This window comes from Arvicola amphibius, chromosome 3 (assembly GCF_903992535.2).
Source record: "Arvicola amphibius chromosome 3, mArvAmp1.2, whole genome shotgun sequence".
Lineage (NCBI taxonomy): Eukaryota > Metazoa > Chordata > Mammalia > Rodentia > Cricetidae > Arvicola > Arvicola amphibius.
In genome coordinates this window covers 82,392,752-82,969,467 of record NC_052049.1, presented here as the reverse complement: position 1 = coordinate 82,969,467, position 576,716 = coordinate 82,392,752, and the positions used below count along the sequence as shown (strand labels likewise).

General features: G+C 43.3%; 6 protein-coding genes and 3 long non-coding RNA genes across 18 annotated transcripts; 4 read left to right on the top strand and 5 right to left on the bottom strand.

The window, feature by feature from the left end:
• Positions 1–61,681: 61,681 nt before the first annotated feature.
• On the bottom strand, positions 61,682–80,814 carry Fam76b (family with sequence similarity 76 member B). Of its 4 annotated transcripts, none has more exons than XM_038322474.2 (10): positions 80,448–80,814; positions 79,744–79,808; positions 78,779–78,833; positions 77,720–77,875; positions 75,685–75,884; positions 72,423–72,470; positions 72,159–72,239; positions 71,388–71,523; positions 68,334–68,435; positions 61,682–64,219 (listed from the first exon to the last, which is right to left on the bottom strand). In XM_038322474.2, exons 1-10 carry the CDS (start codon positions 80,568–80,570, stop codon positions 64,130–64,132), a joined length of 1,056 nt encoding a protein of 351 aa, XP_038178402.1. In that variant the 5' UTR covers positions 80,571–80,814; the 3' UTR covers positions 61,682–64,129. The 4 variants fall into 4 exon arrangements, with proteins under 4 accessions (XP_038178402.1, XP_038178403.1, XP_038178405.1 ...); XM_038322475.2 differs by having other exon boundaries at positions 71,388–71,520; XM_038322477.2 differs by having other exon boundaries at positions 80,503–80,814.
• A 630-nt stretch (positions 80,815–81,444) lies between these two features.
• Positions 81,445–99,745, top strand: Cep57 (centrosomal protein 57). Of its 3 annotated transcripts, none has more exons than XM_038322471.1 (11): positions 81,445–81,711; positions 84,390–84,546; positions 87,305–87,484; positions 87,859–87,980; positions 89,565–89,681; positions 90,205–90,282; positions 92,817–92,927; positions 94,152–94,229; positions 96,818–97,053; positions 97,705–97,849; positions 98,666–99,745. In XM_038322471.1, the coding sequence occupies exons 1-11, from the start codon at positions 81,667–81,669 to the stop codon at positions 98,897–98,899; spliced, it is 1,503 nt and encodes a 500-aa protein (XP_038178399.1). In that variant the 5' UTR covers positions 81,445–81,666; the 3' UTR covers positions 98,900–99,745. The 3 variants fall into 3 exon arrangements, with proteins under 3 accessions (XP_038178399.1, XP_038178401.1, XP_038178400.1); XM_038322473.1 differs by lacking the exon at positions 81,445–81,711 and adding an exon at positions 81,973–81,991; XM_038322472.1 differs by lacking the exon at positions 81,445–81,711 and adding an exon at positions 82,041–82,178.
• Positions 98,608–101,921, bottom strand: LOC119809576. Its single transcript, XR_005284648.2, has 2 exons — positions 100,278–101,921; positions 98,608–98,804 (listed from the first exon to the last, which is right to left on the bottom strand). It is a non-coding gene; the product is annotated as an uncharacterized LOC119809576 (long non-coding RNA).
• Positions 101,922–101,932: 11 nt separating this feature from the next.
• On the bottom strand, positions 101,933–167,267 carry Mtmr2 (myotubularin related protein 2). 3 transcript variants are annotated; one of them, XM_038322470.1, is made up of 17 exons: positions 166,992–167,265; positions 160,312–160,382; positions 155,568–155,755; positions 137,787–137,892; positions 131,329–131,404; positions 123,787–123,881; positions 123,309–123,419; positions 120,538–120,639; positions 119,018–119,101; positions 116,668–116,817; positions 115,728–115,916; positions 110,674–110,859; positions 109,908–110,114; positions 106,022–106,114; positions 104,064–104,177; positions 102,542–102,718; positions 101,933–102,142 (listed from the first exon to the last, which is right to left on the bottom strand). In XM_038322470.1, exons 5-17 carry the CDS (start codon positions 131,372–131,374, stop codon positions 101,981–101,983), a joined length of 1,716 nt encoding a protein of 571 aa, XP_038178398.1. In that variant the 5' UTR covers positions 131,375–131,404; positions 137,787–137,892; positions 155,568–155,755; positions 160,312–160,382; positions 166,992–167,265; the 3' UTR covers positions 101,933–101,980. The 3 variants fall into 3 exon arrangements, with proteins under 3 accessions (XP_038178398.1, XP_038178397.1, XP_038178396.1); XM_038322469.1 differs by lacking the exon at positions 155,568–155,755; XM_038322468.1 differs by lacking the exons at positions 155,568–155,755; positions 160,312–160,382 and having other exon boundaries at positions 166,992–167,267.
• LOC119809577 lies at positions 133,837–142,763 on the top strand. The gene is made up of 4 exons (XR_005284649.1): positions 133,837–133,922; positions 135,069–135,146; positions 141,610–141,784; positions 142,325–142,763. It is a non-coding gene; the product is annotated as an uncharacterized LOC119809577 (long non-coding RNA).
• A 31,507-nt stretch (positions 167,268–198,774) lies between the features above and the next one.
• Maml2 (mastermind like transcriptional coactivator 2) lies at positions 198,775–524,655 on the bottom strand. Its single transcript, XM_038324003.1, has 5 exons — positions 522,863–524,655; positions 296,533–298,101; positions 211,526–211,732; positions 206,447–206,558; positions 198,775–202,472 (listed from the first exon to the last, which is right to left on the bottom strand). Exons 1-5 carry the CDS (start codon positions 523,361–523,363, stop codon positions 201,454–201,456), a joined length of 3,408 nt encoding a protein of 1,135 aa, XP_038179931.1. The 5' UTR covers positions 523,364–524,655; the 3' UTR covers positions 198,775–201,453.
• Positions 234,622–237,322, top strand: LOC119810496. Its single transcript, XR_005284760.1, has 3 exons — positions 234,622–234,708; positions 236,245–236,417; positions 237,224–237,322. It is a non-coding gene; the product is annotated as an uncharacterized LOC119810496 (long non-coding RNA).
• A 4,368-nt stretch (positions 524,656–529,023) lies between the features above and the next one.
• Positions 529,024–562,265, bottom strand: Ccdc82 (coiled-coil domain containing 82). 3 transcript variants are annotated; one of them, XM_038323443.1, is made up of 10 exons: positions 562,142–562,265; positions 560,850–560,994; positions 559,148–559,229; positions 555,661–556,394; positions 555,038–555,224; positions 545,689–545,781; positions 541,321–541,445; positions 538,438–538,608; positions 534,980–535,171; positions 529,024–530,280 (listed from the first exon to the last, which is right to left on the bottom strand). In XM_038323443.1, exons 4-10 carry the CDS (start codon positions 556,378–556,380, stop codon positions 530,212–530,214), a joined length of 1,557 nt encoding a protein of 518 aa, XP_038179371.1. In that variant the 5' UTR covers positions 556,381–556,394; positions 559,148–559,229; positions 560,850–560,994; positions 562,142–562,265; the 3' UTR covers positions 529,024–530,211. The 3 variants fall into 3 exon arrangements, with proteins under 3 accessions (XP_038179371.1, XP_038179372.1, XP_038179373.1); XM_038323444.1 differs by lacking the exon at positions 562,142–562,265 and adding an exon at positions 561,306–561,341; XM_038323445.1 differs by lacking the exon at positions 545,689–545,781.
• Positions 561,536–564,428, top strand: Jrkl (JRK like). The gene has a single exon (XM_038323442.1). The coding sequence runs from the start codon at positions 561,977–561,979 to the stop codon at positions 563,549–563,551; it is 1,575 nt and encodes a 524-aa protein (XP_038179370.1). The 5' UTR covers positions 561,536–561,976; the 3' UTR covers positions 563,552–564,428.
• Positions 564,429–576,716: the final 12,288 nt, after the last annotated feature.

Sequence of the window (576,716 nt, the reverse complement as noted above, 5' to 3'; positions counted from 1 at the left end):
TTAAAAATCAATGATTATTCCCTTTTCTCCACAACAAAAACTGATGTATTTATGTGGTCAAAAAAGGAAGCAGGTATACCCTTCACTTGCTCTCAAAAGTGTGTGGTGTGCAGGCATAGTACCACCAGGCAAGAACAGCTTTTCGTTTTGTTTTTGGTTTGGTTTGGTTTTTCGAAACAGGGTTTATCTGTAGCTTTGGAGCCTGTCCTGGAACTCGTTCTGTAGTCCAGCTGGCCTAGAACTCACAGAGATCCACCTGCCTCTGCCTCCTGAGTGCCGGGCAAAAACAGTTTTTTCTTGAGATACTCTTTACTCTTTAAAAACAGGGTTTTCACCACAGATTGTAATAAAAGTCTGACGCATGTAAGTGACATAATAAATGTACACATGTGTCCCAGGCGGTGTGAGCTGGGGGCTCGAACTGAACCCACAGGGCTCAGAGCCTTTGGTGTGGTTCTCACCATTGTGGCATCATTTTGGCCTACCTTGATTTTTTTCAGGAAAATGTAATAATTGCCTTCTACAAAGCAAGAGCCAGTCAGAGCATGGAAACAGATTGTCTCTGACTTTGTTCATTAGTGGATTTCTTTCTGATTAGTTTGCTTGTGAGCCCCTCTGTGCATATTCCTCTCCTTGCGGAAAACCTTCCCTCCTTTGGTCAACAGAGTTGCTCAGGACTTCAAGCCTGAGATGTAAAACAGGTGGGTCCAGCTTGATTCTAATGTGATAGATTGGATCTAGGGGAAGATATTCTGCTAAAATTGCTTGAGTGGGATTCTCGTATGGACTATAGCCATCTGTTAATGAGAGCGACTGTGTCCCGGTCCTAGCTCTGCCTCTTTTGTATTGCGTGACCTCCAGACAAATTCCTTGACCTCATGGAATTTCCGCATCTAGGAAATGAGGATCAGAGTAGAAGCGACTTTTTAATGCTCTGGAAATGATGAAATGCATTGACAGACGTGACACTTCTTGAAGAGCACCGATGTGTTCTATGACTCTAAAGCTGGCCAGTTTTATGCTCCTATTAAGACTTACATGTGACCATCGATTTCAGGATTCCTTGGTTGTCTATACAGGTCAGCCCCAGTCCTCTACAACTCCACAGAATAAGAATTCTATGCTTCCCCCATCTTTAGCAGCTGAGTGTCACACAGAATGTGTCTATTTCTGACCACTATGGAGGCTAATCAGCAGGACTGCAAATTCATGCCTCAGCAATCAGTGTCAAGCCAGTTGCTTAGGAACCCAGAGGCTTCCAGAAGGGCGCTCATCCATCTCTGCACTGCTACATCCTGCTCCCTACAGGAGGTATCAGATTACCAGAACTCAGTGCTGAGTAGGACATCCCCCCCTACAGGAGAGCAAGACTACAGAGGATGACAGATGCCACAGCACAAGTGCTAGGATTCTGCTGGATAATAATTGTGTAATAGATTAATGATCTTCTCTTGTATTTGACTGTCTTCCGCTAAACCAGCATCTGTTTCCTCTGGGAGGATTTTGCCATAACTAAAAAGCAAAGAATGAGCTGCAGTTCAGCTTTGCATTTGCAAGAGAGAATTTTGAAACAAACTGCAGCTACGAATATGTTTGCTCACCTTGGAACTGAAAGCAGTTTATCAGAAGCTCTAGATAGAAGGAAACTTGGGTGTTTGTGATCTATGGGGTTCGCTGTTCTTCTAAGGATGAAGAAGAAAGTGAAAAGAACTTCTGATTTGAGGCACAGCAGTCAGACAAGGAGATCAAGAGATAAAGGATTGGAGAGAGGTTGGCCGTGGGTCTCTGAGTACGTTCTCGGCACAGAGGTCAGGTATGTGTGGAGGCAGACAATTTCATCATGATCTATAAGGCAGTAAAAATCTCAGACATGTTGAAGAAAAACCCACAAGCAATTTTTTTATGTTCTGCTTTCTCAGGCTGCTCAGCTGACCTAGGATAGCAGGGCAACAAAATATGGAAGGAGTATTCAGTAGGGGGAATCTGGCACTGTGCACCAGCCTTCTCTTGGCTCTCCCATCACACGGAAGGGATCTGGACACTCCTGGATGGTTCAGAAAAGCCATAAACACAGGATGATGAATTTACTCAATCCAAATATTAGCCAGACCCCAGATGGAGGAGTCTCGGGGAATTTGAAGCAACAGAACGAGACAAAGTGGGGTGAAGCCTACTGACCAGGAGACAAAGGGCAAGCTCTTGGAGAGACTCCCCGTGCAGTATATCCTGGAAGAACACAACTTTGTTCCAAAAGCAGATAGATGTTCCATAGCAGGTCTGATGTGAACACTTCACAAGCAATGTCAGGTGATGCAGGTGGAGCAGTTACGAGATGAGCACCCAAGTAGCCAGAGGACAGCATGCAAACAATCTCTTCCTCAGCATCCCTAGAACACTGTATCCAAGCCTTTCCCCGAAGCCAGGTCCCTACTCTACGAGGCAAGAGTTAGGCTATTTGGAATGCCTGGTTATTTAATCTAAGAGACAGTTATATTGAAGGTAAAATGTGTGCTTTTTTTCTAGCATTGGCAGAAATTCCATACTAAGACAAAATTGGTCATATTGAAAAGAACATATATAGTCCTTGAGGCCCATAACTAACATGCGGTGCTATCAGAGCATCAAAACTACAGTGTTTCTGGCTGTAGAGGGTAAAAGCTTTCCCAAAGAAATAATTTTTGATGAGAACTTTGAGGAGCAAACAGGAATTATCCAGTTAGGAGGAAGTTGAAGTATATTTCAGGAAAAAAATTAAAAAGCCTTGAGTCAAAAAATTTGGGGTAAAAGCAAGTAGAACATTGTCTGGAAAAGCAAAGTTATTTTAGAGACATATAGAGGGTGGGGAAGGTGGCTTACTTAGGAAAACGTGAGGAAGCATGAGGACCTGTGCTCACACCCTACATCCATGTAAAAAGACAGGCATGGCGGCTCACACCTATAACCTCAGAGCTTGGAAAGTGGAGGCAGGAGGATCCCTGGGGTTTGACCAGTGGTCTCACCAAATCAATGATCTTCAGGTTCAGTAAGAGACCCTGTCTTAAACTATGGTTGTGAGTGACTGAGGAACGCCCACAGTGACCTGTGTCCTCCACACATGCATAGACATGTGTGTGCACCCATGTGTGCATGCACACACACACACATGAACATGTGCATAGGTACACACCAAAAGAAAATCGAAAGGAAGGAGTTTAAGGGCAATTGCTATGAGCAGTAGATTGTTATCCACTGCCTGTAGTTGGGAAGTCATTGTCCTACAAAGCCACAAAGTCCTTTGAGTGGTTGGGGACCAAATAACCAGTTCTGTTCTTCAAGGTGTCTGAATCCTGTGGCAGGGATGCAGCTCTGTAATAATTCCCTCAGAAGCTGCATCTACTCACTAAGGCACCCACTGGCACTCTGGCCTAGGGATGGGAGGTACCCTCTTAATATCACACAAAAACTTGATGTAAATTAACAGAGGGCTTTTAAATGTGGCCAGTCTGCAGGGCCATGTGAATTTAAAAGAAATTGATCTTTAGGAACAGAAAGGAGCTACTGAAGGGTCTTGGGGGGAGGGGTGGACATGACAAAGGGATTTATTCCAGCAGCAGCTGTAGGCAGGCTCCACAGGAGCCAAGAGTTTCCAGAAGTTACCGCAGTTGTCCAGGCATGAAGCAAAAAGGAAGATTCGATGGTCTCCATGGTAACAGAAAAAGAGAAAGATAAGAAAATTATTTTGAAGGCAGAAACAACAGGACTTGATTACTGATTGGCTATGAGTGTGTGGAACAGGCGGCCGTGATAAATGACTCAGGGGTTTTGTGCTCAGGAAGCCATGGGAATAAATCTGAAATAGAAACACTAATCAGAAATGCTGCTTTGAAAGAGAAAGGGAGAGTGTGGCTCAAGGCATGCTGGATTTCAAATAATGATGGAATACATACATAAGTAGAAATAGTCTCTGTGCATCAGGAAGGGTAAGGCATGCTGGATTTCACATAATGATGGAATACCTAAGTAGAAATAGTCTCTGTGCATCAGGAAGGGTAAGGCATGCTAGATTTCACATAATGACGGAATACGGAATACATAAGTAGAAATAGTCTCTGTGCATCAGAAAGGGTAAGTTTAGGACATTTCCTCTCCCCCCCCCCCAACCTCTTTAGCTTTAAATACATATGAGAATGCTTTTTGGAAGAAGGGGGTTTGCGTGATAATTCCATGGCTTTTTTTATTTTTAATAAGCCATTGAAGAAGGCCCCACCAGTATCATAGGCTTTGTCTTCAAGTGAACACAAAGAATCACTCAATATTTATTTGTGCTTGCCAGTTGAATAGGTACGATTCCCAGTAATAGATTCTGAACTCTGAGAGGTCTCCAGGCTTGGCCGGTAGTGAACGGAAATGGAGGAGGCCAGTGATGACTGACTATGTGAGGTTAAAGGCCATGTTCATAAGCTACATGGGGGAACCATGGGGAGGAAGGATGTGGTACCAAATCAGAGCAATGGAGACCAGGGTGATATTGGGAGTTTGAGATAAAATGAAAACTCTCAAGAATTCCTTTTTGGACAGGGATAACTTGAGTTATTCTTTCCTTAGGAAAGAAAGGTAGATTGAGGATGATACTGCTCACCTAATAATTACTATTTGACTTTATTACCACCCAAACTTATTCTCACTGTCTTATCACTCTCGTGGATTCTGTAAACTGAGCAAGACTATGAGGCTAACCTACAGCAGAACTGGACCTCCTCCACGCATCTTCAGTTCTTAGATTCAATCTTTTCAATGAAGATGAGAAAGTCTATAATGTTTTGTGAGGAAATTTGGTTGCTTATTTAAAATAGCAGAGAGTGAAGACTGCTGGAGGCAGTGTCTTCAACAAGCTTCCTTCCCCATCTTGGACAAACAGTCCTGCTACAAGAGAGATTCACAGGTCTTCCTACCTTCCCATGTGAGTGCACATGCCTTCAAAGGAATATGTCCATTGACCCAGCTGCTAAGTTTCTAGATTTCACAATGAGCTTGTTCAGCTCTTTCAACTGAATGGGCAGTACCGTGCGTCCGTGGGATGCAGTGACAGCTGGATTGGGCAGTACTGTGTGTCCTTGGGATGCAGTGACAGCTGGATTGGGCAGTACTGTGTGTCCTTGGGATGCAGTAACAGCTGGATGGGGTGGTACTGGGTGTCCATGGGATGTGGTGACAGCCTCTTACAGAAGAGCAATGAGAGAAGAAAAGGAATGGTGACTTGTCTCCCCCACTTCCCATTCTTCCAGCCTAGTGTAGTTTTCCCACTGTAGGTCAGAATGGGGACAGAAATGATCAGGTTCAGTGCAGGTCACTTCACTTCCGCACGTGTCTAACTGTGCTGTTTGGAGAACTGGTCAAGCGCTGTCTGGATGCTGAGGAAATGAAAAGCTCCATCAAGATTAAAGGGCTTTATGGTGCCCCTTGCAGAGCCTACTGGGATAGCGGATGAGTGAGGGCTCCATTCTCCTATGCTGGCACCTGCAGAGTCCCCAATGTCACCTGAGAACAAACTGAATTACATTCCTCTGTAAATTGCAGACATCAAATCTTCACATTTAACTTTTACATAACATGTTTTCTTTCACTGCATCAGAGGGACTTTCCTACAGTAAGGATCTTTATCTCTGCAGAGAGCTCTGTGTATGAGAGTTCGGTTTCTTTTCTGCCCGGCGGTTTCCTCCGAGCCTTCGCCTTACCAGCATTCTATGACTCACGGCTTCATTTCTCATAAGTCGATGCTGAGTGCTGTCTCTGACTCTATTGGAAGTAATGGATTAAAAATATTCAAGTGAAAATAACATAATAATGCAGTTACACTTGAGCTATGTGGGGTGTCCCCGCATTCCCTCCTTTTATCCCCCCTTTTCTCTTTTGCTTCCTACCTGCCAACCTGCTGGTCACAAACAGAGTTGGATAAGTGTTCTCTGTGACTCTCATTCTCCACAATACATCACCTCTTATCAGGAGGAGGAGGAGGACAGTTCTGTAGTCCCCTCTCTGCCTCTCCTCCCTCTCTCTCTCTCTCTCTCTCTCTCTCTCTCTCTCTCTCTCTCTCTCTGATTTGCTCCTTGCACCCCACATGCTGCCCTGCCCCCTCCCTTGTTGATTTCTCCTTCCACGCTGCAGCCAGGGCAGCCAAGTCTCATTGCTGCTCCTCTCCCTCGGCCCCAGTTATTTTCCTTCATCAGTTTTATGTGCTCTGTTAACTTCCTGATTGCTAAGATGCCTGGTATTCCTCAAGGGCCATACTCCGTGAGGGTAAAGATGCCCAGCACAATTCCAAGCCTGCATGAGAGCAGAAACTGGAGGTAGTGAGACAGTGTGCTGCAGTTCAGATGGAAGAGCCTAACAGGCTCCCGCAGGCTCTTTGTTGAAGACAGGTTCCTTGTTGAAGACAGGTTCCTGAAAGAGCTCATGAATCTTAACCCTATGCCCATCCTTTGGTATCAGAAACCTTGTCCTCCACTGAGCTGTCATAAAGGTGTTTACGAAGAAAGCACTCACAGAAGATAGACTACACCAATACCTGCAAAGGGTAGAGGGGCTTACTGCCCGTCACAATGGACTAAGATCCCTAATGTCCAAGTTCCTCTCCTGTTATACAGTTTACTCCATGGCCAGCTGTCACCCAGACTTCACATTTGCCATGGTTATATGAGAGACTCAGAACACTCTCCCTCTCCCTCCCCCTGCCCTCATATTATTTTTCTACTCTGCCTATTTCTAGTCCTCTGAGTAATATGCCCTTTGCTTTGGCCCCGGGAGTCTTGTGTGTTCTATGAAAAGCAGCTAAGAAACTAGCTGGTTAATGTATTCACGTACAAGTAGGCAAAAAAGTGACTTTTTTTCAGCTGTCAGGGAAGATGAAAATTTAGAGGCTAAAATTTCTGCTCTATCAACATCTTGAAATAGTTAACCCCCTCCCTCCCTGCTCCCTCCACTCCCACCTCCCTTTAGTCTGCTGTACCTTCTTGGCCTCCATAATGATGGGCTGTAATAGCCCATCTATTGAGTCGAGTGGATTTCTGAAACCCATTTCCAGATTACTGCTGGTGTGCCAGAACTGCGCCTATTTTCATTAGCAGAGCGGGTGGAGTAGCCTGGGAGAGCTGGCTTTTCAGTCATGCCATCGGAAAATGCTCTGAGTCCCTTCTTGCACTCACCAAGGGCTGCAGAGTCCTCTGAGCTTCTGAAGCATCTAACTGGCTTCTCGGCAGTGAACAAAAGCTTCACCAGACCAAGAACCTCAGACAGCAGCCAGGGGAGCATCTTAATAGGAGAAAGGATTTCTCTGCAGGCTGGCTGTCCTCCAAACAGAGAGCAATATCAGGACAAAGTACTCTTCTGACTTTTTAAAACCTCTGACCTTCAGAGAACTCAGAGATTCAAATGTGCAAATCAATCAAGCCAGCAGCATTTTAGTATAACCTATTTATAGTGATAATCAAATAAAACAGATATCAGTCATTTCAAGTTAACTTAATACATAATGGTAATTATGTATTGGATTTAAAAAGCTGTGAATCATGATGGGTCTTTAAGAAATGACAGAGGGGCCCTTTCAGCACACACAATTCACATCACCTATATACATACACACACACACACACACACTACATATACCATATCCACAGCCACACATAACACATACATCTATACACACATCACATATATACCATAAGCACCACAAATACATATACACACACCACACATCACACACTTACATACACAGACACACATACACACACCACACATCACATACTTACATACCCACAGACACACATACACACACCACACATCACATACTTACATACACAGACACACATACACACACCACACATCACATGCATACACACCCTCAGACACACATACACACACCACACATCACATACATACACACCCTCAGACACACATAAACACCACCACACATCACATACTTACATACCCACAGACACACATACACACACCACACATCACATGCATACACACCCTCAGACACACATACACACTCCGCACATCACATGCATACACACCCTCAGACACACATACACACCACCACACATCACATGCATACATACCCTCAGACACACATACACACTCCACACATCACATGCATACACACCCTCAGACACACATACAATTTTCCAAATCATAGAGCTTTGATGACAAACGCATCTAAGAGGGCAATGGAAACTTACTCTGCCCTCTGCAGTTATTCCTTCTGAGTCCCTGTGACCTCAAGTCATTCAAACTCCAGCCTCTGACCCTAAACAAGACCGACTTTTCCTATTTTAAGCATAATCTTCCGAGAAAGAGAGCGGAGGCTTGAGAAAGCTGATGCAGCTTGGTTACTGAGTGGGGACGGGACCCAGAAGCCAGTTAGTTAGTTAGTGTGAATGGTCTATGGTAGAAGGAGAGTCTCAATTTGCAATTTTGCTCAAGAGAAAGGGAAGATAGGAAGAAGAACCCAAGATGCATGCAGTGTGAAATGTCACCCACAGGCATGTGTGTCTGATCCTTAGTCTCCAGCAGGTGGCGCTGTTTTGGAAGGTTGTGGACCCTTTAGGAGGTAGAGCTTGGCTGGAGGAAATGGGTCTCTGGGGTTGGACTTGAGACTTCACAGCTGGGTCCTGGTTATTTTTCTGCCTCTGCTTCCTGACTGCAAATGCAATGAGATCATCCTCCTGCACTCCCTTCCACCATGCATTCTAGCTATGATGGACTATGTCCCTTTGAACATAAAGCAAAGTAATCTTCCCCTTCAAGCGGATTCTTGGCAGGTATTTTATCATAGCCAGGAGAACAGTAGCTAATACAATTTCCAGGGATGCACTCTGCCATTCCTGCTTATTATTTTGAGCAAAACTGCCTGCTTTTTTGTGTTGGTTGCCCTTCAGGAAGAGAGATACAGACATTCAGAAGACAGACTAGATCCATGCTGCACTGCTGGCTGTCGTGAGGGTGAGACAGACCTTGTTGGTAAATTTATATAACTGAATGAACACAGAAGAGATGGAGAAACAGGTGAGAGTGTCATAATGGGAAGGCCTTTAGATGCTCAGTTAAAAGCCAGAGGTATTTCTCTAACTACTCATGCTGCCTTCACTGGGACTCCTTAAAGATTTTTTTTTTTAAAGCAGGGGATGGCACTGGGGAGACTTCAGTCATCAGATGACCAGAGCTGTAAGCTGACTGAACAGAAAACAATCTCCAGGGTTTCAGCATCACACAAACTCGGCGAGCACAGAAAGAAGGGAAAGTGAAGAAGAAATGTGTCTTAGAGGGGTGGCCACTCTGCAGCTACTGCCCCCCAGACCTTCTGGGAATATAGGACAGCATGTCTCATAGGGTGTGCTCAGACAAAAGCCCAGATTAGACCAGAAGGCAAGGAGACAAGAAAGACTTGAAGCTGACACATTCCCGGTGGTTGGGCTAGATCTCTCCTGTGGATCTGATGGCCGAGCTCCTGCTGAGCCGGGAACATAGCAACAGCCCTTCCAGATGCTACCACAGAAGGGCTTTTCCTATCTGGCTATACCACCCCATATACCAGTAGGCACTAGCCTGTCCAAGGGTCCTTAGACATTGTGTCGGGATATGTAACTCTCTTTGGAGAAGGTACACTTTGACTCACCTATGCCCAGAGCATCTCCTTGGCCAGTCCCCGTCTTCCTGAATCTCCTCACGCCATTCCCTGAGATAAGCACTGGGCTGAGAATGGAGAGGGGAAAGATGCTGGCATCTTCAGGAGTGGGCTTCTGCTAACCCCTGAAGAGGCCATTCCTTCAAATCAGGTAGAAAGGGACTTGAACAATATGTGCATATGTTACAAATCCAATAGCGGGTGAAGTGATTGGACACGTTACAATGGAGTTGGGAACTTCTAGGTGCTTTCTTGGTTTCCACTTTAATCACAGCAGTACCAGATGAACGGGGATAGTCAGCACCCATGGAACAGGGTTGTGTTGGTCAAGGAGGAGGTGGGTGGGCACTATAAACAGGTGAAGCGGTGCGAGCTTTCAAACTTCCCGAATGAAGTTGCACTCTGACCTTTCCAATACCACCAAGCATTGCTGGCTGGAGAGCGCCACCTACCGTACAGCCCCCGCTACTTTTTGTACAAGAAACCTTTCTCAGCACATGCATCCCGACTGCCCAGTGCCAACTCTAATATTTCTAATTGCCAACTGGACGAGTGTATCTTGGACTGTGGCATCAAAGAAGAGGAAGAAAAACAGTCTCCGAACGTGGAACAGGGGACGAGTAGTAGAAGGTTTTAACTGTCCCTTTACTCTGGACACCTGCTCCTAAGGATGCCTCAGGACTGGCTTCAAGGGCAGAAGCAGCTAGCACGATCGTTTCTTTACCCCGGAGAGGGGGTAAAGGGTCATCAGGGTAAAGACAGGGCAAAGAGACAACAAAGAGCAAAGGGGAAAGAACTGTGGACACAGTAGCTAAGAAAGCGATACATTGAGTCCTACTTCATCTTCACCCCATCCTCCTTCGGAGACATTCATTACTAACCGCTTAGGTGGGAATCCACAAGGAGTGCGTCCAATCTGATCAGTGTGCCGTCCTTCATTCTTTTTTTTTTTTTTTTTTTTTTTTTTTGGTTTTTCGAGACAGGGTTTCTCTGTGGCTTTGGAGCCTGTCCTGGAACTAGCTCTTGTAGACCAGGCTGGTCTCGAACTCACAGAGATCCGCCTGCCTCTGCCTCCCGAGTGCTGGGATTAAAGGCGTGCGCCATAGCCCTGAACGTTGTGGTTCACTTCAGAGCCCGTGTCTGCCGGCTGTTTGTATTACAGCTGTCATCCAGTAGTTTGTGTTGATGTTGGATTTGCAACACTCACTGGGGTTCCCAGCCCTGGAATGCTCCCCTGCACCCACGACTTCGCTTCAGAGTCAAGGAAGGAACATATCAGGACTCAAACAGGAAGAAGTTCCCTCTCACCTGAAAAACAACAACAAACAAACAAACAAAAACCACCTAGACAGTGAGGTCCGCCCCCACAAGGATCCATGGAAGGATATGACGTATTGAAGATGTTAGGGAAGAAAGCCATCATAGGTTTAGCGCATCGATATACCTTAAAAGATGGAGCTAGGAGAAGCCAAAGAATTACCCAAGATCATACAGCAAGTAACAGGTAGGATGTGAACCCGTGGCCCTCAGAGCCCTGTATCTTTCCCTATATCATGCTGCACCAGATCTCTGGGGCTCTGCCAAATTGGATCCCTCCATGACAAATGCCTCCACTTGCAGAAGTTGGCAGAACCACCATGCTCCCAGAAATACCATGTTAACGTATTTGTTTTTAATAGGCATATATACTTGAATTGCACACAGTAAATGTCCCCTTGTAGCTACTAAGTGAATGCTACGGAAATATTAGGAGACCATTTGGAAACCACTTTCCAAACGTCCTGAGGCTATCTGGGAAGGGGTCTTAATCTTCTTGAAGCAGACAGTCATCATATTTCTTTTCTTACACAAAGCACACCAAGACAGCAGAATCCCAAGAAGTTCTGAACAGCCAGTTCTTGTGAGGACAGTACCGACTTGCAGTGGGTTTTTTTTTTTCTTTCTGTGATATAAATTTTCCCAGTGTGCCAAATTTAAGCTGTCAACCGAACACAGAATTGGGAAACACTGCACGTCCATCAGTGTTTCTTGGCCACATGAGCGGGCTCCAGCATACCACAGTTCCAGGATCTGTGTGACATCATGGTGCCTCCAGGAGTAGAGCCCGAAGCAAGCAGTGGGCCTGTGTGGTGAGGCTAAGAATGTGAGCTCTGGGTTGGGTTTTTTATGTCAGTTTGTATTTTACTGACTTCAGTCCTGGATTCAATTACTTATCGTTGACTTTCCTATAGTAAGAGGTGCTTCTCTCTGCCTGAGAGCCGCCAGATGTACCCTCTTACCTTTAGCCTTGAAGGCAATATTAGCTCTTCCCAGGTCCACAGGAAGCTGTCGACCACAGCTGGAGACTTGGCTCTTCCACCTCTCGGCTTTGCGCTCACATCATCATCCTCCTGGGACGACTGTGCTGCTGATTTGACAGTCTCCTCCCTGCATGGGCTAAGGCTTCATGACATACTATTCTTGAATTAAAATCCCTCTGTGTCTGTCTCTCTCTTCCTGCCAGTGTTTTGTCTCTTTTTTATTTTGTTCCCTTTTGCCTTCCTATTACTCTCTATCTGTATGTATTTGTATGAATGCGTACATTTACATATATGCTGGGAGGTTCTGTGCATGCTACTGGAGAAGAAAAGCTGTCATCACTCTCTCACACCCTGCTACAACAGTGCCTCGCCTGGCAGCCCATGAGTGCAGTACAACAAGGACACGAGCATCACAGGAGTAACTGAGCGCTTTCTGAATGGGTTAGAGGCCTGCCCCACAAGATGAAATACATTCCTGGTATCACTACTGGACTAAGAACCTGTGGTTACAAATCTCAAGGCCCTAAGGGAGAACTTATTACTATTACTCTGACTGATATATACATATACAGAATATGTAATACATAGATACACACATACATAAACATTTTCCAAATTAGATGCCTCATTGTGTCAAATAAGATATATATGTAACAACAACTAATTTTTTTTTAAAAAAAAAAAAAAGGCCATCAGTTTGAAAAAGAAAAGAGAGGGTCTGGAGGGAGGAATGGGAAGGGGTAAATGGTATAATTATATTCTCAAAATATAAAAGAAATAGTTAAAAATGAAAGAAACTGATGCCTGATTGGGGGTTAAAAAAAAGAATGTGAACTCCAGAGGCCAGAGAGAGGGTTAAGTGATTAAGAGCACTTGCTGCTCTCGCAGAGGACCTGGGTTTGGGCACCAGGACCCTGTTGGGGGCTCACGACCATTTGGAACTGCAGTTTCAGAGAATGGGATGCAGTCTGCTGACTCCTTCAGACACCAGACACGCATGACATGCAGACAAAAAGCCCATCCATATGAAATAAGATGAGTAAATCCAAAAGAGTTTGTTGAAATAAAGGGAAAAAAGTGTGTGGTCTCTGCAGTCAGAGCGCGCACAGGTTCCAGAAGCTGAGTTTTTCCAGTACCAACCAGGACACCTGGGAAAATGACTTACATCACCTGTGTCTCCAGGCACTTGTGTAAAGGGGGGGGGGAGTAGTACATGTTGTAAAGCATTGACACATAAACAGTGTGGATACAGGTTACCAGGCTGGAGAGATGGTTCACCCAGTAAAATGCCTGTTTTGCAAACATGAGGACCCAAGTCCCATACCCAGAACCTGCATTTTAAAAAAATAGTCAGACATGGCGGTACATTTGCAATTCCAGTGTGGAGGGACAGAGACAGGGGGATCCCTGGGGCTTGCCAGCTACACAACCTAGCCTGCTGGGTGAATTCTAGATCAATGAGAGATCCTCTCTCTAAAGGAATGCCTCAGGAACAATACCGTGATGTGGGATTCCCCTCTGTATGCTGTGAATATCATCGGTTAATGAATAAAGAAACTGCTTTGGCCTATAGCAAGGCAGAACTTAGCTAGGCGGGGAAAACTAAACTGAATGCTGAGAGAAAGAAGGCAGAGTCAGAGAGAAGCCATGTATCCCCACTGGAGACAGACGCCAGAACTTTATCTTGTAAGTCACAGCCTTGTGGCCATACACAGATTGATGGAAATGAGTTAATTTAAGATATGAGTTAGCCAGAAATATGCTTAAACTATTGGCCAAACAGTATTGTAAATAATATGGCATCTGTGTGATTATTTCGGGGCTGAGCAGCTGGGAACAAACAAGCAACTCCCTACAACAATACCCAAGTATGACATCTGGCATTCACATACATGAGAATTCATGTGTACAAACACACATGCATGCACACAGACATATACATTCTAAATAAATAACAAATACACATTGTCTGTCATCCCGTGGTTAGTAGTATTAGATCCTACTAAAGTCATGCCCCCAGTGTCTCTCGTAAAGTGCAGGGAGAGTGGAGAAGATAAGCGAGTGGCTGTGATGGGTGTTCCCTCACCCGGAGAATACTTACCCATTCACTGTAGAGGTCAGCTGCCCTACAGACAACTCTGTCACCTTCCTCACTGCACAGACAGACATGGTGGCTCTGTGGGGTTGTTCAGACAGGACAATCCCACCCTCCGCATCGGGCTACACCCGGGGCACAGCTACATTTGACATAAAGAGGGAATGAAGCATTTTGCTGGTACATCCTTCAAGGTGCCAACTTTGTTGTGTTTTTGTTGTTCTTTTTTACAAAATGGGGTTTCACTATGCAGTCTTGGCTGGCCTGGAACTCACAGAGATTCCCCTGCCTCTGTCTCCAGAGTCCCGGCATGGAAAGTAAAGGCCACCATGCCTGGCATTTCTGTTCTCGGTCACAAAGGAATCCATGTCACCCTGCCCAGAAAAGTGTGGCGTCTCTAATTCTGGCAGCACTGAGACACGGAGTCCTATTCAAAGAGAAAGAAAAGCAATGAAACAATTGGATATATGACAGAATTCATCCTTCTCTCACTTCCACCTCTACTTTTTGAAATTGCATGTGATTATCTTTTCACTTCTGTCTGCTTCCCAATAAATTACTTTTAAGATGTTATTACCTCAAGCTTAGAATAGCATATCAGCTGTCAAAAATATTGTCTAGATTTCAGTTTTGTTCATCAGTATTTTTTACTTTTAAATTACTTTTCTATTTGCCGTAGTGTGACTGTGTATATGTGTGTGTGTGCCCCCATGCCTGTGTTTGTGCACACATACCTGTATGTGCAGATGTGTGTGTGTGTGTGTGTGTGTGTGTCCATGTGTGTGTGTGTAGACCAGAGTACAAGTAGTAGTAATCCATTCTTTCTTTCTACCATGTTGGAACCAGGAATTGAACTCAGGTCATCAGACTTAGCAACAAGTTCTTCTTCCCTATAAGCCATCTCTCCAGCCCTGTTCATCGGGATTTTTAATCTTCTGGTATTGGAGGGTGATGTCTAGTACTGCACATACGAGAACCCTGAAGGAAACAGTTGTGTGTGACCCCTGACCTCACAATACAGTTACTGCATCAAGGTAAAGAAGCAGCAAGGATGTTTACAAGAAACAAACATGGTCATTTTGGACTGCTGTCATTCTGATGCAGGAAACAAAGAGGATATGACAGAAAAGAGAGACAGGGTGTCTAACTGAAGTCTGGTCAGCGCTTTGTGGAGGGGGGGGACTGAAAAGCAGGAAGAGGCACAGAAGAGAACTATGGGGTACAGGAGCTTAAGAGCAGCTAGCAATGCCCTTCTTCAGCACTCACCCACACTTTTCCTCCCCAAACTTCCTTTAAGAGTCTGCCTCCTTCCTGCCTCCTTCCTTCCTTCCTTCCTTCCTTCCTTTCTTCCTTCCTTCCTTCCTTCCTTCCTTCCTTCCTTCCTTCCTGCCTGCCTGCCTGCCTGCCTGCCTTCCTTCTTTCCTTCCTTCCTTTTCCTTTCTTAAGTAGGCACTGGGTCCCATTCTGGTTCCTTGCATGACTTTTGCAGCTCTGTCCACTCTCCACCAGATCACACCTCAACATCATCGCCTAGCCAGTAGCACACTGACCACCTTCTTCTGCAGTTTCTTGCACTTTTTTACTCACCCCATTTTGCTCAGTTCTTCCTGCCATAGCCTCACCATACAGAGAGACCCACACATTATTCGGGAAGTAATTATAACATACTCTTGGTGCATACTTTTTTTTTAAAGAGATCTATATATTTAGCTAGTTTACAGTGTTCTGTCTGCATGTATGCCTGCAAGCCAGAAGGGGGCACCAGATTTCATTACAGATGGTTGTGAGCCACCATATGATTGCGGGGAATTGAACTCAGGTCCTCTGGAAGAACAGTCACTGCTCTCAGCCTCTGAGCCATCTCTCCAGCCCTGGTGCATACTTTCTTTACAGTCTGTACCGTCTTCCAGCTCCCAAGGCCAGTAGCATTGCTGATCAGTTTACCTGCCTAGTGACACCTCTAGTAAGTACTCCATTAACCCATGCCTGGTTCTCCAAGGCACTTTGAGCAATCTGGCCAGAGAGTTTCCTAGAGTGCAGCGCTCAGCACTAGTATCTCGTCCAATCATGCAGCAGAAAGTGATGCTGAACCTCCAGATCTCCAGGAGTTGACTACACACCATTCCTCCTAGGAGCCTATCGGGAGGGCGCTCTGAGCTTACTTCATACCCCATATTCTTCATCCTTACAACATAAGAGAGAGGGGAACAGGCAGAGTGCTGAGCCCTGGAGAGGGGGAAGCACAAGGAACTTTTCTTCACTTCCAGAGATTCCTTACCAAAAATTTGGGCCAGCCACATTACAGGAATGTTTTAAACCCTTGTACTTTTTGTGTGTTTGTTACTTGTTGTTGGTCTGTTTGTTGTTTTGCTCTAGTTTGGTTTAGTTTGGTGTTTTGAGACAGGGTTTCTCTGTGTAACAGTCTTGGCTGTCCTGGAACTCACTCTGTAGACCAGATTGGTCTCGAACTCACAGAGATTCTCCTGCCTCTGCCTCCAGAGTGCTGGGATTAAAGGCATGCGGCACCACCCAGCCCTGAACCCCTGCTGTAATTTGTATGAAACGAGAGGTTAATAGATGTAGAGAGCTAAATGGAGATAGAAAATATCAAGATCATAAATGTTAGAAATGGAAGGAACTTAGCTCACATCTATGTCCCATGTAATCTTGGCTGTGTACTCCCCACACCATGAAGTTGGTTCCTCCTGTGTAATGAAGAGAATATTTACCTAAAGGTATCTGTGTGAAGAAGTAGTGACAGGCACATATAAAGATCTTATGGAGGGGCTGGAGAGATGGCTCAGTGGTTAAGAGCATTGCCTGCTCTTCCAAAGGTCCTGAGTTCAATTCCCAGCAACCACATGGTGGCTCACAACCATCTGAAATGAGATCTGATGCCTTCTTCTGACCTGCAGGCAGACACACAGACAGAATATTGTAAACATAATAAATAGATAAAATATTTTTTTAAAAAAAAAAAAAAGATCTTATGGAAATGCCAGGTTAAGTTGTCATGGCAGTGGCTCATATTCGCAAGGCCTAGCAGAAAGCTGGAGAAGGGAACAGACAGGATGGCTCTCATCTGGTCACTACCTGAACCAGTCACAGGTATCAGTAATGCATAGTCCCAGGTCCCAGGATTCCTCATTGCCAAAAGAGTTCACTCAGACAGCTAGCTGCTTCTTTCTGCCCACACCATCTCTGGCTTTGGGAACTCTGCTCCCTATTTCTATCTCTGAACCCTTTTGCTCTAATGACCCTGAAGGGCACTGTAGACCCTGATCTGTCCTTGTGATTCAAACCCTTGTGGTCTGGGTTCACACACACCCCAATGTGAGTAGATTGTCTTGCTGTGGGAGCACATTCTGCTTCTTCAGCCATTGGCCTTTAAGATACCAGCCCACTTGGGCGTGGTCTCTTATACTGTAAATGCAGGGGTAAAGCATGTGCTGGTTCTCTTGCTTCTGGCTCTCTTTTCCTGCGGCAGGATTCAGTTGCTGTTCCCTGTCTGTGAGTCTACCCCTAAATAAATCTCAATTCTGAGCTACTGTGGAATTATTTTGTGACTTCTGCCATCATTGTCTCTCTTCCCCATCCTGTCCAGGAAAGATCTTCACACCCATTGAGAGAGAAAGAGAGTTGTCCACAGTTGTCTGAACAGAGCACTACTAACAAAAACAAGAGCATTCAGCACCTACTTCAAAGGAGTAGCAGAAAGGTTTGTGTTCATACTCTCACTAGTTACTAAAAAGTAAAGTGTTCCATATTTTAACATCATGCAATTGCTACCCACTCTTAGAAGCTCATGGTCACTTTTGCTATTTCTTTGACACAACCCATAATATACAATGACAAATCCCAAGCCTCTTACAACGCATAACCACACACAAATGGAAGAGAAAAACAAAATCAGACAAAAACAAAACGAGCTGAAACAAAACAAAAAACACAAAAGGTGAGCTTGCTAAAATCTGTCCTTGGCTTTTCTTTATGCACTGTCTCCTGCATACCTTTTCTGGAATCTGCTGTCTCCTGACTACTTAGGGTCAGCTACTTGTTAATGGTTTCCCCTCAGGTGTGGACTGGCATTGCCTTGAGGTGTTTCAAGTAAGGAATGAAAACATTTGAGGCTTAAAATACAGCACCCCCAGCATCTCCAGAAGCTTATACCTTTATAAGAGACCAAAAGAAATTATGCTCTCGGGGTTAGATAACTGATATCAAAGGTTGAAAATTATCTCTGTTCCTGAAATTACATCAGCTGTCGAGTGGTTTTATCCATCTTCCACAAAAGCTAAAACCCAGACGTAGCAGACAGAGAGCAACAGGAGGTGTTGAGTGTGAAATACTCAGCTCTGTGGTTAGAAACGCTCCTGTCTTCCTGCTGCTAAAGATGGGTTTTAGAACAAACACAACTAGCCCTGAAAAGCTCTCTGGGTTTGGATTCCTCCAGGCAGTGGTGCTTCTGAGAAAAGTCGCAGCTTTCCCTCAGATCAAACCTCAGAGGACTGCGTTCTCTGCAAAACCCAAGCTGGCCAAGGATTCTGGAAGAATATTAGTCAAATAATGAAACTACCAACAGAGAAAAGGCAGAAATATCCATCCAAGCAGGAGTGTGGCTTGGAGCCTGCACAGGACAGTTCAGTCCAGTCCTCTCGACTGTTTCCAGAGAACTGGGGAGCTTACGTTCCATGACCTATCTCACAGTCAGAAGACTCGCCAACTCATCTTTCCTTAAGAAGACAGAGACTGTGAAGGAAAACCAAAGCCACCAGGGAAAAGGGTACTGAACATGAAACTCGGAAAAGCTTATCTGAGATTTCACAGAGTCAAGAAGGGTGGAAGTTGAGGTGGTTGGTGAGCATGGCTTCAAGACTAGATATGACTGCAGACAGAAGAGCTGGGGACAGTGGAAGAAACTGCATCCCTCCCTGAAAGCACAGCAAGGAGCCACGGAGGCAGGGGTATCTGAAGGAACCAATGAAATGGTTTCTGATACATTCTTCTATTATCACTGAAGGTCAAAGAGTCTCACAGGGACAGAAACACTGATATTGTGACAGTTAGTGTCAATGCTGGAAAGCCTGGAACTCCCAAAGAGCCAGGCATGACCACAAACTCTACAAGTGTTGTAGATGCCGAGGGTCCGCTGTCTTCTTCTCCTGGGCGTCTTGTCCTGCTCTGCTTCAATTCTGAGAAGAGAAACCAACAGAATTAAATGAATGCAAGTGTGCATTTATTTTGCTAAAGGGTGGCAGGCTTTGCCAACTGCCTCACTTCAGCTTCTGAGCCGGCATAAAGTGCTGTCTCATTTAGCCATGGTTGAAAATACCAGGTAGAGTCACGTGAACAGCTAGCAGGGAGCTTGGAAAGCCTGCAGGGAGGTAGCTGAAGGCGTCAGTCAGCAGAGTGGTAAATGGGAAGGACCGGGGCTGGCCTCTGACCTCTCTAGCTCTACCTTCACCTCCGCTTTCACTCAGCAACCAACATCCAGTGCTTGTCTTGGGCCAAAGGAGCAGAACCCAAGCATATCCATCTCTTCCATCTTGACTCCACCAAGAATATATGGCTCAGCTTCAATCATCTGCCCTCAAAAAGTATTTTAAGATGCAGCTATATCACACCGAGGTCCTTACCATGTACAGTCAGTGCCTGTTCATCAAAGCCAAAGTCAACAGACTGGCAGAGCACGGACGCTGAGAGACCACGGGGCAGAGGTGCCCCACAGCAGACACGGTTTTTCTCCAAGTTGTTAATTGGAGAGGAACATAGATTTCTGTCTTATTTAATGCACACAAAAAAGTAACCAAATAAAATTTTGAGATTTGAAAAGTTGAATTATTACCAAATTAAAATTCTTAGGTCTGAAACATATGGAAACAACTTCCTTTTCTGACAGAAAAAGGTAGATATTCTTCACAGCTATTCAAGTGCAAGAATTGTTTCTAAATCAGTCTTTTCACAAAAAGGGCCAAAGATTCAGAAATTGGGAATGATCGACCTTGGTGTAAAGCTACTTAGTAGAAGAACGTCTCTTTCTCTGCTCTTGGGAGTTTGTACTGGTTGCTCATTACAGTGTCTACCATGCACACAGCACCATCTAAGGGCTATGAAGACGTAGTAAGTCCTGGCCCCCTCTCCCCTTGAGTATGTGTGGAGGTCACTGTCCATCTGATGATATCCACTGTGTGAGGAAAGGCAGGCTCGCAAATATTTCCTTCCAGATCACCACTGTATAAGGAGAGTCAGGCTGGCAAGCACTGCCTTCTGGTTATACACATTCTTTCCTTCTGTCTTCAATGAGGACTCTAGGACCTAAGACAGACATGCAATTACCTCAAATTAAATAACTCCTCTGAAGCAGAGACCAGATTTGAACCCAATGGTGCCTAAATATGAGACCTTGGTTTTGTGTGGGAGATCCTTTTGTCTGTGTGTTGATTTTATTGGTTAATAAATAAAGAAAACTGGCTTGGCCTATAGCATGGGAAGAGGAAGGTGGAGTCAGAGAGAAGGCATGGATCTGCCGCCTGAGACAGACGCTGGAAACTTTAGCTAGTAAACTACACCCATATTCCCAAATATTGTTTATGTATTGTAATGTTTCTTTACATTTAAAGGGGGATGTGCTATAGAGATGGATATTTTGCATTAGTATGGATCTTGGTTTATTGATATAAATTTAATTTAATAAATTTAATATGTATATTTCCACTCTTGATTAAGGTATTATAATTGTGCAGTTCATTTATAAATATAATGTATAATTAAGAAATATAAGTTAATAGATAATCATCATGTAGTCATGTTAGTTAGGTTTTCTAGATGGACAGATATGTGTTTCAGATGGAGAGGCATTTTTCAAACCTTTCAAAGACTACAGAATATGGCATTTAAAATTTTTAAAAACTGAGGACTTTTCATGACAATGAGACACATCTGCTCTTGGCAGCAACAATAACTTCAAGAGAAAGATGGATATTGAAGAGGCTCCTTATGGAGTTGGTTAGCCATTTGGGCAAGAAACTGCTCTTGCCTAGACTGCTTAACTGGACATGCAGGACCCGCAGAGAAATGACTACTAAACTTGCCTAAAGGTGAGACCATCCTTCAGGGTTCCTGCTTCATGAAAGAGTCTGCCAGACATTCTGCAGGGCACAGAAAAAAATTGCTGACAAACTTCCAATATAGTTAGAACGGTCTTTAAAATTTCTTGCTTTGTGGAAAAGTCTGCTGGATACTATGGGCCTGTGGGCTGAAGATGGATGCCCCAACAGTACAGAAAAACTTTGGGTTTTTCTGTCCAGGCAGCAATTCTAGAGTTTTGAAAGTTGTTTACAATGTTTACTTAGGTAATATTATATCCTTCTGGAGTCTTTGATGGAGTTAAAAGATAGATAAAAAGTAAATATAGTTTTTGTATGATAAAAGGTAAAGTAGATATAAATATCATAACGGCAATTCTTGCTTGATACCTGTTTTCTTATATGTAATTTTACTATGTTAAAGCCTTCCTTTTCGTTTACACAGAAAAGGGGAAATGATGTGGGAGGGCCTTCTGTCTGTGTGTTGCTTTTATCGGTTAATGAATAAAGAATTGGCTTGACCTATAGCATGGGAAGAGGAAGGCGGAGTCAGAGAGAAGCCATGGAGCTGCCAGAGATAGATGCTGGGAAGCTTTAGCCAGTAAGCCACAGCCATGTGGCAATGCACAGATTAATAGAAATGGGTTAAATTAATATAAGAGTTAGCCAATAAGAAGCTAGAGATAATGGGCCAAGCAGTGATCTAATTAATACAGTTTCTGTGTGATTGTTTTGGGTCTAAGCTAGCCAGACAGCTGGGAACCAACAAGTGGGCCCTCCCACTACACTGGCTCTCACTTCCATCCATAGCTCTGCCACAATGAAACGTTCCCCTGACCTCAGAAGAAAGTGGAGACACTGTAGCGAAACGTGAAAGGAATTTCTGAATCCTTTCCATAGGAGTCCACATAGCTGCACCACCCTAGGGAGCTGTGGAACGAGAAGGCACTGAGGAGGTCTCCTTTGGAGGAGGCCTGTCTAATTCAGAGTAAGAAGTGAGAATATTGTATCTTGGGTTTTCTCCCACACCAGGACTCTAAGGAACAAGAATAGCAACAAGAGCAACATTCCCACTGTTTTCCCTGGCGTTCAGATGAGCAGAAACTGACAACAGACTGCAATTAAAAAAGGCTAATCCTAGAGAAACTCCATATGAACTATAAAGGGCTGCGGGGATGGCCGTGTTTTCAGGCTGGGGTTGAAGTTTAGGCAAAGGTCTGTGTTTGTGTCCAGGGACTAAGCTGGTGCGTGGGAAGCAGCCGCTCCAGACGGCTTAAAATGGGGTAATGTCGGAAGACACATGGAGTGATTGACACCCTAAAAGGAAAACAGATGTCTCCTCCAAAGAAAGATTTTAGAGTAACTTGCCTGCTGACCACTTCGGGCCCCTTTAACTGGATCTCCAAGGCATCACACAGGGGAGCTATTTAGGCTTCAGTGCCCTCACTGTGTCCCCAGAAAGAAACAGAGCACTAGTAAAAAGGCAGCAGGCCCTTAAGGGTACACACAACAAATAAGTAGAAAATAAACTTGAAAATATTTTCCTGATGGTACAACACGGCCAAGGCTGTCACTAATCTTTTGTCTTAATCAGACAGGGGCTATCTCCACAAAGCCAGAGTCTGATCCTGAGACTATAACAAAATCAGTCATGGTGGATATCAGAGCTAGCTACTAACTGCTCTAGCCTGACTTCCCTTGGGCAATGTTCCCTACTAGCTTTAGCATAAATGTATGTCCTATTGCTTCTTATTTCCTATACGGGGTTCAGAATACTGGGCACTAGGTTGTGACAGAACAGAAATATCTGGAGTTTGAGAGGGCTCATCTAACAGGGTGTCTAGTCCATGGTGCCTGAGGGGAATGTGGAACTGCATAGCAAAGTGTGGCCTAATACAAAATCATAAACTTCCTCTAAAAATTATGAGATTTTTAAACTCAACTGCATGTTTCAAGCATGAGCTTTAAAGTTGACAATGTTGTATTGCTATGCCATACAAAATAAACACGTGCATGATCTCCCAACCAGTAGATTGTGGATTGAACACCCATATAATTAACAGATGCTCAAAACAATTATTTTCCAACGCGTCTGAGAGGAGCAATAACACTGAAGACCCTTGCTAGACTCAGAAATGAAATGACACCATATGAATGCAGCGGCTCATGCACAGACAGGCATCACCCTCACCCTTGGCTGAGAGGCAGAATTCACTCATCTGCCTCTTCCCTTTATTTAATGAGGAAATGGCATAAGTGTTAAAGGGGCTGTTAGCTTTCATGATGGCCAGACTTACTAAATCACAAGCTCACTTCCCAACTATCAGATCTATGAGTTGACTCAGGTGGATAAGTGAACAAGAGCCCTAGACACCAAAGAAGTTTGTTGTTCATCACCCCACCCTGGAAAAGTAATGACAAACTCTCGGGGCAGAAAGAATGGCCGTCTGTCTCCTGTTTGTCAGGGAAGGGTTACAGAAAAGATGGGAACTGTCTTCAGCTGAGGCTATTTAAAGACATCTTGACTTTAAAAATTCTTTACTGCCTTTTCTTAATGGCTTTTCTCCCCTCTGTCTCTCAGGTCAGAGAAGTTCTCCAGCTGAAAATGCAGCTGTCCAGTGGGAACGGTCTAAGGGAACAGCAGTAAACCCCAGAGGAACCGGGACATGGTGATGAGGCTTGCCTTGGGACCCTCATGCTGAGTGCTGGAAAGCCAGGGAGAACACTGGAGCATGCAAGTCAGAGACTGGAGGGTGGCCAGGGCCAAGGGAAGACATAACAAAGGGAAATTTAGCAACGAGAAAGGGCTCAAGCTGAAGCTGATCCAAGAGAGAACTGGAGGTCGGTTGAGGCCCCAAGGACAGTGTTCTCCTCCCATCCTCTCTTCATGGACACCAGCAACCTCCCCAGCCACCTGAAACAACAAACCCTTCAAAATCGCTACGAAGTCTTATGTATGCAGTGGAGGCTCGTTGTGCACAAATGTAACATATTCTGACTTTGGAAACTAGGCTTGCCACTCATGCTTTCTAAAACTTTAACCATAAATAATTCATTAGCCTATGATAAGGGTCTAGTGGCTTCATAGTAAAAGCCAGACCAGAATACAATAAGTATTAGAATTCACACCTACAATGGGCCCATAATTACTTTGAGGGTATAAAACATTGAAGGACCATATTCTATTCTATATGCATTCTTTTGTTCCATCTTTGGTCAAGATCAATTGTAATCCAGTTTCAATACGTTTAACAATTTGAGTGAAAAGGTTCTAAAAGATATCTCCACTCCACGGGTAAGTGCATTTAAGCAAATTTAAAAATATAAATCAGGGGCTGGAGAGATGGCTCAGAGGTTAAGAGCACTGGCTGCTCTTCCAGAGGTCCTGAGTTCAATTCCCAGCAACCACATGGTGGCTCACAACCATCTGTACTGAGATCTGGCGCCCTCCTCTGGCGTACAGGCATACATGGAGGCAGAATGCTGTATATATAATAAATAAATCTTTAAAAAAATAAATAAAAATATAAATCATATATGTGTCGACACGTTCATGTGTGTATGTGCACATGTGTGTGGGAGCCAGAGGTTGACACTTGGTGTCTTCTCAAACACTCTCCTTGGTTTTTGAGACAGTATGTCTCACTAACCTGAAGCTCACCCATTTGGCTAGATTGGCTGCATAAGCCTCAGGGATTATCACATTTCCACCTCCTATGCTCTGAGGTTGCTGGTGTGCACCACCACGCCTAGGCTTTCTTTACAACCAAACTCTGCATTGCAGACTGAGCCATCTCCCCAGATCCTTCAGCAAAATTTTGTCTCAATTGATTTTTCATTTAGTTTCAAATTTTGAACATACCCAGTTGCAAAAGTCACCTTCATATACAACGGTATGTACATTTTCTGGATAGAATATCTATTGTTTTGAAATGTTCTCTAAATATATCAGAATTAGCAGGGAAACTGTCTAGGGGACACGGAGAAGTAAAGGGATGGAGAGGGTGATAATCAGTAGGGTAGGAGAATGTGGAGGGAATATATTCAGTGTAAAACATGCGTAAGTATTTGAAATTTTAATAAATATTAAAAGGTAGATTGAGAGTTAGGGAGGTGGTGGAGGGAAAAGCAAGCAAGCTACTTTTAAGAGAAGTTTGGTGTAACCCGCCCAGCGGGTCAGCTATTCAGGGTCTGAAGAGGTGCTATCTGAAAAAGACATGGGGGGAGAGAAGAACAAGACCAAGCAGGGTGTAATTGTCAAGGTCTCAGTTTATTGAAGCAAGCTTTTCATCTTAAATAGTTCTCCAGTGAGGAACTGCGGGCAGAGGGAGGGGGGAAGGGAAGAAGGGACTCTGCAGCTATGTGGGGTAGTTGCAAGGTCAGTGGTTAGAACACCTGCAGTTAGCGATAAGCAAGGAACAATGGGGGCACTCTCTGGTGCTTTTCAGACCTTGAGTCTCTAAGATTAGCACTCAATGTTTTAATTAGCTTTAAGTTTTCTGTCTCAAGGTTTTACTTCAAGGCCCTGTAAGAGGAGAGGCCTGAAATGGCCCCTGACAGTTTGGGAAGGAAGAAATAACCCTTGAAGCACTGAAACATCTATCCTAACTCACAGCAGGAAGTCACAATGTCGCCTGATCAAGGTGAGGAATCTGCAGGTTCTGTGCTTCGGTCATATGTTCAGATCACACTCCAGCATCCTGGACCACGGCCAATGGAAGGACAGTACGAAAAGTCACTCGCGTCAACACTTGCACTAAACCATCGGTTCTGAACGCAGGGTAAGTACAAAAGAAAAGCTGAGAAAGTGCTGTGCAGCTTGATGCTGAACCTGTGAAGAACGTCAGCTGGAAGCTGGAGAGCTGGCGCAGCAGTCAAGAGCGCTTGCTGCTCCGCTGAAGGACTGAATTCCATTTCAGCATCCTCATAAGATGACTCACCAATGCCTGTAGCTCTAGCTCCAGGGAGTCAGATACCATCTTCTGGTCCGAACAGGGTGTCTTTTTCTACATAAACTGTCTCTATTTGTATGACTAAAAATGGTGTACAAAATACTAGTTTCACGAAGGCATTTTAATACATGTATATCATTGCCTTCTACTCACTTGCTCCCCTCTTTTGGCTCCCCATCCCTGCTTCCACTGGTCCCCACCACTTTTACATGTATTTAAAGTCTGGGTTCCTCATATGAGAAGAAACACGGGGTCTGTTTCCTCCTGCCTCATCTCTCTTGCTCCTCCCTCTCGTCAGTCTACTCCTCTTTCCTGAAGCTGTCCCTCTCTACTCTCATGCCATAGATAAATCCAGAGTCCCTGCATGAGAGAAAACACGATGGCTGTCTTCCCGAGTCTGGACAACACGAAGGTCTCCATTTCTGCCCCTACATGGCAAGTGACATCATTTCATCCTTTTTTATAGTTTTATGAATCATTTAACTTTATTTTATGTGCATTGGTGTGAAGGTGTCAGATACCCTGGAACTGGGTTTACAGACAGTTGTGAGCTGCCGTGTAGGTGCTGGGAATTGAACCTGGGTCCTCTGGTAGAGCGGCCAGGCTCTTCTTATCCACTGAGTCACCGCTACAGCCCATTTCATCCTTCTTAGTGGATGACTAGAACTCCATTGTGTATCTCTACAACGTTTGCTTTACCCATTCATCTGCTTGTGGACATCTAGACTGGTTCTGTGTCTTGGATATTTCCAACAACCCTTTAGCAAGGGTTTAGTATTTATTATTATTATCCCTTCGTCCACTCTCCTAATCCTCGAAATTGACTGAGCAAAACATTGAAAAATCTAAATACTTAAATACTTATCCATAATGTGCCTAGAAATCCTTTTTTTTTTTTTTTTGGTTTTTCGAGACAGGGTTTCTCTGTGGCTTTGGAGCCTGTCCTGGAACTAGCTCTTGTAGACCAGGCTGGCCTCGAACTCACAGAAATCCACCTGCCTCTGCCTCCCGAGTGCTGGGATTAAAGGCGTGCGCCACCATCGCCCGGCTTAGAAATCCTTTTATAAACTTGTAGAAGAGAGGGGAGTTGTCACTCACCGTGGAGAACACAGGAGACTTCCAGCCAGAGCTCCTACTGCCCTGAAGTGTAGCTTCAGTATTGGGGAGGGTACGGAGGGGCTGAAGGACGAGACTTGGGGGCAGCCCTTTCCCTAGGCAGCAATGCTGAAACAGGGGTAAGTAACAGACTTCGTAGATTTCTTGTGTGTGATGTGTATGTGTGTGTGATGTATGTGTGTGTGCGTGTGTGTGTGATATGTGTGTGTGTGTGATGTATGTGTGTGTGTGATGTATGTGTATGTATGTGTGTGTGATGTATGTGTGTGCGTGTGTGTGATGTGTGCATGTGTGTATGTGTGTGTGATGTGTGCGCATGTGTATGCTGTCTGTCTATGTGCATGTATGTCTGTGTGCCTGTGTGTGTATGTTGAGTGCGTCTGTCTCTGCACAAGTGTATATGTGTCCATCTCTATGTGTGTATTCTAGTGAAACGTTTTGAAGGTCAACATGAAGAGGTAAAGGTCCAGAGTAAAGGGGGTGTCTTGGTTGGTGTTCTGCTGCTGTGAAGCTACACTACACTTTCCTTTTGGAGAGTTGCATGCTTAAAGTTAAGAGATTTAGTCCATTGTCATCATAGCAGGGAGCATGGCAGAATACACGATGCTGAAACAGTCGCTGGGAGCTGCATCGTGATCAAAGGCCAAGAGAGAGGCAGGGGACTGGGCCTGATGTACCAGGCTTTTGAAATCTCCAAGCTCACCTCCAGTGACACAGTTCCTCCAACAAAGCCACACTTCCTAATCCGTCTCAAATAGTGCCACTCTTGATGACTAAGCTTTCAAATATATGAGCTGGGGGGCATTCACATTCCACTCCCTGGTGCCCATCGGCTTGCAGCCTTTATCCTATTCAGAATACATTCAGTCCAATTTCAAAATGCCCTAGTCTATCACAGTCTCAACACTGTTTAGAAGTCCAAAGTTCAAAGTCTCTTCTATGTTCAAAATCTCTTAATTGTAACCCCTATAAAATCAAAATCAAAAAGCAGATATACTTCCAACATGCAATGGCAGATAATATACATTAGCATTCTGAAAGGGTGGAAAGGGAGGATAGTGAGGAAATACTGGACCAAGCAAGACCGAAAACCAGCCGGGCAAACTCCAAATTCTGCATCTCATGTCTGATGTCAAGGTACTCTTCAGATCTCCAGTTCCTTTCAGGTTTGCTGACTGTAACATACTTCTTTCTCTTGAGCTGATTCTACTCCCTGTTAGTGGCTTTTCTGGACAGGTATCCCATGACTCTGTTATCTCCAGTATCTTGGGGTTTCCAAGGCAATCCAGGCTAAATTTCCACAGTTTCATGCATTGACTTCACTGAGCCTCCTTGCAAGGGACACCCCTGATTCATGCCAGGCTTTCTTTAACTATGGAGGTGTAGGCAGAGACTGCTCATTCATTTAGCAAATTAAAAACTCATGTGGTCAGAAAAAAAGAGATAGACAATCAAGATAGATTCAGATGGAAAAATAAACTCTAAACAGTTTACAGGGTGTTTAAAAATATGTGTAAGCTTGAGAGAGAAAAGAAAAAGGATAAAGTCCTTAAAAAAGAAAGAGAGAGAGAAAAGAAAAAGGATAAAGTCCTTAAAAAGAGAGAGAGAGAGAGAGAGAGAGAGAGAGTAGCTGGGTGTAGTGGAGCACACCTCTAATCCCAGCACTTGGGAGGCAGAGGCAGGCAGATCTCTGAGTTCAATGATAGCCTGGTCTACAGAGTGAGGTGCAGGATAGTCAGAGATACACAGAGAAACTTTGTCTCATAAAAACAAAAATTAAAAATAAAAAAATAGAGTTTAAGTTCGAGGCCAGCCTGGTCTACAAGAGCTAGTTCCAGGATAGGCTCTAGAAACTACAGGGAAAACCTGTCTTGAAAAACCAAAAAAAAAAAAAAAAAAAAAAAAATAGAGTTTAAAATAAAGCTACATAATGATGGAAAATGCACAGAGAACCAGAATACAACATTACAAACCCCAGTATTATACCTCATACTTTTTAACCTTTATATATGTATAAATCATATATATGACACACACATACATACATACATATATGTATGTATGTATGTATGTGTGTGTGTGTGTGTATATATATATATCACAGCCTATTAGTACTTGTTTGTGTTAAGGTTTCATCCCAGCCACTGACATCCATATAACCAAAAAGTCTGGATGTTTGGATGGAAATTTCCATCCCAAGCTTCCTCCCTGGAGTTGCCTCAGTCCAGACTGCACCCCCTAGAAAGTTCACCAATGACCCCTCCTCAGACCACTCCCACAGGGTATTTAAACAGCAACCCATAAAACAAACACGTTTTTTCCAGTCTTCCTTCCTCAGTCTCCTGGGAGCTTTAGTATCCATTAAGCCTAGGCTTTCTCTAATTCAATTTGACTTGGTCTGATTCAGATTATTACATTGATAGAGAGGTTTATCTGGGTGTAAAAACTTTTCATGTGGAGGTACCACCGAGGGGGTTGTTTTTTTCACCAGCCAAGGGCCATGTGTTAAGAAAACACCCTCCCTTGCACCTGCTTTCTGCCTGGCTAAAATCAGATTCATCCGGGTAAGTTCTGGTTTCCAAGTCATTGCCTTTGGAGGCCCAGAGCATCATAGGATTAGAGCAGCCCTGCGAAAAGTGGCCCTGTCAGGCTCCCAACCTGACTGGGACAAAGACCTGCCTTGTTCTGGAGACAAGAGCCTGCATTGTCTCTGTGGGGTTCCTTCATCAGACGTCCTTTCAAGGAATTCCTCACACCCCTCTGGTTTTTTGTTTTTGTGGTTTGTTTTTTGTTTTTTCAACTCAAAAGTCTGCCACAGTGGATGCATTGCGGTAGGCTTTGGGTTCAGCATAGACCTGTAAGGTGGGCACCTGAAATCCAAAGCTCCCATGCCCCCCTCAGTAACCAGTGCCTTACAACACCAGTTTTGGTCACCAAGGTCACAGTGCCATCAGATTCCTGACTATCTGCCGTGACCATGCTACCAGAGACACTGGTCCCTCCCCCACTAAATTATTTCTTGAACCCTGACTACCCACCCCACTCCAACAGGGCAAGGTTCTTCACTTTCCTCCCCCATCCACCCCTTCCCACTTCCTCTCCAGCCAAAGAAGGTTGAAGGTTAACTTCCTCCTCCTTACTCACTTGCTCCCCTCCCCTTCCTCCGACGGCCTCTCCCTACCCTCCCATGCCACAAACCCACCTCTTGTACCCCTTCTGCACACTGGCCTAATCCCCCCGAATCCTCCTGTCTCTTCTCATACCAGGTCTCACCAAACGCCTGCCCTTTTCTGCCCTCTCCAAGAGGTAGCGGAAGCTGATGGAATTCTTAGAGTCCACGTTCCCTACTTTCTTCAGGACCTCTCACAACTAGAAAAGCAGTTGGGTTCCTTCTCTGCTAATCCTTCTGGACTTTCGCTATCTGTCCCAGGCCTACAATTTAACCTGACGGGATCTCTATGTCATCCAGGCTTCCACTCTCACTCCTGAAGAGCGAAGCAGAGTCCAGGCAGCAGCTAGGCAGTATGCAGACCAGACCCACCTAGTGGACAATACAGTCCCTGTTGGGGGCGCAATGGTGCCAGCTACAGAACCATACTGGAATAATCAACCAGGCCAAAACAGCCTGCAGAGGCGAGACATCATGGTCCACTGCCTCCTTCAGGGTATGGAGATAGTCTCAGAAAAAGTTGTTAACGTTGACCAACTCCAAGAGATCACACAACTAGCTGATGAAAATCCAGCCATAGTTTTAAATCAACTACAAAAGAGACCATGGTTCAATATACTCGACTGATGGTCCTGGCTCCCATTTCATTTCTCAGTCAGCACCAGACATTAGAAAGAAATTTTAAAAAGGCTAAGGAGGCCCCTAAACTCCCCATACAGGAATTGGTGAAAATAGCCTTTAAAGTTTTAATGCCCAAGAAGAGGCAGCTGAGTCCTGACAGAAGGCTATGCTCCAAGCCCAAGCCCTAGCAGCTGCCCTAAGGCCACAGGGACCCAGGCAAGGAGACAAGGAAAGTCAACCAAGAGGCTCCATCCCGCCAGAGCTCAGCCTAAGTCAACTTCGGCAGGAGTCTACTACAAATGTGGTCAAAATGGTCATTTGGCATAATATTGCTCTGAGCTTTAGCTGCCTATGAGGTCATGCCCTATCTGCCAGCAGCCTGGACACCGGAAATCACAATGCCCCTGTACAGGCTCATCCTCTATTCACCAACACCAGCAAGTGAGACTGTGTCAGCCTTCGAACTACTCAGCCTGGCAGAGGACTGATGCTGCCCAAACTTGGTGACGCCCATCGCCCTCTCCGAGCCTAGGGTAATGCTGTAGGTAGCGGGTTAAATCCATTACTTTTCTTTTGGACATGGGAGCTGCCTACTCTGTTTTAACATCTCACTCGGGTCCTACAAGTCCCTCACCAATTTCTGTCATGGGGGTGAATGGGACCTGCTCCTTCCCTCTTAAGACCCTGTCCCTGCCCTGCATTCTTTGGTTTTTTTTTTGAGACAGGGTTTCCCTGTAGTTTCTAGAGCCTGTCCTGGAACTAGCTCTTGTAGACCAGGCTGGCCTCGAACTCAGAGATCCACCTGCCTCTGCCTCCCGAGTGCTGGGATTAAAGGCGTGCGCCACCACCGCCCGGCCCCTGCCCTGCATTCTTGCAGGTGATTCTTTTCTCACTCTTTCCTGGTCACACCTGCTTGCCCTGAACCCCTACTTGGTCATGATATTATCAGCTACTTCGGGGTCACACTCACCTTGGCCCCCCGCAGCCTCTCCTGAGTCCCACTTTCTTCTCACCTTAATAGCCTCACAAGTTTGTCATGGTCCAGGGCCAGTTTGGACCTAAATTATTTCTTGGACCAGAAGGGAGGTGTAGGAATAAAGACACAACTCACATAACTTTATCAGGAGGGAGTTTTCAGGGATCCCTCATGAAATCCTGAGTTCACATCCTGAAAATCACCAGCGTTTATTCTCCAAACAGCTTTTATATTATAAAGGAAACCGAGGGGGAAGCTCATTAGCATTCGGTTTCCTAGGTAGCCAGGAGAATGGCTGTGGTCATGTCCACACCTTTCTATGGCATTTTGTCATGTCTTTTTATCCACTTGCCTGCTCTGTAGTCATGTAGACTGAATTAACACCTCTTTCCCAGGAGACCCCCCAAATTACAAAGAAGGAGCAGAGCAACATAGTGTATACTGACCCTTTGTTTAGGATGGCTTCAGTTTGTCTCAAAAGGCTAGATGACCACCTCCTGTGTGGCAGGTGCAAACTGTGGCCTGAAATTCTGGCTGCCATACAATGTAGAAATAGGGGCCTGTATAATATGGCCCCTATTCAAGTTCCTACCCCAGACTGTCCTGTCCCTACTTTCCCTGATCCAGTAGATCACCAAGTATGGGATATTTCCACTCCCATGGTTGCTACTCACCATCAGCCAGTCCTAGTTCACCTTAAAGACCCTTGTTCCTTCCCTTCCAGACCCCAGTTTCCTTTGCCTGAAACCCGCTGCTGAGGTCTTAAGCCTATTATCACCTGCCTTCTATCTCGGGGACTTTTAATTCCTATCGACTCACCTGCAACACTCCCATCCTTCCCGTTCAAGACCTCCACCTCATAAATGAGGCGGTTATTCCAGTTCATCCAGTGGTTAACAACCCATACAATCTGTCTAACGTTCCTCCTGCCACCTCCTACTTTACTGCCCTGGACCTGAAAGAAGCCTTCGTTACTGGCCCTCTACACCCTGACTCATGCTTCCTCTTTGCCTTCACCTGGAAGGACCCTGACTCCCGGTCCTCCAGACAGCTAGCATGGACTGTTCTCCCTCAGGGTTTTCAGGACAGCCCCCATTTATTTGGCCAAGCCCTGGCTTGGGATCTATTGACCTTTGACCCTGGTCCTAGCACACTTCTCCAATAGGTTGGTGATCTTCTCTGCAGTCCCACAATGCCTCTTGTCCCAACAGATCACCTCTGAGCTCCTGAACTTCCTCAGATCCCTGGGACATCAAGTCTCATCAGCCAAGGCACAGCTGTGCTCTCCCATGGTGGTATATTTGGGTGTTCAGCTCAGCCCGGGGTCTAAGACCCTCACCTCTGACAGGGTCCAGGGCCTGTAGGATTTGCAGCCCCCAACAACAGCAGTTCAGATCCCCTCATTTTTGGGCTTGATGGGATTTTGGGGTCTGATGGCAACCATGCTTGAGAGCTCTGGCAGCAGCAGCTGACCTCACCCAAGAAGCTCTCAAGATCACCCTGTCCAGGCCAATCATGGTTTATTCCACCCACAGCCTGGGGGGGGGGGGGCAGCCATGATAAGCTAAGTCTAGGCAAGTCACCCAAAGGAAGTTCTTTACTTCCAACCATTATCACCTGCCAGAGTAGAACTCGGCCCTTGGCCCTCGATAAATTTAATTAGAGGCCTGAGTCTCTGTAGTTTACCCAGAAGCAATACCTGGGAGAAGGAAAAAAAAAAAAAAGACCCACAGACTGAGATAACCCGACCACCACCCAGGAGCAGACCATTTAAAGGAAATGCCTAACATTCCAACCGCTATAGATAGGATCACCTGCCAGTGAACCTCACCAGGACACCCCTAGACAAATGAACCTGAACCTTAGAGACCCCTCACCCCCATCTTTATTACTATTAAAAACTCAATTCTAATTGAGCTTGGGGCTCTCCATTTATTCCATCCAATATGTTAGATATGCGGAGAGACCGAGTTTGCAAACTTGATTAAAATAAAGGCTCCTTGCTTTTACATACGGGACTAGGTTTCCTTGTTGGTTGTGTAGGACCTCGAGGATTTGGGCATAACAGGCCTCTCAGACCTTCTGAGTCGTTCCTCTTTCTCTCTCCTTGGGCTTTCACAAGTCCAAGTCTTTCACTTATTGTTCCTAGAAAACCCCAAAATACCTTGGCCCCCAGTCCTGCCCTAAACCCTGCAACCCTCCTTCCTGTACCCTCCCCCTCTGGTACCTCCTTCCTCTCACTCTTGCCTAGAGGCTGTGGAGGCCTTACGCTCACCTCAGCCTGGTCTCCTAGACCAACCACTTACAAACCTTCAACTCACCCTGTTTGTTGATGGAAGTTCTCATACAGACAGATCAGGAAACCGCCAGGCAGCGTATGCAATGGTCACTTCCAATAAAAGAGTTGAAGCGACCCACTTGCCCTTGGGAACCTCCTAACAAAAGGACAAATTAATTGCCTTGACTAGAGCACTCCAGATAGCCAAGGGCCAATTGGTTAATATCTACACTGACTCTAAATATGCCTTCTTAATAGCCCAGACCCATTCTGCACTCTGGAAGGAAAGGGGCTTCCTTACTACCAAGGGCACTCCCATAGTTAACAGACCCCTTATAGCCAACCTCTTGGAGGCCCTCCAGCTCCCTGCAGAAGTAGCCATAATTCACTTTCGGGGACACCAGTTCTCCAAGGACCCAGTGGCCTTAGGCAATGCCAAGGCTGACTCAGTGGCCCGGGGGCTGGCCTCCAGCTCCTCCGACTCCACAGAACACATTTTGTTCTTAACTCCCTCCTATCAGCCCTGTTATCAACCAGAAGAGAGGGACAAACTCATAAAGAAAATGGGAGGCACACAAACAAAGGATGGATGGTTCTTCTCACATAACCGTGTCACCCTTCCTCAAGACCAGGCAGTGTTGATCATTTCAGACATCCACCAGACCTTCCACATAGGCCACAAGGCTTTGCTCCATTTCTTAGAACCCCTCTCTGACCCCACCCATCTCTGAGATCCTATTTCACAGGTTCACTCCTCCTGCCAGATGCGTGCCTGGGCCAACCCACAGGGGGCTCTTCACATATGTCAGTCTCTTCATAGACAGCAGCCAGGCGAAGATTGGCAGGTTGATTTCACCCTTATGCCTAATCATAAAAAAACTCCATTATCTCCTAACACTTATGGACACTATTATAGGACGGATAGAAGCGTTTCTGGCCTCTAGGGAAACAGCAGATGTGGTGGCTCAGGTACTCCTGGACCACATCATTCCTCAGTTTGGTGTCCCACGAACCTTATCCAGATGGACAGTGGGCCAGCCTTCACTTCCAGAGTCATGAAGTTCATGTAAGAAGCTCTCAACATCTCCTGGAAACTCCACACCCCCTACCATCCACAATCCTCGGGAAAGGTGGAGAAGGTTAATAGACTCATCAAACAACAGCTAACCAAGCTCTCCATTGAACTCAGGTTATCTTGACCCTCCCTTCTCCCCATTGCCTTTACCCATCTCCAGGCTACCCCACATTCTCCTATGGGTCTATGCCCTTTTGAGTTGCTTAATGGCAGGCCCCTTCTCCTTAATCATCACTTCCCAGCCCAAACCCCTCCACTGGCAGGGTACCTACCCTATCTCTCCCTTCTGAGGTCCCTTCTCCATTCACATGCAGACAACTATCTCCTTGCCTCCACACCAGTGGACCCAAATGCTCCTGAACCTGCCCTACTCTCCCCAAGGGACAGAGTACTCCTCAAACAGCTAGTTCCTAGGTCTCTCGAACCTCGAAGGACAGGGCCTCAAATGGTCATCCTCATCACCCCTTTAGTTGCCAAGCTTCTGGGACACCCATGCTGGTACCACCTCCCCAGGCTCAAGCAGGCACCTATTCAGGATATTTGGTCTGTTCAGCAGTTAAGATCCTCCACCATCCGCTTTTCCAAGATGCCACTGTGAAGGGTCTGTCTATCTGCTCCTCTTCCTGGCACACTCATCTTTGCCGGTGCAAACAAGACAGATGATAACAATCTATATTTTTCCTAGCAAACTGCTTTTTCAGCTCTCTCAGGGAACAGATGCCTGAGGTATCCAGGATGGCAGTTAACCGGATGCCTCTCCAGCCACACCTCACACTGAGTGTGAGCTAACCAACTTCCAACTCTCTCTCCCACACTTCACCCAACACCCGCAGGAAGTAGCCAGATTTGAGACCCAAAGATTCTGGGATGTTTGGGTTAAGGCTTCACCCCAGCCCCTGGCATCCATTTATGAAAAAGTCTGGAATGTTTGGATGGAAAGTTCAATCCCAAGCCCCTCCCTGGGAGTTGCCTCAGTCCAGACTCCACCCCAGAGAAAGCCAGCCAAACGATGACCCCTCCTCAGAGAGTCTCAAGACCACTCCCACAGGGTATTTAAATAGCAGCCCAGAGAATAAACGTGATTTTTCCTGTCTTCCTTCCCCGGCCACCCGGAAGCATTAGTATCTATTAAACCTGAGCATTGGGACTGGAGAGATGGCTCAGTGGTTAAGAGCACTGTCTGCTCTTCCAAAGGACCTGGGTTCAATTCCCAGCACCCACATGGCAGCTCAAAACTGTCTGAAGATCCAGTTGCAGGGGATCTGACACCTTCACACCAATTCACATTAAATAAACCATAAAAATATATATTTAAAAAAAAAAACCTGAGCATTTTCTCATTCAGTTTGATTTGGTCTGATTTGGATTACTGGATATTTGTATTGGCGGAGAGGTTTATCTGGGTGCAGAAAGTTTTCAGTATTGTTTAAAGTTGACAGTTTCTCCTCACTTCTAAATGAAAACTTCACGAGGGGCTGGAGAGAGGACTCAGTGTTAAGAGTACTTGCTGCCCTTGCAGAGGACCCAAGTTTAGTCCCCAATCCCTGTGGCAGGTGGCTCACAGTGCCTGTAACTCTTCTGGCCTCTGTATACACATGGCCTATACACATACATACACATAAACAAACGTAAAAGGCTTCCAAAGTAAAGAAGGAAACCTTAGCTGGACAGGATGTGTGTGTGTGTGTGTGTGTGTGTGTGTGTGTGTGTGTGTGTGTGTGGTTTCTGTTGTTGTTGTTGTTGTTGTTGTTTTGTCTTCATTGGAATAATACATCGTTTTCAAAAAAAAACCACATTTTCTTTTGTTTGTTTTGCTTTTGTTTTCTAGACAGGGTTTCTCTGTGTTGCCCTGGCTGTCCTGAAACTCACGTTGTAGAGCAGATTGACCTAGAACTCACAGAGATCCGCTTGCTTCTGCCTCCTGAGTATTGGGATTAAAGGCATGCACCACCAATGCCTGGCAAAAATCACATTTTTAGTAATGTCATTAATTCTATAAATAAATAAAAAAGAAACCTACAAAGGCAATGACTTGCCAGGTAGATTTCAGATACAGAACACAGAGTTGCACAGATGCTGTGATCATTAGTTCCTATTTAAGGCTCAATATTTGTGTTTTTGCAGATGCAAAATGGGCCTCAGATCTGCTCAAAGCCAATGTATTTCAATTGCAAGGTTTATCCCAAGAGGAAAATTAGAATACATTTTGCATGATAAAATCACTGATTTGCATTCAACAGCCTTAGCCGATTTCTACACTAATGTGGAAGAATTATAGGACACCGTTTCTGGAACACGTCCATCATTAAGTTTCTTAAGAGACAGCTGCTTACCAGGCCATAGAACAGGAGCTGGACACGCATGGTCCCCGATGATGAGAACTCTGTGTCAAACCAATTCTGTCAGAATGTTTTTCTCCACAGGACATTAGATCTTGTTTTCAGATCTTCATTAAATCTCATAAAGCAATTGTCTTCATACGCTGAGATTTCACTGATAAACCTAGAGACAGAATTACTTCGCTCCTTTTGGAGTGTTGATCTTTAAAGCAGTATTTTAATAACTAGCTTTTTAAAAATTTCTTTGATTTTAGTGCAGCTCATATGGTCAAATCCTGTTCTTCCAAAGGTGGATTGGAAAAAAAACAAAACAAAACAAAAATCACTCTTTAGGAAAATTTTGGCTTACCTCCAGCTGATAGATGTGCTACACCCATCTCATGGTTCTTGAAACCAGAAGACAGACGTGGGGAGCTGGGAATGACCTTATGGATTACTGGACCACAAATCCAACGTACTTTAAGGAGAGCAATTAAGGCATAGAGCTGCCTCTTCTGTAGATACCAATGCTTCAGAAATCAACACGCCCAGCTTTGTTCCTATAAATGCAGTCAAAGTCTTAGGGCTCCTGGTGGTCGACACCACTTGGGCTCTGTTTAACACCCCTCATGTTGTTTTTGCAGCACGGGCTCTATTTCAGGTTGGGCAGCAGGCTCTCTCATTGCATCTTTCTGTGACTGTAACTTGTGGCACTTTCATATCCTGGAATGTTACAGCTGGGTGCTGGCTGTAGTGCCTCAAACCTGCAATCCCTGCACTTGGGAGGTAGAGGTAGGAGGACCAGAAAGTTCAAGATCCTCAGCTTTATAATGAGTTTGGGACCAGCCTGGTCTACAAAAAACCCTGTCTCCAAAAGCTAAACAAAAGAGCTTCAGAGACGGGTTAGGATTTAGAGTGTTTGCCTCCCTTGCAGAGAGGACTGGGGGTCAGTCCCCCTTTAAGATGGTTTTCTCTGGTGTTTTGGAAAATAGACTAACATAAAGGGTTGTAACAGCTTATGTGGAACATTCTGGATTTGGGCTCTAATATGTAGTTCTGAATACCACCCTGCTCAACACCCTTCTGTGTATCTTTGGACAAGCAAACTGATGGCTCCATGCCTTGGGTCATGTGAAATAAATTAATGGTACCACTCCAAGGGCCACAACGATAATTTAATTAAATCACGTTCTGTAGCTATCCCTGAACAAATGTTGGCTCCTGCTGCCCCGATTTCAAGTACTCAAGAAGAAGCTTGACTTTCATCCAAGGAAAATACACAAAACACAAACATCACGTAGGCAGAAACAACCTCAAAATAGCCACTCTATAATTAACTGAGTCCTCAGAAATGAAAAGAGTTTCATGGTGAGAGAAGGGAAAAGAAGCATTGTCAATGTCACCTCACTGGGATGAAGACTTCTCTGATGCCTTTATGGTGCCCAGCTGCACTGTTGAATGTTTTACAGCCTTACCACTGATTCCAGATGCCTGGGGTGGGGGTGGGGGGTCACCTAGGCTCTAAACTGCTCAACAATCTAACAAACCCTTGGAACAGTGTGCTGCTTAGTCAGAGGAAGATGTAAAAGTTACCAGTACGCTTTTGTCTTGACTGACAGGTGGGAAAGATTCATTTACTTTAAGTCCAAGTTTTTGCAATGGTTGACTTTTCTAAATGTATTGTGAATGATATATAAAATATAAAATAATGCTAACCAACTTAAAGAAGAAAGGGCTTGTTTTAGCTGAGAGTTCATGGTACAGTCCATCATTTGGGGAATCGAGGCATGTGGAAACAGCCGGTCATGTCATGTCATGTTACGTCATGTCAGAAGAGAAAACAATGACTCATTGTTGCTGTGTGTGTCCCTTCCTCCACGTGGACAGCCCAGAATCCCAGCATGGGCATGGTGCCACCCACAGTAGGCAGCTCTTCCCTCAAGTCAAGATAATGCCCCATGGGCACACCCAGAATCCCATCTACTGGGTGCTTCCGGATTCTGGGATGTTGACGATTGACACTAACCATCATGACACTGGTCAGATGTGCAGTCATCTGAAATGCCCTTCTGTGCTGTGTGCTGCTCCAGCCAGTCTGATGGTGCTTTGTGTCTATGTTCATTGAGGACGTTGGTCTATCTGATGGAATGTTCTAGATCCCAGTTAGGTCCTCTTGGTGAAAGAAGGCACACCTTAACGCTCTGCTGAGTCTTGGTTGCATGGCTTTCTACACCGTAAGCAGGTTGTTAAAGTTTTCAGTCATTATTATATGGGGTCAAACTCTACTTACACTATTCTAGTCCACATGAAGGAAGGGACACACTTGAGAATATGTACTTGGAACTGTTTCTTCTTGCTGGATTTATCCTATTATGATATAAGGTATAGCTTTTGGGTGGTGTGTATGTGGTGTATGTATGTGTTCATGAGGGTGTGAGCAAACATACTTGCACAGGCCAGAGGTTGACCCTAAATGCCCTCCTGGATCTCCTCAGTTTTCAAGACAGGGTTTGTGGAGTTCATTGATTCGCTTAGATTGCCTGGCCACACGCTTCAAGGATCCTCCTGTCTGTGAGCGAGTGTTATGGCTCTGGAGCTAGCTGCAAAGGGACCGCTCTGAAGGCTGGAGCTGTAATAGAATAGCTGTGGAGGGAAAGGTCTCTTGACTTGTCCGGAAATCAGGCCATTCCTGGAGCTGCTTTAAACAGCTCTGGAGGCTGGATAAGCTATTCTGATTTACCAGGAAGTCAGGCTGCTCCTGAAGCTGGGGTGTGGTGGGGGATGGTCTCTCTGCAGGATGAAGTAATTCCGTTCCTCTCCAAACAGAGCCATTAAGAGCCGAGCTTTGCTCTGTTCCCCTAAGGGAACGTCCTAGCAGAGCGTCCTGCTTCTGCTGCAGCCCAAGATGTTACTTCTGCTTCACTCTGCAGAAGGGCAGGGGGCAGAAATGTAGCAATCTCCTCTGGCTCGAAAGAAAAGTTACTTTTTCTGCTCGACTCCCAAGGGAGTTTCCCAGCAGATTAGCTGTTTCTTCTGCTCAACACCACTAAGGAGACATCTCAGCAAAAGTTCTTTTCTGCACCAGCCAATGAAGATCTTCACCCAAAACTCCTTTTAAGAAAGAGATTTATTTGGGGAGGACAAGTCCAGAAGAGTGGCTATCTCTGGCAGGTTGGGAAAGGTCAGCCAGCAACTGAACTAGCAGGGGGACTTATAGGGTTTCTTAGGGATGGTGTTTTCCCAAGGAGAAGTTTTTTTTTTTTTTTTTTTTTTTTTTTTTTTTTTTTTTTTTTTTTTGCTCAGTGATTGGTTGGTTTAGTTGGCCACGTTAGAGTTGGCTCTGACTTCAGAGCCCTGTTTAGTTTTTGGTTTTGTTTTGTTTTTTTTTTTCTATTTTCAGGGCTAAGGCACATTTCTGTCACTGGCTCTGGTTCCAGGGTCAAAGTATGTTTCTTTCACTCTGGTTTCAGAATCAAGGTGTTCTTCTTTGGTTCTGGGTTCAGGGGAAAATATTTCTTTCACTGGCTCAGGTTTCAGATCCAGGCTGTGTTTCTTTCACTGGCTCTGGGCTCAGAGTCAGGATGCTCAAGGAATTGGTTGGTTTTCCTGCTCGGGGATTGGTTAGTTTTGTTTTCATTTGGTCAGGGACAGAGTTAGGTCTGGCTTCAGGGCCAAACTGTATTTGTTTCATTGGCTCCCCCCACACCCAAAGTTTTTTTGGCTCTAGTTTTGGGGCCAGATCATATTTCTTTTTTTTAAAAATTTATTTATTCATGTATTTTATGCATATGAGTACTGTCTTCATGCACACTGACTGGAAAAAAGAATCCGATCCTATTACAGGTGGTCTTGAGTCACCATGTGGGTGCTGGGAACTGAACCCAGGTCCTCTGGAAGAGCAGTCAAGTGCTCTTAACCACTGAGCCATCTCTCCAGCGCCCTCCCCTCCCCCATCATATTCCTTTCACTGGCTCTGGTTACAGGCCCAAAGTCTATTTCTTTGGCTCTGGTTTCAGAATCAGGGTGTTTTTCTTCAGTTCTGAGTTTAGGACTACAATGTTTCTTCCACTGGCTCTGGGTTCAGGGTCAGGGTGCTCAGAGAATTGGTTGGTTTTCCTGCTCAGGGATTGGTTAGTTTTTTTGGCTGGCCCTTTGACCCTCAGTCTCCGCACCCCGTCCCCCAACACTGGGATTACAGATGTGCACTGCTGCACCTAGCCTTTAACGTGGGCATGGGGGATCTGAACTCAGGTCGTCATACTTAGGCAGTAGGTACTTTACCCACTGAGCCATCTCCCCAACCCTGAACCCTCGGATTAGAGAATACATCTTATCCAACATAAGTATAGTTATCCTTGTCTTCTTTTAGGACCCATCTGTTTACTTTCAGGTTATACATGTTCTGCCAGGTGAAGTGAGTTTCTTTTAAACAAAATATATTTAGGTCTGATGGTTTTTCTTAATCTCTAAAGTTGCTATGTGTCAATCAAATTGCGTAAATTAATCCATAACTATTTCACAGTAACGACTGACAGGTAAGTTGGCACCTGTCATTATGTATCTTGGTTTCTAGATTTATTATGCTGGACCCTTTTCCTTCTTGGTCTTTCCATGTTGTTAAGTGAACTATTATATTAGTATGCTTTGATTCCTTATTGCGTGTTTGCTTGTCTACCAAAGGAATCTGTGTGGTGATTTGAATGAGAAATGTCCCCCTGATCTCGGCATTTGAACACTTGGTCCCCAACTGATGGTGCGGTTAGAGGCCCTTTAGGTGGCACACCCCAGCTGGAGGAAGTATGTCACTGGGGGGTGGATTCAAGAGTGAAAGCTTGTCACTTTCAGCTCTGCCTGTTTCATACGTACAGCTGAAGAGCTCTCAGCTCCTTACATCTGCCACCATGCCTGCCACCTTGATGTCATGCTCCTTGCCTTCTGGAACTCTAAGTCAAACGGAGTCTTTCCACTGTAAATCGTCTTGGTCATGATGTTGTATCACAGCAACAGAAAAGGAACAATACATTTGGTAATTACTGTGAGGCTTTAAAGCATCTTTGAATATAAACTACTTCAGTATTCAAATAGTTCAAGCTCAATTTAGCGTGAACATAAGGATATAAACAAAAGCAAATAAACATAAGAGAAAATGCATTAAGACGTGTCCATTGTCCTTCCATGTCTTCAGCATTGAATTTGTGACATCCCATTTTACATCCGTGTGTGTTGTCTATCTCCTCACGCATGAATGCAGTTACAGCATTTTAGTGGCTTGGGTTTGAGCCTTCAGACTACAGTGTTACTTACATAGCACACTTTGGAGCTGGAGGACTCTATTCTTGTGTAACTTCTCTTCTGCTGAATGCTAAGGCCCTGCAAGTTCTTTTTCCTCACAGATCTCTCCTCCAGTTTGAAGACCTTCCTCTTGTGTTTCCTGTAGAACAGGCCTGATGGAAACACGTTTGCTCTGAATTTGCTATTTTAAGAGTGCTTTTTATCACACTGTATTGCTCTGCTTTTCCTGCTGTTGCACTTTCCTGACACTGGTCCTGGAGTGCAAACATCTGCTGAGAGCCCTGTGCTGCCCCTCTTTTCTCTCCAACTTCATCTTTGGCCTTTGAGAACTTGGTTCTAAAAAGCCTCTGGCAGGGACTACAAAGATAGCTCAGTGGTTAAGAGTGCTTACTGTTCATCCAGAGGACCTGGGATCAGTTCCCAGCCTGTGGTGCACGTCCACACATGGAGACAAAACACTTGTATGCATAAATTTCTTTTTCAAAAAACTTTTTAAAAAAGTCTCAGGCAGACTTGGGTAAGCTACATTTGACTGGTGACTTTTTTTTTTTTTTTTTTTTTTTTTTTTTTTTTTTTTTTTTTTTTGGTTTTTTGAGACAGGGTTTTTCTGTAGTTTCTAGAGCCTGTCCTGGAACTAGCTCTTGTAGACCAGGCTGGCCTCGAACTCAGAGATCCGCCTGCCTCTGCCTCCCGAGTGCTGGGATTAAAGGCGTGTGCCACCACCGCCCGGCTGACTGGTGACTTTTGAGCTTTTCCCGTCTTGTCTTGTTTGGACTCTTTCTAGTTTGGAGATGTTTTCTGTGCTACTTCTCTGAATAGGTTTTTGCCACCGTGGCATTTTCAAGCCCTTCCAACCCTAATGAGCCAAGTATTTGCGCCTTTCACACTGTCTGCCCCAAGCTCCCGTTGGCATTTGCTCCCTTCATTCCTTCTTCTCTGTCCCTCTCTACCTGTGCTCTGAGCTCACAGACTCCCCCTTCTGTTTGATGCACCACACCACTGGCTGTTGTATTTGTTTACCCTAGTTGCTTTCATCTATTTGCTAAGTTTCTCTCTTATAATATTGAAACATTGCTCTGCTTGCTTCAAGCCTCATAACAGTTATTCAGTGTTTCCCCCTATTGATTAGTATTTGGCCAATTTATGGCAATATCCTAAGTAAGGTACTCTATAGTTCTTGATGACACCTTGCTGATGTGTATATAGGATCTGGAATTGAAAGCGAAGTGTTTATTTAGGTAGTCCTCACCTGGATTTATCTGTGTCAATCTTCCTAGAAATTGTAGCAAGCCGCTTACTTTCTCTGAGTCAGTGGTCCCTTTAATGGCCTGGGTGATGCTGAGATCTATGTTCACGGTTAATCTGTTGTTGTCATGTTATCATGAAAGAGGAATCCAAACTCAAGCCCATCCCCACTGCACTACATATGTATTTCAGGAAAAAAAAAAACAACAGGATAAGAAGAACCTTCTGCTTCTCTCCCTGGGGCCAGAGTAAGGCAGCAGACCTTGTTGGTAGTTAGCACCTTGTGGTCAAGAACAAGGATGTACATGGATCTAGATGGCCACCCAGCATGGGGATTGGGAACCAGGCTCCAATCCTCTGGTGCAGTAGTAAGTGATCTTAACTGCTAAGTCATATATTTAGCCCCAGTCTTTTCTTTATCCCATGAGAATTATTTCCATGCTAGCTCCTTAAAGGTAGATAATTCATCATGCATTGGATATTCATTTAAAACATATAGAATGGAGCCAGAGAGATAGTTCAGTGACTAAGAGCACTTGCTACTCTTCCAGAGGATCAGAATTCAGTTCCCAGCACCCAGGTTGAGTGGCTCATCACCACCTATAACTCCAGCTCCAGGGGATCTGATGCCCTCTTCTGGCCTGTATAGGTACTTGTATACACATGGCATACCACCCAGAGGACAGGGAGGGAGTCAGGGAGAAAGAGAGATAGGTGTGGGAGTGGGGAGTGAAAAACTTAAGAACTGTAGCATGGTATGCATGTTCAGGATACTTTGGTGAACAAAGAACGTCTCTCCTAGTGGAGCTGAGGGTGGAGATGAGCTGACTAGCAGGCACAGGCCCCCAGCATCATATAAGGTGGACATGGGAATGCGTGTCTATCATCATCTTATCACTTGGGAGGTAGGGACAAGAGAACTTCTCACAAGTTCAAGGCCATCCTCAGCTAAGTACAAAGTTTGATGCCAGCCTGAGATGTATAAGACTGTTAACAAACAAACAAGAAACAAACCAGAAGCAGGAGGTGTTACGGATGAAAATATCTGCAAAACAGGCCCAGGAATTCTGGGTCAGGGCTGAGGAGCGAGGTACAAAGTTCCAACCCTCATCATGACAAAGTGAACTTTTAAAAAGTCAGTGTAAACACTGTGTCTCCAGCCATGTTGGGTACACTCTGTTGCTAAAACCTTGCTCTCTGTTAATGAGCTGACCCAGAGTTAGGGCCAATCCAAGGAAAATATGCTCCCTATATCTCAAGAATTCCCTTCCTAGTGTGATCTGTGTGTCTTTCTAGAAGCCAGGTCCCATAGAAAAATAAAAATAAAATGGAAGAAAGAGAACTGTGGTCACAAGTGTGTTTTCCACCCAAACAGCCATGTACAAATTCCAGCAAACAAAGCTGCTTGCTCATTCGGACCCTGGCTACCTCACCGGGTATACCAGGTTGCCCCCAAATAAATAAAGGCCTAACTATTGACCATTCAGCTCTTCATTAAGCCAATCAGAAGGTGACTTGGCAAAGACACATCTTTACAGTGTACCAAAAGATTATTCCACAATAATTACCCCCTGAGCCATCTCCTTAGCCTCCGAAGAATTCATTTTTGTGAGTTCAGAAATTCTTCTTAAAAGATACGAAAATTTTGGATACCTGCTATAGGACTGTAAAGTTGGCTGGGAGTCTCACGCTCCTAGTGACCATTAGACTTTGATACAAGAAGACAGAATTCAGAATTATCCGTCATTTGGGTGGCAGTCTACTTCTGATCTAAGCATACGGGTTCACGTCACCATCTACCTGTGCAGGCCCAGTGTGGGCACTGGTCTTAGCCAAGCGGACGTGCAAGGAGGCACCTGCAGGCAAAAATCTTAGTGTATGTTCAGTTCACCATCCGAGGAAATCAGAGACGAAAGCAATATCTCCTGGCGATGAATAGACAAGCAGCCACTTCCAGTCACAGCCACTTACCTCATAGAAGAACCTGTTCACTGATGAGCTCCACGGAGTCAGAATGTGCTGTCAACAGAAAAGAGAAAGAGGAAAGAAAATCACCCAATTCGTTACAACACACATCCTCAAAGATCATGCCAGCCCTAACAATCTTAAGGCTTCATCTTGTTTAATGACAGAGATGAGAGGGTGTGTAGCAGGTTTTCTTTTGGGCCACCAACCAGCTCCCAAATCGTGACACAAAAACTTGTTATTAGTTATGAATGTTCAGCCTTCTCTTAGCTCTTGTTTTAATCTGTTTCTCTTTATCTACATTTTGCCTCGGGTCTTTTTACTTTTCTTCCTTCCTTCCTTCCTTCCTTCCTTCCTTCCTTCCTTTCTCCTTTTCTTCCTTCCTTTTCTTTCTGTATGCCCTACTTTCCTGTTTCTCATGTCTGTCTGTCTTCTTGCCCTAAGCATCTCTCTCTCTCTCTCTCTCTCTCTCTCTCTCTCTCTCTCTCTCTCTCTCTCTCTCTCTCTCTCTCTCATTATCTCTTTTCTCTTGTATTTTTTTTTTCTTGTGAGCCTAGATTTCTCCTTCTACATATTTTCTCTGACGGCCAGCCCTTCTTATTTCTCCACTACCTAGCTACTGACTGTTCAACTTTTTATTAGAGCAATCATGTGCCTTAGGCAGGCAAGGTAAAACAGCAACACCTCTTTACATAATTAGATAAATGCGACATAAACAAATGTTACACTTTTTGCCTAGTGAAAGTAATATGCCACAACGTAAACAAATGTAACACATCCTTACAGAGTTAAAAGTAATATTCCACACCAAGAGTGCCCAAGAGTGCAAGTGTCACCTTCCGTGAGGTCAATGTGAACACCACATGACCGTGAGCTGTGATATCTTGGTACCTAGTTCACAGTGGTATACCAGGGATGCAAATTCCCATATCACCATGTGCTTTCCACAAAACCAACCTGGAAGAAGCCCAGGCCTATGAAAGTGGAAGCCTTCTGCTGATATGAGTCCTCAGTGATGACAATGATAGTCACATAAGGCTCACTCAAACAACACTGAAAAAAGATCAGATAAGATGGGGTAATAGGTTAGACAGAATAGAAAAACGATTACCAAATTGCTGTAATAAGAGCTACCCAAAGGCGGAAAAAAGAAGGAAGTAAATTAGTAGATGCATTAATCACTTTTCTATCTCTGTGATAAACACCATGACCAAAAGCAATTCATAAAAGGAAGGTTTTTTAAAATGTGTCTTATGGTTTAAAAGGTAGAGTCCATAATGGTAGGGAGAGATGGCAGCAAGAGGTAGGTGTAATGATTATTTTGTCTCTCTAAGAGACAAGCCACGCCCACTCCCTCCCCCATCCGCTGATGCAGGCTTTTTCAGCCTGAGTTCTCTCTCTTTTCCGTCTCCCTTAGGTTCTGTCTCCTCTCTCTCTCTCCTCCCCTCTCCCCTCCCCCTTTTTGCCCTTCTCCCTTCTCTTCCATAATCCCTAAATAAATGTCCAACTCCACTCTGCATGGTGTGCCTATCCGTGTCTCTCTCTTGCCCACCCCCCACCACGCCACACGGAGATATGCTGCCTGGTCTCGTGCGCCGTCCCTGCCTGGCCGGGGACCAGCCACCTTTGGAGACCTGCCTGCGTGGCCTCGTGCGCAGTCCCTGCCTAGGATCGGCTGCTCCCGCTGCCCACTGCTGGGGACTTGCACCGTCCCGGGATCCACTGTCTGCTGTCGCTGGGATCCCACAGCAAGCTGCCAGGGACTCGCTGCAAATCCATTTCAGTTGGAATGGGAAGATGACTGATCACATTTTTACAGAAACACCAAAAACAGAACAAACTGAAAGTGGGGTGACGGTCCATCCCCCACTAATGTACTTCATCCAGCAAGGCTGCACCACCCCTGACGGCACCACCAGCAGGGCCCCAAGTGTTAACATCTATTAATCTATGGGGGGCATCTCTCATTCAAACCACCATATCAAGCATCAGTTCGATGACTTCAGTGCTCTGCAGTGCTCGTGGCCCCTTGCTCCCCGCCTCCCTGAGAAGTCAGCAGCAACATGCTGGGGTGAGTCCCCAGGCAGGTTTCCCTGTACTTTTCTCTGCACGGCTCTCTACCTTTGACTTTGTTCCACAAATGTAATGCCAGAACTGTTTTAATCACTGTTGTACTTTAGGCAAAACAGCTTTCCAATTAAAATAAGAGTCATATGAATCCACAAAGGCTTAGCCTTCTCTTCAAAGACCAGGACAGTCCCTTTCAACCACCGAACAGAAGCGCTAAGGTGATGACGTTAGCAGGCTTCTATTGAGAGGAAGGAGTTTCTGACCCTTCCACTGAGCAACTGCCGCTGCCAAGCCGTCCTTTCTCCTCCTTCCCTGTCTCTGAGTCCCCCCACGTTCTTCTCAGATGTCTCTCAACAGTGAGGACTTGGGAGGGAACACTTTAATTAGGTCTGGACTTAAGTTCATCTCTCAGAAAGGTAGTTAATAATATTGGAGAATCTTTAATAACAATTAACCCAAACATGCCTCTCTCCTTCCAGTCATCAGAAGAGCAATGGAAGGGACCATTCAAAACATTGTCTGTCTAACTGATCTCTGGAGAATGATAAATTATACCTGGAAAGTATTTATAGGTTTTTAATTTGGGTTTGTTTTTTTACTCTTTTAAGTAATTCACCAAGGGATATGTGTGGAAGCCTTGGCTCATTAACTCAAGAAATGTTTACTCTTGTGTGTCATGCCCAGAGCTAGATATTCCCTGGGGATGAACTGACTGTGGTCCAATGGCCACGGAGCACACAGTCTCTGGAAGGAACACGATCTGTTTAACTAGGTCTCAGTGTATGAGGATCACACTTCTGCGATGGAGCATGCTGCATGAAAGCTTCCATCTAAAGGAGACAGGCTTGTAGCTGCCGCAACACAGAGGCCTGGAGATGAATTCTTCATGCCATGGGACAGTTTCCTGGAGGTGGTACCATTCCACCAGTGGATGATGGACAGCATACCCGAGCCAGCTGTGAACAAACACTAACTTAAACACTGTTCTGTGGGTCGTGAGGCGCTGTCGGTGTAAATACAGGTCTGCAGACCCTTGACTGTGTTCAGATCATTGCTAAGAAGTGGGGCCAGTGCAAGAGCTGGTCCATCAGGTGACTGCAGGAAAAGTCAGCCTGGACCCCTCAGAGGCTGAGCAACAGTGAAGACCAGAGAGATATGACTGTCATGCGGGTAGAGCGAGGCCTACCTCAAGGCCTGCAGACTTCACATGAAAATGAGCCTCTCACCACTCACCCCGAATGCCTTTGCATGCATTCACATGCGCATTTGGGGGGCGAGAGTTTATGTAGCTTCAGGTGGAGCATCAGAGTGTGAAGACCGCAGCTGTGCTGACTCCCACTACACAGGGAAGTGTTAGGAAGCCAGGAGGCACAGACACGAGGTCACATTCTCCCTGTGGGGCGGCATGGCCTTGCAACTCTCTACAAAAAAAGTTTGGCTTGGATAAATGAAAATATTTTTTGATTTATTCTAAATTATTCATTTCTCTGAAGTACAGCAAATCCTGCCTGGAGGTTAGCTCCAGTCTGCATGCACATACATGCAGGCATGGGTTTGTGTGTAAGCTTTAAAATATTTTTTGGTGCGGAACTTACAAGCAGACACAAAGGGAGAGGAAATATTTAAAGAACTACGGCAATGACCGTAATCTAGCTGATCCGACGCCTCAATCCCCTTCTCCTCCCTCCATTTGGCTGTTATGAAGCAAATCCAAGAAATGGTATCATTTTTCTCTGTACACATTTTAGCATGTCTCTTCGAAAGGACTCCTTTCTTCCTTCTCTCATGTAGCCAAGGCTGGTCTCAAACTCACGGTGTAGGTGTGGATGATCTTGAACTTCTGATTCAATGCTGTTTCTCTGTGTTTAAACTTCCCTGACTGTTTTCTTTTTTAAAGACAGAGTTTCATTATGTATCCCTGGCTGGACCAGAATTCACCGTGTAGATTGGCCTTGAACTCACAGAGCTCCAAATGCCTTTGCCTCCCAAGGGCTGGGCTTAAAAGTGTGTGCCACCCTATCTGGTCCTGGCTCTGGTTTTTATTTTTGTTGTTGCTTTGTTTTTCAAGACAGGTTTTCTCTGTAGCTTTTGTGGAGCCTGTCCTGAAACTTGCTCTGTAGACTAGGCTGACCTCGAACTCAGAGATCAGCCTGTCTCTATCTCCCTGAGTACACTACCACTACCCTGCTTCTGGCTGTTTTCTTAAGACAGAGTCCAAACAAGGGCTTGGAGCTTTACCTAGGACTCCACAAGTTCCTCAGGGCCCAGGTGTTCCTCCTGGGAGCCTCCTCATCGGCCAGGGGCTATAGCAGAAACCTCACCAGAAGAGACAGTGGAAAGAAAAGTTTCTTTCCTCTCTCAGTAGCTCTTTGACTCGAGTGGGCCTGGCTTTGCATTTATCTTCTGCCTTGATTTCCCAGAATGTAACTTTATATAATTTGAAATTCTGCTGTGGATAATGTGATTACTCCACTGTTGCGCCTGCATGGGTAGCTATGGCCTGGCCTACACGAAAACAACAAAAGTGGCAGAGTACATGACACACATAGGTGGCCAGGAAGCATCCACCTGTTTTTCTGGACAAGTCAATCATCACACGAAACTCAAACTACATGAAGACACCTCACATAGGAACTCTAATTGGCTGTCCCAGCAGAACCCAGTCCTTATGCCACCCTGTTAGCTACTATGCCTGTGTTTAAGATGTTTCTAGAGGAGTCTGACCTTCATTATTGGCTCTTGATGCCACTGAGCCTCTAGGTGTTGTGAAGCTGTCCCTGTATTGGCTGTGTGTGAGGCCTGAATACGGGCACAGGAAAATGCTGTGTTTTGTACTTTTGTATTTGCTGAAGTTTAGTAATGTATTAATAACCACCCTAGTCCTCGCCTTGCCTGATTAAATCCCCTCCAAACTTATGACTCTGGTGTGGGAGGTCCTTCTATGTGTTGCTTTTATTGGTTAATGAATAAAGAAACTGCTTTGGCCTATAGCAAGGCAGAACTTAGCTAGGCAGGGAAAACTAAGCTGAATGCTGGGAAAAAAGGAGGCAAAGTCAGAGAGAAGCCATGGAGCTCCACCAGAGACACTGGAACTTTAGCTGGTAAGCCACAGCCTCATGGCGATACACAGATTAATGGAGATGGATTAAATTAATATGTAAGAGTTAGTCAATAAGATGCTAGAGCTAATAGACCAAGCAGTGATTTAATTAATATAGATTCTGTGTGGTTATTTTGGGTCTGTGCTGCCAGGCGGCCTCATACAACATGACTCAATGCAACACTGAGTGTCTGTAATTTAGCTGAGGATTCAGATAGATAAGTGTACTTAGAGATCTCACCATCTCTATTCCGAATGTAATGTCATCCCTTTTTCTAGCATGCTGACTCACTCTGGCCTTTGACCTTGCCTGTCATCACTAATTACAGTGTCTTGATTTAATTTTTCTGTTGAGCAAGCCTCTAAATGCCTACCTTGATAGGGGTGGGCAGATGGGTCTTTCATTCAGCTCATCCTGTCCTCGCTTCAAGCCCCCCATCTTTCCTGGGTCCCGTGGAGAGCAAAGGCTACCCCACTACTATTTCACCCGCTGCAGGCATTAAAGCTCAACTCTTCTAAGTCAGAGCCGACCCATTCACTTTCTCTATTCTAAAATATTTGTTAGCATCTCATATCTGCCATGATAGCTGAGAGGGTGGCTGGAGGGGCTGTCTTCGTTCTGTGTGTGACTTTCTCAATGGCCCTGCTCCTGCTCCCTGCTGTCCTCACTTCTGAGCCATATATGAGGTCTTACCACTCTCAGTTTTGTTTCGGTAGCGTTGGAGCAATCTGTTCCAGCCCCGTGCCTCAGTCCCACCCTCCAGGGTTCCTGATGCTGAGTGCTGAGTCTTGTAAGACTTCTGTGGGGATGAACCCGTGCTGCTCCCCACTGGTAAAACTCTGAGACTGCTAATGACAGCTAACATAGTTCACACGCTGCCACTAGTGAGCATCAGGTTTGCAGCATACTGACATTTTCTTAAGCTGTACAAACTGGCATAGGAGAGAGTCAGTTAAGTCTTTTACAAACTCAGAAAGACTTCTTTGTCATGCCTGGTCTGTAGCTCATTGGTAGAATGCTATACTAGTGTGTAAAACCCCTGGGTTCAATTCCAGGCATGGTAGAGAAAAGGGGTTGATTTTGAGCCACGCTGTGAAGTGAAAATGGGAGTAAAACACATGTAAAGAAGGTCAATTTCAACTCTCTAAAGGCTTTAGGAAGCTTCCACATTGCAGCAACCAGTGGATAGAGGACGAGTGAACGGGAAGGAGCTGGAGCTCTGGCCGAGAATGCCCAACATAGACACTACACTAGCCTCAGTTCTACTGGTACTTGTTAAATACACAAACATCTGCACACCTTACCAGGTGCTGGCCTATTTCCTCATTGCAGTGACTGTCTATGACTGTCACAACTGCAGTTCAGTTCTGAAGGAGCTGTGGACATAAAGCTGGGCAGGATGTCCAGTCTCACAGCGAGTGAGGGAAGCTCTGTGTTGCTACACACTTAAATGCAGGCATTCGTAACTACTTTGGTATGGCGAGGTTGCAGATTAATTTTTAAGGGTTTGTTTTCTCTTTTATTTTATCTTTGCGTCTGTCTGAATGTTTTCGTGTGCACCTCCATGAGGATGCCCCAGGAGGCCAGAAGAGGCCATCAGATCTCCTGTGGCAATAGTGGCAGGTGAGTGAGCTACCCAGAGTGCACACTGGGGGCCAGACTCTGGTCCTCTGGAGGCGCTGCAAGGACACAGAGCCATCTCTTTAGTGCTGCTTTTAAGTTTTTTTTAACGTTGCTTTGCACACAGATTTCAAACTTTAAAGTGCACTTCCCTTTTATACATTGTCTGCATTATAAGTTCAACAACATTCATAAACTATACTTTAAAACCATGCATGCTCTGCTGCTGGAAGTCAGACAGCCACAGATCGACAAATACCACATCTCTCTAACAGGTTAACCATGCTTCTGCTCCTGCATTTCCTAAAAGTGTCTATTACTCCCTGACAATGCTGCCTACCCAGCAGAAGACACACGAGGATGTTGAATAACATTTAAAGAACATGGCATTGGTGTGTCACAAAACATTCTCTGGAGAAATGTACGTCTACTCACCCCAGACAGGGAGCCTATGAAAGACCAAAGAATGGATACCCCCAAAGTCTAACTTGGTAAACAATGACTGGGTGGGGCTTATTTACAGGAATGTGGGTGAGGGGCCACTTACAGGGGCAGAAATGACTCACAGATGGCTGCACCCCCAAAGCCCACCCAGCATGGGTGACAGTTCACAAAGCTGGGACCCTGGAGCACACTGCATAGCCCGCAGGCACTTACCAGGTTGGTGAGTGTGCTTTCCAAGTGACTGCAGTCTAAGCCTCTTTCAGGAAGGTCAGCTGGTTTATGCTTCTTTCAGGTAGCTGGTCTGCTCTAGACCAGTGGTCCCCAACTTTCCTAATGCTGTTGAAAACAGCATCCGTTGAAACAGTTTGTCATGTTGTGGTGACCCCCCCAACCATAAAATCATTTTCCTTGCTACTTCATGACTGTAATTTTGCTACTCTTATAATTGTAATGTAAATATCTATGTTCTCTAATGGGCTCAGGAGACCCCTGTGAAAGGGTCATTCAACCCCAAAGGGTCACCACCCATAGGTTGAGAACCACTGTCTTTGGGTCTTCCTTGTAGCTTGGCTTGTCTGAGAGTCTTATTTGCAGCCTGGCTTCTTTACTCTGGGAGGTAGGGAATCTAGTGAATCTGATCAGTTCCCAGGACTTCCTGGAGCTGTTTTGAGCTGTTTACTTTCCAGCCTAAGGAGCTTCCCTGTAGGATGGAATGTTCCAATCTTTAGGAAACTGGTACCTAACAGTATCCATAGGTTGTTAATATGACTTCATGAGAGGGTACATGCACCCATCAGAATTAAAACACAAAAGAAGTAGAGTGATAAACTGACATAATTCATTCTTCTTTACAGTGTAAATATATCCTATAGTGTACTTTGGAAGTCTGTGAGGAAAAAAATTGTTCTAAACTTTGCTCCAAACAAAGTTGACACATTACCTAAGTACCCTGAGGGGCCATACCAGCACCATCCACGACTGCTCATGTGGACTGCCTTTCCCATGGTGTAGGGATCTATCTGGTGGCCACACTCAGACTGCAGAGGTCTGTGCCCCAGCCAGAGCTGAATGGATTTGCAGCAGATACTTAGTCCAGGTCAGTCAGTTGGATTCTTGTAACACCTGCACTATGGGATGGTATGCGAGCCGGGAGCTAGGCTGGAGACTTAAAAATACACGCACACAGACATGGGGACATGGGTCATCCTTGATACAAGAATGCCAACTTTATTGTGCTCTAGGGAAGCTTATATAGGGATCCTTAACTGATAGCCATGCCCCAGCTCTCGGGATTTTTCAGCTGCAGACCCATCAGATCCCACTCCCCTGCCATCAGGGTCTCGTGCTCAGAGCAGCTGCAGGCACAGGTAAACAAGTTGTTTTGCTCAGTTCACTCCAGCAGACAGAGGGTCTGAGGCTGGCAAAGACAGTCAAGGGACCTGGGGGTCTGCAGCCCCCAACAGATTCTCTCAGCTAAGATTTGAAATCTGATTTCTTCTTCATAGAACAGACTGAACGAGCACAAAGTGAAGAGGGTTTCTGGTTGTGGGAATGAGGCCCAGCTGGCTTGACAATGTCCTAACATTTTCTCAAGACTGCTCTGGGTGGGTGGAAGTAAGCCATGAGAGAATCCAGCAAAGAATCTTCATTTAGGACTCAAAACCAAGCTGAGTTTCCAGGCCAGCATAAGGCCATGGCACATCACAGACAGAGGTGAAATGTCTCAGTGACTTTTAGAGGGAGCCTTCAGGGCAATGCTCAGTTGCCTGTCCCATCTCAAGACATCAGCTATGGACATCTGCCGAGTCCAGAGAGTGAAGTTTCCAGGTGAAGCCAGGCATGCGGGCATATGCCTGTAACTGTATTGCTCAGGGGTCAGAGCCAGGGGTCAGGAGTTTAATGTCACTCTTGCCCCTACACATTGAGTTCAAGGCCAACAAAAACAAACTAAAACATGACTCATGTCTCCCTGCTTTGGTACAAGCTGAGCCAGAAAGAACCTAAGCTGAAAAGAGTGGGCAGACGGAAGATGGAGAAGAGAAGGGCCGTGACCTCTCTACTACCACAAATGGCGGTAGACAGCCATCCACCTAACAGGATGCTAGGTGCCGGGCTAAGGAACCTCTGGAAACATTTGCAGAGATGTGGAACGTAACACTAGGATTAAGAATATAATTGCAACACATGCGTACATTACCCCGTAAGGCTGAAAGTCATGACTGAGGTGCCAGATGCACTAAGAACTAGGCAGCAAAGTGCCGTGACTCTGTCTTCAGACCTGTTCCACCCCTGTTTTGGGTTTCGCTCATTTTTCAGAAATCTTTTAAATTATGCAGCAAATAAGCTGTAACATGCCAGGTGTATTATTCAAGGCACTGGCACACTAAAATATTTGATCCAGTGCTTCCATAACACGGGACATTCACTCAACGATTGCTAAGAATTTCCCGACAAAACTGACACACTTTATCCTACCAAAATTTGTGAGGCTTTCACATGGCAAAGGAGACATAATTTCTTGAAAATTATCAATACAAGAAGAATTTACAACAGAAGCTAAACAGCCCAGCCTCTAGGCCTCCTGGTTTCCCAAACTGTCCAATTTGCAAGGGGGAGCCTCATCATACATGGAGAAGCCCGTCACCTGAAATCACAAATCAAACAACGACACTTTAAGGACCATCTATAAAGCAACAGTTCTTAACTTTCCTACCGCTGTGACCCTTTAATACAGTTCCTCATGTTGTGGTGACCTCCATCCCAATCATAAAAATCAAAAAATGTTGTTATTACTTCATAACTGTAATCTTGCTACTGTTATGAATCATAACGTAAGCATCTGATATTTGACCCACAGAGTGGCCAGTTGAGGCCCACAGGTTGAGAAACTGCTGGTTTTAAGCATGCGAGAGCTTAACTCAAAGCATGCCACTTCTGACTCGGTGGGACTGAAGACATGGGGCACTGTCTCAGCTGCACATTTTTTGTGTTGCATGGCTGCATGCTGCATCCACAGAAAAGCACAGTGATGCACTATCTAGGCCATGTCTTCCCAGGACACACTGACTTTATAGGGTGTCAGTATCCAGCTCAGGACTGCTATCTCCTAATCTCCTGTGATGTCCTAAGAACAGGAAAATCTCTAGGTGTACCCGTTGGGGAGAGGAGGATAAATACATACTGTAATCCAATAATTAGTGGGACCAGCAAAAGGGAAATGAAATTTAAAAATATTCCATCTGAGGTTCTCAAAGCAACTTAAAAAATACTAATTCTACCGGGCGGTGGTGGCGCACGCCTTTAATCCCAGCACTCGGGAGGCAGAGGCAGGCGGATCTCTGTGAGTTCGAGACCAGCCTGGTCTACAAGAACTAGTTCCAGGACAGGCTCCAAAGCTACAGAGAAACCCTGTCTCGAAAAAACCAAAAAAAAAAAAAAAAAAAAAAAAAAAAAAAAAAAAAAAAAAAAAAAAAACCTAATTCTGCATTGGTGGAGGCTGCTTGTGAGTATCCTTCCTGGCTGCCCAGACCTGAATTAATCACACAGAAACTGTATTATTATAACATTGCTTGGCCTATTAGCTCACCCTTCATGTTGGCAAGCTCTTATATTAACCCATTTCTATTAATATGTGTATTGCCACATGGTCGTGGCCTACCGGTAAGGTTCCGGCATCTGACATCTATCTCCTACAGAGGCTACATGGTTTCTCTGACTTTTACCTACTCTCTCCTCCTTTTTCTGCTTGGAATTCCTGCCTTTTCCTATTCTTTGTTGCAATAAGCCCAAGCAGATGCTTTATTAACCAAACACATTCATAGCATATAAAGGGAAATCCCACATCACCTCCCCTTTTCTGTCTAAATAAAAAAGGTTTTAACAAAAGAGGTGTCAAGCAAGAATTACAGCTACAATATTTATGCCTAATTTACCTTTTATCATAACTAAGGAAAACCATAACTATCTATTTTTCAACCCCATCAAAGATCCCAGAAGGATCCAATATTTTCTAAGTTAACAGGAAGTACATTGTAAGCAACTTCCAAAACTCTTAGAGTTGACAGCGACATCTCGCTGCCTGGACAGTTCTTCTGTACTATTGGAGCATCCATCTTCAGCCTGTGGACCCATAGTATCCAGCAGACTTTTTCATGAAGCAGGGAATTTCAAAGACAATTCCACCTATATTGGCAGTCTGTCAGTCACTCTCTTCTGTATCCTGCAGAATGTCTGGCAGACTCTTTCATGAAGCAGGAACCCCGAAGGATTGTCTCACCTTTAGGCAAGTTCAGCAGTCCTCTCTCCTCGGGTCCTGCATGTATAACATAACATCAAGCAGTCCAGGGAAGAGCAGTTTCTTGTCCAAATGGTTAGCAAACTCCCCAAGGACCCACATGAAGATGAATGCTATAAAGGAATCTAACACTAGCTCAGAATTGAGTATAACAAAGGTTTATTTATTTAGGGGTAGACTCTCAGATCACAGTCCTTTGCACGAACAGGGAACAGGAACCAAATCCAGCAGCCAGGAGAGAAAGAGTGAGTGCATGAGTAGATGTGTGTGCAAGCTTTACAGCTGCATTTATAGTATGAGGCCACACCCAAGTGGGCTGGTACCTTAAAGGCTATTGGCTGAGGGAGTTCCCGCAGCAATTCTGAATTTAAAATCAATCCATCCAAAGAGAAAAATTTTATTTTAAAATTTGCTTTTATTGAGCTTTTTGGTTGACTGGATGGGGGGGGGGGGGGGAATGATGGGATTACCTAAAACTAATTGCTTCTGAAAATGTATTCTCACATATAACAAAATATTCAACTGTAAGTAACTAGAGGGCTGATAATGGCTCAGCCCTTAAAGGGTAGGCTCACAATCAACACTATAACTGGAGAAGCTTACTCTAATCACGGAAGGTCCTAGGACTGGGATGACTAGAGGTAGTATGGTTTTGTAGCAGAGCCCTCCCTCTGGTGGACAATGGTAGGAATTTTAACAAAAAGGTTAAAATCTTATCAAGATTCTTCATTTCCTCTTGTATGCACAGACTTTAAGATGGAGGGATAGTTACCCATGAGTCTGCGACTTGTAGTTTTGTATAGGTTGTTTTAAAGCCAAGGTCGTTAGGCTACTGGAGAGCTGAGATGTAAATCCTTTTTTCCGGCTTCCAGTCAGAGGAGTTTGTATTTGTTTTCTCTCCAAAATTCTTCTGCTGGATCACCAAGTGGTGGCAGTAGAAAGACAGGAGATGCAATGAGATCATGCCTTAGACACGAGGAGAAGCCAGCTGCCTTGACTTTCCCCTGAGGATGTGATGAGAATGAACCCCGTCCACAAGTGGAAGTCAGCCAGTGCCTTCATCATGGGCTTGGCCTGTGAAACCGTGAGAACCAGGGTTAATAATCCACCAGTCTAAGTTGCACTAGGTCAGGTGATCTCGGTCTGAGCTTGCAGCCACCTTTACTAACAGCTCTTGCTAGTGCAGACTTGTTTGCTGCACTGAGGAAGCTGACCGCCTTTATTCGCTTCATCCCAGGAGCAGACCCTCTCCAATCAGCTGCCCTGATCGTCGAAATTGTCTCCAGGAAAGGTCTTCAAAAAAGAAACCACTGGAGGCCAGAGATACAGTGACCTCGTAGGCTTACTCTGAGAATCAACTACAGCCAAGTGACAGAGCAGTGGAAATGGGGTGAAGTCGTCAAATTCTGGCTTTGTTTGACGTTAGACCTGGTAGAAATTTTGAAAGAATAGGCAGTGTCAGAAAGAGAAGAGGCAGGGCAGTTCTGAAGACTTGGGCTCCAACAAACTGAATCATTTCCACTAAGGTGAGAACACCAAGAGGGGCTGGTTGGGCTGCCATTTTGACTGGGGATTGGGGCATAGCTAACAACTTTGAACATAATAAATTGAAGAGACTTGGACTGGCAAGATGACTCAGCAGGTAGAGGTGCTTGTCCCTAAACCTGATGGCCTGGGCTTGAATCCCAGGACTCACACAGGAGAGAACTGACTCCTGCAAGTAGTGCTCGCACCTCCACACGCACACTGTGGCATAGGTGTCCATCGTGTGTGTGACCGTGTGTGCGGGCATGCACACATACCCCACATGGTAGATAAAAAGGTAAAATAGTAAGATATATGTAAGAGGCTTAGACATCTAAATGGAACTGCCAAGTTGCACCGAGATAATGTGGAAATGAACGTGGATCTGGTCTGCTATTATATGTTTACGTAAAACTAGACTTAGAGGTAACATTTAATAACCTAGGAAATGAATATTGTTTTGAAATTTTAAAAGGAGACACGGGATAGAGGCCTGATCACCTCTGACCTTTCCATATAAGGGATGAGGTGAGACTAAGGACAGGACCCAGGCAGCTGTGGCAAAGCTGGGGGCCTGAACTTCTTCAGTTTTCTGAGCACTTTAGTTCATCCCTCAGCAGTGCAATCCCTTACAGCCTCTGTGCTCCCTGCAACAGTCAGGTGCGTGCACATCTGGCCTTTGCACCTGTAACTCCAAGCAATGCCTGGCGAATGGCACATCTCTACCAGCGTTCAGTTCCAGCCTATGTTGTTCTGTGGCACGGTAGTTTGTCAGAAGGGAAGAAACAGGAACCAAAATTACAGGGCAGCATACAACAGCCATTACTCAGGCATCGCTGGGAGAAAATGAGCAGAATCAATCAATGTCTCCAGGGACAACCGGGAGTGCTGGGGACATCCTTTTACTTTCTTACTTGAACTTAATTCTGCTCACATTTTTTTCTTCAGTACACACAAACTGAGTGTAATTTGGTAGGGATGGTTGGTGCTGGTGGTTTGTCTTTTAAGAAAGTGTCTCATCACACAGGTCAGGCTGGCCTCAATCTCTCAAGTGTTGGAATTACAGACATGCACAATGCTGTTTGCATTGCTTTTTTTCCCTCCTCACAAAAAATGGACAGTAATTTATACACCATTCACTTAAAAGCAGCAGCTCAACCAATCCTGCTTTGTTTCTATTCTAAGCCATCTCTCCATGTTATTAGCCAAGCATTTAAGGTATTTCGACTTGTAAAGAGTAATTATACTATTATCACAACAGGAGAGTGATTCTTCATTTTTTTTTTCCTTGCAGGGTCGGTGTGAGTGATTCTTCAATCACATTATAAGATAACCAGTATGCAAATTCCATTGTATAAATTTTTGAAAGAAAAACTTTTGAAATTTGAGCCACATTCCAAATGAGGGCCACCAAATGATTGGGTATGAGAGCTTCAGGTACCACCTCAATGGCTTTCACCTCCTTGCAATTTACGAGTAAAAGTGCCGATCACATCCTTTTGTGGTGCCTTTCAATCTGACCTGGGGTTCTATTTCCTGCTAGTTTGAAAGAAGCTAAGCCTACCAACTGGGCAACTCTTTATAGGGAGTGTTTCTCTACCAGAAACACTCAGTACCAAGTGGGCAACTCTTTATAGGGAGTGTTTCTCTACCGGAAACACTCAGAGTAACTGTGTCTTTTCCTAAGTTTTAGCTACTTTTGGTGCCCTCTCTCTGCTGCAAGTTGCAAAAACAAGAGATCATTATTCCATCCTAAATTTTGGCATTCAGTAAGATTTTCCTCCTAAAAGCGCCTCTAGTCTATTCATCTAGTGGTTGAAAATAATACCAATGTTCAAAATAATGAATTGGTCCCTAACGATTGCCAGTGGTGACCAATTACTGCTCGTTTTCTCTTTAGTCTAATTATGTACATAAATTCATTCAGTGCGTCAATGCATCACCTTTACCTTCCAGACTATGTTAAATGTACATTCTCATTTCCTTACCCACGTCACTAAGGCAGAATGAATTGGACAGGATAGTCTTCTAATACTTAGTCCCAGTCATTTTCCTCTTACCTACTGCTAGGACTTCATTGGGAGGGAAAACCATGAAACTTCGAGTATGGTCAATAATGCTTTGCCTCGAAACATCCATGAGATCCTTCCATCTGAAAATATGGCACGCTATTGAACAACTGGGACTTTGCAGATACACCTAAGAGTGTGAGATGGGGGAGTATGCTGACGGAGGACACAATACACCTTTAAGAAAGAAGGGAGAAGGGGACCCAGGAACAGAGATTTCAGAGGTGACTCTGGGCTGTGGAGAGTGGGACGAGAGAGGGACTGACAAGGCCCCCACCATGTCCAGGACCACCCTGCCAACACCTTGATTTCGGACTGAGGTCAATTTTGGATTTGTGGTCCTCAGGATTTATTTTGTGTGTATTTCCACCCAAGTTAGAGTAATCGGTCCTAGTAGACTTAACACAAAACTTTGGCATATTTTTTTATTGTGAAATAGTTGGGTTTAGAAAAAAAGTACAAAATGTCAACAGTCAGATGTGTACAGGTACAGCATTTCATTAATTTATACATGTGACCAGCATTAACAGGTTCATTGTAAAATGCATATTTAGACCAATACACTCTAAAGATGACCTTAATATTCACAGGCTATTAATACATGATAATTGGAGCTCAAATGGCCCTCACTGGGCTATGCTAACTGCAGCGAACAGGCTAAAAGCACAACACAGCACACCATAGTATCTCTGGACAGGTCCACATTTAAAGGGTATCAACTCATTCGGTCAACACACTACATATCTGGGATTGGGACTCAATTACTAATTTATACAACTGCAAAAAGAAAAGTTATAAAATAAGGTCATGGAAGTAAAGAGTTTGTCTAATTAGAAATGAACAGCCTGAAGTCCCTAAATTTAGGTTTCGGCCTTGCACTTTACAAAGCTTCACCATTTTCAGCTGATTCTCAGTTTCCATGTCAGTTAAAGAAGGACGGGCGGATTCCGTTTCTATTGTCTCCAATAAAGTACCAGAACTACTATAGTTCATTTAGAATTGTGACTACTGTGGATTGAAAAATGGCCAGGAAACTGTAATACAAATAATTACAAAATTTAAAGCAAAGTAATGACTACTTTCTGAATGCAGTAAATCCTCCAAACGTAGCATCCACATTAAGGCATTATCTCCTATGGTTGAGAAGAGTATAATAAATTAACATTATTTGTGAGGGCCTCATAACAACAGACTGCCTTGCTTTTTCCAAATCTGACCCATTCAATCTTACTGTTACTTGAAAACTATGTGTTTGCAAATGGGTAGATTTGCCTTCACTTGTAGTAAACAACTGTGGGAAGTTTACTAAAACTTGAATAATTTAAAAAGAATTGTTATAATAACGTACGCTTTAAGAACATTAATCTTTGATATGAAGACCATTATAAACTTTTATCTAAAAACAAAACTTTCAGAACTGATTCAAAGAAGTTTAACTGCACATTTCTAAGAAAAAGAAGCCATATGTTGTTTCTAGCAATGCCTTTAGTTTTAAAATTCATCTTGAAACCAGAACTAAAATAATCAATTTCGGTTACTGGCTTAAAACCACTGGAGTTCAGAAGCTAATTTGCAATTTCACAGAATCTATTCCATACTATTGTACTCCTTTATAGACAATTTTATACTTTGAGACAAATTACTTATAAATAGTGTCTGAATCTTACAGATTTCAATTATTCAGACCTAAGTACAGATTTGATTATAAAAAGTTATTTAATTTTCCAGATTTGTATTAAATTTACAAACTAGGTATGGTGTACATAAATATTAACTTAGCAACACATTATAAAAAAAGCAGATATATGGACTGTTATAGAAACATTATAAATTTTAAAGAAATTCCATATAAAAATAAAGTAAAACATGTAACTCACAAAATATAAACGTGAAGCCACACAACATAAAAATAAAATCACTCTATCAAAGTGGAGTTAAAATTAAATCTTTAGGACAGTATTTCAACATAATTAAATGAACTCAATGACCAATAGTTTCCCTTATGATACAGAAACAAAGCACAAAATCACTTAAGTCTATATGCATTATCAGTTAATTCTTAATATGAAGTCTTGACAATTGATTTCTTTTTGAAATTGGGTTCTGTACATATGCACTTATATACAAACATGTATTAACATGATTTTTAAACAAACCATATGTACAAAAGTTCAGCATTCCTATAAATAAAAACATTAGGTGGCAAAAGGCACTTGTAAGTAAAAATCTACAGTTTTTACAAAACAAAACACATTTTATCTTGGATGCTGTACAGTAAACATCAATCCTATAACAGCAATGAAATGTTAGATTACTAAACTAATGTTAGTGATGTAACTTTTAAAAACATATTTACATATACTCTGAAGCTCTTTTAATAAAAGCACCATGATTCTCTAAATTTATGTTGATGCGAAGTAAAAATACAATTCCCAAAAAACCAGTGTTCACCATTTTCCATGTTTAAAAGTTTTGCATTTCTAAATTGAAAACTATTTATCTGAAATCAGCATAGTGTTAAACAAAAGCAAAACACAAAACCCTGCTGCTGTTCTTCTAACCACTCCATTATTGCATGTTGCATTTTATATAGTGCACACATGTGCACTCCACAACCTTTAATACTATTGCTAGAAAAAAGTTCTAGGTATCAAAGAATTAAGAAGTCACTCCAAACCAGCTGAAGTTTTATCTGCATGTTTACAACTTAAAAAAATGCTGTGTCAATTATAAAAGTGAATAGGAAACACACCAATATACTTGGCATGTAAAAATATTTTCCACTGCACAGAACATAAGGGCTTCACAGGACCCCTCAAATATACACTGTCAAGCAGACACGCTACACAAGTGACCTTCTCAGGGAGATGTTAGCACGCTTCCACTCTTGTCAAACTTTTTACCCTTTGACAAGGCTGCAACCTGTTTGAGTAGTTCTCTGTTTTTGGCCTGTGAGAGACAAAAATTCAAGGTTTAAAACGTTTGAACTATTAAGTTATGCTGAAAACTACTACTTAACACTATTTTTCATTTGTATAAAAAATTTTATCAATGAAACACTAAGAGATCCATATATTTAATCTTCTTAAGGTTAGATAGGTAGAAAGAAAATTCTAAACTGGTTTATCAGCTCTTGGCAAATGTTAATAAAATTTGTATAGAAATGGCAAGTGGCTCTCTCCCTAGAAGATTCAAATTTAAAATAAGAAAAAAGGTTTGTTTTTTTTTTTTTGGTTTTTCGAGACAGGGTTTCTCTGTAGCTTTGGAGCCTGTCCTGGACCTAGCTCTTGTAGACCAGGCTGGTCTCGAACTCACAGAGATCCGCCTGCCTCTGCCTCCCGAGTGCTGGGATTAAAGGCGTGCGCCACCACCGCCCGGCTGTTTTTTTTTTTTTTTTTAAGACATGAAAGCTATTTAAATTCGTGTTATTCTACATCAAGGGAAGAATCAAATGTTTATTCTGGAGAATTTTCCAGCGAGCTGAATGAGGTCTTCCATTTGCTGTTTACTGATATGCAGAAAATGTATAAGACTATAAAAATCAGTCTATCACTTTGCCAAAAGTCCTTCTTAAAAAAAAATTTTTAGTTATTTGTTAGAAATTAAACTCTGGTTGTAAGACTTAGCAGTAAGATGCTATTCTTTATCATTTCTTACCAGCCCCTAATGGTCCCTTCATGTGACGATGACTTTAGTATCATCTAAGCAAATTCCTAACAGTACTAGTATAATTTCTTAAGAAAAAAACTCTTCTTTTTTTCTGGTCAAAGACTCGAAATTTCTCAGGGCAGTGGTGGCACATGCCTTTAATCCCAGCACTCGGGAGGCAGAGGCAAGTGGATCTCTGTGAGTTTGAGGCCAACCTGGTCTACAAGAACTAGTTCCAGGACAGGCTTCAAAGCCACAGAGAAACCCTGTCTTGAAAAACAAAAACAAAAACAACAACAAAAAAAAGACTCAAAATTTCACTTTAGCAATAATCTGAATTTTCAGCTGACTATACAATGCCTGGTCATCAGACAGGAACACTGCCTGTAGGGTCCTGTTTGGTACCAGTGGTGCTTGTGGGGGATTTACAGGTAGGACCTTCACTGAGTCTTTCTCATTCTTCAGTCAGATAATGGAAGTTCCTTAAGTAAACAGACAGTTTACAAGTTATCAAGGCAGTTCTGAAGTTTCAGAACCAAAAGAAACAGTATGGAGCTTGGGCACTACTAAAAAAACAACACAATCCTAAAATAAATCACACAAAAGGATGTCTGCATTACTCATAAGCTTAACTGTTACTCTCTGACAAATCCCAGTCAATGCTAGCCAGATTTAAATAGTAACAGTATAGCTATGTATTATTTAACCAAACAGACCCACCAGCTAAGAAGAGGAAAAAAAACCCAAGAAATAAATTTCAGAGTGCATACCAATAGGAAGGCACTCGCCAGGTCTGCAGAGATAGTTAACAAGTATCTACACTGGCTTACCAAAAAATTGAAACTCCATTTTCAATCAAGAAAAACTGAACTTACATTTTTCATTCTTAGGATAAAATGCAGAACTAAAGAAATAGACCCTGAAAGCAGTTTTTCTCTTTTAATACCTTTGCAGCTATTTTTCAATATGTATTTATAGATTTAGTCTCCCAAGGACATTAGTAATTTGTTGATAAATTATATAAGACAAAGGCTTTAAGAAAAATGGTGCATTGGTTGTTAAATAAACAATCAGTCTTATTTTAAACATTTGCAATATAAACTGCAGTGCAGTATTTAAATATACAGTGAGATTTTATTCTAATACTGACCTTATACCCTATAGAAGTCAATGAAATTTTAATATTTTAGTCAGAAACATTTAAAAATGTCAGCCTAAATAAAGAAATAATGTTCAATGAATAACTCCATAGACCCTGCCTATCTACTTACCCACACTTAACTGGAGGACACCTTATCCAAGAGCCTCAAGGAGCTGAAAGAACTAATCACACAGCCACAGTGCAGTGGCCTGGACATAAAAACATTCGCAGGCAATTGCCCTCCCCTTTTAGCTTGTCTTACTAAAAAAAGAAAATTTTTACTTGGCATTATTTGGTACTTAGGAGGATTGTATTTGGTACTTAGGAGGATAAATTTCAGTCTGTGTTCCTAGGTTTGATAGTTTCAAATATTTAAAGAGGTATCAGAGCAAGATAAGCTTTGTTAATCATTAACTTCTGTATATCATAAAAGATTAGGAAAACAGACAGGAGTAAAGGGACAAGTCCAAGCACTTAGAGGCTGAAGGAGGATTTGGAGTTTGAGGCCAACTGGGCTATACAGCGAAGTACTACCTCAAAAGCAAAACAAAATGAGAAAATCATCAACTAGGTATACTCACCTCAGTAACTGCTACTAAAATAAGTGGGTGGGGGCTACACTTAGCTGTGAAGAGTGTCTCTGGCAGAAACTCACTGTCTGGGGAAGCAACTGCTAAGGAGGAGTAACCTGAATTGTGAGCCGATGCAGAAGAGGGGAACATACGGGTAAACCTAAGGCACACAATGTACGTATTCTACATCTCACTAATTACATAATCAGTTTCACCAGCAAGTGGGGGCAGTTCATAAGTCAGCTCTTGTAAGGAGCATATATATGAACAGCATATACAAAACACACACACACACACACACACAGCCTCCCTTCTGCGTGAGTGTCTGCCATAGAGCACAGAAAAATTCAACTAAGAGGAAGTAAGCTAAAGACACCAACCAGGCTAAAGCAAAAATGTTTCTCTTTCAACTGATTATAACAAAAGGAATTGTTCTTTGGAGCAGTGGGAAGTACATACCAGGTTAAATCAAACCTAGGAAGTACTTATCATGTATTTACTTCAGTACTTAATGTTACAGGACTTGATTATAGCCCAGGTAAACATTCAACATAGCTTAATAAGAATAATATAAAACAACATAATGGTTGGTGAGTAAAATCAATTAACTAATGAACAAGAGGCCATCTCTGAGGGAAGGTAAATACATTTCCACAAATCACCAGCCAAGAACAAGTTCCCTGAACACATTCACCATGCCTCTGGTGCTAGAGGATTCCTTTCAGATTCCCGCCACTAGTAAAAAGAGGTAATGAGCAGGGAATATATATCTGGACTTCAGGAAATATGTAAATAATATTCAATTATGAAGCATAGCAAACTACAACAGGAACAGAAAATATCCATAGGTGTTAAGGGAAAAAAAATTCAGCAGAAAATAAAACATACCAATAAAGCAATATTCACACACTCTTTTCAAAGCTACACTCTCCCTTCAAGTATCAAGTCTGAATATAACATCATCTGTATGCTAAGATTCAAAGCTGCTTAACCTAGGAGTTAAACTCAGGGGCAGAGAGCACTTGCCTAGCATGTGTGAGAACCAGGGTTTGATCCTAGAATAGCATAAATAAACTAATAAAACCCTAAGCCTGGTACTCAGAGATGAACTCTATGAATGTAACAATTTATAAACTACAGAACATGAAATAAAGGTAGTGTAGTTTCATGGCAAATGTGTAAAACAGACAAACAAGTTTTAATAAGGGAATAATCCTTTCTGTGCTGATGCTCGCTGTCCACCCTCTTTGTGAGGGTGGAGACTCAGCTTCAGTTATTCTGTAATAGTGAACCTAATAAACTGTAACACTTTCAGACAGTCCACAGTTAAGGGCTCTTGATTTGCGGCACCTGCACACAACATAAAGGCCCTTCAATCATGGTCTTTGAGAAGTGGTTTTCTTTATCTTCCTCTCTTCCGGTACCCAAAAGATAATGGGAAGAATGAGTAAAGACCATATTTTCACCTTAGCTCAACAGTCAAGTGAACAGTCTTCACTGCTTTCCAGGAAGCCCACTTAATGTAAACGCTGTTTTAAGATTAGCAGTGAGTCACCTTTTCAAAACTTTATAAAGTCAGAATTAAAACTGGAAATGCACAAAATAGGGGAAATAATACCAACTTACCTAAGTCAAGAAATACTACGATACAGATTTAAATCTCCAGCCCAATACAAAACATCACATAAATAACACCATTTACCTGAAGTTGTTCCACAGTTTCTTTGTGAGCTTTTTCCATACTGTTCATCTTAGTTCTCAAATTTGACTCTTGGTACTGAAAGTCTGCCTTCAGCTCCGTTAACTGAAATGAAAAAAAAAAAAAAAAGCCATTCATGTCTACATGTATCTGCCCCTTCATAAACTACGACTTACAAAATAGTCAACACAGGTGCACACTTGTTGTGCAGGTGGAAATGTGGCAGCAGCTGCATCTCTGACATAAAGAGTAGCTTTCCTACTGCTGTCAGGATTTTAATGGTAGGGTCATCTTGGAGAAGCTGCGTTGGATTAACTGGTCACACTTTCACAACGAGCATGCCAAAGCAAAGCTTAATAGTTTGTATCCTGGAGAGTGTGCCAACTGAATACACTTCACATTAAGTAAACAGGTTCCAGTTTAAATAATCTTTCAATGATGAAAGGAAAAGGCTTCATAATGTGCAAACTTACACAACAGTTATCAAACAAAGGCAACAGTGTTTGTAACTGTTCATTTGCACCCAGTCTTATGGACATGAAGCCATTATACTACATTCACCTATCAGCACAGAAATACAATCAATGGTATGTGGAGAACCAACTACTGTAAAATCTGAACCAAATTAGTTAAGTATTAAGAGAAAATTCAGTGGTATAGAGACCACGGGACAATGCTTTCATAAATATGAACACAAACAAAAGTGTAGTATCTTATGATTTCAAATTTACAACCTATACTGCTATTAACAGAATACAGCTCCAGGGTTCTGTTGTTATGTAACCTTTCAAAGTTTGTACTGATTACCAAGTACCTAGTATATGAAAAGATGCAAAAGCCGAAAGAAAAATTGCGTTTTATACTCATTCTTCCAAACAAAGGGCTTTAGTCCCTCTCCTGGGCCAATACTGTACATTGTAAACAGACTTCTGTTGTGAAACGCCAATCAATTCTTACACTACCAGCTTTGGTAATCATTCTAGTTGCTGAACTGTGATCTGTTTCCAGACTGTCAACTGCTAGAGGGTAAAGACACCATCGATTTATCTGCCTGTGACTCTTTCTAACCCAGTACAGTGCCTGGTTTTAAAAAAATCACTCAAGAGTTCAAACAGGGACAGGAAACTAACTTGATCCCTTTAGAATTATAAAGAAAAACGTCAAGTGTGTAGTTAATTTTAGAAACATAATTATTTTCCTTACAACCCTAATTATAAACTTGCTAGGTTTTTGATTTTTAAAGCAAACAGTAAAGCAGGAAATGCCAACAAACTACCTAAACACAACAGTCTAGGGATAAAGGACCAAAGAGTCTACAATGGAGGTTCTCAACCTGTGTGTCGCAACCCCTTGGTGGGTTGAACTCACAAGGGTCACCTAAGACCATTGGAAAACACAGATATTAGCACTACAATTCACAGAAGTAGCAAAACTGCAGCTATGAACTATCATTGAAGATAATTTTATGGTTAAGGGTCAGACACACCATGGAAGGCGCTGGATCCTAGGGCTGCTGTATATCATACACAAGGCTGCAGCACTGGGAAGGGCGAGGGCCGCTGCTCTACAATCTGCTACTGCTAGTTTGCAGTAAATCTGGCATATTATTTGACTTTTGTTCAACATTAATGCAGACATAGCTAGCTGGCTTTGTGTGACAAATGAAAGCTCTGTGTACGCATTTCCATAAAAGCAAGTTAATTTAAAACTTCTGCCATGCATAAAAAACCCTAAAATAGAGAGCTACAACTGTCCAACTTTACATTACACACCAATGCCAATTTTCACATACTGAATTTACTCAAACTGTGGTACATACTAAAATAAGGAGGCTGGGCCTGTCTTTAATCTCAGCACTTAAGGTGAAAAGGCAAGTGGTCCCTAGTTACAGAAGGTACACAGTGGCACTCTTTCAAAAGCTAAAAAGTAAACAGAGCAGTAAAATGACACCCTAACCCTAACCCTAACCGAGCACCAGCTGTCTAGTGTGGGACTGCAGCACTGGTGCTGCTGGATATGGTACTTGAGCACTATTTATTTACAACCTATTGGGGCCGCTTAAATTTGACCTCCTTTTTTCTGATGGCAAGTGCCTTTTAAAGATTCTAGTCTTCTTTGTGCTCATTTCTTTTGTCTATTCAAAATACAACTAATGATTTTTAGGAGTCACTCAAATTATTTCATTGTTTTCCTAGTGGATGTTTGTCTGAGACCCAAGTATACAGTCAGGTCTCTTCCAATGTGACACACAGCAGTGCCAGCATGCTGCCCAGGGCAGCAGGAAGTTCTTCACACAGTCAGCACAGCACACATTTATGAAATGAGAAACCAAGACACAATTAGTGAGCGTGTTTTACTTAAGGCCACATAGAAATGGCCAGGATTGGGATTTCATCCCGAATGTAGCTAAATACCATAAAGCCAGTTAAGTACACCTTCCTACAAAATGCTTTCTTTCTTTTTTTTTTTTTTTGGTTTTTCGAGACAGGGTTTCTCTGTAGCTTTGGAGCCTGTCCTGGAACTAGCTCTTGTAGACCAGGCTGGTCTTGAATTCACAGAGATCGGCCTGCCTCTGCCTCCCGAGTGCTGGGATTAAAGGCGTGCGCCACCGCCGCCCGGCCTACAAAATGCTTTCTTAAACACTTATTGCTAATCACTACCACAGGACATTAGAATATTATTACTTCTCATCAGCTGAGAGCTTGACAGAGACATGACATATATGTATATACACACACACACACACACATATATCAAAGACTGTTTTCAATTACCTCTGAAACTACAGTAATTTATATACTCCATTTATTATATTCCATATATCTCACTTTAAATTTACATGCTAACTGAAAACAAATGCTCAAAAACTACTACAATACACTTTTTTTTTTTTTAACTTATCTTCATTAGATGTTTCAGACCCAATTTGGGCTTCTGTAGTTCTGTAAGAGTCATGTATTACAAACATTATCAAACAGTTAAAGAAATTTTGCAAGGGCTAAATAAAAGCCAAAATGCAAATCTTACCAGGCTTCACTGAGCTATATATATTCTTACCTTTTTATCTTTCTCTAAAATAGTCTGGTCTCTTTGCTGTAAGAGACGCTTAAGTGACATCACTTCTTCTTTCAGTTGACTTATAAGGACAAAATTGTCTGTTCCCCCACTATCTGCTGACTGATTTATAGAGCTACTAAAAAGAAAAAAGTAAAACAGAGTTACATAAAGTAGAAGGAAAACCTGTAGGTGTTCAAATTGCATAAATTAGACAATTCCACAAACATCCTTAAGGCTAATGCAAAAAAATATGTACCTGACAGAAATGGATGCAACTGGCAAATTACCTTACTAATGGCACACATTACATACACCTGCAGAAATATAATTCAGTATTAGCTTTTAGGGGGTCAATACTTCTAGTGTAAAGCAATAGGCAGCCAATTTGTACAGTAACATCAGCAAACTTTGGCTAATGAACTAAAAACAAAGTCATACTTATATTTTAAATCAAAACATTTCTAAGCAGGTCAATTTAAAAATACCACAGATTTGTGTTTCTTTTCCTTGAAGAACAATTACTATAATGTTCTATTCTCAGATTTGTTCTTTCCTCAAACCCAAGTTTATTCCCCAGTTATAACAACATAGTTCAGTGCCACTTTCTTATTGCCAAAATTAAAATCTTCTTAACTGGTCATGTGACATAAAGAAGTTGGTGTGTGAGACCCATGTTTCTATTCTCAGATAAAATATGTAGTAATAATTCACAATTAACTAGAACTATTCAATTAAGTTTAATTTTCATAGTACTAAAGAATTCATTTTTACCTATCTCCATTAGATGGCTTAGATTCCAACTTGGGCTTTTTCTTTGGAGTTTCATTCTGAATTGCTGCCGAAGATTTATGGCTGAAAGCAAACATTAGCAGAGATGATGATTAGGATAAGACAGACAGAACCATTAAGTGACAAGATACTCCTCCTCTGAAATAGCACTGAACATCACTAGCTTTGCTTATCTAAATAACCACATTAGAAAGGCGGATTTACATAAGGGCACAGCAAACACACAGCACATACCAGCATACATACCTCTGTTTCCACATTCCTTGCTCCTGCTCAGGACTTAGACTGCTGATTCTGAAAAACATGCAAGTAACATGATAACATTTATTTAACACAAATATATTTAACATCTTTCCCCACAGAATCAAACTGTGTTATCTTTTGTTCACAGAAGCTAGATAATCTAACACATGGAACGAATCACATTCTAAGAGGATAAACTCTAAAGCAATGACCACTAGCCAGCTTAAATATTTTAGAGACACGTGCAGCGGTAGACTGGATCATTTAGGAATCCAGGAATGACAATGTCAACTGCCCTAGTCATTCCATACAGAAGCCTGTATCAATCTGGTTATCCTAAATGCAGATAAACTTCTTCGCATAACTCAAGCTGGAGCAGGAAATAGCTTATTTCTTTCATTTCTGCTTGGTTTCCCTAAGCAGCCTCTCCAAAGTCTGTAGTCTCTCCTTTGTCTGTACTGAATACAAAAGTCACACTGAACATACTAGAAAATTTCATTAAAACAACTGATTTCACTTAAAATACTATGACTTCCTTTCCATTTTGCCATAAAATTAATTTCACCGCATTATCTACAAACAAGAAACCATATTAATACAACTTAAGAAATGCACATGATCTAGGTTGTGTGACCTTTATATAGTAATAATTTATTACATAAAGGTAGTATAATGATTTATTAAAGCTATTTAAAATCCCACATTCCACATCTGTGACACAGGTCTAACTCACTGTTATGGCTGCAGTGTTTATGTGACTGAGACCACCTAATACAGCACTAACATGTATAATATGTATACCTATACAAGACCATTTTCAGTTTTATTTTGCTTTGTTTTGTTTTTTTGAGACAGGGTTTGCCTGGTTGTCCTGGATCTCATTCTGTAGACCAGGATGGCCTCAAACTCACAGACATCCACCTGCCTCTGCCTCCTGAGTGCTGGGATTAAAGTCCTGTGCCACCACGGTCCAGCTCAGCTATGCTTTTAAGCAAAGTAAAATAAGGGATTAAAATGTACCCAGAAGACCAAAACAAACAAATAAAAAGCCTTAAAAATCATATTATTCAGACTGAGCTGTAAATGAAGAAGTGGGGAAACAGGAGCTGTGACCCTATAAAGCTGGACACTTTACCTGGCAGCTGCAGTCCTAAGGAGGACTTCCTCTGTATGTATGTAAGTATGTTTAAAACAAACCTCATTACATGTAAGCATTCCCAAATCATGTAATTACTCATTAAGTAGCCACAGCACATTGATGATTTGTCATAAACTCCTGGAATCTCCATCTTAGTGATCTGAGGGTTGTCATTCCTGGATCCAAACTGGCCTTTGTGCTGTGCCCTGCTGATCTCCATCCTATCATCCATGGGCCTCAGAACCCAACACACCGGCTTGCCTATCCACATCAGTCATCAGATAAAAACCTGTACCATCAGCCCTATGGACTGCCAGGTTCTGCACCTGAGGATTCAACTAACTGCAGAGAAAATGTAGGTCAGCCTATAGTGGTTGTCTGCACTGAACAATATAGACCATTTTGCCTTTTCTGCATAAATAACATAATCGACACTGAGTTATGAACATATCCACTGTGTGAGGTATTGCTAATACAGATCATTTACAGTGCTTAAGAAGGCATAGGTCATGCAAACACTAGACCACATCATGGAGACTGAGCACTATGGATTTTGGTATCCAAAGGACTCAGAAAGGATCTCCCGTGAATAACAAGGAATTAATGTATCCATCCCTCCAAAGGAGAAAAAAAATGGAAAATTAGCATTGTCTTTCCCTGCTTCCCATTAGAAAGTTATCCTTTTCAAAGATTAGATGGCTGTCACCTAATTCTCCATCTTGGTCTTTGCCATCACGCTAGGAAAATGAATCCTGGAAAGACAGCCAGGGAAGAAGATATTCTAGGGTCTGAGGACTAGGACTTATGGTACGTAGTTGTCATTCTTCTTGAAGCAAGAAACAGAATCAAGGCTTATATTCATTTGCTCCTGAACTACTGTCATTGTATTGCAGTTTATTGTCAGCCCAGGAAATACGACAACATAATAATAAATGCCAAGGCCTCAATGACTCCTCACAAACTAAGAGGTGTTTACTGGCAGTTAAAAGCTAAAACTTTTGTGTTGCAAAATGTGGCAGCCATTTGTTTCCTACATATAAAATCTTATTTTAAATAACTATATGAAATTCAAAAGATACATAGTAAAATTTGGAGAAAAAAATAAATTCTTCTGAAAAATGGGTATACATCATGTCCTTATTTACAATTTGCATTTACATATTTAATTTGTTTAAATGCTGATTTTTTTCCCACAAAATCTAAAATTACATCTAAATTGACCCTCTATAAAGAGTACACAGTTAAGATCTTACTACTACTAATTTCTCCTCACCTGAAATCACTTTAAAAACTAAGATGTTTTACTTGACCAGCATTACAACTACACCTATGTTTAAAAAAACCCAACTACCAACAAAATTCAAAAACATAGTACCCATAGTTAAAAATACTATCTAGTGCATTTTGAAATCGCCAAGATTAACAATGCTTCTATAAGGGCTGGACATGTAGCCCAATGGTAGAACCTGTGCTTAAGCACATAGGACCTAGGTTCAATCCCTACTACAAAAGAAAAGATAAAAGAGTATAAGAGAAACAAGGGATTCTACAATCCGCTCTCTGAAAGAACCAAAGGTGTTTTTCTTCCTCGCTGTTTTACATATGATTTTAGTAAGATAAAAGAATGGCAAGTGAAATTAACTTTGGGTCCTGGGACAACAAGTTAGCTTAGCAGGATCAAGGGCTTGCTATGAAGCCTTCGACCTAAGCTTCATTTCTGGAAGCCACATAAGGTGGGACTCTACATCATCCTCTAATCTCTAAATTTGCGGTGGTATGCACATTCATAAGATTAAAAAAATAAATGAAATGTACAAACATAAAACCCTAAAATCTTATTTAAAATTAAAGCTTTTGTTAATTAGCATAATTGAAATGCCAAATAATGCTGATATATTTTGATATCACACATGATGATTTTATAGATGAATTCTTTACTATTTTCATAACACTGAATATATTGTGTGGAAAATTTTCACAGTACAACCAGATACAAAGGCAGCTCACCAGGTGCAACACAAACTGCCCTAGTACCTTTCCACTACCCCCATGATGTGGCCCAGGTGGTGCGCAAAGACCATTAGCAATGCCAGGAAGGGTTTTGACAAAGGATTTCAAAGTGCTTACTTGTGGTGGCCACTGCTGTGGCGATGGTGGTGGTGATGGTGGTGGTGGTGGTGTTTCGAATGGTGCTGGTCTTTCTCAGTGAGAGACGAAGATGAAGAATTGGAATGTGAAGACCCCAAACTCTTCCTTTGTTCTTTTGTCTTCTGCAAAACTCTCTTGTATGATAAGGTACAGAGCCAGCACAGTAACTTCCCGTCGACCTTTAAAGAAAGTATCTGCATTAAGCGCACCTGTAAACTAACCCAAGAGTGAGTCCAGCAGACTCAACTTGCAATTACACTTCACACCACCTGGGCCACATCATGTGAGTTTTATAAAAATGCAGAATATGAATGCAACATGTGGATTTTTTTTAAAAAAATTAAGACACCCGACACATGACATAATATTGCAAGAGAATATTAAACTGGCTAGGAGAACTGATTTATAGACCTCCAGCACTGTTACAGCCCTTTAATTCCGAGACAGAAACTTAACTCCAACAGTGGCTAAAGAAATGGCTTAGGAGTTAAGAACACTTTTTGCTCTTGCAGAGGACCTGGGTTCAGTTCTCAGCACACACATGGTGACTCACAACCTCTAACTCCAGTTCCAATGCATTCTATAGGCACTAGGCAGACACATGGTAGTCACACATGCAGACAAAACACTAATATATATAAGCCTAAAGATGTTTTTAAGAAGTTCAAATGGCTAATTGTTTTTAAGAAATCTAGCCTGAATGTTTTAGTCTCAGTGTAATTACCAAAATGATAGAGTACTTCTCACAATGGTAAATATATCACCTATAATCAATACTCATCATATTCAGTTTGTTTTTCTGTAGATTTGCCTATTGATCACTAAGTCTAAAATCCTATTTACAGCCATTCACATAGCTAGAGCAGTGGAAAAACTCCTGCTAACAGACATCACAGCCCCAACTAAAGCAGAACACGGTGGTGATACGCTTCCACGCTTCCCCTCTCACACCGTAAACACTGTTCTTTCCACATTTCCACAGGTCGTTTACTACTGTCATTTTTAGTTTTAAAAATTGTTCCAAAGGCTGTGATGAACCTTACAGAAAAACATGTAGTTACGTTTTGTTCAGCTATCATTACTGCTCCTGGCCTTGGGTTCAATTAAATTTACATATGCACTATCTTGAGCAGACACTGACAAGCATGTATGATGATGGGCAGGCAGGAACTTAACCTGCATTTCCTTTACGAGTCACAGCTCACCAGCCACTGGTGTTTCTGGCAGCTCCATGGACCCTAACAACTACAAGTAACGAGAACCAACCATGTGAGCCCAGGGGAGAGAGAGTGACTTCTATGGACAATTAAGATAGAGTTCTGCCTTCTTTCACTTCATACAGAAAAGGCTGGAGGGACATGTCTTACAAGTTGGGTACATACAGTGCTGTGGGGTATCTGGGTAAGCCCCTCAAAGAGACAGTCATCCTCCAAAGCAACTGAAATTGACAGACAACAGGAGGCCTGTGTGAATGCTGAGCAGCAGAGGAATGGCCCATGTACACTTAATAATTAAGTTACTGTAGGCAGAGAGAAACAAACAGTGGTTTCAAACATGAGCCTAACAAAAGGCATAATGCTAACTTCCAATTTTATGTGTTAATGTCAGTGGGTGTTTTTGTCACATCAACAACTTTAACTAGCAAAGGGTAACAGTGAAAGGACTTCCCGCAAACTCAAGTGAGGATAACAGTGCACAACAGCTATCACAAAATTAAAACCTTGACAGCTTTACTGTACTGTCACAGCTGCTCTGGAATTCCTTGTTTTAAATGGCCCTCCAGCTGTAGCCTTAAGGAGCTGGGACACAGGCACACAGCGTATTAAGCACGACTGATTTTTAAAGTAGTCATCCTAACTACCAACATGATCACACGGTGCACAGACAGCTATGCTGCTCCTCCACTTCTGCTTCCAGGTGTCAGAAACAAATGTCTGTGAGGTATACTTAGAGTAATCGCCAAGCTGTTCGGTATTTGATTTCTACAAGATGTCATAGCATGACTAAAACATACTTTTCTTCTTCCTTCCTCCTTCCGATCAAAAGCACACTGCTGTTTACACTGTTCACAGGTCTGAGGTGGTCCATATTTCTTTTCCGAATTGGTGCAACGCTGACACTTGGTACCAATAAATGCTGCAATTATGTTACAGTATTGACAAGGTTTGGGCTGAAAAATAAACACATTTAGTTTAACTGAGCTATTTAAAACTTTGTTGTGTAAGACACAATCAGTGTTGATAAATAGAGAGTTAATGAAAGAAATTAAGCTAAAATCATTTGTTTCTGCGAAGTACATGTCCAAAGTCAAATATGGGTCTATTCATTCAACTAAATTTTATTATGACAGTTATGAAGTTCAACTATGCATGCTCAGAAATCTGGCCATTGTGAGAAACATACTCAGGACTTACATAGCATTTACATAATACAAAATGTGCTTATGAGGTTAAACAATTATTCATAGAAGTCTCAAGAACCTATAATCAGAGGAAATGAACCTGTAGTGAATATTAGTTGACTTAACTGTTAGATCATTTACTTAACTAAAAAATTTCATCAAACATAAGTAGTTGTGTTATAAACATCGAACATAAGTAGTATATTGTAAATGACAATATAAAAAACTAGCATAAGCATATTCAGTTTAAGTAACAATAAATGTGCTTGCCTACAGTATGGAGGCTTAAGGTCAGCAGCACCTTGACCTATATAACATGGTTAACATCTACAACACATATGTGGCCAATTTGTAATGGGATACTGTCATTAGTTTTGAACCCTTCAACTGTATGGCCACAAAAAAAGGCTCCAGAAATTGGGGGAAAGTATGATTGCATTAACACTGTAAACAAATAGGTTCACCACATTAAGGAATTTGCTGTAATTGTATCTTCACTCCATAACATATAAAGCATGCACTTGTTTTGAAATGCTTTCATTTTCCCATCAAGTCTATGGAGTTTTTCTTCCAAGACTATTCCCTATGCTGAGATAAAACTGGGCTGTTTTATGAGGGAGTCATGAACCCAAACTGACAACAACAATGACAAGAAATGAAAAGCATACTTACCGTTCCAAACTGCTTGACATTTTGAGCACACTTCTTACAAATTGTGTTAGTTTTGCTGAAAAGGAAATTATATCCAGGTGATTACTCATATCACCCTAGGGAAGTAACACATGCTCATCTGTAATGAACGGACGAGTCAAAAGATCTGTAGATTACTTACTCTAATTCACAAGTAGTTCCTTAAACCATGCTATTAATTTTAGGATGATTGTAAAAGTTATTTCTCTTAAAGACAAACTTTCCATATTATTAACTTATTAGAGACAAGGGTTTCAAGGATATGTGTGTCAAGGTTGGTTTCTAAGTGGTAATTCTCCTGCCTCCACCTCTAAACACTGTGCTTATAGGCAACCAACTTACTCTGCAATTTTTGTAAAGAAAACAAAGCAAAAGCCCTACTGTGTTCCTCTGCTTCTAAACTTCTCTTACCAATCCCTAAACACGCAGTCCCATGCAGCAGGCCCACCTCACTCCTAAGTCAGCTCTTCTCCACTGTCATGTCCACACACTCAGGAAGAAGAAGATTTGTTCTTTTGAGCTACTTACTTATGTGTCCTCTAAAAGGACTTTCTGTTAAAAACATCTTTGCCAGTCACACCGAAAAGTCAGTGACTTCAGTCTTGGAAGGCAGCTGGTATCACTATAGCTCTTTCCTCTGGTTCCTTAGTATTTTTCCATTAAAAATCATTTAAAAATAATTGTTCATATTTTGATTGTTGGCAAAGTATACATTTTCCATTCACCAATTTATCCACTATTTTCTCATGTTCAAATTAAAGCCTAATTCTAAAATAAACACCAGAACATTTTAGTTAATGTGTTCTCTCATACTATGTATAAAAGTTCTTAATTTTAAATTCCAGAAGCATAAGTATTATTTCAAAACACTTTTAACACAAATATGACAATCCCCAGACATTCCTTACAGGAATTTTTAACAGTGAAAGCATGTTCAGTATACAAACCTCTCCTGCTGAAATTCTGATCTGCAGTAAGTACATTTTACAATAGGATGTGCAATCCGACATTCCTGTAATAAGAATACATTAGTCAGTATTTATAGATCCAATTTCACTTTTCTGGTAATTACTCAACCCAGTCAAGTGTCTGAAATGTCAATAAAACCTGGCTGGCAACGTAAACAACTGAGTGACTTATCCCATCAGTGGCTAGACGCAGTATAATTCCATGGGGGAGGCCATAGATATTTTTATCTATATTGGACATGGTGGGATATGGAATACATAAATTAAGGAAGCTGTCAGGACTGACTTCCAGGGGCGGTTACATGTGTTACTTTGTACATCTATTTTGTACGGTGGCTCACAGAAAGCATTCCATGTTTTATAGGATGGGAGGAGCTCCAAATCAGAGCACCCTGTTCCCAAACCAGTTGCTTCACTTTCCGGGACAGGAAGCAGGATGCCATCAGCTCTGCAGCTTCGGGTTCGGGTTCCTAGCAAGAAAGTGCAAACACGGCGCCCTGCCTCCCAGTGGAAGGAGAGGGCAGCCCCTGACAAAGCTGGGGTGAGATCAGAGTCTGCATCGGGTCTCTGCGACGCCGTGGACTGGTGGCCGCCAGTCTCAGCCCCACCCGAGACCGCCGAGCGCGGCGGAGCCGGCCCCAGCATTCGAGCAGGCGGGACGCAGTCACCCCGGTCTCGCCCACCTGATGCCCGGGACCCGGAGCGGATCGGTGCGCCGAGCGCCCGGTGTCCACCGACCTTGCAGAGCTGTTGGCCTTGCGACAGCTCCTCGAAGGGGTAGCGCTGCGTGCACTTGGTGCAGGCATACAGGGCCGACGCCGCCATCCTGCTTTCGGGCTCCTCCGCGCGCGCTCAGGCGGGGCCTCCGGGAACTCGGCTGCCCCGCCCGCGGGCTCCTCTGCCGCTGCGGCCCCTAGCTAGCGACCCCCAAGGCCCCCGTGTCTCCCTCCGCCTCTGCCGCCGTCCCGGGACACCCTCTGCCGCTCACCCCGCCGCTCCCGCTTAGGCCCGGAACGCGGCGGAGGGAGACGAACCGGGCGCTAGGCTGCGGATTCCGCTTCCTCCTCGGTCTCGCGTCCCACTCTATGATTGGCTACAAAATACCTCACGTCACTCGGAAACCCCGCCCAACCCATGGCCTAGGTTACGCAGGGAGCGCCCACAAAGACAAGAAAGCAACAACCAATAGGAGGCCGGTGCTCTGAGCGCGCGAAATCCGCTCCGAAGAGACCCCGCCCACAAATCACGGCGGGTCCTGGTGTGGGCGGGGCACCTGGGCCCTTGGGACACAAGTCACGAAGCGCCGCTTTTTTCAGCCATCGGTTTCCATTGGACCGTGTCACTAAGGCCCTCCCACTCCCGTCTGCCATTGGCCGGAAGGCCATCACTTCACCTCGGAAGGCGTGGTCAGGAGAGCGCCCCGGAGTTTGTTGCTGGGGTGCTGATGGCGTGTCTGCACTTTCCGCTCGCTTCCCTTGGCCGCCGTCACTCGCCCCAGCGGCCGCCGGGCGCTCTAGCGACCCCGGCCTCCGCGCCCTCATGCACGACACCAGCCCTGCCCAGAATACACAGTGGAGGCCGTCGGCTCACAGCGTCGCCGTCCCGCAGGCTCAGCGGCGCGCTACCTTGTGACGTCACCGAGAGAGGAGGCGGGCTCTAGCCTGCCGCCAGAAGATGTCCCCTTTCCCGATTGGCTAATGAAGACGTCTGTCAGGACGAGGCGCTCTTTCAGTGCTCGCGGAGTGTGGCGTCCCTGGAGGGTGTGAAGCCGAGGCCCCAGGCCGGTTCGCAGCGCGCCCGCCCTTTCCATCTGGGGCTCGACTTCGGCTCGCCCCCGGCGGGCAGCTGTCGAATTCGGAGGAGGAGCTCGAGGACGGCGGCCCGGGTTGCGCAGGCGGGAACATGGCGGCGGCCTCGGTGTCGGCGGCTTCTGAGTCTCAGTTTTCGGTAAGCAGCGTGTTCTCTGGGTTCCGGCTGGGCCGGGACGGCTCTCCGGTTGTCTCACTTTTCTGGTGTCCCCGGATCTGGCGTCGGCCGCACTGCGCGGACTGCGGGTTCCCTCGGGGGGCTGCACCTGCCCGCCTCCCCTGCCACCCTGAGCTCGCTGGCCTTGCCGCTGGCTCTGTGGAGCGCTGTCCCGGCTGGGCCGGTGCGCTCGGGCCTGTGCAAACCGAGCCGCGTGGTCACGTGAGCGTAACGGCCCCGCTCGGTAACCCTCGCGGAACAGGTAGAGTTGCGGGTGTGCGGCGTCCCGGGCCCCGGAGTGCGACCCTGGCGGCCGGAGCCCGCGCTCCCGCTTCCTTCGGGATCGCTAGGGCGCTGTGGAAATTGCTGCTTTGGAGAAGCTAGCGCGGGAATTTAGTCACTGGCGTTTGTGAGAATCTGTGGCGCTCAGTCTCTTGGAAAACGCTCTAGTAAGGAGAGAATTCAGTGGAGAAAGAACTACCTATATCCACTACAGCAACATCTGGGGCGTTAGGGATTCAGAGTATGCTATGGAGAAAGAGCCATGAATGATTTGCAGAGATTAGATTGGGGCGAATGAAATGACTCTCAGTACAAGGGTTTTGTACAGAGTCAGTGCCATTTGTTTTGGTATGCTCGTGAGGAGCAGATTGGTAACTAACCAAGAATTTAGTTATAGCCATCGTATGGAGGTTATGAGTGATTGAGTCTGGAGTTTTAGATTCAGACCTCAATTCCATATTTAACTTTAAAGCTACTGGCAAATAAAAATTAAGAGGCCTGAGATTAGAAGAGAATTTTTTTAAAAAGAGAATCAGTGTAAACAAGAAAGGAACCTTGAGGACCAAGCCTTGGGGAACTCTGACATTTAATAAAAGTGGGAGGAGAGATGCAGGAAGTTTATGAGGAGAGACCTAGGAAAATTATTGCTGCCCCTCCACTGAGTAAAGTGCTTAGGTAAATGATGACTGTGATCCATGCTTCTGAGAAAGATTATTTTACTTAAAAATTTTCATAGTTTTCTTGGTGTGTGCAGCACATGCCACAATTTACTCCTGGAGGTCAGAAGACAGCTTTGAAATTGCCCCCTTCCACCTTAGTGGGTTTTGGGGGCTAACTCAGCTCATTATGCTTGTTCAGCAAGCACCTTTATCCACTGACCTAGACTTTGCTTTAAAAACTCAGAATCAGTCTAGTGTTTAGGAGTCTTGCAGTCCAGGGAGAGGTTTTGTCTTCATCCTTTCAAGGCACTGGGAAGTAGTGGAGAGGGAATAAGAGGTACCAGGAGGGGTTTATTTATAGGTGCTGAAAGGTGACAACGAAAAGTCATGTTTGCTGCTTGCTTTGGAACACAGAAGGGCTTTTTCATGGGTTTTCTATTTAGAACTAGCTGGTTATTTGGTTGCAGTGATAACGTAACTAGATTCTGCTGCTTCTATAAGGGAACTCTACAGTAAAAACCACTAGCTTATTTTGAGTGTTAAATGATGGGACTCTAGCAGTTTCTAGCTAACCAATAAAAACCCAGTGTTCTCTTTTTAATTATATACAAGATCAATGTATGGGACAATTCATGATGCTATATAATAACAATGATGATATTTTTAAAAATTAAAAACTTTTTTTTTCAAATTACCTTCAAAACCTCAGTTTGCCATTGGATTTTATTTATTTATTTTGCTATTAGACTTCTCAAAGGATAAATGTTAGTGCCTGAGCCCATGTTACACAGGTGTAGAGCTCTCATTTGATCTTAGGCAAAAGGCTGAGAAGTGATCACACTTCTGTGACCATGGCTCTTTTTCTACCTTTTGTAAGCTTGTTGCCCCTTGTAGTTTTCATAGCAACAGTGTGTTTTTTAATATCTTTTTTTGAGTCCATTGGAAGTTTGTATTACTGTAGCACAAAAATACAAATTTTCATTATGTATGTATTTGGATTTTTTTTTTTTTTGTTTAGAAAGCGGTCTATTGTAATGCTTTGTACCTACAGACTACACTAATATTTTAGCAATAAAGTTCTTCAGAAAATTGAAAATTCTAGTTTGTGTGGCATTGTGTAAAGAATTAGATGTGAGAATTCTGAACAGCTGGCAATCATCCTGTCTTCCTAAGCTCCTAGCATCTTCATTATTTCCCTCTTCACCACAAAGTCACCTGCTACTAAAATTCCAGTTTACATTCAGGGCCATATAGATTTGTGACAGATGGTGCATGTGAAGAAATAGTTTTGTATGAGAATATATAAGTCTGAATATTTTATAGTAGTTTCCTTTTTATGCTAACTAAATATATATTTTTTTTTAAAGAAAAGAACATGCTTTCTTTAGGGAGATTTTTGCTCATTATAAATATTTGGCAAATATACTGTTTATTGAGGATAGAGTAATTCAGCAATTTGTACCTATCTGATCTGAACAAAGATTTGGCTTGCCTAAATACCTGTATTGAGGTTGTTGTGAGCATGATTTTTTTTTGCCATGTGGCTGTTTAACCCAAAACGTTGTATCTCTAAACAAAAATCAATAGAGGCTGGGTTCTACTGTGATATCAGTACGCTGTTTTTCTTTTCTACTGCCTTTTAGAGAAACATGCTGTGTTCTCAGTCATGAGTATTTGCTTTAAATGTCTGAAATGTAATTTCATTATCTTCTTTTTCAGAACATCCTAGCAGAACCATCAAGGTCTAATGGAAATATGGTTCGTCATTCTTCATCTCCATATGTATTATATCCACCTGATAAGCCTTTCCTTAATAGTGATCTGCGGCGCACCCCAAATAAACCCACACTTGCCTATCCAGAAAGCAACAGCAGAGGTAACCAACTGTAACAAAGTAAATGTTATTTGTTTACTGGTTAGTTTTAAATTCTTAGTTTTGACCTCTCTTGTTTTGAAATTTGAATAATATATATTTCCCCTTTATTTCTGTTAATTTATAGAGCTCTTCATATTGGCTGTTGAACATTATCCACCAAATCATGGAAGCTAAAATACTCTGAGTCACTTAATACTAGTCTGTCATCTCCAGAAATCAGTCAGGAACCTAAGTCTCAGGCAGGGGCTGGAGAGATGGCTTCGAGGTTAAGAGCACTAGCTGCTCTTCAAAGAGAACCTGGGTTCAGTTTCCAGTGCTCACATGGCAGTTCACAACTGTAACTCGAGTCCCAGGGAATCTGATACCCTCTTCCAGCCTCTGGGCATTGGACATGCACATGGGGCACAGATGTACATGCAGGCAAACACCCATACCCATTAAATAAATACCTTTTTAAAAAGACACAGTCATCATGTAGACAGCACTGATTAGACTCTCAATTATATTTTTCTAAAGAAGACAAACATTAGGAGGCTGTGTGTGTTGTGGGCCAGGTCCTGAAGGAGCGTGAAAGGAGGTAGGTGAACACGATTGAGGTACATTACATACGTACATATATGAAACTGTCAGAGGATGAACAAAACTAATACTTTTTTTTTAAATGTCAGGCTTTTTGGCACACTTCTATTCCCAGTGCTGTGTGCCAGAGACAGACAGACAGATCTCTGGGGCTCACTGTCTTGCCAACATAGCCTAATCAGTGAACCTCAGTTGTGAAAGACGTTGGCTGAACAAACACCATTACCTGAGGAATGGAAACCAAGGCTGACCCCTGGCTTTGGCATAGTTCCACATTTGAGACATCTGTTGTGTGCCTGTTGCTAGGGATACATGAACAAATACATGCTTGCCAAAGAGAGGTACCAACAACAGACCAGAGAGATGATGATTCCATCCTTAAAGACAACTTTGATGAAGCAGTGTGTTTATTTTGAGCTTCCTAGCTTCCTCAGATGAGCATGGGCAATTTACAGGTCACTAAGAAAGTGTCTCCCTGGAACTGACAGTTATTAGCAACCTTTGAGAGCTCTCTAGGGAGAAGGGCCTTGTATCCTGCTCTTGAGCTGCTTGATAAGCTTTGTGAGCCTCCTCACCTTCCAGGAGGAAATGTTAGGATACCTTTTTAGGGTCTTTTGTGAATAGGCATAGCTGCTCTGATTTCAGTGTGTCCTCCAGAGGCTAAGTGGTTAACGACATTTAATACTGTACTTTGAGACTGTCTTAGTAAGTGCTGTATTATTGTGACAAGACACCATGACCCCAGCAACTCTTATAAAGGAAAGCATTTAATTGGGACTCACTTATAGTATCAGAAGTTTAGTTCATTGTCATCATGGCAGGGAGCATGGTGGCATGCAGGGCAGACGTGGCACTGGAGAAGTATCTGAGAGTTTTACATCCAGATCTGAAGGTAGGAGGAAAAGAGATACTTGGCATGGTGTGGGCCTCTAAAACCTCAAAACCTACCCACCAGTGACAAGAAACTTCCTTCAGCAAGGATACACCTACTCCATCAAGTAGTGTTTTTGGCCAAACATCCAAATACGTGAGCCTATAGGGGGCATTATTATTCAGACCACACTCCCAGGCCCCTATAAGCTTGTAGCTATATCATAATGTTGCAAAAATGCATTCAGTTCAACTTCAAAAATCCCAATACTCTATCACAGTCTCAACACTGTTTAAAAGTTCAAAGCCTCTCCTGAGACTCATGGAAATCTCATTGTACCCTTTGTAAAATCTAAGTAAGAAGGCAAGTTATATCCTTCACACACACAGTGGCACAGAATATATATTGCCATTCCAAAAGGGGCAAGGGATTATAGTGAGGAATTGGACCAGAACAAGACAGAAACCAGCAAGACAAACTCCACATTGTGCATCTCATGTGTGTGACATCTAAGAGATCTTCAGATTTCCAACTCCTTTCAGCTTTGTTGACTGCAACACACGTCTTTCTTGCTTGTTCTACTCCCTGTTAGGAGCTCTTCTTGGCAGATATCCCATGACTCTGGCATCTCTATCATCTTGGGATCTCCAACACAATCCAGGTTTCCCCTTCACAGCTTCACACAGTGCTTTCCTTTATAAGTGTTGCTGTGTTCAGGTACAACCCTGACATATGCTTGGCTTCCGTAGCTTTCCTTAGCCTCAGAGGGGGATTCTACAACCCCTTAGATTATAAAGCCAGAACTACACAGCTGTACACAATGGTGGCATACAGGAAGACGTGTTGAAGTATCAGAGTTCTATATACAGTTCTAAAGGCAGCAGGAAAAGAGAAAGACTGGGCCTGACTTGGGCTTCTGAAATCTCAGAGCCCACCTGCAGTGACACACTTCCTCCAGCAAGGTCATATCTACCCTGACATGTAGCACCATTCCCTGTTGACCAAGCGGTTGTGAATTTATGTATGATTAGCCAAGACTCCAATTGGAAGACTTTTGAATTAGGAAATAAGGCCCTGTTTTCAGAGAGTGGTCTCCCATTGGACTTGCCAGTCTTCTGAACTTTTCAGAGCTGAGCTCCACGGCTCACATCCATAACCCAGCCCTTGGGAGACTAAGGCAGGAGAATTACTGTGACTTTTGAGTCCATCCTAGGGTACAGAATAACACTCTGTCAGAAGAAAATTTCTTTTTTTGTGAGCTTCTCTGTGTGCATTGTTAACTTAAGGTGTGCATTTTATACTTGGCAGCCATATTTTCTGCTCTTAAGAATCTTCAAGATAAGATTCGACGCTTGGAACTGGAAAGGATTCAGGCAGAAGAAAGTGTGAAAACCTTGTCTAGGGAAACAAATGAATATAAGAAAGTACTGGATGAACAGATACAAGAGAGAGAGAATTCAAAGAATAAAGAATCAAAGCACAATCAAGGTTTGTTTAACCAAGAAGGAAACTAAGATCTATCCAGATGTAAATTATTTTAGAATTCCACATTGTGATGGTCACTCTTTAGCCAAGACAGAACTACATCACAATCAGGCGTTATTGTGAGGAGACGTGACGTCATGCTTATTGGCAGTGTGTGACTTCATAAGTCACCTAGAGAGGTTTCTAGGACTACTGGGAGGGGCTGGCAGTTTTGGAGGGCTGCTGTTTTTGCAGTACTGGGGCATACTGAGCAAGCACTCAACCACAAACCTTACCTCTAGCCCACGTATGTACTGTAAGTTCAGTTCCTGTATACAAGCTGTTGGAACAAGCCTCTGTGTTAGCTAATTACTACTTTTTGTGTATATTCATTTTAGAACTGACATCCCAGTTGTTAGCTGCAGAAAATAAATGTAATCTTTTAGAAAAACAATTGGAGTACATGCGAAATATGATAAAGCATGCAGAAATGGAAAGGACATCTGTCTTAGAAAAACAGGTATGACACCTTCCACATGAAATGAATAATGGTGACAGATGATTAGTAGACCTCAGAGAGGCCTGATGGCACTGCTATTAAAGCCTCATGCTGAAATTTTTTAGGTTCAGTGTAGTAGATAATGGTTTGATTGACTCTGTTTATTATGTATGAATCTTATACTTGGTATACTTGTGCTTAAATTTCAAAAATAGTCATGTCAGTGTCTTTTAGTCTGTATTATCAAATGTGTAAATAACCATATGTACCTCTGAAATTTACTCTTTGTAGAATTCCTTGCAGTTAAAAAAGCCTGGTAATTAATTAGTTTATTGGAACAGGGTCTCATAGAGCGTAGGCTGGCTCATTGTGTTGTGATGACCTGGCCCTTCTCATCTTCTGACTTCATCTATAAAGTACTGAGATTACAGGCACACACCATTACACCTAGTGTACGTGATACTGTGGATTGCACGTAAGGCTTTCTCTAGTGCTAGGCAAGCACTCTACCAGATGAGCTATGTGCCCAACACTATGCTTGTAAAATTTTAAACAAAATGGTTTTCTTCTGTTGCGTCAATAGTCTTTGTATTTAAGTAACTTGTCATTTGTAGAGGATAATTATAACATCGGTGTCTGATATTTTTTAAACATCCTTTTCATATGGACAGTTCAATCTTATTATGCAAAACTTGACTTCTTACGTGCTTAAATGCATAATCTGCAGTTGTAAAAGAGAAATACTATTTTCTAGACTTACATGTTTAAGCAGTTACACAGCAGAGTTGGGAAAAATGTGCCACTGATTAATCATGTTACACATCTTTTCACAGTCTTACTGCTTGGATTGTTTTATTATCCAGAATTCTTTTGCATAATTAACCTCTTGTATAATTATTCTCTTGTATAATTTGAAGAAATGTCAATGGCATATTCAGATACTTAGTGTTAGGCTTTTCCAAATATATCCATTTAGTATATTTGCCCATTTATTTTGATTTGTTTATTGTGAAACTGTTCCTTAAGTATATGGGCAGTCTTTCCAAATCAGACACCGAGTTTGAAGGAAAAAAATATATTTTGCATTTAAAGGAATAAATGCATACAAGTTCTTATAGTCATTAAGAGATTACTTAATAGGACCAGACTAACTGGAAATACTTGTGCATTTGTGTTTGTGTCCAGTAAATCCTCTATCCCAGGGTTTAAGGATACATGCCTTTACATAAAACCTTATATAAACTATTTGGTAAAGTACTGTATTGAGAATAATATTCCAAGGCTGGTGAGATGATTTAGTGGATAAAGGCACCTGCATTGATGCCTGAAAAGCCAGGTTTGATTCCGGGGAGCCACATGGCAAAAAGAGGGGACCAGTTCTTACAAGATGTACTCTGATATCCAAAGGCACGCTATGCATATACATACAAAATAAGACCCAGATCATCAGCACCCCTAAGCTTTTGTGTTCTGTTTCTAGAATTCCTTTCCATATCCAGCAGGTCTGTGAAAGAACAGGCAAAGTACATAGAATTATGTTGGGTGTGTGGTGTGCTTAAAACGTTTTAATCATCTCATGTAGTACATTTTGGTGGTGTTTCTCAGGTTTCCCTAGAAAGAGAACGGCAACGTGATCAAACCCACGTTCAGAGCCAGCTGGAGAAACTGGATCTTCTTGAACAGGAATACAACAAGCTTACCACAATGCAGGCCCTTGCAGAAGTCAGTGCACATGACTTTTACTTTTACTGATGTAGAGTGCTGTGGTTGTCACTATTTGTTCATAAATGTGGGTATTTATAATGCAGAGGTCTTATACAAAGTCTTTAAAAAGAAAGTAATCTGAAAAGGAATGTTGACATTTTGTAATCTTGGTGGCTGGACATAAGGTAGCTCTTTTTGAAAACAGTGAAGGGTGTAATGTTTTTCATACTTAAAACTTGCATCTTATAATTTTTCTGAACTAATTTTACTTTTGTGTTTTACTTGAAAAATTAAAACTACTGAGTGGAGATTTAGATTTGTCTTTATGCCATATTTTCCTTTATACAAATTGTGTTCTTGGACATAGATCTCCCCTCCCCATTCTGGCCACTTAACTCATAGCTGTTTCACTAATAACTATTAGTTGATCTGTTGGCCTGAGCCATTACCAGAGTGAACTAACATGCTTATTTTCACTATTCTTAAAGCTCTACAAAAAGATACTTTTAACCATTATCTGTTTTGATATTCTTACCACTAGAAAAAAATGGAAGAGTTGGAATCTAAACTCCGTGAAGAAGAGAAGGAAAGGAAGCGTATGCAGGCTCAGGCAGCAGAGGTGAGTGGAATGATGAGCAGGTATACGTGTTTTATTAGTAGGGACCAATTATGCATGAGCACCAGATCCATAAGTAGACCTCAGATAGCTTTGTATTGGAATTAGGAATGTAACTTTGCAAAGTAAAATTTGAGCAGTTCTTTGGATGTTTTAGATTACACTTGGATTAGCATTTTTAAAACCTGTGAGACTGGAGCTGGAGAGAAGGTACAGAGATCAAGAACACATGGTTGTCCTTGCAGCAGACCTGACTTTCATTATCAGCAACCCACATGGTGACTTTAAACCGTCTATAACTCCAGTTCCAGAGTCTGACACTTCCAACCCTGGGGCACCAAGCACATTCACATACATAAATGCAGGCAATTTTATAATATATAAATCCATAGACATAAAAAATACTTGTGAGGTAAAAACATGTCAAACACATGTATTCATTACATCATTAGGTTTGATGAGCCACTCGCCGACCATTGAGTATCCACTTTAAGAGTGTGTCTTGGGTCGAAGTTATAGTTGAAGGATTGATTGCCCAGCATTCATGAGACACTTGGTTCAGTACTCAGTACTGCAGCAACAAAACTGCTGCTTTCCTTGAGGCTGTTAAGATACTGGGACCGAAATTAAGGTAGTTGCCTGCCTTAGTAGAATGAACGAACTCTGTTCTTTCCTAGTCTTGAATTTTATCCTATGTGGTGGCTAGCCACCTGGTGGTAGAATTGTGTAGATGATTCAGGACATGAGTTCATGTATTCCAGCCAAAACTGCATTATAGAGGGCACAGTGAGGATAATAAAGTCTTACTTAGATGCTAAGATAAAGTAGTTTTATATTTTAATTAGTTGTTTGGATATTTCCTAGATAGTCTCTCTTTTGCAACTTCTTTAAGATGATGCTAGTATTTTAATTTTTATCATAGTAACCCACAAAGCAGAACTTAGAAGTTACTAATGGACCTATTGTAGTTGAGCCTGTGGCATCTTGTCTTAGTGTCCTGTATTCTCACTGCTGCTGATGCAAGAATAGAAATATTACTCTTCCTTCTAGTGCTTCTTTGAATCATTTATTGGTTGGGTATGCCTACTTTTTTTTATTAAACCTGATATGATTTGTAGATTTACTTTTTCTGTGTGTTTGTTAAATGGCCACTTAACCATTTTTGATCACTGTTTTAAGATGTCTCTGCTCCTCACATGTAATATTACAAAGGTATGGGTTATTCTTTATTAAATTGGATAGTCTTTGTATGCTAGACAGAAATCTTTGCAAATTTATTGATTGATGAATTCTTGTCAGTTTGAGTTCTGATGGTGAATGCTGTGCTAGTGGAAGGCAGGTGGAGGAGGAAATGCATTTCTGTATCTTGCTGGGTCTGATTTATAATACCTTGAAAAGAGTATTTAGCCCTCCAGAGCCTGGGTTATAGTGCTAGGGAAATCAAACAAGAAATGATAAAAAATAAAAGCTTTTTAAAAGTCAGGCACGCATAGAAGACATTCACTAGAAAAACTAGATCTGAGCTAGAAAAGCAGCTCAGAGTAGTCCTAAAGTGGTTCATTTGTTCTGCTGTTCACACCTGTTGACAGTGTAAGTATTGCAGAGGGATGGCATCCTGTGCAGTTGTGTCTCGTCTAAGTATTACTCAGTATGTCCAAGTGTGGCATGCTCCTGAGGATAGCGAGCCCAGCATTCCACTGCCATGACGACCCTGTCCTTAGAGTGCATGAGATGAGGAAGGAATGTTCTGGTTTTAGTATTCCTTGCATTTCTTCCATTACTTGTGCTATTTCTTTAAAAGTCAGTCATAACTTCTTTTTTTTTTTTTTAAATAAATACATCTTTTTTTTTTTAAGATTTATTTATTTATTATGTATACAACATTCTGCCTCCATGTATGCCCGCCCGCCAGAAGAGGGCACCAGATCTCATTACAGATGGTTGTGAGCCACCATGTGGTTGCTGGGAATTGAACTCAGGACCTTTGGAAGAACAGGCGGTGCTCTTAACCACTGAGCCATCTCTCCAGCCCAAAAAAGTCAGTCATAACTTCTAAGGAACTTTTTCTCAATTGGAATTTTTAAGCTCTTTAAGGGGAGGAATTTTACCAAACTCCAGACTACTTTTAATATATACAGATACAAAATAACTACAGATTTTTGAAGAGCAGGGCTATTGAAAGATAGAGAAAAATGCAGCTTCCCCCGACTCCCCCCCTCCGGCACCCCCAAGATTTACTTTTATTTTATAGATATGGGTGTTTGCTTGCTTGTCAGTTTAGAGCTACATGTATTCCATTTAATTCCTGGAGTAGAATTTGCAGAGTAACTACCAGTAGTGGAACAGTGCTTCCATGCAAGGCATGGCCGACTGTAGCTCAGCAGATCACGTAAATGAGACTAAAGACGTACTCTAAAGCCATGGCATTTCTACCAGTGAGATGATTACCACTCTAGTTAGAGACTTTTATATGGCACCTCAAATGTGAATGATAGCTTTTATTTTGCATCATTAACTCCATGCTAATTTTTTTCTAGCTGCAGACTGGTCTAGAAGCAAACAGACTTATTTTTGAAGATAAGACAGCTTCATATGTTCCAACCAGCAGTAGAAAAATTAAAAAAAAGAAGTCAAAACCACCAGAAAAGGTATGGAAACTGAACCAATCACAATCTTAAGTCCCAATTTTGTGTAATAATGTATGCCAACAACACTCGAGCCACATGGTTTTAGAATCTTGGGAGAGTGAGTCTCTTTCATTCTTAGTTTCTGTACTCAAAGCTGAAGAGAAATAAAATTTACTTGTGAATTCTTTTCCTGGTAGTAAGGGCCTATATGAAAGCATTGGGAACTACAAAAGAACATAAACATATTAGGAATATTCAGCTGTGTTCATTGCTTTTATGATGTAGGTATGTCTTCTATCTATGTGATGATTTCATTGGTTAATTAATAAAGAAACTGCTTGGCCTAATAGGCTAGAACATAGGTGGGTAGAGTAGACAGAACAGGAAGAAGGAAGTGAGGTAGATGGCTCAGACAATTGCCCCGCCTCTCCTCTCTGGGGCAGACTGCCGTGCCTCTCCTCAGGGAGACAAATGCGATGAAGCCAGCCGCCAGGTCAGACATGCTGAATATTTCCCGGTAAGACACCGCTTGTGGTGTTACACAGATTATTAAATATGGGTTAGTCAAGATGTCTGTGGTGTTACACAGATTATTAGATATGGGTTAAAGCAGGAGATGTGAGAATTAGCTAATAAGAGGCTGGAATTAATGGGCCAGGCAGTGTTTAAAAGAATACAGTTTGTGTGTTATTTCGCGTGTAAAGCTAACCATGCGGGAGCCGGGCAGGATGAAAAACAGGCCTGCCCGCAGCTCCTCACTACACTTTTATTACCTTTTACTCTTAAAATGCTTTGTGAATAGTGTTCCTCTACTTAACTCTGAGGTCTGTTTTGCCAGTCATCCCCCCCTCCCCCCATTCAGGCTTCAAGTATAAAAGGCGTGGTTTGAATGTGAAATGGTGTGAAATGGCTCCCATGAAGTCACTGGGAAGCAGTCCTTGAGATTTTTAGCCTGGCCCACTTACTGTCCTTTATCTCTGCATTTTGACTCTTGTCCAGTATGATGAATACCACCAACCCCAATCTTTGCTGTCAAACTTTTTCCATGATGAGTTCTATCTTATCAAACTGTGGGCCAAATAAATTATTCCTTCATAAGTAGCTTCTTGAAGCCTTGTTTCTACTTGGTCACAAGCAGCAAAAAAGTAGCTGGTACAGCTAGGTACCCAGTAGTTCCACAGTGAGCTGATGTCTTGGGTTAGTTCACCAAAATAAATGAAATGGCTTTCTTTTATCTCCTTCCAGAAAGGTTCTAAGAACTGTTTCGGTGCACAGCCACATTACAGATTGTGCTTAGGTGATATGCCCTTTGTTGCTGGAAAGGTGAGTTATGTAGCTATTGATTTTCATGTGTGTCTTTTTTCCCCCTTTATGTGTATGAGTGTTTTGCTGGCCTGTATGTGTACCATCTGTGCTTAATGCCCAGAGATGCCAGAAGAGGGTGTTGGATCCCCTGGGACTAGAGTTCCAGATGAGCTGCTAAATGGGTGCTGAGAACTGAGCCTGGAATTCCGCTGGAAGAGCAGCCAGTGTTCTTACTGGCTGAACTATCTCTCCAGCCTGTTTTAATCTTTATTGCACATTTTATGGGATATTAAAAAATTGCTTCTGCTTCAGCCTTAGAACTTCTGGGATTATAGGTATGAACCACCACCGTACCTGGCTCTAGGAAATCCTTTTAGAAGGCACAAACTACTGTTTATAAAATCAAGCCAGGCAGTGGTGACGCACGCCTTTAATCCTAGCACTTGGGAGGCAGAGGCAGGCGGATCTCTTGAGTTCGAGGCCAGCCTGGTCTACAAGAGCTAGTTCCAGGACAGACTCTAGAAACTACAGGAAAACCCTGTCTCTAAAAAACAAAAACAAAAAACAAAAAAATCAACTCAAAGAACAGACTTTCTCCTGAGTCTTAGTATAAGCCTCTGTAAGTTTGTGTTAATTTGTGTTTATTAAAAACATTTTGTTTTCAATGTGGAAAAAAGGGAGGGGGCATTGATGGATCTGGAAGTCAGAGTACAAGTTGAAGGCAGTTCTATATTTCCACAATAGCTTCAGGCTTGTACAGAAAGAGTGCTTTCACCTGCTGAGCCATCATACTGTTTAATTTTGTAGAGATACATTTACCCTGTTTCACCTGGCAATATCATTCTTTGTCCTGTCCAGAGTCACACCCATTTTGTTGTCTTTGGTAATTTGAGTCACTAGAAAAGTAAGACTGTTAGCCCAAATTTTTCATTACTATATTCAGTCAGAAAAATAGCAACAAAAATTATTCATTGTATATTAAAGTATACATACTGTTTGTGTGTGTGTGTAAGTTACTGGCAAATTGTGATTATTTTGATTATCATTAGCCACCTTTGCATTCCTAGGATCACCCCACTGGGTCTGATGTAAGATTCCTTTCCTAATGCGACAAACTAAAGTTAGTCAGGACAAACTCAAACTAAGCACTTACAAGGAAACATTTTTAAGCAATGAGCATATTAGGGCTTAAATTTTTCCCACAAGTCTGCATTTTAAACAAGTTGTGCTGATGGCTTAATGGAGCTCAAAAAGTCCAGCCAACTATTGATTCATATTTCCCATTGAAAACAAGAACTTTGAGACAACTATCAGGTTTTATTCCTTCTGTGTTTATGCTGTGACAGATATACTTCAGTGCTTTCTACTATTCAAAGGAAGCTGAGCATGGTGTGCACCTCAAGATATTTGCACTTACAAAAACACAGATAGTTATATTATGATTCATAACAGAAACAAAATTACAGTTAGGAAGTAGTAATGAAATAATTTTATGGTTGGGGTCACCACATATAAGGAACTGTATTAAAGGGTCGCAGTAGGACCTGGAAGAAAAAGTGAGTACATAAAATAGACATGCAGACACATAGAGTATTGTATAGTAAGGTGGCTTATTTATTTCCCGGCTGCCTGCTAGCTCAGACCCAAACGTAACAACCATATTATTTAAATCACTCTTTGGCCCATTAGCTCTAGCTTTTTTTTATTGGCTAACTCTTACATCTTAATTTACCCATCTCCATTAATCTGTGCACCACCACGAGGCCGTGGTCTACCAACAAAGTGTCGATGTGTCTGTCTCCAGAGGCGGCTTCATAGCTTCTGTCTCCACCTCCTTTCTCTCAGCATTCAATTTAGTTTTTCTTGCCTAGTTCTGCTCTACCCTATCACAGGCCCAAAACAGCTTCTTTATTAACCAGTAGTATTCACAGCATACAGGGGGATCCCACATCCAAGTGTGTTGTGATAAACAATGATAGACAGGTATAAAAATTGCCAGTGGGCTGTCTGAGAAGTGGACCAGTTAATCTCCCAGGCATTTAGAAATGGTATGTTTAACTAGGCTTTAAGGCAGGGTATGAAAGTGGCTTCACCAAAAAAATAGCATTTGCAAATACAGTTTGCTCACAGAATTAAGTCAAGAGACTGTAGAGGGTTGAGCAGAAGTGTAGACTGTGCTATACATGTATAGAGCCATTTTCTCTGTCCTAAGGAGTTTGGCTGGTTGGGAGCACATCACAGAATTTCAAGAAGAATGAATGAATGATAGGGGTGGAGCTAAGAACACAAGGCCAAGTCAGGAAGGCCAGTTGGGGTGTTTTTGGTGGTGTTTATCTTCAGTTTTAGATGAGGTCTTGAGCCCCTATGTAGCACAGGATGAACAATTATTGGTCCCCTTGCTGCCACCTCCCAAGTGCTGGAATTACAGGTATGCACTAACACACCCAGCATATATGATACTAGACATATGTGTGTGTGTGTGTGACACAGGGTTGACAGTATAGGACGTTTGTGCCTTAGACTTCAGAGATGGTTTACTTTGCCCAGGTTAAGAACTAGAAAATGGGAATAGAGGATATTGTTTTCTTAACTTACTTTCTCTTTAGTCCACCAGTCCCAGCCATGCTGTAGTAGCCAACGTTCAGCATGTCTTGCATCTGATGAAGCACCACAGTAAAGCTTTGTGCAATGATCGCGTTGTTAACAGTGTTCCCTTGGCAAAGCAAGCTTGTTCCCGAGGTAGCAAGAGTAAGAAGCCAGTGACACCTCCTTCCAGCAGTGTCAGTGAAGAGCTGTCGGATGTCTTACAGACACTACAGGATGAATTTGGGCAAATGAGCTTGTGAGTTTTAAGTTTTTTAATTTAAAATTACATTTGTCTCTAAAATCTTTTTTAGTTGCTTGAATTTATTAATCCTAATTTTGTTAGCAGGTGTTGAGCATAATCCTTAAACTACCTCAGTGGCGAGGAGTTATTTTAAATAAACGTAACTGACATGGCTACTGCCTCCCTTTCTAATTTTGTTAGACCGGTAATGCTATGTGAATGTTAATATTTTTTAGGGTTAGCAACTAATTTAGGACAGTTTAGAAACCAGTGTCCTCCTGTAGAATTTATTTATATGGAATGTTGATGAAGAAGAAAGTAAATAAAAGTATATTAGTCTACAACCCTGGATGAACACAGACTTGTTTGTATTATTTATTTTTATTTATGTGTATAGCACATGGGCTGGTGACCAAGGAGGCCAGAATATAGGACACCAAAACCCCTGGAACTGAAGTCACAGGTGGTTGTGAACCACTTATGTATCAATGTGGTGCTGGAACTGAATGAACTCAGGTTCCCTGGAAGAAGCAGCTCTTTGTTAAAAAGCAAAGTGGGTCATTTTTTAAAAAAAAATTTTAATGTTGAATTCCATACCGAGATTTAAAGGATATAATTGTTAAAAATGAGAAACTTAAGGAAGCTGCACTTGTGTTTTATTTGTAGTGATCACCAGCAGCTTGCTAAACTCATCCAGGAGTCACCGACTGTGGAACTGAAAGAAAACTTGGAGTGTGAATTGGAGACATTAGTGGGAAGAATGGAAGCAAAGGCCAACCAGATAACTAAAGTTCGAAAATACCAAGCCCAGGTAACTCCTTTTCCTCACTTGTTGGTCATGATTAACTTTCCCCCCTTGGTCTATATTAATTGATGATGCTAAGGTACGTTTACTTGTCCAGACTATTCTTGAGGAACAGTCAGTCAGTCTGTGTTACATGGTTTAATAAAGAAGTGTTAATTCTCACTTAGGTTTCATATAAGTCTTTACTGAATATATTTAACATCTTTAGCCTTATAAATTTTAACTTATGGATAAATTTAAATGGTTGAATTTGACTAAATTAAATTGTCTACAACACACCTAGAGTTTTTCAGTTTTCAACATAAGTCTTATTAAATATGTGAAAAAGTAGTATGTTTGCTCATACCAAAACCTACTTCAGCTTTGCCCACTTATTCCCAAACTTCAGTTGTTGTCAGTCTAGGAACTGGACTCCACCTTTGTTCTGGCTCTGCTCCACAGTAATCTCAAAACCACAGTCTAGTTCTCTAGTGAAAGCCCTGATGAGGTTTATTTAATGTGAGTGCACTTCCTCCTACCTTTACTTAGTGTTTTTACATACTTAAGTACTAGAATACTAAATGATTGATGATTTCTGCGGGTTATATGCTTAAAAAGAAAAAAAAAAACCTTGCCTAGAATGTATCATTTGAATGTTAGAGGAAGATTATTTAAGGTATTGGTGCACTCAGGAGGCAGAACCAGAAGGATCAAGAATTTAAGACTGTATATAGCAAGTCAAAACAAAGACTGTATATAGTGTGTCAAAAACAAAATACTTGAGCTAAAAGAAAATGTTTTTATTGAATTCGATTTTTTTCCCTGCCTTGATTATTTGGATAGCTGGAGAAACAAAACATAGATAAGCAGAAGAAGGAATTAAAAGCTAACAAAAAGACTGTCGAGGAAGAAGGAAACAGCAGCAGTCGCTCATCTGGAGGCACAAGGACCGCAAGTAAGAAGGATTTTGCCAAACACAGACCTGGAGAAAAAAGCAGGAAAAATCTTCAGTTACTGAAGGACATGCAAACCATACAGAATTCACTGCAGAGCAGTAATCTGTGTTGGGATTACTGACACCAGATCATAAATGATGTACCTTACTGGATAGAATTTCCAGGTTTCATGCTTGCTAATGTTGCCATTACTAGCAGGTATTAAGGGGCCCAAGCTTCATTACAATCTCTTGTGTTTTGTAGCACAACTAAATGGAAATGGAGTTTTACAGCCTGAGAAGCTGTGCTGTTTCTATACCCTGTATACTGCACTTTGTAAACAAATGACCAGTTTTTTACCCGTGGGTGTATTTTTTAAGTAGGAATATATGTAAATTGGGTTTGAAAATTTAGAATATGAGGCTCTCCCCATGGTCAGTGCTTGAAAAGTCTCATTTTTAAAATCTTCCCATGGCATGAAGTGACCACTACTTTTCCCCTCTCCAGATACCATTAAATGTACTGTTTCAACTACTGATAGAGGTTTTCTGTATTTAAATATTTATTTATTTATTTAAGAGGACTTTGTTTTGTTCTACTTTTTGGTATTTCAGATGTTGATTCTGAAAGACCAAAACATTTTAAGTATGTTACTCATGAAATATATAACATCTTCATGAAACTAGAAACAGTTGTTAATGAAATAAATGAAATATTGGAGTAAAGAACTAGGAGGGGATGTTGTGAAATGTACATGGCTGCAGTTTTTAGACAATACCTATTTGTAATCATGTTATTCGTTAAGCACTGGCTTTTAATCTTGACTCTTAGAGAATCCCATTGCTTTTAGCATATACAATAAGGGTAGTGTGTGAACTGAGCACACACAACTATCATTATATCAATGTAAATTATACTTTTGAATAGATTGAAATGTTAAACTTTATAAATTTGGTACTGAAATCAATAAAGCAATTTTTAAACTTCACTTAGTAGCCAGCTAACAAAGGTGTCATTTGTTGTACAATCTCAAGAGTGCATATTAATATCCTGATTGAGAAACAGTATTTGGTGCATGTTTGTCATTCTCCTGCTTTCACCTAAGCCCAGTATGACTGACTGTATTAGACAGGCTGGTAAACATGCTAGCCATATACTAAAGGAACTGAAGTAAAGGTTATGGATTACAGCTTAAAAGCATGGACTATTCATGCTACAATTTTCTAGTTAAAATTCTCAGAGTCATTACATAGATTGAGATTTTTAAATCTGAAATTGTATATAAACTTTACTTGTGTGTGCAATTTTCTAACAAGCAGGTTTGCTGCAACAATGAATGACAGCAGGGAGTCCATAGACCCCAGGAAGGTGAGAAACTGCTCTGATGACATGGTAAATATTACATCTCAACCACCACGTCAACTGTTCCACTTATGTTAATTCATATTTGAATATCATGACATTAAACTATATAATTGTCATTTGAGTGGTAATGGCTCCAACTCCTGATTAAATCTTACCAGCTGGATTCAAACTGGGCTTTGGGCTTGAGCCTGCTTCAGTTTCTTGCGTGCTCACTCACAGCAGAGCTCCTTTGTACTCTGTACAAGATGCCAACAAAGGAGTGCCAGGAATGCAGCTGGATTCCACATAAAGTGCTTTTAGCGTGCAGACTCCACAATGAAGATTTCTTGGAGATCGTAGAAGACATCAGAAGGTTTTGAAGGGAAACACAACAGAGTTTCACTTATATTCCTCTGGCTTTTGAGTGATTGATTGTATGACCGTCTTTAATGTCTGCATCTCAGCAGCAACCCTTTGTGCCATACCAAGATGATGAAAGTTTCCATGAGGGAAACAGTCTGGAGAGGAAAGTGTGAACTACGATAGAAACCTTACCTGAATACTGGTTAGTAACATAAATAATCCCTAAAAATTTCCATATCAGACCAAATCATTTAGTATCAATTTTGTTAATACTGGATATGCTGGGGATATAGCTCAGTAGTATAGCACTTGCCTAGCAAGTATGAGATTCTGGGTTCACTGTCCAGACAAGCAAAAATAAAAGGGATGGGGAGACCTGTGTGCGTGTGTGTGTGTTCTAGAATCAACAACAGGACGATAGTTCAGTGAATTAGTGACTGAGAAAAGGGTTGTTTAGGTGTCAAGGACAGATGGGCTCAAATTGAATTTTCTAGGTAGTTGGATTGGGGGAGATACTTTAGACAACTGTGGACAGGGACAAAGGTTGAAAGCATTTAATTAAAAGACGCAGTGGTAATAAGCTCCTTTGTTACAGTACATTACATATGGCTCTTATACAGAGTACAATAGACACCAGGAGGTCAGTTGTTCACACCAGCACCCAACTCCGGTGAGTAGAGAAGCAAGGCTTTACTTGCTGGTACTGAGATTGTAAGTCTTTACATGCAGTGTGTTCTTTGGTAAAGTGTTCGTGTGAAATTTAAACATAGCACTAAAGTTAGACTTTCAAGGTTTTAAAATACTGTCTTAAAACTTGCCAATTAGCATTAAGATAAAGTTGTGTAATAGTCTCTAAAATGTCTTTGTTGATGTTAGTGATAAGCATACGAATGGAAATTAGTCTGAAGGTGTGGGATGTCCTTTGAATTCCTGGACAACAGCTACTGCTTTGTCTCGTCCCCCTCCCACAAGCACATATAGAAGGCGTCATCCTTTAGTAACTGCTGTTGAAAATACCGTAATTACAATGTCAGCAGCAAATTTTAACTACTGATATGTCATAATAATTTCTATATTAAATACCACAAAAATTAGGAAATTTGAGAAGGGTGATTTTGATCTGACATGTCCAACAAGGCCCAGCACATATGCTCTTGGGTATAAGAACAGCTGCTCTTGCTTTTCTGCTGCCTAGAGATATTACCAGCTGCTCAGTTTTTAAAGACATTTTTGAATTAAAAACTTGTTCCCATGGGTGGATACAGGATTCCAGTACTTTAGTATTCTTTGGGTGGCTTAAGATTAGTGTCATACTTTAATTACAAATGAAATGATTTCCATTGTCACCTGCACCGGACGTTTCTAAACTCATCTAAGAGAGACTTGAAATAAATACAGCATCTGAAGGTTTCTCCCATAGATGGGTTTAAAACACAGAAGGTTTTCTACCCTAAGCCCGCTAAAGGTGCTGTAATGTTGAATTCCTGGCAACGATGCCCCTGACCTAATAGTCCTTTCATACAACAGTTTGGACAGGAGTCACACACTGTGCAGGAGAGCTGGCTCTCTCTGAAGAGGAGGTTGAGCGGTTGGAAATTTCTCTCTGAAGTTCCTCTACTTTTCTCTGAAGCTCTGCTCTTTTGGCAAGAAGTTCTTTGTATCTGTTGTGGATAGGTTCCTGCAAGAGCAAACAAAATCACTGCAATAGGAATCCCAGCCAACCTCAAGATCTTAACCATTCTCTGTGCTTTATGACACTGGCTTTCTCAACAGTTGGACAGCCCCAAACTTCAGTTCCTCAGTGGACTTAGATTCAGGTTTTACTGACACCACTGATCTTTCAATGTCCGTGTTTTTAACTACTGTGCACCATTTAGTTAAAATTCTTCAGGACTATCAACCTACAGTTTTTAGGCTTTTATAGTTATTTTCTTGAAGATGTGTGCACTTGAGACAGTCTCCTGACTGTCAGATGCAGTGTCTGCGACTCTGTGGATTATACTCAACTAATGAACAGAGTGGGGGTTGTGAGTGGGACGGACCTAGTAGAGTAATACTGTACACTGGAGGTCTGTACCTGTGGTTTCATCCGGGGGTTCCACCTTATGTAATAGCCTACCCAGAGTTCTAGGTGGCGCATGCTGGCTACTGGGTAAAGGACATGGTTGGAGTAGCTCCCATAAAGAGGATTAGTGAAATCTTCCAGCTGGCTGTTTATGTAGGACCACAGTGACACTGTCCTCTTAGGAAGATTCTGCAAGAAGGAAAAATAGGTAAGCATTAGGTGAAATTTGTGCAGTGTTTTATGGTCATTAAAATCAACACTAGAGGAAAGGACTGACCTACTGTAATAAAGTTACAGTTTATGTGAGGCACCCAGAAATTCTAGTCTTTGCAGATTGAAAAATACTTGTACATAAAGCGCCTCAGTGCTGGAGATAAGATGAAAATTCATCTACATGGGGTAGTCCAAAACATCAGTTTCAGGGCATCCAATACCCTCTCTGGTATCCCACCACACAAACATTTTCACACACACACACACACACAAAAGTGCTCCGTATGTTTAAAGCGGTACTGTTCACAACAACCAAATTAACAACTGAAAGGCTGGTCAACTGATGGATACGCACAATGGAAGATTATCTGACCATGAAGAGAAAGTGAGTGCTATGATATAAATGTTGAAAAGATACTAATGCAAGGAGCCAGATATGGAGGTCACATGGTGATGGTTCCATTTAAATGAAATGTTCACAAAAAGCCCATCTATGGAGAAGTCAGGTTAGTATCTGCCCAAACCTGAGAGGATGTGGACAAACAGGTATGGGTGACTTTGTTGTGAGGAAAATGCTCTAAATTAAATGGTGATGGTCCAAATTCTGTGGTTATACCATTAAATTATCACTTTAAAAGAGGGTTTGTGGTGTTTAAGTTGTATGATTAAGACTTAAGGGTGGTGTCTCAAAAGACTGACAGTAGTTAGAAGACTGCTGTGCTCTACTTGTGATTATCTAATATCCCATTCCATATGGAGAGCATATGCACAGAAACACATTCACTACTAGCTATACCTGCAAGGTACAGTCTAAGAAGCACTTAATTTTCACAAAAGTTAACACTATTTGCCTGTTTGACAAAAACAAAAATGAATTTGCATGATGGGTATTGTGAGTCTAACATCTAAACTTGGTAGCAAGGCTTTTCATTCTGAGTACTATCCCAGAATGACCTATTATCTGACAGTATTCAGAATAAAAGTTGATGTTGCATGGTAGGTGCTACCAATACCACCAACAGTGACACCTCTACAGAGTGGTTCTTTTGTTTGTGAACCCAGCACTTCACAGACCTAGGAAAGCAATCCATCACGGAAGTGTACATCTCCAGCATCCTCTACATCTTATTTTGAGATGGGGTCTGTTTTAAAAGGCTGGCCTCAGATCTGTGATCCTTCTCCCTTACCCTCTGGAGTTTTCTGGGATTATAGGTGTGATTCCCTCATCCCCACTTCATGGGTAGAAATAATCTTAGTACATCTTGTGAGGTACAGTAAAACCAAATACATACCAGAGTGAGAGCCAGAGCTCATACTTTACCTCTTTTCCCCTCTGCTGTTCACTGTTACAGAGGAAGGTCCCAAATAAACAGCTGTACAAGTGGTCCAGGATAGTGATGAGGAAATATTCGTTGAATTCAAATGCAGTAGGGAACTGCAAATTGAGCACCACAAACAAACATGAGACATTTTTCAAGTATCATTATCCCTGTCATGAGTAGATTCTTTGAAGCAGTTTTTAACACATCTGAAACTACCTAAGCCATAATGACATTGTCTGTTTTCCTCTGCGCCACTCTAATGCAGCAGTATTGAGTGGACTTAATGCTGGTTTTGTGTCTGCTCTGCCTTGACCCTATAGTTGTGAGCCACTGATCTATAACTTGGAACAATTCTGACAAGTTTGGTCTTACATGCTTAGTTTTCTACATGTCTTTTTTCTTTTTCCTTTTTTTTTTTTTTTTTTTATCTCCCCCCTCTTCCCGCAGAGACAGGTTTCTCTGTAGCTTTGGAGCTTGTCCTGGAAGAGCTATTGTAGACCAGGCTGGCCTGAACTCAAAGATCTGCCTGCCTCTGCCTTCCAAGTGCTGGGATTAAAGGTGTGCGCCGTCACCATCCAGCTAACATGTCTTATTTCTAAGAATTAATATCAAATGTGGGGCTGGAGAGATGGCTCAGAAGTTAAGGACACTGGATGCTCTTCCAGAGGGCCTGAGTTCCAATTCCCAGCAACCACATCCATCTATAATGAGATCTGGTACCACCTTTGGCGTGCAGGCATACATGCAGGCATAACACTGTATACATACAAATCAATAATATCAAATGTACCCAGCAAATGCAATCAGTATATACACAGAAGTAAGTATCTGTACAGCTATGCAGATAACTTACAAGACAAACAGGTCCTTGTGATTCACATCAGTCCAACAGAGAATTCACCCTTACCCAAGCCTCAGTGGGTGTCTTAATTTTACACAACCCAATTTTGGAGAACCATCAAAGGAAGAATTAAATTACCACCGAAAGGTAGTAAAAAGCTTAATTTAATCCATTCTATCAGTATTGCAAAATCATTCAGAAACTTACTTAAGTCTGTATTAGTTTGTGAAAGATTCTACAACAACCTGGAAAAATACTGCCTTGGTATTTTAGAAAAAGTCCCTATCAACCTAACTCAACTCTATGGAGACATGTAGTTTACTGCTAACAGTTCTTTAGATAGATAATAACATGCTTTCAACTTTTGTTTTTTCTTCCTTTTGATTTTAATTATATCGCATTTCTAAAAAGTCTTCCCATCCTATCTGAATAGCACCCTAATTGGTCCCAGCTCCCAGGTTATACCTTGTTAGGGTTTGGTGGATCTACCAATCTGACAGCTGGGCCATATTCTTGCCTTACTTGTTTTACTGGCATGTCTCCAGTGACAAGAACAATGCCTTATGGCTTAACCCTACTCCTAAAACCATTTTCAAGACCCTGAGACTCTGCTTCCTATGGCTAACCAAGTGCTATCTTCTAGTACCTTTCTAGACCAAAACAGTTTACACAACTGTTTCAAATAAGCATGTGCCTAAAAGACTGCTAGAGGGTTCTGATAGCTCCATGACTGAGAAGGGGCTAAGTGATCCCTGCCTTATACTTTCTGTTCCAGCACTTCTTTTAAAACAGTTAAAATGACTCAAAATAGTGTTTGGTTTTGGCTGGAATTAACATAGCTTATTTCTTCAATTTCCTTAGCAAAGTATATAGAGATTTCAGTGAGCAAAAGACCATAGGAGGAATCTTTTCATTATTATCAGTCCCCTGGTTGAGATGCTACTGGTATCCAACTGTTCATTAGTATTTCTCTTAAAAACAAGTTTTAATACCTGACGACAACAACAGTTGTAATCACTGGGAATTCTACCCAAGAATCCCAGGCCAGTCAGTGATGAGGTCTCCCTCCCTCTGGCTTAGAGGGGCTGAGGGAGGGGTCAGTGGACGGTGAGTTACCTGTCTTGTCATCTGCCAGACACAGTCGATAAACTGAAGGAAGACAGGGGATCTGTCTGCATCTGCATGGTTCTTATCTCCATGGCCAACTCTCTGAAGCAAAGAATGATATGTCACATGTAGGGTATTTTATTTAGTAGAATTTTATTTTCTAAAAGTATAATTTGGTTAGTATTTTTAATTTATTCAAAAAGTCTTTTGAAAGTATTGTAAAGTAGAAATCACAACTCTACCAAACAAAAATAATATTCCCACATGCAAACTGCCATATTACTACTTTAATAAATGAAAACCAGATTCTGAAACAGAGGACAGACAGTTCTTAGAGCCCAGATTTTTGTCCTAGAGATTTAACTTCCTGTGATAAGATATTCTTTATGAAAGGTCACTGGACAAAGGGCACCTCCTCAGGAGATAGCTACATTAGCATAAATGTTAAGAACTTTCAGAAATACTTGGGTTTGTTGTTCTTCATACAAATGGGTTCTCACCCACACAATTTGAAAATCCCAAAGCAAGGATTCATTCAGAAACTGGGGTATAAAACTTCTGGGGCAGGCATACATGTCATAATCCTGAAATGTTGCTTTGGTTCACCTTTCCCGGGTGCAGTACTGGTGTTCATGTGTAAATACATACTGCTATTGGTTGTCAAGCTGGGCAGTGGTGATGGGTCACAGTAGGCTGCATCTATTCTATCCTGCCAGATGCTCACAACTGAAGGAAAAGAATCAAGTTTTCTTAAGACAATATCATTGGCAAAACAGAAGAAATTGTTACTAAGTCTTTCCTATGAGTAAACAATCTGTGACAAAATGGAGAAGGCACATGTGAGAATCTGAATGGGAGGAAATAACATTTTCTTGGTAACTGTGGCTCCTAAAAGACTTGAATATTTGATGGATGTTTTCCAAGAATTTGCAGTTTGTTTTCCTTAATGTAAAATACTATAGACAGTATTTGATGCTAATCATTTGAAGATAAAAGTTTCAGTAGACTTTTGCATATCCACTTTTCTGATAAAACCACATGCATATGCCTGATACAGCAGAATGAAATAATAAATCAGGCAGCTCTATATAACTATGAGCTAGTGTTTTCTGGATAACCAATGCATAATGTTACAAAAAATTATAGAAAATGTAGGAGACCAAAAGATTTTAGGAGGGACAAAAAAAAAAAGTTCTGAATTCCACAACCTTATTACTATTTGCAAAGTTTTGACAGATTTCAAAACATCCATAATTTTTCAAAAAGGCTCTTAAAAATTACCTACATGGGGGGGGAGGAGGAGGGAAATGGGAGGATGGGAGGTGGAAATTTTAAATAAATAATAAAAATTAAAAAAAGAAAAAAACAAAAAATTACCTACATAGGATTTTTCTTAATAAACTTCAATAGACTGTAGCATTAGTCACTAGCATGCCTTCTTGACTGGATGGTTTTTATTTTAACAAAATAAAAAGAAGAGTGGAATGGGTGACCAGGGCAAGCAATCAAGGAGTTTATGGTTTTGAAGTACATGGCACTTTGAAGGAAGAATTTGTTTTAAAGAGTGTTTTCTGTTAAGTACATTGTATAGAGGAAAGTGGGAAAACATGAGGCACTAAGGGAGGTGCCTAGTTTTGATTGACAGTTGACATTCAAAAGAGCCAACCAATTTCAAGTGTCAGTTCTTTCAAGTTTCTTATAAACACTGCTAGTAAACCCTTCTAAAGAGTAATACTAAAGAGCATCTATGCAGATACTGACCCACATCCTCAGTGCCTTCTAGGCCTTTAGTACTCTGGCTTCTCTCTCAACTAGACTCTTGCCTTGGTCATTATTCATGCTCATCCTACTTCTCTTTCCTGGGAAGAGGACCCAGTCTTCGCTCTAATTCCAATACAAATGACACAGATGGATAGGGTGACAAGGTTGCTGTTCCCAGATTTCCTGATTCCAATACAGCGTTGAACAGAAGCCACTTAACATCCCATTGAAGAAGGCTCTGAGTCCAAAGCATAGCACAGGGATGCAAAGGTGAAATGTTTTCTCTTTTCAAGGAGGACATAATCTCATTTCACTAAAGAACTGAGATAAATTGTGGTACCACACTTGTAGACAGTTTTAACTAATGCTGGTGGACAACTGGGGAGAGAAGACCAAGGACGTCCATCCTGGAAAGGGGAAGCGTAGAGGTGATGTGGAGGGACAGCTGTGGTCAAATATCTGAAAAGCAACAAGGAATGCTCTTCACTGGTTTCCAAAGCGAGTGTGGCAGGAAAACCTCATTTCATTACCACAAAGGTTTCCAGCAGAGCATCTGAGTGAAACGATGGCCTCAGGAAAGGATATATACTTGTTTCTGGACACGAATCTAAAACTAACTTCACAGGTACACCTTAGCTGTTTTAGATACATACTTTGGATTCATGGATAAACAAACTTTTTATTCCAACTAACAACACATTCTCAGAACCTCCTAATTTTGGAGTTCACTATAAAAATAATCAGCCCAGTCCCCGTGATGCAGACAGAAAACTCCAGGTGCTCAGGATGCTGAGGCGAGATCACAAATAGAACAGGAAAGCACATTTAGGGCTCAGCCTTAGAAATTTGGCAAGACCCATGTCTCAAAACATTTGTTTTTTTTTTTGTTTTGTTTTGTTTTTGGTTTTTCGAGACAGGGTTTCTCTGCAGCTTTAGAGCCTGTCCTGGAACTAGCTCTTGTAGCCCAGGCTGGCCTCGAACTCAGAGATCTGCCTGCCTCTGCCTCCCGAGTGCTGGGATTAAAGGCGTGCGCCACCACCGCCCGGCAAAACATTTGTTTTTTAAGTGGTAGAGTACTTATCTAAGCTGTAACTGTAACTTGTGGGTTTAACCACAAGTTCTAAATAAATAATAAACTTTGAATAATACAGAAGTCAAAATGTTGTCATTTCTGTAAGAGAATCTGTACCACTTTCCAAATTTATGGAAAGCATAATTATGGAGGTAGATTTTAGTCCAAAGGTGTTCACTTTTAGTTAAAATTTTAATTTTATTTTTATATGTGTTTGAGTATGTGCACATGAAGACTGACACCCAAAGACCAGAAGAATGTTAGATCCTCTAGCACTTGGGAGCCACCTGACCTGAGTGCTGGGAAATGGGCTCCAATCCTCTGCAAGAGCAAGTACTCTTAACCACTGTGACCCCAGAATATTTTAATCCATTATTTTGGTTCCTAATTATTTTAGACCCTGATCTACATTAGCAACTATATATATATATATATATATATATATATATATATATATATATATATATATATAACAATTAGTAACTGAACCACTGTCATTTTCATACAAGCCCAAAGGGGAAGCTAGCAGTATTTGGAGGGACAGCACCACAGCCATTAGTAACAGCTGAATTTCTAGGAAAGGATCACGAAAGGTCAGAGGCCTGACAGATGGTCCACCCTGGGTTCAGAATGCATGATGTTAAGAATATACTGACACTTTACCAAATATAGTGCTCTTGAGATAAATGGCCAATTTTCTATCTTGCACAAGATGCTTATAAAACATTGAAAATGAAGTTGCTGAATGGCTCAGTTAATAACGTATTTACCACAAAAACAGTAAGGCCCGAGTCTGGACCCAACACCTAAGTAAGAGTGAGGCATAATGTGCCCGCCTGTCACCCCAGCATAGACAGGCAGACATGGCAGAGCTCTGGCTTTGCTGTCTAGCAGCCTACCCTGAATCTGTGAACTGTACTTCAGTGGAGGACCATGTCTCTAAATAAAGGGTAGGCAGTAACTGAGGAAGAAAACAACAACCCTTGGCCTGCACACAAATGTAAATGCCCACATGAGCACACAAAGCCCACACACACAGTAAAATCAAAGTTCTTTGCTCACCAGTTGGAATCGATGTCCAAAGCTTAGCCACTCTTTCTCGACAAGGACCTCAAATCCTCGGATGGTTCGATAGTATCCGTCCAACATGAGCATGGCCAGGGAAGTGAGCTGGGCTGTGCGATCCCAGCCATCACTGCAGTGCACCACCACAGACGTCTTCCCTGACTCCACCTTGTCAGCAATCCTAAGAGCGCCAGCAAGGATGAGCTGGAAACAAGTTGTAAAACAACAGTTCAGAAAAACACTTCCTAAAAGAAACATATTTGTTACATATAACTACCTCAGTCACAAGGCAAGAAGACACTTCCTAAAAGAAACTAATAGTTTGTTACATATAACTACCTCAGTCACAAGAAGCATCCATAAACAATCAATAAACAGGAGGCAGGTGCCAAGGCTCATGCCTATAATTCCAGGAGTCTGAGGTGGAGAACTGCTTGGACTTCAGAATGAGAACTTGCCTCAAAACCAGGCGAATAAATGGAAGAATGGCATATAAGGTGGGGTGGAGTTTGAGAACCAAAGAGACTAGAAATGGGTATAATATGGGGAGACTGTTAGAAGTGAAAGATACTACCATCTTGAGCATGGAGAAACAAGATGGAAGAGGAAAACAAGAAGCAGCAGAAGCACGCAGCACACAGGCTGCAGTCCTGTCAGAACTGTGTGTTTAGCCGCTGGCTCCACTGCTCAGCAGGTCCTGCCTGCTGACTTCAGTTCCAAGAGCCAAGGGTGGAGGCTTTGAGAAAAAGCAGCAAATTCGAACCTTAATGTGTTCCAGCCAATGCGTAGATTCCAAATTAGACAACCAGTGAGTTTCCTCGATGTTGGGGTACACAATCTCCTTAAGCTTCCGTAATGACTCTCGCATAACATGAATATTGTGAATATCCAGAAAAACGAGTTCTGCATTTTGATAGGCATCTTCACTTTCATAGCCTCCTCCCTTTGCCTGCAAATGGCACACATCACAGAAAACCCATTACAAAAGGCCGTAAAATTTCTAAAATTTATGAAATAGGACGAACACTGCTGAGGATAAGGAAAACCCTTGGGAAACAGGGGCCAGGACTACCTGGAGTAGACACACACCACCTCACACCATGTCTGAAATGGAACCTGTTCTAAGCCTATGTGATCAGCACGATAATTTTCCCTAACTAACTACTTACAAAAACTTCCTTTCAAACTTACTGAAATAGTCAGATTATCAATTCCATATGCACAAACCCTATACTGGACCACTTAAGCTTGTTCTTCTTTTCACATCATTTCACGTTTAAAAATAGAAAAGGGATGGAGAAATGGCTCAGCCATTAAACGCTAGGCTCACAACCCAAAAATAAAAATAGAAAAACTCATTGTAGCCTTCTGACTTCCAAGTTAGTGTTGTATTGCTGTGAAAACACTTGAAGGATTTGTTCGGTGACATAGACCTCACAGTCACTTCGACAGGGTTCAGGTTCACAGGCAGGCCCCGCATTTCCGGAGTATGGGGTTCATCATGGGCAAAGAGCATGGCAAAGGAAAACCATTCACCCATGTCAGCCAGGGTACAGAGAAGAGGAGCAGGAGGGACAGAGGGTCACCCCTCAATAGTACACCCCAAGCAGTCTGCTTCCTCCAGCTACGCTCCATCTTCTGTATACTAACCATTCTGAAATCTAAAGTCTGAATCAAAAAGTGTATGGACCCACTGGGCAGGTCAAAGCTTTTATCTCTCAAAACGCCCTCACAGAAACGCTAGCTCTCTTTTCAATCAAACTGACAAGATTAGCTTGCACAGTTTACTTATAAGCAGCTAATTCTTTTTAAATTTAATACATAAAACAGCATAAATCTATAAAATAAGAAAATACATGCTTTTCAAAACAAGCTATAGCTGAAAAAAAAAATCTGATTTTCCCAAGTTTAATATTATACTTTTATGTTTAAAAAAATCCTCCATCGGCGCATGCCTTTAATCCCAGCACTTGGGAGGCAGAGGCAGGTGGATCTCTGAGTTCAAGGCCAGCCTGGTCTACAAGAGCTAGTTCCAGGACAGGCTCTAGAAACTACAGGGAAACCCTGTCTCGAAAAAACCAAGAAAAAAAAAAATCCTCCATCTTGCCTAACTCATATATAAAAATCACACTTCTGAGGGCCTTAACTAAAACAAATTGGGAGGATAGTGGAACAACTCCACTAATATGATCATGACTTTGACACCTTTGAATTTAATTCCAAACTAACTTTAAAAATTGGTCAGATTTCTAGTCTATAGAGTAGTTTATATTCAAGACTGTTACAAAAATTAATGTAGTAATTCATGTTAACAAAGATGACTTCTGAAGAATGAGAATGGTATTATAGTTTGAACATGTCACCCATGGGTTTATGTACTGTATACTTGGTCCCTAGCTGCTAGGACAATTTGGGGGATTGTGGGAAGATGTTTACAATGTGAGGCCTTAGAAGTTGTCTCTCCCAGCATGCTCACAGTGACCCTGCAGCTATTCTACCCCAGGATATAAAAAGTTAACTAACCAGGTAAGACTGAGGATAGAGAAATTTTGTTGCAATGAACCTCAGAAGATGGTAGTGGTAACTACTGGCCTTACTAGGCCATCACAGAAACAGAAGGAACACACACCACCACGGCATGGCAGTAGCTACTTTCCAAACCCACGGCAGACAAGGGACAGACCACGAAGGGCTGTGAGTACACTACCTGCGTGGATCCGTTCTTAGGGTAGAGTAAGTTATATCTCCTTTAAGTATTTCTTTAAAGGGCAACTAGAGAATAAAACAGGAAAATCATTTAAAACTAAACTCTACTGAGTCTCAAAGTATCAAGTATAGGGAAGTATAGGGCAGACTACCAAGAGCCCTAAGGGCTGACCGCCATCAGTGAATGGGAGGCAACAGACTGTAATAGATACAGGTGACCTCAGTCAGAAGACCCTCAAGAAAGTCATAGTTCTTAGTTTTGTTTTGGTTATTTTGCCTTTCTTCTCTAATCTTAGAAGTGTAGTTAACCCAGCCATGGTAGCTAACACCTTTAACCCCAGCACTCACCAGTCAGAGGCAGGCAGATCTCTGCAAGTTCCAAGCTAATCTTGGCTCTACAGTGAGAGACTATACCAAACTGGGAGGGGCCCTTCCATCCTGAAAGCCATGTGCTAAGAACTAGAGTAGGTCTAAAAGGCCAGCACCATAATCTCTACAAATTCCTACCTGAGCAGCCAGGGCCCCTTTCAGTTCTAAGAATTAAGAAGCATTTACCTGATTATTCGAAGACAAAGCATCTCTTTATAAAAAGATTTCAATCAGTATATTTAAAAGTACTACTTTAACCCAAGTTAATCAAAGTAACTCAGATTCAGTGGTCAGCAGGGGCCCACAGAACAATGGAACCTAAATCTGAATAAACCTTAGGTTTGTCTCAGAGATTTGGGAACAAAATAAAAACAGCTTGCATAACAAGCTGTTATGCAGTCAGGTAACATGGAAGGAAAAGGTGGACAGGCAAGAGGAGGCCACACAGCCAGACCCCTAAGACACTGAGCAGAGTATTCTGGAAGAGTGGAAAGGGCAGAGTGCAGAGATGTGCACCTGTGGAACAGCATGAAGACGTGTGGTGAGTGCAGGGCACGAGGGGCTGCCTGAGGGTCCCGGCCACCGCAGTCCCAGCTGTGGGAACTGCTCTTCCTCTACTGCTGCACACTTCACACCTGGGGTTCGGGATTTCCAGAGTGAGGTGTGGGGGAGGGAGAGTGACCACATCAACACTTTGCCCTACCACAGTTGCTGCCTTCTAATCCTTTTCTCCTCCCAGATGACTAAGTCTGACTCTTGCTTTTATTCAAGGCTTAGAATTTAGGGAGGAAAATCAGCACTTGCTAGAGAATACATTTGACTTCCTGGCTACAGGCTTCATTTATGCATCTCATTCTGTAAAATATCAAGAAGGATAACATAAAGAAGAAAGACAGTTGGCGATGTGCAGTGTGTTAAACAGTGTAATTTAAAGTCACGATAAAGCATGTCTGTAGATGATGCCTGTTTGATGTTCACAGTACAAATGAAAGTGATTTTACATGTTCAAATTATTAAATCCTCATTGAATGAAAGAATTTTTCATTATAAAATCTTTTATGATGAACTTGGTTGTAGTTTTAACCCCAATAAAGGTACTCAGCTTAACTGATAAAAAAATGATAAAACCAAATAACCATGGTTCACAGCTGCAGGGACTGAGGCTGTCATGGCCCTCCCCCATCTCATCTGCAAAGAATATCTAGGCTTACAGCGCCCTCGTGTCAACTGTGCGGCTGCAGAGTGAGGACTGTCCTCCTCCATGAGTTAAGGATGGCCATTCAAGCACCACTCATAATGGGAGGTCAAAAAAACTATTGTTTACTGAGATTATTTTCAGACATTAAGATGACATTAAAGTTTTCATTGACATAAACTGTGTTAACTTAAAAAAATTATTCCAGCAATCTTGTCTACTTCCAATATCCAGGAGGATAACTATATGTTTTTCTTTGGGTTCACCTTCTTATATAGCTTCTCTAGGATTTTTTACGAATTATATGCTCGATGTCCTTTATTTATGGCTAGAAACCAATTATGAGTGAGTACATCCCATGTTCATCTTTTTGGGCCTGGGTTACCTCGCTCAGGATGGTGTTTTCTATTTCCATCCATTTGCATGCAAAATTCAAGATGTCATTGTTTTTTACCGCCGAGTAGTACTCTAATATGTATATATTCCACACTTTCTTCATCCATTCTTCCACTGAAGGGCATCTAGGTTGTTTCCAGGTTCTGGCTATTACAAATAATGCTGCTATAAACATAGTTGAACAAATGCTTTTGTAATATGATTGGGCATCTCTTGAGTAAATTCCCAATAGTGGGATTGCTGGGTCCTGGGGTAGGTTGATCCCAAATTTCCTGAGAAACCTCCACACTGCTTTCCAAAGCGGTTGCACAAGTTTGCATTCCCACCAGCAATGGATGAGTGTATCCCTTACTCCACATCCTCTCCAGCAAAGGCTATCATTGGTGTTTTTGATTTTAGCCATTCTGACAGGTGTAAGATGGTATCTCAGCATTGTTTTGATTTGCATTTCCCTGATTGCTAAGGAGGTTGAGCATGCCCTTAAGTGTCTTTTGGCCAGTGCTTTTACCTACCCATTGAGACGGTGGGACAGATCTAACGGGAGACCACCAAGTCCAGTCGGAGTGGGACTGATGGAACAGGGGACCAAACCGGACTCTTTGAATGTGGCTGACGGTGGAGGAGGACTGAGAAACCAAGGACAATGGCAATGAACATGAACTCTACAGCATGGACGGGCTCACTGTGAGCCTTGTCAGTTTGGTTGCTCACCTTCCTGGACTTAGGGGGAGCTGGGAGGACCTTGGACTGAACATGGTGAAGGGAACCCTGATGGCTCTTTGTCTTTGGAGAGAGGTGGAGTGGGGGTGTGGGTGGAGGGGAGGGGAGGGAGGGGGGAGGAGAAGGGGAGGAGATGGAAATCTTGAATAAAAAAATGAGAAAAAAAATTATTCCATTTCATTTCAAATATTTATGGACAACTACACAGATCTGGAAGTGTGAGCAAAGCTTATCGATGTTCCAAGTTCAGGGGTATTTTAAAGCCTTTTCTTCACTTCCTTAGCTAACCACATTAACTAAGTCAGCGTCATCACCTTAGCGTAGTCTGACCTCTCTTGGCCTCCACAGGGTCTGACCACAGGCTACAGCACAGACAAGGTGAGCCAGCACCAGCAGCAGCAACAACAACAACAACAACAAAAACAACTCACCTTATTGGCAACAGCATTGACACTTGGCCGAGCATCAAATATAAATATTTTGTGCGACTGGGCGTTGGAGTCCATGACGGCCTGAAGGTATTTCTCGTCCTCTCTGCTGCGCTTCCCACTCACCCCCACCATGGGTTGGCTGCAGCGAGTGACTGTGGCTTGACTTTCAGGGTGAATCCAGGATAAAACCTTAATGAAAGGGACATGATGACACCGCTTCCCTGACTGTGAGGCTCCTAGTGAGCAGACCGCGAGCCGACAGCTGAGGGGCCCTCAAGATGCCAAGAAAACATGTCGCCCTTCTTTATGGCCAACTCTGCCTTGTACAGAATTGCCTACTTCCTAATCAGATACTGTTGTAAAACTTATTATTGAGAAATCTTGTTTTTTAAAGGTACATTAAAGCCGGGCGGTGGTGGCGCACGCCTTTAATCCCAGCACTCGGGAGGCCAGCCTGGTCTACAAGAGCTAGTTCCAGGACAGGCTCTAAAAAAGCTGCAGAGAAACCCTGTCTCGAAAAAACCAAAAAAAAAAAAAAAAAAAAAAAAAAAAAAAAAAGGTAATTAAAACAGAGCTAAACAATCCCTGTCTTGCTTTTTATTGTTATATCAGTAAAATTATAAAGTACTCAGATTCTACACTTTTGCTCCTAATATTATTTCATCTGCTCTACTGAGATACAGTCAGTTATACATCATCAATTTGTAAAGTTTCCTATTTTCTTGGGGAAAAAAGCATTTATTGTCATGACTAAAGAATATATATGTGATACAGAATGGTAACCAATGCACAGGGCAAACTTTTTTTAGTTAGGAGCTAGGCAATTCTGTTTTAACTTATAATTTGACTCAGTCTCTGATATTCTCATATAAAAGCTATGACTATTATCTTCCTGTACTGAAATGTACCTACATTTCATCAATGCGCATGGCCTACTTACTGGGATTCGACCTCGCGACCTGAAAGATGCCACTCTCTTTAGCTCCTCATCAGGAATGTTTGCTGGCACAACCAAGAGGGAAGGATATGTGTCACAAAGTTCATAGCGTTCATTTATCTTTGTTATTCTCCAGCTCTCGTTTGGAATTCCCTAAATGACATAAAACACAAGACAAACTGTCAGCTAAGACAGAAGACACACCAGGACAGTAGTCAACCTCACCGCTCTCCAGTTCTCATCTGAAGACTGCCAGGCTTTTAGGAAGACACATATTTTAATGGGGGGGTGTGTGGGGAGAGTGCATTTGGGGCAGGGATCAGATAAAATGTTTAGTAGCCTACTGATTCATTAAATACTATCAGAGGGTATGAGCCTATGCTACGCAGTGTCCTGCTCTCCCCAGAGCCCTCTAGGTCGTGACTAGATGACCTGCTCTGCTGTGGTAGATACACAGGTGCACATCCTCTAGAACTGTCAGGAAATGTTTCCATTTCACTTCCAGTTCTGCAGGATATATAGAATGACTGGCAAAGAATTTAGTTAGCACATTTCATTGTACAACCTGCCAGTCAAACTTTTGCCTTCAAAGACAGTAATACAAAGAAATCAGCTATTATTATTGGTGGGGAGTGAGCACAGGGAAGGGTAAAGTTAGGGACCACAGCTCACCCACTGAGACCAGAGGACAGCTGACTGCAGCTGGTTCTCTGCTTCCATCCTGATGTGAATTTGGGGGACTAAACTCAGGTCTCTAAGCTTGTGTGCTTAATGCCATCTCTCCAGCTAAGAATAATTCTTTCTTCAGCTACTTCTGAGCCTCTGGGTCTGGTGTTCCAAAGTGACCCTGTGTCTGTGTGGACGTCTTTACAGGCATCACTCACAAGATTGGCATCTTTCCTTAGTCTGACTGACTAGTCCTAACTTACCTACTGAAATAAGATTCTGCAAACTCAAATCCTAACTTTCACATCAATAACTATTTGAGCACGGACAGATCACTTAATGTTTCTATGCCCCAATTTACTTGTGCAATGCAGATAATATTTAGTACTTTTACACCATGTGCTTAAGTACCATATGGTTTAGTAAATAAAACCAGTATACAAACATTTGTTAGTTAACACAGAGAGTACACACTGTAAGCAAATTCCTTCCTTAGCCTTCATGCGTTGAATCATCCAACATTCACTTGTCTATGACATGTCAGGCACTGCTACATTCTACATTCTGATAACACAGCAGTGAGAAAACTGTTCAGTACCTTCCCTATTGGAGCACAAGCAATAACAATACCAAAGAAACAGCAGATGACTGCTCCAAAAAGCAGAGGAAACGGATCCAGTAAAGAAAAACAGACGGGACACACATGGCCTTAATAAATACTTATCAAGTTTAAATAAATCAAAGATGAGTAGAAAATATCTGAAAAGCTATCAACAGAAATTAAACTTTGATCTACATGTAAAAGGGAGATATATAGCTTAGTAACAAATTATTTGCCTAACATATGTGAGGCCATGAACCAATCCCTATTGCACAAGCATGCAAGCAAATATGAACAGAAAAGACCCACACACACATACACACACAGTTAAATTGTAAGGACATTGACCAAACTCTCTCTCTCTCTCTCTCTCTCTCTCTCTCTCTCTCTCTCTCTCTCTCTCTCTCTCTCTCTCTCTCTCACACACACACACACACACACAAGTTAAAAATGTTTGGGCACTGACCAAACACACACATACACACACACGCACGCATGCACGCGGGAACTGACCAAACATACTTGTGTATACACACACACACACACACACGTGCGCACACACACACGTGCGCACACACACACACACGCACACACACACACTCTGAAGTTAAAATAGATGGGCACTGACCAAAGTAAGTCAATACTGTCCTTAGCCCAAGGGAAAGTATTACTCAATCGTCTGTAAAGAGTAAAATCTAGAATCTTGCAGAGCTAAATTAGAAGCAGTACAATTAACGTTTTTCATAATTAAATTATAGGATGCCTAAGAAGAAAAAAACTGAGTGAATAATTTTAAGGCATATAAGAACATTAAATTTTATACATACTGATCCCATTTTCATCTTTATACTGAGCAAACATTTTTTAGATAAAGTGATACTTAACAACTCCTAGGTAAGTAAAGATCCATAGATCACTAGTGTATTCTGGGAAGCAACTCAAAGGAAAGGAAAAGAAGCCAAGCAGACCAGGGCCAGCCTTCACTTACACCAAAAGGAAGAGACGGTGAAAGAACACCTTACTTCGACCTACTACTTGTAATGAAAATAATATAGAACACAAAAGCTGGAACACAAAAGCACGTACCTGCCTTCTGTACTCTAGAAGGGGGTCATACAGTTTCCACCCATCTTCAGGAAATACTTCTTTATACTCAAAAGCAAAAAGAGGCTACAAAATAAACAGTTAACAGCTTTAAAGAGACATTTAAAAAAGTAATCAGAAATATGTCCTTAAAGGGTTATAATTATTCATTTTATTTACTTATCTGCAAGAGTATTTAACATTGCCCCTTTCTAAATAGTTGGAGTTTTATGATTAAAATTATTGTTTACAACACTAAATATTTTTATATGCTTTAAAAAGTACAGACATGCTGAAAGATCCGCTCATGAAATTTACCAAATGCTGATCTATTTCCTTTAAATATTTTGGTAGTTTTTGTAGATTTAATTCTAAGTAATAAACAACATCTCAAACAACGCACTGTCCGAAGCAGGCAGCAGCAGCTGAGTGACTCTATGTTCTAATACACTAAGAAACTTTTTCACACTTTAGCATGCAAGCACTTTTTTTTTTTTTTTTTTGGTTTTTCGAGACAGGGTTTCTCTGTAGCTTTTTTAGAGCCTGTCCTGGAACTAGCTCTTGTAGACCAGGCTGGCCTCGAACTCACATTAAATATGTAACTAGAAAAAACTACGGTGTTTAAGAAATAAATTGCAACTGAAGTGAGAAATCCAGTTATTTCCCAATACTGGAATAACAGTCCTTGTCTTCCCTATGCTGGCTCTCATATGGTGGCCAGGAGGTGAAATTCTCTCATGTGGGTGAGGGAACCCAGCACTGTCACAACACTGCTGGACTAGTACCTGCCCCAAAGGCATCAGCTTCAAACCCTAATGAAGACTATATAAAGCTTTTAATCACAGAAACATCCTAAAAAAAAATATTATATAAGCTGATGTGGTGGTTTGAAAGAAAATGGGCTCCAAAGGAAGTGGCCTTGTTGGAGGAAGTGTGTCACTGCAGAGGCAGTCCTTGAGGTCTCATATATGCTCAAGCCACACCCAGCTCCACAGACCACTTCCTGTTGCCTGTGAGTAAAGAGGTAAGAACTTTTAGCTCCTTCTCTAACAGCATGTCTGCCTGCATGCTGTCTTGCTTCCTGCTAAAACGATAATGGACTGAACATCTAAAACTGTAAGCTACCACAATGAAATGTTTTCTTTTATAAGAGCTGTGCAGTCATGGAGTCTCTTGACAGCAACAGAAACCCTAACAAGACAGCTGAGATGGTGGCACAGGCTATAACCTAGGCCTCCTGGACCTGAAGCAGGAGTACCCAGCCTGTGCAACTTCACAAACTGTCTCAAATAAAGACACATAAATAAACAAAACCACTCTGTGGTATCACACTTGCTTAGCATGTGCAAAGCCCTGGGTTTACTCTCCAGTTTCCCCCTCCCCTCAAATCACCTAATTATAGGATGTCGTTACTGAAATAGAGAGGCTAAGTGCCAAAGCAGGAACACAAAGGGGAGGAAATGGACAACCTAGTTGAGTTTGTTCACATTAATAATTACAATACAGATCAGAAAAAAAATTACCAAGCCGTTAGATACAGGAAATGCATATTTCATTAGATTCTCAAATATGGATCTTCTTGTTCGCCCCTCTGGTTTATGAGCAAATCGTAAATTCCTGATATCCTAGAAAAGATACAGTATCCAATTAAATCACTGTGTTCCTTTTTAATGAGCAAATAAGATTACTTGGAAATGTTGGGTAAAGGAGAAGCTCTACATATAGGGTGCACTGGTTCACTAAGAGGAGAAGAAACACAAAGTACTCGACTACATGGCAGAGTCTAGACCTGTGCTCCTAGGCTCGACAGGGCCAAAGGGGAAGTAAATAACGTGAGTTCTGATAAGTACACACTTCCAACATCTGTCCTGTCCTAGGCAAGAGAGATGGCTCAGTAGATATTATGTTTGCCCCACAAGCACAAGGACCTCAGTTCAATTCCCAGAACCTGAGTTTTAAAAATAAAAACCACTATCAGCTCTTATTACATTTCCATCATGTGTGGAGACCATTTTCTTATTTATTACTGTTTTCCAGGGCTCACTTTATATGTCTCCTCTGCTAGGCAGACAGGACCAAACTGCCTGAACTACTACTTCTACTTCAGGGACATTCTTTTTTTTTTTTTAAAAAAAAAATTATTTATTTATCTAATTTATTTATTTATTATGTATACAATATTCTGTCTGCGTATATGTCTGCAGGCCGGAAGAGGGCACCAGACCTCATTACAGAAGGTTGTGAGCCACCATGTGGTTGCCAGGAATTGAACTCAGAACCTTTGGAAGAGCAGGCAATGCTCTTAACCTCTGAGCCATCTCTCCAGCCCCTTCAGGGATATTCTTCATAGCTGTCTTGGCCCAGACCCAGCTCTACACTTGGATCTTAGGGACTCTTTCTGCATGTGTCCTCAGCTATTTCCCAGGCTCATGCAGGATGACACTCGTAGTCTAGTTTACGCTCTCTCATAGCATTTATTAAAAATTTGGGGATTTAAATGATTCAGAAGTATCCATTTTTATTTAAGTTGTGCCCTATTCCATGCTATCCCATATTATACAATTATACAATATGGGATAATAATATATTAATAATAAAATAGTTTTGTTTGTTTTTAATCCTGAGCCTTTCCCTAAAAACTCCATTTTACAAGCAATTTCAGACTCCATTAAGAGGAAGGTGACTGCAACCCCCAAGAGGACCCAGAAATGGCAGCCACCCAATACAGACTGACAAAAGATTTATTCCTTAGAAAAAGAGAACTACCCTGTAAGTTTACCGGGGTGGATTGAGACTGTAAGGGCATACTATATAAGGGTATATTAAAATCCTATTAGGGAAACCAAGGCCAAGAACTTAGCAGACACAGCAGACTATGAAAAAGACACAGTTCCCTCACTTGAACCCCATGGCTTCCACATCATCTAAAACTGGTGTGGCAACAACTGAGAAGTCCCCAACTGTTCCTGGAGCTCTGGCTGGACAAACCTAATCAAATTCCTGACTGCCTGTGTGTTCTCCCATCTGAATCTAACTGCACATTCCTTGCTTCAGACCCACTTCCTGCCCTGGCTGGCCCCACCCCAGTAACAACTTGTTCCCTCCAGCACTGGTCTCCTTATGGACACAGACTCTCTCAGTCTACTTCTGAAACCTTCTGAATTCCACCACAGCCTCTTTAGCATGTGTTCATTCTATAACCCACATATATTCCAAACAATATATAGAAACATTTACTGTGTGACCTGAGGGTTCATTTCCGCAATTAAGACTGGCTAGGCTACAAGGGTAGTTAGAATTGTAAGGCACACTGCTGCCAAAATCTGAAAATGTGAATTTGCTGCTATTCAACAATTCTGACATCAGAAAGACACGAGTGCCCATCTGTTCCTGGCACAGCACACACCAAATAATTATGAAATACCATGAAGAGACACTACACAGTGTGCTTTCAATACAAATAAAATAGCTTACTGCAAATCTGAGCCAAACCATTCTCTGAAAATACATGTGTGCACTGAAGCTGAGAACTTGTGTCCTCCAGTAAATTCTCTGACTAGTAAAGGTTAACCTCTTTCCAGCAGAGACCCAACTATAATGTTACAGGCCCACAGAAAAACATTTCTAAACCGCTAAGATCTCAGAGTCAGCCTCTTTCACAGGGTCTCACTTTATGTACCTTTACTGCTGAAGAGAAATGACAAGAACAACATACTGTGCAAACACGACAGCAATACACTCCTGGAGCTCTTCTGACACCCGTGAAGAAAATGCCAGGCACTGAGTCACTAATTTTAACATCAGATTCAGCAAACTTCTAAGATGAACATACGCAAGCATTCTGGACAATACGTACACTGTTTCTCTTACTTAGGGCACAGAGAGAACAAGACATAAATGATGTGGTCTGAAACTGGGATATGGACAAGCCAGGTAGTGCTGGCGCACGCCTGGCAGGCAGATCTCTGAGTTTGAGGCCAGCCTGGTCTAAAAGAGCAAGTTCCAGGGCAGTTGAGGCTACACAGAGATATGTTTGTTTTTCCCTGTCTCAGGAAAACAAAGCAAAGCAAAACCCAAAATGAATGAATGAATGAATGAATGAATGAATGAATGAGGTGGGCACTGGTGATGATTAGGTCCCGGTATTAAGTGCCATGTTCATGACTAGCAAACAGCATTTGCTACTACAAGATAATTTCCAGCATGAGGTCTACTCATACCAGTTTCCAAGTATAGGTTCTGTTTAATAGTTTTACAAAGCAAATACAACCATACCAGTAACTGTAGCATTTACCTTGCACACAGTCTCCAGGCCATAAGAGTTTTCACCTCGGCTAGATGCACCACCAATTTTTTCTACTCTACTTATCACTCCAAGAGAAGCATCTAGAACAAAAGGGGGGTCCTACAAGACGAAAAAGAAAACACAACTTCTAAAAAACTGTAAAGTGCTTGAATAACAGGAACAGAACAGGACACTGGGTTCAATCAATCTCCAACACTCATTGTCCCAAAAATGTTAAAAATCTTAACCAGAAATTTGTAAATCAAGAATCACCCAGAAATGAAATGGGTGTGGCAGGGCACACCTTTGGTCCCAGCACTTGCAGGCTGAGGAGGCAGATCTTTCAAGACAGCCTGGTCAACACAGGATAGCTGTGATTACATAGTTAAGACTTTGTCTCAATAATAAAAATTAAATCACAACTGAGGAAACTCACCCCAAATACCATGCAAATGTACAGGCAAAAGCCAACCCCAGGAAGCCTCACCCGTTCCATGCTCTTAAAATATAATCTGTAATTTGTGACAGTCAGTGTTCCTCGTACGGCACCAGTGAAGGGACATATGTAAGTCACATCTTTGGCTGAAAAGACAAAATAGTCATAGTTTACTTGATGCCATGTGCTATTAAAAACAGCTTATACATTTTATAAAATCAATCTTAATGCTTGTCTAATTATGACAAAATAAATCACTGAATAAATAATTTAAAAAAACCTCTTGAAGCCTAATCCATGCTCCCAGCTTTGCCTTAATCCAAGAACTGTAGAATAAACAGACAGGCAGAAGGGGCCTCTCCTGAGACAACAAAAGTAGGAGCAAAGATTGCTTGCTGCCCCTACTGAATAAAGCAAGCCACAGGCTGGAGTGGCAGGGAGACGGTCAGTGTATGAACACAGAGATATCACTCACCTCCCAGCCTCGAGGCCACTTGCACCTACCACTTTGTCTTCTGAGCCAGAGTTTAGTTTGCACTAATTCTCTTTAAAAAAAAAAAAATGACCACAATATATACACACCAGAAAGTACTGAGCTGACTATACGTCTGAGGCATTAAAAGCCTGCCGGCAGAGTAACATTTCTTTGAATGTTATTTTATGTGTTGTAAGAGCACTGTGTGAGCGCAAGACTGATGCCTGGACATTGCTGGGAATCAAACCCAGTCTTCCACCAGGCAGCAAGTGCTCACAACCACCGACTCAGCTCTCCGGGCCAATTTCGAATAAAATATTTTAAAAAGAAAATAGTATATTCCTGACCAAGTAACTAACATCAAATTTCAGAAATAAACATAATCAATTGATGGAGGTGGGTCTTCTATCAATCTGGTGATTTCATTGGTTAATTAATAAAGAAAACTGCTTGGCCTAATAGGTTAGAACATAGGTGGGTGGAGTAGACAGAACAGGAAGAAGGAAGTGAGGTAGATGGCTCAGTCAGATGCCACGCCTCTCCTAAGTTAGTCAGACTGCCATGCCTCTCCTCAGGGAGAGAGATGCGATGAAGCCAGCTACCAGGTCAGATGTGCTGAATCTTTCCCGGTAAGACACCATTTGTGGTGTTACACAGATTATTAGATATGGGCTAAAGCAAGAGATGTGAGAATAAGCTAATAAGAGGCTGAACCTAATGGGCCAGGCAGTATTTAAAAGAATACAATTTGTGTGTTGTTATTTCGGGGCATAAGCTAGCCGGTGGCCGGGAGCCGGGCAGGATGAAAAGCAGGCCTACTCACAGCCCCTCACTACAGAATGGCACCCACGTGGAAAATTGAATCCACAGAAAGCTTGAGAAAGCTTGGGAAAGAATAGAGTAAAGCATGGCTTCTTGGTAGCAGCAATTTCTCGGGTCTGAACTTGTGTTTTTCGGTTTTCAGCCGTAGCAGGAAAAAAGCTGTGCTGTTTTAAAATGCCGGCTTTCTGGGCCATCCTGCCAGGGCAAACTCTGACTCTTTCAAGCAGGCGGTCCTGACTATGGAGCTTTTGATTGTTGTTTAACACTGTTGCAGCTTGCTTGCTGGCAGGGACCTTGAAACGCCATAGAGTTGTGGCAATAAACGTGGCTATGGGTGGTATCTCAGCCACAAGGCTGAAATTGCAGAAAGCTAAGGAATGGGCTGGATCTAGCTGTCAAAGCCACGGCTTTAGTCCTACAGATATTGTTTGTTAAATTAAAGACTCATGTAGTCAGAAAAAGAGAGATATACAGTAAAAGAAAGATTCAAAGTCGAAGAAAATGTCAAAATGGTTTACAATGTGTTGAAAATATATGCAGGCTTAAGGTTAAAGTTCTTAAAAGTAAAAAAGAATAAAAGGAAGTAGTTTGTTGTGGTAGTACACACCTTTCATCCCAACACTTGGGAGGCAGAAGTAGATTGACCTCTGCGACTTCAAGGTGTGGCAGCACACGCCTTTAATCTCAATGCCTTAGAGGCAGAGACAGATGGACCTCTGAGAGTTCAAGGACAGCCTGGTCTAAAGAGTTATTCTAGGCCAAAGATATACAGAGAACCTGTCTCAAAAAAGTAAAAGTAAAAATAAATGAAATAGAGGTTAAAATATAGCCGCACAAAGATGGAAAATACACAGAAAATCTTGATACTGTATGCTATTATGCTCTCGTTGAATTGTTTAAATGCTGAGGAAGGAGCAACAGCTGCTAAAAGATATTTGTTTATAAATGCTGCTGAACTAATCCAACATAGATATTTTTGAAAATACCTTGACTTCAGAACTTGGATCTAAGGATATGATACTTTGGAAAAGAGATTCTTCTTTTGTTTTTACAGAAAATGAGACCCTATGGATTGCTTCTATCCCAATATGGTATGATAGACCACGCCCTCCTGAAGGTTGCTGTGAACACCCTCAAAAAATTACACAACTGATGACTGAGATGAACATGGCACACAGCTTACACCATAAAAGATCTGATTAACAGCGTCCCCATTCAGCAGGAAGCAGTTTGGAGAGAAATAACTGCGCCCATATTCCCAAATATTGTTTATAAATGTTCTTTTACATTTAAAGGGGGAGATGATATAGATATGAATAAGTTAGATTGTTGTGAATCTTGGTTAATGATATTAATTTAAGGTCAATTTTGTTATATGTATTTCTGATCTTGATTAAGGTACTGTGATTGTGTAGTTCTTTTAAGAATGTAATGTATAATTAAGAAATATAGGTTGTTAATGGATAATCATCGATAATAGTAAAGCTTATAGTCATGTAAATTAGATTTTCTAGATATATAGAGATATATTTAAGTTAAATAGGCATTCTTCATATCTTTCAAAGACTATAGAATATGGCATTTTAAATGTTTTAATAACAGGGCTTTTCATGATAATGAGACACATCTGCTCCTGGCAGCACCAATCATAAAAATCATCAAAGAGGCTCCTTATGGAGTTTGATAGCCATTTGGGCAAGAAACTGCTCTTGCCTGGACTGTTGCAGAAAGTGGACACAAAGAACCCAACGAGAGAGGATTGCTGAACTTGCCTAAATGTGAGATGATTCTTTCGGGTTCCTGATTCAAGAAAGAGTCTGCGAGACATTCTGCAGGACACAGCAGATACTGACTGAACTGCCTTTGAAATTTCCTACTTCATGGAAAAGTCTGCTGAATATTATGGGCCTGTAGGCCGAAGCTGGATGCCCCAACGGTACAAAAGAACTTTGGGTGACTGTCCAGGTAGCAAGATGTCTCTGTCATTTCTAGAGTTTTGAAAATAGCTTACTTCTTGTTCACCTAGGTAATATTGTGTTCTTCTGGAGTCTTTGATGGAGTTGAAGAATAGATAGATAGTTACAGTTTTCCTTTGTTATGATAAAAGATAAAGTAGATATAAATATTGTAACTATAATTCTTACTTGATAACTGTTTTGTTATATGTAATTTTACTATGTTAAAGTGAAAGCCTTTTTGTTTAAACAGAAAAAGGGGAAATGATGGAGGCAGGTCTTCTATCAATCTGGTGATTTCATTGGTTAATTAATAAAGAAAACTGCTTGGCCTAATAGGTTAGAACATAGGTGGGTGGAGTAGACAGAACAGGAAGAAGGAAGTGAGGTAGATGGCTCAGTCAGATGCCACGCCTCTCCTAAGTTAGTCAGACTGCCATGCCTCTTCTCAGGGAGACAAATGCGATGGAGCCAGCCGCCAGTTCAGACATGCTGAATCTTTCCCGGTAAGACACCATTTGTGGTGTTACACAGATTATTAGATATGGGTTAGTCAAGATGTTAGCCAAGAAGAGGCTAGATATAATGGGCCAGGCAGTGTTTAAAAGAATACAATTTGTGTGTTGTTATTTCTGGGGCTAAGCTAGCCAGGCAGCCGAGAGCTGGGCGGCAGGAATGCAGCCCGCTGCTCCTTACTACAATCAATGTTTTATTAAATGCTAAATGATGGCGCTATATGACATTATAGTTCTAAAAATATGTATTACCTGATTAAACATGGTAAGTGCAACCACTAGCTCAAAATACATTTACCATGGCAGACTTTATAATGCCCAGTACAGGGATTTTCTTTTAATTTTAAAATATTAAAGATTCTCTCCATGCTACTATTAGAGCAAAACATCCCCCCCCCCAAAAAAAAATGCAGGACAATTCTGCAGAACCAAAACCTTCTACAAGCCTCCCCAGGGTGCTCTGGGGGTGACATGGACCTACACAATCTGTAAGACACTGAAGCTTCCTGACTTGCTCATATTAGTTCACTTGAAAGGCTAACCACTTTACATGGGATCTGAAATGAGACCAGTCTTTCAGCAACTGTCTCTAAACTTCTAATCAGCTCCACCAGAAGTGCCAGCTACATTTTCTTAATCAATTCCAATGCATGTTTCATTATAGGGAAACTTTTTTTTAAAAATTTATTTATTTATTATGTTTACAACATTCTGTCTGCGTGTACACCTGCAGGCCAGAAGAGGGCACCAGATCTCATTACAGATGGTTGTGAGCCACCATGTGGTTGCTGGGAATTGAACTCAGGACCTTTGGAAGAGCAGGCAATGCTCTTAACCGCTGAGCCATCTCTCCAGCCCCTATAGGGAAACTTTTAAAATCACATAAACCCACCACTATATAAAAATAGATTTTGTAACCTAAAAAAGCTTTATTGGTGCCACTGAAATGGTTCTGGATGCCATCAGAGCCCATTTCCTACATAGGAAAAGCAGTCAGAATTCTCCTAGAGTCACCACTGATGCCCTTCTTGTGATAAGGAGAGAAGATGCATGTGTGTGTTCCCAAAGTTGTTAGGACTGTGCAAACACAGAGGTCTACAGCAATGCGACATTGCCAACACCAGTCTACGCTGTTCTACATGCTCTCACTACAGGCACTGAGAGATAGTTTTAGCAGGTTCACACCAGGGAGGAAGGAGACTCTGACTAGCACCCTGAACAAAGTAAAGAGCAGAACCAGCCAGCAATGGTCCCACAGAACTTAAAGTGTAGAAGCACTCTGGTTTGGATCCAGTTCTGACATGTCAGGATGCCTCTTCACAAAGCTGACCCAGTAACAGCACTGTTGTTCAGCATCTGACCCCTACATTATAGACGAAATAACTGAAGTGTGGGAATACCAGACCACAATACTCTGAGACTATTAATCCCTACAGTATTCACTTAATGCTTCTACTACCATTTTTGCTTTTTATTGCATTTCTTTATTTGTATGTGTATATGGGTGTGTTTATGCCATGGCCATAGCATATACGTAGAGGTAAGAGAACAAGCTGCAGAAGTATGAACTCTCCTTCTACCATGTGGGTGGCAAGGACTGAACTCATGTTGTCAGTTTTTGCAGCAAGTACCTTTACCCACTGACCCCCTCATCAGTCCTCAGTTTTACTAAAGAAAACACCGAGACCACAGATTTATATTAAGTCAATGTAAAATCCAAGGTGTTTTCATTTGAAGACATGTACATTTGTCAACCTTTTGACTTTGTTTTTTAAGTAAATTTATGTTTTGAACAACTGTGTGAAGATGTTTCTAAACATTTTTATGTTTGTTAGGTATTCTTTAAATTTGGCAACAGTGATGCTGCCAACTGGTACTGAGGTGCCCTGGATCTCCTTATTTTAGTTAGAAACCAAGGGAAGACTTCCTAATAGATACTTTAAAAGATCCAACATGAAGAAGGTAACGAGCCTGTTTAAATCACACAGAAAACAGCAGGGCATGGTGGCACAAGTCTTTAATGCTAGCACTAGGGAGGCAAAGGCAGGCCGATCTCCATGAATTTGAGGCTAGCCTGGTCTACATAGGATAGCTATGTAGAAAGACCATGCTTAAAAACAAACAAACAAACAAAACCCAAGAAGTAATGCTGAGAAGGACAAGTCCACTCAGCCACAGGGTCAGAGAAGCTCTCAAGCAGTACAGACATGCAAATGTAAGAGTCTTTGCAACGGCAAGCAGCACTCATGCAGCAGGAGACCCTGGCAGCCAGCCCTGCACAAAGCACAGAGCACACTCAAGTGAAGGCAAGTATTCAGTTTGGCTCCCCAGGGTCTTCTACCATACTTCTGCCCAGCTCTCCTCTCACAGAACCATGTGTCAGTGCTCATCAAAGCTCTCTGCACGTAGCTCTCAACTCCACCAACTCCTCCCTCTTTTCAGCAGACATCATGTGCTATTGACTCACGTCCAGACCTCTTATCATTATTCACTATGTCCACGTCAACTCGCTCTCAGGTAGCTGCTTCCGTACACTCTAACTCTACGTGTGGTGAGCAGGAGGACAGTTCAGGAAAAAGAGCGGAAGCAGAGACAGCAGTCCCGAGGGTGAGATAAAGAATGAGGCTGAGGCTAACATTTGGAATAGGGAGGGGATACACGGGACAGCTAAGCCCGGCTCAGACAGAGACAGAGGCTCTTGTTCACATACAGAAGGGTGGCGGCTCAGGTTGAAACACAAGTTTTTGTAGTCATTAACATATGTGGATAAATCTACTAAATGAATATAACCAACTGAAAAGAAGGAAATCCATTGTGGATGAAGTCCCAGAACACGCTGATAGTAAAAGATTTTCTTGTTAAGACCACACACTTTAGTGGAAGTAGCACCAGCACTGGGCTCAACAGCAAAGAAACCATCATGGGTGAGCTATTGTTTTATTAGCTAGGAAGGCCCCTATGCTGAGCCAGCTAATGTCTTTCCCACAATATTATTCTAAGGATCACTATGATTACTACTCTCATTACTTAGCATCCCATGAGATATATGTAAACTCAATAGTAGATCACTGGATCAAGCTTAGTCACAGACATGGCTGAGAAGAACAAAGATGGAGGAAGTTACTCAGTGTCAAAATCCTAAGGGCAAGCAATGCTAAGAAGCTAAGCTGGCAGTGACCATCAGTCCATCTGAGGGCACGTCCTTGCTCTGGCATGCCTGTTTACACGAGAAGTGACACTCAGGGAAAAAAAGAGTGTGACTGATCATAGCATGAGAGATGGTGCTTACTTTAGAAAAGAGAGTGCTTTCTTCACCCTCCTAATGTACTACTCCTCAAAATCTAGGAATATTTTTGTGAGCAAGCATAACAAAACAAGAACACAAAAGTACAGTTTTTCTGCTCATTCCCAGTGTAAAATCTAAATTATGAGCATTGCACCGGGCAGCAGACTGTTTCTAAACACAATGCCTGTTCTGCAATGGACATGAAAGACTTCATTCAAAAATTAACCTGAATTCATCAAAGGAAGAAAATTATAAAAAGTAGCAAATGAGAGGCTGTACTTTAATAAAAATTGCTTGTTCAATGTGTTTAGCTAGACAACCCAGTATCTGAATGGAGTAATTCAAAATAACTAAGCTTTTCTTCACAGAATTTATCATCAATCTAAAAAGAATAACATAAATTTGCCTATTTCCAAACAGTCAGACAGGAACACTCCCAACAACTTTGGATCTGGATTTGCAGCACACAGGCTGGGAGCTACAGGGGAGTGAGCAGCTATGCACAGTCAAAAGAGACAATTTAAAAATACCATTACAGACCCATGTCTTTAATGTTTTCTCCTGGAAGCAGGCTTGGTTCCTCCATTTCTGCTAATTTGTTTGACTCCCTCAGGACCTAGACGGGGGTGTGCAAGAAGGAAACAGTTTTTATTCAAAGGTTATTTTTTCATTCAAATTTCATTCAGACTGTTTGCTTTTATTTGAAGTTATAATGTTATTACGCTACTTTAAATCAAATTATAAAACTGTAATAATGCCACATACAATATAAATCTGCCATTTTTCTAAAAGTATTTCCTGATTGCCTAAGAATCATAAGATCTTACATTCATATCAAAAACTGCATATTTTCACAATAAATCCTAAAAACACCATAAAAATAAAGCAAGTTTTGTATCCCCATTTCATAGGTGAGGAAATATAGGTCCAAAAGGCAGTTAACTTATTCAAAGTCACAAAGCTAAAACAACAATCTAGGTTCCTTAAAAACAGTAGGGAAGTCCAAAGCCCACTCCCCTTCCAAATGAATCATGCCAAGGGTTCAGAGTGCATTTACAAATGGACAAAGTCAGATCCTTGTGTACATTTACTATTTAGAGAATTTTTAAGTCATACTGATAAACAGCCCGTGCTGGCTGGTTTTGTGTTACTAGAGAAGAAGGAGCCTTCATTGAGAAAATGCCTCCATGAAATCCAGCTGTAAGGTGTTTTCTCAAATTAGTGATCAGTGGGGGAGGGTGCAGCCCACTGTGGGTGGTGCCACTCCTGGGCTGGTGGTGCTAAGAAAGCAGGCTGAGTAAGCCAGAAGAGCAAGCCAAGGAAGTAGCACCACTCCATGACCTCTTCATAGCTCCTGCCTCCAAGTCCCTGCCATGTCTGAGTTTCTGTCCCGATTTCCTCAACAATTAAGAGCAATGTGGAAGTGTAAGCTAAATAAATCCTTTCCTTCCCAACTTATTGGGAAAAAAGGTATTAAATTAAATTCTGATCCAGAGAAACATGCTCTACTTTTCCAAGAAACAGACACAGAATCACGGTCATACTTTCGTGTCAGATGACCCCTAAATATCTGCTGTACATGAGTGCCATTGCCGCTCTCTTGGCCTGAGATGCTGTTCTCTACAGTGGCCAGTAATGAATGCTGAGAATAAGTGACTATTGAGTGCTTAGCCCTACATAGGCATCTGTATCCCCACTCTGCCAGTCATGCACCCCTCCCCAATCCCCCACAGATACACATAGGGTGGGGGAGAGAGAGAGAGAGAGCACTTAGGGAACACCTCAGAAGAAGGGGCAGAAACAATTCAAGAGCCAAAGGATGGAAAGGAAAACTCTGGAAAGCGTTTTTGGACATGTGGTGGCCATTACACTGGTAAACTCACTGCAGCTATGGGTGCCTGTGTAAGAACAGCCACCAGAGCGAATGAGGGGAAGGTAGAGGAGTGAACAGGAAGTGAGGAGGACAGCTGACTGAGGTGGTAGGGGCAATGGCAGCAGGTAGCTAAGAGCAGATATAACCAAGATCCATTGTTTACATAGCAAAGAATAAATGAAAGATGAAAAGAAAACAGGAGCCTCTGTAAAAATAGATTATGGTGCTACAACCAGGGCACAGTATAGAAGAGCACCTCATAATGCAAAAAGTAAACTTTCAAACATCACCAAGGGTGTGGAACCTTACTGAAATATCTTCCCAGTGGCAGCTTCCACAGTGAGAGCACTGGTCACTGTACACTAATATTAAGACCCATAATGAAGTAAATGACTAGGTAACTAACTCAAAAAAGGAGGGCAGAGAAATACATCTCTCATAAATAATACCAAAAACTCTATGTAGATGTTTTGCTCTGGGTCAGGTCTCAATGATGGGCTTGTTTGGTTGGAAGCATCACCTCAGCCCTAACATCCTTATCCAAAAAGTCTGGGATATTTGGTTGAAAGTGTCACCCTAACCCCGATACCCTTTTATCCAAGGAGTCTGTCATGTGTGGTTGGAAGCTCCACACCAAGCCCACCTCCCCTGGGAGTTGCTGCAGTCCAGACTCTACCTCTGAAAAAAACTGCCAAATGGTGACCCCTCTTCCCCAGAGAGGTTCAAAGACCACTTCCACAGGCTATTTAAACTTCCTCCCAGAGAACCAACACTTTGTCATCTGGTTCTCCTTTCCCCTCTCTGTGGTTTCGGAGTCTTCCTCCAGGGGGGAAGGCCACCTGGAAGTGCTGGCATCCATTAAACCTGGGATTTTTCTGATTCGGTTTGATTTGGTCTGATTTGGATTATTGCGTCAGTGAAGAGGTTTGTTGGGCCACTCGTTAGGCTGCAAAAAAAAAAAAAACTTTACAGGGTTGTATGCAACAACTTCTTTCTGAAGACTAGGTATAAGGAGACAGTATTATACACCTCAATCAATACGATGCACATGGTGGTGATGAGCGAGGTAACAGGACAGAACCCTGTCAAGGCTGAGGATACAGCACTTCATCTCTGAGGGCTTTCCAAAACCTGGAACCCCAGTTTAACAATCATTAAAATGGTATATATTCTAGAGAACATCTGGTCACTTTCGCAAACAGAATCCTTGGACTGTGACAGTGTTGGGATGCCTGGGAGACACAAATGTCACACAATCTGGGTAAGAGAGGGCACTGGGTTAAACTAAGGAGATCTGAATCACAGGCTACCTTAGTAACTGGAATAAGTATTGGTCCACTACATGTGACACACACACCATACTAATAACATAAGACATTAACAACACGAGAAACTCCATGTGACCTATGAGGGATAACAGTGTACAGTTTTTCTTTAACTCTAAACTGATCTAAAATTAAGTTGACCTAATAAGACTAACAAATATTTTATATACAAATGAACACTCTGGTCCTCATTATGCCCAAGCTTGAGCCAACCACTTATTACTTAAGGCATATATAGTATCCTAAGAAAATGAAAGAAGTCTTTAAGCCAAGTAGTTCTCAGCCTTCCTAATGCAGTAACCCTTTAATACAATTCCTCATGTTGTAGTGACCCCAACCATAAAATTAGTTTGTTGCTACTTCATAATTGAAATTTTGCTACTGTTATGAATCGTAAATATCTTTGAAAGTATTGTCCCAGAAGCAGAGAACCACTGCTTTATGTAAAGATGGTGACAATAAAGGCAAATTTTATTTTTAACTGAAAAGATCACATTTCCAACCAATTCTGCTTTTAATTAGTAAGATCTGACAAATGGATCAAAACAGTTCAAAATCAAGCTTCTGCCCTACTTTACTTTTATTAATCCAACAACAGACAAAAATAGCTACAAAGCACATATCTGTCAGTGTTAGTAAGAACAACAACAGCACACCACTTAGCACCAAGCCTGCACCATTCCCTCCAGTCAACACAGTAGGAAGCCATTGTCATTAGCAAGGCACTCACAGACCTTGAAGACAACCCTTGGAGCTGGAGAAATGCCTCTAATCTAATGTTTCATGAAGTTTCACAAAAATAATAACAAATATTTTAGAACCTTTATAGATATTCCTAAACTATCTTAATGTATTTATTTAAATGAAAAAGATAGTATTCTCAATAAATATTCAACAGCAAAGAACTTCCCTGCTGAAGACATTTATGTTCTCCACCATGTGAATAGAAGACAACCCAGGAAGAATACTGTAGAGGAAAAATTAGTAAATTCACTGTGGTTAAACTTTAGAATGGAACTGTTTTCTGGAAGTACTGAAGAAATCACTGTGGAAATAGTGTTTGTTTTTTGTTATCTATTAAGCTGCTCTTCTGAAGAAGCTAAAGCATATTCCTGTCCAGACACCGAAGAAGCAAGATGTGACCTGCCCCGCTGAAAAAGGTACTGAGCCATGTGGCTAACATATACTAAAATAATGGGCTAATACCAGTTATAAGAGCTACTACAAAGCCTGAGCTAATGGGCCAATCAGTTTATAACTAATGCAGACTCTCTGTGTGATTTCTTAGGGACCTAAATGGCCATGGGAACCAGGCAGGACAGAAACCCCAACAAGCAGGCCCTCATGTTACAAGTGGTGCCAACATGTGGACAACTGTATCCACCACATAAAGCCTCAAAGAGCTAGGGAAGTAATTCTAGACAGAAAAGAATAAAGCATGGCTTCTTGGTAGCAGCAATTTTTCGGGTCTGCTCTGCTTGCTAGAGGCAAGTGCTCTCATTTAAGAGAGGCTTCCTGATTCAGCTTTAGCTATAAAACCTTGCAGTTCTTTTAAGAGGTCCTGCCATTAAACACTTAAATGGTGTTGATGAAAAGCTGACTGCATGCTTTTTGGTTTTCAGCCGTAGCAGGAAAAAAGCCATGCCGTTTTAAAATGCCGGCTTTCTGAGCCATCCTGCCAGGGCAAACTCTGACTCTTTCAGGCAGGTGGTTCAACTACAGAGCATTTGAGTGTGGTTTGTGAGCACACTGCTGTAGCTTGCTTGCTGGCAGGGACCTTGAAATGCCATAGAGTTATGGCAATAAATGTGGCTACAGCTGTTACCTCCGCAATAAGGCTGAAATCTCAGAAAGCTAAGAAATGGGCTGGATCTAGCCATCAAAGCCATGGCTTTAATCCTCTCCATATTTCTTAGCAAATTAAAGACTCATGTAGTCAAAAAAAGAGAGAGAGAGAGATACAGTAAAGAGAGATTCAAAGACAAAAAAACCTTTTTAAATGGTTTATAGTGTTTATATTAAAAATATATGCAGGCTAAAGTCCTTAAAATAAAAAAGAAAAAAAGAGAGTAGTTGGGTGTGGTGGTACACGCCTTTAATCCCAACGCTTGGAAGGCAGAGGCATAGGGACCTCTGCAAGTTCAAGGTGTGGTGGCACACACCTTTAATCCCAAAACTTGGGAGGCAGAGGCAGGTGGATCTCTGTGAGTTCAAAGACAGCCTGGTCTACAGAGGGAGTTCCAGGATAGCCAAAGATATACAGAGAACCTCTATCAAAAAGTAAAAGTAAAAATAAAAGAAATAGAGATTAAAATAAAGCCACGTAAGGATGAAAAATACACAGAGAATCTTGATACTGTATGTTATTATGCTCGCTTTGAATTGTTTGAATGCTGAGGAAGGAGCAACAGCTGCTAAAAGATATTTGCTTTTAAATGCTGCTGAATTAATCCAAGATAGGTATTTTGAAAATACCTTGACTTCAAAATTGAAGTCAAAAGATATGTTACTTTGGAGAAGAGGATTTTGCTTTTGTTTCCATTGAAATTGAGAGGCTATGGATTCATTCTGAGTTAAGAAAAATCAGGTTTGATCGAGGAAGACCACCTGAGAGATCTCCTGTAGGAACAGATGGGCCAGTTGTCAGACATGAAAGAAGGATGTTTTTTGCATTTTGCCTGCTTGCCCTCACTCTTGCTGGTAAGTTCATCTATTCTGTTGGTGAGGCATTCTTTCACTGTTGTTAGACTCTACTTCTAGAGCCTAACTAAAGACCAGGAGCTCTCTACAAATTCTCTGGGATTCCAGCACTAGACTGGGACTGCACATGTTGATAAGAGGTTTCTGTCCCACCCGGTCCTGCAGCAGTTAAGTCCCAAAGAAACACATAGAGGCCTACATTAATTATAAACTGGTTGGCCCATTAGCTCAGGCTTCTTATTAACTCTTCCATGTTAAATTAACCCATAGTTCTTGTCTGTGTTAGTCATGTGTGTAAGTACCTTTTATCGGTGAAGCATTCTTTCTCGTCTTGCTTCCTCTGTGTCTGGGTGATGACTACAGACTGAGTCTTTCCTCTTCCCAGAATTCTCCTATTCTGGTCACCCTACCTATCCTTCCTGGCTAATCAGCATTTTATTAAACCAAAAAAAATGACAAATCTCTATAGTGTTCAAGACCACTGTCTCACATTATGAACAAACTACTAGTTTTCTGGTCTTTCCATCAGGAGACAGCCTTCATTGGACTACTCACATCATAACTGGAAGACTAATAATCTCCTTTACACATATATTTTTCATTCTATCAGTTCTGTTCCTTTAGAGAACCCTGACTAATGCAACTGGCAATACAACTGATGAGCTATGATATTAGCTATGTGTTCCTAGACATATTACTTAATCTGAGGTACTATAGAGACATGAGAGAACATCACAAGTATTACAAGAGATGATATAAGTTCAGCACTTAGAGCAACTGGTGGCTTATGGTAAGTTTCAGTGCATGCTAGTTATTACTCCCTCTTAACATGGAAGCTATCAGGAAAAGAATACCACAAAAAGTTTAAACAAAATATTTGAAAGTATTAACTTATGGAATGAAACAAAATTTATAAAATAGTAAGTAAGCATTCAAACTTGCCAGTCTGGTCTGGAATAACTTGTAAAGATCGAGGTCTTTGAAAATTCTCTGTTATTACTTACCTACATAATTACTAAAGGTTCTACTGATAGTGCTGGCCAGGTACTGAATAGTATGAATATCCTGATATCCTCAGTATGTTCATGCAGCATACATACCCTCAAATCAGGAGAAAAGTTGTCTGCGGAAGTTGAAATGGAATCTGATGATATAGCAGAAGCTGACTTCGTATGCACCGAGTTCTCTGAATGAGAAGTAGAAGCACTACAAAATATAAAAACACAGTATGTTTGGAAAAGGGGGCTATGTAGACCAATTTTAGATGTTTGGTTTATAACTCCAATATTTACTGCAACCTGCATTGTAAGTGTTTATAACTCCAATATTTAATGCAACCTGCATTGTAAGTGGGTCCTGGGTTGTCTCTTCCATGGTTCCTAAAGACAGAAATATTACAGACTGTTCTTTAAGAGTTAAGTACGCTTGACACTCAAGTCTGAACAGACTTTCCCAGTACTCATCTGGATGAATTCCATCCAGTTATTTATTTATCCATGGGGGGGAGGGTAAGTGAGATGGCTCAAAAAGTTAAGGTGCTTGCCTCAGAGCCTGACAATGTAAGTTCGATCCCAACTCCCCACAAGTTGTTTTTTAATATAATACAATGCACATGAGTACCCAAAGAAACACAAATACACACAAAATAAATAAATGTAAAAAAAAATTAAAGACCATTCGAATATGCAAAACCACTACTTCAGGCACAGCGAGTCAAAGGCAAATTTGGCATAATCTCCATGTACATGTGGCTCACAAGCTTGTGATAAAATATGCAAATGAATAAACAGGCCATGTGATAAGAGCTCCCCCCTCCACACACATCAGAAAATTCAGGGAGAACGTAGGCAATGGCACATGATGGGAGCCTTTTATACAACACAAGGCCTGGACCAGACCGTGTGCTTTCCAGGCTGTATTTCCACTGAGCTGTACTCCAGCCCTTTATAAAAATACTTCAGTTTAGGTGCAAGTAGTTAATGCCTTTACTAGGCTGGCGGGGAACCTAGTCTTCCTGCAGCAGCCCACCCCCACCCCAGTGCCTAGGAACATAGAACTGCAATTGAGCTGAATCCTGAAAGAGCAAACTGCCAGGCCACTAAAAAAGACAAACAAAAAGCACTGCAAGGAATACTTTCTGACCGCAGTACATAGGCATCATGTCTGACTGGCACTCCAAAAAGTCTATGTTAATGCAAGAAAATAGACTTAAAGATTATTTTTGTGAATTTCTCTTTTTAGTGTCTCACTAGTGGGTTGATTAATATTTTACATTAGTGAGTAGGTTTTGGACAAGAATATTGGTTTTGAGGGGAGGAAAAAACCCAGCCACATAGTTTTTTACTGAAAAGTTATGTTGCCATGGATATAAACCAGATGGTTCAGTAAATTACAGAAGGTTTTTGTGTTTCAGGTGCTGATTCGTAAGCATGCTCTAAGACCACAAAGCATTATTGATAATCTCCTTATAAAAGCCAGCATTCAATTCAGAGTCAGCCCTGGTTTTAAGAATGGTTAGTACAGTGCTATTAAATTTTTTCCCATTAACTTTCTTTTTAAAAAATGTATTCACATGCTGTTTGAGGAGTCTTTACATCCACAAAGAGGTATAGGAGGGCCATAAAATTTTTGAGTGTGAGGGAAATCTGTAACATACATTTTGGTTTACACAATGTATAATTTAATACTATTTTACGTGAATAACACAGTATTATAAATTTTAAAAACTGAACATTTAAAAATACAAAGGTATGGCAACATCAAAGCACAAAGAACATTCAAGGAACCATGTGTGGTTCAGCAAAGCTGGAGTTGCAGACAAACCCAGGGCACCTTGAGGTCTCCTATCACATTTGACTCCAGACTCTTACCGAGCCTGTCCTGAACGACTATGGAAGTAATCACACTCAACAGTTACCTTACTTTCTTAAATTCTTATTCAATTTCTGATACTTGATCACATTCTACCTTTATTATTTTATTATCTTATTATTTACTAGTGTCAAATATGTAACTCAGTCCTCAAGATAAAAATTATGTTCTTATTTTTATTTCTACAAAATCTAAATCAGTACAAAATAGTCCCAAAAAAGTCAAAAATGAAGACAGTGCATTAAAGCTTAAAATGCAGATTTAAAATATACATACATGCACACATGAGTACACACACACACACACACACACACTTTTAAATTAGTCTCACTATTTAGCCTATGGTGGCATCCCTCCCTAGCCATTTTGGCTTCTCTCTCTGTTCCTTTTCCCGCTCTCTCTTTTCTTTCTCTCTCTCTCCTCTTTCTTTCTCTCCCTCTTTTTTCCCTCTCTCCCCCTCCCCGTTTTTCCTTCCTCTTCATAACCCATCTAATAAATGTCTAACTTTATTTTGTATGGTATGTTTATCCATCTCTCTCGCATACCGGCTGCAGTCACATGGAGACTGTCCCTGTGGTCTTGGGCGCCGTCCCTGCTTGAGACCCCGGCAGCTTATAGCAAACCCATCTGCATGGTGTGCCTATCTGTCTGCCCCTTGCCTACCTGCTGCCCACATGGCTAGCCGCCGGGGTCGCCCAGGAGACCAGCCACCTTGGTTTGGACCCGCCGCAGCAAAAATTCATAACATTTTGGTGCCATGTGACTAGGATAGGCGCTCCTGCCCAGAACTCCTCTCCCAGGGTCAGGATCCTGAACCAGGGTTTTTTTTTTTTTTCCTCCCAATACAGGCTTCCTGGCTTCAATCAGTGAGTCTCCCCTGTTCTGCAACGGTTGCTTCCCTTAACTGGAATCATATTTGGACTGACCCGGGACCAGTCAACCTGCTTTAGCACTGTATACTCCCCAAGTGGTGCATTCAGCAGATTCTTCATTTTTTTTCCATTTCTTCTCTTTTCTTTTTCTTCCCTCATCATAAAACACTGTTCAGAGCAGCCTCTGGCCTCTCTGGTTTCTGAGTCACCCCAATCACCGGGATCCAGCCAGGCAATAACACCCCACCTGGAGTTAGGGGACGCCCAGCTCATGGGTCCTGGGAGTTTGTGCCAATTTCACCCCGCCTATACGGGGAGATATTCCCATTATAGACCTTGAGGTGCTGCTGTTTCGCGGGTTTTCACGATTTCAGCTGTGAATAGCAACCATCCATGTTCCCCCGGTTTTTTTAGATTCCAGCTGTGGCATGGTGCAGGTTTTTCGGTTCCAGCCTTTTGCTCCTCTCTGGGGCTTGTGGTGTGGTATTGCAGCTCAGCAACAGGGCAGATCACACCTTTAGGTCCCTCTTATTAGGCTTAAAATCCTTACAGCTCAAAAATTGTGGCTTTTTCAAAAAACACATGGCTGCCGCCATTTTGACTGGGGTTAGGTGACTTCGCCACCATCTTGGCTGAGGACCAGGTCAGGTGACCAAGCTCTCCCGTCTTTACTGAAGTACACCCCGCCTTGTCCCCAGTGTTCACTAGAATCCTCTGTTGACTCTGTTGTATGTGTTTTGCACAGTGGCATGCCTTTGGTAGGGCCCACCAAGAGCATCCATTTTGCTCAATTCCTGTTTACTCTTTCTGTGTATAATAATTGTTCATTACATCTCATTTCAGACTACAAAATCAGTAAGTCTCATGTTTTAAACTGGTATGTACTTTTAAGTCTCTTACAAAAATGACTTATATTTAATCCAACCCTCATTTAAAATATATTAGGCTATTCTCTACTATTGTCAGTTCTGTTGTTAACCTTATATTGCAAGCAGTTTTTTTTTCTGTCTTTTTACGAGTGTAAATCTTACCTGTTAAGAGCCAGTACAGTCAAGCTCAGACCCAACTCTCCAGACAGATTCTATACTGTAGTTATACCTAATAAACAGCCCTCAACTGCTCAGAGATCTGGGGAATGTGATATTTAAGTATTTAATTATTAAAAAACTTTTCATAACAGAAAGAGACAGGTTGGCTCCTAGCAGCAACACTCTACTTCCTCCAAAGAAGACAGAAGACAAATGGACACACAACAACGTCCATCTGCACTGGGCAAAACTGCCTTTCATCTAAGCTGAAGATCTCCTGACGTGGACAGAATCACTGGAATCGACAGCCTAGCTGCTCAGGTCAAGGTAGGTCTGTCTTCCTACAGATTTCTTAGCCCACAGGATCTTCTGGAGCCTGGCAGGCTCTGCACTAAACAGCAAAAGACAAATGCGACCTTCACTGACAATGGAGGACCCTAAAAGAGTTGCTCTGGTGCCAACCAAGTAACTGCTCTGTCATTTTTTAATCAGGAACTCAAGTAAAATCTTATCCTTCTCAAAGATCTCTGATACAGTTTGATAGCTGAGAGGTTTTGCCAGGTTAAAAAAAAAAAAAAAAAAACCTCACCAAATAAATTTCAGATCAAATTTCTCTCTTATACTGCCTTCCATAGTCTTAAAAATACTTTTCATTGTACAAAAATATGTCACAGTCATTATACAACGTATGTGTCTAAAACTTCTGTTTTCACAAACCCAAAAAAATTCTTGTGAGTTCCAGGGAGTCTGAATTAAAGGATCCACCTTATACAGGTCAGATACATCTCCCTCAATTCCCTGGTCCTAAAAAATTTTTTTCTTCCTTAATTTAACCTTTGTTCTTTGTTCTGCCAATACCTTAAACAGGCATAAGAGACTCCAGACATTTCCATGCCACAAACACCGGACAGGAGCAAAGAGACCAGCTATGCCAGGATGTGGCCAACACCCAGTCTTCTCAGGTCTCCCCCCAAAGACGATACCCACAAATAAGCCGGAAGCAGTCTTGAGAATTTGCCGCCCCAATTCAGTCCAACCTGTGGGTGTCCTAATCTCCCCACTTTTTATTATAAAAAAGAGCTGGGAATGTTATGATTGTTCGTCACTTTAAGTGACAAGCCATGCACACTCCCTGCAGCCCCTCCTCCGTCGCCATCTTGATTTCTTGTCCTGTTCCTTCCCCACTCCCCTCCTTTCCTCTCTCGCTCTGTCCTTTTCTCTCTTCCTCTTTCTCTCCCTTCCCCCATTCTTCCCGCTTTCCTTCCCATTCCATAATTTAACTAATAAAATCCAATTCTATTCTGTATGATGTGTCTGTCCATGTGCCTCCCACACACCGCCTGCCCCAAACCGCTAGCTGCTGAGAACTTGTATCTTCGCTGGGAACTTACACTTTTTGGGGACTCACTGTCCGTGGGACCCGCCCACTGCCACATGGCTGGGGCCAGCTCCGCTGCAAGCTGCCAGGACCCCCAGCAAATTCATAACATCCTGTCTTCAGTCTTTTAAGTGCTGGGATTACAGGTGTAAACCACCAGGCACAGCTTTAAAAAAAAAAAAATGTTTATGGTCTCATTCCCAAATAAATTAAAAGTTTTCTTTACACAAAAAATTTAAATTTGTTCCATTTTATTTTCTTGAAATGCTTCCTATCTTAGGACTCTGACAATATTTTATTTTATCTTTAAAACGAGTAAGTCCATCTTATGCCTGTCTATAATAAAAAATATATAATAAAAATATAAAACCACTGCATAAACAAACAAACACCTGTTATTTTGTATCATTCAATTCTATAACATAAGAAAAGAAAAACTGGTGGGCTAAAAATGTCTCTCTTGTTTGCAGCTAGTTTCTGACTAATTCAACACTGTTTGCATTAGCAGTTGAAATAAAGCTTAAGACCACGATCTAAGTGATGTTCAATTTTACTACTCCATGTATGAATGCCTTTCCTCTCCCACCGCATCCTGTGCTGAGCCTGAGAAGACAAACTCACTTTAGCTCCCATGTGGCTAAGAAGACCAGAAGAGACCCCTCTGGTCACTGAGGTTAGATGGGTAGCCTGCTAATGGCAATGGAGATCTTTCCTTATTAAAAGGAGTATGGGAGGCATGCAAGACAGGTCTTGTGGACTTCCCTTTCCCTTGCCCGAAGTGAAAATATCAGTCTTGGAAGTATAGTAGTCATTCTGTAAACAGGGGACCCACAAAAAGTTCACCAGGACAGAGCGAGACATCTCATAACCCTGGAATTCAAGTCACACAGAACAAATGAACTTGATTTCTAAGATCATTGCAATAAGGTTTTCTGCTCCATACAACTAAATAAAACTCTAATTCAGCAAGCTCAAAGTCTATGTGGGAAAGTTCAAATACACATAAAACTACCTCACCGCCTTCTGTGGAGAATGGGGTTAACAACTTTTAAAAGCAATAAAATGCAATTAGAAATTACAGGTCTAGATAATGACACGATTTAGAAATATACTAACAGAACAATGTAGCAGGGAGCACCACAGAACCAAATAACTTTTAGAGGCAAAGTGTAAAAACAAATAAGAAAAATCAACAGTTTGCAGTCTCTGATTTTAAAATCTGGGCTTTCAAGCAAGAACAAGTTGGCCAGCCTTTAAGGTCTCTCACCAGACAAGATGAGACGGAGGGCACAAGGGTGTGGAGGTCATAAGACTCTCCCGTGACGACATCACACACACACACTGGCAGGACCACCAAAAGCTGCCCATCCTTATCAGGCGCTGCTTGGGGAGCAGTAGGGAGGCTGGAGCACTGAGGGCCACAAGGCAGAACAGCTCTATTTCAGGACTCTGGTCACCATGGCTACTAAACAACACATGTCATTTCTACTTTTTTCTCTCCCATTTCTCCATTACTCACCTTCATGTCAAGATCTATTTCATCAATAGTTCCACGAGCCCAAACCTCATGTTATCCCACACAGGCTGTTTCTTTAGCTCAGTCCATTTATTCACATGTTACCTTTCCTATCAGACTCATGGAAAACCGAGGCTTTCCAAGAAGCCCCCATGCCTTCCAGCTGGAATTAAACTCTCCGTCTTGGGTTTCCACAGTCTTTACGCTGGAGAGCCTAAGCTACACTACACGGCCACCTCCCCTGTAAAGTATAAACTGTCAGACACTGAGAACCTTGTAACTGGCAAGGCACTAGATCTCAGGGCAAACTGTGCCATCTGCTACCATCATTTATCAACCAATACCATTGTGGTCCTCAGGTTTCCTAGGCACACACTTCGTTAGTCCACGCTCACGTCCCTGCTCTTCTCGCTCTGCTGGGCTTCTATTTCTAGTCATCTCCTGGTTACGTGTGTGTTCACACATTACTCAACTTCGACCACCCACTTTCTTTCAAGGATGTCCATGAAGAATTCTCAACATGTATGCTGGAGTCTTTACTCCACAGAAAATCCATCCCTGGCATCTACAGCAGGATTCTCAAAACCTCTACTCTACCTCAGCAGACATCTCCTAAGAATCTATTTCCCCGAGGCCCTAGAATCAGTGAAGCTTTTCTCCCATATTTAATAAAGGCTCAGTTCTCGTCTCTACAGTAGTATACTTTTCTATCTCTACATACAAGAGACTTCTGAGACAGACAGTCTTATTCAACTTGCTGTGATCCTTCTTTGTTAACTAAGTACACCTCACATACAAAGGCTTCTGCTGGTCACTTGGCCCTTTCCTATTTCTTTCTATTCCAAAACCGCTATCTTTGTGGTAATTTTACTGTTTACCAGGATACATTCCTCATATACACTCCCACTTCATCAATGAGAAACCTGTCAATTCTAGAACAACTGGCTTCTATTATCTTTAACCTGAGGGATTCAACTTCCCACCACAAATGCTTTTCATTTCCAACAGTCTTGCTTCCTAATGACTCCAGTCTGTGTCAGAGGGTATAAACTAGCTTGTACACCAACTTCACCTAATCACTCTAAAGTCCTGTAGATCTATTTTCACATTGTCTGAATATGTTACTTCAGTGATGTTCTTAGTCTTAATTCAACACCCCATCCTTAGAATACTGCAAATTACGTCTCTATTTTCTGTTCATCCAACAGGACATTACAAATTGACAAAATGTAGAGAAACTAGAATTCAAACACTGCTGAGTGGAATGCAAAATGGTACAGCCACTCTTGAAGGAAAAATCTGATGTGGGATTTCCCTCTGTATGCTATAAATGTTTTATTACTATTGGTTAATAAAGAAGCTGCTTTGGCCTATGGCAGGGCAGAATATAGGTAAGCAAGAAAACTAAACTGAATGCAAGGAGAAAGAAGGCAGAGTCAGGATGCCATGTACCTGCAAAAGGAGAAAGATGCCAGAACATTACTGGTAAGCCAAAGTCTCATGGAAATATATAGATTAATAGAAATGGGTTAATTTAAGATGTAAGAGCTAGCTAGAAATATGCCTGAGCCATTGGCCAAGCACTGTTGTAATTAATACAGTTTCTGTGTGATTATTTGGGTCTGGGCATCCAGGAAACGAAAGTGGAGTCTCTGTTTATACAAATCAGAATAACTCTACATGATAGTTCGTTCTGTCAACTAGCCACAACTTAGAATCACTTGAGCAGAGAGGTTCAGTTTAGAAACTGCCTGGATCAGCTAACCTATGAACATGTCTATGGGGGGGGGTATCTTAATTGTTAATTGATGGAGGCTAATCCAGTTTATTGTGGTCAGTACCAATTCCCTACACTGGGTCCTGAACCATGTAAAAGTAAAGAAGTTGTTGATCCCGCATGGCAGCAAGCAGACAGCCTGGGTGCATTTGTTTCTCTGTCTTAACTGAGGACATGATGTGACTAGCTGCTCTTTAGTTTCTGCCTTAACTTAACCTCAATAATGAACTGTAACCTAAAATTGTAAGCCAAATAAACCTTTCTTCCCTAAGTTTCTCTTGGGCAGGGTATATTATCACAGCAACAGAAATGAAACAAAGAAACACTGTGACCTAGAAATTCCACTTCTAAATACAGACCTAAAAGAAATGAAAATATAGACTCACAAGGCACATGAACAGATATAAATGTGTATAGTATCATTATTCATAATAGCAAAAAGATGGAAATAAACCATGTCATTCTCTGGCTTAAATCCTTTCATGAGGGAGTTGTGGTAATGCAGCTTCTAATCTGAGGACTAGGGAAGCTGAAGCAGGAGTATCACAGTCCTGAGGTCAACCTGGGCAACAAACTCAACTCTGGTCCCCAAAACAACAAAGAGCAGCAACAAAGCCCTCCAATCTTACCAAGGATGTCTTATTACATGATCTAACTGATCCCAGATTTCTCCAGCTTCCCCTGTTCTCCCCAGTCCAACAAACAAGCCTTCCCTGTGATCCTTAAATGAGCTGGACTTCAGGGAGCATGGTTCCTCCAGACACCTTCAATTTCAGTTCTCATCTGAAGCATCACCTGTTCTGGGATGTCTGTATACTGTGTGAAGGTGTATTACTGTGATTGGTATAATAAAAAGCTGACCAGTCAATAGCTAGGCAGGAGGTATAGGTGGGATTTCTGGGGAGAGAAGTGAGAGGAGGACGAATCTAGGCATGTGGCGATGCCAAGAGACATGGAGAGGAAAGACAAAGTGCAAGATGGAAGAGAGGTAACGCCATGTGATAGAACATAAATTAATATAAATGGGTCAACTTAAGTTGTAAGAACTAGTTGAGAATAAGCCTAAGCTATAAGTCTCTCAGATAGGCTTCGTATACAGACGCAGTTCCTTTAAGAGGCCCTGCCTGCTGTATGGAACAACACTTGAGAAGTCAGCACTGGGTACAGACTCCTACTACAGGCAGACACAACACATCCCAGAACTGGGGCGATATATTAATGCAGCTCCCACTGGTACCACAGGCATGAGGCTAGGCTCTCAGGATACCAAAGGGGGAAGAGCCAGCTACCAGAGCCACATAGTAGTCATTTAGCAGTTTAAGGTTTGACTAATGTAATCAGAGAATGCTGCAGATATGCAGAAAGTCAGATCCAGACCCCTCCCCCACAAAAAACTCTGAACAGGTATAGTATGCTTAAAAATGCTGAAGAAAAGAAAATGAGTGTAGACAGTCATTAAAAATAGTTAAAAAATATTGAAGTCTTTAAAGAGACAATAAAGTAATAAAAAAGGAAAAGTTCACGTAAAGATGGGAAAAACACGGGGTGTGCGGGTCTTGTATGGTGCTTTGTTAACTTTTAATTTTTTTTGAATGCAAACAAACAGAATGAGAGCTGTTGAGAGACACTGGGTTGTGGAAGGAACTGCTGAATTAAATCAGCCTAGACTTTAGACATATCTTGGTTTCAAAATGGAAATCTGAGCCGGGCGGTGGTGGCGCACGCCTTTAATCCCAGCACTCGGGAGGCAGAGGCAGGCAGATCTCTGAGTTCGAGGCCAGCCTGGTCTACAAGAGCTAGTTCCAGGACAGGCTTTAGAAACTACAGGGAAACCCTGTCTCGAAAAAACAAAAAACAAAAACAAACAAAACAAAAAAAAAAAACAAAAAGGGGCTGGAGAGATGGCTTAGTGGTTAAGAGCATTGCCTGCTCTTCCAAAGGTCCTGAGTTCAATTCCCAGCAACCACATGGTGGCTCACAACCATCTGTTATGAGGTCTGGTGAGAAAGAATATTGTATACATAATAAATAAATATTTTTTTTAAAAAAAAAAAAACCAAAATGGAAATCGGAAAATGTGCTGCACTGGGGCGGTTTGGGGAGGTTGAGCTTTTCTTTCCACAGGAAATAAAAAGCTATGGATTCCTTCAATGTTAATCGAGATCAGATTTGACCGGGAGAGACCTCCTGAGGATCTTTGCTACAAACATGATAGAAAAAGCAAGACAGACTACAAGACAAGTGATGTATAAGCTGATCCCTTGACATGGATGTGTCTCTGAGACTAGATGAGACATGATAAATCTTGTTGGCTACAGAATCCTACTGTTTAGGATATTGTATCTATACAGTTTATTTTTAAATGTAACTTGAAAGAGATTTAGGATAATAAAGAAGGACAGGTTAGTAGTTAACCATCTAAATCAAATTTATAGTCATATTAGGTATGCTTTCAAGGTCAAACAGATATATTTAAGTAGGTAGATGATCTTCAAACACTTAAAAAATCTACAGAATATGGTATTTTAAATGTTTTAATAACATAAGGCTTTTCATGACAGTGAGACACATCTGCTCCTGGCAGCAACAATCTACTTCATAAAAGGATGGTGGGTACCAAAGAATCTTCATGTGGAGTTCACTTCCGTTGTGTCAAAGCTAGACATTTGGGCAAGAAACTGCTCTTGCCTTGACTGATGACATATACACTGTACAAACTGGAGAAGCAGGACACAAAGGAAAAAGATTGCTGAGCTTTGCCAAGAGAAAGTAAGCCAGTCTTTCTAAATTTTCTTTACAGAAAAGTCTATCAGATACCCTAGGCCTGTGGACCAAGGATGGATGCCTGAATACTGCAGAGAAACCTTGGGTGACTATCCGAGCATCCAGATGACTCTCATTTATTTGGTCTTGGAAGTCACACTGTTTACTCAGATAATGTTGTTTCCTTCTGGGGTCTCTGATGAAGTTGAAGATGAGATGGTTCTAATTTTCTTTGTTACCAAATTCAGAAAAGAAACTTACATAAGAAATGTAAAGTTTATAAGGCTAAGAAACATAAAAGTTTAAGTTGTTTACCTAAGAAGATATTTTTGGGGTAGTAATACAAGTTATGATAGAAAACAGTTTAAGTATAAAACTCTGGACTCACTAAAATAGGTAATACAGTACTTTCTCCAAATCTGCCAAATACATATGGACTAAGCAATTGTGAATTTAATTCTTAGTTGATAATTGTTCTTACTATATGTCGTTTTACTATGCTAGAGTTAAAACCTTTCCTTTTAATTTATACAAAAGGGGGAACTACAGTGGGGATACATGTACACGGTGTGAAGGTGTACTGCTGTGGCTGGTGTAATAAAAAGCTGAACAGACAAACAGGAGGTATAGGTGGGATCTCTGGGGCAAGAAATGAAGAGGAGGAGGAATCTAGGCATGCAAGGGATGCTGGAAAACACAGAGAAGAAACAGTAGGTGCAAGATGGAAAAGAATGTAGTAAATTAATATAAAAGGGTTAAGTTATAAGAGCTAGCTAGGAAAAAGCCTAAGCTATAGGCTGAGTTTTCATAATAAGAAGTCTCCATGTCATTATTTGGGAGCTGGTTGGTGGGACAGAAGAAGACTTATTACACATTATCTCCTCAGGAACCCTGTCAGATGTGGGACCCACAGAGCAAGCTCATGGCACTTGATGCTTCTGTATCTTTCCACTTATCCTAATCTTCTCCTACATAGCTTGGCAAGTGTTTTAACAAATTACTACATCCCATAAGACCGCAAATTTCAAGAAGGAAGGGGAATGTCAAGAAAGAAGAATGTTAATTACCCCCATTCTGTCCCTAGAATCTCCATGCAGTTGGCAACAAGCAGATACTTGCAAAGTCCTTGTTGGTAAATACATGAGTGAAAGAATAAGGATCAAAGACTAATGATTTAAATCAAACTCCTTAGAGCCCACGATGAGGACACACAGGTAAAATAAAAAAAGAAACTTAGGGAAAGATGGCGGGTGAAAGAAAAGCAAGGTTTGTGCTTTCTGGAGTCCTGTGTGTGCTTTTATGTACAATGTATCAAGAACCCCTCTCCTAGGCAAAGGCTCCTTAAGAGGCTAGAGAGAACACTTCCTTTTAAGACTCTAGCCCGAAGAGAACGACTAATAGCCAGGCAGTGGTGGCACAGGCAGGAGGATTGGCTCTCTATGAGCTCAAAGATCACAATCCCTAAACAACCTGTGGGACTACTCCAAACAGTATCCTTTAATTTTGTTGCCAGCAGCTTTTGAGAAGCTTGTGAGGACAGTCACCTGCACTGCTGACAACATGGGGAAGTCACCACGCCCGGGCTTGTCCTGACAACTTACACCAGGTACCTTCAGGCTTAGAGCCTCACCTAGGATGACAACCTGAGTCACATGTGGAGCCAATGGAGTCAGTCTCCCCCTATTCAGAAGCCACTCTTCTTGTCTCTTGAAATGGTCCCTCCTCCAGGCCTCAGGCTCACACTGGATTGTCCCTTACCTCCACCAGGACCCTGAGCCTTTTCCCTGGGGTTATATGTATTCCCTCCTTAAGAATCTCATCTGGCCTCTCAACAGGGCCACCTCTACACGAGGGAAGCTTGACTTCCAGTCAACTCCAGACCTCTTTCAAGACTCTCAGATTCCAGCAAATGACTTATTTAAGTACCTCCACAGACCCCAAACCTAACTCTACGCTTCTTTACCCAGCTCCAAAGTCTTTCATGTCTTAGTAAATGGCAATTAGCCCTCTGCTTCCTCTAACCAAACACATGAATCATTTTTCACTTTTTCTCAAGAAATTATCTAGCCTTCAAAGCATACATCTCTCCACTGTGACATACCTCTCTTGCTAGTGTGCCATCTTCTTCCGGAATGATTTCCTAAACAGATGCCTGTTCTGTTCTTACTCACTCTTCACACAGCAACCTTTGGAAGATGCTGATCGTCATTCATCTCCTCTCAACTATCCCAAGCTTTCCACGCCACTGCTAGGGAAGTCCACGACCTTAAAATGACGCATTGTTTCACTGTCTGCTGCTGTCCTGATCTCATCTCCTATCTGCTCTATGGCTCCCCTGCAACTTTGGGCACCACTCCTGATAACCCTTCCTGCTTTCCCTTTGGTCCTGTCAGAACTGTTGCTCACATGGGGCTCTCTTATTAAAAACACGCCGTTACCAACCCATCCTCCACCTGCTTCCTTCCTTTCTTTCCACAGCATCACATTTTGTCTTATGTGTTTATTCTGTCTCCCATATCCGTTACAGTATGAACCTTTAAGGATTCCACATTGTGTCTACACTGATCGTCCTGGGATCCCCAGAGTCAAGAATCCGTATTCCCAATAGGAGAGCATGGGCGCCACAGGTGTGGATGAATGGCCCTTTGAGGTAGGGCCAAACAAAACAAAGAAACAGCTTTAAAGTTATTTTGTTTTCTAATATAAAGTCTCATGTAGCCCAGGCTAGCTTTGAATTCCTGACTCTTCTATCGCCACTGCTCAAGAGCTGGCACTATAAGCATGTACCAACACAATCAATGAAAACTTTATTATTTCAATCCCAAAACATAGTAGGTAAGATCATATTCGCTCTGTGAGCATGGGGAAGGGGCAGAACAGAGAGAAATGTATTTTTAAAAATGTTCCTTAGGAGGGTAACAATTTTCTTGAATGATAAAAACACTGGCCTAGCCCAACAGCTGGCATTACAGTAGATACTCACACGTTTAAATTTATTGGATAAATTACTTAATATCTACTGAGTTGTTACCCATACTACGAGCTATTCATATACATATAATGATGAAATAAAATAACACATGTAACAGTGTAGCACCTTATCTCGCAAGCAATACCATACCCACTATTATTCTACCTAACGGGAGATGTGAAAAGGACTCCTCCCAACAACTTGAAACCCCAGTTGACCACCATGGAGTTAAATACAGAATTGTAAAGTTAAAAATGGGTAAAATTCTAACAATTTGATCCTTACAGAAACAGAGTTGGGGCTAGAGATATGACTCATCTGTTAAAGGCTAGGCTCACAACCAAAACATCAAGAAACAGCTAGCAGGATGTGCAATGTCAGGCCTGTCACCCTACAGTTTAGAAAGCAGAGGCAAATAGCATCTTCTAGCCTGCCTACAGATAAATGATGAAATCCTACGTCAAATAAAGCAAACAGAAGAGTTACCATGATCAGACAGTGCCAGTAGAGAGAGACTGAGCCTCAAGACTGACCAAAGCTGGGAACCATAGCTGTGAACACTGAAACAATTGTGCTAGTTTTCAGGGTCTTCATGACTCTTCAGCCCCTGACAGTGGATAGTTCCCAACTCTCCCCTCTCCAGTATGTGTGTGTACACACACACACACACACACACACACACACACACACACACACAATGTAAATATTGGAGAGATGCTAACCTTGTCCCTTAGCACCATTCTTTAATTATAATGAATATTTCCCTGTGCAAAAGTTCTCAATCTGCAGCATCATTTGTTTATCATTCCTGATCAGTGTGGACCTTTTGGCCCAAGCCAGTAAGCAGAGTTAAGACCTAAAATTAAATTAAAAATCACAATCTTGTTCTATTCCTATATATCTGTCAATGGAAACACACACACACATACACACATACATACATAAAACACACACATATAAACACAAATACATACACATGAACACAACACATACAAATACAACATACAAACACATACACACACTTAGTAAACATATACTAAAAGCCATTACTGGATAACATGTCAGTACCAGTAAGATTCAAAGTCACGAACTGACTGTGTTCTGCAATGAAGTGATCACCACACCCCATGCCCCAGAGCATTAACGTATCTCTTCAGAGAGGCGAGCATGTTATGTCAAGATGGGAAGCATCAACAGCACCAATCTTAGAAATTAATGAACAGTATAGCAAAGCTGGTCAGAATATAGCCAGCACTGTCCAAGACATCAATTGTACTTTACAGTATTCATGTAGACAGCTTTTCCTATGAGGAGTATGCCTCATAACAGCATTACGATTTTACTCTAATATAATACTCTATTACCCCATAAGAAGGCCATTAACAACTCACAAACATGCTGGGGTATAACTTAATGGCTGTGTGCGGCCTAGTAGAAGTAAGACCCATGGGCTCAATGCCCACCACAAATGCATTTATCTAAATTTTCAGCATTACTTTAAAAAATGGAAGCCAATCTAAGTTCTCTTCTCTTTATATCCCAAATTACACTCCTTTTAGTTCCTGCATAGACGAATAAAGCTGGTATTATTTGAATGCCAATTTCTGTTTCCCACATACCTCTGAAAGAAGATACAAATACACAGTAAGAGAGGGCACAGAGCAGCCCTCCCCACCCCCGCCAGTGGCTGAGCTTCATGCACAAGAACCAGACAGACCAGTCACTGTCACTGCCACAGCCGCTCTCGCACACCTGCTGGCCCGCTGCAGTACCACAATGCTCTTCCCTTCTTTGTCCCACTCAGAACTTTCACCACCGCAAAGTGCAGAACTGATGTGAACAGTAACCCAACAGACAGGCGGCAATTTCTCTGTCCTTCTACAAACAATATTAAAAGGCTACATAAAGAAACTTCTATTTTACTGGGGTTTCTTTTACTTGGAAGTCCCTGCCCCCCAGCTACACATATTTCAGAAGTGGTTAATATGCAAACTCGCAAATTGAGAAAATCCCTTCTAAACAAATGAATGCTAGTGTCTCTGGGTACCTAAGGAAGTACTGAGACATTACCAGACTTAAGCATCTTTTGTTAATGCTGCTAAAGAAAAAAATAATGTCTGAAGACAGCAGGATTCGTACACCACCTCAAACATCCCTATACCTAAAAGCACTACCTCAGCTTCCCAGAAAGACGGAGTTTGAGGAATTCTCCCTCCAACTGCAGGGTCAGCTAACTGCCCTCCTACTCTTTCCCTCTTTCTCTCCATTTGAGGAACAGGAACTTCTTAAATCTCTTTTCCTTCTGCCTTTGCTACATAACCAACATATGTTATTGTGTATCATGTACTGTAAAAAGTAGGTTCACTGTCTTAGAGACGGGTAGGCTAACAAGGTGCTAGTTTGATACACTGGCATCTCATCACAGCCCAAAGTGAGGATGAAGGTTCATAATAGATGTAAAGGAAACCAGGAAAGCCCAGAATACAGACAGAGAATCCAGTGGCTGAAACATGTGCTTTCAGTCGAAGAATCCTGATTTCACCACCTGACAAATAAATCCAATCAACTTAATCTAAGCTCTTTATCCATACAATAAACTGCTGTCACTATATAAAAGCACTGTTTAATATTGAACTAGTAGAAAGTGTTAAACAACTGCATTGTGTAAATACAAGAGCACCATATTAGAAAAGTAACAAGATGAAATGAGAAATAAGGAACCACTAAAAAAGAAAATCAAACTAAACAGTTGGGCCTAAAAGTCCATCTTCACTAGCTTGATACTTGATAGTGTCTTCATGTACAATGGAAAACTGACAAATTTCTAAACTCAAAATAATTCTGGTCAACACTAAACCTTAGAGTATAAATATTAGGAGAGAGTTTTAAAACACACTCATGCACACACACACACACACACACACACACACACACACACTCACGCACACACTCCATGCACAACTTTCAATTCATTCAAGACTAATTTAAGCTTCAATCACAAGGCCAAGTCTACCAGCAGTGTTTTTAATGAGAACAACAGTAGAGTGCTGTCTCTGACACCTGGTTTGCTGGATTGTTAATGAAATCATACATCCTTGTCACTCATCACTAGCAGCACTCAACGATAACAGACAGAAAATAAAATCCAAGCACTAACAGATTCCAGTATTCATGTCCGATTCCTCCTAACGCACTGTTCATAAGAGTGAACATCAGAGACACTAGAAACGTTACTAGCATCACACACGCTTAATTCAAAACAGCCCAGAAAGTTAGATCACGTCACCTGCTTTTCAGTCCTTGTAAACAAGTCTTAAGAGGGCTCAGGATCTGTCGGCCATGTTTCTTCCACGCCCAGGCTCAGCTGAGCACAGCTGTTAAAGTGAGATCTAAACCACTCGCCTTGTTTCAACAGCTTCTCTCACTGACAATTCCATTTCTGGTGAGTATCCCATGAAAAGGAGAGGTACCTTCAGAATGTTTTCTTCCTAATAATGCTGTTGCCCACGAATATTAAAGAATGTGTTCTGTATTCTGACTGGGAGAAAGCTTTTCTAGGAATGCAAATTTTGCTCTCAGCACCCACACAATGGACTGCAGTGTCCTTCCTAACCCTTGTATGAGCTTGTGCTTGTTAGTCATCATGCTGAAAATTTTACTAAAGTAATAAAAGCCTGCAGTGTGCTTTGCAACACAAAAACTTACTGTCAGAATATCTGTCTCCAAAACAGAGGACACCTCACTACAACACAGTAATGTGTACTGTTAAAATGCTATGGCAGCTCTGATGTTTAAATGTCACCAATCCACAGGACAAGAGAGGCGTCAGGAACAATGTGCGGTCACGCTGTGTCGCAGAAGTGAGTCTTCACTTGGAACAAAGTGAACCTGAGCTGTGAAAAGCAAAGGGAGAACAGGGCATCCAGGACACACGGTTATATCAGCATCATTTTATTTCCACATCAATTCAGTGCATGTGATCTGTTAGTTCCGACATAAATCTAACAGCTAATTTATACTGATAACAGCCTGCAAGACTTGTTTTTCCCACAATATGGTTTGACAGAACTGGTAAGCACCAATGCACTGTAATCAAAGTGTCAACAGGAGGTGGGGTAAGGCCAGGGCTGGGCTAAGCACCAGCACTAGTCCGGCAGCCTCAGCAGCACTAACATAACTCAAAGTGTATTTTATTAAAAAACATTGATTTGTAATGATTTCTACATGCTCAGAGAGCAGCTTAAACTAGTACTTAAGTTGACTACAAGTATAGCCTACAAGGAAAGCTCCTCACACATAAATTAGCAGAGAGAAATAATCTAAACTGAATTTTTCAGATTATAACTCAGCTACCTAGAGTCAGCTTCATCAGTAAAGCTTCGATGTGGGCAACACTGACCTCAGCAAGCACAGAGAACACATGCACACTGAGACTCTTCACATTTGTCTACTTTGTGTGCGTGTTTTACTTGCATGTGCATCTGAGCACCATATGCATGCCTAATGTCTGCAGAGGTCAGAAGAGGGTGTTGGATCCCCTGGAACTGGAGTTACAGATGGGTGTAATTGCCATGTAGGTGCTGACAGCTGAACCTGAGTCCTCTGCAAGAACAAGTGTTCTTGACCCGAGTTACCTCCCCAGCCCTCACTTGTGTCTTAGTAAGTGACTTTCTGTATAATCTGCTCATGCTACAAGCAAATGTGAATTCACTGTTAAATGAACTGGTGTCATTCCTTAGGCTATGCAGGTACTTTCCCAGGACAAGCACACATTACTCACAAGCCACTGTCCTTCCAATTAACTAACTTTCCACAGACTTCAAAGTCTTGGGTGAAGATGAGGAAGTGGAGTTGGGTTGTGTGTGCTTGTTTCCCCATCACTAAGAAAGCACACACCATACCCATCCTCTTCCCAGCCTGGAAAACTTAATACCTGAGTTATGACTCCTGGATTCCTACCCGACAATGGTGCATCGACTTTTGAACGCGGCTCCCTATATACCAGACTGGTTGGTTGCTAGAGTAACAGGCCATTAAAGTCATAACTACTAGCTTGCTTTTTTCATTTTTTCTGTTTTCTGACAGGACTGAGGAATGTCTTTTTTACTTTACTTTTCTGAAGTAGTTTTAAATGAACAGAGAAAGAGACGACCTAGACGAAGGCAGACCTTTGTAGCTAGATGTAATGGGGCTGTCATCAGCTTTCCAACAATAGATTTCTTTTAATCAGCAAAATGTGCACCCCAAGAACTTTCACCACTCCCGCTCTATAGTTTATATTGGGAGAGTACTTTGTCAACAGCAGAGCACTTTTGCAAAAATCCAAATTCCAGTTCCATCTTTCATTAGCAGGGACACTGCAAAATTCTGAGTCTGTTATCTATCAAATCGGGGCTCTTGAGAAATCACAGACTGCATAAGCAAAAGAGCTGTGCAACTCTAAAACTGACATCTAGCTGCGCGCTTATGAACTACTGGTTTAGACTGAACAGACGAGTGGACACTCATTTTTTATTTTTTAATCATTTTCTTGTGACTATTTCCTGGAACAAGTCCTCCAGTACAGTATCCTTGAGTGTTTTATGTATTGAAGGTGATGGCCTGAACTGGCTGATCACGAAGACTCTGCTCCAGTTCCTTGTTCTGTTGCTGTGATAAGACCTGACAAATCAATTTAAGGAATCCCAACAATAGGAGCCAGAAACAGTAGGTTCCTCATCCAGAGTCAAGAAGCAGAAATGCATGTCCTAGAGCTCAGTTCACTTTCTCCGTTTTACGTATCCTTGCCCAGAGAATAGTCCTAACCTCTAGTAAAAAGGGTCTTCCCACATAGAATAACATAATCAAGATAATTCCCCACAGGCAAGCCAAGTGCCCTTCTCCCAGGGGATTCTAGATCCTGTCAAGTAGACAACATCACAGACTCTTATACAATGAAAGAATTTAGGTTACTTGTGTAAAGATTACTTTAATAACATATGCTTAAATACTTAGTAAAATCTGAGTGCAAGAAATAAGAAACAAGTCAAGAGATCAGTGTATACATTTTTCTTATACAATGAAAGAATTTAGGTTACTTGTGTAAAGATTAATAACATATGCTTAAATACTTAGTAAAATCTGAGTGCAAGAAATAAGAAACAAGTCAAGAGATCAGTGTATACATTTTTCATTCTTATTTTAAACAATATCAATGGCAAACATTTAAATTAAATTAAATTAATACAATTAAATAAATACAATTAAATACTAGGGCAACTCCGTAAGTGACAGTTACATTACAGCTGTCACATTCTAGGTTTCCACACATTTCCCAGGTCATCCAAGAAATATAGTGTCATTCCGAAGTATCTTTCAGCATGTATGAAATTTCTTAAGTCAATTCCTTTGGAAGGGAATTAACACTACATAATAAAAGTCCTTTTTTCTTTCTTTTTCCTTCGTGATGCTGGGGACTGAACCTGTGAATGCCCAACACTGTTCTACCAATGAGCCACATTCCCAGGCTAAGTTCCTTTCTGGAGATGATCTATCTGCAAATCTGAGCCTATGGGTACAAGATCAATGATAATGGAATTGGCATCTGTGAAGCCAAGGATAATGAATGTGTAGAGACAAACAGCTACTTACAACAAGCACTTTGAGTATGTGCAAGCCTAGGCTTGGTCTCCCACATCACAAAAGCAAATTATTAACACCTGAAAATCATCCTTAAACTAAGACATACCACAAAACACTCAGCAATTGAGTATTAACATTAGTAATCTAACTTTCTTATAATTCCAAGACTACAGGATTTTTTTAAAAAAAAAAAAAATGGAGCGAACTTCATTTAAAAATATAAGGTATAATTCAGGAACTGTAAGACACAATATGAAATATGTAAAATAAAAAAATTAACTTCAAATGTATGGTTCAAAACATTCCTTAGAGTTGTCAATAAATGCCAATGTATTACAAATACACTGTGACAAAATACTACAAATACAATTAATTTCAATGGCAACCTCTGTGGTTCTATACACAGTTATCTCAATGACTCCAACACTGCTTCCCAGAGCCCAAAGGAAGAAAAACAATAAACAGAGTTGCTCACAGCACAGCTAGCATGTACCTCCACTTACATACTCTAAAAAGAGAGTTAAGATCTTCAGAAGTATAGGACACTCAATCCAGACAAGAGTATCAATGTCTGACATTAAAAATGGTGTTTTTTCTCCATCAAAACTATTACCCAATGATTTCAAAATCAGAATCAGCCATACATGTGGCTAAAGACTGAGAAAGTGTGCGATCTTCAGGAAAATGATACACCCGCGGCTTCTGGGTTTTCCAGGAACAATGGTCACGATGCTAACATCTAAGTCGGAGGAGGGGCCCATAAACATGAAGGACAGTGAGGCTGTCTAGCCAAACAAAAAATACAACATGACCCATGAGGACTTTGGAGAAAAAACACTAAGCTTTCCCAGCCTCCCCAGATTAACTGGATCAATAAACCTCCCAACATCTTCCCATCATCTGCAAACTTGGAGTGCACTGAGAGTACAAAACGGATCTGAGCTAACGGATCTCAAATTCAGTACAGATCCTTGAACCTGTTCCCAATGATCCACAACAGGCTAGAAACTGCAAACTAAGTGTTCACTAACCACCACCTAACTAGAATGTGCGGTCTCCAGAGCATCTTTTTCAGAGAGATGCTAATGGTCCTAACTGTAATATAGCTATCACAGCATCAAGTTATCAAAAATTCAGAACTAATTGTTAGAGAGTTTGCCTGGCATTTAAAAAGCCCAGAGATGGATCTGAAGAATCCCACAGACCAAGTGCTATGATGCTCTCCTTAGTCCTGGTGCTTGGGAATAGAAGCAAAAGGAGCAGAAGTCATGCCCACTCAGAGACAAAGTGAGTTTGAGGCCAGACTGGGCCACACTAGACTCTCAGGAGGGAAATAAAAATGTAGGATCTAGCCCATAGAGTAACACATAGTGAATCCTCACAGAAGAATCAGAGAAGAAAGGAACAGGTGGAAAAGAGAGGGAGAAGACTTGCCTCTAACTGTCCTCTCTATGACTAAGACATACAACATGGCTGCAACATAAACCACATACGTATCTACTGCCAGAAAACAAAGTCTCCACATAAATGTAATTTGTACCCTATTTATCCTGCTCTCACATCAAACTTCAAAGGAAGAAAAGGAAGTACACAGAAGCACCCCCATGCCCCAAAGTCTAATGGAAAATTACCGGGTGACTAAAACTTAATGACTGCTCGCCCCAGGTAGAAGAAATCACAGGATGTTCTGGACTGGACATGGAACTGAGATTAAAGTTTAAAGTCACTGATTACTCATGTGCACACATTTCATTTGGGATAACATCAGATTCCAAAGATATACTGGCAATTATGTCTGTCCATTTTTCATAATTTCCCATTCACTTACATTATAATTTTTGAGATCTTTTATCTTCACTTCTGATGATCTTCAAATGTCAATGGCTCTTAACACATTAACTGTAAACAAACACAAAGGAACTTAGGGGTTCAGACACTGAATGAGCCCAGAGTTAAGTATTCTAAATGACTGTGCAAAGTCTGAGGGGCTTCCCTTGCATAATTCACGTGATCTTCAAAACAGAAAACTGTCCTTGCAAATGAAAACTATACGACACCAGCACCTTGCTTTCTGTATGGAAGAAGAAATACTCAAAGCTAAAGAAAATCCCCAGTTCACCAACGTGACTTCCCGTTTCTCCACAGGGAACATGGTCAGTGTCAATCTGAACCCCAGGCACCTAATCTTCAGGTACCATCACTTCTGTGTCATACAGACCCTGAAGCCAGACAGACTTGGACTCCAAGGACAATCTACTCTATCTTCCGCTTTCTTATCTGTAAAATGGAAAATTTAATGCTGTCCAGAAGTAACACTATGTGTTACTCTATGGGCTAGATCCTACATTTAAGGTGTGAGAGGAGCACCTAAGTAACCTAGCGTCATAGCACATAGTAAGCCTACAACAAACATTCAGGGCTATTGTTTACATAATGTTGTTTATTAACTCTATTAATTTGTTAGTGTAACAACTATCATGTGAAAAGCAAAACTTACCCTGGATGTTTCTATTTTTGTTACCCCTTTTGATATAACGAATGTTTTTTAATATTAGTAAAATAAAATTAACTTTATTTTTGACCTTTACAGGCAGGTATCTTTGCTTAGTTTAAGAAAACTATGGCCCAAAGTCACTGGTTCATCAATTATTGTCCTTTTTACAGAAGTGCAAACTTGAGGTAAGACACATAAAACTGCCTGAACAACCACTCGTTTGCTGCCATCAAGAACCATGGAGAGGAACAGCAAGCAGCTTGGAACTCATGGAAAACTCTCACTGGTTAGCATAATCATGGTGGGTGTGTCTCAGAGAAGCAGTTTCCTTGGGACCTCAATGCTATTATCACCACATCCCTTACAATCTGTAAGTTGTATGGAAACCCTCAGGGGTCCCTAGCCCCTCACAGGGCAGTGCCACTGGGACTTAAAATAACAGTGATTGACTTTGTGCAAGCATTGCTGCTGGAACAGACTAATGATTCAACCACACCCTAAGAAAAATGCAGACTGTTAGTAAAGTTAGGTTAAGACTTTTTGTTGTTGTTGGTGGTGGTGGGGGTGGTGTTTGGTTTTGCTTTTCTTTCTTCCTTCCTACTTTCCTTTCTTTTTCCCCCTTTGTTTTTTTTTTTTTTTTTTTTTTTTTTTGATTTTTTGAAACAGGTTTCTCTGTGTAGCTTGGGAGTCTGTCCTAAACTTGCTCTGTAGACCAAGCTGATCTCGAGAACTCACACAGAATTGCCTCTGCCTCCCGAGTGCTGGGATCAAAGGCTTGCACCACCACCACCACCACGTGGCTAAGGTTAAAATGTTTTTGTTAATGGCTTTGATGCCACTCATTTTCTGCCGTGACCACTGCCTTGCAATCAGAGGCATTTCCAGCGTGTATGGTCATCATAGGAAAGCACTTCTTGCTTTTAAATGGTTCACTGGTGTCAGGGAGAATCACTGCCTGTCTCCTATATTCTCTTCTATTCCTTAAGTCAAAACCTCCAAGCTTTGCCTTAGCACAAGGCCTTAAAAAAGAGCCTACAGAACCTAATATCCTAGACTGTCTTACAGCTAGCCATGGCCACAGGACCAAGCAAAAGTCAACTGGATAGTAGCTTAAAAGCAACCTGTGATCACTAAAGCATCTTTTAAAGAGAGGAACTGTCCCTTCATCTGAAAATGCAATGTCAGGCTCTACCTGCCATCGTGGCTCATATAGTAATTTTGTAATCTAAAACACATGAAGAATCGGGATCCTTGACTCAGATCCACTACATTAACTCTGTGGAGTTTCATGTGAGAAAAGAAAAATCTGTTGGATTAAATCACCGTTAGTGCATGTTTCCTGTTGTACCGTGCTAAACCTAATGCCAACCGTCAGCGTAACTCAAAGGTACAGTACGTGCCTAGCATGCATGAAGCCTTGGAATCCATCATGAGCACTGCAAAACATAACTAAATATCAATAAAAACATAAAACATGGGACCTAGGCAACAGTTCAGTGAGTAAAGTGTGTGCAGTGCAGACATGAAAACCCGAGTCTGGATCCCCAGCACCCACAGATAAAGCCAGGCATATGTATCTGTAACTCTAGTGCTGGAAGTGGAAAATGGCTGGTGGTGAGGAGGGAAGGACTCCCGGGCTGGACGCTCCAGGTGAACAGTCTGTTCCTGGCTCAGTAGGGAACCCTGTCCAAAAGTAAAATGGAGGACAAGAGGAAGACATCCAAAATCCAAAATCAGCCTCCTTCGCCACAAGCACAAACACAGTTGTGTGCTCTCTCTCTCTCCCCCCCCTCTTTCACACACATACACACACACACACACACACACACACACACACACACAGAGAGAGAGAGAGAGAGAGAGAGAGAGAGAGAGAGAGAGAGAGAGAGAGAGGACAAGCACAGGTGCACATACACACAGCCTAACCCTAAAAAAAGGAATTTCTCACATACCAGGTTTTAGGTTTTAGGCTGGGGGGTGGGGGCTTATACATTAAAGCATGTTTTAAAGTTCACTTTTTTTTTTACATTTAAATCTGGACTGAAAAGTCCTCGAAGAGCTCAAGACTATTCACAGAAGCATAGTCTGTGAAGGACAGTGGTTCCTACCATGGGTCCTGTGCACCAAGCGAAGAGTTAGGTCACTTGTCCTTTCAGTGGCCTCCAGTGACCATCACAGTACTGGGGTCAGCAGCCAGCTGTGTGTTACAGAGTGACAGGAGGGGCCTCATTAGGAGGGCATCTCCCACAGTCCCTTGTGCTCTGACATCACCACCTTTAGAACCCCGTTTTTAACCTGACTTCTTATGAAATCAGTCCAGGTCCTGACACAAATATAGCAAGTACTTTACAAATTCAAAGCCATTTTCCCTAAAAATGAAAACCCTTCTATTCTAGAATCTGTTGGGGAATTTCCACTACTCAAAATCCTCAATCACATGCAATCTTAGGCCCTGGTGGGTTTTTTTTTTAATACAATAGCATTAATTTGGTAGCTTTCCAAAATAAACTTCCTGCCTTCTGAACCAATGTGCCCTCCAGAGTTACTGCCTTCCCTTGGGTACAAGTCAGGTTGCTGGTTTGGTTTGTTTATGCTCTCACATTATTTCTCCATATAATAATTTTATAAATGTATCATATTATAATGCATTACATTAGGATCCCTATTTTTAGGAAAAGTCCTAGGGCCTACAGTTTTGGCTTGTGTTATTCACAACTGAAAATTAACAATACTCAGAAAATTTCCTCTAAAGATGAGATTTAATAAACAACAACAAAGTATACAGGACCCAACCCCAGTTTCAGGATTAACTTTCATACTTTTCTGATAATAAATACTCATAAGTTATAATAATGTTGGGCTTTACATAGAGATTAAAGCCCTTTTATGGTCTAGAAATAATAAATTTCAAAATGATTTTTTGGTTACCACTACAATCAGTGCCTGACTCAGTGCCAGTAGTAACAATGCCAAAGGAGACATTCAACCAGACAGTCACTCTGTCCTGAAGCTGTAACTTCTAACACTACTTCTGGCCAGCTGCCTAGAAAACACACCACTGAATAGGTAAGGATGTGATGATAGAAACCCATCACTACTGAAAAAACCTGAAAGATACTTCCTACCAACATATCACTTTCAAGCTAAAACTACAGATGAGATTTTGTAACAAAGTATTCTTTCGGCATCCCGGAAACTCTTTACCACCTAAGACTATAATTAAAATTCACAGAAACAGTAGCCCAGGATCATTTTCAAATGATGATAGTTTTAAGAAACATATGCAATTTTAAAAATGCAATTAAGTTGAAGGGTAGGATAGTGCACACCTGTAATCACAACACTCAGGAGACTAAGGCAGAAAATTTTTTAGTTCAAGGCCAGACTGGACTGCATAGTGAGCCCCCCCCCACACAAAAAAAAGTGATCAGTTGTGCATGTGTAAATCTTGTTTTGTTAATGAAAGTTAGGCATAAATATGGGGCATGGAGTATGCATGCTAAATTATTTATCAACTAGAAAACAACTGATAAATCAAAATAACCAGAGACAAGCAAGTATTACCCAGAATAACTGCAGTTCAAGCATATGCGGTGAGGAAAAAAGACACATTAAAGTGACTGGCATGGAAAATTAGAGAATAGGGAGTCAAAGTGATCAAGATTGAAAGATGACAAACAAGGGGAGGACACAAGGATAGGACCTTGCATAGAAGAGAGGATATGCTGTCAGTAAAGACCGTACTGGTGCTTCACAGACAAGAAAGCTGAGGACGAACCTGAAGTCAAACTGTTCAGGTCAGTCACAACAGGAGAAGAGTCCCTTTTAATCCTCTGAATGAGGACAACAAACAAGACCAGTGGTGAACATACATCAACATTCCTTTGTTTCAATGTTCAGAGCACCTACTAGATAGACACCATCTGACGACACACTGTAAAAAGCAGACATCAAAGAAACCTACTTAGACAGTGCAATCTACAGTAAACAGCCTGGAAGACAGAAACTAAATGTAGGTTTTAAAACAGTACAATACATTGCTGAAGGACAGGTCTGTCCCAGCCATCACAACTGGCCTATACAAGGACGTATTTATATTTATATTCCGTTGAGTCCTACTTACACCAAGAATCAGAGTGAGACCAACAAAAGTAAAATTATAGAAACAGTTGGATGACCAGTATGATAAAGTAAAGTTTGTCCCAACACCCTGGCGGGGAGGGGGCTACATGTGTGCAGAGTAGGCAAAAACTGCCTAAAGAGGGCAATACAAAGCAAGATTCACCACAAACACTGCTTACTGCAGTTCATGAGAAACTATTTGAATAAAGAAAAATAAATGGTCTTTTACAGCCAAAAAGATCAATCAGATCTATGCTGACCCAGAAGGACAGTTACACCAGCACAGCTCTAAAAGGACCTATCGCACTCCATCAAGACAACACACTTTTAGTAGGAACTACAGACTTTCCAACTTTCAACCAACTTCAACAGAGTAGTCCCTTTTAAGAAACAATGGATCCGTTTAATCCCAGCACTCGAAAGGCAAAGACAGACAAATCTCTGTGAGTTCGAGGCCAGCCTGGTCTACAGAGCGAGTTCCAGGACAGGCTCCAAAGCTACAGAGAAACCCTGTCTCAAAAAACCAAAACAAAGAGATCCTGAAACGAGCTATAGTGTTCATTTTCTTTGCATATTCTTCCCAGAAAGGACAAAAATACACTATCAATTAACTAACTGTTCAGACATAATATTTCACCCAAATTCATCTCATCGTAGAAGCATTTGAAACCATCAGAGATGAGTGTTTTAACAACTTCAGTTATAAACTTGAAGTTTTTTGCTTAGCTGAGACAGTTTCTATTTTCCAACAAAATTAAAGTAATAAATGTAGCTAAGCTCAATAGAAATTTCAGTCAACGTTGATGAGATGGCTCAGCAGTGAGAGCACTTGCTGCTCTTGCAGAAGACTAGGGTTCAGTTCCCAGCACCCATGTTAAATCTGCCTGGCCCTCTAGTTTTTAAGGGAATCTGATATCCCTTCTGACCTTCTGGTCTCCTGCATGCATATGGTACATATAAAATCATGCAAGCACAAACACATTAAAAAAATTTATAGTACTCAATTTATCAATCTACTGGGTGAAAGAAACTGTGTGATGCATGAAGAACTATAAAAGATTATTTTGTAGAGTGTATGAAGGCGAATTCATAAGAAAATTTATTTGTGCTCTGAATAAAAACAAAAAAGGACGTTAGAGTGACGAGACAGACAAGAAGCTGAGCTAGCATAGGCAGACATCCAGACTTTACCTGTAGTCCTTCGTAGACTAACAAAACTTGAGATAAAATACACTAGTAAAAATAACATAGTCTGCCCTGCCTGTACATTAGAATCACCTGTGTCTGTCTCCATCAAGCTAAAACGATGCTAAAAAGTTCCTATAATGAAGCGATTCTCTAAAGTTAAAGAGAGTTCCAAACAAACACCACATAGAATGTACAGTACGTTAGTAATACCACTGATGTTTAAGCTAAGACACTGGCTCTGTGAGGCTGTGTCCCAAACATACTTGTCTCAGAGTGTTCCCAAGGCCACTTGTCTGGTGACGTGCTGGCCCCCAAACTCAGTGACAAGGAGGGCAGAAAAGCGAAAATACCAAGCCCTTAACAACAGTCCTCCTGTTAAAGTAAAAACGCTGTGTCCTCAAACACAACTGGGGCAACCTCGACGAGTGGAAAGTGAGTAGGGATAAGAAGGGCAGAGGCCATAGAGAAACTGCATTTTTCCCTCTCGCACCAAGGGCCCTGCGGAGGAGCCAAGGCTCGGCCGGGCTCTCTATTCCCGCATCGGCTGTCCGCGGCTTCCCCCTCTTCAAGGCCCCGGCCTCTCCGTCCCCGCACAACTCTGCCCTTTCCATCTCTCCCGCGGCCCCTGCCCCTCCGCCGGCCTCCGCCGGCCTCCGCCGGCCTCTCCTCTCCTCTCTCCCGCCCGCCCCGGCCTCCGTCCCCACCTGGACAGTGAGTCCTCGCTGGGTGGCCGTGCCGCCGGGGGCTGCGCGCCGAGACTCTCGCAGCTCGAGCTCTTCTCCATGGCGCGAGAATAGGAGGCCGCTGCACCCTCTGCGGCGCGGGCGAAAGATGCACAGGGAAGAGCGCGCAGGGCCTCGGCCGCGGTCAGCCTAGCGCCAGCCACAGTGCGAGACCGGAAGCGGCCATGTTCCCCCAGCCTGCACCGCGCGCGGGGGCTCTTGGGAGCCGGGACCCCCTGGCCCTGCAGAACCGGGCTCTGCGCAAGCGCCCTGGTGGCCCAGCGCGAGGTCTGCGTGAGGAGAGGGAGTCGGCCAGCAGGGTGGAGATTTTGAGCTGAGAGGAAATTTTCCGGAAGGAAGGGAACACCCGTTTATCATAGAGAAGACGCAAGGATGCGAAGCCTTGGAAGCGGTGGAGTCGAAGAAAATAGAAGAGCGTGGGCAGTCTGTGGGATGAGGGGGTGAGGAGGAAGGAGGAAGAGACCTGGGGAGATCCAGGGCTAAGAGTATGAAGAATGAGGTTAGAGATAGCAAAAGGTACAGCATACTTGAGAATCTATTGTGAAGCAAAGCAGACTCAGATTCCACTGCCTCCTGTGCATTTACACCAGCTTCCTACTATGTGAGTGAGTTGTAGACGTAAACCGTCTAGAACAAGGCTTGTCTAAGACGGAGCACGCATATAAACAATCTAACAAATTTAATAAACGGTAAATGTTATGAGCGAAAGCTAAAGGATCACAGACCAGTAACAAATAGTTGGGAGGAGAAAGGCACTAACAGCTGCTCCCCACCCACTCCAAGTGCGAAAGCGGAGGGAAACGCCGAAAATTACGTTTCTTTCCGCCTCTGACTATCATTCTATAGAGGAGAATGGGGGTGAAGTTGAAGTTTTCAGGCCTCTTGTGACAAGAGTGTGGGTCAGTGTGGTTTAGGAGTGCGTCTGTAACTGACAGGCACGTGGACAGCAACCGTAAATCCTAGAAGAGGACTGGAGAGTGGGGGAGACTGGGAAATTCTCAAAAAGAACTAGACACAACACTGCTGGATGCAGTGTTTGAAGCAGAGGACAGACTTACCTCTCCAGATCCCAGCTCCTTCAGATTCCCCTACAAAGCAGGAAGCGACAGTGGAGATGGAGTTTGATAAAGGAGCAGGAACTGGGTAAAGGGGACTGTTGATGCTATTGACTTTCTGTCATTCAGGATACAAGATGGGTAATACTAAAGGAAGGTTTCTAACTGTGACTCCGATTTAGTCTCTCACACATATGGAGAGTAAAATTAATGCAAAAATTGTTTCTATAAATTAGAGACTCTTTCCAAAATCACTTGCTAGGGTAAATATAATTGTGCTGATGCAAATTAGGTTTAATTTAATGCAATTACTTGACTTTTTTAAAGAAAATTTTAAATTTTAAAACCAAGGAAATAATTTGTGGGCTAGCTTTCCATTACTGTGACAGTATGCCTAATGAAAGACTTATTTTGACTGATGATTTCAAAGATTCCAGTCCATGGCCACTAGGCTCCATTTTTTTTATTTATTTATTTATTTATTTATTTATTTATTTATTTATTTATTTATTTATTTATTTTTTGAGCCTGAAATAAAAGAGAACATCCTAGCTGGGAACATATGATAGAAAAATCTGCCCATCTCCAGGTGTCCAGAAAGGAGAAACAGAGGGAGAGAAAAGGGGAGGATTCCAGTCCACATTTAAAGGAGTCTCTACTCCCTTCCTCCTAAAGTTCACACTGCCCCCCAGTGACACTATCAGCTGACAGCCTAAACTTTAGAGATTAGCCTGTAGAGGATATCTCATATCCAAAACCTCAACAATTTGAAAGAATATCACCCACAAGATCAACCTATCTGAATTGTGCTCTACATAAATGAATGAATGAATATGTTACGTTAATCCCACAGATTGGAGGAGAAAGATCACTGACCCAATTATCATGGCTAAATTAATTAAGCAATTAATTAAAGCAACCCTTTTATTTGTGTACATGGGCTGTCTCCACTATAGATGGGCTTTAAAAAATCAGCCATGGAAGTGGGGAATATAAGGTTTTTATACTTCAGGGTAGGGGGTTTCCAAATAGGGAATTTTGCAGGCAAATAGGTGAGGTTACAAAAGCAGAACTTAAGCATAGCAAGTTGATCATAACAACCTGAAACAAAGGCATGATTGCAAGGTAATCTTAACCCTTTTGAAACAGAAGCGTGGTTGCTGTTTTCTGGAGCAGGAAGTATAGAACCAGTTGTTAAGGTTACAGGTGGAGCATAGCCCAATCCTTGAGAAACAGATTTAATCATAAACAGAATGAATCTTGTTTGTCTTTATATAAGATGACTTTCAAACCCAAGATGGAGGCAGGCTAGTTAGTTCATCAGTTAGCCTCAGAAGTGTTAGCCTTTCTCTTCCATTTTCCATGCAAGGACATGGCAAGCAATTATTCAAGAGATCTTAATTGTACCTTTCTGATAGGCCAGTAGGATAAGTAGTCAAATAAACACTTTAACAAGCATAAATATCTGTAAGATTCAGGAGAGATTGCATCTACTTCTCTGTCCCAACCAGTGTTTCTAAATGCTGACTCACGATCACTTGGCACTTCAACTTGTGTCTTCCAAGTTACACATGTTGAAGAAAGATGAACCCTTGAAAGAAAGACCCATTTCATTTTAGCATTGTGTTAATGCTAGAGAAAAATGTCTTCCTGGGTAATAATTTGTGCATGGCCCTCTCTAGTGATTATTATGGGACAGCGTTAAATGGATCAAGATTACAACCAGAAGAGCCTGCATTGCAATCCTCTGCAGTCGCTGAAACTTGCCCTGAACGTTTGTTCCTCATCTCTGAACACAGAACATGTTGTTTTTCTCCACAGCTGCACAGAAAGCACTTAGTAAATAGATGTGTTGCTGTAATTGTTTCTTTCCCACTGCACTCTGGCTTCACTTCTAACCTGAATGAAGAGTAGCAAAGAATACTTTGATTTCAGATGGAAGGTAAATTGCTGCATTCCTTATCTTATACATTGGTTGCTCTGTCACATAACTAAGAAAAATGAACCTAAGCCTCCCTGTACCCCAGTTGTCTCATTTTTTATAAGAATAACAGCATCTGGGCTGGGAAGATAGATCAGTGAAGTGCTTGCTGTAGGGCCATGAGGACCTGAGCTCCGCCCCGCCCCTGAGAAACAGAGAGAGAGAGAGAGAGAGAGAGAGAGAGAGAGAGAGAGAGATGAGCTCCGCCCCTGAGAATTTACATAGAGAGAGCTGAGTTCCATCCCCTCCCCCCAGAACCTATATAGAGAGAAAGCTGAACTTAGCGACCTGCTTGTAATCTCACTGCCCAGAGGACAGGGATGGGTATATTCCTAGTTCTCTCTGGCCAGCCAGCCTATCCAAATTGAGGAGTTAAGATAAAAGTGAGTCTGTCCCACAAAACAAGAATGGTGGTATGCTGGTCAGTTTTTGTCAACTTGGTACAAACTAGAGTCACCAGGGAAGAAAGAGCCTCAAGATATCCCCATCAGATTGGCCTGAGGACATGTCTTGCAGGCCCAGCCCACTATGGGCAGCAGCATCCCCAGGCAGGAAGTTCTAGACTATGTGAGAAAGCAAGCGAGTACACAACTTTCCTTCACAGTTCTGGACTTCTCTCAAGGGTGGGCTCTTATGGTGTGTAAGACAAATGAACCCTTTCCTCCACACGATGCTTTTGGCCATAGTGTTTATCACAGCAGCAGAGAGCCAAGCTAGGACGGGTACCTGAGGCATGAGGGGCCTCAATGCACATGAGCTTGTGCCCCTGGGAAAGTACACAAATTTCCATGTGCACAAAATACAAACATACCTATGCACATTTAAACTGGGAGAGGTGGAGACTGACTGGGTAAAGTGTGTTCCATACAAGCATGAGGTCCAGAGTTCAGATCCCCAGCACCCAGGTAAATGCTGATGAGCATGGCCATCCTGCCTGTAAATGTGGCACACAGGAGGTGGAGACAGGTTTCCTTTTAGATGGCTAGACTAGCTGAGTCGTCCAGCTCTGAGTTCAAGGGAGAGATCCTCTCTCGATATATAAAATGAAGAGAGACTTAGGAAGACACTGTCGAATTGTGTCTCTCAGATGCACACATATGTGTACCCATCCACACACACATGAACAAGCATATATACAATGCACACACATATATATGCAAAAAGAAATCTCAGCCTATTCCACATCATACAGGAGCTGCTATAATAATTAATTTTATAATCTAGGTACATATCTTGTGTCAAATGGTTAATTTTAAAGGTCTTCAAAGTTTATTTCTAGTATTTAACTTAGGCTGCTATTTTTCAAATTGCCTGTGAGAAGACAGTTATTAGGTTTTTAATTTCAATCATCAATCAATACTTTAAAAAATAGAATAGAAATTAATTGCTAAAAATTTTAAAACACCAAGGGCATGTAAAAATATAAGGCTAAATTTCTTTCTAGATGTATCTGATGATAAAAGTTTACAAACATAAACATTCTCAGTTCCATCTTTCATCGTGAACTGACAACTAACATTTTCAAGTTGTGGACACTGAGTGTCAGTCATGATACAAAAATCACTATCTACAGGTGTGCTATCCACCAGCTTGTCAAAGGCTGCTTATTAGATTATTCAAATCTAAATGAAGAAATAAGTGTCCTTTGGGATGGCGATATGATGAGCTATGAATGGGAAAGCATATAAACATAATCCTTAAAAGCATCAGGCATATATAAACCTTTTGATTATCTACAATAGTTCCTCCTAATCTGGGATCTCATATCTCCATAGTTTCAGTCAGCTTTACTCAGCCATTCTGAATATATTACCTGGAAAATTACAGAAAGGATACATTTTAAAGGGCTTGCCATCCTATGACTAGCTGATAGAATCTCATGCTACCTTCTTCCTATGCAAGATAAAAGTCAAATCACTGGATAGTCACTTAGTAACCATGTCCATTTTCAGACAAACTTTTAATAGCATTGCTTCAATCCATGTGTTCAAGAAACCCTCACATATAGCCTACTGCTATACTGCCATGTCTACCACCCACCTCCATTTCATCATTGGGACATTCTATCATCATGTATCATCACAAGAAGAAAAGTTGTACACTAAAACAAAAGTCTGAGAAAGATCAAGTCTGTTTTAAAGTGTTGTGAATTAGCTATCAGTATACTCTTAATGTGCTTACTTATATACTCAGCTTTATCACAGTGTATTAGTTGCTTTTTGCTGTGATCAAATGCCTGAAAAAAGTAACTTGAAAGACAAGATTTACCTGGCTCATGGTTTGAAGGAACACAGTCCATTGTTGTAGGCATGGCAGCAGGAACAACTTGTAAAGAGGACTCCTTACCCCAACATCTGAGAAAGCAAAGATGGGATAGGAAACAGGCCAAGGCTATAAACCTCAAGACCCAATCCTAATGACTCACTTCTCCCAGTGAGGCTTCATCTCCTAAAGGTTCATGAGGAACTAAAGAAATGATGTCAAAAGGCAACTGGAAAGTGAAAAAGTTTTCAGAAAAGAGAGAGGGAGAGAGACACTACACTGTGTACCATCGCCTACAACTTTTGGCTAAGCTCTACTTTAGTTTGAGCAACATGAAGGCAGAATGCAAGTTGCTTGGGTAGAAGAACAGAAAGTAGGAGAATTTCAGTCAGTCCTGCTGGAAGAGCTGAATAAGATTTAACTAATTATCTAAATAGGCAAGACACGGTTCATGTCTAGCAACTTAATCTCCTACTAAACAAAAGCATTAGCACTTTCCAGAAGATTAGAACAAAGCCCAGAAACCCAAAAATGATTTTAAGATATATCCCAAAACTGCTTCAGACATACTCTCAAAGGAAAAAATAATCAAAAGAAGCAAAACTCAAGAGTTTAACATGTTAGAAGTATCAGGCAATGACTTTGGAGCAGCTAGTATTACTAGGTTCAGTGAAGTAAAAGAAAACAGTGATTTTCAGTAGAAAAGATGCATTTCTCTTTAAAATGTATATATAGACTTTCTATAGTATATATAATATATACTCGCATATATTATACTATTTGGTGATTGAATATATTTCTGTGACATAATGCCTGACAAACAGAGTAAAGGGAGGAGTACCTCACACTTTTAGAGGTTTGATTCCATCGAGGCCAACTCGCTTGTTTCTGGACCAGTTACAAGGAACACCAGATACAACAAGGCAGACAAAGGGCAGCGCCAATCAGGTCACATCACCACAGACATGAAGTAAAATAAAGCTCTTGTGTCACAGAAAGCAGAAAAAGTGGACCGTGGAAAGGTGCCAGGACAAAATGGTGCCCCTTTCACTCCCAGTGGCGTGTTCTCTGTGACCTAGTTCCTCACCTGGGCCCCCATTCCTACTCTTGAGCATCTCCTACTTGCCACTACCTCCCAACAACACACCAAGAATCGATGAAGGAATTAAATAACATATTATGCCCAAGCTCTCATTATCCAATCATCTCTGAAATGTTCTTACAGAAATAGCCAAGGATAGACTTTTTATCCCAGGTATATCATAATCCATTATGAGAAAATTATCTACCACATGGCCAAGTATAGATAGTCTAGCATGCAGGAGGCCCTGGTTCAATCACCAGTACTAAATAAAACCCTGTTGTGTTTGGGCATATTTATAGCCCCAGTACTCAGGAGGTTAAGGCAGGAGGATCAGAAGTCAAGGTCATCCTCATCCTCAGTTACACAGAGATTTACAGACAATCCTAGACTAGTGACTCCTCATCTATCTGTCTGTCTGTCTGTCTGTCTCTCTGTCTGTCTGTCTATCAATCAATCTATCATCTATCTATCTACATCTTTCTATCATCTTCTTATCTATCTATCATCTATCAATCTACTCCTCTGTCTATCCATAAATAGAGATAGACAGACAGAGATAGAAAGCAGTGAAGGAGTCTGGGGACTGAGAAAGGAATTGGCACATCAGTCAGCTTTGCTACAGTACACTGTGATAACAACCTTTGAACCCCAGCATGAGTCCACTGAGAAAGGCTTGCTTTCCTCTGTAATTATTAGGCAGTTACACATGTGCTGAGATTCTTCTCTGTATGTCTTCTTTCTGAGACACTAAGCAAAGGAGAAGCCTGACCTGAGACATAGCGAGTTCACTTTTCTCATGGTGAAATGAAAAGAAGTTCTTAAAGCTCTGACATAAGAAGTATGTTCCACTCTAGTAGAGGAAGACCAATTATAATAAGGCTCTATAGCCTGAATCAGTAAAAATTTTGAATAAGTAGTCCAGTCTTACATAGTGTTTTCCATAAGGTAGGTTTTTACCTCCAAAGGAACCAGAGACAAAATGTAAACATTTGAATCAGCAGAGGACAGCATGACCCAGACAATGAAAGAAATCCTAGAAAAAAGATATACAAATGGCATGATTAAATGAATAAAGCGGGGGCTTGGGATGCTGCCATGAGAACTGAGGCAGTTCTGTAAACAAGCTGCAGTGTGGGGATGGAGAAGAAGGCCTTCAAGGTTAAAGCCAAAAAGAGATGCCCTGCCTCTTGGTCATATGTGAGTCTAACTGATACAACAGAAGTCACACCCGACTCCTATATTCACAGAAGCCCGGAAAATGTATTTTAGCTTTCATCCTCTGTAGGTTCAGAAAGAAGAAATACAGCACAGGTCATTCCTTCAGCTGTTCTGCTTTCAGCACCATCCAATTGATGACTTCAAATTCCAAATAACAGCTTTAGCAATGCAAGATATATGCTCCTAGCCATAATAAAATTATCCTCTACACAGATAACAACACGCTGCCAAAGAGGACCCCCGAAGTCCTAGCGTCTGTATCTCCGAGTGTAGACACAGATAACAACATGCTGCTAGAGAGGACCTCCGAAGGCCTAGCGTCTGTATCTCCGAGTGTAGACACAGATAACAACACGCTGCCAAAGAGGACCTCCGAAGGCCTAGCGTCTATCTCCGAGTGTAGACACAGATAACAACATGCTGCTAGAGAGGACCTCCGAAGCCCTAGCGTCTATCTCTGAGTGTAGACACAGATAACAACATGCTGCTAGAGAGGACCTCCGAAGCCCTAGCGTCTGTATCTCTGAGTGTAGACACAGATAACAACACGCTGCTAGAGAGCACCTCCGAAGCCCTAGCGTCTGTATCTCTGAGTGATGTTTGTTCTTTTCTCCACAAAGCAGAGTGACAACAAGGTGCCCTCACGGGACTGATTAACAATGTCACTAAGTGATGAGCATAAGCAGCCATACTATATGACGCAGTAAGGAAAGAAAGATGCATGAAGCGAGATGCTGAATAAGGGAGGAAATATGGAGTGTGTGTATACCTTCATGTGTTTGTGCTCACGGAGGTCACTTTAGGTGTTAGTCCCCACTTCCATCTCATTTGACCAAGGGTCTCTTGATGGTCACCATTGGGCTAGTGTCTAGAGAGTATCCTGCCTCCTCCCATCTCCCTGTGGAGTTAATGTGATCACAGAGGCTTGCATTACTGAATTCTACTTTTATATGGGTTCTGGTAATCTGAACTCAGGTCATCAGGCTTCCACAATAAGCACGCTACCAACTGAGTCCTTTCACAGCCCGTGGATAAATTTATAGGTAGTAGTTTATCACTAAGTCTTTGGTGAATATTTGTAATTCCTTAAGATCTCCTCCCATGTTCCTTCTGTCTTCCTTGGCATCTCAGCAAGTTGAAGTTCTCTGCTTTCTTAGGTTAGTGAAATTCATTGCTTCTCACTACAGCGACTACTTTCTATACACTAATTCACTCACTGTGGGATCTCAAAATAAGCTCATGGAATTCCAACTTCCAATTTGGTGAGCTCCCAGTCCTTCACAGGCCAGCCCAATGTGGAGAATTCTTCACCGAGATTCCCTTCCCAGATGAATCTAGGTTTGTGTCGAGTGATAATTTAAAGTTACTATGACGGTGTTGTAACATGGGGGAGTTTAAATACCAAAGATAGCCATGCAGCTGCACACCCTTCCCAGAATCTGCAGAAATCTACAAAGAAAATTGGAATGACTACTCTCTTGACATTCTAACCTAATAAAATGAAGTATGAATATGTTATAAACAATAAAACACTCGGGAAGAGCCGCGATTACAGTGGCCTCTCCTGAGTAGCAGATGGCTCCATAGAGGTAGTAGTCCTGAATTCTGAGTTCCTCGGTGCAGAGTGCATTTAGACTACCTAGCCTCTCCAGCTCTTCTATAAATGTGGGAATACAGTTAACATCCCTTATTTTTTAAAAATATCCATCCTATTTTTCTTCTTTTCTCTCTCCTTTTCCTTTCTCTTTTCTTTTTTGTTTTGTTTTGTTTTGTTTTTCGAGACAGGGTTTCCCTGTAGTTTCTAGAGCCTGTCCTGGAACTAGCTCTTGTAGACCAGGCTGGCCTTGAACTCAGAGATCCACCTGCCTCTGCCTCCTGAGTGCTGGGATTAAAGGCGTGCACCACCATTGCCCGGCTCCTTTCGCTTTTCTATGTTGAGACAAAGTCCAACTTCGTAGCGCAAGCTGGCTAGGAGCTTGTTGTATAGGGCAGATTAGTTCCAAGTTCATGGCAGTCTTCCTGGCTTCGGCCTTTGATAGAGGAGTGTCTATGTGTTACTTTCATTGGTTAATAAGGAAACTGCCTTGGCCCTTTAATAGGACAGAAAATTAGGTAGGCGGAGTAGACAGAACAGAATTGTGGGAGAAAGAAAGCAGAGTCAGTCAGACGTCTCAGACAGTTGCCATGCTTCTCCTCTCCAAGACAGACGCAGGTTAAGATCTCTCCTGGTAAGCCACCCCTCGTGGTGCTACACAGATTACTAAATATGGGTTAAAACAAGATGTGAGAATTAGCCAATAAGAGGCTAAAACTAATGGGCCAGGCAGTGTTTAAAAGAATACAGTTTCCATGTAATTATTTTGGGTAAAGCTAGCCGGGTGGCAGGACGCAGCCCGCCATTCCATTTACAGGCCTTCTAAGTGTTGGGATTGAAAACACTCATGAGTCATCACACCAAACAACTTCAAAAGGTTTTTTAATTAACACATACTAGTAGTACAAACTAGTGGGGTTTTCCCGTGACTTTTCCATCTCTTCCCATCTACTCAAATCATGTGCGTATAAACACAAGCACACACACATTCAAATGTGAGCATGAAGTAAGACACATGTAAAGCATTGAGTGTCTGGCAAGGAGCATACCTAACACTCTCTAACAGTTTGCTAAAACTGTTGTTGCATTACGAGAGACATAACGGTGTGGGTCACACTGAAAAGGGACAGCCAATTGAGCATTGCAACAGTTTTGGAACTAACTAAAGATCCCCATGGCTATTTTTTTAAGGGAACCCAGAAATATGTTAAACAATATTCAAAGACAGAACCACTTAACATGAATATATATATTAATTTTTAAAAAATCAGACACCATTATGACATATTTCAGTAAAGTGTGTTTTCATAGTTCTCATTTCCCTGCCTCTCTGGCCCCTTGCTAACCCTATTTCCATTTTACAACCTACCCCCATACTCTTTTCCTCTTTTATGATGAACATATTTTAGAGATAAACTATTTCTGAACTTAAATCCATTCATTTCGTCTTCTCAGGTAATGTGATCTCTATGACTGTAATTTAATTGAGCAGTAGTCGTTTTTCCATTGAGAAAATGATTTGTCTCAGTTTGATACCAGTTTCTAAACTCCACAGCTGTGCACAGGCTGCTGTCTTCCTTTGATTCATTAAAATGACTTTCACATTCACCACCTTCTTGTGACTTGATATATTGCTCCAAGCATAGGAAAGTAGAAAAAGATTGCTAGCATATTGGGAAGAATGAATTTGTCCTGGAAGAGATTACATATTGATATACTGTTATTGAATCTCTTGGAGGGTGTTGTATGAATTGCCAAGCTTTGGTTCTTGTCCCAAGTGTCTAACATTTGCTGCCTAATGTGCATCACATTTATGTGGTGTGAGTTGCTTTGAATCTCTGCTCCAACCCACGACAATGAATAAGAATACACCAGCAGTCACCTCTCCATGACCTTAAATGAAGTTCCTGTTTTAAAATGAATGCTAATAAAAATACACATCTCTTCCTAAAAGGCTGAAATCAGTTTGAAACATCCAGAATTGAGGATAAAATTGAGTCAAAATAATCTAAAGCTTATTTTTGCTTCAATCTTTCTTACCATAGCCAATGAGTTTGACATACCTTTGCTAGCAGCAATTGTATCCTAGTCTTAATGTTCAAATCTAACATCTCCTTCCTCCTACCTACCTTGAATATCCTATTTAAAATCCTTACATGCACTCTACATTCAAATTTTCTTTATTTACTTTTGTCTTTTTTATACCTTGTATATTTATAATATAACCAATATATTATTGTCTATTGTTCATTATGTATTGGTATAATCCTCAATTGTATATAATGGAATCTATCAACTTTGCCAACCAACGTTTTTCCGAGCATGTGCATGAGGTCATGGTGTGAGATAGGCGTTCAACAAGATATTGAGATGAATGGGTAGATGGATATAGTCCATAGTTTAAAGAATTGATATGATTTGATAATGGTTATGGAAATAAGCACAAGTGAGAGTGCATTATGAAATATTTAACGATGTTAAGATGTGTTGCATTTGCTAATGTTGCAGAATATTTGCTCAACTACATAAAGATGTGTTGCATTTTCCTTAATTATGAAAAGATGTGTTGCTGTTTTACCTTGTCTGCCAAAGGCACCTGATTGGTCTAATAAAAAGATTAGTGGCCAATAACAAGGGAGGAGGTATGTTTAGGACTTCTGGGCAGGGAGAATAAGTAGGAGGAGGAATTTAGACTCAAAAAAAGAAAGAAAAAGAGATGCCAGGGAGGTGCAAGGAGCCAGCAGTCAACCAGACATGGAAGGAGCAGGACACAGAGTGAAAAAGAAAGAAGCAAAACACAGAAGAATAGAAGCAGGTTGAATTAACTTATTAGAGCTAGTAGGACAGGCATAATCTAAAGATCACGGATCCAAATCAATAATAAGTGTTTGTGCCTTTATTTAGGAGCCTCACAGTCAGACCACGCTTCATAACTGTCACACACATGCACAGGGCCTAGGTCAGTCCCATGCAGGCTCTCCAAGTCCAGAGTCCAGGAGCTCCCGTGAGCCCAGGTTGACTGTCTCTGTGGGTTCCCCCTTCATGACCTTGACCCCCCTGACTCATATAACCTGTCTTCCCTTTCTTTGAAAAACAACTCCCAAAGCTCTGCCCAGTGCTTGGCTGTGGATCTCTGCATCTTCTTCTATCAGTTACTGTATAAAGGCTTTCTGAGGACAATAAGGGTAGTAACTGATCTGATTACAAAGATGGCCGTTTCAGGCACCCTCTCCACTGTTGTAGGACCCTTAGGTGGGATCATCCTTGTGGATCCCTGGAAGTTTCCCTGGCACCAGGTTTTCTCTAACCCTGAAATGTCCCCCATTAAGGTGTTTCTTTCATTACTCTTCCCCTCTGTCCCACCCCCAACCTGTCTCCCACACCCAGCCTGCCCAACATGATCCTTCATGTCTCCATCCCCCTGCTCCTCCTGCATCTAGTTTACCCAGGAGATCTCTTCTATTTCCCCTTCTCGGGAAAATTCATGCATCTCTTTGTGGACCCTCCTTGTTATCTAGCCTCTCTAGGGCTGTGGATTGTAGGTTGGTCATCCTATACTTTACTCCTAATATTCACTTATGTGTGAGTACATACCATGTTTGTCTTTCTGGGTCTAAGTTACCTCACTCAGATTGGGTTTTTTTTCTAGTTCCACTCATTTACCTGCAGATTTCATAAGGTTATTGATTTTTCACAGCATAGTAATATGCCCTTGTGTAAATATGCCATATTTTCCTTACCCATTCTTCAGTTGAGGAACATCTAGGTTGTTTCCAGGTACTGGCTATTACAAGTAATGCTGTTATGAACATAGTTGAGCAAGGGTCCTTGTGGTATGATTGAGCAGCTTTTGGGTATATGTTCAAGATTGGTATAGTTGGGTGTTGAGGTAGGTTGATTCTCAATTTTCTGAGAAACTGCCATATTGATTTCCAAAGTGGCTGTACCAGTTTGCCCTCCCATCAGCAGTGGAGGAGTGTTCCCGTTACTCCACATCCTCTCCAGCACAAGTCCTGCCTCAACTTGATGGGTGATGCTTTGTTCAAATCCATGGGAGGCCTGCCCCTTTCTGAATGGAGGAGTGGGTGGGGAGTGAGGCTGACGGAAGGCAGGGGCAGGGAACAGAAAAGAGGAGGGAAGGGAAACTATGGTCAGCATGTGAAACAAATGAAAAAATTAATAAAAGAGAATCAAATAAAAATTTTGATGCTCAAAACTTTAATTTTGAAGGATTAAGCAGGTAGTTGAGCTTGGATGGTGTGGAGAATTATTTCATTTGTGCTTCATTAAATGTGTGCTGTTTGCTGTGATTATAACCAACATGGTTGGCATCCTATAAAGTAGAAATAGGGATTGAAGGACTACTTCATTTGAATCTTAAATCTTTTCTAAATTAGTGTTAATAGCTAAGTATTACTTAAAGAAAGGTCAAGAATAAAAAGATTGCTATTGCTAAAAATATTGAATTCAGAAAATATATTGCATTGAGGGGAGAGGTTATGTTTTGTTTCCACAGGGAATGAAAGGCTGTAGATTTCTTCAAAATTAATAGAGACCAGATTCGATTGACTCTGAAAATCATGACTACAGACATAAAGAAATAAACATAGAAAGACTACAAGACAGGTGACGTCTATGCTGATCCCTTGACATGGGAACATCCCTGAGACTGGATGAGGCATGGTAAATCTTGTTGGCTACAGAGTCCTCATGGCTTGTTGCTATATACCATCCTTTCCTATGGCATGGATAGAGGTTTGGTTATACAGTCAAAACAAGCTTATGAAGTTGACAGTTGTCTTTACCTGCTCAAACATAAAATAAAAAAATCATCTTTGTCTGGCTTTTGTACAATAAACATTCCATACTTGTGTTGATGCAGATCTGCATGTTAACCTTTAAAAGTTTGTGTTTTCAGAGCAAGGGGACAAGACACCAGAGAAAAATGGGTGGTCTAGGTGATGGAGCTTTTCAGAGTGTCTCTGCTGCAGTTTCCTCTAGAGTTCTGCATTCAGAATAACTTCAAGGCTGCTAGATGAAATGGTCTAGCCTCACAAACTATACTAGCAAAGACTTCAGATAAGTCTTGCACTTTCTTGTTATACAGAGACTGGACAACAAGTGTTATAGCTAGTTTTTCTAGGCCTTGACCATTATCTCAATTTTCTCAGGTTCACCTGGGAATGACCTCACTCCCAGAGAGCAGGAAGCAGTGTAAAGAATATGATGCCCACATTCCCAAGAGGTGTTGGGGGTGCTATTTGGTAGGTTATAGATGTTTACTGTCATTAGTGGGAATAAAGGAATATAAGATAAAAAGAAGACTATTCATCTTAAATATTTTACATTGGTATGGATTTTTGTATATTGATACAAATTTGAGGTTATTTGTCATACCATATATAAGTTTCTACTCTCGTTTAAGGTATTTTACCTATCCACTTCAATTTAAAATGTAATATAGCTGGGTGGTGGTGGTGCATACCTCTAATCCCAGGACTCAGGAGGCAGAGGCAGGAGAATCTCTGTGAGTTCAAGGCCAGCCTGGTCTACAAGAGCTAGTTCTAGGGTAGGTACCAAAGCTACACAGAGAAACCATGACTTGAAAAAAAAAGCTAAAATGTAAAATAAAGTTCTATAAACTATTTAGGATAACTAAGAAATGCAGGTTAGTTGTTAGTCATTTATAACAACCAAACTTATAGTCATGTTAGGTATGTTTTCAAGGTTAAACAGATATATTTTAAGTACATAGATAATCTTCAGATGCTTCAGAGACCTACAGAATATGGCATTTAAGATTACCTAAGGCTTTTAATGACAGTGAAACATGTCTGTTTTTATCAGCATAGTCATCTGTCCTGTAGCAGAAGCACAGGTTTTATTAATTAAAATAAGAAGGGAGGAATTGTGAGGACCCTCAGATGTGAGCCTGTTCCACCTTGAATGGAGGTCAGAGAGTTTGAGCTTAATTTTACTCTTTCAAAGATGGTGACAATAGTTGTGGCAACAAACCCTAACCCTAACCTAGGGTGTGGTTATTTGGTGATCTGTATTAGGGTATAAAAACATATAAAAATTAAACATGGACTGGATTCACTGAGTTTCCCTCCGTACTATCCTGGTCTCTGTGTTGTTTTCATATCTCTGTTTATTCTACCTAACTTTTCTAATTCACACACCCCTGCCCTGGAACATAAGAACAGGTCATGGCTGGACTATGACAGAAGTCACCCCCAAATGTGGCTTACAACAGTGCAAGAAACTGCTCTTGCCGTGACTACTGACAGTATACTGTACAAACTGGACAAGGAAGACACAAAAGAAAAAGACTGCTGAGTTTTCCCAAGACCACGTGGGACAGTCCCTCAAAATTTCTGCTTCATAGAAAAGTCTGTCAGATACTCTATGCCTGTAGGCTGAAAATGGATACCCCAATGTTGCAGAGGAAGCGTGGTGACTGTCTATGCATCCAGGTGTCTTTTTTATTTATATAACTTTGGAAATTGCTTGCTCTGCACTTCCTGTTTACTCAGGTATATTGTGTCCTTCTTGGGTCTCTGATGGAGTTGAAGATAAGATATAGCTATATTTTTTTCTTGTTAAAAAATTCAGAAAAGAAACATAAGAGATGTAAAGTTTATAAGGTTGAGAAACATAAAAGTTTAAGTTGTTTAAGAAAATTATTTGAAGTCTAAAAAGATAATTTTGTGTTGTAATACAAGTTATACTAGAAAGTAAATTAGGTACCCAACTTTTGACTTACTAAGATAGGATAGATAATGGAGTATTTTCTCTGAATTTGCCAAATGCCAATGGACTGGATGCTGTAAATGTAATTCTTACTTCATAATTGTACTTATTGTATATAATCTTACTATGTTAAAACTAAAACCTTTCTTTTTAATTTAGACAAAAGGGGGAAATGTTGTGGAATATTTGTTTAACTGTACAAAGATGTGTTACATTTGTTTAACTATGCAAAAAATGTGTTGCATTTGCTTATGTTGCAGAATATTTGTTCAATTCTGTAAAGATGTGTTGGTGTTTTACCTTGTCTGCCTAAGGAGCCTGATCGTTCTAATAAAAAGCTGAATGGCTAACAGTGAGGGAGGAATTTAGGCTTGAAAAAAGAAAGAAAAGGAGATGCCAGGGGCCATCTAGCCAGCCAGTCACAGAGGGAGCGGGAAAGCAGGACATCCAGAGTGACAGTGCTGCGGCTGATGAGGGGAAGGACCAGTTCTCTTGCTCTTATGACCGCAGGGCCAGATTTCCTACCTGCCTTGAGCATTGATGGGCTGGGTGCAGGGGATGGGGAGTGGGAATGGGAGAGAGCATCTTTCCTTAGCACACATTGTTGCATAACCAGATGGGTAATAGGAACAGCTCTCCCATGCTCACAACTTCAGGGCTGGATCACCCATAGGATAGGCTCTGTAGACAGCAGGATTTTTAAATTCTAGTTCACAAAGTGTTGTACCTCTGTAACTTAAACTGAATTTTTAAGATTATATAGTAGTTGACTACTGAAATTAAGCCTGAGTTCATTGCATGTACAGTACCTCCCAAAAAATCTCTCAACCTCTCTTTGCCTCAATCTCTGCTTTGGCACAGAAGCAGGAATAAATCTCATAAAGTCTCTGAGAATGAGAACACACCACATGCTTCCAATAGCATGTGCCATATAGAATGTAGCGTTAGTTGTCCTAAGAGTGTCGGATGAGTGACACTTAGTTATGTATCTGCTTAACACAAAACACTTTTTATACTGCTCAAATGGATTCTCTATAGATATCTGTAAGCTCAAAAACTTCAAAATTAGACAGAATGAAGACTAAAGTCTTCTAAGGGAAATGGACGGATGAACTAAAGAAATGAGAAAGAAAAATTCAAATACCTTTGGCTACTTAGGATGAGGACTGCTCTCAGCTTCTGCTCAGACTGCTGTCAGGCACCTAACAAGTTTCAAGAGCAGAAGGAAATAATTGATGATATATTTTTTAAATAAATGATCATGCAAGCTAAGTGACTACTAAATCTCTTGTTAAGCAATATAAAAGAAAAATGCAAGAAGACTACATGATAAAATGAGGGTTAGGTAATAAAATGAAAAAACAAATATTAAGAAAGATTGATATGGGTGAAATGATTATACTAGGAAAACAGAAGATACAAATTAAAAATAATAGCTGGGTGGTGGTGGCGCACGCCTTTAATCCCAGCACTCAGGAGGCAGAGACAGGTGGATCTCTGTAAGTTCGAGGACAGCCTGGTCTACAGAGCTAGTGCCAAGACAGGCTCCAAAACTACAGAGAAACCCTGTCTCAAAAAAACAAAAATCAGGGGGGTGGCTAGAGAAATGGCTCAGTGGTTAAGAGCACTGGATGCTCTTCCATCTGGGTTTGATTTTTAGTATCTACATGGCAGACTATAATTGTCAGTAACTCCAGTCCCAGGAAGTATCATTCATGTCCTCTCTGGTCTCTGTGGGCAGTAGACATACATGTGTTGCAATACATATATGCATGCAAATACACACAAAAATAAACGAATCCTTAAAAAGTTGAAAAATCATACTTGATAGGTAAAATAGCGTTCATCCTTGGTAAAAAGTGCGGGGGCTGTGACAGAGGGAAGTCTGAAACTTCACACAACCTTCAAGTCATGGGACCGACACCTTCTTCGCCTCCTAGGGTACCAGACACACTCTGGTGCACAGACATACATGTAGACAAAACACTCACACACATAATTTTCAAAAACTGTATAGAATAGAGTCACAGAGGCAGGAATGTGAAGCAGTGCTTAGCAATTGACTCCCACAGTATGGAGAAAAGAACATACGCTGTTTTTTAAGGAAGAAATAAACCCATACTAACAGCTAAGAAGCTAACGCGAGATCTCAAACAAAAGTAGATGTCCAGAAAATGTCTCTTACTTTTGTTCTCCTCGGTGTCCCTCAAAGATGTTTTCTGCTTAGAACTGACACCGGCCTCCCTCACTCTCTCTTGTGCCCTGAGTCTCAAGTGCAACCTTTTCAAAGCCCGTTTTCAGGGCATGCTGCCCTGAGCCCTTCCTCCCAAAACAGAAGTGGGGTGCTTTCCTCACCCTGGTCCTTTCATGTAAAACTTCAATTTCTTAATGCCTTTCTTACCTGAAAAATGTTCCTGTGTCATGTGGGGTATTCTACTCAATGTCGTGTGAGCGCTCTACTCTATTTTGTGTGGAGGGTTCTACACTATGTTGTGTGGAAGGTTCTACTCTCTGTCGTGTGAGCGCTCTACTCTCTGTCGTGTGGAGTGCTCTACTCTGTCATGTGAGCTTGCTATGTTGTGTGGAGGGTTCTACTCTCTGTCGTGTGGAGGGTTCTACTCTCTGTCGTGGGGAGGGTTCTACTCTCTGTCATGTGAGCGCTCTACTCTATGTCGTGTGGAGCGCTCTACTCTATGTCGTGTGGAGCGCTCTACTCTATGTCGTGTGGAGTGCTCTACTCTGTCATGTGAGCTCGCTATGTTGTGTGGAGGGTTCTACTCTATGCTGTGTGGAGCGCTCTATTCAATGACGTGTGGAGTGTTCTACTCTGCTCTAGGCATGGCAGGGAAACTAAAGCAATCTTTGGAAAGACTGGTTAACCTTGAAGGCAAACCAATAAAATGTTAATTTTAAACTTATGTGTAAAATGTTGTTTCATTGCAAATACATCAATATTTAGCATTTCATTTTTTAAAAAATCTTATTTTATAAAAGGCTCCGAGAATATGCCCTTACATTGACACAAGGTAGTGGTAGTGTTTTCCTAACTGTACCACAGACATCCACTAGACAATTGATCTAGGAAATTAAAGTTTTAGAATAGGTTTTCTCTGTTAGTAAAATTCCCTGAACAAGGTCCCTTGCATCCCTGAAAAGATGTGGAGTGGTAGGACTCGGATTCTTAACCAAGGCCCAGTCCGGGTATCTGCACTAACTGGCTGCTGGGAGAAATTCATCAAGGGACCTCCAGAAAAGAAATATAGTCTTTGGAAAAACTCTAGAATTAAATAACTTTTTAAGAATTGGGCTTTCTTAACAAACCATCATGCATGTTAACTTACAAACTGGAAATTGTTCGAGTATGCTTTTCTGAGGTGAAATACACCTCAAAATGTTCTGAGCATTTGAAATAAAAGAAAATAAACACACATGCAATTTTTCATAGTTCACTTCTGTCATTAGTTAACCTTAGAGATCTAAACCCTTTTGGAGATAATCTTATCTGTATTTCCTAATGAGATGCAAATGACTTTCTGGCAGTATGAATTATGTCCTCAGAAATGAGAACTATGCTGACAGGAGAGAAGATCTCGTCCTGGGACATCTGTGCACACTTAGTGTGGAGAGCGCACTGGTGTACATTATTTTATATGTCTGTTAATTAGCTTTAATACCCCATGGTTATTGGATTTAGAAGAAATGAAACTCCCTTTCCAGATGTTATCCACTACCTTTGAAATGCTAAAGGGACAAGCTTTGAAACGAGGTTTGGGAACAGTCTTGAATAACTCCCCTCACCACAGCCACGCAGCATTCAGATCAGCCCTCTCTCTCAGTCTCTCTCAGAACTTACACAGCCATGTGTCCTCTGCCTCTTGTTCCCAACATGTGAAAGTGCAGTATGACGCAGCTACCGGACCACTCTCTTCATATACAGAATATTTTTCCACAATAAAGTGGTTTTCTAACTTTAATTGTCAAAATCTAATCCTCACAAACACCATTTGGTTTTAAAAAATGAAAACCATATCAATTTTGCCCCTCTCCAAGCAGAATTACAAGCAGTTTCCAAGTCGCCGACCGCTCCAAAGTTTAAGGAGAATGCCCTGATAACTTTAACCAGAATACCAGGTGGAGAGTAATCTTCTATCATCTCAAGAAATGATAAAAAGCAGAATTATACAAGCTAGGACAGACACATTACACAGAATGGGGTGATCCCTGCCCTCTGCTCACTGATTTTAAAGAGCTTTGAGGAGCACATTGCTTTAAAGTTACTATAGAACAAGTACTAAGCAAGCACATCCTTGAAGATAATTTAATGTCGTACTCATTCTTGTTCCATATAACCTTTCTTAATGCTTAATAGAGAGGATCTATTTTTATAAGCATGTGCCCTCCATGCCTTCTAATCTTAACTCCTATTACTCCTGGGACTACGTGCAAACTTCATTTTCTGTTTGCAGACTTTTCAAAGGTATATGCAAACTTCAGTCTGCTTAAAATTTAATAAAATTAATCACCTCCTATCTCTATGTGATATGAACAGAAGCAATAGCTAGTTAATTTAAGAAATAAAAATAAGCCTGGAGGAAGAATAGAATTACATATGTGTATATAGGCATTGTATAAAAATAAATTTATATGACCTAAAATTTTTTAATCTAAAACTTTCTTTTTTGTTCAAAGCTTATTAAGTGCCCTGTTCATAGTTGTTGGGACTCATGAGACTGAAATCTTTCAGCTATGACTTTACTCTCTTAGTCTTTCTTGCCTGGGCCATTATGTGACATATTTTCTATTATTTCAAACAGGGGTTTTTTATTAAGATGAATGAACACTCAAAGACACTTTATAGCAATCTGAGTGCAAAATCTTTAGTGATTATAATATTAGTTTATTGCAATCTCTCACCCCAATTTTCACATATCTAATAGCATCTGATAGTATTTATGAATGATTTGTTGTGAAATATGTCAATATACAAATATGAACATATACACAGCACATATGCACACCTAATGAATAGTGTGAGATGGCAGAGCACAGTGTGTAGTTGCTATGACAAATGCCTGTCAAAAAGCAACTCAAAGGAGAAAAGGTTAACTTTGGTTGTGGTTCAAGAGATGTCATCTTTCATGGCAGAGTAGGTGTATCAGGGGGACCTACCCCTGCCTATGGCAATGGGAGCCTGCTTACCCACCGCCAGCTGGAACCTGCTCACCCACGATCACTGGATTCCGCTCACCCACCGCCAACTGGAGTCTGCTTATCCACTTTAAATTACCCACTTGCCCACTTTAAATCCTTTCCCATTTTAAATTTGGGCTCTCATTCTTATTTCTTGCTGTTGAGCTTTTGGAGTTCTTTATATATTCTGGATATCAATCACTAGTCAGGTATACAGTCTGCCATCTTTTCTCCCATCCTGTAGGCTGTCTCCCTCTGTGGACTATATTGTTCAACACAGTCACCCATGTCTATTTTCACTATGGTTTCCTATACTTTAGGAATCTTGTCCCCCAATGTCTGTGTCCATCACCATTCCATGAAACGTTTCTCTTATATTTTCTTCTATGTATTTTATAGCTTCAATTCTTTGATCCACTTCAACTGTTTCCTTTTAAATTGGTGAGAGCTACGTTACTAGTTTGAATATGCTGCAGTAGACACCCAACTTTCTCAGCAGTGTTTGTTAAAAAGAATATTCATCGGGTGGTGGTGGCACACACCTTTAATCTCAGCACTCAGGAGGCAGAGGCAGACGGATTTCTATGAGTTTGAGACCAGTCTGGTCTTCAGAGTGAGTTCCAGGACAGCCAGGACTGTTACCCACAGAGAAACACTGACTCAAAAAAAAAAAAAAAAGAAAAGAAAAGAAAAAGTCCTTATCCAATCCATGTTTTTACGAATGTATCACTGTGATCACTACTGAAAACCAGCGGTTGTAGGCGTGTGGGCTTATCTCTGGGCCTCTGTTCCATCAGCCTCTATCTGGTTTTATGTCAGTACCATGCTGCTTTGAGTACAAATATTTGCAGAATGACTTAAAGTTAGTCAGCATAATGACCTTTGCTTTGTTCATTTTGCCTCAAATTGCTTGGCATATTGGGAGTTTTTTTTTATAATTTCATATAAACTTTACATGAACATTGTTATTGGTATTCTGATGGGAGCTACATTAAATCTGTAAGTCACTTTGGGTTGTATGTATTTTTGTTTTTAAACAAAATTGCTTATTTTAACCCATGAGAACAGGAGGTCTGTTCACGGGTCCTTTTTAATTTCTTTTCTCTCCCTTCCTCCTTCCCCTTCCTCCTCCTCCTCTTCTCATTCTCTTTCTTTTCTTCCTCCTTCAAATTCTTGGCTATGTCTTCAGCATGTTTTCATTTCTTTGAGATTTCTCCTCCTCCTTTTCCTTCTTCATGTTAGGGATTGAAACCAGCAAGTCAATGCTAGGTCAGCACTCTCCCGCTGACCAAGAGTTCCCTCAGCAATAGGCCAATCATAACAATGTGGGCCTATGGCGGAACCTAGTGCTGTACTGATCTTGCTGGAATCAGCTCATGAACAGTTCTGTTTACCGAGGGCTGTAGTTACACTTACTTTGAGAGCTTGGGGCTAGTCCCTTTACAGTAGCCACCACGTTGTACTGATGGCCTTGGGAGGAGCCTCCTTAAGTTGGAAGATAAATGCTGGAGACAGAGCTGGAAGCATCTGAGACTCTCAGATGTCAAGGGCTGCAGTCTCCGGAGTAAGGCGCAGGCCTCTCTACCTCTTGTGGCCACCAGTCTCAGTCCTGTCTCTGTGCGTCCCATCTCTATATAGGGCCTACAGTTTGGGCCCTGTACTTCATCTTGTCTTGTCAGGCTAGGCTCTGAACTCCAGACAGTCCTTTGCTGACTTTAGAGCGCTTCTTCCCAGCAGGTGGCGGTGTGCTAACTACTCTGGAGCCCAAGATCGAAGGAAGCAACCACAAGCCTGACTCTGAGTGGCACTTGAGTATAAACTGCGGGAGTCTGCAAGGTCTGTGGAAGAGGGCAGGTATGAACAGGCCTGCCCGCTTCAGGGCTGGGAGGAGACCAGAGGGCAGGTGTGCACCAGGCCTGCCCGCTTAGGGCTGGGAGGAGACCGGGCAAGGGTGTGTGTTTATCCAGCTCAGGTTTTCACCATGCGGAACCTGGTGCAGGCTTTCTGGAGTGCACCCTGGACTTCAGGAGTTTTGACACTAGCTATCTTTGAAGTTTCGCAGGTCTCTTTGGGACCGCTAGAGTCTTAGAGCTTAGTTCTCCTTCAGGAGACCCTTCACGCACAAGTTTCACTCAGGGACTATTTTACAAACAAAGCTCACTGGAGACTTTGCTTTTGACACACATACTTTTTTTCTTTCTTTTGATTTTCGAGACAGGGTTTCTCTGTAGCTTTTGGTGCCTGTTGTGGAACTAGCTCTTGTAAGCCAGGCTGGCCTCAAACTCACAGAAATCCACCAGCCTCTACCTCCCCAGTGCTGGGATTAAAGGCGTGCGCCACCACCACCCGGCAACATATACATTTTAAATGTATGTTTATCCTTTGAGATTTTATATATACATAATTTTTTATCATATTCCTCACTCTGTGTTTCCCTAGCTCCTCTCAGATCTGCTTTCCTCCTTCTCGTCTTTTTCTTTTCCTCTTTTTCCTCCCTCTCCTTTCTGCCTCTCTCTCCCCACCCACATGCAGCCCGCTGAAGGAACACAGACTCAGACTCACACAAATGATGCCTTGTGGTCACATGAATTCAAGGGAGTGCTTTCTCTTGTGTGATGCCAAGGACTTACTTCATTTTCTCTGTTTTTAATGTAACAGCTCCAGGTTTCCGAGGGGGATCTTAGCATTATAGCTCCTGTAGGGAGCAAGTCCTCCTGTGCATATTCTACACATTGCCACCTCTGTGGTTGCCAGAGCACAAGTCAGGAAGAAGCATCACCCACACTTGCTTATCTGTCACACACTCTGGGGTTCACCTCGCCTCTGGGCTTACCATGTCTGTGTCATGTTCAGTGGCTGTGTTTGTAGAAACAGTTTTCTTTTAGAACAACTCCATTGAACTATAAACCACAGACCATAACAATGTGTCCCCTTAGAGAGCACTATACAGATAGTTCAGTGGGGAAAGTCCTCACCAATCCAAGTTCCACCCATGCACCATTTAAAAGCCAGGCTCAGGGGTGGACATCTCTACAGCACTGGGGAGGCAGAGGCAGATGATCCCTGGGGCTCATGGGCCAACCAGTCTAACTGGAGGCCCAAAAGCAGTGAGAGGCTCCATTTTAAAATATGTAATTCAGTGATATTGAGTAGTTTCCAGAGTTTTGCAACCTTTGCCATTGTACAATTTTAGGACTTTTTTTTATTCCCAAGAAACATCCAGGAACTATTTTTCAAAGACCATTTAGTTTCTTTGATTTGCGTTGGTGCTCTATCAGAGGTCAGCTGTCCACAAACATGGATTTTATTTCTGACCATGGGTTTATGCTTGCAGGACCACACCATCTTTGTGCCCATAGATTTTCAGTAAGTTTCATTTTTAAGTCTAGCATTTTAATTCTTTCTATTAGAAGGCATTTTCATTATTTCTCATCTTCATATTGTTGTATCTTCAAGATGATGATTCTTTATTCACAGAAGACCTACAAGAGTACAGAAGCATTTGGCTCAGCTTTTTTCTCATTCTTAATACATACAAAGGCATAAAAATTATACCAGCAAAGCAGTCTTCATCCAGAGGGAAAGCAGAATGGAGCTCTGGTGCAGGGCTCTACCTGTCCTCTGTGCTGCCCTGTATGCTTTCACAGACCATCAGTGTAGTGCAAATTTTAATTTGTTTTGATAATAGAATCCCAGAGTCAGATATTAGGGGGTGAAAGCTGAAAAGATCAGAGATGTAAAGGAACCAGCCACCAGAGAGACCTTTCACCTCTACCAAATCACCAGACCAAAGTGGCAAGATCCTGTCTTGTTGTCTGAGGTTTCTGTCTGTCCTGCCCGATTCCTGCAATTATTAAGTCCCAAAGAAATCACACAGAGGTCTATATTAGTAATAAACTGATTGGCCCATTAGCTCAGGCTTCTTATTAACTCTTGTAACTTATATTAGCCCATTATTCTAGTATATGTTAGCCACATGGCTGGGTACCTTTTTCAGTGGGGTAGGTCACATCTTCCTTCTGTGTCTGGGCAAGACTGCAGAGAGAGCTTTCTTCTTCCCAGAATTCTCCTGTTCTCATTGACCTGCCTCTACTTCCTGCCTGGTTGTCCCACCTATACTTCCTGCCTGGGTACTGGCCAATCAGCTTATAGTTAATGTTGACCTCTATGTGATTTCTATGGGACTTAATGATTGCGGGAACTGGGTAGGACAGAAACCCCTGACAACAAATGGAGCCCCGCACCACTGTCTCTACAAATCCTCAGGCTGAATCCTGAGCTCCTGTCTCCTCCCACCACATACTCCTCTCTCTGTCCAGACATATCCCTTCCCACCTCCACCTCCCTAGTGCTGGGATCAAAGGTGTGATCCACCACCACTTTAACCTGTTTCTCTTTTAGACTGATTTAGTCTTGTGTATCCCAGAGTGACCTTGAATTCACAGAGATTCTGCCTCTGTCTTCCAAGTGCTGGGATTAAAGGTGTGTACCACCACTGCCTGACCTCTATGGCTAACTAGTGTGGCTACCTCTGAACTCTGACCTTAAGGCAAGCTTTATTTGTTAAAGCACAAACAAAATACCACCACACATCAGTATCTATGAGTTCATGGCTCTCATTCCTAGTATGTCTTTATACCACACATCAGTATCTAGAGTTCACGGCTCGCATCCCTGGTTTGTGTTTCTACCACACGTCAGTATCTATGAGTTCACGGCTCGCATCCCTGGTTTGTGTTTCTACCACACGTCAGTATCTAGAGTTCACGGCTCGCATCCCTGGTTTGTCTTTCTACCACACGTCAGTATCTAGAGTTCACGGTTCGCATCCCTGGTTTGTCTTTCTACTTTCATTTACAAACACCTTCCCCTTACCATCTTTTACTATGGAGGAAATGACTCTAAGTCTTTGCCATGCAGCTTCTCCCCAAAATCCAAAAGGTCACAAAAAAGCCGTGACTGAAGAGGTCTCTGGGTTGGCTGTCTTTCCCAGATGAAAAGGCAGAGGCTTGCTACAGACAACTCTGTTTTGCTGTTCATAGTTCTCCCTTGTCCTCGCTCTTCTACATTGGAACATAGACTAGAGCTGGAGCAACCGTGTTGTCACCGTTGGGTGACAAGAAGGGGGAAAGGGCTCCTGAACCACCCCACGGTAAAGTTAAAGGTGACAGCATCTGCTCACTGGCAGCATTGTCTGAGCACTCTGTGAGTCAGGACTGCCCCCAGGAACGCCTGCTGCATCCAGCAAACTCTGCATGTTGCACCAAAGATGCTGTTTACTGTAGAACAATCATTGTTCTACTAGTCTACATCCCATGAAGAATGAACAAGAGCTGGCCATGATACAATAATGTGGTGTTTTTCTTCACATGTAGATACACATGGAAAATGTGTCTTCTTGGCATCACTGAAATAGAAAATACTCTTCTTGGAACCATATGGCTGTGTGTGTATGGGGGGTCATGTACTCACAACTGTTTTTTCCTAAGTGGTATAATTTTATAATAAATAGAGTGAGATTAACTGATGTATCCAAAAGCGCAGAAGGAGCTTACTCAGCAGATTTTGCTGAGAAAGCTAGGCTTTGCTCTAGGTCTGCAATCTGAGTAGACACCCAGTGTCGGCTCCTGAGGCTGAGCCCAGCCCGGCATCTGGGCAGACTCGCTCCTGGCTTGTCTCCTCACTGCAATACATTGATATTCCAGTGGAGTTCAGCATGAAGTGAGTTTTCTGAAGAATGGAAGAAGGAAGGGTGGGACAGAGGTGACATTGCTTCTCCTCCTCTGTTACCCGTGACATCTCCATTAGCAGCCGAGACTTCTCCCTGGCTCTAGCTTCTACCAGCAGGACAGCTGATGGTGTCGCACCTTCTCCAGCAATCCTGGATTCTTCTCCTTTTGTCCTTTGTTAAGATGGGCTTCTCTTACATAGCCTAGGCTGGACTAGCACTTGCTGTGTAGCTTAGGATGACCTTGAACTCTGGATCTTCCTGCCTCTACCTTCCATTGCTGGGCATCAAATTCAGGACTCCATATGGCTAGGTAAGTACTCTACCAACTGAACTCAGTCCAGAGCTTTGTGCCCTTCTACCTTGAGAATTGTAATGGCTTCCTCTTTTGTGATGTCTGGGTAGCCCTTCTTATGACTTTCCAACCCACCTGTCACTTGAGTACCCAACTTTCTTTTTGAAATTTATTTATACAGTATCCTGCCTGTAGGCCAGAAGAGGGCACGAGATCTCATTATAGGTGGTTGTGAGCCACCGCATGGTTGCTGGGAATTGAACTCAGGACCTCTGGAAGAGCAGTCAGTGCCCTTAACCACTGAGCCATCTCTCCAGCCCCGAGTACCCAACTTTCTATATTAAACTATCTCTGCCCCCTGAAACACTGAGAGGACTTTGTTTTCCTTAGTAGAACCGAGTCTCAAGCTGAAGGTCATTTCACCAAGTCAGAGAAATTGGAATTCTGCCAGTGAGAACGGCGGGAACGCTGGCTCCCTGGCCACCCCAAGCACAGAGTAAATGAGGTGACAATAACATAGAAAGAACAGTTATTCCCTTTGGAAGAGGTATCTGGCATGCACCCTAAGCAAATAGGGGTGCGGGAAGGCCCAATGCTTCCATCTCCTGCCTGTTAATTGGAAGGCTCAAAGGCAAATCAGTTCAGGGAAACATGGCTAGAGCAAGCTAAGTTCTCTTCTCTGTCAGCTTTCTGCTGCTGTTTTAGAATACCAGGATCAAGGCACCTTACAGAGGAAAGTTTACTTGGGTGTGTGGGTCCAGACAACCCGGCTGGGAGTCATGGCAGCAAGCAGCAGACACAGCAGCAGGAAGCTGAAAGCTCACGTCCTCAACTATGAGCTTGAAGCAGAGACAGAAAACTGGAACTGGTAGAGACCTTTCCATTCTCAAGGCCGGCCCCCAGTGATGTACTTCCTCCAGCAAGGCCATCCCTCCTCACCCTCCCCAAAATGGTGCCAGCAGCTGAGGTCCAAGAGTTCAATGCCTAAGACTATGTAGACATCTCATTCAAACCACAGGATTCAGCTCCTCATTCTTTACACACCCACATGCCTGCTGCTTACAGCGGGTGTGCAGACATCTTTTAGGGCAGGTTGCTGGTTCACTGCAGCCTGCAAGAGACTTTGCCTGGCTCAGATGTGCTAAACTGGGAGGTGGATGCAGCAAGTAGGTGAGATTTAGAAGGCCTCCTTCTGGTGGCACTGGAGGAGGTGGGGCTGTCGAGATTATCAGTGAGATTTAAAACCTGGAAGAATGGGGGAAGGTGTGAATGGAGATGGGCAGCCAAGAGGAGCAGACATTTGGGAAGTACGTGGTTTTTTGTTTTGTTTTTCTGATAGGAAAACCTTGACCTTCCTTTGGGAGGTCACCTTTCCCCTGCTCTCAGCCCTCCTGGTTTGGGTAAGGTTAACACAACTTTGTTCAGGGAGGAGGCGTGGCTAAGTCAGAGGCTGTGCATGAGGAAACTTCCCTCTTGTCTGTGCTGATGTGAGGATGTAGGTCTGGGACGTCTAGCCGCCATCCTGCCAGCAGGAAAGTAGTGCAGCCAGGCTGTAGCCTAGGCACAGGAAGCAGAGGTGAGAGAGAATTCCCGGATCACCAGGCCCCAACCGAGACTATCTCCTAGGAATTTCTGCTGTGCCTCCAAGAAAGTCCCATTCTCTAAGCATATCTGAGATGCATTTCCTATCCTCTTTCTCTCTCGCACACACGGAATAACTCTGTTTTCCTGAAGAGTAATTCATATGTTCATTTTCTCCCTCCCTTCTTTCTTCTGCAAAAAAATTGGAATAACTATTACATACATCTATGTATTCAACACATCTTGGCACAGAAAAGCACTTAGATTTGTCAAACAGGGAACTTAAAATACCACCTGTATAAATGGAAGTCCCCTGTCCCTGCTGTATGCAGGCCAGGGATGGCACGAGGTGGTTTCAAAACTCCAAAGTCAGTATGCTTTCTTATTTTCCATAGTACAGATATCTCACTACTTCAAATCAGATTGGCTCTAGCGTACTATCCACACACTGTCAGGAACTCAGGAATGATACTGAAAAGATTTTTTTTTTTCAAATCAAACCCAAAAGGGACTGGAAATGTAGCTCAGTTGGTATAATCTTTGTCTAGCACATGCAAGGCTCAAGGTTCAATCCCCAACACTGAGAAAAACTAGGTATATAGTGGAGCATGCTGTGAACCAGCATTTTCAAGATGGAAGCAGAAAGGTCAAAGTTTAAAGCTCAAGGTTATCCTCTCTACTTAGAGTTAAAGACTTAGGCAACAGGCGTGGAACAGAATGGAGTAGAAGAGAAGAGAAAATGAACTCTCTTACTGAGTTGTTTGTAACTCACAAACATTTGTTAGTGTTTAACTAGGGGAGTTGGCAAATGTGTGATTGTCATGGAAACTGGAGTGAGAAGCACCTAGGACATTAGCACAGCTCACTTCTGGGTGAGGATGTTCAAGATGGGATAAACGAGGAGACAGACTCATCCTAATGGGTGGGTCTTGGGAGGAGTAGGAGAGAAAAGGGAAAGCAGACGGGACGTTCTCCCCTGTGCATCATGGCTGCTGACTGAGTTGCACTGCCCATGCCCCCTCCTAAGAGATGGAAACCTCTGACCTTGTGAGTGAACACTTTCCTTCTTAAGTTGCTTCCCTAGGTGTTTTTGTCAAAGTGACAGGAATCCGATGGGCACACAAAGTAGTGTTTCTCTCCACGCTGGCAGTCGGGTTCCCTTTAGGAGATACTGTAATCTCATAGCACAGTGGACAGCTGGCGCCTCCTCTCACAAACGCCTCGGGGCGTGGTCAGGATGTGAGCATCAGCACAGCCTCCCTGCTTGTCTGCAGCCTCCATCTGGCCTCCTTGTGATTCATGCTTGCTTATGATTCAGCCTTAAAGGAGATGGTTGCTGTGTGCATGAAGTTGACCGACAATCTGAAATTTTCTTAAAGGTTGAGGAGCAACTGATTTCTTCATCTTAAAACGGATGCTCCTGAGACTTTTTGGTGGACTCTTTCAGTTCTGTGAAATAAAAATCAGCCACAGAGTCCTAGAGTAGGGATGTTCTGTTTCAACCTCAACCGTGCCCCCAGCTTTCTTGGGTGAGAAAACACAGTCGTGTGCACACGCAGTGGCCAGTGTGGCTAAGATGGTGAAAACTGTCCCTGCCTTTAGCCCCCATCACGGAAGAGTCTGCTGTCTGTGCTCCCATCCCCTCTCCCACGTTCTCCAGATCCTGTTCTAAGGGGGTCAGAGGGAAGCTCCCAATGCTGTATTTCTTTCTCCTCAGCTATGCTGTTCTTATCCATTCTTTCTTCTCTTCTTAGAGGCGGGGTCTCACTTGTAGCCCTGGCTGTCCTGGAACTCACTGTTGACCAGGCTGGACTCTAGCTCACAGAGATCCACCTGCCTCTGCCTCCCGAGTGCTGGGATTGAGGACGTGCACCACTACATCCAGTTATTATTGTTTCTTATTGGTGCTGATTTTGTTTTCCATCCAATCTTCCAGATTCTTTGAGACAGGACCACATAAGGCATCCATTTCACCAGGGCTTCATTCATAAAGCTAGTTAAAATAGCTGTATCATACACGTCCATTTTGGACGAAGGAAAAGGTCACGGACCTCAACAACATAATTAGGAGGGCAGGATATCTGAGAGTCCCGAGGCCCTGCGGAAGGCTGGGTAAACATACACAGTCAGGTGTGCTTCCTGTGCTGTGTTCATACAGTCTGTGACCAGATGCCACGTGTCAGGCCAGAGACAAACGACCACAGTGCCTAGTGGGTGTTATGCATTTAACATTTTATCATTTTATTTTTGTGCATGGCCGTCATGTATATGTATTTGCATGTGTGTACATGTTGATGTGTATGTGGGTATGTGCATGTGTGTGTGTGTGTGTGTGTGTGTGAGTGTGTGTAATCCAGACAATGACCTCACATATTCCCTATCCACTTTTTGAAAGATAGAATCCCCCCTGGCCTGGAGCACACCAATTGAATTAGATTGGCTGCCTCTGCCTCCTGAGGACTGGTGTCAGTGGCATACACCACCACTCCCGGATGTCAATGTGAGTGCTGAGGACTGAAATGCCCACCCTCTTGCCACAGCCACTTTGCCAACCTAGCTATCTCCCTAGCCCTGCACAGAAAATTTCGAGCATATAGAATCCCAGCTTTTTAAGTAGATGGAGCAATGCTGAAAAGAGATGAGCGTGCCTTTTACTCTTCTCTAAAGCTCCCTGCACCACACAGTTTCCTGGGGGCTGGTGAGAGGGCTCAGCAGCTACGAGAGTGGTTGGTACTCACTGCCCTTTTGGAGGACCTGGGTTCAGGTCCCACATCAACCTGTGACTCCATCTGCAGGGCATCTTCCAGCCTTGGCAGGCACCAGCACCCACACATACATATCCACACATACACATAATTAAAAAGCACAAAATAAATCTTTAAAAAGAATAATTTCGTGCATATGTACCCGTTGCTGTTAACATGGGTTATCCTAACTGTAATGCCGTGACGATAGATAACGTCGGTGACCGACAATATGGACTCCATACAAGAAAACGACGTCTGAATGTTTTAACTATTTTTTTTTTACACATGAAATTACACACAATACAAAATACTCGTGTTACAAGTTGAATCTTTACATTCGTGGGTTCAGGACGGCAATGCAAGTAACACCAGCACCTTACCTGGTGACTCATTTCATTGGGCTGAATACAAAGCCAAGAAGGAATTATTTGCTTACATAACTTTTGTGTCTCTGAATTTAAAAAAAAGAAAGAAAAATGACTCCTGCCTTCTCTGTTGTGTATCAGGATGACAAGCAATGTCAGCAATGAAGTAGTCTGGCATTTCTATCAATGGGAGTTTGTGTCCCAATGGCTCTTGCGTTGTAAATCTGAGGCTCTGCTAAGTGTGTCTATCAAATTGTCATTATCTCAGCTTTCGGGAAATTACATCATCTTTGGTAATAGGCTGCCCACAAACAGAAACTATAGATTACACCCCCCAAAAGAATCCTGTATTTTAATGAATAGCTGAATAAATACACATTAATTATGAAAGTCACATTAAGATAGAAGAAAAACCAGCCATTCTGTTTGCGTTGCCTCTTCAGTTGAACAACTGGACAGCTGCTACAAATTGTACTGTTTGTGTCAGGGTGAGAACAAGCTGAATCACGGGGCTGCAACTGGGAAATCCTGCAGATCTGTACAGTAATCTGGAGGAGCCACAAAAAAATGCATGTTTATTTACACAGTGTTTTTCCTCTCTTTCTGCATGGAGAAACATTGCTTTGTATAATAGGGAAACACACAGTAGAACACATGCTACAGGGACGGATACAGTGTGCACAGTAGAATAATCAAATAAGACACGAGAACTATGGGTTTAATAAAGAATTCCAAGCTGGAAAACACAGCAACGACAGGGCGGGATGGAAACCTGGAATGCTTTCATGGAGGGTTCAGAATATAAATTCATCTAGCAAGCCTCTTGGTATTTTTTAAAAGTTTCCACTCCATCACTACGGTTTAAGTGTAGAGCTAAAAATAAACCATCGTATTATACAAAACTTTGTATATTAGCATACAAAAGGTAACAATTTACTTTTTGTATAAAATATAACCTTTCGATAGTATATTTATTTCACATATGTATAAATATAATCCAAAGAATATGTTTAAGTATTTCTACCAAAATATTCTTTACAAAAGTTTACAAAAACAAGTAATTTATTAATATTTACATATCAGCATGGGAAAGATTCTGGGCCAGCGCTATTGGTGCAGTGGATAGGGAGGCGAGAGCTCAAAGGCATCGTAAAGACTAGAAGAGGGCTATACAGAGCTTTAAAAATGTGTTCCTTTTCTGAACAGATTCGTGAAGATTTGGTGCCTCAAACAACTTGAGTTAAACCACACTTGATGTTTAAGTGTGTGACTGTCTAGCTCAAAGGTCACGGGTAGCCTTCCATTCTCTGGCTTTAGGCTAGTGGTGGCGGTATTTTAGAGCCATCTCGGACCTGCACACCTCCTCCACTCTGGAGTGGACATAGATGCGGACACTGGGCTTCAGTGACCCAACAAAACTCAGCCCTGAGGGAGGAAAGCTGGAAGGGCCCAGGCAGCATATGGCAATACTTCCCTGTGTCATGGAGAGTGGCTACGCACAGACGACACTGGGCTCAGTTGTCCACCCAAGTCCAAGTGATATGTCCAAGGAAGGCTTGTTGTCTCAGTTACGATTTCCTCTACACTCTGTGAAAAGGCTCTGTACCAATCCTCATACCCTTCTCCTGCTCCCTATCTCCAATCCAAATAGGACACTCTAATCCCACTCTAATCCAAACCTTCATTCCTTACAAACAAGTCTCAGGCTACCGAAAAAATAGGAGGTCAGGGCTCAATTTCATTCTGCTTGGGCACAACTGTGGCTATCAATCATAGAAACATCTCTGGTTATTTGTGGCCATGTTTGTCTCCTACATGGCAAAGATCAATTTTTTAAGTGAAATTTCATGTAGGCAGTTGTGCACTGATACTTCGGGGTGATGGGACAAGTCTTGGTTAGCTATAAAAATCAGCAGGGAAGCCCCATGCAAGCTGTAAGTCCTGCATTCCTGTTTTATCACAAGACACAGCATCCCACCAAAACACAAAACACGTGGGAAAACTACAAAATGAGGACCACAGCTAGGGAAGAAATCGTCTATAATGCTGGATGGCTTCTTGGTTCTCTGGTACTCTCTTAGTTACTCCAGACAACCATATAACATGTCAGTCTTTCCTGCAAGTTTTAGGAAAAGTAAAAGAAAAGATAGTGGAAAAACCTAAGCATCCTTATCTGCCAGAGCAGATGGCAGTCTACTGCCTGTTGCTTAGAACTAACACCTGTCTGCAATATGGGATTGAAACAAGTCTCAAGTTCCTCTGTGTTTCCTTCACCGAGAAAAGGAACTTGGGAAGACTGTTTGACATAATTAACTACACACCAACATCACAGTTGTGTTTGAATAAACTGGACATCACGTCCTGACGCTCAGGCAGGGAAAAGCGATCCCAATGTTTTAATATCAGGCTCGGGATTTTTGAAACGAGAACGAACCAGCATGTTGATCACCGTGGTTACTGTCAGCTTTCCGTTTTGATGCCTGAGTTCACCCGGATGCTGATCTGCAACTTAGCATTACAGGGTCCTTGGCAACTACTGCCGGGAGCCTGCGAACCGCCGTCCTTTTCTCTTAGGAATTGCTCCCCAGGATCTCATCAAGGTTGATGTCTTTCATCCAGTCGTCATTGCCAGGCTCTGTCTTCAATAAAGAGTCGATGAAATCAGCATCACTATTTAGGGCAGGGCCCATGTTGTCAGTCTGTTGACTGAGAAAGTCGAAAGCTAAATCGCTGCTATGGTCAGTGCCTTGAAAAGCCCTGGAACTTTGGTTGGATGAAGGAAAAGCGCTGGGCGTCAGGGATGGTGGCTGGCTGGTGCCTGTCCGCGCCTGATTCAATCCTGTTCCTGACGGATTCATATTAGATAGACTCTGCGAGCTCAGCTGGTTAGGTCTGAGGTTCAAACCCCTGAGTGGACCCAGAGTTTGCCCATTTAGTGCCTGATTCATTTGGTTCATAGGTCTCATTTGTACTGCTGGTGTTAACTGGCTAGGGGGCGCCACTGCCCTCTGGGAAAATGGCTGGCTCCCCACTCCTGCTTGCAAGGACTGGTTTGGGGTATAGGCTGCAGGTGTACCCGTTGGGAAGCGGACTCCTGTGGATTTGAGGGCTTCCTGTTGTTTCGCTGTTACCTCTTGAGAAGCCCAGTTTGTTGCTGTCGTGTTGGATGTGATCATGACGGTGGAAGACCTCTGGGCTGGCATGCCTGCTAAACTGTGGGGCAAATTTGGCCTCAGTTGTTGTGAACTGCCAACAGCTCCAGTTGCAAAGGTGGCCACATTGTTACCGTTGTTTGCCCCTAAGGGAGATGGCCGTGGCATCAGGGGGTTGTTCTGATTGGTTATCAGTGGAGTCGTGTTTCTCTGTTGGGTCAGCTGATTCATTGCTGAAGTGACGTTGTAGGTGCTGGGCTGGGTACAAGGCAGGTTTCCATACACTCCCATGCTCTGGACTGCTGTGGACAACAGTGGCACTCTCAGCCCATGAGACGTTGATGACATGAGGCTGGAGTTTGCTGTCAGAAGGGTGTGTGTTGAGACTGGGTTTGTCAAAGTCTGGTTAGAGTTTATATTCACCGTAGATGAGCCACCTAAGACAGAGACGAGAATTACATTCATTCATGTTATTATGGCATCCCCTACTGCAGCCGACAAGAACTTATTGGTTAATAAATAACATATGACGAGCAGTGCATAGAAAGAACAGACGAGATCTGGGAGAGCATCTCCCTAGGTCGCTTACACACTACAGAAAGAAGACCGAGATTGAATGGTTCTATTTTATAGTTTTTACTTTATTTGCCTTCTGAAGTCATTGAGGTGATAATCGATCTTTCATTTTGAATTACTTTCATTATGTTCCAAGGGAGAAGACTACAACTTTGATTACTAACTGTCAGGAAATCCAGGCCACTCTTCACCCCAGGGTTCAAATGAGCAAGTGTATGTGGGGGGAAATCCTATTCATGGCTACTACACTAATATTCCTAACCTGTGACCTGGAAAATGATGTCTAAGTCTTTATCTACATCATCCTTATTTAAGAAGCTGCTATGAGTGGCTTTCCTGCATCCAGAAGGCAAACAAGATCTCATCTCTAAGAATCTGGAATCTGATGCACTTGTGCTCTGGCGGTCATTTCCATCTGAGAAGCCTACTGGAAGGTGTGCAGTTAATTCTGCACTGCTACTGAAAACCTACCAGCCACCATTGCTCACCAGTCTCCTGTCCCATGATGTCCCCAAGCCCCACAATCCTTATATTTTCTTCAGGCTCAGACCAAGCCTGAAGCTCTTATTTGGAGAGTTCCCTAATATCCTAGTCTCATTTCTTTAATGCCACTTTCTGTTTGATTCTTCCCTGGAGCACTGGGGCAATCCATCAAGCCTCAGAGGGGCTGCCAGATAAACTGTCAACAATTGATTGAATGGGGGGCAGATCTGGATCCCAGGATGCTGGACAAGGTGGCTCCATACAACAGACAGTGACTATCAGATGCACTGAAATATCCCTGGCTTGCTAAAGTTGAAGTCACCCTGAGAAATCAGCTTGCAAGGCAAAGCTGGAGGAAAAAGCTACCAGAGATGGCACATTGTACAAGGTAGGCATTTCCTCTTGTTTTGTTTGCAGGCCGCATTCCAGGTCTAGTGCTGACAGGGTTGGTGTGCAACTGAATTTTGAATGATATAATAAAGGAGACAGAAGGAAGAATGAAATCCAGATAAATTACTCTCGCAAAGATATTGAAACAGAGCCACACACACAGCGATGAACTAGGAGCTGTACGAAGAAAATGCCCACAGGTGACCGCTTAGGATTCTTCTGCTGGTATGATATATAACCCGAAAGACAAGGCCAAGCCACCATAGCTTCTGTTTTCTCCTCAACTAGACCCCCAGGGCAGGAGGAGTCTTTCTCTACTGTGCATGCAGTGTGTATAAGAAGTTTCCAAGTTGGAGGTGGGTCATGGGGAAATGCTTGCCGAATGAACACAGGCAAGACCCTGGACTCAATCTCTGTTTCCACCAAAAGAATTATTTCTGGACTGATGTTAAAATTTAAAGCAATATGAAAGAGTTGTTTTTTTTTTTTTTTTTGCTTGTTTTAGTCTCAGAAGGCACATGAAGTAAGTAAAATGTCCCAGAGGGGACTCTTGTCCACTTGGGGTTGGCAGCGGCATGCAAAGACTTTTCGCAAAAAATACACACATTTTATTTGGAAGGAGCTATTGTGTGCGTGTCCTCCTTGCCCATCTCAGTCTCCCTCTGCGACTCAGTGTTGATATGTACTGCAGTGTGTTTGTGTGAGAAAGCACAAACCCTGAGCTTTCCTGCTGATGGAAAGCCCACAGAAATACATTCTGCCTCGAGGTGAAAATGAGCAGGCAGGAGGAGTTCTTGACTGCTTTACAAAGGGGCATGGCTCCTGCAGGAGGCTCCTCTCCTTTCCGCCTTTCCTCTCCCTGCCAGCAAAATGGACACACAAATTCCTGATGTGGTGGCTACAGGGCAGCCCTTAGGATGGGAACCACGTGCTAAGGAAGCGAAAGAAGCTGGCCTCTGTGACACTGTGGAGACAGCTGTCAGCTCTGGACTCCCATCCCAGAGATTCTTTTACAGGAATGGGAAAAGAAACCTTAAATATTTACCTAAAAACTTGTATACTGTTTCAAGTCTCGCAGGTTCTCTAAAGCCTGTTGTTTGCCCAGGAGGCCAAGCTCCACATCAGAGCTACACTGTTTCTGAGCACAACCAAACTGAGAACTCAGTCTTTGCATTTAAACAAAATCATCTCAAATCTCAGTGGAGAGAGACAAGCTGCTGCATTTTCAGACATTTGAAAGAATTATGGAAACTTATTTAGCGTATCTGCAACAGGACAGGAGGTGGCAATAGGAGTGCCTACAGCCTCTTGCTGTCTGGAGAATATTCTTGATGAGTTCTTGGACAGATGGAGACATGGAAAGAAAAAAAGTTGAGAAACTGAAGATGTTAACTTAATGTAGCAAGAGAAATCAGAGTTCTCCACAGCAGGGACTGGAGTAGTTGCTAGAAAGGAGGGAGCAGAAAGACCATGGGCCAGGTTTGGGGAAGGTTCTTTGGGGTTCAGAGAACTTTTGAAAAGGTTTTTTGGTTTTTTTTTTTTTTTTTTTTTTTTTTTTTTTACCATAAGTACCTGTCCTATTCATGAGAAAGAGAGTAGGTAAAAAATTCTGATTTGTGACTTGAGCACAGATATGGAGAACAGTAGACACGTGAGCACAGACACTGAGAGTAGTAGACACGTGAGCACAGACATGGAGAACAGTGGACACGTGAGCACAGACACAGAGAACAGTGGACACGTGAGCGCAGACACGGAGAGTAGTGGACACATGAGCACAGACACGGAGAGTAGTGGACACGTGAGCACAGACACAGAGAACAGTGGACACGTGAGCACAGACACGGAGAACAGTGGACACGTGAGCACAGACACGGAGAGTAGTGGACACGTGAGCACAGACACGGAGAGTAGTGGACACGTGAGCACAGACACGGAGAACAGTGGACATGTGAGCGCAGACACGGAGAGTAGTGGACACGTGAGCACAGACACGGAGAACAGTGGACATGTGAGCGCAGACACGGAGAGTAGTGGACACGTGAGCACAGACACGGAGAACAGTGGACATGTGAGCGCAGACACGGAGAGTAGTGGACACATGAGCACAGGCATGGAGAGTAGTGGACACGTGAGCACAGACATGGAGAGTAGTGGACATGTGAGCGCAGACATGGAGAGTAGTGGACATGTGAGCGCAGACATGGAGAGTAGTGGACACGTGAGCACAGACAGAGAACAGTGGACACGTGAGCACAGACACGGAGAGTAGTAGACACGTGAGCACAGACATGGAGAGTAGTGGACACGTGAGCACAGACACAGAGAACAGTGGACACGTGAGCACAGACACGGAGAGTAGTGGACACGTGAGCACAGACACGGAGAGTAGTAGACACGTGAGCACAGACATGGAGAGTAGTGGACACGTGAGCACAGACACAGAGAACAGTGGACACGTGAGCACAGACACGGAGAGTAGTGGACACGAGAACAGTGGACACGTGAGCACAGACACGGAGAACAGTGGACATGTGAGCACAGACATGGAGAGTAGTGGACACGTGAGCGCAGACACGGAGAGTAGTGGACACATGAGCACAGAACATGGACAGTCAAGAACTCATGAATGGACAAAGTGTGGTCTTTTTGAGGGTGAAGGGATGAAGACAGAATCTCACACTAATCTGGGCTAGCCTGGAGTTTACTATGTAGCACAGGCTGGACTGGAAGTCCCAGCACTCCTCCTCCTCCTTAGGAGAGCTGGGATTACAGCGTGAGCTATGAGGCTGAGTTCTCCATGTGGTCTGTGTCTGACGGTTCAGTGGGAGACAGCGAAAGGGTGGAGGGAATGTATTATCCAAGGTGGGGGAGAAAGCAGGACAAATGGAATAATAGGTTTTAAATAGTTTGGTTTTTTTTCTCACAGCTATGATTTGTATCTGTTTCAAAGAACTCTCACCAGAATACTGAGCGGCTGGCTGCAAACTGCCCGAGTTTCTTCTTTGGTCTTTGTAGTCCGGGGGTGGCCTTGTCAGGTGTCGGTTCATCTGATCCTGAGGGGAAAGTTTCTCCTTAAAAACACAAACGAAAACATTGAACTGAGTGAACGTTTCTTCAGTTACAAAAGTCTGTCCGGTGTTCAAAAAGGTACAAATACAAAAAAAAATTTAGCCTGTGCGTGGTGGTGCATGTCTGAAATCCCAGCCCTCGGGGGGCAGAGGCAGGAAAGATTACAAGCCTGAAGTCAGCGTGGGCTAGAAAGTGGGAACTTGCATCTCACAAATGGAAGTATTTTGCACTGTGGGTTTAGATTAAGATTTATCTGGTAGTGGCAATTCAGAGACAGATCTTTCCATTTGAATCACTTCCTCTACTAAAGTGCCATTAATTTCTGCTCCTCCGTAGATTTCTGCTTTGTGTCTATTGAGCATGTTCACTTCCTTCATTTTGTAGTTAGACTTCAATTACAGGGTTCAATTATGTGGGCTTAGTGTGGTACTTCTTGTTTTATGTTGTTGCATGTGTGATGAGCTTTGGTGTCATAGACTTTGGAGAAAGGTTTGCCAGGTAAAATGGCTTTCAGTGATTTGATCTAGCAACCTCTCCTCGGAAGAGGTGTCAAAAGACATGCTAACCTTCCTGGTACTGGCATGGGCACCATATGCATGAGATGTTTCTTCTACCTGCTCTTAGCAAACCTTTGAAGGGAACGCTGCTTGTTTTCACTTAAAAGAGGATATGCAAGTTCATTAGGCTAAGTAACTTGCCCTCCCAGAGCCCACAGCCATGCAGCAGATATCAGTTCCAGAGTCAGGAACTCAGGCCTCTTCATGCCTCTCAGTATCCTGTTTGAAAATCACCTTCAGATTCTTTCAGTACATGAGTTTGGGTGGTAAGAGAGGAAACGGGGATGCCATTTACTGCTGCCAATGCCTTGACCGACCTTCATGAACAAACCTACCGCCATCCTTATTCACAGCGGCGAGGAGCAATGAGGAGCCACTGCTGTCTCAGGAGGGCTGAGAGAGCCTGGGTGACCTAAGGAAGTGGAGCATTGTCCTAGATTGATGAAGGAGTAGCTATGACGTGCTAGCTGGAGAGGTCACATCGTGACCTTGTTTGTTTTTAGATAAAATGACCAAGTGGTCTATCTGCTCTTGGTTTTTCATGACACCAGAATAACCCTGTCTGAGTTGGCGTGTGTTAAGACTTTATGTTATACAAAGGACAAGATGCCTGGCTGTGCCTCTCCTAACAGCTTGGGATAGGGATTCCTGCTTTTTTTCTTTCTTGGTGTGCTTTGGAAACTTTCTGGAATGGCTTCAGTGCAATTCTGTATACACTGTAAAGCAATATCCATTTCTAAAGATAAGAATAATTGGCATAGGTAGAGACAGAAGACTGTAATTATAGGAAAGTCAATACATAGACAACCGTAACAGACAGATGAGGCCATTAGCTGGAGCCAAGCGTGCATCTGCCCCACTCAACCTCATTGCTTGTACTCAGCTCTGAGATTTCCTAGTGGGATGTGTGTTCTCTGAAACGGACAGAAGAGGACCTTAAAATAACAACAAACCAGTTTCATTTTTGTTTCTAAGAAAAAAACCCAAACTTAAAAAACTCATAGAGTGTTTTTGAACACCAAGTAATTCATATAAAACATAATTTTGATGAGCTAAGCGTAAATGAATCAGAAACAGATGGATTACATTTCTTTTAAACATGGGTTTACAAAGTAAGGGAAACTATTTTTGTGTGTGTGTGGGGGGGGGAGGAGTTGCCAAAACCCTAATTGTTTAAGAAAGAGCCTGGGGTCTTCCACCAACCCAGTGTGGCAGTGAGCAAACAACCCTGTTGTAAACACTTGTGTGAACTGACAGTTTTGATTGTTAAGCCAAGAACGGGACTTTGTGAAATCTTTTTTCCAAGAAGCATGTTTCATATATAATTAGGTGTTACTGCTGTTTGTATGATAGTGCCTGTGTGCATGTGTGTGTGCATGCATGCATGTGTGTGTGTGCGTGTGCATGTAACAATTTGTTCCTTTACTCCCAGTCACACACTATACTTCAAACACAGATTTATTTCATCTTAAGCAGTTGGGCTTTTCTCTTTCCCATAGACCAGTTGATTTGCTCAAAGCCTTAGCATATACATCTCTGAAACCCCGAGTTTCCTAATACTCTATGTTGCCTGTAGATACAGTAGAGGCTATGTTGGCATGCTACAAGGCCAGTGAAGTTTGGACGCCAACACTAAACGGAGGAAGCTACAATGAGGCTCCAGGGTAAACTCACACCTGTCATTGAAATTAGCTCTGTGTAAAATGAAATGAGCTTTCATCGTGGCCCGGCCTCTCTTGTTTCAGTGGTATCTGTCTTGCTTTGGTTTCCTTAGCCATAAAAATGCAAGATTTGGGAGGGAGGTTCTAGGATCTCTTTCATACGCCCATGTAAGGATGAGTCCTTTAGTTCTGCCAAACCTCAGCATGGTGCCTGGCACACAGGAGGTGTATAACACGAGTTAGCAATGACCATCAGGGTAATAACCGCTACTCATCTCACCTTCTCTGTGTGTCACTTTGGGAGAAGGGTGGAGAGAAAGACTAACAAACTTTTATGAAAAAAAAGCCTCTATTTAGGTGCCCATCTGGCCTTGCCAAGGCCTTCAATGGCTACAAAGCGTATGCTAATGGAAAGAGGCACCAAAGGCTGCTTCTTCCTGGCTCTGCTAAAGAGCACGGCAGCCTGGATGGCATCTAGACAAAGAGGAGTGTGAATGCTTTGTAAGAACCACGGAAAGTGCAGCTCCATTCCCATTCATCTCTCCACTGCCCTTTGCACCTGTCCCATGAGACTCAACAGGGCTTCAATGGGAGCCAGGCCAGCACCGTGGCCAGGCCCCCAAGAATGTGTGTGCCACTTTTAATCAGAGGCTTTTAACGGAAGCAGAAAACCCGGAAGCTCCATCTTGTAAAACTAATCAAATTTACAGTGTCAATGGGAATAATAAAAGTCTTGCCAGTAAGTTTGTTTGAAATGGCGCATTCTCTCCTCTTCACTCTTGTTTCTAGGCTATTCAGGTTGCAAAGGAAAAAGACAGGCGGAAGAAACAGTTGCGACCACAGATCTCAGACACCTGTAGCGTAAGTGCTCACTGACACTTGTCATTCCTTTAAAGACACCTGTGGCTGCTACACTGTTACTAGTTTATCTGAAACTAACCAGTTAATACAAGCCAGGACTGCCTCTTTGGTCTTTGGCAAGCCCTCTGCCTAAAATGATGGACTCCACATTTTCTATCAGAATACTGTAGTCTTACCATGTCAAAGCCAAATTTTAACTCATTTTGGAAGATGATTTGCCAGATTTCCAAACTGGACTTCTCCTATTGGCCTCTGTCTTTTAGTTGGTTGCAAATCTGAACACAGTGTTTCTCCTCCTCCTCCTCCTCCTCCTCCTCCTCCTCCTCCTCCTCTTCCTCCTCCCCCTCCTTCCCCCACTTCTCCCCCTCCTCCTCCTCCTCCTCCTCCTCCTCCCCCTCCTTCCCCCACTTCTCCCCCCCCCTCCTCCTCCTCCTCCTCCTCCTCTTCCCCCTCTTTCTCCCCCTCCTCCTCTTCCTCCTCCCCCTCCTTCCCCCACTTCTCCCCCTCCTCCTCCTCCTCCTCCTCCTCCTCCTCCTCCTCCCCCTCTTCCTCCTCCTCCTCCTCCCCCTCTTTCCCCCACTCCTCCTCCTCCTCCTCCTCTTTCTTTCTGCTGTTGCCTTTCAGGCAGTGTGACTTAGCCAGCCTCTTCCTCTGGCCTCTGAGTCCTCAACTTCTCCATCCTTGACCAGGCTCTGTGCCTTGACAGTGTGTGGGTCCTTTGTGTACCTGAGTCTTGAGTGTGCTGGATCTCTGGGACAGGATGACCCTCCCACTACCACCCCACTCTTCCTCCCTCCCAACTCCCTCTGTACCTTCTGATCTTTAGTAGATGTAGCCTTTCTCTGTAGAAATTTCTAGAAATTTCTCTACAGCATACCATTTAAGCATATGCATTACAATAGCTTATTTATTTGATGCCCACAGTGGATGTTGGGCTCCATTAGGGCAACAAGGGGGAAAGGAACTATCTTGTTTGTGGCTTATATTTTTATGATCTTTCCATACTCATTGAATACTCATGGCATTTTTAACACTTTACCTTTCTGGCTGCTTTAAAAATTTTTTTTGAGTATAAAATGATTTGATTGGCTTTTCTCATCTTGCAGTCAAACCCAGAACCTAATGCACGCTGGGCATATACTCTGCAGCTGAGCTGCATCTCATGTCCTTTCTCCTTGGGTCCATTAGCTCTGAACTGTTTGGCTTTGTCCCTTTTGGTTTCACTGGGCTGGGGAGTTTGAGAGGAGAGGGCGTGGCAGTCTTCAGCAGTGGAGTTTGGGTCAGATGTGGGTGGTGCTGTCTGAGGTTACTGAGGAGTGGGTAGATAAGATACTGAAGCGAGGTTAGAGCTTGGCTGGTGTTTAGGGAAACAACCTTGTGCTTCTTAAAAGGTTGGGTCAATATGGTGAACGTGGACATTTATTTAAAATCTTTTTAAAAACGGTCCCCCATTCTGAGATGTTTTGTTTTTTGGGAAGCCAAATCTTGGGGGTGAAACTCCTGCTAGCCTTTAAAAATTCCCTTTAAAGCTCATTCACCTCTAAAAACCAGTTCGGAGTTGGGATGATTAAAGCACAATTCACTCTTTCCAGCCCTCCAGGCTAGGAATAACTGAGATTTCATCCACTCCATTCAAAGGCCCTGCTGGCCACAGGCATTCCTGAACTGGGCAGGGCTGGTCATTAAGGGGACGGGTACGCCACGCACCTAGCAGCTGGTAAATCAGAGTTGGTTTTTGTTTTTGTTTGTTTGTTTTCTCCCCTGCTTTTTAAATTCATGGGATTTAGTTTCTCTTGCATCCACTACAGCCTCATTACTGTTGCTTACGTAGATAAGAGAACACAGGGAGACACAAGAATTCCACACAGGGAAGTTAGGAGGTAGCTTTACCGAATCAGCCAGCATCTGCTGCTGGAGGAGGAGCTGTTGCTTGGGCTCCATGGCTGGCCTGTGCAGGGTCTGTTTCTTCCCCATCATTTGCTGATTCAGCAGAGACTGCTGGTTGCTCATGAAACCACTCGCAGTGTTTGGATTCGAGCAGGAGTTGGGACTTGGACTGGGGCCGGTGCTCTGGCCCACCACAGTGTGTTGTTGATCCTGCAGAAGAGAAAGGAGAGGGGGGAGCTACCGTGAGTCAAGTAAGACACAAGGAGCACAGAGATGTGAGGCTTCGATGCCAAACACTTTCACCCTACTGAAGAACAAGTTTGGTTAATGGGCTGGACATCTGGAGAAACATACACAAAATCGTTTCATAACGCAGAGAACAGAGCAGGTAGGTGAAGGGTGGGCACTGGATAAACTCCCATCTGACTCTTAGGGCAGAGTCTCCTCATTCCAGGAGGTGTTTATAGAACTTCAAAGAAAACTACCATGGGAATATACCGTGATGCCCTCAACAGCTTAGAAGTAAAGGCCACATTTCTAAAGCCAGTGTGCATTTGTTATTTCTGGTCCTATAATAAAAATGGTTTCCAACTATGTGTTTAAAAGCTGAATAGCCATTCTGCACATGAGGCATGTGTCTTTTTACTCAGAGACTCGGGAATTTAGTGGCAGTTTATGCTAAGGGGACACCCTATTCACTGGCAATGGCAAGGAGAGTCACGGCACATACCAGGCAATATTGGATACCAGCGAATCACCACACTAATCTGAGGACTCTACTAGTTTTTCACCATTGGTAGATTAGCACCCTGAAGGAAACGGAGCTCAACACTGTGAAATACCATCATTTCCGAGTGAAATGTCTACAGAGTGTTGGAGGAAGCTGCTAGTTAGTTCCCGACTGTTCAGACCCCAAATAATCACAGAGATGATGTGGGAGTCCCCTGTGTGCTGTGATTACTATTAACGAATAAAGAAACTGCCTTGGCCTGTTGATAAGGCAGAACTTAGGTAAGAGGGGAGAACTGGACTGAATCTGGGAGGAAGAAGGTAGAGTCAGGGAGACACCATGGATCCACTGCTGGAGATAGACATGTTGAAATTTTGCTGGTAGGCTATTACCTCATGGTGATATACAGATTAATGGAGATGGGTTAAATTAAGATGTAAGAGTAAGGGCTGGGGAGATGGCTCAGCGGTTAAGAGTATTGCCTGTTCTTCCAAAAGTCCTGAGTTCAATTCCCAGCAACCACATGGTGGCTCACAACCATCTGTAATAAGGTCCGTTGCCCTCTTTTAGCCTTCAGGCATACATGTAGACAGAATATTGTATGCATAATAAATAAATATTTTTTTAAAAAATGTAAGAGAAGTTAGCCAATAAGAAGCAAGAGCTAATGGGCCAAGCAGTGATTTAATTAATACAGTTTCTGTGTGGTTATTTTGGGGGTCTGGGCTGCTGGGAAATGAACAAGAGAACAAGCAGTCTCGAGTCTAAGCTAGCTGGGTGGCCAGGATGAACAAGCAGCCTCCTCCTACATAGAGAAACTGTATTAATTAAATTACTGTATGGCTCATTAGCTCTGGCTTCTTATTGGCTAACTCTTGTATTGATTCAACCCATTTCTATTAATCTGTATTTCGCCATGTGGCTTACTGGCAAAGTTACAGCATGTCTGACTCTGGCGGTGGCTCCATGGTGTTTCTCTGACTCCGCCCTTCTTTCTCCCAGCATTCAGCCTAGCTTTCACTGCCTACCCAAGTTCTGCCTTGCTATAGGTCCAAAGCAGTTTCTTTATTCTTTAATGGCAAACACAGCACACAGAGGGGACTCTCACGTCAACAGAGCTCTGTGCTAGTAGGGCTCCAAAAAAACTAGAAAACACAGTCCCCTTGGAGATTCATATCTAACCAAGGGTTGGAAGATGCTCATATGTACAAAGGTCAGGAATTATAAAGTCAACCTAAGCATAATGTCATATTCTTGTAAACCCAGCTTTCAGAAGGTAGTGGTAAGGGGACCATGGGCTCAAAGTCATCCTCTGATATATAATGAGTTTGAGGCCAGTCTGGCATTCAGGAGACTGAGCCTCAAAGAATAAAATATAAACTACAACAAACAAAACATTATAAAATAAAAATTTAGGTTATGTAAAAGAAGCACATCATCAAAAATCCTCATCCATTGATGATAGGGTTCTGGGAGGTGGGTCACTTTGCATATATGCCAGCTCACATTTACCGTGCCTTAGAGGCCAGTCCATCCCTTACTCCCCAGCCGGACAGCATGTGCTCACAGCAGACCAGAACAGGAACTGTCATGAAGTCTGAGTCCTAGGGTGAATTAGCTTCTCCTTTATTTCATTTTTAAAAATGTTAGCCACGAAGCACTTTTTAAAGGAGTAGACAAGCTGCCAGTCTGAAATACAGTGCAGTAGGAAACGTGGTCCTAACAGTGGCCTCAACAGCAAAGGGTCTAGAATAATGAGGAGAGCTACCTGCCCAAACTAAACACATAGGACAGTTGCAGCATTCAGGGTTTTCCAACATTTATCCAATCCTCCCCAAAAATGAGCAAGAACTTGTGTTTTCACTTCAGTTTTGCAGATGAGGTATCTGAGCTGAGGGAGACCCTGGAGTTAGTTTCAAGGGCGAGAGTGGAGGAGGGTTTGAAGCCAGGTCAGCTGGACTGAGAAGGCTGCCTCTCGAATGCAGTCAGTAGACACCGAAGAAAGAATTTTGTGTGAGCCATGCACCAAACGGTCATCTTGTATATGATGTTGCCCGCTTTCCATTTTAAATTCATATGGCCCATAGGAGTCCTTTTCTCCCGTGGTGTGTCTTTCAAGCCACTAGGAATGTCCCTGGCATAGGGACCCAGAGGAAGATCTGGGAATTGAATGTCTTGGGAGGAAAGCAGAGGAGGAAATATGCAAGGGGTGGGGAGGTGGGGAGTAGGGGTGGGGGCTGAACCTTCGGGGCTCCTCAGAGAGGGAAGCAGAGCCTGTGGTGGGAAGAAAGAGACAGCTGAGGAGTGTTAGAGCCGTTGGAACTGATGGTGGAAGGAGCCGAGCTTAGAGAGAATGCCCTGGAAGCAGCCGTTAGACCTCCGTACTATTTCAACCCAAACAATCTTTTCTAAGACAAAAAATGAATTTTTATGCAAGATTTTGAGAGAAAATATTTCATGTTTAAAGGAAATGATTGACAAACAGGTAGAAAAAATCTAAAAGACTTTTTGATCTCTTTGAATGGCTTTACAGGGACTGAAAAGGAGCTCTAGGCAATGGCCATGCCAGTCCATGCCCTAATTCTGGCATTTTTAGGGACGAGGTCCGGCAGAAGTGAATTAGCTTTCCTCATCTGTAGAATGAAAACAGGGACAATGATGATGATCCTTGTGAGAACAAGAAGGTAGAGTCAAAAGACTGGCTCCCAGGAAGGCCGACCACGACGGCCACTCTCGGCTCCTAATGAGATTTCAAGGGTGCATTTTTATTTTTATCTCTTAGGTTTCAAGCAAACAGGTCAGGCCTCACAGGCCACTGAAAAGTGTTCTGTGACAGCCTTAGCAGAGATGCAGAGTTCAGTCTTACCTGGAGGGGACACCTATGTATGCACCCTCAGCTTACACATGAGCTTACAGTGTACACTGGCAGGTGGTCCATGCCCCAGTGTAGGGTCCCTCACCCATGAACAATGGGCAGTCTAATTGGACTCTGAGTCTTTTTAATAGCACAAAAAAGGAAACCATGAAGTTGGGGGTGAGGGACTGGGGGGGTACCAAGGGAAGTTGGAAGGAAGCAGTGGTTGATGGATAGGAACAAACTACATTGCATTACTGTATGGGACTTTCAAAGAATGAATAAAATATGATTTTTAAAAACCAAAAGAAAGGAGATGGACAGCGTGTTTGGTGCTGGCAGAACTGGTGAGCTTCAAAATAATTTCCAGAGAGATCTGGAACAGCACCCATCTCTGAGATTTATAAAGGATGTGCACGCCAAGGAAATGCAGCTCTTTTTCTCGCTAATCGAACAGATGGACTGTTCTAAATTTAGTTTCATTCCTAGACAATACCAAAAATATTCTGGGACCCTTTTCCCTAGAGTCTCAAGTGTTGTCCAAATCCGAAGTTAGCGCTGGGGTAGAGAGACATGCCCTGGTGTGATGGGAAGAGGGAGAGACATGTCCTTCTGGAATTTTGTAGACTTTTCACCTTTGAACTTGTAGCTCATAGACCTTACCATGGTACTCTTGCACGTTCTTTCAGTTTGTGATTGAAGCCACATTTAGCTGCTGTCACATTTTCTGCCCTTATGTTAGCTGTGAAACACAAGACACCTCCTTCACAGACATGCCTTCATTGCCAAGATGTTGTGCAAACTTCAGTACATAAAATATTTTGAAAGAAAAATATGCTCCAGTGCATTGGCTTTGGTTTCCGCATCCAGGCTTGCTGCTCCTCCTAGATTCAGCAGCGGAGAACTCAACACCATAGAAGTCACCTGGTTCTCCCTCCACCTGGTGCAACTTTCCCTCTGGAGGGCAAATGAAAGTCATGGTAAAGTTGGCACACCCCCATCTTCCATGACACTGCGTGTACATGTATGTGCTTGTGTGCCTTTCCATTGATGTAGTGTTTTCTATTATAGAAAGCCCAAGATTCTAGAGAAATTGGAATCAAAGATTGATCTGGTAACAAGAAACAAACACACAACTGATTAACATAATTAACTCAAACTATCTTTCATTTATGTTTTTTTCTGTTTTCAGCTCTAGTGTTTGATGCTAACCTACCCTGTCTTCATTTCCACTTAATATATAGTAATAGGTTTTCATTCCCGTGGTGCATATGTATATTGAGATGATAGATGTGTATTCCCACATCCAACTTTAGAATATATACATATAAGTATATATATAAATTTCTACTCTAATTTTTTGAGATTATAATTTAATTATAATATTTCCCCCTCCCCTTGCCTCCCTCCAAACCCTCCCTTATGCCTTCCCCCCTCAACTTCAAATTCCATGACCTCTTTTTTTCAGCAATTGTTATTGAATTACAATCTTATATGTATTTGTATATACATACATGCTCCTAAATATAACCTGTTGGGTCTATGTAATTTTGCTTGTGTGTATATTTTCAGGGATGACCATTTGGTTCTGGTACTACTTGGTGAGCTCTTCCCTAGGGAGGACCACCTCTCCCACCCTAGCTTTCCTCAGCTGCTGTAGTTCTTTGTGTAGGGCTGAGGCCTCAATTTAGAATATTTAACGAAACAGTTTGTATGAAGAAATCTTAGGATTGAGAAGTAGAAGCGAACCTTGGCAAATGGATCCTACTTTACCAAAGAATCTCAGTATATTGTGGCCAACACTCGAGTAATCTTCCTAAAAGATACTACAACATAAAAATGGTGCTGTTATTGTTTCAGTGTGAAACAAGGAATCTGTCAGGGAGGACTGACTTAAGCCAAAGGCAGGGGGTGGTTGTATTAGACATGTCAGAAGACAGCAAATCAAAGAATCCACCAGTTCCTTGAGAGGGAGTTGAGATGGGAGGGCTTACTGAATTTAGTCACTGTTAAAACAGTTTTGTGAGCTGCACAGACACACGACAACTTTACAGAGGACCCAAATTTAAAATAAGCATTGTTCTCCTTTATTTAAAATAACTGAAGAATATTGTTAGTCTATGCATCTGATTAAAATGGCTCTCTGTGTCTCTAATTTACAAGGAGGGTATTCAATGCTTTTCCCTCACAAACCGAAGTCCTGGGAGTTACTAGAGATCCCTGGGAGGATTTTGGCTGGGATGACCACCCTTTCTTTTTCTTGGCTTCCAGAGCTAGGCATCTGCAATTTGCAAAACAAATTCAAGATAGAGTACCCAGCTGGGCCGGCTGGTACAGTAGAGCTCACAGACCGCTTTGCCATTCAATCCATCTTTCCTCTCTCCTCCCTTCTTGCTTTCCCTGGCTCAGTGAATGGACTGCTCAACTATTCCCTTGGGCTATTTGTCTTCAGCTCTGCTAGCTGATAAAGCCATTTCTTTATCACTCTGCCTGAGAAACTAGCTGCCTGAGCTGTTTCTTTCGGGTTCACTCTTGCTGGCCAGCCTGCTCCTTCAAGTCGTTTATTTGGGCTTATACGTGATGAGGTGGCTGTGGGCAGCTGAAGTGATTAAAGGGCCAGTGTTTGACACAGTACAAAGGTGGCAGAGAAGTTTCTCAGAAACTGCCTGGGATGGAGTTTGGAAACCGAAGAACCAAAGGGACAAAACACTCCCGTCTCAGGTTGGGGACTTCAGGGCTTAGTTTCAAGGGTCAGCAAATGACACAGAGGGCACACCACATCCCACTGGCCACTTGGCTTTTTGTTGTACAAACAATATGTAAGTGAAAGAGTGGGTCCCTGTTCTGAAGACATTGTATTTCAAAAAGGAAAACAAACAGTTTGTAGCTGCCTTCACATTATAATTAGGGTTCAAGAGTTGTGGCTGAAACCTCGTGACTTACAAAGACCCAAATATTTACTACTTGGCCTTAAGAGAACACGTTTCCTGCCCCTTACCTATGCTAGCCCAGTGATGCTAGAAGCTGAGTCTTTTAAGTTACACTACCATGGTGTGTTAGCGCCATCACTACCCTTCCCCAGCACCCATGGCACATGTTGGCAATGGAAGATACTTAGAAACCCTTTGCCCAACTCCACATTTTCTGTGAAGACTTTCTCTCAAATCCTTAAGGAATTTAATTAGACAAGGTCACACATCTAACCATAAGATGAAGAATACTTAAATCCTAGGAAATGTGGTTGAGGTCACTTACTGCTCTTGCAAAGGACCTGAATTCAGTTCCCAGCATACATCTGGCTATTCACAACCACCTGTAACTCCAGCTCCAGGGGACCTGACACCCTCTTCTGTTTTCCAAGGACACACATATGCACATGGGCACACATGGGCACATGGGCACATACATGGTACACATAAGGTCATGCAGGCATGCACGCGCGCGTGCCAGCACACATACACACACACACACACACACACACACACACACACACACACACACACACAGGCCATTTTTTTAAATCTAAAAAAAGAAAAAATTCATTTGCTTAAGAGATTTGCAGCTTGCCTGATAGAAATGATAGGTTTGTGTGTGTGTGTGTGTGGGGGGGGGGTGTTGGAGGAGTTTGACAAGGAAGGGGAATGTATTGAACTTAGCATTTTCCTTTGTCCTCTGAGGTAGTTCGGGAGGAGGATGCTTTTCCTCCTTAGCCCCCCAACACGCCCCATCCCCCCCACTCAGCAGGGAAAGTCTGAGCCTGCACTTGTGGTCTCCTTGGTTTCGCCGATGGAAACGAGGCTTCCTTCAGATATTACCTAATTTTCAAGTCACCAGGACACCGTGCTTATTTTAGCTCTGGGGTGGACACCTATTATGGATTGACTGTGAGAACAGCTCCATGAGGAGGCTGCTCTGGGCTAGACGGTGGCCAGGAGCAGAGAACATCAGCGGGTCAGGGCGGAGTGGGGAAAATGTGCTCATTCGTGGGAAGGAATGAGACAATTTGCTTAAATGAGAAATTATTCAGCCTCAGAAGGGCTCTTTGTGGTGGACCTGAGACGTCTGCACTCCAGCTTGGCCTTCAGCGCTCTGTCTCTAGAGCAGTGTTTTGTTGTGATGCTGTGAAGATTTCGCAGAGCTACCATTTCTGCCCTCCTCTCGTCTCCACAAACAGCAACCAACAGCTTCATTTGCTGTTTCAGGAAGTGTGCAAATCCCCTAAGGGCACAATATTTGTTTTTGAGCATAAAGATGTATCTTACACACACCGCCAGCCACTGACGAGGTATTTAAACACAGAGCCTATGGGGGGCATTTCTCCATCAAAGTATAATGGTCCTATCTGTCTGGAACATTCCTTCTCTGTTTCTCCCTCCCAACTGATGCTAACTTTTCCTAGACTCAACGCAAATGTTAACCAGGAGGTCCCCTCTGACTCCCCAAGGCTGAGGCAGGCGAGGACCTTCTGTGTCTGTGACAGACGGCACTAGCCTGCCGTCTCCCAGTGGTCCCTTGGTCTATACCTGTCTTCTAGCCATGTGCTTGGATGGCTGGATCGTTCCTAGTCCTGGGCACAGTGGGCTCCTATAAAAGAGTCCTGATTTTAAAAATGTACATGAATGAACAAGGAAGCAGTTTAGATGGAAGCAAGGACAGAGCTTCCTGTCGTAAGACAGGAAGACATAATTTGTCAAAGTGCCAATTCTCTTCAGTGATCCAGGGGAACCAACAGAAGGGAAAGGCAAGGGTGGAGAGAAGTTATTTTATTTTTCTTTTTTAAATTATTTATTTATTTATTTTACATCCCAGCTGCAGCTTTCCCTCCTTCCCCTCCTCCCAGTCTCTCCCTTGATGCCCTCCCTCCCCCGCCCCGGTTCCCAATCTACTCCTCCACTGTTTCTCTTTAGGAAAGGCCAGGTCCTTTATGAGTATCAGTAAAGCTGCAGTAATACTAAGTACCATGTTAAGGCTGGGCAAGGAGACCCAGCATGAGGAGTAAGGTCCAAGTTCTTAATCCCAGTGTTTACAAAGGGGTGTGCTCCCACAGAGAGGCCCTGTGAAAATATGCTGGAGGGTGGGAGATAAGGGAGCTCGCATTTCCTACAGCAGGGCAGCGGTGAGTACAGCATAGCATGCCATCTGAAACAACTACTCCCATTCGAAGGTGTCAGTGTTTGCAAACTAGAAGCCCAGGTCATGCATCAAAGGCTTGACATCTCATTTAGCCCCTTCCATAATTACATTTTAACTATTATTCCAATTTTATTTCCAAGGAGGAGATTAAAAAAAAGAAAACTTGTTCTAAAAGGTGAATGACCTTGGTAATGCACAGAATATTTAGAAAATATCCCTGTGTTCTAAGAGCCATTTAAAAAGTGGCGAGCAGACATAACCAGATGAAATGCCAACTCCACTTTCAACAAGCTGTATGGTGGTAGCAATATCACCAGGACAATTTAAAGACCAAACAGCACACAGTGAGTAAAATTCTTGTATGCATCCAACCTCAGATAGACATTAATATCTCTATTATTATTATTATTAAATTAACCTGACAGTTACTGAACATCATTTAGCTGCATGACAACTGACTAAAGTATGTTAATAGCAACTAAACACCAACCAGCAATAAACACTCAGCCCTTTCACTTATAGAGCTAAACATTGTCAGTGCAGCTCCTACAAATGAAACAAGACTGGGGAGTTGTATATGTAGGCAATTTTGTCATTGGTAGACTGTATCTCACAAATGGCTCTGACATTATACCCTTAAATAATGATGCCTTAAATGATTTCTGTGGGTCTCCACGCTCACACCAGTTACAGTCTTTGCCTCATAAGGAATGTAATGTTTTTGGGGGGTTGTTTTCATTTCATCTTATGTGTGTGGGTGTTTTGTCCATTTGGCCATTGGATTTTCTGGTACTGTGTTACAGTTCACTGTGAGTATTGGAATTGAACCCAGGTCTTTGGAAGGACAGCTGTTGCTCTTAACAGCTGTGCCATCTCTTCGACCTCTTTTTGTCTTTCTTTTTCTATTTTTTTTAAACTGGGTTCTCATGAAGCCCAGGTTGTTCTTAGATTTACTATGTAGCTAAAGCTGACCTTGAACTCCTAGTCCTTCTGTCTCCTCTACCTCCTGAGTTCTGAACAACAGACGTTTGCCACCACTCACAGCCAGCACTGACAGTGTTTTCTGTGGTTGAGTAAACCTCCAAAACTCACACTGAAACTTTATCCTCATGGTGGTATTAGGAGGAAGGGCGTCTTGAAAGATGATGGAACTGTGGGGGTCCCACCCTTGGGAAAAGGCTAGAGCTCCTTCTAACAGGAACTGTCTCAGTCCATCCTGTCTTCTGTCTGCCTGAGGGAAAGAGCCACGAATGAGAGGCCTCCCTCAGCAGACACCCGTGTCAGTTCCTTGACTTTAGACTCCTCAGGCTCCAGAATCAAGAGCGATGCACCTCATAGCTTTTGTAAGTGATGGGTTTACAATGTTTGAACAGTGCCTCACAAATGCACCAGGCACTGAGGGAAAGCTAACATTTATTTTTAACTATTATCAGCTCACACTTTATATATTTTTATACATAACAGAAATGGAGGATCTAGTCATTGTCATTGTTGTGTTTACTACCAAAGAACCCCAGAGGCACAAGCGTTGCATACTGACTGGTCTACGTCTTCATGTTCTACGGTGTCTTTGATGATCTTTGAGGGCTTTGTTGCAATGGCCACACAGGACATTAGGAAGGAGCCATGTGTTCTCTGTTATAGGCAGCACTGAAGTTTTCTCTGGATTAGGAGACAAGTGCTTCAGTGGGACTTCAAACAAGCCAGTTCTTAAGACTCTAAGGGACCCACTTCAAAAGAGCAGAGATTTCTCTTGAATCGGTTTCCAGAAAAATCAGGTTATTTACTAAATCTTACGTATGCAAATGATACAAATACATTTTTATCTGCAGGGTACTAGAGTAGCATTTTAGACAAACGATAACCTTGAATAAAAAGTCTACTCAAGCAATGAGGAAGGTCAAGGGTTTTTTGGTCTTATATTTTCTAGTTATTTTTTATTAAATCAGTTGCATAGCTGTCCACTCTGCTGTTACTTTGTAGCTACAACTCTAGAAAAGAAGAACAGTGAGAATTTTAAAATACATTTAATGTTGAGTAATAGGATTAGGGATCTCTCTCTCTCTCTCTCTCTCTCTCTCTCAGAGAGAATATTTCACACAAATTGGAAATTGCCAAATAAGTAACAGGTATGTATTTGACTAAAAATCAGATCAGCTTCACTTAGAGCATAATTCACAGTTACCCAAGTATTTTGAAAGTAACGCAAATACTGAAAGCTCTCAGTAAAATTGCAAACACCAAAGGTGGCTATCCCATCCAGTGTCTGGACTCGGGATGCTGGTTGTTGCTCAAGAAAAGATCCTAGAGACATCACCCTGCTCACCATGAAAGCCGCGAATGTAAATTCTACGGTACAGATGGACATGGACTTGTAACCCCCATTCCTCAGCAATTTGGGTTAGGTTGGTTGCACTGGGCTCTGTTACTTGTAACTGGAAGCAGATTCTCGATTGGAACTGTAACCGTCCAGCCGTTTTTCAATGGGGTAAACATTTGTGGCTTATGGGCCTAACTGCTGATCTGGAGACAATGCTGGAAGACTGATACGCTATGCGATTCCCAGTGTTTACACTGCTTTGTGCTTTCCAGCTCCACGCGCACTTCTGAGGAGAACACACATCTGGGTCTGCTGCAGCTCCCTTCTGAGGAGAACACACATCTGGGTCTGCTGCAGCTCCTTGGTGGGTGACTCAATTCAAATAGCAGCTCATTTAGTGTACATCCAACCTTTAAGTCAAAACTATCACTAAATTTGAGCCAACGGGATCCTTTTAGATTTTAAAACTATTGCTATTCAACTATCCTGAGAGGGAAACAAAACAGAAAATTAAAAACAACAACTTGTTACTTCCCCATAAGATTAGCAGAGCTTGGGCCAAGCATGCAAAACGCCACAGTGTTGGACATCACGGAGCTTAATAGCAATTATTTCCTATACATACATATTACTGAAAGAAAGCTGGTTCGAAAAGAATGTTTAAATTAACTACATCAGCTACTGTGGTTGTTTTGGCATTAGCAAGACACAGCTGGATTATCTCACCCAGGGGCCCGATTTGCTTAATGGATTTTAGCTGAGGTTCACCGGTGTTTGTCTAATTTTCCCTCTGCATTCTCTGCTCTTTTCCTCTGTTAGAAGCGGTTTCGTCTACACCACTGGGTGTCAGCATCATTTTTAAAAGTTGCAGATTTCAAGGTGTCAGGCTAGCTTTAGCACTCTGTGTTTAAAAGGCCACCCCTGAATATTTTGAGAGTTAAACCTATGCGGTTTTTTGAGCTGTTATGATACAAAGTAACACTGTTAGAGGCTGCGTTAATGTGGCTTCTTAGCCTTACCGTGTTAGGGAAAGCAGTTCAATTGGTTTCAGGTAAATAAATACCACTGACTGTGACAAGGGCAGGCCTTGGAGACGGCTGCCCTCTGCAGTGAGCTGCCAGCATTGTCCTCCCCTCCCAGCTCAGGACGAACATTCCCATACAGAGTCCTTGCTCTCTGCCTTCACCATCTTTCTGGAAGCTGGACCCATCGTTTTCTCCTTGGCCATCAAGATGCAGATAATCTCAACACTTTAACATGATCTTAGATTTTAAACTGTCTTGCTCATAAGAGAGAGGAACTCTCTTTGCCTGGGGGAAACACTGCTCTTTGGGATAAGTTTGGCGATCCCACCAATTTTACTCTATTTATATTCAGAAAAATCAGAAAGAGGCTGTTGGCGTGTCAACAGTCAAATTTACTATGAACAGAAACTGCTACTCCATTACAAACCCGCAAGTGTTCAGAGGCTAGAGGGGACCAAGGACTTTGATAGATACAGTTCCTTCTTAGGGAAGTCAGAAGTGTGAACTCATTTAGCAGCAGGCATTTGTCACAGCAAAGGAAGGATGTAGTGTTTCTATTTAAATGCAAATAATAGCCCACAGTGTTCCATATAAAGTGATTTATTTTGATGTATTTTCCAACTCTCCTAAAGATTTTAGGTAAGCTGCTTCAAGGACAAGTGCTCAAGGACCAGCGTTACACAGCGGTCAAGCTCCTTCATGTAAATATTGATGGTCAAGTCTAGGAAATCAGCCAAGCCCACCAAGATTTATGAAGTGCCTGTTATGGGAAGCCATTCCCTGAACAAGAGCAGGGACACAGGTTAGCATCAGGGCTGATCTATCCTCTGATCTATCCTCTGCCAACTATAAGGTCTTAACCAGTTACAGTGCCCATTATCATTGCAAAGTTTTCTTAATTGTACTGACCCACTATAACACCAACACTTAATTATAGCCAGAGAAAACCTATCTTGCCTTTCTTCACTTAAGGATATGTATTTTAATATAGTCTCAAGATAATAAACACTGCATTGCTTACAGATCATGAATATTTTCTGAGGAAGATGGGTTCTATTTAGATATTTAAATGAAAAAATAAATCTTTCCTGTTTGGGAGGATTTAGAGTCAATCTGCTGGGAGCTACTGGGACTGATTGGTTTGTTCTCTACAAGTCTCTGGGCCACCATGATAGACTCTAGCTTGATGTTAAAGGAAGAGCTTGTGGGCTCCCTGCAGACCAGGTAGAGATGGGAGCACCCCAGAGGCTACATTTTGATGGTTTTTGAGGTCAAAACAGCTCTTACTAAGGTTCTCTGATTGCCCTGTAGATAGGTTAAAGGGAAGGGAGGAGCGGCATTTTGACACTAACAATTATAATCAAGTTATAAAACACTGTATAAGTTGCACTTTGCAGACATAAAAACAATTGTAACCAGATCTATTTGTTGAGAAAGGGAGGGAGAGAGGAAGGCGGGAGATTGTTCTGTTGGATTCCATCATGCTTCTAGGCAATCCGTATCAATACTTCCACATGACCGTATATCCTATAGCAATGATGCAACAATGCTTAACATAATTCCATAGTTTTATAAGTTCACTTCAACCCAGAAAGAAGATGTTTTAAATTTAAAAATATTGTGTTTTTCTTCCTTCAAATGCTTCTTGGTAGTAAAAGGAAGTTTTAAAAATGCCAATATAAAATGCTATAAGCCAACTAATCAACAATAGAGTAGATACAATTATTTTTTCTTAACTTTTAAGAAAATGTCAGTCAGGCAGTGGTGGCACACTCCTTTAATCCCAGCACTTGGGAAGCAGAGGCAGGTGGATCTCTGTGAGTTTAAAGCCAGCCTGGTCTACAGAGCTAGCTCAAGGACAGCCAGGGCTTCAAAGAGAAACCCTGTTTTAGAAGAGAGAGAGAGAGAGAGAGAGAGAGAGAGAGAGAGAGAGAGAGAGAGAGAGAGAGAGCAAGGGAGGGAAGAAGGGAAAAGAGGAGGGAGGAAGGAAGGGAGAGATTTAATGTCAAGACAGACCCCCAGCCTCTTATGCAACCCAGTGAAGAAGAATTTGGCTTGAAAATCACAATAGATGACTTTTTGATACATGATAAGAGGAACAGGGACATCAGTTTACACTTTGATTTCTGACTGTGAACTTGCTGAATCTGAAAAAGGTGTGTACAGCCTGGCAGTGGTGGTGCGCACCTTTAATCCCAGCACTCAGGAAACAGAGACAGGTGGATCGCTGTGAGTTCGAGGCCAGCCTGGTCTACCAAGTGAGTTTCAGGACAGGCTCCAAAGCTATAGAGAAACCCAGTCTCAAAACCCAAAAATAAAATAAAGACATTTATTTGGGAAAAAAGGTGTGTGCATATGTGTTTTTTGTTCATATATATTTTGGAAATATTTTTATCTGTTCTTTTATAAATTACCTTTACCTATTTCACTTATTGTCAGAGTTCTAAAATTTGTTAAAAATTTCATGTCAAGGGGACAGAGAGATGGCTCTGCGCTTAGGAGCGCTGACTGCTTTTCCAGAGGGCCTGGGTTCAATTCTCAGGACTCACATGGCAGCTCACAGCTGTCTGTAACTCCAAGATCTGACACCCTCACACAGACATACATGCAAGCAAAACACCAATGCAAATAAAATAAAAATAAATATTTAAAAAATTTTTGAAAAAATGAGCCAAGCCTAAGGTTTGGGCTCTGACGTGATGATGCTTGGGGGCAGATCTTCCCAGGCCTCTCCTGCACCCCTAGCCGGCACCGCAGGAACACTTTCAAGTTAGCTCCACCCTGCAAAAGAGCACTGCGCCTTCCAGCCACTGAGGAGCCTGGGAGGAACGCAATCTCCTAACAACAGACACCGAACAGTCCCTCAGTACAAGCCCGTCCAACAATCAAGTCTTTAACCAGAACAAAGGTTGACAGTGATTAATCACTAAGTGGTTCCTTGTTCCTGGCTGCACGTGTTCCTTCAGCAGAGACAGTCTGGCAGATTTCCTGTCTGTGAGCTCCGCTGTGCTGTGCCGTGCCTGAAGGGACGCTCGCTCGCTCGCTCGGGGCAGCCCTCTCTCAATTCCCACTTTGAATGCTCCAGGAATCTACAGTGGCTCTATGCACAGTCTCTACTTGGATTCGGAGTCTGGCAGACTCTGAATGGATACAGGGAGCCCCACAATGAGCCGTTCATTTCACATCTGCTTCCTAGATTATGCGCAAGCATCTTTGAAGAAATGGATTAAGCAGTGTTTCTCCAACCTTGGACTTCTGTTCCCTTTACCCACCACTGTGGAGTTGATAGGCTTCAGCCGTGTGTTTGGTGGGCATGGCTACCGTCAGTAGCATTTCTGTATGGAAACAGCTGGTAGGCTGGTAAAGCATCATGCTTAAAAGCAAACACATCATTTCTGGGAATCCTCTTTCAAATATTCTCTTTCACAAGACGGTACAGTTGTAAGGTGAGCAAGCATCATGGTGAGTGGCCTTGGGTGGTATAACGTCAGAGTGACATCCTGGCCTCCTGTCTGTGTTTCTGGTCCTGGCTTAGGCGCTGTTTATCTGTCTTGCTAGGTCACACTAGGAGGATCTGAAGAGTTTCCCCCTCAGTTTTGACATGTAGGTACTACCGATGTGACTGTGTTCCTTGTGTGAGATGGGGCTGAAATGAGGGGGGGCGACTGATTACCAGACACAGATTTCTGAAGGACGAGGGACAAAGGTTATGAAAATAATGGCAACAGTAAAAACGAGCAAGGGAAACATACCACCGTCCCAATAAACAGTGACATTTAGCAATGGAAGGACGTGGTCCCTAAGGACCCTGTGTCTGTTCAGTTCTCTTTCAAATGAACTAGAATTAAGTAATGACAGATTTCCAGAAGACAAAGTAGATTGTAACCCATCCACCCACGTGGAGAAGCTGAAGTGGCTCACCACAGAGCAGAGTATCCGCTGTGTACTTGGCCTTATGTGTAGTGTGACCAGGCTGCACGAGATCAAGGCAGGCAATACTGCAGCAGCACAGGGGAGACACTCACGAGACCCTTCCCTTACCTGATGGCTGCAGGGGGAGGGACAGTCCCTTTCTTCAGGGCTGTGACCTCTCCTAAGTTGCTCATGCTGCACAAGATGGCCCTATACTCTAGTACATACGGAGCATATACACATACAGTGGGTTATCCAGAAGAAGAAGGAGGAAGAGGAGGGAGAAAACATAGTATTAGGAGGTAGTGCAGGTCTGGGACAGGAGTAGGGTGTGGATATGATCTAAATACATTGTTTGACATGAGAAAAAAAATCAAAAATACATAATTAAAAAAGAAACCAAACAAAATGACCACCGCCTAACTGGAAACTCAGGTAGCATGGACCACAAGATGGTCAGAGACGCCTGGAGAGCAAAGCAGTCTGATGAAGAGCCCTTTCAGAAAGCAGACTACTTCCAACTGCAGCCTCCCAGAGTTGGAACTGTGAAGAAAAGCTGCAGGACTGTAGAAGGATGGGCTTAGGCTTTGAGATGGCCACAGGCGAGATTTAAAAACCACCCAATCTGGGTATTTTGACTGAGTACAGCTTATCATTTCATGTTCTACTGGTGCACGTGTCTTTCTAGTTAGGGCGGTTTGGCTTCATATGAATGTCCTTTAAAAGAACCGTGGGCTTGACCCGATCTTAATTTATCCAGTTAGAATCCAAGGCTGTAGTATTTGGTGGCTCTGATGGTTAATCTTCGCTGTCACCTTGACTGGATTTAGAATTGCCATGACAACACACTGCTGGGTGTGTCCAAGCAGGTATTTCTAGGGTGGTTTAATGGAGGCAGAAAAACCCACCTTGAATGTGGGCAGCCACCTCTCACGCCTTACAGCTCTGGAGCAAACAGAATGGTTGGTGTGCCTTGCCCACCATGAGGGACCTTCCACAACTGTGAACCCAAGTAGCCCTTCCTTCTTTAAGTTGCTCTTGTCGGGTAATTTTTAATAGCAACAAGAACAGTCACAGACAGTGGCTCAAGTCAAAGTCTTCAACAAAGACCTAGATACCCCATGATGGAGTCACTGGAACTATGCGCAGCTGCCTAGAGCATCAGAACAATTTCTAAATTATTAGCAAACACGTGCTTGCATTCAAATACTGGCTCACTCGAGCTGTTTATCTATGAGCACTAATAATGGCCGTCATGTGTTGGGGATTTATGGAGAGTTGCTGTTGACTCTCATAAATGATACCACTGCATAGCTTAATAAGGTCTGTGGGAGGCCTCACCAGGGCTCCCTTTGCACAGATGAGAGCAGCAACACTTGGGATGCTTACTTCAGTCACCTAGTTAGCAAGTATCAGATCAGAGATGCCAACAGGCAGCCCTGTGCTGTGCTGGGGCAGAGCCCAGAGCTGTTGTGAAAGACAGGAAATAACATGAACTGAATCCAGCCAGCGTCCCTGTTATAAATCAGTGGCAGACCTACATGGTAGGTACATACTGGAAATAACGTGACCAAATGATTGCAGATGTGTAGCCTGACCTCCATATGGGAACACTGAGCCCTGCGTGGCCGCTTTGCTTCTCTCAACCTTAGTTTCTTTATCTGCAAAGCAAGATGATGCTTAATTTCTTTTTTCCCTCCAAATTTATTTATTTTTATTTTTTTATTTTTTTATTTTTTTGCCTGCAGATTTGTCTGATCTTGGAGTTACAGACAGTTGTGAGCTGCCATGTTGGTGCTGGGAATTGAATCCAGGTCAGTGCTCTTAATCGCTGAGCCATCTCTCCAGCCCGATGCTTAATTTTCAGACAGTAGCAAAACAACAATTTCTTCTTCTTCTTCTTCTTCTCCTCCTCCTCCTCCTCCTCCTCCTCTTCCTCCTCCTCCTCCTCCTTCTTCCTCTGTGACAGTGGGATTGAACCCAGAGTCGCATGCTTCATGCAGTGGAGCAGAACTATTCTTCAAACTCAAGTACTGACTTTTAATTGAGATGTTATCCACAAAATTGAAAAGCGGCATTTTGCAAACATGGCTGCAGCAGGTTATTCGTTACAGCTCCGAGTAAAAATAAAAGCACAAAGCTGTTCACAACATTGGTCAGCTCAGCTCAGTAACTGGAGCTGGGCAAAGAGCAGGAACATGAAAGCACACGAGAAAGGCAAGTTCTGGAGCCATCCATGAGGGCCTGTGCATACGCCATACAACCAGGAAGACAAACCAAAGCACCCCAAATAAGTGAACAAGGAGCTGTGGAGAGGGATGGATGTGATAACTCTGCTTTTAAAGCACTTGGGAGGGGAGGGCAGGAATGCCACATAGTAAGACTCTGTCTCAAAAATAAAACAACAATAACAGCCACAACAGCAAAAAGATCATTTGCTGCTCTTCCAGAGGACTGTTTGGGTCTCTCTCTCTCTCTCTCTCTCTCTCTCTCTCTCTCTCTCTCTATATATATATATATATATATATATATATATATATATATATATATATATATTAGTTTGCTATACAAGCACAGCAGCTCACAAGCACCTGTAACTCAGCTGGGGGGAATCAGATGGTTCTCTTCTGACCTGTAAAGGCACCCTTCACACATGCACACACACACAAAATTTAAAAAATATTTGGTTTTGTTTATTTATTTATTTATATTTTTAAGTGAAGAGTCTGGAGCATCCTGGCATAGCTGTTAAGAATGTGGACTGCAAGCCAGGGGTGGGGGCTCATACCTTTAATCCCAGCACTTGGGAGGCAGAGGTAGGCAGATCTCTATGAATTTGAGGCTAGCCTGGTCTGCAAAGCACATTCTGTGACAGCCAGGGCTACACAGAAAAATCCTGTCTCTAAAAACAAAACAAATCAAATAAAACAGAATGTGGATTGCACTTAACCTGGCTTTAAATTCTGGGCAACTCAGCCACAAGGCTTCAGATCCTCTCATTAGGGAGAGCGAGTGGTGAAGGTGACTGTAGCCTTAAGGCTGCATAGGAAGGGTTTGTGATGGTTGGCCATTGTTCACCTCCTCGGTCATTACAGCGTGAAGGAAAGAATAGAATTTCAGGTGATGCATGCTTGTGAGATCACAAGTTTGTAATTTCCAGCAACTTAACCCTTGGTACATAGGAAAGATATTTCAAGAGATATTTGGGACTGACTTTAAATACATCATTAAGTTTCTTCTAGAGTCCTTTTGTCTAAAACATAATCTTTATCTAAACATACTGGCCGCAGTGAGGGAGCACAGATCATATTTGAAATTGGGCCTCTGTCAGTACAGATAAACCATTTGATTCGATAACACGCAGTCCAGTTTTTACATGATCTGCCTCCATGGGCACTGGCTCTGTGCAGACACAAGAGCAGACACTGACTTCAGGCACAGAGTGGGAAGGTGATGGGTACGTGAGGCAAAGAACACAGAGCAAAGCAGTGCATACAGGGGGGAGACTGACTCCAGGATGAAAGCTGGGGTAGTGGGACTGCGAGGGAGAAAAGGAAGATCAAGAGGAGAAAAGATGAGGAAGAAGGGAGGAGGAAGAGAAATAGAGAGAAAGGAGGAGGAAGAGAGGAGGGCAGAGGGAAAGAGGAGGACGGAGGGGGAGACCCAGAGGAAAAGTTATTAGAGGATTTCGAGCAGCATATGACCTGTTCTATTTACTTTTTAAAGACAGCCTTATCCACTGGTGCGACCAGACTCATAGTAGGTGAGTGGGAGAACACATGGATGATTTGGCTCAAAAAGGTGACCTCGGAAAGTGACTGGATTTCTTGCAGATTCATAGGCTAAATAGTGACTTACCAATGCCCAGGACATGGGGTGTTCGACAAAGAAGCCCAGCAAGAATCACTTTTTGTGTAGCAGAAACTTCCTGGAGATTAAAACCTTTCATCTTAGAAGGAAGCTCAATAAAACACTGAGGGTTAAAAATGGGAGGAGAACAGTTTTATACCACAGGGAAGGTTCCTAAATGCAGGAAATAAATACTCAAAATAGCAGCAGGATGTCTCTGAAACTGAACAGATTCACTAGGCCCCTCCCTCTCAACCATATATAAACATATGTATAAGAGCTGCTCAAGACCCTCAGGCAAGCTGAGCTGCGTAGAAGAGGCTTAGACCAGGAGACCAGCTGAGCTGGAAGAGGCTTAGACTGACTTAGCTCCTTGGAAAAGACTCTCTGATCTGTGGCGCAGTCTGCAGCCTGTGTCATGGGGCTTTGTTTGGGTTTTACACTTGCACTGCCAATTGCAAATAACACACATATCCACACAAAAGAGCACCATGTCAGGGCTGAAACCAGAAAAACAGTTACCTTTCTACCCTCTTTCACAATGTATTTGTTCTGCCTGCATTCTGTCCTTCTCTATTGCTTAAGTCTGTTAGGTAAAGAAGAAATAAGCCCAAAGGGTCCCTGAACATCTGTGGGGCAAGGTCTTCAGAAGACAGTGATAGGTGGTGCTGAGCTGCCCAAGGATGGAGGAAGACAACGGTGGGAAAGGAACTTTGAGATCAATCCTGACTTTGGCAAGAGCTCTCTTGTCTGGAGAAAAAACCATGTTTGCAGTGGAATTGACATAAAATGAAAAGGGAAATCTATAGTAAGAAGGAATTTTGGGTAAAATCTTTAAGGGGTATCACTGAAAAGTAGAAGAATAAGGAAAGACAACCAAGTGTGGAACAATGTTATTTGCTTTTAAGACACCAGGGAGCTTCACGTGCTGATGTCAGTAACTTAGAGGAAACTGAAAATATTTTAGTGACATAAATTGGTACCCTTGTTTTATCTATACAAGTTATACAAGTTAGTGTAGCTCACACACATATTTGATAATAGAGCAAGTGATACTAATATGTGTGACTAATAAAGTCACAATCACGCTGGTGTGATATCAGCTGATACTCTCCTTATAGAAACGGTGTTGACTGTAGTACCTACATATTTGATTGCTAATGCCCAGTAACAAGGGATAATAGTTCAGTGAGAGGTTTTCTGGGTAAAAGTGCCTGCCCAGTGAACCCCAACAATCACAGACACATCTATTGAATAGTCAGACTCACATATGGAACATGTTATGGAGAGAATGCATTAGCTTCAGAAGTAGCTCTTGGCATAGCAGATTTTCCTTGGGCTAAGCTATCTCAACTATGGAACATGTTATGGAGAGAACCCATTTGCTTCAGAAGCAGCTCTTGGCATATCATATTTTCCTTGGGCTAAGGTATCTCAACTTGCTAAGTCCCCATTGCATCTATTTCAGCAGCCAAGTGCTAATGATAACATATGTAAAAGCGGACACCAGTTGATAAGCTTCTGGAAACAGTCTAGCTGAAGGCATGGGTCACATTTAGAAGATGTGACTCCTAAAAGATCTGATTTTAAGGTTGGTTCATCTCAGAAGTGAAATTTTGTTTAAGAGAACAGTCCAGGGCTAGTGACATGGCTCAGCACTAAAGATATTTCTGTCAAGCTTAACAAGGTAAGTTAGATCCTGGGATCCCACGCGGTGGAAGGAGAGAATGAACTATGGCCAGTTGTCTTCTAACTTCCTCATGTACATCCCTGTTGTGGGATAATCTTTTTGTATGCTATGAAGATGTATCTTTGCCAAAGCACCTTCCAATTGGTTTGATAAAGAGCTGAATGGCCAGCAGCTAGACAGGAAGAGGTTAGGTGGGACTTCCGGGCACTGGGCACAAAAGAGGCATCAGAGGAGATGGTGAGGGGACAGACAAGCAGAAGGAGAGGTAAAAGTCATGAGCCACATGTCAGCACATAGATGAAGAGAAATGAGTTGATTTAAGATATAAGAGCTAGTTAGAAACAAGCCTAAGCTAAGGCTGAGCTCCCATAGTTAATGTATATCTCCATGTCATTTTTTTGTGAGCTGGCAGGCCAAAGAGAAATCTGTGTATGCCCCGCCCGCCCCTGCAAAAAAAAATATCCACCCTCAAATAAATGGAAAAAAGAGCAGTCAAATTGTGAGACTAAGTTTCTCTCCATATTTACAACAAAGGAACACAGAAGTCACCTAGTTTTGTTCTGTGCCATGGAACATTCTCCGGGAAACAGATCTGTTCCGTCCATGGCCAGGCATGAAGGAGGAGATGACTTGACACTCAAAGCAATAAGAAGAGCACAGACAAGACTCTTCTTGATTCTCACTTCACGCCAAACCCTGACAAAGGCCAACTATGTTCGGAAAGACCTTCCCCAAGCACAAGGGGGTAAAAGGCAAGCCATGTTTGTGTCTGCTTCCCTGTCCTCATGGCCTGATGCCACATCTTCCATCAGATCCTCCTTTCTCTGTCATGGCTCTCTCTGCCCCAGACTCTGGAGTCTTCTGTGTGGTTTTGACGCCTCCTTGTCTTCCCTACTGGGACCAATGACTAGGGTTTATAAAGGTCTCCTTTTCCATATTAAAATTACCTATCTTTGGCCAGTTCCCTTGCTATGGGCTCACAGTCTTCGCTCCTCAGTCTTTAATGTGCATGAGACACTTTGCCATGTTGTTATATGGCAGAGTCCCATCTGATGGGTTTTGGTGAGCAGGGCGGCTGGTGCTCAAACCACTAATGTCTGACAAGCTCCCTGAAATGTAAGAACCGCCACTCTGCAGAGCACACTCAGAGAAGAGACACAGGGCTAAAACTAAGGGGATGAACTCTTGAAAGCCATGATGGCACAGGTTTACTGTGCACCCACTTTCCAGGACTGTCAAACAGTTTAAATGTCAGCTAGAAAAGTGTCCAAAATTCTGCCTCGAAGTTTTGTGGCGCTGGAAATTGACCCAGGACTTTGCCCGTTTGAGACAAACACTCTACCACTGAGCTGGGTTGTTTCCCAAAGTCACCGGCCCCACAGGTGTGCCGCAGACTGCTAGGAGAGCAGTCTCGACTCCAGTTTCTCATCTGCTGCATTCACCTGTGGCTCAGGACTCCTCGAAGAAGCTCTTAAATCTCATTTTTGCCAACCAAATCGCCCCTCATCCTGGGTGTCTGCCCTGGTGGTCTCTGTCTCAAGGCTGTATGCTGGACCTGTCCGAAGCCCTGGCTTTCTGTGACAGTGCGGGAATGTGTTCCAGTTTCCTGCCTTCCTCACTCTACCCTGAGACACCACAGTTAAATTGGGTCCTGTGTATCTGTGTCCAGAAAGGTAACAGATGGCACCTCGGGATTAAAGTACAGAGCTCTAGAAGGATTAGGCTTTGTCCCTCAGTGGGATGAAGGGGACCTGATTTATCAAGAGTCCCTGACAGAGCATGTGGTCATTGTTGAATGTATTTCACTCTCACTGCCCCTTGCCTGGCTGACGTTCCCATAAAAATCTGCAGAAGAAAGAACTCTAGCGTGAAGAACCAGAAGGACAAGGGTTGGAGTTCAGCTGTGTGACCTCAGATAGAACAATCACCCTCTCTGTGCCTGTTTTCTCAGGTGTGAAATTAGAAATTAGATAATCTAATGTTATCTACAATGAGGAGAGCAGGGCCTCACAGGGACCTAAGGGATGTGTGTTAGAAGAAGCTGTTAGCCTATTAGGAAAGGCTTAGCTGAGTGAGGTCATGTGATGGTGAGAACAGTTGAAGTCATGTGTGGGAAGACCAGGCTGGATAGTATTTTGTTTAACCTTTAAACTGAAGATACTAGTGTCTTTGTATTCAACTATGACCAGATGATCATCACATCACAGATAAAGACTCAAGAGAATGCAGAGGGGAGGGAGATGGACCTGAAGAGGGTGCCAGAAGCACGTGGGAGGACACTCAGCTAAGGAGAAATGTGATTCTGATTGAGCTGCCATACCCTTGGGCAGACTCCCCAATGTTTCCCTCCTAGGCTGCAGCCAACAAGGCAGTCCAGGTAGACCCTCCCTGGTGGGGGCCAGCTACCAATGACAGATTTGGCCTCCTGATGGAATCATTATTTGTGTGTCTTGTCCTTAGATCATCTAGGGGCACCTGAAGAATGGTTTTGTATTCATTCCCATGCATCCATAAAGATGCATCTGGAAAAGAGTGACTGACAAGACATCCCACTGGGAGGCCTGGGCCACCATCTCTCAAAGGACAGATCATGTTAGTGACTCAGTAGGACACACGTGGCAACCCATATCAGCGGGGCAGCATCTACGGGGCTGTGATGTTAATCTCAGCTATCAACATGATAAGCTATGGAACCACCTACGAGTTGGGCCTACGTGTGAAGGATTATCTAGGGCCTGTTGGTGGGGATTAGTCTTGACTGGCATGATTGCAGGGGAGAGGGGCACTGGTGGGGGAGCGAGCTGCCCGCTGCCGATGGTGCCATCCACAGGCTGGAGATCCTGCACTGTATAAAAGCTAGCCTGAGCACAGTCCTCCTTTCTCCATGGCTTTTAACTAGGGGTACAGTGTGACCAGCTGCTCTGGTTCTTGCTGGCAAAATGAACGTCCTTAAATTCCTTTGTCAGAGTGTTTTATCAAAGCATCAGAAATCCACTAAAGCGGGCTGTTAAGGCTTTGCAGCCTGGCCCTAAAAGCTCTCACAAGAGGCCCTGGGAACCACAGGTGGCTGCTTCTTCTGTCACTCACACTTGGCACCAGCAGAGTGGGGCTGTTAGGCCTGGAGCAGGGAAGGAGGTGAGGGGTACAGAGGAAAAGCTGAGTTTCTAAAATGTAATAACTGAGACGTTTAAACGATCTGCGTCCCTCAGGAAATTGACAAATTAACTAAATCTTCAACTCATTTGTTGTTCGGACTTGAGAAGAAGAGACGTGGGAAGATCATAAAAGTGAAAAGTCCAGCTCTCAAAGGCGCAGAACGGCTGAGGGGAAGATGAAAGAAATGCTGCTCAAAGGAGATGCCCAGGTCTATGGAGCAGAGACGGTGGGTAGAAACCTCCAGAGACAGCGAGCTGGCCTGGGGGAGTGCGTGCGTGCGTGCGTGAGTGTGTGTGTGTGTGTGTGCATATGAAGGGGTGGGTGCCGCAGGGTGAAGCCCACAGCACCTGCCCATTCTGGGGCTACCTTCAAAGTCTAGCTTAAACACCCCTTTCTCTGGTGGGCCTTCCCAGTTCCAAAGTTCGGTGTAGTACCCCAACAGTGTCCCTGACTTCCTTTATGACATTTCTTATACTTTTGACCCTCGTTTCTTTGATTGTCTGTTGTCCTTTTAACCACTAAGCTCCAGAGAAGTTGATGGCTAGCTTTTGACTCCCACATCTTCAGTGGTAGCCAAAGTATTTAGAATGTAAGACACACTCAAATATTTATAGAATGAATAAATGAGTATATAGTGGATTGATTATATTTTTACTTCAAATCTCAGAGGAAAGTTCTTTTAAAATCTAGGCAGTAGGTTTAGAATGAGGAAAGAGGTGGGAAGAGCGGACTCATGTAGAAGAGGAGACCACAAAAATGACATACTGGGGCAACGGCCTGAGCCATTGAGGGGACAGTGGCCTTCACAGCCACCTTCCAGAGCTTGCCCACATCCGCATCCGCTTCCATAGACTCCACTATGTGCAACATTGTAAATGTTATATATATATATATATATATGTTACTCAGCAGATTGAGGGCAGTATTTACAAGACTGATGGACTCTGAACAAAGCCAGGGACATGGTCTGTCCAGCAATTTTTACTGAATTTTACATTTTTAAGTGGATCGATTTCTTATTTCCCTCCGAAGGCCTCGTCTGTCTCTGAAAGCTGTGACGTCTGCTGGGGGTGAAGACTGGAGCAGTTCTTTAAAAGATCAAGTAGTGAAGAATCCTCTGGAAGGACTGCCGATTCCGATTTGTTCCACCCGAGACCATTTTAGGAAATTACCTTTTAACTGTTTCTCATCTTGTTTGTGCATCAATAGTCCCCTGGTAAGGATGGACTGTGATCTAAGAGCTTTTTATTTTATACTGTAAAATTTCTGCTAGTCTAAGGACAATAGGCAGATTTCTAGTGTTGCCTTCTGTGGACTCTTTCTTACATGGGAGACCAATTTGTTTTCTTCAGTTTCTAAAATGGACCATAATTAAGACAAAATTGTCCTTCCCTGTGAATGTACGAAGAAGAATTATTCAGACCATGTAGTTTTCCAGCTGGAAGACACAGGTCAAGGAAGGAACGAGAGAACAGCTCTCAGAAACGAACTGTGCTGGCTGACACTGCCCATAGCCCTAGTCCCAGTTTCTCGGGGAGGGCAAACTCCCGCTCTGCTCATCTTCTGCTCAAAGCTCTTGCCTTCTACTTTCAGTGGAAGCTGAGAAGCTGGTGATGGGGCTGTGGGAGTGAAAGGTGTCGGGGTGAAAGATGAACTTGCAGGTAAGAGCCCAAGATCAGGTCATCCCAGCAGACAGGAAGGTCACTGTGAGCTCAAGGCTAGACGGGCCTAAGGAGTGAGTTCAAGGCCAGCCCTTATTGAGTTTAAGGGCAACCTGTGCTACAGAGACAAATCCCCATCACAGAAAGTAAAGAAGGAAGACGGCAAACAAGTCACATCTAGATAATCCCACTTGTGTCTGGGAGGAGGCAGAGTGTGTGCAGGCAGGACTGCAAACTGTTTTTGAAAAATGTTCTGCTATTAATATTTTAAAACACTCTAAGATTCTTACAGAAAAAATAAGTCCAAAGATAGATGATATTTCCTGAAAAAAGTAAAGAAGGGGAATGATTTTTACCAGCATTTTTAGTAAAAACCACTGTAACTTATTTAATTTGAGTTGACTTTGAGAAAAAATGAGTAGATGAACATAATAGCAAAAAATGTTGACTCCAGATATAGACCCATAAATATTGTATGAGACTAAGGGAAGAACAGAGTGTGTAACACAGGCTGCTGTGACAAGAATCCTCCAGAGCAAGCACAGCCACAGAGACCTACCATGGGAAGAGCTCGGGACGTCAGCTCTGTAGGTGGAAGAACTCATACAGTCTTCAGAGTTCTCCACAGGATGCAGCCCTACATGGAGGGGAAGCAGTTGACTAGACAGAGAACCAGGTGGAAACACCCCTACAAAATCTCACTGAGACAGGGGTGCAAATTATAAAGCAGGACCCAAGGGCACTTGAAGTTCAAAGGTCATGGTGTCAAAAGTGCCGTAGATCTTTTTTAGTGACCCTGACACTCATTTATGTACCAAAAGGTTCAACAACAGAGGTCTATGACATGTTCTGCTCATCTTTCTTCTGAACTCCACAATACCATAAGTTTGGGAAGCAGATAGAATCATAGATGGGGAATAACCCCAATCTGGGTTTTCTTCTGGATCTGGCTGTCTCTGTGGCATGAGGACAATAGTGGCATTGACATGACCTGGGGCTATCATGAGTACTTAGCAAGGTGATCTATGCGAAAATCATGGGTCAGTGTTCAACAAGTTGATTCCATTATCATCATCCTGCCTTTTCTTCCACATTCTATTTGGTAATGTTTTCTTTCTCTATCTTCAATTAATATTTAGTAATTGCTGAAGAAATGGCCTTGTAAACGGCTCTTTTCTGTGTCCATATCTCATTCCGCAGGTTCTTTGTAGGAACCTATGAAACGGAGGCGATCGTTCCTCTTCACATTTGTGTGTACGTATGCTTGTACAACTTTCCGAGAAACTACTAATTAGTATTTTGAAAGCCAAGTAAAAGGAAAAAATATGATGCCAGTGTCTTCATCGTGGGACACGTGAGGCCATCAGTTTGTCTGCATGGGTGTCTGAAAGGAATGAGTATTCCTTCATAGTTTTGATAACAAAAATGGTTCTTAGTGATTTTTCTCAGAGTATATAACTTGGGAAAATTACAAAAATATTCACTAAATAAAACGATTGGTTTGAGCACAAGACAAGGTATTTGCCAGCAGTTGCTTGGTTTCTGTCTTAAATGACTCAGACCTTGGCACACTGGTATCCTAAGTTGGACAAATGTTCTTTCTCTGAGTCCTCCTGTGTGTTACATTCTCTCAGATTAAAAAGATCTGGAAGTGGTGATGTTCACCTATAATACTGGTACGTAGAGGCTGAGGCAGGAGGATTCTGAGCCTAGGCCATTCCAGGGAGAACTTGTCTCCAAATCCTCCAGTACTAAGGTCTAGCGAACTGTTCAAGCAAGCAGGTAGGAAAATGAAACATTGCGACTTTGGAAGTCTGGAACTTTCTTATAAAGTTGTATATATAATTACTATATGATCCACCAGCCTCACTCTTAAGTATTTACTCAAGTGAAACAAAAAAATTATGTTTTCATAAAACTCAAATTGGAAAGCAACTGAAACATCCTTCAGCTACTGAATTGATAAATGTTGCACCGTACTCCAACAGGAGAATATCTCCGTACCAAATGGCACCGAACCACTTGCCTATATGCGCTGAACCACTGGCATGCACAACCACAGGTGTGAACCCCATAGGCACTGTGTAATGACAGGAGCAGGATACATACTCTCATTCCACTTGGGCAGAACTGTGCAGCACACAACACTATAGTATTGTGTACTATACTGACCAGTGGCCGAGGTCACATGATTTCATGGCATCATGGGAACTTACTGGGTGGTAAGAAAGTTCTCTTACTAGATTGTGTTTGTACAGGTGTTAGTACTTAGGAAACAATATTCTCAAAAGGTTAATTTCATAGTATATAAATGATGACAATTTTAAAAGCAAGGGAATGCCCCTAAGCTATCTACAAGTACCTTCTAGCCTAAAGATCAAAATTAAGAATATTATGTAAATACTTCCTTCAACTGGCAAGGACTAAGTCAGTGACGCCCAGGTGGGTTATCTGCTATTCAGTTTTCTTTTTCAACACTTTTCATTCTTACCTGTCCTGAGGGCAGTCTGTCTGCTACAACTTCTGTCACACGGTATGATCTTACACTGCAGTGATTTCTGCAAAGCTTGTCACCTCTAGGTTGTAAGTTCCAGCCAACAGAGAACCATGCCCTCCTTCCCTCCACTGTATTGCCTGCCAAAATGTCTAACAGGAGAGTGGCAGAAGGAATGCTTGGTAATAGCTTCCCTAGGGATTGTAGGTACAGGATCTTGAACCAGGTTGATGCTCAAGAAGGGTTTCTGAAAACATGGGCCCCAGGGGATTGTGGCTGTTTGATTTCTGTTTTGGATGGTCCATGGGAAGAGAAAGCAGTAGTTGGGGGCTATGTCCTAGTAGAGCCAACTCGCCAGTGTGCCCTGGGCCACCTCTTAGAAACCCTGGTGACAGAGGACTATGTCAGCCTCCAGGTTTTGCTGGCTGAGTCCCAGCTCTTATCGTGTTATTTAGAGCACTTGGAAGTGAGATCTTCCATTTGGATCCAGTTGGAACCACCAGCAGGGGATGGGCTACAGCGCGGCAAGTTTCCAATTGTTTCTCAGGCTTGACACCGTTCCCAGAATCAAAGACGAGAAAGCTACGTTTGTTAAGCAGAGGAACAGAGAACACTGTACAAAGGTTTAAGGCAGATCTTTGCTTCCTGGTTGTTCTTAGCCCTGTGCCTCCTGCAGTTGACCCTCCCTTGAATTTTCCTTTCTGTAGGCAAGAGCAGAATTCCTTATTAACTGTTTTTCTTATACCAGTCTGAGTGTAATCACTTAATCTACTTTGCTAAATGCGTCTATGAACTCTAAGTGTAATAATTACAGTCAAGTAATTCAAGGCCCCAAATGCCCTACTGCTTTAGGTGGCTTCGGGGCAGGGAATGGGTGGTGCTGGCTTATGACAACATAATGACCACTTGGGAGCCAGGGTTTGTCCTCCGACTGATGACTCACACACTGGCTCTGAGCAGGGCAGAGTCTGACTCCATTTTGCCTGTGCTCCACACAGTCAGCAGTTGGGGCAATTGTTGAAATATCTGGAGCTCATTAGTGCGTGTGTGTGTGTGTGTGTGTGTGTGTGTGTGTGCGTGCGTGCGTGTGTGTGTGTGTGTGTGTGTGTGTGTCTGTATGTGTTTTCTTCTGTTTTAAAACTTTGACAAACAAGTTTTTGAACTGTTTAATTACAGGTGACTTCCCTGCCTTACTAGCACTGCTTCTCATTTAACACAGAAGGCTTTGTCCACGCAGAAAAAATAATGGGAACAAACCTCAGCAGCCCTTCACCAGTGCCCAGAATTCCTTCCACCAAAACCTGTTTGATATTTAAACATTTAAAAATATCTAAGCCTGGTGGTGGTGGCACATGCCTTTAATCCCAGCACTAGAGAGGCAGAGACAGGCAGATCTCTGTGAGTTCGAGACCAGCCTGGTCTACAAGAGCTAGTTCCAGGACAGGCTCCAAAGCTACAGAGAAACCCTGTCTCAAAACCCCCTGCCTCCCTCAGATATGTAAGCATGATGAGAAGATGTGAAGGCTTGCTTGTCCTGAGGGCACAGTGGGTGCTATTCCTTAGCACTGGACTGGAACTGTTCTGGTTGGCTGCATTTGGACTAGATGGCGTATTGGGTGAGTGGAGTTATTAGCACATGGTCCGATCATGGGGCCTGCTCCTTTTGTTCATGTTTAACTCCAAGGATTTCAATATTTGCCCTGGGCCACAGCAGGGACTATGGAGTACCTAAAAGCTTTTGTTAACCAGATTCCAAGTGCTGTCTGACCTTCTGAATTATTCGAACCGTCCTCAGTGGCCAGGATCTGGCTTTAGGAGCAGACTTACACCGTGGGTGAAGACACACCTTGAGGAAGCACTGGCTAAGTTTAAGTCCTAAATAATCAAACGAGTTTGCCTGACGAGTCTCAGAATCTTGTGCTAGCCAGCAAGGAGACACACAGTTCAGGAACAGGGAGGTCAAAACACATCAGCTTCCATCACCTCAGGGTGTGGAGACAGAAGCAGGCTGGCAGGGTCTTGTTTCAAGTGTAAGTAATTCATATTTTAACAACGTGATTTGGGCACGCCCACTACCTTTTTGGAATAATGCGCTCTGTTGAAGTGACTGAAGTCCTTTCATGGAGGGTGTGGATTCTATGGGAGATCAGGAGGCTGGGTCTATCCCTGGCATCAGGGCAGCTCACAGCTCTGTGTGGGCGGAAGTCACCGGGGAAAAGCTACAGAAGTCCTTTCGTCCAGTGACAGATGGAGATAGAGACAGAGACCCACATCGGAGCACTGGACTGAGCTCCTAAGGTCCAATTGAAGAGCAGAAGGAGGGAGAAGATGAACAAGGAAGTCAGGACCACAAGGGGTTGGTCCACCCACTGAGACAGTGTGCCTGATCTAATGGGAGCTCACCAAAGCCAGCTGGACTGAACGAGCATGGAATCAAACTGGACCTTCTGAATGTGACTGAAAATTGGGTCAGACTGAGAAGCCAATGATAATGGCACTGGGATTTGTCTCTAGTGCATGTACTGGCTTTTTGGGATCCTATTCTATTTGGATGCATACCTTCCTAATCCTGGATGGAGGGGAGAGGGAGGGCCTTGGACTTCTCACAGGGCAGGGTACCCTGCCTTCCCTTAGAACTGGAGGGGGAAGGGTAAGGGTAAGTGGTCCGGGAGCGGGAGGGAAATGGGAGGAGGGGAGGAAGTGGAAATTTTGAATGGTATTATTTATAAAGAAATAAAAAATAAATTAATTAATTAAAAAATGTGGCAAGAGGCCAGTAAGTCTCGGGATGCAGAAGGTGATACCCCAACCCCCATTCTCTCCAGTCTGTTTTCTCAACATGACGCTTTTATAGACTATGCATTCATTGAGAAAATCTTTCATTACTTGAGAGAGCTTGAGGGGTTTCATTATTTTTTGAAATCCAACAACGAAATGCAAGGGAAAGGCACAAACTGGCATCAGAACACCTAGGGCAGGCTGGGTGACTGATGGCTTGGTGGTAATGTGCTTGCCTAGCTGGGTGAAGTCCTGGCTCCAGTCGTGACCGGGAGTGGGTTCCATGGCGTCTGTGGTCTTCAGTTTTGCTGTCTTTGAACTAATGCTTACAGAGCATACTCCTCAGCAGCCAAGGGATGGGCTTGATATAGAAATGGTGGTGTGATGTGTGCAAAGCACACGGAACCATCAGAAAAACGAACCATCTCAACACAATAATGAGTCAGGTTGCACGGTGGTAGGGGCTTGGAATCCAAAATTCGTGTTGCTGAAATAGGAGAACCACAGATCCTGGGCTGGGCTGGACTACTTAGTGAGCCCTATCTTGAAACACAAACACATCAGTGATGTATTTCCATTGACTTAGTGGCTGTGCATGACTGCGCTGATATTTTAATTATCGTCCGTGGCTCATAGTCAACAAACACCCTGCCGTGGTCATGATATGTAGGTTTAAACTAAGTTTCTATTGTTCTATCTATCAACAAAGACTCAGAAGTCAGATGTGGAGGTGAAAACCTGCTAGATCAGAGAAGCGGAGAAGCAAGCAGCTGACTTTGCTTTTTGTCCAGAGACACACCCCTTCACTCATCCCAAAACCAAAATAAGCATGAAACCCAAGTCCCCGTCCTTTCCTTTTTCTAAATCTTCTTTGTCTGAATTTCTTGTTTCTCTATGGCTGATTCTGGTCAGCTAGTTGCTATCTGGGCCCCTTGATTCAAAGTATATTTTATTTAACAGTCTCGGAGAGTCGCAGTGAATCCACAGCGTACCAGGCGGGAGTAGAAGGAGTGTCCACCAAAACTAAATATGCATGGAAAATGCCACAGAAAGTTTGCAGAGAAGCAAGAACAAAATTCCAATTCCCAAACAACCAAAACTACAACACACCAAAAACAACAACAAAAACAAGAACAACAAAAACCAACAGAAAGCACCCCAAGTGGATCAGCATGGCATTTTTTCTTTTTGCTTTAATACAATATTATGCTTATCTGAGGAATTTTGTGGAAAATTCTTCTCTGAGATGGCGCACATGTAGTAAACAGGTAAGAAAGAGCAAATCTGTCACTGAACAGGCGATTGAAGCCCTGTAGCATGATACACCCACCAAGGATGCACACAGACACATGGTAAAATAGTTGTGGTGTGCACCGCACCATCACAGAAGAAGGAAGGTATGCCTTGGTACTGTGGAGGGCTGCAGTTCCTCTCCCTTAAGGAATAGCTGAGCATTTCCTCATCTCAGATGCTTGTCTGCCAGGACAGAGCTGCAGAGAACACGGTCTTCACCCTCACTCACGTCCCTGGGGTTGGTTGAGTCACTTGGCTGGTCACAGGGGCAGTGGTTGTAAGAAACCCAAATGAGTACATATTTTAGGGGCCAATGACAAGGTTGCAAACAGTGGAGCCTTATTTTGCCAGTGAGTAGAGAATTCCCTATCAAAATTCATCACATCAGTTTTTTTTTTTTTTTTTTTTTTTTTTTTTTTTTTTTTTTTGGTTTTTCGAGACAGGGTTTCCCTGTAGTTTCTAGAGCCTGTCCTGGAACTAGCTCTTGTAGACCAGGCTGGCCTCGAACTCAGAGATCCGCCTGCCTCTGCCTCCCGAGTGCTGGGATTAAAGGCGTGCGCCACCACCGCCCGGCTCATCACATCAGTTTTGAATTAGACATTGACCTAAGAAGACCAGGTGTAAACACAATGCAGAAACCCACAAAGCTATAAGCCTCCTGTGTTTGGTCTGCCCTGACTGTTAGCGTCTATGCTGCTGGTACCAGTTTCAACCTACTAAACAGCTTCTGTGGGATTTCCCAGCCCCAGAGGACTGTCTTCCCACCTCCATTCCCAGTCCAGAGGACTGTAACCCTGGACACAAAGTACAGTCATAAGTAAATAAAACTAAGCAGATCATTCTGAATCTGTTTCTGGAAATCTGATCAGAGCCCAGCATCAGCTAGGTTGTTTCTGCTGTTGCAAGGAGCCAAGGTACCTGGGCCCATGCCAGGGCTCACTGCCTGCCCAGCTGCCAGCTGCATGCTGGGATATCTCTGCCCACAAACCAAACTTTGGCTTGTTTTTCTTCACAGCAACTAATGTCTCAGGAAAGAAATTGGCTTTGCACTTTCTCGGTTGCTTCTAAACCTGCAAATCTAAACGACACCCACAATACTGTGAGAATCACTGCTCTTTTCTCTCCTGAAAATCGCCAGTGGCTACAGAATCTTCGGCTGATCTTGTCTGAAAGAAAGCCCAAGGATGCTGTCCTGACTGCCCTTCTCTTGTCCACACACGCAAAGGCACATTATAAACGACTGTAAGCCAGAACTTTATTGGATAGCTACTTGCAGGTTTAGCTTTGCTGTTGAAACATGCATCTATATCTACTACTGGCTGGGAACCAAAAAACAAATACTTTAGTTCTTAGTCAGGGAGCAAAGACCTATGGACCAATTGATGAAGCAACTTTCCAGTCTTAAGGCTATGTTCAGTAGCACAGCACAGGACAGTCTGCAGAGCACACAAGGAGGAAGAGACCAGAAATAACCAGACAGAAACAATAATCCTTGCTCCCAGAGGGAGTGCACGCCAATGCTGTTCATCCACAAAGATCAGGCATACTCCTGTCGAGAGTGCTCTCTGGTTATCTGAATCTTGTTCACTGACAAAATTTTGTTTATTGTAAACTGTATAAACTGACCCCTTGATATTTTAACTCCCAGTCCTACCATGACAAAATATCCCAGAGGCAGCTTGGTTAACAGTGTGAAGATCGCTAGACCCAAATGAGCCAGGAGGGGATTGTGGGAAAGACGGTGACTGGGTAGGAGAAGGCTGGAAATCTGTGTTCTTAGATGCTGACTAGGGTCTAGATTAGTAATACTTAAGCATTCAGGTAATAGAAAAATAAAAGAATTTGAGCATCACAGTCTAAATTGAGTTCCACAACACTCCACTGTCTTGACTACCAGCAGTGTGTGTTCCGTACAGAAGGAGTAGGGTGTGGTTATAGTAAGAGATTAATGAAATGGAATTTCTAAATGCATTTATTTATTTTGCTGAGACTTACAACATCTATATTATATATGTATGTATGTATGTGTATGTACATATACACATCTTTTTAGCTTCCTGTAGAACTCTTTTGTGTGTGTGGTATAACTAGATTTTTGTATAATTCTGTTCAACATGTATTCTCCTAAACAGACACTAGAAAGTAATGATCTAAGGAAAGGGTAAGACATTAAAAATATAACTAAATTGGATAAATTCAATGTTTAAGCTTGGTCATTTGATCATTCCAGATTCTCTCTGTCAAGAGGAAACGTGCTAGTGACCCGAGCTTCCCCTGAAGTTCATGTGAAATGCACACCCCGGGTTTGCTTTGCTGCAGAGTGCCTGCCACAGTGGCTGCCACTTGCAGTGTTCTTCCTATGCTCCTTATTCTGTGCTTCTCTCGTGGTGTTTGTAGGACAGGGGCTTCCTTCATATCTTACCACGAGCAGGAGGCTATCATTCTGACTCAGTATCTTGCTCAATGCTTTCAGACCAGCCCAGAGTTCTTATATACAAGTCTCTTTTACCTCGTTGTCTCTTTCACCCCCTGAAACGTCACAGCCCAGCAGAGGATATGTGTCTCTTCTTCAACCTGAGCACTGAGAACAGGACCCAGCATTTTGTAGGTGTTTGATAAATATGTGTTGAATGAGTGAAAGAATAGAAAGAATTCCTGGAGAAGAACATGGACTCTATGGAGAAGATGGTATTTGAATTTGGGATTGAAGATGCAAGCATTTAAAACTCGTGGTCTAGATTCAGAAGAAGGGTTCAATTGGATTGGGGAGATGGCTCACTTGATAAAGAGCTCAAGCATGAGTTTCATCCCCAGCATGGGTGTTAAAAAGTGGGTGTGGTGGCATTTACCTATAATCCAAGAACTGGGAGGCAGAGAGAGAGGAGGGAACCTTGGGATTACCCATGTGTGCTACCTTACCTGACTTCACGTGGGTTCTGGGGATGCGAACTCAGATCCTCATTCTTGTGCTGCAGGTGCCTGACCCACTGACTCATCCCCCCAGCCCAAGCTTGCTACTCTGTGAAGCTATTTCTCCATGTCTTTCCTTTACCCAAACCGCAAAGCTCAGTTAAGCCCCGGATAATACCATGTTCAGTATCAGCTAATTCCTAACATTCTGCAGTGCAGGCAGCCTTCTGCTCGGAGCTCACAGAAAGACATTTTCTCTTGTGTTGACTACCTTAATGCAGTTCCTCCACTTTGACCTTAGAGGAGAAAGAGCTGTGATGGGCATGGATCCCAAAACATCAGACACAGATTAGAATTCTAACTGACAAATCTTGCTCTCTGTCGCAGATTCAGCACAATGACGAGAGACTATGGACATGGAAGTTCAAGCAGAATGCCCAAACATTCTGTCCAGAAGCAGGGCAGTACTTCTAAAGGACTGGGGTTGGAGAGATGGCTCGGCAGGTAAAAATGCTAGCCATGTATGTCTGACAACTTGAGTGAGATCTCTGGAACACACACACACACACACACACACACACACACACAAAGAGAGAGATGAAGTGGCTCATAGTTATAGAAGTAGAGACAGAACTATCATCTGGAATATACAGCATAGCAACAGAAATAAGAGAAACCCTTACTAAATAAGGTGGAAGGTGAGAATTGATTCCAGAAAGTTGTTTTGCTATATCTACATGAGTTCCGAGCCACACTGTGTCTGCACATACACACCCCCACATGCACACACATGCTAAATAAACACATGAATATGTATTTTTTAAAAAGGGAATGTCATAGCCAGGTAGTAGTGGTGCACACCTTTGATCCCAGCATTTGGGAGGCAGAGGCAGGTAGATCTCTGAGTTTGAGGCCAGCCTGCAGAGCTAGTTCCAGGATAACCAGGGATATGCAGAGAAACCCTGTCTCAGAAAAAAAAGCAAAAACTGTAGTGATTAGCTGCGCGGGCGGCTTCCCGCTGCCCTGCTCTCGGCCACCGGCTAGCTTATGCCCCGAAATAACAACACACAAATTGTATTCTTTTAAACACTGCCGGGCCCATTAATTCCAGCCTCTTACTCACGTCTTGACTAACCCATATCTAATAATCTGTGTAACACCACGAAGTGGTGCCTTACCAGGAAGTTTCTAGCTTACATCCATCTTGGGCTGGAGCTTCATTGCGTCTCCCTCTCTGAGCAGAGGCATGGCAGTCTGTCTAACTTAGGAGAGGTGTAGCATCTGACTGAGCCATCTACCTCACTTCCTTCTTCCTGTTCTGTCTACTCCACCCACCTAAGGGCTGGCCAACCAAATGGGCCAGGCAGTTTCTTTATTAGCCAATGGGAATCCTCCATCAAAAAACCAAAATCAAAAACAAAAGTGTGTGGGTGGAGGGCCAGGAGGAGGAATGACAAAAATCCTTCTACACTTCTCAAGTTACAGCAAGAAAAATAAATGTTGCCACCTGGGACACCGAGGAAGAGCCACAGGGAGGCCAAACGGACTTTAATGGCCATTGGTGGGAGACAGGGTGACAAGGTTATCCCATATAATGGGAAAAGCTCAGGAGTCTGTGTGCTGCACAGCTGGTAAAGTAATTGGTGAGAAGCTCAGAAGATTCCCAGCTGAGGAATAGCAGTCGTGAGAAATCCCTCTAACATCTGGGTAAAACAGACACCACAGACAGTCGGCTGTCTGGCTGGAATCTCCGAGGTGAAGAGATGTCACAGGGCAACTGTTGCACGCACAATACTGTACAGAACAGAAGCTGAGCTCTGGGGTGACAGAGGTAGAACACCTTCTTTCTAGGAACACACAGTTGAAGACAGTATTGAGACACACAGTAAGAATCCTCACAGGAAGAACCAGAGGACTTCCCACGGAGGCGTGCAGATGGGGATTCTCTAAGCATCTTTGTAACTGTGGATTCCCTGTTTAAGATGCTATGTGTGTGTCAGCCACTGACTGTGGCTCATAGAGGAGAGAGGTGACCATCACCGTCTCTGAACTGAGTGACAAGAAAGGAGGGTGGGGAATAAGGATGGGTGTGGCACCCAAAGGGAAATTTCCGAAATAACTGTAGAATCTGAAGGCTTAGGCTGTGGTAGAAGTCCAGGACAGTGTGCTAGTCAAGGGTTGGATAAAACAATGGGGTGCAAAGATTCTTCAGTTGTAGGAGTTCTGAGGTGTCTACGAGACAGAGAGACCTTCTCTACTGCAAAAGAATTTCAGAGATACAATATCGGTATCTGCTTCAGCATTTTGCAAGGTTTCACTGCTGGCCTGAGAGGTTTCAAGAAGTTAGGATCAGACTGAGCACACGTGGTCTGTCTGCCGTGACATGGAGATAGTTATCATGTTTCTCACTGTTGTAGCCTTTCAGGCCTGCTGCCCAAGTCCCACTACTCGTGGGAGATCAGCCTTCTCCCCTTCTCCCCTTCTTCCCTTTCTTTGCTCTTCATTCAGTTATCAAGCGCGCAACGTTCCAAGCACTGATCTAGGATCGGGAATTCCCATTACATTTTAAATGCCACCGAAAGAAAAACCTTAATTTTTGGTACACAGTGGGTTTTCAATAAGAATAGTTTGATTAGGCCGTAGTGGTGTACATCTTTAATACCAGCACTCAGGAGGCAGAGGCGGGTGGATCTCTGAGTTTGAGGCCATCCTGATCTACAAAAGTGAGTTCCAAGACAGGTTCCAAAGCTACAGAGAAACCCTGTCTCGAAAAAAACAGAAGAAAATGATATTTTGGGCTGAAGAGATGGTTCAGGGGTTAAGAGTACTGACTGCTCTTCCAGAAGTCCTAAGTTCAATTCCCAGCAACTACATGGTGGCTCACAGCCATCTCTTACGAGATTTGGTGCCCTCTTCTGGCCTGCAGGCACACATGCAGACAGAACACTATATCGTAAATAAATCTGGATCTGGAAAGGGTTTGCCCAACAGCCAGGAGAGAGCGGCTCCTGCAGATCACTGCTGGAAAGCAGCTAGGCAAGAAAAAAAGATTTGGCAACTTGTTTATCTGCAGTTTTGTTCAGAGTTGAGTGTGGCTGAGCACTTTGGAAATGAGGTGTTAAGAGCAAAAGAAAAAAGTTGTCAGTGTACCTGAAAGTGAGCCTACTAACCCTTTGATCTGTATCTACTATAAAAGACATTTATTCCCAGCTTTTGATTGGCTGGTTGATATACGGGCACCGTCAGGGCAGAAGCATGGGTGTTGCTCACAGGGCTCCTCGCCCTGAGGACAGGTCAGAGCTGAGCAACACCCAGCCTGCTCTTCCTCAAGCAAGCCTCAGGCCAGGCTGGAGGGCAGGTGATGTGGGAGAGTCTTCTGTTTGAGTTGATTTCATTGGCTAATAAAGAAACTGCCTGGCCCATTTGATAGACCGCCCCTTAGGTGGGTGGAGTAGACAGAACAGGAAGAGGAAGTGAGGTAGAAGGATCAGTAAGATGCCACACCTCTCCTAAGTTAGGCAGACCTCCGTGCCTCCTCAGAGAGAGATGCGAAGAAGCCAGCCACCAGGTCAGATGTGCTGAATCTTTCCCGGTAAGATACCATTCGTGGTGTTACAAAGATTATTAGATATGGGTTAGTCAAGATGTGAGTAAGAGGCTGAAAATAATGGGCCAGGCAGTGTTTAAAAGAATACAGTTTCTGTGTAATTATTTTGGGGCAAAAGCTAGCAGATGGCCGAGAGCAGGGTGGCAGGAAGCCGCCCGCAGCTACACTACAGAATGGCGCCCACGTGGATAACCGAATCTGCAGAAAGCTTGAGAAAGCTTGGGAAAGAATAGAGTAAAGCTCTATTTTTCGGGTCTGGCAAGCAAGCGCTCTCATCTAAGAGAGGCTTCCTGACTCAGCTTTAGCTGCAAAAACCTGCAGCTCTTTTAAGAGGTCCTGCCACGAAACACTTAAAAGGTGTTGATGAAAAGCTGAATGCATGTTTTTCGGTTTTTAGCTGTAGCAAGAAAAAAGTTGTGCTGTTTTAAAATGCCGGCTTTCTGGGCCGTCCTGCCAGGGCAAACTCCTACTCTTTCAAGCAGGCGGTCCTGACTATGGAGCTTTTGATTGTTGTTTAACACTGTTGCAGCTTGCTTGCTGGCAAGTACCTTGAAACGCCACAGAGTTGTGGTAATAAAAATGGCTCTAGCAAATACCTCTGCCATGAGGCTGGAAAGCTAAGGAATGGGATGGATCTAGCTGGCAAAGCCACGGCTTGAATCCTACCCATATTGCTCAGTAATTTAAAGACTTGTGTGGTCAGAAAGAGAGAAAGAAAGATAAAGTAAAGAGAGATTCAAAGACAAAGAAAACCTCTAAATGTTTTACAGTGTGTTAAAAATATACACAAGCTAAAGGTTAAAGTTCTTAGGGTAAAAAAGGAAGAAAGAAAGTAGTTGGGTGTGATAGTACACACCTTTAATCCCAACACTTGAGAGGCAAAGGTAAATTGACCTCTGTGACTTCGAGGTGTGGTAGCACACACCTTTAATCCCAGTGCCTGGGAGGCAGAGACAGACAGATCTCTGTGAGTTCAAGGTGTTGTAGCGTACACCTTTAATCCCAGCACTTGGGAAGCAGAGACAGTTCTGAGAGTTCAAGGACAACCTGGTCTACAGAGTTATTCCAGGACAGAGATATACAGAGAATGTGTCTCAAAAAGTAAAAGTAAAAATAAATGAAATAGAGGTAAAAATAAAGCCACATAAAGATGGAAAATATATGGAGAATCTTGATACTGTATGTTATTATGCTCTCTTTGAATTGTTTGAATGCTGAGGAAGAAGCAACAGCTGCTAAAAGATATTTGTTTATAAATGTTGCTGAACTAATCCACCATAGACATTTTGAAAATACCTTGACTTCAGAATTTGGATCTAAGGATATGATACTTTGGAAAAGAGATTCTCCTTTTGTTTTCACAGAGGATGAGACACTGTGGATTGCTTCTATCCCAATGTGGTATGATAGACCACGCCCTCCTGAAAGGTTGCTGTGAACACCTTCAGAAAAGTACTTCACCCAACTGATGACTGAGATGAACCTGGCACACAGTTTACACCATAGAAGATCGGATTAACAGTGCCCCCATTCAGCAGGAAGCAGTTTGGAGAGAAATAACTGCGCCCATATTCCCAAATATTGTTTATAAATGTTCTTTTACATTTAAAGGGGGAGATGATATAGATATAAATAAGTTGGATTGTTGTGAATCCAACTTGGTTAATGATATTAAGGTCAATCTTGTTATGTATTTCTGATCTTGATTAAGGTATTGTGATTGTGTAGTTCTTTTAAAAATGTAATGTATAATTAGGAAATATAGGTTGTTAATGGATAATTGTCGATAATAGTAAAGCTTATAGTCATGTTAGTTAGATTTTCTAGATATATAGAGATATATTTTAGTTAGATAGGCATTCCTAATATCTTTCAAAGACTACAGAATATTCTACTTAAATGTTTTAATAACTTAAGGCTTTTCATGACAATGAGACATATCTGCTCCTGGCAGCACTAGCTACTTCAAGAGGAAAATGGGCATCGAAGAGGATCCTTATGGAGTTTGACAGTCATTTGGGCAAGAAACTGCTCTTGCCTGGACTGTTGCAGAAACTGGACCCAAAGAACCCACAGAGAGAGGACTGCTGAACTTGCCTAAAGGTGAGATGATTCTTTGGGATTCCTGATTCATGAAAGAGTCCGCGAGACATTCTGCAGGACACAGCAGATACTGACTGAACTGCCTTTGAAATTTCTTGCTTCATGGAAATGTCTGCTGGAAACTATGGGCCTGAAGGCCGAAGATGGATGCCCCAACGGTACAGAGGAACTTTGGGTGACTGTCCAGGCAGCGAGATGTCTCTGTCATTTCTAGAGTTTTGTAAGTTGCTTACTTCTTATTTACTTAGGTAATATTATATCCTTCTGGAGTCTTTGATGGAGTTGAAGAATGGATAGTTAAAGTTTTCCTTTGTTATGATAAAAGATAAAATGGATATAATATTGTAACTAATTCTTACTTGATAACTTTTGTTATATGTAATTTTACTATGTTAAAGTTAAAGCCTTTTATTGTTTAAACAGAAAAAGGGGAAATGATGTGGGAGAGTCTTCTGTTTGAGTTGATTTCATTGGCTAATAAAGAAACTGCCTGGCCCATTTGATAGACCGCCCCTTAGGTGGGTGGAGTAGACAGAACAGGAAGAGGAAGTGAGGTAGAAGGATCAGTAAGATGCCACACCTCTCCTAAGTTAGGCAGACCTCCGTGCCTCCTCAGAGAGAGATGCGAAGAAGCCAGCCACCAGGTCAGATGTGCTGAATCTTTCCCGGTAAGATACCATTCGTGGTGTTACAAAGATTATTAGATATGGGTTAGTCAAGATGTGAGTAAGAGGCTGAAAATAATGGGCCAGGCAGTGTTTAAGAGAATACAATTTGTGTGTTGTTATTTCGGGTGTAAAGCTAGCCCTCCGGGAGCCGGGCGGCGGGAAGCCAGCCCACAGCTCATCACTACAGGCAGGCACCTGAGAGTAGATCTGTGCTTAGGAAACAAATCTTTCTGACTTGCTCAGAGAAACCTCTGTGCAGAGATCCTCCAGGTGAATGACTTTGTCAAGTCACAGGACTTGGCCAGGTTCTGCAGAGCTTTGCCTACAATGCTGGCATAAAAAGACGTACGCGGGAATTACAGGATGCATGCTCTGTGAGAAGGGAACAGAATTGGGCACCCCCAGACCCGGCGCTTTCTCAGGGTGTGATCCAGGCACCCCTCACGCAACCTCTGCTTCTTCATCTGGGTCCCCCCACCCGCAGGTTTCTAAGATCCTCCTCTCATGACAATCAAAGATTGAGACCTTTACCTCTTCAACCTTCCTTTTTTGTCATTAGTAATCAGTTTCAAAAAGAGATACCCTCCAACTGACACCTTCCTTCATATGGGATAAATGAACTGGGCTGCAGTTGTCCAGCCCATCCTGTGTAGATGTACTGAGAGAACATGCCCTTTTAATTGTTTTGAAAAGTGACTCAAAGATGAACTCACTGATCGAAAGCTACCACATGAAAGGAGAAGGAGAGGCTGCATGTGGGAAGCATCTTTTGGATACAACAAAATTTCTCTATTCAGCTGAATTCAGATGTAATGGGGCAGAGAACAAGCAGTGTTCACCAAGAGGTTCTCCCCACCATTCCCAGAAACCGAAGACCCTCTCCAACTGAGGAAACCTTCAGGCTGAAAGATAAATCCAGGCACAGAGAGGCGACTCAGTGAAGTTTCGGAGCTGTCTAGTGTGAGAGATTTCCCCTCCGACTTCAGTCGATTCCCTTTATGCTTTTCTCTGTCAGCAAGTTTCTTTTTTCCCCTTTCTGCTGGAGTTTTTGGTTTACCCTGGGCTTTGGCTGCCCTAGCTGTCATTTCTGTCAGGCCAACGCCCAGGTTTAAGAAAGAGGAGAACCCTTTCCTTCTCCTTGGTCCTCTGGCCTGGTGGCAGGTAGCGCAACTTGGTGAGGACGACAGGCAGGGAGCCTGGGGTAGGGAGCCCAGGGCGGTCGGTTGGTGTGTGTGTGGGGGAAGAGGGACAGTCAGTGGGGGTGGGGCAGGCCGGGGTGGGGCAGGACAGCCCGGCCCCCAGCACAGGCCAGGGAGGCAGAATGGCAGAGCCCAGGAGGAGCACTTGCCCCCAGCCGTGCTGAAAGCTGGCTGAGCCCTGGGGAGTGCAAGAATGTGTTTGTGCTCAAAGTGAGGAGCTGGCAGAAACAGGCCAGCTACAGGACAGGGGTGGAAGATTGCTTTGTTTTTAGAACTCAGGCTTAAAAATAACATTTTTCTTTGTCAGCAATATATTCTAGTTTCGAAACCATGAATGGTGGACTGCCTGTGCCAAGATAGTGTTTTTCTCTTCACCTTGGATTTTGCAACCTCCCTTTTAATTAAGGTCTGTAAAGCCTCAGCTCTGTAAAGCCGCTGACCTAGGTGACCGCCACTCTGAGGGACTAGAGGCGTCATCAATACCAGGAACATCTCACCCACCAGATGGGCATAAGCAAACTGTCACTCTGTTTACAGGAGGGCGTGTCTGGGGGAGTCCCTGGGGAGCACAGGTCCACTGAGAACCAGCTCCTTTCATCCCCTCTCCTTCCTCCATACTGTCTGTCTCCCAGAATCAGTTACAAAGGATCTTCTGAATGGGGAAATCTGTCTGGGGATATGGGTGGAGAACGTGATCGATCAACTGCGGCCGCTGTTTTGTTACATCCTGTCCATCTCCCCCATCCCTTGAAGCCAGGAAGACTAAAGGAACTCCATCTTAGAGCTCACCCTGCTGCTCTGTATAAACATCTCTTTCGTCCAACAGTGAAGTTATCAGGTTTTCCTTGGTTAAAGAGCTTAGGCTATGGCAAGGACCTTACAACGGGCATATGAAGACCCTTGTAGAGGACCCCAGCAGAAGGAAAGTTAAGCCCTTGTGTGGCACCATGTGCCTGCCTGTTAAGGACCATCCACTCCTGCTTCCCCTGATGCCTGGCACAGGGCTGGCATGAAATAGCTAATCACATATGATAATGGTTATATGAAAAAAATAGAAGTTTTTCCCCCCAGCGCCCCTACTCTAGGTGTCCCTTCACCCATGCTACTTAACCAACCTCCCTCCCATTTCAAAATCTAATCAGTTTTATCTCACATCCCTGTTCTGCTACTCGGGCAGGGAACCCTGGACCACTCCTCTCTGTCTCAGAGCCCCCATCCCCTACTTCACAAACAAGATTAATAAACTGACTTTGCAGGTTTGCCTTGGGGATTCATTATACGAGGAGTCGTCGCACGAAAGCTTACTCAGAGCTATTGGCTCGCTCTTTCTCTTTATCCTGGAGGTGTCTCCATCAAACACTGACAAGTATTTGTTAAATCAAGTAGTAGTGTGCTATGAGAGGGATGACTTGAGTCTTTCGTGCCCATTGTAGAGAATGTTGACATGGTGGGTATAGAATTTGAAAATCTGCGATCTTCCAGAGTTTCCGACTTATTCTGTACGCTCTCCAACCCCACATCCTGCTGGGACACCCTCAGCACCTCAGGATTCTGGACCAACTGTCAGTACAGAAAGAAGCCCCACTTAACACAACTTTATATGTTGTGTGTGTGTGCACAAAAGGGCATGTGTGAATGCACACATGTGCCTATACCTACTGTTGTGTGTGTACACAAAAGTGCATGTGTAAGAGCTCACACATGCCTATACCTGCCATTGTGTGTGTGTGTGTACACAAAAGTGCACGTGTAAGAGCTCACACATGCCTATACCTGCTGTTGTGTGTGTGTATACACAAAAGTGCATGTGGAAGTGCTCACATGTACCTATATCTGTTGTTGTTGTTGTTGTTGTGTGTGTGTACACAAATGTGCATGTGTAAGCGCTCACACATGCATAGACCTGCCACGAGGCTCATGTAGAGGTCAAAGGACAGCTTTCAGGAGTTGGTTCTTTCATTCCATTCTGGGGACCAAGCTCAGACCTTCAGGCTTAGCAGCAGGTACTTCTAGCCACTGAGTCAGCTCACTGGGCCGATACCCCGCTTTTGAAAGGTAACTAAGTTTACACTGTGTTAATATTATTTTTCCTTATTTGATGGGCAAGTCAGATTAAGTTTTGTAAGTTAGTAGAAAACAATGAAATCTGGATTGAGAAATAAGAATGTCTAAGGGAAAAAGTATGCTATAAAATAATACCACCAGCCGGGCGGCGGTGGCGCACGCCTTTAATCCCAGCACTCGGGAGGCAGAGGCAGGCGGATCTCTGTGAGTTCGAGGCCAGCCTGGTCTACAAGAGCTAGTTCCAGGACAGGCTTCAAAGCTACAGAGAAACCCTGTCTCGAAAAACCAAAAAAAAAAAAAAAAAAATAATACCACCAAAGAAAACAAAGATGCATAAATGGAACTCTGATGTTTTAAACACACTGTTTGGGAAGTGTTTGGTGCTGTTCCGATGAAGTCCACCTCGTCTTTCTGAGAAAACCAATCTTTCGTACTTTAATTTAATTCAGGCAGCTGAGTTATTTTAAATATATTTTTTGTACATGTAGGTCATTTTATTCATGTGGCTATTTTCTGAGAGGAGCTGAAGGAAATGAGTTAATTAAAATTTTATTATGTTCACCTTCATAGAATAATTACATGATTGAGTGGATTTCTTCAAGTTTCCTAAATAAACAACTATTTTGATCTGACAGAACTGGAATCTGTTTCTTTTTACCTTGTCTTAGATCTGGGTGGACTATAAGAAAATGCACATTTTTAAGTCTGGAACGGAACACTCCTAAGTCTCTCTCCACCCCTCATGCAAGTTTGAACATTTCCTTGACAAATAAACTTCCTAACTTAGAGCTCTGCTTGCTAGTCTTGAAGGCTTTCATGGCACAGATATCTGAATTAATCAGAAAGAAGTGGAAACGTGCTAGCCATGGTGGAAGGATTTAGTTTCGTCTTTCATCTTGGCAGGAATATGTGTTCAAGAACGTTGTAAGTAGACCAAACATAAAGCTGAAATTTTTGGAAAGGCTATTAGACTTCCCGCTACAATGAACCAGCAATGTGTCTAAGATCTCAAAGCTTTCCACCGACTTGCAACCTGTCTGTGCACTATTCAGTGTCTTCCAAATGGGTGATGAGCAGTAATTACCAGTTTCTTTCAAAGGGCTATGGCAAGGCAGGGTACAGAATGGTGATTCCGGAACCTCCATGATAGGCTCTATTTTCTTTATTTTATTTTATTTTTTATATTTTAGAATCTTTTGGGGAGAAGGTAATTGATATTACAAACTCCATTTCAGAAAAGGTAATAAAATGGAGGGAAGAAATATCAAATAAAATGAAACTTTCTTTTTGTCTCATATATTTTTTCTTCTAAACTTAGCACTCTTGTTTCAGTAAGGTTGTTTTCCTCCCTCCTCCTTCCCCCTTTTCCTCTCTTCTTCCATTCCTTCCTTCCTCTCTTCCTTCCTCTCTTCCTTCCCCTCTTCCTTCCTTCCTTTCTTCCTTCCTCCCTCCCTCCCTCCTTCACTCTCTTCCTTCCTTCGTTTCTTCTGACAAAATAAAGTAAGCATATTTTTTAAAGCTAATAGAGAATCTATGGTGTTTAAAGATGGGATGCCTGGGATACTGTTCACTCACAAACTACCTCCACAGGATGTGTTGGAACAAAGAACACGAGGTTTAGACTAACACTGTGCTGACTTATTTGTGGTTCTTCCACATGCTCCTGGTGAAGCCAGGCAGGACTTGCAGCTTCTGTGAGATTTGATTCTCACTGATTCCTGAAGGACCAGACTTAATGAACCATACCTGCAATCCTAGCACTTGTGAGGCCGAGGCAGGAGGATTGCTGTGAACTTGAGGCTAGCCTGGGTTACAGAGTGAAACTGTCTCAAAACAAGCAAAACATTAATACTTGATGGTTAGTGAAGGAGCCAAGCAAACATGCTGGGAAACAATTTGCCTTAAACACAAATCTTTATCAGCTCATGGATGTTTAGACTACCAGATGGTTTGTGTTTCTCATTTTGGGGTTCTTGGTAAAACAAACAAACAACAACAGAGAACCCTCTCTAACTATTTACGAAGATACTTGATGGCTAATAAATGCAGGTGAGGACTTCTTCAAGCTCTTCACTAAGTCAACTGGATCCCAGCTAACAGCTTTTGGTGTTCACTTACACTCTTTTAGAACAGTTAAATCCATCTTAGATCTTTCACTGGGGATCCTTTCAACTTTCTACCATTTGATCTCATTTCCTCCCCACAACAGCATGTAAGGAAGGGAAAGACTAAAAAGACCGCTAGCGGCGAGGCTCAGGGCTAAGCTCCTCTGTCGAAAACAAAAAGGACCAGTGAAACAGAAATTCACTGTGTTTTCACACATACGGATATGTGCTAGAGCCATTCCTAACCTGTGGGTTGTGACCCTGCATATTAGATATTCACATTATGATTCATATCAGTAGCAAAATTACAGTTATGAAGTAGCCACGAAATAACTTTATGGTCGGGGGTCAGCACAACATGAGGCGCTGTATTAAGGGTCAAAGCATTAGGAAGGCTGAGACGCACTCTGCTAGAGCACCAGCTATTCTTGGGCTCTCGGGATGGGACTGTGGACGAGAGGAAGGGCAGCCATGGTGCTCAGTGTTACTGACAACTCTAGGTTGGCAGGGGAGGGGTACACAGTGGCCAACACATCTGTGCTATGCCTGTCTACCTGTGGACATATTGTGTCCACAGAAGAAGAGTAAATTCTTTGCAAGGGATTTTGATGGTTTTCTCAGGCTGTTATAAATAATAGTTTCACATAATTCTTAACACGGTGGACAAAGAGTTAGTAAAATATTTTTCTGTTGGTTAACGTCTTAGTTTGGTTGTTCCAGAAGCAGATAAAGATGATGTATGTCAATCGTGTTACTAGGAAACACTGAATGTAGTAAAATTGACCCCATTGGTGGAATACATCTGGATGGTGGGGGGATCTACAGATGAACTGTGAGTCTTGCTAGGGACACTATGCTTTGAACTTCCCTGTGTGCAATAAGTCTCTAACTATAATGTAGAGAGAACTCTGCAAGGCATCTACTTGGATCTTGAGTTTTGAATGTGAGATGTAACTTTCTTAAACAAAGCCAGGTCCTTCACCTGCCCAGTAAGAACTTTATCTCAGACATCAGAACTTTCAGGGTTCTAACTATAGATGGGTATCTGAGGTATCTGATGTTTCTGTTTGGGACTCTAGAGTTCTATGCTTGCCCTTCTGAGAATCCTGAGGTTAAAGGTAGGAGCAACAGTCTTGTGAATACAAAGAACTGCTTGAGCCCAGTGAACTCCCTTGCTGGGTACTGCAGATGGGCACAGTATCATGTGACTTCTGTCGTGTGAGGCAGCACTATTAGGGAAGGACCTGAAATACTGAGGTTTCTGTAGTGTTTTCTCCACTAAATTAAAATTCATTCACCTCTTCATCCATGTATCCAGGAATCAGTACATTTACCTATTCACCTATGTATCCAGGAATCAGTACATCTACCTATTCATCCACATATCCAGGAATCAGTACATTTACCTATCATCCATGTATCCAGGAATCAGTACATTTACATGTTCATCTGTGTATCCATCCACTCACCAGACTATCCATGAATCCATCCGTACATTCACCCGCCCACTCACCCACCCATCCACTCATTGTCCAACATTTATTTAGTACCTACAATATGCCAAGAACCTTAGAATACTAGAGAGAAACAATTCACAGCCCTCCTTTCTCATCCAGTCCTTAGGAGGAAAAGAGATGGATTAAGTGTTACTAACGATAGAAGACAATACCTATTAAGTACAGGATACTGTATTAAGAAGCTTATGTACATCATCTTATTTAATCTTTTTCAAGAATTCTGTGAGGTAAGTCTACTCTCTGCATATTACAGCCTCTGAAGTTGAGATACAGGGAAACTGCCTCAAAGTAACCCTTGTAGTGAATTACCTAAAGCTAGACAGTCTAGCTCATGCCCTTGACCTGCAGTTTTAATGTGCTGTGCCCTTAGCGTAGGCTCATGCTAAGGGAAGTTTCTGTGAAGATATTCCTGTCAACTCGTTCCTATCTTCTACATTACAGTGTTTTAACAAAGAGTCACCCAGGAGTGTCAAGGGAAGCAGGGATGCACTGAAGGGTAGGAACATAGCAATATTTACCCAGTCTGTGGATCAGTCCTGTGCCTTCCACCCTCAAGAGAAAATTACAGCTACTCTCTGCCTAAGCCCATAGCATCCTTTTCTAGCATCGAGGGGCTAGATGTGAGCTCTTAGGTATTTTATACTCACACAGTATATATGACATGACCACAACCTGATGTCCTAAGCACACTGAAAACAATAAGCACAATGTTTTTCTTTCTTGACATATTGATTTTGAACACACACACTCTCTCTTCTGGGGAGGTAGCTCAGTGATAGAGTGTTTTCCCATTGTGCTCAAGGCCCTGGGTTAAATGTCTTATGTTTCATTCCTGTTGTTGAGATAAAATCAAAGAAGTTAAAAGGAGAAAGGGTGTGGTGGTTTGGATGTAATTGGCCTCATAAGCTCACAGGAAGTGGTGCTGTTAGGAAGTGTGGCTTTGTTCAAAGAAGTGTGTCACTTAGAGGTCTTATATATGCTCAAGCCACCATGCCCAGTGGCTCAGACCACTTCCTGTTGTCTGCAGATCAAGACATAAAACTCTTATCTCCTCCAGCAACCCGACCCTGTTTTCCCACATGCTGCTATGTCCTGCCATGATGATAACGGACTAAACCTCTGGAACTGTAAGCTACCCCAATAAATGTTTTCTTTATAAGATTGCTGTGGTCATGGTGTCTCTTCACAGCCCTAGAAATCCTAAATAAGACAAAGGGTTAGTTTGATTAATATTTCTTGATACAGACCATGGCTGTGGGAAAAGTTAAAGCATCAGGAACTTGAAGCAGCAGGTGGCATTACATCCACATCAAGAGCACTGGACAAGGGTTCAGTGTATGAATGGTAGTGCTCACTCTTTTTCTCCATGCTTCTACAATCCAGCATCGTCTGCTCAGCAAATGGTTCCACCACAATTAAGTTAATGTAGTTAAAACAATCCCTCAGGTACACTCTCAGAGACTTAATGTAAACATTTCTCATAGATGTACCAAGAGGCATGCCTCCTAGGTGTCCTATACCTAAAAACAAGAACAACAAGTTCTCTGAAAATTACCAGAAGATTTTTCAGTGCCTTCGTTACTGATGATTCTTCTGTGCAATTTTTATCTGTCTGTCAGAAGCCTCTGCCAAGCCCCTGCTGGGAAGGTCATGAGGCATCACACCAGGGTTGGGATCATCAGGACACTCACAACACACTTAGCAAAACACACTAGGAAGCTCTCCATGCGTTGGAGAGCCCCAGGAGGCACACACCTCATGGAAAATGGTCAGCTGACTGAACTCGTTCCTAAAGGTGAAATTCCCTGCTAGTCACACTTAATAAGCTATGCTCATACAGAAGAAAGTGAGGCGGTCAGAAGTGAGCGTCCTCTTTGCCATACTCCAGAACCTTAGAAATAGTAACTGCCCCACTCTGTCTTTTCCCGGTTTTTCCTGACCATGGCTCTGACTTGGTCTAATTGGTGACCGTTTTGCATGGCATCACATTGAGAGTGAGGTGAGAACCATTTGAATCGTCATTGGGTATGCAGTCTTACATGTATATCCTATGTTCTAAGTGTCTTCCATCCCTTAAAAGAACCAAGAGATGCTCACCATGCAGTCTTCCATGGCTGCTTGGGTCTCTGATCATGCTGACATCTATGGCTGTCTCTCTGACATCCTGTCTCTCTGACATCCGGTCTCTCTGAAGCTTTAGCCCTATCTTGACTCTCCTTGCCAGATCTTCTGAGATGGTAGAACATGGGCGTTCTTCTTTGCTTTACCCAGGACGAGGCCTGGAGCTGAATGTGGTATAATGTGGTTCCTGACAGCCAAACAGAGCTCCAGACAGAGCCATCCAGACCAGTGGTGAGCCCTGCCTGAGTGGCACTTGTGTTAAGCGGCGATCATAGGAAACTCATGAAGACAAGCCGTCTTCCTTTGAGGAACTCAAAGTCATTTATTGTTCACATGACACACAACGCATTTACCCTTTCAACAAAATTCAGAATGTTGATTCTAAAACTCTCATGAAAAGATTGGTCACTACCACTTCTACCCTAGAGTCATAAGATGTCTTAACCCAATGAAGATCACCGATGGCTACCAGAGGAGAATTCTCCCACAGAGGAACACCAAGTATCTCAGATTTCCCCATCAGAAATGGAAGGAATATAAATAAACATAAACAAAACCGCGGTTCTGGGACACAGCCATACACTGCTCTGCGCGACAGTCTTCCCCTCACACGGGGCAGAAGGGAGCTGGTCTCTGTGGCAAAGAATAGACCAGCAGCTGTTGTGTATCCTGCCAAGAGCAGAGAAACTTATAAATAATCACCAAGAGTGTGTCCTTTGGGGCCGGGCAATGTGTGTGTGGGTGTCTGGAAGCAGAGAATGTTAGAGGGGTGGAGGAGTGGCCAACATGGCAAGGAAAAAACCCTGTCAAGTTTTTCCGTGTGGTTATGCTTCTATTTCCTCATCAGGGAGGCTACAGAAATGGAATAAGGGAGCATCCTCATTAGCAGTGTCTGATGTGAGATACCGACATACCAGGAAGTCACGTGGACGTGTAGTCAGGGTGTTTGTGGACATCTTCCCCTTCCTTCTGCATCTGTTTGGTACTTTGTCAGCGCCTTGACTCCTCTTAGGCATGTATGTGGAAAAGGAGATGCAGCTTTATGCCTTCCTTTTAAGGACTCTTCATGGAAGGAGTGTATGGTGTCGAATTTATGGTTTTATATTCTATTATGAGGTGTTTCCTGACAGAAACTATATTATAGCAAGACACAGGTCTGTCAACACTTCCCCTGGGTGAGTCTACCCTCCCCCACAGGACTTTGCAGACAGATGAAGGCCATAGTTCTTGTTTCCATCTTTAAGGTTATTCTTCTGCACATGGAGAAATACTGTCTGCTGTAACCCCATTCTATTTTTTTTCTTTTTTTTTTTTTTGGTTTTTCAAGACAGGGTTTCTCTGCAGCTTTTTTAGAGCCTGTCCTGGACCTAGCACTTGTAGACCAGGCTGGCCTCGAACTCACAGAGATCCGCCTGCCTCTGCCTCCCGAGTGCTGGGATTAAAGGCGTGCGCCACCACCGCCCGGCTATAACCCCATTCTAAGCTGAAGTTCAAAACATATACATTTCAGAGGGACCGGAGGGGTGTTGCCCAGGAAGAGCAGGACTATTAATCAGTATCTTATTTAAAACTTATTAATGCATTTGTGCTCACACGCATGCATGCGTGCGTGTGTGTGTGTGTGTGTGTGTGTGTGTGTGTGTATGCATGTGCACTCTCACATGCATACATCCGCCAAAAGTCACCCTCAAATATCTTTTTCCACTATTCACATTGGTATTTGTTGTTGCTGTTTTGTTTGTGATGGCTTCGTGCCCTTAACCTGGAGTTTCCTGACTTGGTGAGTTCCATCTGCCTCTGACTCCCCAGCCCTGGGACTGTGAGATGCTGCCATGTCTAGCATTTCTCTAGGCTCCAGGATCCACAGCGAGCGCCTTACCAGCTAAGCCATCTTGCTGGTTCTGTTTCTTACATTTTCAATAGCTATATTCAGACAGGAACATTCATGCTTATGCCAACAAGAAGGGAGATAGAGTCTCCAAAATATGGAATTATTATTCAGCCATCTAGGGAAAGCCCAAGGCTGGGTTGAGGCTTAAGAGGTGTTCCACCCAATTTGGCTATAACAGAAACTTCTAAGCCAGGCCTAGGAAGGATGGTCTTTATCACGACTCTCTAATGAGGGAGCATGGAGTGAGTATGGGATGTTAAGCAGAGATCAAGTCTCAGAAAGAGGCCCTCAGAGGAAGAAGTATCTATTTATCCTGTATTTATTTTTACATATGATTTTAATTTTGTGTTTGCCCTTTAGGTCCACATAATCCTATTCCTCCTCCCTGTTCTCTCTCTCTGTTCTCACTTATGTTGCCTCCAGCTCCATTTTTATAGGCCCCGCATGCATCTTTGCTAAATTATACTTTCTTGCAAGAGGAGCAGTAATCTTGCCTACGTTCTTGTGCCTACAAACTGAAGGAGGAGTCCAGCAATCTAACCCTGAGCACAAATAGAAAAGAAAAGCTTTATACTAATCAGAAAAATAAACTTCAAATATCGACAATCCCAGCAGTAGGTTAGAAAGCTTGTCATCTCTCTGAGGTCATGGAGGCAGTATTTACTTCAATTAGCTATCAGGCTGTTTTCTAGCCCTATAAATCTGGTTTGCAGTATCTTAAATCTCCAGCAGATGGCGTCTGCTCCAAAACGCAAAAATTCCATTTATATCTTAGGGCAAGCAGGGACTAGGCACATCTAAGCCGCTCTTCATTGACTTCTACACTCACTATGTGGAAACGGCTTCTGGAACGGTGAGGGTAGAAAATATAACTACTGCATAGTAAGAACTATTTTCTGTTCATGCCTGTGGATGTACCTCAGTGATTTGAAAGGGAAATATAATCAGACTAAATCCTGACGGGCTTCCCCAAACCAACAACCACCACCTTCAGTTCTGATACTTCAGCATGAAATAAGAGCGTTCAGTGCCAGAGTAGATTGTGTGTGCTAATCTCAAACATTCCACAAAGGAGCGATGGGCAAAGAAGGCACGCCAGAGAATGTTTACAAAGGAGCCAGCCAGAGTCCAGCTCCTCCAAGAAGCAGGGCACAGTCCCATAATAGATGGCTTGCAGGACATTTCCTTCTCATTTTGTGTGAGCAGACAGATGTGGAATGTGATTGACTTCTAACGTTTAATGACACCTTTGCTCAGTAGCTTTGGAAAGCGCACACATGAATACACGGAGCCATAGCCACAGGAGCCAGGGCCCCCTTCCTTTTGTGTCAAGCACAAAGAAAAAGGCGAGCTAGGCAGAGGCAGAGACAAAGGAACAGCCCATGTCACCAAGCGCCGAGCATGATTTAAACAGCCAACTTAGTAAACATCAATTCTCAGGCCGTGTTCTGTGAATTGGAGTCAGCCTCTAAAGGAAACGCTGGCTCCATTAAAAAGATCGCTCCTGCTAAAGACAATGCCAAGTGAAATCTCCGTGCAGTAAGTCACCTCCCTGGAAGACTCTGACAAGACAAAAGCCTCCGAGTGAAAGGGTGAAAACAGGAAACCGTAGCTGTTTTGTGAACACTCTGGCACCCATGTTTTGCATTGTAAGAGATCAATGCAGCTTTGAGACGAGAGAGGGGTTAGAAACGGAGAGCCTGTGAGGCTTGCTGTGTGCCCTTCTATGAATCGCTTTACATCTCTGGACATCAGTTTCCATCCTGGTCACACACGAGGATGAGAGCCAGAGGCTGCTTTGTTTTCAGCATTGTTTGTGACCCCGTACCATCTTCACACCCACTCGAGTGTGAGTCCTAACCCACTCGAGTGTGAGTCCCAAGCCTGGGCAGTGGTGCTTGGGGGAGTGTGGTCTGGTTCCGGTTTGCCAAAATGTAACCCTTGGGAAGGCACGCCATATGAAAGGATCCTGGAATACTTTAAGCCTCTCGTTTTTATGGCTTTCTTCTGAGAACAAAACAGAAGCTCTGGCGTGGAAGCCAAAGACCCAGAAGTGAATCTGTCTGGTTCTAAATGTTAGCTTGAAGGTGCATTTTGACTGTTTGCTTTGTCTGTTTGCATCAGGGTTCATGGACCTTTCTAAGACTGAAATTTTGAACTGCCCGAGGCCTTCTGTGTCAGTCATAGTCAAAACACATAATAGATTCCTCAGAAATATGGACCTAGAACATTCAGGGCAGCTGAGTACTGAAGACTGCATGTGTACAGAACCAGTACAATGTATCTTTGCCATCTTGGCTTCTGGAGAAACACATTTCTCTTGTCCCATCATAGGTCTGCTTTATCCCCACCTCAGATTTACTTATCTCCCCAGTTCTCATTGCATGTGTGTGGGCTCCCATTCACAATATTCCAAGTCCTAAACGTGGGAAGCACAGATCTTTCCATTCAAAAAAAAAAAAAAAAAGATCATGGGCAAGCATTGGTTTTGTGAGTTTGCCTGCTAGAGTGCTCTTAAAAAGCTGGGCCCCACCCCAGCACAGCATCCTTGAGAGGAAACACACTATTTGGTATACAGATCTACATTGGAGATCATGTGCCAGATACATCAGAAATGGGCTTCTTTTCTTAGACACCAAAGTCTTTTGGAACTGGAAGGGACATTACAGAACCAAGTAGAGTCATCCCTTCAGCTTATACATGGCAGAAAGGAATCTCTTTGATTCAAAATAGGCAGAGATCATCCAGGTGGCAGGGTTATGTTAGGCTAGAACTTATTCATTATTTTATTTTATAATTTGCATCCCCAGTTCAGATGCATGCCTATAATTATCCTGGTCTCAGCATCTCTCTATTGTCCTCAATATTCCTGTTTCTAATCCTGGCTTCAAACTCTTACTTCATGGAAGATGACCTTGAACTTCTAATCCTCCTGCCTCCACCTTCCAAGCACTAGGATTGCAGGTAACTAATAAGCCCTGAGTATGTAGTGCTGGCTGGTGCATGGCAGACAGGTGCTCTACCAATCAACTTATAGCCCTTACTTTAGCAATGAACTCAATGAGTTTTCTCTTAGAAGTTTAGGTTCTAAGACATCCTGCCAGATTCAGGACCTCTTTCTTGTTCTCCTCTCTCAAGTCCCTTAGATTTCTTCTGGGAATCTGAGTCAAAATGACCTTGTTACCATGCATTCGGGTTTCTACCACTGGTCTCTTCAGTCTGCTGTCCGCTCACTCATTCATCCAAACATCTACCCAGGTCCCCACCTAAAGCCAATGACTTCGGAGTGCGAAGCCATCATCTAGATGCTGCAGATGGAACTAAATGCCCTTGCTCCTTAAAAACCTAGCACTGTGACTGTCAGTGCTCCTGAAGAATCTTTGACACAGTACAGTACAGTTGCCCTTGCCATTATTTTCAAACGACTTCTCACGATCACAGCAAATATGCCATTTTTCTTATTTTCTAAGTGCAGTGGCAACTTTCTTCTTCAGTGTTAGTTAGCTGAACACGAGCTGTTGGTTCCACGAGAGCAAACCGCGTTCTATAGAGGCCAAAACCTTGGAGCAGGTGTCTCCTTAAAGTACACTTCACATGTCCCCAGAATACCAAGCCAGGTTTAATGTTGTTTGCTTTTAACCTGTCCCAGCATGTGCCATCACACACATCCGTGATCAAACTAGACAGAGAAGTGCTGTCACACACATCCGTGATCATACGACAGAGGTGTGCTGTCACACACATCCATAATCATATTAGACAGAGGCGTGGTCCAGTGTCTGGTGTTGCAGGCTCTCCTTTTTAATGCCAGGTGTTAACACTTGCAAGTGTGGGTCTTCCTTTCTCCCAGCAAGACTTCCTTCCCTAGTTCTTCTCAGAAGATTGAGAAACTGCACTGGGAAATTCATTGGAAACTGCCTGGAATGTGTGTCAGAGCTAGTATGTTTTCAAGGAGGCTGTAGGTACAGTTTTCAGGGCTTTAATAGGTGAATTTGGGGATGAAAATTCTGTACTTTCTTCTGATTACTTCTAACTTAGGCTGAACTAGGATATGAGCAAGCTTGGCTTGAGCTGCCATCAGCCTCAGCTGAGAGCCTTCCATCGTAACCCCAGAGCAGAATCAGGACAACTTTTGATTAGAGCTACAGACTTCCTCTCGGGGACATCTTATTAAAGGAACCGGTTCTGTTCCTGGCTGTCTGCTAGAATTCTCCTGCCAGTCTTTGGAGTTATAGTGTGGTGATCCCTGCTCATTTACATGGCTACCCTCTGGTAATGACTGTACCACCCTCACTAACAGGTTTCACACATTCTTCAGAATAGCTCAAAGAAGTAGATCCCACCAGCTGTGTTGAAGGAGGCCCCGAGGTAAGGGAGTTTAGACAGCTCACTTCAAGTTAGTCAGTAATTAGGGAGCCAGGACTCTTAGCTCAACTCTGTCAGCCAGGTTATATGCTGCTGTGTGGCTATTTCCTATAAAAGGAAACTCCCTTCTGAAAGGAAGAAGGAGAGATCTAAGACCCAGGAAGCTAACTAGAAAAGTCACAAGATTCACAAGGTCCTGCCCAAGGTCATATAAGCTGCAAACAATGGTCAAGGGGGAAGAAACTTTCTTATGGCTGAGCAGGGAGTTGCAGAGATACAGCTGTGTTTGCTGCTCCCCACGCTGGAGAGGGCCTTTGTGAGCTGCCCCCCACCCTGGAGTGGGCCTGTGTGAGCTGCCCCCCATGCTGGAGAGGGCCTGGGTGAGCTGCCCCCCCCCCATGCTGGAGTGGGCCTGGGTGAGCTGCCCCCCATGCTGGAGAGGGCCTGGGTGAGCTGCCCCCCATGCTGGAGTGGGCCTGGGTGAGCTGCCCCCCATGCTGGAGAGGGCCTTTGTGAGGTGTCCCCCACGCTGGAGTGGACCTGGTTGAGCTGCCCCCTATGCTGGAGAGGGCCTGTGTGAGCTGCCGCCATGCTGGAGAGGGCCTTTGTGAGGTGCCCCCCCACGCTGGAGTGGGCCTGTGTGAGCTACCCCCCAAGCTGGAGAGAGCCTTTGGGGATGCAGGTGAGCCAACTGTGCTCCTGTAAGGAACATTAGCAAACTCACAGGTTCACCACTCCAGACCTGGGCAGAATTATCTCTTTAGTGTGTTCCTGGGTCCCATCTAAAGAGCCGTTTTCCTCCTCCCTTCAGGAAGCCATATAGCTGTCACAGGTGATGATTTGTGCAGCTGTGACTGAGGTAGACTGATGAATTTCCTACTCATTCGTTCTGTGTTCCTGATAGTGGTACTAGGTACCGGGATGAAAGCTGCGTGATCACATGATCATGGCTGAGGAGATAAACAAGGCTAAGAGGAAAGAGGAGGCTGGGCTTTTAGCTCATTCCATGTTAGTTTTCCAGCGTGGCTCAGAGTTTTTAAGAGTTCTTACCTTCATAATCCCTGTATACGGTTTATAGTGAATGGTAATGTTAGAGAAAGCAAAACCAGAGCCAGGCTATGAAATAAACACTAAAATAGGCAATTCTACTCAGTTTCATGCAGCCTAATAATATCTCTCAGGAGTCAGTGGAGTGAGTTTTCTAGCCACTGAGGACTTCACTGTTGACAGTGAGGCAGAGTCAGCTCACAGTAGGGTCAGCTCACAGAGGGTCAGTGCACAGGAGGGTCAGTGCACAGTAGGATCAGCACACAGTGGGTCAGTGCACAGTAGGGTCAGCACACAGTAGGGTCAGCATAAGTAGGGTCACTCACAGAGGGTCAGCGCACAGTAGGGTTAGTGCACAGTGGGTAAGTGCACAGTAAGGCCAGCACACAGTAGGGTCAGCACACAGTGGGTCAGTGCACGGTAGGGTCATCTCATAGTAGGGTCAGCATACATACCGCACACGGTAGGGTCAGCTCATAGTAGGGTCAACACACAGTAGGATCAGATCACAGTAAGTTAGTTCATGGTAGGGTCAGCTCACAGTAGGGTCAGCACACAGTAGGGTTAGCATACAGTAGGTCAGTGGTCAGTGCACGGTAGGGCCAGCACATAGTAGAGTCAGTTCACAGTAGGGTCAGTTCACAGTAGGGCCAGCACACAGTAGGGTCAGCACACAGTAGGGTCAGCACACAGTAGGGTCAGCACACAGTTGGGTCAGCTCACAGTAAGGTCAGTGCACAGTAGGGTCAGCACACAGTAGGGTCAGCGCACAGTAGGGTCAGCACACAGTAGGGTCAGCACACAGTTGGGTCAGCTCACAGTAAGGTCAGCTCACAGTAAGGTCAGTGCACAGTACGGTCAGTGGTCAGCTCACAGTAGGGTTAGTTCACATGAGGCAGTAAGGGCAAAGGATCTAAAGTGAAATCCCACAAGTTATAAAACAGTGAAGTCAGGAGCCCTGAGGATGAGAGACAAAGATGCCTACAGCCCAGGTAAGACAGCCATGCAGGCCTAGAAAGAGACACACTCAAAGGAACAAGGCCAGTGGGGATGAGCTGGCTCCCATGAGACCTCCCCATAGGAAGCATGTTGGGCACTGTCGCTTGTTACATATTCTTGCTCTTAATTCATTGCTTATCACACACCTGTTACAGTGGACTAAGTTGTCAGTAAGGATGGTTTCTAATGAGTCTGCTTCATTTCAGGAATGAGAGCACAGACCAAGATGGCAGCCACCACTTCTTGGTAGCTGTGAGAACAGACTTGAGATACCTGCAAGGCTGGAGAAAGCAAGACCACCCAGTATCTAAAAGCTAGGGAATAATGGAGGTCAGCAACAACCAAAGCCCAAATCACAGATGGGCAGAGTGGGCCAACCTGGACGGGTGCACAGCACATCTGGGTGCACAGCAATCGTGGTGCACAGCATGTGATCATCCCCATAGCTGGTCTAGGGGCATGCCGAGGGCAGCAGCAGCCTAGAGAATGAACAGGCTTTGTCTAGTTTCTGCCGCTGCCCTGTAAACCCACAGACAAAGGGAATTCAAGATCATCATTTTCTCTCTCTTCCTCTCTTTCTCCCCCTCCCCTAACTCTCTCCCTCTGTCTCCCCCAATGCAGGAGCTTTACTCTGTGCTCAGATTCCCACCTTCTCTGTAGTGATCCTTAACACAACTCTTCCTGTATCTCCACTTTCTAGGGGTGTAAGACTCAGAGCCACTGTGCCAGGTTGGTAGTTGATGACAAAGCAAACATTATCTTAGGTCCTTGGGCTATGTACAACTAGGCCATGAAAGGTCCCATCACTCTCTTCCACTGCCCCATTAATAGAGAGTGGCCCCTGAACCTGCACACCATAGGAATAGGTCTATCAATGGGAGACGACCCTGAACCTACACACCACAGGACTAGGTCTCTCTATGGGAGAGGACCCTGAACCTGCACACCACAGGACTAGGTCTATCTATGGGAGAGGCATGACAATCCACAAGTAAGGCAAGTGTCTTACACACTAACCTAGGAATTTGCTGGAAGGTGGCAGAGGATTCTAACATCTAGCCCCACTGTGGGAGAGGATGACGGATAACCATGATGGGTGGGGCTAACGCGGGAGGGTGGAGGAGTGCTTCACACATGGCATAGCATAGAGCAGAGGCGTAGCTGAACCAAGGCTTCCTGAGGCACTCTGCAGGTGGAAGCCATGGGGTAGTGTGCTGAAGGCAGGTAAGAACTCCATGTGCAGAAGTTTATAATAGTTTTGTAAATGATCCCACCACAACAATGACACTTTTATACATGCAATAACCGAGTCAATGCATGACTCAATTTCCTGGCATGGTTCTACGTAGACAAAACAAGCCATTAAATTTTTTGGAAAAAGCGAGTAAAGTTTACAGGCCGCAGAGCCAGCAACGCCGCTGCTGTACCAAGTGAGATTCAGACAACTTGAAAACTAGTTTCCATTGTTTAATGTGGCTGCCTTCATTTACAAACTTTGGTTGCTACATCTCTCTCAGAAGATCTGAACCTTTTAGATTATATGTCCTGAGTTTTGAAAGAAATTTGCATGGTTTACATTGTTGTCCATGACAAAATCACCTACACACTAATTTTATGACTTTTTAATTAGAAACAATGCTGGTTGCAAAGTCCCCCAGTCTAAAGGGAAAACAAAGTCCTCATGACATGAAATGGGAAGGAAGAACGAGCTGGTATGGAGCTGTCCTAGTGAGTATCATTAGGCTGTGGTTCGTTAGAGCAGAGGCCTTCTCAGAGAGCTAAGTGTCACAGTCAGTGTCGATACTCCTCTGAGACAATTAGGGCTCTTTGTCAATAAAACCTGTAAAGTCAAGGCTAAGTTTTTGTTTATTGGGTGCTAATTGTGTGGCTGGGATCAAGAGAAACTGTTTCTTTCAAAATCTTGACAAAGCCGTAGCCCAGTAAGCAAGGTAGTTGTTTATTGGAAAAAACAGAATTGCTTTTTTAAACGTTAAATTTGCTTTGTGTATACTTGTCTGTGTGCATGTGCATACATGTATGTAAAAGGCTGGGAGAAGATGTGATGTGTCCTCCTCCATGTTCACTCTGTAGTCCCTGGAGAAAATGTCTTCCCTTAGCCTGGACTTCATTGTTTTTCAGCTAAGCTGGTGGCCAAGCAGCTGCACTGACTGTCCTGTCTCCCCTGCCTCCAGCACTGGAGTCACGGGCACATGAGGATGTGCAGGGCCTTGTGTGGGTGCTGGGGATCTGAACTCAGGTCCTCCTGCTGGCATAGCAAGGGCTCATCCACCGAATCATCTCTCTGGGTCCCTAGCTCTAGTGAGATGAGACTATAGTATTTTTCAGTATCACGAAGAGAGGGATGGAGAACAAGTCTAATACATTTGTGGTCCAATGAAGCTGGACCCTAAAGCCCGGTGTCCTGATTCCCAAGTTATTCTACCACTGGAATACACACAGCTGTGTGGATGAAGAGGCAGTTGGGCCCTGTTCATCTCTGATGATTCTAGAACATGAAACATTTGATCTGAAACTTTTCTTTAAGAACTCATACCCAGTCTCACGAAAACACTCATATATGAGTTCATCTGGGGCCCTCATCACCAGTGTGTTTAAACACAGCGATGACTGCTAAGCATTGTTATCGCTGAGTGCAGGAGTCTGCTTTGACTGCTCCTCCACTTTGGTTTTCTGAATAAAGAGATGTGAGATTTCAACAGCCGGGTGAAGCGTAGCAGCTCCCTTCTGCATGTGAACATGGGGCGGGCAATCTGTGCTATGCAAAGTCCCTTTTCTGAAAATGTCTGCAGGGAGGAAATACAATGGTATAAACATAATTCCCTGCTAGAAGTGTCATTCAAATAGAAAACCTGGAGGAAGGTATGCTGGTCTGGGATGCAGGTGTCAGAGCATCAGGTACAGACGGGGCGAGGTAGAGGTAAGTTCTACACAAGAAGCAGCTTGTTTCCCAGGTAGAAGACACCCAAACCTGAAATTCAGGATTCCAAGAAGAAAATTCCTTCCAACAAGAAATTTCCTTTTCTAACAAAATATACCTTCTTTTAATTTTTTCCATTTTCCTTTTGACTTTTTCCTTTTGCTCTTCTTGAATTTTTTTTTTTTTTGTTTTAAAGCATCTCAAAACATTTCTCGCGGGGCAGTGGTGGCGCACGCCTTTAATCCCAGCACTTGGGAGGCAGAGGCAGGCAGATCTCTGAGTTCGAGGCCAGCCTGGTCTACAAGAGCTAGTTCCAGGACAGGCTCTAGAAACTACAGGGAAACCCTGTCTGGAAAAAACCAAAAATAAATATTCCTCATTAACAAGTGTAACACAAAGAAGAGGAGGTCTAGACTGCCTTCGTTTTCTCTGGAATCTTCAATGAGAAACATCTTTGCTCTTAGCTTGTCCACTCTTGCTCTTCTGCTCAGGGCAGCAGTGTATTCTTAGGCAGACTGACTGACTGGTCTCTTCTAGTGACTATAGAGCCAGAAAATGCCCCAAGAACGGGGCGTCTTCAACCAGCATGGTTCTCAATTACTGAAGAGCTGTCCTGTTTCCAATAAGGTAAGCCAGGTGTTCATCCTCAGCACGGACCAACAAAATAGGAAACCATCACTCATAGAAGAAAACTTCCACTTGCAGCATTGTTTACAGGGAAATTTCTTATTCAAAAAGAAGATGACAAAATAATCTTATTTTTTGGGAAAGTTCTTCTGCATCGATAATCTTTACTATCATAAATTTAATAAAGAAGGGTAAAATGAACAAAAGCTTAGGGAGAAGTTGGAGCAGGGCAGACTTCCATCATACACAAGGACTTAAAGAGAACAGAGATGTGCCACACTGTGGTGTGGACAATATATGTAGCTAGATGGCTAGATGGCAGGTTGTCCAGACACTAGGTGATTTTAACTGCTAATGCCATTGAGATGAGGTAGTATTTCCTGTGCTGTTTTAGCTTTTCAATAAGCATGCAGACAAGGCAGGGGAGCCTAGGTAAAAAGTTCACAGTTGGAGGGGGCACATGTGTGCTTGCTCTGCATGCTGTCAAACCCAGCCAGTGGAAATGACCTCGCGAGAACGCAGAACGGAACAACACATGGAAACAATTTGAAACTTGCAGAACATGGATTTTAGGGGCTGTGATAGGGTGACAGAGATTTCCCTCAGAGGAATTCTGAAACAGGCAGTGACAGCAGGAAGGGAAATGTAGCTCTAGTTACCATAAGTGTGGAGTCTTCATGCATATGCTGGCTAATTCTGCTCACAGTAGCCAGAAGCGCTGTTCTTTTCACCCGGACTACGCCCATAGCTAAGCTAGGTCTCAGGGCTGTACTGGCTGATGGGCTCATTTGCTTTGCAAAGTTCTCACGCATGACTTCGTACCTAAGAGCATTTTTCTTTGTGGTTTTCTTTACCTGTGTGTTTGTCTTGGTGACAAACCTTCCCCCCAAACCTTCATCTTTTACTTAAGATGGCAGTTGTCTCAAGGCTAAGGATGGTGTGTTATTCATCCATCTTGCGTGGAAGCCAAACACGATCATGCTGCCTCCCCCAACCCCATCCCAGCAGAACACCTTTCACCAGTGTCCCAGTAAACGTAGAAAACCCCCAAACTTTCTTCATACGCAGTCCCTCACAGCTGCTTCCACTCCTGAGTCCATTTTCCCCACCTCGCTGCTCTTTGCCTGCCAGACATTCCTGGTCTTCTGCTGGGCCTGGCCGTGCTGGTTTCTGGCTCATGACAGCCATGTGCTCATCTCTACTTCTTCCTGTCTGCCACTGGCACTTCTCGGGGCTCTCAATCTTCAGGGACCCGTCTCTTGGTCCTCAGAGTTAAGCACCCCATTCTTTCTGAGGTTTTCCATCTCTTTATGTTCTCTTGTTTACTGTCTGCTTTCTCTGATCAAGCGTACGTTCTGGGAAGTCAGAGCTCTCTGCCTTTAATACATGAACCTACAGGGCCGACAGTTTGAAGCTTGGATGCCTCGTTCTCCTAGAGAAAAACACAATCTCTTTCTTTCCAGCAAGTGAATGAATAGTTACTGTAATAGTAGCCACACGGATCTCCTGCTAGCTATGCCTCAGTCAAGATGCTGGCCACTTGTGAGCACCATACCACCAAATGTCACAGTGGTCCCCTTATGCCCTGTAATACTCCTGCTTACCCATAAAAAATTTGTCTATTGTGCCTGGACTGTGGGTCCGGTGCCTCTTCAAAGTCTATGACTTTTTTTGGAACCTCATAATTTCTCAAATAGCCATTCAAATGGCCTCCACACATTCTCATACATGTGAGCATGTACATGTGTATACATATACAGCACTCATATATATCCTATATATTATGTATATTATTATATATGCACTGAGTCAGTTATATCTATTATATATTCAACATATAGTATATATGCTACACACACACACACACACACACACACACACACATATATATATATATATATTTAGCTCAGTGTATTAAACTTTAAACCAGGAGTTTGATTCTGTAATGGGTTGTCTACATTCTTGGACAGATGGATGAGAGCATAAATTAGGCACTAATTAAGTCCAGTGAATAAAGTTATTTTGTACAGTGGTCAGGTCTACTCTAGAAAATGCTGTTTAGAAAAGAGTGCCTTTAATATGCCCTCAGATTCTGTGGGAAGGGACATTTGGTGAGATGTGGGTATGACTTTTTCTGCTGGCTTCTCTGAACAGTCACAGATAGAACATTTAAAAGGACCAGGCTTTGGATGTATGATGTCATCTAAATTTGGTCCTTTTTCTGCCCTTGTTGCTAGTGCTGTGGGAAAATGTCTGGTTTCCCCAAGCTCAATTTTCTCTTTTGCATAAAACCAAATCCACTATGTTTTTCAGAGTCCGAGTGCTAACCACTACACCATGGAACCCCACAAATTCACTATTTGTAAAAGGTAATTTGGGGAGACTGCGTCATATCGAACTATTCAGTGCATGATTTCTGTGTGACTGAATTACCCTCCCTGCCCTTCAGTGTGTTGTGACATGTGGCAATAATAGTATCTTCTTTTTAAAAAAAAAGTGGGAATTAAATGAATTAAGAATGCAAAATACTTGGGACAGTTCCCGGCACAGATTAAATCTTCCCTTGGTTTTAATTGTTACTGTAAAGCTAGAAGCAGCCAACTTTCCCCATTCTTCATCCAGGAGGTCTTGTATACACACTCTATCCATCACACTGCCCACCACTTCAGCTGAGTTCTAAGTGTAGACCAGAGTCCAGAGCTTAGAAATGGCTAGAGCTTGGTGGCGGCGGCACATGTCTTTAACCCAAGCACTTGGGAGGCAGAGGCAGGTGAATTTCTTGAGTTCGAGGATAGCTTGGTCTACAGAACAAATTCCAGGACAGACAGAGAAATCATGTCTCAAAAAGCAAAACAAATAAAATAAAATAGTAATAATAAAATAGAAATGATTAGAATTCATTCCTTAAACCACGGAGCCACCATTTCAGCAAGGATTATATTCTTAGGAAACTAGAAGGAATGCTTTGTGTCATAGTAGACAGGAAATAGCTGTTTGTGCAACGCAAAGCAAGTGCCTTGAAAAATGGAAGATTTGGGAAATGCTGAATTACACGCCTGATAGGTTTTTAAATGCCTAACCACATTTTTAAAAACATGTGCACATTTGTGTGAGAATATGTGCACATGTGGAGGCCAGAAGCTGACATCAGGTGCCTTTCTCAACCACTCTCTCCCACTGAGCCCAGAGCTCACTGATCTGGAGCAGCCCTGGGCAGCCTCCTCTCCCCACCTTCCCAGCAATGGCATCACAGGTGCGTGCCACTGCCACCTGGCTTTTTAAAGTGAGTTCAGCTTGAATGAATGTAGGTTCTCCAGTCTGTGCAGCAAAAAATTTACAGGCAGAGTCATCTCTGTATCCCACTACGACATTTAAAACTTAAGCCCCAAGAAAGTTACTATGAAAATTGTCCTGTTTTTATCAGGTGTTTATGCCAAACCTAAAATAACACACCCAGAATAGCAACTGGTATTAATTCTTAGGGCCAGGCAGGGGAAAAGCATGTTCGCTTTCATAACGCGCTTCTGTGTCAGCCTTAGCCTGTGTTTATTCTTCATTCCCACATCCACATACGAGCTCACACTTAGGGAAAAAGTGAGGCAAAGACCCCCAATTCCACTCTTAGCTCCCAAAGTTCTTCCCATGACAACACAGAGATAACTGTCAGAAAGAACCACGATCCACAGTAGCAGTATCCATACAGGGATTTGGGTCTTGTGTGATCTGAGGAAGCTGCCATTCATCATGAACCGCTCTGGGCCAGAGCAGTGGTAACCGTTTAACGCAGAAGGCATCATGTAAGCTGCGAAACTACCACGTAAGTCTCATTTAACAGTGATGAACCCTGGAATTTAGGCACTTTGATGACAACCACCCAGCTAGAGACTGACAAAGCCAGGATTTGAACCAAAGTCTGTCTGATACAGTGGAGACTCAGAGTTGGCTACTCGTGTCTGTGTTTGGCCCAGACATAAAAGGAGACTTGGTTAAATTGGCCCTTGACTAACCATGACACCTGATTTTACTCTCTTCTTCCTCCCTGACCTTTCCCAAAAGATAAAAAGTAAAAATAAAAAGAATGAAAACTTACTCAAAGACAGGAATCAGAAGCTAGAATCAACTAGTCACCCTGCACCCTGTTAGAGGAGAGCTTGAGGAGAAGCAAGTCCCGTGGTCCTGTTTCTGAAATTTGGCCCCTCCCCATTGGCCCTGTCTATGCCTGGGTCTTTCTGGCACTGCCTAGACCTTGCCACTGGTCATCAGTCCTAGTAGTGACAAGAGGAGCACCTACTGGATATTGAAAGCCCACAGAGTTGCTATGACTGTCCAAGGCTAAGCTCAAGGGAAGGTCTCCCAAATCAGCAGTGGGGTCAGCATCCACATCTTCACGTAAGTCTCTGCTTATCTTTGAAGTCCCCAATAACTCTGCTTGCTGTGGTACAGTAATTTGACATGATTTTCAAATGGACTGGGCAAAATGCCTCTTATTTAGAGACATCCATCTTGAGATGCAGTGCCGACTCTTACTGAAGATAGGTGTAATGTTTCCTCAGGTAAGAGTTGACCTCAGCTGGGTCAAGATTCCAGAAATTTCTGAGACCAGACCTCTAGGAATGGGTCCTATTAGATAGAGAGGAGGGTGAACAGTCTTGATGTATTCAATGGATATTGGTTAAACATTAATGATGTGCCAAATGCTATTTGAGGTGCTGGGTATGCGTTAGTGAGTAATCTTCAGAAGGAATCAATTGTACTTAAAGTCTAACAGGGGCAGATTAATATAAGCAAAACCATTAGCAAGTAGTGTGTTCGAAGGCGGTAAGAACTGTGGAGAAGAATTAACCTAGATAAATGTTATGGGGGTTCAGAGAGAATGGAAGTGTGTGGATGCTGAGATGGGCATATACTTGGTGCATTCTGGGAAGGGAAGCATTGTTGGATAGAAGTAGGCAGCACAGTAGGAGTTGAGATTGAAGAGATGGTGTGTGTGTGTGTGTGTGTGTGTGTGTGTGCGCGTGTGCGTGTGCGTGTGCGTGTGAGAGAGAATCAGAGAGACAGAGACATAGACAGACAGACACACACAGAGTATATTCCTAGGCCAGCGTGTCTAAGGTGGAGCTTCGGGCTGGGGTTACAGACACACATACACATGTACACACACATGCACATGCACACACACACACACACACACACAGATCACATTCCTAAGCCAGCGTGTCTAAGGTGGAGCTTCGGGCTGGGGTTATAGACACACATACACATGTACACACACGCGCGCGCGCACACGCGCACACACACACACACACACACACACACACACACACGCACACACACACAGATCACATTCCTAGGCCAGCCTGTCTAAGGTGGAGCTTCGGGCTGGGGTTACAGACACATGCTACTTTGTCCAGCTTTTGTGGGGTCTGCATTTGAGCCCCTCATGCTGGCTTTACTTGCTGAGCAGTCTAACCAGCTCTTCTTGATTTGTTCTTAAAGCACCATTAATTCTACTGCTAGTCAACAAGATTTAGAATATGAAAACTGCTTTGAAAAGAGCCCAAGGCACGAGAAGAAATGGGTATTTATTAGGGTCTATGGGTTCTTTGAGCATGTCACATTAATATGGATGTTGGAAGAGAAAGTGCATGTTGACAATTGTGTCTCTTACCTTAGATTTCATTTCAAGCCCGTGCTACTTATGTATTCCCCAAGAACAACGTCAAATACCATATTTTGCAAACTCATGGTTTCAAGTTGCTGCCTTAAAGGTCCTTGTGACCTCTGTACAGAGTTTTAACATTTTTTTCCTGCTTTGCTGGCTCAAGGGTGATGACAGAACCAAACATGATTATAAACAGGACCAAATGAATCAAAAGTCTTCCTAAGAATGGGACAGTTCTGTGTAGAAAATACCTATCAAAGTCAGGCTTTCAAGGCAAGCCAAAAACCAACTGCCATTTCTGTCTCAACAAAATTTCTCCTTCATATAGTTAAATGTCAGAAAAAGTGTCCTTACTTAATTCTGTGAGGATCCTGACTCATAATGACAATGCATACATCATTTCCCTTAGGAAATGTTTTGTTCTTAATTACATTAGCTGTTTTTACAAGAACCTTCATTTGTCATGGCGGGAAGATGGTTCTTCACAAAAAGACTTTCCCTTCTACAGTAATTGATGTGGGCTCATTCTCTTTGATGTTCTAGAATCACTGACCTTTCAAAGATGGAGGCAAAGGGGTCTGTGGCAGTCCCTGTCCTGGTACCTGCTCTACAGTTACAGTGCTATGCTCTGGAGAAGAATAAAAAAAATGCTGACCCCCATCTGAAGAGAGGCTTCCCAATTCGGCTATCCCTTCCTCTCCTCCTCCTTCCTCTCTCCCCTGATCTCTTTATTTATGTGATCTCTTTTTCTCAGAACTTATTCCATGATCTTTTTTGAATGCAGGCAGTAGACATGAGTCCACTCTTATAAAAGAGAACACAAAGTTAAGTATTTTTAAGTTCTAATTCTGTCAAGGATTTTTTTGTTTGTTTCAGTGGTAGATATGTGCATTAAATATATTTGATACTGGAATTCAATATAAAATTTAATAAGAAGCTTCACAGTTTATGTTTTGAGTGCCAATTCTAATCGCATATAAGTTCAATGAGTTGTACAGACTTTGGATTTGGCTAATTTGGGTGTGTGATGCTTTTATTTATTTGCAAGGTTTTTAATAATAAAGTTTATTTTTTTAAAAAAATATTTATTTATATTTTATGTATGAGTGTTCAGTAATCCAGAAGAGGGCACTAGATCATATTATAGATGGTTGTGAGTCACCATGTGGTTGCTGGGAATTGAACTCAGGACCTCTGAAAGAACAGTCAGTGCTCTTAACCACTGAGCCATCTCTCCAGCCCCAATAAAGTTTATTGAAATATAAAAAATTCTCTTTAAGGCAGATATTTATTTGACATCTCTCTCTATTCTTTAAGTAAATAAGCAAAGAAAATTCCAGAGAAACTATACGTCCATTTTAGGAGATATAAATGTGGAAAAGTGACATGAAATCTTATCACTCAGGAGGCTGAGAGGAGCAGAAAAGCAGCAAGGTCTGAGGAGGCCTGGGCTTACACAGTCAGCCCCTGCCCAGGAAAAGTATCATATTGTTTAGACCAGCAATAGCTGATTAAATCAGATCATAAGTTTATCATGCAACTGCAGGATGCACACAGTGTACATTGGCACAAAGGCAGATGCACTTCATCTATAAGCTTCAGGGGCGAGATGGTTTCTCTGACATCGTTACTTACTGTTGTCCTTGCTGATTCATGTGCTGTTAGCTCTGCATCTCTAGGGTCGCTAAGACTTGAGTACACCTGCCAGGATAGCCTTCCCTCTGGGCAGTGCCCCTGAATGGAGAAGGCCGTAGCAGCTTGAGCTGTACCCCTAGTTTATATTCAGTTATCAAGCCATATATTCAGAATAGTAGAGTCAGATGCAACTAAACATTAGGGGGCCTTCCTGGGGGAAGTGGAAGTCCTAAAGGAGAATTTTAGCATCAAGTCTATACAGGGTGATTCAGCAGGAAGTGGTCAGAAAGGGGCTGGCTTTGCCAGCATAACCATTTGTAGTTGGGAGTGTTTTAGGTCCACTGGGTAATACCTAGGTAAGGAAAGAAGGCATGGGAATGCAGGTGAGTAGCCCTCTGCAGACCTCGGTGCTATTGGCCAGTTGACCAGATGGACTCTTAGGGCAGCTTGCAGTGGTCACTGGTGAGCTCCTTCTGCTCACTGAGCCTTTCAAGCTCACATGCTCCAGGACAGCCAGGGTGCTGAAGGCTTGGAGCAGTTAAGCACAGCCCCGGGGAATCTCAAGGGAGAGGGCAGCGGGAAGCCTGTGGATTCTGATTTTGATGTTGTATGTGGACATCTTTTGTTCTGATGTTGAAGAGACCTGTGGATGTTTGTGCACACTGGGGTTTACTCAGTCCCTTATATTTCCCAGGCACCAAATCTCTCCTCCTCCCCCTCTGCTTCTCTCCATTTGTTTGCTGCTCTACAGCTTCTCCTGTGTTCGCGTGACATTCATACAGATGTATTAGAAGAGTCCATCTTGACACATTGCCACCGGCCACTTTGAAGATGGGCTGGCTGCCTTCATGGGCAGTCTGTCTGACAAGTCACAGCTGTAGAAAAATCACCCCTCAAGGCAGCTCTCTCCAGTTTCCCCAGCCGAATGCAAGCGAGGGGTCCTTTATCTATTTACCTTGCCTGTTGGCTCAAACAGACCACATCCTCAGCAGGTATATCCCAATTAAAACTTTTGGAAAGCCAAATTAGTTGGTAAGATTTTGTGGGACATTGAGTTGTACTGATCTCTTCAATCTTGAACTAATTAAGTGTGTGTAGGGGGCGATATGTCAAGGAGTTACAGAATTTCTCAATTCCTCACTGGGTTTTGCAATTTTCAATTTACACTGCTTTTGCTCGGCCTGTGTGCCAGGGAAAATCCTAGCTACCAAGTAAGGGCCACAATCTGCGCTGTTAGAACTCACTGAAGGGCATGTGCCGGCTGCTCGCTTCCTCCACAGCCCTGCCAGTCTGGAGTCGCTGCTGCCCAAGTCCCAGAGGCTCACTACAGAGGCAAACGGCTCTCACAGTAACCTGGAATTAGACCAGGGCTCGAGAGGAGTGGCTTGCAAGGGAATGGTCTTCTCTGATGTATGTGAGAAGGCAGCAATAATTGTACTGGAAAAGATCTCCAAGATCAGACTACTTCAGAAAGTCTGGGCCTAGATCGCAGCATTTGCATATCTCAACAAACTACTCCAAGAGCCGGGGTTGCATACAGTAAGGAAGGAAAGGAAAGAGACAAAAGGGAGGGAGTTTTCCACAAGGCCTACCTTGTTGTAAAACTGGATTTATTACAAAGTGAGCCCTGATAGGGACCAGGAGTCTTGTCTCAAGCTGAAGGGACTTCAGACCAGCGCTGCCAAAGGAAGCAAGGAGGTGAGTCTGAAAGTCTTCAGCTGAGCAGCCATTTCTTACCCGCTCACATAAGTCTCCAAGATTAAACTTGTCTCTCGGTGGCTCCATTTCAGTTAAGTACTTTAAGACCTCAGTCCAAACCTCTTCTCTTAGGATTTGGCTCAAAATATTGATAACCATAAATTTCCATATTTATATCTCCAATCTGTGAGGACTTAAAACTATTGTGGGAACTAAGTTCAGTCTTGAGGAGCAGACTGTGTGTTTAATTCCCACAGTGAACTCTGCCTACAGCGTCAGCACCACCACAGCCCCAGGAAGGGAAGCGAACTGTCCAGCACTCTCCGTGCTGTAAATCTTGTGCTTCTATGTGTTGCATAAAATGCATCAATTCAGTCCTGCAAAAAAAAATGCCAACTGTTTTTGGGTACTTGGCTGGCGGTTCTAGCAGGACACCACAGAACAGCACAGACGGAAGAGCACGCAGATCATGCGATTTTAGGATGTGGAGCAGCTCTGTCTCCAGGCCGAGGGCACCTCCATGTGCTAGAGGGAATGGACAAGTCTGAACACGGAACCGGGTTCCTGTAATGAATCTAACAAATGGTTCAATTTACTAATTTTTAAAGGCCATCGCTTATTCTCAATTATGTTATGTCCTCAATTTTTAAAAATGCTAACAAGTATTTGCTCTCCTGAAATGGTAGCATGCGTAGGCAGCAGCTGTTTTGAATTTTGTTATGTTTACCTACAGAAATGAAACCTAGCTCTCCCCCCATCAAGTACTGGTGTGTTCACCGATTTTCCTGCAAACTGAGGCAGAGTGGTAAACAGCTTAATGGTCACCCAGGTAGTCAATGGCAGTGAAGCCCTTCGGGATGGAATAAGCTTAGATTGTCAAACTGTAGACTCACGGGACAGACAGCACCCGCTGTGCTGCCAAGCCAAGGGGTTTGCAGAAGCCAAGCTGAGCTCACGCTGCTTCCTTTACTTATCGTTCTCTTACATGTCTGCTTTGTTTAGCTTGTCATATGCCAGTTCTAATTGACATTTGAAATGCAATTTCTCTCAAAACACAAAAATTGAGAAAAACGATTTATCTGTTCAATAGACTGTCCTTGGGGAAGTTATTACGTACTCTTTCCCCGAAGGTCACAATGGTGGCTTCAAGGCCACCTGAGGCCATTATTCTTTCCACTGACCCTATTTGGGATTTTATATACTACATAGACTCCCGCTTCTATGATTTTTATTTTTAATGTGTACCCATGTGCAACATGTGTGTACAGGTGCCTACAGAAGCCAGAAGAAGGTGCCAGATCTCCCAGAACTGGAGTTACAGGCAATGTGAGTCACAGGAAGTGGGTGCTGGAGTAGAACCCAGGTCCTCCGCTTCCCTTCCCCTCTCCTCCCTGAAGCTCCTTACTGCAGTCCAAGCCACCGTTGAAGTTCTTCTGCTTCAGCCTCTGAATGCTGGGATTATGGGCGTGGTCTTCTACCCCCAACTGGGCTCTATATTTTGTCTGTATTTAGCATGGAGAGACGGACCGCTCTACGGGATTACCCATGGTCCACTGCGATAAAGAGCTCCTCCGGCTTCTCACAGTGCAGCAAGCTGAGCTCCTCTGTGCGAGCTCTCAAGTTATCTTTCTAAATGGCCTCTAATTGAATCAGCAGCCCCCGGGGAAGAGCCTTCGCTTCCTTCCCACTGTCTGTCAGCCAAGCACACTAAGGATGTTCAATAAGTAATGCTACTGGGAGCACAGGGGCCAAGGAGTGGGAGGAGCAAGCTGGCTTTCGATGATCTCTCTGTGGGGGTGGCTAAGAGAGAGTAGAATTGATAGGGAAGGGGGAACAGCAGCAAAAGAAACAACCAGGCTCCCGAGCCTGGCTCCTCTGTCACTCTCTACCTCAAAGCCAAGATGAACTTGCATTCAGTTCTGAAATTTATTTGAGGCTCAACCTTAGTTTCCGTGCAGCTGATAAATAGAATTCCCAAGAAGATATTAATGCTATTTCCTGTGTCCCTCCTGTTACACTCTTCCCTGAGGTGAAGCCTTAGCCTTACGGTAGTAGTGATACTGTGGAGACTCTCAGTTAGTGTTGGAAGATACTGATGCTCGTAGCAGTCATCAGACAGTAGGAAGTAGGGTTCCATGTGCAGAATTAAAGACTCAGTCAAGTAGCTGATGTGGCTCCTATTTTGTCACTGAAGTTCTGACAACTTAGCCTTCTCTTTGCTGTCCGCTGAGGAGGCTGTACTTACAGTCATCACAGGGCTTGGCAAACTGTAGACCACCTTAGTCATTATCCACCTGCCTCTTGCTCAGACTCGGCCTTGTATCCTCCAAGACCTGACACAAATCCTCAACATCCTATCAATTATTGAATACGTAGTTTAGTGCCTGCAACGTTCTGGGGACTGGGGGTTGGGGATGGTGGAAGGAAGATCATTCTGGAAGGGATAATGCAATGATTAAAAAGAGCTGAGCCAGGGAAAGTCAGTTGGGACGGGTCTGTCTGACTGGCTTCCTAAGGGAAGTGATGATTGTGGGAAAACCTGACCGACAAGTAGGGCTTTCCCTGTGTTCTTTTTCTTTTTATATTACTGTAAAAGTGAATGAGGTTTATGACCAGGAACAGAATGATCAGCATGTCTGCTACAATAGTTGAAGTGAAACACATTTCTGCTTTCATTAACTGGCGTTCAAAGACAGCACCTTCCATGGTGAGCACATGCTAGTTCTGAGCTGATGAGAATGGTCAGCTCAGCTTTGGGGCCTTGTCTATCTTTAGGATCTGTGTTGGTAAATTTTCTTGTCAACCTCACTATGGTGCCAGATGGAAAATTCTATAAGTTATTCTGACTTTATTGCTGGCCTATGCGATCTCCTGAGTTTTTGAAATGCTTCCTAGGCTGGAGATGAAGTCAGAGCAAAAGACATGGATGTGAACTCTGTCAACCTCATAAGGCACGAGCAGAGACACCATCAGGAGAGCCATACCAGTATCCTTTTTACTTGATTTACTAGTTTCTGAGTTTCTACCTATAAAATTGTACATTGACTCCATATACGCAATGTTAGGGTGCTGATTTCTTTTGACGTGTGTGTGTGTGTGTGTAGGCATTACTCACCTCAGTGATTTATAGAGTCTCTCTCTCTCTCTCTCTCTCTCTCTCTCTCTCTCTCTCTCCACACACACACACACACACACACACACACTCCCCCCCACGTACACTTTCTCTCTCACGCACACATATACTCTTTCTCTCTCCCTCTTTCCTTCTCCCCCTCTCTCACATGTACTCTCTTTCTCTCTCTCTCTCTCTCTCACACACACAATCTCTCTTTCTCTCTCTCACACACACAAAATCTATCTCACACACGTACTCTCTCTCCTTTCTCTTCTCTCTCTCTCTCTCTCTCTCTCTCTCTCTCTCCTCTCTCTCTCTCTCTCTCTCTCTCTCTCTCTCTCTCTCTCTCTCTCTCTCACACACACACACACACACACACGACAGATGAGACCGGGTGCTGAGCCCAGGTCTTGGAGATGTCTGCTTAGCCCTCCCAGCCATTTACTGTACTCCCCAAGGAAAACCTCAGAATTTGGCAGGGAGTCCATTCCCATGGAATGTAGGGCTGCCCTCACACCCCACGGAATGGCCTGGCAGGGTTCTCACATAGTCAAAGATGGGCCATAGAGGGGTATTCGGCCTCTTCAAGTTGGAGGATGAGCGGTGAGGGCCACAGAAACACTCGGCAGCCTCTTCCTCGGCCCCCACAGCTTGGCTGCATGAGTGCCTCTTGGCAGTGCTTACACATAAAACTCCTCCACTGGGGCCTGACCTCTGGGCCATGGAATCCATGTTGAGTTCATGTCCATTTAGATGTGGCTCTCTTTCAAGCAATCAGAAAAAAATGTGGCAAAATTTAACAAGAACAGAACTAGATCCTTTTATTCTCCTTTGCTCAAAAACATTGAACATAACAGAAAGAGGAAAGAAATGGAGCCTTTGTGGGAATGGCTGACGTCATCTGCATCTGGACAGAGACGGGAAAGCCATCAGAGCTCAATTGCCTTATAAAGCATCTGTAAGCAGGAGAAGAGCTGATCAGAAATGCACTTTTTGGCCCACATTTCCTTTTGTTTCTCCCTTGGGATCTCTTTTTCCTGCTTTTTGTGCTTTCTTTCTGAAGCCCTTCCTTTTCTCTGCCTTTACATACACAGGGACTCCAGTCCACAGAAACAAATGCCTTCTCTCCAGCACCATCTTGGCTGTGAGACTACTGCTCTCTCCAAAGCAGTCTTCCAGGATTATGTGGAGTTGAGTACAACATGGGGATGCTGCTGGACAAGGTGGCTGGGCAATGCATCTTTATTGGCTCTTCTTTTTATATACTATGGAAATAGAGAGAAAAGCTCCAAACTCCGCAATCTTGACAAACACAGCAAATAAAGGGGAGTCTCCGACAGTAGGCATGCTCCATTTTTCCATAGGGGTGATGTGGATGCTAGGCTGAGATAGGAGTCCCTACCCTGTGGTTTCTGCAATACTCTGTGTACATCTGGGGCTTCCATTTCTCCCAATTCTAGAAGTCTCTGTTTCACTAAAGAGATCAAGTTCTTGTCACCACCATGATGTTTGGATCAATCAGTGAACACTGAACATTCTAGAAAGCACAGCACTCTGAAAGTGTCATGGTCCTGTAAGTTAGTAGATTTTGTGTAGGCCTAGCCTGTGGACTCAAGTATAGGGCTAGCCTGAGAACTCAATAGACTTCCTTTAAGTGGTTCCTTGGCAAAAGACTGCATGAAGTGTGCCAGAGAATCTAATTAAGAACCTTTAATTAATTAAGATTAATTAAGAGCTTTTAATACCAGCAGAAGCAGGTGAATCTCCAAATCTGGGGCCAACCTGGTCTACAGAGTGAGTTCCAGAACAGACAGGGCTATACAGAGAAATCCTGTCTCAAAATCCCCCAAACAATAACAACAGCAACAACAAAAAAAGAAGAAGCTTCAAAAGCAAAGGCTGTTGGGAGGACAGGGACCTGTTTGAGTTTGTGTCTTAGCAACTAATGTTGAGACAGCAGCCAGGACACCGGCAAGGGACAGTATCTAAGGGCTAAGAGTGTGCACTGCAAACTGTCTCCTTCTAGTGCTTAAGGAGAAGTGTGGTGGAAAGGGGTCAGGTGAGAAAGGGGTCAGATGGCTTCAACTGCATACTGCATGAATGAATTCCCTGGGGAGTTAACTTGCTGGCCTGTTAGACCCTCCACTATCGAGGATCCCATCTTCTTTCACCCATTTCTAAATCCCTGTGCTTCTTCTCTTGTGTGCTCTTTTCTGTTGTTTCCAAGAAGCATATCAGTTCAGACTTCGAGGAATGGGAGCCTGAGTAACCGCCTGGCTCAGTTCATAGCTAGAATCACGCATGATTCCTGCTCAGTCCATTCCTCAACAGTAGCCCTGGATGTCCCTTAAGCAGGGCCAGAATGTGCTAAATGACAAAATGAACCAACAGGCATAGAACCCACAGTCCTCCAGGAAGAAGGTGAAGACCACCAACACATTTTTTAGTTATAACAAGAGAAGGTTGCAATGGACTAATACCTGAGAACTAAGGGGTTGGGGAACACTAAAACCTTAAATCTCTTTTGGAAGTAATTTGGTTCCAGAATTTCATGAAAAAAATATAATATAGAAATTTGATGCACATGGAATAGTTATTGCATTAGCCATGTGAAACACATACATATGAGTACATATACATATACACACATACACATATACATGTGTGCACACATGCACATCCACACATATGCACACACAAACACCCATGCATATGCACACAGGTACATGCACACACACATATGCATACACACAGGTACAAGCACACACTCTGTGTGTGTGTGTGTGTGTGTGTGTGTGTGTGTGTGTGTGTGAGAGAGAGAGAGAGAGAGAGAGAGAGAGAGAGAGAGATTATTCCTGTGTGTGTAGGTGCCTGTAGAGCTGTAGAGAACAGGAAAGGGTGTCACGTCCTGTGAGCTGGAGTGACAGGAATTTTGAACTGTCTGTCATGATGTGGGTGATGAGAACTCAGTCTGGTACCCTGCAGGAGTAACAGGCAGGGAGTCTTTAATGGATGAATCATCTCTTTATTTTATTTTTAATTTAAAAACTATCTTTAAGTGCCAAAGCTTAAACCCAGGGCTGTTTACATGCTATGCAAGCTCTCCAACAGTGGGCAATAGCCCTGGCCCTTGGGGTTTTCATGGTTCTCTCTTCTATGTGACTTTGATCAGTGAGCTACCAGCAGGCACAGTCCACCAAATCAGAGCCTTTTTAAGAGGCAGAAAAATCTATGCGGTCTAGAACCAGGGTCCCCCACGGAGGAAACACATGTAGGAGTGTGGGCTGTGGTGGGAAGTGATAATCTAAGCTCTGTCTGTGGGTGTAGGGAGCACTGCCAGGGCACTGCTGGAGAACAAGGGCTGCTGTAGCAATGGATGCAGGGGGAGGAGATGAGCAAAGAGATGATGACGTAGTCCAAGAGGGAGTTGATTACTGCACAGAAAACGTGTAGAGATACGTGAGCTACAGCGCGCTGGATAGAAAGACTTCAGCTAGAGATCCAAGGACACGTCACTAATGTGGCATGGCACTCTACATTTAACCCTTGATAGGAATTATAATTATGATAAGCTGCTTATCTTAGTATTCAATACTTACCTATTTATCAACTGAAAACACACAGGGAAGAGAATGAAATTTTGATCTACCCACATTGTGGCAATGGGAAAGGGCAAAGGTTTCTGACAGATCAGCATCAACTCTTTCTTTACCTATTGTAATGGGACATTACACATATTTTGTAACATTAATACAACAGGGAGTATCAAGAATGGATGTATTTGAAAATATGATGGTAAGCAACACATGGAGCAACCAGAAATGATGGAAGTGACATCTTTTTCCTCTTTCTCCCCCCATCCATATGTTGACCATTTATTTCAAATATTCTATTAGCTGTCAGAGGCAAACTAAATGAGAAAATACCTAAATTACATGTAGACTCTGGTCTCTAGGATTTTCAAAGTCTTATTTGGGGATAATCTATGGACTGAGCCATAATTTAAGGTAGAAGTCAATGAATGTGATAAGAAACATGACATGTTTGGTTTAGGTGGAGAATAAAATGCCTTAGTCAAATTTTTAGAAAATTACAATCCTGTCGACCAGATACCTAACTAAATGATAGTGTGGTATTATAAAACTTTCTGAAATGCTTACATACATTGGGCTCTAGTAGAGGAGGAAAAGAAGCCATGTTTGTGGGGAGGAGGATCACAGCAACAGAGCATCTCTGGAAAGGCTGAGACCCGCGCAGAACTGTCTTACAGTGAGAGATAGGAGGCCACAGCTAGTAGATACCAGGCAGGGAGTGCTTGGGAAAGGGCCCCTAGGGAGGAGAGCAGCAAAGCAGAACCCTAGGAAAGACTGCCTCCAGGGCAAGGCTGGATGCCAGCTCACAAGACCTGGCCAAGTTGTAGAGGTCCAGGAACCCAGCCCCTGGACTCATCCCTGGGGATTATGGAGCAAGGGAGAATTGCTTACTGTCAGGATGCTGTCTGAGGTATCCAGCAGTCGAAGAGAAGGAGGCTGAAGATGAAGACCATTAGAGAAAAACATGACCAATCAAAATGCTGAGAACAAGTGACCTATGTAGTACCCACCCACAACAAATACTTCTGTAGTGCGACTCTTGCACCTAAGGCTCAGGAAACATTGTAGAGGAGGTGGAAAGGTTGTGTTTCCAAGAAATGTCAGAGAAGCTATAGCCATCAACATGGCTGCCTAAACAGTCTTGAGCAAGGAGGATAGCAACACAAGACGTGCTAATGTGTAAGGGAAACCCCACAGGGCTCCAGTCTTAGACAGAGAACTGCAGGAGATTGTGGAATGTTGAAGTTGGGAGGAGGTGTCTTCTCCAGAGGGGAAGAGCACACATTGCTTATTTGATACCAAGTGGTCCTGAAAACATATCCAGACAACTAACATTATATGGATAGAAGAAGTTATATTCATATACTTCAAAGGTGTGTGTGTTTGTGAGAGAGAGAGAGAGCGAGGGGGGGAAGGAAGGAGAGAGGCCATGAATTTGAGGGGTTCATGGGAAGGTTCCATAGACTGAAAGGCAAGAGGAAAAACAATGCAATTGTATAATTAATTTAATTATATCCCAATATAATTTTAATTATATCTCAATATAAGAAAATAAGAGATATTAAAAAGGAGGCTGAGGGAGACTTGAAACAGTGTAATAGCATGTGGAGAGCAGCAGCATCCAGGTGGGCATGGCTGCACAGTTGTGCAACAACGACTGACATGGTGACTCTGAGGAACAACACCAGAGGTTGACCTCTGACCACCACACGTGCACACATGTACACACACACGCACACCTGCGCACTCTCACACACACACACCATTGTTCTGCTTTTTATCTTTATCTGGAATGTAGTACATGAACCTAGCAACCAGAGGTTATGCTGCCTGTAACATGAAGGAAATATTTCATTTAAAAAGTCACCTGCTTATTTAATTTAAGAGAGACAGACAGACGGACAGACAGACAGACAGACAGACAGACAGACACACACACACACACACACACACAGAGAGAGAGAGAGAGAGAGAGAGAGAGAGAGAGAGAGAGAGAAAGAGAGAGAGAGAGAGAACTTTACAAGCTCCCATCACTGAGTCTAGACTTTGTAGAAGGAGCGGCAGACTGTGTCCCACCATCCGGCTAGCTTTACACCCAAAATAATTACACGGAAACTGTATTCTTTTAAACACTGCCTAGCCCATTAGTTTCAGCCTCTTATTGGATAATTCTCACATTTTGTTTTAACCCATATTTAGTAATCTGTGTAGCATCATAAGGTGTCGCTTACCAGGAGAGATCTTAACCTGCATCCATCTCGGGGAGGAGAAGCATGGTGACTGCCTATGGCGACTGCCTGAAGCGTCTGCCTCACTGCCTTCTACCCAGCATTCTGTTCTGTTTACTCCGCCTACCTAATTTTCTGTCCCATTAAAGGTCTGAGGCAGTTTTTTTATTAACCAATGAAATTAACACACAGACACTCCTCCATCAAGACTTCACCCTTGTTCCAGAATTGTGCCTCGCACATGGAAGGCATTCCATATTTTTTTGAATAAATAGATGCAAGGTAGTGCCAGTGTTAAGAATGAAGCAGATCTGAGGTTAGCCTGGGACCCTTGACTGTAGTCCTTTGGTGGGACAGACCAGGAAACTGAAGAGCTCCATGGATTTGGAGAAGGCAAGTCAGCAAATTCCCCTGAAGCTCTGAACGTTCAAAACACTTGCTCACAATTACAGCTAGAAACTCATTTTGTGTCTGGGTCTAATCATTAGTTTCATGGTGAAAAAACAATATTTTCTCTTTAAGCTTCAAAAATAAATGATAAAAGAGCAAAGAAATGAAAATGAAAATGTAATGCTTCTGACCTTTGAGTGACAGCCCATAATTCACCTGTATCAACCTTTTTCCTTCTTGGCAAGATGTAGCCATGGCACTTCTCAACTGAAGTCTCCAAACAGCCATAGGCCCTTGGCAGCAATCGCTCAGCTTCTCTCGAGGCTTTCTCCCATCTTCTTTCCAGACCTCATACCCCTTACATCACCTGCGACCACACACTTGTCACTTCCTTTGAACTTGACCGATGGCTCCCTGGAATGTTGGCTCTCTTTAAACTCATTTTTTTTCTCTAACTTGGGTCTTGTCTCTAAGTCCAGTCCTGGCACTGGCCCAGTTTGATGACCTTCAGCTAACCTCTAGCCTTCAGCAGAGGCTTGGATATTATATTCTATAAAACTTTGAATTCAAGATGATTTCATGTTTAGAAAAGAGTTTTATTGGATGCAAGATTTCTATCTTTTGTCTACATGCTCATAGGCTAATAACACTTAGAAGCATTGTCAGAATATGACAGCTATGCTGGTCCTTCCATCAGTACTTGGTGCATCTTGTTCTGGGTCTTTGTATTTAGGGCATATGAAAATTACTATAAGAAGGTGTGCAAGAGGGCAGGCTACTGCTTGATTGACATCAATCAAGGTTCTAGGAAATGTGGAAGATCCTTTTGACTAGGTAGGGAGAGTAGGATGAGACTCTTAGGATTTGATTGAGGAACTTGGCTTTCTACTAAGAATGTATAAATTTGTGTTTCAGTCACAACAAACCATCCATTCACTGGCTGAATTCCCTCCTAGGAGTTTTAGACATAGAGAATTTAAACCAAATATAGACTCCATTTGAGTTGCATAGATCCAGTGTTAGGACAGAAATATTCACACTTTCAGGCAACTAGCCATATGGCTTTGAAAAAGAATGCATTTTTAGTTCATGAGGGAAGATCTTTGGAAATTAAAAAAAACATTTTGAGTCCTGATAAACCAATTAAGTCGAGACGAACCATTCAATGGAAAGCCATTGGCTGCTGTGTAGGAAAGACAGACCTTTAGCCTGAAGTGCTCTCTGCATGTCTGCCACTTCTTAGGGCTGTTTTAAAAAGATGAATATATTCCTGGCATACTCATTGAGAAATGTGGCAGTGGTCTTGGCCATTGGGAGATGGCTCCTGATTTGTCTATCAGCATGCATCTGTGGGCTTGGGCCCTGGAACCTGGGAGGGTGGGAAGCTGGGGGGCAGGGGGAGAGGTGTGCATGGTTGGTAACACCAGCAGTGGTCTAGGAAGAAGAGGGCGGATGCTGGCAGTGGGGACGCCTTATATATATCTCCTGTTAGGGGCACAAGTTTCGTTATCAGGAAGCTCAAAGGATGACACAGATTTTAAAAAATTTTTTTGTTAATGGCTTTGAAGGAAAGAAGAAGTCAGAAATGTTCTGTCCCCGAAGACTTAATGTTTTTATGCAGATTATTTCACTAATGATTAGTATCAGAAAAATAGGTTCTTGGTAGTCCTTATAATGATCTACTATGGCATTCATGCCAGCAAATCCTGCCCATGAGCTATATTTCCTTGTGGTTGGATTCAGTGGCTCTGAAATAGACCATGGGACTTCCAGCTTGCTTTTGATCACCCGAGTTTAGAAAAATGTTGAGCTTGTCTGTGGCTCAGTTCTCTGACTTGTAAGATGAGAGTAACTCCCTTCTATGAGTTAAATGAGGCACTTCAAGCCAGAGGGATGGAAGTCAGCCTCCCTATAGGCTAAGCTATTAATGCAAATATTTAATTACTATTTCATCATTGGTTATTTCCATGGTTGTACGTCTAGGTCTGACAGATCGCCCTGTAGGCACCCGTCACAGTGTGGATAGTTGAAGAGCCAGCAGCAGCTGTCTATTATCTCTGCAGAACTGTTTATATGTTAGAATTCATGTCCTTAGCATGGTCCGTGCTAATCTGAAGCCTCCTTTCCATGAGTGCTTGCTTCCTTAAAGGAGATATTTTGATTATTTGAGGCACTTAACACCAGACTGAGAATAATCCGCATTTATTGTGTGGTTTTGTTTGGGAATCACCTTGTTCCACCGTCCATGCAAGCCTAGCAGATCCTCAGATCCTATTCCAATTCCACCATAGCTTGAGGAACAGCTGAGAGAGCATGGCAACTGGCTTAAGGAGGCACACAAGGAGTGTCAAGAGAGAATTTGAACCCATGTTTACCCAGGACAAAATGCTTGCATGTGGCATTGGAAGGAAATTCTCTAATACATTTTAAAATTATCTAAAATTGTTTTATAAAAGGATTATATGGTTATTATGTTATATTAATGTAAAATATTTACAAGTCTACCCAAGACTATTCCACGGCTCATAATTAGAACATGTACGCGCATGCTCACGCTCAAGCACACACACACACACATGCACACACACACACACACACACACACGGACACACAGACACACGGACACATGGGGCGGGCTGAAATCTTTTTTTTACTCCTCCAGCTGGCAGTCTGTGGTTTTCCATTCTCTGCCATGCAACTTGCTGCCCTATGGTAATGCACATCTGGCAGCAACATGGACAATGCAATATTCAAACTCTTCCCTCCCTGCTTCCCTCTCACTCTCCCTCCGTCCCATACAGGAAGAGATTCCTTTACCATGTTCCATGGTGGTCAGCAATTATTCACCAGAATGTGTTCTAGAGGAGTGGCTAATTTCTTGACACTGTTTATCAGGGTAGAATTAAGCCTTTATTTAATATAAACCCAAAGGACATAAGACAACTCTGGGTTTATTTCTATTTTTTAGATCCTTATTTTGCTATTATTATGATTATTGTACGCCTTATCACTCCACCCAGGCATAATTCTTTATGGAAGCCATTCCTGCTTTGTACTCTCCGGGGAAGACCTTAGAGTTCTTATGCCATTGCTTTTCCTATGCAGCATTAAAGCCATAGTTTAAGGTGCTTGGCTCTGTCTCTAGATGATGCCTGAGGTTTCGGGCTGGTGAGCAGATGGGGAGCACTGAGTCCCATGGGATCTGTAGGAGAGGCTGGGACTGACTGCAACAGTTGGCCACATCAGTGACTACCCTCAGCATCACCTCTAACCTTATCCCAATGCTCAACCTAACCGCAGTGTCTTCTGTGTAGTAGCGTTTAGTGCATATTAATCTGGCTTTCTGGTTGGATGAATGAACACCAACCATATCAGGAACCGATTGACAACTGGATATATCACAAAGCATTAGTTGTAAGAATTGCTGATCATTACAGAACCCGAAAGCAATGAGAGTGTATAAAGAAACTTCAATGCTTGCTCTAGATATACTGAGAGAACCAAGCTCTTATGAGCACACGAGGACCACTGGGTTTCTGGTATCAATCGTGTTTCACATAAGCATAAGAGTATCCTATAATAACCAAATTAATTGTCCATGAGAGTTCTGGGGTAGAGTACCAGAGCCCTTACCTGTCTGTGCTGTTGAGTGACTTGATATCCCAGGCCTGCGATGGGCTGAGGCTGCATTTTCTGAAGCATGATCTTTTGCTGAAGTGGCAGGGGTGATCTTAGCAAAGACTGGCTTGATAAAGGTTGGGTGGGCTGGGATGGTGGCTGCTGCTGCTGCTGCTGCTGCTGAGCTGCCAGCGAGCCTTGCTGTTGCTGTTGTTGCTGCTGCTGCTGTGGCTGCTGCGGCGGCTGCTGCTGTGGCTGCTGCGGCGGCTGCTGCTGTGGCTGCTGCGGCGGCTGCTGCTGTGGCTGCTGCGGCTGCTGCTGCTGAGTATAGTGCAGGAGAGAAGGCTTGCTCTGGGAAGGCAAAAGAGAAGGCATCTGCTGGTTTGCTTGGTCTGAGTTAAAATGGAACAGAGGCTTGGTGTTGCCATGTCGGGGCTCCAAGGTTGAGTGTGGGTTGTTAATAAAACTTCGACTGAGATCCTGAGTCTTTTGCTGCAGAAGCACATCCAGGTGTCCAGCCTGGGCTGAGGGGCTAGCCTTGTACGTATAGTTGGTCACTGCTTTGGACTGGTTGCTGCTGCTGACTACACCAGGCATAGATGACCCCTGTGGGTTGAATGGCTGTTGGCCGAAGGAAGGACTGGGGATGTTTTCCTGCACAAATGCCCCTGGGGATGGCCCAGCAGAGGATGGCAGGGCTGGCCAGCTGGGAGGAGTCTGCTGCTGTTGCTGCTGTTGCTGTTGTTGCTGCTGCTGCTGCTGCATCCGTGCATGCTGCTGGCGATTTGCAGCTATCTGCTTGAGCTGCTGGGCATGGGATACTTCTTGCCAGCTTGGCAGGGCCCTATTTGTTCCTGCTGCTGTCTGAGGCTGAGGCTGACTCTGGGGAATTGTGGGGATTGGGGATGAAGTAGTGAGAGCAGAGTTGGCCAAGGAGAATGCAGGGCCAGCTGATGGGGGCCTTAGCTGGGGAGAGCCTGAGGTGCCCTGGGTCAAACCAGGTGAATATTCGCTTTTGATAATCATCTTCTCCATGGGCAGGGAAGGTCTAGGTGTACTCCTCTGGCTCTGCTGACCCAAGTCAATGCTGAATGGGTCGTCCTGCTTAATAGTGGCATTGATCATGTTCTCCAGTTCTAGGTCACTCATGGGAGGCACTGATATGTTGGTCAGCTCATTGAACAGTTCCTGCAGTTCAGGGTCCATCAGTTGCTCTCCAGGGTCATCTCCAAACCGACTCTCCTGTGTCATTTGATTATCCACACGCTTACTGCAAGACAGGGTCTCCCCAGGCTCTTTCTTCACCTCTTTTAAGCCCATGTTAAACATAGTGTTGCTAGGAGAATGCACAGGAGGGGGCGGAGCGCCAGTCTTTCTCAGGGGTGCTTGGCTCATGGTCAAGGGTCCTGGCATCATATGACTTTGTCCATTATTTACTGGGAGGGTCCCTTGACCTGTGGAAAGGTTCTCCCCAACCCTGATCCTTTTGATATCGAGGAACGAGTTGTTGACAAAGCCATTGGGCCTCTTGCTGTTGGCAGGAGACAGGTTGATTATTTGTTTCCTTTTCAAGGAGCCCTGGAGCTGAAAGACAGAAAGGACATAAAACAGACATGTTAAGATTTCGATTCAATTTTACCAAGTGCAATGCTATACTTTATTTTAAGAAACATTACTTTCCAGCTTCTATGCTCAATATTTAAACATTTAACTAAAAAAACCCTTTATTTTGGTTTTCAGAAGCAGGATTTCATTTATTCCAGGTTGGTCTCAAACCTGCTATGTAGCTGAGGATACCCTTGAATTTCTGATCTTCTTGCTTTGGCCTTCCAACTGGCTGGGATTACAGATGTGCACTGCCATACCCAGCTTTTGTGGGACTGGGTATGAAACCTATGGTTTTATGTATATTAGGCAAACACTCTAATGCCTGAGTTGTAGCTCCTGCCTACACAAATTCAAACACCTGTTCCCCAAGGAGACCTGGTCTGAAACATAATGGGATACACAGAAGAAAATGAAATTAGTTTAGAGGTCCCCAAAATCCCCATGATTGACATACAGGTTAATAGGAGAAAGGATTCTTATATCACATGTGAGGACTTATTCCCAGTACCTAAGCATGCTTTCTTTTTTTTTTTCTGGAATTGAGAGAAATATCTCTCCCACATGCACATACTACCCTATATATTCTAAGTGCTCACACTTTGACCAAGTTGGGAAATACCAATCAGTTAAAGGAAGTACAAAATTTCTAGCTTTGTTATATATCTCCCCCCAAGTTCAACTTTACCCTATTTTGTATCTTCTAAATAAGTTAGATAGCCCTCAGGTCCAAAGAGACCTCTTGAAAATCATTCATGGATTTTCTTTTTCTAATCCCATGACTTTGCATTTAGGGCTGTATTGGGCTACTTGACAAGAAGAGTTATTATCTGGACTCAGCCTGTTGCTGCACCCATGCTGTTCCCAGATCCTCCTTCCTCACTAAGACCTAGGATGTCTGGGTGCTCATACCCTGGGCCCCTTCATGCTGGAAGGGGTAATGCCACATGGAGATGCATTTATTAAATGAGACTTTTTTCTTCTGCTGCTGTGTTAGTTAGTGTTCTTCAGCTGTTGAAGAGACACCACAATGACTACAACTCCTATATTTGGGGGCTTGCTGACACTTCAGAGGGGTTAGTATATTATCATCATGGAGGGAAGCCAGCAAGCATGGTAGTAGAGCAGTAGCTGAGAGCTTGGCATCCTTCTCTGTAGGCAGTGGGAAGAGAGCGAATGACACTGGACATTGCATGGACTTTAGAAACCTCAAAGACCATTCCTAGAGACACACCTCCTCCAACAAGGCCACGCCTCCTAATTCTTCTCGAACAGCTCCGCTAACAGGGGACCAAGCATTCAAGCATATAAGTCTATGTGGGGCAACCTCATTCAGACAGCACAGCCACTAAACCTTGCAGCAAAACCAAGGTATTGAGAAACAATATTGCAAATGCGTTTTAAGAAAAGGTGCTGGGGGCAGACCGAATCACGCTTACTTTCCAATGCTGTCACCACGCAACTTGCTTGTCTGAGTCTCAGTTTTCCAACCTAAAAGCATTTTCATAGAAAGGATCTAGATAACTTATGTAAAAGTTGGCACAGTGCTTACTGTAGTAATTTCATAAACTATAGCTACGGCTCACTGTGTTGTGCGTGTCTCCCCACAGTAACATGTCTGTGCAGTCATAATGCCAAATCACTTCATTCCCTTTCCTGGTGAGCAGACTGAAGGCTGGGACCCTCACATCCATAGAACAAGGTTGCAGGACCATGGAGCCATATCAATAAATGTTTTAAGAAGATAAAGCATTCGTCACTGGTTTCCTGAACAAACAACTGGTTTGTCTCTAAAACAAGAGCTGTACCCACCACAGTATGGCTTCCATGACTCTGCTCACAGACCTAAATTATTTAATGTGCGCTCAGGATAGTTGCCAAAGTTAAAATGCTTTTCAGAAAGTTATACCACTTCTCTCCCTTCCCTTCTTATTTATAGATACCCTCTTGTCCTCTTGAAGACTTCAGAATTAAGCAAAGGAAATTCACAAAACTATATATACCTTATGCACCAGGGGTTTTAAACATGATGGCTTTATTCTGGGCATCTGCCTAACTGATCATTAGATATACATTAGGTGTGCATTATAGATTAAAAAAAAAAACCAAGGCTCACAGGGATAAATTCACTCTTCCAGGTCACAGAACTAGTAAGTGGTAGGTCTGCTTGGGTCTAAAGCCCACCATTTCCATCCTGTTATATTTCAGAAAGCTAGTCTAGGCTCAAGGCTCACATGGCAGGAAGGGGGCCAGAGGCAGCGAGTACAGAGCCACCTTAGAATTTAGGTAAAATGGGGCCGAATTGGGGATGGGCAGGATGCAGAACAGGACTGGTCAGTTCTGTGAACTGTGAACTGTGTCCCTTGCCACCGGGCTCATCAAGGCCTGCTCCGGCTGACCCTGTGCACTGCCTGGCTTTTTGCTGACTGCTAACAGGAAAGCAACTTGACCCATGCTGGGCCAGTCGATTGTCTATCAAGACTGTAGACTTGGGGAAAGTGAGACCAGATCCACTAGTAGGGCTGGGAGCTGTTGCAGAGGCATGGTGGAAGTCCGCTCTAGAGCATGGAAGCAGAGTGGAGAGGGTCTCTGCATCTTTGAGACACTGTGGAATCTTTAGGGTCTTCTTGTCTGTTCAAGTTAGTATGAATGGGGCTAAAGCTACTAGCCAAGTGCTCTAACCCTGTCCCTCCAGAGTCCTGATGTCCCATCAGGGATGAGCAAATTGAAGCCAAGGGCAGGGCTTCCCCAGCCTTTTCTGCTGTCTTCTTTTCTCACACAACAATGGCAGCCAGCCCCATGTTAAGCAGAAGCCCAAGGTAGCCATCACCTAGGGTAGAGAGAAGCCGGCCGGCCCAGAGAGTCAGCCATGTTGCTTGTGCTTCATATCAGAATGAACGGCATTTGAAGAATCTTTTATCCAGTAAGGAACAATAGAATCCATTCTTTTTCCAGGTTTGTGTTTTCACCTTTGATTTATTTTCTATTACTTTGAAAAAACAAAAATCACTGAAAACTTGTTCTGCCAGATTCTTCTCTTGCTCCACGCATCCCCCTCCCGCCCCAGCTGCACACACTGCAGGATGCAGCTTGCCCTCCTTCTGTGGGCTACCAGGAGCACAGAAGCAAGTGCAGAAGGAGCTATCTGGTTCTTTCTGGAAGTAGTTGGATCAACGGTTATTTATTCAGGCTGCCTGCACCAGACATTGAGCTAAGCAAGCTCTTCACCTGGGTAAATGATTCTTACAGCTTTCAGATTCTCCAAAGTAACTCTTTTAAGTGTTCTTTCGGTACTTTACCCTTCCCCTGTGTTTTCTAGATAAGAAAGGTAAGGACTGAGTACCAATTCTAGATTGCACATGGCCTAGTCAGCAGCGAAACTAGGAAACCAATCAAGTGCTTCCAGGGCAGACCTTGCTCTCAGATGTAAATGCTACCCACATCCACTGAAGGGCCAGGCACTGACAGCTGCTTCTGAAATTGAGTCACTGTTCTACGGAAGACTCCCTTCTCAAACAGAGTACACCGATGCCGCAAAGCAGCGCGCCAGTACAGGCCAACCTGGCCCCAGCACTCTGCCTCTTGATGTTGACATACACCTGGTTCTCTTTCAGCTTTTACCACATCTCATCTAACTTGTTCTGGATGCAGCGGTGAGGCAGCAAAGAAGAAAGAGCACTAGGAAGATGGACAGCATGTCCAGGGCATGGGCAAGGACATCCAGGACCCCTGCGGATGGATGCCGGGGAGAGAATGGTGACATCATTGGTTTGAGGTTGCTAGAGAAATCTCTTGATGTCGGCCTGAAGCTCCAGTGTAAGAGAGAAGTGAGACGAGAGGTCACTCCATCAGTAAAGAAGATTTGCTAAGTACACGGAGAGAGCTCCGAGCCACATCTTATCATATTGCTCTGGGTTTCCAGGAGATGCTGCAGCTGACCAGGCTGGAGACAGAAGACACCGTCCTCCAACCCCCACAGTACCTGCTCCTTTACTCTTCCTTACTGTGTATGGCCAAAGAGCATCTTGAATTTTTCACGAGAAATCCAAGTTGCTGTGTTGATTTGTGAGGTTATGTACTGAATGCACACCCTGGCTGGTCAGCCGGGGGGCTTCCCTGGGGTGCAGCCTTCCAGCAGCAAGTCTCATCTGGTTTACATTCCTCAGGGAGTCCTGACTTATGTTGAGATCCAGCAGCCCGCTGCTCTTCACCCCAGTCCTTGCTCAGTCTTCCCTCTGAACACCCCTTGTCTTTTGAGACAGACGGTCTCTGCTGGGGTGGGCACAAGCATGCTTAGGCTAGGCAGGGTCTACCAACAGTGACCTGTCTTTCGGGGCTGGGGTGGAAGCGCAGAGGGCACGTGTGGAGGACTGTGACCCATCGGTAAACAGCGCTGTTTGAAACAGCTGTGCTTCTCTTCTCCAAAGGCCTTGAAACATAAACTTCCTGGAGGGCTTTGAAAGCACCATGGTTGCACAATTCTCTGGTTTCTGTTTCTTCCCCTGCCCCCATCCTGTCCCACAAACTAAATGCACCCTTTGTCTCCATTGCTGCCCTAGAAATAAGGAATGTACCTCACAAAGGTAACAATTCAGCCCATAGGCCACAGTCTCCCCCCTGCCTCCCCCCAAGTAGATTCCTGTCCCTCTCAATCAGGCAAACATGCAGGAACCAAATCTGTAGCTGCCTAGAAATGTGTGTGTGTGTGTGTGTGTGTGTGTGTGTGTGTGTGTGTGAGTTTTACAGTCCATTAGAGATGGGATTGATGCTAGAAATTAGAGATGATCCAGACAGAGACCAACCCAAAAGGTCATGTGTGACTTCTCACTGGTTCTTATAGATATGTTTGGGATCTTGGAATAAATCCTTTGAGCTCATTACAACTCTAGAAAGTGTGAATAATTCCTCACTGGTTCTCACTTCCTCTTAGAAGGGTCATTTCCAAGTTTATCGTCAACCATCAAAATCATTGAAAGAGAGAAGAGACTGGAGATTTGAGGCCTTTTCCAAAGACATTAAAAAGCTTCCTTTCGGCTGGATGTTGGTGGCACACGCCTCCAATCTCATTACTCCGGAGGCAGAGGCAGGTGGATCTCTGTGAGGTCAAGACCAGCCTGGTCTACAGAGTGAGTTTCAGGATAGTCAGAGGTGTTATACAGAGAAACCCTGTCTCAAAAACAACAAAACAAAACAGCTCCCTCTCTGTTTTGGCACTGCAGAAATCTGGACTTCTCTGTGGGTAAGTGTTGCTGGATCGAGTATGTCTGACCTGCTTGTATGCTCTTTAAGTATGGGCCTTAGCTCCACTTTCCTGAGCATGGAGCTGCCATGACACTTGCTGTGGCTGAACTGCTTCCTAAAGTAGTTGAAGTGTTTGTCTCAGTCCCTAGGACACTGGATCCTTTTAGCCACTCAGCAGCCGAGCAAGAGTGAGAAGTCTGTAGCTTGTGGGGCACTCTGCCATGCTGACACACAGCCCACTGGCATTGGTGTGATCATGCCTTCATGTGAATGTGAAGCCCTGAGAACCGCAGCCATGAAGAAGCCAAACAGCACCAACGTGAAGCAAAACTGAAGGAGGAGGGGATGGACTCAGGGTGGATGTGCCCAATGAGACAGTCCCAGACTGGCATACAAGGCTCATCCCGACTGACTCCATGCTGGGCGGAACACACTGGAGTTGTAGAGCAACAAGGCACACTTCCAGTGTGAATTTTAGGCAGATGTGCACTCCTTTAAGAAAATTTGTGGGGAATGTGTTGGTTGGGAGCTCTGCCATTGGTAGACCCGGTGAGGTCGTATACTAGATGTGTTTGAAAATTCTGTCCATAACTTTGCTCCACATGACTCAGACTCTGACAGACTTCATCACTTCAACACAATAGCCATTCTTTATAAAACCTAAGATAAAGTTGAAAATTATTTGCTTATTCTTAAGACATGATTTCAGTATATACATACATGTATACATATTTATGCATGTATGTATATATGTAAAAATATCATGATGAAACTCACTATTTTGTATCCTAACTTTAAGATTAATTTTAAGAAATTCAAAGTAGATATTTTTCCTATGTAGACAACTACACTAAATAATGTCATTCCCAACTCATTCCATGATAATGTTATCCTTAGTCATCCTAGTCCCTATAATCATCACAAGGACCTACTTGAGCCTTTCAGAGATGGGCTTGCTGTGTCATACACAGAAAAGAACACAATATTTTATAAAATCCTGAAGAAAAAAAAGAATAACTACTTTGTGCATGAAATACTTTATCCATGACTCACTTTTTGCCCAAAATATACCGAAGTGGATCCAAAGTAAATGCTATGTCTGAAATGCTGGCTCTGCTCCTACTGCCCAAAATGCCCCTCTCAGCAGAATGCGCAGTGCATTAAACATCATTAATCAAGGGGCTTCTCTCTCCCACTTCACTTGGAGGGTCCAGCTCCAGAGCTCTCTGGAAGGCTAGTTCACAGTCTTCTGCTTTCCCCGTATTCTTTGGCTCTGCTTTGATGATTTTAGCACTTTCTGTCTTGTATTGTTCTTGGCAACTGGTTCGGGTATGTGAGTTTTTCACTTAACTATGATTTCAAAAGTCAACAGAAGAGCAGCTTCTCATGGCCCCAAAGCCCATCCCATCTGTAGCCCAGGGAAATGCTCACGGACTGCCTGGTGATTTGTCTTATTAGGCAGCCAGTGGTCTGGGCACTTGATTAGTCAGTGTGGGCCACCTATGTCTCTCTGTTCTCTGCCTGTGCGCACGAAGGAAACCTGCTTCTGTAAGCCTCGCTGACTGATACCATTGCTTGTCCAGGTGGAAAGCTGTTGTCTGCTGGGTCAGAGAGCATCCGCATTGTCTGTTCATCGTTTGTGGCTGTAGTATGGCTACTGACATGCTCCATCTGCTCATAAAGCAAAGTCAAAGCCTCCTGCAGCTTCATGCCAGCCTTTGTTACCTTTAGAGGCTCAGGGGACTTAGATAGGTATCAGAAGTCCCTTTCCTTCCCAGCCTCTGGTTCTAAGCCACTCTTCTCCGTTTTCAGATGCTCTCTGCTTTCAGTGCATTATGAACTCTGACCTTTTATCTCACCTCTTTTGGACCATGCAGCAACAAAAATTGTGTCCTATTCAGACCCAACATACCCAACCGCAACCATATTCCTTTTCTCCTCCCTCACCCTGTTCTCCCCTCCCCTTTTCCTCTCTTGTTGTCGTTCCCTTCCCATTCTCTTTCCTCTCTCCATCTCTCTCTAATACTAAAACAATCATTTCATTGCAGGTACCTTGTATATGGCTCTTTCCCTCTGGTGTGCACCTCCTTCCAGGGCTCTGTGCTCTTACCATAGCCAGCTCTAGCTCTCTCTTTCCTTTCCTCTCCTCCAAGGGTGGATCCAGTGGAGGTTTTTCTCATGATTTCCCCATCTGAAGATTGTTACTCTTGTCTTTCTGCAATTACTTGGCTATTTCCTTGACAATACTTACAATTTTAAATAACTTTATTAATTAGCTTCCATTTTTAAAGTTTGTCTCCCACATTATAAAATAACTTGTAGGGAAAGACTTAAAGGCCATGTTGTTGTTTTTAAACCACTGCATATTATCTTTAATGTGACTCAAATAAATCTGAGAACGAGAAGCGTGTTTAAAGCAAACAAAGATGTTTCTAAGAGGCTTTGAGATGCTGAAGGAAGTTCTGGTGGTGGAAGGCGTTTTCTTTTCTTTTTTGTATCTTCTAATTGTCAAGATTTTCTGTTTTTCTGCATTGACACATATTACCTATAAAACTCATTGGCATGGGCTGCCCCGAATTATCTCTGCCCTTGCTAACCACATCCCCACATTCCTGAGTAAAAGGTGCTAATCTAGACCATTTCATTGAAGCAGCCCCAGCAGACAGTGCCAAGGTGTACTATGGGCTCAGATTGAATGTTTTAACTGCTCCTCTAGCAATGGATGATGGAAACAAGGCTCCCCCTGCCCTAGAGTTGTGAATATTTGAAATGAGAGCCTTGGCTGCCCTGGTGGTTTTGAAGAATGGCCCCCAAAGGCTCATAGATTTGAATACTTAGTCACAAGGGGGTAGATTAGGAGGTGTGACCTTGTTGGAGGAAGTGTTCACTGCTTTGAGATTTCAAAAGCTGTGCCTACAGATCAGGACATAGCTGTTAGCTGCTTTTCCAGCACCGCAGCTAACTGCTACCACATTCCCTGCTGCCACTCTCCCTGCCATGATGATAATGGACTAAGCCCCTGAAACTGTGAGCAAGGCCCAATTAAATGCTTTCCTTTCTAAGAGTTGCCATGGCCGGTGCGTCTCTTCAGAGCACTGGAACGGTGACTAAGGCAGCTGGTCTCCTGACTGGAGTCATTTTCAGCAACACACAGGAAGCGTGCCTCATCTGCAGGATGTAGGAGAACGGAACTGGCCCAGTGGGAGAGGCAGGAGGAGAGAGCAGACTGAGGCCCGGAGAGTTTCATGGCTTCCGATGTTTAGGGGGTTCACTGCCATCCCTACTATTTACTCTTTAACACTTGTCACATACAGGCCTTTACCTTTCATCCCCAGAGCCACTTTAAGAAGGGCTCCTGCTCTTTGCAACACACTATTCCTAACTACAACAGGGATGCAAACAAGCCAATAAGTACATTCAAATTAAACTTTTTATAGCATAAACAAAAGCTAAAAAGCTAAACACACATTTATTTTGGTTTCTTTTTCATCTTTCCAAGTTATCCCCACTCTTCCACAGCTTTTATGAAGGAAGGACCTTCTTAATAAAAAATGAGATCTGTTCAGTACAATAGAGATTGAACAGGGCCCTCTGTTGTCTCCACATCTCTACACGGTATTCATGGGAGGTCTTGAGAGTAAATCTCCACCCATCCTCCCCTCAGAGCAGAAGAACAATCTGGAAATGAAGCTTCTGTGGGAATCATGTTTGGACAGCTAAGGACTGCCATGGGCGAGCTGGTTTGTGTGCAATCACCCGGATACAGAGGCAGGATGAGATCTTTTAAGACGTCTCTGCTGGGTCAGGCTCATCTTTACCTCAATCTCATGGGAACACTAAGCAGTGTTTAGAAGGTAGGTTGGCAAAGTCCCTGAAAGCACCAAACAGTGCCTTTGATGTCCTTGGCACTGATGTCTTCATTTTTTGAAAGTTTGGGAGAAATACTTTCTTCTAGCAACTGTCTCCAGGTTCAGTGGAGAGTGTTGATGTGTTTTCTCTTTTCTGAATGCCAGTGTGAGTAACTGTGGCATCCACACAGACAGAAGCTCTGCAGAGAACCGCAGCGCTATAGTCCCTGCTCACTTTCACATCAAAGGCACAAGGGAGTGGAAACCTCCTAATTGGTTCTATGAAACATGAAGAGGTTTGCAAACGTACTTTGTTATATTTGAAACAAACAAACAAACAAACAAACAAAGACCCCAAATCTGTACTTCAGATAATTAAGACCTTCTACACCAGAAAATGAGACCTATGAGCATATAGAAAATCCCCCTTGCTTTCTGAGAAATGAATTTTTTTTCTACTTAAACTCTATGATTGCCATGCATTTATGGGAAGTGTTTCTTGATGATTTAAGTGACAATCAGTGAGAGATGGTGAAGCCCCAACATTGCCTGCATTAGAAGTATTCTTTGGAGCGCTGTCTTACAGCAACACGCTAACCTGGTGATTACAGGGTGGGGGGGATTGCTCTACCTGACAGATTCTACTTCTTCATGTGTGGCCAGCTTCTTCGAAGAGGAAAGAAAAAATTTAAAAACCACCTATGTTGGAAAATAAATCTTTTGAACAAGCAAAAATGGAACCAATTCTCTGTTAAAGCAGAGACCTGGGACTGTGAGGATGAGCGAAGTCCCCTAGAAATCACTGTGCTCTCAAACGCTGTCTCTACACAAGAGCATCATCCAGCCCTTCCCCACCACGGTTCTGAGGAGGAACCTGCACTCTCTCCTCGGCCTTCACTCTGCAACATTCCTTAAAGTAAAACTCAACACTGTGTATTGCTCTGTCTGCCTAATATATCAGAAGGTACAGCTTCAACTCAGGAATCTTATGACTCTCAGAAGTCCCCTAGCTGCTTACTGTATTTGACTTTTAAACACGACTCAGGACTGAGATAAACTGAGACAACTCCCAACACACAAACACGCAACAGTTGCCACCTTGTGAACTGGGGACTGAGGCCACTGGGACATGGACTCACATACCACGAACACACATTTCTCTGTTGGACCTACTTTGTAATTAGCATTATAGCTAATTTCTGGCTGCATTTCTGGAGGATAAAATGCCTCATTGCCCCCAGCCCTGCCTAGGTCTTTGCACTGCTGTCTGTTTCTGTCATCAGACCTGAGTCCTCTGATTGGTATGTTTGGTTCGCTAGCATCCAACCCCAGCTCCAGACTCTCTCCTGAGCTGAGGAGATGCCAGTGGGAAGGAGCTTGCACAAGCCTGAGGACCTGAGTTTCAATCCCCAGCACATGTTTAAAATGCCAGGTGCTTCTGTGCACATCTGTGAGCATTGTGTTTTAGGGGCGGAGACAGAACAGGGGTTGGGGTTTGCTGGCTGCCAGATGAGCTAAAGAAAATCCACCAACTCCAGATTCAGAGAGAGATCCTGTCAAGGGATTAAGGTAGAGAGTGGCAGAGCACGGCACCCGGGCATGGGCATGTACAGGTGACACATGACAATGCCCACCACAAGAGTGCCAATGACACGCTCTCTCCCGGAGCACACATGATCAGTCACCATATCAATGTTTGGGTTCCCTTGTGCACTTACTGACCTCGTAGTTGTACTTCTTGTTATTATGCCTTTTAAAGTATCTCAGTAAATAGTAAAAGCATCATTTTGTGTCCTTAATGCCTCTGGAGGCAATTTATTGTAGTGAGGTACCAGGGACTGGATTCAAGTCTTTATTCTACTTCCTACAAAACAGGCAACAGATGCGCAGCACCGTGTAACCCTCTCTGCCTCAGTTTCCCCTCTTTATAATGAGGATAAAAATTTCAACTCAGTAGATGTCAAATGTGACAATGTCTATAAAAGTTATAATTCAAATTGTGGCAAATAACCAAATATTAGTAGATGCAGGTCTGATGCTATGATTTGATAAGATAAAGCTGACCCCTGCCAGACCTCCAAGAAGAGGGGAGCAGCTGCAGGCTTGATGGGCACAAATGGCTAGTTATTTGATAAATTCCAAATTTATAATGAAGGGTTCATAAAACCCAGACAGCCGGGTTTTGGAGAGCATTCAGGCTACGGACACTGTGGGGATTCCTAGAGGTTAGCATGCCCAGAGAAGGCCAGGGCATTTCCCCTCCCCCTCTCCTGAGACCCCCCCCCCTCCAGCTTGCACATCGCCACCCTTGGTAACTGCCTCTATAATGTGTTGGTAAATATGCTGGGTTTTAATGAGCTGCGCTAGCCAACTATCCAACCCTAACTCAGAGTCAGGTCACTTCAAACCTAGGACATGACCTCAGGCTTGTGATTGTCATCTGAGGTTAGAAGAAGCCTGTGGGTCAAAGTCCTTACCCTGTGGTGTCTGGTGCTGTCTCTGAGATTTAGTTGGTACCATGGTTATGCCCTAAAGAATCATGGGTTGGAAGCTTGGTATCTAATGCTGCAATGTGGAGAGGTGATGGAACTTTTAATACTTGACCGGTAGGGTTTGGGCTATAATAATTAGGTCAGTGGGGCTTCTGCCTTGAGAAGAGAGGAAGGTAGTTCTCCTGGGTGATGAGGGAGGGAGAGAAGAAGATAGTTCTCCTGGGAGATGGGAGGAGGAAGAGAGGAAGGTAGTTCTCCTGGGTGATGGGGGAAGAAGAGAGGAAGGTAGTTCTCCTGGTAGATGGGGGGAGGAAGAGAGGAAGGTAGTTCTCCTGGGTGATGGGGGAGGGAGAGAGGAAGGTAGTTCTCCTGGGTGATGGGGGGAAGAAGAGAAGAAGGTAGTTTTCCTGGTAGATGGGGGGAGGAAGAGAGGAAGGTAGGTCTCCTGGGTGATGGGGGAGGGAGAGAGGAAGGTAGTTCTCCTGGGTGATGGGGGAGGGAGAGAGGAAGGTAGTTCTCCTGGGTGATGGAGGGAGGAAGAGGGAAAAAGAAGAGGAAATAACAGTATTTGTAGAATGGCCATCAACGGAAGGCTCTTTCTAGGTGTCGCACAAAACCGTGGCTGCCTTATCAATAACCCAAGGCAGGTTCTCACATTTTTGTACCTCGATTATTCTCATCTTTAAATGCACAAAGGCTGGCAGAGGTAGCTCAGTGAGACAGAGTTTGACTAGTATGCCGAGCTCCCTGGCTAAATCCCTGATATCTCCAAAAGGGACAAAAATAACAGTTATCATAAAATCAATGCAAAATTCAATGAATATACACACACAAAGTCCTTCGGCATGTGGGGGGGGGGGTTCTGATCTGAATTTGTTGAAAGCCTGTGCTTTTTACCAAATTACACACTGGAGGGAACGTCTGCTTTACGAAAGGGAGTTATTTCCCAGGAAACACTGCACAGACAACGAGGCCTTCAGGGATTGTAAACACCAGCAAAGCTGTGAACAGGGCAGGCCCAGTAAGACAGTGTGAGGAAGCTGGGGAAGGGGCAGGAGCAGCCTTCCTGGCTTAGGGACCATGTGGGGAAGCATGGCCAGAGCGCTTCCAGCGGGGCAGTGACATGAGCTGTGGAGTACTTCAGACAGCAACTCAAACGGATGCTATTTCCGTGTGTGCCAGAGATGGCACGGCTTAAGCCCAAAGACCAGAAAAGTCTCAGTGCTCAGTATGACAAAAAGAACGAGTCTTGAACTAAATTGCTGTGAGTGGACATGCCACCACCCGTGGGGACAAACATAGCAGTCAGGAACCTAGTGAAGTGGATGGTTAATTACAGGTCGTGTGTGTGTGTGTGTGTGGTGGAAGAGAGAGGGAGGGAGAAGGAGGGGAGGAGAGAGAGAGTTAAATCCAAATCCAGAGTCTGGATTAGTGCCCAGATAGAAGTTGGACTCATTCACTGAGAAGAGGAATGTAGGGAGAGGATTGTGTTTCATGGCTACAGTGGGTGGCAGCCAGGCAAATGATGGGTTCAAGTTTGGGCACGTTGAATATGAGCTGTTTGTGGGGTGTGGAAGTGGCTGTATCCTTCAGGATGGCCAGGCAGGAGAGAGCCTTGGGTCCTTGACTAGCCTGGAAAGACTCCTAAGTGGTCAGCGAAGGTTTGCCTGCTTATCAGATGGCAGACAGGAGAAGGGAAAGTGGGGGAGCTAAACCCCAGAAACATCAAGACTTAAGGCGTGAGGAGGGCAGGGGCAGGTGGAGGTGAGCAAAGGGAAATGTCAAGGAGGAGGTGAGCTCTCCTCAGATAGAGCAGTGTCACCGTGGCAAGGCTGACTCCTGCGGAATGTGTGTACATTTGACAGCGGCTGGGGCTTAAGATAAGGGGTTCTGTTGTTAAAGAGAGAATGGGAGGCCGCAGGGTGGCCATTTCGGGGACAATGCTGCCTGGCGGTGTTTCCATTATCCTCCCAACCCTCTTTCTTGATCTTACTCTCTTTCTCCACTGCTCCAGGGTGACCACCCCACCCCACCCGGGCTTCTCTAGCACTCTGATAAGGAGTGTGCAAGGCTGTAAGCCCTCCCTCAGATTCTAAGTGGAAGGCAAGGAGCTTGCCTAGCTCTGGGGAAGGGAGAATGGATGCCAGCATTAGCAGGGACATGAACATCCATTCCAAGCAGAAGAGACATGTAAGAAGCCAAACTGTGAGACACAGACACCAAAGAGATGGATCTTCAATTCAGGCATTGTTTTTGGTCAAGCCTTATTCCTAAATGAGTAAGGGTATACAGGAAAACACTGTCTAGTGAACAAAAGTCCACCCCAGGGGAGCATTAAAAAGAAATGGATATCATGGGTGGCTTCAGTGAAAATTCCTGCAGCATACACCTTTTCAGAAACACAGGGATGAGAAAAACCTGCTTAAAATAATACCGTGCTTGATCACGACAACCAAAGACATTTCAAAGCACCGGGATCAGGTCTAATCATTTGTTAGATTAAGGTTGCATACGGGAATTGCTTTTGACCTGACAGTTTTATGCTCCTGAATCAGAAAGACTAGTGGGGCTTGTTCTGTGGATGCCTTTCACAGTGTATTTTCAAACGTATCATTTTCTCCATCAAAGAAAACATAGTCAGAACTCAAAAAGATATACAGCCAGAGGGAGGGAAGAATTTGACAATCCTTGATCCATCTCTGCATCAATTCAGACCAATTCCCATTATCTGAGCTCACCTAGATATTACATATCATTTCATTCTTGCTTTTCATATTTTTAAATTTTCAATATCATTTAGTAACATTATTTCTCCATGAGAATGAGAGCTACAGGTGCCTTTTTCTTCACTGCCTTTGGCAATAGAAAGAGAAAAGTTTTTTTTTTTCTCCAAATGACCTTTACCCATTCCTAGCAAATTCATAGCTTTATGACAGGTGCCAATACGGTCACAGGCAGACGCAATTTATCTTTGCATGCTGCTTCTCTGTGTGCACACGGAGCGTTCTTCCCTCCCGTTGTTTGACTTCTTTTAACTCAGCTCTGATCTCTCTAATCACAGTTTGGAATCCACCTGAATTTTCCAGCTGCAGCAGCTGAAAAAGCTGACATAGAGTCACTGAGACCCAGCTCTGAAAAGGATATGGCCCCTCTTTATTGGCGGGCACATGAAAAGATGTTGAATGGGAGGATTTCTTAAGCAAGATGCTGCATGCATGTAACCTCGATGTACTTGAGGGTGACACTGCCTCATATGCTGGCCATCTCCTCCATAATTAAAGGTGCAGCTTTGAAAGGGAATAGACGCGCTTGGTTTTCACAGGAAAGCATCATTATTCTTGCACTCCAGAGCCCACACTTTTCTATGCCCACTAGCAGAGGCATGGGGACTGCTCATGCAAATCTGTCCGTAGGCTGAGGGGAGTTCTTGGCTTTCTAGCGACATTCTTGCGTGAGGGAGAAAAAAATCTAATTTCATACAATTTGTTTCTTACAGTTCCTATAGCAATAATTGCCTACCACAGGGTTCTATTACTTGAGTCCTTACAAATGCTGCTTATGAGACAAAAGACCCTTGTGTGGAAGGTGAGAGAAGAGCACCAGTTGTCTGTTGGAAGAGATTAACACAGTGGTCAGTAAGTGATCTTCCTATGTACTACGAAGCGGTCCTTCTTACATTTTTCTGTTGCTGAGATCCCAAAACAACTTAGGGCAGGTAAGGGCTCACTCAACTCCTAATTCCGGGTGGCAGTCCACCCCCAAGGAAAGTCAGGGCAGGGATTTGAAGGCAAGGCTGCTTGCTATTCCACACAGAATCCCCTACAGTGAAGGAATTAAACTCATGGTGTGGACAAGAACTACAAAGAATGCTGCTTGCCAACTGATTGCCAACTGATTGCCTTATACTCTGCCTTCTCATAGTCCGGGACCATAGTCAGCCGTTGGTCAAGACAGTCCCCCACAGACATGCCCACGGCAATGTGATCTAGCCCACCAACTCCTTAATCGAGGTTTTCCTCTCAAACGATTCTAGGATATGGCAAGTTGACATTTAAAACTAACTGCACAGAAATCATGTAGGTATACAGCACTTAGGCATAACCTTGAACAATAAAGGCAAACGGAGCTCAGGCATTTCCAGATGTGGGTCTTAAGATCCGGTTTCTGCTTAGAACTCAGAGCATGCGGTACCACGAGGACCAGAATCTGCTGTCCTCAGGTCTTCAGGAAGTGTCCTTGAAGCCTCCAGTCTTTGGCGCTGGAGTCTGTGCATACCTCTCTGCTTTTCTGGAAGCAGCCGGACCAAAGAGCTGAGTTTGTCAAGTGCGCTCTTATTTTCCCTTAAATGTCAACAGGAGTATTGGACTGAGACCATCACAGCCTACGGGATACAGATAGTGTCTTAGCTTTTCTCCTCCTTCTGCTGTGTGGCAAAACACCTTTAAAAAGCAGTTAGAAGGTACCAGGGTCAGGGGGGAGCAGTGGTGGGCAGAGTAGAGGCAGCAGGACTTCATGCAGCTCTTACATTGCATTTGCAATCAGGAAGCATAGGGAGAGAGAAATACGCATATGTTTACTTCTGTTTTATTCAGCCCAGGATTCCTTGACTGGGAAATGTTCCTACCCATAGTTAAGGTGGGTCTTCCCTCATCAATCGATGTGGTAAAGATAATTCCGCACAAGCTTGCTCAGGGGTGAATGGAGAGCCTGTGAAATTGACAATTAACACTCTCACTGGTAGTGAACATGATTCAGGGGCCTCCAGAACCTAAAGGAGCAAAGACCCTTCCCACCCTCACCTGACCATACTTCCTAGGCATCAGGGAGCTCTGACCTTCACCTTGCCACCCCGCCCTCTTCATCACGTGTGAGTCCTGTGTGTACTCGCCAGCCCTTCCTTCTGTAATCTTAGCAGACTGAGAGAATAGCCAGCAATGGATTCCCAAAGCTGGTCTGACTCACGGTTTTGGTAACATAAGGCGCATCCTTGGCCTAATGGAAAAGTAAATGTTCTTTGAACAAAAACAGAGCCAAGAGCAGAAGTGTCAGAGCCAGTGGGTCAGCTGCCGAGGAAAACGCTGTCACGTTCCTCTGTGGGTTTGTCAGCAGGGAAAGCAAGCTCTGTGTTCTGCACTGTGGGCCCACTCTGTGTTTGAATCATGGAAAATCAGACAGCAACACACAAACACGCAGAAATAGGTTTGTGCTCTTCATTTTATGAACAATCTGAGTCTTGATTGTCCTTTTGCAGTGCGAAATGAAACACAGGGTTTCTGGCAGATGAAGGAGGAGGAGCGGAAAAAGAAAAAGTACTGGAGTAGAGTGGAAAGTTCCCTAAAAGAAAAAGAAAAAAGATGCACTTCCTCATCTTTCTTCATGACAAGCAAGAGGCGCTCGTGTCCAATCACGCTGTTCAAAGCCGAACCTTCCGTGACAAGAATTCTGCCACCCGCATTGCTTATTGTAGACCACTCGTTACTCTGAGTCTGTATTTTAACGTTATTTCCTTGAATCCCTAAACCCATAAGAAGACGTATCAGCTTATTTACTATGACGATGTCATTATATCATGCAAAAGCCCCAATTCTGATAAAATTATTTCCCCTTCAACTTAACTTTTAATCTCCTGCCAGCTTCCTTGAAGCGTGTTTCCTGCGAAGTTATAACATAATTTTAGACTGAGTCACTCAGGTACGCAGGACAACCCCAACTAATGCTGTTCCTAATGTGTCCAACCCCACCCCATCCCATCTCTGTTGCCCGAGTTAAAGGAATGTGTTTGCATTTGAAATAGGTACAAGAAGATGAAAGGGGGTTGGATTAAACTCAGTGTCTGGTTTCTAGGGATGGCAAGGTCCCCTGCATTGAGATGGCTCTCCAATGGCCCTGCAGTACTGAACTTTATTTTTATTTTTATTTTTTTATTTTTATTTTTATTTTTATTTATTTTTTTTTGGTTTTTCGAAGTACTGAACTTTAGAACCACTGAAAGCCAATGAGGGCACCTGGGCAATTAAGCACTGTTCCATGGTGTGGTTGGAAACACCTCCTGGAAAATTAAAAAGAAAAGAGACTCGACTGGGGGCTGAAGAGCTGGTTCAGCTGTGGCAAAGGGCTTGGCTGCTTTTGCAGAGGACCTGGGTTTGGTTCCCAGCACTCCCATGGTGGCTCACAAATGCCTGTGACTCCAATTTCAGGGGATCTGTCAAACTTTTCTGGTCTCCACAGGCCCAGGTAAACACACGGTGCACATACGTACACATAGGCAAATAGTCTCACATAAAATATAAGCAAGTTTTTTTTGCTTTGCTTTTGTTTGTTTGTTTGATTTTTTTTCTTATTTGAAACAGGGGCTTTCTATGCAGTCCTGGCTATCCTGCAACTCACTCTGTAGATGAGCCTGGCTTTGAGCTACACTGAAAAATCTTTAAAAATATAATGAAATCCCGATCTAGGAAATTCCTGAATATCTCTCGAGCTGCACTGTTTGAAAGAATGAAGATTATACTCATAACAGATCATTCTTGGACTGCTCAGAATTAACCATGGGGCAAATGGTTGCTCAGTCCGAGTCCTCTGCACTCCGGGTGAGGACTCCAGACTTCTGCCATCTGGAGCCGTCTCTCACCCTCCTCACCCTTTCTCCCTCCACCCAGAACCTGTTTCAGATGGGTCGGCTCACATCCACCAGACACTTCTGCTCTTGTGAGTCCAGCTCCCGCGCTTTTTCACCCCGCGCCGCACAGGGCTGATTTCTCTCGCTGCCTGCATCGATGGGAAAGCCCTATTTACCCTCACACATACAATGTACTTTGATCATATTCTCGTATCCTCTTCCCCCCCCCCCCCATGGGGCCCTCTTCTCTTCCCTCCTATGTCCGTGTTTTCTATTTGTTTGCATGGCTCACCATATTTAATCAGGGTTGCTCATGTGAACAAGGATGGAAGGGTGTATTCACTCGAGCACGGACATCTCACCAGAGGCTATGCCACTAAGGATCATGATCCCTGCCCCTGAAGCAAGCATTTTCTTCCTGTATCTCTTCAGGGAGGAGTAGGGTCTTATGGGGAAAAGAAGTAACATCTTGAGTTTCACTAACAGAAAGGCTCTGGCAGTGAAAGCGGACTGATTATGCTGGAGTTTTGACTGTGTTTGTTCTTGTCTTTTCTAGACTCTCCTGGCAGCCAGCTAACTGGCAGGTATGAGGGTCCCATTCACGATAAGGCTTAAGTGCACCAGGACAATACAGAACCAAGGACTCTGACCTTGAATGAAAGAGAAGTAAATGGGAGTAGAGGAGGGGCAGGCATGTGAGGTGAGGTAACTCAAGAGCCACAGCTATTGGGATTCAAGTGTAAGAAAGGCAGAAGTACACAGCATTGCATCGTGGGAAACTCAAGACCTCCTGTGAAGTTCTGACTGGGGATCCAGAGGCAGGAGGGGGCACCTGGGCTCACAGGATGCTGTAGAACAGAGCTGGGCATTTTATTGAAGAGAGGCAATGAGGTAGAAGTAAGGACATTTACTTAACTACATATATCCTTCAAACACGCTATCCAGATGGGCAATGTCACCTCAGTGAATCTGGCCGTGCAAGCCTCCTACAGACACTGAGCATCTACGTGTTAGGCTCTGCCTTATACAGAAGAGATTTTGTTCTCATCAACAAGACATGGTTGTGGCATCTGGGGAGTCATTGGCGTCTAGTGGGGCAGGATAACCATGGATAGATAAAAAATTGCCTAGAAGTGGTCAGTTCTTGGGAGACCTACAGGTAAGGGGAGAGGTTGCTGAGTTCAATGGGGTGGTCAGGAAAGCCTTCTCACAGGCTGGGATCTGGAAGCAGATGTCGCCCAAGAAGAGGGTGGCTACAAGTCTTTCAGGGTACAGCGCCTGGAGGCCTGGAGAGATGGAGTGGATCAAGGTTTCTGATCCTGGGTTCTGGTGTCTACTGGCATGGCAGTTAAACAGGACTCTGTAGACACTGACTTTGAGGCACCCTAATGCTTAGGCCCTGGGCAGGGAGGGTCTCCAAAGCTTGGCTGGCCATTCTTTCCCTCCCCAAGTCTGAGTTTAAGAAATCAGGTACTCCATGGGGTTCCAGCGCCGAGTGGCACCAGCGTCTGGAAACAGCATCTGCTTTCCTCGCTGGAGGCCGACAGTGCTTTGTCTCTCTTTGAGCTGCTCTAAGAGTAAGCGAGTACATCTGTCTGTATCCACATGCTCTCTAGTCCTGGTCAGACCCTTACTATATGAGCATACCTCTTCTGACTGGTTTGGTTCCTGAAAGCCACTCGAGATACTACATATGCCACCCTCTGGGTATGAAAAGCCAGGGGTGGCAGGCACTTCTGCTGAAGAACCATATTGCAAAAACATGATACTGATTGACTTAGCCTCCCATGCATTGGAGCGGGACCCTGCCAGCCACAGCACAGTGTACCTTTTCTGTGTTCCATGCTGCCCTAGCAACAAGGCAAGTAGGAGGACCTGGCTTGTGTGTAATTTGGAGACAGGTTTTATGCTCAGCTGCTAAGCTTTCTGGTATTCAGCCATGGGGACATATGGCACCGAACCCTCAGAAGCTGTAGGAAGAATCTGGAAAAGTAAAGCAGGTTTCCAAAGTGCTTTACCAAACAAGTGACTCCGCCAGTTTGAATGTATTCTCCTCAGTGGGGTGTGGTACTCATCCTTAGAGATGGCAAAGAGGAAGAGGGTTTCAATGTTTAGGTAATCATCAACGGGTCTGTCCAACAATGGCTATTACGAGTGCCTACTAAGTACAAAGTCCTGTGGTATCCAATAGGAGGAACACAGAGAAATAAACGAGAGCACATTAAAACAACAATCAAGCAAGAGCTAACCTTATTTTTAGAGAACAAAGACAAGGGTGTCAGCAAGCAGTTAATAAACAATAATAATTAGAGATGGATTGAACTGATGGCCATTCATTGAGGTATCTGTGTGAACTGGATTGGACCCAAAGGGTGAGGTCTAACCTTTACGGATGAACACATGAACAATTTAGGGTAAACTTTAAGTAAGACAGAAATGCTCCAATCTTAAAGGGAAGAAGAGCCAGGTCTGGGTCATGTTGGCAGAGCATGAATCCTTGACTCTGGGAAGATGCCGCCTTCACTAGCCGAGGAGACTGCAGGTGTGCCTTGGGTGGGCTGTGGAAAGGAGGGGGTTGTCTCAGTTTTCCTGGGTGGAACTGATACAATCGCAAAGTCCTTAGATGTGGAAACGGGCTGCCAGAGAGGCACAGTGAGGTGTGCTGATTGTGAAGATGGCAGGGATGGACGCCAAGAAGGGCAGGCAGCCTGGGAGAGCGGAAAAACACCCAGGGACAGATGCCCTCCGAAATCCACCAGAAAGCAGCCTGCCGACATAGTACTGGTAGCTCAGTTACACAGTTGTAAGTCAACCACTTGCTAAAAGCTTCACATCAACCAGGTCTGTAAGCTGGACTCAGAGTCCAGGAAAGTCAGGTGCTGGTGGGCAGTGAGCTTTTTCTTGTTTTCACCGTTTACTTGGCTTGTTTGGACAGAGTTTCTCTGCACAGCGTAGGTTTGGCTTGAACTCAAAATTCCCCAGTGCTGGGACCACAGGCAACTGCCAGCATGCCTGGCCCAGTTGGGTCTTTCTCAGGATGGACCCCTTTTGCTGAAGCTTACTCATGTCCTACACACACGCCCGTCTCTGTTACAGGACCCTGTGTGCTTCCTTCAAGACCACTACAGTCTGTAGGGCTGTCATTTGTCTCTCGGTTACATCTGTCCTCATCCATCCTCACCAGAATGCAAGTTCCTTGAGAAGACACATATCCTGAATGTGATTGCCATGTTGTTCCTACTGCCTATAACACTGCCTGGCAAACAGAAAGTGTCCCGATTTTCCGAAAGACCCCCACCTTTTGAGGACTCTGCAGCTGAGTGAAACCAGAGATGCTGGCCGAGCGTCTGTGCAGACCTTAAAAACTGGATGCAAGATGGAGGAGAAAGGGGCTGCACCAGTTCCCAACACGGTTTCTTCTCCCCGGCTTCCATGTGAAGCGGAAGCCCAGGTCCCTGCAGAGTCCATCACCTAGATATCCGACTCTTCCCGTCTCCGTTTCAACAAGCTTGCCTCCCGGCCCCTTAAGTACTTTGTTTCCATTCTGCATCTAATTGCTTTTGGATAATTATATCATTAACTCTTTGTAATGAATAATAAAAAATAAATCACATTTGCGGGAAGCTGTGAAGTGAGATGCCCGAGCGAGCAATTTTCAGCTCCTTTCCTTCCTCTTTGTCCTCACTCCTGCCTTCCTGCAGCCCTCTAAGTTGGAATGCCTGCCAAGTGGGGACTCAGAACATGGATATTTAAAGTGTCCCCGGGTGACAATGATCAGTGAGGTTTGGAAATCACTGACCTAGAGGATCGGATCCGCAGAGACTGACAGAGAAGTTGGAGGCTGAGTGTAGACAAACTACTAAGCACTCATGCTGACTTAGCGCCTGCCTCTAAACGGCTCAAGGGAGAGAGCATCCTCCCTTCGGTAACTCTAGCACTGCTGCTGTGATTTAGAATCCACGAGATGGGAAGAGACACCCAGGAGGTGGCTGCCGGAGTCAGGAGAGAGGGAAGGGGCATAAATGCCAACTAGATCTCAGGCCAATTTCTAGAAGGAGAAAGTAAAAGAAAGGTTCCCACAGCTCTGTGTCACCCTGGTCCCAAATCACAGGTCCCTCTACACTAGCTTTGTAGAGAGCCCAAATTCTCTTTAGGGTCCTGAAACTGGCTGCCTTCCCAAATTGTCCTGAGATCATTAGAGGATCATATCCCCTGAGCATGGAAGAGAGCCTCAGGGGTTGCAGGGTTTGACCAGAAATGAGCAGACTTCAGGGGCATCAGCATGCTTGCAGTGTGTTTCTGATGATGCATAGTGAATGTTCAATACTCTATCAATTATGAATTGAATTCCCTGCCACAAGGCAAACCATTAACAGTTTTGCTTTATGAATGGGAAAGAAGACCTCGGGTTAGAGCTGGGTGTATTGCTAGCTGAGGGTAAAAGCACTTAGCAGGCACATACACAGGTGTGTTGTTGTATGAAATTCTTGTGAAAATGTTCCAAAGAAGCATTGCCTTATCTTTTTGTCTTATTTCAAGTCCAAATTTCAGCCTCTCAGATAGTGTCTTGTCATAATGTGCTCATCCAGCTTAATTATGATGGCAGCTTTCACTTTACACACTGAGGATTCTTCCGAAAAGATACAGAAGAAAGAAGGGAAACTGAGGCACCCTTTGCCTTGTGCTCATTTCATATTTACATCTGTAAAGCATTTGACTGACTTGAAAGTGATTCATCCATCTGCAGAAACTACTGCCCTGGGGCCCATCTGGACAAGCATGGCAGCCATGCCTATAGACATGGGCACAGCCTTGCTTTGACCTCCGACTTATCCATCTGTCTGCATTCTAAGATGCAATTCTCTACTAAAGAGGAAGAAAACCTATGGAGCTTCTGTTCTCCCTCTTTTGTTCTCTTTGCTCTGTAGTCAATGCTTAACTCTACCTGAGTGTCCTCAGCTTTTAGAAGCAGCTTGAAAAGGGAGAGAAGCAAATGAGACCAAGAAGACGGCCACATGAGAAAGGATGTCGGTCAAACTCAGACCATTGTGGGTTGATAGGTGTGAGTTTTGTTTTGTTTGCAAAGAAAATATAAGCATTCAGTTCTAAGAACCCTATCTCCCAGACTTCAGTAAACCATCATATCTGTAGGCTTGATTTCTCACAAAAGATTCTGTGAAATGCAAGACAGACAATTGGAATTCTCACAGCACCAAGGAAAAGCATGCCCAGGTTCCAGCTAGAAGGAAAAAGGTCAGCTATTCTGTTCTATGCATGCTCACACTCAGAAAGCCCTAAGTCAGTGATGCAAGCCACCTCAGCCAGGGCAGGGGGAACCAGAGCTTCAGATTTGCATTGTGCATAGTGAGACCCACCAAGACGTGGCAGCAGGCACAGCAGGGCTTACGGCCACTCACTGGCCTGCCGGGCGGGAGTGATGAGCGAGAACTTCTGAACCAGGTCACTCAGAGACCTGAGCTGACCCACAGACTAGCTGAATCCATCCTTTCAAAATCACTCACTGCTAAGGAGCTTGCGTTCTTAGACACACGTGTGCACAAAGACAATCAAGGAAGATTTTGATGTCCAAGGTGGTGAGATGCCCATTTCTGACTTTCATGCTCGCTTACTGACCTCAAGGCTGGAAGTAAACCCGCTCTGGGTTCACTCCCTCCATGCCAGCGGCAGTAGTTGTCCTCAGCTTCCGAGCCTCCCCATGAGTCAGGCACAGCTGCATCGCCCAGAGGCACTGAGAGAGTTTGCCTGAGTGTTGTACATGTTGAGGGGACAAGGAAAGTCTTCTCCTGGTGACCATGCGTCTGCTGGCCCCTGAGCTCGGCTGAGCTCCTCTGGGTCTGGGTGTTCCCCATGCCCTCAGTACCTCACACATTTCCTGGTAAAAGTAAGAGTTTAGCAATGCTCTGCAGACAAGGAGCAAGATTTACCACTTGGCCGGGACATTTTAAGTATCCCACATCTGCCTAGTTTTATGACCATGGCGGTACCTCCTTAGTGTTTATGACTGCCATCCTGTAGAAGGGAGACTGGATTTTGATATCATGTCACTGATATCAGAATTGGTTCATAGTAAGGCTTGTAAGGGCGACTCGGGATTCTCTCGGGAACCACTAGGTTTAAAGGGCAGGTAAGGAAGAGTCACTGTGACTTTTATGAACAAGAAACTTAACTGTGCTGAGGAGCAGTGTGCAAACCTGGGGAAGGGATGGAGGATATCCCAGGCTTCATAGGCAGACATGGATTAGGAGCAATCTCACCAAGTGTCACAATTCAGATGTGACTGCTGTAATTCTGTAGATCACTGATTTCTTCCCCATCCAAGGTCAAGTGCCCACCTTCCTGTCCCTGTATTCCTGTGCTGATGGTGAGCTGGGATGGGAGACAGGCCTGTCTCTGTCCTTGGGTAAAGGGGGAGTGTATAAACCAGTAATCATGCTGTAGGGGACTCCACACAGGATCACCTTAGAATACTGGAAAGAAAGCCCAACTTTGGCTTTGTCTTCATCTCCTAGGGAACAAACCCTAGGTTGTTCATCTGGAAAACGTTCACCATGATGCCTGCTTTCCTCAGTACATATGGTTAAGCTGTTTTACATGTTTACTGAGAACATTTTGGGGCAAAACTCTTAAGAGGTCGAAATCTGCCACCCACGAGAGTCCATTTCCTTTCTCCTTATCACCATCATTCTTGTCCAAACTCTGAAAGCAGGGAAGGAAGAGGGAGGAGGAGACAGAAAGATAGAGTGTGAGCACACACGTGTGTGCATACACACTGATAGGACATGATACAGAGGGAGGTGAAAGGTCACAGGTCCACAGAGGGTCATGAGGCACCAGAAACTCCACACAGGACTCCTCATGTCAACTAGAAGTCACTGAAGTGTCAAGTTTTCTCAGAAACTCTCAGTGTTGGGCTTCTTTCCCTTCTCTAGTTCCTGGAAGAACAGGTGACGGGGGCATTAACCAGCACCTTCAGCCACCTTCACAAGAGTCCCATCCCCTTATTTTATTAATGCCTCTTGATAAAGCATTCTGCTTGAGGCCGTTAAGCTACCAATTAGAAAATGATGGTCTCTAGCTTTGCTGAAGGGGATAATGAGTTGCCCTTAAATAACCCTGAAAGTTAACTCTTCATACAGATTTCTAGACACAGAGTCACGGAAGCAACTATGCAGAGAGGATCAGGGACGAGCCCAGACAGACTTCATGGTTGTTTGAGAGAAAGTCCCTCACTCGTGTATGGTGACCATCAGGCGGTGAAGTCTCGGCCTCACTATGGAGAGCACGTGTGTCTCAGGTCATCTTGCCATCTGCAAACTTGCCTCTTGGGCATTGTTAAGGGAAGGGACAGGACAAGAGATGACAACCCTGGCATGTTGGGTGGCTGTGACCGGGGAACGCTCTGACCCTAACTAGACCAATGTATCCACTTCCCAGGCCATGTCTGCAGGTGGGGAGGCAAGTTATATAAAATCTACGCTGGGCTGTTATTCACATAAAAAAAAAAAAAAACCTTTAGTGCATGGATGTGCTTTGCCTGCTCTGCGTCAGGAGCAGTTTGTGTTATTTATGCCCCCAGCAGCTTTTAGCTCGTCACTAGTGGTGAAACTTGAGGCAGTGTATGAAGGTCCTCCGAAGAAGACCTCGCCTCTACGTAGCCCTGAATGGCTTTTTGTACCGCATTAGACCCACTAAAAATATGAGTCCCTGGAGCTGGAGTCACTGATGGGGATAAGCCCCCAGTGTGGGTGCTGAGGGTGGAATTTGGGTTCTAGGCAAGAGCAGCATGCACTTCTAAGCACTGAGCCATGGGCCTAGGCATGAGATTTTGTTTTAGAACAAAAATTAAAGATGGCTTCAGGCAGAATATTGTGTTTGAGTGAGATCAGAGATGAAAAGGACAAGCATTTCAAATGGGCTAGAAGACAATCAATCTAAATAGATATTAACTCACTAATCATCATGGAGTATGTCTCATGGGCAGGGTGCCCTGGATGCCGTGGGAAGGGCGTAGACCAGACATAGTTCCTCCACTAAGATCTAAAGGTCTCACTGTGGTACATTTGCTGTGGAATCAGCATTGCTGCAAAGTCATAGCTGCCAGTGTTTGAGGAAGCAATCGAGTCTGTGCTTTTGGAAGACCCTCCCTGGAAAGACGCCATTCCAATGGAGCCTGAAAGATTCAAACACGAGAGATGGATGAAGAGTAGATCGGGGTAAAGGATGGACACCAGCAGACTCATGAAGGAGCACAGGCCCTGGTCTTCTGTGAGGATCAGTGAGATGGGATTACAGGTGTATGGCTTTCACACTGTAGGACAAGATTTGCACAGAGATGACCACACCTAAACACCAGTGGACATTCTGTAGAGGCTGAGGAGCAGCTGAGAAGCAACTGAGCTTGGCAAGGGTACGTGAGGGCACGGACTCCCACTCTAGCAGAAGGTGGATGAAAGCAAAGGCTGGGGCAGCACAGCCAGCTGGTCACGGCAGGCTTGGTGGCTGTGGCTACTCACAGCCAACGTCCTAGCCTTACTCAGCGTTCCCATCTGCCAAGGAGGGGATCGTAACCACCATCTACTCACTCTTTTACGAAGTTAGCCCTGACAGGTACCAAGAGCTGCTGGGCAAAACTGTCTAAATGGTGGCACTTGGTTTCTCTTTATCTGTCTAAAGTGTAAAAAGGTGAGGGGTTTTGAACAGTACACAGAAATTCATGTTAATGGGTCAAACAGCCTGCATGTTAAGGCCACAGTTCTCCCTGTGAGGTGCCATTTACGTGACTGCCCTGTGAACAGAAAGTCTCCTCTGTAGGTAGAGTCGTCCACTAATGTTAAACTACTTATTAAAGTGAACCGGTGGGCTGGCATTGTTTTCACGTGGGCTTTGCATGGCATGTTCATAGCTGAGAAGGAAAGTTGCCATAGTTACCTGGGCAAACTCTTAAACAGAGCAATCACTGCTGAAATTTCTCTACCAAGGTCAACTAGACATTTCCAATCACTGCCAAACAATTTGCTGCCCAGTTAAAGTTAATGAAATTACCCAGAGAAGTTAGAAGTTGAAAATCAGGTTAATGTGGACACACGTGGAGTATATTTATGTAATCTGCCATTCGCGAGTGGATGCTACCTGCAGAAAACTCGGCGATATGATAAGGCATCTGGAGGGAAGGTTTGGAGTAGCAGCACGTTTGGGGCTTGGCGCCGGCAGCCTTCCAATCCAGCCCATCGTTAACAGCTTCTGTATAGCTGTTCCTCCTGCAGGGGCTGTAAACGCAGACCAAGCCTTCCTCAATATAAACTTCCTCTTTCTGCAGACTGTTCTTGCTGACTTCCCATTTTAGGGGCCCTGTGTTTCCACTGGAAACGTTTATCCTGAGAGCAGTGCAGGCCGCTTGCGTTAGAGTAGTTCAGGAATAGAGAGAAGGCAGACACTATCACATGATGTCAGCCTTAGCTCAGAGCATACGAGTCTATGCAGGCCACCTGGAGTGCTGCTTGACCAGACTTTGATCCAGCAGGTGTGGTGTGAGGCAGCTAGGCTGATTCTAAAGCTTCCACGGGCTTTCCCAACTGCTGGCCCACAGAGCGTGCCCTGAACAGTCAAGTCCCGGTTGATCTCATCTGTCTGATGGAATCCCCATTCACACCACTCTGGCCTGTGCTTGGAGCACATTTGGTCTTTCTCACTAACGTGTGTTACGAGTTTGGAAAGCCAGTCCTCCCCGCTCAGGCCCACCAGCATGTAATGTCAGGGTCAGGTTAGGCTTCAAACCCTGGACAAATGACAAGGTGCCTATTTAACATATCAAAGCAGACCTGGCTGCCATATTCTCCCAGCGTCCCTTAGTCCCTCCCTGCTTCAGTGTAGAGGTTGCAGCACACCCTGCCCCCTAACTACCCTAGATTTCTCCAGCCCAGGGGCTGGGCTGCTCTTCCCCAGCTGCCATTCCTTATATAATCCAGTCATTTTGGCTACCTGCTGTTTTTTGGGCCTCCTGGCTGCTGCACCTGGTTCCCCTCGCTCCCCTCTCCTTTCCCCTCCCACCTCTCTCACATGGCCTCATGTCCATTCTGGACTCTCTCATATGTCCCTGCCTCTGGCTGTGCTCTCCTACATGTCTACAGTAAGCTTTCTCCTCCACCCTACCTAGGAGCGGCCGCGTCCTTTCCTTTCTGGTTTCTATTTTTCATTCTCTCAGCATCTTTTGAAGAACTATACTTTCACTTTCCAATGATGGCAGACTGAGCAGACAATAGATTAGCAAACAGTGCACAGGGGACGTTTGGAGAGAGGTAAGTGTTTCATCTCATAACTAGACAGCATTGATCCTTGGCCCGTAAAAACTGTTGGACACATCTTTGTTGAATGAATTGAATTAAGGCAACATGGTAGATGTCTTGCTTCTAAAGTTCTCCTGATAAAATATCAATGAATAGTTTAAGATTCTAGAAATATTTAATTGCTTTGAAAATCATACTTATTATATATTGAAATCAGCCAAACTCTTGTCCAAATATTATGACCTCCCAGTTTCACTGTGTGTAAATTAATCTATACTTAGTCCCCTCAAATTGTACTTGGCATGTCTAGTTACTCGAGAGCGTAAACATATTACTGTGTCCCTGTGAATGGCGGCTGCCTATTACCGAACCAGTCAGGAGCGTCTTTATCTCCTTTCAGGAGGAGGGGTACATAGAAATGGTACTATGGACAGTTACGAATTCCACTGACTACTAACTATTTCCTCCTTTGCCACTCAGGTATTAGGAGAATCAACAGCAAGCATTCTTTTCAGTTGAGTTTTAGACCTCTGCAGCTCCGGGGGTTACTAAGCTGTCTGGTTAAATAACTGTGGGCACCTATACAATGGCAAATCTACACTGAAAGCTAGGAGTGTATTTTATCTCCTCTTTACGTCTGTGCAGACTAGTTATCACCAGGCTTTAAAGAGGAGGCAATGGAGACTTAGTGATGCTTGTTTTCTTAGCTACTGGGTGGCAAAGGTGAGATTTTTTCCTCTTTATTTTATTTTTAACTTTTTGAAACTGTCATCAAGACCTGATGATATTTTCGCATTAAGAACAGGAATATAACTGAAAATCAGGAGATAACAGAATGAGCATAATTAAAGGACAGCACTGTTCATAATTCCTGTAACGTTTTCTCCCTTAGAAATCGCCTGCTTTTTTCCTAACTGTGGAGGAGGACCCTTCGGGCTCTCTGCTGAGCTCTTTTTCCTGATGTCAAACACCCCCGAATCGGGCAGTCTGCTTTCAGTAACCCTGCTTTCTTTGTTGGGTACCCGGGGCTGAGGTTGGGCGATGGTCTATGACTGTAACTCAGGGCTTTCTGACCCCAGTGAGTGGAAATGGCATTTTCCTGGCTCGTCTGCCACAGTGCCCTAGAGAATCACCTGCGTGGGATCTGGGGCTGTATATGATGTAGCGGAGGACAACCTTGAACTTCTTATCCTCTTGCTTCTACCTCCCAGTAAAGAATTACAGGTGTGTGTTACCATGCCCAAGTTATAGAGTGCTGGGTATCAAATTCAGGACTTCATGCACGCAAGGCCTGGCCACAAACATAGCCAATCCCGTTGGATCCACCTGGAAGCAAGTGGCCCCCGTGGGGTTAGGTAATACAGTGCTAAAGAGTTGTTGTTATTGTTGGTGCTGTTGGTTTTTTTTTTTTCAAGACAGGGTCTCACTAAATTGCTGAAGCTGAACTCACTCTGTAGATCAGGCTGGCCTCAAACCTACAGAGATTGGCCTCCTCCTGCCTCCCCAGTGCTGGGATTAAAGGTGTGATGGAGAGGTTCTGTGTCACTGGCTACCTATCTGCTCCCTCTCTGACTTAGAACAGTAGTGATGAACAGTGGGCCAAGTTCCCGCTGTCCCGCTCCCGGCCACCGGCTAGCTTATGCCCCAAAATAACAACACACAAACTGTATTCATTTAAACACTGCCTGACCCCTTAGTTTCAGCCTCTTAATCACATCTTGACTAACCCACATCGAATAATCTGTGTAACACCACGAGTGGCGTCTTACCGGGAAAGATTCAGCATGTCTGACCTGGTGGCTGGCTTCATGGCAACTGTCCCAGAGAGGAGAGGCATGGCGACTCTCTGAGCCATCTACCTCACTTCCTTCTTCCTGTTCTGTCTACTCCACCCACCTAAGGGCTGGCCTAGTAAATGGGCCAAGGCAGTTTCTTTATTAACGAATGAAATCAACACAAACAGAAGACTCTCCCACATCAACAGGGAGCCATGTTAACTGCAGCACAGCAACCACGCACCGTCTGACGTCCACTGAAGAGAAAGAAGAGCAGACCCTGAGTCCGGTCATGTAGCTGTCATGATGCGAGAACTACAGCTGCACTAAATTTTGGTAGCTAATCTTATAAAATGAGAACCGATGTGGGACCAAGGCATCATTGAACTCACTCATCCGTGGCATCTAAGCGGCATCTAAGCACACCTCAGAGTCAGTTTTCTGACCCAGCATAGGAAGAAGTGTAGAACTTACAAACAGACAAATCTTTTAAAGAAGCCAATCTAAGCATGAATCTGTAAAGCAAGTCGTGCTTTTCCTCACCTTCAGATCCCTCTTCCTTTCTCCTTGCAGAATAAGCCCTATAATTGCTCTATTTCACCACCTCCCTTTGACGGATATAGTTACATGTGTATGTGCAAGTCACACACACTTACATAAACATGAGTCAGCTAACAACGAACAAGAAATTAAATACCTAAACATGTCTCTGGTCCTGCAGTTATCACAAACGTCTGGTTAGCGTCTCATCCTGGAAGGAACCCCCTCTTCTTCAGCTCACCCTGGTGGTGCTCCTCCCACCTGCACTGTGCTCCCCTTCAGCTCATCATGGTTGTGCTCCTCCCACTTGCACTGTGCTCCTCCTTCACCTCATCATGGTTGTGCTCCTCCCACTCGCACTTGCTCCCCCTTCAGCCCATCCTGGTGGTGCTCCTCCCACCCGTACTGTGCTCCTGCACATTTACTTATGAGCTTTTGGCTCACCCTCTTATTTCCAGCTTTTACATCGAAAGTTGGGGGAAAACAGACCATGGTGATTTTTAAAGTTTCAGAGTAGATGGGCTACTTCGGGAATGGTAAGTATTTATTTAGCTTTCACACAGGAAAACACAGGATTTGATTTTCCGCTGACAGATGACACAGTTCATTTTCTCCTGATAATGGGGCATTTAAGAATGCATGAGAGCGCGCTTTTTACTCCGTTTCCTGTGAATGACTTTACACTTACTTCAAAGCTGACCTTTCACTGGGATCAGAGTCCCTGTTGCTAAGAACTTGCCGAGGGGAGGAGCCAGTCGGTGGGGTGGTATAAAATAGCCATGGGTGTGCTTCATTCACTGTGCCCTGAGCACCTTTGAGGGTTTGTAATTTCTGGGGATGCCCTGGCAGGACGAGTGAACTGTCTGCCAAGCGTCACATGTGACTAACACCACCCTGTTATTTTTTCCACTGCTGTTTTTAAAAGTGCCATTGGGAGGCTTAGCTACAACAATTTCCTTCCAGGACGGTCAATTTTCCATGAGTTCAGGCAGGCCGCAGCATAGATCTCGAATACACAAAAACTTCTATGTGGAAACTGACTTCAAAGGGGAGGAAAATCATCTGCTTAATATCAGAGGAAATCATACAAATTAAGAAGAAAACGCAAACCAGTGAGTTGTGAAATGATCAAGCCATTCCTCTCCACCAGAAGCAGAATTAAAGTTACCTTGCATTTGCTTGGTTATGGAGGGAGCTAGAAGCCTTTAACATACACACTATTCTTTCTGGCCTTTGTTTAAAGTTCTGATTCTCAAGACTGAAATTTCCTACTCTCTCTAACATCCCTCGACCCAAAAAAGCACATTCAAATGTTTTAGGAAATGCTTTAGTGAACATCTAATTCTCTTCTCTACTCAGCCAAGCCCCTGAACAAAGGCCCAAGTTTGCTTTAGTCTGTGCAGTTTGAGAACTGTAAGACACATTCCCTGGGAGCCAGAAAGAGTTCCCTCACATGGTCTAGGCTTTGGAATTCCTTTGTTTCCTCCTTCTTAGATGAAAGAAGATTAACAAGTATTGTGTTGTTAGCAGACTCATTGGCCATTCAGGCTCCATTTTAATATACCATGAATGAATCTAGTAAGAGAGAGAGAGAGAGAGAGAGAGAGAGAGAGAGAGAGAGAGAGAGAGAGAGAGAGAGAGAGAGAAGGAGGGAGAGGTAGAGAAAGGAGACAAAAGAAAGGCAGTGGAGGGAATAGGCAAAGTGTACATTTATGGTTAATATCAATCACCTGAATGGGGAATATAATTAAGAACAAACTATAAAATTTCAAGGTTGGCAAAATGACTCATTTAAGAACACATGCTCTTGTAGAGGACCTGAGTCCCATTGCCAGCACCCACAGGACTGCTTACAACAGCCTGTAACACCATCCAGAAGATCCAATGCTCTTTTCTGGCCTCTGAGTATGCCAGGCACGCATGCGGTGCACAAACATATACACAGGCATTCACATGCACCCATAAAACAAATAGATCTCTAATACAAGAATTGTGTTGAACCTGAAAATGCTGAGTACATTGGTCCTTAATGCTCAGCAGACATCTTTCTCTTTAATACTAAAATCGAAAGGCACGCTCTTCCCGGGAATTCAGCATTCCCTCCCCCCCCTCCGAGCCCCCAGCATTCCAGCTCACCAGCTCACCAGCAACAGGGTCTTTATGGCTGCCAGGCTATTTGCTCTCTGACATCTTACTTTAAATAGAATAGTTAGGGAATGGCTATGGCAACTGTGGCCAGCCTGGAAAAACTAAACCCGCCATACATCTCTACTAAAAAGATAAGAGTCTTCTTTTTGTGTGACTTTAGCACGCTTTGTGTAACCAAACAGGCACATCTCAAGTGGCTAAGGGAAACAAAGGATGAAAAAGCAAACAAACACCAAACCCCTGAATCTGTATTCCATTGAATACCAGGGACATCTGTGTTTCCCAGGTCCCTGGAAACGTTTCTCTGTCAAGCCGTGCAAGCACTGACTTCCACGCAGCCACCTGAGCTCATGTTGGGGTCCCTGCATGGGATCTTGTTGAATGGCTGTGGTCGAGGACGTTATCTACGGGTCTGTAAAAGCGGGCACACAACGGCTGCCCTTTGTCTTGTGCTCAGCCAGGCTGCTCTGGGAATTTATGGAAAAGCCATTGCCAAGTGCTCAGCTTTTAATGGCTGCTAATGGGAGATGTGGTTGCTCTCTTCTTGATTGCCCTACCCCTAAGTGGGCAGCCAGCATTCAGGAGAAAATGAGGGCGGGGGACTGGTGAACAGTGCTTTCTAGGAGACCTACTGTAACATAGGTTCGTAACATACTCTCACAGGAGCCAAAAGAATCTCTGGACCACAGTCCAAGAAGGGCCCCAGAAAGTGTTTCCCTCTAAAGACCAGAAAAGTATGTGAATCCTTCAACCATGAATCTACGTAAAATGTCATACAATTATTTATTTATTTGTTCGTTTAATGTGTGTGTGTGTGTGCGCGCGTGCGTGTGTACATACATGAGTGTGCGTGTGTCTGTGTATGCGCGCGCGTGTGCACGCTCCTGAGTGTCAATGTATATGCACTACTTGCATTCAGGTGTCCACAGAGGCCAGAAGAAGGCACAGACTTCCCTGGCTCTGGGACCCTAGGTGGTTGTTAGCCACAGATGCAGGTGCTGGGAACCAACCCTGGATCTTCTGCAAATGCAGCAAGCATGCTCCACTGCTGAGCTCCCTTTTCAGCCCACCTTGGAATCTTCAGCCTATCTTAGTGCTCTGTTCGTCTGACTGTGTCCCCTACCTGTTCTCAAAAACATGAAGTAATAAGAAAACTATCCTCTGCAACAAATGCTCCTAGCAAAAGAGGTCACAGCCCATTCTAAAATGCAAATTAAACTTTCTTCAGCCTTTTAAAAAGGTGACACTTATACCTTTTTACGTGGTGAATTCCAATATTCTTGAAAATCGTTCTTTAAACGTTTTGTAGCTTTCAGCATCTAGGATGTTACTTGATGCTCATTCTCTCACAAGGAACATATGTCAAACCCTTGTGCTAATAACGCTCTTCTCCATGTATGATCTCGCTTCTGTTCTGTTGCTTTAATAAAACACTGACTCAAAGCAACCTAGGGGAAGACAGGGTTCATTTAATCCTACAAGTTAGAGTTCATCTGTAAGGAAGTTGAAGTAACTCAAGGCAGGGGCTTGAAGGCAGGCCTGCTTGCCTTCCCCACAGTACCACCTCTGAACAAGGAACTTAGTCGTAGCTAAAGAAATACGGCAGGAACCATAAAGGGTGTTTGCTGGAAGACCAGTTTATACTCGGGTAGCTTTCTTATCCAGCTCAGAACAACCTGTCTGGCTATGTCATTGCCCACAGTGGGCCAGGCCCTCGTACATTAGTTAAGAAGCAAGACAGCATCCACACAGACATGGTCATAGTCTGCACAGTTCCTCTCAGGTTGCTCAAGGCCAGTGGTTCTCAACCTGTGTGTCTCAACCCCTTTGGGGGTCAAATGAACCATTCCCAGGGGTCGAATATCAGATACCCTGCATATCAGATATTCACGTTATGATTCATAACAGTAGCAAAATTACAGTTATAAAGTAGCAATGAAATAATTTAGTGGTTGGGGGTCGCCACAACATGAGGAACTGCATCAAAGGGTCACAGCGTTAGGAAGGTTGAGAAGCACTACTCTGGGCGGTGACAGTTAAAACGAACCAAGACAGCACGTGCATTCGCTGTCAACAACAGAACTCCATACAGATATCATATTTGTTAGACCACTTATGGTCACATAATTCATCTAACAACTAGCACTCTGTAAATATTGAACTCAACGTGTTTCCTTTCTCTTGGGTGTCTGAGGAAGGTTAAAAAAGTTCTCCAATCACGTGATACTCTTTGTCAAGAACCACAAGTCTTTTGATTCATGAACAAGGTGACTTGACATCTGGAAACCCAATTTCTCTTGATACTTCTTCTTATCACTACATAATTATTTATCATTTTATTTATATTAGGGGAGAGCCCAGAGAGTGATTTCTCAGACTCACATCGGATGATGGCAGGGATGAAAATAATGCCAACTGTGCAAGCAGAAGAAGACAGGGAGAAGGCCTTGAATCCTCTACCCTGTCGCCTGTTCCCCTCTTTCCACCCACATCGACTCTACAATGCAATAGAGACCTGGGAATGTGGGCAGGTAATGACTGCATAATTCTATAATTTGAAAATGAAAACCCATTGAATTAGGGGAGCTGTAGAAAGCTTGAAAAACCTTGAGAACAACACGTCCCTGGACCTCAGTCAGGGGCTCTGAAGCCTATCATGGCTGATGCTTCATCTTCTTTATGTGCCTAATTGCTTCCTGATTCCACAGATGACTTCATCGCCCTTTGTTTTCTTTGGTTTTGTTACAAGGGCCTGGGCATTGGCATGGTTTATCTGGGCCTCCATCAGACTGCTGGTACACTAAAAAGCCAGGATGAAGAGAAAAAGTAAGCGTGTACCCCATTCATGAAAATTGATTTCCAGATTCTTGCCTTGGGCTAATTTTACCACTGTTGAGAAATTAGTTTTTTTTCTTAGTTATTCAGTTCTTGAAAAGCTTAAAACCAGCCCAGGTAAAGGGCAGACACATGACCCTGGGAAGTCACGATCACCACTTCTGATGGGGAGCAGGCTGAGATGAGTCTAAGCCATTAGTTACGAGAAAAAAACCAGCAGAAAACAAGAGTTTGGGCTTTCCTGGAATTTTCTTGACTTTTTGTAGTTTGATTTTTTGAGACAGTATCTCATTTACTCTGTCACTATGTAGGCCATCTGGCCTGAACCTAACTCCTCCCGTATGGCCGCTGGTGCTGAGAACTACCACAGAAACGCTGAGAAAGCTGCATTTCTGCTCTGGTGGCTGGCCACTTTGACTACTCAAGATCCACATATGTTCATACGCAGAGTCTAGAGCCTGACTAGACAGTGACAGCCAGGACCCGTCAAACCTATGGGCTAAAGAGGTCAAATGAACTTGACTGGCCCCATCTGCTCCATGAAAGGCCACCCTACGGATAAATCACTGTGGGACACACTGTTCAGGATGTCTGACTCAGAACTAGTGCTTACAGATGCAACAGATGAAAATTCAGTGTGCCCAGCAAAATTGAATTACAAAGAAATGAATCATGCAAAATTTAGCCCAATTTTACCATGCTATTGATGATTTCTATGTTTATGATCAGTTACTGAACAGCTGGAACTAATGCTAATATTTGGAAATACAGGGTAATAGCAACAACATTATTACCTGGTGGGTACTTAGTTTTGGGTTAATATGTGGTGTTTTTTTAAAATACAAGTATGTACCATGAAGTATTTTTTACATTCACACATGCACAACAACAAATCTTTGTTATCTGTAAGGTGTTCAAGTTTAATGGCATGCCCTGGTTTTATTTGACAACCATGCCAGGAGACTAAGCATCTCTCTGAAAGCACAGGGGATAAATTTGTCTATGAGTGGACAGGCTCCTCTTCATTCTATATAAGAAGCTCTTGGTAGAACTTTGATTGTGCTTACCCTCGGAATGGAGCTGACTTAAGAAAACCAGATAGGCCAGAGGAACCCCATGACAATCCATTTAAGGGGGAGGGGCAAACAGAACTCCAGAAGAATCTTACTCCTTGAGAAGAGAACCAGGGTGCAGTCTGAGACACTATGGTAGAGAAAGGAAAACACAGTGACCATAGCCTTCATTTTGTCTTTTTCCCACTGTCTAAGGGCCATGTCCGATTCTTGAATTAGGAATGATGGTCCGAGGTCACTGAGGATAAAATAAGCAAATAAACACAATCATGAAGTATTGGAACTTGGGGCTTCGGCAGGCAGCCTGGAGAGTCTCTTGATATTAGTGGGCACAAAAGCATTATCAACAGGGGTGCCTCTGTAGGTGCAGGCTTGGGCTACCATTGCATTAACCTCCAGCAGGGTATAAGGAAGCAGGGCAGTGTGATGGGAAAATTGAGACAGCTAGCCTGAAGAGATATTCACTTAATAAACATTTACTCAAGACCTATCACGTTGGTGTGTATGTGGGCCTGGCAAATGCTACAGTGAAAGATGCAATTGACAACCTGACATTAGGTATCTCATGGTCTACATAGGAAACTAACAAACATGTAACCAGTGAGACAGGATTGGGGTGTCCAGCACACAGAACAGTTACCTGCCTCCTCGTTGGCATGCTGGGTAGGTTTCTTGGAGTGATGACTTCTAAGCTGCAGAGGACCCATACGATAATTCAGAGGTAAAAGCCTGCCATACTTTCATGTCTCTTGCTGTTAGAAACAGCTCTGGCAACAAGCAGGTCATCACTTCTGGGCACTCATAGCATCAGGTGCTTAAGTTAGCTGGTCACACCACATCCACAGTCAAGGAGAGGAGAGGTGAAGGCACGCATGCTCGTTCTCTCCCTCCCTTGTCTCCACTCTTATATAGTTTAAGGCCCCCTGCCCACACACATGCCCACAACCAAGTTGATGTAGATAGTCTCTCACTGGGACTCCTCCCAAGAGATTCTATGTTGTGTCTAGTTTAAAATGCTAGTCATCACATATGAAATTCCCCTACATAGCTTTTTTAATTAGTAAGTTAGTTCATTTTGTGTATATTTATGTTGTTTTGTCTGTGTGTATGTCTGTGTTATTAGATATGTACCTGGTGCCTGCAGAGACCAGAAGAAGCACGGGATTCCTTGGGACTGGAGTTACAGAGGACCATGAGCTGCCATGTGGGAGCTGGTAATCAAAGTCAGGCCTTCTGCAAGAGCAACAAGTGCTCTTAGCTGCTGAGCCATCTCTCCAATCCCATCCCCTAGAGAATTTCTGGTACCCCTGGGAGAAATCTGAGGAGGCTGGAGTGGCCACAAGCATGGTGAGACCGTTAGGGAAGCCTGATCTATGAAAGTCGTCTCCACGCCCTGTTGCTCATTTGCCTATGTGACTGGAGCAGTGTCTGCCACTTGCTTTGGTTTGAAACTACACTGAGAAGACACCAGGTCAAGCCTAGGTGACAAGGAGTTGTCAGACCCTAAAACCCTCAGGTCCAAGTGCTGTTCTATTCCGGCTTCGGGGTGCCTCACCATGCTGCTTTGGGGTGCCTTACCATGCTGCTGGCATTACAGAGCAGAGGATACTTTCCCCTTTCAGAACAAAACAGGAACTGTAACTGTCACCTCTTCTTCACGGTCCTGGCAAAGAGCGTCCCCTGTCAGTGCAGAGGCAGTTGAGTTGATCCTCTGGGAGCATCTTTAGGTCAGGTTTTGTACAAACTTCTCTTCCTCTGGTCAGAGTAGCCTCAAATAATAGGTTTCAAATAAGAAAGCAACTATTTTTTTTGTTTAATCTTAATAATAGGGTATTTCAGGTTTGTCTAATGAAAGCCAGACTCTGATGATCTAATGTAATCAAACACTAGTTTTTGTGCAGAAAGAAATAGTAAAATAACTAGGACCTTGTCTAAATACAACTCATAAATAATGGCATCTAAATGGGAAAAAATAGCAATAATCTTTTAAAACATTAATTTAAACTTTTATTGGAGTGCAAAGGGTTTCTAGTGTTTGAAAGGGGGCATTGTCGCTCCCTTTTATTTCAATGGAACCATGGCTTGAATACAACTCAGCAGGGTGTGTGTTTTCTGAAGCTGGGCCATTAGCAGAGTGTTCACCGCCATTTGCCAATAAGCCTTTATTTGGCAAAGTTTAAAACTGCTGACAAATGGGATTCTTCCTGTAGCCGGATAACATGGTTCAGCTAAACATGACTAATTGCAAAACCTTCCTGGGCAATCAAGAAATCCACGATTCAGAGAAGACTCAAATGGTCAGTTCTCAAACAAGAAACAGAAAAACATGGTCATCTCACTCTCGTCGAACAGCATTACAGTTGTAGAGACTGTGAGAATGTTCGTAGTGATGTACTGTCTCCAAAACTGCAGGATTTCCCACTCTTATCTGGAAATGTGGAGTCAGTAACTTGCCTTCGCTGTTCTAATTTGATCCTGTTCAAAGATAAAGAAGTCAGAAAATTGCTACTCCAAATTCTAATATTTGGGGCTGAGAGGGTGGCTCAGTTGGTACAAGTGTAAAAATCTGAGTTCAGATCCCAAGTGCCCAGGTCAAAAGCCTGCTGTGGCAGTGTTTACCTGTAATCCCAGAGATGGGAGCAGAGCACAGGAGGATCCCTAGGGCTCACTGACCAGTCCTAGGTTCAGGGAGAGACCCTGCTCAAGAAGTAAGAGGAAGAAGTGATTGTGAAGACACGTGATAAAAATCTCAGGCACCTCCAATTATTACTTCCTCGTATAAATCTTGTGCTCTTTAGACTCAAAGAATGAGCATAGGAATTCCCCTGGTCAGCATTCAGAACACAGCATTCCTTTAATCCCATCATTTCTCAGTGTTCTACTAATCATATTAAAAACAGTCCTTGACATTCTTGTGGATTTTGATAAAAATGATTTTCAAGAAGTTGGAACATATATTCCCTCCCCGGATTCTGAAGCAGGTCTGAGAAGCTTTGCAGACAGTGGCTATGACCTTTATTTCCCGCATGCTGCAGTGGACATGTCTAGCCAGGGCCAGGATAGAAACCCAGCTTTGGCCAGAACAAGGCCTTGCTTCCTGTTTTGTCCCTGGAGACCTTGAACAGGACCAGGGGCAGTCAAATAGCTACCATCTCCTTGCTAAACCCTGCACCAACTTGGGGACAATAGTCTCATTAACTGCTCAAGATCTTTGGATGGGAACCAAGTACTGTCGTATCTCTGGAAAAATCTCTCCAGGAGCATTTCTCTCCCACTCCTCCTGGCTCACACACTGAGATGTTGACAGTGACAGGCCAGATAGAATCATGCTGTCCTGTGATTTTCTTTTTCCTTTTTTCTTTTTCTTTTCTTTTCTTAAGGGAAAAGCTGAGAAGCCTATGACAAGGCTGGGGATTTTCAAGTGCCTGGCATGGTAGAAGGGACATTTATCTGGGAGTGTGGACTCTGGTTGTGTCTTTTCCATTTGTCACCTGCACGACCTGTCTCTTGTTGCTCTTAACCCTGAAACACAGAGTCTTAACCAGTAAATGGCGCTAGCATGATAAATCCTGCTGCAAAAGGGTCTTTAAAGCTGCACACTTTCATGACAAGGGGCAAGGCTGTCATTGGAATAGGCAGTTTGTCATGTACAGACATGTGGTATATTGTTTAATCACATAAAATGCAGTTTTCAGGCCATTCTCTTAACCTCAGAGTGGGGAAAAGGTTTGCATATATTAAAGTCTGCCTTATATAAGGCTAGGCATGATCGGGATTCTACCATAGTGATGTCTGAGGCAGGGGATTAGCCCAAGTCTGAGACTATATGTTCTAGGTCAGCTTGAGCTGCAGAGTGAGACTCTGCCTCAAACAACACATTTATAGAATAGTCACTTAAGATTTAGTATCAAATTCACTGTAGTGTCATATAATTTAAACTCACAGTGTATGGCTCATTATAAGCACAAAACAAAGCCAATTGCAATAACTAAGTATTTACATGAACAACCAAAGAAACAAAAGAATCCATGCTACAGAGCTAAACTATCTTTTTAGTGTTTTGTGTCCTATAAAATGATCATCTCTAGGTGCTCTCAGACCTCAGAACGTCCACTGATGTAGTTTCCTAACATGGCAGAAGAGATGAGCAAGCGCGTCATAGGACTGTGGAGAAACAAAAGTGGATGACACGACCTTATTTATATATTTTATAATCCTCACATTTATTAGTTATTCCATTCTCTATCTCCAAATTCACAATGGCCTTAGGAAATGATTTGTGAAACACACTGACTCCTTCTCCAGTCAGGTTTGTATAAACAATTTTGCTAGTTTCTTTAAAACAAGGATTTATTTTATTTTTGATTATGTATGTACATGTGTGTGTGTGTGGGTATGTTTGGGTGCAGTGATCTTGGAAGCTGAAGGAGGGCATCAGGCCCCCGGAGCTGGAGCTACAGAAGGTAGTGAGGCACTGACAGCGTGCTGGGAACCTACCTCAGGGCCTGTGCGAGAGCAGCGGATGCTCTTTGCCACAGAGCCAACAGCTTCACTTGAAAAGGAAAACCATGGGTATAATTTATGCCTTCCATAGGTCAAGTCAGAAACTTTTGGATTCAACTTCTCCATTAGCAAAGAATGTTTTAGGTTTAAAAAAAATGTTTATCTTTTCCACATCAGAGAAGAAAAAGCAAGTCGAGCTTTGCCCTCTTGCTCCTTGTTTTTTTTTTTTTGCTTAAACTATTCTTGAGTAAATACTGTACTTAAGCAAACTGGTAACAAAGAGGAGAAGATGAGCTTACAGATGAGGCAGGGTTTTGAACTCTAGTCTCCCTGTCATGCACATATTCTGGGGTGCTGTTAACTATAAGTAAAACATGTCTGGGGTGCTCATACCTTCTGTCTGGAAGAAAGGATTGCTTTTGTTCACGATCCAGAAAAGAAGGGCCTGGCGCGCTCTCCTCCTCACCTGCCACTCACAGCAAACTGAGGGAGTGAAGGGCTGGCTGCTTTTCCAGCAATCCAGAGAGCAGCATCTCCCCTTGCAGGGCTGCGGCACTGCACCCCTCCAGCACAGCTGTGATGGGCACACCCCATCTGTCAGGCCCAGGCATGTTAAAAGGAACTTTTCCTCTGCTCCTTTCTCCCATGAATGTGTAATTAGGAAGAACACATCATGTCCCTGTTACTTTTTCCCCCCCAGTCTCGCTTGAGTTGGCTTGTGTGTCTCCTGTGGACATTAATTCACTCATATCGAAGATTTTCTTTGAGGAACTGTTACAGATGAAACAGGGGGTTTGGTTTTGTTGGGAATGCAGCTCTGAAATTGTCTAACAGTATTTCGGGACAAAACATCATCCTCTAAATGAAGTAAGCACAGAAAACTCAATAGGAGCCAGTTAAGAGGATTCACAGGGCAGGAGGCATCAATATCTAATGTGATCCTTCATTTTGAAGGTCTTTCAGGTACCAACTCCTACTATGAATTGAGGGTGTGCACAAGACAAAACTTGAATATTTCTTTCTGTTTAACATTCTGTTCTCAATGACACAGGGGTCAGATTTGAGGTATGAAAATGTCCTCGTCTGCGAAGGCTTACAGTTTATAAAACATACACAGGCTACCAGGTAGAAAAAGGAAGGAAACTGGTGTGTGTGTGTGTGTGTGTGTGTGTTTCTGTCTGCCTGCCTATGTCTATGTGGTATGAGACTAGGAGACATGACATTATCTTATGAAGTGGATTGGAAAACAAAGGCTGAAAGTTGGAGGCAACCTTTATTTTCATACAGGTTGAAATACAGTATGAAAATACAGGAGGTCAACCTGTATTTTCATGAATGGAATTCTCTTCCCAGGCTAGGAGAATAGAACCAAGGCCTGTGGAACATGGTTATCAAGTTGAGTTTAGAATTCAGATCTTACACTGAGACCTAACTCTTAGAGCATCTCAAATGTCTTCTTTTTAGGGTCTTCCTCTGGAACACTCGTATGGCCACCCATGAGTAAGATCACCTTGATACTTTGGTATGATCTTGACAATGATACACAGGAGATCTTCAAAACTGAAGAACAGTTTGCTTCTCCTGGCCTTCGGGTGTGTCAGTTCTCGGTCCTTTTGTGCTTCTGCATCCTACTGCGCTCTCCCCTAGTGTCACCTCTCATTGCTTAGCTCTCTGTTTTTACCTGTTCCTCTGCATGCTTGTAACTGGTACCTTACACAGGGAACTCTGGAGGCATTGCAGGCTGTCTTCTCAGCTGTTTAACATCTGTCTGACTTCTTCATATGGATCCTTTGCTCCCTCACACAGACACACACCAAATGCAACTAAGCCCTTGAACAAAAAACATTGCTTTGCTCTATCTTCAGCAATGAGGAAATAAAAGTCATCAGTGCTGTGGTAGATAGTACTCTCTCTTTCTAACCATGTAACCGTTCACTCAGTAGATTATTGTTGAGTCTCTTCTACGTGATGATGGTTGGGTCAGGAAAGTATAGACAAAGTCCTTTCAGGAAGCTCTGAGACACTTACAGATACTAGGTGATTAGACCATACCATACTCGAATAGGAGACCTTCCAAGGTGCTGTGGGAACATATGGATGCTAAGCCAGCTCAGTGTCAGGGAAGACTTCTGGTAAGAAAAGCACTCAACTTGATTTATAAGAGTTGTGTGGATGCTGTCTGGTCAGGGCATGACAATGGCATTACTAGCTCACGCAGCATTAAAAGCAAGATACAAGCCAGGAAAGACACCTTGGAAACTGAGGAACTGCTTAGGATGGCTACAAAACAGGAAGTTAGGTGTGTACAAACTCCCTACAACCACACTCAGAGCCTAAGGTCTCTGAATCATTTATAAGGGGTCCCACCTCTCACCCTCCATAAGCCATATCAAGCCAGAAAGCGTAAACCTCCCTCAGCCCTCCTCAGAGCAACTAAGTTCAGTCCTGTTATGCATTTGTCAGGCCATAAGGTGGCTTCCGCCTCACAGTGCCCAGGTGCCCCCACCTCCGACCCACACTACTTAATTCTGTCTCTGCTTCCACTGCATCATCCACGTGCACCTGAGAAGGGGGTGGTCCTTAGGCCTCTTCCTAGGCTGACTGCAATGGTTCTTAGGCACCCCCCCACCCGTCAAGCACCTGGTGTTACCAGCTTGATCCCCAGCATGTGGAGCTTTGAGAGGGAGTTGGAACTTTTAGGAGGAGTTCATGTCACTGGTGTGCACCCCTGAAATGGGATAATGGGTCCCTTACTCCACCTACCCCAAAACCTGACATGCCACCAAATGTCCAAAGCAGCAGAGCCAACTGGTCATGGACTAAACTTCCCAACTGTAATAGAATTGAATCTCTTCTGCTCCTAATGTGGTCACCTCAGGCATTTGCAGCACCTGGAAGCAGACCAACAAACTCCTGGTGTCTGAGAAGCAGGTATCGGCAGTTGCTAGTCACCTAATGAGGTGGGAAAAGCCTTTGGGGTTGGTTTAAAAGAAAAATTTGGGGAAAGTGTGGAGAAACTGATTAGAAACCTCCTAGAATGCTGTCTGTAGTACTTAAGTGGTGATTCCGGGGAGGACTCACAGGACCAGGATGCTGATAGGAACGGAACACTTGAAGAGCTCTGGGTGCTGCTGCAGATGAAAATGAAAACTCTGTTGGATTCTCACAAGAACCTATGCTTGTTACACCACAGCAAAGTCTGAATGGATTTTTGTCCTCATCCTGAGACTTTTCAAGAGGCTGAACTTAAGAGAGAGAGGTGAGTTTATCTGATGAAGGGCATTTCGAGACAGGGAAGCACATGGATGTGGCATGGCCATCACTTGCTGCTTTAAGCCATGTTTATAGTGAGAGTCAAGAACTGAGAGAACTCACTCAGGAGAGTCTGAAAAACCCTGTGTTTTTGCTAGAAAAGGAGCTTGCATGAAGTTTCAGCAAAGGACCGGGGAGGCAGAGACAGGTGAGTCTCTGTGGTCTATGTAGCTAGTGCCAGGACCACTAGGACTCCATAGTAAGACCCTGTTTCACAAAAGAAAAGAAAACAAAAACCAAAAGAAAAGAGTTCTTGGGTGTCCTGACCACCCGTGCAGGTGAGAGGTCAGTGACTCATGTGTGCCCCAGTTACTGCTAAAGCTGGTGGCAGACCTTGCCGTCATACACATTATGCTGGTGTTTACAGTCATGCAGAATGCAAGAGTTCTGGAGTTAGGGAAGTTTTCACCAAGATTCCAAACGAGGGCCTACGAGACCAGGTAGTGTGTTCTGGGATCCAGGTCCCAATAAATAAACCACTCATGACAAGGTAACTCATGGATCTGTGAGAGTAGAGATCTTGGAAAGCCACTAATGTCAACAAGGAAGAGAATCTTCCAGGGAGAGCTGCGTGTGGAGCCTGCCACAAACAGCCTGTGTGGGTAGCCACTATCAAAGGCAAAAGCAGGTCTACCCTAGAGCTCACGTTCTGTCTCAGTGGGACCCAGGTGCAGGAATGGCGCAGGAGGATAGCAATCTGCCCTGCATCCTCATCGTTTCATGATGCCTGTATTTTGGACACCCTGTGCCTGTCCGCTGGTACTGTGCTGGGGTTTGGAGCAGTGTTAACATAGTTAAGACTCTGCGGGTCTCTTAGGAATGGACTGCACAGTTTACATGGTGAGACAGACATGAAACCTTTGAGGGCCATTGAATGCTATACTTTGGATCAAGTGTCCCAAAAGGTCGTGTGTCAAAGGCCTAATTGCAGCCCTCAGCACCATTGGAAGGTAGTAAAAGGTGTACCTAGCAGAAAAGTCTTTGGTCACTGGGGACATAAAGGACATTGTGGGACCCCATCTCTACTCTTTACTTCATTCCCTCTTACTTCCTGGTCATCTTTCTGTCCCTTACCGGCCACTGTAATGGTGTTCTGACACTAGACCAAAGTATCGGGAAGCAAACCTTGAGTTTGAGCCAAAACCCTTGCTCTGTATTAGGTGAGCACAGGCATTTGTTACAGTAATGGAAAGCTGGCTGACAATCACTGAATATCGGCCTGAACTTTACAAACCTTTGCTGATTTCAGTTCAGATGAAAGTCTGAAAACCACGGTTTTAAAGCTGAGTTCCACTTTTGCTCCATCTGTGCAAAACACAAAGCTGCCACTGGTTCTTTGATGCCCACTGAATAGATGCCAAAATCCCCCTCATCAAATTGCTGTTCAGTCTAATAGAACACTTTTCTTTTTCACAGCGTGCTTGGCTACCTGGCTTTGCCCTGCCTGGGGCACTTGTTCTGTTTGCCTTTGTCTTAGCGATCTGCTAGGCTGGGCCTAAATGCTGAAATTTATCTATCCTCTCTTGGAGACTTTTAAATATTCCTACAGCTTCATCTTACTCCATCATATGGTCAGCACAGGTCTCAGCTACCTTTCCAGAAGGGCAACGTAGCTAACCCATAGAATTATCCTGCATCCTTTTAACCAGTAGCTGCTCCATCTACACCTTATGATCAATTATTGAAAGGAAGATGCTTATAGCTAATAGGTAGAGGGGAAAGCTGTGTGTGGTTATCAGTAGTGGAAGAAGCTGGGCATTGTGGCACATGCCTCTTATCCCAGCACTCAGACACAGATGGATCTCTGAGTTCGAGGCCAACAGGCTTTACATAGCAAGTTCCAGGCCAGAGCTACATAGAAAGACTCTGTCTATCGGCAGGTGTGTAAAGTCAGGACATGCCCCACTATGGTAATGTTGAAAGGAGGCTTTTATTGTAGACGTGAGGGAGAGTCCAGCCAGAGGCATCTGGAAGAGTTTGAGCAAGGAGAGAAAGTAGTAGACTGAATGTAGAAAGTAGAATGGACAGGGATATAGGGGTGGGTGAAGAGCGAGAGAGGACTAGAGAAGAGGAAGACGAGAGAGAGGAGAGAGAGAGAGACAGAGACAGAGAGAGAGAGAGAGAGAGAGAGAGAGAGAGAGAGAGAGAGGAGCAAGCACGTGGACTGGAGAGCAGGCTCTACAGAATGTGGAGCTGGGGAAGGGAATCCCATGAGATGGAGACATTAGAGTAAGGGGTGGGGTTAGAAGAGCCAGGGTACCAGCATGTGTTTTGATATGCTAACAGTCACCACAGATAACCCTTGTCTTTTAGACAGCAACACACACACACACACACACACACACACACACACACACGCACGTAGACTCAATCTACATTTCCTGTAGTATCTAACAAATTACTCCTGTTGGCTTTATATGACAAATCTAAGAAAGAATTTCAGCAAAAATCCTTCAGCTTCCTAAACATATACAACAGGAAACCAACTTACCAACTTAACCTCTGCCCAAATGTCTACGGCTTAAGCTTTGCAGTCCCCACTGTAAATAGTTCATAGCACATTGCCTGCAAACACTCCAGGTAAACAAACACACCCTCTCCCCTCTTCCTGCTAAACAGAGGGACTGTGAGGTTAGTCATAAACCTGTCGATCTCCTCTGCCTTGTATCATATAAAACGTGTTTCCATGTCCTGACCCATGAGCATGCTTTCCAGAAATATCCTTTAAAGTCACTTCATGTAAAGCATGGCAGCATCCTGACAGGTGCGGCAGGCACGTGCAGTGTTCTCAGGCAAGGGAAGCTCATGTTCGCAGCAAGTTGACTGGGTCTATGGAGGAAAGGAGTTTTGCTGGGGGAATATTAAAGCAGCTTAACAATGCAGTCTCAACATGTCAGGGCATTCTAGGTGACCAACCCTTTTAACGACAGGCCCTCAAGACAAGCAGCTTGCCTGCCTGCCTGCCTCTCTCTCTGCCTTCCCCCACCCTTACCTCTGTGCCTGCCTGACAGAATCTCAGGTTGGATGGACTCACATTCTCTCTGAAGGTGTAGAAACTACGGAGTACTGAAGTCTTCCTTAGAGTCAGAAAGCAGGGGAATTTCAGGCCCTGATTCTCCCAGCAGGAGATGGACAAATTGGAGGCAACATTAGAAAGAGTCCCCTGAAGTTTAGGCTCTTTCTGGATTCTCTGCTTCTCTTTTTAGACTTTCTTTTCTTCATAAGTTCACAATAAGTTTAGAACAACAAGGCATCTCTGGCCTCAAGTGGGGCTTCCATCCAGGCCTATGTGCTCCGTTCCTGTCAGCACTGGCTGCGGTGTTAGCTGCTGATGGTTTAGAGTGTGCGCCGTAGCACGAGGTCATGGGTTCAACCCGCCTGCATCTGAGTCTTCATCTCTATCTCTTGCTGACTGCATCGCTAGCACCCTGTTATGACCAAAATGCCTGTGTGGTGTTGCCCCCCTCTCACCCCCACATACACATTTGAGGTATAGGGCACTATTGTTAGCATTACTTTTAATTCAGAAGTGTTATGTTGAGTATTAATAAACTTTTTTGGAACACTCTAAAATTTCTCACCAGAGGCAAGTGAGATGCTAGTATATAATTTCTTCATCTATGAAAGGAAACTAGAAATAGTAACGATGTTGCTGATTCACCTCAAGGAATCGGGGACAACTCACAGTGGATAGAACAGTGCCTTGGGACAGACTCTAACCCGGGCTGTCACTTCCTTGACTCTGCACATCTGTTCTTCCCACACTAGCAAAGGCAAAACGTAGCACAGTGAACCAAACCCACTTTAATGACTTCAATGCAGCAATGCCTGGGGTGAACAGAGAGAGTCTAGACCTGTGCCCCGGAAGTTGCAGTTCAGTGGGGCTGGGGAGAGGCCGGAAACTCTGTATTTCTAATGGGCTTTCATGTGACTGGAGGACTCCTGATCAGCCCTTGGAGCTACAAGCACTAACACACACGTTTTACTCCTCAGCACACAGACTTGCTGCCAACTTCGTGAGCTGTTCATAGAAACCTCCGCAGACTCCAGTGCAGGTTTCCCTGCGAGACACAGTCGGCTACCAGCCCCTCTGCTGCTCTTCATCCACACAGCCACACATCCGGTTGTTCTCCAGGACTTGTCTTATTGCCCTTGCTGAGTCAGCAAATGAATGCATAGGCTACCAGGGCAGAAGTCTCAGAGAAACCAGACAACAGTCTTTCTAGTACTGTTCGGTGAGGAAGTAGAGTATCTCAGCCTAGTTCAGTCCGAGGAGCTCTGGCAAGGTCTGCCTAACCCTGGGCATGTGGACAGAGTACTCCAGGACACTCACAGTAGGGTGCTTTGGTAAAGAACGGCAGGTTCAAGATCCCACGTGACAACGTGAGAACAAGAGGGAGATGTTGAGTCGCACGGAGAACACCGTAATCTCTTTGGCAGACTCCAAGCTTCTTTGGAAGAAAAAAAAAAGCTTTTTCACAAACAGGAGGTGACCCTTCTTCACCACGAGGCTTACTGCTAGTCTCCATGAAGCCCTAGCAGTGTGACCCCATGACCCTTTTTAGGCTCCTAGATTTCTGCTGCCAGCTGTGTGCTGGATCCTGACCCTCCTATTTCCCTGGGGCTTCTCTACCCTAATGCTTGGGCGAAGGGGCCCTGCTTACCTTAGGTGGGATTCCCGTTTTCAGGATATATCTGCCATCTTAGGTTTTTATTTTATGAATGACATGATTGGAGAGGTGATCTTTACCACTCTCCCTTACAAAGCTGTGACATAGAGTGGTCCTCCTGATGAGGCAGAGAGGGTGGAGAACGCAGACAGATGGAGGCTGGGAGGGCAGTCAAATGGTGCTGCCTTTTAGTTGCTCCCTCAAAGCATGACCTCATGCATTTCTTCGGGTCCATTTCTGTTTTCTTGTGTGTGTTGTTCTCTGCATGTGGCAGGGAGGCCCGAGGTTGACATCAGACATCTTCCTCACTCTCCTCTTAATTTTTTTTCAGCTAGGATCTCTTGCGAAACACAGAGCTCTCTAATTACACTAGGCTGGCTGCCCAGCAAACCTCACAAAGCCTCGGTGCTGGGACTACAGGTCCACACTAATGCTAGCGCGGCTTTTCACGCCCTGTGACTCTGTGGCCCTCCCAGCACTTCACCCTCCATTTTCCTCTAAACGGTCCCACCTGGGTCACAGGTTCACCCGTCTAGTTAGATAACAAGGAACGCTGGCTCGCTAGAGCATCCTGGCCCAGTAAGTGCGGTTGTTGCCTCCCACGCTGCCCAGCACGCTCTGTGTGGATTCAGCTGCTCAGTGACAAATGCTTCCCGGCAGGTGAGGGCTTCTATGAGTCAGGAAGTGAAAGAATCATGAGATCTCTTCCTCATTCTGCTCTCTCTGCATCTCTCTTGAAATACATCGAGAGGCAAAGGCCTGGCAAATTAAGTCTTGTGTCAACCTTCCTAGCCACACTGCTAGGCGGCAGGATGGCCAAGGGAGGGATGGCAGTTAGGATGTCTGTCAGGGCCATCGAGGCAGCAGTGGCCCCTGTGCATTGAGGAAATGCAGCTTGTGAATAAGCCCGGAGGACCCAACACAATGAGCGCCTCTGCTGCTTTGTGAAACCTGCAGAGACTAGGGCTGTGCTGGCCGCCCCCCACTGGCTCCTATTTCCAGCTCCTTGAGGAATTGGCACCATGCCTGCCTAAGACAGGAAATGTTCCTCCTTGGCTGACAAGCTTTGCTTCTGTCACACAGGGCTTCCATATGCCCACATGCGCAGGCTCTTCTCTGACCACACAGAGGCGCCCGTTTTGCTCTGACCTCTCCGGTGCCCTTCTCACCCTCAACATCCCTGCGTGGATCAGGCATGGCTTGCCCTGCTCTCATGTCCAGGCCTCCTCCTCCCGTCACACACCGAGGGTTCACTAAATTAGTCACTTGGACTTTCCACAGCTTAGCTGAAGGTCACTTGCTATAACTGTCATCTGGGGGAAAGGTCCCTCCGAGGACACCCCTGAGTGACTGCATGTCACTGCCCCAAAGTAGCAGGAGGCAAGAATGCCCTCCGAGCCATCACTGAGGAGCTGAGCTCCCCGTGAGGAGTCATGCTTCCACCCCAGCAGAGCCGGCAGTTGCCTAAGCTTTCTGGGTTTCACTTTTTCCAGCTTGAAAAACAAAGATACTCAGTTCCTCACAGGGGTGATTTGAGGTCGTATTAGCCGCTTGGAGAAAACCACCTTAAGAGTTTAACCAGGGGAGAAGAAGGGTGGCTACTGCTTACCCAGAGAGACCAAAGTCAAATCACAACAGTAACCCTACCTGTTTTGTGGGAACAAAAACAAAACACATTATCAGTGGACTCAAGACCCCTCTCTCTATATCAGGCTTCATCTCTGGGCGGGAAGTCCAGTATTATGAGGCAATACAAACAAAACACAACAGACTCCTAATTTTGCTGTTCTTTTGGCCCCCATGTGTCTGGCTTATAGTGATGGGGTGGATTCTGTAATTACAGGGACTGGTTGTAAAAGTCCCCAGCCACTTCTCAATCGGCAGTCAAGGCAGAGAGCAACACAAGATAAGAGCAAGCAGCTGGGGAAGAGAATTTAATGTTTCCCAACAGTGCTTCCTGCTTCAGCTGAGGAAGCCAGGGCTCCAAGGGCAGACCCTGTGAGATGAGACTGATAAAGCACTGTCTTGTGGATCTTTGGAAGCTGGTGTTTAGAGAATCCAATGAAGTCTCAGAACTCTAGGAGAGAACACTTTCTGTTTAGGCTCGTCTGCCCCACAGGCCTTGGATACCCTGAAAACAGGAAATGCAATTTATAGTTGTTGAAAACGCAAACCACAGCCTTGGGAGCTCAATAGATAATCCTCCTTGAACTGAATTAAAGAGGGATGGGACACACAGAATTAGTCACAGATACACGGAGTACCCCCGGAGAGCAGGGAGGGGCTGCCTGTCTTATGCCATGTTGATATCCAAAGCAAGAATTTTCCTAGCATAACCTACGCAGCTCCCTTCCCCCCCTCAGACACACACACACACACACACACACACACACACACACGAGTTTGTTTATCACCCCACGGCCACCACTAGTGGGGTGGAGGTCCAGGAAGTGATGTGAACTTTCGTGACAAACCTTTGAGCTTTGCTAAGAGATACTCAGCTGTCTCTTCTCATCTCCTTCCTTGTCAGCTGCAAAGAGCAACCTATGTATGCACAATGTCCTGAAATCACTAGAAATGGCTACTTAAAAGGTCTCAGCTACTTTAAAAGATCTGGTAATACAAACTTTGATTCTTGGGAGCAATGGTATTTCTTTTTAAAAAAATTCTTTGATTTTTCCATATATTTTAAATAATTTATTTGACTTCATTTTATGTGCATTGTGTGAAGGTATCAGATCTCCCGGAACTGGAGTTGCTGGGAATTGAACCTGGGTCAAAATGCCAGTGCTCCTAACTGCTGAGCCATCACTCCAGCCCCCACAGTGGTATTTCTTTATCTATTTCTACCTCCTGCCATCTCCATAGCAACGTCAGGTGCATTGATTTTCTGCATAGATTAGGTATAGGCAGACATGACGCAGCACAGACTTAGTGACAGAGTCCAGGTGAGGAGGAGCCCCTAGAAGCTGCACAGCTGTGGTTTGCTGAACAGTTTCCACGAACTCAGAGCCTGCTAAGTTGAGGTCACCTCTCGCTCGTCCTCTCCCCACTTCCTTTTGCTCTAAACTTCCCTGTTTTGAGCTTCAGGGAGGGTGATCCCTAATTCTGTGTGTCCCATCCCTCTTTAATTCAGTTCAAGGAGGATTATCTATTGAGCTCCCAAGGCTGTGGTTTGCGTTTTCAACAACTATAAATTGCATTTCCTGTTTTCAGGGTATCCAAGGCCTGTGGGGCAGACGAGCCTAAACAGAAAGTGTTTGCCTGAGAGGATATGACAATCGCTATACATGGATTATGGAGACAAATAGGGGATGCAGAGAGGCATGCTCTGGGGTGCTGCAAAATAGCAGTCTCCATTCTTATAGCCTCCTTGGCATGTTTTGGTTTCCCTAGCACGATGCGTGGTCCAGCTGTCTTTCTCCGGATTGGTTTTGATCATTCTTGGGCAACAGGGGCAGCAAACAGAGATACACTCTGCCAGCATGAGGCTGCCCCAGGTTCGGTCATTTGTCTGTTTCCAAATGTGACACTTAGGAGGTCCACATGCTCTCAAAGTTGAGCTTATGGAGAAGCTGCTAGGGAGAACCAGAGTCTCCTGAATCTGGATCTCTATCCTGAGGCCTCTGGAAGCTGGGTATGGATAGGAGAGACTGTCCCCAACACCATAGAAAATGTCCTTTGGTATCTGGAGGAGAGTCCTATGTATGAAGCTTATTTTATCTACTTATTTATCATTCATGCTTGTGTGAGTGAGTGTGTGTGTGTGTCTGTCTGAACGTTGCATGTGTGTGCTTGTGTTTCTGTGTGAAGGCTAGAAAACAGCCCTTAGATGCTATTCCTTAGTGGCCTGGAACTTGCCAGCAAATCTCAAGCATCCCCCTGCCTCCGCCTTCCCAGTGCTGGGATTACAAACACATGCCCAGACGCGGGGACTTTGTTCTTACATGGGTTCTGGTACCTCTGACTACTCTGACAAGCATGTTTCTTTCTGAGCTATCATTTCTCCTGCCCCAGAGAATATTTTTCATTTTCTCCGTAGAGCTGTCACCGGACTCCAGACACCCCCTCTCCCCGCGTGAGGATGGAGATAGAGGTATTCTGCCTGCAGCTCTGCTCTCCCTGTCTGCCTCAGCTCACTTACAAGAGCTATCCAAAGCACCAAGTACAAAAGCATGGCAGAGTGAAGCGAGTGAGACTTCGCTCTCCCAGGCTTCCCTTTCAGGAATGGAAACAAGATTTGGCTTGTTAGGAGAACGGAGTCTGTTTTACGAGAACTGGTAAGCGGTAGTGGAAGAAAGTGTGAGCTCTGGAGGGTGTGCCTCTGACCCTTTCCAGCTACCTTGGGAGCAAAGTGCGCCTTTCTGTTCCTGTTCGTAAGAGATTGAAGGCCTGCTCCTTGCGTCTTATGATCCACAGATTTGGATAATATTGATTTACATGGAATCCCTGAGGCTCTGGTGAAATTAATGTGATTTTCATAAATACAAGTTGTATCAGACCTGTTGTCATAGAAACCAGAATGGAAAGAACAGCAGAAGCGTGAGCAGGAAAAGAAACCTGCAGCCAGAGTTTGTGTTTGTTTTGCATTGCTTTTAAGTCCTACAGCTACTGCCAAGTGGGTTCTTCTTAGCTGTGAACCCTGTCATCACTGTTGGTCGGGGCCTCCACAGCAAGACATTAAATTGTCAGCTCCAAATGACCTTCCCAGGCTAATTTACTGTAAGTCCCTTCTAGCCTTCCATGAAGCCATGCGCAGTTCCTAGCTGCACCTTCATCTGTGCATTTAAAACTGCAAGGAGCATCTTGCCTACAGGAAGGGCTGGCAAATCTCTGGGCCAGCTGCGTCTCTGCAGTGAACCTCAAAACCTGAATTGCTTCTAAGTTCTTAGAAGTGGTGGTGAGAGACTGAGCTGGACCTCACTTCCTCCAGTCTTTGCTCTCCACCAGATCCTCTCTATTTGAAATAATATCACATTCTGGGTGCATTATAATGAGTTGTGTGGCATGTAGTATTTGTTGCCTTGAATTCGATAAAGATGTATGCTTTAATAAGCTTCGTATCACTCTCGCCTGCCACAGCGCTTTTTCCTTACTGGAAGCAATCGGTAAGGGCTGCGTGTCCAGTCAGCAGGAACCAGACAGAAGCAACAGGATCTTCAGAGACTCCAAAGTCCCTCGGATGCTTATGTTGTAGGACCACACAGTCATTTACATGAGGCAGGGGATTGTCTCTTGATTTATTCCTCTTCAACCTCCCTTCCTCCTCCCCAGTTCCACACCTATACACATACATTTTAAGACAGAGTCTCATGTATCCCAGGTAGGCCTTGGACTCACTATGTACACGAAGATGGCCTTGCATTCCTGATCCCCCTGCCTCCAGCTCCCAAGTTCTGGGATGGGACTGCCAGTGTGCACCACCTTGCTTGCTTTATGAAATTCTGGGAATAAAATTCAGGCCTTTATGCATGTTAGGCAGACACCCTGTCAACTTAACTATATCCCCAGTCCTAAAGACATTTTTTAACCTGTTTGCCAATAAAACTTCATGTCCGATTCCTGTATTCAACCCCAACCGTGATGGTTGGGTGCAACCTCTGGTTGACCTGTGCCTCCCTGTTCTCTCACTTCTAAGGTAAGAACTAACATTTTCTGCATTAGAGTTTTTTTCTTTGAAAACTCAGAAAAGCAATGACTAGCCATGTAGCTCTACAGTAGCTTTATACTTTCTACACAGTAGGTCCACACACAAAGCCAGATATGCGTAACAGCACACAGTGTGACTTGATTCAGGGTGCACAGCGCCTAGCAGTGACCAGAATGTGAACATTCACCCATTCATCACTTTAGAGTTCTGACACATAGCTGTGGGCAACGTGAGGTTCACAGTACCGTTTCCTTAACACCAGTGACGCCACTTTCTGCTGGGGGGCAATAAATCTTCCATAATATAATATCTTGGGTCCACGGAAAGTAGGAATGGCACTGAGAGAAGTCTTGGGAAACTGCGTCGCTAGGCAGAGTGAACAGCTTCCCTGGGGACGAGTTTCAGAGAAGATGCCTGTGTGCTGCAAACTGGAACATTCAGACCTGGAAACGGTCGGGATGTGGTGGCGAAGGCAAGGCAACTGAGCTTCATCAGCCTCCCCCTCACAAATCAATCACAGAGGGAATAGGCATCCGAGGGAAGAGTTCCCTAGAGGGTTTTCTATTTGTACTCTATTACCTCATCTCAGAAATCCCACTCCCTCCTGCAGTGGCTCCTTGAACAGAACCTTGGAGATATTTTTCAGTCTCCTAATAGGCTGATTTTTGCGTCTGTGAGAGGACAATGGAGTCTTGGCATCTGGGAAGGCGGTGTGTGAGGGGCGGACATGGAATTGCTTTGGGGGTGGGAAACCGAGACTTTCTAAATAACACGGAATTGTGGCAATTATTCCATTTCTTGTTGAAAGAAGGATTTGAGACAATAAAAACATGATTACAGAGTTGATGCTACATTTTGTTTAAGATCATGCCATTCCTCGCTCAGCTGTCTTGTGTCCTGAGCTGCATTCAGCAGGCAGGGTGTTCATGTCTGTTTCACACTTTGTGTAGCATGCCCAAGGATGTCTCACATGTTAGCCTCCCAAGTGTGTCTCCCAGCTTTTCCTGCTTCCTGAATCACTGTCATATAACGTTTGCCTTTCGTTTGTAAATAAAGGGAGGTCGGTCTTGTAACAGATGTATGGTAAAATCAGTAGCCTGAAATGGTCCTTAGGACCTTAAAACAACACTCCCCATTCTATTATACCACGTTTTGTTTCGTAAGGCATTCTAGGACCCTTTCATTTAGTAGGAGAAAAAAATAAATTTGAAGAGTGTGTCTCCATGACTGTATGGTAGAGGAGCATGACCTTGAGCATGCGGTAGAAGTCTTGGTTATCTCATTTTTCTTGTTTTGCGACCAACATATCCAATTCATGCAGAATCAGTTCGACTTTTTTTATGATATTTTTTGCTTTCATAAGAGGTTTATAAAAACAAGTCTTGGCAAATCTACTTGGTGCAAGCTAGCATTTTATAGGGCTAATAAAACACCCAGCAATGTTTGGAGTGTAGCATTGGCACTCTCCAAGCTCCAGTAACTGCTCTGGGTATTGGGTTTTAGAAGATAAAGACCTTGTCTTGAGGGATCTTCTAGTTGAACCCAGGCACCTGGAGCCAGAGAATCTGGAAAGGTTGTCTTCCAGGCTGCCCAAGACTCAAAACAGCTCAGGGTCTGGCACTGTTTAATAACACGGCCACTCTTCCCAACCAACCATGAGGAGCCCTTCATGTACAGTTACATCAATGCCCTGTCCTGCCTCAGTTCATGGAATCCACTGCATTCAGGCGTCCTGTGCCCCATCATTCCCTCTAGGGACGCGCAACGTTTACAAAGCTCCAGCTTTAGAAACGCTGGCTGCAGCCAAGACTTCCTCACTCACTGTGCCAAGCAAACCACGCGCTTTCCTCATCGTGGAGTGCGCGTGGCAAACTTGTGCAGTTTAAAGGGACGCCTAGACATCTCTCCCCAAACCTGAGCCATCCTAGCAGTTGAAGTATATGCTTCATTCCAAGCAAAAATTGGCAATTGCCAGCCCCAGACGACATATGTGTTCCTTTCCCATTCCCTGTCAAGGGAAAGCTAGAGACAGAGAGCAGATGCAGGCCCACTGTGGGATCAGTGAGATTCTTTCCCATGCTACAAAGTCATACAACTCTTTGCCTGGAATGGCTGGTATGCCACTTGCCTTTGTCTGTACTGACCTTTTGTTAATTATAAATGTTCTATTTATATGCAAATATAAATAATATATAATATATATTTTTACATAACCATATTTTTCAGAAACAAAGAAATTCTGAAGATCAATTAGAAATATTTCCAATGAGAGAAGAAATGTGCTCAGATGGAGGCAGCTGAGGTTCAAGATGAGGTCTTTTAATTAACATGGAAACAGCTGTCTTCCCTGGTAAACAGGAACTCCAGTTAAGTGCTCCCATGACCTACGCCTGGAACCCATCATCTAAAATTACATTTATTTATTTCATATGTGTGCATGCACACACACATACATGTAAACCATTGCATTGGTGTTGGCATCAGAGGCAACTTCTTAGAGTCTGTTCTTTCCTTCTACTGTGTGGATTCTGGGGATTAAACTTGGGACATCAGTCTTGGCCGCAAGCACCTTTACCTTAAATGAGCCATCTTGCTGGCCCATTTCTATATTTTCTAAAGTGAACATTTTTTATTTCTATGTGGTGCTGTTATGGGCAATGCTATGAATGTGACATTTCACTTTGAAATTGTGCTTTGCAAATATCAGTAATGCATCAGGTAGATGGTTTCCCATTGCAGAATGTGACCTTAGCTGTGGAAGGAGTGCGGTCCTTTTGTTTAGGCCGCATTTGTTTAGTGGTGTAAAGGTGTGCTCTATTTGTTTAACAAAATAATAATGTGTGGCCTTTCCTGCCTAAGGCTCCTGATTGGTGCAATAAAAAGCTGAACAGCCAATAGCTAGGCAGAGGAGAGACAGACAGGACTGGCCGGCAGAGAGTATAAGTTGGAGGAAGAATCTGGGCTGGGAGAAAAAGAGGGAGAAGCCTGGTGTCAGCCAGTCAGGAGGTGCCAGACAGACAGACGTGGAATAGTACATACAGAATGATAAAAAGGTAGAGAGCCCCAATGCAAAATGCAGATGAAGAGAGACAGGCTAAATCACATAATAATAGCTAGTGGGACAAGCCTAAGCTAAGGCCGAGCATTCATAACTAATGAATCTCCATGTGGGAGCTGGGTAGTGGTCCAGAAGAAAGCCTGTTACAGTTTCCAGTGTCAGGACAGCAGAGAGGTCCCTTTAAGGATGCTCTGACCTCTGAGGAAGCACAAGGAGTTCACAAATCCAAGTTGTACAGAACAGACCAAAGAGTACTACATCATCTCTGGCTGTGTTCACAATCTCCACAAATCCAGTCACAAAAGCAGAATAATATAGAGCTGGAGGGAGCTTCAGACAGTGGTCTCGTTAGTTCTTACAGTTTAGGGGTAAAGAAGAAAGACCCAGAGACGACAAGAGACTGGTTCGCAGCCACAGAACCGGTTACAGGTCTCTCCTTTTCTTGTCCATCTTTCCCCTAACAAAGGCCTGGGCACTTAGCATTCCGGAGTTTTGTTAACACCACTCTCGATACTTAACTCTTCTTATGGAATTATGAGGAAATAGTAAATGTCCTAAATTATTTCTTCAAATGATAGAGTTTAGGATAGAGTCCTAAGATGATCCTTCCTTCTTTCCTTCCTTCCTTCCTTCCTTCCTTCCTTCCTTCCTTCCTTCCTTCCTTCCTCCCTCCCTCCCTCTCTCCCTCCCTCCCTTCCTCTTTTCCTCCTTCTCTTCCTTCCTCCCTCCTTTTTGTATGTGGCAGTAGGCAAAGCCATATCTTTGCACATGACACTGAGACCATAAAGAAGAGCACCTAGAGATTCTGAGTCTGACCGTGGGAGGCTGGAGTTCACTTTGTGTGTGTACTCCGATACACGATACTTAAGATAAATGGTGTGTAAGACTGAGCAAGGCAGTGCATAACTTGCTCTCAGGAGGTAGAGGCACATGGATCTTTGAGTTCCAGGTCTACAGAGCAAATTGTAGGAGGGCCGGAGCTGCAGCAAAATGCCATCACGAAAAACAAAATAAATAAAAATAAATGGTGTGGCACTTTGTGAATAAAGCAAACACAGAAATGGGCAAACCCTTCTTCAGCATAGCAAGCCTCCCTACAGAACTGAGGGGCACCAGGCATCCCCTTTCCCACCACCTCCTTGGAACCTGTGCAAGAGCTTTCTCAGTGTTTGTGTCTCCAGGACTTTCAATGGGCAAGAATTACCACAAGCAACTTGTTTTCTTTATTATAGAATAGTCCATAAACATTTAGAAAGTTTGGAAAGTACAGAAAATGGTCACTGCTCTACATGATCTACCATGTGCAAGCCAGGGGATTTGTTCAAATGTATCCTAGCCATGCTTCTTTCAGGCATGTTTCTACATAGATACTTTTCAAACACACGGGCCTCAGAACACTGTTCCTCTGTGAACACACATTGCAATGTGTCAGTAGCATGTGTTCCCCAAGTGACTTCCACATCCCAGCAACTATTTAAGTCACCTGGAAGGTGGCGAGACTCTCATGTCTCTAGTCAGCCTGGTCTCAGACAAAGTAGGGTTGAGATGGAAAATGCAGAGTTTACACTGTAGACGAATTTGAGGTCACAACTCTGCGCAGCACATTTGGAGAACAAAGGCTGTTTCCCTTACAACAAGAAATGACTGAATTCTCCCAAGTGAGGAGAAGGCTGGACTAGAACTCTTCCAGTTCTGTTGCTATAAATGACTCTGTAAAAAGTAAAACCTGAGTAACTACTTTAAAAGGTTTATTAAAATATAACTTGAACACATCCGCTTAAGTATGTAATCCTTTGATGATTTCTTAATGTTACATTTCAGAAACGACAACTGGGTGAAAGATCAGAACGTTTACAGGCGTCTGATATATATTGACAATATGTCCTCTGATATCACATATATTACTTCCTCACACGGAGCATGAGAGCCCAACTTCCTGACTTCCTGAGTGACCCAGAGCAGAATAATGGAACAGTGGCATCATGAACTTGAAAGGAGAAAATTAGTATCATATGGTTGCTTCTATTTCTGCCACATCAACGGAGGTTGGCACCGGTTTTATGACTTTTTTTTTTTTTTTTTTTTTTTTTTTTTGGTTTTTGAGACAGGGTTTCTCTGCAGCTTTTTGAGAGCCTGTCCTGGAACTAGCTCTTGTAGACCAGGCTGGCCTCGAACTCACAGAGATCCGCCTGCCTCTGCCTCCCGAGTGCTGGGATTAAAGGCGTGCGCCACCACCGCCCGGCTCCCGGTTTTATGACTTTGTAGACTGTTTTGTTCTATGTAAGTCATCTCTGCGTAGACATCAAGTGTGACACAGACCACACGCTCATGTGGACACAGTAAACCCAGTGACAGATGAAGACATGGGGACATTCAACCTTAAATATTTCCTACAACTCTCATTCTGTCTCTCTGTTTCTCTTTTGTCCTCTCCCCATGCTTTCTTCCCTCCTTCTGATCGACTTTCAGGCTGTGGGGAGCCCCGTGGCCGCTCCTATTGTTAATTGCAAAACTGTAGTCTGGAAACTCCAAAATGAGCAGGCAAGAGTGTTTTAGAGCAAACAGCTACTGGATCTGAAGGACAGACGTGACTGTGCTTGCCTAGCGAATTTTCAAAGAATGTGCTTGTTTTACATAAGTGAAAAAGTTTGGGAACTTTTGTTAGATTCTATTCTATTTTTTTAAATATAGCACTTGTAACTTTCCATGTAGGCCAGGCTGGACTTGAACTCATGGCAATCCTTTTACATTAGCCTTCTAAAGGATGGGATTCCCGCTGTCTGTATCATACCTGGCTAGTGAGTTAGTTGGTACCCTTTTGTCTATTCTGTTTTGGGCGAGCATAAATCTGTGTTGCTAGGTGCCCTCCACACAGAAGAAACTGGAAGAAAGAAGATGCAGGGATAGCTGTAGCTGCCCCATGATCCTGACTGGCCCCACACAAGACCGGGGGGGGGGGGGGCGCAACTCAGCAGCTGGCGCTCTGGTGGAGGATTCGATATTCTTGGGCTCTGTGGTATTCAGTTCAGGGTAATGTTATACACATTTTCACAGGAAGAGTGAATTCGTATCCAAAGTAACACAGTGATACTGTCTGTTTTAGCATCGTCTGTCTATCTGTCTGTCTGTCTGTCTGTCTATCTATCTATCTATCATCTATCTATCATCTATCACTTATCATTTGTTTGGTTAAAGACTCTATGGTAAGAAAGAGGAAACATTGGCAACACAAGTCAATGTCTCTTAAGTGTGGTTTCAGATCTGCTAGGAGGCCTATAACAAATTCATATTCCTGCCTCTTAGTTATAACAATAATTCTAGAATCTATCTTAGAACCTGTATTTCTACTATGGCATTTATACTTGAAAAAAGAAATTCTAGACCTTGGGGACCTCTCTTTGATGCCCTTTCTGCTGAGACCCTAAAACTACACTTGTCTCCAAGCAAGCACCAAAGTGATTCTTTTAAACAAGGCAGTCCAGCACCCCTGAGACAGGAAGGGGAACGGAGCCCTTCAAACCCGTGGCGTGGAGATCAGCTGCAGAAAGCCGTGCTGCTAGGTGAAGGCACTAGTGAAAGAGTGGGTGAGCAGTTCCCACTTGGGCTCTTCTTTCCCAAGAACAGACGATGCAGACACAGTGCCTGGATCCCTCGCTGTTGCCATGCAGGTTTGGGCTGCACCATAAATGTCATGTTGCTCTAATATATTTTTAAGAATATGTCATAAATTATATGTGTGACACCTAGAAGACCACTGCCCTTCCAGGGAGCGACACAGCACTCACTGCAGTCCTAAGGGGTTATGCTTTTCTCAAAGGGAAGAGTTTGCTCTAGACTAACCACAGGATCAGCTTCCAAATGTCAATCAGTAGAAGCACACCTGGAATTTTAAAGGTGTGGAGAGAGTACCAGCTCCACCTTGCACCCAGGCCAGCACTCAGCTTTCACAGGAGTAAAAGAAACACACAGGGAACAAAGGGCATTCTCTTCCCTGCCTCTGCCTACAGCAAACCTGCAGCAGCTGGCACTTCCTTCTCAGGCTGCAGTCCCTTTCCCCAGGACAGATGGACAACCCAGGAGGCAGATGTGTGGTACATCCTTCCTAAGCGCCCCTGCACAGTCCCCTGAACAGAGAGACCCTGGTCGTGTCCTTGCAGCAACTCTGAAGGTGCCAGCAAAGGTGCTTGCCTGGCAAGCATAAAGACCGGGATGAGATCGCCAGTATCCACATAAAACAAAAGCTGGGCCTGTAACCCTCGAACTGGGGAGGCAAAGATAGGCAGGTCCATGGGGGCTTAGCTTACTTGGTGATGGCCTGATCGCTAAGATCAATGTTGATCATATGGAGAGAACTGAAGGAATGACACCTAGGGTTGTCATGTGACCTCTACATACTTACATACATACATACATATACACACACACACCACATCACTTTTGTTTCTTACTCTGGGACAGGGTGAATGAACAAGAGATAATGTCAGACCTTCTTTTAATGATGCTCAGTGGGTAACAAGCAGCATCTATTATTCACCAGTTATTTTGTTATTCATGGTATCAAAAAGGTACCCACAGGGGAAGTCCTCTCAGCTTGTGTTCTGGCAGCGTGCTTTTCAGAGAATGGACATGAGCTCAGAGCCACAGTCAGTTTCCTTCTCTCCCTCCCTCTCTCCTCCTGGGGTCAGGGTGCATTGTGTGGCTACAGCAGCAGGCACCTATCCGGTAGTTAGGACCAGTCAGTACAGGTACAGGTACTTGCCACAAGGCTGATTGACTTGAGTTCAGTTTTCTGGACCCACATGGTGGAATCGAGAGCTGACTCTTGCAATCCTCATCTGACTTCCACATGTACACTGTGGCATGTGTGTATCCCCACAGCACATTAGCTAAATAAAGATAAAGATTTTTAAAAGACATGCCACCTAATTATTGGTTCCTTTTCCTAACGCTCCCACTCCACTCCACAGTTCACAAGGACACCTCTAGTCCTCATGCCTCCACAAAAACCCTGCCTAGTATTAAGTGCCTTTCAAAGCAAATTCATGAAAATGTTCATAAATGAATGTCATATAAAGGGCAGTGCCCTTCTGGTGGTCTATGTAAGAATAAAAGGAACAAGACAGACAACAGGTGCTCCTGTTTAAGGCGAATAAAGCCTTAAATCCTGCAAAGAGAATGAAATCAGAACTCGTGGCCCTGGCATGGTAGAAATCTAATAGTGAGTGATAGGGGTCAAGGTACAGGGAGGACAAAGGAAGTTGTGTGTTCTTCAGCATGGGAGAGAGGATATCTCTCTGTGATGGCCTTTGACAGCCTCTGTAATGTCCCCAGAAGAAGCATTGTTTGGAATGAGGGGTGGATGCCAACATCTGACAACTCCAGCTCTATTGGGTTTTTGATAAGGGGAACGTGCCTTGAGTAAACCATCATTCGGTCATCTTGTACAGAGAGTTAGTTGGGCACTAAGTGCAGATTTGGCCAAAACACAAAGTGCAAACAATCTTGATACTAGGGCCGAGATTTTTATTCTTGTATACCAGTGGTTCTCAACCTTCCTAATGCTGCGATCCTTTAATACAGTTACTCGTGTTGGGGTGGCGCCAACCATAAAATTATTTTTGTTGCTATTTCTGTAATTTTGCTAGTGTTGTAAATTGTTGTAAATATCTGTGTTTTCCAACAGTCTTAGGCAACCCCTATGAAAAGGTCATTTGATCCCCAAAGGGGTCTTGACCCACAGGTTGAGAACCACTGCTCTACACACAGATGTATTCAAGAGGGCAGACTAGACCTGATGTTTGTCATGTAATCGATGCCCAATAAATATGTGTGGAATGGTTAAAGGAATGTTAAAAACCTCAAAACAACCCATCTGTCCGTGGCCAGAGGGAAGTATGTTTTTGAAGAACGGTTTTGATTAGTTCTCTTCAAAGTAGCTTTTAGCTCATCAGCAGAGCTAATATGAGCTATAAACTTGGTTGTGTTGCGATGGTCACCTGTCAAGGTGGCCTCCAAACACTCCTGCTGGGTTTTTTTCTGAAAGCTATCTAGCTGGGAAATTTTTCTTTGTTCATTTCTGAAACAAAATAAGCAGATTCCTTTTCTACTGTACTTAAGACGTCGGGGTCAGGGACAGCCTGTCTCTCCAGCTGACCTCTACTCCTGTCCTCTCAAATTAAGAGGGTCTGTGCCTCTTACCACTTTCCAAAACCAGAGGGACATTCCCCCGAAGCCATGAACCTCTGCTCTCAAGTGTTGCCCTTGAGAACAATGAGAAAAATCCAAGACTGGTACTGGGATAAAGTTCACATGAAGTAGTCCATATTAAAGGCATTTATGATCCCAGAAAACGTGTGTGCTTTCAATTCCCTGTCTTCTACAGCATGCTATGGATTTACTTTGCTGGTTTTAATAATAATAATTTAGAAAAAGTGGTGGGAATATTTTCTTGGGTGTACATGAGGGAGTGAGTAACTCTTAGAGGAATTTAACACCAGTGAGTGAACAGATGGGAAAACACGAGTAAGTCCCTTTCATGTGATTTCCAGTCTCTCTGTATGGAGAATACTGCAGGCTGAATGGACCCACAGTGCCTTTCCAATGCACATCCTTTCTGCTTGTTGCCATGGAAGATAAGTTTCTGTTTCCTTCCTATCTTCCTCTTCTTTCACCCCAGCACAATAATCTTTGGCATTGGCAAGTCATCCCTTGCCAGATTTTCACCCATGCAAGCATGCCCTCCTCCTTACTTCTAGCAGAGGGGCTCTGAGACCCGGGAGGCTGATGGAGAAATGGGTCCCCAAAGCTTGAGGACACACATTGTAACCGTGTCTGTTTCACCACCAGTGGAGAGGCTGGGGCTGAGGATGGCTTTATATTTGTATTGGGATGCTCAGGATGCACAGGGAAAGAGCAACACTGGTCAGAATGGTCCTGTAATAAGAAGGCGGAGAGAGGGCTGGTTTTTCTCTGGGATGCAGTCACAGGTAGTGCATTGTTTGAGCAGACTGTGAAAACCTGGAGAACTGGCTCAGAACAGAACAGGTCTGGCTTGGAGACAGAAGGCTTGAGAACCATGTGCACAGGTGTTATGTCTGAGGGAGATGTGGGAAATTAAGGACGGAGACTAAAGTTTGTGGGGTATCCACACGTGAGGATAATGGGGAAAGAGGCACTGAGAGAGTGAGGGAGAAGGATTGCTGAAAGAAGAGAGGGGTGGGCGGGGCAAAAAGGCTGCCTACTCATCTTTCCCTCTCTTCTCCCCCAACTTCGCAGCTCACCCTCCCTCTTTCCTAGCTCCTGTGACATTCTCATTAAAACCTTCTTTTAAATCATTAAATTCTTCTGGGAAAGACAGAAGGGTGTCCCTTCTACCTTTCAGAAGTGTGGCTATTCTGCCTCCTGGGTCTCCTTAGGACACCAGATAGAAGGACTAATGATGCCTGGACTAATGATGCCTGTACCACGACACCATGTGCTAAGTGCTCAGTAAAGTACATTATCACGGCAGAGGTGCTGGCCTTAGGTGGCCTGGCCTCTCACCCCAGTGAGTCCACACGTTGCTGTGAACAGATCATACAGGATGCAAAAGTCTGACGAATGGAGGGTCCAGAAAGCTCATCCCAGTTGGCATTCTATATGAGAACTTTCCCGGGACACTCCAGGCCACGGTGATTTCTCTCATCTAGAATCTACAGTCAGCAACTTAGTTTTCAGGGTTTTTTGTATTTATTTACTTTTTAAGCATTCTGATGCCCCCATGAAGTGATTTCTTGGGGAAGAGGGACCTTGTTCTACACTCATGGAATATTCACACAGGTAGGGTCAGGCTTATTTGATATAGACTGAATGCCTCTCCCGGCACCCGTGGCCACTCAGGCCCTCTTGCTACTGCTTCTCTCTGACAGCGGGTTTTAAGAAACACATTGATTAGGCCTTGGTTAGAGTCATATTTACTAGTGGGGTTCCCAAACCCTGTGGTGCTGTTTGATAATTGCTATTCAGCACTTCCAAGCACTTTGGAAAACACTGGGCAAAGCAGATCTTTTTATAATGTTATACAAGTGAGCCTGAACAGGGAAACAAAGAAAACTGAGAGGGAAAGATGGCCAAGGCTCCCGGGGCTGACAGCTTCTTAATGCAAGCCCTCTAATAATTACCACGGGGGAATGCTTATTTTATGACTCTTGTATGCACCTTCATTTCTTTCTCCCCTGCTTGTTTTGTGACCCAGAAAAATTTTTACCATCCTTGCAAGAATAAAGGAGAGCCAGGTTTTCCTACAGTGGGGATGCTCTACCTCATCAGGGGAAATGGAATCCAAATTAAACTTTGTTCTGCAAGTTAAAAACATATCTCAAATGCAAGTCAACAAAAATGTCTCTGGCTCTAGTTGAATTGCTTTTTTATGGTTTGCAAAACAAACCACTGCAGCGGCTCTGTCTGCGAACAGCAGGTTGCAGCGGCTCTGCCTGCGAAGAGCAGGGTGCAGACTTCGCCTACAATTTAGAGACTAAGGGGAAGACCCGTCTTACTCCCTCACCTCCCCACTTCGGCAACAGTGGCCCTCAGTGCACAAGGGAAGTGGAGAGAACATTTCTCAGGCTGGGATTTGTGTTCTAGGCTGCGGGAGTCCCACAGCCTACCGCCCACTGTAAACAACAACAACAAAAAAATTCAGGCTGTTCCACTTCTGTCCCTTTCATAGAAGAATGGGCATAGGAGAAAAGAGACGACTCACTTTGAAAAATACTTTGTGTGCACGTGCATGTTTGTGTACACGAATGTGGGTGTGCATATGCCAGAACACGTGCAGAAGTCAGCGTTGGTTCATTTTCCACCCTGTTTGAGACATACGCTATTGTCATTGTTCTTGTATGCCAGGCTAGCCTGCAGGTTCCCAGAGATTTTCCTGTTTCTGCCTCCTGTCTTGCAGTAGAGTGCTGGGGTTACAGATATGGATTGTTGTTTTCAAACCAGAACTCAGATCCTCACACCCACACAGGCAGTTCTTCTATGCAGACCCACCCTAGCATAGTGTTAGCGTATACAGCCACGGTGTCGTCAGCTTCAGTGGGGAAACAGAAATTTCATGGATAGTAAGATGCTAATGAGGTTCTGATAGGCTGAGCCACCACCATTGGTGGACTGATTGATAGAGGAATCAATGCCATTGTGTGGCATGTTCCTACAAATCCCAACATTCTCTCCAAATTGAAACATTTGTTTCGGGAAGGAGGGGAATCAGGAGTCTAGGGTGGTAAATGAAAGGTCCTAGAAAGGTCTCTTATCAGCAAAGAAGAAAGCTTGGAAAATTCTTGAGGGCCCCTCCCAACAGTACAGTCGCTGGGGTGGAGACTCCGAGCACTGAAGTACAGGAAGAGAGATGTGGGGACTGTGGATCTGTCTGCACAGAACTCCAAGACTGCAGTTTTAGGGGATTGTCGTTCATGTTGGGAAGGCTTGCTGGTTCTACAGCTGTTTTTCAGATATCCCTGGTCCTAGTAAGTAAACCTTACCTACGTTCCCGTGACTTCAATAAAAGCTAACTGGCTTGCCAGTTTGGGTATTGGTACAGTCTGTCACAGGCTCCATTTCTGGGGTGAGTAGATCCATGTGTGTTGCATCTCCCCAAGAAAAGTCTGTCACACAACAAACGTCAAAGCCTGGACTTGAAGCCAGGTTCAACTCCCTGGCAAGCAGACCCGTGCTCGACGCCATGATGGCTCGAGACAGGTGATAGCACAGTGTGTGCCACAACTCATATGTATGGAATTCCACATTTCAAAGTTTAACTCAGAAGATCGAGTATACTATTAATTACTGAGTGCTCAGTGAAATATACCAGATGGCATGCAGTATATATTATTATATACAATTCTAAAAACACACCAAGGGGCTGGGGTGATGGCTCAGGGTGTAAAATGTTATCTGTACAAGCCTAAGGAGCCAAGCTGGAGTTCCAGACTTACACATGGAGAAATCTGGATGGCAGCAGATGTCTGTGATCCCAGAGCTGGGAAGGGAAGACACAAGGATCTCCGCGGTTTGCAGGCCAAGCAGCAGAATTAGTGAGGCTCAGGTTCAGTGAGAAACCTTGTCTTAAAAAAAAAAAAACCCAAAACACTAACTGGAGAGTGATTGAGGAAGACACCTGACACGAATTCCCGCTTTTGCACGCACTGTGTGCGTGTGCACAGGAGCACACGGTGAGGTAGATGGCCCGTCTTGAAGTTGGAAAGGGCTGTAATGCCAGGCTGTACTTGCATTCTGAGGTGCTGCTGATGGTGACGAGGAGAGAAGTTTCACAATGTCGACTACCGAGAGCCTCAGCCCAAGCTGTGGTTCTCTGAGGAGCCCATGAGAAACCCAAAGTGGGGCCGTCTCTCACTGTATCTGAGCTGCATTTGCGAGAAGGATAGATGTTGCCTCTTGTGGAGATGCCTGTCCCATGAAGCCGGCATGGAGTAGGAAGAAGCAGCTATAGACACGGAGGCTGCATGAGTGCAGCAGTCATGTTAGTCCCCCCAGGGCTCACACAGGTCTTAGAGAATGTGGTAGTCCTGGTACTGACAGGTGGGGTTCCCGGGAAGCACTGGATGAGGCAGAGAAAATGATGGGGGAGCACACGGTATGACAAGCCTACATCCTACAATCCAGACACTGAAGTCACAGAGCTGGAAGGAGACAGCGTCCCTGTCTGTAATGGACTTAGACCAATCACAAACCTGTTCCGGGCCACGCGGACCTGAGAACACCAGAGCTGCATCTGTAAAGCGGATGCCGAAACACATCACCAGGCTTTCACTCTACTGAAAGTCTCTCCAGATAATACTGTTGCTTTAACTCTTGATCCAACCATAAAAGCGTAGTCACCGCCAAATTGCATGGTGTTCTCAATTACTTGGGTTCAGCTGTCAGTGGCAGGAGGCCCTTTGAGGATTATGAATCATTACCTAGGCCATGTTATTAAATGGGGAAAATATGTTATAATAGAATGTGACTGTCAATTTTCAGGGGCTTTACAGTCCCCTGGGAACTAAACTGCCTCCCAAGAACACAGGGATGACATGGAGAGAGAGAGAGAGAGACAGAGAGGCCGGTGATACGTGAGTTCATCTCTTCTGACTCACACGGTAATGAGGCATTTTTTATCCGAAATAGCATTATGAGTGTTTGAAGACAACCATCCAAGTGACAGGTCACTGCCAAAACTACAAGGTGTATTGATGCCAAATCCCCAAATCCTGACAGTGTGGGGAGATAGGTTGTAATTTGGACCTGAGCCTTCCTGGGCTGTAAAATGGACCTAGAAATACATCCTTCTTTAGAAAAGAACCTCCGGGGCATTGGGTCTGTTTCTTTTACCTTTGAATCTTTGTATTAAATATAAACATTTATCCTCAAATTATCAGCAACCCAAAGCCCATCTCTTCAAAAGTATGTACATGGGAGGAAGGAAGAGGGGACAGGGAGAAAAGAACATTTAGACAGAAAACATTTCAGGGAAATAATTACTGTCCTTGTGCTGAGGGATTGCTTGTGAAGTAGTTTTAGAAAACCAGATATCCTGAGACCTTGGTTTCCCATGTGTGTGTGTGTGTGTGTATGTGTGTGTATGTTTTGTTGTGTGTGGTGTGTCTGTGTGTGTCTAATTCTCTGTGTTAATGTGAGAGCCTCATCTGCTATGAAACTTAAATGCTGATGAGATCCAAGATCGTGATTGGTCCGAGTTAAGGAAAAATAAATAAATGGCACTATTAACATTGCCTTCTTTTATAGAAATTTTTCTTTTTCTCCTCTTTTTCGCTCACATGGCTAGACTAAGAAATCAAAGCCTACGGAAATTATTGACAAACATTTAAAGTGGGGGGCTGTGCACCTCCCCTAGACAGGGTTAGAGGAGGGTCAAAGATACAGGGCTGGAGCTGGTGGTACGCTGACTTCGCTGTCGTGATGAGTGTAGTGTTCCCACCAGGGAAGTGTTTTCATGCCTGTGGGGCAGAATCAGGCACAAGTGACTGACAAAGGGAGAGGGCACCTCTGTGAAGCCACTCTGATTTTGGTTAGAAGGCAGAGTCAGCAATGGGATAAATATTTTTGATATCACAGTGAGTTTTCAGGGGTGAACTCACTATGCTGGCCCCGAAAAACACCAGTATCCCTGGTGAGTGTCAGCAGATGGCAACAGGACTGACTTCCCTGGGAGGGGAAACAGAGGCCAGCAGCTGATGGCTTGGAGATGCCTCCACTACCAGGGTTCTGAGACCCCACAACAGCAGATTTAATCAAGTCTTATGGGAAACAGAACCACACCCAGCTGCAGAATGGCCCCTTATTAATCGCCACCAGGGTTCTGAGAGGTAGGTGTTAATTGTCCCTGAGCTTCTCTGGCTGTGTGTGGTGCCTGGTTTTTCTGTGAACTCAAACACAGATTAGATTTTAAGAGTCAGGAGACCAGAGGGATTTCTAGGCACCACAATTCCATACAAAATGACATCCATAATGCTGCACAGAATTTTGACCCTCTTGTGAACAAAGAAGCCACTTTTAATAATTGTCATCCAATGCAGTGATCATCTTCGTAGGACTGAGGGCTCCACACATGCCTGAATTTGATTTGACAGCACCCTGAGAAAGGCATTGTCTGCTTTGGTCCCTGAGTACTTACGCATCATGTCAATACTGTTTTGCCTAACATTTTATTTCTGCCCAGCAACAGAGCCCTGCATGTCATGAGTGACCTTACCTTTAAAATAATGTCTGGCTCACCAGGACTCATTATAACAGACATACCAACTGTTAGCCTTTCATCTAAAGAGGAAATTGTTTCAGATTTCCAAGGAGAAGAATAGGAACAGATGTTCTGCAATCTAGAGGAAAGAAGGAAGCAGGGACAAATAAAGGGGAAAAGACTTCCTTAGACTTCTTGTTTCTGTTTGCTTGCCACCAGCTTTGCCTTCCAGAGTTTTTCCTCATTTCTATAACTCTTGTCCCCTGTCCCCTTACTAGCCCCAGCATTTCTGCCTTTTCTTACACAAGCCTACTTAGAGGAAAGAATCTGCTACAATGACCAGGACATGAACCCTGGCCCCTTCCTCCGCTGGACTGTCGCTTTGGACAAGTCACATTCCTGCTCCGTGCTGACAGAAGTTAGATTATATTTTAGGCATTTGAGGGCTGCAAAACAATGATTAAAAGACAAAACTCTAGGGCTAGGGAGAGAGTTTGGCTTATAAAGTGCTTGTTTCGTAAATGGGAAAACCCTGGCCTGGACCTCCAGCACTCACAAACAAGCTGCGCACAGCAGCACGTGTCTTCCATCACTAGGAGACGGAGGCATAGAGTACCCAGGTACTGGGAGGTGGATGGAGGCACTGGGGTACCGAGATACTGGGAGACAGACAGAGGCAGTGGGGGATAGAGGCACAGAGACACGGAGGCACGGTGAGATGAAGGCACAGGGAGATGGAGGCATGGGGAGATGGAGGCACGGGGAGATGGAGGCACGGGGAGACAGAGATGGCAGATTCCTGCAGCTCACTGGTTAGCCAGTCTAGCTGAGTCCATGAACTCCAGATTTAGGAGACACCCTATGTCAAAAATTAAGGTAGAAGATATTCAAGGAAGATGCTTAATGTTGATCTCTGTCTTTCACATGCAAACATATGCACACACGCACATACTCACAAAGACATATACATATACTACATACATACACATGCAAACATGCACACGTGCATGTGTGTGCACACACATAATCATCCTTTCTCTGTGATGCTGTTCTTTCCTCCATTTCCCTTTTGCTTTCATGCCTTGCGGTCTCTTATAAATTACCTTTGCTTTTTTTTTTAATGTCCTTGGCTCAGTCTAGTTCCAGTTATCTAGTCTGGTCTCAGTTATCTAGTCTGGTCTCAGTGTTATCTAGTCTAGACTCAATTGTCTCAGACAATAACCACATTTGGGTCTAAAACTAAGACCTTATGTCTTTGAGAAGCAAGGGTATGAGCCTTCCTTTAGAATAATACTCAGCAAGAGATGAGATGCCAATATAGAGAAAGTGCTGGAATATCTTATATGGGCTGAAAATCTATGGTAGAGGGAAAATTAAAGTTGCTGCAAGTAAATGACATAGTGCATTTTCTAAAAGGCCAGGACAGCAGAGCCTATTCCATAGGCTCTTCTCAGAGTGTGTCTTGGTTGTTTCTCTGTCTAAAGTGTTCAAGACTGTGTTCTTTCTCCTCAGAGCCACAGCCGTTGCTGTCTCCAACAATGGAAGAGAGTACACAGGATGTGTGTGACACCCAAGACTGCTACAGAAAGGATGCAGTGGCCGGCTGACAGCTACCATGAAGGTCCTAGGCAACACCAACAGGTGGAAGTGAGTGTCTTCAAATGGCTGTAGCTCCCAAACTTCCGCCGGAAGCCAGGTAGAGCCAGCTCACACACACAGTCCGCCTAAATTATGGGCTCAAAACAAACAAACAAACAAACAAACAAACAAACAAACACTGTCATTATTTTAAGGCCTGTGTGTTGAAATAAATAACATGAGCTTACTATACCTGTAACCTAGGGGCTCTGCCAGAGCAGAGCTTTCTTAACTGCTGAGCTGTCTTTCCAGACGTGCAGGAGTGTTAATTACACTCATTTTCTTAAGTTTCTCTTGTTTCTCTATGCACCCCATTTTTTTGTTTCAGAGAAACAGAATCTGAGATCTGCCTTGGCTACCTGTCTGTTCATTTAATGACTGTTCAAAAGCTTTGTTAAGTGTGATGGTCTATATACAACAGAATAAAAGCAGCCAGCTCTGTGAAATTCTGCAAGTCCCTTGTCTCAGCCTGTGGAAGGCCTACTGTGTGTCATGCACGGTGTCTCCACGAGGTTTTCTTCTTCACAAACTCATCTCCTTTGGCTGACACATTTTGCTTTTTGTAAAATCAAACCCCAAAGCAGAGCATCACCGCTACGAGGAGGTTGCCATCAGCTAATGTTTCCAAGCACAAACCGTAGCTAGTGGTCTCCCGTACAACATTTCCTCCCACACTCCTCATAACTCCGTTAAGCAAATGTTGTTTACTATCCCTTGATAGACTACGCTCAAGGTCAAAGTCACTAAGTAGCCTGTCTAAGGCCAGAGTGTGGGAGGGGCTGGCTCTGATGACAATCACGTTTGCTATCCAAGCCCCCATCCCGCATCCCCGGCTAGCTTCTCTTGATGGAGAAGGAATGGGTTTCCAGTCCTTGAACTTTCCGCTAGACAAACATTTTAAAACTTGCCAAGTTATGCAGAAGAAATACAAGACTGGAGACTTTGGCTGTCATGAGCCTTCTAAAGATGCTTTGTATTAAAACATCTGCTTCCGTTTTCAGGCGCTGACCTCTGTACGAATGGGTTTTATGTCTCACAGTTATTTTAGGGCTGGAGAAAAATCAACCAGAAAGAGAATTCGGTTCGTCCTTCTCATGTAAGCTCACATTTTGAAGATGTTTTCTGCTCATGTCATGTCATGTGGCCTGCAACTCATGCTGGATGCCCAGTACTTGTCTCAGACACTGGCCTTGTCCTCAGTCCGTAGGTCTGCTCTAGAACCAACCACAGAAAAGCAGCTTCAAATGTATAAACGGCTTTGGAGGTTTGCATGTGGGCATAGATGAGCAGATGTGGGCCATGCGCTTGGTCATCCAGACAGCGCTACAGCTTGTCACTAGGCCAGGCCCAGCAAGACCCTAGGAGCAGCATTAGAGAGACAGCCACACACAGTGGGAAAATGTATAATTTCAAGGGGGGCAGGGGACATAGAAAGAGTCATAGATCCCACATACGTCCAATAATAATTCTACGATTACAAAGCAAACAAACAAACCAAAAGGTCCCCTGCCCCCCTTGAAAGAAATTTTTCTAGGATTTTCTTTTGGCACCAAATCATTTGAGAAAGGTTGGTGATTATTGCCTTTCCTGACCAAAAATGAACTGTCCTGAAAAAAAAAGTACGAAGAGCAGAAATATGCTTCAGTGGGTAGAAGCACTTGTGTGTCAGCCTGATGATCTGAGCTTGATCCTACAGCTCACAGGGGAGAATAAACAGCACAATGTTAGTCTTCACCCTCTACACGCATGACTTGGGATGCATCCCCCCCACCCCAGATCATACACACATAGACAATCCCCCACCACACAGACACAGACACACACACACACACCACACACACCCTTACACAGACACTCACACACATACACACACACCACACAGACACACACACAAACCACACACACATACACACACATCACACACACACGCACACCACACACAGACACACATCACACACACACATCACACACACACACACGCACACCACACACAGACACACACACATACCACACACACATACACACACATCACACACACACACGCACACCACACACAGACACACATCACACACACACATCACACACACACACACGCACACCACACACAGACACACACACATACCACACACACATACACACACATCACACACACACACGCACACCACACACAGACACACACACACCACACAAACACACATACACACACACCACACACACCACACACAGACACACACAAAATGAAAAATCCTTTAAAGTGAAAAAGAAAGGAAATTGAAGACTTATCCTTGATCCCACATCCTTATCTCTATTTTTGGACCACTGGTACCCAGAATTTTACCTTGTGAAGATTCTTTGTGTCTGATTTAATGAACACCAGGAGGTGAGGTATGTGAGAGGTAGAGGTGAGAGGTGGGAGGTGAAAGGTGAGAGGTGGGAGGTGAGAGGTGGTTCACAAATCCAGGCTGCTCTCAGGGAAACGGCCTTTTCTGGTAGGTACAAAGCCCAAGGAAGGTCTGCTTCCCTTCATCTCTTGGGGACTTCTGGTTGCTTGCGATTGTCAGAAACAATGGACTTGGAAATAGTGGGGCAAGGGGACCGCGCAGAGTTCAAGCCAGAGTGTTGTCACAGGGCAAGCGGCTGTGCCCTGGCCAGGCGTCCCATGCAGGCTTCTCTACTCGCAACTCGTTTCCAATCTGTTTACGCAGGTGCTTGCAGAGGAGGGCGCTGTTCTGTGCGGAGGCTCCCTACAGACATGCCCGAACTCAAAGTCTTCTGGGGAAAAGAGGCTGCCAAGGAGTTTGCTGCGGGCTGGCAGGCAGCGTGTCCAAGTCAGCCACCCAGGTTTCCCTCCTATCTCTGATACTGGCTTGAGGTAAAAATCAACGCATGAGCTGCAGATGCTCAGCCCTGGTGTCACCTGGGAGATGGTGAGAGATGCAGGCATGCAAGTTCCGCCCAAACCCACTGACTGAGACGCCGGGTTAAATGGGGCTTCCGGGTGGTTTCCCTGCTAGTACCCCATGGCCCTCCAACTCGAAGGAGCATATGCAGCCTGCACGTGGTGGCCCACAGAGCCTGGAGATGTTTCCCTGCTTTCTGTGCCCATGGGCCTACTCTTCTTGTCCATGTGTTGATGTTTTTCTTGGTCTTAATAGCTCCCTCATGTTTGATTGTGCTCTCTCACTCAGCTAGAGTTTAAGTGCACTATGTACGATCTCATTGCACTGTGCCCAGATACCCCAGCGCAGGCATCCCCTGCAAAAACTTCGGAGGTGTGAATCTTGGCCCCTCCCCAAATCTATGTGATCAGAATCTACATTCCAGCAGGCCTACTGGTCATGCATGCAGCATGGTTTGAGCAGCACAGATGTGTGGCCACACCAACTCCTCCTTTCTGAGAGACCGACTTTGCTTTTCTTCCTTTAATAAGTGGCGGTAGATACGTGCACGAGAGAAAATGATACAACAATACAGCATAATTAGGTTTTGCTCCTAAATGAATTATGTATTAGCTTTTATAAATTGCCTGTCAAATTGCTGGAGAACCAGGGCCTGTTTTGGGGTCCCTAGAAAGAAGAGATACACAAAACTGGATTAGAAAAGGGGCTGGAAACAGAGAAAGGAGCTGATGGGATGAGGGCTGCTTCACAGATGCTAGCTGCCATGCTAAGTAGGTCAGATGTGTCTCCTACCAGCCATGAATCCACTGTAAGGATAGCCATTATTCTCTTCTGACAGTTGAGGAGTGCATGAAGAGAGCTTGGAGTCACTTACTTAAGGTCACACAGTTGTTGGGTGTCAGAGTGGCAATTGGAAGCCACAGAGCCTGGCTTCAGACTTGACTACTGTAGGTCTGGGGCACTGCATCACGAACATCACAGGCTCCTGGAGTCTGTGACTTTAGCAGATCTTAGCACCACCCATGGTCTCGTCAAGCCTGACGCCCCTGTGCACTCACGGCCTGCCTTCTCTTCCTTTCTGGGTAAGTGTGATAGCCCGAGAGAACATACCAAATGTGGCACATAGCAGTTGGTTAATAAAAGCTGCTGCTGCTTCAGCTCTATCAGTCAAATATAGATTCCAGGTTGTTATTTTTTTTTCTGACTCTTGAGTGAACCCATTGGCTCTACCCATTTAGCATTGACTTGATGTGTCATAGATGTTTCAAAAAATATTTGCAAGTGAATGAGGGAACGAACAAAGGGACAAGGAGATATACACAGATATCTATGTTTAAGGAATCACTGAGAAGCCAGGTCCAGGTTGCCTGGAAAGTATGCACTGCAACTCCCCAATTTCCTAAGGCTGTTAATTACATTACTCCGTCTCTTTCTCGGGTGTGTGTGTGTGTAGTTACACACATGTCGTGCTGTACATAGAGGTCAGAGGACAGCTTGAGTGAGGCAGCTCTCTTCTACTATGTGAGTCCTGGGATTGGATTCATGTCCTCAGTCTTGGCAGCAAGCTCTATTCCCCACTAACCCATGTCCTGGACCTAAGAATTTTCAGAGAGTAGTGTCTTGTATAGGAGCGGCTTCTGCCCTTCTTGGTTTTGGTGGTTCTCACAGGCTGTGGAGTGAGGCTCATCTTGACTGCAGCAAGGTTCAGGTGCTGAACTTGACCGGCACTCAGTCATGTGACACTCATGTGACAAAGCTCTCCCAGGCCTCTGTCTAAGTGGAGTGTTTTCTCTGATGCTCTGGCTTGGAAATATGATCTTAGCAACCCGAGTTCCCACTGCAGAGCCTGCTTATTAATCTTGGTGGGAAGTGGGGGAAATGGGCCCTCGCTGCTTTGAGAATGCTCAGGTTTACGGAAAGTTACAAGAGAAGTTGCCCAAGTGTGTTCAGAATCAAACACACGCTTCAACCCTTATTTTCATCTGCTAACAACAATATAAACGTCTGATAAAACTCTAGTTTCATCTCCTAACACCAATATAAAGTCTGAGTTTAGCAGTTTCTTTAAGCTTTCCCGTACGTATTTTGAAGTCTGATTCTGAATGAATAACAAATGGGAAGACAAGTCTTGCCCCGCCTCCACCCTTCTCCCAGTGGCCTAGATGCAGAGGCGGTCTTTCCCTTCCCTCAGGGTGTGACTTTAAAGTGCTGTTTTATTGACTCATAATTAAGAACTTCTGATGGGAAAACCAGTCAAGAGGCACAAATGGCCTGGTGGCCTGGGAGGGAGGAGTGTCCCACCAGCAGAGGTTGGGGCGTTATTCTTCTTATGGTAAGCACAGTGCACGGGGTTGAAGAGCCTTCGCTGAGGAAGGCATTCTCAGAAATGTCAAAGCCTTTACATAAGCTTTCTGCTCCTTTTGAGGAAGTCAACTCTTTTTTCCCCTTATCTCTCTAACTCTAGTGAAAACGTGAGTGAACGGCTCTATGACTGGAGGGGTGTAGGAGCAAGTGAAGTCATGAGTGGGAGGGAGCCGACAATGGAAATTTGGTGGCAAACACCGTGTGGGTAGAAAGGAAAAGCACAAGTGAACCATCTTAAGAGGAAGCGTAGCGGGAAGGGTTACGCGGCCGCCCTCTGCAAGGGCTGAGCAGCACGGGGAGGCCTGCCTGTGTTTAACATTAAAACACCCACTAAACCAACACGAGAGGGTTTCAAACACCCAAAGAGCCCCCGACGAGAAACAATTACTACTCTTTTAACTGAGCAAACATTCTTGGAATTCAGTCACATCCTATTAGCAGAGATAGATTCCGGTTCAGGGCTGGGCACGGGATGTTTTCCACATCTGGTTCCACTCATGGAAATGAGCACCCAGACACCATTATTCTCCTGGCATATCTGGTTTAACACGTGAGGTGAGGTCCTCCTGTTGCCCTGCGGTATGGTTTGACGAGAGATTGGTAATGCATATAAAATGGTTTTCCATTATCCGATTAAAGTGTTTAATCCAGTCTTCTTATTGAGTTAGATTTTTTATTTTTAAAGCAGAATGAGTAGCCATTTTACATATCACAAGTTTTAAGGCTTATAATCTGCTACCAGTGTTTTACTTGCCATGAGTTACTCCTGAGAGAAAACAGACTTTTCAAAGCTCATTGAAAATGGATGTTTCTAATTCTCCATAGAAATCATAACTGAGCTTGGACATTATTGTGAGGTGGACAAGAGAGAGAAGTGGTGCTTTCTCCCTGTGACTAATTTAGGATAATTGAAAACCTACAGCTTTGAAATTGGGACTTGACTGTGGGCATGTGGCGATATGTCCCCGTCCTCGGACAGATATACTAATTTCTGTCCTGTCTCACATGGGCATTTTACGGGCACAGCACATCAGCTCCACGACTTGCTGTCCTCGCTGTCCTCTTTGGCTACCCTGCTTCTGCTGTTTAGGGTGCCTCATTTCTGTGCAGCGCCCCACATCTGTGGGAGCCATATTCTTCATTCAGAAACGAACCCACCACAGGGGAGAGAGATTGAAAAAACTGGACTCAGGGTCTTTATATTCTTATTCAGTTGGCTCCATTTGTTTTCATTGTTAGTATTTAAAATATGAAAGATGATGGGAAGGCCTTTTCTACTGGAGGTCAGCAAGCTGGGTGACGAATGACAAAGGCTAACGCTGCAAGTTATGAGAGGTGTAAGAAATAAAAGCCGTTTAACTCTTTATTTTTGTTCTCTCCTCTCGCAATGAAATGACCTCCTGCTGGAAACGTGCTAAAAGGAAATAAGGAAACATGAATGCATTTTTCATGTGTGCACGTGCATGCATGCGTGTGTGTGCCCATCAATGGATGAACACAGGGGGCAGACGTTGGTGTTGAGTGCCTCCTCTACCATCCTTCATGTTATTATCATCATTGTTATTTGAGTTAGAGACTCTTTCCTGGATCTGGATCTTTTATCTTTAGCTAGCTTGGCCGGGCAGCAAGCCTCAGGGATCCCTCTGTCTCAGCCTCGCAGGGCTGGGACTGTGGCTTTGTGCCTAGCTTTCACACAGGTGCTGAATCCGAACTCAGGTCCTTGAGTTTTCCTGCAAGCACTTGAGTAGATGGTTTATCTCCTCAGTCCTCCATGAAGCTATTTTAGTGGAACATTCATGTTGAACATCTATTCACTCACTGATGAATCAAAGCCTGAGACATTCAAGACTTTGATATGATATGCGATGGAGGGAGGGGGAAAGAGAAGAAAGAAAGACAAGCTTGTACCAGTCACAAATCTGGATCCACACATCACAGGCATTACCTCACAAAGCTACTCAACAGCCCCTAAACAGGACTCCGTTCCTGAGAAAACTTAATGAACTTGTCTGAAGCTAGACCATCATATAGAAAACAGTGAACTTTAAAATCCAGATCTGCCTGATCACTGTATCCATGATCTGGACGTTTGCTTAGATGGATTTCTCGTGAGTTAGACATCTAGAGCCATTAACGGAAACATGGCAGCCCCCTAGGCCTTATGTCGGAGCTGGTCTCTTCCACATCTTATAAAACAATTTATATTGATGACTTTGTTAAAAAAATTATAAAAGCAAGCTTAATAAATTCATCATTGATATGGAACTAGGATCAGTTTCCTTTGGAGAAACTGAGTCAGAATCAAAATGATCTCATCAAGCTGGAACCTTGAGCCGGCCATAAAATGATGACAGGTACTTGTTAAGTCCCTGGACCTGGACTGAGGTATCAGCTGTGCACACGATAAGCCAGAGGAGGAAAACAGACTAGGGGGGCATGAGATGTGAGTGGATGTGAGTGGACTCAACCAATCAATACTGTGGCGAAGCCTTGTTCTGTAAGAGACGATGCTGTACCCCAGCATCAATATCAAGCCCAGGCAATCATATGCAGATGCCAAAACAGCTGGTGTTATCTCAGGGTTCATTTACGTGCATAACCCATCTACTATGTTCTTGTCAGGCTGTGCAGGCAACTTACTATTTGGATTTGTGTGCCCTCTTCCGAGAGCTGTGGAGGGTGTGCCTCCATGCGTGTGACAGAACCAGAGTTGTCATAGTGTAGGATAAAAAGCCTTAGGTCAAGAGTGAGTGTCACGGGGCCACAGATTCCCTAAAAGCACAAAGATCTCTACGGTGCTCCCAATTGTAAGAATGTATGGTATGAGAGGAGTGGGGGCAGGGCTGAGGATGGAACAAGCTGTGATTTATAATCATATCCCTGGCCTTCCACCTAGAGCCTTGCTGGCATCACTGAGCTGTTCAGAGAACACTGCTTTCAAACGATCAGCAAGGCTTTTCTGTTGGAAGAGCACTCCAACTACACTTAGCCTTCAAGTTACCTGAAAGCAGAGAAAGGCGCTGAATGAAAGGCAGATGGGTCACCCACCCCGGGATGGCCTTTGCTAGGGATGTGAGCCAGCACTCATAAACAGCAACTGGACATTGCCTGATGACCATAAGTCATGAAGTCCCGGCTGGCTGGCTTCACATAGGCCACTTGACCCTGCCTTTGTGCACATCCAAATCGAGTTATTTTAAAATCGAAATTCTGGTGGAGCGTGTGCCTTAGACTAATTTACAAGGACACAAACTCCAGGAATCACATTTAATGTGCACCATTAATGCTCAGGTGAGTGTTTCCGGAACTGCTTTATTCATTCTCCATCTCTTCGTATCTCTTGTCGATTAAAATGATCTCAGGAGAATGGAGTTTCTGGGGCATTGTGCTTCCCCAGCTAGAAGACACTGTCAAATCTGGTCATACCACAGTATCCACTTGGCAGAGAACCATGTTAAAGGCATGCTGATAGATTGCTTTGTGAGCTATCCTATTTGTATAACACCTTCAGTTACAGAAACAAGAAGAAAGAGCAATAAAATAGCCAACCCTTTATTTTCAGAACCATATGCAAAACTGCAATATATTCAGTAATCTCAAATTAGACAGCCTCCCTTGTAGCAAAACAGAAATTTCCGTCTGAAGAACAAGATTCCTTTTTTATTCCTGCACTTTTTGTCTTATTGTTTAGGAGATGGAGGACACAGATTTGACTTTTACTAGCTGTTCTTCTCATTTTCAATGCCTGTGCGTATGCTTCACCTTATGAAACAGAAGCAAACAGCTGACAGACTCCGTGTGTTTGTGTGTGTGCGCGCGCGCTAGTGAGCTCACATGCACAAGTGTACGTCATCTGTGTGTGAATGCTGGTAGAGACCAGAAGAAGACGTCAGTGTCACCCCCATTTTTCCCCCTTATTTCTTGAGACAGGGTCTCTCACTTTCCCTGGAGCTCACCAATTCAGCAGGACTGGACTGACTGGTCAGTGAGTTCCAGGGATCCTCCTGCCTCCGCTACCTCCTAAGCATGGTTTTCTCACATGATGTACCCTGTTACAAGGGTACAGGGCTCTGCAGTCAGGACCTCATGCTGGCACTGCAGGCACTTCACCGACTGAGACATCCACCTCCTCCCCTCTTTGCGTCTTTATAATTCTGTCTAGGACACACAGGGGTGAGAAACTCCGACAGGGTGTACTCAGGCTTTTTGTATTCTGAATCCTGCTTTGTTTTTAGTTTTTAAAATTTCATTCTTTTTTGTTTATTTGGAGTGCAGGGACAAATATAGGATCTTCTAAAAGATGACAAACAATATAGAATTGGCTTCAAAATAATCAACAAATGTAGCAGGAGAAATGGCAGACAGGCAGGGAGTCTGCACTAGCTGCCTGGTGCTAACTGGAGTAGACCCATGTAGATTCTGGACGGGAGGCTGGGGGTCACTGTGTGGACATTTAACTAGGCCAGCTGTGTTGTTTTATTAATGACTTGGTTTAATCCAAGCATGAGAACCCGAGTTCTGTACCCAGAACTGTGTTTTTAAAAGGCTGGGCTCACAGACTCCTGCTTGTAATTCTAGAGTTCAGGAGAGAGGAGGACCTCAGGGCTTGGGACCTGCCAGTGAAGTCAAGTAGGCAAGTTCACATTCAAGAGAGACCCTGCTTCAAATCATAAGGCAGAGAGAGGTTGAAGAAGGCACGTTGAATCCATGTGCAAGCACATGCAGGTGTACCATCTCACGTGTGTGCGCGCGCACACACACACACACACACACACACACACACACACACACCACCACCACCACCACCACCACGACGTCTGTATCTGCATAGGTCAAAGTGAAGGTGAGTTGTCAGGACTCCACTGGATGAGTGAGAAGGGAGTGTAAGGGCTCGGCCGTCGTCTGGCTCTCCCCTGCTTCTACCCCAACAGCCGCTTTTTATGTTTCGCTCTGTGGTTTCCTGCAGGAAACCATCTTAAGGCTCAGTGGTGCACAGCAAGGGGAGAGGAGTTGGCCTGATGAAAGTCATCTGTGCTCTTTCCTTGACGACCAGAGCTGGGCCAGATAAGAATCTAGAAACAAAACCTCCCCCAATCATGTCACGTTTTGAAATGTTGCTTTCAGAATGTTGTTCACAGAAATGAAGTGTGCCCTTTCTGTATTAGCCAAAGGCAGAAGAAGTAAGTGTGAATGAAATTTCCCGGGGAAGCGGTGCTGTGGGGACTGAGTTGCTCGGCTCCTTTCCCACCCTGTTCTCAGGAAGGAAGCACTGACCATCTTCCCAGGTTCAGCTCATCCCTCTGCCTGCTGTCTCTCCTTCTCCTGACACTGAGAGCCATAGTGACAAAGGGGCAGGGCGAGTTCAGACTCACTCAGCAAAGGACTAAAATTTTCTAGTCACCATGACTCTGTGGCATATGTACTTGGAAAACAGATTCCAACACTCAGACCCGGGCAAGTTGTTTATTTCTTCCTGCATGCTGCTGCGCAGCCAATGAAATTAGGAAAGCTACAAGATTTCAGCAACGTAGGCATCCAAACCCAGCTGCAGACGCCAGTTCTTCTGCCACCTTTGCTCTCGATGCCATGGTTCTTCCTACTGACCCGACTTCTGCTAGGACCACACAGTGTGCACCCAAATGAGAAAGGAAAGATGGTGCTTCTTGCTGGGGACATGGAGTTCAGGGCCCAGCACTTCACAAGACCCTAGACCGAAGTCCTTAGAACTAAAGAAAATACAGAAGGAGAGTGTCTCTGCAAAGTATGCCCTAAGTTCGCTTGTGGGTTTCTAACTCTGCTCTGGGATGCAGAAGCCGTGTCCAGTGTGGCGGTGCTGGAGTGGGGAATCCCATCAGCAGGGGTGAGCTGTCAATGCGGTCCTGTGGCCTCGCTGCTTCAGTTCCCAGCACGGACTTTCTGTGCATTCCAGGGTCTGCTTCCCCAAGGAAACATTGGCTAATCATTTCTTCCAGACTCCCAGGCAGAAGTCAGAGAATAAAAGCAAGGTGTAGTTTGTTAAGAGCCAAATGGAAGTGGGCAAAAAGCACGTTGAGTAAACATCCAAGACCTGTGCATAGCACAGAGCCGTCTTCCCTGTCCAGTTCCAGGAGACTAAGCAAAAGAAAAGGTCAGACTTGAACACTTAGACATGAACTTGCAGAGTTGGTTTCAAAATTATATTTTGATCACTAATCTATAAATGTAACAAAAGCTACATGCTCTACCATCCTTTCTCTCTGCCTGGAGTACAATAGGTCACAAAGAGTTAATGTTCTCTTTCTCCCTCTTAATCCCCAAAGTAAATAGGTTAATGATTAATTGCACCAGTGGGTTTGTTCAGAGAACTGTACTGCTGCCATTGTATGGGTCAGGAGAACCCAGCCCTTCTGATCATCTAGACCTTTAGAATGTACTGTTCACACTACACACCTCCAATAGAGAAACAGGATGAGCACTAAAAAAAAATAATTAAAAATAAGAACAATCAATGTAAGCAAAGCACGACATAGTTAATACACCATACATGCAATCGCACTGCATGCTTTTTGAGAGGAAAATGGAGATTAGTGTTTATGTGTTTTCCCGTGCACTTCGAAAAATAAAGACTTCGTGTTGTTTCCTTGGGTGACTTTCATTTTAGCAAAGTTTCCTCATTTCAAATCAACTGTAGAAAATGATGACAGTTTGAAAAGTCATTTTCAAGATGATCATTCTTTGTGGTGGCATAAACTCAGGCCTCCGTACCATTAGGGCAATGCAATGTTTCTTTGGATGCCAGCTTTCTGCTAGTCTCTGGATATCAAGTAAAGACGAGCAAGGGTGGCGGAGAAGATTGAATGAGAGGGAGTCTAAGAAGGGTGGATGAGAGGGTCGGACGGGAGCAGAGGCTGAGAGGGGAGGCCAGCCCCCACCATGTACATCCTGGCAGCCAAAACTGTGCTCAGGCAGATTCTGCTCCCTCTGCCTGAAGTTCACTTTCAATTCTCAAGAACAGATAATAAAAACCAAACAGGATTTATATCCAGGGACACATTAGCAGTAATGTATATACCGAGAAGCCTCTTGCTTTGACATAACTAATTTCGAATAATACAGAGTAAATCTGGGTCGATTTATGTAGCTATAAATTCAGTCTGTTAGCATAGCGAGAATTGCAGTTCTACCTCATCACTTGCTTTGGCTCTTTGGGGCTCTGGAGCAATTCCTGTCAAGGAGAGGAGCAAGTCCAGACCTCAGTCCTGGTGTTGCATAAAGAGTATAGAGGGATAGACAGCAACTGCTCTCCAGTCTTACACTTCTCCCTCTCACCTCCATTAGCTGATGTTCGATGTTTGGTCATCCTTTAAAATACCAACATATTTCCTCATCAGTTAAAAGCTTTGTCCTGGGAGTGTGCCCGCCCCTGCCTGCAGGAGCTTATTGTCTAGCTGGATGGGAAGATCATTAGGTAAGCAACTGGCCACTTCTGTGAGGCAGATCTATGAGGCGTCACAAGGGTCTGTCTCCTAGGGGTTAGGACCAAACGCCTCAGAGAGGACTCAAGGGCAGGTGCTGGTTCATAATGGATAAGGAAGAGAACATTCAGGAAAGCTCCACAAGGAACTTGACACAGTTGAGAAGGTGGGGCTTTTGTCTGGAGCTGCAAGGGAACAGACCCCGCATTACAGGAGGCAATGGAGAGATGTTGAAAGGGTTTGTTTGGGGGAAATTCGAAGAGCTATTCTGCAGTTTAAAAGTTCACCAATGACTGCATGGATGAAGGACTGGAGGAACAGCAAGGCCAGAACCAGGAATGCTTGTTACACAGCTTCCAACTGATCCTACATTCCTGCTTCAAGGGCAGGCCCCTTCCCTTCGAGAGGCTCCCTGAAGCTCTTCTGAGGCTGTGGTGGAAGGGGGAACAGTGGAATCCTTTTCCACCGCTGGGAACCCCTCGCGAAGTTCTTCAAATACTTCCCATGCTCTAGGGAAGGTGGACATTGTCAGCAAGATGCTGTGGATGATTTTACCTGCTCCTCACGTGACAGGGCCCATTTTAACCAATGCTGGGACACATAGACACCAACAATCATTATGACCTTTTGTAATCTCCCCTGGATTTTCGGACTCTCACCTATTCTTTTAATAGAGTTCCTGAACTGAAGCCCATGTCCTAAGCATGCTGTGAGCAGCCTGAGGAGAGGAGTGTCACTTCCGGCAGTGAAACCAGAAGCTTATCTTGCAAGTGGGAAGGACTGGCACCATTCCTGAAGCTAGAACATTATCCATGAGTCAGAGCTACTCTGACTTTTGGCTGGTCACAAATTTTCCCCAAATAAAGCTACATTTCCTATCATCCCCGGCAACGAGGGGGACCATGTGGCTAAGATCTACAAGGAGGCACTCTACATAACCTCCTGAAAGGTCCTGAAGGAAGAGGGGCATAGCCCTGCTTAGGGTGCTGATTCCCACATGTGCCTGACTAAGTCTCTAGCTGTATCTTGTACCACATCACAGGAGCCACACGACCACACGGAGGAAAGAACATGGGTCCCTGACAGTGTCATGTCTCTGTCTTCTTGATCTTGGTACTTTCTGTAGAAGGGAAAATCAGCCTTTGTCATTTGACCTACTTCTGCTTCTTGGTTCCTATTGTCAGATACTTTTACATGTGCGCGCACACACACACATACACACACATGTGTGCACATACATGCATACCCCCCACAGAGATGCCTTTTAGCCTCTTCCTCCTTGGGGTACTATCAAGCATACCCCTGTGGAATGCTTTGCTTGAGATCTACACAGAAAGAAATGAGTGAGCTGAAAAGGCTTGAGCTGGGGCCCTGTTCCTCAAGAGCTTGGTCCTGTCTGAGGCCCACACAGCAGATCCTTCGGGCTGTGTACCTATGAACCAGGGTGACAAAGCTGAGTACTTCCTGTTCATGGTGTCACTTTGTTCTGAGGAAATGTGAGGGGAAACCGGACTGTGGTGACTGTCATTCCAGGAACTTGTCAGTCTGTATGTTCGAGAGCCCACTGCCTCCTCTTATTCTGATTTCCCCCACAGAAGCCCCATATATGGCTTCCCCAATGCACACAATCTTGCTAATCCACTCTGCTTAGTCCAACAGGTTTCTGGTTGATTCACATGAATCCACATCAGGGGCAAACGGTGGCACATTAACAGGCAGGACGCCAAAACCACACTTTCTATAGAAGATGAATAAGAGAACGAAAACAAAAGTCCCTCTGTGTTTCACCAATTGGGACTAATGCCAAAAGGAAGACCAACCATTTTATTAAGTAGGGCTCACCCAGTTCTGTAGGAAAGGAACTCACTAAGAAGCTAATGTCACTGAAAGTTACCTTCAGAGGATGAAGAAAAAGGGCAGATGGGTAGGAGTGAGCCAGGGCAAAGGAAAGCAAGGACCGCGCACTCGAGGTGAGAGTACAAGTTATGATCTCAAGGCAGAGGAATGGACAGATGAAATATTAGTTATGATGGAAATGTAAACATGTCTCCTTGATGACTGTTGGCAGTAAGTCTTTCTCATATACTCATTAGCACACTCACTGGTCTAGACAAGGGCAACTTTGCTGTGGCCAAGGCTCAGCTGAGATCTGCATAGCCCTGACAACATGGATAAGCTTCTCCTGAGATGCCAGGTTCATTTCTGGGGTAAGATCTCACTGTGCGCACAACCCCCCAACTAGTGACTCCCCAAGTTCATTTCTGGGGTAAGATCTCTCCGTGAGCACAACCCCCTAACTAGTGACTCCCCAAGTCCAGTTTTTGTCATCTGCTTCTCCGTGAGGAATGGAGGCAATCCCTCTTGGGATTTATCCTGCAGCTAAGTGTAAAACAAGTACAAAAGTTCCCATGTTTGGCAGATGCCGGGTCTGAAAATCTCATCACAGAGAGATGTCCTCAGTTGGTGACCCCTCAGGACAGTCACCCTGAAACGTAATTGTTTTTCTCAGGTATTAGCTGTAACTCCCTCTGCCATCTCTTCCTGTGACATGAGAAGCACTTCTGAACTTTTCCTACTGTATGTGCAGGGTACATGAAGGGAGGGGGAGGAAGCAGAAACACCAAAACAGTTTCATGGATCCTACTGGAAAACAGCATTTCCCAGAAGACAAAACACCAGTGAACCAAACCATCAGAGGGCAATGGTTCCTGACTCACATGGCGCCGCCAAAGAAGTGACCATGGGGTTGGGAGTAGGGGTGATTGTCTTAAATTATATATGACAGAAACAGCCAAGATAATTAATTGTACTTCTGAGCTTGTTTGGTTTTATAATTTGAACACAAAATTACATATGGTTACAATAACATATTTTTTTGTTTTACAGAAAGATTAGGGGCTGAAAAAAAATGGTTTATTCAGTAAAGTCCTTAGTGAAGAAGTGGGAGGACCCGCGTTCAGATGGTTCCTAACACGCATGTGGCCCCACACGGCTGTAGTCCAGCGCCTGAGAGCCAGGGTCAGGCAGCCTGGACGAACCAGTAAGCTCCAGGTTCAGAGAGAGACTCTTGTCTCAAAAAAGCAAAACAAAAAGTAGAAAGCAACTGAAGCCACAGTCACAGCCTCCATGTCCAGATGCAGACACATGCGCACACTGTCCTCCCAGAGGGCTGAGTTTTCTTTTCTCTTCTACTTTTTTTTTTTTTTTTAAAAAAAAACCAGGAATATAAGATAAAAACCTTATTTGTCACATGAATTCTGAGGTACAATGGAATGGATTTTCAGGGATTAATTCGTTAAAGAAATGGTTTGATTTGTTGCATCTAACTTTTTTGTCAGAAACATTTGATCCTATTGGATGGATCTATGAAACATCCCTACCATAGAAACTTGATTCTTGTAATGAGAAATAGATGTATGTGTGTCGGGAAAGGAGAGAGGGGAGAGGAAGAGAAAAGATTTAATGGCCTACAGGGATGTGTCTTCTGATTATGACATCTTTCTGTGTTATAAGCTCCAGGTCTAGAAAAGTTAGGAAACAATTACTCAAAATTTGGAATTTTATTCAGTATTTTTAAAACTCTGAGAGTGTAAAGGTTACTCTGTAAGAAAGGTTCACTTCACAAATGTATTTGTAATTAAACAATTAAAAGTATTTGTGAATAAATCAAATACCTTTGAATATAAAATTTTGTATTGATCAAGTGAAGAAACACAGACCATTAACAAAAGAATCTGGAAAATTGTTAAATGCAGTCACAACACCAGGAACGAAGGGAAGAAGACTGTCTTCTGCCACTGCTGGTGACCTACTAAAAGCTACGTAAGGAAGTTCTTTTTTTTTAACATCATCAAGTAAAAGCAGAAGGGCACAACATAGACAACATTTTCTTAGGAAAGTACTCATTTCATCAATAAAGTTCTTCACAGAGTGTAAAAGAGAATGGCCGATGAAGGAAGACTGTCTTCGAGCGAAGTGTCCAGAGGGACATGCCTTCTCCAAACAGATATCCGACAGAGAACTTGGAACCCAGTAGAAATTCAGCAGACATTCATGAGAGAATGAGCCTGCCCTCCTGAGTGGTCCATTCCTCAGGTTCTCCCAGAAGCCTCAGGAGAGGGTTTGCTGTGTTTTAGGAACTTGGGGTTCAGCAGTGTGACTCCATGGTGCTTACACATTTACAGCAGATTAATGTTTAATGGTTCTTAAAGGAGGGACATTTCAATGATTCCTTAAACAGTCTCACCACGACTCTACTGGACAACAGTCATCTCACTTCCTGCTGGCTCTGGACAAGAATATTGCAACTCCTAGCAGATCAGACAAAAAATGTGCAAGATGTTCACCATCAGACAGCTCCATGCTTTTCAGGCTGCATTTATAGCTGATCAATACCCAGATTTTATTTTCTTAGATTTCAATCAGCCTGCAAACTCCTACAAGCACTGCAGTAAGAGAAAAGTGGAAGAGGCAGAATGCAAACCCTCTGCAGGAGGGAGATCAGCATTCAGTCATACTAACTACAAAGGGCCAAAAGAGAAACAGAAACATGCACAAATAGTTCACAAATGCCCACGTGGTGCAGCCACTTGGTGATTTTGTTATGTGGCACTAGGAGGCAAATTGACAATGGTTATCCGACACAGGGCTGGATTTGTTGAATTGCTTACCAAAAGATTCAGACTGGTCATTGTCCACAATATGAGTGCAAAATACATTTTACATGGAAATTGTTTCCCACTCTTCTGCTGTGCTCATTAATATTCTGGCAGGAAAATAGATGTCATACTCAAATTTGCATTATTTGTGAAACAGTTAATGACTTACTTACTATCCAGGTACAGGGGGATCTCAGGCTTTGGGGCTAATGCCAGACAGTCACCACCTTTAGGCCTGGAGGACTAGGATAGAAGTGGGGCAAGACACTGAGGAAGAGATGGCATTGTACAAGGGTTCGAGGGGCTCAGGGGTCCTCTAGAGAGGGATGATGAGGACGTGCACAAGGGTGGAAGGACAAATGGAAGGGACATATGTGCCACCCACCAAGTCAACAAACACCAAACCAGGTATTTCCTATGTCCCAAGTACCTACTGGGCCAGCCTGGGCCTACTAGGGATGGCAAAGGAGGACCAGATCAAGGTGTTCCCCCCACAAGTTGTCGGGAGACACAAGCGCTAACAGAGTCAGCCAGACACGGTGCGCCAGACACCAGCTGCAACAGATGTGTGAGAACGTGTACCCATAATAAGAGGAGCGGGGAGCCCTTCTGAAAGGGACATTATTAAGAAATCACTGTTAGATTCACCATAATAAAGAGGCTGCTGGATTTGGGGCTGGTAATTCTATTGATAGATTTATGCAGATAAAAGCATATGCATTAATAGATTTGGCAAAGACTTCACATCCTTTGCATATTTCTTTCTAAACCACAATTCGTATCAGAAGTGACTCACTGAGGAACTCTTTTATGAAGAGAGAGAGAGAGAGAGAGAGAGAGAGAGAGAGAGAGAGGAGAGAGAGAGAGAGAGAGAGAGAATGGAGGCACAGGAAACCCAGGTCTACTGGCTCCAGCCAGAGTACACTTTAGAGGTTGTGCATGTTCTATAGTAATTGCAGCTGTACTTACATTTATTTATATGTATGTATGAGTGAGTGCCTGCATGTGTGGATGTGTACACGTGCATACAGTGCCATGGTGGCCAGAAGAGGGCGCTGCATGCCGTGGGTCTGGAGTTCCTATACCTGATCTGGGTGCCAGGAACTGAACTGGTTTCTCTGAGAGAACAGCGAGGACTCTTAGTCCCTGAGCCATCTCTCCAGCCCCTGCATGTATCTTTTAGTCTTTCGTTCTTCTCACATCAATTAGAGGACAGCCCCCAAGCAGCACCAGTACAGTTCTGTCGCCGTAGGAGCTCAGATCCTGGTGCATGTTCCTTAGCAGGAAATTTCGGTGACACGAGTTTCTCTTTGCTGTCTGTGCGTTACTGGAGTGATTCCCTTTCCTAGAGTGTGTGAATTTAACAGTGCTATAACAATGCGGTGGAGCGCAAAGCCATCTGGTTGCCATGTAACAGAATGTTCTGATCTGCTTGCTCCCTCTTTGGAAATTGTTTCAGCGACCTACCTGGTGCCATCCACTCTTCTGTTACAACCACCAGAGTACTCTTATGTGGGGGCTTCCCCTGCTACACTGAATCCAGGTCTGTGACTGAATCTTTAGGGTCCGCGCCCTAGCCTCTAAATGACACCCGATTCACTTCAAATTCCCAAAGGCTTGGGCACTCTGTTCCCAGTCACTGAGTAGGATGGGGTAAACTTTATTTGTTTATTTGGGGAAACCTACAAAAGATGAAACCGTCCCCTTTACACACTCGGGCCATCCCCTTTACACACTCAGGCTGTTCCCTTTTCACACGGAGGCTGGGCCCTTTACACACTCAGTCTGGGCCCTTTACACACTCAGGGTGAGCCCTTTACACGTTCAGGCTGGGTTTCATTGAGTACGGCCAATTTTAATTGATGAATACCAGGTTCCCCTGCACCAGGCTGGGAAGGGGATCCCTCCAAACTCAAGATCAAGTGTGGAGTGATCTAGCTGGTGCGTGGGCAGGGTTTCACTGGCCAATGGCTCTTACAACAGGTCACACATCTCGGCTTCTGCTGTTCTCCTTCAGGGGCCGATGGGTCAGAACATATACAACCAGAATGCTCTTCTCTCTCAAAGGTCAAACATGTGTTTTCCTCCAGTTCCCACCTCCAGCGTTAGTTACTCCTATGCAAAGATCCACTCCCACCCCACAGTTCTGACTTAGAGCACAGAGAGCTGATGTCAAGGTGTTGATCCTTGGAAGAGAAGAGATAGATGCACTTGCATCTCAGACTTGAGTACAATGTGCACGTTGCCCATGACACCTCGCTAGCAGACTTCGGTGTGCTTTCAGGAAAGTCAGGTCTACCCACACACTCAGAAAGAAATGGGAGCCTTTGCTTACACCAACCTAACTATGAAATTTCTGGTTGTAAATGTTGCTTGATTTCTGTTTTTGATGGAAGTAGTTTTCTTTGCCGAGTCGATTTAGCTAAAAAGGTCTTTTTATACAAACTTCCTTAGTCTTTTTAAAATGATTTTGTGATCATAGAAAACCTGCTTGGTTTGCACACACAGTAATAAAAGTGAGATTCATTAGAGGAGGAAAGAAGGTAAAGTGTGAAGACAGATTGTGCGTAAAAAAGGAGAGGAGAAATAGCTTTGCTGGGAAGTTGTTTCTGCGGGAGACTGAAGAGGCCAGAAGAAGGGCACCAGGAGAGCAGGGGTGGCAGCAAGCACTTCTCACTGCACTCTCAGGCCATAAAATCAGAAGGTTTATTACGTTCTTTTTTACTTGCCTGCAAAATCCACACACAAAGGCAGAAAGGTAAGAAACTATGAGATAACTTGGGTGTGGAGTTGGGGGCAACTCTGCAAATCCAAAATATTATTTATCAAATACTTGGAGAAAATTCTGGTGGAAAAACATGAGGAATCAAATGGTTTTCATGAGTCTTTTGAAAAATACTCATTTTTTTTTTTAAATAAAAGAAAGACAGAACTGATACGGACCGTGAAGTGTTAGGCTGATCCTAGGAAGGGAGGTGAAGGTGTCACCAGCCTCCAGAATGCATAGTCAATCTGAACCATAGCTGTCTTTCAAGGCAATTGAGAGAAGGGGGTGGGATCAGGACCCTTTGTTTTCATGAGCAGTTTCACCCTGCCCTCTATGGAAGGCAGTGTTCTCGTGAGGCCATGCCAGCGGGAGGATCCCTTGGATCCGGGACTGGAAATCTGCGACTTTGGGGTGCGTGCTCTGAGCAGAGCTTTCTGCTCTTTTCTTTTTCTGTCGCACGACAGTGAGCTTCAAAGATGCTATTTCTATTATTTCCAAGCCTGTCTTTTAAGCCCCTTAAAGGTTTATCAACCAGATAACTCAATGTGATGGTAAAACTGCAGTTTAGAAGCCAGGAAGAGCTGGTGGTCGGCCCAGCAAGCTTGAGCACCTAAGTGTGGACCCTCAGCATCCATGTAAAAGTCCAAGTGTGGCAGAGGGTGCCTGTCAGTCAGCTCTATGGGCAGAGGTGGGAGAGCCTCCGAAGCTCACAAAGCAGCCGTCTAGTCAGATTCTAAACTGCAGGGCCAGGGAGAGACTATTTGGAAAAATACATGTGGAGATGCAGGAAAGACACCAAAACTGACCTCTGGCCTCTACATAGACACATGCTCACACACAAGTGCGCACGTCATATGCACATAAACACACTAATACGCATTTACCACATACACACCTCACATCATACATGCTGTGTACACACACACTATATACCACATACACACCATACATACACACACATACACACACACACCATACCACACCATATACACAATCCACACACACCACATCACACACACACATCACACTGCATCCAAACACACACACCCCTCACACCACACACATTGAATACACAATACTATATACCACATATGCACAGACACACCACACAAACACATATATACACACCCCATACCACACACAGTGCATACACACTATATACCATACACAAACACCATACATGCACACACTACACACAAATACACACACTATCACACCACATACACACATGCACACACCATAATACCACAAACACTATACCATACATACACCATACCACACATACGTACATATACATATCACACAAATCACACCGTATACACCATATCTCTCACACACACTACCACCACGTACCATGCACATGACACACACTCAAACCACCACCACACCACACAGACAAATACCACAGACCCCACATGCAAACCACACACGTACATACACAAATACACATAACCACCACACACCATGCATACCACACAAATAAAACCCACCATTACCCCATACACATGAAGCATAACACACACAAACCACTACCATACCACACAGACACATACCACACACTCCACACCACATATACCATACACACACACCACCCTAACCCACAACCCACCCCCAGCTCCCAACCCCACCTCACACCTCCCCACCTCACACTTCCACATCTACACACACACACACACACACACACACACACACAGAGAGAGAGAGAGAGAGAGAGAGAGAGAGAGAGAGAGAGAGAGAGAGAGAGAGAGAGAGAGAGAGAGAGAGAGAGAGATTCGGGAGATTCGGGTCCTGTCAGTCTCAGTCTTTGGTTCTGGTGGTTTGTGGTTTATGCTCATAATCCTGCCAATTGGTTGATAAATTGCGGTCACTGCAATGCTATGACTTATCATTAGTGATAAGTAAAGGCAGCTTTTGAATACTACGGCAGCGGTCAATTGTTCCCCGTTTATCTGCACTGCCTGTTCCCGGGCCTGCTGTGGGGGAAGCTGTGTTGCTGCACACAGGGGATGCACACGTCTGGCTGCTCTGCCAGCTGCTCATGCCTCTAGGCGTCAGCGTCCTTAAAAGAAGAGCAGGGCTCCGAGCCACCGTGCACAGTGCTGTTAGACTCTGCCCCTTAACAGTGTCCAGGCGAGCACGTATGTAGCTCTGAGCAGATGGACGATCCCATAAGAACACAACACTTGTTCCAAGTGGACATCACAAGGCGTCATCGCATGAAGAAGGCACTTTCAAGGACTAAAGGTCGGTGTCCTGGCTTGCATAAACATATACGGTCATCTCTAAGACGTGTCTCTGTTACAGAGCCAACAAAGGACATTTTTTAAGCCCTCATTTCCTCCCAGGAAATGGGGTATGTTCAGAAAGGAAGCTGCCTTCCTGTTTTCTCCATACTGACACTCTCGAAAGGTTGTTCTAACTTCCAAACTGAGCCCTCCACCAGAGCAGCATGGCTCAGGATCTGGTCACAGTTTTCCCTGCAGTAATTATTAGAAACTAAAGATCAGATTTCCCCAACTCATAGAGGTATGCTTGCCTAGCATGCTTCACCCTCTGCCAACCTGTGGCTGATTCAGTACCCAGTAGGACACTGCACCCGTGGGCTGGGGTCAGTCTGCCTTTCTTTGTAAAATCTATCAACTCCCAGTTCCCCAATTACAAAGCCACTTGACAGGGCACCTGTTTCTTATTACTTAAGTGTTTTGTGATACAAATCCAATGTGTCTGGCACCCAAGAATGAAATATAATTCAGGAACGTTTGGTGCGTTCTGCTCCAAGGGTTTAATACTGACTTATTGGACTAGAAAGAAAGAAACGTTTGGAAACAAGTCTTCCCTGTCTGAGAGGTTTGCGGTGAAGCCCTTGTTTCTGTTTCACCTGGAGACACTTGAGGCCAGAGGCATCGCAGCGGAAACCCCAGGCGAGCTGCACTAGACAGCAGCGCAGAGGAGTGAACTGTGGGAAAGGTAAATGACCAGCTGCTCCCTGGACTCTGCGTCGTACTCTGTACACCACAAAGTGTCAATTATCCATAAGTCAAAGCATTGTGGGATATTTAGCCATGTAAGGATATATTACATTTGTCTATGCTGTGAAATATTACTTTAACAACTTTGTAAATGTGTGTTACATTTGTTTATGCTGCATTCTTGTTTAATTATGAAAAGATGTGTTGCTGTTTCACCTTGTCTGCCTAAGGCACCTGATTGGTCTAATAAAAAGCTGAATGGCCAATAGCTAGGCAGAAGAGTGATAGGTGCTGCTGGTGAGCAGAGAGAAAAAAATAGGAGGAGAAATCTAGGCTCAAGAAGAAAAGAGGAGAGAACGAGGGTGAAAGAGAGGGACAAGGCTGGGACTGGAAGCCAGGCAGCCTCCAGCTAGACACAGAGGTAGGGAAAGTAAGATTATAGAGGAAGAAAACTAAAAAGCCCCAAGATAAAATGTAGATGAAGAGAAACAGGTTAGGTTAAAAGAGCTCACCAGAAACGAGCCGAAGCCTGGCCTAGCACTCATTACTAATAAGCAGTCTCTGTGGCATGGCTTGGGAGCTAGTTGGTGACCCGAAAGAAACCACCTTTTAAAGTGTGATTCAGGGGGCCAGGAATCAAGGAATGTATTAAATCTGAAATCATAGAGGGGGTCCTGAAATTGTGTTTTCAGTACTTCCCAACTTGAACACTTAAGAGTGTGATAAACACCTAATTGCCACCACTCTTACAGACTTCTACTATGGAAAACACGGAGACACAGACTCTCTAAGGCCCACAACATTAAGACCTAAGATATTTTAAGACGAGAGACTCTCTCAATGTTTCTAGAGTCTCACACTGGAAACAGCTCACTCTCTACCATGAACAGAATAACAATCAACTTTACCCTGGCGGGCAGCATCCTGGAGGAAGTGAACCCAAGGAAGGTATTTTAAACTCTTCAGTGTCTTTCAACTGTGATAGTTTCAAATATATGCTTACTTGAACAGTGACATAAAAGTCAGTGTTGATTGCTTTTAAAATCCATACTCTCCAGCAAGAAACTGTTTCTCATTCGAAGCAATGGGCCTTAACGTCTCTCACATGCATAGACTAGTTCATATCACACACACACACACACACACACACACTAGCAAAATAGTTAAAGTATATGGCAATTTTCCAATTTTAAAGAATTAGTTTTGCTTAAATTTCTATCCAGGAAGAGGTTTAACATATACAAAACACAAACACTCACAATGCACATACACAAACACACAGTGTACACATACATGCAAGAAAACACAGACATACATAATGTACATATAACAGTAAGTTCAAGATTTTACTAAAAATGCAGACTTATAAACAAGCTTCAAGTGCAAATGTAGACAACATCAGTGAACGCTACCCGCCTCTGGTGTCTCTCAATAAATCTGTTTTCTTTTGTTTTCTTCTTAATAATAACTTCAGGGTATGCTTATCATGTTGACATGTCAAACACAGTTTATAAAATATATTAAATGATTCATCAATTTGCTAATTAATAGAATGTCAAACTGATTTAAAAAGCATGCATTCATTTAACTGAGGAAGAACAATTACCTCTATGACGTGTCAGCTGAGTTTCTTCCCACAGCCCCTTCAGCTCATGTGTATGGTGGGAATAATAATAGGAACTATGTCAGTGAGGCACTGGGAGGAACAAATGGTACAGAGAAAGTTCTAAGCATCCTTCCTGGTGGGCAGTGTTAAATAATTATTACTGTAACTATTTTTGTTTTTTATTTTCGTGTGTGCAGTATACATGTTGGGGGATGCACAGACCTATGTTTGTATGTGTTGGGGACAGAAGAGGACATTGGGTGTCTTTCTCTATTGCTCTCTGCCCTTATTCCCTTGAGACAGGGTCTCTCGCTGAAACAAGTTGGCCATTGTTTGGCTAGGCTAGTCGCCAGCAACCTTCCTCCTGGTTCCTCCCTGCACAGGAACCACAGCTTGTGAAGCCACATGGTTTTTCACGTGGGAACTGGGACCTGAACTCTAGCAACATTTTCTATTATACATATGCGAGCCAGTGACTGGCTTAATCACTTGGTTCCAAAACCAAAGCTTTGAAATTCTTCTCCCTTTTCCCACAGTTTCAGTCGGTGCCATTCCTGTAGGCTGCCCACCAGCTTCTCATGCTCCACACTTTGTAAGACGTTCAGATGAACACTGTTACCAGGCTTCGGGTCTTACACAATAGTCAGAAACACAATAACTTAAATAATATCACTTTTAAGAAAGAGGAATTTAAATGAATTAAAGTTAAATAAACTTTAGATAAGCCTGAAAATCACTGAAAGTATTGAAATACAAAATACTTTTTGAAATCTTAATTCTAAACTTTTAGCACCTCAATGTGACACCAACGGCATTTATGAGGGTATTTTTCACTACCTTTTGTGATATTAGTTATGTTACTCAAGGAATGAGCATCTAAAAATCAAGTATTAATTATGAAAGTCTAATGATAAATATCACTTGGGTCTTAAGTCATAACACACTCATTCAACAAATACTTATGTATTCATTCTGTGGACCAGTCGCTAACTAATGACTAATGTGACATGCTGTTGACAAAAGTCCCTTGGCTGGTTATTCGGTGCGGTAAGCTGAGCGTTACCTAGGGAGAGATGGTGGGAGAGGGCAGCATGATGTGACATGCACAAGGCTATGATCACATGGGTCAAAGAAGAGCTGTGGAGCACCTCGCTCAAAGGAATGCTTCTAAAGGGTGGCTTGCAGAAGCCCTCAGGCAGGTTGTCAGCAAGCGCCGGTGAGAAGCCTGGCAGGACCACTGAGGAGGAAGTCACAAAAAATAGTTCACAGACTATGGCTGCTCAATGAGAGAGGGCAGAGTGGAGGCTGCAGAGCTGTAGGCTTTGAAAATGATCTCTGGAAGCAGCAGAGGGCAGATTAGAGGGGAGGGCCAGGCTACTGTGACAGAAGGAAAAAGACGGGTGCCGAATTGAGCCAACTGCAGCAGTACCAGGAAAGGGACGCCAGACACAAGTGATCCTGCAAGATACAGTGAAGATGAGAGATGGGTATGAAGTGTGGGCAGGGCTGAAGAATGCCTGATTAATAAACTTGCAGAGGAGGATGCCTCCCCCCTCTCTCTGTGTGTATATGTGTGTGTTCATGCAAGTATGTGTGAAGAAAGGAGATTAATAAAACCATTTGTAGATACAATATGCTTGATATGCTTATGGGACACAGAGATACCAAGAGGTATTTGGATCTGGAGGTTCAGAGAAAATTTCTATTTAAAATGACAGAGTTAAGAGTCAGCGCCAAGGCTGGGTGACGGCTCGCTTGGCAAAATGCTTGCCATACAATTATGAGGACCCAAGTTGGGCTGCATTCTGCAATCCCAGTGCTGGGAGGCAGAGAAAGGAGGATTCCTGGGGCTTGCTGGCCAGTAAGTCTTGCACAACTGTCTCAAACACTTTCTCAAAACTCCAGGTGGAATGGCTCCTGAGGAACAACATCTGAGATCAGCGTCGGGCCTCCACAGGTGCCCAGGCACTCACATGAATAGGTACTTAGTGGGAAGGGGAAAGAAGTTGGGCTCTAACAATGGAAACTTTGCTAACGTATTAATTACATTGTTACATGGTGCCTGGTCACAAAGGAGTTTCTAGGATCATTTTTTGGAGAGCAAGAAGAATCTAAAGACAAGACCAAGGTCAGGTTCCTAGGCAAGGGGGTGAAGCAAAGAAATCATAATGGGGCAAGTGTCAATGTGGGAGGCAAAGCAGAGGGGATTATTGGTGACAGCCTTAGCCTAAAGGTGCCTTCAGTCTGTGGGTGAGGCTGCCAATCAGCAGCTCATTCCACTTTCACAGTCTCCATTACAAGCGAGGACAAAAAGACAATAGCCCTGTGACAGTGACAGCAGGAGACAGGAAACAGAAAGGGACAAGACTGTGGATAATTCAGGAATGACTCATCATCCTGAAACCAAAAGTCAGCAATATGACCCTTCCTTCTAATTCAGAAGAGGAAAATAACTATCAACTAACGAAAAGAATAAAACTTTCCCAATGGCCGAGGCAGCGCGGTAATTCAAGCAGCATAGATTGGATCCTTGTAGGCACACTGCTTGAAGAATTTGTTGATGGGCTACAGTAGGATGCCTGACAAGCCAGGGCCTCAGTTTCCTCACTTTACCCAGGGGAAGGGTGACAACACCTCTTTGAATGTTTCCAACCCAAGGGTGTCAGGAACTTGTTGGGTTCTCCGAGGCACCCAGTGATGCAGAATTATTTTCAGTCCACATCACGGAGGATGTAGACAAGAGGCAGGCACACCAGAAACTCATTCGCAGCAGGTGACAAGTCACAGATCTAAGCTTTAGAGTTGTGACTTTATTAGTTCAGAAGCCCCCACTGGGATCCCTGGAGTAACCCAAGCACCCAAATGTTCTTTAAAAATATAATTCAGTTTTAAAATGCATGTGCATGCTGCAGACCTGCAAGAGTTTACATGCACATGCATGCAAGAACCCACCATGGTCAAAGGCATTGAGCTTCTGAAGCTGGAGTTGGGGCTGCTGCCCCAGGTGGGTATGAGAACCATACCTGGGTCTTCTGAGAGGGCATTATGTTCTCTTAGCTACAGAGCCATCTCTCTAGCCACCAGAAAGCTTAAAACGTCTCAATTTCATTCTTGTCTTAATATGAGACCATAAGGAAGCCCAAGATTGGTATCTGCTACCTCCACAGGAAACAAAGAAATTTAGACTTTGCTACTAAGCACATGATTGGTCGTGAGAAAACTCAGAGTTCAAGTTTCCTAATTCAGCTTTACTTATTGCCTTTTAAAGGTCTACACTAGCAAACATTAACTTTGTGACCAAAATTTATGTCTCAGAAAGACACTACTGCTACTCTTAAAACTGAATAAAATATCTATTGTTTCCAGAAATCACAATACCACCTAAGTAAATCATTTGAGACCCGGCCCTAGGAAGTGTGGGCGGGAGTTAAAGTTCAGCCCTCCAGAAAGTAGCTGCTTCCCCCACTCATCTGAATAGTTAATCTTCCTGGGAACAGACTGATATTTACTTATCCCAAGAGGGTGTTGAATTGTCTGGACTCCAGAAGATTCCAAGGACAGAGTCAGGTCTCTGCTGCTCCTCATCACAGGAAGAAAAGAGCCAGCTCTCTCTGCAGCAACCCTACCCCCTTTCTTGTGCCTAAGACAGCAACCGGCACAGTATTCCAGACGTTTCAACTGAGAAAAGGCCAACCAGGGTGCACTCCTTTCCTTAAGATGATTGGTTGGCTTTGGGATAAGGTGTGAGCTAATTTGCAGTGTCCAGACAGGTAGGGTTGGATGGGTTAATGGTGCCGTCAAGGGCTCTTCAGAGATACCTCTGACAAAGACGCCCAACTGCAAACTCTAGTGCTTTTCATGCACACACCATAACATAACTATTTCTCTCTCCTCTCTCTCTCTCTCTCTTTCTCTCTCTCTCTCTCTCTCCTCTCTCTCTCTCTCTCTCTCTCTCTCTCTCTCTCTCTCACACACACACACACACACACACACACTTAAGAAATGGAAGGAAGTCAGGTGATGGTGGCACACACCTTTACTGGGGAGGTTGAGGCAGGCTGATCTCTGAGTTCAAGGCCAGCCTTATCTACAGAGCAGATTTCAAGACAATTGGGGCTACACAGAGAAACCCTGTCTCAAAACAAAAGAGAGAAAGAAAAAGGAAGGAAGGAAGGAAAGAAGAAAGAAAAGGAAAGAGGGAGGGGAACCCCATTAACTATCCTGGGCTACTATTAGAGTTAAATGTGACGAAGGGCATGAACTCCCTGGAATCATTAGTTCCTATTCACCTCCATGGCTTCCTATCATTTTGTGGCATTAGACAACAAAATAGGGAATTTCTGCTGATGTTGGTCAACTGCAAATTCAGTTCCAAGGCAGAAGGTTCAAATAGACACGCCGACTCCAGCAACTGTTGTGCGGATGGATGTCTTCCTGAACAGATTCACAGTCACGTGGAACATGCTGTGTGCTTGTCTTCAGGTTCTTAGGCACTTTTTGCATCTCAAATAGCAGCGTTGGCTCCCCGCACCACCCTCTGCAGGCTGCTGTGTCTCAGTAGAAACTGTCAAATAGCTTAAGTCTGCTCACAGCTGGGAACCCAACTTTTCTTCTTTGAGTTCTTAATTGCATCCATTTGTTTTTGTTTTTAAAAAGGGGCTCAAATGTGCATGCCTTGCCCTTTCATGGGAACTGACATTTTGAACTCAGCTTCAGTTAGGAAATATCAGGGGAAGATTTTAGAGAAGCATTCAGGGCTAGGGAGATGAAGCAGCAGATAAAGTGTCTGCTGCACAAAGAGGAAGAATACAGTTAGAAAGCACAACACCCACACCAAAGCTGGGCAAGGTGCGTACCTGTAACCCCCAGCACTGCGTACTGAAGGCAAAGACAGGGCAGTCTAGCCAAGCAGTGAGTTCAGGTAGAGACCCTGCCTCAAAATAATGGTGGAGATCAATCCAGGAAGACCTATGGTTTCTTGTGTGCCTGAATATGTGTGTACAACATGCATACACCAGTGAGAGACCAGTGAGAGGAAGAGGGAAGGAAGGGGAGGAAACAGGGAGGGAGAGAGAAGAGAGGGAAAGGAGGGAGAGGGAGGGAAAGATTGGAGGAGAGGAAGAGAGAAGGGGAGAGAAGGAGAGAGGAGAGGGAGAGACATTGTACTTTTGGAGGCTAGTTGTCAATTGCTCTTCTTAGAAGAGAGTTTACCTCTACTAGTTTCTCTACTTTTTTTTCCCCAAATGAAAAAAATCAGTAGCTTCTAAGAGATGCATTTTTTTTTTCTGTTTCTTTGTTCGTGTGCTCAGGGAAAGGGCAAACTGCATATCTGCTGGCCACCATGACGTGGTGGAATGTGTGTGAGAGTAGAGGAAGCACGGAAGTTTGTATAGACTTTAAAGGGGAAGGAAGGCGCTGGGAGCCTCAATCCAGCCCAGAAATGCGTGAGAGGCCTCCACACTCCTCAACATGCCTCAGCCAATGAGAGGTTCCGATTTCTGGCCCCCAGCACCATCCTCCCCATGAGGAGCGATGATCCTTGACACCAGTCTGCTACAGGTTGTGTTCTGGACCACACCATCGTCTCTGTCTTGCACTTCCTGATATTTTTCTTTACCAACACTTATCCAGGCGACTTCTGAAAGAGTAACCAGTCAGTAGTTCCTCTGAAGACATGTATTATTGTCGTGTGTGGGTGTGGGTGTGTGTGTGCGTGTGTGTATGTGTAGATCTAAGACCAGAAATGGCTAATGGTTTGTTCTGTGCAGTGACGTTAAAGGGAGGCAGATGGCCCTGTGTATGCTTCACTGGGTAGACTCCCAGAGTTCGGCCACCACCTGTCTGTGACTGCTGACCGCTGAGTCCCTTCCTTTCCCACACCCACCGCTGAGCACAGCACAGCCGGCCCAGCACAGCTCTGCACCTTAGAGCCGCTCCTGCCTTCTCTCTGTTGCCTCCGTTCCCTCTCCTTTGGACTTTCTAGTCAAATGGGCTATTCAGGTCCAGAAACTGAAGAGTCACAGGGTGGCAATGGAGGTACAATGAGAATGCCTTTCAGACTTGCAGGATTATTCCCAAAAGAACCCTCAAACACTTTCCACAAGCACACACCTTTAATGTGGAGCGCATAAGAAGCACTGAACGAGCTGTGTTAGGATGAGGCAGTTAATGCCCGTTCTGAGTCAGAGTTGCACACTGAATTTGCCAAAGACAAGTTTAAGCCCCTCTTTGCAGAGCCGTGTGTGCCCATCCACGGAACTGCACAGATTCAGAGGATTGCAGAGAGCATTTTCTAACTGGAGGTGTTCAGCTGGGCTTCACCTGAGTTCAGCTGATGTCCTGCACTTGTAAGTGACCTTCTCTCAACAATCCATCTCCAGCTGTGTCCTAAGGTTTAGAGGGCTGGTGGTCCTCTGAGAGACTCCCTATTTTAGCAGCACTGTCAAAGCTCACCCCAAATCCCTTTGTCCATGCAGCTGCCTCTCCATCTTGCTGCAGAGACGTGCAAGAGTGCACATTTCCTTCTCACAAATGCAGGAATTTTCCTACTGGTACCATGTGCATAGTGTGTGCTGTGTGTATGTGGTATGTGTCATTGTTTTGTTTGAGACAGAGTCTCATGCTATAAGCCAGGTTGGTCCGGTACAATGTAGTCCACGTTGTCCTCACACTTGTGATAGTCCTCCTGACTCAGTTTCCTGAGTGCGTGGATTACAGGCAAGCCACTACTGTTAGCTTTGATGGTGCTCTCAAATGTTGTATTTTGTAATTTTGAAGTTCTATACATGTCTGTCTCTTTAGTATCTGTCTGCATTCTATACACTGACAGAGAATGCACATAGTCCAGAATACATTTTCTTTGTGCTTGATTACCCCTGCGTATCCACTACACTCAGTTATGAAAATGAAAAGCAGAAAAAGAGAGTCTGTTCTCCAGATATACGGAGCCCACTGAGAAAGCGAGGAGGAGGAAGCGTGGAAGCTGGGGCTGCATGCATCTCACAGAGGGCATGGCACCAGGACTCAGCAGGATAGGGGAGGACACCTACGCTATGTGGGAAGCTTGCAGGATGGAGGTCGGCATGGTATTTGTGCAATGTATTGCTGTGGTGTGTGCTGGCTGAACCTGAGTGTGTGGGTGTGGCACCTGTGCCGCTCTATGCTGAGGCCACAGGAGGGGATCAGATATCTTCCTCTCGTTCTCTACCCTATTTCTGTAAGAGCGAGTCTTTCACCAGGCTGGAAACTCACCTTTCAGCTAGCTCTAGGGCTCTGTCTGCCTCTGCTCCTCCCCTTTCCCCAGTGCTGGAAAGGCAGGCACAGAAATCCACACCTGGCTTTTTACATGAGTTCTGGGGACTTGATCTCAAGTCCGCATGCTTGCACATCACTCTTACCCACCAAGCTACCTCCTTACTGGGATTTTTGAATAAGTCTTAGAGGAAAGCAAAGGCCTGCTTTGGAGGTAAAGGCTATGGGGGTTCCAGCAGGCACAGTGGCTGAACCAAAGCAAAGACACTGTAAGGGGCCATGCAGCAAAGTGCTGGAGACTCTAAGGACAAATGGAAGCCAGAAGATGCTTGAGTAGGGCAGGGGTGTAAAATGAAGACCCAAGCCAACATGTTCTAAGTAAAGGATGCAGGAATCCAATGCAACCATGTTCCGATGTGTTTCCTAGATGCTATATTGCTGTTCCTATCAAGTTGCGTTGAATATTTGTTCAGCTATTTTATAATCCATCAACCTGGGCTTCCACATCATACTAACGTTTCTCCTGGCCTCTGACATGCTGCAAAGGACAGTCAGAAGGCTCATTCTCCTGCCTTTACTCCAGTCTCCTCATGGTGCAAACACATGGCTCATCTGAAGAACCAAAGCCCTGACAGATGTGAAGATGGTGGCCCCAGGTGTGATGAGACACACCTCACTGCCCTTGGTGCCATGGCACAGTGTACCCACTAGATTCTGGCTCACACACGCGCAGGAATTGCATAGTTAAATCCTACGCCTCTCCGGAGAACAGCATTCACCAGGAACGTATGCCAGCACCTTCCTTGCCCACTGTGTACTTTAGCATCCTGGCTTTCTCCCTGCTTCACAAATGCAACCTTCAAGTTCTTTTTCTGAACAGCAGAAAGAACGAGGGCAGCCCAGAGAAGACTGGCTAGATGGGATGAGGGCCGATAACAGTTGGCAACCTCCCAGGAGATTACAGAGCTGGGACTGTCATCCTGAATGGAACGGAATGAGGAATACTTTGAGAACCGCCCTCTGCTTCAGATGTGCTCCTAACCTCCGTCGTTTGTGCACCATTGTTGACTGCTCGATCCACAACCACTAACCCAGTGTAATTCAGTAAAACTTGCCCAGGAAGATTAAAGCAATGTAAGTGATTATAAACCATCTAAGTCTGTCAGCCGCTGGTAATCTACGGGCCCCGTGACCTGGAGGGCCTATTTCTAAATGTGATTTAATGCACCCCTTGCCCCCATCTGTAGCCCCCATTTCACATTTTCAGTTTCTTCAAAGCAACGTTTCTCTTCAGGATTTTTCTTTCTTTCTTTCTTTCTTTCTTTCTTTCTTTCTTTCTTTCTTTCTTTCTTCTAAGACACTACAGACAAACTAAACACGAAGTTGGTGAACACATTTCCTTGCTGTTTAGGGGTGCCTGGTTAAAGTCTGGGTTCTCTGAAACAATGCGTCAGGAAAGTGAGCATGCCTTAGCCTTTCTTTCCCTGCCGTGCCAGTGACAGAAGGCAGCTGTGGCCCAGGCTTTGACTTGGTTTAAAGGCTGATATTTGACTCCAACTCCCAAACGGCAATCATGCCTAGGGTTCAGTCCTAAGGCGCGGTGCCTCCTTGGCGAACCCACCTAACTGTCATCATTAATGGGGAAATGGCTTCACAGTACAGTTTCCAGGGCACCGGTTTGTAACCCCAGGGTATGTGGCACACATGCATTTTTATCAAAATGTAAAGCAAGCGATGTATGTGGATTAGCTGGGACTAGCATTTTATGGCCAGAATTTCTTGAGTGAATATTTAAGATATTAAAGAAAACATATTTTATCAGTCTTCCAGAGGACTTTTATGATGCATCTTTTCCTGTCTCGTTTTGAGTTGGATACATCATGTGAGTTTGGACCACACACGGGAGACTCTCCCTCCTATTGGATGAGTGTTAAATAACTTGATGTCTTAAACAGAAGAATAATTATATACGCCAAAGACATTCAAATTGCATTATTTTCCCTCCAGTCCTTGTGTGGGTTGGGTGGCCACATAGTATGTAAGAACCCAATTAAACTTGAATTTCAAATAAAGAATAAAATTTTTAAGTCGTGTTTATTTCTCTGCAATACTTGGTGCATAATTGTACTAAAATATAACTTACTAATTGCTTGTCTGAAATTGAAATCCAGCTGCGTATCCTCCATCTTACTTGCTTACTCTGGCAACCCAACGGCTGGGGACACTGAATGACCCCAGTGCCTCTGAATCACAGGTCTCTGCAGTTTCTTCTTTTCCTGTGTGTGTGTGTGTGTGTGTGTGTGTGTGTGTGTGTGTGTGTAGTAGAGATGTGAGCCCAAACAAACCCTTCCTTTCTTCCTTAAGTTGCTTTGCCCAGCATTTTGTAACAGCAAGAATGACAGCAATTAAGATAATATGTGTGGTGACAAATCTCAAATGGCTCACTGAAGGTCACCACCATCATTGCCACACTACATTGTTATTGTCACCGCCCCCCCCCCCCTTCACACTGTTTAGCAGGCCATACGGGAATAACGCAGAACTGCAGAGAGCCAGCGGAAGCTCCGAATCCCTAGCAGCCCACAGAGAAAGCATCACCAGGGACATCTAAGCAACCTGGCTTCCTCAATAGGAACAGCGTTGTTGTTGTTCAGCGACTTCTTTGTTCCTCTATGCTCGTTCACACCCACACACTCCAGGCATGTGGTGGGCTGTTTGGGATGCTGTGAGAAGCAGAAAAGTGTTGCCTTCGATTTCTGCTTCCTTAGTGGTATGGGACATGGGGAGCCCCCAGGATGCCAGCTCACCACACACTTCCTGCTTTATTGAAGGCTTGCTGCCTCTTTATTATCCCCGACCATCACTGCGGATACTGCATAGCTTGACAGCTAAGTGGGACTCTCTTCACTACAACCTGCAGCCCCCCGCTAGGATGCAGTACTATGTGATTGTTAAGAGCTGCACTGACACATGCAATAAAAAGTCAGTCTTCTGGCATGCAGCAGCGTGTGTGAGCTTGGAACTAAACCATACTGCCAAGGGGTGTTGTGGTCTTGCTAATACCAGAACACGGGAATAAAAATACAAGGCGAAAGTTCATCTACTTTGCTCTGCACTGTTTATTTCCAAAAACTAAATTTAAGTTCCCTTCCACAAAAACTGAAAGGAAAGCCATGCACTGTGCTCCGGGCCTTTGCTCTTTGATATGACACCACAAAACCTCCATGTTCGGGAGTCTCTGGCCGCCGCCTTGTATCAGGACATTGTGTGGTCTTCCTAAGTGACCTTTGGTGAGCATCTGTGGGCTCAATCAGTGGACAGGTGTTTAGACAGCAGGGATTTCCTGAACTTTGAGGAGACGTATTTCCCTTTGATGCAGAATCTTTGTGGGTTTTTTTTCTCTTACTTGTAAAACTGAGTGACTTTTTCAAAGCAGACATTCATGGTGAGAAATAACAGGTCATCACAGCAGTGCGTGTGACGCTGGCGCTGCCGATGGTGGTATGAGCTAAAGGAGTGCAGGGAGCTGGCTGTTTTTGACTATTTAGACTTAAGGAAGTTAATTGACTTTGCTGTGAGCCCCAAGGAATGAGATGTTCTGAGTTTCCACTTGTTGGTTTTGTACTGACTAATACCTAGAAAATGATTCCATCTCCGTCAACACACAGACAGCTCTGGGCTTTTCTTTCTGCCTCTGTGCTGACCTCATGGACAAACCCCCGTTTTTACAGTCCCTCAGTGTGACCCATCTGTTTGTGTCCTCTGTCATTCTGGAAACAGTATAACACTGCAAGGAGGACCAGGATGTATTGAAGTTAGAGACCCCCACCCCTTTCACATTATTCCCCTGGGGACAGCAAACAATATTGTTCCCGTTGCACAGATGAGCCATTAATGATTATGAAACCCGCTCCCTCTTTGTTTTGTTTTTGCTTTTTTTCAAGGCAGGGGAATCTCTGTACAGCTCTGACTGTCCTGTGACTCACTCTGCAGACCAGGCTGGTCTTGAACTCAGAGATGTCTCTGCCTCCGGAGTACTTGGATTAAAGGTATGTACCATCAAGCCTGGATGGCTGTGAGCCACTTTTGGAGCTAGAGAAGAGTAGTCTTCAATCACCAACCCAAATCACTGTCGAGAGCTTGGCTTCCCCTTAGCATTTAGAAGACCTGGGTGGTAGTTCTGTCCAACTATTTACTTATTTTAGCATTTTATAGTCCTGTATCTTCTATCAAAGTTTTCCAGCCTTAGAAATATTCAGTGTTAACAGAGAGCAGCTAATGTTTCATGCTTGCAGATGCAAGCCAAAGTGGATGGCCGACACAACAGGCCATGATGGCCTCATTGGCCGCGGTGACCAGAGCTAGATGTGTTTCTCTTGCTCATTGGCTTTGCTCCTGTCTCCAGCACATCATTCCCATGTTCCACCCAATCTGTTCCCACTTCCTACTTCACGTGGACCCACGTGGAAGCTTGGTTGTTGTTTCAGGCAGAGTCTAGTGACATTCTTAAAAGTAGAGAAAATAGACAGTTACACAGTGAAAAGCGTTTCCAAGGTAAAGTGCTCAGCTTGGCTGCTCCCACAATGCCCAGCTCGAACTGATGTGTGCCTAACTGTAGAATGGGGCTCAGCAACCCTCTTGGAGAACTGGACTTCTCCTTGAGAGAACTGCATGTTTCTTCAACAAGCATGACATAATTTATGAAAAGGTGTTCAGACACAGGTCACCCTAACATCTGCCTCATGAGCTTCATCATAAGGCCTCCTGCTGAAGCCTCCCTCTGCTGGCTTCCTGGTACCCACAGTGCCTTCCCCTAGCTGGGAAAGTTTTTCTCTGATTGCCACGGTGACCATGTCAAGGGATAGGTCTTTGGAGGGAAAGGGAGGAGCTGGGCAACAGAAGCTTGTAGGTAAGAAAAAGGCAAATGGATTAGCTTGTCAAGTCTTTGCTCACAGAATTAAGGGCCAAAGTGTCATTCCGCAGCAGTGACAAGCATCCATTCCACTGATATTTTCCATTTTCTAATCTGCAGACCAGGATGCACATCCTGGCAGCATAATGTTTCCAAGAGGTGCTTTCTGTGGTAGAAAACCTTGCAAGGCAGAGAAAGTCCTGTGTTCCCCAAAATTAATCCCTACAATGGCACTTTAACAGAGCATGCTCGATTTGGTATTAGTTTATTTTTATTAAAAAATATGTAATGACAAGACTAAATTCCAAAGAATCACATTTCATTTATTTAAATTATTTCTGTTTTAAATTTTGTGCATAGTAGGGACACTTTGAATTGTACCTTTCATTTTGCAGAAAATTAAAGACTTAAGAAAAGTAACCTGCAAACACAAGAGATAATTTTTATTTTTCATGTTAATTTTATTTATAGTCTATGGGAAAAGTATACTGAAGCTGTAGAGATTATGAAAAAAATCATATTTTACTTTTTTGTTTGTGATACCACAGATTAAACTCAAGGCGTTGTATTTGCTAGGCAAGCACTCTGCCTCTCAGCTAAGTCCCCAGCTCACATTTTAATATTTTACAACGAGAAATTTACATCACTTCTGTAGACAGAAGAAAAGTTACTTAAAAAATCTTTGTTAGAGCAACTTCAGTGTGGAGTCTTTAGAAACGAAGCTTAAGCACAGGTCCTGGGGAGGCTGGAGTGCCTGTGGCGGCTTCAAGGGGGGCCTTTTCCCAGCGCCCTCTCTGGTCTCTCTGAGCACTGCACTCACGTGCATATATCCCCACATGGAGATACGTACACAGAGGTATAAAAATAAATCTTTTTAAAGCTATCAATTAATTACTACTATACTAACTGTGTGTGACTTAATGTTATTAATTCATGGACACAACACCAACCCAATCAAGGAATATCTACAATGACATGTAACCATGGTCACTGTGGTAACTTCAGGGCTTTTCTACATTCCCCATTTTTCTCATTGTGGGTGTGTGTTTCTTAGGGCGGAATGAAAAGCGCCTTCTATGGAACTGCTTTACACCTGTTCACGCTCAAGCATATGCAGTCTGAACCGCTGGGGCAGACTTGCCCAGATATTCCCTTTCTTTTAAAAGCTAATGAGAGTCGTGTCTTTCAAACACTTTCCTAACCATGGCTTTAGGTACAACCAACGTGGTTTTCCCCTAGTGACCTTTTCTGAAGTGGTAGCTTGGTTTGCAGACTGGCATATAAGAATAAGAAACACAAACTTAAATTCTTTGATTTTTTTTTAAATCAAGTTTTCCCTTGGGCTTGATGTATCATACCCCACTGCTCAGTAGGGTGACTTGGTTCAGATGTAAGGCCTGGGTTTCTTATCTGTGAGGTAGTAATGAAAACACTTTTTCCCCTAAGACTACTGAGGGATGCAGACGACACACGCAACAGGCTTGGAGCCAGGGAGCAGAATATACATTGTCATTATCATGTTATGGATTCCTGAGTATTAATCTTCTCATTTCTCACTGTTGTAAACTCTACCTCTCCTGTTCAGGCCGGGTCTTCAGCCACTCCAAATGTTCTAGTGTATTCTTCCCTTCTAGATGTCCAGCCTTCCCCCAGCTTCACCATGATTCTCTCAGGAGACCCACACTTCACAGTTCTACACCTTTATTCCCACAATGCCATCTGTTTGGATGCACATGCCTCTTGCAAGCTGTCTTCAAACAGTGCTTCCCCAAGATGTCTTCTCAACCCCAGCTTTAGTGAACATTTTCTCCTTGTGTGTGTTGCTGTTGCAGCAAAGTAGTGAGCCTGACACACAGCTCTGCATGTGTGTCCTTGTTCTCTGCACTCTCTGCTTCTTCAGGATAGATGGCATGTCTTTCTTTGTAAAACTCTGCCCATGTGCATTTGGCATAGTAAACGGTAGAGAGAAGATGCAACCAATTGCTTTACATTTAAATTTGTTGAATCAACTTGAGAGGAAAAAAAACAGAATCAGGCCATTATATGACTTCTTAAGAAACTAGCAATTCTTCTTTCCCTCACGATTCTAAACGCTTTGTTATGTTTCATTTTGAAAAGACATCATGCATATTGGAGGACATTTTGCTGATTTCTAGGAAAAGTGTTTGTTTAAAAGCACTTATCGACAACTGGACACTATGAAACACTAAGTCTTTTAAAATAGCAGACAATTTATGCAAATGCCATGGACAGATTTCAATATTTACATATTCTCGTGATTTCTCAATGTCCATAAATACTTTATTGCCTCTCCTTCCAAAAGGTAGAAACTAACTGCCCTCACTACCCACCCCCATGTTCGGGAACAAAGGCGATGGTTCCTCCGGAGGGAGACTTGGACGTAAGGGACATGGATCCTTTCAGGGTTGCTTACTGTTAGTGAGTCAGCTTCCCATTTGCCCAGAATCCTGCCAAAGGCACCCTACGTGAACTTGCAGCCACTCAAGCAGCCCCAGCAGATGGCTTCACTGAGACCTCAGGAATCAGAAGAGGTCCAGCCCGCTGTCATTTGCTGCTATTTCGGGAGTTAAGCGTTGTCTATAATAGAACTAGCACATTGTTCTCACTATGGGCAGTTACAGTTTGAAATCCCTGATCATTAATCTCTGAAATTAAGACAAAACCCAAGCTGGTCTCCAAGAAGCTGTGACCTGGAACCACCTCCATGTGACAGAAGTGTCCACAGTCATTCATTCTGTCAATAATATATTTAACAAATGCTTGTTATGAGTCTTCCACCACACTTACGATGCAGGCCATGTTTCAGATGCTTCCTCTCATGGTAGCCTTTGCCATCTCGAGGGAGGCTTCAGGTCCGTTTGGGATATACTTCCTGTGAGGAACGTGGTTTAAGAGCCGATTTCTAGAGCGGGGTAGGGGTTTGAGCGGAACTTAAGGAAAGGCACGAGGTTAATTGCGGTTTCAACAGGTAGGACCCAAGACTGTGGAGCATGACAGCTCCGGGCTTTGAAGCGGAGCACTAGGTCTCAGGGTGCGAGGTGACTAGAATTCCATAAAGCGGTCTGTCTGCCCGGGAGAGCAATCACTGTCAATAATACCACCCTCAGGATGAAGGACAGTGACATTAATGGCAAGAAAAATATTCCATCAGTAAAACATCCCCTAATTAACACTAATCTGTTCCCTGGAAAAGCTGCTTGAGAGGGAGAAGATTTTCTCCCCACATGCCAAGCTGCCAGGCAGTAATTTGGAAAATTTTCCATTTAGTTTCAAGAAATATTAAAAAGCATCACTGAGCGAGAATTAAAAACGAATCTATTGCCAATCTCATATATTTAAAATATGATCTTTTATACGCAATGTCAATTTCTAATAGAGCATATTGGCTAAAATCAACTACATTTTGCTATCTTCAGAACTAACATCGACCTCCCTTCTTTTCCTTTTCATAAAAATGCATTTCCTTAAGCAGTGAACTGCATGAAAGCCCAGAAACTGCAATACGGTGACAGATGCGGGCCTGACTCTCACAAACCCTTTAAGGAAAAACCACATAATGTCAGCAGAAAACCAACATTAAAATCTCAGTAGCTGGGTTAGCAATCAAGAGCATCTATACACTGCTCTTTCGAAGGATCCAAGGTTGATTCTCAGCTCCCATGTTGAGTCATTCGTGACCACCTGTACCTCCAGCTCTAAGGACCTAACACCTTCTGGCCTCTTTGGATACCACACACAGACATACAGATGCAAAATTTAAAAATAAAGTAATTTTTAAAATTGCACAAAACTAGTGAGTTTATGCCGTTCATTTGGGAAACCCAAAGATTATGTAAGTTTAATTGGTAGGTCTGATATAGAATAAAAGTGACAAACCATTATGTACCAACAAAAAAATTCACAGAATCAGTTATGTGTGACCTTTGACAAGCGTTTTATCCTTCGACTGTTCTGTTTCCTCACGATAAAGTGGAGATAAAGCAGGAATGTCCACTTAGCTTGCTGTAAGCGAGGAATGCGAATGGCTGGCTGTGTTTAGCACCAGTTTTAACCTGGCTTAGAGTGCATTGCTATGACTATCTTCAGCAAATGAATGTTTCAAAAACTCAGTTCTCAAATTATTATTACTATTTTCTTGTCCAGGCAACTAGGAGAGGAAGGTCTCAGGGAGTTGGTCCCAGCCTGGCTTCTGGAAAGCCTGGTCTTGGTCATTTTAGCCTGGCCCCGCCCACCGGCGTCAGCATCTTTGAGTCACTCCCCCCATCATGTTCAGGTTGAGTTCTTGGTTTCCTTCTGCTAGCACGGCTTTAAAGTACACTGCCTTTTTTTTCTCCCTCGCCTAACACGGGACTCCCAGGATGGGACAGCTTCTCTGACTGCCAACCCAGAAGAACACAAAAAGCCTTTCTGCTTCCCTTGCTTCCAAACCTATTCCCAGAACAGCCCTGTAGCGCTGACTTCCTGCGCAGGATGACTTCCCGCTCCAATTAGCAAAGTGTTCAGTAAGAAAGGGAATGACCACCGCTACTCCTGCCCCTTCCCATCCCCCGTAGGACACTTCAACTTTGTGGACAAGCAATCACGGCCACTAGAAAAGCCCTCACACTAAGCAAGGCTTTCAAGGGCTTGCTTAGTCATCTGGACCAGACCAGACCAGACCAGACCAGACCAGACCAGACCAGACCAGACCAGACGAGACCAGACCAGACCAGACCAGACCAGACCAGACCAGACTAGACTAGACCAGACAAGCCGATTTCTCATAAAGGTCCTGGCTCCTGGACCCTCACGTGTTCATTGAGTCTGAACAGTGTGACCATGAATTCCATTGTGGTGAAGCGGCTGCTGGCTGGCTGGGGGTGGGGGTGGAGTGTGGGGGGCAAGGTCTAGTCATTCACAGGCAATTTGGAAGTCTGCTGATATGGGCACCCCCGGATCTAGGCTCTCTTTTATGTATCTATGTTCATGCATTCTCTTGTAAAGTTGTCTTTGATAGTTTTTAAACATATTAATTATTTTCTGAAAATCTGGTGACTTCTGCTGAAACATAAAAGTTTTTTCTTCTCATACCCCCAGTGGTGGAGATTCACCGGGCAAGCTATAGAAACAGAGACCTTTCTTGTCAGCTCAGGGTTTAAATGAAGCAAAAAGAAAAAGGGTTTGGCAGAAAAAAAAAAATGCAGCAAAGGCTTTGCTTTTTACTAAACAAGCTCAGAATGTCTGAACAAAATATCCCAACCTGGCTAGTGCCAGAATTTTTTCAGATAAGTCAAGAGAGGAGGAAAAATTGTTTTCATCCAAAGTACAAAGAAATCACAGCAAAGAGGGGCAGTTCATAATGAAGACACCTAAGGGACAGCCTGGAGCTCTGTCTTCCATGGATCACTGAGCCATGCAGCTGTTTTCTATTTAATTTTGCTTAGGACAGTGCGTTCAGATTAGTCCCACTCTCCTCCAGGAAGCCCTCCACATTCAGGGGCTCCCAGAAGCCCATAGGGTCCCCATGATCTACCTGCTGGGTGAGCTTCGGGTACCACCTGTGTGTCTTGTCATAAAGCATTCCTGCTGTGAACGGGTCCATCCCAGGCTAGGCTGTAAGTCCCCTAACTACAGACATGAAAACTAACTCTCTAGGCAATCTACAAATGCTTTCTTCAAACTGACTAAGAATAAACATCAGAACAAGATCTTCTTCCCAGGCCCAGAAACAACATAGCCCTCGATATCAGAAATTCTCAATTATTTGCAGGTGCTTATTTTTCTTTTGAAGCCATTGGTGAATTCTTGGCTGCAGAGAGAACTAACTGCTTGGTGTTTACTTTCACTTAATATTCTGCCTTGCAAAATCACAGATGGATATCGGAGGCAGGAAGGTGGGTGTAGATACGAGAAACAGACATTTGTTTGCAGAATTCTGATGTCCTAGAACCAGAGAAATCTTTTCTTAAATAGAGAAGTATTAAATAGAGGATGCAGACGTTATTTTTATCAGCAGTTAGCACATTTTCAAAATTGTTATCCATGATAGAATAACCTGAAAATTGAAATAGCTTCTTTTAAAAAAAAGAGAATTTTAATTAAATGTGGACTGTTTTAATGAAAAACCCAAATATGAGTATTCCTAGTTCTATTTTTAGAAAGAAAATCCTGGTCTACTCAGAATGGAGATACTATGGATAGACAACTAGTCTGGAATAGTCTATCCTCACTTAGATAGAAATGGATATAACTTTAACACCTATGCAAAATTTCTGGGTTTATAAAAGTATACTAAAAATTCATTATGTTTTTTCAAAATTTTTTTCTTCTCAAATATTTGTACAGCTAATTAAATGTTGCACTTTATTCAATGGTCTTTTAAGGAAATGCACATATTATTTTATCTTTCTTGAAAATATGTTTAAATTTCGATTAGTTATTTGTGTGCATATGGGGTCAGGGGTGGGGGGACATGCAGGTAGAGCTCAGAGGACAAGTTGTAGGATTCTTGCTTCTACCATTTGGGTCCCAGGGATTAAATTAGGTCATCAAGTTTGGTGAGAAGTGCCTTTACCCACTGAGCCACCTTGCTGGCCTTATTTTTTTTAATGATTTATATGCTTACTTTCAATATTTCAAGAGGATGTAATGAAGCATGGAAGAGTGGGCTGTATATGAACTTTGTTGTTTCCTTTGTGCACAGATGGAGACCGGAGATGGGTAAGTGAATAGGTAGAGATGCCTAATGGCTTATAGGTTAGGACATGGGGCATCTGAATCTTCCTGATTTCCAAGGAGAGCCCACGTCACATTATGTTGGTTACAGCCTGCCTCCTCCAGTTTTGCGATTCTATCTATGAACTTTTTTGTGGGTGATATCCTCAAGAGACAAGGGGAAGACACTGGTGTGTGCAGTGCATCTGGCTGGCTTGTGAAAGCCTCCCCTCTGTGCTCATAGTGCCTTGCCATAGGTTATTGCACTCTCTCTGCATTTCCATTTGATGTTCTCACGGTCACACGAGCTAAATGAATGCTGAACCGCGTTCCCATGTTCAGTAAGTCAGGAAATAATGAGCTACATGTCATTCTAAACCCATACAGGGCATGCGGATTCAATAACTCAGTAGACATGGTTGAAAGAGAAACCAGTATTTTAATGATCTCAGCTGTTGCTTAAGATAATATATAAGCCAAACAATATAAATATTAGGAATTTAACTATTATGTACCTCTGTGCATGAAAAATCTTACCAACTCCCAGATCAAATCTGTTTTTTTCTTTGCCTTTAGTGCCCCACTGCCTGTCTCCATGACAGCATCCAAAACACTTGATTGTGCTTGTTCTAAATACCTTCCTTTTAAATATAAAGTCTTCAAGGAAAGGGACTTTTTCTTATTTATCTCTCAGTTCCTAGCTTTAATAACACTGGAACACGCTGAGTGCCTAACATGGTGATTTCTGGAGTATGGAATAGGTAATTGTGGAATGTATCTCATGAAGAGCAGCAGGGGTAGTTCATCAATCAACACTGAGTGGTACCTGCCATAGGAGGAGAAGGAAGGCAACTATCAGAAGTTCCCTAAAGCCTAAGGAAAGATAGATTTGAGATGATATTCAAGATATACAAAAGCAGATATTTTAAAAAAGAGAATCAGCTGAAATGGCCTGTGGAGATGACTCAGTTGTGAAGTGCACGCTATGCAAGCGTGAGAATCCTGAGTTCAGATATTCAGCACCCACATGAAAGGCGAGGCACAGTGAGCAGCGTGCCTGTAAGCCCAGATCTGACGAAGAGGAACAGGCTGATTTCTCGAGCTCTCTAGTAAGGTGATCTAGCAGAATCAACGAGGCCCAAGTTAGTGAGAGACTGTTTCAAAAAAGAAGATAGAGAGCAATTGAGAAAGACACTCAGTATAGACCCGGCATTGACCTGTGGCTTACACAGTCACTCAACAGACACAGACACAGACACACACACACACACACACACACACACAAACACACTATACAAGTGAGTATACACTCACAGTCACATGTACACATTCACAGAAACACACCAACTGATAGTAAGACCAAACCATCAACTAGTCAACTGTATTTAAAACCTACAAAGTAAAAATTGTGGTGCTAAAGAAGAAAGTTGGTTATTCGTGAGATCACAGCAAGTGACAGAATGGTAATGTCAGCACCTTCTCTGGGAGAGCAAGCATTTTAGGGAACCCTATTCACAGTCCACTCCCTTCCTCGGTGAGATGCAGCCCACCCCGTGCTGTGGCAGGTGTATCCTTAGGTTCTCACTTTTGAACCCTCAAATCTTTTGACTACCAATTTGACCCAAGACTTCCCAAGTGCTAGTGGCTGCAATGGCTGCATAGAGCTGACCCCGCAGACCTGTGAAGTGGTAGCCTGAGGGCATGGGTGTCTCGTGTCATTGAACAACCGCATTTTGTAACGAGAACTGATGGGTTGCGATCCTTGTGATCCTGCTTGATGGAGCAATGCTCTGGCCATTGTGTTTGAGTTGAAAGGCCAGAATCTGACTTGAGCACTTCCTTGCCTGTGGGTGTTCATGGTCCTCTCTAAGAATCACATTGCTTACTGGCCACAGCTCATGAGCCCTCTCTTCAAAAGACTGTGTGGATTATGTGCTTAACACCGGGCTATAAACCACTTGTGAGAGAGATCCAAGATAACATATAATTAAGTGAGGAATTTTTGGCATAAATTAAAAGTACTACTGAAATTCCAAGAGGGAAGAGAGACTTGTGGTGGGGGCAGCTTCTTCACAGCCTGTGGTCCTGTGGGAAGGCCTGGACCTGTAGATATGGAAGCAGAATGCTGCCTCACGCTGCTAGAATAGAAGACTTGCAAGTCAGATCAACAAGTCGTCTGTGTTCTATGTGCTTCAGAATAACACCTGGGAACTGACGAGCACAAGGGGGAAACCAGTCTCTTATCTGAAGATGAAACCTTAAGTAATACCAGAATTCAGCACACAAATCAGGTGCCCACGTGTAAGACATCTATTGAGCTTTTAATTACCTGCTTCTTAAGAGGAGTGAGCACCGCCATATCTTCAGTGAAAACACTTAAACAAATCTGCAAGGCAGACTTGGAAGGGAAAGCAGCTTTGCCATCAAAGCAAGCGAGCTTGAGGACTCAGCAAGACTGTTACACTGAATTTGTTCCAGAGACTAGCTTTACTGTGGCTAATTCCTAGTTACAGAAATTATTTAATAGCTTTTCACTCAAATATTCCCCAGAAGTCTTTTTAGGGAGATAAACAGTTTCAACAGAGCAATGTTGATGGGGGGAAAGTCAATGTTCACAGGCTTTCCCTGTCTAAAACCAGCGCAGCACAGGAGACATTAAGCAAAAAACAGGCAAGAACTGGTTTTCTCCAGGCTGATCACACTGTCTCCTTACCTGTCTTGTGGTATCTGGTAAGCAAATGAGTGAAGCAATGAACAGAGCGTAGGGTGATGAGCAAGAGACGCAGGGAGACAGAGGCGTGATCTTGCAGTTCTAACTCTTGCATCCCTATCCCTTTGGGTACCCAACTCATCCCAGCCTGCAGCTATACTAAGTAGGAGATTCTTCATTCTAGGGCAGTTACCGCCACAGGGTAGGTCCTTTGACTTGCCTTCTAAAGTTTCCTCTTCTTTTGTCTCTCTTTCCCTCTGTCTCTGTGTCTGTTACACATACCCCCTCACATACACATATACACCCCCACACACACATACCCCAACACACACCTGCATGCATACGATTGAAAACTTTAAAAAGGAACCTAAAACTTTCTTTATGATCTACAAACAGTTTTACACACTAATATACATTTAGGAAATCTTTGTTTTGTTTCCATTTCTTAACTGCTTTTCAGCCACAAAGCTCTTGAATCATTTCTGAAAACAGTAGTCCATGTTCAGATTTGAAATACCTCAGTTAGCAGTAACAGTGGCCACAGACTATCTCTGTAGTGAGGGTCAGTGCCCCAGAGATGTATGGAAACGTAATCCTTCCACATGCCTCTAGAACCAGAGCGACAGGGCAGCCCTGGAGAATGACTCTTCAGTACCCGAGAGTCCTCCTGAGCCACCCTATCCTGGGAAAGCTGTGACGGGAGTCAGTCATTTATCTAACTGTGACCTCTGGAAGGATGGAAAATGGCGTTCTACATGGCAGATAAAATTTGGAAGGTGGCTCCTAAAGCTTCCCAAAATGTCTGCACTCATTTTCTTCTTTCGCTCTAGAGGGAAGGTCATCACAGACCTGGCCCATCAACGGTTTTATAAAGAAGTTTTACTGTGACATTAATATATTCTTTTGCTTGTAAATTATCTGTGACTGTTCTGTGGCTTTAAGGGTAGACCTGAGTCGTCCTCATAACACACACACTCATTATATATATATATATATATATATATATATATATATATATATATATACACATATACATATAGACACATATACATATATGTATATGTACACACATAAAATTTCTAGCATGTTTACAGTCTGGCTCTTTGTACACAGTATGCTGACCCTTGGCCCAAGGGACCATCCTTCTTCCATTGTCCTTCTGACTAACATGAGTATATTGGGGTTTTAGACTCTCTCCTGACTAACACAAGGATAATGGGAAGGTAGACTCTTTTCTGAATAGCATGAGGATTTGGGGGTTGGAGACCTGCTCCCCTCTCTCTGTAAACTTCTGTGTGACCTGAGACAAAAGTTATTTTCCTTAGTTTAACTTCCTGTTCACAAAGTTAAGCAGACTGGCTTGGGTGATCACTTCCTCCTGTTCAGTTCCTTCTAAATTTCTGTATTCTAAGGAGAATGACAGCTTTCTTCCTGATGTTGTTTTAACCAGACATGCATATAAACTCCATGTGGAGACTTTCTGCAAGTCCAGCTTACCCCAAAACATTTCAAATCCTCTCTAAGCAACCCGCCTTGCTACCGATCGCGGCCATGCTGCAGGCTGCATATGTGCTGCAGAGACCACAATGACAGGAAAATCTGCTGCACATCAGGAACACATCTGGTTCATACTTTCCTACCACAGACACCCTAAGCCTGCTTCTGCCAGCAAAGAACGTTCTTCTCTGTAGTGCAGTGTAAGTGAGTGGAGCGTCCTTCCTCTGTTGCAGTGCTGGGCACCAGGTGAAGTGACAGGCGCTGCCACACCCAAAGGGTACTGCTGAGTCCCTGATGGAGGCAAAACTGTCTTACCTTAGTAGGAACAGGGTTTGCTTCTGTCAAAATCTTGGGTGCTATTGGCATATTCTGCATAGCGCAATCCCTTTATTAGACACTTAGCATAACCCCACAGTGAAAGAAATGTTAGTATAGCAAGAATAATCTTGCTTTCAAAATCCCCACAAAAGCCTGTGGATTCTTTTCTAGCTGCTGCCTTGACAAAATAAAAGATGTGAGAGGTTATATTATCTTAAAAATGAAATCACAGAGGGGCCAGAAAATACACCAGACCTCAATGATAATAGCAATGATTCTAAATCCTGAAGTCCTATTATCTTTAAAATAAACATTTCTTTTACATGTTCTTTCTTCCTGATAAATAGAAGTGTTGGGGGATGCTTTGAGCCTCTGAACCAGAAGGGATTGGTTCTTAGTTTCCATACATAGCAGGAGATTTTGATGGCAAACAAGCATAGACGTTAGAAGGCACAATGGATCGTATCCGCTTTAAACATTCTATTTCAAAACAGAACCAAGTGGTTTTCAAGCAGAGCCACTTGAGATGTTTTACAAATCCCAAAGAGAAGTAACCCTGCTGATGACAGATGACATTTAGAGCTTCGATACCATCTGTTCCGTAACACCCTGTGTGACCGGGAATGGCTCTCCACCTAGCACACAGTCCTTAGAGTGTGTCCCAGGATGGCTCTCCACCTAGCACACACTCCTTAGCGTGTGTCCCGGTCCTTACTTGTTTTTTCTTGCAAGAAAAAGAAGTGAGTTCTCTCTGTCATTTCTGCTTGAGCGTCCCCCCAGATCCCAAAGAGCAGATTCCCTTTCCCTCTCCTCCCTCTCTGAAACCTCCGGGCTGGACGCTAACATTGTTCAGAATATGCCTGGGCCAGTATGGTCTTAAGGACTGTAAACTGGCTATCTGCACCAGAACAGCAGCAGCGGGGAACCGATCCCCTGAGCAAAGGCTTTCTCTGGCCCCTCCCCACCGACGGCTGCCCTTTGTAGGACTTTACCTTCTCTCCTTGGCTAAACAGCCTTCTCCTCATCCTGTGAGTCCCATGTCTGATCCACTCCTCTCTAGCCTTTGAAATACTTTGAGAATAGAAAGGGCTTATAAAAACCATTGGTTTATATGGAAAATCTTCCTGGATGACCTCAGCCCATGTTGATCTCTACCTTCCTGAAACCCTTTGAGACTCACCACTTAACCCAGACAATTAACACCTTATTATCCTTGGCTCTGACCCCCAGCACCACACACACACACCCACACACACCCACACCCCCCCCCCACACACACACTTCTTTTTGATAATTATTTCACATCAGTTAGTTTCCTCTCCCTAATTAAGCTGTCAACTTCTTGTGAATGCAGCCATCTTCCCTAGGTGCATAGTAAACAACTGATTTTTTCCCCCTTTTTCCTCAATCAATAGAAGTTTCCATATGACTTTCACAAAGGTCATTTGACAGTTGTGTCCTGGGTGGCCATAAACCAAACCTTTGGATTAGAACAGAAAAAGGGCAGAAAAACCTCAACCTTCCAGAGAGAAATTTAAAAAAAGTATATCCAGATTAGATTAAAGATAGTGGTTCAGTCATTACTTGCAAGACAGAATGTCTAAATATTTAAGGGAATTTAAATGAACAAGAAGAAATACACACACATTTACTTCTAATAACAATGTGAGATTTACCTAATAGATCAAGTAAATACCAAATTGCTGACAAGATGAAAGAACTCATCACTTGGTAAAACAATCATGTTTGAACGAGCCTGCACATACAGTATATTTTGAATTCGTAACACTATTTACAGCATGTATGGTTTTTTCACAGCTCACAGATCTCCATAGTTCATGCTTTGCTCAATACTTAGAATGAAAGGAATCTGTGAAGCCAATGCTTATTTCTAGAAACATTTTGTTTGAATGCGACCCAAGAACTCAAACATCTGTTGTAACCAGCGACATGAACCGAGTTCACTCACGATACTGATAAAATTTGGGAAATTGCTCAATATCCTGCTTTCTTCTGCTTATAAAGACTCAGACTGATGCTTTCCTTGCCACCAAACTGGTGGCTGTGTGGTTAGAGTAACACAGAGCTCTCGCATGCATCCGGCCACCGATGTCCTAAAGAGAATCAGAACTGAGGCACCAAGCTCCGGGGACAAGCAATTAACACAGAACTGTAGAAATTTAGCCAGGGGTTTCATTAATGCAGACGTGACAGTGAAACTGTCCTGATGCTCTCCTAGGCTGTGATATAGGTGTCTCATGCTAGACCACTTCCCATGTGAACTCTGCAAAGTGCTTGCATATAGGAATGGAACAACATTCGGACATCTGACATAGAACAAACTGAACCATGGAATACTTGTGTTATGTTTCAAGTCAAATAACACATTCTTTACTTGCAAATGTGAGATTTATTTTTTTCTGAAAGTAGCTAACCTCTGGAAACAATTTGTGAGAGCAGAGAAAAAGAACCCAATTTCAAATGAAAACTCTCCTGTAAGTCAGAGCTCTGCTGTCCCCATGGAGGCTTTGCCATGACCACTGTGACTACCACCACTCCAAATTCCCTCACAAGGAAGGCTCAGTTCAACCCCTGGATTAGCGATTCCCACCCCTCTCATGATCCTTCCCATGATTCTCACCCTTCCCTCCGAGGTTCTGTTACTGCAGACAGAATTCTGTTACAGATTTGAAGTCTCAAGGAGAGTGTGTTAATATGAATGAGCCAGACGAAATCTAGACGAATTAGGGACAAGTGTGTGAACTTCCATGTGTCTGGTAGAAAGGGTTGTTCAGGAAAAGAAAGTGTTTACACAGTGAGGTAAGGTTCACCAAGTCATCAGCTGAGTGCAGGGGATGGAATCACTCTGAATAAAGAGAACTGAACAGAAAGGTTTCAAAGGGCAACTTTTGAAATGTTGTTATCTAATCAGTTAACTGGGAAGCTGTGTTGGCTTCAGGAGTCTGGAGAAAACAGAAAATGAAAGTACGTTTTAGTTAAAATGTCAAGACTGTCTCTAGGATTGGGTCAGAGAAGAAAAGAATCATTGGTGAGGGCAAGCAACATCTGTAGTGACAGCCAAGACAGAAAACCATTCACAGAGCGGAGTTAAGCCACTGGGCATGTGGGTTCCACAAGGGGACCCAATGGTATGGTTCATCTTAATGCTTTGGGCAGCCACAAAATAAATGCCTAGTGTGTTAGCAGGCCAGGAGATACATTGAGTTTGAATGGTTTGCTTCCTGGAAGGAGGCAGAAAAGACCCCAGGCTGTCCTACTCTTTTCCTGGGTTATTTCCAGGAAGACATGGCAGGGAAGAGCAAGTAAGTCCTACTGGAGATTGTTAACGCTGCAGTGATGGTGATGGTGGTGTCATCATTTCTCTGAGGTCACTGGCTTCGGGAAGGTCACTGTGCAAACCTATGAGCATTTGGGTAAATTTCAAAGGAAGGAAGGATTTCTGATACAGGAGGATCAAGAACTTTCAGAGTTTAGGTTTCTCAAAAAGCAAAATGGAATATGACTGGACTATGACCCTCCTTCATGGTTTGTACTCTATTTACTATTAAGGGGAAATTAATATATCTTGAGTTTATTTAATGTTTCTAAATTCAAGCTACAGGACATGAGGGGAAAGCAATCCTGGATCTAAAGTTTAGGGCTACTGTCCACTTAGCATTTCCATGTGGAGTCTGTGTTTCATTACGAGGTGACAGAATAAAGGCAGCAATCTTTCAGAAGGAACAGTCATGGTATCTAGTAGTATGGAGGACAGACAGTTTGTTGGGGAGTTTCAACATGTTCTTATGTCTCACCCGCCGGCTTGTCCTCCAGCCCCAGTGGATTGTCTTCTTAACTGATTCCTTTTTCCTTTTTGTCATGTAGCTTCATACTCAATACTAAATGGCCCCTTCTGAGAGCATGTAAGGCTAAGGAAGTCAAGGAAAGTTGCAAATCCACAGCAACATGGGGCCTCTCCTCTGGAGTACACACACAGACACACACACATACACACACACACACACACACACGCACACGCACACGCACACGCACATGCACAGACACACACACACATGCACAAGCATAGACATAGACTCATACACATGCATGCACACACATTGAAACAGACTTGCACGCACACATGCACAAATAGACACAGACACACAGATACACACATGCATTCACACACACAAATACACAGGCACATACACGACACACAGCAATCACTCTAGAAAAGGAGACCTTCTTCAGAGGAGCTGCCTGTAAGCTGTACAGGGGGCACCAAGAATGAAGTCCTTCTGAGTCATCACACACACTGGAGTAGACTTTTCGGAGATGCAGCTGCTTCTGAGGTACCCAAGCAGGGCTTGGCGGAATGCTCTCTGTTCTAAGTCATCAATGTCTTCTGTCTGGGGTAAAGAGAGAGCTGTTTGCAGTTCTCCATCCAAAATTCTGCAGTGCAGGGGTTGAACCCCAGAGTTCTGCAGTACAGGGGTTGAACCCCAAAGTTCTACAGTGCAGGGATTGAACCCCAAAGTTCTGCGTGCAGAGATTGAACCCCAATGGCCACACATGTGCTAAGCACACACTCCTCTGAGGAGCTGCACCACTATAGCCCTCTGAGTACCTTTGAGCTGTGCTTTCTGCATTAGAAAAGCAGGCAAACTGTTGATTTTGAACAGTGGTTAGAAGGATCAGCTGAGATCAGAGGACCATTTCTCCTCCCAGGCTTCATAACTGTTTTCATGGATTACAGTTTATGAGGGAATTTTACCCCAAAACATTTTTATTGCTATATAGCACTTGGTTTTATAATTTACACCCAAGGACAAAACCCAAGCAAAACTGGAGGCTATGCACCTTTAATGCTGAATCACCATTAAAACCTAACATTTGGGAAACTGAATCTGTGGCTTAGTCTTCTGTTGTGATTATCTTCTCCCGGGTTTTCCTTACACACACACACACACACACACACACACACACACACACACACACACTAGCAAATCTGGTTTGTTTTTCTCAGCATTAGGGAAGCTGATGAGCTGTCTGTGTTCGTGTCATATATTCAGTGGAGTTGGTATTATTTTTGCAATGCTTTGGCACGGCTCAATTTTAAGTGCAATTACCACATTATGATCTTGGCAAGACCTACTGTTCCAAACAATTCTCTGATGCACAAATGAGTCTTCCTCCAAATGAAAACTGCCCATGAAAGGGTACCATTATATTATATAAAAATGAAAAATCTCAGAATAAGTATAAATTCGTTTCAAGAGCATACACTACATACACACAAACTTCGAAAAAAGTTATAATTAAGATGTCTAATCCTCCTGAAATAGCACACTAATATATAATAAGTCACTGTAGGGAATGTAGGCAGCCTGGATCAAACGGTGTCTGCTTACGCAATGAACTAGAAACACTGTTAGACTCTATACGTTGAGATATTTGGATAAATCTTTCAGACGATGAAGGCAAACACTGAATGAAGTGTGGGCAAAAGATCCTGGAATCTTCATCATTCAAGACTTAAGGTTGCTGTGAAGCACAGATTGTCAAATGGCTCAAATATTCACAATCGTTGCATCAGCTCTGCAGCCCACAAGTACCAGTCAGTGTTTGTTTAACACAGAGGATGTCCTGCTTTAGCAGGGCAACATACCCTGAAAGGCTGACTTAAAGAGACTGTATTTTATTGTCTTCTAGGTGGTCCTCCTGGGCAGTTAAGTACATAGCTTCTCTTTCCGTCATCTACTGGAAAACCCTGCAAACAGTGTTGGGGCTGATAACCATTTTCCCTCCGCAGCGGTTCCCAACATGGGGGATCTTGTCCCTATCCTTCAGGAGACATTTGCAGATGTTGTTTGAAGACTCTTATTGGAGCATAGAACATGCTAGTTCTTAGAGGGTAGAGACCAGAGATGCCACAAAACATCATACACAAAAGAATTAGCTACTTCAAATGTCCCCAGTATGAGCTTAAGAAAACACAGCAGGTATTCCATTAACCGTGGATGCTCGAGTCTGTGCCCCTTAGACAGTCACTGCCTCAAAAGGGCCATGGAGCAGCATAATCCAAACCCTTTACATCCCTCTGGGATCTCAGAGGAGCCACTACAGCAAACCAGTGGGGCCCCTTGGTTGGTTTTCGATTTGTGGAATTTGTTTAAATTCTAGTTTTCTGCTTTATGACTTTAAAAAATACACAAATATCCTACTGGTTTAAGCCAGTTCCTTTGATCTATTTTTGGATATATTTTGGTTCAGGTATAGCACTAATACTTGGGTTTTGTTCAATTCAGAGTCTGGCAGATTAGTGTACTCTGGCTTTTGGATTTGGTTTCTTGGTTTATGACATTGCAAGGGTGCCTGGGTGGGTATTATTGGAGCAGAGAGACATGGGCACTAGGGCTCTCCACTTTCTGTTGCTTGCTTAAAAATAATAAGGCTTACAATAAACACAGTTTATAGCAGGCTGGAGTAATGGTGCAATCTTGGAAACCTGAGTTCAATCCTGGAAGGGGAAAGAAGAGAACAGACTTCACAGAGTTGTTTGAATTCTACTTAAGTGCTGGGTATGCATGTGCATATGCCCCTCCCCCTCTCTTCTCTCTCTCCTCTTGTCTCTCTTTCCTCTCTCTTTTCTTGTCTTTCTCCCCCCCCCCTCTCTCTCTCACTAATTTTTAAAACTCCTGTTTATTTCATGTTTTGCTCATGAAAAGCTTCAGCAGTCCTAACACTTTGAATCTCCTTGTAGCTGTTTACTTGTGGACACTGAAGAACAAGAAAGGAAAATAATTTAAAGAGTCTTTAACGTCTCCAGAGATTTTAAAGTGCCCATACCCTTATTTTGCAACGGGTCTGGTTGTGAAATCACCAGACTGAAAAACACTGGAGGAGCCACAGGGTAGATTTTAGCGACCAGATTTCCTTAAGGCTGTAAACAAAGCAAAGCCATTAAGAGAAAGAAACAGAAGTGGCAGATTTCATCATAAAACGGGGAAAACATTTTCCAGCTGCCTTACAGGTACAGCTCAGAGCATGACGGCTGCATTCCTGAAACTTTAGTCTCCGCAAGCCAAAGCGGCTCGACGCACGTCATGAAAGCCATCTGCACCTGCTCACCAAACAGCTTCAAGAAGGAAGACAAAGTCAGCACCGAGGATTTTAACATAAACAGACAAAAAGCTGTTTCTGGCACATGGCAAAAGGGAGAGAAAGAATGAGAGGAAGAAAGGCTATCACGATTCTTCTAATGTGTAAGAGTCAGGATCTGAACTCAGCTCAGGTGTCACTTCAGCCCCCTGTGCCATGCGCCTGCCTCCTCTGGCTGCACATTTAAAGGTTGGGTGGTTAAACTTCAATTTTATGTTGTTTTAAACTTTTCTTTTATGTAGCTCAGGGCTGAATGGATTGCTGGCAGAATTTTTAACTCAGAAATTCAGTCAAATGCCCTTTCATTTGTCAGAGCTGCTTTGTGTTTAGTTCCGTTAGCCATCTGCTTCTGCAGCTCAGGGATACATACACAGATACACAATCACATACATGATACATACATAATACATACATAATGCATATATACATACTTACAGGCAGACAGATACACACACAGACACACAGTCACATAGAGACACACAGAGACACACACAGTTACACACAGAGAAACACACACAGTCATACCAAGACATAGTCACACACATACAGTCACACACAGCCACAGTCAACACACACGCAGTCACACACAGACACATACACATAGACACAATCACTTACAGACACACACAGACACCACACACACACACAAAGTCTCACACACTGACATTCTCTAAGGCCCTCTGTGTTAGACTAACAAGCTAAACCCCAAAAATCCATTGCAGAAGTTTCTGATCCTCTCTTCAATACACACTGGCTCCCAGTAGAATTTGTTTAATGTATTTTTAATAGCTTCCTTGTACTCCTCTCTGCCTTTCCGCTTCTCAATTCTGGAATATATCAAGCTGACCAGAGAAGACATATTTAAATTGTGAATCTTCTCAGGGCTGAGCAGCCAGCAGGCCAATGGGAAGGCAGGGGCAGCAGTGGGGAGGGGCTGGTTGGAGTGAGCTCTGGCTTCTGAGGGGGCCAATGCTTCTGGCCTAAGCAGCTGAGCTATGGTCCTCCAGGGCTAATGGCACAGGGCTCAATTTCAATGCCATCTTTGGCATCGCCATAGGGCAAACTCCAGTTGTGCCCTCAGATCTCCTTGGGCTGTCAGCTGAGGCATCCTGCTCTCCTCAGCCATGGGCTATCTCCATGCTGTGAACTAGGAAGGTCCAGTTGCTAGCCACTTTGGAAGCAGAAAGAGTCTCTGAAAGTCTCCTCTGAGTTCTTCCCCATTAGATTTTTCTGGAAAACTAAGGGCAAAGCAGCCTACAGGTGCCTTGTTCCTTTGCCTAGAACTTGTGCTGGCTCCCTACCCCTAGTATTCTACAGCGAACATTAATGAGACTTATGCTGCCCACTGCTTCATCCAGGTACTGGAGTTGCCACCCTGGAAAAAACATGTCTGCTTGAAGGATGCTTACTTGGGGTTATAAACATTTTAAGCTGCACAGAAAAATGGCACTCTAATAAGATGCCATGAAACCACAGACAGGTATTTCATGCTAAAGTATAAAAATGTCATGTCTGATTCTTTCAGTACTATCCAGAGGTCATGAGACTTTCCATATTCATGTGGATAGAAAACCTTGAGCTGTCATGATTGGAGAGAGACTGATTTTCCCCAAGGTCTGACCAGCATACACCCATTAGCAAGTTCTATGGGTACAGCCACTCATGGTTATGTCAACAGTGAACACCAGCTAACATATCTGAGACCTTGCCATGTACCAATCTTAACGCAACATTCTTTGGATGTGTTCTTTCATCTTATCAACCCTGTATAGAATTACACACTGAAGAAACAGAAATTGATTTTGTTATTAATTTTCTCTAGTCCAGAAAGTTAGCAGGTAGAAAAATCTATAACTTGAACTCAGCACAAGAACTATCAAAGTATATAGGCTACTCAGCTATTCAGATATTCATTTGTCTATCCATGCATCCATCCATCTATCCATACATACATGCATCTATCTATCCATGCATCCTTGCATTTATGCATCCATCCATGCATGCAACCATCCATTTAATGCCGCATACATGCCTCCATTCACCCATTCATCATCTATCCATGCGTCCATCAATCCATCTATCCATGCATCCTCCATGCATCCATGCATCCATCCATCTAATGACTACATGCACGCTGCATGCATCCATTCATCCATCCATCCATCTATTCATGCATCCATCCATCCATTCATCCATTCATCTATCCATGTATCTATCCATCTATCCATGCATGCATCCATCCATCCACCACTCATGCATCCATCCATATATCCATGCATACATGCATCATACTTACATCTACCCAGGCATCCATCCATCCATCCATCATCCATCCATCCATCCATCCATCTACCTATGCATCCATCCATGCATCCATGCATCCATCCATTTATCCATCCATTCATCATCCATCCATCCATCCATTCCTTATCTATTCATCTACCATCCATTCTTCCCTTTCCCCCTTCCTTCCTTCCTTCCTTCCTTCCTTCCTTCCTTCCTTCCTTCCTTCCTTCCTCTGTCAAATGCTTATTTGGAAATACAGTCAAGGAAAAGAAATAAAATTCATAAAACATATGACAAACATGCATTTTATTCAACTGAAACATAACATACTCATCTTAAATTGTCAAGTCACTGACACATTCCTACTATATTTTAGGAATGTTACATGAACATTGTCGTATCAAGAAACTGACAATACCGAGCAACAAAAAATCCATTATTCCTTTGATATACAAAATTATTCAAAGAATCTCTCAGAAGATCAAATTATAAATTCCCAAAGAATTTATAAGAACAAAACAAATAGCAAACAAATACCCCTCAAACACTCAAATTTAAGGAGCTTCAGAACTAGCAGGTTTCCCCAAAAGCAGGCAGAATGTAAGCAACACTTCCCGACTCTACAATCCTCATAGTGATCTGTGAGGAATATTTAGATTATTTTTAGTGTGATTCCTGAGTGTGACGGGCACAAGGTTACTTCCTTTATATAAAGTCACACTGAAGGTGCACTTGGAATGGATCACATTAGTGCGAGCTGACTTTGGCGCCGTAGATCGACAGCGCTGGTCTTCAACCAGCTTACTATCATAGTCAATTGTTGGCATTTCATGGGTAGTGAAGTTATGAGAGCTTATCACGCACCTGGTGGTACTCTAGACTCTGGAGGGTACAACGTGGTCCCTGTACTGGAGAAATCTACAGATCTACAGAGACCCAAAGATAAACCCATACCAAGAAATGGATAAGAGGCCAAGATGCAGCTTAAAGCAAGGCTAGAGACACATAAGAAAGGTGCTGAGTTCTTAGGAGGCCACTTCCTCCACAGAGCATCTCATTCACTTCCTCACTTCCTGTTCAGTCAAAGTTCTGAGTCCCATAATGCAGTTTGATCAATAATGGCTGACAGACATCACAGTAGTCCAACAAGGGGCCATCCTGGCCCATTCGGTTTATAAAAGCACACTCTATGATGCTTGCACGGGATGAAGTTGGGCAGTCCTTGGACGTATCCCTGTTTTAAAGTGATGTGGCTAGATAGAGTCAGAAGATCAGAGAACATTATATACAAAACCATGAATTTTTGCTCTCACATCCTGGGACCAGTCTAGACATATACAAAACACTGTGGAAAATCGGCATTGAGTGATTGAAGCTGTCTAGGGTATCACAGGGGCAGAGAAGAGAAGGCATATGCTCTATCTCCTGATGCTGCTGCATCAGGACTTACCACTGATGTTTGCCAAACTGCATTCTAGCTACTTATATAGCCATGGGCTAGCACTACTCTCAGCCTTGGTCAGAGAAACCTCATCTTACAGTGGGCAGTACTTAATGCAGGACCCATTAACTGCTCAGTCCTAATCAGGGCATTGATAGCATCCTAGCCAAGGTTCAGAAAGCACTGTGAAAAAGAGAGTGGAAATAATGTAAGAGCTCAAGGAAGGGAAGGGTGCTGTGAAATGCCATCTTCTGAATGTGGTTAGGTCAGTGCACTTAGACACTCAAGCATCTGCGGTTACATGTATTAGGCCCATACAAGGTTAGACTCATTAATACAGCATAAATGGGAGAAGGGCTCATTAGATTCCCACTTTTAGCTGGGGAAATATTAGCAGTTAGTGACTTCACTGTTCATTTTCTTCACTGTTGTGGCTATGGTAAATTGCCCATACTCTAGTAAATGAACCCACACCCCTTCTCATGCAAGCAACCTTAATTAAATTTGGGTTTCTCTCTCTCTCTCTCTCTCTCTCTCTCTCTCACACACACACACACACACACACACACACACACACACACACACACGCTCACGCACCTCCTGGGAAGAAGGGGTGAAGTAGGAAGGAGAGTACAAGAGAGGACACTGGGGAGTGACTATAGTATATACATGTATAATAAAGGAGTAAATAGAAATAGTTTTAAATCCCTCTGTGAGCTTTTAATTACAAAAATGATCCAAAGAATAGCATGAGTTAAGGACTCAGTCTCTTTCATGAAAACCCTTGCATTTGCAAGTTCAAGTAGAGGGAAATGTGCCTGAATTATTTGATGAGAAACAATGAGCTTTGCCCGCAAACACAGCAGAGAACGCTCTGACTGGGTTTTCTGTGACGACAAGTGCAGGACTGTGGCTTTTCCTATGGATGCCAGCCTGACATCCATCACCTGCCCTGAGGATACGTGTGCACATGCACAGACACAGAGTTGTCCTCTAAACGCAGAGAGCTGCCGCCCTCTGACCGCCACCTTCACAGACTCTCGTCTTCTCTCAGCTTTTAACTCCAGTAAAACAAGGCCATGATTTATGCCAGCCTCTTTTCCTTTCATGTGTAGCCTGATCAAAAGAATAATTATACAGAGAGGAATTTTGCAGACAAAAACTGCGTGTGATCCTCCTTACATAAGGACCCCAGTGTGTGGCTGGAAGCCCTCTGATGTGTTCTGTTGACTGGCAGCTCAGGTTACAGGCAGAGAGCAGAAAGCCTTCATTAACATCTTCTAGGCTTCACCAAGTGGGAGTCAGCGCTGCAATCCACTTTACAGATAGGAATCAGATCATGCCGAAGTATGCATGACTTGTGAGGAGAGCAGAAGAGAACACAGAGCACAACTTAGCACAGTGACCTGGGACAAGGAGGTGGCAGAACCTGCTCAGAGTGGGGTCCTAAAACAGGAGTAGTGGCCCTAGAAATGAGGTTGCTTCTATGTGTCTCCAGAACCCATAAAGCCCTAGAAACGAGGTTGCTGCTATGTTTCTCTGGAACCCATAGAGCCCTAGAAATGAGCTTGCTGCTCTGTGTCTCCAGAACCCATAAAGCCCTAGAAACGAGGTTGCTGCTATGTGTCTCCAGAACCCATAAAGCCCTAGAAACGAGGTTGCTGCTGTGTTTCTCCGGAACCCATAGAGCCCTTATTTACCATCACGTATTTGCTCCCAACAAAGCTCCAGAAAACCGAGGTGGGAAAGGGACAAACTCACAGTGCACCAGGAAAATGGGGCTTCCAGTTGTTACTGGTATTTGTTTGGTTTTTATTGGAGCCACAGATTAGAAACAGTCTTTTGACTAAACTCACTGTATTCAAACCCAGTTTTGTCCATACTGCAGGTCCCTGAAATCCCTGTCATGAGAGCAGAAACTGGCTAAAGAAAACCACACACTTAGAATGGTCAGCCTCATTCAGCTTCTGACCATTGACCTCCAGTAGGGCCTACACCAAGCCTAACATATCCCTAACCCCTCTGCCCCCCATAACTGTCTCTCCATCCCTTCTCTCCTTGAGCCTCTAGCATCTTCTCCAGTCTTGCTCCCTATTGCTTGGTGAACTTAACTTCTGTTCCACTAAGGCAATAGAAACATGGATCCGTGACATCCTTCAATCAACTCACTTGACTGAAACACGGCTTCTGCCAGTCTTTCCCAATTTGGCAATCCATACTAGAGGATACTGGAAATTGAGCTAGCCCAAGTTGAAAATTATATTTGTGAAAAACATACCACATTTTGAAAAATCACATAAAACGATGACTACAGGATCTCTTATTACTGCCTGCTTTGTAGTCACTGTGTTTCAATAAGAACCTAATATGTAGTGGATTAAATAAAATCAACAAACCAATTCCCCACTTTTAATTTAAAAAGTATTGCATTTATTTATGGATTTCTGTGTGTATGTAGGGAGGGTGCGCATGTGCTGTTCTGTGCAGGGAGCTCAGAGGACAATCTGGGGATCAGTTCTCTCTTTCTGTATGTGGGCTCCAGGGATTGCACTCTGCTCACCAAGTTGGTACAAAGCCCCTTTACTCACTGAGCTGTCTCACCAGCTACCTCACCTGATCCTTTAATGTGATTGCTTACGAATTCAAATACTGTGTGATGAAGCTAGGTGCAGTGGCGTATGCCTGTAATCATAATACCTAGAGATGGATGAAGAAATTCAAAGTCATCCTTGGGGACTGTCCTAATTTTATTTCTGTGACTGTGAGAAAATATCCTGACAGAGAGCATCTTTAGGGAGCAAAGGTTTATGTTAGCTCACAACCCTAAATTATAGTCCGTCTTGAGAAGCTGGTTACATTTTATCCAAAGTCAAGGGCAGAGAGAAGCGAAAACACGTATCATGCTAATGTTTAACTCACTTTCTATACTCTCATGCAGTACAGGACCCAAAGCCCAGGAAACTGTGTCACCCATGGTGGACTTGGTCTTCCCATGTCATTTAATTTAGCTAAGACAATCTTCTGTAGACACGTTCACAGGCCAACTAGATCCAGACAGTCCCTTACTGAGACTCTCTTCCCAAGTGATTCTAGGTCGCGTCAAATTGACTGTTAAATTGACTATTAAACTCAGTTACGCAGAGTTCAAGATCAGCCCAGCTACATGAGATGCTTTCTCAAAGAAAAATAAGACAAAAGTCAGTTACGTCTGTTGTTTCTGCTATATTTCTATTGGAGTGTGCGGTTCTACTCTGGGCTAGTTAATCTGAGACCTTATGTGAGACAAACAATCCCTTCTTGTGCATTCCAGCTCCTTGGTCTTGCATTCCACATCTTTGCAGGGCAATTTTCTCCATTTTCTCGCCCTTCATCTTGTAAACAGATGCTTATTTCCCTCACACAAACACAACACTGTGTTGGTATTTGTTTATTTGTTTGTTCGTTATTTTTGGAGACGAGGTTTCACTGTGCCATTCAAGTTGGCCTCAAATTCATGCCAGTAACCTTGTTTCAGCTGCACAAGTGCTGGAATTCCAACTATGTGCCACACCACACCTGGCTTCTCTTATATTTATTTATTTATTTATTTATTTATTTATTTATTTAATTTATTTATTTATTTATTATTCATTCATTCATTCATGTATCTATCTATTTATTTATCTATTTATTTATTTGTTTATTTGTTTGTTTGTTTGTTTATGAATCTCACACCCATACATCTTTACTCAACTATTACCTCATTCCTTCAGAGCGTAATTCCTTAAAATAGCTCATTGCCTCCAAATCTTTGCTTTTGTCATTGCGGTCATTTTATGCCAGGGAGTGAAAGCACTACTTTTACATGCAGGCAGAGAGCTAACCACCCCTGCCCCCGTCCTCTTTCCACTCTTTATAAGTTCACCCAGTACCCACCAGTCCACCAAAGCGGCATTGCCCAGGCACTGTGTGCTGGAGGTAGTGTATGAGAGCCAACTGCTGAGTGTTTCGGGACTGTACCAGACAGTGGTGACTTGAAATCTGTAACGTGTATGTTGGTATCCTGGAAGGCGGTAGACACTAAGATTAGGATCTTGCTGTTATCTGTTTTCCGGAGCATCATTTTGCTCTCAGGTCACTGATGGATGAAAATCTGTCAGTGACTTTGTCACGTTCACACACAACAATCCGAACACAGCTTAATCCCCTCACAACGCAACACTGTCATAGGTAAGTTCTCTCCGTCTTGACTTCCAGTTTGATGCGCTTGTTGAAGTGCCCCTCTTGTGTGTCTTCTCTCACACTGGACTCTACTCCCGTTTCTCTTGCTAGCTGTTTTATCTTCTTGACTCCCGGATACCAGAGAGCATGACTGCTCAGCCCCAGCATCTCTTCCTTACGCTCCTCTTGATGTTTCCACTTAACCTTAAAGTAGCCTTAGATGCTCCAATGCCAAGTATTTCAGTCAGACTTTGCCCATGGATGCCAGCTTACTTTTATTATACCTGCATGACACCAACGCTTGAATTTCTTTTTTTTTTTTTTTTTTCTTTTAAAACACTGCCTGGCCCATAGTTTCAGCCTCTTATTGGTTAATTCTCACATCTTCCTTTAACCCATATTTAGTAAACGCTTGAATTTCTAATAGGCAACTCAAATGCTTGTTCAAATTCCTAATTCTACCTCTCCTATTTCCAGACACCAAACATGATTCTTAAGGGATATTCTCCAACTCAACAAACGGCAATCCATGGCTCCCCAGGCCACACATTTTGAGAGCTTCTTAATTCTGCACTTTGACACTATACATCTAACGCCTGGGCACTCCTATTGGCTCTGTCTTAGAAGTACAGCCACAACTTCTTCTCAACTCCCACCATGCCTGATTTGTTTAAAACAGCATTGCTTTTCAACACAGATACTGCAACAAACTCTTACTACATTGCAGGACCCAGAGTAATCCCTTAAAAATGCAATGCAGATCTTATTCCGCTTCTATTCAAAACACTTTAATTGCTTCCTGTCTTACTTAGCACAAGAGAGAACGTTTCCCAGGCTCTTCAAAGTCCCGACAGACTGTCCCTCCACCTTCCCAACCTCATCTCCCATCACAGTTTGGTCAACAGTCAAAGGCCCTTGGCTGTCTGATAAAGAGGCCCTGACTCAGAGGCCTCAACTCAGGCAGATTTTACCTGAGAACTCACTCCTTTCTTAAAGGGTCCAGGGCTCATTCTCCCCTCAGGGCCTACAGGAAATTAATTCCTTCCCTTCCCTGGCCTGCATCCTCATAAGACATGGTAAATGGTCATTTATTTGTTTATTTATTGTGATTTTATGGATAATATAGGTTTGTATTTGTGAATGCATATGCAGTGTGTGTGTGTGTGTGTGTGTGTGTGTGTGTGTGTGCAGGTGTGCTCTGAGGGCAGATGTTGATCTCAGGTGTCTTCTCAGTTGCTCTCCACCTTAGTTTTGAGGTAAGGTCTCTCACTGGCTAAATCACACTGGCCAGCAAGTTCCAGGGATCTCAATGTCTCTGCCATGCCAATGCCAGGGTTACAAGCACATGCTACCACATCTACTTTTCTGTGTAGATATGAGGGCTACAAAATCAAATCCCCGTGCTTGCATGGCGGGGACTTTACTGACTGAGCCATCTCTCTAGCCCCGTGTTTGTGGATCTGTCTGCTCTCCATGCTTGGCAGGCAGACTGGTTCCCTATGCTGTTCATATATCCAACACCCCTGGGAGGCCTTGGTCTGTAGCAAGATCTCATCACTATTTGTTGGATGAATGAAGTAAGTGTCACAAAACCAGTTTTTGCATCATGGAGCACCAGTACCAACTGTCACTTTCTCTTCTTTGTACCGTGATGATGGATACAGACACATTCTAAATGGAAAGACGTTCAACTTCTCTGCAAGGCTGTCTTTACACACAGTTCCATGATGATGGACGCTTTAGGACTGGTAAAATAATTACATCTCTCTTCATCCAGAATCAAGAGACATTTTTGGTGCTATTACAAAATCTTTTCATTCTGTAGTTTTTTCTTGTGTTTGCTCATTTTGAGACAAGGTCTAATGGCTACACTTGAACTGGTGGTTTATTTGCCTAAATCTCCTAAGTGTTGGGGTTAGTGGCACGTCACCACACCCATATCTATCTTTTAAATAGTTTATTTTATTATTGTTGTAATTACTATTTTGTGGGGAGGAAAATTGAAGGCCTCATGCATGGTAAGCAAGAGTTTGGTCACTGAGACACATCACTGGATTCCAATACATTGCTTTTCAATATTGCCTTTTAGACAGGGAATTTCTTCAATGAGGGGTCTCATATGCAGAGAGTATATTCAAGGAGAAGTAAGACTGAGTCAGCTGGAATTTTCCCCTGGGACTGTGATTCTGCCTGACTTTTAGAGAGGGGGGCAGGGAGAACAGAGGATGATAAGGCTGACTTCAGAGTTGTAAATAATTTCCTATCCTATCACTACCAGTATAGTCTAAAATTACACACCAGAGTAACTGGTCATAATCTAAACCCTGTCCAACCACTGACCTTACCCAAAACCTGACCTGGCTGATGTGACCAGTGGACACTGGATCCCTAAACTCTCGTTCTGTTTGACTAAAACCAGAAGGATGCACAGGAGGATCTCCCAGCAAGGTGAGAGGTACATGTCTTAGCTCCCTCCAGCTGAGAGTCCAAGTGCTCACTGAGGCCGCACCTGGTGCCTGTGGTCCTTTACTTGTTTCCTTGAAGTGCTACATGAATTAGATACTGGGTTATGTGTTAACAACCCCTTACATTACAGTAACAGAAAAGTATATTATGACGACCAAATTCTGAAGTTTGGAACATAAATCATTTAAACACTGAAAATTATGGAAATGTCTATGGTATTTCTATCATGGTTAGTAATAAATTAAACTTTCTTCAAGTCCCAAAGAGAAGCATTTCAACTATGAAGAGCAATGAGCAGTAAGTGCCCCCTGAGAACATTAACCAACTTAAAAGGTATTAAAGATCTTACCCATGATGTTACAGAAAGTTGGTGGAAAGAAAGAGGTGTGTCACTACAGACAAACAAACACTTCAGTAATCAGGAAGTGGTAGTTTAGACCTATACTCCCAGCATTCAAGAGGCTTGAGGCAGGAGGATCCCTGTGAGTCCAAGGTTAGCCTGGGCTAAATAGTGGGTTCTATGACATCCAGAGATACATAGTGAGATCTTGGCTCAAACAACAACTACAACAACCACAAAAGAAACCCAACAACGGCAAAAGACAAACAAACAAATAAAACAACAAACCAACCAAACTAAAAACATTTAAAAGTCCCAAATGGAAACAGAACAAAAAAAACCTAACAAAGTTAATGCCCTAAAGTAAAATACTAAGCAAACATAACTGAAACGTTTTTGGAATGCAGATATAATGACAAGAAAACTTCATAGCCTGGTTAATTTTTGCTTTTCTTTGTGCTTTATCCCTCCAAAATTACAATCTTTGTACTATTTGGGAATGTGTTCTTCTGTCTCTTCTTTCTGTCCTTCTCTTCATCCTTCCCTCCCTCTCTCTTTACCTCCCCTCTTCTCCCAATCCACTCTTCTCAACCACAACCATCTTACACACAGATATAACATAATAGATAAAGAAATGAGTTATCACTTATTAGGCACTGAAAATACCCCATACATTGTCTTGAATGTCTACTTCATCTCCTTCGTCTACTGAAACATTTTGCAGGCAGCACACACCTGGACAGAGAACTTTGTATGACTCACAGTTTCTAGCACTTTCTTCTTATGCATGTTTTAGCCACTGGAGGCAGGAGGGGAAGAGCAACATTATGCATTGTCCTGTGTGATATGACTTTGATCCTATGTGGGCTGGGGTGGGAGCAAAGTGGTTTGAGTGGGAATGCGCGCTAGAGGCTCCTGTAGTTGAACACTTGGTCCCTGGTTAGCAGTGTTATTGGAGGAGGTTTAGGAGATGTGCCCTTGATAGAAGAAGTTTGCCACTAAAGGTGGATTGGAAAACTTTAAAGACTCACACCATTTCCAGCTTGTTCTCTACAATGTTCTGTGGGTGAACTCTCAGCACCCTGCTGCAGCTGCCATGCCTGCCCTGCCTGCTGCAATCTGTCCAGCCATTTTGGACTCCAACCCTATGGAACCATAAGCCAAAATACACCGTATGTCCTGTAAGTTGGCTTGGTCACAGTACTCTGCCATAGAAACATTCACTTTTAGAGGAGAGGCTGACACACAGAGCAGCCACAGGAGGCTACCCCAAGGTCATGGCTGCCATAGACAGTGCAGCTGCTGGAAACAAGGGCAGCCTGGCATTGGCATGTTCTCTGCCAAGCATACTTTCTGCATCTTCCACAGCCCACAAGGCAAACATCCTTATTATCCGTATTTTCTAACAAAGAACCACCCGAACACAGTAAAACCTGTACACAAGCTTACCTTGTTTATGGGCATAGGCGGGGTTCGATGTAGGCTACTTAAATGAAAACTTGAGGGTGCATATCAGCAAGACACTTGCTGCCTAGTAGGTCTTAGGCAGTCCATATATCCAGAATTGGACTCAAGCTGACTATAGGTGGTTAGATTAAAAAAAAAAAAAAACCAACAATAAAACAGTGTGGTGGTTTGAATAAAAATAGCCCCAGAGGCTCATATATTTGAATGTCACTGGGGAGTGGTTCTATTTGAAAGGATTAAAAGGATTAGGAGATATGACCTTGTTGAAGGAAGTGTGCACTGGAGATGGTCTTTGAGGTTTCAAAAGCCCATGACAAACTCTCTCCTCTCTCTCTCTCTCTCTCTCTCTCTCTCTCTCTCTCTCTCTCTCTCTCTCTCTCTCTCTCTCTCTCTCTCTCCATGCTTCCTGTGCATCAGGATGTAGCTCTCAGCTCTTTCTCCATCATCAAGCTTGCTGGCCACCACATTCCCCACCATGATGAAAATGGACTTACTGAAACTGTAAGCAGCCCCAATTAAATGTTTCCTCTAATGAGAGTTGCTGTGGTCATGGTGTCTCTTCACAGCAACAGGAGAGTGACTAAGATAGAAGTCATTTCACAGAACCTTGGGAAACAGTCCCCACCTGCGAAAGAGTCACCTCCCTTCCCTCTGGCAGAAGGAACACGTGGCTTCATGGACACACACCTGGATATCGAATCCCATGACCCCCAGGCTCCCTCCGTCACTACACGAGTACCTGTCAGACATTCCAAAGTCCGGGCTAGCTTCTTGCATCCCCAGGCTTCCCTCCTTTCAGATACCCATTTTTCTCTTCAAGGTTTGCCCCCTACCCCTGTTATCCTCCCTCCTCAAGCAGATAACCTGGACACATCTGCTTTTTTTCTCTCTGTTTGGGACTCTTCCTTATAACTCTGGGTATATTCTCTCTTTCATTGACAATATAATCCCTCATATTAACCATACCAATGATTGGTCATGTCAGCCATGGGACTTACTGCACGCTCACATATACCGCCAAGCCCAAAGACCCAAGTTCTATTCCCAGAATGCATATAAGTTAGCCTCACTCAGATTCTCTCTCTCTCATACATACTAATCAAACAAACAAACAAACAAACAAACAAGAATTAAAACATCCTGTCTTCTCTAAGTACTTAGGTCCTCAAATAAGCTTATGAGCCCTGAAGTTCGTTTGTCGAGTCCCACAGACGGCAGGATAGGATGGCTCTGCTTAGTAGACACTGGGTACTGACAGGGAGCATGTAATCAGTGTCTGCACCATGAGTGAGAAAGAGTCACCCAGTCCATCCATGCCACAGCTTCCTTTTGTTTCTGAGACAATTCAAGGAAAGCTGGCTTTGATTTTCTAAATCTTTTGATTTACCCTAGTAGAGGAAAAAAAATCAATGCTACAATAACTCTTGGAAGCCATGGGAGCTCTGCTGAGCTAACATGACAAATGCCAATTTGTCTTGGATTGGTCTTGGATCCCAAGCTCTTTCCTTCCAACCTGTGTAAGGTGACTTAGAAGATCCACTCAGAGAGGACATCTCCATATCTGAACCACGGGGCTCGTCACTCACTGAAAGCAGGTAGCCTGTCTCCAGTAGGGTCTTGCTTATGATCAGTCAAAATGGGGGCTAGCCAGTGTTCAAGGGAGTACTGTCCCTTTGCAATACCTTGATTGTGCTGGGCAGGGTGGGGGTGGAATGCTCAGGGAGCACAAGATAACAAAATTAAAATGTGCCTGGAGGCTTAAAGGTTCATTTCATGTCAAGGTTTTTTTCATTCAGAGAGAAAGCCTGGCATATAGACTCCATAATTTTTCCAGAAAAGGTAAAACACATGGCCATGGGCGTATGTTTTAAAGGACTTATACTGTTAGGCAAGGAGAAGGTAAACGGTTCTGTGGGATCTGTGGTAATCTGTCGGCTGACTGACAGTTTTGTTTACCCCACCTTTTCTCCTTGATAGGTGAATTACAATTTCATGGGGATGTAATAGCAGGAGGTACCCCGTAGCAGTCTAGGATGCTGGCACTGAGACCGGCAGTTTCCCGCTGTGAACATCAGTGTTTGCTCATCCTGGCCCTCTCTGCCCATAGCATTGACTACCCAGCATATTTAGGGGACAGATGACAGTCTTTGAAAGGCATAGAAGAGGACCACAGTGGTGGCCGAGAGGTGAGGAAGGAGGATGAGAAGTTCAAGGGAGTCTGAGGCCAGTCTGCCACATAAGGTCATTCTCAAAAAACAGAGCGCAGACATGTGGAAAAGCCATATTAGCATCAATTCAAAGTATTGAGAGAATTTCTTAGACATTATTTTTTAAAAAATAGAAACTTGCATGAGATTTTGAGTTAATTTCAGTAGGTTGTGTTTAGGTTATTTAAAACACACAGGAAAGTGATTTTGAAGTTCAGCTGCAGCAAAGTCACACAAAGACAAGAATTATCATGAGAAATATTCCCTGGAGATAAACTTCTACTCACTCCACTCAGAGTCAAACAACACTTTCTAGAAGAAGTTCTGAAATAAGTCACACACACACACATTTGGTTACACACACACACACACACACACACACACACACACACACTTCGGTAGTAGCACAAAACATCCTTTGTTGCCGGACGTGAGAAAAACACACTTGTTTCTAAAAAAAGCCATAGGAAGGAAGTAGAAGAGCCTCGGGGTGAGGGGAAGAGTGAAGGAATGCACGCTGGTTCCTTTAAACACGTTAAGAACAGCCTGGCTCTTAGTATTAGGGCAGAAGGTCAGCAAATGCCATCAAATCTTTGGGGCTAATTCCTTCCTGATCTACAGGTATGCTCTCGGTCAAACGGTCCTGGAAGTTCTGGCAGATGTCATCTTGTTGTTCTGGCATTAAATTGCCCCAAGTTTAAAGAAAAAGTTCTTTTAAAAAAGCAAAATCAAAGGACCTCAGACACCTGCATTTGGTTCTAATTTTACACATCTCAAAACAACTGAGTTTGCCAAAGGAGAGTTACAAAGAAAAGTAAGCCCAGAGCAAAGACAGGCGAAGACAGCATGATGCTGAAATTCTGCAGCAGCATAAAATAGGACATATGTGTTAAAGGGTAAACTGAGGCCTTGGTCTAAAGCAAACGTGGTCATGCTGTCCACCTAAAACCACGGCTCTTCAGGATCAGTCCCTTGTGTCCTGCGGGAGTATTTAACTTCACAGCCCCTTCTGAGGTGGGGTCTTTAGAGCTGCAGCTTTTCCCTTGCAGACCGGAAGCTGAGCTCCCTGTCTGAGGTGGAGTCTCCACACGCTGCCACTTTCCCCGGATCTTTATTTTGTGGCCCTTGTTCTGGCAGTGAGAACAGGATGAAATTCACCAAGGATTCCCGGTACTCTGAGCATTTTCAAACATGGACCCAGCTCAGAACATTTCCCCCTTCCTCCTGCCTGAATGGGTGTCTGTGACCAGGCCAGGCCTCTTCTGGATGAGGGAAGGACAGAACCACAGATGGGGGGGATGGGTGAGGGGGCTGGTAGTAAGCAGGATACAGGCAGAGGCTGAACCTGGGTTGATTTAAGACCTGCTCCAACACTAGAGCGTTTTCAAACAGTTCATTTTGTGTAGATACATTTCCCCTTACCTACTAACCTAAATAAGATAGGATTTCTGCTATCTGTAGGCCAATCAAGCACAAACAAAACACATTTTAAAAACCTGCAAGTCAGAAGTGGGATGCCTGAACCCAGGAACAGAATTCATGTTTTCTTGTTTTATTTCTGTCTCTTGGCTTTGCAGTGGCCTGGCTGCCCAGGGCTGCCAGCCCCTTCGTTCGTGTTCCTGCTGGCCTAGGCTCTGTGCTCAGCCTTCTGTCTGAAGGCACATCCTGCTTACACTTAAGAGCTCAGCTGAGATATGACCCCTCTAGGAAGCCTTTTCTTATCATCCAAAGTCGGTTCCCTCGTCTATGTGTTCACAGAGACCCGTATTCGCCACTGTTACAAACAAGTGTTTATTCTTTGTCCACGCCACCTGGTCAGTCCCCAGGGATGTGAACCGGGATTCTGATTATACATAGTAGGTGGCTAATAAATACTCATTAAACAAACAACGGCATGCAGACATTCCTCATTCTAGAATAACACATGAAATGAACAGATGCTGCCAGCAACTTAGTCCTCTTCAAGGCCTGAAGCTGCCCAAGCTGACCAGCTGAGAACACATTCTGTTGGGCTCTTCTACACGTCACAGTTATCTCAACAGAAATTCAGGAAGACGAAGTAAAACTCAGAGGCAGGCTAAGAAGACAGGCTATCCCACACAGAAAGAAAGGCAGAGTTCCGGTCCCTAGCTAGTGTCAAACCCAGATTCAGCAAAGCACTGGAAGAAGAAACCATGAGCAGCAAGATAGAAATTGCAAATGGAGCAGGATTACCTTGTAAAACTTCAACTTCGGTGGACAAAACATGGGTGTAGCAGTGTTTTCTGGTCCCAAGTCTTACATTCAGCATTTTCAAAGACTTTTCTGTGGGAAAATATTTTCAATTGCACGGTGCCCTTGTAGAATAAATCTTGGGATTTATACAAACTTAGTTTCCATGCCAAATTTCCAGGAGCTCATCCACTCTCCTAAAGAAGAGCTAACTGGCTTCTATTGCTCTCCAACATCACTCTTCTCTACAGCTGGGAACCTTCTCCCAGTGCCTTGAAGTTAATCCTTTGTTTGCTTTGCTGAGCCAGGGTCTCATTATGTGGCTCTGGCTGACCAGGAGCTTGCTGGGTAGACCAGAACTAATAGAGAGCCGCCTGCCTCTGCCGCCTGAGTGCTGGGATTACAGGTGTGTGCCACTAGGGTCAGCTGAAACTGATATTTTTATACTCTTTCTCCTCTGTGTAGGCAGCACATTCTTGAGTAGGAATCCAGGGGCTGCTGTCTCAATTTTGTCTACTATGCACATTCAGAATGTGAACTCACCGTGCATTTTCGCTGGAAATGAGTAGACAAGATGCAGAGGTATGTCAGGCATTTGGGGTTGAATGGAATCTTTGATGTGTGATGTGAAATGATGTTGGGGGCTGCAGACCCCTGGCCCCTTGGCTTTCTTTGCCTGCCTCAGACCCTTTGCCTGATGGAATGAACTGAGCAAAACAACTTGTTTGCCTGTGCCTGCAGCTGCTCTGAGCACGAGGCCCTCATGAGTTCCTAATGGCGGAGGAGTGGGTTCTGATGGGTTTACAGCTGAAAAATCCCAAGAGCTGGGGCATGGCTATCAGTTAAGGCTCCCTATATAAGCTTTCCTGGAGCTCAGTAAAGTTGGCATTCTTGTATCAAGGATGACCCGTGTCCTCGTGTCTCTGTCTGTGGGTGTATGTTTTTAAGTCTCTAGCCTGATTCTCGGCTCGTGTACTGGAGAGCGTAGAGCGCAGAACAGGTGTTGAGTTTTAGAGAATGACTTTTTTCGAGGTGTTTGCTCAGGCAGCACAACAACAGCATTGACCGTCTAGGAAAGTCTTCATTATGAAGAAAAACTAGGAAAGGACCTGCGTTTTTTTAGGAAAGTGTCAACTGAAACGAAACCCCTTCTTTCTCAAGTGCAATGCAAGGACTACGCAAAACTTAAAATTTTTATTTATTCTTAAATATTTAAAAAATATTTCTATATTTGTGTGTCTGCATATATGACTATGCTCATGTTTGTGGGCATTTTTGGTGGCCAGAAGCAGGTATCCAATCCACTCTAGCTGGGGTTATAGGTCGTTTTAAGGTTGCCTCATGTGGATCTCAGAGTGAAAGTCCAGTCCTCCGCAACAGCAGGTACTCTTAACTACTGAGCTCTCCCGTGCCCCAAACTTGAAATTTAAAGAGTAATTCTAAAGTATTCTTCTGTCCAGAGACTGGATGGACTCTCTGATTCCCTCTTCATGGTATACACTGGGGTGATGGGAGTGGAGAAGGTAAGCAAGAAGTGAATGGGTGAGGTGTCACATGCAAGATGAGTAGTAAGAGAGAGAGAAGGAGCCAGGAGAGGGGGACAGTGAAGGGTGTGTCGCTGTGACAGTAGAAACACTGCCGGATCCCTTTTGCTCCCACGGCCTGGCTTCTGCCACAGGCACGTCTCTATCTGCTCCTGGCTTTGCAGCCTGCTCAAGTGTCACAACTTCTTAAACAATTCACTTAAAAGTATCTTTTATTCTCCCCAGGATCTGCCTGTGGTTCTTGATATTTGGGGTGGGTGGGGGTCCTCGTCACTAAGATCTTTGGTTACCAGAAAGCGTACTAGCACAGAGTCTTGAGCAAGAGTGTGACTGAGGGGAACACCTCGATTTTCATATTTATAGAAAATGAAACTTCTTTTGTGTACACCATATTCTGCCTACTTCATAACTATCTCATTATGTTTGCATATTTTATTATGCATAGTTAGTATTCAATATATGTGGGCATGTACTCAGGCACCTAAACAGAATCTAATCTTGATGTGGGTTAAAACTATAACAAAAACATATTTATGGCAGGGAAAATAGAAGACTTTAAAACTGTGGTTTATATTTTCTAGTGCCTAAAGCAGAATGAAACTGAAAGAGGCCTCTTGAAGGAACTTACATGTGTTTAAAACCCACATCCTGTTGTTATCCGAGACGCAGAGAAGCAAGGAGGCAAATGTCCTCATTAGCCGTCCCCTGAGCTGTGATGCGCAGTGGGCATCTCCAGGGGGCGGGGGATGCCCCTCACTTGCTAGCCAGCATCCTAGCTGATCCCAAAGTAATTTTTGTGAGCAAACATTCAAGTCCCAGAATACAGTGGTCAAACCTATAGGCCTGAGATGTGAACGGAGTCACTACGCTTGATCCCAGCCAGGGAGTCTCCCACAAGGGGTGGGGGGGCAGTCACTATCTAGTCTCTAAAAGAAATGATCAATAACACCAGGCTTGATAGGACCAGTCAGCAAGGAAAAAAACAATGTGATGTAGCTGACTTTTGTTTCTTCTTGTTTATTTATTTGCTTAAAATACGTGTGTTTTTGCTTCAGGCAGATGCTAGTACCCAGGCCCTTTGTACAGTGAGTCATCGGAGGTGAGGGGCTAATGGGGTTAAGAAAAAAATGGGCAAAATGTCATTTTGTAGGCATAAGGATTAGACAAAGCAAAGGCTGCAGATCTCAGAGCTTTGCACAGTGGGAAAGAAGGCAGACAGCTCCGTGGTGCACTTAGCTGCTGCCTGCTGTTTCCAGCTTGTGTCCTGAAGTTCCTCCTCTGTGTAGCTCCCCTAACCCCCAGGCTCTTTGTACAGCTACCCACAAGCCTTTTTAGTTTCCTAAGAGAAGAACGGCTGCTTATTTCCCTGTGTTTTCCCCCTAACTCTAGGTTAGCCTTGCTAGGGTGGAAAGGCAAGCCAAGGGCTCTGAGGAACTTTCCTACAAAGCATCCTCCCCAGTAACGCTTCAAAGTGAGACCTGAGAAGCGTGGAGTGGGAAACCGGTCTCCATCTGGAAGCGTTTAGTTGCTGTTGTTTGCCCAGTTTCCCTCTAGGGAGCATCTTGCTTTGCTCCAGTGTGTATGCTGGAGACAACTGTTTGAATTCCACTTTATGTCATCGTCCAGAGGTTACTCAAGTTAAACCCGTGAACAGGTTAGCCATGGTTCATATGATCCTCTCCACAGACAAAATCAGTCCCCGTTCAAGGAGAGAGCTCCTGTGGTGAGGGTAACCACCAGCTTACCCTCTTAGGTCAGGTCATCCAATCAAGTTTCTGCACAGAAGGCTTTACCTCCTCTCTGTAAAAGCCTCAGCATCTCCTTCCCTGGACAATCTCTTCAGTGCCTTTCTGGTTCGACATAAAATGTTACTTGGGGGCTGATGAGATGGCTGAGTGGGTAAGTGTGCTGAATGCCAAGCCCTCCACCCTGACTCAGATCCCTGGGACCCACATGTTTGAAAAACTGGCCTCCACAAGTTGTCTTCTGACTTCCATATGGGTGAGTCAGCATGAGTGTACCTTTTCCTTCAGACAGTAAATGAAGGCTTTTAAAAAAGTTACTGGTTAAAAATGTCTTATGAATTTAGACATACCTTGACACACTTTTATGCATGCACATATACATGCAAACACGTCTGTGTGTGGTGTACATGCATGTTTAGGGAATACATTTGCAATGTATACAAGTATGTGCAAAGGTCTGACCTTGATATCAAGTATCTTCCTGGACTGGTCTCTATTTCATTTATTGAGACAAGGTGTCTTGCTAGACTTGGAGTTCCTCAACTCCAGGTAGTTTAACTCCCTGGCTTGTTCCAGCCATCTCTGCCTCCCATTACTGAGTTACAAGTGGCTACTATCCCTGTTTGATTATTTTTACATTGTTCTGGAGATCCAAAATCCAATCCTCATGCTTGAATGGCAAATGTATTGCTTGCTAAGCCATCTTCTGACCACACAGTCATGCTCAGGGGAGGTAAGTTTACAGACATCCAAGAGTGAGCTCGTCCAATAACATGGCCTATACTCTCAGGAATGTTCCAATCACATTCCCAAGGATCAGCACTGTAGGTATGTCTGGTCTCATGGGAATAGAATCATTCTATGTGGTGTTGGAAGGAGGGAGAGGATGGCAAAACAGCAGCCCACAGGGATCTGCAGCTGGATTTCCCCAGGAGACCTACCAGGCCTCAGGCCAGCTGGAGTGACTGTGGAGGGTTCTGGGTCTTAGCATAGCCAGTCTTGACCTCCCTTTGCTGATCTTTGCAGAAGTCCCTGTACTACACTTCCCCGACTTCCCTGGTTATAGGAACAGGGGTATAGTGGAGTCTTGGCCAATGACATGGAAATCTGACTGAGGAAGGGTGTGCTTCTGGGAAGCCTTGTTCTTTGCTGATAAAATGAAAACCTATACTGGTCCTAGCTTCCCCCTTCCTCCTGTTTGGTTACTGGTGCGATTCCTGGAATTTTGAAACTAAGAGATAAATTACAGGCGATTGACAGAGACATGTCCCTTGATGCCATCCAGTTACTGGATGACTATCAGAAGTGAGCTGTCTCTGGGAGGGAGGGTGTGAATGAGCAACCTCTCTAGGCTTCAGACATCACTAATTTGTGTTCCATTATTTGTAGCAAATCCAAAATTAGTTTAGCAGAAGAGTCATGTCAAATGAGAAACATTAGCTAAGCATTGTGGCTCACAGCTATCTTCTTCACACTCAGAAGGCTGAGCTAGGAGGATGGACCGGGAGTTGAGAATCAGACTGGCCTGTGTAGAGGGTTCTGGGACATACTGTACTCAACATGAGGCCCTGTCTCAAAACAACTGTGGCGATAAAAACAAAAACAAAACTATTCTGAAAACATTATTTGTGGAGAGAGCAGCTTTAAAACTGGAATTCCTAAGTTTTGTGACACATTGAACAATGTGATCCTAGCATGCAGGAAGCCAGAGTCAGGGACAGTGCCACAAGTTCAAGACCAGCCAGGTCAGTATCATGAGTTCTAGCCCAACTAGGATCACATCCTGAGGTTCTGACTCAAAAAACAAAAAGGGAGGGAGGGAGGGAGGAAGAATAGCCATGTGAAAATTAGGCCATTTCAGTGTTGGGGAACTTTTTTTCCAGTTTTATACCCAGAACACAAAGCATTGTGACTGTATTCATCAGTTCAAGTTGTTTACTGATATAAACAAAAGACATATCCTATAGTTATCAGCCATTACTGATATTGATGGATCACAATTTTATTTTTACACATTTCAAACTTGAATTTTCTGCTAAAGGGTTCTGCTGAAGGGACCTTCTCTTTCTTTGAATCTATTTGAAAATACAGGGCTCTGAATCTTTTGGTAGTAATAAGTCGTAAGAGGAAAAAGCAAAATATCTTCTTGATCACAAAGCATTTGACAGTCTACAACTCCCAGGCTCCATGTTGGTTGTCTACGCAAGTTGGGTTAGGTGATTCTTTCAACTCTATATTCTAAAGCATCTGGTTGTCAACAGTGTGGTGGCTCACACCTGTAATCTCAGCACTTAGCAGGCTGAGGCATGAAGACTAAAAGGAATTTGGGGCCACTTTGTGCTACAAAATGACATTTTGGGCCACAGTATTGTCCTTTGTTTTTCTCCCACCAATGTTTCTTATGTGAAATTTTTAATAGGTCACTATGAGCAAAGTTTTCCATGCTAAACTTTACATTTGCTGTAGTCAGAACTCATGCAACCAGTGGCAGTTTCTAACCTAACAGATCACTTCCCAACTGGCCCATCACGAATCTCGAGGTCTTGAGTCTTTCCACATCACACACAATGCCTGGGTGTGGGTGTGGAAGCATGCGTTTTCCACAAGCATCCCTGGACAGTTTGAGAACCACCACTAATGTGGAAACCCATTTTTAAATAGCATGAACAGACACGGAGAGGTTAAAAATTACAGAAGTGAGATGTCGAGAAGCTTTAGATCTCTGTGCTTGTTTATGTCATGTACAATGTCCTGACGTCAGCCTGTCCCTCAGTTAGGCTTATTAGTTATGGCAGAAATAGAATTCACAAAATTCAAGTGAAAAAAATCCTTTCAGATTTGATTCCTTCTCTTTTGCTTCCTCTTTAGTTATCATCTTCTCTTATGTTAAGCCATTTTCAGGCATTTTTGTGTTCTTATGTATATAAGTGCATGCATATACATGTAGACATGTGTGTGGAGGCCAGAGGACCATCTTGAATGTCTTTCCCCAGGTTCTCCACCTTGAGTTTTTGGAAGAGGGTCTAACAGGATTGACGCTTACCTAGTTGGCTAGGACAGCTGGCCAGCAAGCCCAAGAGTCCTCCTGTGTCTTTCTTCCCAGCACGGAGTGTGTAAGCCTGACCACTGTGCCTGGCTTTTAGAAGTCCATTCCAGAGATGGAACACTTGTCTTTGCGTTTGCAAAGCAAATACTTTATAGGCCATGTTGTCTTCCCAGGTCTTTATGTTTGTCTGAATGCCATCTTTGTTTTTTGCCTTCCTTCTTTCTGGTTTTATATTCATGTGTGTGTATGTGTGGCTGCCACACGTCTGCAGCACGCAGAAGAGGAGACTGAATTCCCTGGAGCTGGTGTTACAAGTGGTTGTTAGCTGTCCAACGTGTGCTGGGAACTGAACTTGGACCGTCTCAGGGAGCTGAGTGTGTTCTCTCCTGTGGAGCGATTTCTGCTGTCTTTTTCATGTTTGCCTGAGAAGCAGCAAGTGCCAGGGACACCAGCTGCCGGTCTCGTCACCTCACCTTCCTACACTTTTTTTTAGCTGCTTTTGGCCCTGCTCTCTTTGAGCAAAGTAAAAGGTTTCTGTTTCCTGTGCATGCATGTCTCTGTTAATCTCTCCTGGCGAGGCTGGAGAGCAATCATTGCACTAGTCTCTTGTTTTAAACTGCTTCCCCAGGAGGTAAGAGAAGTTTGTTCTGTGTAGCATGTGGCATCACGATGCCTCCAATTGTATCTGAGTTGCTTACTTTCCCTGTGTGTAGGCGCATACATCTCAACAGTTGTGATTTATGCTGCTTTTCTTTTATTCCAAGTCAATAAAAAATGTTCTCCAGAATCCTACGTTTAATTCTGGTATGTCTGGAATATGTTGCCTATGGCTGGTGTGAGTAGGAGGAGGTCTGCGAGAAAGACCCACAGTGCTTATTAATGTTTAATGCCAACAAGGCCGTTTACAGGGCAAGATAAAACAGACTGGGGTAAACACACTGAACCAAAAAAGGTTCCCGCCATTATAATGCCGGCAATTTACCAGCAATGTTAGTCACGGTTATGTCATCACCCTGACATGTTCAGCATTTGTAAAATGTTCCTCAATCAAAATCTATCCGTGTACCTTATAAAACATCACTGCAAATGAATCACACTCATCAAGGCCCTTCAAAAGTGTTCAGGTGTCCGCTGTAAAGGCTGAGGACCCCAGGACCCACTGACAACAACAACCGAAGACATTTGTTCCCCGAGAAGGAAAACTGACATGTTCTGTAAGAAGAGCAAGTTGCGGTATGCTTGGTCATTTTTCCATGTGCTCTAAGCACAGGGGAAACACCCTTTGATCTGAATTCTGGCTCTACAGGCAAGGGAATGTTCACGTTGCTATGAGGATGCTTGTGAATGGCCAAAGAGGCTGGTATCGTGGAAATGGCACCCCATTTGGAGTCAAGAAATTCGAATGCATGTTTCAATCCCTTTCCTTCCTTCCTTCCTTCCTTCCTTCCTTGCTTCCTTCCTTCCTCCCTCCCACCCTCCTTTCCTTCCTTTTCTCCCTCCCTCCCTCTCTTTCTTCCTTCCTTTTCTTTCTCTCTCTCTTTTTTATAAAAAGAAAAATTGCATCTTTGTGTATGGCACAATCTCTTTGAACCTATTTGTGACCTCATAGAAGATTTGTAACATTTGTATTTCGAAATACCTCTTTTTTGGGGGTTTTGTTATGAAAAGCTGAGAAAATTTGTAAAAATTTCTCTACCATAAATATCACTATAATTAATTCAATGAAGAGACGTGATCACCAAACTGAGGCCAAGAGTGTCCCCTGCCCAGGCTCTTGTGTTCTGTTTGCTCACAGGTGCCCATGTACACCCTCAAGTTCACTGCCTTGTGGCATCTAGCCTAGGACAGAGTTTGCTTCTAAAACTCTTCTCACAAAGCAAACTGCTGCAGGTTGCTGTAGAATTAGCAAGTGTGGGACCTCTCAGATCATCTTTTACAAGTCTCAGACCCTGACTCAACCACTCAGCAGCTGGAAAGCCTGACTCTTACATGCTGCCAGAAACAGAAAGATCTCCAACCCAATACCTACCACTGGTCGGAATGTGCACTGGGGCGGACTGGCAAAAATAACCCATTCCAATACAATCTGCAACAGTGTGCACAACAACTCAGTTCCTCCTTGCTAACATGTCCTATTCTTGTGTCACCCACACAGAAATGTGTTCTATTTCTGACCCTCCTCTGCACACAGTGTGAGACGTTTGCATTTCTCTTTGGTTTATTTTTTTTTGTTTGTTTGTTTTTTGTTTTGCCATCTTGAAATCTCTCTTCATCCATTCTACCATGGTAGTTTCAACACAGAACATATGAACAAGAATCCACAGATTAAGAATTGCAAATTACACTAGCCAGGAAAACATTGCAGGGATGGCGGCAGGGCACCACTACCTGGCCCTCAAAGGAAAAGTGTAACACTGTTACAAGTCACCTCTTCAATGTTCTTAAAAGTAGTAGCACACAATAGATTACATTCTTGCTACAGGAAGTAGCAATTTGGTCTGCAGAACTCCATACACTAAAAATGCTTCAGCTTTAAATGTACTATGTTCTTTCAGGAGAGGAATTTGAAGAGATCCCTCCCCCGACTTTCAAACAGTTGGCAAAGGGCCAGGACTTAATACTGACTCTGTTCCATTAATTCTAAGAAGTTCAAATGGTTACATAAACTATAGTCTCTCTCTTTCTGTCTCCCTGTCTCTGTCTCTGTCTCTGTTCTTTGAATGTGTCTTTTTTTGTGACTCTTTCTGCTTCTGTCTTTTGTGTGTGTGTCTTTCTCTTTGTGTATCCATGAAGTATGCATGTGTGTGTGCACGCATGTGTGTCCATGTGTGTACCTGTGTGTGCATGTGTATATGTATGTGTGTACATATGTGTGTGTATATGTGTGTGTGTATTTGTGTGTGCACATGCATGTGTGTGTGTCTGTCTGTGCATGTGTGTATGTCAGAGAAGAACTTCTGATGTTGTCAGGTATCATCAACTTTGTTTGGAGACGGGGTCTCTCAGTCTGGAGCTCATGGACTAGGTTAAGGGCAGTGAGCCCAGTATCTCTATGCCCTTCCCTCCACAGGGCTGGGATTACAAGTGCTCACCCTACCCGATCCCAGCAATTTCTCACTCAGGGTTCTGGAGATGAAACTCAGGTCTTCCTTGGGAGGCAAGCAGCTCCTCAACCCCTACCCACTCTTTAAGACAAAAGTTAGTGTCATGTGACTTTCAGTACACACTAGACAGAGACACTTTCAGAAACAGACAAGCGATGGAACAGGCGAAGCCAATGCTGGAGTCACATGCTTACTGCACTGTGATGTCTGTCCCTTGCTTCACAGAGGAGAGTCAGGCCAGACAGAAGAACTGTTAGGTATCTTCCCATGAACGACTCCTGCAGGGGGCGTAACTTTTAAGCAAATCACCAAATAAACTGAGTGTGAGTCTCTGTGGAGCTTCAGCAGGCAAAGAGAGAGCCACGCTCACAGTAACATGCAAAGATGGGTGAGGACTAGAGCCCATACAACTGGTAAGAGGCTCCTGTCAGGGCTCAGCTGGACATCTGCAGGATGGCTGTCCCTAGGAAACAGTACAGTGATGAGAACTAGCTAACTGTATCTCAAAACCTTCTAGAAGTTTCAGACCCCAGCAGCATCTGAATACAGTTCTCTATAGTAACACGTAGGTGTCTGATGATCTTCGTGGTCTGGATAAAAGGCTGTGCCACTAGGCTTGTTCCAGGTGTGCTTCTCATGCATAGTCTCATATGTGCACAAAAGCCTGGCAAGTGGAGACAAATCAGCAAATGCACCAGCCAGTAGGACCTTTGTAAGAAATGCATGCTTTCGTGAAAAAAGCAGTTAGAATCAGTTCAGAGCTGAGGGTTGCGTTATGGAGAAACTCTTGAATGGAGATTAGCTGCTGTTTAAACAGCCCTAAGACAATAGATAAATTATGTCTTCATTAAATGAAATTTCTGTCCCACATATTAAGATTGAAACACTAACAGACAACAGAGAGGAAATATATGATTATAGATGCTTACTTAATTCAGCCAACACAAACACAGCCTAGCCATTTTAACAATGTGGAATTATTCAGTTTTTCACTAGGAGGATGGGGATCAGAGAGAGGGGAGGGAAAAAAAGAAAATCTGTCTTTAGTTTCCCCTGGGCAGCTAAAAAATAAAACTTAATTAAACAAGTAAAATATAATCCCCTGTGCTGACCGCACACGAGGCTGACTCCCTCTTCACATTCTGGCCACTGTTAACTGGCCGGTACTGCCCAGAGACGGGAATCCCGAGTATGGATCCAGAGGGCAGGGACCCAGAGCACAGCCCTACCTGCTCTGCCTTCCCTGAGGTGCCGCATAACTGTCCTGAGCTGATTGCATTTCAGGCTGGGACAGGAAGCTGATTCTAATTATAGAGGGACTGTCTCTCAAACATGGTGGGAGGTAATCTCAGTCTCTGGAGAAGATGCACTGGGCAGGGGAGGGAGGCCTTTTCACTTCTCAGTGACCCTGTGGCCTACTCAGCCCACCTGACGTGCTGTTTTCTTAGGCTGTCTAGAACAGCTTGACAATTTTTCCTATAAGAGGCATCTGTTGAATCAATTTGAGATGGGATTCCATAGCGACACTAGGAACAAGGTAGTGACTATCTTCTCAATGACAGGGTGCACCCTCTGAACCAGCGGGGTGCTATCTCTATGCTCCAAGTCACTGGCATGATGGGGTGCAGGTGTCATTTGAATTTCCATTTTCCCACCTACCAGAGCACCACAAGCACAAATCTTTAGAGAGAGCTGTCCGTGTTTTCTATCTGTGAGGATCCAAAAAACAAACATTTGAAAGCTCAGAAACCAGAGGAGTGCGGAGTGTGTAGGCAGAGCAAGCTGGGTTGAATACACGTGCATTTGGACGGATAAACTGCCAGAGACTGGGAAGCAGCTCAGGAAGTTCAGGGCAGACAGCGCTTGTGCCACAGTCTGTTTCATGTGCCGTGGCAAGGATGGTTCTGTTTGCTTGCTTTTGCCCTTATTTTGCGTGCGTATGGGGTGTGCATGCTGTGTGCACAAGCAAGTCTGTGTGCGTGTGCTTGCATGTGGGGATCTGAGACTGACATCTAGACACTCTGTCACCCTTCACCTTGTCACTGAGGCAGGGTCCCCAGGTGAGCCCAGCTTGTTCCTGGGATCCGCTGTCTCTGCCTTCCAACCTCCAAGCTCTGGAATCACAGGTGGACTGCCACAACCACCTGGCCCTCATGCTTGTGTAGCAAGTGCGTGATCCTATAGGCAGCCCCTGTCTATCTCTGCCTCTCCCCAACACCAGCTGGTACAGAGAAGTGAGGATGCATAAACTACGGAGAAATCTGAAATTCCTTAAAAAGGAAGAAGAGAATCATGAAAACATTGCTGGGTGCCTCTATGCTGGGGACTTCACGGCAGGATGGGTCAACCAGCCATCCTTTTAGGCCTTTACAGCATGTATCTGTGAGTACACCTGCCATTCCTCTGGCTCTTCATCTAGACAGCTGCTTCAGCTCCCTGGCCAGCTAGAGGACTGTGTGAGACTGTGAGGTGGCTTATTCTGGGGAGGAAACTGGTTCAGTGGTTGCTGAAGGGATCAAGGTCCAGTCCTTCGGCTACGGCTGGCATTCCCAACAACAGTCCATCCAAACGTCTTCACTTTTCTGTATGTTCCTTCTGCCAGGTCCTCCTCTCTGCTTGCCGTTCTTTGCAAGTCTCTTTTGAGGGGTTCGTCCCTGTTTCGCTGCTGCTGTTCATTTGTTGTAGCCTCTAAACGTTGAAGACTCCACATAGCAGAGACTTTGCACTGAGTATCCTGGCTTTTGGTGACACCTAAGACTGGCTGATACTGACTGACAGATTTCTGTGTGAAACAGCCACCTCCCCTGGTGTCCAGATACATGAACACCAACAGCTTCTCTTGGATGCCCCAGGCCTGCCATGGTCAAGCCTGAGCCCCTGCTCTTACTCTCGACTGCTCCACTTCTTAGCCGAAGGCAACCCCATCCTTCTAGCTGCTCATGAAGACGTGGCGCCTATTGATTCCTGTTCCACAGTTTCACCTCCTATCCATTAAAATCGCTGCTGCTTCTCACGGTTGCCTAGGATCCAACAAACCACATCCAGGCCATTCCAGGATGCCACTTCCTGTTCATAATGCACTGCAGCTGCCTTTACAGTCTCCTTCAAAGTCCCGGCTTTTCTCCCCTTCAGCCACTTCTCACAATGACCTGAATGTCCATCTAATCCTTCCATCAGAAGATGCTACTTTATGCTTAAATTCCTCCTCAAAGCAAGCCCCTCACTCAAATTAAAGAGCAAAGGCAGAACCCATTCTCTCTGTCTTCAGGGTCCTGTGCATTCTGCTGCCAGTCCCCAGTTCCTCTTTACTATCTACCTCCATTTCTTTGCTCACAGTGGGGTTCTCTTCTAACCATAGGATCCATCTTGTTTCTAGAACATCCCAAGAATTCTCCTGTCTGAGAATCCCCACTCTGTTCAGCTTGCCTGGGTTCTCTTTCCCCCACTTCCTGCTAGCTCTCCTTCCTTGCCTGCCTCAGGTCCTAGAGAAACTGCCCCTTCTCAGTGGGCTCTGAAGGTACTCCCCTTGCACACTGACCCCTGACCCAACTCATGAGGCGGCTCTTCTCCGCATTTGACATCATGTGAAATTTACTTCTATTTTTTGCTTTTCTCACGAGACTCTAAGTTCCAGAAGAATAGAGATTTTTATTTGATAGGCTCATGTCTAAACTGAGAAAGAGGGTCATATGCTTGTAATCTCTGGAGAGAAGGCTGTGGGTCAAAACCTGTCTAGGATTCGAGGGGAGAACCGATCTCACGAAACAAGCACAAAAACAAAACAATAAAAAGTACCCACTTTACATATCTGGTAAACAGTGGCTTCTCAGTAACATTTGTTGAGCAGAGAGAATGCTTCTAAAAGTGTCTCTACTGATCTATGTGTGCCCATCAATGTGTGCCCACTAGCTGGCACGTCTAGACACAATAGTTTGTTGTTTTGATGATCATCCACCTTACCATGATCAGAATTCTCACACTGCTTTCAAATTTTATTTGGTCAACTGCTAGAACCTTAAACATTCTAAGGATGTGTGCCAGAATAAGATCTGGAAAAACCAAACAACAGCAGCCAGTGCTTTACCATCTTCCACGTAAAATGTCCACAGCAGCCCCCAGAGTCAGCAACCACGAACTTGGCTATGAGAGTTTGCAAAAACTGGAAACACAAGGAAGCTCTGGAAATCAGCAAACACCAGCACTTGGCCTCAAAATGATTTAGCGCACACAAATGGCCGGCTGCCTTCGGAGCCCTCGAATGTAGCTTTGCAGGTTTTCTCCAAAACAGACTCATTTGCTTAACATTACTCTGACCCTTGCACTTAGAGCTGCACACTGAAGCTGTTTAAACCTTCAGTTCAGATGGCCCTCTGTGCGCTGGAATCTGACTCTAAAGTGAAGCCAGGACAATCCTCTACCTCTCGATTTTGTGAAAGCTTGCTCTGACCCCTGTAGATGGTTGCACGTGCAAATGTGAGCACACATCTGCCCAGCATTCCGTTGCGGTGAGGCCACCTCTGTTTTGCTCTTTCATTCAACAAACACTTCCTCCATCCCTTACTGCGGGATGCAGAGTTCGCCAACTTCCTCCATCCCTTACTGTGGGATGCAGAGTTCGCCAACTTCCTCCATCCCTTACTGTGGGATGCAGAGTTCGGGTTGATTCGGTATTCTTTCCTTGACTATCTCAATGAAGGAACTTTCTGTGTAAAGCTGAACACATGAAAAGCTGTTACCATGGAAACAAAGTACAGTCCCAGTGGGAAGTGGCATCCCAAGCACTGAGAAAGTGTGGTGTTACTTAGCACAGCAATGAAACAGTTGGGCCTGAGTCTGGAAGTCAACACAAGCTTTTCTCTCTTTTGTGGCTTTGAATCCTCCCATCCATCCCCACCGGCAAATGTTTCAGAAGAATAGGATATTTACTTCTTGAAAAAAAATATCAAGTAGTTAAATTAGATTGCGAAAAACCAAATTTACTGAACTTTACCCCTAGCCTCGAATAGTAATTTTGTGTAAATGAAAGCTATTTCTTTTCACATGGTTAAAGAAATGGCTGCTAATTTTGGAAAGTGCTTCTCCGATACCTTCATCCCTTTCCCTTTGTTTATTTGATTTAGATTTTTTCCTTTGTCTTGAAGCATTTCCAGAAAGCAGTGAGGTGGACTCGGGAGTGAGAAAGCTGCACTGGATGTCAGATTATGTTCAGGTAAAAAGGCAAAATCCTTCATTGTGAGACTGACTCCCTTTCTCTTGCAGAATGCGGGTGATGCTCCACAGAATTCTTGTGAACTTGGCATGAGCTAACTTGTAGTATGACTGTAGCAAGGACACACAGTCCATAGGAAATCTGTGACAAGAGGAAGACACTTGCTTTTCTGTTTTCATACACACCATGAAGATCAGTATTGTTCATCTAAGCAGGGGTGAGTACCACATGCTTATAACTCCAGCCTGCAGGAGGCTGGGGCAGGAGAATCTAATCTAATGCCGTCCTCAACTCCATAGTTAGTACCAAGCCATCCTGAGCTGTTTGAGACTTTGTGTGTTATTTTCTTCTATTGAATTTTTGCACTGTTGTGAGGGTCAAACTCTCAGGTTGATGTTTTAATGGGGCATAATTTGGTTTCACCGTAGGTTAGTGTCATTCTGTTTTTATATTTTCTTTCTTTGATTCAAAATTTTTTGGTATTTTTATTATTCTTAGTTCTCTTTCAAAGTATTTCCATCTTTTCGTTGTTGCTGTTATTTTGACACAGGGTTTCTCTGTGTAGCCCTGGCTGTCCTGGAGCCTGATCTGTAGAGTAGGCTGGCCTCTAATTTCACAGATCCACCGGTCTCTTCCTCCGAGGTGCCAGGATTAAAGGCGTTCACTACTACTACCCAGTGCCCTTTTTATTTCCTATAACATTGTATCTGTACTATAATTTTCCTCTTGTTGCATTTTAATTTGTTATTACTTTTAGATCATTTCCTCCATATTTTACTTAATTTTGGGGGGTCATGAGGTTATTAGGTTACTAAGATATTAAAGGTATTTCTAATAAGCCTATGTATGTGGAACCATTCAGAAAATAAAGCAGAATTTCAAACAGAGACTAGAAAACACAGCAGCTCATAATCCCAGCTCAGTTTTGCTCTCTTAAGCGTATGTTTGACTTAAGGAAACGATCCATTTTCTTTGTGACTACCCAAACATGACTAAAGGTCTACAATGAGAGAGTTTGACTCTATAGCTGCTCTCGTCAGAGTAAGGGGCAGATGGGTTTAGCTTCACATAAATAAAGACAGATGCTCTATGAGTTTAGACCTACCTTGCGAGTTAATTCCATATATGTGTATGTGCATATGGGTACATACGTGTGTGTATGTGCACGCATGAACACGCATATTTATGTGTTTGTGCATGTGTGTGTTGGAGACAGGGTCTCTTGTCCGTGCTCTGTGGAGCAGTCTGTCTGGCCTTGGGCTTCTGCGAGTCTCCTACCCCTGCATCCGATGACGGACACTGCCATATCTTTCTTGGCATGGGTTCTGCAGACGGGAACTCAAGTCCTTGCGTTTGTGTAGGAAGCACTTTTCCCACTGAGACAGCTTCTGGGCCCTTGTGCCACTTAACAGTTGCATGATTTCCACTGTGCAGGGGTGCCATGGTGTGTGCTCAGCCGCCTGCAGGTGGGCATTTAGGCTGCATCTTCCTTCCTCCTGTTGCAAAAATGCAGCAGAGAGCCACTTTCACATCCGCATCTCCTAACAGTAATGGCTAAAGCTGTGCTGAACTAATTCCTAGCCATCCCTTCCTTTTGCAGTCTCCCTTTCATCCTGACACTAGGGAGAGCCTCGCTTCCTTCTGGATGAGCTCAGGCTGTGACAATGAAGGACGATGTCATCTAAGCTCCATCACAGGTCCCGATCTTCTAAACTGGGGGCTGGAGGAGTGTGGAGAAGCCAGTGCTTGTTTGTTGCCTTCCCCAGTTTGCACATGTCTGCTGCATTATTAGTCCGTCTATAAAGTGTTTCCTCATGCTACCAGCCCACAGGCATGCTTTCTTTCTATTTCTGCTGTTCTGTCTGCTCAGCTATCTAATAGGTTCAGAGTCGCAATAACATGAGTGTATCATTAATTCTTAGCTCATAGAAGAGCCCACCTCCAATGCCCAGCAAACCATATTTCTTCAGAAACAGAGCTCAACAGTGACTGGGAAATGGCTAGGTGGTCAGCAGGTTAGGGATTTGTCTGCTTCCAGTCAGGCAGCAGATTCTGCAAATCTTCAGGGGCAAGGGGACTTTTCACAAGGCTACCTGGTCCATTCTCCTTTCCTCAAGAAAGCAGTTCACGGAGAGGTGACTGTCATGGGAGAGCCCTCTGCTTCCCTTTTCTCTTTCAAGCTGACTGCCTTGCTTGTGTGTGGATGATGGTGACTCTGAGCTGCTCATTGCCTTCTTCACACTTCCCAGTCACTAAGCATGGTCTCTGCCTATAGAGAGAAAGCTACACAAATAGTTTCTTGTGTAGCTGTGTCCATTGCTTTTAAAGCTTAACCCTAAATAAAAACAAACAAACAAACAAAAAAAAAACAGCAAAGCCACTGGGAGCCACTTCAAAGGGAAAGCTGTCCCTGTCTTTCTTGAATGGAGCCAAACTGGCTCCCTAGCTGAGAGTGATGTCCTAGGGCTGTGCTCGGCTGGACGGGGCCATCCCCCCAAGTCAAGTTCTAGTCAAAGACACAGGAGTTGTTGGAGCTAAATGAACTCATACATTCAAACTCACATCTCTTTACAGCTTCAATCAAGCTGGGGTGGCTGGAGAAATAGTCACAAAACACAAGAACAGAAAAACAGGTGTTTCCAGGATGACTTCCCCCTTCCTCCATGTAAACAGTGTTAGGCTTTCTTACACTAAAAAAGCGTCAACTCCCTGTTCTTTCGAGTCACAGCACAAGGATAAATGTTGCAAAATCAATTCATTCACTTGAGGTGCAGGCTGGTTCATACAAAGCAGCGTGCACACTGTGTAAAAAGTTATGTTAGGAGAAACAGACTGGAGGCTCAGTTATTTGAGACTTGTTGTGACATTGGAAGTGTCATGATGGTGTAAAAAACAGGACTCTCCCAGTGTGTGTTGAGGTGAGACTTGTGGAGGGTGCATGTGTGTGTGTGTGTGTGCACATGTGCATGCATGTGCTTGTGTGATGTTTGTAGTGTGTGATCAGTCACCTATGCATGTGTGTGGATAGAGGATGCACTGTGCGGGGGACGTATGTGTGTACATTAGTGATCACAACCTTCCTAACGTTGAACTCTTTAATACAGTTCCTTATGTTGGGGTGACCCCCAACCATAAAATTACTTTCATTGCTACTTCAAAAACTGTGATTTTGTTACTGTTTTGAATCTTAATGTAAATGTTTTTGGAGCTCAAGGTTAGCTAAAGGGATACACAGATTGGGAACTGTTGTGCACAAGAACATGTGTGCACGAAGGATACGTCATTGTGTGCATGTGAAAGTCAGATATGTACATGCTCATGTGGGCATGTGTAGATACATGTGAGGGCACACATGTGTACATAGGGAATACATCATTTTTACCTTGTCACACTCTGTAACAAATTCACAACGGCTATGCCTAAAATAATTTTCAGTGGAATGAAAGAGGTCTTGAGCAGAGCAAAGTCTGGAAGCACTGATTGTGTGGACTGGAAAAGCCAATGTGGTAAACAAAATGACTGCTCCAGGCTTCATCTGTCCCTGCCACTGCCTTTCTGTGTGGGACTCTTCTTGTTTCCTGTGTCTTTAATTCTGATTTTCAGGATAGTCATTCTCAACCCAGCGGCCTCACTGGGTTCCTCAGGAGCCCTGCTGGACCAGTGCTAAGCTCCTCCTTGGCACCTGACTTAACCAGATGTGTGTGCCAACTCCTGGCTGACTGCCCCCGCCTAAGCCCCTTGGAGACCCCTGCTCTAGTCAGTAGCTCGGGTGCTTGACCATCTAACTCAGCTGTTTCCCAGATCAGAGACACAGATGGTTCCAGATTTTCAGTGTGCTTCCCCTTCTCCTCACACTGAAGGAAATCTGGGGAAACAGACCATTTTATATAGAACTAACCTCTCGGCTAAAGCTCCATGGCAACTTTCTGTGTGGAGTAAATTAATCTCTCTATATGCTTGTGCCCTGGAGAAAGGAAAGCATTTCCAAGTGCTTCTTCTGTGGCTGGCCTCTGTGAGTCCATCAGGGCCTGTCATGGGATATTTTTGTAGTATTGAAAGTAAGAAACTGTGAGCTCTAGAGGGACTCAGGAGGTTGTGGGGCTAAAAGATATGGCACGACTTTGAGACCTTTAAGAAGCAGGCAAAGTAGGAAGTATTTAGTTTTGACAAAAAAGTGAGTGGAACGAGTGACCTGGTTGGGCTGAGAGACATCACGCATCAGCAGTGGAACACAGGAGAAGGAACAGGTTTGGAGACAATAATCCAATGTGACCAGAAACTGGGTTGACCATGTGTGTCCCCAGTTGATATGATCATTCATCAGTTGAGCATATAAGTTTAGAAAAGACTGAAAACCCTAGACTTATAGGAAGGAGGTCACCCAAATATCAGCAGAGTGAGAAAACCCACTGAAAGCTACTGCAGCCACCATTTTCCCGCATACAGGGGAGGCCCTCTGGGGGGCTCTGCCGTGACTGGGTGTCCTTTTGCTATACACGATACCTAAACTCGCTCTCTGCCTCGGTAATGAACTACCCGTCCTACATTCAGTACACAGACAGTCAGCAGAATACTTCAGGCCACATCTTACAAAACACACCACGAGGTAGAGAAAGGTCAGGCGAAAGGAAAGAAAAGGAGGTGACGTTAAGTTTCTCAGGGCATAGCCAAGGATAGAGTGTCAGTGGTGCTGGCCCCTTAACAATGTGACATGTTTCTTATCATATAGATCTGACAACCCAGTGGGCTTACCTGTCTCAATCCTTGCCCATTGGAAAGCCCCTGTGCCTGGAGGTGGTGGCGCAAGCCTTTGATCTCAGCACTTGGGAGGCAGAGGCGGGTGCGTCTCTGTGAGTTCCAGGCCAGTCTGGTCTACAGAACGGGTTTCAGGACAGCAGGGCTACACAGAGAAACCTTATATCAAAAAACCAGAGAGAGAGAGGGGGGTGAGGTGGGGGGGAGGCAGCCGAGGTATGTTAGAACCCACAGTATGACAGCTCCTATGTGAGCCTGGCACATAAAATGGAGTTTTTCTGCATTTTTCTGCATAAGGAAAGAAACAAACAACAACGCCCTCCCCTGCCCCAGAAAACTAATAGATTCTACAGTAACTGCAAGAACTCATGTCCTTGTTGAGTAAATGTTTTATATTCCTGCTACTTTACCACAGCATCAGTTCAGCCCTAAATGAATCTGGTGTGTATAAAGTATATTTATAAACAGATCCACAGAGAGCCATAACCCTTTAGCCCTCAACAGACACACACACAGTTGCTCTTTCATTCCAGGTGTGAAGTGCTGTGGTGTTTAGCCCAGGTCACACACAGGCCATGGCTTTCCAGACTACTTTCGGAATGTAGAATGGTGCGGTTGGAGGTAGAGCAAAATGAAAGCAGTGAAGTTAGTATATGTGCCAGTCTGACCGGCCCAGCGTCACTACGGAAAAGGGGCCACAGACTGAAGCTATGCTTTAAACAAGACTTTAGAAGAAAGTAACAAATTGCTGGTCATTTCTTCTGTTTCAACTCTTAGCAATTTGTTCCCTATTGTGTAAAAACTCACAGATCTTGAAATGTATTGAATTTCTCCCATACAATGCCAAGATTAGTCTCTCTGCCTCCTTCTGCCCCCTCTCCCTCCTCCTTCCCTCCTTTCTCCCTTCTTCTCTTCCTTCCATCCCCTATTATCCCATCTCTTTCCTTCCTCTCGCCTCCTTCTCCCTTCCTCCCTCCCTTCCTTCCTCCCTCCCTCCCTCCCTCCCTCCCTTCCTTCCTTCCTTCCTTCCTTCCTTCCTTCCTTCCTTCCTTTCCTTTTGCTTCCCCCTCCTTCCTTGCCTGCCATGTCTTTCTCCCACCCCATGTTTTATGATTCTGGCAGTCTGTCCTATTTTTGTATTTTCCACTTTTCACCTCCTTCCTAGATGTCGAGAAGGTTCCTGCAGCATCAGAATTTATAGTTGAAAGGATCTTACAGAACTACCACCCACACTTGTGAAAGTTGGGGGTCATGAGATTTTTGGAGCCCCGCCCCACCCATACCAGAAGCTTCACTGCTTCCAAACCAAGCTATCTTTTTGCTCAGACCACCTTGCAGTGCTCTGCACACATTTTTGTTTTTAACACGAACTGGGACATCATCTTGGGTCACGTGGTGAGTGGCACGTTCCTTCTGGTGTGCACTTGTCACGAGATCTGCCTACAGACAACCAAAGCTGTAGTATAATCTGTTGTCGTCCATATTTGCATTCTGTTCCGGGCTGCCAGCTCTGCGAGAGAAGCCATGCCTTTCTGTTTCGCTCTCACGACAAAGCGAGGAGCGAGTTTCCAGAGGCATCTCTAAATGTGGCCGACACATTAGTAAACAACACTGAGGCGAAAACTGGACTTGGTAGACACAGTCAACATGTACAATATTTAAAACATTTACTAGCTTGCGGAACGCGGTAGCAGCTGTAGCTCCTGCATGCGCAGCCACACAGCTAGGATTCCTGAAGAGAGCCAGTCATCAGAGGCTTCTTGCCTCCTCTCGCCTGCTAATCTGTCCAGACATGCGCAAACAGCTGCTTCGTGCTCCCTGCCTCAGCGCTGTTCCTGCCATGACGGATGCTATTCTCTTCCGAGCTGAGAGGCAGAGTGAGTATTTCCTTCCTTAAGATTTTCTTACCCGGTATTTGGTCGCAGCGGCAAGAAATGAACATAGATGCTATCACTGATGTTGCATCTCTAGTTTAAGACCTCTGGAGCTACTGAATCAACAAACCACCGCACAACAAAGCAATCTAGAACTTCAAAAGGTGTGCCTATCTGTGGTGGTGAGTGTCCACTTCACTTCAGAGTACAAGGGGCTTCCGGCCAGATCTTCTTATTTCAGGTAATTTGGATTGCTAGAAATTAACTTCAGTCTGAAAATTCATCCCAAATAAATCTGTTCACTGATTTTACCCACTAGCTAAAACAAAACCTGTTACAGCTCCTGATTATAGACTGGCCAGGTCTAGAACCAGAGTCGAGCGGTCACCATCTTCCAGATGTGTAGCTCCTAAAATCCTGCTCTCTGAGTAACCATTTCTCTGTTTCTTAGGTGATAGGCTCCTCTCCCTGCCCCGGATGTATTCTTTCAAAGCACAGGGTCCAGTGATGGTTCTTGACTGAGAATTCCTCTTGGGTAATTTTGACGATGCTAGATATCATTTCCCTATGGTCATGTTGAATGTAGTAACAGAAAACCAATGACCTAAAATTTTATACATTTCAGGGGTAACTATGTCTTTATTCATGAACATTAGTTCAAAGATTGGACATGGACTTAGACACGCCCCCTCTGCCCCTGCTCTCCACTTCACCCCACCCTTAAAGACTCCCTTGAGAACTGTCTTCCCTTCCATTCTCCTTTAAAGGCCACACTGTAGCAGACAATTCCATGAGGCTGTATTTTTCCATATATGATGCCAGGGAATAGAAACAAGTGAGATAGTTTCTTATATGATATAACTGTTTCCATTAAAAATTCAGGAAAGCAGGAACCAATCCATCAGCAAGGGCAAACAAAGGATTGTGCAACCCACAAACTTTAACTTTAGATCACATAAAATCCAAAGCTAGAGCTGCCACAAATCAGAAATATGGTGACTGCTGAGGTGTGCTGTGTCCTCTCCTGCTCTTTTCCATTCTGTCTTTCCTATTTTTTCTTTTTCCTTTCTTCCCTTCCCTCTGTCAGTTCCTTCTCCTCCCCTCTTTCCTTTCTCTCTGTCCACTGCTGACTTGCTAACCTCTGTTTTAGCCTTTCCATCCAAATGCGACCACAGTCCTTCTTACTGAATCTCACATTACTTTATTAGCCAGACATTACGGAGCTCATTCTGCAACAATTCCCCTTGACTGTAAGTGTGGTGCTGTTCTCTGCGTGGTTCATGGGAGCACTTACCGAGGGTGATGAAAACCCATCAAGAAGCCAAGAGATGCCTTAGATCATAGTACCCGACTGTGTCTGTGTGCCGTAACTCTCTTTAAAAGGGAGCAGTCACACCAGTACTGATTCTTTTTGCCCTTGAAGAACTGAAGACTAGGAAGCCTGAGCCTCCTTTGGGGGGATGTGTAGAAGCATGGGAACTGTGGTCCAGACTACTTGTTTCAGGACTGGAGAGGCATGAACCCGTGAGGCACAGGGCCACCAACATGTGTCCTCCATGTTCCAGCATCTGGATGGTTTCAGAAGTATGCAGTCCAGTCATTCTTGCTGGAGTCCTAATGCCCCCTAATTTATTCCTGCTTCTTTTGTTTCCCCAAGTTCTTCCTCCTCTATACTCGCTCATTCCTTTCTACTAGAAAAATTAATTTATTATTGTAACAAAGGAAAAACACTGGGTCCTCTAGTTATCGTCCAGTGGCTATTTCCTTTGTCATATCCCTCAAATTTTTTGAGTATTTTCTAAAAATGCTAACCCATCTTTCATGTCTTCCATGGAATCCATAATTGTCTTCCATTCTCAAAGCTTTCTTGAAATTACCTGTTTCCTTCTCACAGGCAGGTTCCACCTGCGGTCTCTGGGCTACATGTACCCCAGAATAACAATGAACACAGAACAGCACTAATGACACCAGCCTCGATGTCCAAAGGCTGGACACACATCCCCTCCCCCATCACCTGTTCAAAGCTCTGCAGCACCGAAGTCTGTGCCACACCACTCATTATCGTGTGGTTTATTTTGTCGCTGTGTTTGGAGACAGGGCTCCTCTGTGTAGCACTGGCTGTCCTGGAACCGCTCTGTAGACCAGGCTGGCCTCAAAGTGGCTTTCTTTTTTGAATATCAGTCAAAGGAAAACCATTTCTCTGGCAGTATGCTCAAAATGTAGCCATTTCTAAATGTTATATTGGATTTGAATTTCTGTTCCCACCAATATCATCTTAAACCATATATATGTGGCTCCAATTCATGATTGTCAAAGTGTCTTGAGACAGGGTCTTATCTTACAGCCCTGGATAACTTGGAATTCACCATATATCCCAGGCTTACCTCACACTCATGACAATCCTTCTCTCTCAGCCAGTCAAGAGATAGGATAGCAGGTGTGAGTCACCATGCCCACATGGGTAACTTTTAAATCATTTCCCCTGGATACAGCCCCTTAGAGTCCTAATGCTGTGTATTTTCAACTTCTCAAAATATTTTTCCATTGGACACCTCACCTGCTAATGCAGGGTGTGCCACAGATCGCTCCCCAAACCTGTAAGCACATCTGGTCCACTTCCCTCCTATTGGCCCCTGTCTCTCCACTGTTTCACCCCCACATATGAGTAGCTACTTGTTCTCAAAACTAGTTTAATTGTGAACCTTCTTCCTAATGACCACCGGGCTCTTCTGGCCCTTGAGAACTAATACCATTCTGACCTTGTTAAATTCTGGCCAAGAGGGGCTGGAGGGACAGCTCCAAGAGCAAAGCACTTACGGTGCAGGCGTGATAACCTGAGTTTGTATCCCGGAGTTCGTGAAAATCTGGAGGCAGTAGCCTGCATCTATAATCCTAGCTCTCCTGTATCAAGTAGAGACACAGTTTGTGGGATCTTTTGAGAGAGCTAGCCTTGTGTAAGCAGAGGCAAACAACAGGAGACTCTCAAATAAGGTGGAACACAGGGAACAGCACCAAGGTTGTCCACTGACATGCATGCTGCGGTACACTGATGTACACACACACACACACACACACACACAGTGGAAAAGAACAGAATAAAACAAAAGCCCTGACGGCACCTTTGAGTGAGGCACATTCACAAACAGACTGTGCTCCTCCCATGCACAGCCATGATCTGATAGGAAAGTGACCTCCGTTTTTTTAGGAATATTAACACACCTAGAAATAATAATAATAATAATAATAATAATAATAAACTTGTTTTTAAGTCTCTTGAATATTCCTCCTTCAGGAAGAATCAATGTCAAGGTAAAACTCAGAATCAAGCATGCAGTCTCTGGTTAACGCTCACATACACAAAGCTCAGCCCTTTCAGCTGCTGTCTGCAGCATCATTCTGTAGAGAGTGCCACAGTTCTGGCAGGAGGACCAATGGAAACAAATCAAAGACCCAGATAACAATTCGCACACATATGAACACTTGAATTTTGACAAAGAAGCAAAGAATCTAAAATGGAAAAAAGAAAGCATATTCAACAAAGAGTGTTGGCATACTTAAATATCAACATGTAGAAGAATGAAAATAGATCCATATCTATTGCCATGCACAAAATTCAAGTCCAAGTGGATCAAAGACCTCAACAGAAAACCAACCACACTGAACCTCATAGAAGAGAAAGTGGGAAATACACTTGAACGCACTGGCACAGGAGATCACTTCCTAAATATAACCCCAGTAGCACAGACACTGAGAAACAATTAATAAATGAGACCTCCTGAAACTGAGAAGCTTCTGTAAAGCAATGGACACAGTCAATAAGAGAAAACGGCAGCCTACAGAATGTGAGAAGATCGTTGTCAACCCCACATCAGACTGAGGTCCAATCTCCAAAATATACAAAAAACTCAAGAAATTGGTCACCAAATGAACAAAAAGTTCAATAAAAAATTAACTAAAGGCTTAAATAGAGAACTCTTAACTGATTAATCTAAAATGGCTGAAAGACACTTAAGGAAATGCTCAACATCCTTAGCCATAAGGGAAATGCCAATCAAAACAACTCTGAGGTTCCATCTTACACTTGTAAGAATGGCCAAGATCAAAAACACTGATGACATTTTATGCTGTAAAGGATGTGGGGTAAGAGGAACACTCCTCCATTGCTGGTGGGAGTGCAAACTGGTACAGCCACTTTGGGAATCAGTATGGTGATTTCTCAGAAAATTAGGAAACCAAAGACCCAGCAATACCACTTTTGGGTATTTACCCAAAGGATGCTCAATCATAGTCCAAGGACATATGCTCAACTATGTTCATATCGGCATTGTTCATCATAGCCAGAACCTGGAAACAACCTAAATGCCCCTCCACCAAAGACTGGATAAAGAAGATGTGGCACATTTACACAATGGAATACTACTCAGCAGAAAAAAAATGACATCTTCAGATTTGCAGGCAAATGTAATATTTACTCACTAATAAGTGTTTTTTAAACATAAAGAAAAGAAAAATCAGCCTACAATACACAGTCCTAGAGAACCTAGAAAACAAAGAGGACCCTAAAAGAGACATACATAGATCTAACTTACATGGGAAGTAGAAAAAGACAAGATCTCCTGAGCAAATTGGGAGTGTGGGGATCATGGGAGAGGGTAGAAAAGGAGAAGGGAGGAATGATGGGGAGTGGGGAAAAATATATAGCTCAGTAAAAACAATTAAAAAGGAAAAGAAAAAACTTCTTGAGCCAGGAAGTGGTAGCACACATCTTTAATCCCAGCACTCAGAAGGCAGAGGCAGGTGGATCTCTGTGAGTTCAAGGCCAGCCTGGTCTACAGAGTGAGTTCCAGGACAGACCCCAAAGTTACACAGAGAAACTGTCTTGAAAAAAAGGCAAAATAAATGAACAAACAAACAAACAAAAACTCCTTGATGAGTGATCTTGGCTTCTGTTGTCTTGAGTCTGTGTAATCTCAGCTGTGGAAGCCTAGAGATGTGTTTTGTTCCTCAGGCTTTTGATATTCTGTTTTAGGATTACCGACATGCTTCTCTCCATATCTACTGCCATGGGATGTAAATAAACAATTCCCAAGACTGTCAAAGGTTTCCATGTCAATGTTTTCTTCACTTGGTGATGTACAATGACGATGTCATCAAGCATGAATTAAAATGGAGATTTAGGGGGATTTTTTTTTGTATGTGTGTTGATATTGTTACTACAGTTTTAATCAAAGGTCTTAAGTGTTTTAGAACAATTATTTGATTATGCAGCAATAATTTTACATAATCTGTCAAGAAGGAAGAAAGGAAAGAAAAAAGAACAGAAGAGATTCAAAGGTAGAAAGCAGCTGACATTGTTATAAAATAAAAACTAAATTTATGTTCTCTTCAAATGTTTTAATACAATTTAAAAATATTCTTATCAAAGCTGTACTTTTGATCATAGACTGTGTTCCCACATCTTCTGTTATTAGGTATTTTAATTCAAAATGACTAGCACTTTAAATAGTTCCCCTCTGTATGCTGTGATTGCCATTGATTAATAAATAAAGAAACTGCTTTGGACCTTTAGCAGCAGAATAGAGGTAGGCAGAGAAAACTAAACTGAATGTTGGGAGAAGGAAGGTAGAGTCTGAGAGACACCATGTTGCCACTAAAGGAGAAAGATACAAGCTGTGAGCCAGAACCTTGCTGGTAGGCCACAAGTATCATAGTAAAATATAAAATAATGGAAATGGGTTAATTCTAGATATAAGAGCTGGCTAGCAATATGCTTAAGTGATTGGCCAAGCAGTGATTTAAATAATATAGTTTCTGTGTGATTATTTCGGGGCTGAGCAGCTTGAAACAAACAAGCAGACTCCTACAACAAAATAGTATTTTACATGACAACTGTTTTTATGAAGTCTCTTTTCCTAAATTAAAGGACTTTCTTACTATCTCATTATTAAAAAAAAAACAACCCCTGATAAAAACAAAACAAGCAAACAAAAACAACAGTCTTGGGTTAGCTCTCACGTAGGCTCAGTCCTGTCGGCTGCTGTCTGCAGTGCCGTTATGTTGTGATAACAACGAACATTTACTAAGATCTGTCATGTGACAGGCATTCTCCAAACACCTGTACTGATCTTTGTCACCATCCTAGAACTGTCACCACACACGGCTACCTGGACTTCCACGATCACTATCTCTGCAGCTGTATTTCTTTCTCCATTTCACAAATGAGAACAGCACAGAGATAGAACCTGCTCAGAGCGGCCAGGGAGACAGCCCAGTGGGTAAAGGGCCTTGCCATAACGCCGGAGACCCGAGTGCAATACCTGGGGTCTATATGGTGGAAGGCGAGAGCAGATGCCTATATGTGTGTACCTACCCACCCACCCACACCCACACGTGTGCGTGTGTGTGTACACACACAATAAAGAAAGAAAAATGTAAGCCCTTTCTGCTCATATTTCTATTTTAGATATGTTGCAAACATTTGCTTTTGTGTTTATCTCTTCAGTCAGAATATGAATCCCGCCACGGGAAGAAGAAATTCAGTTTTTTAAGTTACTATTCTCAGTACATAAAACAAGAAAGCCTGAAATCTGGAAAATTGTGGACATTTGGTAGCTACCATTTGTTTAGAGAATTCTTTTTTTAAAAAAATTTTATTAGTCTTTAAAATGAGCACACAATATTATGACATTTACACACATAGTTTTTTTCTTTACGGTTCTTTACCATTTCCTGTCACAGATAGATTATTATTAGTGTTTATTGAATCAATTGCTACAGATCCTCAATGTGTACAAAACAAGTATGTACATGGCCTGGTGCTGAGAAAAGGAGTTTGTGGGAAGAATGGAAACTGGTGGTCGTTTGGCTTTAGCTTCCAAATCCGACTGTCCCTCAGTCAATCTTTAGTTCCTCTGCTCCAGGGAGGAAAACACCCAAAGTAACTGAAGACACTGTATGAGGATCTCAGCAGCCAAATCTATTAGCTCAGGAGAAAGATGCTAATGGAGCTTCCAATAGAGATCACTGTCAGGGCGGTTTGGGAAAAAGGTCTCAGCTAACCTGCTATCTATCAGAAGACTGTTATGTTGCAGGAGAAAGTGAACAGCCACAGCTCTCTTAGATGCCTTAACATCTGCTATCCTTTATTCTGACAAAGGGCCATAGCCAGAAATATAGATAATGTCCCAGAGAGAAGCTGATGGCAACTGAGAGGGCCTTTGGGGAAAATTCATCTCTTGAACCCCGTGAAGATCTAAGTGGGGATTATGTGCATGCCTGTGTCTACTTTGCTCCTGGGATGGGATGATAATTTTTGAAGCAAAGTTCAAATTTCATGTCTCCTCAGTATCCAGTGTCTTTCCAGTGGATATTTGACAACACAACTCAGATTTAGAAAGGAAAAAATAAACAGCTAATAAAAATTAATTTCATATAAGCACATCACAGAAATATCCGTTTTGATTTTTAAATTTTTGTAAATATAAAACTTTCCCCAAAATACTGTGAATTTGCTTGTTTTTGAATTGCGGTCTCATGCATAGCTCAGACTGGCCTAGCGCTTACCCTTTCCACGGCTCTGGTTCCTCAGTGCTAGAGCTACAGACATGCACCTCCATACCCTCATGTCTAGCCTGGAAACATTTTTAATATAAAATTTATGTTAGAATTAGAATGACCCTAATGGGCGATCTGGGTCAGGATGATTTTAGAGCCATGAAGTACAAAACAGAGCTATTAACTTCTCAGCCACCTTCCAGTGGGAGAATCAAGCATCCGTGTCAGTTTTCAACAGCAAAAAGCGCTTCTTGTAGATCTGAGGCTGTGTGAGGGGAACAAACAGCTCAAACGTGAAGAGAAAACAAGCCATCCCTCAAATACAGTGTGCGGAAGAGAGGGGTCTGCAGCTGAGGTAGACACAGGCTTTGCTGGAGACACGGAGCCTTTGGAGCCAACCTGAGCTGCACCCTTGTGCAGGTCTTGCCTCGCTGGTGAAGTATTTACATTGACAGTATAAATCTGAGTAACAAATCTGGGAAAGCACCTGAAAATCCAAAGGAAATATTCTGTCCTTATTCAATATATGGAAATACTTCATGGCAAAAGGAAAATGGAAACAAAAGAATTGAAGGCTCAGAGCAAACATGGTGTGTGTGTGTGTGTGTGTGTGTGTGTCCAGAAGAGGACACTGGGCATCTGCCTTTTCCCCTTGAAGCACTGTGCCTCAGTGTGCCTGAAGCTCACAGCGTGGGGTAGGCTGTGCAATAATGAGCTCCTGGCATTGGTCTGTTGCTGTTTCCCACATGGAGGGCATGTGCATGTGCAACCACACCTTTTTATTTAAGGGATTTCAGGGATGCTGACTGTGGTCCTCATTGTTTGTACTGTGAACACTGTTAGTCACTGAGCCACCTCCCCACATCTCCAATATCTTTTAACAAGATCCGAATACTGCCTTATTGAATGGTTTGCGGATTAGCTGGCTACCATTGAGAGCCAGGGAGGAGGCACTCACACACAGTTCCCAACTGCTAAGTGGCACCTAATGGCACCACCACTGTTCACCTTCAGCCAAGCTCCTCGCTGGCCACCACAATGAATGGAATCAATTCACAGGTTGTTGTTAACGAGATGGCACACAAACACTTGGGTCTTAGGAATTTGGTTTTAATTAGTTTCACAGAGTTTGTCAAAACTCCAAAGGTATTTTAAAATTCTGTACCTATAAATAAATATAATTTTGGACTAGTAATACTTAAATATTAAATACAAAATTAATAGTTTAAGAGAAAATATATATTATCTGCTCAAATACCAAGCCAGCACGCTAAATTCTCAACATGTGAATTCTAACATGTAAATTTTGCATTTTTCTAACTACATGGATGGACATGGCAGGATGCATGAGGTTGGAGAGATGTCTCCAGGTAGGAAAATGTCTGTGATTGGCTTAGGGCCTACTTCATTTGCTAAGCACTTCTGTGACCAGAAATCTGTTTTTGACCTCAAATCTCAAGCAGCAGAATGGTGGGAAACACTGCGGGAGGCCGAAAGCCTGGCTTTCTAGGAGCAGAGCAGATCTGAGATTAACACTGCTCCGTTCAGATAGCTTCCTGGTAATTTGGTGGCTCTGTACAGAGTCCACGTAGTTAGTTAGCTTCTAGTCCATCAGCCTCCAAGCATAGCTCACTTTTCTATAATTAGCCTGCTGGCAAATTTAAAGAGGATATATAGACCCGAGTTTGTGGAGCATGCCATTCTGCTCCCAGGCATGTCTTGGGGGTCTGTGGAATACCAAAACAATTCGGGAGCGAGTCAATGGCAGATGAAATTGCTGACAGATTTGAAGTACCGTGCTCATGTTTCTGACTCACTGATCCTGCTGCTCTGTTCAGCCGAGTTCCTGGTGTTCCTGTAAGCACCAGTCTTAACAGTGCACTGTGATAGATTGACAGGCCTTAGATATCTCTGGGAGCTTATTTAAAGTCATAATAATTAGCAAATGTACCTGGGGGTGATACTAACTTGGGGGTGCTGTTTGAGGGAATTGGTGGAGTAAGAAATGCAGGTGGAATGGGGAGGTGTGTAGGGTAGCTCCTGGTGGAGTGTTTTTTTTTTTTTTTGGTTTTTCGAGACAGGGTTTCTCTGCAGCTTTTTTAGAGCCTGGCCTGGAACTAGCTCTTGTAGACCAGGCTGGTCTCGAACTCACAGAGATCCGCCTGCCTCTGCCTCCTGAGTGCTGGGATTAAAGGCGTGCGCCACCACCGCCTGGCTGGTGGAGTGTTTTATATTTATTACCTGTGTCTCACATGTCTGTAACTAGGTATACGCAGCAGGTAAACAGAGATATTCAAAGGTCTACAGCCTCCTCTCTTTGGTTACTTTTAAGCATTTTTCTTTTTTTCTTTTTTCTTTCTGCCTTCCTGCCTTACTTCTTTTCTTTTTTTTCTGTTTTTTTCATGACAAGGTTTCTCTGTGTTGCCCTGGTTTTCCGAGAATTCACTCTGTATACCACTCTGCCTCAAACTCAGAGATTCATTTGCCTCTGTCTCCTGAGTTCTGGAATTAAAGGTGTGTGCCACCAACTACCTGGCTCTTTCAAGCATTTTATAACCAAATATCAAGTTTTCTTTTCCATATAAAAGTAATTAAAATGTTTGAAAGGACTCTGGTCACAAATCCTAACTAAATTAGTAACTAGAATCAGGGAATATTAAGACCTCTGACTCCTCCCACTTCGGGGCTCTCAGGGACATTGTACTTTCCTTCCTTTGATAGCAAATGGCCATTGACCCCCTGGGACCATCCCACCTTGGCAGGAGGTGGTCCACTTTATCATACAGGGTACCTGGTCATGGCACTCCTGGTGGAGTCAGACACCCTGTGGACACTTGCTGGCTAACATTCTTCCCACGGTTTCCCTCACTCTCAGGCAGTAAGCTGAATTTGGAGGGATTTACAGGACTCTTTCAACCCAGCAGAGAACCATCTGATTTAGCATACTCTGCTGCACAAAATGGCACCCTGGTGGCTGGAAGAGATGGCAGGGAGAGTTTGGCTCATTAAGTATCAATTGACAAAGCTGCTGATACCAATGTTACCTCTGCTGCCTGGATACCTGGGCTGCTACCATCCCAATTTTTCTACAGGTCTGACAATGAGCACAGTTTGCCCCACAGAGGGCTCACTGCCAGACTAGGCAGACAGACAGAAGCACAGAGTGGCCCAGGAGGAGGAGGGGCATCAAGTTCCTCAGTCTGACTCCTGCTAGGTTACCATAACCACACGCGTGTTTCATATCCTGACAAGATTCTGTTGTGTGGTGAAAATTGCAGATACTGAAGATTCACTCCAATGCCTGACATTCCAGACTCTTGGGAACTGGGGAGAGTTCTGGAACGTGGGATCCCTTACTTCTCAGAGTCTCTTCCCCACTTTCCAGCTGTGTCTCTCTACCTCTGATCACTATCATAAGCTAAGTGTAGCGCTGAACTGAATCACACTGAAGGCCCATTTTCATGCCACACGTGGGACTGGGAAGATTCTGGTCATCAGTTTTCTTCTCTGTTTTGTTTAGCTTAAAAAAATTATTTTGCTTTTTTCATTTTCTGTTTTTATTTATTTAGTGTGTGAGTGTGTGGAGGTCAGAGTCCACCCTGTGGGGGTCAGTCCTCTTCTCCCACAGTGTGGACCGTGGGATTAAGCTCCTGCTGCCAGTCTTGAGATCAGATACCACCTGCTGAGCCATCTTGCTGGCCCCTGTTTTGCTTTTATAGTTTTGTGAACTTCATCTTATGGAGATTATCACTTTCATATGTAGTAGCATTCAATTCCCAGGTGAATTTAAGTTTTGAAATCAGAAAACCTTAACTCTTGTGGGAAAGAAGGAGGCATACACTAGAGCCCATTCCTCCACCTTTGTGCTTAGTACCCGGAACTTAGCTGCATCACGGCTTCGCATTGCGGAAAATGTCGTATCTAGATGAGGGAAATCTCATTCGTGGGAATTAACCTTCTGCTTTCATTGTAGCCTGGTTCCCTTGCATGTGAGCCTTCCATGTTATGTTTATTGGTAGTATTTTACTAGGAGCCTCTTAGAAACGTATTCAACAGATATTGGTAATAGACACTTCCCTCGTCCTTATGTGTATACACCCATGATGCTCTTTTTATTTGTTTGCTGGTTTGTTTGTTGTTCTTGGCTTTTCTCTGTATAGCCCTGGCTGTCCTGGAACTCACTCTGTAGACTAGCCTGGCTTCAAATTCAGAGATCCACCTGCTTCTGCCTACCAAGTGCTGGGATTAATGGCCTGCGTCACCACAGCCTGGCCCATCCATGATATTCTGCTTGCTATATACTCTGTGATGGGTGTATGTCTGCTATTGTAAACGACACTCACTTGCCATCGTAATCTTTACCTCTTGGATTTATAACACCTTTGCCCAGGAACTCTACCCAGGGGCTAGACTCCAGGAGAGAGGGCTGGGACACAGACCTGCAATCTCAGCACAACTTGAGGCAAAATGCGAACCTTCGGTTTAACACTCTGGGCAAAGTGCTATTTTTAGGACTCTAGGAACACCTCTCCGCTACCGCTGCTTCTCTGCATAGCCAACATATGACATGCAACCTGCGTGTGACTGTCATGTGCAAGTTCACCTTGTAGACTGCATCTGTGCTTGCACCACATGTAGCTAAGCCAGTTCCTTTTCTCTCAGTCGGTGATACTTAATGTTTTATTAAGGCACTGTGCAGTGGAGTTGGTGCAATGCGAAACGCGTTCCTCATGGGAGGATAAGTTCTTGGTGCTCTGCAGAGCTGTGAGGTGCCTTTCAGCAAGCAGGACTATGCACAATCCACAAAAGATAAGCACAGGTTGTTGCCACTTAAATGTTCACCAGGTCTTATTAGTCGAAGTAGTATGACTGTCCTCATTTAATCCTGAACATTCTGTAGGATGGGCATGATGATCGACAGCTCCTCTCACTTCAGTCAGCACTGTGAACTCAGGGCAGACCGTGATCTCCTGCTGTTCTGCTCACTGTTCTTCTCCTGTGTAGGGTTTCTCTTTCCACAGGCACACTTAAGACAAGCTGATTCTTTCATGGGAACAGTCTAATTGTCTCATTCCTCTGCTTTTCCAGCACACTGACTGGTGGCTCTCACGGGGGCAGTAGACACCGACGTGATTGACTATGCCTTTTAAGCAGCACAGGGTGGGTTTACAGGTCTGTTAGAAATCCAAGCAGAGAACTAGGATCTAAGTCTCATGGAAAGCAACTGGATGATCAAGGAGACCCCTGAAAGTCCAGTCTGAGACAGAAGGGCCACGTGTGAGGGGCCACTGCTTGCCCATGCTCTGTTCTGTATTTGCTTTCTTCAAATCTTTCCAAGGGAAAGCAGAAGTTCTCATGTAGACTACAGCTGGAAAATTTCTCTGGAACTTAGACAGGGGAACATTTAAAATTTTTTATTTTGTGTGTGTAATTATTTTGTCTGCATGTATGTCTATGTACCGTATTTGTGCCTGGTACCTCAAGAAAAAGAAAAGAATGAGTCGGATCCCCTAGAACTGGAGTTACAGATGGCTACCATGTGAGTCTGGGAATATGACCCAGGTCCCTTAGAAAAGCAACATGTACTCCTAATTGCTGAGTCATCTCTTCAGCCCCAGAGGGCCATTTTAAAGTAACTGTCAAGTCATATGTCCCTTCAAAGGAATTTCCAATGAAAAAGGTTGTTTCTCTTCGTAAAACACAATTGTCTGCATTTCCACTTCCACAGCATTAAATGTTCTTGTCAGTTCCCCGAGAATCTTGGGCATACTGAAGTCCTAAGCTTTGGAATCTATTTATTCAGTGAAAGTGTGAGCCCAATGCAGACTAAGGGGTAAAAAATCATTCAGTGTATCCAGATAATATAAAATTATGTTACATCTCCAAACTCTTCAGCAGGTAAGTAATTTTCTCTGGTTTCTCATATGCTGAAAGGGAGCGAGGCTGTGGGGCTGCACCTCTGGTCATCTGAGGTATGTTGAGTCTCAACTCTTCTGATGCGTATTAAGATAATACTATGAAAATGTCAAAGGCTTTATTGAAAGAGATGGTTGGAGGCACAGCAAACTAAAGAAAATAGCAACAGTAACAACAGCAAAATACCACCCCTGAAGATTCCAGAAGCTAGCTTCTCAGAAAAGTCAGGGTGAGGACATAGCCTGCAGCTCACAGGAGGGAAGGAGAGCAATGGTCTTTTAGATATCATGCTATTTCCATGGCAGCCAATTGTAATGACCCGAGGAAATTAAAATAAAACAAAATCACATAGAAAAGGCACATTCAGGTTCTGGGTGGAAATGGAATCTCTAAAGATGCGAGATGCGGGGCGGAAAGGCAAGCTAGAGACAGACCGTGTGAATTCAAAGGGCGCACACACCCAGCGTCTAGCAGCCTGGTGGTGAGCTAAACGATTTCACAGCCCCTTATTTAACCTTGGCTGCTCAGGCCAGAGCTGACCATTCATCTGTAGCTAGCAAATAAATGCTGAATGCCCAAAGTTCAGAAATTACTCTGGACGGAGACCATGAATTTTAAGTATTATTTTCAGAAGTGGCTTAGGTTTCATCTTTAAACAGTTCTTCAAAGGACAGATATATTGGCTCTTAATTACCTTTGCCCCAAAGAAGTTCTGTTCACCAGACGTAAGTTCACGTTAAGGAAAATTCAGACAAATGCTTAGCTTAAATACTTTCCTTCTGAAAACAGTATCAGCTCCAGGGACACATTACAAACAGCTGTGACTGGGAAATTTCTTCCCTTTAGAACAAAAACATTCTTGTATCAAAGGTAAGCCATGGTAAGAAAACATCACGCTGATTTTTCCAACGGGCTTCATCACTGAGTTATACAGATGTCGGATACCACTCAGAGCAAGTAAACCACTTTGTGAACGGGGGTGGGAGGTACTCAGTGAGAGCCAGCATGGACAGTTCTCTCCTCACACCCTTTCCACAGTCTTAAGAAGAGTCTTATCTGGAGTCAACACAGGCAACAATTACAGGACTGCTGGCAGTCTGCTAGGGCCACACTCTGTCCTCCACATTTAGGGTCTTGATTTATCAACATTACAAAGCTAAATCATCATCATCATTTTATAGATAAGGAAAAGGAGGTTCAGGAAGGCCAAACTTTGCTTTCTGTTGCAAGACTATTCTAAGGAGGCCAGGGGTTTTCAAAGGCGATATTTCCAATTTAAAAGCTCTATGCATTTAAATTGTCCACCAAGAAAATTTACTAGGATGTAAAGTATTTGGAAAGTTAATTCTGCTCCCTTGGGCCAAGGATACTGAAGTCAGTGAACAGAAGAACACAGTTAGGAATTTCTCCACATCTTCCAAGGACCTCATTTTATTAATGTTTGGCCAGACATCTTTCACCTAAATCCAGTTAACGACACATAAATGGCAGACTTATTAGGTTGGGAATTAAGTTTGAAATATGAAATTTTCATTTTTATTAATAATTCGCTTTAGCAATAGCCCAAATTTGCTGAAAACAGTGATATTTTAAGAAGGTTTAAAGAGCAACAAAAAACCACAGGTAGATAAGCTCTCCATTGACACGGAGACGGGCAGTCAGGATGCTGTCTTCCTATATATAGAGTCACAGAAATGAGCCGGCATTTTTCAGATCATTTTGTATGTTCAGATGCACATCGAGTCCATCAGGGACTGGGCTGTAAACGGGAAGTTGTGCCTGTCCTGCTGACCGCTAAGCGTTCTCTCCAACAACAGGCCTGAGAACTGAACGCCCATCATCTGGAATGCTTCATCGCAAGAGGCTCGGAAGCCCACATCATTACTTAACCTGGCGGCACGATGGTAATTTAAAAATGTAGCCATGTGATTTAATAAAATCCCAACTGAGTATTAAACTAAATTGTGGTTCAATCAATTTACTACTGCTAAATCTCAAGCGCTCTCCTTCCCTCCCTTGCGCCCTTCTTTTTCTCTTTCTCCCTTCTGCTCCTTCTGTTCCTCCTGATGTTCTTTCTTGGCCATCAGTGTACATGCACCATAGAGGTGCTCGATGGTGCTGATAAAAATAGATGCTAAGGCCTCGGACCTGTATTAATACTTGCAGGAGCTTCTGGCCATTCATTTGTAATGCACTGGGATTTGTGTTTGTCTATTTGATTGTTTTGGTAGGTTTCACGCTTCCCCAGACTATGGCTTTCAAACTTAAATTTTTTAACTGTAGCACAGAGCAGGAAATACATTGTACTGTCTACCCATTACACCTGGTGTATAGACACAAAAATGCCACAGAAGTTCAGAAAATTTCTCTTTTTTTTTTTTTTTTTTTTTTTTTTTTGGTTTTTCGAGACAGGGTTTCTCTGTGGCTTTGGAGCCTGTCCTGGAACTAGCTCTTGTAGACCAGGCTGGTCTCGAACGAACTCACAGAGATCCGCCTGCCTCTGCCTCCCGAGTGCTGGGATTAAAGAAAATTTCTCTTTTAGTGTAACACGCACTCGTTTCTTTTATCCCATTTGAATGTAGATTGCAGCTTACTAATTTGATTTCAGGACAATCTAATGAATCACAGTGAATAAGTTGAAAAGTATCCCCCTCCCCGCAACTGCTTAAACTTCAGGGATGTTTATAGGGCAGATACAAAGGAAAAATCGAATCAAAGAGAGAGGATTCTGGGGCAGCTGTTACATTCCAAAGGACCTTTGAAGATGGTTCATGTAGGAGACCTACTGACTTCTATATCTCAACAAGCAAATGGAGAAGAGCCCCTTGGGTTGGTGCCAAGGAAATAGCCATGGTATTTGAATCAGCCCTTGAATATTCAAAGAACACTAAATTCCATTCACTTGACAAATGGGAAAATTGAGGCAAAGTAGATACAATGTCTGATTTGCCCAGCCACTCAGTGCCCAGTAGAATCATCCTACAGTCTGAATCTTCCCTGTGGCTCCCTGCTGACTGTGTCAAAACAGTTACTATCATAAGCCTATCTGCACACACTTCAGACACTGTGTGCGTTATTGATGTGATGCCTAATTCAGCATGGCCAAAGCTTGAGGCTGGGCTGGACCCAGGCTGACAAAGGGACAATGGGGAGAGAGAAATCTCCGGAGGGGCTTTCACAAGTTTTCTCACTCAAAGTTTTTGCTTAGGGCTGCGACTGTTAGCAGAGTGCATGCCACCATGTCACATGGGTTTTACCTTATTAAATACATTTTAATACATGTTGCTATGTTTAGACAATATTCATTAGTCCTGCTAATCTGGCTGCTCTGTCTTCAGTCATATCCCTTATTTTTGTGCCACTTTCAGAGGACTTCACTGACCTGACACTTCTTTGGTTACTGCAACACAAGGTGACCCTTGTTCAGGGAATTTAAAATGCCGGGGAATGTAACAGTCGGGGAACACTGCCAGATATGAGGTTTGGGTAAAACGATATTTACCGTCAAGAAGAGGAGGGAAGGGTCAAAAACGGACTAGAGGCTAATGGGTGAGGTCTAGAATGGAGGAACAGGGGCTTAGAGACGAACGTGGAAGTAGATGAGACGCTGGAGTATCTGTCCCAGGGTTCAAGGGTCAGGCTCCTACCCTTGCAGATGAAGAGGTCCCAGGTTGAAGAGTGTTGGAAGTTTTTCGGCAGTGTTTACCTGTGCTGGTGATGTGGCAATGGCAGACATCAGAAAGAAGAAAGGCCTAAGCAAGATATGTATGGAAGGGACCCAAAAGTGACAGATAGCTGGGACAAAGATTGTCAGAAGCAAAGCAACTAATTCAGTGCACATTTTAGAGATGGGGTAGGGCAGGCAGTTGCTGCTAGATTATCTTGTGAGCCCTAAAGCAATTAGGAAATGATATCTATATCAACCTAGTTTAGTTCCCTGAATTCTTAATCCCCTTTCTCTCTCATTATTCGTTTTGATACCCCAGAAGTTGGCTTTGAAAGGCTGAATTCAAAAGTGGACCTTGGAGGTGATTTTGGAAATGCATTGCTAAATGCATTGAAAAGTGAGGTGGAGGGAGTTGCAGGGTGTGTGGGGACCTGGAAGATAGCGTGAGGGTCTAAGCTTGGATCCCCAGGGTCCAGAGTAAAGCTGGGTTGACGGCATGGATGTAACAGCTAAAGACTCACCTCAAAGACTGAGGCAGAGAAGGGTGCAGGAAGAAGATACACCTAGTGGAGGTCTGTGCTCCACTTGAGTGCATACACACATACACACATATACACACATACATGCACACACATAGATATATACTTCCACACATATACACACATATATGCACACACCCCCCACACATATTCACATATATGCACACACATAGTTATACACCCACACACATATTCACACAGACACATATACACACAAGGAGTTGGCCACCAAACTCTGAACTCTAACTGTGCACTTCTGGATACCTCTGAGGACCATGTCTCAGAACTAACTCCCTGCCACCATCCCAGCCTGGTCAGGGGATTCACCCAATCAGCTGAGACTATTTCCAGGGACCACCTTGCTTAGGAATTGTTGCCTCACTTTTGTCTGAAGGTTTCAGTGCACAGATGTGAATTCCAGGGACTGAGGGAGAGGATGAGATGTGCAGTTTGGAGCTAAGTTAACATAGATGCTAATTCCTAAATCTGTTTCCAGGTTCACCAGACTTCCTTGTTTCCTTGGAAAGCAAGGAAAGGAAAGATGTGTTCATCACAGGGAATGCCACTGCATTGGAGCCTGGAGGTAAGAGCAGCCCAAGGAAACAGGGTGTGAGGACATTTATTTATAATGGAAAAGAGCTTTGGTGCACACAGTGGAAAGGCTGAAAGGGAAGTCAGCAAAAGCAAGATAAGAGGCAGGAGAAAGGGAGGATCCCCCTATCAGGTGACATCATACGAGGGTTCATGACCCCAGAAGCTTTGGCCATTGAGTCAGACAGGAAGAGGATGATGATGGCTGCAGAAAGGCCAGCAGGACATTTGCATAGACCCTGTGGAAAACACGGACTGTGGAGTCAGGCTTGGGTCAGCTCTGAGATTTGTTGTTGCCACTGGGATCTTAGACATCTTATCAGAAGCACTAAACCTCAGTTCCTCATCAGCACAATGGGAATGAATGCTCACTCCATTAGATTATTTTGATGATATGATGTTCAACACCTTAGCTCATTTCTAGTAAACACTCATAATTTCTAGTAAACACTCAATATTATTCATTGTAACTATCTTCAGGCTTTTGAATGGACTCCTTGGCACAAAGGATTTGGGGGAGGGGTAGAATCTATGTATTCTCATATTTGTCTGGCAAATATAAATAATAATAAAAATAATTTACTCACAAAAATGCAGACACATATCAGTTGGGATATGTGTCAAGATGGACGGTGTGTGCCTGCAGTCCCAGCTCTGGGCAAAAACAAACAGCATCATCACCAGTTTGAGGGTAGCCTCTGCTACATGGCAAGACCCCATTTAAAAAGCCCATAAATAAACAAAGCGTTCATTCCTCCTAGAAAGGAAACAAAGTATTTCTTCTCTTCTATTATTGTAACTATAATTTGTCTTTTGTCTGCAAGATGAGTGGAGGCACAGAGGACATGAAGTCAGGAGGAACACAGAGCACCCTGTGGCTGGAGAAATACGGTTTTGTATGTTTACCAGTGTGCCTGTTTCTCCTTAGCCTCAGCCCAGCTCTGCAGTGACTTACCCTTGAGATTACTGATAGATTCCAGAACAGAGCCACTGTCCACACAGACCCCAGTTACTCCAACCATTCCAGCCTTTGAGCGCGCCAAAGCAGAATGTCTCTTGGGACTTGGAAGATCCATGGTGGACTGATAAGAACAAACATTTTATTCCTCTGGCCTATTACCTGTATTTTATATATATGTATATAAATATACATATATATATATATAATAAAAGTTGGTTATGCAAAAGTTAGTTTATATATTTATATAAACTAGTTCTTATATGCTGCATCTTTTAAGTGCTCTAAATTAATTTACAATATAAACATTATATCAGAAAATGTAAGAACAAATCAAAAGCTGGAAAAATTGTTCAGTCTCTTTATGAATTGTGTCTCTTTGGACTCACACTCAGATAATGCATTTGTGTACTAACACTTACACATGTTAATAGCTCTGTCAGGGAAATATCTAAGTGAAGACATGATTCAGACATTTTCACAATTATTTTCGCCTGCCAACACGTACAGCTTAGCAAGTCCTTGTTGGCTACAACATAAACATCAAAAAGCCGTTGAAACCTCCTTCCTTAAGCCTTACAGGCTTTATTTAAGTTTAGAAGGGACCTTTAATGGTCTGTACTGAGAATTAAGCATGTACTTTCTCATGTGTGTTTTTCTTATTAAGCCGTTTCTATTTAGGTGAGGTATGTTCTGTTCTGAGGCTGTCAGCTCACAGTGTTGTCTGCTGCAGTCACAGTTTCTACATGTACCCACACTGACTGCGGGCGACAACAATAAGACAGAACTCACTCTACTATGGGCTATACATCTGCTATTTTGCCCTGCTCAGCATCTACAAACCCTGTTTCCGGAGCAGAGTCTGCTCCCGTGTGTGGCTGTCAATCAAGGCGTCTTCCTGTGCTGACTGCAAATTGAGCTCTTTTTCTCAGAGCTGCCCGAGGCAGGATCTCCTCCCAGGATAGCCTGCATTGCTGGGTCCTCACTTTCTCTGCATTTGATTATTCAGCCTGTTTGGGATTATATCACCCTCCTCCACCATGTCCTTGTAATAAATTACTTCCCTCATCTGCCAAAGTCTATGCCGATTGCTTGCAACCAACAAAAAGACGGATGCAGAGCATCACGGCATTTACATTATAACTCACGTGTGCTTCCCCAGCACAGCATCACGGCACTTACATACATGTGGCTTCCCAAGCCAGCCAGTACATTTTCTCTTGTGACAAGTGCGGCTCATCTCCTATTCTCATTATAAACAGCTCCATAATGCTTATTATTTTTGCACATATCACTTTTTCCATATTTTGGATTCTCTCTTCTGAAAGATTCCCAGAAGTGAAGTTACTGAGGCAAAGGTCACAGCTATTATTATAGCTCTTGAAAGATATTGCCAAGATGCTTTCTAGACAGACTCCTCCAACCTTTAATAAATAGTCTGATAGACATTGTCCATTCTTTTGTAGTCGTGACATTCTGCTGCTACTGATGATCCCTAACTCTACTTGGAAGAATGACACATATGGCTCACACCTTCACAAGAAATGGAACTTCCTTCTCAGGCATCTGAGTTGCTTCCCCAAATGGTGGTTTATGCATTAACTTTATAGAAAATTCACATAATTTACCAATACAGAAGTTGATCAAAATAGCATATAATACCAGAATAACGTTGATGTACTTTCCTTTACCAGGCTTTTAAAATTACAGTCATTTCTACTAAAGAGAAAGTTCCCTATGGGCTGGACCACAGAGTAAGACAGGTAGGAACCATGTTTCTGAAAGCTTTTATGAAGTACATTACCAAAATTAGCAGCTGCTGAGACAGATCCTTCTAACAGCACCAGTATGGCCCACCTAAAACTCTCTCTCTCTCTCTCTCTCTCTCTCTCTCTCTCTCTCTCTCTCTCTCTCTCTCTCTCTGTGTGTGTGTGTGTGTGTGTGTGTGTGTCTGCGTGTGTGTGTCTGCGTGTGTGTGTGTGCATGTGCATGCGTGCGCTCATGTGTCTGCATGTTGGTACTCATCTATGCCTTGTGAAGGTCAGAGAACAACTTGCTGGAGTCACTTCTATCTTTCTACAATGTGGGGACTGAACTCAGGTTGTCAGGCTTGCTGCCAACTGAGCCATCTGAAAGGTCCTAGAACTTCTTAAATAAAAGGAAAGAGGTCTGGGTCTCTTTTCCTTTTTTCCTTTGCACCATTTCAATGCCAAGGATATGTCTGAGCAATTATTGTACAACTAAACCAGACTCTAGATGAGGCCAGATGAAACAGAACATGAGTTAGGGACTGAGTGTCCCACAAGAACACACAAGTTCAAATGGGATCCGTACAGGTTGACATGATGCCATAAGTTGGCCTGGCACCTGCAGTAGTTTGGACGTAGATACTGACTCCTTTCTCACCCTAGGCGGCTAGGGTTAGCACACCCTTATTGGAATGGCCCTCTGCCCGGAGTATCTTGGAAAACAAAAACAAAAGAAACAAAACAAACCAAGGATCTACTGCTTGAGGCCAACACTCCCAATCAACAAATGATGTGTGCACAATTATTGTGTAGAAAGAAGTGGGTGCCGAGACACAGACCAGCCCCTTTCACCTCCAGCCTGTACACCTCCTCTTCTAATCAGGAATCGCATGCCTGCCTTAATCCCTTCTGAGGAGGGGCCTGGTTGTGCTGAAGTTGAACATTCCCTCTGTTCCCCCAGAATGAGAAGTTAGACGCTTACGTTTCTAGAAAATGTCTAGAGTATTTTAGACAGTGGAATCCATACATTTCTGGGCCACTTAGGAAGTTCTGAATATCAAGTGTGGGCAGAGAGAACCACTGAAAGATTTTAAGCAGAGACATGGTACAAAGAGTTGCATTTCAGAAATTTAACAGGCAAAAGAGTAGAGGAGAGGTAGAGGGGGAGAGAGTAGCTTGGAAGTGTTGTAGTTAAAATGCGGGTGGGCTGAAGTGCACTTAGGAAGTGAGAGGGGGCTCTACCTGAAGGATCTCAGGGACTGTGAAAGAAAAAAGCAGCAGTCAGCTACTCTGTGCTGTGTGTGTTCTTACACATTATGTTGTTTTTGCTTCTGCTTAAGCTACTGACTGACCACTTTTATGCAAGTTCCAAATTTCTGAAAGTTACAGTTCTCTGGCTGAGAATAACATCCCAAATATCATTATTAAATCAAGAAATCCTCATTTGCAGAGACGGAACTAGAGTTGTACCACTTGTAACAATTTCTTGATGCAAAAACAGAGGTCTTCAACCAAAAGGAAACACTTATCCATTTGAAAGAAATTTCTAAATTTTAGTATAATATTCTCAAACCAAAACCATTGCATTTAAAAACAACATGGAGATAATAAAAACATTAGAAGTTGCCCAAATTTAGAGGGCAAAGAAGGCTGGACAGGGAGGGTGCAGATGGTTTGCAGGGTGCTGGAAAGATTCAACAATGACACAGTGGAGGACAGAGTTGTTATGGTCCTATCAAAGCCCGCAGGACATACAAAACCAAGCACAAGCTGTAGCTGTCGCGTGGTGATGCTGTGTCCGTCCAGCTTCAGGAGCCACCGTACCTGGTCCAGTCGGTGTAGGGTGCTGAAGATGCAGGAGTCCATGCATACCTGGGTGCGTGGGTGGCGGGAACTCTCAGTCACTCTCGGCCACTGCGAACCTATGCTGTCTCATCCCCCAGAGTCTATTCAGCTTCCAATGATTATGACAAAAAGGGTTTATCATACATAAAATATACTTGAAACTCTACTAAATGAAAGAAATCTGGGGAAAAAAATCCCACCAATGGATGGTTTGCTTCTCAAGGGCCTGAAGAGTCTGTAAGTTGCTGCCCAGTTACCTAGTCCACAAAGGAGACATATTTGCTTCTGCTAGAAAAAGCTTCCAGAACATTCATGATTAACTCTTCTGAATGTTAACCAGAACTTAGAAACTCAGTCCCTGAAAGCTAAGGGAGATGAAAACATCTGTCTCTGTGCAAAATCTGTTCCTCGTAGGTCAAACTGGGTGAAAATAAACAGCCGACCTGGCAGCCAATGAAAGGGCAGAGCAACAAGCTCTGCAGAAAGTGATTCCAGTGAGCAAACGAGCTGCTCCTACAAAACGAGCCTTCAGCAGGCCCGAGGGAACCTTGTCCCGGTGCTTCAGAACATCAAACATGCCTCTCTTTATGTGTTCTCATTCCTATAAGTTTGTCACTTCAAATACATTGTGGAGAAAATGGAGCCCTGTATTTGAAGCTTCATGTTGACTCCCAGGCCCACAGTGTTGAAGCAGAAGAGTCAATAAGTTGTTATCTGCTTGGGGCTAAAAATGAAAACTATGACTTTCTCTCCTCTTCTAAGAGTTCCCTGGAACAGATGAGAAAGCTCCAAATGACTTGGCTTCAAGAGAACTTCTAGAACTACAGAGCACAGAATGCAAAGACAATATGGCCTGAGAACGTTTAGGCATTGCCTACAGGGCACAGATGCAACAGAGACCTGGCCTGAGAACTTGTGAGCATTGTCTGCAGGTGCAGAGCACAGTGGAGACCTGGTCTGGACCGCAGGGGCTCAGTGGATTACCTCCAACAAGGAAGCTTCATTATCTGAAAGGGCAACATAATTCACAAGGATCCAGAATTTTCTTTTATGCAAATCTAGATATTAAACTTTTGTACGACGCCAACAAAAATTTCTTGCTTTCAGTGAAAGTTGAACAACCAGTCTAGATCAGCCTAGATGAGGTACTATGTTGAAGCTCGGGTTCAAATGTCCAACTATCATGGATCAGAAGATCCAAAAGAGCCAGGCTGGAGACTTTATTTTAAAGAAACCTTTTCATTCTATTTAACTTTTTCACCCTAAGGTAGTTGATGCTGTGAACTTGTGCTTTTCTTGGGGCTGTGTGGAGAGCAGGCAGCAATTGTGGGTGGAGTGGCTATCTGAGAGCATGACATTCTTCACAAGACTTCTTCATATGTAAAGCACACACATTTTTGCTTTTTAGTGGGAGTGAGCATACGGAATTGACTTGGTTTTCCTCCAAAACTAAAATACCAAATCCGTAGATGATCACAATGCTGGATCTGTTGATAACTCCTGAGACTAAATAGAGCAAACATCCATCCTTCAACGGTCCTATGATGAGAGCCACCCTGCCCTTCGTGGCTACTACATAGGATACTGTTCTGCACACTCCTGCTCACTCACAGTGCTGTAATAAGTCACAGAAGCTTGGCATTGCGCCCAACAAAACACAAACTCCCCTGAAGTCCTGAGCTTTCCCATGGCAACATCACAGTCACCAGCACAGCAAACAATTGCTCTGCTCCCCCTTCCCAGCAGTGAAGGATATCGCTGAAGCCAGCCTGCAGAACAGTGCTAATTACCATATATGAAAGAAGATAGTGCAACGATCCCCTCGCTCTCAGCGCTGAACTTAAAGTGAGATCAAAGCAGGAGACACTTGGAGAGTTTTCCTTATACTTTCACTTTGAAAGAAGAGTGAGGGCCGTATATAAAGTATATTCCTCAAGGATTAATGAGCCTTGCTGCCCTGATTACCAAGTGGCCCTGGCTCAACCACAACCTTCATACAAAACTCCCATTCACATCCAGCCAGGGGCTCTGCACAGCCCGAGGGGGAGCATGCCATCTTAAAGCTGCAGCTCCCACACATGCCTGAGTCTGCAAAGTCGGAACTGCTTTCAGCCAGCTGTGTTCTCCAGCGAGAATGTCAGGTCTGCCTGGGGTAAGATGCCTCAGCAGTGGGCTGGGTGGCGGGCTTCAAAGTGAGGCCTTTTCCTTTAGACCCCTTTTAAGACTGGGATGACATCCTTGAGGTGATAACTCTTTTTTTGTATAAAGTCCCTGGACTCCCCCAATGCCCCATGATGATAGCCTCACACAAAGCAATCTGATTTCTGTCTGTTCCTGGACCAGGATCCCAAGCCCAAAGGAACAGACGGATTGTGACTCATGGGAGGTATGAGTGGGGGTTTTCCACATCCCTCGTGATTTTAAGTGTTGAGCATTTCTCTTTGGAACTGCAGCAAAATTCGACACACCATCAAGGAAGATGTGGGTTTCTTTGCAATCCTAGCCTCAGAATTTATCCAGAGCTGTAGAAAGACGTAGGATTACCCTACATTGGAACTGGACTCAGCTTTGAGGATGTGTCATTTGAGAACTTGTGAATTTGGAGAGTTGATGGATACAATAAAGAGTATAGAATACTAATAAAAACCATAGAAGTAATTATTCCAAGATATTGCAGTGATATTTTAAACCAGGAGGGGACAAGAATCCAGTGGGTGGCTAAACAATGGAAGAATTCTGGAATGTAATTAAAGCCTTTTAAACATACATATGGACAACTTGTGTGCCATTCAAGACTTTGTGTCTAAATACTGACCAAGATATGTTCTAGTGACAATTTAAAGGACGGTGTACCATATCATTGCAAGGCTCCAGGGACTGGGACCTAACTGGGAGTTTCTAGTTAATGACAAATATAGAGAGATACACAGAAATAGAGAAACACATAGATACACAGAGACACAGAGACATATAGATACACAGAAACACAGAGACACAGAAACACATAGATACACAGAAATGCATAGATACACAGAAACACAGAAATAGCTAGGGTTGGGTGGACATTTTGATGGAGAAACCACAACTCTTATCCTCCACCCTGCAAAAAAAAAAAAATCTCAGTGTGTTTATTTTATACAGTCAAACAAGAAGTTTGAAGTTATTACATATAGATAAAGAAGGATGCAGGGTTATTACATATAGCTGAAAAAGGAGACAGGGTTAGCTAATCTCAGTAGCAGTCCTATAGGGGAGCAGTCTTCAGGCCAGAGACTTCATGGGGAAGAAAGCTGTGGTGGACAGTCTCTCCGCACACCATCAACATCTGCACAAGGACTGGGGAAGGTTTTCACATTCCTCGGATCCTCAGCTGGGGAAGGCTTTGCTGTTTTCATGAGGTCTGAGGCTAGTGTCCTTGATGGGGCACGAACTTGTTCACAGCACACATTCACTTAGGCTTCCTTGGCTCCTTACTATCATGGTATTATTCTGTGTTCTGATAGCAACCTTTCAACTTTGCACCAGACTCTACTGTAGCCTCTATTTCCAATCCCTAAACAATCATTATAATTATGATTTATATAATTATGATAAATAATCATTATACTTCTGCCATGACTTTAACAATGAGAAACTTACTTTGGACATAAAGTATTAAAGTAAAAATGAACAACAATATGTGTTATACATGCTTAATTGTCTCAGAAGACACTTTCCAAAAGCCTTTCTATGAGTAAGACTTCCTCCTTTGACTCAGCAAAAACCTAAAGTGGTCTCTTAATATTGTTATTCTGTCTTATTTTAAAAGTATGTTTGCTTGTATTTGCTCCATTGTGGTGGTTTGAAAGAAAATGGCCCCACTATTAGGAGGTGTGATTTTGTTAGATTAGGTTTGGCTTTGTTGGAGGAGGTGTGTCACTGTGAGGTGGGCTTTGAGGTCTCCTCCACTCAAGTTACACCTAGTAAAATAGTTCACTTTCTGTTACGTCCAGATGAAGGTGTAAAATTCTAGCTCCTTCTCCAGCACCATGTCTGCCTGTGTACCACCATACTTCCCACCATGATGATAATGGACTAAACCTCTGAAACTGTAAGCTACTTGAATTAAATGTTTCCCTTTATAAGAGTCGCCATGGTGATCATGGTGTGATTTCATAGCAATAGAAACCCTAAGACATCCACTTCCTAAACAGAATCTAAAATCATATAACCAATGTGCTGGCTTACACACAATAGATATTGAGCAAATCCTTAGTGGATGAATGATTCTCCCTTGTGCATGATTCAGAGAAGCACATATACGCCATATGCTTCTGCCCTTACAGTTCTGTCCAAACATAAGATGCTAGCACAGCGGCAGGAGATATGGCTCAGAAGTGAGCAGTGCCCTCTGCTCTTACAGAAGACCAAAGTTTGGTTCCCAGCACCCAGCACCCAGGCCAGGTTGCTAACAACCATCTGTAGCTCCAGCTCCAGGCAATCCAGTGCCCTCTCCTGCCTTCCACAGGTACCTGTACTCATGGTGGCATTCCTCGAGATATAGACATACATGTAGTTTAAAAATTAAAACATAATCTTTAAAATATGTTGCAACATAAACAAATAAGAAAATTCAATAAATAAAGTCAAATAAAAAATATTGGCTAAATTAAGCACGAACGATTAAAAAGTGGAAAAGGCAAAGAACCAAGTGTCCTTAGCAAACCAAGTTTCTTTCCCAGCAAAGGCTTGAAAGCTATGGGTTTTAGAGCAAGTGGCTCCCACTGAGACGAGTGTTTCAAGTGTGTCTGATGTAATAATGAGATCTGGAAGGCCTCTGGGTTTTAGTACTTGAAAATGCATTCACACTCAGAGGTCAGTGCTCCAAAACTTCCCCAGTTTAACGCCGTAGATGTTTTCCTAGAAAGGCTCCAGTAGCCATGTGCTTTTAGTTTATCTATTATTCTGCTCACTGTACTATTTACTCAGTCTTGCCTGTAAGCATTTGCGGAAACAGCGGCATCCAGCCCAGTTTTATGACCTTGGGGTCTATCACGAGAGAGGACGATGGTGATGATGGCTGACATTACTAGGCACCACCTCTACCTTCTCATAAAACCTTCCCAGCAATGCTGTGGTCAGGCAGCTCTTAGTTCACCATCATTGGTTGGAAAGAGAATTCGAACCTTAGGATGAAGTTATTTACCCTAGCTATTCAGTTAATAGTGTAGCTTGGATTCTTAAAGATTTATCTAGTTTTATTTTGTGCATATAAGTATTCTGCATGAATGTATGGATGTGCATCACATGTATGCATGGCACCCAAGGAGGCCAAAGAGGGCACTGGATCCCGGAAACTGAAGGTAAAAACAGTTGCGAGCCACCGTGTGGGTACCAGGAAGTGAACACATCTTCCTAGGCCTGATGCTCTGGACTGCAATCCTCATGTTCTTAACCACTATGATACCATCTTCCAAGTGGATAAAGTGCCAGACTCTTTAAGCTTCCAAAATGTATAAGAAGTTGGATATGGAGAATACTTACTGTCATATTTAGAGCCCAGAAGTCACAACAGTGGCCCATTTTATGCTCTGATTATGGCTGAAAGGAAATTTTACTCTGAAAAATAGCACAACTCATATTGTCTCAAAAATTAAAGTTATACTAAGTAATCAAAATGTAAAAGTCAGCTGCTTAGAAGAGATAAAAAACATGAATATAACCTTTGAGATTAATTTTGCACAAGAAAGTACCATGGTGACCCCATTTCCTTAACTTTATTACCTTGGGCATGATTAGCGCATGTCAAGTCTCACGCAATGTGACCTGAAACTGCCAGAACACATGGAATCCCCAAACCATCATCCGAGCAGTCACAGTTCCATATATGAGTTAGAGATGTTTGGTATTGAAGGAAAAAGAATGTAATACTATTCACCAAGCACGTATTCTTGGATAGCTTTCCGAATAAGCAAGTTATTAAAGCAAGAAGTATGTAAGGCTTTCTGTCCCTGTTCTTAGATTGGCAATATAATTGTCCTTGTGGCTTGTAACGTACTATCTCATATGCTATAGAAAGTGCTGGGGATGGTTAGATACGGAGGTTCACGATGGTAAACTTAGCCTTTGGAAGACTGAGACAAAAGGGCTATGAGTTCAGGGCTTTTCTAGGCTGCATAGAGAGACAGTCTCAGGAGAAAACAAAGAAACCCATTAATGTGACCCTTGCTGTCTGCCCAAGTCCATCTGAACCTAATGGTGGCACCTCTCTGAGCCTGTTTCCTTTTGTGTAAAGAAGCTATCTCTAGTATGTGATTTCCCCATGGTTGTTAGAATGATCAAATAAGCAACTGTAAGCTGTAATTTGTTATGCAAATCCATGAGACTTACAAACTGTAAGCTTATAATATCATTTATGTAAATAGAGAGGCATACACTAACTATATAATAGCATGGTAGCAATAAACAAGCCAAGAAACATGAGCCAGTCCAATAGTTAACATTTAAAGAATTCTGTAGTTTCCAGGCACTAAGTTAAGTATTTTATAGGGGTCACCCCACTGAACTCTCCAATATTTCTTCATGTACCATCCCATTTATATACAAGGATACTACAGCTCAAAGACATTACACAATTTTGTCCAAGAGTTCACAGTAAAAAGCAGGTGAACATTCAAATCCTGGACCTGGTGGCTTTTCATTATTCCACTATGTCTCATGGTTTAAAAAAAAATCATAGACGTCTACACACAACCTGCCCCAGAGTCCCAAGAACAAAGGAAGAAGCTGAACTATAGGAAAAAACAAAAATATATATATAGTTCACTTTAATTCTTTTGTATGAGCCATGAGGTAAAGTGATCATCTAAGGTATTAGTGTACAGTTTCCCATACAACCTAATTGTGCCTCACAGATTACCTCCATCCTTGAACATCAATCATTCCCAAACTTTCAAGGCACAGCCTGAAGCATCTCCTTGATGGCACAGGCATCGGGGAAAGCAAGGACCAGAGAACATTGCTAGACACCTCAGTACCTAGCTGGGATTCTCAGAGCTGTGCTCAACTCTAACATCTCTTGGGTTTTCCAAATTCCATGCAGAAGAATTTCACAGTTCTGCACACAGAATATTGCTAAGGGAAAGGTGTGTCAATGTATACGGGGCTTACTTACAATCTTTGAAACCCAACTTGGATTTGGGTTTAACATCAGGTAAAGTGCTTAGGGGAAATTTTCTTGTTTAATCACTCAAAGAGAATCCAAAAGAAATTTGCGCATGAGAATGAACTCTAATCCAGCATGAGGAACTTGAAACACAACCAGATTCATCTTCACAACAGACCCATGTTGCAGTGTTGAGCCCACAGCACTCTAGAACGTGCTCTATAAGAGGTATGTTTTCAGTCTGTCCCTTTCCAGACTAAGAGAATAATCTGAACAATAGCTGCAAAACTATATGCTAAAATGGCCATCACTAGAGGAGACCACTAAAGGGGAGGCAGAATGTAGTCTTCAGATCATCTGCTACTTCTAAAAATTATGATAGAAAATTTACCATTTAAGTAATTTTAAATGTACAAGTCTGTGGTATTAGGGACATGCACAGGTTATACAATTATCATCACCATTAATCTCTGATCATGTTGTCTGTTTTTTATCTGTTGCAAATTTCTCATCAGAAACTAATTTCAGCTCTCTAGGTATTGTACTGTTGACCCAGAAATCAATACCATGGCTGTATTGGAATATGAAGTAGATTGTGAGTTTGTAAAATATTATAACAGCTACATGCAGTCCTCCATCCATTAAGAAAACTCCTGAAATTTGTACTTTCCCATGTAGGTACAAGTCAAGAGAATAGTAATTTGTAATTAGGAAACTGAGTGCTTAGATAAGGTATCATTATGCTAGATATTTCTATACACATCAGCTCAGTCTCATACCCATCAAGTCATCATTGTGTCTGTTTGGGTGTTGAATGGGCCTAGAGTAGAGATGTTCTGCACAGTCTTGATCCCTGACAACCAAATTACAGAACTGGGGTCATAACCCAAATTGTCAAATTCCAAAGGGCCCCAACATCAGCACCCACCTGAGAAACTGCTAGAAACGAGAATCCCAGCTCCTCACCCTGAGTCTAGCATAGAGGGGACAGTGATTGGTGTTCTAGTGAGGTTCCCCGAAACACAAGCTCCACCCACTACTGCAATGCATTTCCCCTTCACATTCCCTTCCTCACCTAAGTTCTCATTCATTCACATAAAATTTCCATATTTTTGTTTGTATGGATGTGTTGCTGGGAGACATGGTTGCATATATGTACAGTGTGTGTGGCAGCTGGAGTTGGATTTCAGGTGCTCCTTCATTCTTTACCTTATTTCTGAGGCTAAGTCTCTAAGTAAATCTGCAGCTTACCAGCTGGTGACACTGACTAGGGAACCCTTGGGGTTCTGCTACCTCTCCAAGGCTATGATTTGGTGCACACTGCCAACCACAGACACTGGGAACTGAACTCAGATCTTAATGCATGCATGGTGAGCTCTTTATCAACTGAGCCATCCCCACAGCCCCTGATATTTCTATTTTCAGTTTTGCTCATTGAATCCTTGGAAAGAACAGGATGATAATAAAAGTAAGGAAGGCCTGGGGATGCAGCTCAGAGGTGGAAGGCATGCGTAGTGTACAGGAGGATGCAGCTCAGATGTGGAAGGCATGCGTAGTGTACATGGGGATGCAGCTCAGAGCTGGAAGCATGGGTAGTGTATGTGAGGCCCTGGCTGAGAAGTCTCCAGCCCTACCATCAGAATATAATATCATTATTTACTTAATTATTAAATCAATGAAGAAAGCAAAGGAAACATCTCAGGCAAACTAAAGTCAGGGGGATCTTCTAAGGCCTCCTAAGGGTAGTCCTGCTGAGAGCTTGCTTAAATCAGAGCTAGGCAACTGCCCTTCATAAATCCGCAGCCTTCGAGGTTCCACCACTAAGGCCTTTCTGGACAAGACGTCCGACTCTGAGCGGTGGCTTGGCTCCATATCCCCTCTCCTAATAAGAACAAGACAAACTCGTTTCACATTTCCTCATACCACAGATTTTTTCAGCAGGCCTCACCCACTCCCAGACAATAACAACATCCTTCCTGTGGGTTGGTGACCAGCTCTGTATCTGAGAGGCACAATGGGTATTTTACACAGTGGTGTTGCCAGCTCCTCCTCCTCACTTCACCTCCTGCTAGGATAACCTGAAGCACAGGGAGGCAGGACCAGAGATAGATTATTCCAACTGTCCCCTCCCCCCACTTTCCAGTTGCCTCCAGAATTCCTACCCCGAGTCAAACACCATTCCATTTTTTGCCTAAAAGACAACTTAGTCTAGTTTTATACCCAGACCAGAATAAATTCTTGCTGCAGAAACAGCTTTGTCTTCATTGGGCCTATAGACGGATTGGCAGGAAAGACCTTGTTCCATCCGGGCTTTCCCGCCCTGTGGACCTGACCACCAGCTGGAGGACTGACAAAGCTAGTGGGAGTCATAGGGAGTCATAGCTGCCAGTGAGGAAATGCATTGCTGGCCACAACTGAGTAAATCAATCAAAGCATCAAGGTGTTTCCTGTAAAGGTTGAGGCTACAGTAGGCACTAGGGAGGCCTCTGAGATCCATAGATTGAGGTCCCTAAACTAAAGTTCATCTGTCTGAGCTGCTTTCATCAGTTCTGGGGAGTGTACTAATGAAGAGGGTCTCAGACAGACAGACTTCATTCCCAAATATACGGGTAGATCTGACCTGCGGTGACAGCCATGGTAAGGCATGTGACCCAGTAGTATTTATTCAAGGGAGAAGAGAAAAAGGGTGGAAGGGATGCTGTGTGGGAGGACATTTGTCTTTGTTAACCCCAAAGGCTGGAAATGATACCTCTAAGAAGTCCCTAAGTGATCTGGTATGCTGCCTATAAACCACATTCCCATTTTACCTAATTAATTTCACACATATTTTCACTTTAACTATCCCTTGGGATTGGATTTCCCATGTGCTTGTTGCATTTATCCTAATGCTGTCGCCTTCAAACTTTGAATTTAATTAGTCTTCATGTCCTGGGATCCAACATCCACCGAGATCATACCCTCTCCTATACTCTTTGATGCTTTGGTCTTGTTGGCCTCACAGATTCGGAGGCACTTGGCTTGTCCTCCTGAGGCATTCATCCACCCACTCTCCTTGTTCAGCTTGGTGCAGTCTCCTCCCTGACCTCAATAAGGCTCAGCTGAGGAACAGCAACCTGCTCTGTCCTCGTGGACGTATGGCTTGGAGTCCTGTCTGAGCAGGGCTACAGAGCTAGTCCTCAGGCTCCGGGAAGGGGGGAGGCTGTGGGAAACTCTGCTCAGACCCGTATAATCCAACTTCACAGTTCATTTCTCCCCAGTGGCCAGCTGATCAGTAAGTGGACTTCAGCCATTAAGGTAGCCAGAAGAAAGAGGAAGTCCAATGTGCAGGTTTCCTATCACAGGGACACAGTCCTGAAGTCCCGCTGCCACTCGCCACTCAGGCCACACGCTGTCCTTCAACTCTTATTCAACAAGAATAAAATGAAGAGATATAATGTTCCTTGAAATTCGGTTTGGATAAACCGGTTTGGAGGCGCTGTGAATATCCTATTGAATATTCTAGAAAGACAAATTTATTTCAGAAGGCAGAAATGTCTATTCCTGTTGGTCCTTCTGGAGTAGAGCAAGCCAGGGTATTTGTGTAGTCATTCGTAAGCAATCAATATGTTCCAAACTCTGGGTGTACCACAGACATACAGGTGAAGACCTTAAGGTGGAGTTGATGTGCAGAAAGGGTCACCATTAAAATAGGGTGGCAGTGGCAATGGAAGCTGTAGTAAGTGCTACGATTTCAAAAAAAGAAGAGGCCAAGTGACAGAAGGGAAACCGTACAGAAGGGATGGCTAGGGCCTGGCCTTTCCTTTAAGCTGACATCTAACAATGTGTGGCAGCTAGCCAGGTGGCGTGTGTGGTGTGTGCGGTGTGTGGTGTGTGGGAGAAAGAACTCCGTACAGGGATCTATGCAAAGAAAGGTTCTGACACACTTGAAAGTCATGTGACCCACTTGAGGCTAGCAGCCAACAGCCAGTGAGAACAGGGGAGAGTGAGGGAAGCAGAGTCAGGCTCAGAGGTATAGACCTGGAATCCCATCGACCAGGAAGCAGAAAGCAGGAGGATCACAATTCAAGGCTTGTTTAGGATACAAAGCAAGTTCACAGAAGCCTGAGCTACTGAGTGAGATCCTGTCTCAAGTGAAGAAGTGTAACAAAAGGCCTTGGCATGAGGCTCAATGATGCTTGCTTAGTATGTGTGCTTAGCAGGGTAGGTACTGGGTTCCAATCCCAGCACCCCATTCCCCATCTTCCTGAAGAAGACAGTGCCATTAGGCCTTACTGCCTTGGTAAGGAGTCAAGTTTGTTTTAAGTGAGACACTAGGAGGCTGTGAGGGTTCTCAGCAGAGATGTGATGAGCAGTTTCACATAAGAAGGCAACTGGCACTGATACTCTAGGAAGGTACTAGAACGGAGATGGAGCTGACAGCCATGGCCAGTGGAGCAGGGAGCTGGGAAGGGATCCTCTAAAAGTCAAGATAGTAATCAGACAACCTTCACGTCACATCTTTCAGACGGAACTGAGACAATGACCCCAAACTTATGGACGGTAATGAGATGCCTGTCAGGGCCAGGCCCTCCACACCTGCTTGGGAGTTAATTGCTCAGTACACTGGCATTCTTATCTGCCCAAGCCCTCTGGTTCTACTTGTCCTTCGGCTTCTGGCCTGCATTCCACGGATATCCCAGGTGCCCTGTCCTTGCATGCATTCTCAAAGGATGCCTGGGAACGTCGTCGTAAATTGTTTCACTTGGGTCACACACGAAGCTGACTGATGGGGTTTCCACAGAATGGGGCTTGCACCTTGTCTAATCTTACTTTGGGTCCTTGCAAACATGGGGAAATCCCCCAGGAACACTGTGGCTTTATGCCATCCACAAGGCAGTGCTGTCAAAGCTAAAGGACCTCCACAAACACCTAGAATGATTGAGTCAGAGTGACTGCCAAATATCCCAGGTCTGAGACTCTCCCAACAAGCTGTGCCTCCAAATCTAAATGAGGAAGGGATCTGCTTCCAGGATCCCATTCCAGAGCTCCTTGTCGCAAACTCCCTAGGTGGGAACCAGGGTCTCAAGCACATTTTCTCACCAGTGGCCTCATCAGTACATTAGGATGAGCCAAAGCCGTGGGAACTAGAGATAGTTTCCTAAGCGGACTAAGTTGGTATTCTGACCTAATGAATTTGGAAAACTGGTAGAGCATAAAATAAAAAGGCAGTTCCCTAGGATGTTGTTTTGAAATACATGGTCACGTGTTTTACATAATCTCACAGTAAGGCAATGTTCCATTCTATACACGCATAGGTTTGGATAGGTCAAGAAATAGCTGCCCCTTCCGGGCCCTGTAGCCAACTAGTGTCAGGTTAGTGCAACTCCCAAGCATCTATTCCCTCCTGCTGCCCCTTCTTGTAGTTTTAGAAAGGCTATCATTTTAAACCAATCCAGAGCCCACTGCTGCCTGGAAATTCATTACATTTGTTCACACCTTTAGATGGCTCTAGGGATGATGTGTTTCTAGTGTAGACATTTCCTGCCCATGGAGGCTGGTGAAATGACGGTGTGCGTGCAGTGCACTGAGCTTCCAACACCGGGTGTCTTCAAGTCATGCCACACTCCTCACTGAAGAGCCTGGCCTGCTGGCTTTCTACGTTCTTTCTGAGGTTGGCAGTTCCCGGAGTCCCGCCATTCTCACAAAGGTGTCATTCCAGAGAAGAAAATGGCAGAGCTCAGCATAGAGATGAGCGCTACTCTGCCTCAGGAAGGCAAAGTACTGTCCTGTGGAAAGCGATGGACCTTCTAGCTCAAGTGTGAAGAACTGACAAAAGGAGAGAGACACCTTCAGCTGAATATGTTTATCTTTATTCTCCAGAGTCCTTTGTGCCCCCTCCCACCCCACCCTGGAGCCTGGAGCAATATACACAGCACAAACTCCTTCAGTGAGACACCAGCAGGTAGATGTTGAAGCACTCATATGTACCTCAGTGCTAAGCTGGCAGTGATCAATCGAAAGACATGGGTTTGTGAATCCATATTGAATCATTCTTCCACTTTATCATAAACACAAAAGGCAGTAATAACTCTGGCTGATGATAGACTGGGGGAGGCTGCTTTGGAGGTCAAGCTATATATCCCCGTTATCATCCTGGGCACTTGGGTTAAACTGAGAGGTAAGCTCAGACTACAATGGTAGGGATGAGCCTTGGTAACGAATCAGGGCATTGATGTGGTCAGAACAAGAAAAAAGTACATAGACTTGAACTGCATCTACACAGCAGATCCTGAGATAAGTGATTTAGGTTACTCACCGCTTCCAACTCCAAGACAGGTGCTAGTGTTGCTGTCAGTTTAGAAACAGCAATATGGAGGATCGGAGGAGTAGACAACAGACATACCCAGAGCAGTGCAGTAAAAAGTTAGCAAGCCAGTTATGTCTCACGTACCAGCTGGTCCAACCCCTAATCTGCAATTCTCGAGTAATGTGATTGATGTTTCCTAATTTTTGGAAGTTCTTTACTTCCACACTTTGGCCATCAGAGACAGAGAATCTATCATTGAGAGAGTTAACTAACAGAAGAAAGAGTTACCAGAGAGATTATATTACTACAACCATGTTTTAAAACACAAAACAAAACAACAAAAACTAACCTTTCCTAGTAGGTAAAGTTTGACAACCACTGTTTCCTGTTTCAGAAGGTCAAGGTCAAGTCAAGTCTAAAAAAATGGCTGGAGACACAGTACTTATTCTAGTGACATGGGCCCACCCACCCACGGGGCTTGTTACATGAAAAGCAGAATATAAAATAATGGAAGCCTCATGGTGGGGAGATCTTTGTTTAATGCTCTTATGTAACAGAATCATTTAGAAAGTACTTAATGCAGAGGGGACAAGACATATCTACAAAAGAAAGGGTTGGCCAAACTGTGCAATACAGGGGCAAATCTGTCCTCAACAATATAATAGTAGGCAACATGGTAACCTGGGTTCTTGGCCAGTGTTTATTCATTGATGAATAACCTCCAAGATGGCCCCCAATGGTCCCGTTTCCTGGTACTCATGTTCCTGTAAAAGATACAGGTTTTAGTCTATGTGGCCAACAGCGTATGCAGAAGAGGTCTGTCATTTCTGAAGAAGGTGGGTGAGCACAGTGGCTTCCCTTTGGGGTTACCCTTCTTGGATCAACACTCTGAGGAGATATTGGGATATTGGGACTTAAGGACTCAGCAGCCTATAGTGAGATCAGTGCAGAAAGGGAGACCAGTATTCCCCGAGAAACCGAGGTCCCCTGCCAATGACTGTGTGAGTGAACTTGGAATCAAATTTTCCATCCTCAGTCAGGCTTTGACTGGAACCCTAGCCAATGGCTGGGCTAGAACTCTGTGATCTGGCCCGGGCTTACCCCGCCCAACAAAGCAGCTCCCCAATTCCTGAGCCTTAGAAATTGTTCAGGGCAATAAATGCATGCTATGTGGCAATCATTCATAAATCCTGTTAGTATGTCAAGTGGAATCTGACTTTTGAACAACAACAAATCTTGTTGTCAGGGAATTTTAAGAGCTCAACTTTATAAGGTCTTCTTCCTAAAAGTGTTTAAAATGACAGACATGTTTTTACCACCTGCCACGGAATCTACTTCTTTATTACCCTTAAACATCCATGCACATGGGTGGCTACAGGAGGCCAGAGGTGTAACAACATCCACACGCATGGAGTGGTGCCCCATCACCCATTGAGGAAAAAAATCTTCCTGATCACAACTAATTCTGACTCAAGTTTAGAACTCAAGTTTTATAGTCAAGGAAACACCATACCCCCCCAGTAACTAGATAATTTTTGTATCGGTATAGTTAGCATGCTGCCCATGAGCAGATCAGATTCTATACACAGAAGTCTACCTATCAGAAGGGACCACTTGAATTGATCAAATTTGGAAAAATAGCAAAATTGATACTGAAAAAGGCAAAGGATGATGATGATGATGATGACTATGATGATGATGATGATGATGATGAGAACAGCCTAGAACAGCAGCAGCAGCAACAAGAAGCAGTTACCATACAAGGAGCAATGCTTAGTGGGAAATGCTAGCTGTTCCTAAAGAAGTTGCAGCTTCCTCCTCAAGACTGACAAGGCTATGAGAGATTTGTAAACTAGTTAAGACTGCATAGATACATGTTTTGTGGGTTAGGTTGTAACTATGAAATACTCGTGTTCTCTTTTTATTTTTGTTTAATTGCCTACTGATTCCAATTTGTGCTGTTCATGTACTCCTGGGCTTGGGGGGGGCTGCCCACTAGAGCATGGCCAACCTACTAAAAGCCACCCCTAAGGGAAAATGACTCCAGCCTCTAGAAATCATCAGCTGTCTGTAGCTCCTCAGTTGGGAGTGAGGCCTCATAGTCCTTTTCCACTTGATGCTAAAATGCTGACTGGCTTTACTATATTTGGAAGGAGTTAGGTGGAGGATTTGGGGGATAAATATGATCAAAATCATTGTATTAAATTTTCAAAGAATTAATAAAATTATTTTAAAAAGTAAGCCAGGTGGTGGAGGCACACACCTTTAATCCCAGCATTCAGGAGGCAGAGACAGGTGGATCTCTGTGAGTTTGAGGATGTCCAGGACTGTTACACAGAGAAACCGTGCCTCAAAAATAATAAATAAATAAATAAATAAGTGTATATATGAATATGAAATATATATATGAATATATGAAAAATATATGAAATACTTATACCTTGACAAAGGGGGAAATAGAAAGAAGAGGAGTGAGTGCCTTGCTTTATTGGCTTATGTAATGCCCCATAGCATAGCTAATGATTACAGCCAACAGTGTGATAGCATATTGGAAGGTTGAGGAAAAGGAGTTTTTTATGCACTGCCTCAGCCCCACATTAACTTTGTTCAGTATCTCCAAGAGTATAATTTTAGTCCATTAGCACACTGCTGTTTCCAGGGAAGACTCACATAGAACACCCCATCTCTCCCAGAAGCAGATAACACTTAGGGCAGAGTGGACCGTTCTTATTTGGGGGTTGGTTGTATTTCTCCTCTTTATTTAAACACCTTCTATGATGGTCCTTGACTCATTAATATTTCAATTAGAAGGGGACAGGAGAGGAGGGAGGGATGGGGCTAGAGAGAGGGAGAGAGAGAGATTGCACGCGTTTCTGCAAGTGTGGTGTGTGTGGAGGGGCAGGAACTTCCAGGGACTTGTCCTGTCTCTGTCTCCCATCTTGCCACAGGGCCACTGGGATTACAGATGTGAACCACTGCATTTGGCTTTACGTGGGTTCTAGAAATCCCAAATCTGGGTTCTCCTGATTGCATGAAAAGTACTTTATGCTTTGTGTCTTCTCTCCAGTCCCACAAGTCTGGATTTCCTCTGCCTGGAAAATCAACTATCTAGCCCGTGTAGTGAAGAAATGCCCGCTACATCTTATCTTTGAAAACATTTTTCGGGGGGATTTGAACGCAGAGCAGGAAGCATGACAGTAAGACCACACATGACATGACAAAGACTGCAAATAAAGCAGACGCGTTCAGAGCACACTCATCCGGGAGAGAGAATGTGTGGGATGCATGCACTGGCCTGTGCTTGTGCTCCTCTGCCTGTGATGTAAGGAGAAAGACATCACTTTACTGGAGGAGCACAACCATCACTGAATCCAGAAGCCTTCCAAAGGGACTCAAGCTGAAGAGATTCACTTGTCACTCAGTGTGAGCGCTTCCAGGCCAGCCTGCCTGCTCAGTGAGTGACTGCCCATGGGGCAGGTTGGTTTCATAACCCTAGCAAACACACACACTCATCATCTTCTATATGTGACAACTTCTGAGGGTAGGTGTTCTCATCTCATGCTCCAGCTGTGGTGAAATGCTAGCCCCGAGGGAAGCCCATTTTCCTCCTAGGATAAGTACAATAATTTGCCCAACATTACTCCCAGAATCTTACTTAAATCACAGGAGAAAAAAGCTAGAGACTGATCTCTCAACATTTAAATTCCCTAATCTCCCGCTCTAAGCCGTAAGTCACAATCGCCTCCGAAGATTAAGATATATACCCTACATCACTTAAAGGGTTCAAAGGAATAGATAGATGTGCAGCATTCTCTTCTTCACCAAATCCCTGACTTTTACAGTGTGAGGTCCCCAGAGATCAACGTCCGTGAGCTTATGTGTAAGCGAATGCTGAGAATTTGGGATAGTGATTAAGTTCTCCTAATGGGACAAGAAAAGTAAATACATCTATAGAGTGTTTTTCTTATGAATACACATGGTTTTAAAAGCATAAACAGTTTACACAGTCAACCGGATTGGCTTCTTGAGCAGTCTCGATCATTTAAACATGTGTTACAAACACCACCCCTACCCCATGAGTGTTTGATTGGCATTTGTCAGAGTAAAGCAATCCAGAGGTTCCATTTTCCCCTCAGATTACCAATATGACTAGACCATCAAATGAAGCAACTGAATGCCAATTGCTTTTTTCTTTTTTTCTTCCTTCCCTTTTCTTTCTTTGCTTCTTTCTTTCTTATTTTCTTTCTTTCTTCCTTCCTCTCGGTCATACGGTTTTGAGTTAGACAAATGGAAATAACAATCCTGGAGGCTGAATTTTTATTTCTTAATTTTTTTTCATCATGACAACTTTTCAACAGCTAAACCGCTTCAGTAAATATGAGCAAAGAGACAGAGAGCCCAGTCACAGCACGTGTTTACAACTAAGTTAGAGACTCTTAAAAATAGGGTGTTTGATGGTCCACTGCCAAGATAGGAACTCCCGGAGCCTGGGGGGTACAGTTAATAAGAACAGTCCATGCGCCGAGGGCCCAGGGAAAAGCTGCAAGCCAGCCTTTGCATGGCCCCACAAAGACAGGGAAAGACACCATTGAAATGCAGGGGTCGGAGGGAGAGGGCAGGAAGCCTGCAAATGGGAGAGGTCACTTAGAAACCAAGCATCAGAAAGTGCTGCCTGGGGCTCTAACTGCAGAAGAGAACAAAAACAACAGAGCAGACCCAGGGACTGTTAGTTTTTGGAAAACAAGGGAAAGGTACCCAGATAGATACCACAACAAAGAAGGCTCAGGGTTAGGGATCCAGGCACAAAACTAAGTACGTTTATCTTTTTCGAAGATTTCTAAAACCGAATGAGTAAAACACTGGCAAGGAACCAACTCCATAGCTCTGCCTGAGTTTGCTGCTCCATGCAGGGAGTGATCACACTACCAGAGGATTCCTCGGATTCTTCTTTTTCCTACCCCAAGCCTTGACTTCCGGTTCTTTGGACTTTGGAGCACTTTGGGAATCAGACAAAACTATGGAACATATTCCCATTGAACATGCTTGTAAGCACAGTGCAGAGCTGTGCTTTCCATACAGGGGAACTTGAAAACTCAAGAAACTAAATCTTACATATAAGCACAAAAAACAAAATGCCTGATTTAAAAAAAAAAAATGAAAGCAACCTCAATAGGTGGGGGGCAGGGAAGGGATGGTATGGGAGGGGGAAAAAGAGAGAGAGACAACATGAAGATGGCTGCCTTCTTTTCCTCTCCATTCCCTAAACGTAGGACAGGACTTAGACATAACAACAGATTTACTGTTACATGGAAGCTTATAGCTGGATGTGATTCCCCAAAGAAAGCTCCAAAGATGACTCTTAACTTTGGAGCCTCACGCTCGCCAGTTCCACACTTCAGAATATACACAACATGGATCTTGTCCATGATTTTCATAGGTGAGGGCCTTAGGGAAAGCGATCTCATTGCAAGAAAGGAGGGGAGAAGCAGTGTCCACAGCACACCTGCAGATCAGAGGGTGCGCTGTCTTCAAGGACCGCAAGGTGAAGGCAGTTCATTTCTTTAAACATAAACTCATTTCCTAAATGGATTGGAGGCCCTCTCACAGCAGCCAGGCCTGACTCAGGCCTCCACAGGATGCACATTGCTCCCAGGCCTAAAGAATCTGTGCTAGGGCCCAGCCATGCCAAAGGCCAATGTGGACAATGACTCAGCATCATCCTCCTTCCCACAGAGCATGAGGTTTTCTTCAGAAGCTTCCACAGGCCGGCCTTCCAGGTGGCTGCAGAAACCTGTCTCAGACTGCAAGATGAAGCATTTCTGATGTTCATGGACTCCACATGTTCCCGCACTTTCTGAGCCTTAGAAAACAACTCCTGCAGTGAGCCATGGCTTTATGTGTCTGAGGACACCCATGTGGATGTCTTCCATATACTGCAAGAAGCACTGCTTACAGGCCGGTTAGTGGCTAGCCAGCAATGGCTCAATTTCTGACTGTTCCGCTCTTTAACTGCACCTCAATTTTCCTATCTATCCAACCGGAATAATGTCATAGTTTAACTACAGGAACATGAATTAAAACTTCAAAAACATCTAGAAGAGTCCCTGACAATGTAAATACTTAATTGTGACTTTTTATAGCACAGTATACAACACCAGAAGGCCATGATGAAGAACAATGTTTCCTACTCTGTGCACAGAACATAGTAGAAGGAGTTGTGGTCATAGAATTTCACATTTGTAAAAGTCAGGCATAGTGGCCCATGCCTTTGATACCAGCCTTGGGAGACAGAAGCAGTTGGTTCTCTGTGAGTTTGAGGAGAGTCTGGTCTACATAGTGAGTCCCAGGACAACCAGAGCTACATAGTTAGGTCCTGTCTCAAACAAAAAGCCCCCAAACCAAATAAACAAATTCATGCTTTTGAGACTGGTGAAATGGTTTAATCTGACACAAAGGCCTGAGTTCAGTTCCAGAATCCATGTACAAAAATCCAGGATGGATGATTTATGCTTGGAATTCCATTTATGCAGCGGTAGAGACAGATAGATCTAGTGCTTGTTGGCCAGCTAGCCTAGCATACTTGGTGAGTTCCAGGACAGTGAAAGACGCTGTTTCAAAACAGTATACAGACAAACAAAAACAAAAACAAAAGGTGTATGGCACCTGAGGAACCACAGCTGGGGCATCCCCCAGCCTCGACACATATGCACACATGTTTACCTCATACACTTAATGCATGCATTTGCACACATACAAAAGTCTGTGTTTGTATATTTGTCAGTAAAGTTCAATATTTACTGGTGAATGCATGCATGCTAGATGTCTGACACCACAGTGGAACCTGAATTAGAGATAAATAAAGCATATCTTTACCTCCATCAAAATTCTCATTGATAATGAGCACCACGCCCATTTTGTTTTGGCAGAAGTTAAAAAAAAAATCAACTTAAAGACATCTATTCTCCACTTGGATTTGAAATGCTTACAAATGCCATGTATAAGCCAAGAGCTATTGATCTTTCCTACAAGTTTCATCCGAGATATTTATTCAAAAAAGAGCAACGGGAAGGTGGAAAACTGAAAGACTAGTTCTAGATCCCATCAAGAATCTCCTTTAATTCCCTTCTTCAAAAATGACTGTGTACCCCATCTACAGCCTGCCAGTGGGCCTTGTGAGGTCATAAGAATTGTGCACCCCATCCACAGCCTGCCAGTGGGCCCTGTGGGGTCATAAGAAACACAGCAGCTAAGTATTTGGTCTCAAAAATTATACCATATTCTCACCTTGCCCTGTTTTCTTGCAAATTAATGATTGAAATTAGAAGTCAAAAGGCCTCCCCTTTCAGCCTTCCTTGTTGCAGATGTGGTGTGACTTAGAGTCCAACATCCTCATTCCATTCATGATTGCCATTCTTTTTAGAAGAATCATTGGCTTCGATTTTTGTGTGGGTGAGCTTGTGAGAGCTGGAGACCTTCGATGTCTCAATCTAGCTACGGACGCAATTAAGGATTTCGTGACTCATCTGCTCAAGGTTGCTGCTAGTGTGCCATGCACAGGACTACGCACTTGCAGGCACTTACCAAACAAGACTAAGCCCTTCCCACTTGTCTGTAAAGTCAACTCCACGACCGGCAGTCAATACACAGCACAGATGAAATTTGAACAACAGTATTCTTTCTTAACTTCTCCAAGCCTACTTCTCATTTGTACTATAGCTGTAGTGACAGCTCACTGATAGTGATAGTGAAAGCACAGGTCTCTGGGAGGAGAAGGTGCATGTTAAGTACTCTGATGATCACAGCTGCGCTTCTGCAGACTTCTGACAGTTGACTGTGCCACTACCCCTGTGGCCCTGGCATTAACTTCCCAACCATTGTTTATCCGATTACATTTCTTTCTTTTCTTTTCTTTTCTTTTCTTTTCTTTTTTTTCTTTTCTTTTCTCTTCTTTTCCTTTCTTTTCTTTCCTTTTCTTTTGACTCTTCCTCCCTTCCTTCCTTCCTCCCTTCCTTCCTTCCTTCCTTCCTTCCTTCCTCCCTCCCTCCCTCCCTCCCTCCCTCCCTCCCTCCCTTCCTTCCTTCCTTCCTCCCTTCCTTCCTTCCTTCCTTCTTCCTCCCTTCCTCTTTTCCTCCCTCCATTTCGTCCTTGCTCCTGCCCTTCCTTCCTTTTCTTTTTCAGTGCTGAAGATGAAACCCAGCTCCTTAACACTGGACAGAGACTCTGTTAATGAGCAATGCCCCACCCAATATTTCCACATCTAAAGCAGAATGGTATTCTCCATGAAAGAAACCTTTAGCACAGCATTTCCTCCTCAGTCCTTGACCCCAGTGACTTGGGATTAAAAGTGCAATAGCACTAAGGTACCAAGGCATCAAGACAAGCATTTTTCTCACACAGGTGAAAGCAGCACCCAGGCTGGGCCAGGATGACTGATGGGTGGACACACGGGCAGAGCTGAGCTGCTGTGCCAAAGGAGACCTTGGAACTCTACGAGAGATGTATTCTTGTGGCTCTACTCTCCAGAGTCTTTCCCAGATTTGCTTTCCTTTAATTGACCCATATCTGTCTTCAAACAGCTACTTCAGCTAAGGAAGAAGGTTCTGTGCGCTGTAACATTATGTTTGCCATGTCCCTTGATTAGATTACTTCAAGTCTTTCCCTTATAAAGTAAGTTGTGTCCAATGAGATATTTGGTCTGAGGTCCCAGCATGTAGTAAGTATTCAACACCTACACATTTACCCTTTTACTACACTAACACTATCCTCTCATAAGAGACAAGAGTAGAATTTGAACCTGGAAAAATTTTAAGACATTATCTACCCTATGAATTTTTCAATAGGATTTAATTACATTAATGCTCTCTCTCTCTATCTCTCTCTCTCTCTCTCTCTCTCTCTCTCTCTTTCTCTCCCTCTCTCTCTCTCTCTCTCTCTCTTTCTCTCTCTCTCATGTTTCTTAGGTACATCTATGTTAAATGCATAATTAAATAAATACACGGGACCTTGTATAATCTCTTCTCCTCCTCTTCCTCTCCCATCTCCAAAAGCCACATATGATAACTATAGGCTAAAACACAACATTCTGGCTATTGATTCAACAGATATTTACTGCATAGTTTCAGGACTTTAAGGGCCTGGGATGCTTACTGCAAACAAGACTGCCATGGCCCCTGGCCTCAAGGAGTTTACAGTTCCATTGGGGAAAGAGAAGAGACACACAAAGGAACTATGGATTCAGATAGTGATAAACTAAATTCCTTGTAAAAGTTATGAAGAAAATAAAAACTCTGTAAGAGGATATAGCATGCAGGAGTTAAAGAGAGATTAGCCATGTGTCTACCTTTTTGAGACAGCCATTGAGGTCTACGCAGGAAGTGATACTGGAGGTGACTTCTGTATGACAATAATAATTCAGCCAGACAGAGTACTAAGGAGCCAGGTCCAAGATGGGTGACTTGCCCAAGAGAACCATGATGGTGGAAGTCTGGTCAGCTGAGAGGATGGATTCCTATCACTCTGGCTATTATCACACAGTTCTTTCCTAGTTTCTATAAGTCAGCATACTTTTGTTTCTGCAGAAATTTCTTTCTTTCTTTCTTTTTTCTTTTTTTGGTTTTTATGAGACAGGCTTTCTCTGTAGCTTTTGGAACCTGTCCTGGAACTAGCTCTTGTAGACCAGGCTGGCCTCAAATGCACAGAGATCCACCTGCCTCTGCCTCCCGGGTGCTGGGAATAAAGGCGTGTGCCACCACCGCCTAGCAGAAACTTATTTTAAATAGTTTTTGACTTGTTTGTTTTCAGTTTTTTCTGAAAATTGCTCACATTGCCAACTCGCGTCCACATACTAAAAACAATCATTCTGAGCACAGTGTATGTCTGTGTGTGTGCATGTGATTGTGTGTGTGCGCATGTATATCTGTGTGTGTGTGTGTGTGTGTGTGTGTGTGTTTGAGACTTGGGATGCATTTTTTTAGCAAAGGTATGACAGAATCTGTTGGAGAAAAAAGGCAACTTAATATCCATTGCTTTAGAGTTCAAGAGAGAAAAGTCCCATTGCACAGCATATAATACCAAAATATGTTCATCTAAAAATCGTAACAAAAGAAATTCCAGGCTATTTAGAAGCAACTAGGGAAAAGGTCGATATCTCCACGACTCCAACTTAACAGACAATGAAGCCCTTCAATTAGCAGTATGACAACCACAACGCAAAGACGCTTTTCCATTCATGCGAGTTACATCTTGCTTTGTTAAGAAAATACACCCAGCTGTCCTGGAGCTTCAGACATGATTTGAAGACCCTAAGATTCGGAGAGTTACAAAGATGCTGAAGAGCTGTGTTCTAGCTGCTTCTGGGGTGTGGTGAGATGTGCGTTGAGAATTTCTCTCCATTTAATATTTGGGGGGAATGTTTCCTTTGTTGGTGCATTGGAGCCAATACTGCTTATTCTTCTTTCCAGTTCTCTTAAATCCCCAAACAGAGCTGAGTTCTCAGGGCTTAGGGCTGCCCTGGGGAAATAGGTGATTATGCTCTGCTTAGGGTTTTAGTGATAAGAAAAAAAAAAATCACAGTGAGCTGAATCCCATCCCCCAAGCCAATTTCTCTGTGACTCTCTTTTCTAGCTCCCCTTTAAAGAGGAAACCTATTTTAAAGATGAAGCGGTGACAGGGATAAAATCCCACCCATCAATCTGCACTTTTCAATTGTTCTGTGTCTATGTGGGAGAGACAAACAGATGGGGGACCGATGTGTGCAGTTAAACACCCGTCAACTCCCGAGAAGGAATTACTTTTCATTTTATATTCTTTGCTGCATGCTATCATTTCATGGTGGTATTCAATTTGGGAGCATTCCTTGCTCCAAAGAACTACAAGTGTAGTTGGTGGGTGTGGAGTCGGGTAATCAGGACTCTAGCTACAAGCAAATTAAATAAAGCTCTACTCCCATTACCTTGTTTCTTATGCTGTCTACCCCTGCCCCCAGGTACTAATAAATGAATACTTCTGCCCTCTGCCCCTTCTGATATGACCGTAACTTGTGACAAAAGCTACTTTAGACTCTCTTTACCAATCCCTTTTTTTAAAAAAATCATACCCATCTTTATTAACTTTTTTTGTTATTTCTCAATAGTTTTACTTATAGAGATACTAATGTCTAAGAAATAAAAGCCACATATGGGAGAAGTATTAAAAAGTATATCATAACAAAAAAGACTTCAGTGGTGACCCAAGCCACTCAACAGGTTTTTCTTGTTTTAAAATGATGGTGATGGTGATGATGATGATGATCATTGAAAAGAAGAAAAAGAACAGGAAGAAAGTCAATACTAGTGTAATGAAGGACTTAAGTTGCACAACAGCTAGCAAGCTGGTATCCCAGGACCTCAGTACTGCTTCCTAGGCTAGACTCTTCCTGTTTCATTTATATATACAGCCTGTGGGTCTACTATGATATCTCCCTCAACTCATTTGCTTATTCATGTATTGTGAAGTTAAGAGAGGAACTAAAACGGGACACGCAGCGTAGGGCCATTTCCTACAGAAAAGCAAGTGAGAATTTATAAGAATGCTTTTAAAGACGGAATCTGTTTCCTCGCTGCATGCTGTCCCAGCTCACAAAGTCTTCTGTGACCTCAAGGATCGAATGCAATTACGCCGGCCATATATACTTGCTATGTGCTCTGAGGTTCCCAAGGGCAGCACGATAGTACAAGGGGTGACATCTTTATGAGGTTAACCCTTTCTGTTTTAAGAGCAGACTCCCGAAGGCAGATGTGACTCCTGGAGCGTAACAAGAATGCTGGCAATCTGCTAGTAAAGAGGAACGAAAGGCCGTCATCCAGAAGGAGGAAAAACGCTCTTCCAAGGACGGTCACCTGGAGAAGGCTGGGGGAATTTGGACACACATGAAAAAGAAAAGTGGGGTGTCAAAGGAAGGGGTTTAAAAGAGAAAATAAAAAGCAGGGAAATCAGTCTGTTGGTCTGTGCCAGGAGCTTGCAAACTGTGTGTTGCCACCTCAAGTATTGTCTGGTTTAACCCCACAACATTTGGAAAGACGGACAGTTATAGTCAGTAATGTATCCTCAGGAACATGACTAAAACCAGCACTCACTGCCGTTCATTGCTTCCCAGCACAGATTTCAGCCAACTTTAGCGACATTATAAACCACCTCAAACTTAGTGGCCCTGGAGGTACAGCCAAGCAGAATTTCTCATGGTTCTGCATGGTAGTTATGCTGGGTGGTTTTCCAGCAGGTTATGCTGAGATGGGGGTGGGGTTGGTCACATGAGGACAGTGGTACCATTTGCAGGAGGGGTGCTTTGGTTTCTCTGCGTGTGGATAGCCCGCTTCCAGGCAGGTCCAGTTGCGTGGCTCTGGGATCCAAGAGGACTGCGTGGAGACATCCTCAGGTGTAGCCTGATGTTAGTCTTGTCACATATAATTGGTTAAAGAAAGTCGGGAGGCCACATAGATCTAAAGGAGGAAATAGCCATTCTTCTCATGAGTTGGAACGTACTACTTGAAAGGGTTATTTGATGCTGAAGAGGTTGAATGATCATTTAAAAACTTCCCTAAAGAAAGAGTCTAACACCCATGCTCATCCTACAACACAATCCTAACGTTCATGTGAAAGTTCTACTATTGCCTTTCTCATAGGCTTATAAAGTTATGTTGATAAATGACACTTTGGGTAGCCTCGAACAGCTGTGAAAATCCCTGTGCACTTCCCCTAGCTCTAATGTTGTTGTTTGTTTGTTTTGTGTCTTAATGAGATTTAATTTCTTCATCTACGAAAAGAGAGTTTCGCCTGTTTTCTCTCTGCAGGCTCATACAGGTCTATAAATTGTGGAAGCGTGGCCTATTTTTAGAGCAGCATAAACTAGCTCTCTAGGGGGACAGGCAGGATGGAAATGAGATACAGCGGGAAGGAGACGGCTTCTGTTTATGACACATTCCCTCCCATGCTGAGAGCACAGGATTTAGAGGATGGGGTAAGGAAACCCCTTCCCATGTGAGCATGTAATCCTCAATAATCTAGCTGCCTCTCTAGCCATTTTCATTTATTATATGTTAAGCAGCATACGACAGCCTTATACCAGGGATTACAGTGCGCCTCTGCTCCGAGGGCCTCTGGATCTAGTTAGACAAAACAACTGCCCTGTGCTACACTCACACACGAACTAAGAAGACCGCGAGTGAAAAGGCTCCCCAGCCAGTGTGCTCCTGCGGGAAATGCTTGGCTGGGGCTCTCTCAGAAAGATATTGTTGCCTGGCCTATGGAAGATCAGGTTCCCAAGGAGAAAACCAATGTTTAATTTAGCACAAAGAGAGCTCAGACTTTCTCTCTGGGGGACTGAGCTTGCAAACAGATCCACATACAGAGAATCTAAGCCAGCAAAGAAAGCTCTCTTCGGTACAATGCTTGGGATTTCGACCCAAACTTTACTAAGCTGTCACTTCTGTTGCTTTGTTGGGAGGGCTGCTGCTCAAGTCTACATTCTGGGCATTCCCCATGCTGCAGCAAGACAACTGCATGCATAACAGCAGCAGCCATGCCTTGCTGTCTCTGCGCTACGCGGAGCAGTGTGGCAATTAGAAAGCAAAGCATAGCTGGTTTAACGCTTAGGTGAACTATGGCCATAATAAAAAATTTGTTCTCTCAGCTGCTCATCCAAAGAACACTTATTGTTATATGATCTGGATTCTAGAGAGCCCCAGAAAGGAACAAGATATACCTAAGTATAACAATCATCACCCCAAAGCCCCATGCATATGTACTGACTCAGCGAAACCCCACTCCCTTAACCCTACTTGGGTAACATGACTTTGAGATAATACCTTGTGTGTCCTGGCGTCTGTTAGAAGACTGTTGCCTTAACTTCATGTGAGTCTGGATGGGTGTGTGCTTGTGAGGGTGCACACGAGTGTGTGCAGGTTATGTGTGTGTGGAGATCAGCCTCTGGTGTAATTCCTCAGAAGCCATCTACCTTGTTTGCCGCTGGAACTCACCAAGTGAGCTGGAGAGCTGGTCAGCGAAACCTTGGGATTCTCCTGTCTCTACACCCTCAGCATGAGAAGTGCAAGTGTGGGCCACCACACTGGGCTTTTCATGTGAGCGCTGGGGGCTTGAACCCAGGTCTTCACATTGTGCAGTGAGCACCTAATCAATGGAGCCATCTCCCCAGCCTTGGCTTTTTTTCTTTTAATTAGCTTTCTGCTCAACCCCATCAGGAGTTCCTGAAAGTGGTGCTGAAGACCAAGGCCTTCAATGTCCTGGGCTCTCCACAGTGGGAGCTATTGGTGTGCTGGGTAAGGTCCACTAATGTAACTTAGTTGTGTTCCTGGCAGAAGAGACCTTTGAAAGCAACAGTGTTGATGGTTCTGTATCCCGCAGGAATCTGTCAGAAGGACTCAGGAAAAAGTACACCACAAAAAAAATGAGACTAAAACAAAAGTAAACTCCCATGAGTTTGATGTTACATTTTGTAAGAATCGTTATCTTTGAGAAAAGGAACTGGGATCTCAACTTAAATCACAGGAACAAACAAATGAAGGAACACAATTTTGACAGTATTCTTTGAGTGAGATCCTATGTTCAGGATACCACAAGAGCATGAGAACTAGGTTCGCAGAATCAGCTAAGCAGGGCTCACAGGGGCTCTCAGAGACGGAATGACTAAACATGAAGTCTGCATGGGTCAGAGCTAGGTCCTCCGCAGACACAGTTAAGGTAGGTAGCTTGGTGCTCTTGTGCGACTCCTAGCAGTGGGAATGGAGGTGTCTCTTTTGCCTGCACTTGGGACTTTGTTGTCCTGCTGGGTTGCCTGGTCCAGCCTTGATATGAGGGTTTTTGTCCAGTCCTATTGTAACTTGTGAATTGTGTTGCTGTGTTGAGTTGATAATCCTGGGAGAGACCTGCTTTTTTTTTTTTTAAGGGAAATAGGAGGCTCAGTGGATCTGGGGGAAGAGGAGGTGCTGGGAAGACTGGTGGGAGGGGAAACTGCAGTTAGGATGTAATGTATGAGAGAAGAGCAAAAAAATTCAAAGTAGATAGATAGATAGATAGATAGATGATAGATGATAGATTGATAGATAGGTATATAGATAGGTAGATAGACAGATAGATAGATAGATAGATAGACAGACAGACAGACAGACAGATAGATAGATGATAGATAGGTAGATAGATAGATGATAGATTGATAGATAGGTATATAGATAGGTAGATAGACAGATAGATAGATAGATGATTGATAGATAGATAGATAGATAGATGATAGATTGATAGATAGGTATATAGATAGGTAGATAGATAGATATAGATAGATAGATAGATGATTGATAGATAGATAGATAGATAGATAGATAGATAGATAGATAGATGATAGATTGATAGGTAGATAGATAGGTAGATAGACAGACAGATAGATAGATAGATAGATAGATAGATAGATAGATAGATAAGCAAACATGATCCTTGTACAAGTATCATCCACCAAAGAAAAGAGCAGCGACCATTCTTTTCTTTGTTATTTCTCTAAAAGGAAATCCTGTTTTAGCTAAGAACTGCCATCACTACAGTTGCTCTCAAGTCTTGGCAACATCCTTTTCATGTTTCTTACAGAAAGACACATCTTAGGAAGCACAGAGTGAAGAAAAGATTCACAGCCAGGAAGTTCATGGGGACAAGGGACTGTAACCGTGCACTGCTCATGGTTGGGAAGGGGACGGGATCCTGTTGTTTTCAGAAGCATATGTTCTCCATTGCAAGGGCCTTTTAACCTGGGACTGGGTTTATTTTTAGAACTACTTGCTAATTTGAATTAAAAATTGAGTTAATTGTTAAGTTGAGGCTAGTGCCTTCAAAGGCCATCAACACCTTGGTAGATGATTTAAATAACTCACTCATTAACACACATTCCACAGGTAGGGTGAAGGTTCAGAATGTATTCTAGAAGTCCACAGTCATGAAGGTAATCCAGTCAAGTTCCAGACTGGATTTGTTGATAGGATAGGAAGACGTATTGTTTCATCTTGTTCTCAACAGCTCAACAAGGATACTCTACCAAGATGTAAATGGGTCCCAGATGATAGCAAACTAAATCACTGGGGGGGGAAGTTAAGTAATACAGAACCCTGCACTAACTCTTCTCAGTAAACATTGATGAGAAAAGCCACGCCTTGCAATGAATGTCTAATGTACTTCCAGACAGGGAAACTCAGGCTAGGTTGTTCATTTCTCACGTGAACTATAGTTCACTGAGCATCTACACGGTGCTAGGCATTTGGTTCATTTAGTGAAAAATTGTAGGAACTTAGTTCTACCATCATCATTTCTAAGGAAATGGAGGCAGGGGAATTTAACTGACTTCACCTGGAAGACACGGCTATTACATGGTTGAGTGCTGACTTAAACCTGGTCATTTATCCCAGATCCCAGACTTACTCTTTTTAATTGCTCTGCTAATTTACCTCCTTTGGTAATCCAATTTCAACATTTGATTTCCATCCATGCACCTCTAATAAGCTCTAAGGGGGAAAAGACGGCCCCAAATTGATCATTTATGTAAAGCTCTGGAATATGCACACTCAGAATACTGAATCAAACTCTAAAAACCACGAGGCCCACATTCTGATGTGTATACTGAGACTGCCTCATGTTCATAGCTGCTCCTTCAGTGTCTTGACTGGTTGTGCTGGGCTCTGGCCTTCCTGGATCATTACAGTATATGTAAACTTTTCTCTTCAAGTCGTGATTGTTTCTATGGGCCCTTACGGACAGGCAGAAATGTCAAAGATGGTAGAAGGACAGAACATTAGCTGTGAGTAGCTCACATAGGACAGCCTTCTGATGTGAATCAGAGAGATGGGGTGGGAGGAGTGTGGGAAGGAAGGGAGGGGGGTTGGTGGTGGTGGTGGTGGCTTTCCTCTGTATTCTGGAGGTCACTGGTTTCTGTTGAACTCTAATGTGCCTAAAGATTAGTTGCCTATCTGTATTAGAAACAAGCACATTTCAAATATTATCCATAATCACAGTGTTCTGTAAAGTTTTTCTCATGTTTCTTTTAAAGGACAAGACATTTCCAAACCAGGGTGCAAAACAGCTCAGATACTGAAGGAATTCTCCTGCTCACCAAGAGAGCTCATTACATCAACAGGACAAACCTTGCTTGCAACTGGAGGCAAGAAGTCTGGACAGGGGTGGAGCTATAGCTCGGTTCCTTTCAGTTTCTCTTCCCCATCTAGCCAGTGCGCTTCTAAAGCCCTCTGCACCCAGCGCCAAAGGCCATGTCATGCTGTATATAACTCACCATGAATGGGAAGTGTAAACAGCAAAACACTGAGCAGCCTTGGGAACGCAAAGTGCGTAGACGAGCACTTAGGCTGTGTGCCCTGAGAAGAGGCTGCTGGAGGGAGCGGCAATACTTGTCTTCAAGTATATGAAGGATTACTATTGCTTCACAGCTCTGGGCTCCTCTGCTCCTTCCTGGCTCCCTATTTGACCTGGGCTTTTGATTTGCTCTTGTGAGAATACCAGCATTTTAAGGATGTGTCTGAACCCAACCCCACATTTCCACCTGGCTGCTTACCCCACCACACTATTCTCTGTTCTAGCCCCTAAACCTTCAACTTCCACATGTGTGCCTGCAGGCCACACCCTCACCTCACCCTTAGTGTCTTCGCCCCTCTCAGGCCTGAGGTGATCCATATTCTTAATAAGATTTCTCCTGCCTAGATTCGAATCTCTTCCTCACCCACTAACAGTACTCCGGTTTCATTTACTTACTGTGCTTGGCACCGTGCTGTTTTGTTTAACACTGTATTCACTGGCCTGGAACACTCTATGCAAACCAAGCTGGCTTTGAACTCACAGAAACCTGCAGGCCTCTGCTTCTGCCTGGTCTGTTTTTTTGTTGGTCTTCAGAGACAAAGTTTCATACTGTAGCTCAGGCTAGCCTGGAATTTATTATGTAGCTCAGATTGGCTTCAAACTTGTGATAACCCTCCTGCCTTAGCCTCTGGGTGCTGGAATTACAAGCATGAGCTATCATGCCCATCTTAGTATTAGTGTCCCTGTTTCTAACACAGGACAAACATCACCTATCCGACCTGGTTTGGTGAGTGTGGTGTAAACATGGAAAGGAGCTCCCTGAGGACTTCGGGTCTTTATAGAAATTTGCTTCCCTCTCCCTTTAACTTTCTGTGTCCGTTTTAGGCCATCCAGAAGGCTAGGAACTTCTACTGTTATTTCGCTGTGCAGGGGGTGATTTCTCCATTGGACTGTGGACAGCACGAGCTGTGTTTGTAGCATATCACATCTCCTTTCTTCTCCCACAGAGAATTAGCATGAAAATGGAGAAGGAATTGAGAGTTGTTTTCATTAAACATGGATGGCCTTGTTTGCCTGTGGATGTTGAACACAGGCAAGGGGCTGGCATAAGGAGGGGGAGTCAGTAGAAACCACTCAGAAGGGCTTGGTCTGCACACATAGAGCAAAACTGGGTGGTTATTTCTTAATTTTCAAATTTGCTACTAGGTTTTTTTTTTTTTTTCTTAAACGAAATAACAGTGCTAAGAATCAAAGCAAACAATACAATTTAGAAAACAACCGGTCATTGTCGCACCACTAGTGATATTTAATCGCTGTGTCTAAGACTATCTGAAAGCCCCCGGTTAATGCCGTAGTGATTAAAACTGAGTATACATATAGGGAAGCCATAGACAGTAAAGTTTAAGATTGAAAAATATTGATGAGTAGTACTTAATAACATTATTTCAAAGAAAGCAAATGACTCCTACAAAAAGCACAGAGCACCTGCATGTGTGGGCCTTCACCCTGTCGCCAGTGCAAGCTTCCGGACAACATTTGGAAGAGCATCGCACAGCGAACCCTCCACTGGAACGTTTGCCTTACACTTCCTTGAATGAGGTGGAAAGGCCCTGGGTAGCTGAGAATTCTCCTTTATTACTTTGTTCTGGAGAAGCAAAATAAAATAGGTCTGCTTGTAAGGAGATGATTGCAGCATAAATAAATAATGTAAACAGTCCACTCAGAGTCCCTGAGAGGAGATTTGTCATGTAGACATCCAGTCTCGGACTTCCAGACCTGCCCGCCACGCTTTGGGCAGCTCTCAAATTCGGAGCTGGTTAATCAGAAACTCAGAAAACACCTGGGAACTTGGCGATCATTTAACTTGTTTGGCTTAACTGGTTTGGCTTTCTGAAACTAAGAACTGGCATTTTAGAATGCTGTTGGCAAAATATTTAACTTTCCCATATCATTTTTGTAAACAACTTTTCTAATGCCCCTTAGACACTCTGGGGACACACCTTGCCAAGGCTTCTAGGGCCCATGCAGATGTATAAAGGACACTCTTGAAAGACACATAAGACTTCACATCATAGCCCACTTTGAGGAGTGTTCTCTAGGACTTTGGAGATACTTAAATATACAGCTATTTTGGTTTTATCTTGACAGCCCTGGTTTTGCAAGCCCAATCCCTCTGTTTACAATACAAGCTATTTTACCACTTAAAAAAGACAAGCGAAAGCTGAGTGGATCTCTCTAAAGCGTGGAGGAGCCAGTATTCCCCCTTGATGCTAGGAGCTCAGCAACAGCATTGTGGAGCTTCTGTCTTCTTTCCCTTCTCCCCCAAACACTCACTAATGACAGTGTTTTCCCACAGGAACTGATCTCTGCTTGACAGATGAGCGTTCAGTGCCTTGTTCCCAGCCATCCAGCAGGCTGCCGATCAAGCAGGCCCCAAACCAAGACAAACTCCAGGTCTCGTCTGTGTTCATCCCTCCACAGCACATTAGAGAGAAGGTAAAGTCTGAGACTGAAGATGGCCTGGTACCAGTTATCTACCTAATTAGTCTGTGGCACAGGAAGAGAGCGTGTCTCACACAAGTGGGAAAAAATATAATTTTCACGTATGTGTCAACTGAACCGCTCCATGCACCAGCGGTTATTGAGATTTTACATCTCATTCAAAGAGTCAAACATACGAAAGCAGAAAATGATTTAGTGGCTAAAGTCTTCTCTGAGTGGCTAAAAAGGTCAGTTTCCTTAGAATCCTACAACCTCAACCTTTCTATGAGGCTTTGGGTTCGCAGTCTCTGCACAAGTGGGGCTTCCCCTCCACTGGAGCTAAATGAAGAAACTGGCTGAGTAAGGACAGCAGAATTAAGCTCTCAAGTGGACAGAATTAGAACTGACTTAGAGGTTATTCTTGCATTGTTCTTCAAACTCAAGCTATTAAAGAGCCCAGGCAGTATATAGTCTTTGCCATAGAACATCCCTCACAGACAATGTTATCCCACGAAACAGAAAGCATCTGTTCACCTTCATTTGGCAGGTAGTACTGACAATGCCCAAGGCATTGGCACATGTCACATGCTGGTTACCGAACTTCACCAGGACGCATCGCACATATTTGATTTCAGATGATCAATACTTTTCCTTCCTCCAAAGGGCATTTATGGGCACTTAAAGCACACAAATGAACATCAGAGTCTTACACTCAACACATCTAGACTACAGAAATCTGTCTAAGGACATAGACAATCAAACTAAGGAAAAATTCTGACATGCATTCTCAGCAGAGGCCCTTTAAAATTTTGAACATTGTCTCTGAACACAAGAGATGCCCAAGCCAAGGGAGACCTCTAGATGAGACTCCTGAATGCTCAGGCCTCTCCCCATCCAGTGACAGCAGCTTCCTACAGAATTTGCCTCAAAGACCCAAGTAACATTCAAAGGAACAAAGCACCAAATGTAGACACTAAAACAGAGGGAATTCCCAATAACTGAAAGAGTATCAGAGCAGCCACTCTCAAAGAGGAGTGAGCATGTGGCCTGAGCTGTTGCCTTTCTTTCCTAACTCACACCAAACCCCTGGGGCTTCATCCTCACACTCACAGAGGGTGTTCCAGCAAGGGGCTATTTTAGGAGGTGCTTGGTGGGCGGGAGAGAGAAAAGAGAGTCCCAGAGAAAGGGGCGGCAGAGCAAACACCTTCAGCTTTTGCAGCTGCAGACAGTCTAGCAGAGACAGGCCAGGCATCATTGCCTGCCTTGTTTTACATCTGAGGCAATGCCCCCTAAAGTTGGTTTCATTTTGGGTCCTGTGACACTCCAGCAGAAGGGAGCCACATCAACTTCCCTCCCAACTGGACAGAAACAAAACCAAAGAGGGCTGCAGGGGACATGCTGCCTGCCTTGCTGAGGCAGGGAGGGAGCGCCACAAGACAAGCCGGCCCTGTGGGCTTCTCCCTAGGCTTGGCACCCAGAGCAGGGATCAGTCTTTCCCTCTGGGGCTGGCCTGGGTGCCTCGCTCTCAGGATCACCCCAGAAGCACTTGCCAGGAGACTCTGAAGCACACAAAGCCGCATTATTGGGAGGCTTGCAGACAGATTATAAATTTACTGGGGACAATCAAGGCATTTAGTTACTTTTGGCCGCAGATGCTGGTGACACGCACATGCACACAAACCTCATTCTTCTCCCCCTCTTCCTTCTCCCCAGGATCTCTCTTTCAGGAGACAAACTTCCTTTCGCTGGGAATTCCAGGGAGAAGTGGGGATGGAACAGGTGGAAGAGAGAGGAATATAGGCCTGTAAAGTCCAATATTAAACTGAATAATTTCACTCAAGGATAAAGCACAGGCCAGTGTAATTATGGGTAGTTAGTTAGCTTTCATCTGGACCTTGTGGGGGGGGGGACAGAATCACAGCTCTAAGCAAACCAAGAAAAATGTGTGCCTTGTGGGGGAAGAGCAGTGTCTCAGTCCCCAGAGTTTTCCAGGAACCATGGGAATCACCACAGATGAAGAGAAAGGGGCCAGCAGCCAGGAAGAAGTAGCTACCGGCTGGAACAGGCCCCCTCCTCCCTCAGGAGCTCCTTAGCACCATCCTTCCTTAGGCTCCCATGGCTGCTTCCCGCCTCTGCCTTCCATCAGGCTGGGTTTAGACTATAGTTGTCCCACCGGTCACAGGGCTTCAGGGGCCCAGTGGGAGGAGCCTGTGGGGAGCAGGACTGGGATCCAACTTTGACTGAAACACTAATGGCAGAGCAGTTTGGGGGAAGTCAGAATACCACAGGCAGTGGGTCACCTGACCAAGACTGACAACCGAGAACCAATGACTCAAGGCTTTTCCCTCTGGGTGGGGTGTTGCTCTGCCTCTGAGGAAGCACTTCCAGGCAGAAAATTACTCAGGCTCTTGGACCCAATGTGTCGTCACCAGGAGGAACTGAGGACAAGGTGGTTCCTAGAACCATAGAAAAAAGCTCTCAGGGCCTTCTGGGAGTTCTGGGAGATAATGCTGCTTTATTGGAGGGTCCAGAAAAAAAAAAGACTGGATTGGGCCTGGGCTGAGGAGCCTACAATGATCCTGGTAGTTCTCATACCGAGCATTCCTGCAGTAGTGTGTCTGAGAGTTCCCCCTTGTTTCTTACTATGGGGACATTCTGTGATGGGATGTCAGTTACAGACAGGGCCCTTCAGAGGGGATGAACGATGGGGCAAAGTGAACAGATCAACTGAGCTAAGTTAAGAATGTCTTGCTGGGCCTGACCCGGAGGGTTCTCGAGGGTTTCTCAGCTGTAAGTTCTACTTTCACAAACTGTGGACCCTTCGAGCCTCTGGAGAACCCAGGCTCTTATCTAGTAAGGGACACCCTTACTAGGTAATGGCAATGGGCACCAGTGACTAATAGTAAGAGCTTACAACCACATACGCACATCCTGCTGCCTTTGAGAGACTGATGTCTTGGCCATCTTCATGGCCATTCATTCCACATGATGCCAAGACAACCATCAACTTCGCGAGAGGCCACAGGACCAAAGCCACAATCATAGGAGAAAACCAGGTGCCTTACCGCAAGCAGGGCCGAGTTGCGCTGGTCCCCGGGGGTCGAAGCTGGTGGTTGCTGCTCTCTGTTTATCCCACCATTATCATTACTGGTCAGCCGGTGCTGCTGGTGGTGATGGTGGTAGTCTGGTGGAGGTGGTGGGGCTGTGGCTGCTGCCTGGGAGGCCACAGAAGGGACAGCAGGGGGCGGTGCAGGGGCTGTGGTGGTGGCAGTTGTGGCTGTAGCCTTGGCATGTTTGTTAGCCTTCCTAGCCCCCTGGCCATGCTGGACCAGGCTGAGAAGCTGCATAGTGCTTTCCCTTTCTCGATCTGAGCTCTCGGCCCTACCACGTTCATAGCGTCCTTCACAGCTCAGGTGGTGCTGTCGGCAGACAGCAATGCGAGCCCGCAGGCGTTCCACAATAGCACTGTGCACTCTAGGGGTGACTGAGCCCCCTCCAAGGAGCCCCGCCCCAGAAGCCCCCCCCAAACCTCCTGCGGGGGCCTGCGGGGGCGCTGTGTCCCCCATCTTGTTGGACACAATGATTACTGCCTCTGGGATGGTGAGGTGCAAGAGGCTGGGGCTGAGTATCGCAGGCAAAGCTGGTTTCAGTGTTCAGGGCCACATGAATAAAGGTCTTCAGAGGGTGGGGAGATAGTGGAGAAGGTGTGGGGGAGGGGAGCGAGTAGCAAGAGGGTGGGGAGAAAGATTAGAAACCAATTGGAGAGGGGAAGTTAGAAACAAACCCTGATCAACTTACTCTAATTGTGTTTGACAGCTCAGGAGAAGTTGGAGAGAGTTGTAGATCTTTTTCTCCCCCACCAGGCTGACAAGAGCCTCCAGGTACTTTGTAAACACAAAGTCTGGGGGATAGTTCAAGAATTCAGGGATCATCAAGGAAGAGACAGAAACGCATAGCAAAAGGAATCAAAAGGGTCATTAACAGAGGCCCGGCCTCCCCCTCACCTAGTTGCTTCAGAAAATTATTTCTGGGGGTGTTTCTGCAGAGAAACACATTTCTAGCCTGGTCTCTGTAACCAGCAGCCTTCACTTCTGCTCAGGTTAGAAAACAAACAACGGGGCTCTTTCCCTGGGCTTCGGAAGTCATGTTCCAAGTGTAGGAAATCAAGGCAGACTGTCTTGGTTTCTCCGTCCCTTTCTCTCCCTCCGGTGTCCTCCTGGGGGGCACGGTAGAATGTAGTCTTCTCCCCAAAGGAGACAGCTTTTCAGTCTTAACAATGTCTGTAATTGAACTTCAGGACCATGCTCTTTTCTTCAAGCTAATCCAATCACCGGCAGAAATCCCGATTCCCTCTTAGGTTGCTTAGTTTTAAATGAAAGCACTCTGAAGTGGCTGGCTACTGAGAAAGCTCCTCCAACACATTTCTTCCCCTTTCCCACTTACGTTTTTATCCCTCACCCCCAAGTTCTATTCTAATACAGTATCAAGAGAGACAAAGTCTTCCGAGAGTAATTTACAAACGATGGTCAAACTTACAAACTTCCAGCAAATTGCACCGAGTCATATCCAGCCACTTTTCTGTCCACTTTTGTACATTCCATTCCCGGCCAGTGGCTCACAGAGTCTGGACTCCCATAGGCAATGTGGCTCTATCTCTTGTAATGCTTCGCTTTATAGATGGGGGGGGGGGGGAAGAAAAAAGTAGCTTGTATTTTCCTTTCTCTTTCAGGTCTGTTCCGAGCGCTTTTCTGACACCGGCTCCAGCTCCTCGGACTCACGGCGAAACACAGGCTTTCATTGTGCTGCGATAGGAGAGGGAGAGAGAGAGTGAGACAGAGGGAGAGAGGGAGCCAGCAGGCTGCAGATGGGGGAGGAGGGCGGGAGCTCGGGCTCCCTGGTGGAAGGCTGGTGCCGCTGCTCCAGTGAGTAATCGCAGCCAGGCGCCGGGGAACGGAGTGCAGAGGCCTCCCAGTGGCTGAAGAGGCAAACCCTCCAGAACTGCACCTCGCTCTACAGCTCAGCCTCAGCCTGGGTGCTGCGGTGGGGGGAAGACGGGGGAAATTCCCCAGTCTCCTCGCAAGGGTTTGAGCAGCTCTCAATGTTGAAGAAAATTCCCAGCCAGGGAGTGTATTTTTCCCCTTCCAGGCCCTCAGCCCGCCCCCCTGAGGATATGATTTTCGGTTTTCAATAAGCTGTGAACGACACCACTGGGCACCCCAGCAAGAGCTGGGTGAGCACGGAGGAAAAGCTTATTACCACAGTGAGGAAGTTGGTGAGTGAGCGTTAAGAGCTACAGGGAGGAGAGTCCACGGCTGTCTCCTAAAGAGACCCACTGATGTGGGCCAGTGAGTTTGGGCAATGGGCTGGGAGGTGATGAACAAATCAGCAGAGATAAATAAACGTCGGGTGAGACTGATATTGCCAATACCTCCAGAAAGAAAAAAAAAAAGAGAGATCTTTTTCTTTGAAAATCACCTAATACAAGAAGGTGTGTTGTCCATAGCTGTCGTGTTGGAACGTAAAGGCCACATGATTTCAAGAGCATTCATAACAAAACAAGGTTTTGGTTCCTTATGTTCCGATTGTGTGGCTCGTATCCGAGAAGCTTGGACAAATCTGTGTGTGCTTATCCATTCCAGAGAATAAACTAACGTGGGCATGGTACTGCAGTCAGGACCAACAGACGCACAAGTGCCGTAATTCACAAGTCTTTTGGAGCCGAGGTCTCAGGAAACGAAGTGGAGTCACTTTACAGACTCTGGAATCTCAGAAGTATGATCATGCTTCCAACGTGAGCTATGGGCGGAAGTGAATTAATGCTCGTGAGAATGAATTTACACACAGTGTTATCCATCCTTCACAGGCTGGCCGATTGCAGCCCACTTTATTTTCACAGGTTCTGGGATGTTAAGTTGGACATGTAGGTAGATAGGCACAGTGACAAGGCTGGGTAGGGCATATCTGGAATGCTTGGAATCCACAGATTTCAGGGTTTTTCTTCTTCTTCTTCTTCTTCTTCTTCTTCTTCTTCTTCTTCTTCTTCTTCTTCTTCTTCTTCTTCTTCTTCTTCTTCTTCTTCGATTTGGGGATATTGACTTAGACAAGTTGAATGTATCTCTCTAATCCCAGAAGTTCTTGAAATCCATCATGTTAGCTCTGTTTAAATAAAACCTTCTACAGTATCCTAGGTTGGGTTTGACTCAATTACTTTCAGTCTATAGAACCTCTGGCTTTTCTTGGGAACATAATACTTCTCCCTGTCTTCTTCAAGGCCAAATTCTTCTCCACTCACAAGGAGAAATGAGAAACTATATTTATCACCCTATCATAAAAAGTGAAGGGTTTTGAACCTTGAATATTTCATTTTTAAAAAAAGTGTTCAAGAGACAACGTTTTCTACTAACTTCTACCTCTAAAATGCGATATTTAGGAATCATAACAAATAAAAGAAAACTATGTAGCATTTAAACTAAAAACACTCATTCAATAGCCTATGATGATATAGGTTTTAACAGTGTGATACCTTTGGCCAAATAAACTACTCCTAGTAATATAAATTATAAATCAGAATGATAAATTTGCCAAATTGAGATAAAATAATTGATATAAAATTGTCCATAGTTTTAAGGTATTGTGTGTTGTTTCAATACATGTATACACTGTGTAATAAACTCTGCCTTCTGGATTTTTTCTCTTTTGTGATAACCGAGTGCAGTTGTACATGTGGTCTGAGGACAGCTTTGTAGAGTCAAATTCTATCCTTCCCCCTTTACTTGGACTTCATGGATTGAACTCAGGTAATAAACTCGCATTGCAAGTGCCTTTAGCTGCTGAGCCATCTATACAACCACCACCCCTTTGTAATTCTGACAGGAACATCAATTAAAAGCTTGGGAAGCAAGACTTCAACATACAGTTTTTTGTACTACATTCCAGTATTTAGGACACTCCTCTGGACTCTAAAGTCTAGAGTATCTTTTTTATACATTAAAAAAACTTCTATCTTTTGCCTGCCTGAATGTATGTGTATCACATTGTGCAGTGCTTCACTGGCTTAGTACAGAAGAGGGCGCTAGATCCCCTGGAACTGGAGTTACAGATGGGTGTGAGCCACTACGTGGGTGCTGGGAACCTGACTGAGGTACTTTACAAGAGCAGTCAGTGTTCTGAACTGCTGAGCCAACTCTTCAGTCCCCTTTTATACAGATTTACTTCCATACATCTAGACATTTAATCTCTGGTGTCCATTTATCCCTGACATCCCTCTACTTATGCACATCATTTCTTCTTATTGAAGAGAAATCATATCTAAACTCCACATTTCACATATATCATTTCAATACATGAACATTCTTGGAGATACATATTATTCACTTCATTCAGTTCCTCACTTAGAAGAGGATGGAAGACTTATCATGATGATTTGTTCCACATCAATAATTCAGGAGGTTAGACCAGAAACTCTTTAGACCCAGGTTCTCTTAGCAACAGCACTTGCCACCTTAGTGGAGAGACTTAGTGACATTACAAGCAGGTCTAGCTCAAGGGATACACTACTTCCCATGTCCACTTTGAAGTCCAAGCAGGTCCTATACAACCCAAAGAATGAATGATGGGTACACATGCCTGAATATGAGAACACACCAGTCAAGAAATTCAGTTAATTACACCAACTGCTTATGAAAGAATTATTTCTTTCGGCCTCCTCATTCTCTCTGTTTTCTTGTTTGTTTCCTCATTCCCCTACAGCCTCTGTCTAGCCCTCTGAATTCTTTCGAGCATTTATTCTTTTGCCCTTTTCTTAACATCTCTACTATCTAAAGCTACCAAACACTAAAGCAACTAAGGCTATGGTGATAAATGCTCCTAATCAAAAGGTTCAGTCATGTCAGAGGACCTAAGACACAGAAGCTCAAAACTGTCATGTTATTGAATTAATACTGATAATAGTAATAAAAATACAATGTCATAATATAAGAAAAGTTAATTCTATTATTTTCCACACTATTCCTAGAGTTTGCTTGATTTTGTCCCCTCAATCCATACTAGGTCTCACTAAACATTTATTTTATCAATTCTTTTGCTGCTAGCAGATACCCAATAGACTCTTGGAGGCTCCAGTCACTTCTTGGAGGAGTACATTTGGTTGCAATGGCCTCAAATGCCAGAAAAACCACCTGCAAGCATTTTGATCATAATATGTTGCTGTATTTGGGAAAGTGCTTCAAATCAGCAATGTGACCAACCTAGGAACTAGGTCGCCTACTACCATAAGTCACCACTACTGTTAGTCCTTTTACTTTATAATTAGTTGAGTGCTATGAAAATAATACAGACTTTAGACTGTCTCCCTTTCCAGGAGATTCAAACTTGTCACATGAAGAAGTGATTCTTTCCAGGCCATCATTGTCTTTCTTTTTCCTCTTCCTTCCTGTACACAAGTCACCCATGATCTTGACCCCTTGCCATACTCTATCAGTTTTCCTTGGATTCTTCTCTGCTTCCCTTTGACACTGCACTTTCATCTTTATTTTTTAAATATGACTTTATTTTTGTTCTCTGGAAGTGAGTTAAGTAGTAATTCTCCATGTGCCAGAGAAATACAAACAGCAGTGGGCATGTGATGGAAATGTCTGTTTCACCCCAGAAAACTGTTTTTCACTCGTCAACATGAGTGTCAGTATCCTTATACTTCTTGTATCAGCTTCAGTATCCCTGTACTTCCTGTATCAGCCTCAGCGTCCTTGTACTTCCTGTACGTCCCTGTACTTCATGTATCAGCCTCAGCATCCCTGTACTTCCTGCATCAGCCTCAGCATCCCTGTACTTCCTGTGTCAGCCTCAGCGTCCCTGTACTTCCTGTATCAGCCTCAGTATCCTTGTACTTCCTGTGTCAGTCTCAGCATCCTTGTACTCCCTGTGGTTTTTTTTTTTACACTTACTACCTTAACAGACCAATAAGAGTAATTATAGAAATATACTTCAGAAAATAAAAACTCATCTCCATGTAATTCTTGGTAATTTTATGTAATATATACATGGAGGCATGTTATGAATCATACAATAGATGAAGCTAGCTAAGGTCAACTAAACTTTCAGTATGAAAAAAGCAAATAAAAAGCCACAGAAGCACAAGTCTTATCTTTAAGAATATATATATATATATATATATATATATATAAAAGAATATATATATACATATATATAAATAAAAACAATACACAGCTTACTCTGAAACCACTTTATTATATTATGAAAAAATTAGGTGTGCAAATTAATGTAGGCAATAAAATAAGCATTTGAAGTGGGGTTGTTTGGCTTAATTTTTTGCTGAGATTTTCAGACTGGTACAATACGTATACATTACATAGAGAATGTTATGGCTAAAAAAGTCACAAAATATATCTCCATCATTAATATATTCCAGATAAAACTGTACAGAAACAACAAAGAGCATCACACAGAATGAAAACATGTATCAATAAGTTCTTGAATGTGAGGACTGAAAGACTCTGAGTATAAGACATCTATTCCTAAGGGAAACTTTACAAAAGGAAGCACTCCTCCACTGCAGCAGATAAACTATGGTCTCATTCCGAGGTTAGGAGTCAGAGGCTTCTTCCATGGCTCACTGATTGAGGAGACATTAATTAGACATTTATTATTGAAGATTATTTAATACTGCCAAGGGGTGCAACAATAAGTACATATAGGCATGAGTCTTGCTATCTGTGAATATACACATGCATATATAGTGTGAGTGTGAAGGTGCTTGTGTGTGGTTGCACACATGTGTGGGCACATATCTGCATGCATGCTGAGCTCAGAGGATAGCCTGGGGTTCGTTGACAAGCACGAGCCGTCTTGTCTTTTGTGGGAGGGTCTCTCACTGGCATGAGAGTAGGTTGGCTGCCTGGCTAACAAGCCTTAGGGATTGGCCTCGTCTTTGCCTCCCCAGTGCAGGCATTACAAGTACATGCCATTTGCGTCTGGCTTTTATTTGAAATATTTCTGGGGATTGCACTCAGATCCTTGTGCTTGTAAGGCGAGTGCTATACTGACTGAGCCATCTCCAAGTCAGTCCAAAGATATTTCAATAGAGCCTATTTCTGCTAAAGTGACAGGACATGATAGCACATTCGACTGCAGATCATGTATGGGAAAACTATCAATACATCACTAAAATACACTGATTGATTTTTGAACCACAAAGCTGATGTTCTCCATGGACATCTATGAAGGCTTTATTGAAATTCACTGTGGCATTTCATGAAAATTAGATGAGCATATAAACAAGATATTTTGCCACAAAATATACACAGATTATACAACCAATGTCACATGATACAGAGAAACAAACTCATGATCTTCACATTTAAGGAAACTTATAAAAATCTTCTCTGAAGGAAACGTGCTACAATTCAAATTTCTCATCTTGAAAAAAATCCGCAGAATTGAGATATTCTTGCAGTTCATCATATCTCTGCATATACAACAGAAAATTTGTCATTTTACTCACAACAACAAGTAAGACGGACCTTTCTAACTACTAAGACACAGGTCTAAAGAAAAGTGGGAACAAAATTCGCTTAATAGAAGCTCTGTTTCAAATAAGCATTTCTAACTCAGAAAGCATTGCAAAGAAATCAAATAATAGTGTTATTAATTTCATATCTCATATAAGTTATAATTGTAAATCACAGCATAATAATTCAATAGCTAATCCACCACATACTTGTGTAGCATGTGCATGTATGCAAACAGTTTCCTCCAATGATAGTTGTGGGCAGAGCTCTAAAAGACACTTTCCCCATCCCTAAGACAAAACATCATGTCAGCCAGCACCACTGCTATGAGGGCTCAGAAGAGAAACCACGGGTAGTTTAGGGGACAAGGAAAGTGCAACATTTAAGTTGCTCTGGACAAAAATACTTGATAGGCAAAAAGTTAGTGGTGGAAGTTTTCGCTCCCCAGCCCAGGAGATTAGCAGTTCATCCAGCAGTACCATGACAAGGGCGTGTAGGACTGGATAGTAATCTGATGCTGTCTTATAGAGAGAAGACTGAAGAAGACTGAAGTCAGAGAATAAAAACTATGAAATACTAGGCTATGGGCTGAGCAAAGATTTGACAGCTAATGTGGTGCTGCCAGAGATGTGGTGGGAGAGGATTGACCTCATTTGAAGAGCATGTTCGGAAAGGGAGTGAGCTATTTGATAACTGTCTGGCAATGAGTTATGAATCTTTGGTGACAAACTAGGCAATGAGAACTCAGACCTGTGAGGCAATAATGGAAGCAGAGGGTAAAGGACAGAGCAGAATATGTCAGGAGATGGGCTAAGGGGCCCTGGAAATTCCCAGGTGAAGGAGGACAAGAACGATGGGAGACAGGGCTATCTCAGGCAGACAGGGAACGAAGATACATGAGTTCACATTCAGACAGAGTTCAAGTATTTATATCAGTTGAGGACACTGAATTATTTAGTGGTTTTCTAACTTGGCTTATGAACTCTGAGAGAAGACCTCAATGGCCTGAGTTCTACAATGACAAGGATTCATGGGCGGCAATGTGAATACTGCATTTTTATCCTAGTCAAGGCCATGAAGCCCATTTTCACAACCTCAAGATCACTGACTGCAGCACATCCTCAGGAAAGAAGGAAGAAAAGAACAGAACAGGACAATGATCTGCTATCATAGGCCATTAAATGCTTGGTTTTAGTACATGGAAGTAAATGGAAGTAAAATTCTTTATGATCTTAAACCTGTACCATTGGTTGTTTTAGCCTTATTATTTTTATCTTTATATTGTTTTACTCAATTACTTATAAAATTTGTTTTGGAAAATTAAAATGTATCTTAGCATTCTAAGAGAACAAATAACAATCTTTGCTTGCTTATATTACAAATAACAGCTAGTGGTAGTTGATCACTTTCTAATTCCAGGCTCTAAATATGCCATCATTTACATGATCTAAGCCCTAATTATTGCTTTGTTTTTATTTTACAGAGGAGAATCAGAGTTGAGAGATTAAGTAACTTGCTGTCACGTTCTACTGTTAGGCAGTGGCAGGGAAAATATTTAAATGCATGCTTTTAACCTTTATAGGATGCTGTTTTTGAGTTTTAAATGGCAAGGGTGGGGCAACAGCTGTTCTGAGGGAAAAATGAAAACCACAAAAGGGAAAGTGAAACAGAGGCAAGGTCATTAGGACCACTCTGCCTTCCCTTCTGCCCCAACAGCAGCTTCTGGAGCTCATCGCTGAGCCTTTGGGAGTCTAGGCCTTACTCTAATAATGAGAGCACTCTCATGCAGTATCAGACAGTCGTTCTGGCAAGAACATTCCAGATTGTGGAAATAGTCAAATTCTAAGAGAAGTAAATGCGACCAACAGAAAGGAAAAGATGTGCAGAGGGATCTTCAAGAGCCTGAGGATAGAATCCAGCTCAATAGGAAATTTAGACTGTGGCCCTCCATCTTTAATTTATTTAAGAATAAGCCAGTTTTTTAAAGGTTAGATGTTTAATGACCTTAAGGAGTTTCATTCAATTGTTCTGGGTAGGGCAAGTAATTCTGTATTTTCCCACAAATTTCTAGGTGACTTTGACATAGGTAGTTAAGAGTAATATTTTGAGAAATACCAACTGAAGGTGCAGAAGAAAAGGGAAAGGATAAAATGTAAAAGGGGGGTAATAAGACTCAAGGCAAATATCTCATTATAATTTGAAATTCTTATTTATGCAGTGCATCGTAAATTATTTTAAATAATGCTATAAAAAGATTTGATGCTTCTTTTATGTATGTATTCAGGTATGCATGTGCATGTGTTTATGCCAGAGGTCAACATGGGTATCTTTCTTAGTTGCTCTCAACCTTTCAAGACAAAGTCTCTCACTGAATATGAAGCTCACATGTTTGGGTGGGAAACAGAACACCCAGAGTCACTGAGATGGACATCCTATTAGTGCAGACCCAGGCACTGTAAAAAGGAAGAATAAACGTGGAGCCATGACAACTGCAGCCAAAAAATGCATGCCTTCACAACCACACAGTGCTGTCTCACTCAATGGGACAGCAAGACTGAGAAACATCAGAACATTGGACAAATTCTGAAATTTTATCACAACACAAAGAGCGATGTATGTATTTACTGGATATAAGCTTTCTGGTTTCTAGGGAATCTTTTGAAAAAGTCTTTATACAACTATTTTTAAGTTAAAATCTTTTTAAAAGGCCCCCATGCAACACAATAAAGTTCTTTGCTCCCTTGTCCTAAGCATATTCTTTTAACATCTAATGCTAAATGTTTCTCTTAAGGGAGAAAGAATAGATTAGTTTTATGTCACCTTCACAGAAGCAAGAGTCATCTGGGAACAGGAATATTCAATTGAGAAAGTGGCCCCATACAATCTGTTTGTGGGCAATTCTGCAGTGCATTGTGTTTTGATTAGTGATTGATGTGAAGGGCCTAGTTCACCTCTGGGGAGGTGGTCCTGGATAGTAAAAGAAAGCAGGCTAGGCAAGTCAAGAAGAGTAAGCCAGTGATCAGTGTTCCTCTTATGGCCTCTGCATCAATTTCTGCCTCGAGTTCCCTCTCAGACTTCCGTCGGTGATGGACTGTCACCTGAGAGTTGTAAGCACTGGATTCTCTCTCTCCTACCACAAAGGGGGAAGCGGGCATATTTGTAAGTGAGGTATACCAACAGACTTTCTAGTTGCACTACTGAGTTGGTGTCTCTGAAAAATATCATACAGTGTCTCAGAAAATGAAGACAGGGTTATTAGCTAGTTGTTCCCAAAAAGCCAGTGGAAAACCTAGAAGTGGGGAGAGGAGATTCTGGAGACAGTAAAAGGGGGAGAGAAGAAAGGGACAGACCAGATCCCTGGGTGGTGGATTGAGGTCGGAGGTAACTATCCAAGGGAAAGTCAGCCTGACATCCTTCTCCATAGGACTCTTCTAGTGAACATGACAGCCCCGAGCAGGGCCTGTGTTGCTGCTCCATCTCTTCACTCAGAAGTCTATCTGCCGCTCTTCTGCTCTTTTAGAGATTTCCCTATTATATAACCCAGGCCAGAGATATCAAGTATGACTCTTTTCTGCTTCTTTTCAGGATGAAATATGTCATTGACCCAAATTTCCTGAATAATTTCTAGTTGTTCGGGTCTCCACAGACTAACCCTGTTTTAGGGAACTGCTATCATGAACATTCTTTCCACAGCAGACTTCTAAGGACTCTGTGAGCAATACAGAGCTTCTCAGCTGCCAGATCTGTGGATCCACTGAACTACTTAGAACTCCCACTCTATCCCTGATATCAAATTCAGGGACTGTCAAGGTTCAGGGGAATCACAGTAGGTTCCACAGACTGAAGCCTCAGAATGTCCTCCCATCTTTAGTAACAGTGCCGACTACTCAGCCCAGGTCCTCAAGAAGAGCACATTAGCTGTACAGAATGACTTTGTGAGGTGGACCTCTTCCTCAGCTGGCACCCAGTGTGTCTTCACTCTTACATCACAGGGACTGTTCAAAAGAAGGAACACAGACTAGAAAAGTCTGCTATACTTTGCTCCCTGCCTCCCCCCAAAAGAAATCCACCCTGGACACAAATCTCTGGGCATGGCTTTGAGGGATTATCTACATTAGGTGATTTAAGGTAGAAAGATCTACCTTAAAAGCATGTGGCACTATTCTATAGGCTTGGGTCTTGACTTCATAAAGAGAAAGCTAGCTGAGCAGAATTAATCTCTTTGCTTCTTGACTTTGGAACAGGAACAGCTGCCACAAGGTCCTGTCACAGGACTTCCTCACACACCTGTAAGCCAAAACATCTACATTTCTCGTAAGACACTTCTGTCATGGTATTTTATCACAGCAATAGGAAAAGTGACTTAACATGTAAGTAAGGGTTACATATGTAAAAGAAAAAGATGAGAGATGAGAGACCTTTTGCTAAGGTACAGAATTATTGTTCAGTAAAATCTATATGAGGCGAGTGAATTCTTGGAACATCGGGGCATGTCTTCACAACAGAATAATGATAAACATGGATGGAATAGACAGTAGAAGAGGAAGCATGAGAGCACAGAAGGGCTTTTCTTAAGTATCAATGTCTACAAATGTCATCTTTCGCTGCCAGCCTCAGCCTCCAGATTCTACACAATGAGGAGGTCTACAGTCTTACCTTTTTAATCCAGCCATTTTCTTTTGACTGACTGAAGATTCTTCCTACTGTTTCTTTAACCTGTTCATCTGCACCTTCTTCTTCTTTTTCTTTTGCAAGGGAGAAACATTCTTGGTATAGTTTGAATTTAAAATGCTTTAGTTTATGATAAATTTTGGTGCGATCAGCACAAATTCTGCCAACAATAAACACCTACATTGAGAAATAAATATCATTATCTCAAATATGAAGTAAATAAATCTATACATAGCATTTCTAATTTTCAGATTTCTTTTTAATGGTAGAACCTAAAACATGTACTTTTAATTTTATTTAAATATTTATATAAATGGTTCCTTTATCTTATCTATACAAGCAGTCAACAGAAACTGTACTCTACTCTGCTCCTAGATTTGCGCAGGGCCTAGAGGTCAAGTGAGGATGTAGCACCTGTGTTAGGGAGTTTAGTGCCTTAGAAGAAAGATGATTATAAAATACTATGCCAAACATTGTGCTGAGGAGGCTACCAAGATGTCAGTCCACGTTTCTCTCTGTGTGTAAGCATGTGTATATGAAGGCCAGAGGGCAATCTCGGGTGTCATTCTTTGAGGCAGCATTTCTTACTGGCTTGGAGCTTTCCAAATAGGCGAAGTATTCCACAGCTTGAATTTGTTTGTTTGTTTGTTTAGTGGGTGCTGGGCTTGAATGTCTTCATGCTTGTCATCTACTAGATGAACCCTAGCCTCCTGTAGTTCTGAAAACAATTTTCCGAATTTGCGAAGAGAGAGAGAGAGAGAGAGAGAGAGAGAGAGAGAGAGAGAGAGAGAGAGAGAGAGAGAGAGAGAGAGATTGCCTTTAAGGCAGAAAGACAAGCACATATGCAAAATCAGGAGACAGCATGCAGAGATGGCATGCATACACTTTCTGTGTTTAAAATGCCCAGAATGTGGTAAATCCTAAGTATAAGCAACAACTAAAAATGCAGCACTCTTACACCAAAGTTAAGCATTGTTAGTCGTTTCCTAAACAATCCCCAAATGTAAAGTGAAGATGTTCTCTGTGTGTATACATTTGGCTTTACTTCATGAGTCTCGTGTAAATAAGCTATATTAGTATTTTATTGTCTGCTTTCATTATATATGGATTTCTAGCACTCTATGATGCACGTTTGTGCAATCGGTCAACCAGACCACCTTTCTTTCATGTTTTGATGGTTATGGTCTGTTATACAGCTAAAATAAGAAGCCAATATCACCCTACTGATAAATAGATCTTATTTTACACTATTTTCACTTTTTGTAGAAAATTCTCCAAAACATGCTCCAAACATCATAATATGATCATATCATATAAAAACATGAAGGCACAAATGTCCCAACTTGAGCATTTGGCTCTATGCTCAAGTGTACAAGTTTAGCTATATAATTTTTAACAGTCATCTGTGTTGCTTCTGTCTGAAGCCACAATGCACAGGAATACAGAGATGAGATGCTGTGAAGGTAAGGCCAGGAGTATGTTGCCAAACAAGAATTCAAGTTATATAATGATGAGTGGACAGCAGGTACATTTGATGCATGGTACAGTGAAGCACTCTGGACATTTCACCATGTCCTATGACTTTTGTTTGTTGTTTGCTTTTTTTTTTTGAGACAGGTTTTCTCTGTGTAGCTCTGGCTATTCTGGAACTCACTGTGTAGTCCAGGCCAGCCTCAAACTCAAACTCAAACTCAGAGATTCACCTGCCCCTGCCTCCAGAGTGCTGAGATTAAAGAAGCCTGTGGCTTCTTCTAGAGAGACATGAACAAGCATTATTCACCCCAGATATAGTATTCAAAAACAGACCAAGGAACCATTCCACCTAAGTCCAACTTAGTGGTTCACCAAGTTTACTGGATTACAGGAGGATGGATGGAGCAAAAATAGCGCAAAACAAAGAGGCCCACCCCAGCACAGGTGACAGCTCACTCACAAGAACTGCATTCCTGGAGCTTCCCGCACAATGTGCAGTCAACTCAACCACCAATCCACCACTCCACTGCCCTTTCCTCCCTCTCTGCAACTATTTCTGCTTATACAGCTTGGTGAAGTGGTCTTGTGAGCATTAAGTTTCTTTCATTTCCTGAGTTTGATAAGACTTGCTTTTCCCCCAACATAACATTGCTGTAACTTAACTACCCACTTCACTCTGCGAAGGTGGTAATACCATCTTCCATCAGCACATATCCTTTCTTTCAAATAAACTAATCTTTGTAAGTCAGGAAAAGAAAATTATCAACAAAATCATTGTTTAACCACACTCTCAAGAAAAACCTGGTTAGTGCTAGGCTTTCAGTTTCATGCACAATCACGAAGCAGAAACTGTGGTGTCCACAGAAGGTAGGGTGGTGGGTGGAGGTGTGCACAGTTTCTTTAAGTCCCGGAATGTAAGCACATTTTTTCCCTTTATTTGCATGCACTGACACAGTGGATCAATAGTCTAGAAAATAACTTTAGTAAATTAAAGTGATAAACCTTGACTTCCATTTTTTATGGAAAGTATTAAATTCTATCCCAAAACAAAAAAGTATTTTAGTGGCTTTCTTAAACTAGTCCTGTGATATGTTTATTTGCAAGTTAATTACAAAATAATGAGTTTATTTTCCAAAAGAAAAATTTACTGAAGGGCCGAACGGTGGTGATGCACACCTTTAATCCCAGCACTCGGGAGGCAGAGGCAGGTGGATCTCTATGAGTTTGAGGCCAGCCTAGTCTACAAAAGCTAGTTCCAGGACAGGGTCCAAAGCTACAGAAAAATCCAATATTGAAAACAAAACAAAACAAATAAAAAAGTGGAAGATTTAGCAACAACTTTAGGTCTCTATCCTCCCAAAACATATATCCTCTAAAGTGATGTAGGTGTGTCTTCTATCTATCTGATGATTTCATTGTTTAATTAATAAAGAAACTGCTTGGCCTGATAGGTCAGAACATAGGTGGGTGGAGTAGACAGAACAGGATGCTGGGAGTGAGTCAGATGCCTCAGGCAATCGCCATGCCTCTCCTCACTGGGTCAGACATGATGGAGCCAGCCGCCAGGTCAGACATGCTGAATCTTTCCCGGTAAGACACCACCTGTGGTGCTACACAGATTATTAGAAATGGGTTAAGCAAGATGTGAGAATTAGATAATGAGAGGCTGAAACTAATAGGCCAGGCAGTGTTTAAATGAATACAGTTTGTGTGTTGTTATTTTGGGGCATAAGCTAGCCAGGCATCCGGGAGCTGGGTGGCAGGGACACAGCCCACAGCTCCTCACTACACTCTAAAGATACACAGAGTTACCAGAGGGAGGCATACTAATAGAAAGAAAGAAAATCTAATGTACCTCCTTTCCTTGTATTCTTTTCTTTGTAGTAGTTTATGTTTGTGAGAAATACCTAGAAGACATGGTATGAAGCCTAAATATTCTAAATATCAAAGGCAGAAATCATTAGATGTACCTGCTTGTCGTGACACATGAAGTCATCTGTCTCCATTGTCTCGATGTTGTACAACTTTCCCGAGAGATGCACTGAATATTTACAGTAGCGAGGCAGGCCACAAGCCTGGCAGGGGCAGTTCTCAGGGTTCTTCATGTGGATTTGTAAGTTAGAGTAGCTTTCAACTCGCTCCTGACAACAGTTAGAAATACAGAAGACTAAGTCATATATGAAAATATCCAAATATCTAAATTATAACATATTTTGGAAACCAGTGGGAAGAAATATAAGAATAAAACATAGAATTTCTTAGTTTAAGAAGGTATTTTAAGTTGAAAAATGAATTATTAATCTTGGCTATAAAAAAACAGACAAGAGAAAACAGTTTTGTCTATCTCTTTACTTACAAATTACTAGTAAGTAGTGTTTCCAATCGGCTTTAACTTACGTTTCCCGTCTCATCTATAATTGGCACCAATGAGATATTAAGTAAAGTAGGAAAATAAGCAATAGAAATTGAGATGAATTTATTAAAGCTAGTAAGAATTTGAAAAAAAGCTACATTTATTCTACAGTGCATGAGTCAAATCATATTTTCCTCAAAACATTCTGGAAATAACTTAATCATCCTGTTGTCACCTGCTTTGTCTTGTCAAATTAATCACCTTGCAATTAATAAGTAAATAATTCCATGTCCAGTACTGACAGACCATCTAGTGGTTGGATTATCAATGAATAAACAATGTGAGAAACCCTGGTCTGCATAACCAACTGTATTAGTGATGATGTTACTGTTCCTGAGTGACTGTGCTAGACAGTCCTGTTCTATTAGCAGTGTATTTTGATACCGCACTTGAATGAACACACTAAGACCATTCCTAGCATGCTTACTAATCCCCATTCATCCCCTATACCAGAAGGTACTTTTGCTATACTGTACAATGAATGTAGCTTTTTTCAAAGAGACTGGAGAAATATAAGTTAAAGCCGATTAGAAACACTACTTACTAGTAATTTGTAAGTAAAGAGATAGACAAAACTGTTTTCTCTTGTCTGTTTTTTTTTTTTTATAGCCAAGATACCGGAAGGTACACTGATCCTTTTCCTGCTGTGTGACCTGCAACACTGCTCTGATTTACCTGTCGCATTCTCCACACCTCAAAGCATGTCACTGAAGACCTAGATCCAGACCAGCCTTCTTTGCATCATGTGTCTGTGGTGCTCTGGCAGCACAGTGAGATGAAAGCTCAAACAGTTTTGTTTTCTGAGGGACTAGTGTGAACAGAATGCACTCCACATGTAAGTGACATACACATCTTTCTGGGTTAAACCAGTGACTTTTCTTCATGTGTAGACTTTTCTCCAGTATAACTCAGTGCACCCTAAGACCTTACTCAATCATCTGTAATTCTGTGCATCTTATTATTATTTCATTATGGGGTTTCTAAATCTGTTACTAGCTGTAGAACACTGCTTCCTCTGACTACACTTCCCTCATTGTAAAATAGAGGAGAGAATAGCTTCTTGCTTTTGGACTTACTTTTAAGATTAAGAAAATATATTTCACATGTAAATCATTTGTCAAAGGCTAGTCTTTAAAATTGTAACATTTTTCTTTGTATTAAAGAAAATAATATTGTAACAGTTATTTTGTGTATTTTACCTAAATAAATAAGTACCTATTTCACTTAAAAGTAGATGAGTATTTTTTTTACATCTGAGGAATAAGCTGGGGATTCAGAGGTATATAAAAATCTACAAATAATAAGATATTCATAATGATTCTAAATTCAAGCTATCCTTAAACTTGAAATCTTATCATTTGTAAGTCAATGACTGTCCCTCATACTGAACCATTTACTATCACCAGGATTACTTCAGGCTGAAGAGTTCTTGATGAAACTAAGTTTTTGAAGTAAATGAGCATAGAAATTGATTTAAGTGCTTGGGAGATTTTAAGGAATTTGGATGCTTATTATCTATCATTTTTTTCCTCTTATTAACCATTAGAAAATAGAATGTGAGCAGTGAGGGTACCTTTACATATCACACATTACATCCACCGCTGTTAGAGATACTAAAATACAAGTCTGGAAAGTAACAGAGACTCCAATAATTCTTATTTTCAAAAGTCAAATCCCCAAATTGCTAGAATTATAAAATCTCAAGTTAGAGAATATGCCAAGCATGATGTAGGTCAATATTTTTCATACTGTCTTATGGAAATCAAACACTTTAAGAGGTGCCTGAATTGATGGCTCCTGTAAAACTATGTTTTCACATAAGCCTGATGATCTGAGTTTGACCCCGGGAACCCACAGTGGAAAGAGAAAACCGGGTGCTGAAGGATGCCCTCTTTCCATAGTGGACTGTGGCATGGATGTGCTCTCATCTACACACTACAAACATACAGACACACGACAAACACACAAACACACACACACACACACACACACACAATATTTGAAAACAGAAGGAGTAACAGGTATCCACAACTTGAAAAATATGCTGTCTAACTGCCTTTCTTGAAGACCTGAGGTGTGGATTCATGGATTAATGCTCAGACAAGTGCTCCAATACAGAAGCAGTTTAAGTTAAACACTGTGTTTTCAAATTTCTTCTATGTGACTCTCTTCTCTGAAGAACTATAAGACAATATCCTCATTTTAAGATAGGCTAAGCCCTAGAGATGCTCTGAAATTATTTCGAACCATTTAATTATTGGAGGCATTAGTGTGAATATTTAAAACAATAAAAGACTTGAGAAGAGATTAAAATATGTTATTATTTAACAAGGTAGAATGCCAACACTTCAGAAAATGGTTCCATCTGGATGGATACTGAACTCTTGAGAGGGTCACTGTCCCCATACTTTAACCATAGATTAAAAGGCAAACCATATACCTTATATTGCTCTTTCCATCGACTTCTAGAGAATAAACTCTCCAGACGGGGTTGAATAAAGCGGTCATCCAAATAATGAAGAGATGTCAGCATATCTTTTGCATATAACTTCTTCCTTTTGCCAGCTGTGAGCAGATGACAAAAAACAGTAGAACACTTGAAAGACTGAATCAGTTGAACACTATGTAGATGTTAGAGTTTTAGAAAGATGTCTGGCTAGTTGTAAATATTTTAAATTAGGAAATAATAAAATAAACAATTCATTTCATGGAAGTCCGGGGGCAGAGCTTCTAACAGCCTCCTGTAAACTTCGGACTTTTTAATTATATGCATCTGATAGCAGAAGGAGCCCCAAGAAACGGCTTGCGCAGAGCCTCTCACATTCCTGTAGCGCTGATTTGCAGTTGCATAACCACTGGATCATGCTTTAAGGACCCCTGCAGCTGGCTCTCACCAACACACTGGAAAAGCCTTTTCTACTTTGTCTTCCCCTTCATTCCCTCATAGTTCACTAAAGTCATTTTTTGACTAATATTTTATTCTCAATTTATGTGTATTTTGTTATGGCCTATGATGCTAAGCTTCATTTTTCTACTTTCTTCAGAAATTTATTTCCAAATAAACATAGCTAATAAATGTATCATATTGTATAGTCACTACAAATTTAAACACTATATCATGAATTAAAAGTTCTTACTTTTACCCCTTTTGAAGTCTTCCCCCCTCACTCCTGACTCATTGTACTATAATGACATAGGTCTTCCTAGTTATTGTTGAATGCTCTTAACTTTTACTGTAACCCTAAGCATAAAACATGTATATATTACTGTTCTAGTTGGTTTTGACCAACTTGACACAAACCTCTTTAAATAAAAAGTGAGTTGTATAAGATAGCAGATTTAGCAAGCCATGGAAAGCAAGCCAGTAAGCAGTACTCCTTCATGCTTTTGTTTCAGTTCCTGCCTCCAGGTCCCTAACTTGGCTTTTCTTAATGACCTAGGACCCAGCATATACAAGCCAAATAAACCCTTTACCCCAAGTTGCCTTTGGTTAATATTTTATCATAGCAATCCAAAGCAGACTATAGAAATAGAGTATTTCTGTGACAGAGCTGATCATGTTTTGAAAGGATTATGAATATGTTTTCAACTTTGGGCTGCATAAGCCATTGAGTACTCAGAGCTTAATGGGCTGTTCTATGGGATCCTGAAAGATAAGAAGGCTGAGAACAATGTAGAAATGGAGACCTGGTGTGTGAAGTTTCAGTCCAAGTACAGACTCTACTGATGCCATATGAAAAATGCTTCGAATTAAGAATCTGTGGTACTTGTCAGCTGGGTTTGAAGAAACCAGCATCACTGAGGTATAATCTTCTGGGAAGTATTTCCTCAGGGTCAGCACATAGATGATGTGGTCCAAAGGGGGCTAAGAGTACCTTGTGTGGGTAACCAAACTGGGAAATGTGCAAGACTCACACAGGTGGTACTAGTTTTAAATGCATGAAGGGTCATGGAGAGCTGCTGAGGCTTGGCACCATGTGGCAGAATAAAGAGTCCCTGAAGAGAGCCCAGGAGAGGTACAACCCTGTTACTGCAGAGTTCCCAGCATATTGGAGATGACAGTACTATGGGACGGACCACCAAGAACATCAAGTGTAGAGTAGAACAAGTCTGAGCTTAAGAGACAAGCAGTGTGTTTTGTGGATGGCTGTTCAAGCCATCTGGAGCCCAGAAGACTGGGAATGAGTCCGGAAGTCTGACACTGAGCTTCACATTGATGGGTTTTGCTTTGATTTGGCTGTGAATATGTCCTTGTTTTTCTCTCTTGGAAAAATAAACTATTTAACTTGTCTTTTGATTTTGACTATGAGAGACTTTTGAGTTGCAGTTGCTTTAATCTTCAACAGAAACTTTTGATGTTTAAAAAAAAGACTGAACTTATCAGGTGGTAGTGGCATACACTTTTAATTCCAACACTCAAGAGGCAGAAGCAGGTGGATCTTGAAGTTCAAAGCCAGCCTGGTCGACAGAATAAGTTCTAGACCAGCCAAGGCTACACAGAGAAATCCTGTCTCAAGAATAAAAAGAAAAAGAAAGAAGTAAAAAGACAATTTAATAGTTTAAATAGTGTTTGAACTGGTAAAGACTGGAGCTTTTATAAGTTGGAATGTATTCTATATTGGATATTGATATAAATATGAGTATTGTAAATAAACAAGGAAGGAAGGATTATAGTGTAATAGTAATGTATTGGTGTGTCAGACTGATAAAAGGTCAATTGTTCTGGTTGATGTTTTCTCAACTTGACACAAACTTAGACCATATGTCATATGTAAAAAGAGGGAAATTCAATTGAAGAAATACTTCCATCAAACTATAGGCAAATTTGTAGAGCATTTTCTTGGTTAATAATGAAAGTGGGAAGGCCTAGTTCATTGTAGATAGTACCACCCCTGGGCAGGTAGTCTTGTGTAATACAAGAAAGCAGGCTAAGCAAGTCACGGGAAGGAATCAAGTAAGCAGCATTCTTCTATGTCCTTTGTTTTACTTTCTGCCTCCAAGTTCTTGCTTTGGCTTCCCTCAATGAACTGTGACCGAGTATACATAAGCCAAATAAATTTTTATTTCTTAAATTGCTTTTGATAAGTATTTTTTATCACAGAAATATAAAGCAAACTAATACATTCACCTTATTCATGTTTCTGTTTAAAAGATACTTTACTGTATTATTTGACCAATCTGTCCAATCTTCATATATGTGTATATATAACATACACATATATTTCATATATACACATATATACATATTATAACACATACATATATTATATTTTATGTTATAGTTTATCAATCTGTCCTGGATGGATGCCAACTTGAGACATCTGGGAACAGCAACTCTCAACTGAGAGATTCCTCTATAAGATGTGCCTAGGCAAATCTGTAGTACAATTTTGTAGTGACTGATGTTTGAGGAACCAGTCCATAGTAGGTGGTGCAACCACTAGACAGGTAGTAGTCTCAGAGTGTCTAAGAAGGAAGACTGAACAAGTTAGGGGCAGTAAGTCAATTCTCAGCACTCTTCCTTGGCTCTGCTTTAGCTTCTGATTCCAGGTTCTTGTCCTGACCCCTCAGTGATGCAGCATGACCTGAGAGTTGTGAGCTGAAACACACTCTTTCTAATCCAAGTTAATGTAGGAGGTTCTTCTGTTTGTGTATTGCTTTCATTGGTTGAATAAAGAGACTGCCTTGGCCTTTGATAGGGTAGCCCTTAAGAGGGCTGAGTAGACAGAACAGAATGCTGGGAAGAAGAGAAGTGTGGCAGACGCTACACTTCTCCTGCCCAAGACTGACGCTGGTTAGACTCATGCCGGTAAGCCACGACCTCATGGTGAACACCAATTAATAGAAATGGGTTAATCAAGATGTGAGAGTTGGCCAATAAGGGGCTAGAGCTAATGGGCCAGGCAGTGTTTCAATGAATACAGTTAGCTGGGCAGCGGGACACAGCCCACTCCTTCAAGTACACAAGTTGCTTCTGATCATGGTGATTTACCTCAGTGATAGAAACCCTACCTAAGATACTCTCTTTCTCTGCCTCCCTTCCTTCCCTCTCTCTTTCTCATCTATCAAATGGACATTAGCTTCTCTTCTTGTTCAACTATGCATTCTTTTATTTTCACAAGAAGTACACACTAATTTTATTTCACATATTATACTATCTAGTTGTTTGTTGATTAATTGCAAATCACAAAAGATACGAATCTGATGTATTCCTAACCTTTTGTGGTTTGAAATTACCATATCACCAAACCTCAAATAATGCTTGGACCATAGATGGCATTCAAGAAATTGTTCTGTAGCTTATAAATAAAATCTTACTAAGGCACTCATAGATATTCAGTACGATGAAATGCCTATGAAATGTCAGATTCTGTGTTGGGGATATGTGTATATATTAAAAGTTTAATTTCTCATATTCTTTTAAGGCAAGAAAACAGATACATTTTCAACACAATACAAGAATTTGCATATATGGATACAGTCATACTCAGAATGAGAGGGGTACTGATGAGGCAAGGAAAACTGTTCATAGTTTTCACAACAGAAATATTTTAGGGGTATATGTTCTATGTTCTCAAATGCACTACAGAATCTTTGAGAACATGGACTTGCCAATACTTACCATCTATATATCTCAAATATTATTAATGAGTCTCTTATGTGAATGCACTTATAGTGTAGATTATTCCAGAAGGAACAACTGGAAAGATTTAAGAATGGTTTGTCTTTGTTTTGTTTCATCTAATTTCAAAAGCTGTTTGGGAAAACTTTAAAAAAGAAAAATGTTCCAGTGATACTATTAACTTACCATACAAGGTTTTCAGAAAAGATCTATCGAGAGCATTGATCAGAAGAGCCTTCACGACTGTTTCAAAGTGAGTATAGTGGTCACTAAAAGAATCTGAAATTAAAGTAATTATTAGGATATGGCAGGCAAAACTACTCTGTGACTGCAACAGGCCCCCTTCCAATACTAGGAAACTGGTTACCACAAGTCCTACAAAGTTTGTTCACCCTGTATCTACTTTTGTGGCTTGTGGCAATAAAAAAAAATGTCTATTTTCCAAATTTGGTGGTGTCTAATCCAAAGTACGTAAATGGTATCTAAAATGGTCCCAGGCTAAGAAAAATTCTTCAGAGAATACTCAGAATTACACTGTGAAAAATCAAAATACTCCATGTCTACTTGAAACAATCAACCAGAGTGTATGAAAAAGGCAAGAAAGCCTCCTGAATAGACTGTTTAATATGCTTTAATCTATAACATACTACATACGACACAGCCCAGGAAACCACTACTCACAGAAACCTCAGTGGGCATAACAACTCCATCACCCCTACCCAGTCACAGATGTCAGACATTCCCACAGCATTTTAAAGAGCTGGGCCTCCTCTTTTCTATGCTACACACTTGGTGCCATTACAGTCTCTACAGCCCCAGTCAGAGTTCATCATGGTGACAGGCCAGGTAGTGGTGCTGTTCTTGTTACCCTAGGGCTAGACTTTATTATGGGGTGTGGAAAAGTTCTCCAGCAAATCCTTTCTCCCATGATTCAAATGGCCATCAAAGAACACTTGCCCTGCTGGAGATGCCTGTGACCCATGACTGGAAATGTTGACAATGTTTAGTTAGGGACTGAAGAAAAAAACAGGACATATTCTTAGAAATCATGAGTGGATTGGGGTTTTATTTCCAGTTGATAAAATGCATTGAACATGGAGAGGCTGTTATACTTCTGTTTGCTAAAAAGGGCTGTGTAGGGTTTCTAGGCTTCATGGAAATTGCAGTCTCTATTCTTTCCATGGAGGTGATAAAGTTTAAATATCAACAGAAGTAATTCGTACTGATCCTTAGACTTTAGAGAGCCTATTATTGAAAATTCCAAAAGCGCCAATTGTGTCATTAGAGGATGGAAGACTGTACTCACACATGCATGATCACACGCACACATGAATCAGAAGCATCTAATGGGAAAGTTAAATGCAGTAATACTTCCAAAGAATTTACCTCTGGCTAGACTTTCAACTCTGGTATAAAATAAAGCTGGCATATAATTTTGAGTTAAAAATTCATCTAAACACCATCTAAGACTTTTCAAACTACAATAAGGGAAAGCTCTTCTGGGGATTATTTACAGATATGTTGGGGAAAAAGTTAAACTCAACCACTTTGGGATAAAGTTCAACCATTAATAAAATGCAATAGATTTTTTTTCTCTAAATCTTACTGATCATGTTAGTATTGAATGTGCTAACGTCCAGTGTTACTCATCTGCCATGGAATTCTAAGAGCTGCAGTTCTATTTCAAAGTCCCTGGAAGTTCTCCTTCAGGAGCAGGAGGGAAGGACAGAGATCAGCATTACTTGGGTGTTTTACTCTTAACCAGAGTATCTTATTCCTAGGTATGCTCATCAAAATGTCCTTACAAAAAAGTTTCTGGTTTCACCATATTTGAGTGAATGGTGGGCAGTGCTTGAGTAATCTCTCCAGCATTTCCAACTGCAAACTAGCACAACTGAGAAGGAAGTAACAGGCATCACCTGGAGCTCTCATGTGCACTGACGATTTCTAAAGGGCTAATCGAGGAGGTGTTGCCTTTGGTGAGTTTTTAGTAGAGGAAACTGAAAAGAAGAGATGACGAAAAGGTTCTTAAGATCATATAGCTGTGTGTTGGAGGCTGAGTACCAGGCAGTCTCCTCCAGACTTTAAGTTCACATACCCTGCATAGGTAGTAGAGTTGGTATTAGCTTTCAGACACAGAATTGGATTGAGAATTGGGGAATATAAAATACAAATTTCTTACCTAGTAGAAAAAATGACAACAAAAATCCCTACGATCACAAGTAAACAGAAAAAAAAGGCTTGTAACAAGGTTTGGAGCTCAGGCTTCCTTCAGAACCAGCTCTAATCTTAGATTGCATAAATGTCTGTGGAATATTCTTGGAGATTTGCTTAAAAATTCCACTCTCTCTCATGATTGTCTCGTTTGGCAATAGTGAGGTTTGCACTCAGGGTCTCCTGGATGCTGTGCATGTACTTCATGCTCATTTCATTCCAGAAAAGGATAAAGAAGTCAAATGTCTTACTGTGCAAATCAAATCACTTTTCTAAAGTAGCAGTCATGTCCCCCATGTTCCATTTGATCTCTAAGTATCTTGCTACTTTCCTGCACCCCTGAGCTCCACATATGCTAAGAATTTGTTTCAAACCCTTCCTAGTGATTGGGATGTTTCCTGCATGACAGTTCTGCTCTGTTTTATTTATTTCAACAGAATGAGAACATTTATATCTTGTAGTGAAAACTCCTTTTGCACTTTTCATAGTACACTTTATTTATATGCACTTGTTCTTCTAAGTGAGGTTCAGGGGAAGACTTCTGGTGGTGTGCAGTACTTTCAGATCATGCTTGTCTCTCCACCTATGTTTCTCTTGGTATTTCATAGGAGGTGTGTTTTTCTGTCTGCAAAGCCAGCCCTGATTTTACAATTGGGCTTAGGAACTTCATTTTATTGTCAGTGTGGAAGGAATTTTCCCTAATCATATCTTTTGACTGTTTATAGACTAGAAGGAACTCATTGAGCTTTGTATATCCACTATTATTTTGGCTACTTTTCTGAGATCCTCTACTAATTTCAAAATAGCTTCTCTTGGGTATCTGTGGGAGATGAGCCTCCAAGAATACCACAGTGCTGGAGATTGGTATTGTTAAGGGGTTCTGATGACATTATTTCTGCTTTCTCTTCCAAACCAAGAGAAAGTTTATAAAACTCCTCCAGAAAGAAGTGAAAAGCCATTCAACATGCTGACATGTCGTCTCATGGAATAAAAGCATACACATAGCATGAGAGGTAGAGATAGACGAGGAAATTTTCCTTTGCAACAGTTCTTCTCTATCCTCCACAGACTGAGGGAGACAGTGTGTGGGTAGAAAACTATGGAAAGAAATTCAAAATATACTCCTGCTCTTAAAATAGTCATATTATTTCTCTTAACTCTGTATAACTGGTTAAGTTAGAAACACAGTGCTTGTGTTTATATGCACACATATAAACATGTCATCATCCTAGATGCAAATGTTTTTTTCCAGTACCAATTTCTTTTATCTTACCTTACAATAAACTCATCCTAATCAGAAAATATTTTCCCTAACATGAATAATTGAGCTAGTGCAGTTTGAATTGTTTTTGTTCTTTTCTATAACCAAAATAAATGAATGAGATGTATCCCTGTGAAGGCCAAAGTCAAAGCTGAGGATTGGTTGACCATCAGCCCACTGGAGTCTCACCTAATTTCTTTATAGTCTCCAACTTGTTTTGGCAGAGCAGAGGATATAGCAAGTGTCCACTGCGTCCAAGGGGAAAAACAGTAACAGGAGGCGGAAAAATGTGAAAATTCCTTAACTACCCCTCAGCTGGGCTGGGGATTGAGATGAAAGCCCTGCTAACAGCCCCATCACACAAACAAGCACACTGCTGTTAATCAGACACCATCTGTAGTTCTATTTATTTTAACATCTTAATGGACTGCTCGAGTACATCTGAAACGGAAAACATTCCTGTCCTCTTCGTTTCATAAAGAACACCTCTAGTGTTTTATTATAAATGATGGTTCTCACTTGAAAATATGGTCATGTAAAGAACAAATATCCTATTAGTAACTTAAAAAACTCACTTTAAAAAATATGCACATTGAATCTAATCAAATATTGCTTTTAGACTCACTTTTTGCTGCACTTACAGGATTACCTGAATTACTAGGTGGCAGCCAAGCTGATTATTTTCTTAGTCTAGTGTCTAGTGTTCTGACGGCACAGTGCTTGGCTGACATGTACTCTTTTCACCTCCACTATTCAGTTTGTCTGAACATATGATAGCGAGTGTGAAAGGATAATGCAGCACCCACTATCCACCTGACAGCGTTTTCCTGTCCCTTCTACTGTGGACAGTATTTCTGGCATGTGAACTACGCAGGTCTGATATGTGATGGACAGATGACCTGCCATCCAACCGCCTTCCGTATCTCAGAATATAGACACATATCTACAGGGTTGATGGAACTGAGGAAGACAAACTGTCATATTCTGCCATGAAGAAGGAAACGAGTTGTCCTGAAGTGGTATATGGTATAGATGTACCTCTTGGCCAAATGGCAGGTGATGAGGAAATGACAAATGTCTTTCTACTGTTACCTAATCATTAATGAATGACACCTACAACCTTTTTTTTAATGATAGGACCTAATTGTGTAGCCCTCGCTGGACTGGAACTTCCTGTGTAGCTCAGGCTTGCCCCGAATTCACAGATACACCTGCCTCTGCCTCCTAGTACTGGGATTATAGGCACCATTATTGTACACCATTATATATACACCATTAGTGGCTGGTGGCTGATTTTGATTTTCAGCCATATACTCAATGTAGAGTTAGGAGAAGCTTCTCCTGAGTTGCATTTCGTATGAATTCTTGTAGAAGTTGGCAGAATGAATCTGCCACTTCAGTTATAATTTAACACAAGCCACAGAGTGGTATTCTCTGCTCATCATATAGGTTATTGTCTTAATGGAAAAATTTGAATTTATAAGAATTTGATTATAGCAACCTTTAGAACTTAATTCCTTGACTAATCAAAAATTGTTTAAATTTTGTGAACTTCAATGGATATAAAATTGATAAATTAAAACTATTAATAATACATATACACTCAACTTTTGTTTTATTGGCTCTGATATTTACAAAAACTCTACTCATGATTGGCATTTACTGCAATCCATAAAATCTAGGAATATTCTGACACTATGTTTATTTTAATCACCCACTCAACTGAAATGCCGCAAAGCCTTAAGCACTAGGACTGCCATCCTTGAAACTCTGGAGATCCAAAATAGGATGATTACCATTGGCTTAAAATCAAGCAGGGCTATACAGTGAGTTCAGAACAGCCTGGGTGACAGTATAACTTCCTATCTTAATTGAAATAAAAAGAATGAAAAACAAATGAGTAAGAATACAAGAGAGAAGGTAGCCAACTGTCTAGCCTTTTCTTCCAGCAGTCAGATGCTTGTTTCATTGGGGTTTACTTTTACATACACTAAAAAATTCTTTTTGATGTCCAGTTCTGATAATGTATGAAATTATCTCACCATCCTAACAACAGCTGATCTACTACCTCAACTCCTTGACAATAGCTCAGTTTTCTACTTACTGACTTAGAGATGTCTAATAGATACTCAGATAAACATATCCACCGAGTTGATGGGAATTTGGACCTTTACCTCAGGAGAAATCTTGTCTGAAGGAAAATATTGGGGACTTTTGTCTCTATTCTGGGCTAAAGTGACGGGAAACTGCCCTAAGTACAGCAACATGAAGGCACTTGATGAGATCCTGGGATCTACAAAAGCTGAATGACAAAGGGAGACTAGTGTAACATTAGGAGAGGCAGGAGAGAGTGCTAGTGCAGAAGCTACAAAAGAGGTATATCCAAGAAGTGAGAGTGGCCAGTGGGCAAAGCACAAAGCAACACTGGGTTAACACAAACGAAGAATATGTTAGTGAACAGAGTTTATCCAGAGCCCGTGTTTATCAGGAGCCTCTGCACTTCCACAGTAAACAGGAAAAAAGAGTTAGAATAGTAACTCACAGAACATGTCGACTCAAGAAAGGAAGAACAAGAATATTACTAGTCAAGAAACACAACTTGGTAAGACTACTCCAACTATAGAAGACACAAAATAATTACATAGAAGGTGAAATACAAACTCTTGAGGCAGAGATATTTAATATTAAAAGTAAACACAAAGCTCCCTGTAATTTATTCAAGTGGGATACAGTCTTATGTCCACAGAAAATCCTGAACACAAATGTTTATATTAGCTTTATACATAATTGCCAAAACATGGAAGCAATCAAGATGCTTTGCAACAGGTGAGTGCATATACTGTGGCAAATCCATACAATGCATTTCTACTCAGGAACAAAGCTAGGTGAGCTATGGCAACTGGGTTAGCCATGGGGAAACACTCAAGACACACAGTTAGGTGAAGAGACCATGGGGAACGTTACATGTGCTGTTCTTAACTGTGTGACATTCTGAAAGAATTAAAACTATGGAGACAAAAGCAAATACATTGGTGGAAATGTACACTTACTACTTTTCACATAGCTATAATTAAATACCAGACAAGAAGTAACCCAAGGAAGGAAAGATTTATTTTGGCTAATTATTTCAGGGTACAGACCAGGGCAGCAAGAACAGCTTACAGTTGCATCAGCAGAGGCATGAGGCTGCTTATATCACAGTGAAGCACTGAAGAGAAAATGAGAGCGAGAAAGTGTGTGACAGAAGCCAGAAGCAGGGCTTGAGCTGTGATTCCTAAGGTCTGATCCTTGGAAACACACTTCTTCCAACATGTCCCACCATCTAAAGTTTTCTCAACTTCCCAAACAGTGTCACTGCAGCAAGTCAGTATTCAAATACACAAGTGTGTGGAGAACAGTAAACCACAACATGAATAATTTAGGGCACTTGAACTATGCTGATGGGTGCGTCATTAGACAGTTGTCAAAATGCATGAAAGGTACACAACAAAGAGAGGGCTCTAATGTGGACTATGAATTAGTGATAATGGATCAATATAGGCTCATCAATTGTAATAGAGGTATCAAAGTGGTCTAAGAGGTCAGTAATAGAGAAACTGCGTGGGTGCGGGAGTACAGGGCAACTCTAATTTCCATCGACAATTCTCTAATTCCCAAACTGCCATCAAAATAAAGTAAGCAGAGAGGAGTTGGCAGAGAAAGAATTAGTAGTAGTTTACACATACTGGATTTGCACATATCTAACACAGTCTAGATAAAGAAACCATTACGATGGTATGTCTCTTAATTAAGTATTCTTTTGATGCAAATGCCCAAGTGGCAAGTGAACAAGTACCTGTTATTAGAAAGTTAAAGATTAACTTGGAAATGTCTTGTTTTTTTCCCTTAATTTGTTAAGTTTCTTGAAATATGAATCATTCTCATTTTTGTTGTTGTTTTATGTGAGGCAGGTTTCTCTGTAGCTTTGGAGCCTGTCCTGGTACTAGCTCTGTAGACCAGGCTGGCCTCAAACTGACAGAGATTCACCGGCCTCTGCCTCCCAAGTGCTGGGATTAAAGGCATGCACCATCACCACCTGGCATGAAGGCATGAATCATTCTTCAACCTACTGTATCATTACAAATTGTGAAATATAAGTCAAACTGCTATTACTTAATTTTAGTAAATATGACTTTCCTAAGATAATATTTAGGAAGAATGTATTCTTTAATATATGAACCTGTTTCTATGAACTGTAAATCATGAAAACAATCCTTGAATTTATGTAAAATTATAGGGATCGAATATGTATATTTAAATGTACTCCACGTTTTCAAATTTTCTTATTTAAAATTATATTAATTACATACACACAAAAAAGAAAGTTTTCTATTTTTGGTAGGCTTCATTGTTTGTGTGAAGATTCAAAAAGCTTGATAAAAACCAACTTTAGATAAAAGCCAGTTTTAGAGTAAGTATACTGTCCATTGTCTATTAAAGATACAGTAAGAGCCGTACAATTATCGATACTAAAGCAGTATATTTTTCTGACATTTTCACTGATGGTGCAAAAGTACAACTGGCAAAACAGCTACCCCTTCACAAAAAGCACAGCACTGGCACCAGATGACAGTGATGACAGTTACCTCAGGGAGGCACAGCGATAAACACTATCCTTTTAGGAATACCCTTGATGTCATTAATCTTTACTGTAATGAACAAGTCTTTTAGTACCCTATAGAATGCACTTATACTGCATACCAAAACAGAATGGTGGTTCTGAGGAGAAATCTCTCATGTAGCCACCATAACTGGGGCAAAGCTTCATCTGTCATGAAACAACCACTTTCACTTGAAAGAAAAATGACAAACTAGATATTCAATTTTTGTCAAATGTTTTCTCAAGAAAGAACAATATGAGCCTGTCACTGTAAGTATAATTTGCTATGTTTGTTGCCAATAAGTAAAGCCAAGTTTTTAAGTAAAAATCACAATTCTGAAAAACTTTCAGTCAGTAACTGTGCATGTGATAGCTTCTAAATATTATAGGAATATTCTGATGAAACCATGGTATCAACAGATATTGATAAAAAACATGGTGATACATGTGAAGATATTAAGTATCTATATAACCCAGCAACCAGTATTTTCCAAATGACCAATGTCCTGTTATAAAATCATGCATGGATTAAATAGTCAATAAAATGCAAGATTGCCAATGGCTATGAGTATTAAAAATTCATTCACATGGTTTCAGTTTCCACATTACAACTATCCTTCAGAGAAGTATCATGTGTTGGATTTTTGTGTATTAACTTTATTTGATGGGAATATACACAATTATTTTGGAAATACTACAAAAATGTTCTTCCCATTTTCAGCTATATATCAGTAGCAAACTCTTTCATGTACTTCAACAAAACATATTATAGCAGATTGAAAGCAACTCAGATATAAGAATCTAGCTGCCTTTTAGTAAGATCACATTAAATATATCTAACGGGGCAAGAGAGGTAGTTAAGTGGTTAACAATGCTTACTAGTCCTGCAGAGGACTGGGTCCGGCTCCCAGCACCCACATCAGGAGATTTACAACTGCCTTTAAATTTAATGCCAGGGAACCCAGTGCCGTCTGCTTCTGCGGGGACATGCATGCATGCATGCCTATTGTGCACATAAACTCACACAGGCACACACGTACAACTTTAGAAAGACATCTTCAAAGTGACTCAAAGAACAGAACAATGCCAGTCTCCTATTTTGGAAAATAGCTATTTTCTATACAATGTTTTTGTCAATATAGTAAATTTTCTAATGTTATTTTAATAAATGATTGTACTTACAGTGATAAATACTGACTAAGTTAGCCTGATGAAAATAAATGGCTGTTTTCTGGGGTCCACAGTATTTAAGAGGGAAATGAATTCTTGAAACCAATGGAAGAAACTTTTACTGTCAAATTTAAAATATCCAAACACAAACTCACAGCTCTTAACCAATGATTCAGAAGATGATATTAATAGGCTTTGATGCTTTATATAATGATGTGAAAAAGACACAATTGTTTTCATATTTAACTTACAAAGAGAATTCTGTTTTACTAATTTCAGTTGTGATGTAGTCAAACTTTCTCCTTGTTGACTTTTACTCTCTTCATCGCCTTCCTCATCTTGCACTACAAAATCATCAATCTTATAGCCATCTTCATCTCTGTAATCATCCTCATCCATATCTTCATCAGTACTTGAACAAGATTCCTTTTCAGAGTCCTAATTAAATGAAAATAAATGCCTCAGTAAATATTATGGCTTTAAAAAAGCCAGGATAGGTATAAACTTAAATCTGAAGGCAAAAAAGATCCATATAATTAAACACATATTTTATGGCTAAATATTGAGCTTTTGAAATTGAAGAACTGTACACTTTGGTGATGTAAAATGTTTAAAATAAACATTAAATATATGAGTAATTAAGAATGGGAAAGACCATACAGAGCAACAAATAGTCTTTCAATATTTTTAAAAGAGAGTGAGGCTCACAATAAATTATTATGACTAAATATAATAGTACAATATTCAAGGATGTTTATTTAAAAATTCTAACATTGGAAAAAGAATAGATTCTGTACTTTAATATCTGTAAAAAACAACTAAATGACTTTCAAGTAAAAATTTAACAACAATAAACCAACAAAATAAAACACACCTCAACATCTCTACCACTATTGCGTCTCTGTCTCTGGCGTGATCTTTCTGAGAGTTCCTTTAGCTTCTGGTGGTGTTCTCGCTTTTGAGCAGCCAATGATTTTTCAGGGGTCTCTCCTTCCGTCTCCAAAGAAGAACACTCGTCTTCGATCACCCTGCGTGGGCGTTTAGCCCCTGCTTTCCTAACGAGGATGTCGCTGTCACCGCTCTCATCGCTGTCCCACATCACAGAAGACCGCCTCCTCCTTTTCCCTGGCTTGATGCACTCATCTTCCACATCCTCCTCTGTGACTTGTTTGCTGTGCTTGCTGGCATCACCCTCCTCTCGACCTGGGTGACTTTCATCATCTGGCAACTCATTATGCTCAGTTTTGATCATTTTTTCTTCCTCTGTTGAACTGTTGTCGGTGTTTCTAAGAGGCTTACTGCTGTTTCCCCCACTTTCAACTTTGATTAATTTAAGCTCTGTTTCCTTCTCTGGTATTTCATTAATACTAGGCTTCTTGCTACTCTCAAGCTCTTCGTCACTATCAATACTTCCTCTACTCCCAAGCTCTTCGTCGCTATCAAGTTCAAGTTCCTCGTCACTATCAAGCTCGTCATCACTATCAAATAACTGTGAGATACTTCTTTTAGTCCGACGCCAATCAACTCGAGATTTTTGCTCAGGTACTTGGGTTTTAGAATTTCTCCTTGTTTCATGTCTTCTAACAAGTACCATTTTCACTTAAGCTTCTACAAAATAAAGTTATTAGGAACATAACAATGACAACCATATTATAGCAATGAAAATACGGCACACATCAATTTAGCTTCATTAAATGGCTCACAAAGGCAAATCACATGAGATACTTTAGCAAAAAAAACCACAGAACAGTCAGTGTACAAATAATTCATGAAAGAACTATTTTTAACACATATTCTTAATTATGGTATATGTTGTGCTGAAAAAATACACAGGAAAATCATAGTCCTGTGTCCTTTTAGAAAATTGTATAAAACTTAATTAAACATGCAAACATAATTAAGAAAAACTCAAGGTGGTCAGTATTGAATAATAAATATAAATGTGATAGAAATGTGAATGTGCAGAAATATTAGTATGGCAATTAATTCACCAAAGACCATTATAACAGAGTTGATTAGGCACAATTTTCAAGGACCTGCTTGATTTGTAAAGAAATAATGAAAAAGTAATTTCAGATAAGTAAATATAGTATGGGCAAAACCCTGGCACTAATAAAGAACATGATATTCCTAGTAAATAAGTGTTACTAAAAAGGGATAAATAGCTTCCGTCACGAAAAAAGAGAGACAAGAACAGAAAACAATGATAGAATTATAAAGACAGGGCTGCGAGATGGCTTAGCGGGCAAGCTGCTTGTAATGAAAGCAAACCCAGCATTGAATGTCCAATAGGACAGAGACAAGTAAATCGCCGGGGTAGCTGCTTATCCGGCTAGTTCACTCAAATGACAAGTTCTAGGTTTAGTGAGAAATCTTGTTTCAAATAACAGTGATAATAACAACAACAATAATAAAAATAATAATGTGAGAAATAATCAAAAACGATATCTCTACATCCATCTTGGTGTCCATATACACCTGCACTGGCAAGCAAACTCACATACATTGCATATACGTGTTCAACACATATACACTGAATTACAATGATAATCCATCCTCAGGCAAAGAAGGACTTGATTTGGAACAGAAATAACATGAAATTTAAAGGCTCAGAAACGTTACATGAAGAAAGTGTTAATGTAGTAATTGATATAAAAAGAGAGATGACAAGCCAATGCAGAGAGCGAGCCTATCTGCTAGGACTGTGGCTGCTACACTCCTCTGTGAAGTAGAGATGGGGTTATACTGCTCTCAGAAACTACAGAACAACTCAGCAAAACTCACTACAAGTCCAATAATGTAGTCAAGTGAGAAGTCTGCAGGTAGAGAAGCTTCGTGGTAAAGCAGAGCATAGTACAGGGAAGAGAAATCACAGCTGTCCCTTTGTGATTTTATAAAGTATTTTCCACTACATTTATCACAGGCATGTACTAAACTACTGACAGGAAAGACACACAGAAATTTAGTAACTCATATGTGCTTCTGTGGTTGCCAAGGAATCATAAGGTAATATGACCTCATAGTACATGTGTAAGAGCTTATGGAAATTATAACAATATTCTAAAATAGCACACAAAAATTTCTGGTCTTTCTCTATATCACAGTATTAAGGTATAAAACAAAAATAGAACCTTAAAAATTAATCCAAGATTACAAAAATAATTACAATACTTATGTTTTATATGCCAAACATCAGCTTCAAACACCCACTTTATTTGCCTCAGTTCGAAGAGATTGTTAGAAGCTTAGAGAAAATAAATATTGATAAGATAAAGATTAACTATCATTGAAAATATTTAAAAATGTGTAACTAACTATAAAGGTTGTATCAAAACTACAAATCCAAAATAATTTTAAGCAATGTTGTAATACTGGACCAAGTTCATAGTGTTTTAAAATTATTACTTGGAGGGGGAAAGAATATATTAAGTGTACTAATTCTGATATGACTATAAGGTAGTATGCCTTCCTATAATGGTAACTTCTCATATAAAATCAGAACAACAGAAATTATTAGATTATACACCAAAACATGACCTGTGTAGATAGCATCAGCTGATTGTAACTTTTTGATAGTATATAATTAATTTAACAGTGATAGCATCAAATGCCAATTAGTAAACCAAATGGTTTATTTGAACTACAGTTGGTTATAATCTACACAAGTGTTATGCTGAAGCCAACAAAGAGAAAAACAATAAAGATATATATTCAAAATTACCTTAAAAACCCTAGATTATTCTTCAAAGCATACCTTTTGCATACTCCACCACTTTACAGTATGTCCATCTAATTTCTCCAATAGTTTTGAAAAGACTTTTTTATTAAACACTAGAATAACTAGGCAACTTACATTTTGAAGTTATATAGTAAGGTATTTGTAAGCACATATAAATTTTCATAAGCCAACTTTGCATATGTGTGTTACACAATCATGAGATTTTCTAGGAAACTGGCTTGAATTGGGAGAAATAATGAAGAACATGTCACTAAAAAGACAAACATGGTTTCCATAGGTACATGACAGCAAACATGGACAGTAAGAGGTGTCCAAGCGAACGATGACTTTGTTTTAGTGCACACACCAGACTGCTGCTGTAAAACTGCAGCACTCTCAAAGGACACTGATCTTACAATGGGCGATTGTAGGACAGCAGTAGAAATGCTGAAGAGCACTAATTAAGGCTATTATTAAGACGTGACTCTACATAATGAAGGTATAAAAGAAATCATCTATATTTAAAATGGATCGGTATCCTTTCATCTTTATTTTTAAATTCCGTCAATGATCTTCCAAAGAGGATACTATTATCATCGTATACAAATATTAAAGCCAAGTATATAGAGTTTAAATGACTTACCAAAGATCACACAGCTTGTTAGCGACAGAGCGGGGTTAGAAACCAGGTCTCCTGATGCCCGTCCAGTGGTACACAGTGAGTGCTGGTAACATCATGTGTGTAAGAATTAACACGTAGAAGTAATAGTTTTTTTTCTGTCATGCTAAATTTCAGTTTCAGAAAGCTACCATCAACACGGTGAAAGCTAAAAAACATGCATTTCTAAGATTGTCTAACTAAATCTAAGTGCACATGGCTTAAGTCAGAAATTTTTGAAAATTATCCATTAAGTAAGAAAAAATATACAAGAGATGGAAGGCTGCAGACTTTCCTCCACATTTTATTGATGACATCAATCACAAAATTTATGGTGCTTTTGGTAAGGTCCAAAGCAAAAATCCTAGGGAAAAATGAAGACTTTGACCTTTCTGAAGGTATATTTTATTTAAATTAAGTTTCATTTGGCAAACTGCATTTTTGCCAGGGCTCCTGTCTTATTTCAAAATTGTCATTTCTATCAATAAAGTAAAAATATACCTGTTATCAAAAGGGAGATTTTTGAATGTGGTTAACTCTTCTTTTTAAATTAAGGATAGTTTTACTAAATTATCTGGGAGGGAAGAACGTCAGAGGAAAAAGGTGAGTGACCCAGGGGAGTAAGATGAGAAAATGAAGCCAAGTTAATGGGTAAGACAGCTCCATGTTTAGAATTCACCTCCACAAGAATCCATGCAAATAGGTGTAAGTTTCATTTATGCCAAATTAAAAACTTCAAATGAGAATTTTATCAAGATATCTTAAATTCAGACAAGGAGAAAAACAAAGACTCCACTGGAAAGCATCAAATAAGTGAATGAAGTTAATACTATCATGTGCTTCATGGTTGTCATGGAAGATGAACATATTAACTGGGATGTCTATCAAAGGATGTGTTCTTTCAAAGTAAGTTTACAGGTAAAAGAAGGTACTGTGTTTCTCATCAGGAGAAATATTTTCTTTTAGAATTTGAGGTTAATTCACACTCAAGAACAATCTCACACTGAAGTCACCTACTTGCTCTACAAACAATGTAGGCAGATGACAGTTACTTATCTCTGATTTGAATTGCAAAGGCTATGCTACTTTTGGAAATTCTGCCAGAAGGGATCAATTTGTGAAATCTGTAGAATATCAATCCTCTTTTATGTTTTCTTTTATATGGTGGTTTGGAGAGGAATTACAAGCTAAAGAAAGGTATTTACATTTATCAAAATGCCAGAACATGTTCTGGAGCAGTGATGACACTAGAAAAAATAAATGCAGTCTCTGCTCCCAAAAGCTCACAATCTTATGAAATTACTAGGGACATGGAAATCAAACCAGCACAAGAAAAGATCTGAGGGCCGCATGCATGATTCTGCTAAGTTTCTGTCACATGGGTATGAGTCAATCTATCATCGTCCTCCCATTGGCAGGAAAGAGGGCAGCATAGCACGACAAGAAAAAGGAAATGATGAAGTAAAGATATTAAGAGGCAAGCCATTGCCTTCCTTTTGACATCACACTTCAATACTTCCCAATCGGGTAGAGAGGGTCCTGCCAGCCTAGCATCCAGGATAACTAGATCACTCATTAGCATCTGTCACAGGGGCTGTGCCTCCCTAAATCCAGCAAGGATGAACGTCTGAGAGAAGAAAAAATCCTTTGAGGTGTGAACACCAGGGTCACAGTCATGATTACCAACCTGGCTTTCGGGCGAGGCTAATTCCCCAGAAACAGGAAGCAGGTGCGCAGGCCTCCAAAAACAGAGCGGTGGTGCTGTCAGAAGACAGGAACCGCTGCCCCAGCTTCACAAGACTGCCCGAGGGCTGTGCATCCAGAGAAGGGGTCTGCAGAGACAAGGACCGGGAACAAGGTCTGTGCACTCAGACAGGGAGGGTGTGCTGAGGGGTGTGCACACAGCCCAGGAGGAGCTGCGCACAGCCAGGTACGGGGCTGAGGAAACACCCACGCTCTCACAGACACCCGTGGACGGCTGCGTTCTCACGGCGCGCCCCTTCCCGCATCCGTGACGCACAGCTAAGGGATGACAGGTGCCCTCCGCGCCGCGACACTCCGCCTGGGCTCTGCGGGAGGTGATTATGACCAGAGCTGAGAATTCCCGCCAGGAGCACGCAGCGAACCACCCTCTAGCGCTCACCTTTCAAAACGCCTCCGCCTCCACCTTCGCTTCCGCGTTTGTCCCCGCCCAGCTGCCGCCCCGCCCCGCCTCCTCCTCGGCCTCCGCCCCCGCCCAGATTCTCTTGGCGCCATCGCCCCCACTTCCGGGAGGAACCGGAAGTCCCGCCTCCTGGCGGGGCAGGCGCGGGGCCGCAGCGCGCGAGCTGGGGCGCGGCTTCCGGGAGCGCGCGCGGAGGGAGGAGCGGCCGCGTCGCCGCGGTTGGGGAGCCGCTGCGGTGGGAGTGCTGGGTCGGGCGCCCGGGCGGCGGCGGGTGGAGGAGACGGAGGCCCGGCTGCCTGGGTGAGGGCAGCCCGCTCCTTCCGTCCCGCGCCGGCTCCGGGGCGTGGCAGGGTCAGCGGAGGGCCTGCTTCCGGGGCCTGGGCACCCCGGGCTGGAGCGGGACCTGCGGAACGGGACCTGCGGGACCTGCGGCCCCCGGAGTGCGAAACCTGAGTCTGCCGGCCCGGTTATCCGCGGGGAAGAGAGGCCGCCTCCGCCTCCTCCTCGGCCCGCAGATTTCCCGTCATCTGCCTGTCCCTTGCCAGCCCAGCCTCGGGTCGCTTCAGCGGCTGAAGCGAAGGGGTCGAGTGCTCAAGACCCTTAAGTCTCAGTAAGGATTGCGGCAGTGTGAGCGGGTGCCAGGCCTCGCCATGTCAGGGAAACGGAAGCGCGTGGTGTTGACTATTAAAGATAAACTTGATATAATAAAGAAACTCGAAGATGGAGGCTCTTCCAAGCAGTTGGCGGTGATCTATGGAATTGGTGAAACAACAGTTAGGGACATAAGAAAAAATAAGGAAAAGATTATAACTTACGCAAGCAGCTCTGATTCCACAAGTCTTCTGGCTAAGAGAAAATCTATGAAGCCATCCATGTATGAGGAACTAGACAGAGCAATGTTAGAATGGTTCAATCAGCAGCGAGCGAAAGGGAATCCCGTATCTGGACCAATTTGTGCCAAACGGGCAGAGTTCTTTTTCTACGCTCTGGGAATGGATGGTGATTTTAACCCTTCTGCTGGTTGGTTAACCCGCTTCAAGCAGAGGCACAGCATTAGAGAGATCAATATTAGAAATGAAAGATTAAATGGAGATGAGACTGCTGTGGAAGATTTTTGTAACAACTTTAGAGATTTTATCGAACGTGAGAATTTGCAGCCCGAGCAGATCTACAATGCAGATGAGACTGGACTCTTTTGGAAGTGCCTACCTTCCAGGGCTGCAGTAGTTAAAGGTAAATGTGCTGTCCCTGGGCACAGCTCATTGGAAGAAAGAGTCACTGTTCTGTGTTGTACCAACGCAACAGGCTTACACAAACTTAAACTTTGCGTTGTGGGCAAAGCAAAGAAACCTCGCTCCTTCAAGGAGACTGACACCTTAAACCTGCCTGTCTCTTACTTCAGCCAGAAAGGTGCATGGATGGATCTCTCCATTTTCCGGCAATGGTTCGATAAGATTTTTGTGCCTCAGGTTCGAGAGTACTTAAGATCTAAAGGCTTGCAGGAAAAGGCCGTGCTCCTGCTGGATAATTCCCCAACACATCCAAACGAAAATGTCCTGAGGTCAGATGATGGCCAAATATTTGCAAAATATTTACCACCTAATGTAGCTTCATCCATTCAGCCCTTGGATCAGGGAGTCATAGCAACCATGAAAAGAAACTATCGCGCAGGTCTTCTCCAGAACAATCTGGAAGAAGGCAACGACCTGAAATCATTCTGGAAGAAACTGACTCTGTTGGATGCACTTTACGAAATAGCAATGGCATGGAACTTAGTAAAGCCGGCTACCATTAGCAGAGCTTGGAAACAGATTCTTCCTGCAATAGAAGAAAAAGAGGGCTTGGACTTTGATGAAGAAGATATTTCTGGGGCTACTGTGGCCACCATTTTACAGCATACCAAAGGACTGGAAAATGTGACTCCTGAAAATATGGAAAAGTGGCTTGAGATTGACAGTACTGAGCCAGGTTATGAAGTATTAACTGACAGTGAAATCATCAGACGAGCCCAGGGTCAGACAGATGAATCCAGTGAAAACGATGAGGAAGGGATTGAACTGATTCCAGAGAAACATATAAATCATGCAGATGCTCTCCAGTGGACTGAGAATTTACTAGATTATCTAGAACAACAAGGTGACATGATTCTACCTGACAGACTGGTAATACGTAAACTTAGAGCCACCATCAGAAATAAGCAGAAGATGACAAACTCAGGTCAATAGCATTTGAATTTTATCATTGTTGTGATAATTGTGTGGCACTTTGAAATGTGGCTTAATCTTTATGTCAAACAGTCCTATAATATACATATAAAAATGTAACTGAAGTGGTTTGAAGATTATGTGTCTTATCTCCTTATTTGTAAAAACAACCACTTCTGTGTAGCTATAAATGGTATATACATATTTGCTTCTGTAAGTCAGTGATCTAAGGGTGGCATTTCCTACAGGTTCTAGCTTTAAAAGATAGATAACAGTGAGCACTTTCCTTAATTCTTTTGCTTGAATTGAGGGCTGCAATAGAAATCTTTTCTTGTACTAAGCATCTTAAGTGGTTATCTGGCTTTTGTATTTGCATAGGTTGAGAATTAAATTGCTAGATTTCAGGATGATATGTAATAGTTTAAAAATGAAGTTCAATAATGATGGTGGAAATAATCTATGAATTATAAAAATAACTTAGAGTCATATTTCTGTTTTATGTTTTTGTTGGTGGAAAAGATAATCCTGGAAATGAGTCATATGTAAGAAGTAATTGAGAGAAACTGGGAACGTGGCTTATGAGAGAAATTTTCGTGTCTTCATTTGGAGGAAACTAGGTGTTAAAATTTTGGAAACTAGATTTATTTATACAAAGAGAAAAAGATTTTTTATTTTGAGTTGGATAACTATAGAATTATTTATTTACCTAATTTTTCATAAGTGTTTTTAATTATTACATGTAATAATATGAACTACCATAAATATTTGGGAAACATCTGAAATTTGAAATTTAATTTTTTTTACTGAATATTTGGAAATATCTATAACTTGAAAATTTTGTCATACTTGGCTGATTTTATTCGATATAATAAATAAAGTTTTTATTTTAGATAAATCATATGTTTGTATTCTATTTTTTGAAGAAAGCACAAATAACTAGAAAATGCTCAAGATAAGAATTCTTTTGACATATAAAAGAATTCTGTAGTTCTAAGAGTTTTGACAATTTTTTTAAATTCTGTGTATCCATGATTGATGTGGCATGTCCTTCTATATATGTGTTGCTTTTATTTGTTGATGAATAAAGCTGTTTGAGCCAATGGCTTAGCAGAGTAAAGCCAGATGAGAAATCAGAACAGAGACAGAGAGAACAGGCAGAGTCAAGGGGATGCCATATAGCTGCCGAAGGAGAAAGACACTTTGGAATATTAACAGTAAGTCATAGCCTCATGGTGATACACAGAATAATAGAAATGGGTTAATTTAAGATGTAAGAGGTAGGTAGGAATACTCCGGAGCCATCGGCCAAACAGCGTTATAATTAATATAGTTTCTGTGTGATCATTTGGGTCTGGGTGGCCAGGAAACAAACAAGCAGTGTCCATCTACACATGATATTGGTTCTTTTTCTGGATTTACTTTTTTTTCCCCTTCTTGTTTTGTTTTGTTCTTTAAATGTGAAATGCAGCTGTCGTGATGCCACCTAGTGGTCAAGTCATGCCTACTGTTGAGCTGTTTGTGTTAAAATACTGTGTAAAAGATGCAGTGTCCTTGAATCCTGTGATTATTTCTAGGCTGGGAAACTGCTCTTCTGTGCTGTTTGCTGTCTGAAATTGACACACTGGTAAGTTAGCAGTTCTGTATTGGTCCAGAATGCTTAATTTTAAGTTACCTATTCTTGAATATTGTTCTAAGTTGTGAACTTTTATTATTTAGTCCTCTGAATTATGAATTAGATGGAAATTCTTATGGTTGTCTCTTATGCCAGGTAAGCATTTAAGTTCAGATGTTTGGCTTCAAAAGCCTATAAAGTTTTTTTTTTTCCTAATCAATTTAGACTAAACTCTTACTCTTTCCCAATCTCCAGTATTTATCATTTACAGCCTCACTCTCACTTGCCACACAAGTTTTCTAAGTGGTTCCCCGTGTATTGGTGGTAACTATTGCCTCTCCTTCATCCTTTTCATGAGTTGTCCTCTCTGTTTTGTACTGCTGTTAACCTTTTTATACAGTCATAGCGTTTGAAACTTGGATTGTCTGCTTTGGTTTCCAGGTCACAGTGCTCAGTGAGAATCCTTTCTCACTCCAACCTAGTTAAAGCCAGTATTGGCAAAATGAGCAGTTTGTGTGCAGACTGAAGTTGAAAATAGGAGAGCCATCCTAATATCATCATTGAAGTCTTCCTAGGTAGAGATACTGAAAATCAACTCTGTAGGAAGCACAGCTTCAAGCAGGCATTAGAGAAACCTGGCTTGTCGCTGTTGCCTGGTCACCTGCCAGAGTGGAAGTGCTCAAACAACCTGGTGAGTCTTTGCAGTCCTACCAGGAGCCAGCCTCCACCCAAATGCCCCCAGTTTCCTGAGCATTGTTCAGGCCCTACTCTTGCAGTGAATAGAACACATTCTTATGAAAGAGGCCCCATGTACTTTGCATCCTCTATCAATATAATCTTTTCTTTCGCTTTTCACAGATCCTTCTTGTAGGCCCTAGCCCTGACCTGGGTTTATCAGCCAATAGAACTCATTCTTATTGCCAAGGTCACAGGTGCTTTGCTACTTTGCTAGGGGGTCCCTTTGTAGCTATAGCTAAAGCTTTGTTGTCATGTTTGTCATGAGGAAACATTCTTCCAAAGTTTTACTATGCTTAAATGTGTAAGAATAAACCACAAGGTCAGACTCTGGAAGTTTTGATCCAGTGCTTACAAAGATGGTACTGATTGAGTTTCATTTTACCACCTGCGATTACCTTGACACATTACTAAAGGCATGTGAGCAAGGATGGATACACTTACATCCAAACAGAGTATAGCAGAAAGAGTGGAGGTTGTTAAAGAAAAAGAAGGAAATGTACAAGGGAATGTGGCCTGTGGTGACCTGCATTTTACAAGACGTACATTTCAGTATGCCAGATCTGGGGTTTCTGATTTGTTCTGCTCGGTCCTATAGGGGATTTTTGAATCAGTGCCAAGTTAAATGCCTTTGATCGATAGTTTGCCCATTTGATAGATGATTTTAGAAGTTGTTTGAGCACAATACCTGCTCCCACAGTTATGAGTTCTTAATTCCCATTCCTGTTCACATTGCTTCAGTCAAGATATCATTTGACTGCCTGTTAAAGATCAGACACAGGCACTTTCTCTTGTCTCTTTCTGGTGACACATGTCAACTGAGCACTATATAGAGTTTGCAGCACAGAACTCACATGTCTCAGGGATGGAAACTCCAGGAGAATGGATTTATTTTGAGGGGTTGTGTGAGAAATGAGAGGGTTACTTTATTTGAGCTTTATGGGGAACAGGGAGAGTGGCAGTGAGAAAAACAAAATTCTTTGTGCATAAATCTAGTGAATCAAAAAATCTCTTGACTATGTGCACAAACTGACAGGTCTTTGGGTTTAAGATGTGTAGTAGGGGCTGGAGAGATGACTTGGCAGTTAAGAGCACTGCTATTGTAGCGGACTCACATGGTGGCCCATGACTGCCTCCAACAACAGTTGTAGGGACCCAGAGGTGTGCACACAGTGCACAGAAACTCACGTAGGCACAAACACACACACAAAAATAGCAAAAACTATATGTATATAAAAGAGGAGAGGCTGTTATTTAAGAGTCATAAAATCAGAGTGAAAAGGCAACACATTTGAAAGGAAAATCTGGTTCTATGTGAATTCACGCAAAACAAATGACATTGTTTATATAGTGTGACATTCACTGTGTAAAGAAAATCAGATTTTGCTTATTTCAGAATGGTTTTTATTCTGTACACTCTCTGCTTTGGGATACTGGTTTTTGTTCCTCCTGGGTGATTTTATCTTTCCCTGTGACCCAGTCACTCCATCTTCAAGAGTTCAGATGTAGACCTTCAGCTGAGAAGTAGGAGTCTTGGTGCTACCTGAATCCCTATATTTAGTTCACCTTTCAACCCCTAACCTCTTTAAAAGATCAAAACTTCACACTTTTAAGGCCAACTGTACTTCCAAGAGATGTCCTTCTGTTCTCCTTGTTAAAGACAGGGTCAGTGTTCCACAGTACGTAGACTCACACAGCCACGTGCAATTGGAAGCTGGGAGAATGGGGGCTGGCACTTAGCTTCCTCACTCCTACTGTGAAAATTATTTAAGAATTGCTGTGGAGTGAATTTTTTTCTTTTGTCTCTTAGTACTGGGCCATTGATGTCTAAAGATCAAGCACCATGGGATCAGTGCTTTATGGAATATTATGTTAGTGAATATATAATTGTCAATCAACTATTGCATCTGCATGTAAGGTATGTTCTAGGATATGTGTGGTGTATGACTGAATATGTGTATTCAGAAAATTTACAGCAGAGAGGAAGCGATGGGGAACAAAATCTTACGTGTTGAAGGTGTATAAATGAAAGGGTAATTCCAGTATGAGAAACACAGCGTTATTCTGCTAGAAGGAAGAAATGAATAACTGAATTATCCTTGACGTTACCTGAGTCTCAGGTCTCATAGTTGCCTAGTGTACAGGAGGCAAAAAATACTTGAAGAATGAAAAAAAAAATCTTAGTGTAATCTTAGCCACAGGGAAAAATTGGTTGTTTAATTGAAAGTCCAAGCAAAGCCTTTCATTTTCTGTCAGATTTCTTTCCTCCTTTTCTCCTCTAGAGGATTATTTATGAGACCTATAAAAGCTCCCAAGTATCTGGAACATTTTCTATTCCTCTTCTCATTTGTGGCTATTTGCTAGGTTCATTTTTTCCCTTTCTTCAAGCATTTGCCAAACATGGGTGATGGAGGAGAGTTATCTGTCTATGTTTCTTTCATTTGGTTAATTAATAAAGAAAACTGCCTTGGCCCTTTAAGAACAGAAAATTAGGTAGGTGGAGTAGACAGAACAGAATTGTGGGAACAAGGAAGTAGAGTTGGGGAGACGCTTCAGGCATTCGCGATAGGAGTCTCCATGCTGCTCCTCTCTGAGATGGACGTAGGTTAAGATCTCTCCTGGTAAGCCACAACTCGTGGTGCTACCCAGATTACTAAATATGGGTTAAAGCAAGATGTGAGAATTAGCCAATAAGAGGCTACAGATAATGGGCCAGGCAGTGTTTAAAAGAATACAGTTTCCGTGTAATTACTTCGGGTGTAAAGCTAGCCGGTGGCCGGGTGGTGGGACGCAGCCCCGCCGCTTCACACTACACATGGGAAGGAACAACAAACGTTAATTTTCTGCTTCTTCCCAGTCACTTCCTTTACAGTAGAACGTGTGTGTGTGTGTGTGTGTGTGTGTGTGTGTGTGTTCATGAGTATGGTGGGCTGCAGTCGTCTTTGCCTGTGCTTGTGGAAGCCCGGCTGGCCAATGAGGCCCTGGGATCCTTCTGCTCTGACTCCCAGCACTGGGGCTATAGAGCATAGGCCACCATAGTGGGCTTTTTCATGGGTGCTAAGGATCTGAAATTGGGTCCTCATGATTGCCCACTGAGCCATTGCCCCAGTCCCTAGATAGACCTTCTTAACCTCAGTAGTAGTCTAGCTGTAGGAGGTGCAACGTCTCTGAGCCCTGCTAAGCACCTGCTCTCTGCTGCAGTGTGACCCAACAAATAGTGCTTCCAGTACTGCCAAGTGTCCCAAAGGGCTCACAGTGGTCCTGTCTCAGAACTACTTTCCCTAGGCACATGGTCTAGTTTCCAAATTTCCAAAAATGATATCTGTGATAAAAATCACTTCCCTCTTCCCACCATCTGGTGGTTATTTCTGGAGTGTCCATTTTTTTTCTAATTTTGTACTCACTAATAATAGGTTTTTCTCATGGTAGCACTGCACTTCAAGATGCTAATTCTTTTATTTGGATTAATGAAGCAAGCATGTTAGAAGCTTAGCACAGTTAGTTCATTTTTTCTCTTGTAAGGTTTGGCCAGAGTGTGACTTTTAAGTGAACCTGAATTCACATCAGGCTCCTCTGTATGAAGTGAGCACATGGTAAAAGAGACTATGAGAAATTCCTAGTAGCTTCTTTTTCCCCAGAATTGAGGATTGACTCTAGGATCTCACATAGACGAGGTAAGTCTCCAGGTCTCCCTCTAGTGCATTCCTTATCTTAGCAGCTGTCTATGTATATGGTAGAAAACAGTTGTGTGGGCTAGGAATGGCCTGGGATGATGGGGATGACTCCCCAGGTAGCCAGCTGCTTTGCAGGGACAGTTTCATATAATAGTAGGGGAAAATAAACATTTTGGTAAGTAATTAGCCCTTTCTGAAACCAAGAACAATTATTCTTATTGAAAACCCCATAGGTCTTTTAAGAATTATCTGTATGAGTCCTCACAGAGTAATTATTTAATCTAGAATAATTTTATCTAGGATAACTATGTTGTTTTTGTTGGTGATGTTATTGTTTTGTTTGGTTTTAAATTCCCAGGTATCTTTATGTAGCATCTTTGAGAACCACCAGTTAATTTGCAAGGTTATCAGAGTAGACAATACAGGAAAGAGAATAATGTGTTCCATTGATGCAGCATTAAATCAGGAGTCTGTATAAAGTAACAAGGAAGCTGTAAGAGTCAGCCATGATAATGAACAGATCACCCAAAGGAAGTTCTTTACTTCCAACCATTATCACCTGCCAGAGTAAAACTCAGCCATCTATAAGTTTAATAGAGGCCTGATTCTCAGTAGTTTGCCCTGAAGCAATACCTGGATGCAGGAAGAACCATAAACTGAGATTACCAGAGTACCACCCAAGAACAGACCATCCAAAGGAAATGCCTAACATTCCAACTGCTGTCTATAGGATCACCTGCCAGCACACACTCACCAGGACACCTCTAGACAAATGTCAGCCAATCAGGGGTCCTGAACCTCAGAAACCCCCTTACCCCCACCTTTACTACTATAAAAACTCAACTCTAACTGACCTTGGGGCTCTTGGTTTATTCCAATACATTGGACATGCGGAGAAACCGAGTCTACAAACAGGATTCAGTCTCCTTGTTGGTATTTGGGGGACTTCGCGGATTTGGGCATAACAAGCTATATATATATACTCTTACTGTAGGTCTTACAGCCCCCACTTCCCTGAGGAAAAGTCATGTTCTGTCTCCTACCCCTCCCCCCAGCACTGGGGGTGACAGGAGTATGTTAGAACTCACAGATGGGATCTTAAAACTTCATCTCAAGCTGGGGAGAGTAGACAGTTTTCTTACAAACATGCATATCTAACTCTCTTTTGTTTAGAGCCTTGGTTTCTGGCTTGTTGTTTTGCAGTTTTCTCTTATGGCCTTGCAGATTCTTTGCTAGGTTTATTTTAATTTTCCTGGTGCTACAGGTGAGCCTACATGGTACTGCATACTGTTTAGTATTTATTTTTTCTTTCATAAGTACTTTCTTTCAACTTTTAAATTTAAACCGTTTCTGGAATATATGAAAATAATTAAATTTTGAATATTGACTAAGCAGACAATCTTGCTGCTTAGTATCATCAATCAAGCACTACTTCTAATAGTTACTATTTTTATCAATTCTTTGAAATTTCCTATGTAAACTGCTATGTCATTTGTGAACAAGGGAGATTGATTTCTTTGTCTTCAGTATGTGCATGTACATGCCTTTTTGTTATTGTTGTTAAGGCAAATTTATTTTCTTTCACAGAATTAAAGCAGAGAAATACTGACACACGTTAAAGCCACATGTAACTGTAACTGGGATTTTGAACCTTACTTTGAGGACTATTTTACAGTTATGAAGACAGCTGTCCCTGCTAAATGCAGTGTGAACATGCAGGCTGTAGTTGACTTTGAAGACCCCAGCAGCAGATAGATCATCATTTCAGTCCTTGCTTTCTACTAGTAAAAGTAAAATTTAAAAAATACTTCAAAGCTACTCACAATTAAATAATTCAAATCATTTAAGGGACTTAACATACTCAGTAAGAATTGTAGTGGGGAGCAGCGGGCAGGCCTGTTTTTTGTCCAGCCCGGCTCCCGCATGGTTAGCTTTTCACCCAAAATAACAACACACAAACTGTATTCATTTAAACAAGACCTGGCCCATTAGTTCCAGCCTCTTATTAGCTAATTCTCACATCTCTTGCTTTAACTCATATCTAATAATTTATGTAACACCATGAGTGGTGTCTTACTGGGAAAGATTTAGCATGTCTGACCTGGTGGCTGGCTTCATGGTGCCTGTCTCCCTGAGTAGAGGCACGGCAGTCTGCCCCAGAGAGGTGAGGCATGGCAATTTATTAACTTCCCTTCCCAGCATTCTGTTCTGTCTACTCTGCCCACCTAAGGGCTGGCCAATCAAATGGGCCAGGCAGTTTTTTCATTAACCAATGAAATCAACTCAAACAGAAGACCCTCCCACATCATTTCCCCTTTTTCTGTTTAAACAAAAAAGAAGGCTTTAACTTTAACATAGCAAAATTACATATAACAAAACAGTTATCAAGTAAGAATTAGTTACAATATTTATATATATTTTATCTTTTATCATAACTAAGAAAAAATATAACTATCTTTCTACTTTTCAACTCCATCAAAGACTCCAGAAGGACACAATATTACCTAGGTGAACAAGAAGTAAGCTACTTCCAAAACTCTGGAAATGACAGAGACATCTCGCTGCCTGGACAGTCACCCAAAGTTCCTTTATACTGTTGGGGCATCCATCTTCAGCCTACAGGCCCATAGTATCCAGCAGACTTTTCCATGAAGCAGGAAATTTCAAAGGCAGTTCAGTCAGTATCTGCTGTGTCCTGTAGAATGTCTCACAGGCTCTTTCATGAATCAGGAACCCCGAAAGATCATCTCACTTTTTGGCAAGTTTAGCAGTCCTCTCTCTGAGGGTTCTCTATGTCCAGTTTATGCAATAGTCTAGGCAAGAGCAGTTTCTTGCCCAAATGGCTATCAAACTCCATAAGGAGCCTCTTCGATGCCCATCTTCCTCTTGAAGTAGATTGGTGCTGCCAGGAGCAGACATGTCTCATTGTCATGAAAAATCTAAGTCATTAAAACATTAAATGACATATTCTGTAGTCGTTGAAAGATATTAGGAATGCTTATCTAGGTGAAATATATCTCTATAAATCTAGAAAATCTAACATAGCTATAAGCTTGACTATTATCGATGATTATTTATTAACAACCTATATTTCCTAATTATACATTACATTTTTAAATGAACTACATTATCATAATACCTTAATCAAGATCAGAAATACATATACACATAACAAAATTGACCTTAAATTCCATACCAATGCAAATTATTCGTATCTATATCATATCCCCCTTTAAATGTAAAAGAACACCTATAAACAATATTTGGGAATATGGGCACAGTTATCCACATGGGAGCCATTCTGTAGTGGGGAGCAGAGGGCAGGCCTGCTTTTCATCCTGCCCAGCTCCCACATGGTTAGCTTTTCACCCAAAATAACAACACACAAACTGTATTCATTCAAACAAGACCTGGCCCATTAGTTCCAGCCTCTTATTAGCTAATTCTCACATCTCTTGCTTTAACCCATTATCTAATAATCTATGTAACACCATGAGTGGTGTCTTACTGGGAAAGATTTAGCATGTCTGACCTGGTGGCTGGCTTCATGGTGCCTGTCTCCCTGAGTAGAGGCACGGCAGTCTGCCCCAGAGAGGTGAGGCATGGTGATTTATTAACTTCCCTTCCCAGCATTCTGTTCTGTCTACTCTGCCCACCTAAGGGCTGGCCAATCAAATGGGCCAGGCAGCTTTTTCATTAACCAATGAAATCAACTCAAACAAAGACCCTCCCACATCAAAGAATGGTCTTTAACATCTATGCATAGAACTGTTCTTTCTTCCTTATTCAGTTTACTGATATGTATTTTCTGTTTCATCCTTCCTTTTTTATTTGTGTGTGTGTGTGTGTGTGTGTGTGTGTGTGTGTTCAGAAGACAAGTTGTGGAGTCTTCCTCTCCTACCTTTGCGTAGGTTCTGGGGATGGAACTGTTTGTTAGATTTTCATGCCAAGTACAGAATCTCTTGGATTAGCTCACCATCCCTTTCTTCATTACTTTAAAAAATTACTTATTTTTATTTTATGTGCATGTTTTGCCTGCATGTATGTTTGTGTGAGGGTGTCAGATCTTGGAGCTACAGACAATTGTGAGCTGTCATGTAGGTACTGGGATTTGAACTTGGGTCATCTGATACATCAGTGCTCTCAATCTCTGAGCCATCTCTCCAGGACTCTTTATTACTTTTAAAATAAAACATTTCCAATTCATTATTCTAGGAATTTGAAAGTGGGATTAGTCAATATATTTTACATCTAAGACTATAAAATATGATCAATAGGTAGTCATAATGCTATAACATTTTATAGAGTAAGACCTACTTTTTGATATTTTATTTATTTTTATTCTATGTGTATGATGGATGTTTTGCCTGTATGTATATCTGTACACCATCAGTATGCAGTGGCCACAGAAGCCAGAAGAGGACATCAGATCCTCTGAAGCTGCCTTGTGCATTCTGAAAACCAAACTCTGGCCCTCCGTAGAAACAGCCAGTGCTCTTAACCCCTAAACCATCTCTACAGTGCAGAAAAACCTTATTTTTGAGACACGATTTTACCATGACGCCATAGGCTGCCTTAAACTCATGATGGACTTGGCCTTCTCAGTGCCCAGCTACAAAATAACAATTGTGCTTTCCTGTAAACAGTAGTTTCTCTCTCTCTCTCTCTCTCTCTCTCTCTCTCTCTCTCTCTCTCTCTCTCTCTCTCTCTCTCTCTCTCTCTCCGTGTGTGTGTGTGTGTGTGTGTGAGAGAGAGAGAGAGAGAGAGAGAGAGAGAGAGAGAGAGAGAGAGAGAGAGAGAGAGAGATCACTTTTTCTTATTTGGAGAGCAGGTCAACCGTGAAGAGTTGCTCCCCTTTATTTTTAGATGGCTTACCCAAGAGGTCATTTGGAGTTTCCTATTTTCCTTCTTTCCCTCCTGGATTTCAGAACTGACCTTTTTTTTTTTTTAAAAAAAAAAATGATTTTACTGAGTTATACATTTTTCTCTGCTTCTCTCCCTTCCTCTTTCCTCCCCTTCATCCTTCTCCCATGGTCCTCATGCTCCCAATTTACTCAGGAGATCTTGTCTTTTTGTACTTCCCATGTATAATAGATTCATGAATGCGTCTCTAAGGGTCCTCTTTGTTGTCTAGGTTCTCTGGGTTTGTGAATAGTAGTCTTTTTTTTCTTTGCTTTATTCTAAAAATCACTAATGACTGAGTACATATATTATTTATCTTTCTAGGTATGGGGATACCTCACTCAATATGATGTTTTCTAGATCTATCCATTTGCCTGCAAATTTCAAAATGTCATTATTTTTTTCTGCTGTGTAGTACTACATTGTGTAAATATACCACATTTTCCTTATCCATTCTTTGGTCGAGGGGCATTTAGGTTGTTTCCAGGTTCTGGCTATGACAAACAATGCTGCTGTGAACAGAGTTGAGTACATGTCCTTTGGCACTATTGAGCATCCTTTGGATATGTACCCAAAAGTGTTATTACTGGGTCTTGAGGAAGATTGTTTCCAATTTTCTGAGAAATCATCACACTGACATCCAAAGGGGTTGTACCAGCTTGCATTCCCACCAGCAATGCAGAAGTGTTCCCTTTTCCCCACAACCTTTCCAGCATAAGTTGTCATCAGTGTTTTTGATTTTGGCCATTCTTACAGGTGCATTTCTCTGATGGGCTAAGGATGTTGAACATTTCCTTAAGTGTCTTTCAGCCATTTTAGATTCCTCTGTTGAGAGTTCTCTCTTTAGGTCTGTACTCCATTTTTTTAGAAACAATTAATAAATGTGACCTCCTGAAACTGAAAAGCTTCTGTGAAGCAAAGGACACAGTTAACAAGACAAAATGGCAGCCTACAGAATGGGAAAAGATCTTCAACAACTCCACATCAAACAGAGGACTGATCTTCAAAATATACAAAGAACTCAAGAAATTGGTCATCAAAAGAACAAGTAATCCAATAAAAAATGGAGTACAGACTTTCTATTCTTAAGTGACTATCTATTGAATAGGGAACTCCAGCTACAGCAAAAACAAAACAGTCAGAAAATCAGGAAAACCAGTGCATCCTCTAGATACAAGGAACCTAAACAAATCACACAATTGCTCCCTCTTATCTAATCAACTTGATAGTAAACAAAGAAAAAAGCTTATCTCTAGTGCTTATTATAGAGCAATGGGAGGCATGTAACTTTTTGTATCAAAGACTACCACATCTCTTTATCATGGTCTTTTTCTTTTTCCCTCCCTCCCTCCCTCCCTCCCTCCCTCCCTCCCTCCCTCCCTCCCTCTTTCCCTCCCTCCCTCCCTCCTTCCCTCCCTCCCTCCTTCCCTCCCTCTTTCCCTCCCTCCACATAGGCATATGTGACACAAAAGTGGAACGTAGACTATGGAGGTGGGGGAAGGTGGGGGACAAAATCATTTCGGAGGTATTGTGAGAGGAGAAGGGGTTGGAAATAAACAAAAACAAACTTTCTTTGAAGATGCATGCCTTAATAAAACCTAATACCATGTATGCTAATTTAACATTTTACAAACATAGAAAATAATGAAACTGAGAGTGATAGGCACTTTCGAGTGGGAAGCCATGGCTTGCAGGGAGAGATCCATTTGCTGAGCTCATCTGGAGCTCATGCACTAAAAGCCGGGGTTTTCGTATGGCACAGGCTTCTGTACGCTGTTGGCTTTTTTATATGTATTCTGATACATTTACATACAACTTCATACATTGCATGTATCATCTCCACCTAAGATATTCATTTCCATATTCCAGGACATGTTGGATTCTATGAAGTGTATCTGCACCCGGGCCAGTGGTTTCAGTCAATCAAGGCCAAAATTTCCATTCTTATTGGCAAATGCTGATTTTATAAGACATTCCTGACATTAAACTCTAACTTCCTCTTCTGCATCATGACTGATCCTTCAGTGTTCTGTCGTCCAGCTAGCTTGTTATGATAATGCAAAGTACTATGCCAAATAATGACACACAAAACCCTACCAATTAAGAGGGCACTCTTGGGTAATAAAAATGTTTAGGAAGGTAAAACTTTGAGAAGGAGCTACCTAGAGACCATAGATTTAATATTCTCCTTTTACAAATAAAAATGAAGAGCCTCAAAAATATATTGCAATCACATGAAACAGGCAAATTTCCTAAGAAGACA

What these genes read in the sequence shown, in the direction of transcription:
- Fam76b (XM_038322474.2), bottom strand. Translation starts at nt 80,570, where the DNA reads ATGCCTGCACCAAGTGCACGCAGCGCTACCCCTTCGAGGAGCTGTCGC. An exon ending in CTCCGGGTCCCGGGCATCAG is followed by an intron (nt 79,809 to 80,447) that starts GTGGGCGAGACC and finishes TTCTTATTACAG; the next exon opens with GAATGTCGGATTGCACATCC. An exon ending in CACAGCAGTGGCCACCACAA is followed by an intron (nt 72,471 to 75,684) that starts GTAAGCACTTTG and finishes CATGTTTTTCAG; the next exon opens with AATCAGCAGTCTAAGTCCTG.
- Cep57 (XM_038322471.1), top strand. Translation starts at nt 81,667, where the DNA reads ATGGCGGCGGCCTCGGTGTCGGCGGCTTCTGAGTCTCAGTTTTCG. An exon ending in AGTCAAAACCACCAGAAAAG is followed by an intron (nt 92,928 to 94,151) that starts GTATGGAAACTG and finishes ATCTCCTTCCAG; the next exon opens with AAAGGTTCTAAGAACTGTTT. An exon ending in TGCCCTTTGTTGCTGGAAAG is followed by an intron (nt 94,230 to 96,817) that starts GTGAGTTATGTA and finishes CTTTCTCTTTAG; the next exon opens with TCCACCAGTCCCAGCCATGC.
- Mtmr2 (XM_038322468.1), bottom strand. Translation starts at nt 167,071, where the DNA reads ATGGAGAAGAGCTCGAGCTGCGAGAGTCTCGGCGCGCAGCCCCCGGCG. An exon ending in AGCGAGGACTCACTGTCCAG is followed by an intron (nt 137,893 to 166,991) that starts GTGGGGACGGAG and finishes TATATTTTGTAG; the next exon opens with TGCTTCTACTTCTCATTCAG. An exon ending in ACTTTTCTCCTGATTTGAGG is followed by an intron (nt 131,405 to 137,786) that starts GTATGTATGCTG and finishes ACCCCCGTCTAG; the next exon opens with GTCCTGAGGGAGTCAAACAA.
- Maml2 (XM_038324003.1), bottom strand. Translation starts at nt 523,363, where the DNA reads ATGGGGGACACAGCGCCCCCGCAGGCCCCCGCAGGAGGTTTGGGGGGG. An exon ending in TCACTCAACAGCACAGACAG is followed by an intron (nt 211,733 to 296,532) that starts GTAAGGGCTCTG and finishes TCTCTTCTGCAG; the next exon opens with GATCAACAACACACTGTGGT. An exon ending in GCCAGCCGCTCAGTATTCTG is followed by an intron (nt 202,473 to 206,446) that starts GTGAGAGTTCTT and finishes TCTCTGTCTTAG; the next exon opens with GTGGCTCATCTACGGTGAAT.
- Ccdc82 (XM_038323443.1), bottom strand. Translation starts at nt 556,380, where the DNA reads ATGGTACTTGTTAGAAGACATGAAACAAGGAGAAATTCTAAAACCCAA. An exon ending in AGTAAAACAGAATTCTCTTT is followed by an intron (nt 545,782 to 555,037) that starts GTAAGTTAAATA and finishes CTTTAATTTCAG; the next exon opens with ATTCTTTTAGTGACCACTAT. An exon ending in AAAATGGCTGGATTAAAAAG is followed by an intron (nt 530,281 to 534,979) that starts GTAAGACTGTAG and finishes TTGTATATGCAG; the next exon opens with AGATATGATGAACTGCAAGA.
- Jrkl (XM_038323442.1), top strand. Translation starts at nt 561,977, where the DNA reads ATGTCAGGGAAACGGAAGCGCGTGGTGTTGACTATTAAAGATAAACTT.